The sequence below is a fragment of the Acanthopagrus latus genome, chromosome 21, assembly GCF_904848185.1.
Source record: "Acanthopagrus latus isolate v.2019 chromosome 21, fAcaLat1.1, whole genome shotgun sequence".
NCBI classification, from domain to species: domain Eukaryota; kingdom Metazoa; phylum Chordata; class Actinopteri; order Spariformes; family Sparidae; genus Acanthopagrus; species Acanthopagrus latus.
The window spans coordinates 24,265,148-24,831,370 of record NC_051059.1 but is presented as its reverse complement, the minus strand read 5'-3'; the positions used below and the strand labels follow the sequence as shown (position 1 = coordinate 24,831,370).

At 42.7% G+C, this 566,223-nt stretch overlaps 6 protein-coding genes, 7 long non-coding RNA genes and 3 other non-coding genes across 31 annotated transcripts; 6 read left to right on the top strand and 10 right to left on the bottom strand.

Moving 5' to 3' along the window:
* Nucleotides 1–35,162: 35,162 nt before the first annotated feature.
* On the bottom strand, nt 35,163–36,539 carry LOC119011442. Its single transcript, XR_005072191.1, has 3 exons — nt 36,299–36,539; nt 36,124–36,224; nt 35,163–35,674 (listed from the first exon to the last, which is right to left on the bottom strand). It is a non-coding gene; the product is annotated as an uncharacterized LOC119011442 (long non-coding RNA).
* A 46,166-nt stretch (nt 36,540–82,705) lies between these two features.
* LOC119011536 lies at nt 82,706–93,822 on the bottom strand. Its single transcript, XR_005072217.1, has 3 exons — nt 93,706–93,822; nt 92,351–92,496; nt 82,706–83,121 (listed from the first exon to the last, which is right to left on the bottom strand). It is a non-coding gene; the product is annotated as an uncharacterized LOC119011536 (long non-coding RNA).
* Nucleotides 93,823–123,069: 29,247 nt separating this feature from the next.
* On the bottom strand, nt 123,070–123,151 carry trnas-uga. Its single transcript has one exon. It is a non-coding gene; the product is annotated as a tRNA-Ser (tRNA).
* A 7,444-nt stretch (nt 123,152–130,595) lies between these two features.
* Nucleotides 130,596–130,683, bottom strand: trnay-gua. The gene is given in 2 exon segments: nt 130,596–130,631; nt 130,647–130,683. It is a non-coding gene; the product is annotated as a tRNA-Tyr (tRNA).
* Nucleotides 130,684–131,489: 806 nt separating this feature from the next.
* trnay-gua lies at nt 131,490–131,577 on the bottom strand. The gene is given in 2 exon segments: nt 131,490–131,525; nt 131,541–131,577. It is a non-coding gene; the product is annotated as a tRNA-Tyr (tRNA).
* A 28,276-nt stretch (nt 131,578–159,853) lies between these two features.
* Nucleotides 159,854–162,133, top strand: LOC119011664 (frizzled-8-like). The gene has a single exon (XM_037084981.1). The coding sequence runs from the start codon at nt 160,135–160,137 to the stop codon at nt 161,872–161,874; it is 1,740 nt and encodes a 579-aa protein (XP_036940876.1). The 5' UTR covers nt 159,854–160,134; the 3' UTR covers nt 161,875–162,133.
* Nucleotides 162,134–175,200: 13,067 nt separating this feature from the next.
* On the top strand, nt 175,201–175,723 carry LOC119011877. Its single transcript, XR_005072290.1, has 2 exons — nt 175,201–175,258; nt 175,348–175,723. It is a non-coding gene; the product is annotated as an uncharacterized LOC119011877 (long non-coding RNA).
* Nucleotides 175,724–177,969: 2,246 nt separating this feature from the next.
* On the bottom strand, nt 177,970–180,693 carry LOC119011875 (gap junction delta-4 protein-like). The gene has a single exon (XM_037085317.1). The coding sequence runs from the start codon at nt 179,653–179,655 to the stop codon at nt 178,483–178,485; it is 1,173 nt and encodes a 390-aa protein (XP_036941212.1). The 5' UTR covers nt 179,656–180,693; the 3' UTR covers nt 177,970–178,482.
* Nucleotides 180,694–180,865: 172 nt separating this feature from the next.
* Nucleotides 180,866–203,184, bottom strand: LOC119011876 (cyclin-Y-like). The gene is made up of 12 exons (XM_037085318.1): nt 203,146–203,184; nt 201,644–202,181; nt 187,169–187,243; nt 186,187–186,204; nt 185,884–185,918; nt 185,456–185,550; nt 185,319–185,354; nt 184,738–184,795; nt 184,436–184,555; nt 183,742–183,908; nt 183,366–183,528; nt 180,866–183,154 (listed from the first exon to the last, which is right to left on the bottom strand). Exons 2-12 carry the CDS (start codon nt 201,795–201,797, stop codon nt 183,038–183,040), a joined length of 1,038 nt encoding a protein of 345 aa, XP_036941213.1. The 5' UTR covers nt 201,798–202,181; nt 203,146–203,184; the 3' UTR covers nt 180,866–183,037.
* A 3,516-nt stretch (nt 203,185–206,700) lies between these two features.
* crema (cAMP responsive element modulator a) lies at nt 206,701–220,218 on the bottom strand. 4 transcript variants are annotated; one of them, XM_037084241.1, is made up of 8 exons: nt 219,936–220,155; nt 218,520–218,637; nt 218,228–218,359; nt 215,668–215,756; nt 215,409–215,551; nt 214,676–214,864; nt 209,738–209,897; nt 206,701–208,676 (listed from the first exon to the last, which is right to left on the bottom strand). In XM_037084241.1, the coding sequence occupies exons 2-8, from the start codon at nt 218,625–218,627 to the stop codon at nt 208,532–208,534; spliced, it is 966 nt and encodes a 321-aa protein (XP_036940136.1). In that variant the 5' UTR covers nt 218,628–218,637; nt 219,936–220,155; the 3' UTR covers nt 206,701–208,531. The 4 variants fall into 4 exon arrangements, with proteins under 4 accessions (XP_036940136.1, XP_036940137.1, XP_036940139.1 ...); XM_037084242.1 differs by lacking the exon at nt 219,936–220,155 and adding an exon at nt 219,644–219,765; XM_037084243.1 differs by lacking the exons at nt 206,701–208,676; nt 209,738–209,897 and adding an exon at nt 212,336–214,033 and having other exon boundaries at nt 219,936–220,218.
* On the top strand, nt 215,652–218,666 carry LOC119011270. The gene is made up of 3 exons (XR_005072151.1): nt 215,652–215,785; nt 218,193–218,365; nt 218,537–218,666. It is a non-coding gene; the product is annotated as an uncharacterized LOC119011270 (long non-coding RNA).
* Nucleotides 220,219–227,053: 6,835 nt separating the features above from the next.
* pard3ab (par-3 family cell polarity regulator alpha, b) lies at nt 227,054–462,476 on the top strand. Of its 13 annotated transcripts, none has more exons than XM_037082778.1 (26): nt 227,055–227,522; nt 263,706–263,807; nt 309,521–309,704; nt 314,520–314,707; nt 315,202–315,345; nt 336,602–336,693; nt 338,722–338,805; nt 341,444–341,569; nt 344,072–344,481; nt 348,214–348,353; nt 349,373–349,501; nt 352,391–352,426; nt 355,690–355,737; nt 362,994–363,179; nt 364,278–364,448; nt 368,788–368,935; nt 378,253–378,439; nt 379,804–379,955; nt 381,155–381,199; nt 388,851–389,081; nt 390,472–390,715; nt 399,759–399,887; nt 406,602–406,880; nt 447,086–447,209; nt 454,112–454,254; nt 458,395–462,476. In XM_037082778.1, exons 1-26 carry the CDS (start codon nt 227,403–227,405, stop codon nt 458,783–458,785), a joined length of 4,233 nt encoding a protein of 1,410 aa, XP_036938673.1. In that variant the 5' UTR covers nt 227,055–227,402; the 3' UTR covers nt 458,786–462,476. The 13 variants fall into 13 exon arrangements, with proteins under 13 accessions (XP_036938682.1, XP_036938673.1, XP_036938672.1 ...); XM_037082777.1 differs by having other exon boundaries at nt 362,991–363,179; XM_037082785.1 differs by lacking the exon at nt 338,722–338,805 and having other exon boundaries at nt 362,991–363,179.
* On the bottom strand, nt 258,844–259,716 carry LOC119010566 (putative uncharacterized protein DDB_G0281733). The gene is made up of 2 exons (XM_037082791.1): nt 259,450–259,716; nt 258,844–259,352 (listed from the first exon to the last, which is right to left on the bottom strand). The coding sequence occupies exons 1-2, from the start codon at nt 259,636–259,638 to the stop codon at nt 259,098–259,100; spliced, it is 444 nt and encodes a 147-aa protein (XP_036938686.1). The 5' UTR covers nt 259,639–259,716; the 3' UTR covers nt 258,844–259,097.
* A 4,804-nt stretch (nt 462,477–467,280) lies between the features above and the next one.
* LOC119010539 lies at nt 467,281–474,149 on the top strand. The gene is made up of 2 exons (XR_005071994.1): nt 467,281–467,511; nt 471,142–474,149. It is a non-coding gene; the product is annotated as an uncharacterized LOC119010539 (long non-coding RNA).
* Nucleotides 474,150–479,267: 5,118 nt separating this feature from the next.
* On the bottom strand, nt 479,268–479,999 carry LOC119010540. The gene is made up of 2 exons (XR_005071995.1): nt 479,937–479,999; nt 479,268–479,830 (listed from the first exon to the last, which is right to left on the bottom strand). It is a non-coding gene; the product is annotated as an uncharacterized LOC119010540 (long non-coding RNA).
* Nucleotides 480,000–552,811: 72,812 nt separating this feature from the next.
* Nucleotides 552,812–553,553, top strand: LOC119010541. The gene is made up of 2 exons (XR_005071996.1): nt 552,812–553,063; nt 553,416–553,553. It is a non-coding gene; the product is annotated as an uncharacterized LOC119010541 (long non-coding RNA).
* The last annotated feature ends 12,670 nt before the right edge of the window (nt 553,554–566,223 follow it).

Sequence of the window (566,223 nt, the reverse complement as noted above, 5' to 3'; positions counted from 1 at the left end):
CATTAAAAGTCATCGTCGAGGGATCATGAATATCTGCAGGAGAAAGGTCAGGAGTTAGCCAGAATCAGGATCACTGATCCGAGTGACCATGAATGTCTGTGCAAAATGTTAATATTATCCATCCAGTAGTTGCTGAGATGTTCCAGTCTGGACCAGATGTGATGGGCTGACTGACTGACAGACGTTGATAAATATTACTGTATACCTCCAACTGTGAATGAGATCTTAAAAAGCAAAATTACTGCTATTATATATTTGCCACAGCACAATGAAATATAGAGAAATGGTGATCCAGGCAGCATGGCAGACAGTCTGACCTGCAGCCAGAGGAAACATGGAGGCCATCAGTGAACCGACACAGCAGCAGATCAGAGATACAACACGGCCCATCACATGTGTTGAACTGCAACGTATGCTGCAGCCATCAGATTTTATGAGCAAAATACTCATTTTAATCATTTTACAAAATCAATGTGTAAAACTAGAAAGCTAAAAGTATATCAGTTATCTGAGATTTTATCTTTTAAATGCATGATAGTTTGTGTTGTGTGTCTGTACTTTGTGACCCTGAAAAGACGGCAGCAATCCTCCATTTGACTTCTCGACTAAAACTCAACTGTATCTGTACAGAGGTTTTAACAATCAAGTTCATCACAGACTATCTCACAGGGCAACTGAGGGCATACATAGCGATAAAAACCAAGGGGAAACAAACATCAAGATACGAGGCAGGACATTGTGGAGATGCACATAAATCCTAGACCAGATTTGATTACTAGGAAAAGGACAAATGCAATTCTGCTCTACTTTCTGCTCTGTTTTGAATACTGTTTGTCCCTATCTGTTCAAATCATGTCCCTGCAAGAAATAATTTGCTTATGACTGAAGGGTAAGTCCACATTTTGCATAGGTAAGTATTGGATTTATTGCATTTTCTTTGTAGGTATAAAAGGCACAACTAGATGTTGTTGCACGACCTTCTATTTTTCTGTACCTCCAAAATGATAAGCAATCAATTCTTAGTAGCAAACAAGACTGTGTTTCCTTTGTACACTGTACCCAGAGAGTGAATAGGTAATGACAGAAAGGTAGTTTTGATTATTGTTGTTCAGTAATATGGGGAACCACCAGTTATTCAAAGATTTCCTTGGTCATAAATTTCAAGGGTATTTACATTTTGGAGGCAGATCTACAGGAAACAGTAGCAGAGTGAGCACACCGAAAAACATGGTTGCACCAACGGTCACATCTGTAAATGCTCGATGCCATATTTACACAAGACTAATAGGTCCTCTGTTAATTACCCCACAGCTGTCGGGTGTCATAAAACCCAGTCGCCCTCGTCTGGTTCCCAGCTTTTATGAATCGCTGGCAGAACTTTTGGTTTCCCAATTCATGGAGTTTGGCACCACCTCTGACTTTAAAGCCGTTTCTTGCCCCAGCAGATTGGTCAGCGTTGATCCGGGTCCAAACAGCTACACCACTCTTTTGTTGCTGGGATCCGACCAGGCATCCTGGATGCATCCTATAAACTCTCCAGAGCAACATTGAGCTGTGCAGCAGTTTTTGGTGTAGTGGCCAAAAGGAAATTCACATGAAACCATCGGACCCAAAATCCGTAAAGAATCATTATCCGGTTCACGGTGCGTTTGGAGGGGTTGGGTCAAAGGCAAGGGTATGAGTTTGGCATTATGGTGGTCACGATCGTGGTCATTTGGAGCCAGATGTGACTTGGACTAGAGGGCGGAGCTGAGGAGGATATCCTGATTGGATCCCACTGAGAAACCAGAGGACACGCTGTGATAACGACTTTTTAATCACAAACGTAGCCACGCCCTAAAGCAAACCCTGCTTTATAGCCCACTTTACTCCAAATGGGACCATAATTCACTAAATGGACATTGGCCACAGCAGAGAAGGTGGACCTGAAAGCGAAGGAGAGGGTAGAAGTTTTATTCAGGGTCACAGCACACCAGGAGCAGGCGAGGCACGAAAAAACAAATCACATCTGGAATTATTTGGACTTTTTTTTTCCCCCAACACAACAGAGTATTGTCAGTATTATCAGCAGCGTTCAGCGAATCAGCATTATCTGTCTTTATCATACTGCAGCAGGCGATATGTGAGAGAGGCTGTTTTTAAAGTCACAAAGCAGATTTCATTGTAACTCAGAAAATTATGATGATATCAGTGCTTCCTGAATGGGTCTTAAGATGTAAACTGCAGGTCGGTTGTACCAAGAGTGTGACAAGAACATTGGAATGGACGTGAAAAATGGGGGATGGGGGGGTTGATCACAGAGAAGGAAAGAAAAACACTCTGTAAATAAAACCTGTCTTGACTCTTTAATTTAAGGGCGTTCTCTTGTCTGTCACGACCCTGCCTCAGGCAGCTCGGGGTCAACCCACAGTCAGGGTCATAAAAAAAAAGAAAAAAGGAGAGGTTGTCACTGGCCTGCGGGCCCGAGGACGAGGTGACTCTCTCTGCAAAACCGACCAGGTGACAGGAAAAAAGTGATTCAGTTTCTCCTTTGTTGCCGTCACCTCGAGCGGCTCTCAAAGCTGGATTGACAGCAGTTTACCTTCCTGTGCCTGACACGTCTTTCATCCCACTGCAAATTCCAAACCCGATGTTGCAACGCCACCGCGACAGGCTTGTTTCCCCAGAGTATCAGTGACAGAGTGTCCAAGGCCTCGTCTCCGCGTCCGCCCTGTAATAACTGCTTCTGACAGGCACTTTGTGCTGCTGAATAGCCTGTCTGTTTGACTAATTCTACAGCGTTTGGCGTGTAAAAGCAGCTGTCAGCGCCACGTTTCTCGAATTACATATCTGTGAGGTAATTGATAAGCGCGGCAGAGAGCTTGGTTGTGGTTTTGTGTGAGTGCGTGTTTTCAGGTGTGTTTGTGTGTGAAGAGGTCATTGTCTGAAACAATGAGTGAGTGTGGTGGTGTGGAGGGGGAGCTGGTCGCTTCGGTGGAGGGAATAAATCACTTTTTATGCGCTTTAAATAACCTTTTAAGTGAATCAGTCGACCAACTCGGGGACAGAGAAACATCAAGACAATCTGACAGCTAAAAGCTTTTTTTATGTATTGTTAAAAGTACTTTATATTCTAAACACATCTTTAATTACAAAGAAATCATTCTGCATGTTCATTGTAATGAAACACTGCAACCACAGCTCTGATTTCACTGATTGCCAAGATTGAAGACACCTGATGTAGCAATGTCTAAAATGCATCACCTGGGGAATCTTTTACGACTGGATGTAAAAATGTCTTTGTTGTTATCTGCTGCAGTAAAATATACAATCAGACAGGTATTTGTTCCAGGATCTACTGTTTTCTTTGGCTGAATACTTTGCCTTGTGTGTAATTTTTCAACGATGAAGCAGCTTCAACCTTTTTGTCTTCTCAACAAACTAGACACTAAAATTCAGTTTGATTCAGTTTGTTGTAGACGAGGGAATCTTCTGCCCTCTTTCACTGGCCAGAAAGTACAAATGATTTTTGTTTTCAAGCGTTTTAGAGGTTAAAAACCCTTCAGTTAGAATCTCGTGACAGAGTTTTGTGTCATCAGTTTTCCAGAACACTTTAGAAAAAAACAGGAATGTCAAATGAAAGTTCGGACTTTTCGGCTTCAGTGTGAGCGTGTTTTGCTTTGACGTCAGATGAAACTCTGAGTGTCACTGTTTTATATGGTGCCGTCTGATTGGCTGCTGTTTGGGCAGGTGTGTTTCATTTCATCATTAGTTCAGGCGGCTGAGCAAAGGATCCTCTGACTTGATTGGTCAGACGTTTGCATTTCACAGGTCACCTTGACTCAAAATCACAAAATAAATACAAATACGTCTAAAGAAAACGTTAAAAAGATACCTGTGTTGAAATTAAATGTAACAAAAATGTCATCAAAAAGAGACGACCTGGATTTATCTTAACGTGTTATAGACACACAACTGGTTCCCATCATGCGTATTGTCTTTATTCTACAAATTAAAGAAGCCTCTGCTCAGTTTTAACTGTCAAACAGGACTTTTTTAAAGCATTTTGACATGAAATCGTAGAATAAACAGGAGTCACTGATGATTCTTGTTCAGGTTTTGTTCAGTTCAGGTCAGGCAGTTGTTGTGCATGTCTCTGCTCCGCTAAATGGAATGTAACCTTAATTAATCTAATTCATTAAACTTGTGTTTACCTGCAGTTCCATGTCAATATGGTTGCCATGTAGACGGCCTGTAATGTATGCTGGGAAGTCTGCTGATCATGTTTAATGAGCGGAGTGAACTCGCAGCAGCACATCATTAATTTCATTTCCATTAACTCAATGACAAAGATTAGTTGATTCTAGTAAATTCACTGTGTGATGTTTTACAACATGCCAGGCGACGTGCACGGCATCACAAGCCAGATCGCGTTGTTCTTGTTTGGGATGTTGTGAGGAAGCGAGAACGCTGGACAGCACGAGCAGCTTCCTTCTGCAGCAGCCACAGAACTTAAATTAATAATCCTTTATTTGAGCCAAACCACCAGCAGAACATCCTGACTTTCTGTCACAGTTTCCAGAAAGAGACAAGCTGCAAACGTCCCGTGTTTTCAGCAGATAATTGACGAGTGAGGTGGCCGCGGTGGCTCGTTGAGATTCCAGAAGTGTGCAGAAAATGGAAAAGACACAAGAGAGAGAAAGAGAGAGAGAGACGTGGTGAATTTTCACTTTCACCCGTGAAAGTTTTTTTTTTCCTCTTCTTTGTTTCTTTTGGGATGAGATCCCTTTATGAAATTCCCCAGAGTATCTTTGTATCTCATTTTGCACAAACCGTAAATATTTCATGGTGTAAAAATATTTCATCATTTTATATGTGCAAATTAATATTTAAACAAAGCTTAAGAGACAGTATGTTTGTGTTTTTGAACTTTGTGCCGGTGTGGGTGTGCGTAACCTACATATACTGTACACATTTACACATATTATGTATGTATGTATTCTATACATATGTCTCTGTGTGTGCGTGTGTGTGTGAGAGTGTGTGACACATGAGCCTGAGGACTCTGCAGTGACAGCACTCCAGACTGTTGAGGTGTTGGACGTGACCTCTGACCCCGTCTGACAGCTGGTTCAGCTGGCTGCACATCGGTGACCCCATCAGGAAAAAAAAAACAAAACAAAAAAACCTGCGACCAAATCTTCTCGGCACAGCTGTGATCCTCAAACCTCAGGCAGGAACAGCAAACTATAACTAAACTTGTTTAAAATGTATTTATTTTGACTGATTACAAAAAAAAACCCCACATCAGATACTTTACTGAAATGTAAAAAAAACCAAAACAGGGCATCGTGTTCTTTTGATATCAGGGAAAAAGGAATATTGAACATCTTGTATTTGAGTTAGTAGCTCAAGAGTTCAAGTCTCAAGGCTGCTCGTTCTCCTTCATTCCACTGTATTGGGGTTTACGACAGAAGATACATTTCAGCGACTGTGGAGAGACGTGATGTATTGAGAAGGTTTGATTAATGTCCAGAATTGAGAAAAATGCAGCCATACAAATCATCGACAGGCAGGTTCAGGTTCATGGCATTTAAGTTCTGTATATGAGGCAAAAATCATAATCTGAAGAAGCTTTTCTTTGTTAAAAGTACAATTTAAGACTAATAACTTTTTATTGGTCAAGGTAATTCCACTGAGCACTGCTGCTTTTCAGATTAAAGCAACTTTATAGTTGATGTTTCAGTTTGTGTCGCTATGATTTCCTTTTTTATTTTTTTTTTTTTATTTTTTTTAATTTTGTCTCCCCAAACAGGAAGACACGAAAACAGGTTCAGGTGAATAATGTCTGGACATCAGGGAGCAAAACAAGAACAACACATGACACATGAGGGCAAACCTTCAAAATAAAACAGGAAATCACAGAAACATGACACATAAAGTTGCTTTAATTTGAAAAACAGCAGTGCTCAGTGGAATTATCTTTTAATGCCACACTGACTTGTAACAGGGATGGTGTTTCATGCCCACTCTGCACAACAGCCTCTTGTTGTTGTGCGATGCGACCCACGAGAAGTGTGTACTGATGCTCTCTGGCTGCTCACTGCTGATAGACACTGTTGCTGCTAGCTTGTTAGCTCATTTAGCTGTGCAGCGAGCTGACTCTGCTGACTGGGGGCTTGGAGCATTTGTGTGCTGTTTGTTTTTACACCGCTACCACAGGACCTTTGGACCTCTTCAGGCCCGGAAAGAGGAGGGAAAGCTGGCAGTGAGCGATGCTGAGATTGGCACAAGAACCACAGTGGGTCAGAGGTGAAAGGAGCCAAGAGGACGTTGATGGAGGGAGCTGAAGAGGAGAAAGAAGAGAGTGTGACCTGGCAAGAAACAAGATACAGTACGAGAGGAGATCTGTTCTGGATCTTAGAGCTGCGAGACAGACACCCAGCTGCACGTCTCACTGCCGGACCAGACGGTAAGCTGGACTGCTGTGTGTTGTGTTGTTACTGGCCGTGTTAGCAACAACGTCAGCTCGCTAGTTTTCCATCATAATAATGTAATCATAACAAATGCGTCCGTACTGCTGTCCATGTTTGCGGAGGTGTTGTGCAGGTGAATTACAATCCAAACTGTAGCGATGCCAGAGTCACAGAAATACCGATTATTGCATAATGTGTATAATATGTCTCCTGTAAACCTGCTGCTTCCTGCCACAAATAAATATTCTGCTAGCCGGCCCTCCTTTTGTTCTCTGACATTGTTCTGGCTTTACTGAAGATCATAAACATCCCCGTGTCCTTTTGCTCCCTCTCTCCATCACCCTGAAAACTTTAGCTCACTGCGCTTCAGAGGATCAGCGGCCTCTCTCTTTTTTTTTTTTATTCATGCCACACAGCAAAGCAAAAGGATTTCCCCTCAAACCGGAGAGCCGGAGGCTTCTTGGTACGGTCCTGCTTGTTTGCTGACATTTAGCTAATTGTGAATTTAAAAAAGAAATAAGGCCATGAGGTCCTTTGAGGAAAGGCCACTGGGTCAAATTCTGGCAAATATGTCACATCTGGAGGCAGCGGTCGTCTAGCTGAGCTTCAGGTCTGTTATGCAAGAGCAACACTACAGTTACACCACTGCTTTTCTCTCCCACTGCCTCTCATGGTTGTAACTATTGATTGGCTGAGCATGCAGGGAGAGCAGGAGAACAGCTGGTTTAAGTTGTGCTCTGGCATCGGGCCTACTCTCCCAGGATTGCGTACGTGGGTGTAAGTCTTGTTTGACCCAGTCAGGGCGGTGGGCCGGGCCTTGGAGCTCTCCGTCCAGCAGCCGGAGACTGAAAACAGATGGGGTGAAGAGCCAGGATTCAGTCTGCGGGGATTCATTCGATTTTATTTTATGTTTCTCATGTCAAATTGGCTGCGTGTTCCTGCTGCGGTTGTTTTCTCAGCGAGGCTTGATGTGATTCGACTCCTGTCTTTTCTTTGGCCGTGCAGGCCTCTTAACCCTTCTCCTCCTCTCTCCTCAACCTTGACTCTCTTCTTTTTTTCTTTTATAACAGCTTTCTTTTGTCTTCCTTTTGTTACTTCTTCTTACATTCCTCGTTTTTCAAATCATCCCTCCTCTCACCTTTCTTCTCCATTCTTTTCTCCTCTCCTCTTCCCCTCCCCTGCAACCCTTCGCCTTAATTCCTCCCTCCCTCCCTCCTCATCCACTCCCCCCCTCCTCCTCCCTGTTCTTCACCCACTCCATCCTCTCATAGCAGCTCATGGAATGACAGGATAACATATGAAGCCAATCATCCCTGGGAGCGGCTCTGAAATGTTTTTTTTTTTTTTTTTTTCTATTTTTCGGGCCCCACCAGGATTCTCTCTCAGTGTCTCCAACAGATTTCGCCTTGTTTCCAGAATATTTCTCAATTCTGTTCATTATAAACACATTGGTGCACGAATGTTTCAGTGCGTGCAGGGATGGATGGTACCAAGATGTGGTGCTCGGAAAGAAAGACGAGAAACTGAGTGAAGGATCTTTATTTCCCTGTTAAGAAACCATTGTTTAAAGAACGCACTAACTCTCATATTCTTTAGTCACATTATTAATTACTGAAATTCACAACAGTCCATTTTTACTTCAAGATATGTGCCAATGTGTTTCTACCGCTGTTATTCACTGGGACTGTCGGGCCGTTTGAGCCCTAACGATGATGTTAAGTCTTGAATAAAATGTCGACACTAATTGATTCTTCCAGGCAGAAGAATTATATCCGTTAAGGCTATTGTTTTCGTAGCATATATAAAAAGCACAATGTAGAGAAAATCCCAGGGGCAAATTTGTGTTTTCAAAACAGCCACAGGCGAAATGAATTGTTTCTGTGTTTTCATTGAAATTCATCAGCATCTAAACAAACTGTCAGAGCGCTCACACCGACTCAGAAATCACATGCAGGCAGCCTGAGGTCACTGCTGTGTTCATTTATGCTCGTGTGCTGCGATGGTCTGACCTAAACAACCACCGGCTTTTTACAGTACGTTTTCAAAGCAAACCGTTACATTTTCATGAACATAACCAAATGTTTTTTATGAGCCTGAACCTAACCAGAGCTTCAGCGCAGCGTAGTGACGTAGAGCCGCAGCATAAAGAATCGTCCAGTTTAAAGTTATCTGGGGTTTTGCAGAAATGTGCTTAGCCACCATTTATTCTGGCGGTCGGGTTGCTAAAATTGCACATGTTGGAGATATTTTAAAAACTGTCTCATGATCTGAGCCCCCATCACATCAATCTTTCAACACAAAGTGACCTTGCTTACCATGAAGTCCATTAACATCTCGTCAGAAGCAAAGAGATGGAGACAAGGTAGGAAAATTTAACATACTTATCATACTTATACACTTCAACCATGTGAATAGATAGATAGATAGATAGATAGATAGATAGATAGATAGATAGATAGATAGATAGATAGATAGATATCTTTCTGCTCTCCTTGTATGTGTTCATATAATCTGAGCCAGGAGAGTCTGTGCAGGCTGCAGTACCTCTTTAATGAGAGATCTGGGTTCCTGCATGTTCAGCTTCCATATGCACACACACACACACACACACACACACACACACACACACACACACACACACACACACCGCCTCTCTCCTGACATGTCTCTGGATAGCAGGTCTTAACATGGTCCCTGTTGCCCAGCGATGCAGGCGCTTCATATCGGCACTACACTGTCTTTTCAAATTCATATCTCCCTCGGGTCCCGTGGGTGGCAGCTTTGGATGCAGCCTAATCAGAATTCTCCTCCTTGTGAGTCCACGTCGTGTAAAAGTGGCTCTGTGTGTGTGTGTGTGTGTGTGTGTGTGTGTGTGTGTGTGTGTGTGTGTGTGTGTGTGTGTGTGTGTGTGCGCGCGTAAAGGATAAGTATAAGAGGATACAGCTATCTCAAAGGTCTCACATGTGGGAGCTGAGACTCTGCTCCGAGATAATTCTTGCTGTGTCGTGCAAGATTTCGTCTCGACAGAAACGGTTTGGGATCATACATTCAGGAGTGTGTGTGTGATAAGCAGGGGTGTGGTGCAGAACCTGGAGCAGAACCTGAGACTGGTGAAACACATTTGTAGTCATTTATTATAACCTGAAGCATTTCCCTCCTGAAGCTCAATTCACCAATCAGTGTCACTCTGAAACCTGAAAATATGAGTCTGAGCCGTCTTCCTCATGCACTGAAGTGCGGTCCATTAAAAGTGAGACGGTAACCCAGTCCAAGTACAGGAGACGACCCGGAGTTGAACTCTTTCAGATGTAGTAGATGACAGATGTTGACATCTGCTGCCCTGGAGTCCCAGGTACTCAGAAAGTTAAAATTAAGTGAGAGCAACCTGCAGTCTGGACTGACTGCTGCTTCTTCACCAGATGCCTGAACCAGAGACCGTGATTTATGGCAGAGAGCAGCCCATCGTGTAAAGTTCAAGTACAGACCTGAAGACTGTGGGGAAGTAAACAAGCCGGCATCAGCATCCCACTATGAATGAACTTAACAAGGCACTTTATTAAAAAAAATAGTATATAATTTAAAAAAAAAAAAAAAAAAAAAAAGTTAAAGAAAATCTCTTTTTAGTGGCTTGGTGCATATTTTAGTAAAAAAGACAACACAAATATGTCCAGAAGATCCTTCAGAGCAGATTGTCAGCTCACCAAAAAGGACCATATTACAACCTATGTTGACATTTGTTGTTAGGTGGCGACCTCTAGTGGCTGTAGTTAGTATTTTGGCAGCAAAGGAGGAAGTCAGGTGGCATAAAAAATAAAACAAGCGCGGGACTTTCACCCAGGAGACTGATGTCTGTGCCCCGTCAGAAACCAACAGTCAACGGTGAGTTATTTTTACTCATGTACATCATGTACATACTGCGACTAACCCTACAAAATGCACATATCTTAAGTACATAACAACCATTCTTTTAACCTAAACCACAATCTATTCCTAAAGCTAACCAAACAGCAGCCGTATGGTGAAAACACAGCACACCTGGTTCTGGTACAATGTGATGGTCATGTTGTTTTGGGTTGAGTTGACATTTTAAAACCTTTTTTATGCAAATGTCCCCTATTTTATTTTACACAGACATTGTTTTATTTGCAAATCATCAATACCAGCATACTGTACCTCACCTTGGAAAAAAAAAATCACAAAGTTTGTAAATTAGAAATCTAGCTCACTAATAGAATATTTATATCCAACATATGAAGATGAGACAGGAGTTATCTTATAGTCGATTATCTGAGCAGAGCCAATCATCATCAATCATCTAATCGTTCTAGTCAGTAAATCGTATTAGTGTGTCATTTGTGTCGTTGCAGTAATGATAGTGAAACTGAGGTGAACAGGTGGAAGATTAATTCCATGTTATATTGCATTAAAGATATGTAACTTCTACCTATAATCATGAACCAACACTTTGGTTATGATTAATCGTGAAAAACAAATATGAACATACAGAAAACAGACTGTAGGCCACATCATAAAATCTGAATGTTCTGGTGAATAAATGGTTTGTTGAAAGTAAGCGAAAGAGTTCACAGGAAACTCTTTATACCCAGAAAATGAATGAAACTGTGTTTTCGTCTTCGTGTTGTTCAGGTTCCTGAATGCAGAAGTGTGCAGAGGTGCTACACAGCAACACATCAATTCATCTCAAAAGACTCTATTGGAGGTAATTAATGCTCAGGTTTTAATCACAGATTAATTACTGCAGCGAGCAAGCCAAGAATTCATTCACTCCGAGATGAGATATTTACCGTTCTGAAAAAAAAAAGAAAGCCTTTTCATAGCGAACACATGCTCGCTTGAAAGAGAAGTCTTTCCTGCGTAAACCTCGATATTAAATTTTGGAAATCTTTGGAATATTTTTGTTGACTCACTCATTAGTCTTTGAAATAGTCGCTGATTCAGTTTAGATGGAAACATTTAAGTCGAGTTGTTCCAGATTCCTCATGTGATTAAGAATTACCTCCAATAGAGTCTCACGTGCATTAACATACCGGAGCGCCGACACAGGAAGACTAATGCAACACCGGAAATCACCAAAGAAAAAAGGAAAATTACATAAATACTGCAGCCTCAATGTATCTGTTCTTTTGGTTATTTGCTCAATGCATTCCTGCAACACACATATGTCACTTGGGAGGTCAGAGGTCACTGAAGCGCTGCTCCAACAGTCTGGAGTTTTATAAAGAAGATGTCCAAAGGGAAGGTAAATATTAGACGTCACAGCAGACCTGTTCTAACTTGAAGAACAATGTAACTGGTCATTTGTTGAAGCTCTTATAATGACACCTCTTGACATTTCCTTTAACTTTCCCAACAATATTGGGAGCACTCCTTGTTTATTCTAATTTGCAAAGTGACATATTGATTGCCGAGATATATGCATGGTGTTCCACCACCAGATGAAAACAAAACAAAATATAACTTTTACGCTAAATTGGTTGGCATTGTTTGTGTTTTGGCAGCACAAATTGTGTCGCAGACATTTTAAATTTAGCAAGACAAACCTAATTTATGACAGAAGCTGTCCAAACACAATGGGAAGAAGAAGAGGAGTGATGAGTTATAGCATCTGTTCAAGTGCCTCGCTGACAGTTGTGGTGATAAAAGTATGGCGAAGTTTGGTAATCAAAGAGAAACCTCACTGTACATTAAATTGGGGACTGAGATTCATGTTGCATATTCTCCAGAAAAGCACGTTTTTCTAATTCTGAAGACGATGTTTTCCGATCATAACTAAGTAGTTTTATTTGCCTCAGTGTAACCAGACCATTGATGTGACAGCTCAACTATTTATAGAATATTCAGTTCGTTACTCAGCCCAAAGATTCATTATTGGTGACAGTTGTTTGAAACATAATTGCGTCATGTTAGAAAAGGTTGGGTGGGTATCTTGAACAGAAAGCCATGATAATGATTGGTTTCTATTCAGTGATTATAATGGCCTTAATGAGAGCACGCCATTGTGCATCTCTTCCCAATAAAACTGGTAAACTAACGTGCAAACTCCTGCAAGTAAACACCAAATCTAAGTTTGTTTGTGCTGTACGATTGCATTTGTATCTACAGGTGAGTATTGATAAAGTCGTCTGCTCTCAATTGCATGTAACCATGATCTGTTGATATTTGTTTGTTTTGTTCATTAATCATCTTTGTATTTATTCTGTTTACCTCAATGATGAAATTAATGAATAGGTCCCAAAACAACATAACTGTTGCAGTTCACCAGACCTTCGCTCACAGTTTGGTTAGGTTTAGGAAAACATTGCAGCTTGGCTTAAAATAACATAATGACAATGTTACATTACATTAGGTAACTTTGCTGCGTCACTAAGTTAAAATTACTAAATTATAGCTGACTTTTGGTTTCACATTTGACATGAACAGCGGTCTCCTGGGTGAAAGCCCTGCACTTGTTTGATTCCTCCTCACAATGCGGACTGGGTCGGTCTTTATATTACTTCACCTGACTGCCTCCCTTTCTGCTGTGAGAATTACATCCGGTCAGCCATGAGAGGTCGTTCACTTAGAACAAACGTAAATATGGGTCATAATAAACTGCTGTCACAGTTGACCCAGATGGTGCATAGTCTTAATTTTGCCTGCAAGTACCTTTTTCTTCCCAGATCCCAGACAATGAAGCATCATCAGAGCACTTTTGTGAAGTAATTTGGGTACTGACCTGTTGTATTTTTCCTGAGCTCAGACGTAAAGACTCCAAATTGGGAGCCCATTTACTCGTCTCCCTCTTCTTCTCCAGAACTCGTCGGTGGCTAATCGATGGGTGAGCAGCATTAAAGGAGATGTGTAAATGAGTCCAAATGACTGGGCATTCACAGGCCTCATTTCCTCAGTGATTAGATCAGGATCTCCTCCCATACAATGATGTTTTCATTATCCTACACTCCTCTCCTCCTTTTCCCCTCTTTTTTTCCTTTTGTCCATTAGGCGAGGCAGCTAAAGCCCGGCGGCGACCGTGAAACAATAACGCCGGGAGCATCATCGCTCTGAACTGGAAGATGTAATCATCTGATCATTCGACGGTAAAGGGAAGGTCACCTGGGCACAAAATGAGCTTCTGCGAACAGTCAGCGGCTGTCGATAAATCAATATTGATTCTTGTCACATCTACACACAAAAAATTAAAAACACTGAAGACTGCTCATGGCCAGAGAATTATGAGTAACAACAGAAAAGTGTTGGAGTCTCTCCTCTTTCAGTAGAAGAGAATAAACTGGCAAACATTCAAGGAGGAGAAAATGGAAGTTTAATTTCACCAGCTGCTTCCAGAAGTCTTTATGATTGTTGGTTAAACTAATGAACTACTTGCTCACTTTGTGGCAGAATACAGCTCTGACATACCGTATGAATGTGTCGTGGTGGCATGTTAGCAAACAAATGCCTACTTTGATATTCAGCAGGTACAGAGTCGTATCTCTGTGTGTTTAAGTCCAACATTCACTCTCATACAAGCTCTCGTTTGGTCTCTATATGTGACTCGTTAGCTGCTAGATGTTTCACTGTGTTCAGTAGCTATTTGCTAACTTTGTCCACCATTTGGCGGATACGATGTTCACATGGCCCATCCTCTTTTAAACAAAACTACCATATAGGTTGACAGTAAAAGCAGCATATTACCACCCATATCTTTGTGTTTATTGTCAGGCGGTGACCTCCAGTGGCCGTAGTGAATATTACAGCAGTAAAGGAGGTACTCAGGTACCAAAGTGTAAAGAGTGATAAAGTCTACAAAGGGATGATGGTGGAGTAGATGGATGGGTGAAGCCAACACATGACTTTCACTCAGGGAATCAGTGTCCGTGTCCAAAAAGTTAACCGAGAGCAGTCAGAGCAGTTTTCATTCAAGACACAATATTTTTTTTAATCTTATTGCATTGAACTGCAGCTCCTGACAACAGCCCTCCCGGATCCATATCGATCGAGCATCCGTGGGACGAGCCAGAACAAGTCCGATCCAGTCTTCTCATCATAAAGTGTTGCAAAAGTGTCCATAGGTCAAAATTTTGTATTCACTGAAATATTAAATGGCACCTAAAGAAATCCAAGTCTGGGTTGTGCCGTATTTTCAGGTAGTGATTCTGTGAATTTCCCAGAATTCACCTCCAGTGATTCATTCACAGCAATAAGAAAAATACACATTTCAAATGAAATGGAAATGTCAGGCACATAACCAGCAGCTGTGTTTTTAGCTCATCAACACATATTTTCACACATATTTTAGTCATGCACTCTGTAAACTCGGCTTTTTTTAAATGAGAAAAACTGTCTGAAAACCGTCTTTGTAGTCTTTTGCTTCCTTCTCTCTGCATCGTTCGCCGTCTGTACATGTTCCACTCAATCTCTCCCTCTCTGTCTTTCAACCAATTTAATATCCTTTATTGGCACGAGCGTTATTATATAAGCAGTACTGCCAAACTGTCTGGCTGTGTTGTCCCCAGCCACACGGCATTAGTTCCTGTTACAGACTATATTTACCTGACTGTACCGCAGAAATATCTGACATCCTCAGATATCTGCCTTCAGTAGCCGACCTGCTCATTGTAATGGGGAGATTGTTCCTGATTGCATTGATCCGAGACTATATTTAGAAGCCAACAGTGTACGAAACATTCATCAGCGTCTGAAAGCTGCTTCAGCTCGGGAGAAAACACAGCCTGACATCTTTCTTTTTTTTTTTTTTCTCTTTTCTGCTTTTGGCATTTGTTGTCTGCCTTTTTTTTATTCGTCTCCAAGGAGCAGCAGCGATGTCTCTGCTCAGTGGCTTACGTGTTGTTTTAGGTTTGAACTCAGTGACTGTGGGAAACTGGACGAATTCCAATGAGTTCTTGTTCTGCATTGCTTGAATAAAACGGATGGAGGAGATGGGGGAGCTTTTATAGCGCATGCACCAGGGCAACTGGATTCTGTTTCATCAAATATCAAGTGTCAGATGTAAGCCAGTCAGCGCAGCTCACTGCTGATATGATGGAAGTCTTCTCACAGCTGATATGATTTTATGGTTTATTTAAAGATAAAAAACCAGCATTTGAAACTTTTAGTTTTACGTTTTTATTCACTCAGTTTCAGTTTATATTTGTCCTTTGAATGTTGGTCAGAAATCCGTCTGTCTCATGATGTTTCAGCAGGTTTTGCCATCATAATGTCGGTGACTGAAAGAAGATACTGATGTCTTACAGGTTAAAGCTGCCAAACACAATATCAATGTATCAACGGCCTGCACACACACGCAAAAAGACGCACCAACACCATAACCAGCCATACTCACACACTGTAAGAGATTTTGATCTTACACAGAGGATTAAGAAGCCGGGTCTCGTCTATGCACGTTAAGATAGCATGAATAATCTAATCTCATTCTACCCACAAGGGACTCGTTTCAATGAAGATGTCAGTTCGTTTCTGCGGAGCCGCCCGGACTTCTGTCACAGCTAAACATGTACATCTTAATTACTGATTTCATCTGGTGATGAGACTCAAAGTCTTATCTCTGTGAAGACAAAGAAAGACAATCAGCCAGTGGGGGCCAGATAAGTTTTGTCTGTTCTGATGGAAATGAGTTTGTTGTTGAGCGGAGTGACATCATCCTGAAACAGCTGGAGTCTTCTGATTTGGAATAAAGTTTAGAATCAGCTTGATTTTGCAGATTCTTTACCACAGATCCAAAGAAAATATTGTATTTTTTATTGTGAACCAGAAATTAAGGTCATTAACAGTGGAGGTTGTACATACTCGCTAGGTGAGTCCACTCGCTACAGAGGACTCTTTATACTCAAGGCCTTTTAATCGTCTTTGGGTCTAGTGATATAGCTATTAAAGTATTTATGAAGAAAATCTGAAAATAGGCTATTATTGAACAATTTTGCTAATGAATTGACTCAATTAGAATAAGAAAGTCAGGCTTGTGTAGCATAGTGTTGTCTATCACTATAGTTGTGATGCTATTCAGGCATCTCATCTTTCACAGCCCACATCTCAAGACCAAGTTTTGTTATAACACCTTTCAAAATGCAAAACCTTGAGTCAGCAGTTCACTGGAGCGTTCTGTAGTTTCTACCACTGGGGGTCTCTCTGTCATACCAAAAACCAAAAGGCATTTAGCAAGTGTTGTGTGGGGAATGCTGCAGCTGCAGAGTAGTTCAGCTCTGGAGGAGACAGTCGGGTGCAGATCCAGACCCTCCGGAGGAATAAACACCTGGAGGCTCATTGGATTTCACTCTGATCTGAAGCAGAGTTTACCTGAATGTAAACACACAGACACACACACACAACCTCTCTGTGTGTGCTGACACTCAGCAGCTCTTGATTAATGTACAGTTAAGTAATGCTGCAGCTCCCCGATGATACAAATTCCCCCGGTTTTGGCTTTTAGAGTGATGAGAATCGACTGAATGTGGCGTTACTTTAGCTGTTTGTGTCTAAACTCACAGCTTCCAGATGACATGCTCCAGCCCAACAGACTGTGCAGCTCACTGAGTGAACACACAACACCTACCAATAGAACAGAGCAGGTCCGCATCATCGCATAAAAGAGATTGCGTAAAAAAACATTTGGAGCCTTTATTTCCAGGATGAAAGGACCTCTCAGGCCTTGACTTGAACTACTTGGTTCAACATGGTGCTGCACAATGACTCAAAGCAACATTCACACAGAAACAGACTCACAGAGATGAAAGACAACATACTTTGTTTTCTCTAAAGTGTTCTTGATTGTGTTGCGCTAATAAGATTTCAAAACACTGTAAACATCAGTTTATAATGGTCCCGTACATACAAAGGTCGAGTCTTTATTGAATCCACAAAATGAAGCCAGATATTTCTGCATTTTTCGCAGATTTCTGCTTTTATGAAACAGCACCTCAACAGTCTCGACCTTCAAAAGTACGCAGGCACAGTCACACGTATTATTCGGATGCGCACACACTCGCAGGTACACGTACCGTATTCGTGCAGGCGAAGCGAGTGAATTTTTTTTTTTTTTTTTTTTTTTTTTGAAATTTCGGCTCATATGAAACAGGAGGCGGTGTGATGTCCTTGGGGAACAGAGCGGAGTTGAGTTACATGCAGTTTAAGTGTCTCCCTGCTGCATGGAGTGTTCCATAATGTTACTCCTGCCAACAATAAAGAGCACGGAGGCCTGATGCGCTGAGCTAGCACTTCTAGTTCCCCATTTTCCCTGTATTAAGGAAGAAAGTTCAAACCCAGAGATGCACTCAAACACCAGAGGGGAAGAAAAAAAAAAAAGAAAAACACTGCAGTGCGAGATGACAGATTCGGCGAATTTATATCACTAGCTGTAGCTCCTGCAACAGTGTAGGAATAAAAATAAAAAAAAATCGAAAAAGCAGAATGTGAAACTCCAACAAAACTGATCATATTTAAGTTTCTGTAACACGGCAAACACAGCATGTCTTCCGCTGACCTGAATTGATTTCTTGACTTTTCAAACACCATTGTAGGATTTAACAAGGAAGACGGATGCCGGTGCAACACGGTCTCGTTCCCAGGGCGTCAAATTCCAAAGTTTTATCACGTCCATCGGCATCTCGTAGAGAAGCACAGCAGATCCTTTTTTTCCCTGTACGGGCGCTAACTCTAATGTAAAACCCACCTGTGGCAATATGAGATGATTAAAGCGGACGGTACACCCAGCGTGGTTCGGAGACTGGGCTCGACTCGTGGGTCACATCCAGGACTCTGGGGGATTCACCTCCCCACGTCTGTGAGTATCTGCTGAAATCTAAACATGAGGTTTTCAGGCAGGAAGGTTTTCATACGGATGCTTAAAGGGAGCATTTGTACAGCAAAACAACACCTGTACTTGACCACCTGAGATGATAACAGGTTTGTCAGCGTTGTGCAGCGCTTGAGACTTGAGACAGAACTGTCCGTTTGCAGGTCCAGAAGAACCAGAACCGCCACCTCAAGACAACGCGAAGCATCAGCACTGTTAGATCTGCGGATGAATTGCTAAGTAGAAGTCCACTTACTCCATTATCTGCTGGCAATGAGTGTTGTCTGTGTACTTATGCAATCAATCGCGTTATTATATATGAAGAAGAAGGTCACTTATAAATGAGGGACCCACAAGGATTATCACCTGACTCCATGATTCCTGTCTGGTATTCAAAAAGTTTGAAAACTATAACACCAATCATTGTTTTTGTTCACTATTTCAGCCGCAGCAGGGAGACGCTTTAAAATATTGATTAAACCCACTGTACACGTCTGGCCAGCGTGAAAAGTCACACCATCAAAATTGCAGGAAAAGGGCTTTTTTTTGGGGACAATATCTCAAAAAATCATGAAGGTGTTCACAACAAAATGTAAGTTTTTAATTCACTTGAGCACTAAGAAGAGTTAATACTCCTTAAAGTTTCAGAAACATAACCAAGTCTGCATGAAATAACATATTCTGATGTACATTCACTGTGTGAAACTATTTATCAACCTCTGCTTGATGCTGTTGAATTCTATGATTCATGATTTTTTTGTACTGTTGAGTCACTGGGAAGCTCCGGCACAGTTTTCTGATGGATCGTCTTAAAATGTAAAAAATGTTTTCCAGCGAGCGTCAGCGTCCATCTGTTAACTGAGCGATTTACATCCCGTCAATCAGTGAGTCAGCCAAAACAACCTGGGCTGCAGTTTTTTTTAAAAAAGCGCCGTAGCCGCGGCAAAACTCAGAGGTATTTAGAAAAAAGGAATTTTAAAAGAGATACAAACATTTCCGTGTGCTTGAGTAGCTCTGCCGCCTGCATCACAGCAAGACAACATCGATGACTGTCAGTCCTTGAGCAAGATGAATAGAGATACCCTGCAGTAAAGTACTGAGGTGAGATGATGTTGCTATAGAAACCAATAAATGTTTCCGCCTCGCACACACACACACACACGACGCTGTAGTTAATGAACCTGACTGCACAGAATGGCTCTCCCCATTGTTAAACACTGACACTGGCTTTCTGAAGAGATTTAAATATTGTAATGGAAATTAGCACCGCGCTGCGACTCCGGACCACTTTTGGGTTTTTTTTCAAAGTCGAGAGCTCATGAGACGATCCGTAGCTGTTCCCCGCTTTAAGAAAACTAATCTTGGACTCACAGCAGAGGGCTGATTCATGGTCATGACACAATACCATGAAATTACACTTAGAAATCAATAGCAGCAGCTGATCAATAAATACATAAACTCTGATACATTTTAATGTCGACAAAACACTCCAGGACATTTATGCACGATGTGTTCGTTCACATTAGCTCGACTCTTTTGGCAGTGAAGACGTCTTAATGACTTCAGGTGACGGAACATCACCTTTATTCTTTTTAGATCAACTGAAGCAATGAAGCCTTACAACACATTTCCTTTTCAGTGTTAGTCGAAGTGACAAAAGAATGAATGAATCCTTTAACCTATTCATTAAACACTGGGGGAACCGTGAACCATCCATCAGACGATGAAAGACGGAGTTTGTACTCGTCGTCCATTGAAGCATCCTTCTTGATATGATAAGTTATGATAACTTAGTTTGAAACCACGACTCTCTCGCTAATTTGTCCACCTGTGCCGCACTAATTCAGTCGCCCACGCAGGCCTGTACAGGGCAGCTGTTAGCACTGCTGCCTCCTTTTCACTCTCCACGACCATGTGTTCGGTTTGAGGCTCGCATCCAAGTAAGTTTCTTCTTTCCTATTAAAGGAACCACAGAAGGATCGCCCTGAGTCTTCCACCTCTGGGCTCCAAGACTAAACGTAGCCTCCATTTGGCTCAACACCTGTCTTAACTATCTGGAATTTTAGCCCTGCCTCCACTTAAACTATGTGTATGAAGCACTTTAAAATGACTATGATTAATGATGATGATAACAAATATGAAATAGAGGCACGATATGAACTGGAAAAGAAAAAAAAAATAATGTTATCAGGTGGATCTTGAGCTGCTTTCAAGCACGACCGCAGATCTTGAGCCACAATCTCAAAAGGCTAAAAGCTTTTTTCTTTTGATTTCTTTTTTTTTTTTTACTTTTTACACCTCGAGGCGAGTAGCAACCAGTGAACCCTGCTGTGTTCCAAGACAGTTCCCTAAAAAACTCAGAAGAACACTGGAGCCTTTCTCAAATGTTTCTGGAAGTATTAGGACACATTCGTATTAGACAAAGAGGCATTTTGTGGCTTTGGTTTCAGATAATTTTGTAATGATTGTAGATATGTATCATCACTTCACAGCACAAGGCTTTTCACTGGTGGATCAGTCTGCAACAACAAAGCAATTTAAGACTTTAATTGAACAGACAGATTACCATACTGTGACATTTTTTTTGCAGTTACAGAAGAAAAAAAAAAACACATTGCGAGTTGACAGTTTAGGTTAAAGGTTAGTGTTTCAGCTCGCTCTTTCATAAAACAGTCAATAAATACCACTGTGTGTCAGTGTGAATGTAAAGGAATGAGCATGTTCTGACAAAGCAATCTTTTTAACAGAAACCACAAACTCCTAAAAAAAAAACTAAACAATCTTCTTAAGCATGTAGATGCAAACTCAACCTGGCATATCCTCAATATGTCTGGATGCAAAGTGCAGGATCGCCTGCCAAGCTCATTACTGCGGGCGGTCAAACCCGACTGTGTTTTTTTAAAAAAATGCTGGGTCAAGAGGATGCAAACACTGACGTCCAGGTTGTTTTGTGGATCAATGCAAAAAGAACCTTGAGGATTCATTTAATCACATTTTGTTCTGGTGACTCTAAAAAAGAAAATCCCCCCCTGAACAACGAGCTCGGCAAGCCTCTTCAGTAGTGTAGAGCGGTGCCCCCCAGAGAGCAAACACACACACACACACACACACACACACACACACACACACACACACACACACACACACACGTGGTCAGGCAGTGCAGCCAGATATTATGTAACAACCACAGATGACATGACATTTGAATGGGAACTCAGTATGTTGAAGTGAAACTGAGTGAATGAAAAACAACTTGGTGAGTTTCAGGGTCTCATGTTTGGATCCTGGCAAGTTTCTTCGAGCTCGATCCAGAAGTGTAAACGTCTGTCTGTCTCCAGCGCCGTCTCACCACCTGTCTGTGTATCTCCGTACAGTAACTCCCCCATTGTTCTGGCCTCAGTCTCACTCTTTCACTCAGCTTTTTTGTGAATGCTTGTCTCTCTTTCTCTGTGCTCATTTCCTCCAGAACCCCAGCATTAACATGATCATAACTCTTCTTAAATCAATCCTTTAAACACCTGCACCAGACTACCCTTATTTTGAAATGTATCCCCATGTTTCTCAGCCGTCGGTCCTCTTAAGTACAGCCACACGAGAGGACACACACTTTTTTTTTTTGTCTCTCTGCGTTTCTTGCCAGCTCCAGCCAACGCTGGCGCACGCAGCGCTCAAACCTTTTCGCGCTTAGTCAGCTGAAAGTACGGATGCATCGTCTGAACCGAAAAAAGCCTCGCTGCATTCCTGTGGCAGCATCTAAAGGAACATTTCAGTAAAAAAAATAAAAAATCAGCCGTGGCGTCCTAATGAGATCAAGATGGATTATGAGCTGCACTCTGCAGTGAGCTGCCAGCGCCTGACACGGCCCGTCGTACACAGGGCTGCTGTTCCCCAAGATGTAAAAGGGCAACTTTTAATCTCATTTCCCCCCTCGTGGAAAGGCATAATAAGTAATCGTGTTACCCATCAGCCCCGACTCTGTGCTCGGGTTATGTGCATTACTGACAGTGAGAAATGATCCGTCTGAAATTTAACCCCGCACTTACCTCTAAAGAGATATAGAGTGTGTGTGTGTTCGTTTTAATGTGCAGTGTGAGGAAGAAAGAGAGGGAAGAGGGAGGATATTCCAGAGACCAGAGAGAAGCGAAGTCAAAGGGCAACCGTCTGCAATTTCAAGACAAATCTCCTAAAATCTGCAGAGTAGAACAGCATTTACTCATCCAGCCAGCCCTCTAACACACACCGACTCTAACCGGAAAACCAGAACCTCCTTTATGCGCGAGGAAAACCAGTCAAAACGGGATCTATTTATACTGTCAGTTTGCTTTCCGAAGCCTTCCAGCAGCTTTTTATTTGTCCAACTGGGCGGCTTTACTAGACGTTAAAAAAAAAAGAGAGAGATACAGTTTCATGAGTGTTTTTAAACAGGAAGCTCAGATTCACATGCTCGCTTCTGTGAACTGTCACCCGGAGAAAGTCCATTTAATTGAATTTAGGGGTGCTGTGGTCAGGTAGTAGCCTGTTTGACTCACACAGAAATTGGCAGGCGAGAATAAATATGTTGTAACTTCGCATCTGATGAAACTTTCAAGTTGGATTTGTACTTTTCTTCATGTTCAGGTTCAGGAATTATCTTTAGGTCATTTATCCAAAGCAACTTAAAGTAGTTGTGGCTGCCATTCAAGGTGCTGACCAGCAGATCAGGAGCAGTTTGGGGTTCAGTATCTTGCCCAAAGACACTCTAACGTGTAGACCAGGGGAATTGAACTAGCAACCTTTCAATTGCAAGACACTGGCTCTACCCTTGAGCCATAGCCGCCTTCAGAATTTCACCTTCAGGATGTCAGACACAGATGCGTCACACCAAAATATCCAAAGGTCGGTTTCATTTGCTGCTTTTTACTAGCAACAGCTGACAAGTTAATGGATGCATCGATGACTAAATTAAGGTAATGGTGGCTGAAAAATAAATGAGCAGTTCCATATTAATTAGAGATTTTAATCAAGTGGTACCGAGGAAGAGGCTGTTCTTTATGATCTACTCTAAAATGATTCATCGTACCAAGTTTAATTGTATTATCATACTCGGATGCTGTTTTGTTTTTTTTGTTTTTTATTTGACAAAAAAGCTTCTTCCTCCCACAGACCGAATGTGAAGCTGAGTAATGACTTCAGTAAAAATCTCTCTTTCAGAGGGGAAAAAGGAAAAATAAAAACAGCTCAGGTTTGAAATAAATCCTCAGATTCCCCTGTTACCGGCTCAGCCAAGTGCATTAATGGAGTTAAAATCAAGCGCACCTCCAGTCTGTGAACACCATCAGATGACTCAGTTATAGATCATCAGTTGCAGCCGTTTTCCATCCTCCCCCTTCTTCTCTGCCTCCCTCCCTTCTTCCCCCACCACAGTCCAGTCATCCCTTCCACATCCAGGTCCCAAACTTCTCCAGCCGGGCACACTCATAAAGCACAATTAACTTCTTTAGCTCCGTCTTATAAATATTCATTAGCTCAAGCATGTTGTCATTTTGTACAAAATGATTGCAATCGAATTAGCATAATTAAACATTATCTATGGTGATGCTGGTGGACGAGCAGCCCCGGCGAGACTCCCCAGCCGTGTTTCCATGTGTGTCAGCGCGGCGGAGAAGCATGATGGATAATATAATTATGTTTGGGAGACAATGGGAGCCCCGCGGTATTGTTATTAATGTGCTCTGTTAATAACGACGCCCCCCCTACATGAATAGGCATGTCTGCCAGAGGTTTTCTCTGTGTGTGTGTGTGTGTGTGTGTGTGTGTGTGTGTGTGTGTGACGCTGAAAGAGAAAGAACGAGAGAGAGAGAGATGGAAAGTGTGTGTTGTGTTTGAGTTTCGACCAATACATCAGGAGGAGAACAATCACATTTTAATTGACTCTTTTTCTGGATGTGCCCAAATTGTTCATTTTCTGGCTTTTAGGTAAACTGAATGATCAGTTTTCTTATTTTCGACTCGATAGAATTCCTGTTGGATTAGTTCCGAAAAGTTGCACGATCAGAAAACGTAAAGTGGAGCTGCAGCAGTCGAGTATTAAACTTCAATAAAGCTGAAGAAGCACTGGATCCCACACTTCCCATGATGCAACTTGGATGCTGCTGTATTGAATAACTGAAACAAAGCACACAGGTGCTCCATTAATAAGGAATCACATGAGTGTTTTATTCAGGTCAAACATGGACTCAAAACGTCGGTGGTGATTTTTATTCTGAGACAGTTGTGTCATTTTTTGCACTTTAATTTTTTAATTTTTTTTATTTTCTGTGTTGGAGGTAAAACATCCTGGAAAAGCTGAGCTGCCAAAAGCGAGCCAGATATTTCAAGTAAGAAAATAAACAGATAAATAGAGTAGAAATGATGTTCAAAGTGCGAGTGCACAGCGGTGGTTTGGTGCGGAACAGTCTGAGTGCTAATATTGGTATGTTGAGCTCAGAGTTGACTGGTGAAGTAGTGACAACACATTCTGTCCAAGTGTATGAAAGGTTATCAAAACAAATGTGTGTGTCACATCTCATCAGTCTGTCTGTCAGTCCCGTCATGGTCTCGGCGCTGTCCTGAGACATTTTGTACTCCAACAAGAACAATACTCTCGAGGGAAATACTGAGTGTGCGTGAACGTTTTGACATTTAAATGTGCAGATATCAAGATGACATTATGACCTTTAATACCCTTTAAAACATTTCTTTCAGCGGTACTTTTGCAGGTCTTGCCACGCTCGATCTAAAATTACTCCTCCTGTTGCAACTCGGATAAAATCCTGTGATGAACTCATCCATAAACCCATGTGTTTCTGTTGCTCCACGTGCATCTGGGCGTGTCCGACGACAGCTCGTGTCAGTCGACGAGGTTCATCCCTCTGTTTTCTGCTGATCTTTCATGTGTTCTGTGGAGCACTTTGATGGAGGCCGTGTGCTGAAACATGTTGGTTAACTACTGTAAACAGCAGATTCTACCAGTAAACCCTCTGTGTTGCACAGTCATTTTTTCACATGTGGTAACTTCGGTAACTTGGGCAGCTGGTTGACTGGTGAAGCAGTGACAACACATTATGTCCACAAGGATAATATAACATATAATGTACATTTTGAGATTTAAAAGTCTTACTCCATCCATCCATCCATCCATTTTCAGCTGTCTGAGCAGGGACACCCAGACTTCCCTCTCCCCGGACACTTCCTCCAGCTCTTCTGGGAGGATCCCAAGGCGTTCCCAGGCCAGGCGAGTAACATGGTCACTCCAGCGTGTCCTGGGTCTTCCTCGGGGTCTCCTCCCGGTGGGGCATGCCAGGAACACCTCCCGAGGAAGGCGTCCAGGGGGCATCAGATACAGACGCCCGAGCCACCTCAGCGCCCTGCCACCCTGCGGAGGAAACTCATTTCGGCCGCTTGTATCCAGGATCTTATTCTTTCGGTCTCGACCAAAAATTCATGACCTTTTGGCTTTCGGCTCAGCTCTCTTTTCACTACGGCAGACCGATACAACGACCGCATTACTGCGGCCACTGCATTGATCCGCCTGTCAATCTCACGCTCCATCCTTCCCTCACTCGTGAACAAGACCCCAAGATACTTGAACTCCTCCACTTGAGACAGGAAATCTCCCCCAAAACCTGGAGGGAGCGAGCCACCTTTTTCCAGTCAAGAGCCATGGCCTCAGACTTGGAGGTGCTGATTCTCAACCCAGCTGCTTCACACTCGGCTGCAAACCATGTCGCTTAAATGCTGTAATGAGCAGGAAACTGTTGTGTTGCAGAGTTATTTTTTGTGGCATTTTGGAAACTGGAGCTCAATTCAGTTCAAAATACTGTATTTTCCCTCGGGGGCAATTAAAGGCACGTGGAGTAGTTGTACACAGACGCAAAAAAGTCAGCATGTTAAGTACGTAGACACAAAACAATTCAGATAGAATAAATAAACTAAGTAAGATAATTACAGTATGTACATGCGGTGCAAATGTGTAACTGTGAAAAATGCAGTGGAGCGGGAGGGGAAGTGGGAACTGCAGTCGCCTGGTGGAGTCGAGCAACAACACATTCTGTCCACGAGGTTGTGTGCAAAAGTTTATCAAAACAAATACGTGTTTCACATTTCAGGAGTCTGTGTTTCATTCCCGTCACGCTCTAAATGCTGTTCTTTTCCACTCTGTTAAGGAGAAAACTCTTGAGGGAAACGCAGCGTATGTGCATGTACAAGTCTGCATAAGTTGGCATCAGTCTCCAGTTCAGTTTTTTTTATTTTTTTTGTTTTGCGTGTCTTCATAGTTGTCATGCCGACACTTAGATCTAAAATTATGCCTCCTGTTGCAACCCGAGCGAATCCTCAGATGAACCCCATCTACAAATCCACGTGTTTCCCCACGTGCGGCTGGGCGTGTCCGTCTTACTAGAGCACTCCCTGTCCGACTGAAAGCCGAGTAACTAAACAGAGACACTGGGTGAGTCATACGGGCGTGTGTGTGTTTTTTTTTTTTGTTTTTTTTTGGAGTGTGTAAGTGTTCCCATCCATTCACCACAATAACACAGACCTCACAGGCCAGCGGCTCCGGGCCCAAACCCATCCGTCCTGATGACAAGCGGTGTTTATATAGTGATGGTTACTTTCAGACAGACAAGCTCGCAGTGAAGTTTGATCTATGTTCCACAATAAGCGGCGTACGCGATGGAGGAGCCGGCCGACCCGAAGGCCCCCACCCCCCCGTTAATCTCTTGATCTACCGTTGAGTCAGATTTCTCTCATCACTCTTTACTGCAAGTGAAGAAGAAATATCCACCGGTGGAATGAGAACATTTGTCAGTGAAACACTTTCGGGAGTTATCATGAATAAATCGCAGTGTGCTGAAATACGCCAGGCCGTTTGCCTTTGAGCTCAGGAGGAAGTTAAAGTACGGCGGCGGCTTTTTAAAACTTCAGCACCTGTAATCTCTGCAAATTCAGGCAGAAATGTCCAACTTTCAGAGTTGCACCTGTGAAGATGAACTCCAGCTGAGCAATTCGGACTTCTGTGTTGTGGTTCGATGGCTTTTCTCCCCGGAGACAATTTCCTCTGTGTGAATTCAAACATCTTAACAGAAGCTTACTTTTTGTCTTTGAGCAAATTTCCATCTCGCTCTCTCTTTTGGCTTTTTTGCTCCTTTAAATTTTTTTTTTTTTTTCATACCACATCTGTTTCAAAGGATTGCATCAAAGCCAGTCGTTTGAATCATCCGCAGTGGCAAAAGCTAAAAAAAAAAAAAAAAAAAAAATGTGCCAACCGCTGAAATGTATCACCGCTCACGTCGTGCTGTTACATTTAACGCATGAAACTACAAAGAACGCTTCTTCCTCCAGCGGCTCTTATTCTGAACAGACTTAATTCACAGTTGGAAAAAAGTAGAAAGCGGCTGTAGAGACCCTGAGAGGGAATACAAAGACATGCAGACACATCTTTAGTGAACCATCCTGTTATAGCCACGCAGTCGTAGTTTCTGTTACTTCAGTGGACAAGTCAACAACAAACCTCTGAATGGTTAAATCAAATATGGTCGGCTGTTTATTATTGAAAGGTGGATAAAATATGTACAGAGGACATTCAGTATCTGAAGTTATCGTGATGGATTTATTGTGCAAAGTCCCCAAAAAAGACACTGTGATGGCTGCGATCGCACCGGAGCTTACCGAAGTTAGAAGCACACAGCACACAGCGGTCAGCTTCATACGGGAATACCAAGTGTTTTCACAACAATAGCAATAATATGTCAGCAGTAACATGCAATAGTTCACTTATTACGACTGTCAGATTGTTATGAACATTGTCAAGCGGTCATGGTTTGGTTTGGTTTCAGCACCAAAACTTCTTGGCAAGTTTAAGTAATAGATCAAACTTAAAAACAGCTTTGTTCCGTCTCGTAATTAACAAAAGTAATGCAAGTTATGTAAGTTACGTGACTCACATCGCTTACTGCAAGTACAAAGTTACCTCAGTTGTGTAACATGATTTCAAAATGATTCGTGCTCACAGGCAGAATGTAAAACCTGATCTCCAGAGGGAAAGTCCAGTGTGTGACCCATCCAACCGCCCGACCACACCCCAACAGACTTCTGTCGCTCGTTATACAACTGCACTCGTTAAAGGAGCGACGCTAGAGAGGCACCTACAGCATCAGACAGGGTGGATTTAATGTTAAACAATCCGCTGGGATCATCTCACAGAGAAACAAGGCGAGACTCGATGAAATGCTGAGCAGACGTGTCACCTACGATTCACAGCAGCCGGGATCCCTGACGAGATGGGATGCTCTTCTTTAAGTCTCAAACCGGGGCGCAGAGTTTAGCCCTGATAGATGGGGAAGATCTTTTTCCATTAACCTCCTGTGCAGTTCAGTTCTGAGCAAAAGATCTGGTGACTTATTGGAAGAAAAAAAAAAAAAAAAACACATCTGAGATAAATCATAATGAAAAAACTAAAATCATCTCACTCCTCTGCCAGCAGATATTTTCCCTTGTTTGCACAAGAAAAGAAAAAAGAAAAGAAAAAGAAAAAGGAAGCTCTGATATTTTTTCTGTCTCGGCACAAGAACATTAGGTGCAGAACATATTGATCTGATATTATTACTTCTCATTATGGAGCTTATTTTACCTCGCGAGGCTGAGAGCGACAAGCGCGGCAGCTAGGACCTGAGAAATGGAAAAAGGCAGAAACATGCTGTCATTTCATGTCATGTAATTGTCACAGTTAAACGACTCTGGCAGCTGTGACACTTGGAAATCACAGGTCAGGACTTCAATACGCGGCAGTCAGAAGAAAAGAAGACGGTACCCGGCTCGCGGCCCGCGGCGCTCCCTCAGAGTTCACAGAGGGCGTAATAAAGGAAATTATACTAATAACTAGTGGGGGGATATGCATAGCGGGTTATGTAATTGTGCTCTATATCAATCAATAAAGTCTTGACCTGGGAAATGAGCCCAGCATTAAGTCTGGGAGGCTGTTCCTCGGCACCTGCTGTGAGGGCTGAAATGAAAATCAGCATGCAGTGAAAAGGAGCGAGCTGCAGCAGTGCGGAGGGTCTGTGTGTGTTTAATATGCTGACTGACAGGACTGCAGCATGTGCAATGCATGATGGGGAGGCGGGCAGCCGTATGAGATTGTCATGCCACCCCCAAACTGAGTCGCTCGCCACAGGCTGTTCAAACAGAAGCTATACAACAAATAACACACGGTAAAAAGCACCGGTTTTATCGATTAAGCAGCTCATGTGGGCACTGATTTCTTTTTAAAGGTCCCACAGTGACAACAGGTTGTTATATCACACATTAACAGCTGGAGACGTCGTTTCTACGCTGAATTAGAAAAGTCAGCAAATCAAAAACACGTCATCGAAACTAGAAACTTCGACAACTTTTTTTTTTTTTTTTCGGCACAGTAATTAAAAAGACGGTTCACATTTAATGCTTTTTCTTTTATATACCATCGATCATGTGAGCGTGTTAAAAACTCCACAAGCAGCTCAACTGGAGAAAATAAAGTAGAACTGCAACACTCTCACGCCATTAAATGTCTGTTCGGCTTCTTCATGGAGGTTTTTTTTTTCCCCCTTTTACATTTATGGCCTTTAAAATGTTTTTTATCGTCCTCTATCTATTTTTATTGTTTTACTTTATTGTTCCACCTCGACATATTGTTTTTTGCTGTTTTGTGCTCATTAGTCTCCCATTGTTTTACTGCTTATATTTATCTTGCTTTTTTTTTTTTATTAGCTTGTCAGTTAGCTCGACAGGCTTTTGAACTGAAGCTGCTGTACAAGTAGTGTTTGATTAACTGGCAGATTTTCTTTCTGTCTCTCTGGACATTCTGTTTCTAGTAACTGTGTCCATGTAGAAATGATCTGCTCATTATGTTCAGTGATTGTTCGGCGTACGCTAAGACGAGCCGAGTTCTCCTTGAGACAGAAGCTCAGACTTCATCAACAGAAAGATGAAGGAAAAAATGAATATCTGGATCCTGTTTTCACACCAGCAAGGCCTTTTTAATGAATCTACTTTGTTATGTATGTATTGTTTTTTGGGGGAGAATTTAAGGAGAAACTTAAAGCCTCGCACACCCACACGGGTGTTTTTCAGTTTGTCTGATCGAACGGGGTGAAGGTAGCCGAAGCTGTGCAGAGAATAATATGCGGTCATCAGATATAATTAAAGGAGGTAATGCCTGATCACCTCCTTGTCACAAAAGTTTTATAGTGACATAGTTTCTTGCTCCATCAGGTCCGACCCAAAGCAAGTAGATAAACTAACACAAAGAAAAAAGGTGCATGAAGTAAAAACAAAGCCATACATCAAAACATCAAACGTTGGCTACGTATGTATGTATCTTGAATATAAATGCAATATCAGATTCATCATCTCGTGAATCAAGATGCATGTTACCTACATGCACAGCAGCTGGTTCTCATCTGCAAAGTGTAAGATAGTGCAGCCTGGTCAGTGAGCCGCTGTAGAGACTCTTCTACTGTCACATCTTAAAGCTTCCCCTCCAGAGACCAGGGTTCATGTCCCGCGTGTGACTACAGGTGAGAATTGGTTTATATGCAAGTTAAGTTTAAGAAAAGACGATACTTTGGGTTAAAGTAACTCTTTAGTCACATAACTTATCAAGGTGTCGTACAGAGTCGTTAAGGACACACGTCAGTTTCAGAGCCGTTAGGGTCACTTCATGTAGGTTGCTATGGCTAAAGTATCGTAGCATAACTTGTGTTATGTAACGTGATGTTACATACGTGACTTACATGACTTACGTTATACAAGTTACATGACTAAACATACTTATTTTAACCTTTTCCTAAACCCAAACAAATAGTTTAGTTGCCGAAACATAACCAAATGTTTATAATAATCCACAAGTTATGTCAGAAAGTTTAAGCTGCTTGTCAGCAAGTTGCATGTTATGTATTATTGCTTGCTTGATCGTGGAGTCGCTCACTGATGCAAAAATGTTTCAAACAGACACATTTGAAGCTTAAGACTGATGATCGAAGCGCAGTTTGTGACGTGATGGGAGCGAGAACGTGTTGTTCAGAAAGACATGAAGAAGAAATCTTAAAAATGATGTGCCTCCATGCTGCTCCCTGATAGTCCAGCAGCTATAGTCTGTAATGTGCATATTGTTAATCTATCAACAAATAATAATGATGAGGTGATGGTTGCACCGCCCCAAAGAACAACAGGAAGAGGAGTGAGACGTCAATCAGGTTCCTAAGAAAACGTGGTGAGGTGCTGATAGCAGCTTGAAGACTTAAACACAGGTGTGTTTTGGGGCTTGTGTTGTTGGCGAAACACCAAACGTCGGATGTTGTCGCTTCGGTAACTGACAGAAAATGGCAGCAGGCGTCAAAACCCAAACGGCAGGCTTCAAAATGTCCCATCAGAAAACCTGTCAGCGACGTCAAAACTCTGCGTGCATACGTTCGAAAAATCTACAGGAGTCAGTGTGAACGGCTGTGTGCAGGGATGGAATGTGTAACCTTTAGGCTAAGGTGCAGAAACCACCAGGCCAACTGGTCTCCGACGAACACTTCAGCAAAGAAAGGTTGAAAAAGGTCAGAGCTGAGCGGCCCGGTCAAAATGATTGTCATAGGTTTGCAGGGAGAAAATCTTTCACTTCTTTATAGGTCAATGAAATGTTTCTCATAAAAAGGTCAGAAATGTACGTCTCGTCTCCCTCCTCTCCTTCAGAGACACGTGAAAAAAACGGCGCTTTTAAAAGTTTCAGCCTTGAGTTTTAGAAAACTTCCACGCCGGCCGGAGTCTTCGGGAGCAGATGGCGCGGGAGATACGAGCGATGCTTCAGCGAAACGAGCCACAACGCCACCATTACACACAAACTGTAATAATCTCTCCATCGAATAAAAGAAAAAAAAATGGGGGGGAGGGAGGAGGGGGAAAAAAAAATCTAATAAGCATATTAACGATGAGAGAGGAGTGAATTTTAATCACAGATAAGGATTTTATCAGCCTTTTGCGGGCATAAATCTGTTCCACACTTTAGCCTGTCTGGAAGATATTACCGGCTGGATCGAGCCCGCGTGAGAGCGAGTGAGGGGGGAGAATGTCAGTTCATTATGAAAACATTAACTCCAAAATCCATTTGTTTTCCACGCTAAAAGGGGTCCAGAGCAGAATACTAATCCAATCTGCTCTGAATTATGAAATCATTAATATAAATTTAATAAAATTTGTGGGTTATCCTTTTAATGTTTCTGGGTTTTTTTTTTCCTTTTTCTTTTTTTTTTTTCTTTTTATATCAGGCCACACTCCAGCCGTACAAAGAAGGCCCTGAGAGTCAATTCTGTAATTAAGACACATTAACACATAACACCTAACAGACTGGCTCAATTACCACAACGGCTATTAAATTATATTGGAGCGAGAGGCGGTGGAAACGCTGGTGTTAGTTATGGAAACTGTTATCCGCATATTTCCATCGCCGAGTGCGTTTATGAACTTATAACGAGCCGCCGGGAAGGAAAAAGGACTCACAGTCTCGTACTCGAAGCTTGTTTGAAAGGCGGCTTTGAACCTCAGCAGCATCATTTATTTGTTGCAGCTCGGCGCGATAGGGACTCAAATACAGATTTATCTCAAGCGGAGTGAGTTTATTCAGAGGAATTCACAGGAATAAATAAGGCGAATGCAGCCGCTGGTGTCGAGACGTGGCTGAGCTGGTGGACCGCCTTACAAAAGAGACGACGAGACTTAACATTCAGCGAAGGACATGCGATATAAAGAGGACTCTTCAAATCCCTTTGCATATTACATACAGCATATAAAAAATTCAGCCTTCCTCCTCTGAGTGCTCCGGCTGCATAGATACAGTTTCATTGAGCTGTGGAGGGAAGGCAGCGGTCCAGCAGAGCCATCAAGTTATATAATGAGAATGTTAATATGCACTTAAAATGAAATGTATGTGGTCGAGAGTTTCCCTGGAACATTCACACCGCTGTAATTTGGGGTTTTGAGGCATATTTGAGAAGCCTCAGACGTGCTGTCCACACAGTCAGGAGCGTGGACATGTTTAAGTCATCACTGCACATTGAAAGAGAGCCTGGACGGTGATCTTCTTCCTGTGCTGTGGCGCCACCCGCTGGATGATTGTGGTGCACACACGGTGGTTCCCGAACTATTAATTCCTGACCTTTGACCTCTAAGAACAAAGCAACTGCTGTGTCTCAGTTCAGGGTCTGGATCCTTCCTTCCAATTATGTCACAATTCGAAGGCTCCTCCAAATGCAGCCCACAGATGTTCCTTCTTTTCCCTCTTTTTGGAGGACGCACCACTACGATCCTTCGTGGCCTCACATATCCCAAGATTCTTTGCGCATCCAAAAAAGAAAGAAAGAGAGAAAATGGCGACATCGCGTTCCGTAGATCGTCACTTTTCGCACACTTCAAGTATGCTCTGAAGGACTCGCCTTCAAAGACCACAAAGGCCGCGTCCTTCAGAGGATGCAGACCCTGAACTGAGACACAGAAAATGACTTCCTGAAACTCATCCAGCTGATTGATATGTGAACCAGCTGTGACAAGACCAAATGTTTTTATTTCTTTTTCTTGCAGAAGTAATTCACAAGATGTAAAAAATAATTACGTTACACTACAATTTGCAGACTTGGCTCAAATTCTCTTAGTTGAACAAAACCTTTGAATGTATGTTTTCCCCTGCAGTGTCTGTAAGGTCACAATTAGTATCCAGAATATTGTACGAAGCATGCTTGATCTCCCAAAAGTTAAACTCTATTTACATAAAAGAGCTTTTTCTTCTCTTAAATGAAGTAAGCCAGTCACTGGGGAGACACTTTTGAAAGTTTTGGGTGAATGAACTGGGCTACGTAAAGCATCATTTGGTGAGACGTCACGTATGGTGTGGAGGTGAACAGAGGCTAGAGGCAAACAAACCACGGGACAAAATGGAGAGAGGTCTTCAGGAATTACTTTCCATGGTTGTAACTATTCTTGCATGTCAGCAAGCGTTGGCTAGGATGTCCTGAGACGATGAAGAAATGTAATGATTGTAATGCAGACAGGAAAAGTTCACTACGTCAGCAAATCTCACATCCATCAAACATTTTGGGTATTAACTCTGAATGACCAAAGGATAAAACCACCTCAAGTGAGTGTGCAAACTTCTTTGCAAATTAGAGAAGGTTTTTTTTTTTTTCTTTGAATTTTGCTGTTTCCCTAAAAGTTCTAAAGCTTTATGGAAACAGGAACAGGGAGATCAGTGGATGACACACACACAACAGATTGATAAAGACTGAACTAAAGACTGGACATAAATACAAACTGTACTAACGAGGAGATGTTGTGCAGGTGGGGTGACTGAAGAGAGCTGGACTGATTGGACAGATGCAAGACAGGTGAGGGGGGACGATCAGGCTGGTGAGGAGACGTGAGAACACAGGAGGGAAAAACAGACAAAGACACAACAACAGTCCAGAAAACACAAATGAAATGAAGCTGAAATGACAGAACCATGACAGGCAGAGCAGTTTGGGGTTGAGAGGAACCTTTCAGCCACTAACACGACCGATTACATCATCTCAATTTAAAGTAGTTTCATTTTAAACCTGCACTGTAAGCACCTTGTAATCACTTTATGTTATTTCTAAGGTCAACAGGGTTGAAGGTTTGTGACGCTAATCAAATTACCACCCACAGCCATGAGAGGGCAGCACCACACCATCATATGACATTTCATCAAAGTATAATACTTAAATATCTTCTAACTTTATAATTATATCTACTGCACAATGCAGTGAATTAAAAACACGCTGATTCAACCCTGAGCATAATATCCATCTTTGTGGAAACTAAAACTGTTACATGGAAAGTTGCCTTGTTCAGCTTTAATGTGCAGAGGGACAAAAAAAAACCCTACACATATAAACACACACTTGTTGAAGTGATCCCCAAATTAAATTTATTGCTCATTGCAGATAAATCAGCTTTACAACATCCCTGAACGGACCCACAAACCACAGCGACTGTGTTCCTGCAGCAGAGGTGCAAAGAGAGACCTATTTTCAGGTCCATGTACTTTTAAGAATCACATAAATGGAAACCCATCGACTGACTCACACGCCGCGCGCTGAGATACGGCTATTGTTTCTGGAAGGGTCTCGAAACATGAAATTACTTTGGAAGTGAGATCGGTCATCTCACCCTGCTGGCTTCAACACGATAATAAATCAGCGGGTCAGGACAGAAACCTTCTGCGTTTTTCATCAGCAGCCGCTGCTGCGTGGCTCCGGCCGCTGACGCTGTTGTAGCTGTCGGCATCGTCCATCTGTCGGGTCGAACGGATAAATCTTTCACAGATGGACAGACGCTTCAGATAGATACTTCGAACACACTGAAATACAAGAAGTACAAGAGAACAGCTTAATTTCCTGACTTAGAGCTCTGATTCTCTTTGTATATTTCCATGTAAATTGTAATTGTTTTACAGGATTTGCGCGTTTTTTGAATTACAAAATGAAATTATATCTTGATTTTCCAGAAATGACCCCTAAATAGTTTCCACTCTGAGAATAAAAATGACCCTCCTACAGCCTACAACAGACAAAATTTCACTTTTCATATTCTGGATGTGTGAATGCGTTATTAGTTTCAAAATGTCAACAAGAACATGCACTGAAGGGTCATTAATTGGTTGCCACAACACCATCAGGCAGCGTTCCATTCGCCATTCACACTTTGCAGGAGTTTGCAATATGTAAAAACAGCTTCAGTCGACACAAACTGCACACGGTGAGTCAACGGAGCCCAAAACTGGAAAAAGATCGACCTGAGATTTGTTACCTCATTGCAGCAGTAAAACCAGGCAGCATCGTAAATCACTTTGACTGAGTGGTGACAACATATTTCTCTCTCTCTCTCTCTCTCTCTCTCTGCTGCTGCTTCTGGGAAGAAAATTAGGAAAAAATTAAGGGGTAAGGGGCTGAAATTCGTTGAGGAAGTATGGAATCATCATCACCTTGTCAACGTTTCCATCCAGCAAAGGTTTCTGCTGCACAAGCACATGCCCAGACTGTGAGTGTGACGCTGACGGTGAGTGACTGTGTGTGTGTGAGGGGAACAGAAACTCAAAACAAATATTATACATACATACATACATATATATGTAAATGACTGGTAGACACAATATAGCAACAAAAGAAGAAAGAAGATAAAATGTGGAACACCTAAACAAAAGTTGGAACTTGCTAGAAAGAAAGAAACAAAGAATGATGACAGAAACAAAGAAAAAAATAAACAAAGCACGCAAGAAAAATTGAAGAATTGAATAAAAACAGAAACCAAGAAAAAAAGAAGGAAAGCAAAAAGCAAAGAAAGACAGAAAGAAGTAAAAAAGCGAGAAAGAAAGAGAGAACGTGAGAAAGGAAGAACAAAAGAAAACAAGCAAGAAAGGACAGACAGACAGAAAGAAAGAAGGATAGCAAAAAAGAAACAAAGAAGAGAGACGAAGAAAATAAAAGAGAGAGAACGAAAGACGGCAAGAAAGAAAGAAAACAAGAAGGTGAGAAGGAAAGCAAGAAGAAAGGAAGAAAGAAGAAAGAAAGACAGAGACAGACAGACAGGCAGAGTCCGCGGCCTGGTGCTGAGTCTGTCAGCTCCTGTTTGAAAGGTGGCTCTGCTCTGTTAAGCGGCTCTAATTTAGGAGCTCGGGGTCTCAGCTGGGCCGTAAGTTAACGGCTGTCTGGCCGGCTGCAGAGCGCTCGCTGCTGTCTGGACTGGGTGCCAGCCAAACGCAATACATCACACACTCCCATAGAGGAACACACATTCTCCTCCAGCCGACCTCACCACGGTAAATCTGCTGGTGTGTGTGTGTGTGTGTGTGTGTGTGTGTGTCAGAAAGGCTCCGTCTCTATTTATTCCCTTTCAGCCTCCACGCTGTGTTTGATACGTACTTTTCAGCCCGAGCATCATTCACTCGTAACTTGACTCGGCCGACGAGAGGCAGCGAGAAGATTCACGGCCACGACGACAAGTTTGCGTCTTATTTATCAGCCCAATTACCATAAATCGCACAGTTAATGTCAGAACGTCCCCCTCACAGTGACGAGGTATTGTTCAGACAGCCATATTTTCATTTTTTTTGTCCCACATAGTTTACAGAGACGTGATCTAGAATTTTCCACCTGTGGTAATAAAATCTTAGGCATGTTATTTCTGAGACGGACTTATGTGATGTCATCGTACTTGTATTCTCCTTCACCTTTAGGGTCGGGGTTCATGTTCATGTTTGTTTTGCTAATTTGTTATAATACCAGATTATTTAAAGCTTCTGTCTTTAGACCATTGATTCAGATATGAAGAAAATCCCTCATGGGGGGGGGAAACAAAATGGAAGAAACCTCAGGAAGAGTGACGGAGGAGGGATTCACTCCCAGGACAGACATAGAATATATATCTTGGTACAGAACAGACCAACAAAAACATTTAGTTTTGTAAACCAGATTCCTTGGAAGCAGAAGTTGATGCACCTGAAATGTTTTCCTTTACTACCTGTATCCTGTGTTCACTTGGTCAAAGTTTACCCTCATGTTCATCTTCATGTTAGAGGTTTGAACAATATTAGTTCTGAGTTGTGTTGTTTGTCCTTGTGGGAGATGGAGCACGTTAACTCATAATCAGAAAGGGTAAACCTATGGAAGTATAATTCATACTCATACATATGTGTGAAGCTGTGACTCTGACGCCTGACGCTCCTGCTTAAAGGTGAAGTCCAGACAGATCACGGAGTCGTTCTATGAAATGAGGTTATACTTTTGTTTTTCAGTCGATCAAAGTTTCATCAGTGACTGAAATGAAATCATCAGATAAACACTTTTCACCACAAGAACCACAAAATAAATAATGCTTTTGGGGGTAAATGATCTTATCCAAACATTTAGGGTTTCTGTGGTTTGAGTGAGTTTTAAAGGTACATTTTGTAGTTTTGGGACATAAAATTGAAGTAACTCAACAATCAAACTCTCTTCTTTTTCATGACCACACTGTTTTACTTTATTAATATGTGGCGGACCCTGCCACCTTTCCAGCTTCGAGTGATGTTCTGGGACCTTATTTTTCCTCTGAGGACAGCTTGTTTATCCAGCTATGAGTATTACTGTAATAGCTAGCACTGGAGGACGTCCAAGATGGAGACAAGTAGAATTAATCACATCTCCCCGGGTTGCTTGGTGTTTTTTTTATTTTTATTTTTAAATACAAGCTGGTCTCTGCGCTCGGGGTCACTGGATGTGTTCTGAGTTAGCAGAGACGGGCTGCAGCTGTTGGGTGCCGGAGCAGCTATCGGCAAAATGAAGCTGGGTGGAGGATCTGTGTGGGTGTCACGGGACCTGAGGAGGTGCAGCCTTCATCCAAAACTGATGAGGAGGCCAGTGTTGGTTTAAATACATTTTCATTTGGGGCCATTCAGCGAGCTCTGAAGTTCAACAGGTTCAACCAAAAGGTATTTGCGGTAGAATTGCATTAAAACAAAACATCTCGCTGGAATTTCTGGTCGGAGGTACACCAAGAAAAAAGAAAGAAAAATTGTTGTTTTTTTCCGCACAGAGATCCAACTTGGAACACAGCGGCCACAATTAGGAAGTTATAATTAAGTTGACAGTCACATCCTCTAATTGCTGACCAGAAACAACACAACTTCTTACTGGTGCCAAACACGAGGGGGAATTTGTACTTTCCTTGATTTTGTTTAGGATCTCGCTGCACATACGCCCTGCCCCACTTCACATACTGTTTACTCAGCTAACCAACCCTGACTGAAAACCCGAGCCGAGCAAAACAACTTCTGCCAGCCTGCAATCTTCAGCATCTCATGTGGTTTCAGCCGCACGGATGCTCGCCGGCTAACGGGGCATGCTAGGCTACAGGAGGCGCAAGAAATGAGTGTGTGCCTGCGAGGGCTTATAATTAGAAAATGTTCCACTCGTTTGCAATTACAAGGCCCTCCGCAGAGTGTTATTAAAGACTCATTTTGTCCGGTTGTGCCCCTGAAATGGCTCCCATGTGGTGTTTGTTTGCCTTCGCATGGCTGGCGTGGACGCTGCACTTCGCTGCTGCCAGCAAGAAATGGCTCTCGTCAAAATGTTAACCTTAAGATTAGCTTTCTTTAGCACGGACGGAGAGGGGTCACGGAGAGTGCAGGCTGTCACCGAAAATTAAATACACATGCAGAGTGTGTACACAAACTCATGGAAGCAATTTTTCTTTTCAACACTCAAACGAAGAAAAAAAAAAAAAAAACATGAAATCTTTCCATCCCCTTGTCTTTCTGGATGCAAAAAAAATAATAAATAAAAAAATGAGGGTCTGGGTTTATTGGATGTTTCCCTTCTTCTAACACACCACAGGTTTAAATCAAACTGAGATGTTTGTCCTTGTTTTCGGATGAGTTTAAAATGCGATCATATTGTTTTTAAGAGCTTCGTCCCATGACCATTTCAAAAATAATCCAGTAATTACGCTCAGAATAATTACAGAGGTTTTGAGACTGACCTTGTGCGAAGGAAGGAGGCCTGTCTGTCTCGTCAGCGGTCATCCAGGAAATGTAAAAATGGCGTCTTTCTGTCTGTACCCTGCTATCAAGAGGTTATGGTAAAGATGGCAGACAAAACAAGACAGCTTTATCTTTGACGCGTTGCACCATTCAGCCGTGACATATTGTGTGACTGTGCTGCATAAAACCACCAAATTCTTCCTTACCTGTCCATCCTTTTCGGTCAAGATATAAAGAGGAAATAAAAAGATTTATCCATCACAAAAAGGTTTGATTCTCTGCTTTTTAAATGCACCGTATTTATTTTTGCTGCCCCTTCAATCAAAACATAAAATGGACTTAACAGCGCTGGATCACGGCTGTTGATGCATTCAACCACCAGAATTTCTGATGAAGTCCGTCAGGCAGAAATGTTCACGGACGAGGTTATAAATTAATGTTTTATTAACGTCATCTTTAGCCATGTTTACCGACTTCCTTCCTCACTGTCAGATGCATCACTGATGTTCCCTCAGGAAGCAAACAGGTGACCAAATGAAATGTTATCTTGACAAAATTATTAATTTCTCTGAGTTTGAAGTACACAACTAAAGAAAATATACTGTGGTTTGATCATTAAAGTTTGGAGATACACACTGTACTTTTATATCTAATTAGTGATATTTTTGTGGGGCAACATATGATGAGCGTCAAAATCCATGCAACTGTTTTGTTCTCTGACTTCCTGCCTTTGCTTCCTGTTGGCACATTTTGTGTAACGAGTGTGAAGAGTTTCCAGCGACCAGAGTCAGGTGTCTTGACATCATGCAACAATGTGTGGGCACAGGGGTCAAGATCATGGTTAGGAGTTCATCCAGAACTCCTGTCTGGGTTCAAAAAACAGATTAAAGTCGAATATGTTGAGCTGGTCTGTGCAGTGACAGCAGCATGTTTAGCCACAGTACGTTCTGGGTTCAAACATTTTGGCAGCGCTCGAAGCCAAACACACATCTGACCTGATAGATGTGTTAATCAAGATACTCGAATCGAGATTCACACAAGGTACAATCATGTCCACTGATCGACACCACAAATTGCAACATGGCAGCTTGATAACTGCTTTCGGGCCCCGCGCTCGTAAATCTGTCACTTTTCAGTCAGCATTTTTTTTTTTTTTTTTGCGAAGCCTCAGTGTGACCCACGGAGCGGCCCGGCGCTCTGACATTTATACACCCCGTGTGCCTGTCAGCAGTCACAGCTTAATCCAGGAAGGTGATAATGGAGCCTCCAGCTCTCGGCCTGTGAAAGGAATCACCATAAAGTGCTTTCCTCAGGGGCCCCAGAAAATTCATGGGTACGGATCCTATCATTTCCGCTCCCGTTTAATGTCTTCAGCAGAGCAATCTGTCTTTCATTAACTCACGCACACTTGTTTATTGTGGAATAAATCTGGAGTTTAGACACCAGCCAGCAGACAGAATTAACCAAAGAGCGGCGCTCCCTCGCAGGGAAGGTGTAGGCAAAATTAATTTCAGTGGGCTATAAACTTTCATGATGTGACATTAGTAGCGACTCGTGGTGTGATTTTCATTTTTCTGATTTCAATTATGGATAATAACTGGTGTGGAAATTGAGCAGGATCTTCTCTACAGAACATTTTCAGTGAATGATCCACTAGAGGGAGCTGTATGACAGCACAACTGTGACCGTAAGATGTTGGAGTTTCCTCGTGTGCATCTGCATCCCTCAGTAGAAAGTTTCTTTAGCCGTGGCTGTTATTATTGGCATGGTTCTGGTTAACAGTTGATGCAGATGTCCTGCTTGCTGTTGACCGTCCTGACCCGTCTCCTTCAGGGACTAATTACACCGGATAATAGTCGTCTAACATTGCTGTCTTCCTCAGTGTTGACGGATCTCCGTCCCCGTGGCAGCGGCAGCATCTGTTTTCTCTCTCCTAGCTGGCCGTCGAGGGTCACAGTCTGCAGACGGTAGGATTGTTTTGTCCGACTGTGGACCTTCACAGGCCAGTGGGAAAGAGTGAGTCAGTACAGTGGAAGTGGAGGGAAACGTTGTGGCTCCTCTAGACTCTGAATGTTTGAGGGAACGAGTGCACAGCAAAGGTGTGTGCTTAATTAAAGCCTTTGCAGGAGTTTATTTTCAGACTGCACCGCACTATTTTTAGTGTGGATGAAGCTCTTTTCTACAGCTTTATTTAACTGACGTGCTGTCAGTTTGTTAGGATGGTTCTGCTCCACGGCAACATATTCAAACACTTCAGTTCAGTGCAACCACAGTTGGATCTGGTGGCCACTGAGCCGTTGAAGCTGAGGTTTGAGGATCTTGGTAATTTGATGGGAGATGGATGAAGAAAAACTTGCCGCTCCTTCCCCCCCATGCATTCATTTACCCAGTCGGGCTAACCCTCACTTCTGCAGCTGTTTGCTAACTTAAGGGCTGCAGGAGACCTGAACTGACAGTGAATTTATCCTCCGGACAGTTGGCACCTGAGACGTTTACAAGCTCATCAAGCTTGTTTGAAAGGCCGGTATCTGTGATTTGAGGAAAAGACAGCAGCAGCGACAGAGAAGAGGAAGCTGTCCAAGTTGTTTTGCATGAACAATGTCACCAACCCCCTCCATGACACACTGGTTTAGAGGAGGATAAATCCTTATTGATACATCCATATATTTAAAGAATTGTTTCTGAATATACTGAGTAGAGACTGAGTAAAGAATAAAAGAGGCAGTACAGCAAAACCACAAGTGAATTCCTGTGCACCGGCTCAGGCTGCATGCTGGGTAATAGAGTTTCTACTTGTCGGATGTGCAGGAGCAGTCCTGTAGTTGCATCTCATTTAGTTTCTTTCTCTTCACTCCCTCATTATGGACTGAAGGTCAGCACTACTGCCCGTTCCCGTGACAGCTGACGGATCCAAGTTGATCCTCAACACAAAAAGTGCTGCTGTGAATTTACTGTAGCTGCATGAGCAAATTGAAAAATGGATTTTTCTCCAAAATGTAGCCGTCTTAAATACCACTGGACCAGGCCATAAAAAACAACAAGATAAAATTGTCAGGAGTCTCTGTAGTCAGGATGTGAAGAGAAACCTTCAAATGTGTCCTCATCTAGGTGGCCCAGAAACAATCACCCAAAACCTCAGAGGCACATTCAGGCTACAGTACAAAATAACATATAAATGGAGCCAAATCGCCGGATATTAGTCACATTTTCACTGCTGCTACAACAGATCTGAATTTGGTGTATACCTCCTTTACAGCCTTAGCTATAAAGAATGCATACAGTTTTGTGACAGATGGGTTTGTACTCTGTGATGTGCCGAGGAAAGGAACACCGCATTGATCCTGTCATGAGAAACCCCTCTATCGGCAAAACACCACCAGGGACAGCGAATGTAAAAAAGGCGAAGGGTATTAGCATGGAAATGGATAATATTCCCTCCCTCTGAGCTCTGCTACACCGCCACGATCTCCACCTCCCCACTCCTCCTCTTGTTCTCCCCACCAGTCCGGCTCCCTACCTGGGTCTTATTTTCACTGCCAGGCACGGGCGGCGGCCTCCGCTTCCATTAACAGCTCACTGCTGTGAAAACATGGAGAGAGGAGAACTGAACTGTATGTGGGACTCGCACACTGCTGACAAAAGACATGTACAATGTGAGGAAACACACACACAAAAAAAGGTTTGACATTGAGAATGTTAATGTGTATTTTAACACCCATTTTTTCTTCCACTGTAGTTGAAATAAAGTCTTTAGGACATTTTAATTTTACAGCCCAGTCAGCAAAATAAAATGTTGGCATTGTACAATTAACAGATATGTTAAATTTGTAGATTTTATACGTATCAGAGCAATATTTTACAATCTATGTCAGCCACATTCAGATTACACAGACATGAACTGACCCGTCAGCAGGAGGACGGGGTGGTAAAGTGGTGGCTTGACAGCTAGAGCGAATCACTGAATCATTTTAATGAGACATCAGGACATTTTCAGCCAGTTTGGACTATATGCAGCTGAAAAACAAGCCATATGTGATAAGTTCTAGCTGTGTTTGTTGTGTCCAAAGTCAGGTACTGTGAGGTCAAATCATGATCTACATTAGGAAGTGATTCTTTTGGCCTAAACCTAACCACACCATCAGCACAGTGCTGCCACAACATGAGACATGAATCTAGCTGACACAAACAAACCAGGTTGTTGTGAACGTTTTTCTCTTTTTCCTCTCCAATTTACACTTCACTGCCATTTTCTCTCCCCATCCGTCTCTGCTGTCCTTATTTCTCGTCTCTCGCAACATCACTGCATCTTCTTTCCCCCTTAACCGTATCTCCAAACCTACAGCAGATAACTTTGCACACTGGCATCTTCAATTTGCTTTAAATCTCCTACTTCAGTTCCACCGTCTCACTCAACCTGCACTCTGAGTCCCTTTTTGCTGTCTTTCTCTCTCAGGTCCTCCCCTTTTATAACCTCTCCCGCTAATCTCTCTGCATGGGATCAATTAGTTGATCGAAGCCCCCGTAATGTTCAGACGGAGAAATCCCTCTATTTGTCGGTTCAGTATGAGGTATGAGAGCACACGGCAGGGTTTGCCGCAGCCTCAAGAACCGCCCAGGCGAGACGTACCAATCAGCCCGGAGCTGCAGGACTTACGGTATGAAACCCGTCGGATCAGAAGGGAGCTCTGGGTTTTGCTGGCCGGGGGTATTGGGAGCTTTAAGGTGGGATAGAGGCTCTTTTTTTAAGATGGATTTGGTTCTTGCTGGGCCCATCATGTCAGGCCTTGTGGTGGGTCTACAGGGGAAGGTGTATCTAGAATACATATGATGTAAGGTAAGTCTTCTGAGGAAAGCCCATGAAGGTGGTTTTAAGCCATTTTGAATCTTGGTGTAAACCCAGGAGGTAATTACATCAAGCTATAGAAGGATCTAAAACTGGTTATCACATACAGCATCACAGATGAGATACAATGACCAGTAGTTTTAGTTGCATCAGCTGTAGTAAACTGCAGTTACCCTTCATTAAAATGACAGCTCAACAGCTTTTTATTTGCCCGTGAGAAATATAAATTCTCCTTAAATAAGAAAAATTATGGCGTCCATGTTTTTGCTTTTAATCCTCAAGAAAAAGATGTTTCAGGATTCCCAGATTACATCCTGAAATGCTTCATTTAATCTCCTGACTGTTGTGGTACGTCATGTTTTAGCTTCAACAGGCACATAAATACATAACGGGCACATTAAGAAACGACAACAGGTGTAGAGGAACAAACACCTGTCTGTTTGCCTGGAAAGTCCGCCATCATGGCAGGTTCTCCTTCGGTAACAGCTGGAGATCAGGTGAACTGTGAAAAAACACACGATTGTTCGTTAATCACCTTGTTCCAGCGCGATCAATTATCCGTTTAGCCCTGCGGTAAGATTACTCCCCTCAGTGTCGCTAACACCTGTAATTACAGATGACTCACCTGTCCCGTACCAGACAGGTTCTGATGTGCAGGAACTGAAACGCTGCAGCTTTTCTCTGCAGTTCTTGTTTAATGAGGACATTTGTTTGTGTATTTATCCACAGAAACACAAAAAACAATAGTTTTCACATCACATTTCTTTTTAAAACATAACTTTCCTAAAGTTTGGTTGAAAACATTTCCAGTACCAACCCACAGCTGATCGGTCTGATTGCTGTTTCGATTATCTATCAATATTCCTGATCTGCCGGTAGTGTTGCTGTTACTGCATGTACTTTATGTAATTTGTTATGTATTGATTAAACTCTCAGTTCTTGACATAATAAATAAAAACTTCTCTGTTTATTCCTATGTAGACTTCACTCAAACCAAAAGTAAAGTTTCTGTCTTTCCCCTCAGTCTGACCTCTTTAAGTATTTATGAGTTTTGTTTCCAGTATTCTGGTGCAAAGTTCTGCCAACAGTAGATGTGACTGTAGATCCCAGCTGCACCTTGATAAAAAAAATTATATATATATCAGGCCCGTTGTGAAATATTGCCAAATTTGCCAACTTTCCACTCCTCAAACAGTAAACCAATCCATCCATTCTTTTATCTGCTCTCTGGGACTATTTTCTTGCTGTGGAATAAGAAGTTTGTGCGCTAATGTGTTCGGGCTGTCAGCCCAGTCCCGGGCCACCTGAGGTCAGCGCGCGAGGGTGACGGTTTGGTTTGACAGGGTGAGAAATTACATAAGTATGGAGGTGCGGTACAGTACCAGCAGGGGGCGATAATGATGGAAACAACAAGCAAAGGCACCATAAAGAGGCAGAGTGTTTGTGGTCGGAGGAGGAGAAGGCTGTGGATGGTCTGGTGGCTTATTCATGGGACTTCCACCAGGATGGTGAGTGTTAGAGGCTAGTAGTGCTAGCTAGTGAGCTAGTACTTATTTTAGGCTAAATCCATGATCTTTCCTAAACCTAACCAAGTGGTTTTGGTACCTTTATTTTGAAAATTCAGAGACAGTGACGCAGTGGACGGGCAGGTCTATTCGCGGTCACGGTTTGGTGTGATACTGCATTGGGGCTTTTGTTGCCTCTGCAGGAAGATGTGCATGCAGCTGTTTCAAAATAAAATGCATGTGTGTTTATGATGATGAAGGCTCCTACACTGCCATCCTATCAACACAGGACTGCAATTTGCTCTGCTTTATCCTTGTTCCAATGTGTCTTTAATTTTTGATTTTATTAAAATGTATATCACTTTTTGTCTTCTTTTTTAGTATGCTCTTAAATTATTTTCTTTGCTGCTATAAAGCCATTTATAGTTAATGTTATGACGGGTGACAGACACAAAAGTTACACAAACTACTTAAAACTATGTAAAACCTGCTTAAAAGAAAAAAAAACATAAATTTTAGAAGTAAAAATGTGTTTAGCAATGAATGAGCGTGTCAATAATAACTGTGCAGGAGTTCACAACACTCACAGATACAAAAGATTCTTCATCTTGACATCTGTTGCTGTTTTTGGCGCTGACATGCTGCGTGTTAAGTGTCCAGCTGACAGTCGCGCATGAGCCGGAGACACAAAGTGGGGACAGAGACAGGCCAGGCCCGGCGGAGTCGGACCCCGGCGCCACTGTGTTCACAGAGATGGATCCCCGCGTCACGCTGCATTTGTTTAAGGAGGGTTATGATTTGGCAGCCGCTCGGGACGAGAGCGAGAGGACCGCTGGCACCGGACTCCGGGCTCGCTAACCACAACTCTGCCAGCGGCGTGCCCGTGCCTTCATTCAGTTAGTTATTACCCTGGCACCGCTGACGTCGTGCCAACAGGCCAACAGGCCATGAGACATATTAGGTCTCCTGAAAAGGCTGTTTATGTAGATGGCAGGCAGTGATAAAACACGGCACTTATCTGGTTATATAACTGATTTGGCATGTAGATGCAGTGTGACAATCAAAGCTCCCAAATGAGAAGAGAGTCTGGGAGTCAGAGCTGAACATAAAGGAAGTTCTCTATATTCTGCACAGCACATTCCACTTCCACTGTTTTCAGAGCACGTTGTGGTACTTTCTGGTTTTAAACTGTGAACCTTCGACTGAACATCCTCACAGTGATCATTACAGATGTCCCACCTTCACGCTCAACACACTCATGCAAATATGTCACATGTAAAGCTCCCATCAGACAGAACTCCACCCTCTGTACCGCTACATACAGTACTTCCTGCTACTGTGGAAATCCTCCCAGCAGGCACTAACCTCTGTTCTGTTACATTATTATAACGTGTGACTAATAGTACTTCGGCACATGTGGAAGCAGCAGTGGGTAGATCCTTCAAAACGTCGCTATTTTTTCAGCTTTTACTGCTGAAACAAGTATGACCCATGACAGAAATAAATTCATCAGCATTAGAGAAGGACCAGGGGTTTTACATCACTGCCCACGACGTCTTCCAAGCAGTGGGAAATCAAAGACTGCTGTCTAGCATCTTTACAGAGACCTGTCTCAAGCTGGTGCATTCGAAGGTGGACCAGGACACTGATTTGATTTGATTTGATTTGATTTGATTTGATTTGATTTCATCCCCCAGACAATCTTCATTACAAAAGCTCACAAACCTTCGTACATTTAAAAAAAAAAAAAAATAGTTTCTGGTGACCCTAAAGAAAAGAAAAAAATACCTGTATGTGATTGATGTTATCTAAATTAATCTTACTGCTGTTTAAACTTATGTTATTCGGCCTGCCTCTGCTCATTAGTTGGGTACAAACACTGCCAATGAACCAGAAATGGATCCAGTCACAATCATTTATATTCATTCTTAACTCAAACACTCAAACCATCTTCAAATAACATTGTTTCTTTGCACTCTCATGGCCTCCCCCAGTACACAAACACATTTTATTTGGATTGCAACACAGAGTGAACATTTCGGAGCGCCATATGAACCATATTATTACAAGTTGTCACGTGACATCAGAGAAGAAGCAGAGGTCAGAATCTGTGATTAAAAACTGAACATGTTGGAACATTTGGACCCCAGAAGTTGGCACCGGGGCATGAGAAAGCGTTTATCAAAACACTCGCTTCCATCACGCTCCTCTGCTTCTGCTGTTTGTTTTAAAAGAAGAAGCGGAAAGCGTCGCTCTAAGTGTGCTGCTCCGCCGTCTGGGACTCTTGATGGTTGGCTGAGTTAACAAATGGGCGCACGGATGGCAGGAGACACTTCAGATAAACCTGGACTCGGCTGTTGTTGTTCCCGTGCCATCATAAGTTGCTTGAGGTACACAGGAAGTAGTCTGGTTCATGTCCCACTCAACCAGTACCTCGCTCAGGAATGGCAACATGGAGGAAGTGGCTCGGTGGTGTTTACATACCCAGGTGACAAATGGGTAAGAGAAAGTGCGTAGGAACGTTAGAGAGATGAAGAGTGTCCAATGAGTCATCCTCTGCCACTGACTGTGTGCCAGTTTAAAGCTCCAGGAAGCCAAAGGACGGATTCAGGAGATAATGAGACTTGGATACAGACAGTTTCATGAGAACATGCAGATCTTATAGTGTATAGTATCTTTATTAAAAAGGGCTAAACCAGTGTTTTATGCTAGTTTTAACCAATTTACTAGAAGAGACAATATGCGACTTCATAGCTAAATGTTTGGTTTTGATTTTTAGACTTTCTGGAGAATGCTGATAATACCTGAACGTGCTGTGCTATCAATTTTGTGTTAAACAATAAATGAAACTGTCTCTGTTATTGTCTGTTTGTCATGGAAATTGGTTTATAAAAATCATCCTTTTATTTTACCTCCAAATGTGTTGCAAAGTGCACAGATCACCTGCCAATCAGAGTCCCATTATCGTCCTTCGATTGTATGTCGAGGACGTTTTGCAGTTTCCTAGGCTCCGAAGAGGTTTCGTGTCTCATCCTACAATTATTTTCCTCTAATTTTGAATAATTATTTAGATTTATTCTACATTTTGCCATTTGGCAGACGCTTCAGGCCAAACCAACATCCATCAAAACCAAAACAATCCATGCTTGAGTCAATGTTGGAGAAAAGCTTGTAGATGTGCCCAAAATTAAAAAAGGCAACAAAAGAAATTGAACAATTTCAGTCTGAGGACACTTCATTCAAAGAACCAGCCATTAAATGGTTGGACAGAAAGTTCTGGGGCGTCGACACCAGCATGGCTTGAGACACAGAACCAGGGTGATTATTGTTGAAATAGTAAACACCCAGACAGCAGAACATCACCTGTTAATCAACAGAACATTTCTGGTTTCTTTGCTTACAACATATAAGCACAATATACTGTATAAAATGTAACACTTTCAATTAATGCCTATCTTAAAAAATAACTCTCGAAGCCTAAGTTCTTGTTTTTTTCCTCTAAATCAGAACCCTCTAATTCTGATCGAGGGCCTGTGGGAACCCTGAGTTACATTTTGTTGGGAAAAACTCTTTGAATAACTTTCAAGATCACCGGCAACAAAGAAAGTCTGACTCATATTCGAGTCCAAAAGCAGATTGAATACGATCACGTATCCCCACTGAAAACCACAGACTGTTGACTTTCTCCTGGAAACTCATCACATCCTGCGCAGGAACTCCGTGTGGTTGACCAGCCAATTCTCTGCCACACAGCCCAAGCTGCTATTGTGTTTTATTATTCATTCGATTAAAACTGGTGAAGCAGCCCTTTATCTGGGGTGAAATCCAACATGACAGCACAAACAGTGTCGTCCGACTGCCTCGCTGCAGCTGAACGTACAGTGCTGACAGTCATGCATTTACTCGTAATCAAATCACTCCATGTGAATCAATGAAGCGGGGATAAGGTCAAAGGGGAATTCTTCTGCCACATAGTTGGCCCACACAAGCAGCCACACACACACACACACACACACACCACATATCCTCATGTACAAAAGACATACATGCATGCACACACAGGAACACACAAACAGAGGGTACATACACTGAGCAATAAATATCCACACGCACAGCACATCCCCTGAGCAGCGGCAGCAGCTGCTCAGGGGATGTGCTCTGCGTATGTGTGTGTCCACAGAGCTCTCCGCATTTCTCCCATTTCCCAATATTAGCGCAGAGCGGGAAGTCCATCTGTTAATAATGCACTCAGCAAATGAGAGATAGCCACCGCTCGACATCCAATACGCAGGAAATGTGAACAGCTGCCGTGTGCTGAAGAGGTGCTTTCACCACGCGGACGTGTTGGGGGGCTACTCCTTCCTCTCAGCCTGTTCTCGTAATATTAGGCCGTCTGTTGCTGTGGACCGGACACACACACACTCTCTCACACACACACACTCTGAGGAACACATGCAGGAATCCAGGCGCATGCTGACATATGGAGCAGCCAAAAGCAGGCATGTATAGATTAAAAGATCAAATTCTCTCCATATCGTCACTCTGGACTCCTGCAAGGCTGCATTTCTGCAGCTAAAACTCCCAAAACTTGCAGTCTCATTACTTATGAGTGAGATCCTGACTTGCAGGAAGTCCTCCACTTGAGGGGGCTGTTCCTGCCTCGCCTGCATTAACAAATCCACTTTTATCCCCTTATGAAACTCGAGGTGCCAAGCGTCACTCTTACTGCATCGCACCTAGCTGCAAACTGCCCCAGTACACAGCTCAGGTTGCAGTCCAAAGACTCTCATCGTCATTGCAAATAACAGGGATGCCAACACACTCTGAGAGAGCCCGAGTATGTGTTGATGTCAGGTCCATGAGTAGCACAAATGGTTGAGGTGACATGAGACACCTGCGCTGTCTTACAGGATTACATGTTAACTAAGGCAGAGGGAAATAAATCTGCTGTTCATCAGACTGTGGTTGCAAAATCCACCTCGTCCTCTCAGCCGTAACACCCGTCTGATATGCTGCACATCAGTAGCTAACTGGTCTCAGTTCTGTGCCCAAAGTTGTTTAACAGTTTCCTCTTTGTAATAATTTTGAAAACATGTCAAGAACTGCAGAAACTACAACTTCTCCAGGCTCATTCGGGTTAATGGTTAATGGAATAAAAGGAATAAGTCAGTGAAAAAGTTGAAATAAAAAGGAAGAAACTTCATTTTTAGTTGTTTCCAAGTGTTTAATACGATCTCCAGGGTCGGGTGGGGGGATAAAAACACAACAAAAGCTTGTGTTGTGTCTTGAGCTGTGACTCAACAGGGATAAAGGGAGGTGAGAGCAGAAGACCCAAAGAAGATCGTGATGGAAAGACTTCCTCACTGAAGTTTCGTTAGAATAGGGAAGAACATTATTTTGTGATTTATGAGGTGAATTCACATTTTCATAACATGCAAATGATTTGCAAACAAACGTCTGCAGCCCTTTTTTTGTTTGGCAGCACTGAAACTTTGGCACATCCTTCGAGGTAACTAGCTTCATGTCTGTTTATTCTACTTGCTTGTTACTCTGCAGCAGAAACTTCAAAATAAGAGCGCTGTACTGTAAAAATGCCTTTTTTTCCCCCCACATACTCATGATCGTTGCATAATCCACCCAGAACTGACCGCTTTCCTCTTTTCAACCACTGTATCTGCATTTTCCAGCATGACACCGTGGTGTCTGCGCTCACCTAACCACCTGACGGAAATGATGACAAAACACAAAACTTTCCTAAACAGCGACAAGCACTCCATCCAGAAACAGCTGGACTGATGTGCTTTTTTCCGTCTCTCATCCATTTGTTAATGAGGGCACATCGGTTGGTGAAAATCACCAGGCTGTGTACCAACACACACCTTCACCCGAGCGAGCGGTCAGCACACTGTGGTGTCTACATGTGATGTCATACCCCCCACCACACACACACACACACACACACACACACACACACACACACACACACACACACACACATTCCACAGTTTAAGTGGTCGTACAACAGAATTTCCCCTCTTGCTGTCAGCGCACATTAAATCCGCAGCTGCCCTTTCTCTGATGAATAACCACACTTAGGCTTTTCCAGAGCGCCGTGTGTGTATTCACTCTAACTCAGGCTAAATACTCCTGAGTGTTTAGACCTTCGCATGCAAAACTCTTCACCGTCCTCTCCAGCCTCCCCGCTCCTCCTGCAGCGAGGAGATTAATGGCTGTTTGGTTTGTGGTCACACATCAGCAGGATCTGTCACCACCGCGGATGATAAACTAATCTCTTCATCCTCCTCTCTGGGTTTTCCCTCCAAATGTGTGTGTGTGTGTGTGTGGGTGTGTGTGAGTGTGTGTGTGGGTGTGTGTGTATGCATGCCGTATCTTTGCATGTTTCAGCGTCCTGTGACAGCATGTTGTGTCTTTGTATGTTCCTGCGAGCGTGTCCTGTCTCTCTACATGTGTCGGAGTCGCCTTAATCTGTTTTTTTTTTTCCACGCAGGTATCCAGCCCCCTTTACCTCCCACCAACCTGGCAACCCACGCTAGCAACCCCTGCCATGCAATAAATGAGCCGGCGGGTTTGTAATGTTTGCGGTGGAACCTCAGGAAGGAAATGATACCGGAGTTGGTCTTGTTGATAGAACACTTGTCTTCATCAGGTCTCATAAGCTCTGAATCTGTGTGTATGCCAGTGTGTGTGTGTGTGTGTGTGTGTGTGTGTGTGGAGCCATTTGTGGTTGAGTGTTTCCTGTACGCGTGAATGCCGGTCTTGTGTACACGTCTTTCCACCACGTGTTTGTGCGTATGTGTAAATATATATCTGTGTTACGAAGGTATTAGTGTTTCCTGTACGTGTGAATATGCGTGTTGTGTGTTAAGTGTTTCCCCCCCACGTGTATACACAGCTCTGTGTGTGTGTGTGTGTGTGTGTGTGTGTGTGTGTGTGTGTGTGTGTGTGTGTGTGTGTGTTAGCCTGTAATTCCCCTGCTGATCCCCTCAGCTTCCTGAATCAAACAGCCCACTGGATTCCTCACATAAATCTGCCGGGTACGTTTCAGTGAACCTAAATAAAATGGTTGCGTCTCGAGTGGAAGAAGGGATTTTCGCCGGCGGTAAGAGATGCGGAGGTCGCACACAGGAAGAGGAACACAGACAGGAAAGGGAGGGGGTGACATATAGGGATGCATTCATTCACTCCCTGACTTGAGGAATTTTCAGGGCAGGGGAATTTAGCAAAATGGAGATTTAGAGGGAGTGTAGCTCTCCTGTGAGAGTGTGTGTGTCAGTAATCAATGTAGGTTTCCTCCAGGATTCAATTCCTTTATTATGAAACTCTGGTGTTTACTGAGAGTGATGTGGAGATGTTTTAGTTTGCTGTGCTGTAAGATGAAATGATGTTTTATTTTGATTAATAAGCCGTTACACCAAAATGAAAAATGTTTAACTGCAGTAAAAGTTAAACTAGCACAAGTGAAGAATCAGGACTGAGGATGAGCTCACTGTACTGGTTGTTCCCATGAAAAGGAATTTAACAAATCAACTTGTAAAAATGATATTAAATGTTCTGCAGATCTTTCGTCTGACTAGTTTATTTGTTGTACTTTTCTCTCCAAAGATTCATGCAAACATCGTAGACGTTCACACCTCCACCAAACATTTGCTGTTTTATGTGACTTTAAAGTGACTTTTAAGTGAATAAAAAGTATTTTTGGAACAACGGGACTTTGAGGATCGTATTGTGCATTTTGTTTTCAACAGCAGGCTGGAAAAATGAACTGTCGGCGCCAAATAATGCTCTTTGGGATTCAAGGAAGGCAAATGCACATGGGGTCACAAAACTACTACTGCAGACTCCGTACAGTGTGCACATTTTTTTTATAAACCCAACAATGTTTCACAACCATATTTATAGCCATGACGATGAAGCTCACTCGACTATGACGACTCTTTAACAATGTTAATAATGTTTTTATTATTGTTACCATGATGACAAAGGTCACCTGACATGGGACAGTCCCACATGATTCCCACTTAAACTGAAAAGTTGACAGTTTGAAGTTTTTAATTGTTTCCTGTCATCAGCCATATTTCATAGGCTTAACTGCAGCTCGTCACCACCTTTTTAATCACTTTCCAAAAGTCACACCTGATGTGAGTCACCTGACACATCAAAGTGATACTTCTGAAACAATTAACATATATATTTTATTTTAATATTTAATTAGAAGTACAAACATGTTACGATGCCACAGAGGAACTCAGTAACCTCCAAATCTCCCCCCTGAGTGGATATACTTGCTCACTGCTACCTACCTACCTACATTATTAAAAAATATGTTTAGGGATATTACGTTTCCTGACCAGTGACGATGCAGTTTCTCTCGTGTGGCCATCATTTATCAAACACATTGTCAAAATGACATAACGAAAGCTGTTTTCCCACCTCCGTCATCTCGTCTCCGCTCTCAGCGCACCATCTGATACAGGCTTCAAGTGGAACAATGGCGCACGGAGCACAATGCGCCGCATTAAAACAGATATGGAGCCCCAACAGTAGCCTGCTTGTCTTCCTCTGTGTTTACATGCTGGCTTCCTGTGTCCCAGTTAATCAGCAGGATCTGGGTGTCTGCCTGGCGCAACGCTAGAAAAGAAGGAATAGACTAAACTCCTGGAGGAGCGAGAGCCCTCTGTGTTATTCATAATCACAGTCGTGCAATAACAAACTACCATCCTACATTATACAAAGGGCCAGACTAGCTGCTCTTCATCCAGCATTTTTTGTGAGAGGCGACATTACAGCATGCATGAAAAATGTCTCTATTCTCAGTGCTCGTTCACATTTCTGCAGTCCAAACAGTGACGTTTGAATGTTTGTCCTTGCACATTTCCTTCTTTTTTACTTTCAAGCATTTAAACAGGTCACATTCTCCCCGTCTCCTCACACCAGCAACCTCTGAATGCCAAATATTTCAAGATAATCTCCTGAATCTTGGTGACTCCTGCCTATCTTAATTTGCTTTTTTTTTTACCAGTTGTCCACCAGTTTGTTTTTTTTTCTCCCTCGCAGATTGAAAAATGATGGCTCCCATTGATCCCGGCTCTGGGAAGAGCTGAGATTTGTCTTGCAGATTCCACAGCTGATTATTTAGCCGAGGAGGAGGTCAGGGCGTGTGTCTGCTTGTCTGCCTTTCGCTAAACTGTGTGGCATTTTTTTTTTTTTTTGTTTGCTTTTGTCTCTTCCCTGTGTACGACGGTCTCGATAAGGATCTACCATCATTCCACACTTTGTTTATTCGAGATGAAGGCTCTCTGTGCATGTTGGGGGGGCAGTGGGTTTCTTTTCACTGTGCAGATGTGGTACCTTCCAGCACAGACGACACAATCAGAGTTAAACGATGGTTATTTTCGGTCAGTTGTAAATTAGAGATGAGGAAGACAAGAAAGACTCGCATGTCTCTTCCAAGCACAGAGCCGCTCTCTTGGAGAAGTCCGACAGTGGATCGGACGGAGTGACCGCTCTCAATATTTTACCGTGATTGACTCAAAATCAAGGTACTAATGATTTGAAAACGTGTTCATCCAGACACAGATTTCATTGTAGCCTATTGAGCAGCTGCAACATCTGTCTGTGGAGCGATAACGTCAACACGAAGCATCCAAATTGTTCAAGATGCAGTCACAAAACTTCACAGGCTCGTAAGGAGGTAAAAATTAAGTTTGTATGTGTGGTCTCATGTTATAAATAGTAGTTAGTAGTAATGACCAATGAGACGTAATGAAATTACAAGATGGTCTCTGTGTTGCATTTCTGTGTTGCTTGAGCATTTCCTGTATTGGATTCAAATGATATAGATTTACAGATTATACCTGCAGTGGTTCAGGTGGTTAAGTTAGGCAACAACATGTGAATACTGGTGAACATGATAATCCTGGATATTGCTATTTTTTTATTAAAAGATTGTCTCTCTTTTCCATCATCGTGTAATTTACAACCTCCGTTTGTGAGTTCACATGCTCCGATGATGCACGCACGCTGACGAGGCCCAATTAGGACGCGAACGGAGGAGTCTGCATCAATGATTTTTTTCCCCAAAAAATCTCCATTCTGTTCCATCCAGACATTTAAAAAAAAAATAATGTGACTGAAAACTGAGCCTCTGAATCTCATCTCAGTGGAAGGAGATTTCCTAAAAAAAAATCAGTTTTCAATGATCCACAATTCACGGAAAACGCTTTGTTTTAAAAAGATTACCCAACACAGGCTCAGTGATACTGATGTTATTTAAATAATGCAAGATTCCACATTTGGGATAATGTTAATGAGTCGATTTTTCACTCACTTCCTGACACTCTTATACACACACACACGCACACACACACTGACTAAACCAACATGTTTTTGACCTGACGGTGACATCCATTAGAGGAACTCTCAGAGTTAAAGCCTCCCTGGTTGATCCTGACATCCATTTTACTTTCAGCTCAGGTATGTGGCACTCCATATTGGGTTGTTAAAGAGGTTTTTAAGTGTGTGTGTGTGTGTGTGTGTGTGTGTGTGTCTGGTCGCTGTTTGGCGGGGATTTCTGGTCCTCAGCTACCCTCTCGTCTCGCTCCGCTGCCTCTTTGTGTTGGTTGCTGCCTGAGAGGGAGGTGGAGGTGGTGCTGAGGGGGGTCAGCTCTCAACCACTTCAACACAATCAACAGAAAGCTCTCACTGCTGCCAGTCCCAGACAAGAATCCCCCCCCCACCACCACCACCACCACCACACACCTACACCAAAAAACCCACTAAGTAATCCATTTCTAAAACGGGAGAAATTATTCTGCCTCTAAATCTGATTCCTATATTCAGGGATATGAGAACAGAAATGTGTTACATCCATTTAAAAACATCTTTCAGAACCATGTTACTACTTTGACAGTTTTGTGGATCAAGTTTTCAACTCAGTTGTGTTTGTCCGTCTCCTGAATACGACCTTTAAAAGTGCGTTTAATCTCGCTGCATTCAGCAGTTGTTGCTCTCAAACATATAGTTAAACAGATGTCAATAATTATAATGTACTATTTTGTTATTCAGAAACATACAGACGGCATCCAAGTGAATTTAAGGTGAGCAAGCCAGCCGTACACATACAAACCCCACACATGCAGTCCAGTTAAAGACTGTGAAACGATCTCTTCTTGTTGCCAAATCAGAGCAGAAATCAAATGTGAGATTCTGTTTACAGCTCGCTGACATATTTGCGTCTGTGTGTAAACAGAAGCGCCACACAGCCCGCTCAGTTCTGTTTCAAGATGTGATGATGCACACCGTGAGCGTAAAGACTCACTTTTATCAGCCTGTGTGTGTGCGTACGCATGGCGACACCGTCAGCTGAAGTTTTCTCTCTGCTTCGCCGAGTTGCCGTGTGCATGCCTTCGGCTCTGCTCGCATCCTGTTTATCTTCCAACAGAACCTGTTGCGAGCGGCTCACTAATTGCCATGGGACGGTGCCAAGCACTCCAGTGACAGATGTTTCAGCTGGATGGTGGCTAATGAAGATCAGCTGGAAAACATCCATTGGACTATCCTCTGGAGGGCTCCCATGATTCATTATGCCTGCATTTATGCCAGAGGCCACTGGATCCACATTATCAGCCAGCACAGATCCCAGTAAATTTAAAGGCTTAGCCATGCAATGAGCTGAAGGCTCCTTATTTAGATGATTAGTGTGTTATTGACACATTTTGTATTCAGTCGAAGCAATATTGTCTTTTAATTAGCCGGTCATTGTTGTTATTGGTTTTTTCCAGTTTAATACCCTTTGGCAGTTTAGCATTTAATGACATTCATCCACTGCTGGGGGAAATAAAAGTGGTTTCATTTCCAAAACTGTTTTAGAAAAACAGTGGCAAACAGGAAATCTGTACTAAAAGTTATTTTTTTCAATTAACATTTCATTATTATGTCCACCCGTATTGTGAGTTGCATTGAAACACTTAAAATGGATTACTGACCGTGACTGGAGAAACTCTCCATAATCTGCTACCAACAAAGTGTTGGCCGGTTCTGTTTGTCTGTCCGTCTGTTTGAGGCTGCCAGAGCTGTCTGACTTACTCCAAATTATCTCTATTCACACTGCATAGCTGCCCGACAACACGACTTAATACCAACAACAGTGAGGTCATGGATCACTTCACAAACACTTCTTTCTTTCTGCAGAACAAACTGAATGTACAGTCTATTAAATGTACCATATTCGACTGAAACTGGTTGGTTTACTCCTCTTTTTTGTCATTTCTACACATTGAGACCTTTTGTTTTTTGAACATACTTTCCTATTGGTGTGGGTTGGGGTGCTTATTGTGACTGCACACGTTTTACAGCTCTGGTTCTGCTGTGAAATTCCCGTTCACTCACTCCGTTTTAGAATAATCCTTACATGAAAAGATTCGAGCCTTGAATCAAGCCGACTGACGACAAGGACTGTGCACAAGACTGTGCAAATAAATGTGTAAAAGATGAACGACCTGTCAGAGAGAGAAATCCTTGTCACTCTGAGGTAAACGTACATAAAACAAACCGATTGACGTTCCACATGACGTTCGTGGTTGCGGTAAACATTTAAACAGTAAGCGGTAGCGAGCTCCACCAGTCAGGGATGCTGCTGTTACACAGTAGGATTGTGGGTATTATTGTGTGTCTTCATGACACGAATAAAACATTTCTCAGAACAAAAGGTTGAATATGTCAATATCAATATCTGAATACAGATACTTTATTTCCAGGACAGCAGTAATATCAAGGCACTGAGGTACTGGGCAGATCTTTCTCATCCAGGACAGGCTATTTTATTTTACTTGGGAATGAAGCTCATCAAATGGAGACTCCCTCTCCAGGCTTTTACAAATGAACTGGGCAAAATATTCATCCAGTCTCCTTCTGAATCACCTCACTGAGAGGAAATCGTACTAAGACACGCATTTATGACACATAGATCCATTGCCTTCTCTTACATTCCCCATTTCAAAACCCGGCTCATTAGTCCTCATTATTATCACCGGTGGTTTGCAGGTAGACGAAAAGCAGCCCATACAGACGGCACTCAAACCGGACAGCTTCAATAACTGTCAAAGCTCCACGAGTGGGGCATGTATGCTAATCACCCCAGAGAATACAGCCAATTGATTCTAATTGGTTTGCTTCCAATGGCGGCGAGGCAGCCAAGGGGTTATTCTCAAGGTTGGGCTGAATGGAGGCAGGTCTAATCCAGCACACAATGAGACATATGGGACTGTGTCTTTTGCAAATCTGCGGGCAGAATAAGGACTAAAGCTCGAGGTTCTCCTCTCTAAAGGGGCTTATGCTGAATGGCTGAGAGTGGGACTGTGAGCCTGGACGCATAATTCAAGCGCTGCCCTCCTGCTCGTGTGTGAGACATGGATGAATTAATTATGGATTGGTTAAAAAAAAAAAAAAGGAGAGTGGATAAATGGGAGGAGGCACAGACGAGCAGAGAGACTAGATGTTAAGGTTAAACATATGTTTAGCTTTAAATGGTGTTATCACAAAAAAGCTTTAACCTCTTATGCATTATGAAGCATCTACTCAGTATTGTGATGTTGATAGCTATTAAAAAAAACACAAAATGAAACTGAACAAAGGTTTAGGTCCTTTGAGTCAGGATTTAACAACTCTGCAAAGTTATCACAAAAACACAACTGTGCCAGAGTTTGATTTTAATAAATTATTTCCATTCATGGTGTCCCAGTAGCTCAGTGCGCACTGTGTATATCAAGGCTGAGTCCTTGCCACAGCAGCCCTGGTTCAATTCCAGCCTCAGGCCCTTTTTCTGCACATCATCCTCTCTCTCTCCCTCCACCCTGCAGAGAAACACTGCTGCAAATGCACCAGAGTGAGCCAGAAGACTATTCTCCATCTGTAGTCCCAGGGCGGATGTTTAAGTCATTCCTGAAATGAATAAAATATGTAATGCTTGTAAGGTAAACAGACATTGGCATTTTTTTTTTCAGCCATGTTAGCATCATAGCTCGAGGGACGGCAGTACCAGTCAGGTGATCCACCACTTTGCTCTACACTGAGAAATCTCTTCAAACTGCTCGACAGAATGAGATGACATGTTTGTGATAGACATTAATGGTCCTCAGAGGACGGATCCTAACTTTGGTGATCCCCTTGACATCTCATCGCTATTAGCGAATGTTAGCTGTCAGACTGGGAACGTCCTCCTGGGTGGGCATGCAGGAAAAATGTGGAGGGAAACAAAGTTAAATGACTATTTATGGGGGTAAAATGTTTATGTGTAATGACATGGGGGGCATTAACTTGTTTCGCTTCTGAATGGGGCATGCCAGAAGAGGCAGCAAACTATTATCATGCTTGACATCAGCGCTGTCATTATCAACATATTAGCGTACTGATGGCAACATTTAGCTTCAAGCACAGATGCTGGAAAGGCTTTTTTGATGTCCTTGCTCAAAGAATAAAAAGGCCTCTGCTTGCTTCAGTGGAGGTTTGTTACTGCAGGTGCTTGTTGGAAGATGAAAGACTCTGACTGCAAAGTAAACGGTGGAATTCATGCCGTCACCTTATAAACATACTCTGCCCTGCTATCTTTTGCTTCAGCCACATCCCTCCATCTCATCTCATGGGGCAGACCGAGACATTCCCCCGGCCAGATAGGATTAGTGGCACAGTTGGATTCTGGCCCTGGGATCCCTCTACGGGGGAGGCATCCAGGAAGCCTCATAATCCTGCGCCTTAAATATCTGAAAGTTAGGGATCTCCAAAAACCTCATCTGATCTCTGAGGTGGCGTAGTCACCCTGCGTCAGAAGCTCGTTTAGGACGGCTGTGACTGTAATCTTGTCCTTTCTGTCTCTGCCTTAATCTCATGACCACAGGTTAGAATACGAGGGACTGGGAAAGGTTTGGTCAGGTTCAGCTATTTAAACCCTGGGTGTCACAACTCCTGCTGTATGTAGTGGCCTTCTTGCAAAGTATAGAACGGCTATGTGTTTTTTTTTTGTTTTTTTTTTGAAGCAGTGTTGAGCTTTGCTTCACTCTCTCACTACCTGCCATTGCCAGAAACCCAGAAGGCTTTAGTTCCTGCCATTTTCCTCTGCCAGAGCGGCGCCGTCAGTTTTGTGCCATCATGCAGTCCAGAATTTTTGAAAGATCAACAGGAGAGATCAAATTAAATGTTGTAAACTATGAAGAAAAACATTCAAATGCAGGACATGGTATCTTAAAGTATTCATACGGCTCCGTCGGTCCGTGTCCATACAGATGTTATCCTTCCAGCTACACACCAAAATCCATAATGACCTCATTCATGCTGGGATCCAAACGAGAGAAGCCAAGCCGATCTCTCCCAGTTTGTCCATTGTCAGGGGTCTATTAGTGCTCCGGTTTCCTGGTCACATTTGAAGAGATGGTATTGGTTTTCACTGGAAGCCTGGCCTCTGCAGTGCAGGTGCCCCACAGATTCAGTTTCATGCCCTTTATGCAAAGCACTTGCCATCTGCTTGATCTGACTTTGTAGGCAGGTCTGATGGTTGTGAAAGGAATCTTCAGCTCGACTTTCAGATTTGTGTGTGTTTCACAGCAGGGAGGGAGAGAGAAAACAGTGAGCAGAAGAAAAAAATCAGGAAACTGCAAGTGTTTCGCTGCAGGAGAGAACAGACCTCCATTCTTTAAAAATCTCCTGGTCGCATCGTTCGTTCAACTCCTTTGACCCAAAAATGGGCTGTGGAAACAAAGTCACAGACAAACTATTTCAGACGTGCGTTCCTCTGAACGGTGTGCTTTCACACTCCTCCTTTTTCACCTACTTGAAAACATACCCCAGATGACAAAAAAACTCAGCACTCCGACAGTATTCCAGTCAGAAGACAGAACACGCTTTGGAGGGAAGATCACGCAAGACAGTTCTTCTAGGGCGAGGAATTTAAAGCATCCAGCGATGTGTACAGCGTCAAGCGGAGCGCCCGGGGGGGCGAGATGGTTGCCAGTCTCCCTGCTGTGTTGTCACGCTGTTCCTCCTGTCAGCAGACAAAGCTTCCACAGATACAGCTTGTATATGGAGACTGACACCTCTCGCTGTGGGACTCTGTGGGTATACACAACACGCACCTGGGTGATTGACGCCAAAACGCTTTTGCCTGGTTGCCTCCACAAACCTCATGACTGTGGCAGAAGTGTGCACTGTACAGACACCCACACTGTCTTGGGAGGCAGTCAGACTCAAAGGATGTTTCACAGGGAGTCGTCAACTTCGCCGTGTGCTGCGGAGACGACGACAACAATGATGATGATGATGATGATCGGCTTCAGACGTCCCCCCACCCCAAAACGGGCTGATCATTGCATCAACGTCAATGGTTGTTGATGTCCCTTGTGGGTGTAAACGTGATACAAATAAACACACCTGCTACGGTAAAATACAGGCATGATGAAATCTTCAATATCCCTTGTTACCAACATAGTCTGGATTGCCTTAGCTGAACATAATATATTCTTTAAATCAGACTTGACATAAAACCTTAGACACAAAAGAGACGGACATGTGGCAGTCAACTGAAGGCAAAATCTAGACTTCTATAGTGTACGGGCATTTAATCGATAAGTTTACTGAAAAAGAGCATAAATCAATACATAATCTATACCGAACCAAGCAATAACCAAGCCCTCACTCGTGAAAATGTATTTAATGATTTACTGCAGACAGTTTAAGAAGGAATTTGGTTTTCTGCCAAACACATCTCCATCCTAAACAAATCTAGCTCAGGAAATGTGGCCAGATTAAGAAATCAAGTCTGATCAAATCAAATCAACAAAAATTTCAGTTTATGACACAAATCAGTAAATCTTCTGTTCCATTCATCATGAAACCTGAAGTTTGAATCTTCAGTTTTCAATATGACAAGAAAAATGTGACAAATCAAAAGTTTGTAAATGCTGTAGATGTCTTTTTGTTTTTGTTTTCCCTCCATTCAGTACGTGTCATCTTGTGTGCAGACAGCTAATGTTAGATTCAGACTCACAGCTGATGCATGAGGCGCTGGTGGGCGCAGACAGTTTGCAGTTGTGTGCCACATTTCAGTGCATGTTGTAGAGTCGGAGAGAAGAGCGTGAAGCTGCGACTCCACCACGCCGAAGCCCAGTGCATAGCATAGCAACCATGTGTTTTTCAGTTTGCATCCTTCTGGAGGATGACACAAACTGTCGAACATATGTGTGAAAAAGGTGCGTGCATTGATGGATTTAAATGTCGCAGGCGACCGCGAAGCAAAGGGGTAGCGTGGGAAACGACAGCGCAAACACACATGGCCGTTGCATTTTCTGTCTGAGGGAAGCAACTTGTCAACTCTGGAATGTTGATGCAAAAACAAACGTCAGCATTAATTGCTTCTACTGTTGGACGAAAACAGTGAAATTATGGCCAGTGTGAGAGACGTAAATCAGGCGTGTTTGGCCCGTCTGTGCGAGTCTGTGTGTAGGTGAACAGCTCACACTTTCTGTGTGTCTGTACCTTTTCGCTGTGTGTGTGTTTCGCCAGTGTCTCCTCATCCCTCGTTGTGTTGCATCTCCTGAGGATCTCAAAGTAAACAGACTGGATCTCAGGTTCAGGTGAGGTTCCAGTGTGACTTCCAACGAAAACAGAGACAGAATTTACTCCAGTTACACTCCATCAATGACATCAGCCTCTGGTGTGGATGTGCTGGTATGTGTCGTCCTTCATGCTTTCCACTTGTGCAGAGGAAAAAATAAAATACATACGCATTCACTGTATGTCTGTAGACACGTATTTGTACATTCCGATGCACGTGTTCATGCATTTCTGCTTGTATGTGTGTGTAATTGTGGTCGTGGGAGTGGCTGTCACCGTCACCCAGCCCTGACCTGCATTTGTCAGTGTTCGAGACAACCACAGCAAAGGCGGCTCCTCCCGCCGAGCTGCTTGTCAGCTCATTAACAAGCTAGCTTCGTGGTCGTGGACAAAATCGTCTGAGCAGAAGTGAAAATTGCGGAAAAATACAGCAATTTCACGACTGCGGTGAAACTTGTCCCTGCTCTCCTCTGTTCTCTGAGGCTAAATTAAGATGGGCTACAATCGCTGCTGTTCCCAGCCTGTGAGAGATCCCAGGTGGCCCTTAAATTGACCTTACGCTGTCAGGAGCATCCACTAATTACATGTCTTTATCGTGGGTGGACCTGCAATGGACACTGTGGTTAGGCCTGCCATTTCTCATAGCCCGTGGCGAGACTTAACCGGCTGAGTTAAAAGTCTGGCATTTTAAAAACATTGCACTGCAACCCAAGAAGTGGAGTTAGCGCTGCTGGATGGTTAGACTTTCCAGTCAGTGCACCCACACCGACTTCATTTTATCATCGAAAAAATCTCAATAGAGGCACAACTGAAAACCATTAACCATTCTGTGGTAAACTGATACGTTACAGCTGCTCCATCACCAGGTTTGCAAGCCCAGTTCAACATTTGTGAAAAAAATATGTGGCTGTAGGGGAAAGGTTACAGACAACATCCCTCCTATGTCTTTAGTCTGATCTGAACCACACCAAGTCTAAATTTGACTGCTGTATCTGTAATCACATAACTAAACAAAACTCTGACCGTGTAACCAAACCGGTGAGCGCTGGATTTATAGGTCAAAAGAAGTCCAGGTTCAAAATTTGGACAAATAAGCTTCACATTTGATTTTAGACGTCCAGGTGACGTATAACAATTGTTTGAAGACATTTGAAATTCAAACTAGTCAGAAATGCACAGTAGTTTTCACTCAGCAGCAGCTTCACAACAGCTTCAATCATTCAGGTTTGTGAATTTCTACACAATATTTCTACTTAAATGGTTTCTATTTGGTCTGTTTTACTGCAGTTAATTGATGATATTTGTGACCTTGTTGCTCTGCAGATCCTGATCCCACAAATGTTTGTTTCATATTGGAAATTGAAAAGCCTTTCTTGTGTCTGACTTCCCGCCCGGCTCGATGAGGTCTGTGCAGCTTGACACGTCTTCTGTCCGCTTTGGTCAAAAATAGACTTGATGCTTATTGTCTGTAGATCAGAGCCAAGCTTTCAAAACGGGACACGGTGTGCCAGGTGGAACCAGGAGCATCGTCTAGAAGCTGCGATCAGCTGCTTTTGGTCGTGCTGGAACATGAAGCACACTTCCTTATTTACAGGGAATACGGTCAACTCAGTCGCCACAACACATATGTTACTTTATCTTTACATAACAGCTTCACATTTCTTTAGGTCCAAGGTTCAATGTCATGCTTTGACAGTACAGCCTCTCAGGTCTGGCTAGGTTTAGGCACAAAAAACACTTGGTTGGGTTTAGGAAAAGAGCATGTTTAGGCTTGAAATACCTGCAAACATATAAATATATATGGTGACTTCCCTGGATACGATTGCTGGGTGTCAGTAGAAAGAAAGTAAAGACAGATTAGAGGCTGATTGCTCCAGAACTTGGTTAACTGGCCCTTTAAGTAAACACTTTTCTACATAGTTCCTTGTTACTGGCAGTCCACTTGACTCATGTGTGATTTTGAACAGATAAGTAAGTGAAGAAGTGGCAGCACCGATGATGAGGCTGCTAAATCTGAGCCATGCTGTCATCTGTAAATAATATAATCCGTGAAATCAGAATTAAGGATTCTCCGGTCAGTAATTTTCTAAAGCAGATATTCATGCAGTGCACTTTTTATTGGCCTCTCTCCCTCACATACCTCTCATTCCCACACTGGGAGCCCATAACTTCATTCTTGGTCCCGTTCCAAGCGGACTCATCGTTGGCTTGACCGGGACCTCATGTATTCAGTTAAACCAATCAAAGCTCCATTCATTCATTCCACCGGCCCATAGTGCCCAATTCATTTCCAGCCAATAATAGGGAATCTGTTGTAGTTTTAATGGAAAGGGCCGCTTATATTTTTTTCCCCCCTCTCAAGCCACAGCAGCCGTGCTTGAAGAAAAAAAAGCTTGCAGTGTGCAAAAAAAAAACCCAAAAAAACCCTGAGGTAATGCTCCAATAAAAAATCCACAGCCTGTTTACTTTGGATGTGTAAAGAACACAGATATTGCACTCTGTAAATTAACCACGCCGCTTTCTAAATTAACAGGCTCAGACTGTTCCCCCCTCCGTACGTCTCATGGCTCCCATTGCCGCTCTGACATTTATTGGGAGAGAGAGGAAGGAGCCGATATATTGAATTTTCTTCTTTTTCCTTTTCTAACCTTGGAACAACCTCCGGGCTGTACGCCGGCTGTAGGTCCAGCTAATTACCAGTGTGATGTTGCACAAGTGCCTGTTTGTTTATTCACCAGATCTGTACATTAAGTATTTTTGTTAATCAATAACCCTGTGATGCTTTGATAAGTACATCAATGTTTGTCTGAGTTTATAAACTTGATCTTACTCACTTATGCTACTTTTCAGACATTTTGCTGATATTCTCTTCCTCTTCATAAGTCTGAATAACATTTAAAAGAAACTTACTGGAGAGGTCAGAGGTCAGTCCCACCACACCCTAAAAACAGTTGTTCCAATAAGCTTTACTCACTGGACAAAAAAAACTCATTAACACCATCCAACATCTGGCTATTGTCTTCAGTCAGTTGAGGGTACAATCGGCGTTTACTGACACATTTAAACACAACGTCCCTTTCCCAGTTGCAACGTACATTGAAGTTAAGGAGTTGTTTAAACTGGTGTCCCTTCAAGCTGTGCTCGGAACAGCGTTCAAGACAGTCTCTGTAAAATCTACAGCCTAAAACAAATATTTAATGGACTCCATGCTGCCTTCTAGGGTTTCCTGTTTTCTAGCATGTTTGTGACATTGAACATAAAACATCAGAAAAAAATCTCTAGCAATGGTGAAGGAGTCCATCTCTTAATTTTAGTGGGTTTATCCACATTTAAACAACCAAATATGCACTAATTTGGTGTAAAAACTGTATATATCCATTCGCCTCCAGACCCAGCTTCATATAAAGTTTGCCAGCTGTTGTCCTCACATTTACGTTCACAAAGTTACATTTAAAACTCATATTACCTCCATGATATTATAATTGATCCTATGCAAACAACATAAAAGTGCCACATAACATTTAATTACTCATTACAAAGTAAGACACGCTGCATGATGTCGGCCACTTTACCTTTTGTGACTCTCATTTCTAAGAAGAAGTCGGTGACATCACTGCTGATGAAGTGTCAAAGTCTGCTTCACTCAGCTGAACAGATTCCAGACAAATGGAGGTCCAGAAGAATAAGTGGGCCTAAAGTTTGGATTGTCACATTACATGTCTCTTTTCCCCCCATTCTGCCAAATATTCTAGAAATATCCCAAATGATTTTTCTTCACATTGTGCCAAACCAATGCCAGGAAACTGTTTATATATCGATGTAAACTGTGTCTTCTGAGGCGTCACAGCCTGATTCTTCCTCCAGTTTCAGCTCTGGTTTTATAACCCAGATAGGGATCAGTGCTTTGTGTTTTTTATTTTGACTCCGTCTCTGTCGCGGACGCATATTTACTACACACCGCTGGCAGAATTTAAGGTTCTAACCTGATTTGTTGCCGCGAGTTGAGTTAAAAAATATCACTTTCCACTGCGGAGAGAGTCTGAGGGGGAGGACAGAGACAGGTTTATGGGCTAAAGGCTAAGAAAAGGAGACTTCATTCGATGCCAAGGTCTACAATGTAAAAGACGGTCTCAATTTTCTGTAAACGCTGCAATCAAAATAGACAAGTACAATAAATGTACAGGGATACGTCTATACGGTGCTGCTGGTTGGGAGACATATGGACAGATATTATAGCAGCTCTATAATCGAGGGTTAGTGGACCTCACACACACAGACAGAAGGCCTCATGCGCTCTGTGCTATTCACACTGCGTCCATTCATTCGTGCATCTGGAAGATTCATGCACTGTACTTGCGGAGTAGTTAGGAGTTAAAATATGAGCGCTGTCTTCGCCCTGTTCGTGGCATCGGTCCACCACCCCTCTGTGGGATTCGTGTTTTTTTTGTTTTGGTTTTTTTTTTCCCCTCCCTCTCTGCGAGCAAAGCTAACGCTAACTGATGCTGTGTAATCAATTCCCTCACTGGGACAAATGCAATCGAGACAGATACAAAAAAAAACACACACCCCGAAGTCATGCTAACCTTGACTCTTCGACGTCATTGATCTGAAACGAGACCGCCGCGCGCCGAAGGCTTTCATGGACACAACATGTGATCAATACGAGGCAACATGCAACCGAGTTGAAAGCAAACGAGCCGAATGCAGCCAGTGCGTTCTACTTTATCTCAGTTTTTCACTTTAAAACATCCACGGGTCGACATGTCAGAGTTTCAAGAAGTTTGTTTCATGCTGCAAAATCTTGAAATGAATCAATGAGTTCAGGATTGCCAAAACACTGCAATTGCCCCCAAGCAGTCATACTTATTTCTGATCTGAAATGAATAATTATTCAGAGTGAATTCATTAGGCAAAGCAACAAACATGGCTTTCCCACGTTTTCATCCGATGTGATAAATAAACACAACAACATGAAGGCTGGAGAGACAATAAAACTAAGTGCACGTCTAAGTTGAGAAAGTTAATAATTGCAGACAACCTGGCAACAACAACAAGACACAAATGTTTTTTTGGTGTCCATTACATTCATAACATCTGCAGAACAATTCTCATAGTGTTGAGAATTGCTCTGCAGCCCCTCTAAAATACAGCAAGGTCATTGAGAAAAACCCCGGTATTCATACTTGGCTCTGAGGCGTGCACAGACCAGCCCCCTTAAACAATAACACCAGTTCCTCCAGCCCACCCTGCAATTTATTACACATTGTGAGCTGTCAACATGGAAAGTTGCCTTGTTCAGCCTTAATGTGCAGAGGAAGAGGAGAAGAGACAGGGTGGTTAAGACAAAAACACAAACATTTGTCAAGAAAAAAAAAAAGAAATCTAATGGTTCTGTCTGGATCTGAGTGGGTAAAATACAGAAATAAGCCAAATACCTGCGGACACATTCTTCTTCTCTGTTTGTCTTTATTTCACTGTTGTGTTGTACACTTATATAACTGTTAAATCATGTTTCCATGGTCCTAATGGCCACATACCCTGAATCTAAAATAGCTTCAGCGTTGCTTTAGTGACTAATTACAATCATTTATGTTGAGATGAAGATTGTCCCTGTGGGGATGACGGGACGGGATGTCTGGTTCCCTCTACTCGGGTTTAAAACCCAGTATTTTCACAAAGTGTTCATTATGTCTTTATTTACTCTCCCCATCCTGTTTAAACCCAAATGATTCTTCCCTATAAAACCAAGAAGTTTAAACTTAAACATGAAAACCACTTGACAAATCACTTCAATCAAGAACAAAACAAAACCTTCTGGGTCGCGACAAACAAGGAGGAAATCAGGAAGTGGAAGCAGCCAGGCTGATGAGAGGACGATGACGGACGGCGATTGATGGCTGGTAAACCGTCCTGATCCCAGAGGAAGGTCTAACCTCACTAATCACAATTAGTCCATCCAACACTCAATCACGCCACTCAATGGCTCCCAAATGGCAGGAAAACGCTGTGCTGCAGCCGTGCATCCAGGGGAAAATTAGGGCTGTTTTCAGGGAAAGGAATGTGCTTCGGCTAGGTTCTTTGGTTATTTATTTTGGTCCAGAGAGAGAGTGAAGGCACTTCTGTTTTTCTGGATGGTTCCGGGAAGGGTTTTCCTTTCTGACTGTGTGTTGACACGCTGAAATGTGTGCTGGAAACGAAAAGCTTCGAAGCCGCTGTCAGCGCCGCGCTCGAGGTCTTCCCAGCAGCGGCCACTGATGATTATTACAGACACTTCGGTACAAAAGAGTCAATGTTTCATGTCAGATATTTTATGATTTGAAAAATAGCAGTGGCACATTTTGAAATGGCTCTTTTTTTTTTTGTTTGAGCGCTGAAGTGGTTCAAACCTCTAAAAGTCTGACAGTCACTTGTGGTTCGGCCGTTGAAGGTTTCGAAACTACTCATTATTGGTTCATAACCATTTATTCCTCCATGTTTTGCGGTCTGAAAGAACATCAGGTCTGCACAGTTACCAACTTTTTCTTTTCCACCTCCTTAGCTGACCGAAACTGAAACGTACATCGTAGGAGTTATTAAGAATGAATAAAACATCCACTTCTTCACTTATCCCAGGAGTGACACAGCCAAACTGTGTGTGAGGTGAAAGTGGAAAAGGAAGCCAATAACTTGATGCACTTCCCTCTCACGGAAAAACTGAAGCTTGTGCCCAAAGAGCTTCATTCACTCGCACGGCCGCCGATTGCCAACAAAATGTCAAAGGTAGCGAAAATGCAGACGCTTGTATAAGGAGCTCCCCAAAACTCATTCCACTTTCCCAGGCAAAATGTTATACCTAAGAATTACCAGCAGATTTTTATATTTAGATTTCGAGGCACTACAGATGACAACCTCATCCGGAGTGATTTACAGTGAGTGCTGCCACACAGAGCCAAAAGGCAGCAGAGGGCAAAAGGAGTGAAACCTGAGCAGAGAAACATTACTTTACAGTTTCTTTTACCCTTCAAACAAAATTACTGGTTGCACAGGGTGGCCGGAATATTCTCCAATAGCATTTTCTCGAAATGATTGATGTCGCCGTGAAATCCGAACCCCATCGTGAACTTCACAATAGGTGCGGTTAATATTGCAGAAAATGGTAATCCGGACCAACGAGTGATTGTCAAAGCGGATGGAAGTTCAGTGGAATGACATTTAATATTCTACTTTCACAAATTTCCCATAGTGACAGTAGCAAGTCTAGCGTAAATCAACCCTCATAGTGTTTGCTCCCAAAGATCGGTTCATTTTGGGTTTATGTGAACACAGTAATTGCAGACAGATGCAGGACAACACAAGCAGGCTGAGGTCTCCTGGTCCTCGTCCAAGTGGACTCCGGTGTTGTGATGTGTTCGTCTGCGGTGTAGAAGCCAGGTGACCAACTACAGGATTTTTTTGACGTTCCAACTTACTTCCCCGAAACGGCCAGGGGGATTATGGGAGTAACAAATTGAATATAAAAACTGGGGTTAAAGAAAAGGGAAACAAAAAGTGGAGCCAAAATGAAATAATTGATTTACAATTCAAACAAAAAGTAAACTGCATTAAACAAAACAAAACCAAAAAAAACATCTTGGAAAGATCAGATCAGTACAAATTCTGCTACCTGACTCACTGCACTGTGAATCCCCCCCCTCAGGTTTTTAAAGCGGCGGACTTCAGGTGTGATCCAAAGCTCACTACAGGTGATTTAAGCATAAATAACTGCCAATAAAATCCAGCTGTTGATGTCCCGTCTGTTCAGGAAGAGGACTTGAAGTCAGATCACAAGCTGTTAAAACCACTGTGCTGATGTGCCACTACTTACTTATCAGTAGGCTGGAGGATGTCTCCTTTCTGACCTGACATGTGGCCAATCCGCTGTATAATACTTTCAGTAATACTTATAATCAGTAGTTTCCCCACCATGAGCTCATTGTGACACTGGAGAATATAAATACACATATCAGAAACATTCAAGTGCTGCAAAAAACAGTCAGTCAGTCAGATTTTACCCTTGTTTGTCCTGATGATGCCAAAACTGTCCAATCAGAGAGTTCCCTGTCAGTCTGGATAACTTTGTGTTCACTCCTCTTGTCTCATTAATAGAAAAAAAAAAAAAAAAACACTCAGTGTGAACAGAACTAATATTTTTGTTTCCTTGATCTGGACCAAATTAGCTGAGCGACACCGTTTGACTCAACGGCTCAACTCTGAAAGACTTTAGTCTCGACTTGGACGTCGTCAGTTCCTCCATTTCCAAATGTAATAAATAAAAATAAGGCCAGAGCAGGACACGTTTCCATGTAATCTGAACAATTGTGTATAACGGTGAACCGCCAGCGTAAGGAAAATATTTTAACAGCCATCTATTCAGGATAAAGAGAGAGCCTAACAACTTAATTTCCATGAAAATGTTATTGTAGGATTTTTCGCCGTGATTCAGCGTCCCACTCAAGTTGCCAAAGCTGCGGCGGTGCGAATATTCAAGCTGTCAAACAATTATTATGTTAGGGGTAAAGGAGTGACAGCAGTGGGGAGCTGGACCACTTTAGCCTGACTCACAACCAGGTAGGGAGAAAAAGAGGGAGAGCGAGAGTGAGAAGGAGGGAGAGGGAAGAAAAGAGAGACAGATGGGCCAGAGAAATGAAAGAATATGATTCAAACTCTCCTGTGCTCACTTCTTTACAGTAAAACAAACCTGCCAAAAATGTCTTGCTCATTGCCCCAGTGACTGCAAACCTCCTCTCACTGCCTGATGAAAAAACTCAAGTGCCGTATCAAAAACACACCACCTCTATCACAAACGGTACCCAGCGGAGCCGCGCATACGCTTCCAGCTTGCCATTATGCAATCTGCCAACAATTCACAACATAATCAGAACGCACACAGGAACAATGTGTGTACATTTTCCCCTCAGAGTCCAGCAATCCAGTTACCACCTTTACACTGCGAGAGGCAATTTCCTGTGCGGCTTCAGCTGATGAGGTTTCAGAGCAGAAGCGGGCCCAGTAATTGAATCTCCGCGCTCTTGTTAAAAGTGCAGCTGTCGATGGCAAAGCTCGGTGGAAGCCGAGTGTGAATTCTTGTGTCATGGTGCAAGCGAGGGAGAGCTCTGGCCACATATGCCAGCCATCAGCGCCGGACTGTACGGCGTGTTTTCGTAAAGAGTCTGCAGAGAAAGCCCAGCGGAGGCTTCTCACGCACATGTGTGAACAAATGCAAGCACGCTACGACATTAAATACATTGTGTGAGATGTTTCAACAGTTTTATGCACGTGTTTGTGAGTCTAACAGAGGCGGAAAATAATTCTGTACTACATGCTGTACTTCAGGCTTTTATGTTGCTACACTTCACCCGAGCATATTTAACTTTTGACTCAATATTCATCTGCAACACATTCTCACTTCTGACTCGGCCTGGTCAGCGGCGTAGCACTTTCCAAATAAAGCTTGCTGACAGCTCACATGTGACAGATGGCTTTATGGACTGTGAGTAATACTGTGGTTTTGCTAGGTTTACAAACAGAAAGTACTTGGTTAGGTTTTGAAAAAAGAACACATTCTCAGTCAAAGTTAGGATGCAAACCCCTGGTTGTCTCCATGGTCGAGGGTCCAGTGCATGTGCACTCCAACCTCCCTGACTTTGGCTTTTCTTGCTCTTTATACTATTTCACTCCAAGGTTGCTTCAAGAAGTGACACTGCAGAGTCAAACGTAGAAGCTCCCTGACCAGGCGGCTGTATTTGACGAGTTGAGGGTGAGAATGTTCTAACTAAATTTTGCCAAACATTAAAATGCTGATGACTGTACAAGTGTTTCACCAGAGTTTGTGTTTCTCTCAGGATAAATTATGTCATGTTAAACTTCACAGCAGTTGTTGAGACATTTGACTCAAACCCTCAAATCTCTGACATTTGGACACTCAAAGCTAGCAGGCTTTGTAAATCAATAAACCATAATGACTGATGAAATGATTGAAATAAATCTGCTTCTTTGCTCCTCTGGCATCACTTCAATGAGACACTAAAGACAGAGTCCTCAGCTTTCAGCTGCAAGAAGAATGAATGTTTTCGCTGTTAGAATAATTTTCTTAAGATTGAATCAAACCGTGGAGACGAGGATCTCCAGTGGCCTCTGGCTAATGCTATGCTATGTCACACCCCAGGATCCTGCCGTAGATAAAGTGCAATAAAGACACAAAAAAGCTCTCAAACTGTCTCCTCATTTTGACTTTACTGCTTCCAGACGTCCGTGCCGGAGCTGCTGGATTTATCTGCCAGGACTCTGACTTGGATTCTTCCGGTCCCTGGTTGCAAGTTGAGCTCCACAACCCAAATGGCCTAGACTGTGAAAATGACATCAGTCAATCACAGTCCCGGTGAAGCAAAGAGCTGCCAAATGTCCAACTCACAAGGTGCTGTGTAAAAGGCACATATGCAGGTCAGCACATAAATTACACCCTCTAAGAGTTGGAAATGTCCAAAAAGGAAAAAAAACCAAAACAAAACGAGGAGCTGCAGACAAGTGAGACATGAACAGTAGAGCCACGAGAGCATGTTGAAGGAGGGAAGTTTAGTGGGATTACAGTGCTGCTTCACAGTGACGTTGCCAGTATGTGTTCAGCACACGGCCTCAGTACAGTCATTGTTCAGTCGTTGTGTTGGATCTGTCTGGACTTTAGTGTGCCACGTTTTCAGAAGACCAATGGTAAATTCAGATTTGAAGCAGCAAAGTGAGAGCTGTGGAAATCACTGGAACTGAAAACCTCCATTATGAAGTGTATGTAAACTTTTGACTGCGACTGTGTATATTATTCAAAAGACTTATTATTATGGATTGTCCGTATGACTTTTCTGCACTAGTCCCACAGCTTCTCTGGCAGATACACAAAAAAATACATCAAAAATTAGAACAACTTTCCTATAAGAAATAAGTGAAAGTCATCATGAAATGGGCTCGAACCTCGTCAATCACAGCCAGCATGAGTGGGGAGGGGAAAAAATGTTTAATCTTGATTATGATCCCACAATTTTCACTACACACACAGAACTGTATAAAATTACGAAGTGGATATTTAGTAGTAAATTAGTCCTCCTAAGTGTTGATCTTATATCCATGGTGTGTGTGTTTGTCTTTCTCTCTCTCAGACAGACACAGATATCTTTTTTTTCCTTCTAGTTAAGCTTATTGTTCCACTAAAATGTTTACGGGTCAAACAGGCTCCTTCTCAGAACGGTTTTGTTTCATAATCACATAGCTAACGATGCCGTGTTGCAAGAAACCACAACTCCTCTTCTCTGTTGGTGGGATCTGCACTGATTTTATGCTGAAAATGTTTTTTAAAATCATAAATAATGCTGCATTTTAACACCAACAACCACCTGTTCCTTACTTACATTCCCGAGCAGGCAGAACTGCAACAGGCTTGTAACTACATAAATGCTGAATTAATGCTGTTGAACCATCGAGGGGGGAGCTGATGCATGGTGGGAGAATATCCTGCTCTGCACTGTTTGGACTGCTCATTGCATTTTTCACACACTTCAGTCTGTAAATACACTTGTAATTTTTACACATCCGTTCTGTTAGAAACGAACCCTGTGTAGTTTTGAGTTTCCTGCTAAAACCACCCAGGCGATCTGAGCACATACTGCAATATTTCTGTAACTTCCTACAAAACTCGATCAGAGCGTGCCGAGCCGTGGGCCCTGAAAAGCTGCGTCCCACTTCTTTTCTGCTGCAGGTAGCTGTGGACATGAGTGTCAGTTCATAATGATCTAACCACAGTCACCTGTGACCTGTCTCTGTGCCGTCAGCGCCTGGATTACAGTTTGTTTGTCAGCATCCCCACAGTTTTCCTACAGCTCAGACTGTGAGTCAGTTTTCCAACACATTGTTCCAGGGATGCAGTTTCAGTTGCGTCAGATCCAACTCAAGTTTGCACAGTGTCAAACTAAATTATGGTGCATTTGGTTTCAGAACTGCTGACTTAATTTGATATGAAAGCGACGTGAACCTTGACAATAAACTTGATCTTAAATATCTGACTACGAAACAGTTTTAAGGTCTTTTGGGACACAAATGAAGAAATGTTTCTGGAACACTGATTAGTTGCAGGGATAGAAACTTTACTGGTTTATCGTTCTAACTCATTATCTACGTGATTATATAAAATTAAAAACTGAAAACATTTAAAGCTTTTAAGACTCAAAGCATGTCTGAATTATACAAATAACTCTGCGGAGGCACCTTGAGGGACGGCGGGTTGCTCAGCGCCACACAGGGAGCATGGGAATGACTGCCAGCAGGGGGTCGGAGGTCAGAGAATGAGCTGAACAGGAAATACCCAATATGGTGAACGTCATTACCCTGTTCTGCTCAATTGCAAAATTGTTCATCATCGCTTACTCGCAGTGTTAATCATGTTTCCTCCGACTTGATGGATGAAAGCTGTCACTGTAGATTCAACGAGACGAGTCGTGACGCGAGACTTTCCCTTCAGGCCTCTTCAAAATAAAATCAACAAAAGCACAAATGTTCACCCGCGACCCTTTACGTGTATCATATAGACGGATATCAAAGTTCGATCTGGGAACCAACAAGTGATTTCTGAGCAGCGGCGTCTCCTGATAGTCTCCTGTTTTGAGACGGGGAGCCAGGAAACAATCAACACAATTCAATAATCACCCGGGCTGTTTAAACCAAACCAGGGAGGCCCGTCTCTCTGTTTATTTTCCTTGTATCGCGTTGCATTTTCTTTTTAATTTCATGGCCAAGTGGACCTCCCTGACATCCTGCGCCCCCTCCCCTCTATCCCCATGTCCCACCCGACTCCCTTCTTCACCCTCCCTGTGTCCCCGAGCCCCCGTCATCACCACCACCGCCATTTGGAAAAACACTCCAGATCTATTACAGGTCACGCTGCCCTCGCATTGATCTGGCAGATGAGACTGAACTCTCTCATGAAACCACACTGTGCGTTGTCAACACGGTAGGTACAGAAGCAAATCAAATATTTTCTACCTCGTAGTTTCAGGGCGGTCGTGAAAATATGAACAAACTCTTGACTCAAGTTACTCAAGAACAAACAAAAATTTTAAAAAGATGCTGCCAATCATCATCTCAGAGGAACTGACCACAAATAATTACAACACAACTTCAGTAAATTAACCTGCATTTACTGCGTATAACAGGTTCCAACCTGCTAGTGAGCCGGGGATCAAACCGCTGACCTGTGAGTTTGTGGACGACCTGCTAAACCTCCTGAAGCTGCAGCACCTTCACCGTGCAGCTCCCTCAGCACTGCGCCGACTCTCACCTCATTTCTTAAGCAGCAGGCAGAAGCAGTTTTCAACCCAAAACGCTCAGATCAACTCTTTGTGCACTTCTACTTGTGTATTACATAACATTCAGACAAAGAACGCCGGTTTCCTGGGTGGAAGTCCTGCGTTTGTTTTACCCGTCCATCCACCCATCCTCCTCCGTAAGCAGACCATAAAACTACGTCATTAAATATTCCGACTAGTAAACTGATATGCGGCTTATTCACACAGTGGATTATGCAGTATATTTACACAGTAGATTAACATCAATAGGGCTATACATTAGACCCAATCACTACTCTATAACATGAACCAGCGGTAGCAAGAATCATAATGCACATGTGAAGAGGAAATGCTGTGAATTTCTACAATAACAAACAAAAGCTGCACAGTCGCTCTGCGGCTTCTGGTAAAACCCCGTCCTTGTTGAACTCCAAGTCAAAACAGTTCATGACACTTGAAACCCTAATGTTATTTCCTTGTGTGATTATAAGATTTATAACAATGGTTTCTATAGAAAAATGGGTGTAATAAAAAAAAAAAAAAAAAAAAATCCAGGAGAGACATTCTGAAAGCTGAGACAATACACTTACAGAAATCCAAAACAGCTGTGAGGTGACCACAACTTGGACGGAGATACTGTGAGGCTGCATTGTAACCGAGCTGACGCACAGATACAAAACACCGACACAGATGACTCCCCCTCCCTCCTCCTCCCTGCACACAATCGCACACATTGTGTGTCACGTTGGCAAAAATAAATATGGCCCGCAGGAATGAATGCAGACGAACGGCAGCATTACTGTACAGCATGTATGACAGATCAGGCTTAAAAACACAACATGGTTGGTACACACACACACAAGGCAGCTGTCAGCAATACACTGAAATCCCTCTGTGTACAGTACATGAGTGTGTGTGTGTGTGTGTGTGTCTGTGTGTGTGTCTTCCTCCTGATGTCTCCATAAGGAAAGTGAACACGGCTGTGCCTCCCAGCAGATTCTCTGCACCACATAAAGATGTCATCAGACAGGCGCAGTAAATAATTTCGGGTGAAGCTTTCCCTTCCAGCGACGGTGACTGACGACGACTCGCACCGTAACTGTGCAGTCACACCACATGACGGCATTAGCATACTTGGCTTAAATAAAATGTACTCTCGATTTCCTCGGGCGTTGCTATAATCTCACGCAGTGTCACGAGACTGAACGATGTGCAGACTGGAGTTATATCACAGACCATCTCTTCAGTTGCTCCTTTTAGATGATAGGGTAAAGGTAAAGGCTGCAGTGTGCCACCTTGTCTGTCTAAAAGGGAGGTGTAATATTCCTTCTTTTCCAAAAAGCCACTACTGGGGTAGGTGTAAACATGTGACGTGATGTGAAGCACAAAGTTGGGCATGAACAGTGAAGCAGGTCAAATTTGTCTTCAAAATAAAAGCTTTACATTGCACCCCACTGGAGTTTAAAACTGGGTTCTTTTAATTTGAAAGCAGCGACCGTTAGCAGCTTGCCGCTACAACAACCAGCGGACAGAAGACAGCTACAGAGACCGAGGAGACGCTGCATCTCCTGGATCTCAGCAGCTGTCCAGTTGTTCATCTTGACGTCTGCGGATGAAGTGCTGGACTGACTGCTGTGATCAGCTGTTTCCTGGTTTTAAAACTCCCCGGCTGTGGGTCGCACAACAGTGCAGGTCAACGACACCTCCGCCCATCTCGTGCAAGTGCCGGCACATCGACGGTTCGGATTTACATAGACATGGAGGTGGAAAAAAGTGTACCACACAAACCCCCAGTATACCGCCTTCTGTCTAAATCCACGGACCTAGCTGCAAAAATGACGGCCAAATTGGCGGCTTGCTGCCCAGTATAAAGACGGCTAGTGACGCCCCCCTGAAACATGTTTACAGGAGGTTAATTTGCTTGATTTCTGCAGGACTTTCTGACCGAGTTTAGTTGAGTGTGTTTGTAATATATTTGGTACATTTCAGTCTGTTTTGAGCACAGAGTCTAATTCCATCGCGTCAGATAATGCTGCAGTAAAAATCTCCCACACGAAGTCAGAGAGGAAACAAAAACAAAAAGGAGATTAAAGAACTCTTTTAAAACAGAGAAATGAGCTTCTTGACTGTCACCTGAACTGTGACAGCTATCATTCACTCATCCACATCCACTCCGCAGGGTGCAGCCCACAGCAACGCAGGCACTGGATGTTTGTACGACTGAAAAACACACTCCGTTTCCATAGCAGGAGCATTACTCACTGTCGGGCGAGGCCTCAGCCAAGAGAGCCACAGAGATGAAGCTGAAGCTGCCAGGCTGGACATTGTTTGTGTATGAATGCACTGCAGGTATATGCAGGAGGATCCGACTGTGCTGCTCCGTGCTCAAGACATCATCGTCTCAGGTTTCATAGGGTCGAACCACCGAAGAGGAAGACACTTACTTTACTTTTACTTTGTTCAGACTACTGTGAGACTAAAATAGTAAATTGCGTCTTTTTTCTTTTTAGTTTGAGAAAAGTCAAAACAATGTCACCAGCAATCACTATCAGCAGGAAGAGGAAAAGAAGAGGAAACGAGGTGTGACCTTGGTAAAATGCAGCGTTGCTGTGGTGGTGCAGCTTTTTACTGGTTCTCTAGTCTCCCACAATTTCATAAAACTTACCGAATGCAATTGTAAATTCACAGGGAAGTTCCTGAGATATAATGCAATTTTGTATCAATGGTAGGTAATATAAAGACAGTATTCAGTTTGTACTATTCAAATGAGTTGCTAGAATAACATGAATGTTCGAGTCTATGAATAACAGTTCATCGTAACATTCAAAAATGTGAATAACTCACCAGTAAGATGCACTATAAATTCAATCTTAGTAGCTCCTTGAGGGAAATCCCTTTGAAATTAAACAAACTCATGTATCTACCTCATAAATTATGTCTGATTTTGTGCATTGGCATTTTGACATTTAGTAAATTAAAAAGGATTAAGAAAATTTGGTAGAATAAATTAATGTTTTTGATGGAACAAACAAAACAAACGTACAACGATTGTTTAAAAAAATAGCTCTAACTCTACTGTCAAACCCGCTGTGCCTGCAAATGCAAACATCTTTCAAACTCCAAGTTTTCAGTTTGTTATTTCCATTAAGAACTAATTGTCTCCAAATCCAAACTGAGAACTCTGACATCACCAGGGTTATTTTCTAAGGCTTCACAAACCTCCAGAAAAAAGGCCACAATGCAGATGTTTTCCTGGGCTGACTCGAACCATTCAACAGACTTTGATCATTACAATCGGTGTATTTCCCCTTTATGTTACTGTAATGATTCCGTGTTTCCTCCCCAGCTGCCCCCGAGCAGAACTCGTAGCTGTTAAACTTTCTTGTGAGTTTCTCTTTGGGCAGCATCAGACTGCAGCTGGCCGGGCAGCTCAGGTGTGAAAGGTATGCAGCTGAACTGAGCTAGCAGCAAAGTGTTGCTGAAAATAAACACACATTTCACGCCGTGAAAGAAAAAAAAACAAACCTGGATAACCAAAAGATTAAATCAAACTGATTATTAACGGTGGCGTCCCTGAGATCGCTAAAAAGGTCGTCATGGGTTTGACACTGAGATTAGTTACATAGGCCTCCATTTCACAGCACACTCACACATGGTGTGACTCCGGGGAATGTACAGTGTTGAATGAATAAAAATAGCTGCGACCGCTTTAGCCATGACAAAATGTTTTTTATAGTCTCTATTCATACTGCATCTGCTGAGGAAAATCTGTGGAATCTCTGAAACAATATACATTAACACATGTTTTATGTAAAACACTTTAAATGACCCACTCTCTTGTGTTGGAGTGTTTTCGTCCGTATACGTCTGTTTAACGTTTGTTTATTCAGGAATTATTATCTTGAAACGCTCATTTGAAGAGCACTTTACATACCGCAGCTCATGTGACTGCTCCATTTGCGAGAGGATAAGGGATTAAATAAATACCTCTGGAAATAATCTTGAATCAGGAGTATTTTACCACAGATCAGCTGATGCTGATGGCTACATCAGACATGTCATCGTCATCAGATCTATCATTTCTGATATCAGCACTGAAAATACTGGACAAATGAGAATTTAGCCATTACAAACTCAACCCTTGACAACATGGTCGAGCTTGTGCTCTCACTTCAGAGTTAATGGGACCATTTTCAGCACAAGAAAAATAAAGTGGGGATGTTGGGGCTTCCACACGAACTATCAGGAGCCATTTTACCTTTTTTTTTGTTTATTGTTTTACATTTAAGATAAGTCTGAAGCTACTTGAGGTGTTCCGTTTGGTTGTGCCGCTCCAGAAATATTTAATGGACCATGAAACCCAGATTTTGATCCACAGGGGAGAAGATAATGACTGAATTCTCATTTTCAACACGTGTCTCGGATGAATGCGGCCACATGTTGCCCGGACCATCTCTGGACGCGGTGTGACTGATCACGTTCTCGATGCGTACTGGGAGCTGGGATCACCCAGGACGCTTGTTAATGCCCGGTGTGAACTGGGCCTGAAGAAGAACTAAGTGACTGACAGGGACGGATCCACTCCCTGAATGCCAAATAATGACATTATACTTTGCTGCCTCGTGTCAAAAGTCCACATTCAATCCCGAAGTGTGTAAAGTGATGAGTCATTCATACCTCCTTCAAACAGCAGACAGAATTTCACTACTTCTGCTCTGATCATTTTTTCCCTTCGTTTGCCGTCTCCCTGGGTGTCCACGGGGTTTGTTGGTTGACTGGTCTGGAAAAGGTCAAGTCTGTTGAACTGCAGCTGCGTCCTGAGCCAACATAAGCACAGACACTTTCCTCCAGGACCCTCCTTAGCAAATTGGCCCTCCGCAGAAAGGCGTTTATGCTCTGGCTGCACGCTGCCCTCCCCCTCCCGCTTAGCATGCTTTAGCTTTAGCATGCGCAGCCAAGAGAAACTATCACTGCCACTCAGGTCTAAGGTTCAGTTGTGGAATAAGACATATGTGAACTTGAAATGGGTCGATTTCCTGTGCAAAAACACACAGTCCATTATTTGGGTTTGAAGCTGTAAGGTTGCCAGCTCGTGTGCTGGTCCAATAGAAAACAGAACAGCTATGTGGAGCACAGATGGTGCAGCATATGGGTGAGTTAAAGTATGAAATGACTCAAAAAAAAAATAAAAATCATATCCCATTTGTCCAAAACCTATTATTCAACAAACAGAACAAACGGAGTGTGAATCCACATTAAAAAAAAGAGGATATTTATAACACATCTGTGTGACTCATTTTCAGGACCACATGCTGAAATTGTGCAGGGTTTTTTTTGTTTGTTTTTTATTTTACAGTAATTTGTTGCTACGTCATCTGAAAACTATCATTTCAGTTTGGGGTTACTGTTCGAGTCGTGGACCAGAAGTCACTCCAGAAGTTCTGTTTACCGTCTTCCACAGAACAGGTAACTGACAGCTGGAGCACTTCCAAACCTTGAATGACCAGTTGGATCACGAACGGGAAAAAAAAAAACAGAAGCAGCTCTTCCGGAGAATGCAGGTATGGACACGAGGGAAATGTTGGGTGCAAGTGATTTTATATTTATTTTTCCTTTAATAAATGAGTCTCCTAGATCTGATTCTGGAAGAAGGTGGATACAGGAGACCTTTAACAAGAGAGAAGTTAACTCTGACAAGGATCACCAAGCTAAAGATTTATTTATATTTCCTGCTAGAAACAAAATGTAGCTAAAGATTGCATTTAGAAAAACAATTAATAAACATCCAGCAATTTCAAATCCGTCTTTTCCAAATGTTCGGTCTGTTTAATTAGCTCAGCAACTGCTGTGCAGTGTTACGAAATGTACTTCTTCTTCTTCTTCTTCTTCTGCTTCGTGCTTCTCCTCCTGAAGTGCTGACATATTGGAGGTTTTTCAACAGTTGGGATCTCTTTCGGTTAAAAGTAACAAGTGTTGGTTCTGGAGAAAAAAAAAGAAAAAAAAGTCTATGTTGCAACCTCTTGAAATGATGAGCCTAATTCAAACATGCTCTCTCCTTTGAATTCCACAAGCTGCAGAGTTGAAAAGCAGAAACGTATGCGAGCAGATAGTGAGAACCACAGAATGAACAAGAAAAAAATGGCAGAACGACAGCGTGAGTGCGGTGGCTGAACACGGATAGGTGGTGTTCTTATCTCGGTGCGTGAAGCTATTTGATCTCGCCTCAAAGCTCCCAAACCACTTCAAGTAAAAGACATTTCAGATTACATTAAAGAGATGTTAGTTCATGTACCCATTCTGAATGGAAATCACTGTACTGATGTTTCACAGTCGGAGGGTGATATCTAATCCAGGCCAGAATTATGCACAGGATTTTAGCTGTTGTTGTTTTGTAAGATTTTCCAATTCTGGGGAATCTTTCTTGAACGTTGTCAGTCTGCCGGTGTGGCACGAAACCCGATGAAAGCCGTGACTTCTCATCCGTATGAGCGAGTCTGAGGAATATTAAACAGAAGCGTTTGGTCGTCGAATCGGTAGCTGTTGTCGCAGAGCTATTAAACCAGCTGCTAGTCGGTATTAGCAGGACCTAAAATTAGTTGTGCACACATTCAAAGCTGCAGACTCCAACATTACTACAGAATACCGACAGTGAGGAGCTCTTTTGTTGGGAACAAGACGTCATTTTAACTCCCATGATTTACATAAAGTAATTTAACTTACATTACATATTTATTTGAACCCAAAGTACAATGTTTCCGACACCTAACCAAGTGATTTCCTTGACTTGCCTCAACTTAACCAAACTGCAGCCACACGAAGGTCCAGAGTGGCTGGTTTGTTTCAGGAGCAGCGATATGTTGTTCTGGGATGTGTTATCTTTTCAGTCATGCAGGTATGAGGATGTGTTGTAGCAACAGACTGATACACCTGAAGTGTGTGAAGGAGAGGTATCGCAGGTAACCAGCATACATCTGCGTACAACTTTTAGAAATACAGATATTTATTATTATTTGTAAAGTCACTGCCACTGTTTTTTTGTCATTTTGTACACTAAATATGTTCTGATGTATACAGGAGTTTATTCTTTCTATTGTATTTCTTGCCTTTTTTAATTATTTTGTTTATTTGTCACTATTGTTATTGTTTGTTTTTTTTAAAGTACTACTGTCCTTTTGCTGCTGTAGCAAAGATATTTCCTCCACTTGTAGTACAATAAAGGTATACTGTTCAGATAATTCAGGTTTTCCTTTAGTGGCGTCTCAGGACAAAATTACACGTTTCAGCTCACTGTCTTATTATATCAGGATCAAATTGAGATGCAAATAAATGCATTTCAATAAAAGACAAAACAAAAAAAAAGCACCCAAATAGTTCTGTACTCTGATCAGATACACACCTCTACAGCATATTCCACCTTTTATATGAACACATGTAGAAGCATTTGTGAAACCTTTCCTCTGTCCACTGTGAGACAGAAGGAAGTCTGATTTTGGTTTCATTTCAGTCTCTCTTGAGCTTCCAATAAAGGACAGACCCTGTGAGGGACAATATTCAGGACAGCTGACTGACAACAGTCTCATTCATGAGAAACAAAGATTACAAAACATGCAAACATTCACTTTCAGACTTGTTTTTTTTACATGTATTTTTACTGCATTTACACTCCAGCCTGTGTGTCTGAGTCTTTCAGCTGTGTCCTGAACTAGAAGGCCATTTTTTTGTGAGAATAATTCTGGGTAAAAAAATAATAAACCAATAATGAAAATGATAAAATAATGACTATGAATCTCTGCTTCTCTACCTCAGTCTTTCCCTCTTTGACTTCCCATCACCCTCCCTGCCTCTCTACCCCCCAGACTGGGGTGTTTTTTTTTTTTTTCATACCCAGGCAGATGGCTTCAAACAGCAGGTATCCCCCCACGGGAGCCTCACGAGGAGGTCCTGGACACTGCACGCCTGCCTGAACTGCAGGGTGGGGCGTGTGGAAAAAAAAAGAAAAGAAAAAAAAAAGAAAGGGGACCAAATAGATTCGTACATAACTCGGATTCCAGCCTTAATGCACAGAGTGGCTCAAAGCAAATGGAACGCAGCGCGAGGGGGAAGTGCTGGGGGAGCGAGGGACGGCGAGTGGGCGAAGGCAAGAGAGAGGGGCAGATACCAGGAGAGCAGATTTCTCACAGATCTCGTCGCATTTGTGTGATAAGAAAGGGAAATAACGGCTTCAGATGAGGGGAAATTGCAAAGGGACACGTATCACCTTCCTTTACATTGTGAGAGGCGGATCACAGGAAGCGCAGAGCAAAAGGGAATGAGAGGCAGTTTCTTGCGAAGGATGTGAGGAGACGTCTTGAAATGTACTCCGGATAACCTGCCTCAGAAGCGTATTTGTATGAGATCCTCTTGAACATTAACACTTTCATACTTGAGGAAAATAAAAAATAATTAAAGTTCACATCAACATTTGTTTCTACAATCAATTTTATTTACCGGCTGAGATAACTGCAGGAGTTTGTTTTTTTTTTTCCTCTCGGTGACACTGACGCAGACACAAACTGACAGTTCATAGAGTTCGGGAGTAAATTCTGACATACGTGCTACAGAGCAAACAGGCCCTGAGGCAGACGGAGCGTCGGAAAAGACCACATGCGACTGCGAGTTCACAGGCTCGATCCCCGCCATCATCATGTGTGCTCGTCATCAGGACAACACCACTGGGTTTGCATATTTTTAGCCTGTTGCCTCCTGTGTTTTTTTTTCCACACTGCTGCCAGTCTGTAACCCATCTCAAGTTTTAGTCTTTGTCGACTTCTATGTGGAAAATTATTTGAACTGAGTCCGTCATAAATATTAATGTTCAAATCGGCCTAAAATCACCTCAAGTTTGTTTGAGCCACTTGAGACGTGAGGCATTAAATTCAGAGCGTTCACTCGGCTGTTTTTTGTTGTCAAAGTTATATTACTGTTCCTTGGTAACACAACCTGATACCAAAATATGATGATAATAAGATACTGTATGCTGCCAAAAAAGATGAAAAGGTGAACTTGGTACATTTCTCATCCAAAGAAAAAGAAAAATCTTAGACCCTCAATAACTGTGACTGCAAGGAGAACTGAAACAACTATAACAGAGGGAAGAAGTCCTTGAATACCATCAGTGTATCACAGATAACACATTAACACTCACTTGGCATCAAGCAGCGCACAAAGGTAAATCCAGTGAAGTCCAATATTTCTGACCACCTTAAAGGGATATTCCAGTGTAAGTTTAATCCATGGTCTAACACACCGTGACACTGAGTAAGACCCCCCTCGAGAGATCAAGTTTGCAGACTGCTAGCTTACGTAGTTTTTAGCAACCTCAGAAAAGACCACACGATAACACACTGCTGTCTACGCCTCCAACCAAGAAACCACCATCAAAAAGCCACAAAAATGCTCAGAACAGCAGCAAACATCAGCAACAGTATAAATAGGGTCCCAGCACATAGTTCGAGGCATCAAACAGCAGCTAGCTTTGCTGGATATCTATTGTAAAGTGAACACAACTCACCACTCTCCTGCAGCAGCTAGCTCGATGTGGGGAAGCCCTGACGAGTCGATTACCGAGTGCAGTAGAGTTTCGCAGCTCAAGGATGAAAATGTGTGATAATTACTCCATGGAAATGCAATCAAAGTTCAGATGTGTCTTGTCTATCAGTTTATAACAGTTATTATTGACAGGGAAAAGACAGAATTGAGCATTTCAAACTGCACTCTGTAATCGACTGGATCAAACCGATCCAATGGCGTCCCAGAGGAGAAAGGTAATAATTAATAATAGTGCCACCATGACAGGTTAGAAAAAAGGTGCATACATCGACTTATTGTGAGGGATTTACCCAAAATACAATTGCTATCCAGTGGTATCATTCAAATTAGTGTCATCTGGGGCTGAACATCTGAAGAGTCAGCAGTCAGATTGCATTGTGGGTAAGGCAGGACCCCAGGTAGATGCATCAAGTAAAAAGCGGACTGCTAAATCAGTTCTCCTAAACTCAGCAGCAGACTTTTTAGTCTATGTAACTGTCCTGAGATGCATTCAGGAGTTGTTTGTAGACGGGATTCATTTAGCCGACACTGGCTGATTGTTCCACATCATCCATTATCTCCAGCTGTACTGCACATGAAATGTTATAGATGATTCTAACTTCTGCTCCAGATTAGACTCATCTGTGTCATGGAATCATTAAAAGCTCCATTGCAGACTTTATGAATGAAACCCCATCTGACACAGAAGAAGCGTTCTGTATTTGAAGACGTGTGCAGCGGTGATAAATTTCACTCTTCTTCTTGCCTTCGCTGTTTGAACAGTCGCTCGCTCCATAAAAAAAGTTAGGCCAGCCAGTTGCCTCATACAGATTTGTCTCCTGTAGCTCTCTCTCCTCCACCCTCGGTGCCTCGGCGCTCGTTTCACAGCCACAGCTGTGCAAAAAAAAAAAAAAAAAAAAGCAAATTTATTATCAGCCTTAGTATTTTTGACAGGCTATCCGGCAGACGCTCGGGGTCCTTGAAGTGCAGAAAGGCCTTCCCATCGCTGCGCTCCCCTGCCTCCCAGCAGGTCTGCAAAGTGAATTTACTGCCACTGTCGAAACTTCTGTCAGTTCTCAAAGGCAGAGAGAGGAGACAGAGAGGGAGCGAGAGAGCAATATGGGACTTTTTTTTTTCTTCTTCCACAGATGCCCGGACATGCAGTCTCTCCAACCCAGAGGGCCTTTGAAATCAGCTCGCTCGTTAATAGTTGTCTCATGGAGGCTCGGAGAGAGGAACGCTTGACAGACTCTGAACGGAGAACACCAAAGTTCACTTTTGTTGACTGAAATTCTCATTTTCACCTTCTTACCGCAGCATAAAAACTGTTTCCTGCTGCTTTTCCTTGCAAATGCCTGACAACCCCCCCCTCTAACCCTTTTAGTTTTTTGTTGCAAATGCAAGTCAAGTCATGAGCTGCTGATGAGAAACACAGTCTGCTGCACTGGAAATGAGATGATCCATGTTTGACTTATGGCAGACTGTTAAGAAAGAACAAGTATGTTAGTGTGTTGTTGTGTTTAATTGTGTTGGTGGTTTCTCAAGATAAAAGTTGTGGTGTTAGATAAATCCATGTAGGCCTGCAACCAAATGTCATTATTTTGTTCTTTATTTTTCAATGAATCCATTTTCAGTAGGTGACACCTTCAGATTGCAACAGTACAAACCTTGAAAATGTTAAACATATCAAAATCGTTGGGCCGCTTTCAGCTGTGTTTGTGGCCACACAACCATGATGTTTTCCTGACCCCGACCAAGTGTTTTTATCTTGCCTGAACATAAACAGAGCATAAGCACAGTAACAAGAAAGAAACAGAACATTGAATCCAAAGAAACCTAACTAATCTGTAGTGTTGCAGAAATTTACTTCACCAACATTCATTCTGATGCCTGGGTTGTCAGATTTGTATCTTTCAAAATGCACCATAATAAACATTTATACAATATTGTCTTCTGATTATATGTAGGAGCTGACTCTTTCTTTCATGAAACATCAGGACATTTTCTCTAACACCAACCAACTGACCATGAGCACTGTTGTCACATCATAAGATATAACATAAATATCCAGATTCAACATGAAGGTTTAAACATATCATATGTGGTTTGCAGAAAATGTACATCGCCAACATTTACCCGATTGTTTATCTGCGTGCGTCTCAGCCCTAATTCCCCAGAAACAGAGCGACGGGATGCCTCTATAATTAATCCACTCAGCCACAGAGCAGTGCTGCCGCTCTTGCTTTGAGGCGTCCTGGAGGGCAGGACACACTGGGGTGAAAACAACCCTGTACTTTAAAAACAACTCAGAACGTGAAGCCATTCATCCCCGAGCTCGCACTCTCCCCGGCCACATACCTTCACGTCCCGTCTCAAAGGCATCCGAACATAAAGGCGGAGACAGAGAGACGGGGCAGCGCTGACAAAGGGCCCCTGAGCAGCCTCGCCTTTCACACAGGCCAATATAAAAACCACCAGGTTCCCCCGTCCAAGCAGAAAAAATAAATACCCTCTCCACCTCCTCACCTCGGCCCTCATTTTGTTTCTACTGCTTATTATCTACATAATCATCGCAGGGCGACAGCATCTGTGCCTCCCTGCAGTAAAAGGATGAGATGAAAGGTAAACTTGCTTCTGTGTGACATATTTGGCTCTTTGGAGGAATATTATAATTATATTTGCATTCCATACTGGCAGTTATGTAATCATTATATAGGCATCATGTGTTTTTAACAACATAACTGGCTCCTGGGATCTCTTCCCTCAACATCTATCGACCTCGACTGATGTGGTTTAAAATGTTTCTGCAATATTTCCTCGTATATTTCTCCTTAAAAAGCATCCGGGGCGTTCACACGGTCAAATGTTGATTCTCAAACTGTGGTCACTGTTTCGCAACCTTCTCAACTTCACCGATTTGCTCTGCAGCTCCAGATATGTGAGTCAGTCATCAACATATAATATGAACATGATGACATGTTTTGATGAAATGCCAGTCTGGGCCACCTGAAAGTGGAGCTGCAAACTCCAGTTGCACAGCATCATGATTCTTGTGATTCCTCTGATGATTATAAATGACCTGTCACAGCAAACGAGACCATCAGCTTTAACACTGCTATTTCTCTATACGCCTGATCACATATGAAATCAAATAGAAACACTTTAGCTCATCACGATTCATCCTGCAGTGTCTACAACTCGCTTCCAAAACAAATGGACACGCTGCTAGCACACGCTAATAAAGGTCTTTTGTCCAAAGGCGCTGCTAGAATCAACAAAGCTTGAAAGTTTCTCATAGTCACTTTTTGCTGTGTTGCCCCATGGTTGTTTGTTTGTTCTCTTTTAAATCGATTAAAAATGCTGGGTTTCACAGAGTCACACAAGCTGCCACTGATCAAATCCATCTAGTCCATGATGAGCAGCAACTGCACGCAAGAGTAGCTGCCTAGTAAAGCAAATCAAATGAATGAGTTACAAGGTTTTTCTCTCGGACCTCTGTGTGAACTGACACCAGGTGCTACTCCATCCTGATCTTTTTCAACATGTCACCTGTCAAAGTTTGCTCTTCCTCTACGAATAAAAAGAAAAGTGTGACTTCACGTGAAAAACCTAAATGTCGCCGTCCCTGTTGTGTTTCCCTTTAAACACCACAAATGTAGGATAACAAGTGTGTTGGGGATGATGGAGGAGGAGGAGGAGGAGGAGGAGGAGGAGGACGAGGACGAGGAGGAGGAGGAGGACGAGGAGGAGGAGGAGGAGGAGGACGAGGACGAGGAGGAGGAGGAGGACGAGGACGAGGAGGAGGAGGAGGACGAGGAGGAGGAGGAGGAGGAGGACGAGGACGAGGACGAGGAGGAGGAGGAGGAGGACGACGAGGACGAGGACGAGGAGGACGTGGAGGAGGAGGAGGACGAGGAGGAGGAGGAGGAGGAGAAGGAGGAGGAGGACGAGGAGGAGGACGAGGAGGAGGAGGAGGAGGAGGACGAGGAGGACGAGGACGAGGACGAGGAGGAGGAGGAGGAGGACGAGGAGGAGGAGGAGGAGGGATGCTTTAAGGCGACCTTGAGAACTCTACTACCACCACAACACCCAGAGCCCATTCACCGTCACTAACACTTCACCAGGCCCATTCACAACGCCGAGGCCGGCAATAAAACTCTTGATATTAAAAGCTGGGACAAAGGAGACTTTACGGGGTTACAATTTATGGTCGTTTTTGAAGTGAGCTCTCAGACACTGTTGTTGCTGGTGAGGGCGGGAGCTTTCATCACTTGAAGTGAGAAAGAAAAAAAAAAACTTTGCAGAGACACATTTGTCATTTCAATGAGGTTTTTTTTTTTTTTTTTAAATTGTAGTTCAAGGGGAAAAACACATGTAGCATCTGGTAAATGGTTGATAAAGCATTTGTAGTTCTTTCCTCAGGATTAAGAAAGTTAACACTCAGATTTGACAGAAATTCTTGAATAAACATTTCGTTTTTTTGGCTTTCTGCTGGTGAAGTTTCTGAAACACACTTTCAGGCAATCAGAATTTAAAAAAATAAGCTTGAAATTTTTAATCACTGTGTCAGGAAAAACATGAAGTCATTGCCAGTGAGTGCTCCGAAACCAAAAGCTGTTGTTTTTTTGTTTTTTGTTTTTTTTGCTTTACCAAACACATTTTAGCCTCACATCAGCAGTTTGCCACTTGTTTGGAGGAGTGAGGGCCGACGTCTGCAGGCATGAAGACTGCACACAATTAAGTGTGATGCAGAAATATCCGGTTTGAAGTGTGGCATCCCGCTCTCGCCTCATAACATGGCCGACAGCTATTTTACCTTATTTTTTCCAGTGTCGGCTGACTCGTTGTTTTTGGCAGTGCCTCTCAACGTTAATTTCACCAACAGATGTTAAAGTTTCAGCTCCGCAGAGGAAAGAAATGTGAGCGAAATACTGATCTGTCATAATTCTGAAACAGGAGGTGAGGATGTCGTAGCCGGCGCTGAGGTCTTACTTCATATTTCATGCGTCCTACTGTGTTAATGATGCAGTTTACCTCCAGCACCATGAGGAGGTGTTTGCATTTGTTTTGAACAGGAGCTAGCGGTTGAATAGTGAAGGTGAATTACGGTCAGCTTTGTGCACAAATGGGATTCAGCTACGCACGAAGTGAAAAACAAAACATTGTCTGCAAAAATCAACATTTGTCCTGGGAACTTTTTTGGGGGCCCCCAGATTTAAGAGAAGACAAACCAGAGCCTCAATTCCAAAAGGTTATGTAATCCCTCGACTGCACATTCGATCAGGACGGAACGAGAAAGATTAAGTGCTGTTGAGTTATTAGATTTCTCTTTTGTTTACATTTTTTAAATCCTGGATTGTGTCTATAATGCAAAAAACACAGACACATAATATAGTTTAAACACATTAGTAAAAATGGAATTTACATCATCATCACAAAATATGCAAAGTTTGCACAAGTTTTCCAGTCAACCATTTTGGATTTGCTGCTCTTCATGAGCTTGGAAACAGATGATTCAACGACTGATGGAATCTTTGCTCTGTCTGTCTTGTGTTTTCTATGAAACCCTGATGACTATGGAGGAGCTGCTCGCTGTGCTGCTTCCTTCTGCTAAAGGAAAAACCAACCCAGGATGACCCACCTCTGTAACTTTGTGATCGTAGAGGCGCCGCCTTCCAACACCTGGTTGATTAGACCTCTGCTCTAATCAACCAGGTTGAAGGTACTTGGTATCCCCAAAGACCATGGAGCCTGCTGGGACTTCACAAACACTTTCTTGTAATTAATCTAAAAAGTAACATTATTTATCAGATGACATGTAACTTAAATTTTAGCAACAAAAAAGATCATTTAAGATGAAACATGAACTTTTCTGGACTCTTTGTGCCTAAACTGAACCAGAACTTAACCACAGCAACCTAAAATTGAACTGGGATAAAATATATATTAGGTTTTGTATGATATGAAACATATTTAATGGTTTATTCTGGCAGTTTGGGTGTCATTAAAGTGACTCCCAGCTCAGCCATTCATTTTAAATACATGTTTAAATTATTCTTCTAAACATTTTGGAATGTTTTTGTTGTAATTCAAAAGGTCTGGCGCTGCCGTGATCCACCACACAGGTGTTTTTCATTTCTGCTGCCTGATTAGACCTTTCCTCAGGACTCTGTGGGCACACAGACTGTGTTTGATTGACATCAGCTTACTCGCTGACTTGGTTTTGCATTTTAACAAAGCCGTCATGTTAGCTCGGAGATCCAAAAAGGAAACTGAACCCAATCTGTCACTTCATGACATCAAGAAAGTCATCCGAGCTTTTATTAATTTCCTGGTTGGATTATTGAAATGCAATTTTAAAAAGTCTTCTGCCAGACTTCTCTCAAACACTAACCAGTCTGCTCATGTTGCGCAGGGTTTGGTGCCATTACACTTTGCCAGTTTGTAAATTAGTTTTAGGATCAATCTAAATTTAGAATCTAACATGGGAGATGTCAGTCAAGAGCAGAACAGCCTCTACATGCAAACTGTGTCCTGTGAGGAAACATCAGGCAACATAAGTGAGAACACCTGTGAGAGTGGCCGAGGCTGCGTGAGGCCTCTCAATGAGCTTCTCCATGTATTTATTGATTTATTTTACAGATACTTTGACCATATTACTGACTATCATGGCTTTTTTTTGTTTTGTTTTGTTTAACCCATGTAGATGACAGAAACTACGGTGACTTTTTGATACGATCAGAATGCAAGAAAATTTGTCATTTAAGAAAAGAGTGAACTAAATTGCCCCTGTTTGTGAAACCACTTCAAAGGTCCGACAGCTTAAACAAGCCACATTCATGCACCGTAACGCCTCACATAATGGTAACTCTGTATACACCGTGCGCACAAAAGTGCCTTTAGATGGCAAAGCTGAGGGGAAAACAAACAAACAAACATGCAGTTCAGCGTTAAGGGGGAAACTAGCAAAACCGCGTAGACTACACCTTTACTTACTGCCTGTCAAAGCTGTCGGTCCCCTCCCCTTGACCCGGACCCTCCCCAGGCCTTGCTGCTGGAACAAAGCCCCCACTGTGTGTGCCTGCTCTGGGGAGTCAGCCTGGGAGAACGCTGGGCCGCCTCCACCGTGGCTACGATTGGGGCCACTTGGGCAAGCAGAGGTTTTTTTTTTTTTTCTCGGACGCGAGGGTGGGGGGGTTGGGCGTTTGTCGGGGGGGTGGAATGAATGACGGATGGGGTGTGTGTGGGAACCGTGCCCCCGGCCCGCCTGTCCACTTGTGAAAAGGGCCAGTGCGCTGCCAATTTGCAATGCAGATCTGTCCTCTTGCAGGCTCACTTTGGGAAAAGGCGCATCAATGGCTGGCATAAAGCAGTCCTCCGCTGATGGCAAATGTCATTCTCATTTTGATTCTTGACCCCCTTTTTTTTTTTTTTTTTGCAAACCTCGACCTGCTCCTCTCAGAAAAGAAACCCCTCCCCCCTTATTGTGTGCTTCAGTCACAACCCGCGCTCGGCTCCTGGATTGCCACATTAGATTCCAAGGAGTAAAAAAAAAAAAGAAAAAGAAAACAAAGTTCAGAGCTCCCATTCACATCGGGGGCAGTAATTGTCATTCACACTGAGGTGGTGTGAAATACGCCGGGATAAGAATGAGAGAAAAGGAGCATTGGAAATTCCCCCTTCTGTTCGATGAGAAGCGAGCGTTGTTAACTATCGCGGTCATTATCGTTACACTCTAATTTGTCACTAAGCCATTTAACTCCGGCAGCTAAATAAATAGATAAATAACAAAGCCGGGGCTGGCACCGCTGTAACTGGTGGCCGTGGCACTGAGGAGGGGAAAGAAAAGGCTTTTCACATAACTTGTCCACTGAAACGCAAATAAGGCCAAACTGGGAATGAGAGAAAAAAGCCTAAATGTTTCCTCCTCCATGGAATTCTAAATCCCAGCAGGTTCTCAGAGACGCAAAAAAAAAAAAAAAAAAAAACGGCTGCACATGCATATGAATACATTTTACATTTAGTGTCCACCTGCTTTTTACTCCAGAGAAAAAAATGTGTTGGAGGTTCAGTTAAGCCAGAGAAATTTCACAGACATTAATAAATCTGACAGTTAAATGACAATGTACATTTGCCCCTTGATTCTAATTATATATTCAACAACTATGATTCTCCAGTGTCTGAATTCAGTCGAAGATTTCTCATATATTATATGCAAAGTCTGACTTCCAACCTGTAGAAATGTTGGCAGATAAATTCTACCTTTTTAATTTTCACGAGTAACACTTTTTGAAATGGTGACAGCAACAAAATCAGAAGAAATCAGATCCCCTCCCCATTTATAGATCTAATTCCTTGCGCCTGACATGGTTTTAGCAGAAAAAAGGGAGAATTCCCAAATTAAAATCACTGGTTTCCAGTTGCCCTTTTTTCCACATTACTGTAAAAGAACAGCTACTCAGTCACACCTGTATAAAAGTCAAATAAAGTTGAACTCCGTATAAAATTACGAAGTCTTAATGAAAGAACAGCGACGTCATTGGAGTTGCTCAGCTTGTCTGCGGCCAAATGCAGCAGCTCGGAGCTTTTCCAGTGCAGTTTGTTCTTCAGGACTGAGGGGGAGCAAGACAGCATTTCAAACAGTAAACCATGCTGAAACAAAGGACATTGCTATCTGGACAGACAATCAAAAGACAGCCATGCAGAAGAAGGCATCAAGTTCGGGAAGCAACCTGCAAGGTCTCAGGGCAATCAAGACACACTCACAGAGGGGGCAAAGTGACCCATGTTGTTCTTTTCTTCACAGCTGCCTAAAAGGACAGAAGGTGGGTGGTAAAGACTCCCAACAATGAAAAGGCAGCTGTGATGATCGCCGAGTACTCTCTGTCTGATCAGGGAGTTGATAGAAACTCCATCCAACTTGATGTGCCACCCAAATTGCACAGTCATCATCACCCATGTTGAGCCTGATGCGTCATAAAACTATAGATACGTGAACACGATGATTTGGCAAACGTAGTGGCTTTGCTAAATAAAGATTTACCACTGTGCTTCCTCAAACGGTTGGCTCATCTCGTACCCTATGTGGATGGGCACACCTGCCTGGTTTGCATAACAGTAGGTGACCTATCCTCCTGAGCAAGTTCTCCCACACAGCTCTGGAATTTTTCACAGCTTTTGCCGCCAGAGAGAAGACGTATACATAGATGCTGGTCCGATATATTATTTGGTAGTTCCAGTGTGCCCGTGAATCCACTTGGATCCCCCTGGGAGATTCTGATAAGTTCTGACTGGTGGTTCCTGTCTAAGATCATCTGTGAACCACACTGTGCCGCATCCAGGTCGGCCTTGAACCTTCCATGATTTTACCTGAACTCCAGTTTTGTGTTTGAAGTCTCTCTGATTCTTAGAAACCAATGATGAGTGCCACAAGTACCCTCTCAGCAAGCTGTACGTTGTTCCCATGTGCAGGTCAATCCAATTGCAATGTTTTCTGGAGGGTTGCTTGTAGCAGGTAGAGTCCAAAAATTGTTTCAATGAGTCTCCATGTTCTGCCATTTTAAACTTTACTGACAACTCACTTGAATCCTCAGAAACAAAATGCGACTTTTCTGCAGCCATTTCTACCAAATGATTGATCACTACCATCAACTCAGTTTTGGTCTGAGACTGATGCAGCGTGTCCTGGTGCCAGTTTCAACTGCAGATGGTGTTAAAGAGGAAAGACATGCAACATTCGGAGACGCCGCAGAGCTTGTAGTCTTTTGTTTCTTGGTGATTCATGCTGCTGTGTCTTGTCACAGGGCCCAGAATTGCCAAAGTAATGGGAACAAACTCACACAGTGCAGGCAGACATGTTTCGAAAGAAAACTGCATGAGATCATAAAGCAGTAACCTACCACCAAAGTAGGGTCGACACATACTAATCCATTGTATTCTGTAATGGTTAAACTGTTTAATTTATATGTATATATCTGAGTTTGGCCCAAACGAACATTTGTTTGCTCAGTTATATTAAAGTCTGTGTCATTGTTTCTCCAGAGTAGTTTAATTTGAGTGCCCCAGTTAGTCCTGGAAACCAGAGTTTTCCCAAGGATCCATTACAGTGCATGGCTGGAGCCCAGTTTGTTTTCCTTTCAAAGTTTGGATGAATTCCTCGCTGAGCCCCCCAGGATGAGGTCAACGTACAACGTAATCAATGAAAAACAAGATCTCCAGAACAGTCAGTGGCCCTCGTGCACACAACGTAATCAGGAATTCGCTTATTGGTGTATTCCTCTGAGATACATGTGTGTACGTTTCAACAGGGGGGTCAGATCTCACGGTCAGGAGTGGATCAGGATTCAACTGACACAACCACATCAGCTGCTCTGTGAGTTGAACCTGAACATTATAAACCATCCGAGCTTCCCTGCCGTCCCAAAATGGGACATGACAGGATGTTAAAGTGATGGACACCTTCAATTTATGAAAGAGATTTGATCTCTGATGGGCTACATGATTGATTTGGGTAATTTATTCTCAACCTCACCTCAACTGGGTCACACTGAGTTCATATCATAGCACATTTGTAATAGAAAAAAAATGTAGCTGCTGCTTTTAAGACCGCTTTGACCATGAAATATAACCTCAGGTCAAGTAAACATACCAAAAACGTCAGTAAACTGTTATTTTTAATAGAGCAAGCATTATTTTAACTTTTAACTTAGTTTTAATGAGCTGGGGAAGGTTTGTAACCGAGCCGAAACTAAGCTTAATTTGCCTCACAGCTCCAAAAGCCAAAAAGACCTTTTTCATGATTCAGTAGCAGAAATAAAGTGTCTGTGAACCCTGCGAGAAGGCAGAAGGATCTATTTTCACCTCTTAGATGTGCCATCATTTGGAAGGTGGAAGAACACGCTCTAAATCGCATCCCGGTGAGCTGTGTCGCGGCTTGAATGTCATCACCGCCAACAACCCAGCATGGCTCTTCAAAACTCCCCTCGCTGCCTCCTGTTACAGGCGCTGCGCGGCACCATTTGGCTTCCGCATCATCATATTCTTTTCAAGTGTTTGTATTTGGCTCAGTTTGTCTAGGTTACACTTTGGGTGCTTTGAAGCACTTAGGGAATAGATGAATATGTTTTTCCCCTCATCATTTGGCATCTTTGGCAAGAGTGAAAATATGGTAAGTAAGCAGCATGTCAATAATTTAGTAGACCCCTCGCTAAGAGCTTTAGCTTAGAGCTATCATCCGGACATGTCTTATGTTTTGAACTGAACTTTTTTTCTAATTGCCCCTAAATCGCAACTTATTCATCGTCACTCTGAAGTTCTGACTTCACAGTCCTGTAGAAAAAAAAATTCACCCCCATTTTCATGTCATGTTAATACATACGTGCCATTAGTGAAACCAGATTAATGAGATATTGACCGCAGCTAATGTGTCAGTTGCGACCATGTCAAAAATGCTTAGACAGTAAATAACTCTGAACCGCAGATAATAAGCCCCCTAAGTTCCCTCTTACAGCAACACTACTGTCTGTGCTGCTTAACTCAATTACTGCAAGATATTTCTGCAATCCCCCCCCCCATCACTTCCCCCCCTGGACCATCCAGGGCTGGACATTCACTGACATGCATGTAATCTGGAACTTGTGCAAACGGATCATGTGAGTGTTTGAAAATGAAGCGTTACAAATTCAAATGGAGGCGATGGTGAGAGGTGGGGTGACGGCTGGATGATGACTTATGACTTAGTCCTTGTGAAAATGTTTTTTTTTTTTTTTTTGTTAAGGAGTTTTTAGGGGATTTTTTTTGTTCCACTGCGAGGTAATGGAGCAACAATGAAAATGCTTTTGGGGAAAAGCAGCCTGAGCTGTGCTGTCAAGCCATGTTAGGAGTGGGGGGTGGTAACATAATGGACCTCTGTGACCTCTGTAATAGGCGCATCACTCCAGAGTCAGTGGGACACCAATAAAAACATCAGTCACACACTGGAAGTCAAAGAGGAACCGCAACAGGACATATCGGTTTGTACCAGAACAAAGAGGCTGAGAAATGGTGATAAAGAGAAGGACACTGACATCATTGTAACGGACGTATCTATCTACCAAATAAACAGTAAAATGGACAACATTATTACTTACATGCCAGGACACAAGTTATTTAAAAGACCATTTCTTAAAGGCTGTTTGGAGACTGACACCATTATTTTGTGTCTGATGTTTTATCATGAGCCTGTTTTTTTTTTTATCTTTGGCCAAGCGCAGTGCTGCAGTAATGAAATCTTTCATTGAGCTGGCATGGCAGCTATGATAACCAATATATTTTCACAGTGATTGTATGCTGACAATACTGAAATATGTGTTTGCTTTGGTGCCAGACTTCATTCGGCCCCAATGGGTTTGTTTAAACTGTGATTTGATATGGCGAGTGATCTCTATGTATTATTTTAGAGTTTGTACGTGTGGACATACTGAAACCAAGTGGGCAGCTGTACAGTATCTTCTAAGATTCATGTCCGTATGCAGCCTTTGCAGCCAAAGTTGAAGCATTTGGCAGAGCAGCAAGGACTCAAAAAGATAGTTCGACATCATCTGGTTGGTTAGAATCCGCAGAGCGATCCCTCAGTTGAGCGCTCAGACAAGTCATTGTCAACTGCACCTGTGGTTTCTTACAAGAGACAAGAACATGGTGCTGTTGGGAAAAAAAGGTGGTCCTGTTTTCAAAGAGCGTGTTGGTCTCGAATCTGACCTGTAAAGACTTTTTGTATCGAGACTGCCATTGTCTTGCAAATTGTTCTCTCAAAATCCCTGTCGCACATCAGAGCGAGCAACCTATATGCTGACAATGTGAGCAGCAGTAACCTTTTCTTTTGCAGAAATTCTACCGTTTCAGTGCAAGGACTCACCTCCAAATATGCAAATGTGACACTGTTTTGCAGGGGTACCATTGCTGCACCCTGGGCTTTGTGCTGCAAAGCCCAGGGTGCCCACTAGATCAAGAATAGGTGCAGCCCTGACACATTGCTGTGGAGAGGCTAGTGGGAGTAGTTGGTCCCTGTACCAATCTAGTCCAAAGTTAGCTCCAAATTTGGCATGGTGGCTGCAGTTAGAAAAGCAGGTCACACAAAGCAAAAGGGAAAAACAGTGAAACAATATTTGGGGAGAGACAAACACTCTCAGCCAGTAGGTCCAGTAAAAAGTCTCAAACAGCCATTAATAATTCTGCTTTTTTATTTTTGTGCCAACATGTGTTTGGGGAGTCGGCCGGCTCACCCGGAGAAGAACCTTTCTGCATGCTCATGGGCCCAAAAACTGCTTGTGAGAGCCTTAACTGTGTTTTGGCATGACTCATAATACATTCGTTTTCAAGGACTTTTTCTCCCCACCAGGTATGTGTGGCCCGTGGACCGGTTAACCAAACAGACAACTGATGGTTTAATCATGAAAACATCAACACTGTCCACTAGTTTGCGACAGGATTTGAACCTGAGACAACAGCATTAAAGCCGACGGCCCCTTTCTCTACCATGACCTCCACTTCCTGCTTTAACACTAAACTCACTGTAACTCACTAATGCAGAATAGCTGCACACGAACGTAATTCTTATGAGACAAGGTTGGAGCGGGGGCTGGTTCATGGGCACAGTTCTCCATGTGAACGAGGCTGGTGTGTATGGCGTGTCCCACTGTTGGCCGTGTGTGTTCACAGGAAACGAGGAGTACCCCAGGGCTCCGTTCTCGGCCTGGCTCAGACTCCAGAAGGGGGGGGAACTCTCCAAGTCTGGAAAAACAATTCCCTGAGAGGTGCAAACAGCCAAAAGCAATACGGCCACAAGGAAACCTTGGCCACTCTCCAATGCTAACAATTAAAATGAGCAATGTGTTAAAAAAACATACAAGAGGTGGCAAAGACCCATTAATATACGCCGATGTGTTCGGCTTTCAAGGGGAGTGAGTGATATAGCTTTAAAAATACACAATATATCAGAGTTACGAAACACAATGTGGGTCACGAATCGGTAACAGGAGATACAGAAAACTCGACTCAGCAGTTTATCCGATGGAAAGCTCAGTCTGCCTTCATGCAGTATGATTTAAACATCACAGGTTTTTCTGATGAAACATCATTATCACAGGAGGAATAAGATTATCACAGCCACGCAGCACCACTCTGACACTCCTGCACTTCTTGAGAGTCTCAGAAGGAGTTGTAATATATTGATTTATGCAGAAGGCTTCAGGATTAGTGTGGTTTTGATGAGTAGTTTCTGCAAAACAAATAGACTCAGTGAACTGAAAATGGCATCAAACAATGTCCATGCATGATGCATGAGGAGTAAGAGGATGAGGCCGATGGCTTGAAGAATAAGGTAAGGAACTACTGAGGTCTACATCAAAATGAAGCATCTCCTTGGGATTATTTGCATAATTTAAGTGTACTTACTTCCAAACCGCAGCTCAATTCAAAGACACAATCTATATGTGGTTGTGAATAAAATATTTTAAGAAACATAAAACTCCAGCTCAGAGTCGATTATCTGCACTCTCTGACATCCATCACATTGTGTCGACTTCACAATCTGATTTCATTTTACCGATCGGTTGACGATGATGTATTGATTGCTCCATTTCTGCATCAGCTTCAACGGGAGCCAACAAGAAATGCATCATCCACAGCAATATTGTGTTTTTCACAGGTAATGGTGAATATATATTTTAAATGGTTCACATTTCTGTTTATCTACGTGTGCATGTAGACTGTTTATCCAAACCGTAGTGGAATGTAGAGCTAGAACTTCCTGTCTTGGTTGCTCTCCATCCACCTGCGCAGATGGATTTTAGATCAGTGCTCAACCTCACAGTCAGGCACACACACATAAACATTCAGACACACACACACACACAGGCACATGCAACATCTGTCTGGCTCCCTAGGCAAGCAGCAGCCCAACTAGACATGCCCAATGAAATATGCATGACACGCTAGCATGTGATATGTCAAAAAAAAAACAAAAAAAAACAAACCACCATCTACTTCTGCTCGTCCTCCAGTGGCTCAGCTGTTCATTCATTATACATGGCTGCTCCGTGCACCTCCACTTTGTGCATGTATCTGCCTCTACACATACCTGCTGCATCTGCCCTGCATGCACCACACACTGCTGCCCAGTGAACAGGATTGATATACAGTAATACTCTGACATGTTGTCTGATAAAAAATTCTGCATCCTTTTTCATCACACTTACCTTTAAAATTTGTTGTCCTGACATGACACCCTGACGTCGCTATCTATCACCAAATGAGGTAACACAAGACTGATTGAACCCACGGCTGACTGATGAAAGACCTTGCATTTGCAATATCGCGTACCGGATGTCATTATCAGTATTCCTGGGGAAAAAAATCACAAGCAGCGATCAGTTTGTAACACAGTTCCCATCACCCGGCAGTGTTTGGTCCACCAGAGGACAGGCAGAGCTTCCTCGACAGATCTGTTCTTTAATCAACTTATGTGAGCCACTAAATATTGATACCATGTTTACGTGAACAAATATTTTTTTGTAATGCATCTACATAGTATATATAGAAAGGTTCAGAAAACATTTTCTTTAAAATCATCGATTATGGATAATTAATTTTCAGAAAATGGTCAAACATGATTGTTTCGTTCATCTCTGTTTAAGAATTCTGACAGTTTATTCCAGCTTTTAAAACGGTTTGAGAGCTAATAGTAAACTGTCACTGGTATCAATGGTTCATCAACATCAAGAGTCTTGGTCGTTGCCAGTTTGAAAGAAAAAGCTTAAGATATATATGAGGAATACATAGTCAGCATCACCTCCCCACCCCAAGTTTTTGGGTGCCGCCCCAAGATTTTCTGAGTCCCAGTCTGGTCAACCCTACGAAAGATTTCTGGGAATTCTGGGAGCGCCACTGGCTGCAAGTAAACAGTTACTATAGCCAAACAAAGAAAATATCAGCGACAACAGACACTGAAACTCCAACAGACATCACACAAGCTTCTCAGTTTGAAAGTAAGGTCTGACGCCACAACTGCACTTACAGCTTATCGCCACAGGTGCCGCCAAAGAGAATGAAACATAGGTCTTCAAGATTTTTTACCTCTAGTCCTTCGACCACATGTAATCAAAGAGGTGTCAGACATTTCTCAAGATGTGTACAAGGAATCACATTTGTCACTTAGGCATGAAACTTATACGCAGCCACAGTAGCCACTGAAAACCTATAGAGGCTCCAATTTTCTCAATCATCATCAAGGAAATCTAAAAAAGACGTCAAAGCACCCGAACGTACCGCAACAAAGAGCAGTGAACCAATGTCATGCAAGTAGTGCAGAGCAACAAAATGAACACACACACACACACACACACACACACAGCTCTGACAGTGGAGGTCTACTGCCTCCACCTTCTCCTCCTTCACTGAGGCGCTGGGAGAGGAGCGTGGAGACGTTGTGAGATATGACAGGATTCATCCGCGGGCCTCATTTGTTTGCTGCTCATGTTAACATCAGCTGGTGCAGGGAATTATTTGACTCAGAGCCAAAGCCTCAGTGACTCGCTCACTTCAGCTCTCTCAGACACAGACGTCTCCCTCGCTCTCTTCCTCCCTCCTTTTTATAATTTGAATTTTTGGGTGTCACTTCTTTTTCGGATGTGTCAGCCCTTCACTTAGATGCCCAAAGCCAGACAGGTAACACGTTCGTCAGGATCCGAGACACTCATCCGTAAGCTACTTAGTTCTGTACTTAACATCTCCCCCTGTTTTTAATATTTCCTCATCGCCTAAAGAGCAAAATGACCATTTTGTGTCAAATATTTTGACAGAACTACGTCAGGCTGAGAAAATATTCCAGTGCCACACAGGTGTTACACTTGAGTTGCAACTCGGAGCTGCAAGTGTTGCATCATGTTGTGAATGTTAGGAGTAATACAAATGGGACAGAAGCAGGAATATTTCAGGTTTTTATGTTCCTCATCTGAAGGCGGATATCTACCTTGGACCCCTCGGAACATTAGTTTTGGGTTTGTGTGACAGCTTTTCTGTACCTGTCTGCACCTTTAATTGTCAGTAAGCTCTGAGAACTGAAGTGAAAAAATAAAAACCATGTTTGTCTCTCCAGGAAATGTCAGATGCGTATTGATAAATATGTGCAAAATTGAAAAGAACCAGATCCTTGTAGTTAAAATAAATAAATTAAAAAAACAACCTGTCTTTCAACTTTGTCATGATCCACGTGTAATGAGAATATCAAAGGGGAGCCTGGACATCACTCACGAGCCAATAACATATGGGGATAAACTGGGGTCAAAGGCTGCAGGAAGCTGAGGTCCAAACATAATCCTCTCATAAATATACACCCTCGATGATGGACGTACCTCCTGATGGTCCTGACATCTGCGGCGGGTCGTGGGAGGGTTTCTGTGGAGGTTCGCTAATGAAAGAAGAGAAAACAAAAGTGTGTGTTGTTTTATCACCATTTCTGATGTGAAGGTAGACTTTTGAACTTTTTTTATTTGTCAAGTTCTACAGTTTTACACCTTTAAATTAAAGTTTATACAGATAAAGATAAAGCCTGAAATATGTAATGTTATTATATGTCCCACACACCAGACTATTCTTGCATCATGCACAACTTCTGATTCACGACCACTTTAGCCCAATGATGCTGCTTTTGATGAATGTTGCTCCACAGAAATGAACTTTTTAACAAAAAAGAAAAATCCTTTAACACTTTGATTCCATGTGGTGAACGCCATCATATTTTGTCGCACCATCTGATTGGTTATAGTCACTTTAGGCTGGAGGATGGCGTCCTGTTCCGGTGAAGAAATTAAATTGTTCATCAAAAGCACAAGGGGACTCTGTCAAAAATGCAATAATGCATAAACTATAAACCCAGTCATTTTCTTTGATTTGTCCATTTCTGGTAACCGTTAACATGATGGATTTGTAGCTTTGGCTCAGTGAAGTTGAAACAGTCATGTCTGTTGCAGCCTCTCTTTGATTGTCGCACATAAATCATGCATGAAACATCTCGTGAGTGCTACTTTAAACTTTCAACACGCGACATGTTAATTAACACGTGGGTTAGAGGTCTAGAACGAGGCCCTCGTGAACTGCCACTGGCTGTAAGTATAGAAATCGTCACTGTGTGCCAGCTCGCTCCTCCGGCCTGTCTTCACGCTCATCCATCATGTTATCATGTGCCGACTGTGGATAAGGCAGCTTTTGGCCAAAGCTGATCCTGTCATCGCCGCAGGGTCGGGGTCCAAGATAACTGCCGTGTGGTCCAGCTGTTACCAGCACTCAGCGTACCCACAATGGTTTGCTTGTGTTTCGGAGCAGAGCGGGAGAGCCGCACTCGCAACATTTAAGCCCTTCCTCGAGACCTGAGATTGCGTCAGCACTGCACAGCTGTGCTGCTGAGAGCTGAAGGACTGAGTGTGTCGGGGGGGCCGAGGTGTGTGTTTGTGTTTCAGTGTGTTGTATTGTATTTCTCGTCTTACTGAATGAAAAGTGGTGCATTTGTGGACAAAAGTCTCTTGTACTGATGTCACAGCAAGGTTTAACTCACTCCAAGTGTTGATAAGAGCATCGCTGCTGACATGTTGTGAGATCATCGTCTCGCCTTTGATTATTTCTGCCTGATTGTCAGTTTATCCTGAGACGTTCAGATCAGATCTTGTGAACATGTATGACAGTCTCATCGTTGCTGTTTTCGGTACCGGCAGCACAACAAAGCAGTTTGTCAAATTAGCCGATGAACTGTCAGTTATTGCTGCATGCGTTGGAAAATACGGCTTCAAAGAAAAGTCAAGAGCTGGATTGAAACTCCGGCTGCTCTCAAGACACCAGGTGAGCAAAATGTCAGCAGGCACCTGACGGATCAATAACACAAACTGTGTGTGTGTGTGTGTGTGTGTGTGTGTGTGTGTGTGTGTGTGTGTGTGTGTCCAAAACGTAGCATCAAGATTGTTAACATTACTGCAACTCAACAATAATATGCTTTGGGTATCATGTCCTGTGTGGTCATGAGACGTGAGTTTAGGTCTATTAGGTTTAGATTGATTAGAATCAGGTTACACATTTGGCCTGTGTCCATGGATGCCACATGTAAACACTGGAAATAATTTGGGATTAAGCGTCTCGATTAGTTCACCAGTTCATTTTGCACAATAACCTTTGGTCTCGGTCATATCCAGAGTTTCACATGAAAACCTCTAAACAGCGACTGCTGCTGTCTCCGGCCATTTTAGGATTTGTGTTCAGCTTTGCAGTGAGAGGTGAAGATCTACGGTGAAGGCTTCGCTAAGTTTTTAAATATCACAACACTTTTCAGGGCATTATTTGAGGATTTTTTTTTTTTATTTTTTTTTCAAATGTCAAGTTATCGCTGACAATGTAACTACAAAGTAAGTACACTTTTTTCAAATGTAATCCAGGCTGATTACAGTTATGTGTTCTGTAATTTGATTATGTAATGCCGATTACACAAAGAGTACCAAACCCTGTGTGTGTGTGTGTGTGTGTGTGTGTGTGTGTGTGTGTGTGTGTGTGTGTTCTAAATTCAACCTCACACACAGTTTTACTCTCCTGTCAACATCAAGATTGGCTGTCAACCAGGGAAAATTTGATTTGCACCACCAGAAGCTGATTTGACTCGTTTCTAAATAGGAACAGCAAAGTTAAACACCTCTCTCTCTCTCTCTCTCTCTCTCTCTCTCTCTCTCTCTCTCTCTCTCTCTCTCTCTCTCTCTCTTTCCGTCTCACAGTAATTTGACGTTAACTTTCTGATTTCACACCGACCAATCTAACAACAGAAAAAAAAGGGAGTTTGCCTCCGGACACGGCGGCGAGATGAAATGGACAGATACTCTTGAGTGGATAACAAACCGACGCCATGTCTAATCAAACCTTCACTCGGTGTTAAAAAAAAAAAAAAAGAACTGTGACATTCGAACAAATGGGTTAATTACTTTTTAAAAAGCCAGGCACTTAAACACATTTGTTTCTTTGTGAGCGCGACTCGTAAAGTTCCCGCCGAGGGCTGCCGGGGCCATAAGATTCACTCTAAATGTAAATAAGTGGTGTTTTAAACGGCTGTTAGCCACGCGCTTGTTAGAGCGGCAGATAAACCGGGTGGCCCTGTTCTCCGCGGGGTCAAGTCCCTAATTAACCCAAAATGGTTTCGTCATTTTTCTCATTCGATTATGGCAAAAGAATTCAGCGCTGCGACGCAGAGAGATAGATACGAGTTCCACACGTCTCCCCTCCGTCTTCCTCTTCCTCTCCTCTCATGGCTGATGTGTGACAGATAGCGGTGAATATAGGTGGTGTGAAGATAAAACTTCTCATTAAGAGTTTAAAGTCAAACTAAACAAGCTGATGGGAGATAAGGGCTCACTTTCCTGTTCCGGAGGGATTTGGAAATCTCAGTATTTAGCAGCATTCTCTGCTTTATTTGATTGTTTAGGAGAGCAACAGGAACGATGGGATGGAGAGAGACTGAAGGTCATCAAGTGGTGAACGTAGAATCGCGAGGAAGCAGGAGGAGATAGGTGTGCGTGTGGAGGAAACGCATGATTCAAATCTACGATAGAGAGCCGCAACTGTGAGGTGCGTTTTTACTGCTTTAACCTGCTGAGGCACCATTCCTCCACCTGGGGGGGAACAATCTAAATTGCATCAGAGAAGACGGTAGCACCGTCGAAGTTGAAGTTCCGATCGACCGCCGAGATAGGAAGAAATGGGAGCGATTTGATAAGGTGGAGTAGATTATGTAATGTCCTGCTACTCCTCACAACTCAGATAAGTGTGCATGCGTTTAACCTTCATTCAGCCGAGAGAGGAAGTGCGCGTGGAAGACGTGGGAAGTCAGGGGAGGAGACTGGAGAGAGAGGATGGAGAAGGAGAGGACGTGTGTGCGGAGGGAAAGTAGGGAAACTGAAGGCTTGTTAAGACTCTAGCTGCACGAATAAATGTCAGAGCGAACGCATGGACGATATCTAACCACCGCAAGTGAGCAAGAACGCAGATCTATTAAGGGAAAGGCCAGCATTTGTACGTCTTATGTTGTAACAACAAGGGTCGGGTTAGTTTTAGGCACAAAACCACCTGGTTAGCGTGAAGTAAAGATCACTTTCTTGGCTCTTTCACCACGAGAGTGTCTGGAAATTGTCACGACATCTCGTCAAAAACACCTGGATATGTATTTAGTTTTCAGTGACCTATGAAACGTGTGTTTCCACTGGTTGTAACTTTAATTTCATGCGGATTCTGTTGTCACTCAGAGAACTGCAAAGCATTTTTTCAGCAACTTGGTGCCACCCAGGTTTGAATGTCATTGTTCACATTTGGTCACAGCACACATTTGGAGAAGAAATGCTCCACGGTTCACTTCCTAAGTGTGCTTCAGTCCCGATTCACCTATAAAGGAGGGGAGGAGGAGGAGGAGGAGGAGGAAGGCACTCGGCCGGCTGCCTGCAGGGACGTCTTACAAGGTGCTAGAAAACCTCCTGTGTTCGGCCTGCGTTCATCCCTCTGATGGGAAGTCCTGCCGAGAAGCCGCTGACCCTGAACAGAGCAGAGAGAGCTGAAAGAGAGAGGAGAGCCGTGGGGGGGAGGGAGAGGATGTTCAGATGTGAATCAGCTGTTTCCATCAGTGCTGGGACTAATATTTATCTGATCTACATTTGAAAAAAAGTTTTGGTCTTCTTCCCCACTAGAAGTATTTGCGCATGTCAACACTGCAGCTGCCGTCTTAATGTAATCACTCAGTGCCGAGGACACGTGAACATCATGCCCACAGAGAGCAGCAGTGTGTAGGAGTGCATCATGAAGGGCTGTGATGAATTAAAGCAGCAGTAGTGCTGTAATTCCCTCTCTGTGTCACTCTCACACAGTAACAGTGGTGTGTGACGAGCTGCTGGGTGGACTTCCCTCTCAGCAGGGTTCCCCCCTCTGAGCCGACACGCCGCAGAGCGCTGACAGCAACGCGCTGATGTCTGTGTCGCGGCTGCCTTCGTTTCCGCCTCATCCCGACTGCAGCAGACCTCCTACACGCTCCAGGTCTTTATCAATACGTGTTCTCCCGCGTGTGCTTTTCCATTATGCATTTGATTTATGTACCAAACTGAGACAATGGATGGCTGCACTTTTGGGATTCCTCTTCTTTTCTGTCTCTTCAGTGATGTATGTGATGCCTGATCGCTTCCATGTGGTGGAGAGACGATCCTGTGGTTATCCAGAAACTACCCGGGATCATCATTTATTCTGATGGAAGTGGAGTCTGAGGCTGTTTCAGACCCACATCAAGAAACACAGCCTCTCCACACTGTACATGCTGTACTCACAGGTAGCTCCGTGTGCACTGATGAACCTGAACAACCAGTGAAACAGCAACAACTGTGCCTCTTTTTGAAATGATCCGTCCTCTACGTTTGTTGTTTCGCATTCTGCAAAATGCTATTAAACCCACTGATCATGGCTGTGCAGCACAGCACAGGACTGACTGAGAAAAAGCTAACTAGAATTAAGTGACCTCAATTTGTTTCGCTGTGGTTTTAACCCTCTAAACCCCCCGACAGAATTATAAAACTCTGCCGCAGTTCACCGAGAACCCCTCGCTTAAATCAGCACTTCAGTCCAAACAAGCAGCTCTATCTCAAAGAACAGGAGGAGATTAACATTTTAATTTTAGAAACACATTTCCCCTCTTTAATTTTAATACGAAATGTTTGGTTGGTGTATCTCTTCAGACTGAGTGTGATTCAGCACATTAAAAAACACACCAGACTAAACAACAATTAGCAGAAAATATCTCTGAGAAAATGTTTTTCTCCCCACCAAAAAATAAAAAAAAAGAGAGAGAGACAGCAACTTCCAGGTCGATTTAACAACCGTGTCATCCACAGCGTTTTCTCCACATTCAGTCTGACAATGAAACAGATCCTTCACTCCGTAACGTTCAAAATAAAAGATGCTCAAAATAAAAGAGAAATGTCTCACAATTCAAACCCACGCAGCAGCGCTAGGAAACAAACAACAGTCAGAGTGTCTGTGGGAAATGAGAAAAATGGCCAAATTCGTATGTAGAAAAGCCGCTGCGACCCCGTCAGTCCTCTCTGCTCAGATTCTGTGGCGCTCACAATGTCTTACTTTACCCTCCAAGATGCAGAGTGGGTCAGGATCTCTATCACAACACAATATAACAGCATTTATAAGATAATCGAGAGTCAGCGGAGGCACTTTTAGATTTAAACCAGGTAAAAACTCACAGATCTAAATGGTACCATGTAGATTTCTGGGTCCAGTTTTAGATGACAACTTAAAGTGTCTACAGTACAAAGCTCAGGACTTAATTTTCTGTGCTTTGATACGTTTTAGCATTCTCAGATGACGAAGTGAAATACAGAAACAGGTTCTCCGGGTCTGTGGTGTGTGTGGTTAAATACAGCATCAAATAAAAGTGTCAAAAATGAATTTACATGTCTCAAAATGAGCTTTTTAATCTTTATTTCTCATTCATGACCAAAATAATAGACTTAGCATTTGGTCAAACCTGAAACAATGAAGAAAATCTGGGATATAATCTTTTTATAACGGACTAAATGTGTGATGTAAAATAAATGTCCGCCTGATACCTGCACAGCACAGAGACAGTCTTCCAGGATTTTATTGCAAACATACAGAAAATACATCCTATGGCGTGTCATATATACATATTTTAAGCTATATGTGTCACCTAACATGCAGTTCTCAATAATAAACCTGTACCGACAGACAAATAAGCCCTCAGGTGACCGTGCACCGCGGCTTCCAGGTGGATGTGGTTTTAACATCTGTTTAAAGGAGGATATCCACCATGAGAGATTGGGATTTCACGCTCAGCTGCACTAAATCCTTTTAAAGATGCTGCAGCTCCGGCGAGCTTCCCCGCAGAGATAACGTGGCTTCGGCAAAAAGCAGCGAGGTCGTTTTTTTTTTTTTTTTTTTCTGTTCTGACAGGACAAACGCAGAGCAGCCAGCGGCTCATTAGACAGCAGTGCCCCGAGGGCTCGGCTCCAGCGCTCAGACGAGACGAGGAAACAGAGGATAGACCCTTAACCACATGTGGACCCAGCCTCTGTGTGTGTGTGTGTGTGTGAGTGTGTGTGTGTGTGTGTGTGTGTGTGTGTGACAGAAAGCGAGAGCGATGGAGAGACAAACAAAGGGAGAGACAGTAAGAAAGAGAGGAACAGAGATGTGGACAGTTCCCGTCCCACAAACCCTCCCACAGGACAGAGCGCCACTGTTATTAATACAGAAGTGTTTGAGTGTGCATGTGTACATGTGGGTGGGATAGAGTGTGTGTGTGTGTGTCTGTCCTGTACATGGGTGGATATAAGTCTCTACAGTGTGTGTGTGTAATGTCTGAGAGTATCTGTGTGTGTGTGTGTGTGTGTGTTGCATATTTCCTACGCACTTGAAAGCCTCTTGAACCCTGCTGATTACCAGCAGGAGGACTCCTGGGCCGTGCAGGCAACTTTGAACTGTGAGCGAAAAGCAGAAGGGGAAAAAGTGACATGAGCAAATCTATCACACAGACGGTCACTCAGAGAGGCGGACGCTTTGTTCAGGGTCCTAAATGAAACAATATGCATACATATTCACATCTGAGTGACGTGAAGTAACTTCCTTACCTTTTATACACGCGTAGCTCTGAAAAGAACATTTTTATTGGTTTTGATTACATCCACATGTCATCCCTAATTTCAAAAATTACAGAATCTATGAATATAAACAGTTATATTTTGGTTTCCATACTAGACACAAGAAGTCTGGTGCGCGTCCTGAAAGGTCTATAATTCAGTGAACATACTGAACATGCATGTACGTCACAAAGTCATGCTACATATGTGTCTATTCACTAAACTGAGATTCAAACTAACAACACAAACTTTGACTCTTCATCAAAAACACGTGAAAACAGCCTGACAAACATGTCTCACAGGGATTTCTCTATTAAATACCAGAATATGTTCGGTATTGCATCCATATACCGTCCTCCTGACACGACAGTCAGCTCACATGTGATATTGCGAGGAGCGTAGAAACGTTGATATGTTACGTTTAAAATGAAAACAAAATTAAGTCAATCTCTGGTTTGCAGAAACAATGTCAACATCTTAAGACTTTTTCCAAATCCACGTCTTGGTCTGACATGAAGCTGTCGTTAGCTAGTAAACAGGCCGGTACTTTTCTGCACTCACACAGTTGATTGTGTAGTTTTCTTTCTGCAGCTGGCTCCTCATCAACACAAAAGTAATCTCCTCTCGTCTGTCTTCATTCTTTTCGTGAAACTGTAGCTAACTTCACTAATCAGCAAATGGACTAATAATCCCCAATTTGCTGTTTCCCCCCCAGCTGCATTTAGTCGAGCCCTTTTTCGATGCTAACGAGCCGGAAACAAAGACGAGAATTAGTCCGGCGGCACAATACACCGCAAAAGACACAAGCACCCCCACACACACACACACACACACACACACACACTCAGACACACTTCTCCTGTATGTGTTGTAAAGGTTATAACGAGATAATGCAGATAATTGGTTGCTTAATGAAATTGTGGTTTACAGCTGTGACAGCCTCACAGTTTTTGCATTTTTACAGGACAAACCAAGACACCAAAATAACTCCAGGGACGACGTCGAGGGGGAAAACTTCATCATTCAATTTCCTTCTCTTTTAAAAAGGACATCCAGCCTTCAGCCAAACAAATCACATGTTTATAAAAAGGAAGCGAGGAAACACAGAGTTTGTAAAAAAAAAAGAAACAAAAAATGTTTTTGCTGACACACATTTTAACTTTCTACCCCAGGGCAAGTCTAGAAGCTGTGATGAGCTGTTGAAAGGTCTCTGAATATATACGCATGTACCATGTCTCAGTTTCCTTGTACGAAGAATTACAGTACGTGAATATAAATGGATGGACGTGTTTGTGTGTTCTGCTGAATCGACACCAGCCAGACGCTCTGCCGCTCTCTGCGACGCCCTCCGGGTTCATCTTCTTCCTCTGTGGTTGTTTTTTTTTTTTTATTGGGGGGGAAAGGGACGAGAGAAGGTGACAGAAGGAAAAGCAGTTACCTGTTTCAATTATTCTTCAATCACTTCCTCTGTGGTGAACACACAGCAGAGCAGAAAACTTTGCATTCTCAAGTGTGCGGTGTCTTGTCCTGATCTGACCACATAGAGGCCTTAAAGACGGAGCAAACCCGACACCACCTGCACACAGAAAACATTTACTGAAATCAGCAAGATTATCTGCCAGCGCGACGAGGCGGTCTGACTAACAACATCCCGCTGTGCGGCAGGTAAGTCACGACACGAGATAAGAATTCTCGCCAACTTCTGTCTTTTTGTTGCGGTGGATAATTATGTTGATTGAGCGTCTTTTCTTCCTCCGTGCCACTTTTTCCAGCTCGTGCTGGCTGCACCTGCCAAGTCAGAATCCATTTACGGGTATTTTTAGCTTATCGTGACTAAAAGATGAAGAAGAAGATCATCGTCTCTGTCCCATCGCCGCTCGTCTATCCCTCCTCTTTCCAACCCGGCCTTCTTTCATGCCTCCCTTCAGATTTCCTTTCACTCGGTTCCTTTCCTCTTTATTTAAAAACTTTCCTGTCTTTTTGACCAGCGGCCCTTCTTACCTTTTGCTCTTATTTTTTTTTTTGATCTTCTGCTAATTTGCAGTTTATGTCATTAAAGCTGAATGTTTGCCGTCTGCCTCCTTCACCTCCGTCCCTGCTCTTCACTCGCCACCTTCCCTCCCTCCGTCTCTGTTTTTTCATCCTCTCTCAGTATCTGCCGTCTCTCTTCTCTCCTCTTTGTTCAAGGTCAGTGGCTTCTCGGTGGGATTTCCCATCAGACACACGCGGTGATGCTGGAAGCAGGAGGCTTGCGGTCCTGATTGGCCGGCCCTGACCTCCGGCGTTGAACTCTCAGCAGTCCACTTCTCCTTCACTCTCCTTCGTCCCCTCCTCACCTCTCGTGCCTTTCTCTTCCCCCACGTCTCACAAGGATTTTACCTTCTCATCTCCTGTTTTTCTGGCATCTTTTCTGCCATTTTTTTCCCTCTCTCTTCTTCTCTGCAATGTCCTCACTCCCCTGTGCCATCCCTTTCTATTTCCATCTGCCTTTTTTCTCTTCCCCACCTGCGTTTTTACATCCCTCCTTCTCTTCCCCTCTCCTTCACTCCTTTCCTCCTTCTTTCACCATTTTTAATATCCTCTGCTATGATGTCTTTGTGTCTTAATTTTTCCATTTAATTCAGGTCTCTGCAGCCGGGCTCGCCCTCTCACTTCATCCTTCCATCTTTTCTCCTCTTCTTTTCCACCCTCACCACTGCCAGACGAGTGGCATTGTAAGTTCACTGGATGTGCACTCACAGCCTTAAACCCAAACCGGCTAATTCATTACTTCTGTTACGGGAGACGATGTGGTTTATTCTGTGACTGCCGTGGTTTCGTACTGCGGCGAGTTTAATTTCTGACACTGGGTGGTCACAAAGTGAGTTTTGGACAGAGGCAGGAGGAAGGTTCTCCTGACAGCCATGTCTGTTTTTAGAGTAATTTAAGTTTTGTTTAAAGACGAGACATTAGTGTGTTCACAGTTATTACAGGGCACGCTGCAGTTACTGCAAGTGGGTCTCAACCTGGCAGAGATCGGCAGTAGTTAGTCGTGAGGGAAGAGAAATATTCAGGACACAATACAGTGAGGTGATATAAGCTTTTTGTGCCGCAGCTTATAGATTGTCTTTAAGTGGTAATCACTTCATCAGATGTTAGTTCATGATGTTACTGAGGGAATTACATCTGAGCCGACTGTGCCAATAGACTGAAGGGAATCAGAAAATAGTCTCAGTGATGTTGTTACTGAAGGTTTTACTACGAAAAAGTACAGTCAGCTCATAAATCAGCTGCTTTTTGAATGGAGTTTGGTTGGACAGTCTTTATCTTTGTGTCTGTGTAATTTCAAGCAAAGTGTGCTCTAAATGACTGAGAACTAAATCTTCCTATTTGTTTTTTTGTTTTTTTTTTGTTTTGTTTTTTTGCATCATTCTTTATCCCACAATTCCACATACACAGACACAAGAATTATAACTATCAGTGGACAGGTCTGGCATCAAATTATATCCAAATAGATTTTTTTTAGATAGATGAACATGTGTGGGAGATTAAATGAATGTTTAAGTTAGCAGATTACAAGCATCAGGAGTCGGAGATTATCTCTCCTGAGGGTCTACAAGAGAAAGCATGAGATGGAACTGAAACTGCATTCAGACCCGCAGGTTGAGTCATCTTCCGGCCTCAGGTGCTGGCTGACCAGGTGACCCGAGGAGGAAGACCACACAACATCACGGCTCAGCAGGGCCAGGAATGTGGCCGGTGGGCCTTTGGCTTACCCTCCACACTGTAAACACAAGTTTGTCTCTCAGTCCAAAGTAAACTACACGCTGCTTAACTTTAACTGCGGTTTTGAGTTGCCTCAAACTGTCCGGCAATATTTCAGCACTTAGTTTTAAATGTCACTCAGCAATAAAATGCACCAGATTGGAGCTTTTGTCAACACTTGGCGTTGTATGAACATTGTTTGTTTCCACAGACAGAACTGTTCAGTTATTCTGCCAAAGTCTGTGTTCACAGTTTGCATCCTGAGACCTGCACGTCTGTGGTAATCACTTCAGCAAAAGTCAGTTAATGATGTTACTGAGGGAATAACATTTGGAGCCGTTTGTGCCTAAAGCCTGAAGGGAATCAGGTAATAGTCTCAGTGATGATGTAACTAAAGGTTTTACTATGAAAAAGTGCAGCCAGTCCTTAAAGGGATATTCTGGTGTAAATTTATATCCATGGTCTAACACACCGTGACACCGAGTAAGACCCCCCTCGAGAGATCAAGTTTTCCGTTCGCTAGCTTACGTAGTTTTAGCAACTTCAGAAAAGACCGCACGATAACAACACACTGCAGTATACGCCTCCAACCAAGAAACCGCCATCAAAAAGCCACAAATAATGCTCAGAACAGCACCAAACTTCAGCAAAGGTACAAATAGGGTCCCAGCACATAGTTCAAGGCATCATGGACCATGGATTAAACTTACACCGGAATATCCCTTTAAATCACCTGCTTTTAGAATGAAGTTTGGTTTAGCAGTCTGTCCACTCAAAAATGTCCATAGTTGTTTGCCTGACTGGCAAACAGGCTGCTTGCACCTTAAAAGTAGTATTTTGTTATTAAATTAGATTTGCATTCACCACCAGTCAAATTACAGATAAGGAGACATTTAAAAATTCAAATAAACTGTGTTTTGTAAGGGCGACGATGTCACCTTCCACCAAATGTTTGCTGGGAAATAATATATGAGAAAAAACAAGATAAGAGGATAATAGGCAACACAAAGAGCCACCAAAATACACAACACAAGCCTGTCTGCACATATTGAGCCACGATTTACAAAAAAAAAAACAGTCAGGTAGGGAAAATTGCACCTCTGTTTATCTTTACAGTGTTGGCAAAAAAAGACATGTAATTATTCAGGCGAGCCACACACATAGAATTTGTCATCGCGGTCTGTAGCAATTTGGCGAACATGTTTCTGTTCAAACACACAATTATCCTGAAAACAAAATACAAGATTGCAAAAAAACATATAATCGCTCCGTGGAAGCTTTCCTTCAACAGGATCCTCTGAAAATCAACTTTCTTTCACTGAGTTTAATGTCTGTTATGACCTGGCTCTGTTAGCAAAGAATGTTTTATAAAAATCAAATTAAAGATTCAAAGAAATGGGGTGTGAAAGGCAGGAAAGTCAGTGTGTGGCGTGCATGTGTGAAGGATGTAGGTGTTTTTAAGGTGCAAGACAAAACACGAAGATAAACTGAAGCAACGTTACCAAAAGCAGGACGTGGGCTGCCCGCGGACAGTGTGACGATGATCAGACTGCAGTCGGGACTTACGTAATCTCAAACACATCAGGTGCCGTACTCGCCCCCGCAAATCAGTCACCTGCAGAGCGAGCAGAGATACAGGTTCAGCAGCTAGATCAAAACCCCGAGATGACACCAGGGGTCATCGCATCGTAAACAACAAAGTGCTGCGCGTCGAACGACTCGGCTGAAGAAAGGTGAAGGTTGCCATGAGAGATTTATAAACACAGAAAGTGTTCAAAAAACCGTACAAAGACAAATTCTTGGGGCAGATGTTCCTGTGATGTCTCAAATAATTAGAACGGAGGAGAACTTTTTTTTTTCTTTTCAGTCCAGGAGTTTGTGTTTATAGTGTTTTCGCCTGCTTTGTTTGTCCTTGATCTGTCCAGGATTTGACAGAAGTTGTGAAAGGAAACAAGCGCTGAAATGAAAGCAAACTCACCAAAAAAGCCACAGATCTCATTAGAGCAGAAAAAATACCCGTCGGAGCCCACGTACAGGTAGTTTGTGCGCGTCTTTACCCGTTAATATGATCGCAAACCTTCATATTTCACCGTCATAACCCATCAAATCTGTGGCGTCTGCATGCCGTCTGCCTCCAGTCGTGCACGGTGACTTTTCATCATGTCTGGGAATGTATGATCAAAAGGATTTGTGGGTAATTTTCAGCTTAATTATTTATCAACAGACCTGCACTTTTTTAAATTACATAGCTTTTTCAGCACACCCATGTGCCTGGTTTATGGAGAGAGCACGTTTCTGGAGCTATAGGACGTATGTGATCATTTTAAGACTTTGATTCTGAAAAGTGATGTCAGTCAGATAAGAGCCTGTTCAGATCTGGTGTGAACATCTGTCTCAGGTGATCTGATCACAGCTGGACAGCGTGTCGGTTCATGTCTGACATTAACATCCCTCTCGACCACTTGCGAATGAACCTGTATCGTTGGGAACAGGCTTTTGTTTTACACAAAGAAAGAACTTAATGAATATGCCGAATTAACAAAAAGGTCCAAATAATTAAGAATTTGCCATCAGCAGCGTTTCATAACATTTATGAGGTTTCTCCAAACTCAACAACTCACAAATGATCAGCTTTGTAAGTGAGACTGGGGACTTTCTCAACTGGCAACAACGAAGTTGCTTATATTTCTTCCTGTTTACTGTATTTGGAGAATTTGACATGTTTACGTCAACATAATTTTTTTCTCCTTTCATAAAGCAGTTTGTTCAGACGGCATGTTGGCAGCTAAGACGCACTGTGGACACAAAATAGCAGACATGCCGATACAGCAACACCACAACAATTGTGGTACAATCCTTTCTACCTGTTGTTGAGGCTTCTTGTTGTTGTTCAGCAAAGGATGCCAGTTGAGAAGGAGCCCAGGACGCATTCCTGCACACACCGGGAACACAACGTGATCACACACAGCCTCCAAATGTGGTCTGACCTCAAGAGCATCCTCAGTGGATCTCGGACCTGCACTTCCAGAGGTTTACATGTGAGAGCCAGAGCCTGCTTCTCTGAACTTCTTGCACCAGCTTACCGTCTTTCCTTATTAATTCTACCCACACTTAGCGCCATTTATTTGTTAGTCCTTTATCAGTTAGAAGGGGATCTTCCACAGGCTTCTTGAACTTACTCTCCATCCTACTCTACTATGTGACGTCTCTGCTCGAGCATCTACGCAGCATAAGACTCGGTTGAAGGACCAAGACCCGCCCCATTCTACTTCTGATTGGCTAATAATGTTATTTTGAGAGCAGGAGAGTTGTGTTCCTATCATTTCATTGGCAAACGAACTCATGAACTCAAAAGTGATATCAAGATTTATTTTTTTTATAAATATAGGACTTTTTTTTTTTTTTTTTCCCTGCACGACGCACGCCAGAAATCCTACACTTTAAGCCCTGAGATTCTATGGAAGATAAAGCATGAACAGGATTAGCATCATCTGGTGGATTTCTTCCTTGTGTAATACTTTGCTGTGTAACATTTATACTGTGTATCTAAACACTGAGAGCAAACAGAAGACTCTGTTGACTCGTGCTTGCATCCAAATATTAATCAACAAAGTCAACCTTTCAAAATACATCATGAATTATGACACTGAAATGTTCGTGGATGTTACAGTCAGTCAGTCAGTGTCTTGCTATATATTTTGGAACCGGGTCCGTGTTGCAGGTAGGCAGTTTTCACCCTGACAGCAGTGATTTGGCTCGGTTTGTCTCGCGGGGTGCCAGGGCAAGCGAGTCATATTTTTGGCAGCAGGACAGCAGCTGACAGCTGGCTGACAGTGGCACTGTGAGATGTTAACCTGCCCAGACACTTCGCTTCACCTCGGGCTCCTAACACAACCACTGAGCTGCGCCGCAGGGGCACACACACACACACACACATTTATACAGGTAAACGTCACTGAACAAACTCAAAATGACATTAGATGCAGTGTATTTCTCACATGCACTGACACTTTTGGCACTTGTGATTTTCTTTTTTCCTTAAACAATCTTTCTGCGGTCACACAAGAACCCCAAGCTTTCCTGATCGCGACAGCACATTTATTTATTTTTTGGTAATCCACAAATTGACGCTGGTGTTGTCTCTTTGGCTCCCTGAACGTCACTCAGGATAAGTGTCAGCTAACTGCCTGAAACGTGTTGTAAAACATGTCCACCACTGACAGCTCTCTATTGAGAGGGGATTGTAAGACGTCAGCTCCTCACTTTCACGTTATTTGTTTATCCAGCAAATTAATGTCAGGCAGGTAGATACAGTCAGGCAGGCAGCCAGACCGACGAGCAGGAACACAGACAGACAGACAGGCAGACAGATAGACAGGCACGTTCTCTCCTGGCAGCTCTGTTGGCTACATAACATAGCCCGGAGCAGGGATTTGTGTGTGTGTGTGTGTGTGTGTGTGCATGTGTGTGTGTGTGTGTGTGAGAGAGAGAGACACAAAGTTCTTGCTTTTGCAGATGTAAGCATTCAATTCTCTGTACAACATTAATATCTTCAGGAATTTCTTTACCTCCTTCGTACAAAATAAAAAGGCTGTTGGGGCGCTTTACCAATCAAGTTATGTCATCGATTGTTTATTCTTGTGTATGTGTGTGTTCTTGCTCAGCCACTGGCGGCGGAAGTACGAGTGCATTTTTTATTTTTCCCTGCTTATCTTCCCTCTCGATCTGCTGCTGAACGTAAACAGCGCTGATACGTGGGATCATAATCCGCCTGAAGGTTGTGGGAGAGAGTTTTACTGCTGAGGGGCGGCCGGACAGACGCATGATCACATAAACATACAGCAGATTAAAAAAAAAAAGCAGTCGGGGGCCGCGGCGCTCGAAGACTTTAGACTGAGATAGAAAGCAAACAGATTAAGGTCACTGACGAGGACTGAGATTTAAAGATAAGAGCGAAATAGAAATGCAGAATTCAGATTTCAGAAACAATAATGGCATGAAGAGCTTAACAATCTTCCTGAGTTCGATAAAAACATACATCAAACATAAAACCAAACGTGCTGGGCTGCTGGTCATCGTAGCAAACATATTTGATCAGTGTCTATTTTAGGAGCTGCAAACATTCTGTCAACTACTAATGTAAAAACACACACTCACAGGAAAAATTGGCCGTGTTGTTTGGGGTGTGATGCAATGAATCTGACCCAGAAAGGTCGGTTTGAGTGATGGATCCACGAATCTGAAGGGTTATCAGGCGCCAAAATACTGTGCAGCGTTTCAACCGTGAGACAGGATTTGACAACTCTGGAAAGTTATCAGCGATTTCTATCGTTTGTTGCAATAATTGACGGCTCAGGAGCATTTGAAATACCTAGTTAACGTTAGAAGTGCTTACGTAATGTACCGGGCATATCTGCTTGAATGTTTTTGGTTGGCCAACGGAGTGCAAACATTTCGCAAGGCGTTGTGTTGTGCCAAACACCCTAACAATACCAGAATGAGATTAGCTGCAATTACATCTTCTTTTATGCTTGACTGAGCTGAAGAAACGCCTCAAATAATCCAGACAGCTGTTTTTCTTTTCTTTGCTGAAACTGTGTCAGTCATCTCAGGTGCAGAAAGGCAGGACACTTATTCACATAATCAGAATATGGAAGCTGAATGTAAAAAGGCAGATAGAAGTGAAACTCCTGCTGCTGTAACCAAACAAGGATCAGTTTGTTCTGTCCAGCAGACAAGGTTTCTGCCTTGTACTGTCTTGTAACAGCATCAGCTGAATGTCTACAATGTAAAATGTTGACTAATCTTCAGACTAACTGAGTATCACTATGACCAGCAGCCCGAGGAACTCCTGTTGTTGTGTTAAACTTCGGTTGTTTAAAATGTGCAATCCTCCTCTTCAAAAGTTTACGACCCCAGCGGTCCAACATCCACTCAGGCTGGTTGGGCAACACTTGTTGGCTGATACAGGTTCTCTTGGCTTGAGTTGAGCCGGGGATCATTTGGGTGTTGTCACTGTGGTTAGAGGAAAGAAAAGAAAATGAGATTTGAGAAGGTCAAACACAATAACAATGACCCAGCGTGCAGCTTTGTAGAAAAACACACATGCAGCACCACAATCAGAGAGGTTTGAGAAGAGCTTCGAAAGAAGCTGCATTTATATTTACAATGTTGTGACACAGAACATGCAAATAAAGAGTTATTTATATGGCTTCTGGCTCATGTTTGAGGTTGTTTATGAGGTCGTCATTTTAAAGTGAAACTCTCGCCAAAATGCAACCTAGGCTTTTTTTTGTGAATGTATATGAGTCAAACCTTCCTGTAAAAGCATAATTACGACGAAAGAGGCACTTTTAAGATTTATGTTATTTTAATTTTCTGATCAAACTCATTTTCAATGGGAGTGCATGGGGCACTTTTACTATAGCATCGAAATCTCTATTTTAAAAACACTGAAGCTGGCCTACATACCTCCGTCCCATCTCCGGTGGTATTGCTCCGTTTCATCAGAGGCAACCAAAAAAGCAAAAATACGGTAAATCTTAAAAGTGCCTCTTTCGTCGTAATTATGCTTTTACACAAAGCTTTGACTAATATACATTAACAAAAAAAAGCCATGGTTGCTTTTTGTTGAGAGTTTCACTTCAAGGCCTCTGTTTATATTCAAATACCAGATCTGGAAGATCAATGTTGGCAGTCAGTGTGAGATGAAAGGTCAAACGGAGAGATGAGAACTCAACGGTTTAATCATCAGTCATGGTCTAAATATCAGTTTCGATTATCTGTCAGCATCTCTTGCCAGGCAGAAGGAGTGAATATCGAGAGTGAATCCTTTAATAACTGTACACAGAAAGTGATTCTCACTTCTTTGTGTTTCCTGGCCGGATTAAAGAAGCTGCGGTATCTAATATTAGCAGAAAACCGTCTATTTATGGGTGTTATCGCATCCGTTATTCTGCCGCTTGCAGGCAGATGTGTTGCTTGTGTTTTGGCATCATCAATAATGTACCGCTATCCCTCTATCGAGCTGAGCCACAAGCTGCCAATTTCCTCATTTCACACACAGCCTCCGTAACATCTACAACCACGAGAGTCACCTCCTCCGAGCCGGAGTCGAACCAATCGAAGGGGTCTGCCAGAGTTTGCAGACGGGCTCTCTCATGGAAAACGTGACGAACGCTGAGATGAGATGAAGCACCAGGCTGACTTCTGATTGCAGCAGTCGAAACAGCTGAAAACATTCAACAAAGCCAGACAGTTTAACTAGAACTGTCAGGAGGAAAACAAAGTCTTATTCCAATGCATGTTAAGATGAATTAATTCTAAAGGTGTGTGGTTATACACGGTCTGACTACCAATGTCTTGTTTGTCAGATTTTTTTTTTTCCAGGATTTTAGTCTCAAGTCAAGTCTTTAGGGAGTTAAGTAACTCCAGTCTCACAGGCTCCAGTTTACCTTATTATATCTGACTTCTCCAAGTCTGCAGGTCTGCAGCTCTGGATCTGAACCAGAACACATGAACATCAGTAAATACAGTATGTCATCCCGTCTACACGTGTACCTGGAGGCTGCAGGCCGAGCAGAGAAAGACACATGTGGAGACTTCGGATCAAATGTCTCCTCCTTCCTTTTACTCTTCCAGTCTCAGTGTGCGGAGACTCCATCTGGCCTCCGCTGACGGGTCAAGGTATCCAGAACCAAAAATAATACACTTCCACTGAGTGTTTACAGTGTGCAGCGAGGGAGCCGGTTATTAAGTTTCTGTCAGTCCAGCGGCTGACATTGAAGTATCACAGGGAGAGAATGGGAAGGATCTTTGGGGGTATTTCCGTTACTACAGAAGATTGTTTCAATGTACACTCCCAAGCTTGGTGGTCTACTCTACTCATACTTTATACTAAAGAGACAAAGACCGTCGCTGTGAGCAGGATTTGAACCTACGCAGGGAATCCCCATTGGATTTCAAGTCCAACGCCTTAACCACTCGGCCATCACAGCTACACATCAAGCGGTCACCTTCCTTCTCCACGTGTGATTATAGCCGAAATATGTCGTAGCAAAAGAGCAACTTAACAGTTAATGGCGATGCTTTTATCGGACGTTCTCATCCAGAACCACTGCTGAGCAGGGAGGAGGGTTTATGTGTGTGTGTGTGTGTGTGTGTGTGTGTGTGTGTGTGTTGGTGAAGGACACTTTGTCAAAACAGATGGCTGATAAAAAAAAAATTAAAAAAAACGAATCTCAGAACTTCCAGTTCCAGAAACAGCCTCTTATGTTTCCTTGTGCAAAACACAAAGATACGTTTCTTTGTGTAGTAATTGTAACACAATTTTTAAGGACCTAATGTGTTTATAGAATACGACGATTTAGCTCAGAATGTAGCGTGTGAGTGTGAATAATTCAGAAGAAATGCTTTGAAAAGGTTGAAACTAAACCGACCATGATGGCAGCCGTTGGTTTGTGTGCTCCTGTTTTGAAACCTCAATTTTGGCATTGCAGTGTCATCGCCTGTTTGTGGAGCCTGAAATGACCATATGTGGAGAGGAAACTGGACCTGGACCTGGACCTGGACCTGGACCTGGACCTGGACCTGGACCTGGACCTGGACCTGGAGCCGGTGCGTATTGCTACAGCTCTATCCTGATTGAGGACTGCTGTTGTATGGACTTGTCAGGACTTGAAAATCGCTATCAAGACCGTACACTAATAAATCAAGTGAGAAGTAGATTCATTTTCTCATAAGCTTACATACAATCAGACTTGGATTTTGTATTGAAACCAGTAGAGTTTCCCCCCTGCTGGGCATTAAAAATGAACTTCTGCATTTTCTTCACTTCTTCACACACAGTCAGTGGGCTGAGAGCAACTGCATACATTGACAAATTAAAGGAAAAATAACATAGAAACATACAGAGACTGCAGGTGTACAGCACTTCACATCTGACTGTCCAGTTAAAATGCTGAGCAGGCCCAGTTAACCTCTCTTGGATCAATATGGTAAGAGGAAAAAGACTTAATTGACTCTGACGAGGGTTCATTGTTGACACATGTTTGGACGGAGTAAGTAGCACTTTCCTCTTCCCAAAATCTGACCGCGCCTTCACCACAGTCATGGCAGATAAGTAAACAACAGATGATGAATCATTTTTCTAACTAACACTCATTAGTAACGCTTCAGGAAGGTACATTGAAGAGAAGTTGAATGGACTTTCTGAGACGTTACCAAGAAATATAATGTCGATTTTTCTTTTTCTTTTGATTTTTCATCGTCTAGTTCGTTGGACTTGTGTGGGTTCTCCAACCATGTCTATCTACTTTTACTGAAAGTCTTTTTTTATTTATTTTTCTGCAGATTCAGTCGCACATGTTTTTCCTTTCAGTGCCGATGAACCACGCTGGCAATGAAGGTTCATCTTGTCACTTATTAACTCATCAGTTGTCACTGAACTCAAATTACTGTGTTAAACACAATGCTGACAAGTTGTTATAAATTCCATCTGGTCCACACAAGTGTTCTGGTCGAGCTGTTATGTCAGACATGATGTCAACAGATCAGTCATGTTCCTGTCCAAGCTCCTGAGTACTTTCAGTCCAAGATGGTGTAGTTTTAGTTGATTGGCATCACCTGTGATCGCTGAACTCCCTCAGAAGCCGACTGCAGACTGGAAACTCTGTTCATTACCGCAAAAATGGCGTCCCTGACATCTGTTTTACAGCTGCACTTGTCCCTCCGCAGCCACTGTGCTCTCTCTTTAATAGTTTGTCACTGGAAAATTCATAAATTAACATCTTTGCAGCTCAGATCGAGTTTGTTCTGTTCAGCAGAAAGCGGCCCGGCTGGTTAGCCTGAATCCCTCGGAGGTGTAAAGGGGCTCTGGAAACTCGGTCCATGTCAAACCTGAGCCTTGGAATTCTGGGAAATGCATTTAGCACGACTCCCACAGTAACAGAGAGAATTTCGGAGCATTAGAGTCCATCCCTGCAGTCAGTCACCGACTCCCTTCTGTGCATGGGAGACCGTTATTTCCCCTGTAATTACATTAAGCGCAGAATCTCCCAGAATATTAGCTGGAATGGAGAGGAATGTGCAGCACTCTCGCCTCAGCCATCCCCGGCCATTGTCTATACTTCTGAACGCCGTGTTTGTTTTCGATTGTATTTTCTCTAAACCTAAAAAACACTGGAGCTTCTCGAGGAGGAAGAGGAACGGTCACAGCGGGCTGTGGGATCTCTGCTGCTGCAGATACAGATGTTTATCCGATCAGCCAAACACAGATATAAGGTTTCATGGAAGGGAGAGGGAGGAAGACACGTCGCCAGCAAGCGAGGTGAACTCATGAGCTGTGAGCTTCATCCTGAAATACAACATCCAATATAATTAAACACAAAACTGTTTTGTTTTTTTTCTTTTTTTTGTATATTGCCAGCTGAATATTCTTTATGCAACATGTCGAGAGCAGAACCGCCTGCACCTGCAGAGACTTAGTGGTCGAGAAGGTTGACTCTGAAGTCTGGAAATGAAGTATTTACCAATAAGTTAATGACCGTCAGCAGCAAGAGAGTGTTTATTATATTTAGCTTGCTTAGAAAAACTGGAATCAAGCTACAGAATATGTTGTTTGTATCTTCTTTCTATAAGGAAACACAGAGGAGTTTTTTCTGCTGCTATCGACTGAACCAGATGATTTGTTTGCGCTTCCTAAAATTGCTGTGAATCACTTATACAATAAATCTTTTGTTTATGATGTGACAACACCGAGGTTTGGTTACGTTATTTGCAACTACAAAAAAAAAAAAAAAAGAACAACTTGGTTAGGTTCATGGAAACATTGCGGTTTAGTGGCTTTGGTTAGAATTATTACTCCTTTAAAGCCGGGGGAACCTTTGTCGTCATGGTGCAATAATAAACACACGGTTCAGGTTGTGGAAAAGTTTGTGGTCACAAAATCAGTGTTGCCTGTCAGAGGGAAACGAACAACAGCCTCCTGTATTAAAGTCTGCTATCCACCCCGACATCATCCCTGTGAGTTTGTCGCTCTATTAAACCATCACTCATCTCTGCTAAAGCCGCAAGAGGGCTTTGAGAATGAAATCGAGCTTATGTCATTTTGGGACACTTGCTGAAACGACTGACGTGTCCGTGTCAGGATGCATTATCTTGATAATGACTTCTGAATTTACACCAACTTTGAGTTCTCATTTTTTATTACATCTGCCTGCATTGTGATCATATCTCAGTATTTAATTACATGTTAAGCTGGGAGACTTTTCCCACGAACACGGCGTGTCCCCACACTGAGCGAAGTGACGCTTCTACATGGACTGAAATCATTTTCTGCTCATCTGTTGCTGGCCAGTCTGAAATTCTGGTCCGATCTCGGAACCCATCTGCTTTTGTCTGATAACAGTTTAGCCTGTAGGGTTTGATGGCCAATATTTCAAGGGCTTCCCGTGTAGCCAGTGGATCTCAGGTTAATGTCGATCCGGGCCAAGACTCCCACATCACTGCGCCGGTTTTTGTTTATTTATGAGGATACTTATAACAGGTATCCTGAGGGATGAGAGAATTCATTTGCATGTGAGCACAGAAAAAATATAAAAGCCAGGCTAAACTTTGGTCAGATGATAAGCGATGGGTTCCGGGATTGAGTTTCGGCCTTTGGAATCAGCCTCTTTTTGCTATCCGCAAGAAAAGGATTGGTCGAGATCTGGTCCCTCACCTGTTTATTCCACACTTATTTCTATGTTGAACAGGTTGAGGTTGAACTTAAAACGCCAACTTTAATCTGAAGTGTTAAATGTGACGCAAAAAAAATGCTACGGTTGTTCGATTTGGTGCCAGTTTGATAGACGAGATGACGCTGATCTCAAAAAGGGGAAAATTGATTGTAACTGCACTGTGGGATGACAGAAGCAGCTGAGAATTAGTGAAGTTTAACTGAGAGGGCACTGAGATTAATGACACTGAGGTCTTTGATAAGCTGAATCATATACAAATCCTGTGGCCTGCTGTGCCGACACTTTATTCCCAGTTCCACATACTTTCTTGACACACAACGCTTATAAATCTCGCCTTGTGAAATACATTCTGATTTCATCTCGCGTCGACTGCTACACCTGTTTGTCAATCTATCATCAGTCAGGCACCTGATTCCTGCCCCACCCACATTATAAAAGTGGTTGAAGCGTGACGATCACTGAACCTGCGCCCTCAGGAAGCCGCTCTCTGAAACACTTTAGCGTTTTTCTCCTCAGTCTGGATGGGCCTGCTTTTCTTTTTTTTCTTTTTTCTTTTTTTTTTCCTTTTTTTGAGTCCAAACCAGCCAGTTCTGTTTGGAAATCTGTGCATCTCACCAATTAAACAAGGTGGAGCGTGGTGACTCCTTATTAGATCATCGGTAAGGCCTGAACAGCATTCCTGAGGATGTGCAGGATCATTGTTGGAGAGAAATGCTGCCGAAACAAAAGCCGAGAGTCAGACAGCCTTAATCCGAAAAAACAATACGTTTTTTTTTGTTTTTTTTTTAAAGTGGGGGACGATGTGAGAGCGAGGATGTGATTCAGCGGGATGCCAATACTGAGAATTAACAACTCAAAGTCTGCCGTCAGCTTCATTTCAAAGCTGACCTCAAAAATACAGGATAACAAATGACTTAGTACCGAGTCGACAGAATTATAACACTCAAACAAACTTCACCCTCTACATTTTTTTCGTAACTTCAGGTGGTGATTAAAGGAAAGTAAGCCGCGGTGCACACAACTGCGCAGCACGCAGACACAAGCGTCTGTCTGGGGCTTAATCCATATTTGCACAGAGTGCGTTTTTCACATGTCACTCCCATATAATTACGCCGCTAAGTGTTTCAGAAGGGAGACAGGGGAGGAGATCTGGGTGGTCTCTTGACTTCCTCGCTCCCCTCCAGCACATCAACCGGAGACCTGTGATTCACCGTCATTAGCATTCCACCACACCAAACTACCGGGATGTGAGCGAGGAGCAGCCACAACGTCTCCACGTCTGACCCCCTAAATTAACCGTTGGATTATAACAACGTCATCGGCTTCCTTCATGACAGATTAGATGTGTTTGCTCTCATATTATCATTTTATAACAGTATCTCCTCTACCCAAAGTGAGTTATGCCTCAGTGTGATGTGTTAAAAATCCATGCACTACTGCACAATTCCTTAAATTTTGACTTCTTCTCTCTAATAATCGAATTGCTTGAATCTCAGATGACTCGTGCAGTCGTATGTCCTGCTGGTTTGATTGCACATGGGTTCATATCCATACTGCATAAAGCCCAACCCAATAAGAATAAGTACATGTCGGATATGCTGAAACTTGAAAATTGATGTTGAAACAATGTTAGTTTGTTTGGACACAAAACACTGTTTGGTTAGGTTGAGGCACTGAAACTTCTTGGTTAGGTGAAGGAAAAATATGTCAGTAATGTACAGCGGTGGATGTTTGAGGGTGGAGGGGCGAAAAAATAGAAGGGCACCAGCGTGCAGACAGTCGTGATACTTATGGAAAAGCATCCTAGACGGAACTTTATTAGGTTTTATCTATCGTAGAAGCATCCAAGAGGGAATTTTAGCTGTGTTTGGGGGCACCGAGGGGTGATCGACACTAACACAGGCGGGAAAATGTCCCCACGTGTTTTTAAAAATGTGGAGTCGTTTCATAATTTCAAATCTTGAGCAGTGATCTCTAACATTACATGTGTAACAACTGACTTTCATGTCTTGAGGTGGAGGGGAATGTGGAGGCGTGCCTGTCACTTGTTTGCAGAAATGCCCCGCAAACATATTTGCTGCCGACTGAGATGATAAGAATAAAAAAGAAATGTATGTATGCAAGCAGAAAATAGCAATATTGTTAAATTTTGGTGACCAAATGTCAAGTTTGTAGCTTGTAGTCATGCAACTAATAGGCAGCCTGATGTTTTTATAATACCGTTAAACCTTTTATGGAGGTCAAAGTGGATTGAACTGTGCACGTATGGTTTGGATCTGTTGTAAACCAGTCAATACCAATAGATACCAAAAGACGCCAGACATTTGAATTTTGGTGGAATCAGACCCAATGAATAAGATTAATGTTACATACAGCATACTGAAGTGACAGGTTGGTGGGCTTAACCTGCCAGCGCGCCTGGTAAGATTGAATAAGAGTTCTTTAAACGCTGTCGTGCTTTAAACTTTAACTTTTCAATTCAAATTAAGCTCGGTGAGATTTTAGGATTTAAACTCGCTCAGTGTTCGGACTCTCACTTCACATCAATTTGCTATTTTACAGGCTTATATCCTGTCAGGTTTGGGATATGTTTATGCTGGACGGAGAAATGGAAGTTTCCCGACTTAGTCACCTACCAAGATGGATCATACTTCAGGTGATGAGAAAACAGTGTCAGCTTCTTCCTGCTGCGCCGACAGACATCCAACACCGAGAGAGGTTTCAGCACAAAATCCCAGCTGGGACACCGACATCCTCCTCCTCCTCCTCCTCCTCCTCCTCCTCCTCATGCTGCTGCTGCTCACCAGCAGGTGCCTCGCTGTTAAATAACAGTGTGACAAAACCTTTTCAGCCTTGTCAATCAGAATGCCCGCCAAATAAATAATAAGCACGGCAGTTCTGCATGCCAGGTCACTGTCAGGACAATTATTCCCTTATTGAGTTCGTCAAGTAAGTGAGGCCAAGTCCAGCCGCACGAAATTAAAGTTAGACTCACGCAAATCTTCCTACCTCAGCTCCTGTTTCCTGTTTTGGCACTTATCTGTCATCCGTGATCATTTCACAGTTTGGTGCTTGGAGCGAGAGCGCTTGGACTCTTTTGCTGCGTGTCCTGTGAATGATCTGGGGATTTAAGTTCTGTGTCACTCATTATTAAGTTGCTCTGGAAAAGAGCATCGGCTTTAATTCCTCACATGTGATGCAAAATGTAGCCTTGGCTACCTTGCTAGCTGTCTGCCCAGATGCTTTAGCCTGGAGCCATATTGACTCCTGCCTGAGTACCGGTCAGCATGGCCGCAGGCGCTGTTCACGCCAGCTCATGCCTGAGCCTGCACAGCAGAGACATCAGACTACAAAGTCAGGCTCACTTCTGATTGGATGAGACCAGGGCCAAAAACTCAGACGAGGCCCCCAGGGACCCACAAGGCTATGTTGTAGTACCTCGCTCATGCTCTCAATAACCCTATCTGCTGCTGTTCCTGAATACTGATTTCATATTGATTGACTCAGATCCACAGCTGCAGCCCAGGATGACTTTGACGGGGCGGAGAAGGAGGACGAAGTGCAGTAAATTTACCACTTGATTTGAATTCAGTGTTGAGACGCTCGACAGAGGAAAACTGTGTGCGAGGTGGATGGTTACCGACACGAGTGGATTAGTTTGAAGAGCCACGACCACAAAAAAATTAATTAAAAAAAAATCACCTCCTTCGAGCCGGATTTGAACCAGCGACCTAAGGATTTCAGCACTGCTCCTCTACAGTCCTCCGCTCTACCAACTGAGCTATCGAAGGGATGGAAACCTGCTCACTCTAATCCTGTGTGTAGAAAAGGAACCTGAGTACAGGCACATTACCTATGGGGTGCATGGTAGCAGCACATTCTGATGTTAAAATGCTGCAACTAAAACATTTACAGCTCTGAAATCCTCCTCGTATATTTGGTCAGATACACAGGAGCCAATATATCTGTGACAGCCTGACACTGATTAGTTTTCTCTCCCTGCCTGTGTGTTACTCAGGCTCTAGTTTCCATCGTGCTCTTACAGACAACACGTCACTGACTTCACTTCCATGCCTCGTTGTAGCAATGATGCAACGCCCTCGCTGACAGTGTGGAAACGCTCGGTCAGGTGGACGCCGGCCAATACGAGTGCTTCAGCTCGTCAGAGCTACACCCATAAAAGCTCTTCAACATCGAGCACTGACACATTCTGATACGTGAGAATAATAAGAAATAAAGTCAGAGATAAACAGGCATCATAAACACTGGAAGATATATCACATTAAACTTTATTGTCAGAGGTGACAGTTATATCGTAACAGTAAACATCATTAAACAACACTTACAGCAAAACACAGAGGTCAAAAGTCACGCACAAATGTTGTCAATTAAACATTTAGAATAAGAGTCGACTGTTGTGCGAGTTATCTGTGTGTCATAAAGTCGTGTTATCATCCTGCATCGAGTTTCAATTGTGTGTTTACTCTCGCAGTCACTGACATCATGGAAATGCTCTGTGAGGCAGATGCTCCTCTAACCACGTGTGTTTTCTCTGTTTAAAGTGCTGCATCTGTGACACATGTCCGCAAAAATGTCCTCCTTCGAGCCGGATTTGAACCAGCGACCTAAGGATGTCAGCAGTGCTCTCCTACAGTCCTCCGCTCTACCAACTGAGCTATCGAAGGGATGGAGGCCAAAGCAAACAGACGGGTTCAAACCCAGAACAGGCAGCAGACGTCAGCACAAAATGTGTCGCAGTGTTACACCTGTGAACAGACATCAGTAACTCAGCCTGTATGGCTTTAAACTACCAAACATTTGTTTTAATACAACATATAAATGCACCATATCATACTAAATCACAAAGAGCAGCAGAGGGAAGGAGCATCCCAATCATACACTGGTTTCGTCAGCAGAAGAGTGAAATTAAATTCTGCTCCGGGGACGGTCAGTCAGGGAAAAACACCGTCAGGCACATCAGGTTAAATTTGGGGGATAGATATATTCAGTACAAACACATAAACAAAGGGGAAACATAAGGGGGAACTGGAGAGTTTAACACTGTGCAGATAAAGTGCAGAACGGTCGTCTCTGGCTGCTTCGCGTCATTAAAATGCAAACGTTTGTTAAAACCCGATCTGTTGTTCTGTATTCATGTCCTTTGCCCTCTTGTTGCAGCGTGCTTGAGCGAAGCCGCCGTGTCTTGACTTGACTCGCCCTGAATGAATGAATCGCGGCCCAGCTGTTGACTAATAGTCCACATTCACCACTAAGAAAACACCATGTCACCACTCCCTGTGTCCAGAGTGTGGGTGGTGGGAGCAGGGAGGGGCGAGGCTGAGTAAATAGGATGGGGGGTTGGGGGGGCGAAGCAGGAGTTGTAGCAGCGCATTGTTTGACTGACAGTGGGACAGCGAGGGGGAGCGGGTGGTCCTGGCCCCGGGAGACAATGCCTGAAAACACGCTGCCTCTCAGCTAAGCCCCCTTTGTGTGGCAGGGTGGGAAACCCCTTACAAACAGCCATCACTGGCATGATTCATGCCTTTATCATGACTTGGGAAACTGCTCGGTGGAAACATGGCCCGGGCTGAGATGTCATATTAGTTTTAGAGATGCTAACAGGACGTTTTTATGTGATGTTGAAACGTCCGGCGCTGCTACAGAGCAAAACCAGGGTTTGTGCTGCAGATGCTGGATCATACAGAACGTAGCATTTCTGTAATCTACATGTTTGCTAGTATAAAATAATAAAGAGCTTTAAGTGAACATGAAAATCATTCTGCATGTGTAAAAAAACAAATGAAAAAAGACTTCAGAAACTCCAGATTAAAGTGACTGACATGAGATTATTATCCTTTATTTACACTCAAAGATATGTTTGCATTTGTTTACAGATTAGATTTCATCATCTTACAACAAAATATGTGACTTTTAATATGTGATATTTTTCCTACGAGTGGTTTGGGGATGTTTTTAATGAGGACTGTCAATTTATTAGTTAATAAAGTTTCAATAAGGGAAATAAGTTCAGTAGGATGCAGAATCAAGAGTTAGCTGTCAAACAACAAACAGAAAAATACACATTTTTTTTCTGCCTGTTGTGGTACAAAAACATTTAAAGGAACAGTTCATCCAAAAGTGAAAATGCAGTTATGATCTGCTCGAGTTTTGCAGTCCGCAAAGAGCTTCTAAATAAATTAGCGTGGAAGCATTCTCACCTCGAACTTAAAATTAAATCAAATAAAATGTCTCCTTACAGCCCGTCCAGTGTAACCCAACTCTCTGAAAACCACAAGATCCAAACTTAATTTACACTCTTGACTCACAGTCAAGCTCATTAACACACTTCCGATGGCTAACGCTAATAGCTTAGCAGCTAGACTGAAGATTTCAGCTTTCAAAAGGGGCGTAAATGACGTCTTTTCAAATCAGTTTGGGATCTCAGGATTTTTAAATTAGTCCCATCCACTAACACGTCCGTTCAGGAGAATCTTACAACTCCGTTTTGATGCAAAGCTCCAAAAAAGTTTTGTGAACTACGAAACTTTACCCAGCTTTCTGTCGGAGAGCACATAATGACTGAATTTTCATTTTGGTTGAACCCTTTCTGAACTATCCAATTTGACTGCCCTGTATATAAAGCTATATTAGCTGTACTGTACTTGGTCCAACATAAGTTCGTCCATATTTGAATCCTCTGAGGTTAAAATGATCCAGAGGTTATTCTGGGGAAAAAAGGGCAATAATCGTTAAGAGGAAATTAAATGTCTAACCATGTGCAGCTAACTTTGAGGGTTATTACATAAGAGCGTAGATGGGAGAACACTCTAGAAATGTTAAGTTTCTGAATAAACATTCTTTAATATCGCTACATGTTGTAAAAATGTACCTTTGGCTTTTCAAACTGTTTCCATTTTAATGATCAGTGTTGGATTGTTACAGCTGAGTTGTTAAAAAGGCTCCAATAAACAAACTACTCATCTATTTTCTTTTTCTTTTCTTTTTTTTTTTTTTTTTTGTTAACGTCACCTAAATGGACTAACAATGTGAAACTCAATCCAGGGCTTTAGGAGGAACACACCTCCTGAAGTAGAGGCTGTTTATTCAAAAGCTTAGGATTGTATTCAGTGAGGATCCGCGAGGAGGAGGAGGAGGAGGAGGAGGAGGAGGAGGAGGAGGAGGAGGAGGAGGAGGAGGAGGAGGAGGGGGAAGAACACGTCGGAGTATCTGCTTACATTCGGCCCAATTAACAATACAATGGTGCTGGGATTTGCAAAGAATCAAGTCTGCCTATTTGTCAGCAAACATCTGTTAATTATTTGTGTAAATTGGGTCCCCAGCAATAATTATCACCTACAATTAGGTCAGGTGAAGACGGGGAAGGAACTGTCGTTAATTGTGTTTTAAAACGCTGACAGCACCAATTAGCCACTAGATTCGTTTCCCCGCCGCCACCCAAAGAGTGCTCCCTCTCTCTCTCTCTCCCTCTCTCTCTCCCTCTCTCTCTCCCTCTCTCTCTCTCTCCCTTCCTCTCTCTCTCCCTCTCTCTCCCTCTCTCTCCCTCTCTCTCTCCCTCTCTCTCTCTCTCCCTTCCCCTCTCTCTTCCTCTCTCTCTCCCTCTCTCTCCCTCTCTCTCCCTCTCTCTCTCCCTTCCTCTCTCTCTTCCTCTCTCTCCCTCTCTCTCTCCCTCTCTCTCTCCCTCTCTCTCTCTTCCTCTCTCTCCCTCTCTCTCTCTTCCTCTCTCTTCCTCTCTCTTCCTCCCTCTTCCTCTCTCTTTCTCTCTCTCTCTCACTGTTGTGGAGATGAAACTCATTACGCTTCCTCCAATACACAGAGCGCCCAGTCATACTGGTTCAGCTAGTCGCCCATTCTGCTCCGGCACACAGAAAACACACAGAGCTGTAATGTAATCTGGCATGAGGTCATGAAATTTGCGGGGGGGAAACATCGTTTTTCAGCGTGGAGAAAAACGACACAGAGCACGCAGACGACCTCTGAGAGTGCAACATGAAGTCGCATTCGGGAGGTCGGCGTGTGTTCTTGAGTTGCCCAAATGTGCCGCTGAAGTGTCCTTGAGCAGGACATGTAACATTTTAGATGCTTTAGTCGTTGAATGCTGCTCTGATAAGACAGAAGGAAAGAACAAAACACACACACACACACACACACACACGCGCGCATTCATGGATCTCACCAACAACAGGTGCAGATTCAGATCCAAACCTCGAGGACTTGAAGAGCAGGTCATTTTTTATTCTTTTTTCTTTTTTACCTTTCTGCAAATGACGGGCACATTTTAATGCTTCACACACATCAAATCAACATTTCTAGATTACATATCATGTTTACGAGGTGGAGGTGAGAGGGCTGCCAAGCCAGAAAGCCAAGAAAAATTTTTTTTCCTTCCTTGTGCCTAAACCCAACCAGACCGTAAAGAAATTGAAAAAACAAACATAACAAAACAGAAAGTTGTAACACAGAGAATTACAAGATTTCTACATATTCATAATATTTATTCCGGCAACTGGTTTTCTTGTGTTTATGAGGTCATAAACAGTAGGCGGGCACTCCCTGATCCATCGCACCCTGAATGCCGGTAAAATGCCCAGAGCAACAGGATGTAAAGCAGGATGAGCCCAAAGGATTTCAAGTTGACTTTTGGAGGAATAAATAACAGAGTCTTCCTGTTTACAACTTAAAGGTTGATTACAAAGCGCCCGTGCTCAATTTACCATCACACGCCTCACACAGTCTGTTAACCTCTCCACCAGCGTCTGAGGACAGAAACCTCTTTGAGCTGATTAATGAATCACTACGTTCACCAGCTGCTCTCTGTATCTTCGCCCGTCTGCTGTTTGGGCCTGAGCAGGTAGCGCACAGCTGGTTTGCCAGAATATTTCCAGCTGTGTTTGTGATCATTTACAACAAAATTCTTCGTTTCCTAACCCTGACCAAGAAGTGTGTGTGCCTAAAAATCACAGCTTTGTCACAATGTAGAGCTGAAGATCTGATTTCTGCTCTGTGAAGTTACGCCACTTTAACTTTTTATTTTCTGTTTTGCTTAGCAGGAATGCCTTGCTGAAGGACACTGCAACAGTCACTTCACTTCCACTCCCAGACTTTCCCAACCCGTCTGCAGGTTTGAACCTGTGACTTTAACCTGTAACCTTCATCTGTATGGATGTCAGGGCTGTTGTTAAGCGCTCCGACCCCCAAGAAACAGATGATTTGTTTGTAATCGAAGCATTTAATGCCTCATACAGTACAGGATGTCACAACAGTATATTCTACTGTATGTTCATCCTGTTTCATCAAATAGAAACTCATAGTTTGTTTTCTTAACCACACTGATGAGTTGAAGCAAAGAACCTCAGGTGAATCATAACTTTGATAATAACTGTAATTTTCATCATAATTCATGAGTCAGTTTTCTCGTTGATCGTGAACGACACGCCTCTGTGATGAAACGCTGGACGACTATTAGATCTCAGTGCGGCACAGTCGATGATTTATTTCAAGAGAACTCAAAGGCGTTCAAAAGTTCACTGCGAGGTAATATTATATGTATCAAATGATGATTTATCTCAGCATGAAGCAGGTCCTGCAACGTGTTGAAGTGCTGCAGTTTAACCTGGACGTCCTTTGACCTGCGAATCATGAAATCAAGGCTCAGTTGGGCTGATGATGTTTCCAGACAGCCTAAAAAAAAAAAAAGATGCAGAGCTGCAAATTTAGTTTGCATATGCTGAATGTAAAACAGATTACTAGTTGTATGACCTTCAATTTCTCTGCGTTTGATGAACCCCTCAGTACGAGCTCCCGCCTCTGCTGCCAGGCATCGAGTGGAGGGTTTCGGCACCAACAAAGTGCCAATAATATCAGAGAGCAGACAGACGTGAATATACGATGATGCTTATTTTGATAGCATCGTTTGCGTGAACGTCTGGATCCAAAAAACGACCAACAATGCAACAGAGAACCAATTCTTCTCCGTCTATCCACACTGTCACACATGCATAATACCTACAGGCATATCAGTTATTGAGCCGCACTAAAAAGAAATTTAAAAACGCCTCAAAATAAATAAAACAATGAGCTCAATTGGATATCACTCCATTGTACAGATGCAGCTAATTCAACAAATTAACAAATGAGCCCAAACACGGCACAATGCTGTGAACCCGGTTAATTTTCATTAAATGATAACACATTCCAGCCAATTCAGGTTTTTTTTTTTTTTTTTTTTGCGTATTCATAAATTCCGGGCACGGGCGCATGAACCTCAACCTTTGTTAATATGAATATATTGTGAGGCATTTGCATAATCCACTTCATAATCCACTGCAGCACTCGGCGGTAACAAAGATAAGGAGGGGTAGCCACTGTTTCTCCTGGGAACGCTACACAGATAAACGGAGGAAAAGAGACCCACTTTCTGCTCCTATTATGAGATAAAAAAAAATAATAATAATGAAAAAAAAATGAAAAGAGAGGAAGAAGAAGCTTTGCAAAGTTTTCCTCTTCCCAATGCATTTCCCCTTTCAGAGGCAGATGGCGGTGGAATATCATTATTTGTGTGTTGGAACTGAAATTTGCCGAATTTCCTCAGAGGAAGGAGGTGCATGGGTTATTTATGTACCCGCCGCAGACGCAGCATGCTGATTTCCTATGTGCTGCTGCTGCTGCTGCTGCTGCTCGAATCAGACGCTGCAAACGTTTTTCTCGGGGAAAATGTTTGTCGCACAAAATATTTAAAAAAAAAAAAAGATGGAGAATAAAAAAACTTCCGTTGTGCAGCAGGGGAAAGAATCACAGGCAACAAATGAGCAAAAACTCCCCGGCTCGTCCTGAGCATCGCTAATGAGAACCCCCTTTTAGCTTCAATATGGGTGGAAAAAAATGTGTGTGCTTGCACCTGTGTGTGTGTGTGTGTGTGTGTGTGTGTGTGTGTGTGTCTGCGCACGTGTGTGTGTGCCGTGACTGAGGCAGTGAAAAGCTCTCTTAAGTCCTCCAATCTTTCCAAATTGGCCTCTGGGATGACGCCACCACACAACTACATCCATCCCCGCTGGGCTGCATGCATTCCTGGTGTGTGTGTGTGTGTGTGTGTGTGTGTGTGTGTGTGTGTGTGTGTGTGTGTGTGTGTCTGCGTGTGTGTGTGTGTTTGGACAATGGCAACACTTCCTTTTTGGCCTAATAGGCAGGGAGCCCCAGCCATTGTGGCCTGATTAGGGCTCCCATTCAAGCTCTCTGGGATTTCTAATTGCGAGGCCTTGTGCAGCGAACTCCCCCTCACTTCCCACCCCGCTACACTCCCCTCACGACTACTGTAAGACTTAATGAGACACAATTACTGCCCCCTAGGAGTCCTGCAGCGAGCCAATCACAAAGAGAGACAAAGACCCCCAGTGAATGGCCACTCAGCGGAAAAAGAGACAGAAAGAGGGAGCAGGGAGGGAGAGGAGAACCACAAGCCCTCATTGTCCAGAAAAAGCACAGAGAGGAGCCTTTTTTGGGAGAAATATAAATGTTTTTATTTAATGCCGGCTCATAATTAGGCCCCTGAGAGGGAAAGGGAGAGCCAAAGGAGTGGAGAGGGCGGGGAGTTCAATAGGGAAAAAGGGCCCGTAGGTACAAAAGAGGAAGAATGACATGTTAGACGTGCAGAGGAGGAGGAGAGAGGAGGAGGAGGAGGAGAGAGGAGGAGGAGGGAGGGAAAAGGAGAAAAGAAGAGGGGACAAATAGATACTGAGGTGAAAAAACACAGAGGCAGAAAGAGAGAACAAAACCAAGTGGAAAAACTTGACAGGACTTTCTTCTTTTCTTCTGGTTTATTTCAGCGCTCTAAGCCGGCTTGGCGTGGGAAATGGCCCGACGCTGAGTGATGCGTGCCAGGCGGAGTGAAAAGCCGAGGCAGCCGCTGTGTTTCGCAGGTTTGGCACTTCAAGTTTGGCTCAAGAGGTGAAATATTCCTCGATTTTGAGAAACCTTTCTGCCAAAACTGTGTGGGAAGCAATATAACGGGGACTACAAGAGTTTGGATTTAGAAAAGGGCTGCAATAAAACAAAAAAAGGAGGAGAAAGAAGCAGGTTTGCAGACAGCTCTTGACTGTATGGGAACATTTACGGTATTATTCCTGCAGAATGGTACAGATATTATGTCGGGCGGTCACGTCAGGGGGATTTTGAATCGTTTATTGTGAAAGCTGAGCTCTCTGCGCAGACGAGGAATATCTGGGACAACAGATATCACTGACCGAATGAAAGCCCACACGTCAATCAGTCCTCTTGAGAGAAATGCTGCATTCCTGGAATTCATCGTGCGGTACAAGACTCAGCCGGCAGGAGAGACGGCAGGTGTGACCCGACACAAAAACAAGAATCAAATAATGAAAATAAAAAGACGCCTGAATTGAATTTCTCAAGATGCTCTCTCGACAGAATGAACTGCTGAACATTCTCAGACAAAAAAAAACCCAACTGGACAGCGTTTTTCTTTTAGCAAAGAATTTAATCTACGAGAATCTCAGTCACACTTTTTTTTTTTTTTTTTTGCTCTCGGCTAAACAACCAGACAACAATGTCTCGACAATGTCGGGCCTGCGAAGGAGCACTCGAAGCTAAACCCAGCACAGAGCGAGAGCGAGCGAGCGAGGGAGGGAGGGAGGTTAAATGAATGTTTTGTGCCGGCTGTCGTCACTGTAAAACATTCATTATCACAAATCATCCCTTCTGATGCACGGGATCAGTTTGATAAATAAGAAAACGCGGTGAAAGAGCCAATTTAAGGTCACGTATCATCAGTTTATGATGAAAAAAACATGTTTCCCCTCAGGGTGCGACCGCAGTGTAAGAGGTCAAGAAACCTCGTATCATAGCAGTAATGATTCGACCGACCTCTGCATGTTTTTCCCTCGTCCTTCGTGTCCCTCTGCTGGGATAAACGAATGCATTTTCAGCAGAAAGTCTTGATGAGCAGCATGTGAGCCACCAGGAATTAAATAAGACTCCCGTATTGACTAAAAAGGCATCAGTAGTTGCAGTGTTGGAAGCGGAGGCGAGCATCCCTCAGGCTCACGATGGTCGTTAAGATTTCGGCGGCAAAATGAGTTCAGATCCATCAGTGATTCAGCCGGTGACTCATCCAGTTCTCCCTCCGTCTCTTCCTCTCTCGACTCCCGCACTTCTACACGCACCCTTGAGTTTTAACAAACAGAGGAAGACGGCAAAGTGTCTGAAAAAGGCTGTTTTTTCAAAATCGATACGGTGTCAAATTACGCACATTGAGCGATAATAATATTACGTGACGTTGTGTGTGCTGCCCTTTTGTTTGCATGACTCAGAGAGAGCACCCCACATGTGGAGGATGGAGGATTAACGGCTGCTCCGAAAATGCATCACCCCCAACGCCAACCCTGCATGTTGTTCACGCTTTTTTAGATTTGATTTTAAAAACCTGTTAAAGATGTGCTGCAGGTTAAACACACTGTTTGTCTTTTAGGCTGCTGCTAAAGGTTCTGGTAGCGCGCAGCACGGGATCATGGGAGTTTGATGCCTTCGTTCAATTACATCAAGCAGAAATGTTCATTTATTTTTACTCATGTGATGAGACTTCCTCCCTCACTCTCCAAGTGAACACACCACTGTCATGAAAAAAATTACAGATTTGGACATTTTTGGAAACATTTTGAAGAATGTGAGTACAAAACTAAACAAACGTGTATATAAAGAAAACAAGTCTACAGGTTTCTGACATTTTCACTTCAGAAATGTTATGTCGTCATGTGTTCTGTGTGGTCTGAATGTAGAATAAGTAACTTCGTTAGGTTTGTCAGTCGTCGATCTGTGCAAACACACAAAGTCCCAGCCAGCAGACAGTCATCACGGAGCAGTTCAACTCAGCAGTGCAGCTGTCATCAGACACTCACGTCGCCTCTGATGGCGCCTTAGAGGGGAATGATGGGCTCATTTCACTAAACACGTACTTCCTGGATTCGTCTCTCCTCACATCTCTCCCTGATGTCTGAGGGTGGATGAGGAAAAGACTCCAGCGGAGGAAATGAGACATTTAGGACAAACGAGGCGCTCTCGTAGAAACGTTTGTCGAATTAAAAACTCCATCCTGTGACATGCTCGCTATCTCGCACTCACACACACACACACACACACACACACACACACAGCCTTGGCCCCACGTTCTTTTCAGTGTGTGCAGCCTCTCAGCTCCTGACTGAACCCCCTTTGTTCGGCAGTGACCCTCTTAAGCGCAGGTTGAAGCCTGCAGCCATTCCACTTTGGATTTGGACCCTATCGCGTGTCACACGGCTAAGTCGACCAGGACCGGGCCTCTTCACTCAGACACACGGCAACAACTATCCATTCACGTTACAATGAGTGCTGCTGCAAGGGTTTTAAGCTTAAAATGACTAGATCACCAACATTATGAGCAACAACGGAGGCGTGCGAGGGTGAAGGCTGCATCATCTAAATCACAGATGCATTAGTAATCATGAAGTATTACGCTGCGCTCTCAGAAGTCAGATTTTCTCCCCGTGCAGGGATGTTGCTGTTGTTGGGTCGATATCAAAGACGATAAACTAAGCACAGCTGAAAAGTCAGATAGGATTAATGTCTTTAACTGAGCTTTATGTCTTTAAACCTTAGCTTAGCGGCTAAAATTGAGACAAGGAATAAAGTTCTCCGCCTTCACTTTTCTCTGCGATGCAAATCAACTCCGTTGTCTGCGAGGAAGTGAGTGTTGGTCTGTTGACATCATGAGATATTCAGTGGTGGTTCCATCAGCCACGTCACGGTTCACGTCAGAGGCACGGAACCGGCTCTCCACGCCGCTCCATAGAGAATACATGGTAGGTTTGTTTTTGACGAAAGCACACAGCAGCCTCACCGAGCTGCACAGAGCAGATCGATCCAGACAGCAGAACTGGAACGAGCATCTGGTCAGCTTTCAAAATTAAACACCGTGTGCAGACTGGACGCAGGCTACAGCACAACAAAGTCAGAGGTATTAACCATAAACACACTTCAAACACTCAGAAGAGGAAACCGTTGGCCTACTCGCCAATGGTGGGAGCACAAAAATCAAGGAAAGGCGACAAAATGAACAAAATCAGAGTAAGTCATCAGTATCAGGGATATGAAGCCACATGGAGGACGGAGCAAAACTGTGTCAGGGATCAGGGATTTTTGTTCTAACAGGCGTCATAAATACACGCTCAGGTGTCAAGGTGACACAAAAACGATGCATCACAATTCGAGTTAATTTTCTGTGGAAGCGAGTGAACTTTTCTCCCCTCATTAAAGATCGAGTATCAAAGACCTGTTGAGATGTTTATTTTCGCAGAGCCGCCTGCGACTGTCAGCCTGTTGCTGCTGGAACATCAGCGTCTGACACGTACAAAGTGGAATGTGCCTTTTCGTCAGGTTCAAGTGGCTCTCTGTTGGTTTCATCAGCCTAATCAGGTCCAACCGCAACGTAGATTGACAGGTCATATGTCAAACGCAGATGTTGCACAAGGCAGCGCGTTTTATTGGAGTTGTTTTCAAAACGTTCCCCTTTTTTTTTTTCCCAGGAAGAAAAAAAGTTTGCTGATGCTTTTGTCGTTGCCCTGAAGTCTGGAAATAACAGCCTCATTGTGATAAGTGCATTTAGCTCAGTGTGTGACGTAACTTTGTGCTATCACACTTCGTCATTGTGTTTGCATGCAAGTGTTCTACATATCCATGACATTAAAACATGGCTGGAGATATTGTGCTTCTGCTAAATGCACATGAGGCAGCTTCAGCCCAGTTCTGAACCATTCTGTTAAAGAAACATGTCATTTAAACTTGGAAAAATAATCGTATTTTTCTGCCGTTTCCACTCGGCGGTGGATTGTTAAAATGTTAATCCTTTATACTCGTCAGATTTCCTCTTCTTGAAGTTTCCTCCCTCTGTGCATTTTCGATGTTCTTTCCTCACGGTGAAGAGCATCGACGCAATAACAAAATGTATTTTCTATTTTCCAAGTCGAGTGTTTGTATGTAATTTATTATTCCACGGCCACTGAGCCATCGAGCAGGTAGGGCCCTGCTGCTGACACACCTGAATGGAATGCAGCCGTTATTAATGTTCTGAGTAACACTTTTAGTTTACAAGTTAAAACATCACATGGTGACCTGCTGTGCCAGACAGGTGATGTCTCGATTCCTGTCTGTTTACATTTACATCTCATTCACATCATTAAGCTATTTTTTAAGACCACCACACGTAGTTTTTGACCTTTTATTTTTTATTTTTTGCACCCCGGCCCCTCAGACAGCCTGAGTCCACCACTGAATGCTTGAATTTTATTCTGTTCAATAAATTTACGGTGCAAAAATAACAGAAGTGACATTTGTCTGCACGCATGTGTCAGAGATTATTACTCTAAATTGACGTGGCTGTTACATCACTACTGCTAAAAGAACAGTAATTCAGTCGTGTGTTTGCACATAGTGAAAATCATACTACTACTACTCTCTGTTTCTGTCTTGGATTCTTGCCCATCAAGGACAGTTAGTCCAGTGTCGCGTCGTAAAAGTTGTGAGAAAACATTGACAAAGTCTGTATGATCATCAATTACAGGCTGGTAATCATTATCCAGAACAACACTTCTGTACAGCAGGTTGTGCAGGGAGGCACTCAGGTTTTCACACGATGTCGATCATTAGATGAAATGTCCTTATATATGAGTCATATTTATCTGGCTGGTCATGTGCAGGTGAACCTCAAGCCCTGTGCAAGCCTAATGCCATTTCAAAATAAGAATGCACTTCACGCCGTTCTCCTCCTCCAGCGTTGTGAGGATACAAATGTTCTGATGTGACAGCAGTGAAAAAAAAAGGGCCTGGAGCCAGTCTGTGGATCAATCTTCACTTTGACGCAGAGTGTGTCCTTAAAACAGACAGATGCAGCAGGTGTATGGATGGAAAAGTGCTGCTGTCACATGTCACTCTCACTGTCACACGACGGCATTACGAGCTGTGAGGAGACTGCTTGTTGTGAAATAGTGTAATTACTTAAACTTGATTAAAAAATTTTTAAAAAATCGAGATCTTTTAAAAAGGACAGGTGAGTGTTTTTATTAGTGAGGGAAATAAAACTTTCTCTATATGTTAGAAGTCTTGCATACTGAATTCCTTGGCATGTTTCCTTGCTTTTGAGAAACAGCCTCAATCCTCATTTAAAGCCACGGCCTCACGGTGTGAAGCAATCAGTAGTAGGACAGATTGCACTTTGGTAATCATTATCCAGCCTTTAAAAATCTTTAAATGCCAGTTTGCAGGTCAGCCATTAGTTTCACCGAGGGTGTAAAACATTTACCGGTGCGCCCAGCGTGTTTCCTGCAGTCCAGCCAATCCAAGCCATCCGTTACACGCTGCTGTCACTTTTCCCCCTCACAGCTCAGTCAGAGATAAGACTGATATCATTTGAATCCTGTGGAATTTTTATGAATCTGCGTCTGCAGACCTTTTTTACGAGGTGTTTTTTTTATTGTCTTTATATGCTGACGACGCAAAATTGCTCACAGTTGACCTCATACAAGCCGAGTAAACGTGGACATGAAGTTCATTTTGAAAATAAAAAATAAATGTTTTCAATGAATGACAATAATTCTTGGCAGGCTGATCATATTCACACTTCTCGTGATTGACTGTCAAAGAAGAAGAAGAAGAAGAAAAAATACACTCTACATAAATGTTGGTTTATCTCAACACATGGTCTTTAGATTCAAACCACATGGCACAAGGTGTGTCAGTGAACATTGCATGAACACTCACTCGGCTGATTCGACGTGAAATTCAAACACAAACACTCTCGGCCCGTTACCGAGATGATTTATTGCAGTGCATCGGATTCAAACAGCTTCGAGCCAATAGAGCTGCAAGACGGAATCTTACGATACAAAGGTCATAAGAATAAAGCACTAATACTGGTTCAAAGGTCCGTCCGTCCCCCTCTTCACCGTACAGGCTCGGTGCGACAGCGGAGGTTGTTTCAGCACTCCTTGTTTGCTCTGTGCGAGACAGATTTGGCTGCCAGCTACACACACACGAAGATAAAATGAGAAAAGTGCCACAAGGGCCTCGAAGTGTTTTAGGTTTCAGCTCTCAAATGAGACAGATGATTCAAACTGGACTTAAATTAAATAAACTGCTCAAAACAAGTGACCCGTTAAGAGATAACTGTTGTTTTGTTTACCTGGAGCAGTTTGGATCAGTCACTGGTTCAGATCCTGCTCACAGTGAAGTAGTTTGAAATCCTCAAACAACCCTACTTCTTAACAAAGACCTCTATACACACACACGTGTGGTCTCTCAGTTGTAAAGGCAAAGTAGCGTGATATTGATATCCTGCATAAAATCTCCTCTAAGGTAAATCAACTGTGCTTTTCTACTTTAAGGGATGAAGTTGCACTGACGCTGACAGAGCCGCCATACGAGGCCCTGGCCGGCCCATCAGCAGCGACTTGGACATCAGTGTCTTGCTCGAGGGTAAGAGGACTTTGGTATCAACCCGACGATCTGCTCTGCATACTGATCCACAGCTGGCAAATGTATGAGCATACAAAGCGTCTGACTTAGACGCCAAGAATACGGTTTGTGTTCTACCTTCGAGTAGACTTTAGTTTCTGTCAACCATGAAACCAATCTTTCGCCGGCTGTTTAAAAGATGGAAAGGCCAAGAAGTTCCTCAATCCTTCACTCTTTCAGATGGCCAACAGGAAATGACTCCACTGGTTGCAAAAAGAGGTCCGATTGTATCTAAGCTTATGAGAAAATGACCCCACATCTCACTTGATATTTTACCTCAGTGAACCAGATCCGAAAGAGTTTATGGTCCCAATTGCAAGTTTCAAGTCTTCTTCAACACAACGTGATGATGATTTTGTGAACTGACAGAACAAAATTAATAATTTGAGGATGAATAAATGAACAAAGATTTTACCTCCGATAAAGTATTTGCATTAATTTCCTTGCTCTCTCTCAAACTCTCCTTCCCTCCTCCTCATCATCTCCATCCCCTCTTTCTGTATCTCTTCCACACCTTCGCTTGTTCACCTCTCCTCCTCCTCCATCCATTCCTGTCCCTCTGCCTCTCCCTCTCTTTTTTCTCTAACCCTCCCCCCCTCCTCCTTCATTTGGCTGAAGCTAAATGTCTTGTGTGAGATAACATCGCAGTAGGAAATTCCGCCTGTGTTGCCAGACTGCTCAGTTTTCTCCCCAGGGCTGGCAACAATGTGCGTCCTTCATAAGTGCCTCTGCAGCGCTCAGGATCTCCACTCATCCCCTGTGAGCCCGGTCAAAAGACCCGCCGGCGAAACCCAACGCCGCCGCTCCGAGCTCCACACCAGAGCCACAACAGCTAGCCGGCGGGATCCCTGCAAAAGACAATGAAAAAGTCCATCCTGACAACCTCACATTTACTCACAAGTTCCACACCATTAGCGTAAGTTGTTATTCTAATGCTTACAAATTTGTGTCCCAACCATTTCTTATCCAGTTGATGATAAAAATGGGCCTCCGCAAGGCTTTAATAAACAGTCGTATTGAGCAGACGTTGTGTCACTACCTTGGTCTGGAACTGCTGCGTCTAGAACGATGAGAGCGCTCCAGATCTTCAGGGCGTCCTCGAGAAGCACTCATCAAAATTTACTTAACATTTGGACTTAATGGGCACCACATATGAAGCCAAAGGGTTGAACGGTTGTTGAGAAAATCGAAGGATTAAACGGACACTTCCCCCCCCAAACAGACTTTTCTTGTTGAGCTCCTGCACTGTCATTCATCGAGCGTGTGAAGAAATCAAGAGTCAGAAATACGAAGTTGGAAAAATGTTTTTTAAACTCGTGGCTGCAACTGAGATCTGCAGCCAACCTGCAGCACAGAAGCTGCAGAGGCTCAGTCAGAGACATGACGATGATATCCTGCAAGCTTTCCATTGTGTTTTCAGAGACAGAAGGCTAAAGGCTGGAGCTCAGTGAGTAAAAAAAAAAACAGGTTCATCTCTCACTGCTATGCTAAATGGCATACCATAAGAACATATGCTGCAATGGTCAGTGTACCTTCCAGATGGCATCCAGACTGTCTGTCATCCGTGACGGGCAAGGAAAGTTCTACATCATTCAAACGAGCCGTGTCAAATAGTATTTATCCGTTTCCTGCAATGTAAACACTGATTTAAATCCCTATAGTCTTTATTTAGCCCTCGCTGAGGCGTGCCACAACACACAGCGTTACCACAGTAACTAAACGGTTACCTTCAGCTTGCCGAGATTAGTGGGTTGTTGTCCGGGCAGGACGAGATGTTTGCGCTCCGTACGGCATAAAAAGCTTTATGTATTTAGGGTTGTGTCTCTAAATTTGGAGCGTCTGCGCCATAAGCGCTCGAGGATCTTTGAAAAGGAGCGCCTCGCCGTGTTAACGTCTGTGACCTTTGGAGTCGAGTTCAGGGGCCAAACTCTTCTCCTCACACTGCGAAGAAATGCCCGCCGAGAGAGGCATCAGGAAGACTAACACAGCGAGCCTCCTCATCCATCTGCAAACAAAGTCATTGGCAGTGCACTGCAAGTGACTGACAACAAAGAAGAAATCCCTCCTGACGATGTGTTCGCTGGCCCCAATAACCAACACACACACACTCACCAGTCTAGACGGTTTTTGAAATCATCTATCTTTCTTTAAATAACAGCAAAATGCATCAGAAAGTGGATACAATCTGATTCCTTTTCCCTCCAGATTACGGTATGTCATCAATACGTGTCAATAAATCAAGACATGTTGAGACAGTTTCACTAGAATCATTTAGAAAACAGGTTCTTCTCAGTCGGACTGAGCTGGGCTGTAAACAGGGGGAATTACCGGCCTCATTTGCAAGTTAAATGCCATTAGTGAAGCAAACACACTGACATTTTTATGGGCGTCTGAACATTCGCAGCCGTGTCTCCTCGGGGCTGGTTAGCCTTTGACAACCCTATCTCGCAAATGAGGGCTGTCTCGCAGCTGCAGTCCTTGTCGACCGCCTGCTCTAAACGCACCTGTTGTCAGACTTATTTGAGGTGAGATAAGGTTAATTACGCCGCCGTGCGTGCTTTATCATCTCTGAGCGACATACATGGAGTTTGTACGGGGGGGGCTTTGCACTTCCTGGGCTTCAGTAGATGCAGTACTCTCTGAGAGATAACTGGATCGTCATAAAAACACATTCCTTGCCTTCACTTGTGATATAATCATTTACTGGTCGCTGGTAGCACCAGTTGGAATAAAGATTGCAGATGCAGCACGAGTACGATCATCATAGTTTATATATTTATACGTTGTGATGCCTGCTATATGTTGAGCTGATGCAACAAAACAACTATTACTTACACATTATTAGTCAGAATATAGCCATTTATAGTTGTTTAGTGGAAAAACACAGCCAGTATTAGGAAACTTTCTACATGTCGGAGGTAAATGTCCTTTTATCTGAACTATTTCTCTGAAGGTTGCAGAGCACACGTTCCCCTGTCGATGCATTTTAGTCATGACCTGCTCATGTATACGATAAACTGCTAGTGCTTCAATGCAAGATTTTTATATAATGCAGGAGAAGGAAGGCAGGAGCCATGTTTTGTGTGTTGTTGTTACTTATCTAACCCCTCCATCTTCCCCCATCTTCTCCCTCCTCACACCCACCTTTTCCCCTTTTACACCATCTGATCTCCTCCTCCTCCTCCTCCCCTCACTCCTCACATCGACCCATGTTCACCCCAATAATTCACTCCTCTGTGTTTGTGGAAGGCGTGGGCGCTCTCAGTTTACCTTCAGCCTGCTGATATATGTGTCTGTGTGTCTGTGTGTGTGTGTGTCTGTGTGTGTGTGTGTGGACTGCAGGATTTTGGGTTGACAATGGGCGTGGGTTGGTCAACAGGTTGGGTGGAGGCTGCTGCCAGGTTTTGGTCTGGGTCAAGGTCGACTCATCACCTCTGTGTGGAATGTGTCGCTCCCCCAGGTACCAACACATGTATGTAGACTGGCTTCAGGAAGCAGCCAACATCTGCACTCTGTCCATACGCTGAAGGCTGAATGGGAGAAATCCTTCAAAACTCAAAAACCTTCCACACTGATACAGAAGAGAGAGACTTCACAGCAACATCATGTCGGCCCAGATTGTGATTTTGGAAAACATGGCAGCATTTCAACAGCAAAACTGGCACGATGGTCGTCTGCGTCTACAGTGACATTTCACATATCTGCAGTTCTAAACAATAACAGCAGGATAAAAATGGAGATTACGTTCCGTCCTTGTCGTGTGGTGGTTGATCGCATCCTCTGCTCAAAGGAGAAGGAGCCCCCTGGAACTTGTTGTCCACCCGAAGTTGCTCCTCTTCCTCTTTGAGCTAGCTGCTGCGTTACAAATCTCCCACATAATAGGTTGTCAAAACCCCGACGTCCCGTCCTGCCGGCTCACTCTCCTTACACTGGTGTCGATTTTAGCGTTGTAACTACCTCCCTCGACCCCGTGAACGGACTCCAAACAGAAAAAAATCATGCGTACAAGCCTTTAAGTTGGCATTTAATCGTACATTTCCAGTCTGTAATAATTCTGCACACAAACAAAGTCTGAGTAAATGTGGGGGAAGCTGTTACTGAGTGGGCTAACATGGGTAAATATTAGCAGGGTGCACAGGTGTGTGTGTGTGTGTGTGTGTGTGTGTGTGTGTGTGTGTGTGTGTGTGTGTGTGTGTGTGTGTGTGTGCGTGGCTCGACTGTTTACCCCTGGTGCAGATGTGCGTATTTGTGTGTGTGGGAAGTCTTTCTGAGTGTGTGTCTCCTCCTGAGTGGGTGCATGTACGAGTGTTTATTAACCCGTCTGTACAAAATGTGTACGTTAGTCGGGGTTTTCTCTTTTTTTTTTACCAAATGAGTAAAACGAGGCCACTTACAGCCCTCCAGGAAATAAGCGGAGCCTTCAGACTCACACGCTGCGTACATGTTATTTTAAGCCCAAATTACACATCATCTGATATCCGTCCTAAATGGCTTTTCCAGCTTCACTGCTCCAAGTATTCTGAGGTAGAAGGACAGCAGTAAAAAGGGGCCAACAGGTTTACCAGCGGTATAAAGAAAAGGAGGAGAAAAAAAAAAAAAACACAAGGCCAGCTCCACTAAAGATGAGGGAAGTCTGCCAAGTCCCCAATTCCCCGAGAAGGACAGGACAAGGCCCGGGCACTACAGAGATGCTAGGCTACTTATCTCTTTTTCAAACATTTACACTCGCAGCTTTAGTACTTCAGGGAAGTTGATCTTCCCCAAATGTTCAGGACTCCATTTGATGAAGTGGTGGACGGACCAGCGGATGTTTTTTAAGTCATGTAATGTAAATGTAAGAGGTAAGAAAGAAGTGTCTTGAAGGGATAAATACGTTTATCTTCACCCACACGGCAGCATTTGTGTCAGTCACATGTGTTTTTAGCGCTTCTGGCTCTTTATTATTTGCTGCCTTCAAACAATCTGAGGAAATATGGCGGTGTTATTAGTGAGCATTGGGTTTAAGCTAGCAACATAATCATGTGTAGATGTAGATGGACCGCATGGCACATCGACAGAATCATGGCTTTGACACAAAATGTCCTCAGTGTCCTCCTGAATGTGAGCAGCTTGGAGAGTAAAATAGTATTTAAACCACAGCAGAACTCTGTTTTCAGGTAAAACTGCTGTGTGCGCTGCCTGCTTAGCATCAAACAGTCGACAGGTCTAGCTGGTGAACATTGTGGAGAGTTTATCAGCTAAAGTGTCAGATATTCCCCTCAGGAGTTGGTAGACTGAGCTAAACGACTATTTACTTTTGAAAGTAGTTCTATGAGTAAAATCAGTTCAGTAAAATTTAGTACAAGCTCCAGAAATAGTAATTAAGCAACTTGAGTCAACATTGATTAGCAAGAGAAGCCATGTGTGCAGATAGAAGCTAACTCAATTAATGGTATGTATTGAAATGTTGAACTTTGCAGACATTATTGTGCTCTGCGGTGATAAAATCATGTTGAAAATCATGCAAAGCAGTGAGAGTTGACAGGGCATTTGATTTACTTCATGTGTATTTAAATAATCCAACTGAAAAACACACAACGACTCATTTTTGTGGTGTAAAATAATCCAAAAAAGGAGTGTTAGATGGTGCTAGAACAACTTCCACATTGTTTGATTGCACACTCCTCAATCAAGAACAAGAGTTAATTTGTTCAGATCGACCTGCGGCACACATGGCACGGCCGTCAGATGGAGAAAGGTGCAGTGTGTCACCTCTGAGCGCCACGGCTCGCTCCGAAAGGCCAAACACTAATGGAACACTAATGGCTTTCAGCGTGGATACATTTCCCACCTCGTCACCGTTTCTGCCCTCGGAGCGGCCTCGATGACAAAAACTGCCTCTGAGGCGAAAGCCTGCTCGTAAAAAACACAGCCAGAGACAGCCTCGCAGTCGACCGCGCTCCGAGTCTCTCGTCACAGCTCGTAATGAACCCTCGGGTCTGTGCGGGACCAGAGCCGGCTCGAACGAGCGTGTTTACCGCCGAGAAGACGTCATCGCCGCCGAAAGAAAGAGCGTAATTATAAACATGCCACTGCTGTTTCCAGTGGCGGCACATTTAAGAACAGGCCTCCTGTCGCTCCGGGGTCTAAACGACGCCGGGAGAACAAGTGGCAGTTTAGAAGGGCTCGGGGTGTTACAGCGAGCTGGCACCACCCGTATCTCAACTACAGTATGGAGGGATTATAGAGGGTGTAGGAGACAAACAGACTGTGGCAGCTGGTTTCATCCTCTGAGGAAACACTTCAATATCATAACTTACAGCTATTTCCTTCCTTTTACAAGAAGCCATGATCCACAACACTATCACCCTTTTACTGTCTTTAACCAATTACTGTCCTCACTCCAGAAATCACGAGACAGATAATCCACAGGCCTTGTTGTGAGCAGTTAAATGCAGGAACTAATTCCTCGGTGCCAAAGTAAACCCATCAGTCGTATCACTGCACAGATGGAAAGCGTGAATCTACTCATGGACGAGAGGCACCTGCGGATGAAAACACTGATGTGTCCTCCTCTAAAGTTTGATAGGGTATATCTTTTGTTTTTTTTCTTACTGGAAGCATCTTTTGACCTCCACTATCCAGCACAGTGACCAGTGCAGGACAGATACTTCACATGAAAGACTCGGCTCGCTGAGGCAGAAAACTTAAAAAGCACAGGTGAGATTTCAGGATAACTCTATCTTTAACTTTACCATTTTAGTCACGCACATTGCAGCATGAAGGACAATTCCTGCGAATTTAAATGCTTGTCCAAGTAAATTCATAAGAAAAATGAAAAGAAAGGAAGAGAATCTCTCCAACCGAGTCAAAAAAGGAGAATTAACACAAGCGTCAGGTGAGCCGACAGTTGAGTCCTTTCTGTGCCACCCACTTTACATGAATACACCCAAAGTATCTTTACGTTAAGCACATCATCATCATCATCAGTAGTGAAGGACATTTTGACATTTTGACATAGTGAAGGGGTCATTTTTATCCTCGTTCTGGGGGGAGTACGATCTGTTCAAAGGTTTGTGATTATGATGCAAAACATCTGCTCATTCAGTGAGAGTGAAACCAGGTGTGCATGATTGGCTCCATGCAGGGAGACACCAGGCACGAGCAAGTCACAGAAACAAAAGGGTAAAACTGTGTTGATGTGAAGGATGTTTTATTAAAGGTGGTGCACTTTGTTTGTGCTTGTGTGTGTCCGTGTTGCATTCAGGTGTCAGCATTTAACTCATGATCTCACATTACTAATGTTTCCTTTGTTACTGTGTGTTGTTTGAATGGTTGCTCCTGTGTAAGTCACCCTGTGCACACCTGAGCAGATGGTAGATTCCAGTGCAGGTGAGGAAATGAAATTGCTGGTCTTGATTTTAAGAGCAGATCTGTGGCAGTTTGCCATGAAGCTGCAGAGTTTCACTCACTCACTCACTCACAAGTCATTTTTATTGAAAGTTGCAGGATTTGTTTGTCTTTGGTTTTGGTTAAATTAAAGTTGTTGTGATATCTAAACACAAAGTTCCTGCAACCGTCTCAACACAGCGAGTTGTTTTCTCAAGAATACTGCTCAGAATCACCCAAAACTTTTAATCACAAACATAAAAAAAAAAATCATTTGGAACAGTCTCTCCTCGCGGCCTGCGGGTCTGCTGTTGTATACAAACAGAGTGAAACCCTCCAAACTTACAGTAAATATGAAAACAGAATCATTACGTCAGAGCCCTGGACCGAATCCTCCTGGAGCCACGAGAGTTACACATTTGAAGGTGTGTTCCCTGATCTGTGAAGACCTGAGGGAGGAAAATAACCTCATTGGACGGTTACCAAACATGTTGTTTACTTTCATCCACAGATGATGTAACAGGAATCTATGTCTTGTCTCCTCAAGTGGCCTTTGAGATCGATCTTGCAAATGTTAATCTTGTAGCTCTTGTATTAAATCCTGCTTCTTCTTTCAAAAGACAATAAAATGTTTTTGTTTTTTTATACACTAACAGGTCACATGTTATAATGAACCACAGAGATTAACTCCGCCTTCAACAAATGTTTGTGTAACTAGATGTTTGTTCTGGGAATCTCCAGTTAATATAAGCCTATTTTATAATTTAGACCTCTTAGCTCTTATCTAGCTCTTATCTAGTGTGTGTGTGTGTGTGTGTGTGTGTGTGTGTGTGTGTGTGTGTGTGTGTGTGAGACTCAGGAGGTTGGTTAACAGACCTGGCTGTCATGATCCTGCCTAGCAGCAGACTGATTGGATGGGAGGGTTTTTTGTGTGTCACTGTTTGCTCTGGTTAATGAGCGGAAGGAAGGTGAGCCAACACAATACACACACTCTGTCAACAGAGGGACGCTGTCAGGGTGTGTGTGTGTGTGTGTGTGTGTGTGTGTGTGTGTGTGTGTGTGTGTGTGTGTGTGTGTGCTGTCGAGGGTGACTCCTTAAGCCTCACATCCTACCTCAGGCTGATTAGTAGTCGGTCGTTAAGTAAACACAACCACTAACTGTGGAGGAATCTAACCTGTGGAAGGAAGGACGGAAGGAAGGAAGGAAGAAGGGAGGAATCCTCCATCCGTCACCGACTGGGGAGCGGCAAAAAAACTGACACACAACATAACAGGGAACCTAAAATTTCCCTCCAGTCATTGCCCAGAGAATGAAGGACTCACCACTCTGTAATGAGACACAAGTTTGAAAAAAAAAATAGTGTCTCCATCGTGTCTCCTGGTCAGAAAATACGTTTTCAGCAGTTTGGAAAAACATGTCAACCAGGTTTCCGGACTAGGAAAAAAAAAACAAGCAGTGTTCAGAGAGTTATCATCAGAATGGATGGACGTATTTGATTTTTTTTTTTTTTTTCTGAAACTCCTCATATAGTTATTTATACGCTGATAATTTATCCGGCCAGCGAGAACTCGGTGACAGCAGCGTTCCCTTCTGAGATCAAGGGGCGGCGTCTTAAGGACGGCGTCCAAAGTTAAGGAAAGTAAACATCTTCAGAAGTCAGGGGGCCTCCAACATCTTATCTTGAACTCATACATCAGATCTAATTACGCTCAGGCCTCTTCGCCGCTGCACACATGAAGTTTTAAAATCAACTAAATTACCCTGGGGACTGAAGTGACACTCTATTTGAATATTTATTTAATTGCCCGCTTCAGAGAGACGTTCAGGAGGAGCCGCGAGGTTTTGATGAAACTGGGTCAGGTTTGGTTATTGGCAAATGGAAGAAATCGAGACTTGTTTTGATGTGCTCGGAGAAGGTGATTGCATCTGAAGTGATGTCATTTGTTCTGTTGTGTAATCGGCTCTCAGGAATGGATTTGTCAAGTTTAAAAATACAGCTGATAAAATCTCTCCAGGGGCCTTAATTTTCTTTTTCTGGCGTGCGTCTGGTTTTTTTTGTTTTTGTTTTTTTTGGGGTTTTTTTGTTTTTTTTTAGAAGTGGTGCAAAAATTGGCAACGAGCTGAACGAGCTTGTAATTCCAGCAGGTCGTCCGTCATCGTGAACAACACTTAAACACACTTTAAACTGCTCAGATACGGCAGCAGGTCAGAGGAGGGAACATCATTTAAATTGTTGGTCGATGGGAAATAAACAGCCTGCATCAAGAAACCAACAAAGTAGCTGTACACAGAAAATCAGTGCAGTGGTTTGGATGAGCATCATGTGCCGCTGACTTGTTCTGCCCTTAAACTCTGTGGTTTACCAGCGTCGTCTGAGTGAATTTTTCGGATTTTAAAGCAGGGTGAGTTGCGATGTAACTTCTGTGAAGAAAATCGAAACACTTCTCAGTGACGCTCTGTCAGGACTCACGTAGGGTTGCGATCAGTCGGATCCTTCAGGAACGATGTGGGCGTAAAAACAACCGCAGAGCTGATGTGGAAACACGTCGGGTCGTTGCTCGCTCGGGCCTGTGAGAGCCGACCAATCAGAGCAGACTAGGATTACTGACAGTGAGGTGCTTTATAAACATTTATTAACCAATTGTAATTCTATAAACATCAGTTGCAGTTAAATAAATTGTTTATAAAGCATCTCATTGTTTGTTAAAACTGAAATGACCATAAACTTATGATCTGTTAATGATGGTTATTGCAAAGTTTTAACAATTTAGCTGTTCTAACTTTAGGTAGGTTTTGTTGTGTGAAGTGTAATTTGAATAAAATGTTAACTTACGTACTTTCTCGCTGCTCTGATTGGCTGACGGCACCGGATATACGTATTTTGGGGTTGCGCGTCCCCGTCCCCCCCCCCGGCTGCCCTGACCTCGATCTGGGCCAACGTTAATAAACACCAAGTTAATTAATTCGGTTTTAGCACATTGTTACAGGAAGGACAGTGGAGTTTGAGAGAATCACAAGGCCAAACTTCCCATGAGGAGGTTACAAAGACAAACATTTCAGAGTTTCACAGCACGCCTCAGTAACTCTGTGAGAACCCCCCTCCATCCCTCCATCCCTCCATCCCTCCATCCCTCCCTCCCTCGTCTTTTTCTTTGGCGTCATGAACTTTGAGAGCCCTGGGAGAATCTGGGTTGGGGGGGAAAGGAACGAGAGGGGGCAAGAAGGGAGGTTAGATAGAGGAGTGGTAGGGTGGGCAGCCCGGAGAATGCAGAAATTGACTTCTAAACAGATGCAGTAATTCCATTTCCAGCCCCTTAAATTTGGTATGCAGGGGGGGCCAGCGCGTAACTCGAAACCCCGCTATCGCCGTTGCACACAGAAGGCGGGAGGCGTAGTCGACAGTTGGTGGCTGGGGCCGCCGAGTCTATCAGCCTTGTTAATCAATACGGGTTCCACTCTGATAGACAGCGATTGGTGTAACCGATGCCCGGTCTGCTATTCTGTCGGGGCCTGGTGGGAGGAGGAGGCACCTGTTTCCTTCCACTTTCACCTGCGGTTCACAGCTCGGCTGCCCAGCGCGAGGCACCTGGATCGGGGCCCAAACGGTCCCTGCAGGAACATGTGAACATCTGAGGGGTCCAAAATGTTCCAACCTGAGCTGACAAAACGATAGCTGGCATGAAAGTAATGCTGAATACTGGTGGCACAGCGCTGCACAAAGGCATGCATCAACCACAGTCACAAACGTTTAACTCATCTTTGCTGAAAAAGTGCAATAAAAGTCAAATCAAGTACAAAGATTCTGGGATAACTGTGAGCCTTTATTTCATTTGGTGCACGCAGCTCTGAGATCTTTCAACTTTCAGCCCAAACAATTCCAATTTTCTCAAAAATGGCATTACAGAGCAGCATTTCTATGCCACACTGAGTAAAAAAAAAACTCCCTGCTGTAGTCGGAGAGATCTGCCAGAACATCTTGATGGAAAAGTATACACACTGGCTTTCAGCTCGAGGTCTCGGGTAATGGTCTGGTGTGGCGGTGACTTGTTTTGGCAGTGTGGTTACGGAGGCTGCCCAGAAGTTGACAGGATGCAATATTTGACTTTTCAAAGTGCATTTCTCAGTCTAACCACTTAAAGTAATTAACTGTGTGTGTGTGTGTGCGTGTGTGTGTGTGTGTAATAATAAGCTCTAAAAGTGGTTTATAAATTAAATTATTGAGTACAAAATGCTTTCCAGATGAAAAGATTTTACCCCCTCGTGTATGAATGTGGAAGATCAGAGCACATATACCAACAGATGGAAGTGCAACTGCATCATAGGCCGAAGTTACCACATGTAATAAACTGAAATGATTCCAATAAAGACGATGAGCTCATATAAGGCTGATAATATCCATAAAAGAAGCTCATATAAAAACATTAAAACGAGTGCAATTTAAAATTCTGTGACAATAAAGTGTACAGTGACAAACTTCCCCATCACACCTTTTGTTGATTTCATTGACATGTTGTTTTGGATTGTTGGGTCAGATTTCTCAGTGACGGCTACTGTGTGCAAATGGAAGAATACAGGGAGCGTTAAGTAGAAACTTCTACTCAATTTAGGAACATTTCCGTGACTTCCAGCTCAGCCGGCACCCTCAAAATGATTCTTTTCAACACTCGCCCTTGCACAGCTGGAACCCCCAAACCGAGCTCAAAACAAGCATCCTTTAGCAAATATTGGACTCGGGAACTAATTAGTTCTGATTAAACCTGAGCATCGGAAACAAGCCGCCCGTCTGCCAAACTGTCTCAGCTCCATTTGAAGCTAATGAATCCAATAAGAAGTGTGAATGACTTTAATTAGTGGCATCGCAATCTGCCCGTGTTAGCTTATTTTCTTTAGCTCGGAAACTGTTTACAGACACACACACACACACACACACACACACACACACCGTCATGTTTGTGGGGCCCAGTGGTGCGTCGCAGTAATCGGCGGCCCAGCATGCTCTGAGTGAAACACTGGCACCAGCGTTAGGACAAGCAGCCCCCGCCTTCTCTTACACCAAGACGACCCCCCACTGTGGGCTAACAAGAACACATTAACCTCTCTTACCACACACACACACACACACACAGACACACAAACACACACACACGAAGACATATTTCCACACGTAAGCATGCCGACACATTTTCTCTCTGAGGCCTCATGCACAGGTTCTCTGTTCTCCGAATGAGAGGGAGAATGATTCAGACTCCCTGGTCGCTCTCAGAGCCATTTCCTGATAAATGATTGATAACATTGGTGTTTCATAAACTTTGCAGCTCAGTGAACCACCAACAGCTTCACTTATCACGGCTGCAGATCTGTTTGTCCTCCTGCTTTTACAACAACATGTTTTACACACAGCAGAGGGACCAGAACAAAGACTGTGAAAGTATAGATTTAAAAAAATATATTAAATACTTATCTTAGAAGTTTTTCTTTCATAATTAACTTTTCAATCTCAAGCAACCCAGAGATAAGTTGCAGTATTTTGCATTCAGAGAAACTTGATGAATCAATGTTTGTTTCAGGCAGTTTGCAGTTATTAGTGTTTTATAGACATTTCTGGTGTTGACACTTGACTTTGTTCTGTTTTTAACCTGTTGCAGCGACAGTTCTTATAATATTCTTCAGTTAACAATTAGACATTTTAGATCACAAACACAACAAGGTGCAGACTGATGTGAACTTCAGTACAAGTCTACCAGCAGTGACATGCCTGAAGTCTGAACACGAGAATTTCAATGAAAAATTAACTACAAGTAATGATAGTAATTGTACGCATAAGCACTTTTCAGACTTAAGTACAAAGTGCTTTCAGGTTCAAATATTTCCAGAATAAGTAAGAGCAGACCGAGTCAGGGTTAATAAAGAACAGTATCTTTTTATTTATTTCAAGAAGTTAAATTTCAACCAATGAATCAACTGTGAAAGTTGATAATAACCAGCTGAATACAGAAATGGTATCGTGACCAACGGCTGCAACACAATCATTTATTTCAAGAACACGAATCCATTAAATTAAACACAGATTAGTTTTAATAGTGCAACAGATTTAAAAGACTCATATATAAAATACTCAAATATTTCTTTATACATTTTGCTTTTTTTTAAAAAAAAAAAAAGCTCCTCTTAATGTAGAAACATAATTAATTCTAAGTAATGAGATTTTAATAAAAACAATAATGTCTCAATATATTTTCTGTTAGCAACACAGAAAAAAATCTAAATCTTATCAAGCTTATTTGTGTCATTTCCTGTTGAATTCCTCTCATTACACTTGATATGAAACTGAATCACCTAGAAAGTAACATTTCAGCGACATAACCAGACAACTGGACCATTTTCACTTGTTCCATCATCAGATTTATTCATTTCTTACATATTGTAAGACAGAAACAGCTGATTTTCTTATTGATTCTTATTTATTTTTTAAGTTACATATTTTCCAGTATATGAACAGAGAAAACTCAAAGTAATATGTGATGAATAAATAAAGTAGAAAGTAAAGTATGACCTCCACTCATTTTTAGTATTTATTGTTTCCCTTTATTTGTGTCAGTGATGCTGAGATGCGTTCAGGTGCATCATGTTACACATCTAGTCCACTAATATACACATCCACTAATATAAGTTGGAGGTATTCATGTTAGTTTTCCCTCCACAGTCTGCATCCTTAATTACATTCCTCCCTAATGTCTCCATTGTATGATAACTACCTCTGCTAACTTGTTTGTTAAGGGCAGTGTGTGTGTGTGTGTGTGTGTGTGTGTGTGTGTGTGTGTGTGTGTGTGTGTGTGTGTGTGTGTGTGTGTGTGTGTGTGTCGGGGGGGTAAACAGAGACAAAGTGATTATAACCCTTCCTCCAGGGTGAACATTTTAAACAAACACCTATAGAAGGAACCCCCTGATTGACTTGACTCTCCCTCCCCGCCCCGCTGGGGGAGTGTCTCCGCCCTCCTCCCGTATAAATGCAAACGTACCCAGCAGCTACAGAGCATGCAGAGAGAGGCACGGTGCTGCACCGACACAAAGGGAGCGAGAGGAGACTAGCAGTATCCCAGCCTGTGTGAAAATAACGCGCTTGCATTTTTTGGGGGGGAGAGGATATTACAGACGCTTCGCAGCATCACCAAACTGTAGCATGAGTTCAGCAGCATCTCTGGATTAATCGGACCTGCAGCCGACTTGCAGAGCGCAAGTTCGCTGGCACTTTTGTCGAGGAAGAATCGCGCACAGGAGAGGGGGAGAAAAAACGACAACGATGGAGAGGAGCATCCCGGGATGGTGCGTGCTGTTTGCGCTCGTCCTGCACGGATCGGGCTGCATGGCGGCCAAGGAGCTCCAGTGCCAGGAGATCTCCGTGCCTCTGTGCAGAGGAATCGGCTACAATTACACCTACATGCCCAACCAGTTCAACCACGACACGCAGGACGAGGCCGGCCTGGAGGTGCACCAGTTCTGGCCGCTGGTGGAGATAAAGTGCTCGCCGGACTTGCGGTTCTTCCTCTGCAGCATGTACACGCCGATCTGCCTGGAGGACTACAAGAAGCCTCTGCCGCCGTGCAGGAGCGTGTGTGAGCGGGCCAAGGCTGGCTGCGCTCCGCTCATGAGGCAGTACGGCTTCCCGTGGCCGGACAGGATGAGGTGCGACCTGCTGCCCGAGCAGGGCAACCAGGACACCCTGTGCATGGACTACAACCGGAGCCAGACCACCACCGCGTCCCCAGTGGTGGCGAAGCCGACCAACCGGCCCCTGAAGCCGTACAGGAAGAAGACCAGCTACGGTCGCGTCATCCCGGGGAAACACAATCCGGCAGCGTCCCAGTGTGAGCCGGGATGCTTCTGCCGTGCGCCCATGGTGCCGGTGACCAGCGACGGGCACCCGCTGCACAACCGCGTCAAGACGGGACAGATCCTGAACTGCGCCGTGCCGTGCCACAACCCCTACTTCACCCAGGAAGAGAGGACTTTTACCGCCTTCTGGATCGGCCTGTGGTCCGTCCTGTGTTTCATCTCCACTTTCGCGACCGTGGCGACTTTTCTAATCGACATGGAGAGGTTTAAGTACCCGGAGCGCCCCATCATCTTCCTCTCCGCCTGCTACATGTTTGTGTCCGTCGGGTACATCGTCAGGCTGATCGCCGGACACGAGGAGGTGGCCTGCAACCGGGAGAACGGCGCAGAGCACATCCACTATGAAACCACCGGCCCCGCGCTCTGCACCATCGTCTTCCTGCTCATCTACTTCTTCGGCATGGCGAGCTCGATCTGGTGGGTGATTCTGTCCCTCACTTGGTTCCTCGCCGCAGGTATGAAGTGGGGGAACGAGGCCATCGCCAGTTACGCACAGTACTTCCACTTGGCCGCCTGGCTCATCCCCAGCATGAAATCCATAGCGGTGCTGGCTCTGAGCTCTGTGGACGGAGACTCTGTGGCCGGGATCTGCTACGTGGGCAACCAGAATTTGGATAACCTGCGCGGGTTCGTGCTGGCACCGCTGGTTATCTACCTGTTCATCGGCACCATGTTTCTGCTGGCCGGGTTCGTCTCGCTCTTCAGAATCAGGAGTGTCATTAAGCAAGGTGGCACTAAAACCGATAAACTGGAGAGGCTGATGATCCGGATAGGGGTCTTCACGGTCTTGTACACCGTCCCAGCCACTGTCATAGTGGCGTGTTACTTTTACGAGCAGCACAACAGGCAGACGTGGGAAATTACGCACAACTGCACGTGCTTGACGGACCCGAACAGGCAGAGGCCGGACTACGCTGTGTTCATGCTCAAGTACTTTATGTGCCTCCTGGTGGGGATCACCTCAGGAGCCTGGATCTGGTCCGGGAAAACCTTGGACTCCTGGAGGACTTTCTGCACGCGGTGCTGCTGGGGGAGTAAAGCCTCGGCGGGCTCCATGTACAGTGACGTGAGCACCGGACTGACTTGGAGGTCCGGGACTGCCAGCTCCGTCTCCTGCCCCAAACAGATGCCACTGTCCCGGGTATGAACACAGAGGGAGGGAGGGGATCTTATGTCATCTGACACTAAAGACTTTTAAAAAGAAACCAGCGCGTGTGAGCTCTTTTGCGGACAAAGACTGACTTTTAAATGTTTTTATAGGGTTTAAAAATGAGTCAAGGTGAGTCACCAAACTGCCAATTTTTTTTTTAAAGATGAAGCCTTGCTCATGAGCACTCCAACAATGTGAACTTTATTTGGATTTGTGGTCATTTTTCTGCTTCTAAAAAAAAAAAAAAAAAAAAAAAGTTTCTTCTTATGGAAAGTGCTCCTTCCTGCCTTATCCAAATGACGTCCACTGGGGGGGTTTGAATAGGGGGGTGGGGTAGGGTGGTATAGGGGAGGGGGGGGGGGGACTAACTGTGTTGGGATTGTCCATCAGCGTGTTGTAATTAGCACATTAATGAGCGCCTAATGGCTTCTCTTTAAATAATGAGACTGTCAGCAGCAGAACAATGTACCTGGCACGAAGAATGCGGAGTCTTATCGGGGCTTAATTGAATGCGCACAGCTGACAAGATCCCCCTCGTCGATAGGTGACATGGTAAAGCTGAGGCTCCTCTTCTTCTTCTTCTTCTTCTTCTTCTTCTTCTTCTTCTTCTTCTTCTTCCTCGTCTTACTGTAAAGAACCACCGTGTCTTAAAAAACACAAGATTCACAATGAGACTGCTCTGCTGGACTGTTTTTCTTTTCTTTTCTTCTCCTCTACATGATGGATTTACACGAATCAATGCCTTAATTAACTGTCTCATACGGGTTGCATTAGCGCGTAAAAGTGTATTTATATAATTATTGGTGTACATATATTGTACATTTTGTATATGAAATTTTACGAGATTGTAAATATGTATAATTTACACTTTGATAGAAGATTTTATTTTGAGAATAAAACAACTTTTATTGAATTTTTGTTGTTTTCGTCTTTGGTCATTGTCGCCAGAACTTTGCTTGTGAGGTTGGACACTGTGCGATGATTTGAAGATGTTGTGATTCATGATTAAAAAAAAAAAAAAAAAAAACACATACACAATGTTAAACCTGATATTCTGTTTGGTGTGTTGGCGCACACAAGCAGATACAAATCTCAGCATCTCTGTGCGTAATGGCGGGTTTCTGACAGTTAAAGATGCATTTAGAGTGAACTTAAAGTTGTAATTGGAGCCTGACGGGACACATAAGCTTTCTTTAAAAATCTCGCTGGTGTTGCAGAGTCGCACGCTGTGAGACGCAGGGGGCAACATCGGCACGGCGGTGGGGGGGAACCACAGGTGGTCTTCTCAGTGTGATGCCCCTCTGCGCTTAAGTCCTGTTATTAACTCTTGACTTTTGTGCTCTGTTAAACCCCTGATCCGGGATAAATATGGCACAGTTTTACTTCATCCTCTTTTACACATTTAGGGGTCAATTAACCTCACCAATAAGTCTTTTGGAATAGATGGATCAGTGCTAGTTTAGGGAGATAACTGATCCCCTTCCAACATAAATAATCAAGTAGTTTTTGTTAAAAATCAGGGAAATTCTTCTGACCACGGCGGTTAAATTTCTGCAACAGTTTAAACATTGTAGAGAAAACATCTGCCTCGTCGTGCGTGGCATTACGTGCTTGTTGCCAACGTTCAGGTGAGGCGTTCAGGTAACTCTTAATCTGTGTAATGTAAAGTTGCCCCCAGGCCGATCATTGAGACGCCAGTGAGGAGGGTCAGACGCTGCAGCTGCAGGCCGACACCCTCTGTGTCGTGCGTAAAAGTAATTACAACCGCGCAGTGTGTGGTCCACTCTGCAACTGTCAGTATCAACTCTGAATCGTGGTTCAGGAAATGTGAGAAAGATTGCGCGTAATGGCAACAGTGGCGCGTAAGTGGAGTCTATTTCTGCCTCTGACGTGAGAAAACACTGAGCGTCCGAAAATGTTTTTAGTATTTCTGAGTCAATCACGACCTCAAATGTCACGACTGGTGCGCTCAACTCATCCGATGCGCTCCAAAAACTGTAGAGAAGACGCCAAACTCAACCAGGTTGAAGTTTGAAGGATAAAGTTGTATTTTGCTGCCACCTTGTGGTCACATGATGCGGTAGCGGCAGCCACCAGCAATGAGCTTAAAATGTGAATTCAACAGTTTGAACGCACATCAGCAAAGTTTGTTTAATGGAGCGTAAAAACGTGAGTTTTATCCAAACCAGAGTGAGATCATGTCGCCTGTGTCTGCTGCACGTTTATGTTCATAATCTTTTATATTCTTAGTTTTAAAATGACAATTCAAACTTCTGTTATTTATTATAAAATCAACAACTTGTCAGTGATCGTCACTGCAGTCTTACTTGCATGGCATTCACATCCAAGTTTTAGTCTTGGCTGTGCAGCTGCTTCAAATGGAAATATTTTAGATATCTTGTGCATTTAAAAAGTCTTAAATATTTGGGATATTCAGGGGGAAAAAGGATCAGTACTGAGAGTTAGAACAATTCTGACCTGAGTTTAAGAGAGTTACAGACTTGGTGGCAGGGAAGTTATGGATCTCATTTTAACAGCAGTCAGACGATGAAACATGTGGAAATTACTGACATTGACATGTTTGTTTTCTTCCTTGTATACCCATTTAATTGTGAGGCTTAGGTTAACAAACCACTTACTTCCTACAGAGGTCCCACTGTGACAGCTTTGACATATGTCAAATTTGTCTCCATCAATTATTCCATTCATCAAATGTGGAGACAGCAGATCCTGTTTGCTCCGTCTAACGAGGACAAATTGCTCTGCGACTGCTCGTTAACCATGTGACAAGTTAACTTCCTCCTCCACAATGTGTGTGTGTGTGTGTGTGTTTGAGTGTGTGTTTGTGTTGTGGCAGAGGGGGATGGGCATGTTCCCTCAAGCCCAAAAGCAAAAAAAAAAAAAAAAGTCAACAGAGGAAATGGGTTGAGGGGTCAGTCCTGATCCATCTCCTTCAAACATAAACAAGGCGCTGACTCGGCTCTTCAGCGGGAGAGACAACCCCAAAACTCGTCTCCATTGGTTCCAGTTAGGATGTTTATGAATCCCATCGTTGTCTAATGATCTGATTAGTTGTCTGACTCTGATTGCTTGGGAATAAATCTTGTTAAGATGTCCTGAACGGCTGACGTGGGGCCATGAAAGGTCACGCAGCAGCGGGAGTGTGTACCGAGCAGGGCGGGAAGCGTTCTGCCTGCAGGAACAGCTACTGTCACGTCAGGCCTGATTTACCACGCAGGCTTAAACAAACGTTTCTTCTGCATCTCACTGACGTGCCTCGTGATAGACAGAGGACCTCGCTGCCTCAAAGCATGCTGGGATCAACCCCTCCATGACTGTTAAAAGACAGTATAAAGTTAAGAGTGTGCTGTTGTTCTTTACTGCAGCTCAGTGAGGGATTTATTGGTTCTTTAGTGGAAACAAGCCGAGCACACGCGACTCTTACATGTTATCAGTTACCACCTTTTAGGTTGATACAGCTAACATGTTAGCATGCAGCAGACACAGGGAACATTAACATTCACGAGCCACCCAAATGTATATAAGTCCAATATGAACTCTCTTCAACCTGTTTTTGTTCTGCACTTACTGCTGAAGAGCTGCAAGTAAATAGCCAATAAATGGATGAGTCAGTTTACACAGATGAGAGCGGTGAAAGAGAACCCAAACCAGCCATAAAACTACAGCAATCTGTTAATAAGTGTGTGATTATAAGCCAAAAAATAAGACTCAAGTAGCGTGGCATCATGGGAGTTGGTGTATTCACTGATTAACATCTGTCACTGCTGATGAAAATCACTCTATGAGACTCAAGGTAAAATCTTAAGTCAATTTTTAGTCATGTTAAGTCGTGTTTGCTCATGTTTCTCTCTGTTGGAACATTCTTGGAAACATTTGGGACAATGAGAGCTCACAGCTCAACAAAAATGTGACAAAGGTGAAGTCGTTCCTCAACATTTTAATGCAGAAATCAAAATCTTATAGCTTTAAAAGCTGAAACAAACAGTTAAAATCTGAATTGTCATGAGAAGATTTGAAGCGGAGCATCACAACTTGTGACTTCTCTCTCACAAACATCACAGGATCCATACTTAATATAAAATCATGACTTTATTTATTTAATGTTACAGGCTAAACATTAGCACAACAAGGTGCACACTTTCAGATTAGTAGATAACCAGTTAGCAGGCTGATGGACAGGCTGAAAGGCCAGTTCATTTTTTTGGTATCTTCTTTTTCACTGAAGGTTTGACCTGCAGATTAAAAGTCGGAGATTAGTCGGAGATTACCAGAGTCATTTTAAAGATGATCTTTAAAAAAAAAACATTTTAAAGCTCATCTGAGATGCACGTGTGTGCAGAGTCCTGCAGGGTGAGCGGGTGCAGAGGTCAGAAGTCAAAGTTCATGTTTGTCATGTCTGGCCTTTTCTGCACGGGGGAACACAAAGCAGCTGACGAAACATTTTCTCAATCTTTAATTCTTTTAGATAACAGAAATCTTGATCAAGGATAATTATTAGTTGGAACTTAATGCCTTAGGATGCAGCTGACCAGGCTGCACGGATTCTCCAGTGAGACTTAAATACACAGTTTGTAGAAACAGCGGTATAACGTCCACAGGAGAAACATTTCTTTACAGAAAGAATTTGTGATGAACTGGATACATAGAGCTGAAAATGTAGGTGTTTTCCTTTCAGATAAGCTCAAAGGAAAAAACAAGCCTTTGAGTTATTTTACGAGCGGGATCGAGTATTTTTGGAGCTTCAGTCTAAAAAGAAAGAGTCTCTCCACCTTTTCTTTTTCCAGCATGACCATTTTTATTTTAATCTGTCTCTCCTACATCCTCCAGCTTTATATCATCATTTGATGAAGTACCACTCTGATCAAAAAGCAGAAACTGAGCTTGTCTGGGTTTTAATCTGCTCTGGGAGAGTAGCTGATTATCCAAACATTAATTTTACTGGTGTTAAAAAAAATGGCGCTCACAAGACTTTAGGCTCTCCTGAAGGCAGATTTCAGAAAAGCAGCCTCTTCAGATTCAAATGAAGTGTAATGGTGGATGTTATCTGCATGTGTATTCGAGAGCAGCGCATGTTCAGTCGGCTAACAACCTTTAATGAACTCGTCTGTAGACAAGAAGTCACAGAAGAGACATTTTCACGCAGCCTTCCCTCACACAGAACCATCACTCTCGGATCACCCGTTCTCCATTTCTTCCACCCCACCATCCCTCCATCTCCAACATCAAAGGGAGACAGAATGGATTTTGTTTTCCGAGACGTAGCCATCAGGGACGAACCCCACCCACCCCCAATTCATCTAAAACTACAACCGCAGAGGTGAAGAGGATGCCGGGTAATCAATATTTTTGATGCCTCAGACATCTTCTCTGATGTGCTGTTGTGGTCAATGTCGAGTTTTCCCTCCTACTTCTCAATCTCCTCCGTCTGTCACCCATGAGATCGAGGGTGTGTTATTGCACCCGAGGCGGATGCAGGTTGACGCGTTAAGTTCAGTTGAGGAGGAGATCGATGGGGAGCGAAGGCGCCGACTCTTAATATTCTGCTCCGTATTGATGTCTCGACACAGCTGCACTACACAGACTGCACAGATGAGGCATTTAGTCTCTGAATGAGATATCTACCAGCTCAAGACACTCTTGGAGGAAAACTCAGGCACATGACAGAACATTTAAAACTTAAAAACCTTTAAGCTTTAGAAAACAATTGATGATACATTCCAGGTGATGCTCATAAATGTGGAAATGAAAATGAAAATGTACTTCTCATATGTAAAGTCGCAGTCTGTTTGAAAACTGAATCATATTTGAGAGGTAAACAATTAAGTTTAATCTCAGTGTGGAAATGAAAAAATGTATTGTATTTTCTTTTACGATGTAAAAAGCAGCGCTGGAATAAATAAACAGGCATTTGTATGGGTTTATGTTTTGTTTCAAGACCCTGCAGGTGCATGTAAAATCTTTAGCTTGTGAAATTCTATATTCTTAAATATTAAATTAGGTACTATCTCATTAAACATGTGATTATTTGCACACATTTCCTAAACAGAAATCTTAATATTTGATAAAGCCCTGTTGTAGCTCCGACTCATTGAAGTCGAAGAGTTTTTACAGAATTACAGAACTTCTGATATCTCATTTTATCATTCAGTAAATCACAGATTACTGTCAACAGACATTAAAAATGTGAATTTTTGCCATGTTTTTAGGAATAAAATGTTCTCTAACTCAGGCTGTGAGTGATGATCTGAAGAAACCTCTGTTCTCTGTTAGAGAAATAAAACTGGACAGTCCTGTGTATTTATGTGCCAATGAAGTGGACATTTCTGGCTCAGACTATGAGAAATGAATGATTTTAATGATTTAATATTTTGTGCCTTTTCTGTGTCAAGTTTAATGTCTTTATTTATGCAAAGGCAGGCACAGTTTTATCAGTAGGGACAAGAGTTCTGCCGTCAAGCCAGTCGTGGTTCATGTTTGCTTGGTCAAATCAGCCGCACTTTTTTTTTTTTTCAGTGTGCAAATGCACTAACATTTACGGTAATAAGTAGTCCAAGATTCATATACTGTTGAACTTAGTAGCCAACTTCCTAGACTACTTACATGAATATTATGAAGTACTTTCACTTTGTGCTTTTCGGGTAATACTTTATCAAAAGTACAGAACAGAAATCAGTAACACTTGAGCTGAGGTGTCCAAATGACCTGGATTCACCTGATTACAATATGAAAGTAATGTAACTTGATTACATTCCATTAGTATTGGAATAATAACAACAAAAGACTAGAGAAATGAAATATCAATAAACAAAGTGACCTTTTTTAATACTATTAAATATTTCTCATATGTGTTGACACTATTAATATTATCTTCATTCTTGTGTTTGTCACTTTTGACAATGTAGAGTGAGAAAATACAGGAATCAGAATGCAGTTAAAAGACTCTGGACCAGGGAGAATGTCATGTTATTGATCACAGGACGCCTGCTGTACCAACTGAACCAAACTGCATTCAAGAGTCCCACAACTCTCTGGTTGGATTCAGGTAAACCAGCAAAATAAGTCCCGCCCACAGCTGTTCTGACGAATCCAGGTGGTGCGCGCCAAAAAGGGCGGTCTCCCTCGTTTTCCCTCGCAAAGTTGCTGTATTTCCCTCCAAAACTTAAGATGTCTAAATGAATGACTGTTGGATCTTCACTGTTGTCAGAGCTGCTCTTCTCTGAGGACACAAACGCGGTAAGTAAACTGTTCTGTACTAATCTGCTTTATGTGTACAGTTACATGCTCAGTACAGGTGTATTCATGTCTGTGTGTGAGGTGTACAGATCAGTTATTACTTACAAATCTCAGGTAATCAGTTCATGTTTCTAAATATATCAACCTGTTCAGCATACTAACAACCTTAATGCGTCGCTTAAACCTCTTAATTTGTACATTATTTGCGGATTAAAAGGGAGCCGGCCTCCCTCTCATGTCCCTGAGATTTGTTTGTTGCCTCAAATGTGTCTGAAATAACTCTGAACACGAAGCTGAAGACGTCTCATTTATCTGTTAACTGTTGCTGTAAATTCGGCTGGAACGTAATCCTTTAATTACATCAAATTAAATCCGCGATAGATGTTGTGTTTCGTTCAGTTCACCAAACTCCATTGTGATTTTTGCCGTTTTTTCTGTGCCGTGTTTATTACATGAATAACGCGTAGTTAATTAAATTTTAGTCGCTATCTCAGAACAAGTTGCTAGTTTCGGTAAATTCGGTAAAGTTTTTTTTAAATTTAGTTATTGTTTTGAACGGTATGAAAGCTGGTTAGCTAACATTTACTGCTCAGTCAAAGTGTGTGGTTGTGTTATGTTACGTTAGCTAGCTGACTTTAAAGTTGTTGGAGATGCACTGTACGGTTTGGTAAACACATTATCAGCGTCTCAGCTGCCTTTATTAACGGGTAAGGACACATAAACCGGGTACTGACACTATAATGAGCTTTTAAAGGTGTCTGAATCATTTCATCGTCGTGTTTTTACAGACAGGTTTGGATGTTAGCTAACGTGTGTTGGAGAGTGTTAGCATGACGCCATTAACCTGCTGTGTAATGTTAGCTTGTTAATACTAGCATCATTACAGCCGAGTACAGCACAGTTAGCTAACAGGCTCCTTGTGTTGTGTGTTATAACGTCTCAGTATGTTAGTATGTCATCATCTAGAGGGCCATTTTGAGCAGCTAAAGTAGTTTATACACACAATATGCAGCCTCTTTGTAGCTGCACAGAATGTATTCAGTGTGTTTGTCTCAGTTCTGGTTTAATGTGTTTTTTTATATCACTGCACTGACTCCCTGTGTGTAAGAAGATAGACTTTAAAATCATATTGCTTATGTATAAAGCACTAAATGTTCTCAGGACTGAATGTATTTGGTTTACTTTTGGTTTACCTTTAAGAAACACAATTTTAAAATCAGATTGTAGTGTATTTTACAGTTCCTGTGCAGTGCAGTGCTCCTAAAGTGATGCAATGCACATGGTTACAGATTGCTATATCATTCTTTATTATAAAATGATAATCCAGTAAGAAATCCCCTTTTTTGCCAGATGTTTCTGTACTCTGATTACATCATCGTCTTTTCTGTTATGATCAGAGTATATATCTTCACACACATATGCATGTAGTCACCATGTTATACTAAATCACCTCCTCCTCTCTCCAGGTGAGCAGTGGGACTTGTCTTCAGCTTCAGGTGGAACAGCTCTGACCTGTACGGTGATCAGACCTGGAGAGGAGAGACACCTGGTCCAACAAGGTCAGTGCTAAAACAGGTGCAAAAATTAAAGGCAGAAAGTGTGAGATTTGTCAGTTGCGGTTCATTAATACTCTGGGATCAGTAAATGATTCTAGAGAATAGTCGAGTCTCATTCACAGGTGGTTGAATACCGACAGTTTGGGTTGGCAGAAGCCACGACAGTGTCACTGTTGGGACACGAGTCTCTCTCCCTCTTTTTCTGTTTGTCTTTTAAAAAGGCAAACAAATTTGCAAACAATTGAGGTACAAGTAAAAGTAGTATTTTAAATGGATTTTACCAAGTGCTATATTTTTGGCAACTGGCCTTGTTTTTAGTTCAGTTAATTGATGTAATCATATTTTATTTAACATGTATATCTTCACTGTTCAGCCACAACATTAAAACAACTGACAAGTGAAGTGAGCATTGATCATCTTGTTACAATCAAATGTTCTGCTGGGAAACTTTGACTTCTGTCATTTCTGTGGATTCTCTTTGACAAACACCAGCCACCCAAACACCGTTCAGACCAACTGCACCCCCTCATGGCAAAGAACCCAAGGTGTCAAACTGGCCTCCTCATTGTCCAGATCCCAATCCAGTTGAACATCTGTTGGATGCGCCAGAACCAACTACCATCCATGTTGGGGCCCCCATGGATTGTTCTTGGCTCTGACTGCATCCAGTGGAAGCTCAGTTGGATTGAGATCTGGGGAATCTGGAGGTCAGGTTGACACCTTGAGCTCTTTCCCACGTTCCTCGGGTCGTTCCTGAGTGGGGGGGCACTGCCACCAAGGAGTGCTGCTGCCATGAGGGGGTGTACTTGTTCTGCAGCTGTGTTTGGGTGACTGGTGTTTGTCAAAGAGACATCCACATGAATGCTAGGACTCCTGGTTTCACAGCCGAACATGACATTGAAACACAATGATCCATGTTTATTCACCTGTCACTGGTTCTAATGTTGATGCTCTCAGTGTATACACATGTTAAATATTTTATGAATTAAATCAAATAAATGCATTTAGGGACTGTAACCAGACTTGTTTATATTCCCTCTCAGTAAAACAAAACCTGTTTAAAATACTTTTACTTCCTTTGAACCTTGTGGGTTTTGAGCTGGGACTTCTTTTTTTTTTTTTTTTTTCTTTACATTTTAAATAGACAGCTTCATGTTTGTAGATTTAACATTAGCCTCGGCCTAGTCGCGTGGCAGGGAACTAAAAAGGATTGTATTCAGTTTCTGACGTGCAACTGTGCGATGGCTCAGTTTTTTGATTAGAAGTTCTTGTCGTCTCATTCATGGTAGAGCTGCAGCAAACTGAGCTACAAACACCAGCAGAATGACTGGAGACATGTTGATTTCTGGTGGCCTGTGTAAGGTTTCTCTTGAGCTGTTGTTGGTTTGTCTACGTCCTTCTGAGTGTATAGACGATGTTGAGCAGAGCCTGGTGTTAACATTGTTGTTCTTATTCATGGTAGAAGTGCAGTGAATTGAGAGCTACAGCAGAACTGAGTGGAGACGTGTTGTTTTGGAGGCCTCGTGGTAAAGAGCTTTTGAGGGACAACAGTTCAGTAACAGTAATCCACCTGTTAGTGGTCTGCCAGGCTAACCTGGTGTTATAAATATAATTTACTGGTTAACTTGACCAGACTTCAGCTATCTTCAATGGCAAATGCCCGAGTGCAGTCCATCGGAGCTGTAAGCAGTGTTTTCCATGAATGGCAGTAGTCAGGCCTTTGATCAGTTGCTGGTATTGGTAATAGCGTATCTTACGAGCCCTTGTGCGATCCCGCCAACTTACAGGTCCCTCATGTTCAGACACCTATGGTTGGTAGAAGCGTGCACAAAGTGTGCGTGTTTAGCTTGGGCCTCGGCCTGGCTAGGGACATGCTCAGGGCCACGGTAGAAGCTAGCCTGACGCCACTAAAGCAGCTTGGATCTCTGCCCTCATCTGTCCATGACGATTTCCCTCGCGAGTTCAGTGTGTATGGGCGCGATGCCTTTGCTTGAAGATAATGTTGAACCTCTGTGGTAGAACTAAATTAAAACAATTGCAGGAATTCATTTTCCTTGCAACTGTTTGCGACAGCATCCTGCTTGATAACACCATGCAGAGATCATTACAAAGCTGTTACAGGGCCCTCGGCCTCACTGCCCAGCAGACCACTAATAAGGATTTGATTGTGTTGTGGTGACATTTTTGTTTGGAAGCAGTTGTTGTGGTGACATTTTTGTTTGGAAGCAGTTGTTGTGGTGATGTTCATGGTAGAAGTGAAGTGAACTGATAGTTACAAACAGCTTGAGCGGTTGTTAGTTTGTCTGCGTCCTTCTGAGTGTATTGAAGGTTTGTTTTCAGTTCAGGTACGTCTTCACTCCAGCATGCACATGTTTGTTCAGAGAGTGCTTGATGAGCTTTATGAAGCCTTGAGAGTTTTTTTGCTGGAGATACATCATGGTATAAAGGCTAACAGAGTTAACTAAATAATGTTGAGTGCAGTAAGCTATGACAAGCAGTTCACCACCGTGGAGTTCTCGTCACATATGTTCAGTAACAGCGATCCAGTTGTTAGTGTTCTGCCAGGCAAACCTGGTTTATCAGAGTTGTGTGAACCGACCAACCAGAGCAGACTGAGGCCCCACCTCAAAACCCACAGGATTCAAAGAGTGTTTTTACAGCTACTGGATAAACACAAAAAATATAATGTATATAAAAATATATTTTGAAATAACATGTAAAATGAAAACACAAGTCTTCTCACTGTTAACAACTTGACTCTCTATGAGTCCTGTTAATAGCTCACAAAGTGCATTTTTTTAACAACCTGCGAATGAGACTTAAAAATCAGCTGTCTTTCTACAGAATTGCTTTACGAGTATACCGACATCGCGCAATTAATCAATTGGTTAATAATTGTCCTCCATAATGCAGGACACTGGCTTGTCTCACTTTTCCTCTCTAAGGTCTCAACTTTCTGCTTTTAATGGTGATTAACTTAATCTATAATAATACATTGATATGTTTGATCAGCAAATATTTAATATTGATAATAGTAATTATAATAATAATAATAATAATAATGATAATAATAATAATTTAGTTAAACATTCAATTTTGTGCAAAATATGAAAAGTATTATTTAGCATGTATATCTACACTGTTCAGCTGAAATATTAAAACAACTGACAAGTGAAGTGATCATTGATCATCTTGTTACAATCAAATGTTCTGCTGGGAAACTTTGACTTCTGTCATTTCTGTGGATTCTCTTTGACAAACACCAGCCACCCAAACACCGTTCAGACCAACTGCACCCCCTCATGGCAAAGAACCCAAGGTGTCAAACTGGCCTCCTCATTCTTCAGATCCCAATCCAGTTGAGCATCTGTTGGATGCATCAGAACCAACTACCATCCATGTTGGGGCCCCCATGGATGGTTCTTGGCTCTGACTGCATCCAGTGGAAGCTCAGTTGGATTGAGATCTGGGGAATCTGGAGGTCAGGTTGACACCTTGAGCTCTTTCCCACGTTCCTCGGGTCGTTCCTGAGCGGGGGGGCACTGCCACCAAGGAGTGCTGCTGCCATGACGGGGTGTACTTGGTCTGCAGCTGTGTTTGGGTGACTGCTGTTTGTCAAAGAGACATCCACATGAATGCTAGGACTCCTGGTTTCACAACACAACATGACATTGGAACAAAATCATCCATGTTATTTATTTCACCTGTCACTGGTTCTAATGTTGATGCTCTCAGTGTGTACACATGTTAAATGCTTTTTACAGATACACTCAAAACCTCCCAAAAAAGTCTACAAATCTTCACGACACACGAAATAAGTACACACCAAAACTTCACAGAGTCACTAAAAACTACTATAACTACTTACAAAACCTCCACAATAACACACAAAACTTCCACAATAACACACAAAACCTCCACAATAACACACAAAACTTCCACAATAACACACAAAACCTCCACAATGACACAAAAACCCTCCACAATAATACACAAAACTTTCACAATAACACACAAAACCTCCACAAATACACACAAAACCTCCACAAATACACACAAAACCTCCACAATGACACAAAAACCCTCCACAATAACGCACAAAACTTTCACAATAACACACAAAACCTCCACAAATACACACAAAACCTCCACAAATACACACAAAACCTCCACAATGACACAAAACCCTCCACAATAACACACAAAACTTTCACAATAACACACAAAACCTCCACAAATACACACAAAACTTCCACAATGACACAAAAACCCTCCATAATAACTCAAAAAACTTCCACAATAACACACAAAACTTCCACAATAATACACAAAACCTCCACAATGACACAAAAAACCTCCACAAATACACGCAAAACCTCGATAATGACACACTTGATCTCTACAACCTCCACAAATTCACGAAAAACCTCCACAAATAGACACAAAAACCTGCACAAAGAGACGTGAAACTACCACTGCTCTTCTTTCTCATCTTGCAGGTGATGGACGGTTGAAAGGACGAATCACCAAGACGAACAAGACGAGCCTCCACAGGAGCCTGAAGGGAAAGTGTGAGTATCTTTCACCTGAACTTTACGAGGGGGATCAAACATGGCTGATGTATCTGCAGAGTGCTGATGGTCACTGCTGGTTTCTCCAGGACGAGAGCAGCCAGGAGCTGAAAGTTGTGGGCTGCCGCAGTCTTCTCACACAAAAACACGGCCTCATTGTCGTCTGCATAGGATGTGTTCAGTGTGTTTGTCTCAGTTCTGGTTTAATGTGTTATTTTTATCACTGCACTGACTCCCTGTATGTCAAAAGATAGACTTTAAAATCATGTAACTTGTGTATAAAGCAGTAAATGTTCTCAGGACTGAATACATTTGGTTTACTTTCAATTTACCTTTAAATGTCATGTGAAGCAGATGATGTTTGTAAGATAGCTCCTCAGTTGCCTTCTTTCAAAAATCTACGCATGTTGTGCTACATGTTATTTGTATAAAAGTGCAACATAAATAAAGTCAGATTGATATGAGGCTGACTTCTTGTATCCAGTGAGTGGTGCTATAGATATGACACAGTAGTGATACATAGACATATTCAGGGGTAAATTCCTCCGACATGTTTGAGCAATTTGGTGTAGATGGGAAATTGTATGTTGAAGTTATAAAGACTTCCTGTTTCACGGCGAAGCATGGAAATCAACTGCAGTGCCACGCCGACCAGGTGTAACAGAAACAAAAGGTTTTGATAACTTTGGTTTTGGGAGATGTTTAGGCTGCCAAACGTGCTTCTTGTTGGAGAAGAACAATTTGAGCAGAAACACAGGGTGCTCGGGTCCTACCCAGGCACTTAAATCTACAAATATTTACATTCAGAACATTTTAGTCCTCTGGTAAACGAAACGATCTAAAGACAAATCTTTTCAGCCTGGCTTTTACTTAGGGTGCATCGTCATTTAGTTTTTATATGTCACTCAGTTTTTATGTCCTGACTCTTAGCTCTCTATATATTTATTTCTTACTCCATGCTTGTACTTAATTAATTAAATATTAATATTATTATTTATCCACTAGCCATTTTTTAGCACTTTTAGTCATTCCTATGCCTTTGTATTTATTCATATGTCTGCTTTTTATCGACACAACCCTTTAACTCATTGAATTGTTGTCTGTCTGTTTTGTATTATTGTTTTTAATTTGCTTGTGGCATTAGTAAATTATTTATAGGTCTAAAATAAACTAATTTACAAAGTTTTCAATATCATTATTTAAGCACTTTGACAAAGTATTACTTGAAAAGTACACAGTGAAAGTACTTTATATTATGCATGCAAGTAGTCTAGCAAGTACTAAGTTCAGCAGTATATGAAACTTGGACGACTTATGGAAACAATGTTACGATTACCGTAAATGTTAGTGCATTTGTGCACTGAAAAAAAAAAAGCACTGATTTGACCAAGCAAATGCGAACCACAGCTGGGTTGACCGCCATTGTTCATGTGTTCCTAATATCGAGGGGAACGTAATCACTGCCATATCTAAAATAATAATAATCTTGCACCTAAGGACTTTAGTCTTCAACTTATTTAAGGTGCCATGCTGATACTCTCACACTGCAGTAGTTACCGTGACTATGGTCATATGTTCTTTGTCTACTGCAATACTCACCTTTGACCACTAGATGGCAGTAAAAGCAACACAATCCTCAGGATGTAGGATCACTGCAGGCAGAGATGACCTGGGAGCATGTGGCAACATTTCATAGAAGGATTTAAAACACAAAACTTAAATCAGGGAGTAACAACCACAATGTAAAAATATGATTTAGCATGTTATACATATATGTTGGCTGCTGTTTAAGGTTCTGTGTACTTTTGCTCTCTGATCTAATTAAGAGGCCTCCTAGCCGAGCGGTGCTTTAACACGCCGATAACACGACCACACTGTGCTAGAACAGACGTGGTGGCTGGGATTTGGCATGTGGAAGGACACATAGCTGGCAAAACTGTTTCTGTGTGTCTGGTTGACAAGTTGTGTGAAGGTCAGCAACAACAGACACACTCCGTCTCCTTAGGGACTCTGTTTTGTGTTGACTTAGGATTTGACGCATGTGTCGGGGTCATCGGGTTTGCTTGTCTGACCTCCTGACATCCAGCACCAGCGACAGTGCGATCCTTTCTCTGAGCACTCGACCGACCGTCGGCCACCCCGCTGGTGTTTCTGCACGTCTTAGCTGCTCCGAATACCACAGAGGAAGAAGAATGAGAGGGGTATGAGGCATGTGTTCGGGTCAGGGCTGCACTGGACGCAATGAGTCTCAGGGGGTTGTGCTGTTGCATTTACTGTCATTGTTTTGAACGTGCAGGAGTGTTGGTTTGAAGTCCAGTGATTACAGCTATTTATTCCTCTGCATGTGACAGATGCCTTTAAACATCTTGCACCTAAAGTTGAGGCCTGCTGGGTCAATACTTTCAAATTAGAATAAGAAAAATGCTTCAAATCCAATTGGCACTGGGTCAGTTCATCATTATTTTAGATTTGTTCTGACTTCTTGAACTCTTTGCACCTGAGACATTTTTTTTGGACATCAGAAAATACTCAGCTGCATTCAGGATTTTAAGGTCAAACGCGACTGTGATCGTAAATCACTTTCCGTATCATGTGGGTCAGATCGAGGGGACTTTGCTTGCATTCTGAGTTAACGTTGAAGGATGGTGGTGAGCAGGTTGAAGGTCTTATGTCAACTGAGCAGGGTCGGCTTAGATGGGGTCGTGGCTGGGTCGCGGAGCGGTCATGTGAGAGGTCAGAGGTCAGGTCAGTGTGTGTCTGTTGTGGCTGCCAGCACTCGTGTCATGCAGACAACAGCTGAGCGCCGTAACTACTGCTTCATCAAGGTCAGCCTGGGTTTATGTGAGAGGCTCATATAGAAACAGCTCAGCGTGTTAAACAAACATGCTGCAGACTGTAGAAAAAAAAAAGTCAAATAATAAGAATCAGTTGCATTTTAATGGATAAGATGTATCTGACTGAGTAACTATGACAAAGATAATCGTTCAGTCAACGAGCATCAAGAAAGACTACACAGAAAGAAAACAAAAAACAGATTCAGACAAGGCTTCAGTAGTTATTTGATTGATTGTAAAAGAGGATAAATAAGTGCAGATTCACCATTTAAAGACAAATCTTGTGACTTCATGCTTAATTGTAAGTAACAGCAACGTATCTGAGCCCTTTTGAAGGAAGCTGCACAGTAGTTTTTGTCCGATGACAGTAAGAAAAGGCCACACTGGCAGCTACACCCACGCCCTCCTGTCTTGAGAATCACTGCTGTCAGACTGATGGCCTGAGTTTGCCCCAGCTGCAGCGTGCTGGCCCAGCTTCTTGACCCCCATAGGTGCTGGGACCCTGGGGTTCTGTGGCGGTCCCCTGTCAGGACGAGGGGACAGTGGAGGTCTGTGGAGGATAAAGTGGCCTGGTACCGGAGTGCTCATGGGAGTGGACGACAGAGACATCTCCGTTTTAGCATCTTTGCTTTCAGGCCTTCTCTCGTTCATGGATTCTCCGGTTTTATTTTCACCGTCCATCTGTGCATGAGGTCGTTCACCATTTGGGACGACAGCAGCAGCGTCTTTCAGACCATTCTTTGAGCTTCCACTCGGGCTGTTGTCTCTGATTAACAGAACGTCGTTGTCTTCAGTCATAGTTGTCGCTGTGAACATGCTGCTTTGTTCTCCTTTACTCATCTCCTCCATAAACATCTCCCTTTTCCTCCTCCATCTCACCATCGTCTTCATGGAGCTCACCAGGTCGATCAGACTCAGCAGAATGGACAAAGACGCCACGCCCAGCATGAAGTTGAGCATTAAGGTCTTCTCCGTTGGTCTGGAGATGTAGCAGACGACCCCAGAGGCGCAGAGAGCCTCGTGACAGAGGAAGCTCTTAGGCATGGACAGACCAAAGAGAAAAAACTGTCCTGCACCAAAAACCACCTCTAGGAGGATTCGCAGAATTACAACCAGGAAGTAAGCGCAATAAAAGCGCGGTACTCGACACTCACGTGGGAGGTCGTGAAGAGGAGCTTTGTGCAGCGACAGTTCTCTCGAAGAGCTCGAGTTCTCGAGGCTGAAAGGTGAAGCGCCTCGGCTCCTGTCGTAGAAGAAGCCGCCGGAATAGCGGCACGACAAAACTTTATGAGCGACGTAGGTCGCGAACAGCACGTGGGGAAGACAGAGGAGAATGAGGTGGAAGAGCCAGAGACGGTAGACAGACACGGGAGCGAAGACGTCGAAGCACACGTTGGAGCAGCCGGGCTGGATGGTGTTGCAGACGAACCGTTCCTGCTCGTCACTGAAGAGCGAGAATCCAGCCAGCAGGAGGACCAGCAGGCGTGTGACCAGCATCAGCATCCACCAGGTTTTACCTGCACAGGGAAACAGATGATGGACTGGAGAGTGACTGGGTGACATTTAAAGGGCAACTCCACCTATTCTACACATTGAAGTGTGTTTACAGTTCTTGGGCGATAAAGACTTTAGAGCCACAACTTAGTTGCATTATGGGTAATGAAGGCACCTGGTCTTGCATTGCATTCCTTTCACACTGTTGAATAAAACTGATACAGCAGAACCAAAAGAAGAGACATCAGCCTTTTTGAATTTAACATATTCTTCTTCCTTTTTCTCAACCTGGTACCTACGTTACCCACAATGCAACTGAGCAAAATCACTGGAGGCATTTTATCAGATTATATGCAGCCTCCTCTGTAGCCACAAAATGCTTCATACTATTGTGTTCTCATGTACAGCAGAACTCCCCGAGACCTGTAAACACACTATAATGTGTAAAACTGTTGGAGTGAACCTTTAAAATGATCCCAGTGAGACAAGTGGTCTGTTGCAGCAGCTCATTGTAGATCACAGTGAAGAATAGAAATTAGCATGGAGGAAAAGAAAAACAGCAGAACATCAAACAAGACAATTAGATTTACAAGAAATTCAAATAAAATCTATAACAAATATAAACAAAAAGATTCTCATAAAACTCCCCGAGGAAGACAAGAAATATGAAGAGATAAAGAGATCAAATTCACTATAAAACCAACAGTTACTTACCAATGAATTACATAAAATACATATTTCACTTCACAGCATTTCTATTATCACTAACTACAGGGATTAGACTTACCAACAAAGGAGACATTGTGACTGATAGTGATGAAGAGTAGATCTGTCGCTCTCATCTTCCTCTGTGTTCAGCGTTTATCCTGATCCCATAAAGAAAAAAACAGCCCTAAACTCTCAAGCTTCTTCAGAATCAGTTAGCAGGTCCCGAGCTGTCGTCTCCTTCAACACGGCTTCAGAAGTGCAGCGTCGACCGTCACAGCGTGCCACTAAATACAGTCACCTCCACTGTTTTCTTACTGCTTCCCACTCTCGTCTGCCGAGGCCAGGACCTGTGCAGAGCGCTATTCTTACCAGGCTGCCATCAAAGCATTGTTGGGATGTCGAGGTGCCGGTCAAACCTTACTGGACGCTGGAGAGCTCATAATAGACGATCATAAACTCAAGTCAGAGAGAGCTCAGTGACATTGAATCAACATTAAGGTGGTAATTACATCACGAGGATCATCATAAAGACATGAAGTCAACGGCAGCTGTGGAACAAAACACAGAACTATTAGACAAGAGTGTTTTATTTCATTAAAAACACAAATCAACACATCCATAAATAATTCACAATGAAGTCTTTATACAAAGTTAATCTGCAAAATAATTATATTCTAGTGCTTTTAGTTTTTCAGACAAATGAGGAAGAAGAGAAAAAAACCATGAAAACCTGATCAGCTGTCAGAAGCAAATTAGATTTAAATTAAATGTACAATCGAAATACAAAATAATCCGTCCGTCAGCAGTTTTCAGCACTTGGCTCAGCAGTCAGGGGTCGTCTGTGTAAAATGAACATCATATAAATAAAGTGTGCTGAAATTATCACAATTTGACTTTCAAAGGCAATGAAAGTTTACATTTGTGCCGCATGAACACGCCGTCTAGTGTCGTACTTTTTATTCTTTCAGTCATCCGGACCGATCTGAATTTTGAAGGAGTTACGCTACAGCTGTTCTCCTCGGACAGATCAGCAGAACACGCAGGCTGCCGAGGTCGCAGATCACTGGAGGATCACACTTTCCAACAATAAACCACCTGCTGAAAACAACACACACGACTCTTGTAGGACTGTTGATCTCATGCGGTCATTTATTACACTCACACCAGCTTTCTGAAGGCGCGAGTGTCCCCTGAATTTATCAGCTCCTGGTGTTTTAAACATTCAGGAGAGCTGCTGAAGAACCCAACAATTCTCACTACATGCACTGATGTGTGTTTTCCTTCAGTCCAAGTTAAATCACTCAACCTCAAGTCAAACTGATCACAGCCCTGTGACGAGACGAGACTTCTGAGTTTCCAAATGTAATGTAGATATAATGTTTTGTTATCTAGCTGTATAATACTGAATAAATACATTTCTTTCTTTGAAAAAAAAAAAAAAAAGCAGAGCTGCGTGTGCTTGTTAGACCAGTATATCCATCTGTCTGCTGTGATTATCCCGTTGGTTTGAGTTTTACAGTAAAAGTATATTTTGATGCTGGATAACTTCAAACACCCTCCTGTGATGTCAAATCATCACGTCATTTCCCATAAATACCACAACTACGTGTTTTGTTTTGGAATTTGGGTGAACTGACCCTTTTTAAAAATCACCACAACTTGAAATGATGAGTTTTGTGCAACGCTGACATGTACCACTAGATGTCACCAGAGAGGGGCGCTTACTTTACTTAACACTTTAGTTATTTTGTCAGAGTCATTAAAGGATGTTTCCAAAATCTGATGAGTGTTCAACTAGAACCTCTTGCCTGTTTTTAATCTCAGACAGTCTGAGGAAATCTGGTGCTAATTACTTGATTAAGCTTGTAATTAAGCTCCCAAAATAGGAATGTATCAGTGACGTATCTCTGAGACAATTCTCTTTATTCTTTCTGGTTACATCTGTAATTGTGTCACTGCTCATAATTTGAGTTTTCAGCCCTCAGTAAATTCAAACGTGGAGCATCGCATTAGATCCAAAGATGAACCGGACTACCTGAGTATTGAGAGGTACGCTAGGAATACTGTAAACCTTTAAATATGAAGATTTTCCAAAGGGGAAAAACTTACTAACACTTGTTTATTAACCAAGACCTGTCAAAGTGAATAAATAACGGGTAGAAACTCCAGTGCTACACTACGGTTGTGTTACTGATTCCACGTCGTACCGCGGGGTTGAGGCGGCTGCAACTGTTCATGTAAGTGCGCATAGTCAACTCAAATAAATAACATGCTTCCTTGTGAGGTTGCAGAGTTCGTCTCAAAGGCAGGTTTTCATCAAATTAAGCCAAACAGATTCATCTGGACCAAACCAGAACACTGAGCAGAGCGCCGCCGACACTTCAGGACAGGCTCACGATGTCCTTGGAAGTTCTCAAGGCCGCCTCGTCCAGGATTTTTCTTTACCCGTCCAAAGCCAGATCGATCCGAACAGATGATTTAACAACCAGAAACTCATTTCTGAGTGGAGGCACTCTGAAGGCATCGTGTTCAGTTAGATACAGGAACTGTGTCGCCTCCAGTTAGAGGGTGTTGAGGTCCAGAAGGTGAGTCCAAGGGTTTCAGTCACTGCTCCACCAAGTTCCCCCGTCTCAGTATCCAAACTGAAGTGTTTTTGTTTTTTTTTTTTCAACAGAACCGTGTCGTTCTGCTTCACTGTCTGCAGTCTGATGCCAGCGTTCAGTACTCAGCAGATTAGTTGAGGTTAGGAGAGGATTGCAGGAACCCATCTGATCCCGCACAGATGGTCCACGCTGGCCGAGCGCTTCCTCGCGGCTCTCCGTGCCTCCTTGTACTTGTCGTCACATAGCCTGGAAATAGCCTGAACAGAGGACATGGAGAAGGGTTTTAAGTGTTTTTCTGTCATTGAAGTAGCTCTTTTTAACTTTGCATAGAACAAAGAATTAAACTTAGTGTGGGGTTGTAGAGACGCTCTTTGCAGAATTTCTTTGTAATGCAACATGTTTGGGATTTAAGGCCCCCGAGAGTCGTCATGTTTGTCTTGTGTGCACAGACATGGAGCTGAATCTCACCTCTAGTTTCTGGGCCTTGTCTCTGCTGAGCGGCTCCAGGGGGAAGCTGAGGTTGTTGGACTCTGACAGTGATCGCAGGTCGAAGTAATACTTGGCGTAGACGCTGGACGGCACGTTGATGTTGAACTGCAGCAGCTCCAGAAACTGCCGCTCCAACTCGTTCCTGTCGGAGACGAATGAGCTGAAGGGTCACTCACCAAATCAAGATTTTCTGCTTTCAGTTACATTCATTCCTCTTTCTGACAGTTTTAAGTCCAAGTCTCATCCTCAGTCACATTCATGAAGCTGCACACTTGTCTGGGAATACTCCTGCTGGCAACCACTCCAGTGTCTCCACCAGCGGGGCTTTCCTTAACAAAGTACAATATAAACTCACATGTCCTCCACGGTGATATCCTTCAGGATCTGGCAGTAGTCGACGTTCCAGACGGCCTGGTCGTCCCAGACCTTGGAGGCCAGCAGGATGGCACCCAGAACGATCCTCTTCCAGTTGCCCGGACAGATGTCGATCTCTGCGTAGGTCAGGAGCCTCTCCAGGTAGACCTGCACAGCGACGTGACATCTTCCATTACTAACATGACAGTTACATGTGCGAGATCTGCACCATCGTGACCTAATAAGTCCTCAAATGTCGGATGATCTAATCCGTCTAACTAATTCATTTCCACGCTCTGCTCAGTGATGTCAGGAGGTTTATATTCATTCGTTCCCCGTATGACATCCTGCATTTGTAACTGGTGACTGAGATCCGCCTACGCACACAGACGACACGGTATTTGGGATGCACCGCTCTCATTCGCCGATTTACACACATCCCTGGCTTGTCTCAACACATCAGGGTGCAGTTTCCCCCGCGGGCCTCAACACAAACTGTGTGTGTGTGTGTGTGTGTGTGTGTGTGTGAGGGGAACAGTTTAAGGCTTGTCACACTTCCACCTGACAGGTTTTCTGAAGACACTTGGCAATGCTTTTATTGTTTTGCCTCTGTTTTGTTTCCAACGAGAGAAGCTGCATTTTGATTCAAACGTTTTAGAGTAACACGAGGATGGATGAGGTCGAAACAATCTCACCAGTGTGACGATGGCGCACTCGGAGGTGAGCTGAGCGGCGCTGAACAAGGTCCTGACAAAGCGGTAGATCTGCTTCTGCTCTGGGTCGCTGTGGTTGTAGTCCAGCGGCACCTCTGATTTCTTGAAGGAGGGAAGACAAGAGATGAGGGGAGGAAGACGAAGAGAGAAATTGAATAGGAAGGGTCGAGGAAAGTGACACTGACATTACAGAAATCTATCCGACCCAATATTAACAACGTCAAACGGAGACAGATTTCACAGCCTGTGCACGATGTGAAAACGATAAACCAACAGAGTCTTACTGAGAGAGGGTGAAGCTTCTCATCGAATATATCGAGCAGCATTCCTCCATCTGTGTCCCTGCCAGGAGAGATAAACAGTTACATGGTAGATTAAAATCTTAATTAAAGAACATTTAATTTACTGCTTCTAGATGCTAAAACAGGTCACTGTAGTAAAAATGGTGTAAGGATATAAATGTAAATTAATGGATGTGAAAAATATTCTTATAGGCTGAAATGTGTGCAAATCGTATTGTTTCCTTGTAAGAAAAAATCTATCGTATGTTCTTCCTTTACTACTTTTAATGATAACGAGTTCCGATCGTGTGTTTGGCTTTTTAGAAGTCTAACTAAAAGATTCATTTTTTACCAAATTCATAAAGACACACCTGCGTAATAGGAAAGGGGAAAACCTGATATTGTTGAGAAGCTACCAAGCTATTTTTTGGGGTGATATTCAAAACAGAAAGGCAAATAAAACTATAAATATATACTGTGAAAATGCCAGAATATACATGTACTGTAGTCTGTTGTCTGTGCAAACAATCCAAATTCCAGATGACAGTTTGGGATCGATAGTAAATCCTGTTTTTTAAACCCACCTGTTTTTTATATGGTAGTAAATCGCCAGTGCTACACTGTCAAAGAGAAGAAAATAAAATGTGTTAACATGTTTAAATAACAGATCTGTAGATGATTAAATTAGATGTGACGGAGAGTTTTTCATCGTGTTTTTTACCATTTGATTGTGTATTTGAGGTTGGGCTGGCTCACTGTGTTGTCGTCCAGGAAGATTGTGGAGCAGGAGCTGTATTTCCTCCTCGACGATCCATGCTACACACACACACACACACACACACACACACACACACACAGTGACTGTTATTAGAGTGAGCATGTTTTTTATCTGACCCACATAAAGCATGCCAGGCTGCCGTGCACAGAGCGAAAGAGAATCAGGCGACCTGAGAATGTTTTGGGGTTTTTGTTTTTTTGTTTTTTTTACATTTTCAGCGTCTTTTTGTGAAACAGCATGCGAGCCCATTCAGAAACAACACAAAGACCTGCTGACTGTGACTGAAAGCTTTAATTGGGCTATTTGAATAAGAAGTAACACATTTTGTGCGCTGAATTTGCAGAGAGTGATAGAAATAACTGCACACTTACATTATTGATGAAGAGGCTTTTCCGTTTATCTCTCACTGCAGGAGAAAGGAGGACAGGTCGGTCAGTACATTTCATTTCTCCTGCACTGACAGCAGCAAAAGAAATAAAATAATAACTGCAGCTATCATCCAGGAAAAAAGCACACAAGAAGCAGAGCACAGTGAGGAGAAAACACACTTATAACGTGTTTATTTCAGCAGAGGACAGAAGCTGGTCACACTTAAATAACAGGTTAGAGAAGCAGGACGACACAGAGCTGTTACACCACCAGAGGGAGTCAACGACACACTCAGGACTACTCACCGCTCCTGTAGGGCGCCTCTGCAAAGAAAGAGGAACCAATAACAAACCTTATTCCAGCTGAAGTACAGACACTGATTCTGATAATGTGATGACGGGAGTCATACATGTAAAATCCAAAATCAAGAATATAAACTACAGTAAGCAAACACGGTCGAGTAGAGAAGCGGTTCTGAGCCTGCAGGTCAGAGAGGGAGACAAAAACATCTCTGCTACACAAACATTTTCATTTATCTGACTTTTCTCACATTTGCTTTTTCCGCAGGAAACTTATTGACTCATTCAGACTTTACAACTAACCGAACTTTAAACAGTTTGAGAAGGGGAGGATCGGTTTTAGGTCCAACTGCTCACAGCTCATAGACATATGGAGCCTCTGACTGACAGGGCGCAAGAAGTTACAATCATTTTTCTTTATATTGTCAACAAAAAAAGACAAAAACCAAAGCTAAATAAAACAACTTAAATGTTATTTCCTCAAATCTTGCACCATTTTTTCAAGATATGCAGCTCAAACTGCTTTGAATTAAGTGTCTGGAGCCATAATTGATGTGGTAAATCGCTTCACATCAGCAGCAATGAAATGAAATAGCATTTATTCATCAGCTACTTTAAACATCACAAAGGCTGCTTTGTCTTCCTGTTTGTTCCCCCCAGTCTCGTAGAAAACACGGTCTCATGCTGTGTTGTTTATGTCTCTGAGAAACACGTTAATATCTCCTCCGTCACAGTGTGACTGAACCCCCCACAGGACGCCGGAGCTATCAGTCAGATGCCTTCTGGGCAACAGCATAAATTTGCAGACATCAGCTCGCCACAAAGAAAAAAAAACGCTCTGAGTCGGGATCTCCTGTGTATTTTGGAGTTTTCTTTTCTTTTCCAGAGTCTCGTTATGAAGTGTTTCTTCCTCAGACAGACTCACTTGGTGTCGCTGATTTCAATTCTTAAACTCATAAGTCAGTCAAACCGTAACACAGCTACTCACCATCGTTCTGGGATTTGCTGAGGAATATGGTGCTGGCCCGCGGGTGGTCCGAGGGGTTGTACGCCATATTGAGCTCTGTCAACACACACAAAGCGTAAAGTATGTTCACAATGATCAGAAACACATGTCTGCAGTCCACTTTAAATGTTCCTCCAATGAAAGCACAGCGACAGAAAATGTTTTATGTGTTAGAGGACAGAAATGTGCAGTTTCTACCGGCTCATCATCCCAACAAATGGCCACGTTACTCCTGCAGGGTACTGATTGTCGCTGCGCTAGCAGCACATGTCTGGTGATTGCAGCCTTTACACTTTAAAACCCCCAAAACACTTTCACTGATTCACAACCAAACACCGGCCTCTTATATGCCAGTCATGCAGCCTTGGGTTTAATGCTAACACAAGGCTAGCAAATGTTAAGATGACGACGTTCCTTCTAAACATCAGAGCATTAGCATGATCACCGTGAGTGTGTTTTGCATTTTCACTTCACAGTTTTAATGTTTGCAGAAGAAGTCACAGCAGGTGAGGAGGAGTTTCTTTCTTTCACTTTCCTCTCCCTCCCTCCCTCTCTTTTCCCTCCTCGTGCTTTCCCGCTCATTCAAAGAGGGATGCAGGAAAATCACGCCTCAGTTTTTACTGATGATTATCGAAGGCAAACAGACAGAGCGGGCAGGAGTCGCGCTGCAGCTGTCGCGGGTGTCGACGTGAACAGCAGCACGCAGGCATCCAGTGAGTCCTGACGCTCTCTGAGTGTTTCCCTCTGCAGGACCGCATGTTTATTTATTGTTCCTCTGCACTCACAGACACATCCAGGCCATGATTCATGCTCCCATCGAACAAAAGCTAATCTGGACTTCATCAGGGCCTGAGGGCTGTGAGCCGCTGTGTGTGTGTGTGTGTGTGTGTGTGTGTGTGTGTGTGTGTGTGTGTGTGTGTGTGTGTGTGTGTGCATCTCATAAACCGGGGGAAGCACTCCAAATATGCGCCCTCATCATACATGCCAAATGCTTTGTTGCCTCGTGTCCTTGTAAATAGCAGTGAGCTGCGTTGATAAGATGGATAACAGTGGATAAATATTAACTGAAAAGGACGACGGTCTCTCCAAAGCCAGGACCAAAGTGTGATGTAGTCCGACTCTGATTACACACAAGAAAATGTTTCCACTGAGATCTTTCTGAAAAAGCAGCATGATTGTAACTGACAGGAGAGCATCCTTAGTAATTTGCCCTCATAGTCTAAACAATGAAACCCAGAAGCACGCTCCACTGAGAGAGATACTTCCAAATTTTCAAGTCGCTTTCAGTGAAATCAGCATTTAAAAATGCCCGGCATGCAGTCGGCACTGCCAGAAGATCCGACTCCTACGATATGACTGCAACAGACCCAGATTAAGATCCAGGCCGATTTGATTACGACGAAGACGCTCGGAGAGCAGCGGAGCCGATCATCTGTCTCCGTGACAGCAGCTGCCGTGCGGACCAACTGACTGAGGAGGGAGTGAGAATAAAAATGTCACTGCTGTTATCTAACAGAAGCGTCTTGACAATCCCATCCAGAGTCGCTCGCTGTCTGTTCAAACAGGCCTCTGTTTTTAAGCACCAGACCACCCTGCAGGCTCCACTCAGCTGAATACGAATGGCTCTGCCTGGCAACAGCAGGAACAACACTCGCTCGTTTTAATCACGCTATCTCCAAACCCGCTGCTCCGACTCAATTTATGGTCTTTTAAACTTCCTGTGTGGCGCGAAGCACTCGAGTCCGACAGCAGGAACACGTTTTATATCATGTAAATATGAAGCTGACGTGGCTCAGTGGACAGAGTGATGAATGAATAACGACACAGAAGGCTGTGAGAACGATGGAAGTGACGGGTGTGACTGTGTGCACATGTAATCGTTATAGCGTGTGTGCACTCATGTTGCTATCAGGACGTGATTCTGTGAGACTTTCACCTGACAAACCTGCTGGTCAGGATCTGATAAAAGAGCCGAGTAAACCGCTGGACACATCTGTGCAACCGCTGAAAACAGAAGTAAAAAGAGAAATTCTTTGTGTGCTTGCTAAACTCATTTGAACCCTGAGACTTAGTCCCCCCCCCCCCCCAGCAGATAACCCTCCAGAACCGGAACACATTGGCTGTTTTTACTGTTTTCAGAAACACATCTGATTGGTTCTGGCCCCGGCAGCCCCCACCAGGCTTGAGCTTGGATTAGACTTGTGTCGGTTGAGCACCTTATGCAACAGTAATCAGGAGTATCGCCGCGTCCGGCCCATTTCAACACTTGCACATATTAGATGTTAATGAGCAGCGTGTGTCAGATCAGCGACCCTGTGGGAATGAGAGTTTAAACATAAAGGATTTGAAATGGACCAAGAAAACACGAGGGTCTGATATTCTAAAATACATGCTGGTATCAGGAGAACTGCTCGTGGACGTCCTGCAACTGAAATTAGCACTCGAGTGGATTTGTTTTACATCACCGTGCTCACAAATCTACAACTTATCTTTGCAGAATGCAGCTTTAGGTGTTTCTGTGTCTGCACAGATTATGTTTAAGATAATATTGAGCCATCGCTTCAATGTTAAATGACGATACATGGACAAGAGGAGAGAGAGATCCCATCTATTAGAGACCTTCAACAGGTGAAACAGACAATCCTTTTACCTGATGAGGGTTAAAAGGACCAACATAAAGTTTTTTGCAAGTAAAATGATCTCTCTTCTCTTTTCCATGCATATTTTTCCCTACACATCTGTCTACATGAGCCTTCACAGCCCAGGATTATTTGTACTGCTTATGCCTGATGATCATGCCAACGGATATCTGAACACACAGTACAGCAGTATGATCTGCAGATAACTGTATATTATTATCAATAATCCAATAATTGTATATATGTTTGATATTTGGCTGGTTGTGGACTGGGACCCTTCTTTAATCCAGTCTTTCTCACGTACAGCGATCATCGTGGATTTGAGGCAACAAGTCATGACGTGTGTCATGTGGCCTGACATCACGTTAGCCTTGTTAAATTCGCTCCGTTGAGCATCGACACAATGCAGCGTTTCTTCTCGTCTTTACGTGCTGATGTATGTGTCTCGTGGACAATGACCTTCTTCAGGAAAAAGAAACACAGTCAGATGTCGCTGCACAAACACTCACTTCCCGTCAGCGTGGAGGCGTTTCCGTCAGGTGCCACTGACCCGTCAAATCTGTGACGCAGGTGTCAAATAGAGTCTCAGGCTGACAGTCAGCTGTTCACTCCAGTCCACAACGAGCCACGACAAAGAAACGTTTTCACTATTCAAAAAACAGACTTGTTGACCACATCATTTGGATTCATGCAAATCCACAATGATGCTGTATACATGAAATACGCCTTGCAAGACTGCAGTATTACTGAAGGGTCACACTGATGTCAGGCCAAATATCCAGCGTAAATCAAATTATTGGATTATCATATTAATCTGCACTTCTCTGCAGATCATGCTGCTGCTTCAGTGTTGGATATAAAAGCAAGTTAATGGGATTGTAGAGAGGAAAGTTATTGCAAGAAAACATTATGATCCATGAAACCCAAACAAAGAACAGCTGTGACGTCTTTTCTGCATCTCAGTGTACAAAGTTGTTTCTTGTTTATTCAATCTTAATTTTATTCATTGTTCATTTCAAATTCCCTCTTTATTGTGTTTCCAGAGGTTGTTTTCTGCACTTAATTATCACCATCACTGATTAAAATATATAATATATGTAAACCTCTGTGTCTTACATGAAGCACGACTTGCTCTTGTGTTCTGTAAGGTGTTGGACAAACAAACGTGTTGCCACACGTCCTCCGTGATTGACCGATAAAAGCATTTCTGTATAAATCTGATAGGACCTGACCTACTGGGCCTACCTGCTGGAAATCCCAGAGTGCACAGCAGCCGGTGTCGAGTGTTGCCATGTGATATTCATCACCGCAAGTAAACTTTAACGAAGAGTCGCGGTCAGCATCTGCACAGTGAAACGGGAGAAGCTCGGCTAACCTATCAGCTGGCAGGCCGACCTGTCTGCTATACTGCTCTTACATAATGAATTAACAACAGGCGCACCCTGCTCCTGATGAACCGATCCACAACTGACATATTGTCTTTCTCATATTGAACTTATTTGGCACTTGTTAAAAAAAAAAAAATGTCCCTCAATCATTTTCAGTTTGTCACAATAATTGTCGTAGATAAACTGAACGACGATCAACAGGATCCGGATCGTTTCCCTTCGCTCGACATCGGTTTCCTTGTTTTGCTGCACGGCTCGCAGGCAGGCAGGCAGCGAACAGGGCCGCTGATGGACGAGTGCTTGCTGGTTTGGATTCTGTGTCTGCTTCTTTACAGCAAGTTGCTGCGTCAGTGTCTCCCTAAATATGGAAGCATCAGCAACACAGCCACCGCTATCTGTTACCACTGTCTGAGGATCAGTCCTGTGCTTTTCCCCCCAATTCTTTACACTTGGTCTGATGATCAAATGGCTTTCAGGGCTTTGTTGTAAGTTCAGACTGAGATATTAGAACATACACTGTAAAGAACAAGTGCAATATTTCATTCAGACGTTCAAAGGGTCAGATACAACAGAAGACACAGGCCCAAAGACATTTCTCAAGTCATCTTTCCACTGAGTCGTCTTCTTTAAGCTCATTCAGGCCACACAGCTCCTCACACACTATGTTTGATCTGTAAAATATAATATACTGTAGATACGGTTTAATCTCACAGCTCTCAAATATATCTGCCATTTTCTGAGCTCAAACAAGCCGAGGTTTCCTGCAGACACCGACAATGGCAGAGAGGCTAACGGCTAGCTGCAGCTACTGAAGAAAATGTACCTCCGAGCATCTAAGAGCCAGATATCTTTGTCAGGAAACCAAACGAGAGCTAAAAAGAGAGTAAAAATTGGACTGAGAGGACGCTAATTTTTGCAATTTTGGGCTAAAAATTCTATAATAAAAAGCTAGTTAGCCTTAAAACTAGCCTAAACATTTGAGTAAGATCATTTATTTTTGTTTGAAAAATCTACTACTGGGTCTTTTATTTACTGTATCCGCATCTTCACCTTCTGGGATTGTTTCTGTCTCGAGTTTCAGTTTCATCCACGATGTGCTCCGACGTGAATGTGATCCCAGTGTTGTTGTTGGAGTCCGTGGTAGCATGAACCCGCGCTCGCTCCCATGAAGTCATTGAACATGTTCACTGTTCAGTCATGCTTATTAATCTTTGCCGTGTACCAGAACTAGGCCGAGGTCTGGTCGGGCGGCATCGGTTGTTGCAGCTGAACTATAAAGGATTCCGACGATTCGCTTATTGATTATTGTAATATGAACACAGTCGCGTCAGTGAGAGATTAATAACATCCCTTTTTTTTTTTCTCATGTTGCACACTTGTTCCATCTGCATTGTCATGTCAGCCATCAAACAGCAGGAGGATGTTATCCTAACCCCCCGCATACTGTTTCAACACGCACGCACACACACACACACACACACACACACACACACACACACACACACAGACCATAAGTCCTGAGTGCTAACAGAGCCAGCTTAAACAAATACAACTGACCTGCACATACATGTGAGCACGGCACCCGGCGAGAGGGAGAGTTCCCTGGGAAAGCAGATCGCTCACACACACACACACACACACGCACACACACACACACACACACACAATTATCCTACCTCCTTTGTACGACCGATCCTGTCTGTGCAAACTGCTGATTGGCTGCTAAGCGACAGGTTGAGGCACTTTACGTCAAAGACGTCCACAAACTGTGTTGCAGAGATATCTGTTGAAGTTAGCATGCTAATCAGCTAGCTCCCAGCTAGTTCATACGGCAGAGTCAGCTCATACGGCCGCTAGCTGCACAGTTATCTGAGCTAACGTTAGCTACAGGTAACAATTACTCTGGTGAGACAAGTTAAGATAATCCTTTATTGATCACCATAGGGGATGCAATACGCTGCCCCCTTACTGTCTGCAGCATGACTTCGACCATAACTTACATACTGCACCTTTAAACTTTCCTTCCTATGACTACATGCTACGTGTTCACCCAGCTTGTCACCCCGGTCGGGAAGTCGGTCCGGTCAGATGTGTCTGTAATGAGACCTGACACTGTCCTGTAAGATGTCGTCCTTCATGTAAATCAGATTGTCTTTCAAGTGTTTTTATGCCTCGACGGCTCAAAGCCGACATGCTTCTCTGATGTGATAATTAGTGAGATGAGGTGGTCTCCGTGTGGACCAGGGACTAATCTACCCTCCCATCACTAGTCAATAAATCAAACACGGCCCCTCCCCTGTGAATACCTGAAAGGACCCTGAAAGGAATAATTTCACCATCAAACAAAGAGAGAGGAAGAAATAGGAGGTCTGTGTTTTCTGCTCCCTGGCCATCGATTTGTTTTTTGTTTTTTTCCACAATATTTTCCGACTGCAACCTTTAATAGAGCTGTTTCCACTTCACCATCATGGTGAGCAGAGCCAGTCAGCTGCCCCTGGTCAAACACATGGCTGCTGCTGTAAAAATAGTACTGCGGCCTGATGTGGCTTACACAGTGGAAAGAATCAGCTGTGTTGTGCCACTTCAGCAAAACTGTGTTATATACTTTAACCCCCCCTGGACCAAACTTTAAGATTGCTATCATGGCTGAGAAACCACACGGCTGGAAAACAGATTTTCATTTGAGGGCAGTTATTTCAGGGGAAAATGTGTTTGTTTTTCAAACCTGGAGAGCAATTCTGCATTTGTTTCTGTACCAGCTATTCTGGAAAGAGCCTAACGACATACCTAGCTTGCTAAAAGCATGAAAATACAGTCAATTTCTCACTTTTTTCATCTGTGTTATCTGTTTGCTGACATGTGACACACCTCATGCTGTGATCTTGATGAAAAGGATCCTCACGCAGGACCAAACATGTTGTTTGTTGTTCTGACCAAGATAATGAGCAGCTCGGTAGTTTAAATTTCTGCAAAACCACAAATGCTTCCCGTATTCACATTTCTAAGATACATGTCATATCATGTTCACGTTACATGTACACGAGCTGACTTTCACTTCAGGAGGTTCGAGACTTCGGGTCCTTTTCCAGCCACGATCGTTGAATCAAAAACTGATGTTTTTCAAGAGCCAGCTTTACATTTCAAGCCGTGTTTGTGGCGACAAAACTTGATGTTTTCCAAACCAGGCCGTAAGCACAGCACTGTCACAACATGAAATTTAAAAAAATCAGACCTAAAGAAATGTAAAGCTGCAACATCGTTTTCAGGAGCTTTCTCTTCTCTCCTCTGACTAGTTGACTCTCTGTGTTGCATCTGTTGGGTCATTTCGTATCTGCCACAGCTTTGCTCATCACCTCTTATCATTTCAACCCTGCGTCTCCTGACCTGCCCACCTGCAGTCCTGTGCTTCCTAACCCATCACCTGATTAGTCACATGTCTACACACCTGTTCCCCATCAGAGGCTGGTGCGAGTATATATTCTCCCCAACGTCAATGTTGACCTCAGCTGCTGTCTAGTTTCTTTCTTGAGTACTGCCCTGCCTGCCTTGTCACCCAATTTGTTTGCCGATTCTGCCTAAAAGCCTATTGTTGACTCTTAACCAGAAAGACTAAATAAAGATTGTTGTAGTCTGTCGAGTCTGCTTGTGAGGCCTTAACACACTTCCTTTCCTTTCCTGGGAGTCTTGACTACAAGGCTTTTAACAGCAATCAGTAAAATTATATCACTACATTTACAAGTCACAGGCGACATACTTAGGAAAAAAGTGTTGAAAGGTAAAAAGACAGATAAGATGAAGTTATCTGAGATTTCTAAGTGACTGACCGCTGAGGACAAAGTGTATAAACACAGTGGTTGATAACTACGGGTTCCCATGGTCTGCTGCAAGATAAAGAAGAAATGTTAAAGGACTAAAGTACTGCAACACAAAGTTCACCACACCAACACCACACCACCTAAAAAGAGCATCAGCTGATGTGTGATGCCTCACGGAAACAACAGTCATCTTAAGAGCGAGACACAGCAGGCTTTGTCAAAAGAAAAGGCAGATCATATGACGTCTTTGTCTCTCTGTCTCCCTCACACCATCCATCTTCCACCTCCAGGGTGGGAAGTCAGCTGCGTTGGTGTCTCTCTCTATATATATATACAGCATCTCCTCTCTGGTGCTGCAACACTCTGCATATGTCAACTTGTCAAATCACTTGTCAAAGATCCCAGAACAGCTTTATCTCTGCGTCCACCCATAAAACATTGTGACTGACTTCCTGAGCGCCCATGAATGAGCTCCAATCCAACAGAGACTTTGTCTTTTTGTCTTCTCATATTAACACAGTGCCCCAATATTTGTCGCAGGCACATTAGTCTCAGAGTAAGAAAGCTTTTTGAGCAGAAATGTTATCACATGAAACAGGATGCTTATCTCTAAAAGATGCTCATGAAGGCTCTTAACCCCCGACAGCTCCACAGGATGATTACACATGCTGACATAATCTTAAAAAAAAAAACAAAAAACAAATTTGAAAGCCCTGCTCAGCAGAAAAAAAACCTTCATTCTCCCAAATTAAGCTCTTTTCTGAAACCCTATCCAGCAGTTGAGCCCTGGACAGGCTTCAAGGCCCCGGGTCAGTGAAATGATGGTGTTATGTAGTGGAGCGATTATCTAGTTCCTTAAAAACAGGCGGTGCTGCGACGTCATTTCGGGACACAGAGACTAAAATCCCCCCCTAAAGTGACATAATAGCCCAGACTGAGAGACACACCGCTGTCTGCTCTCAAGGCATGATGGGAAAACATTAATCAAGGTGCAGCTTTACAGACACTGAAACTGTTCTGACGCTGGTTTCATTGCACAAATAACTAATTCTAATATAACACAGCGCACATCATCGAGTGTTGCACGTGGTGCCAAAATGCACCTTTTCTGATGACACCTGCAGGTGCACCATGACTCGCTGGATCCTGTAATCCTGTTTCCTGTGTGACAGCTTGTCCAGAACAAGAAATAATATATCACCCACTAAGCAGCTTGTAAGACTGGAGATCAAAAGCGAGGGCCGTACTTCACACATTCAGAACGCTGATCCACCTCCTGTCATTTCCTCCTGGTTTTCACGTCCTCGTAGACAAACTGTGACTCTGTGTTCATATTATAGCTGCATACTGAAGTAAAACATGACAACAACTGACGATTAATTCAGTTGCATTTTCTCAACATTACTAACAAGAGCTTTCAGTTTCTTTGTCAGTTTCAGGCATCAGGCTAGAGCTGTAATCAGGCCTTAAAAGTTAGGCACAACAAGTACATTTTGATTGACAGCTTTTTTAAAAGCCTGAACCCGTTTGCAGCCCGACATTATTCAAATGTGCACACACACACACAGCTCTTTTGCCTTTTGTCAAGAATGGGTCATTTATACATTTTTTAACATCATTAATTCATGACTGATGAAGGCTAAAGGCCACTTGGAAGCTGGAACAGAAATGAAATAAGTCCTCAGGATCATCGTAACATCTCAGGCGCTGGCAGGTGTTGAAGGCTTCGATCAACATGCCTTATCAGCGATGAATTCTCTGTCGTTTGGCTGTCACGCTTTAACAGAATGTTGTATATTTTTTCACTTTACGTAACCCACTGGCTCATTGTTCTCATTATGCACATGGTCAAAACGTTCCTACACCTCAGACTTTGCTTTCTTTGCCGGTGGCAACCAAAACATAATCGCCAGAGGCCAGCCTCCGTTTCACCTCCTCAGCATCCATTTTCGCATATTTATCGCGCTAACGTAATCGCATCACCTGACCGAACCTGTCTGGTCCCGTCGGGTTCAGGTTCAAGATCTTAAGCTCTACATCAGACTAGATTCAATAGTTGTGCGATGCTTTACTGTTGATCTAATCATATTTTCTATGATTCGGCCAATAAAAAATGAATGAACAACAGTTTTCATAACAAACATGCCAAATATTTGCTGGTTTTGCAAAATGTCCATATTTGCGTATTTATTTTTAGTGATATTTTCAAAACTTAAGTATTTGCAAATCAATTGAAAAACTAGAATTACCGTCTAGTGATTGCTGTCAAGTTGCTGCTCCTGAGCTTTGGTGCCAAATAATGCTAACATTTATCATAAAAACTTCTATCACAGTGCATTTACCCCCTGTCACTTTGGATAGCAAATGTCATAACTTCTTCAGACCTTTGTGTAAGATTTTATCGTAATTATCTATGAATTCTTGAGGCTTAACCAAAACTGTGTTTTTTTTGCGAGGTCACACTTGACCTCTGACCTCAGGCCACCAAATTCTAATCACTTCATCTTTGAGTCCAACTGAACATTTGCACCAAATTTGAAGAAATTCCCTCAACCAGATATCATGTTCACAAGTGTGGGACGTACGTACGTGCGTAGCAGGCGTTATGACCTCGTGTGTTGACTCTACACTTGACACGGTGCTGGTCGACCTCTTTGCACATCTCACATTCAAACTGTACTGCATAAAAGCTGACTTATAAGTCGTGAACTTTTTTCTGTTGCGCAGTAGCTAGCGCATTCAATTAGGAACAGATGATGTCTTTGAAAGCACCGTCACACTCTTAATCGAAGCGTTAATTCTTGGCGATGGTCGGTCCCTGGTGGCTTCTCCTATCTGCTCTGACACAGGCTCACAGCTGCCTCTCCGGGCTTTTCTTCTTGGGGAGGGGGTTTTCTGATGCTGCATGATCATAATGAAGCCCGCTAATCTCCATCATACTGTCTGTGAACTCATAATAGAGCCAACACATTAGACACGCTCCGCTTTCAATCAGTGCACCCGCTGAGACAGACGGCGCCTCAGCACACGTCGTCTTTATCCCCGTCAAGAAGCGCCGGTCGACTTGTCAGTCATCTGTCTTTTGAACCTTCCCTCGCATCACTTTTCCCCCTCTGCTAGTGGAGCATCTGGCTCCACGCTCAGAGGTAATAATCCAACACGTCTATTAAAAAAAAAAATTTGTATGTCGTCAACGATATCACACCAGCCCCTCCAGGTACGATGGAGCCGCAACAACAACAACAACATAAACACTCCCTTTAACACAAAGCACTCCGGTTAATAGCATCATCACCAAAGGCATACATTATGTAAGTGGCATACACTCCTCAGGTTTACAAGGGGAAGTTACATCACTGCTCAGTAGAAAGCAGGTCTACCACCATGCTGACAGTGCTGTTAAAGGGATCCACTCAGCTGAGGCAGTGACAGGAAAACACACCAACAACCATCAGTCCTGAACGTCTTTATTTTTCTGCACTGAAGGACAACAAGACTGTGTACAACGTTCACTTTCCATTGAACTTTCTGTTTTGAGATGATTCCCTGTGACTGGGCATGAATCTGCAGTGTTTCCCACACATATATTGTACTTGGGCTGTAAGCCCGAGTATATTAACGACCGCCTAAGTATATCTGACTACCCATTTAAGCATTTTATCCTTGATTGTTTTTATCTGTCTGAGAGAACCACAACATCCCCGATCGATTAACTATCTGAATCGTTTCTGATGTGTTTTTTCTTTAAAAAAATGCAAGTAGCCGATTCCTTTCAGTAATAACTTGTGTTCAGATTGTGTGCATAGCACTATAGCAAGTGTTCGGTTAAGGAAAAGCCTGAAGCTACAATGCTACATCTCCTCAAGACCCAGGCCAAGCTGCTTTCTACCTGCTGAGAACAGTGAAGGGGTTTAGCCGCGGAGTTGGCAGCAATTTCGACCCAGTTACACTTGAGGTGCACTGACCTTTACGTTTGACCAGCTGAGTGACAAGCTGACAGGGAAGCAAACAGGACGAGGCTATGACAGCTAGCAAGTCACCCCAACCTCAACTGAGGCATTCAGAACAGGAACACTTTCACCTTTTACATGTGATCAGACGAAGAGCCGATGTTTGACCTCAGTCCAAGTCTCCAGGATGTAATGTAAGCAGTGCAAAACACAGGCAGCACCTAGTTTGACATTTGTACCAAACGTTACGTCAAAGAAACAAGCCGCCGCAGTCAGAGTGAAGACACCGGAAGTTTTTAACTACACCTGGAGATATCACCAGCTATTTCACAGCAGGTTGGACCATCTCTATTCCTAACTGTGGCGACCAAAACTGGTAATTCAAAGCCAAAGCATGATTTTTCCAAACCCTGACCAGGTGCTTTTTGTGTCTACACCTGAACAGAGCATGAGCACATTGTTGCAACAAGACAGAAATAGAAAATTCAGCCCAAACACGACAACCAAGTCAGTTTCAGGCCCACCGAACCCTTAAAAGAGTTACTGGCGACACTAAACATGCCTGGTTTGAACGGTCATTTTCAGTTTTTAATCACTGCCGTCATGCCGTCACACAACCACAGCAGAATAAATAGATCAGAAGATGTTTTTCCAGTTCTTTTCACCCAGGAAAGATAGTTATAATTATATCAGTGCAGCTTTATTTAGAAACCAGCCTCTCTCTTAAGACTGACACTGAGATCAGCCGGCCTTTAAAAAAATTAGATGCCTGTACTTCACCGCTGGTGTGATAACTCCTTAACGCCGGGAGCGACCATCCATCAGAGGCTCTGATAGATGTTGTCGAGTGTTACCAGCGGCCTACACTCTCAAGACAAGATCTAAAAAATGAAATGCGTGTACAGTATATATTGATTCTTTCACAGCCCCATTAATAATTGACCTGATGTGAAGGCCGACGTTCTGATGGTGTATTATGCTAAAAAAAAAAAAACAACTACATTTCAAACCCTGCTGGCCTGCGAGAGAGTCTGACGGGTCTCCTTCTGCAGTTTCTGAGAAAATCCATTTACACGTAATGGTCGGCTTGCTGGCTGGAAATAGGCAACCCATTTAGTAGACACTTTCCAGTGTGAATGGGTCAATTGTGATGCATATTAGCATGTGTCAGTGGAGGGGGCTGCGTTCCATAGTTGCAGTTTCTTTCATGCACAGGCTGAAAACAAAGAGCAGCACAAAAGGAGTCTGCCCTCGTGAACAGGATGTTGTCCGCGGCTCCATATCGCTCTCCGCAAGGACACATGGGAGCGAAAAAAAAACAAAACACACACACACACACACACACACACGACTCCTGCATGTGCTCCGGCTGTACTGATGGCTGACATAATGTATTTCTGCCACTCGCTCGATATGACAGAGAGAGAGAGAGAGAGAGAGACGAGCGTGAACAGAGGCAGCAGGCGCTTCTTACAGGAAATGAGCGAGTCGGGGAGGTCAGGAGTCATCATCCAACACTCAGACTTTCACTGACACGCCTCTTATTTTGAAGGCTGTTAGCAGTATTATTATACAGCCTACAGTGTCACCAGTCTATAACATGCCGGATATATTTAGTTTTTATATTTTCAGAGGGCTGAACAGCGTATTTACTGTTCAATACTGTGTTCAGGTTTAAGAGCCCGACTGATATATCGGTTAGTCGATATACTGACGTCTGTATCTATCTATCCCAGCCCGGTCACCAGGATAAACATGTAGCAGTAACCTCACATACGTCTCGTAGGCTCTGTATCTTATTGACATTTGTACAAAACGAGTCATATCACAACAACGTTACATGTTTGTTACCTCATTTTCATATTGGAAGATGGGAGGGGACGATGATGGAAAGCCGGCAAATGCATTTCCAGTCTGTCTTTCAGCATCTGTAAGTGTGAATCCACTGGATATTTTTTGATTTAGAGACTGACAACCAGCCACGTTTGTGACGGTCGGCCGTCAAAATCAGGAATTTCAAGTCAAACCACGATGTTTTTCTAACCCTAACTGGTGCTTATTGTGCCTAAACCACAGCTCACCACAGCACAAAGGAGCTGTGGCAGAGGGGAAAAAATACAGACTGAAACTTTCCAGAAACATACTTTGCCAATATTTCTTCAAGTGATTGTTTTGGTACATGTTGTCCAAAAGATACTTGATGTTTACTGGTCAGTTAAGTTTATAATCAAGTTGTAACACATTTAATAAGCACATTTGAGGTGTTAAGTGTCAGCTTGTATTGGGTTTTTTAATTGTTTTAAGGTGCTTTTATAGAAGAGCTCGGATGATTTGTCATGTTTTGGTGAGTTTCCTCTACAATGTTCTATTTCAGTCCAATATAAGTTACATTATTTGGTATTTAGGAACCATTCAGCACCATTAGCATCTCTTGTTGTAGCTTTTCCTTTTGTTAATGATGATATTAATATATACATATACTGGCAGTGGCCTCTCTGTGGCTCAGTGAAGTACAACACAACTATCATTCCTTCTTGCAACACTCCAAAACCACTTCCATCACTTTGCTTTCTTCTTATCATCACTCCTGTCACATGCCCTGCTGAAAGCCTGAACACTCATCCTGGTTTTTTTGTTTGTTTGTTTGTTTGTTTGTTTGTTTTACCGTCGACGTTCTCCCGGTCGCTGATGTGCTGCAGGTTGCATCCCGTCTCCTCCCTGCTCAGATCCGACTCCTGGTGGTACGACTCCAGCCTGGAGTGAGCATTTCTGCGGAGCTTGGGGCTGGCGGACACGCAGCAAGAGGTCGTGCTCCCCATCTTTACCCCCCCCCAACACACACACACACACACACAACTAGGTAGGAGGTGGGTGTAAACGATCCTTATTCCTCCGAGACGATGGGCCACCAACCCCACCGAGGCGAGCCGGTCACCGCGGATCACCAGAGCGCATTAGGGTGCATCCGTTACAGCAGCGCCGCTGGATGCTTGTCAGTCGTCGAGGCTGTCACAGGAGGATGAATATGTCACTTCCACCGGTAGAAGCTGATGTGTGGACCGGCCGACCTGGCATGGCAAAGCGGGACGCATTCCCGCTCCGGGCTGCGGGGCAGAGATGTGCGGCTGCGGGGCGCACGGTGCGTGAGGAGCGGTGCGTGTTGTGGCTGCTGGCTGTCAGGACGAGAGAGCCGATAGGGAGGGCTGCGAATCCAGAGAAAAGGTTCCGGTTCAAGTGGGTGGGTACAAAAAAAACTACAGAGCAGAGCCGGTGGAGGAGGTGTTAGAGCTGGTTTAACAATCAGTCTGAGGCTGATGGATCTTTATTTTTTTATTACAGGCCATTTATTCTGTCATTAGAGGCTTTGACAGCACATATTCTGTCATGTCAGATGAGTTGATTTATTCTATCCAGCATTTGAACTGAATTCCAATACAGTTTGTAGGTTTTTTTTGTCTTTTAAACCTACTTCCATGCTTAGGGTCTATTCTATATTCAGGATCAGGTTATAGAGAAGGAGTTTTAGTGAGTTATTTGGGGGATTTTGGCAAAAAGATGCGATGAAAGGGTTTTTTTTTTTTTTGTGCCTCTAGAGATGCTGAAGGGTTGAAATAATCGACAAATCCTCAAGATGTCAAAAGGCAACAACCCAAGTTTTTTTCACCTATGACTTTTTGAACATTTGTAAGTTTGACATAATTGTTTATTTGATAATTTGGCCTGTCATCCACCTCACTTAGACAGCTGTTATCATGGTGAACCAAAGCTGCAAAACACCCAAAACATGTTTAGGCAGGAGGAAGTGAGCAGAGGTGACACTCTCTCTGAGGAAGCATCCACACATTATAAACTGTGTTTGAGTTAAATGCCCACAGATTTAAATCCCCCCAGTGGAATTTCTGCCGTGAAACACACTGTGAATAATAAAACTGTTAAAATTGTGACATCTGCTGGCCAACACCGTCTGAATGCCACAAATCAGAAAACAATCAAGTTACATCATAAAGAATGAAGACTTTTAAACTGTTAGTCTTATATTTCATGAGACATGTCCTGAATATATGTTGGTGATGTGAGATTTCATGAAAAACCACCAAAATAAAAGCATTTGATTTTTTTTCATCAGCATGTACACAAAGATAAGAATCTGTAACACAGTTTGTTCACCTGCAGCATCACAGAGTGTATTCACATCATCCATGGCAACGATGCAGTATCGTGTTTGAGGTTAACACGAGTCAACACGGTGAGGACGTCACTGGGGTGTAACAATCGACCGCTGCAACACGAGTCCGTGGAAGACTTTCCTCTGTTTTTGTTTCTGTTGTTGCTCTTCATTCAGATCCTGCAGTTAAAGGGGCATTATGCAGTTTTGGAGAAGAAATTCAAACTCAGAACTGTAATATTTACGATACAAGTGAGGTAACAATACAAATTCAGGAATATTTGTATTTTCTCCATCGATGTATAAACAAGATGAAAAACTGTTTGAGGCTAGAAAGGTGGCGGGGTCCGCCACATATAGATGAAATACAGAAGGTCAGTTTGTATATTCAGTCGGTGAAGATCTTGCTCTTCTGACAAAACTACGTAGTGCTCCTTTAACCTTACTAGTGTGCTTAGTTTTAGATTGTGGACGCTTTGCGTTCATTTCTCAGGGTGCACACAACCAGCACTTCATGGATGAGCAGTGCATGCTGGGTAGCCATGAACCAAATGCAGATGCACACATGTAACCAAATACTTACTGGCTCTTTAAAGTGGTTCAGTAAACTTCAAACAAACTCAACAAACGGTGTGTTATCTTATTAAGGTTAACATGCGTCTGCTAGTTAAAATGTCCACGTCTCGTCACTGCCTACATGCGTTCTGTGACTGTTGCTCGCAGCCGCAATGTTCAATGAATAATGCAGGAAGGTGTCATGGTGCACAGTTGGGACGGCTTCTCTTCACATGTCACACTTGGTTGTGCACATGGAGGGTGACAGAAGCTGCTGCAGAAGTGTGATTCTCATGCTGCTGGTTGTTAGATTCGGCCGGTGGTCGTCTCAGGAGCGCCTCGTCTGAGGCACCACGAGGCCTTAAGAGGACTTCTATCATGGTGGTCACGTAATTAGTGGCTTGCGCATCATTTAGCGATTGTTGTGCAATGAAAGCAGTCTGTGTGAGCTGATAGCTGAAGAACTTAACTGTGTGTAACTGTTTTGTGTCCTTATCAAATGTGGGCTGTCTGCTGCAGTGCTGCGTGTCGAGCAGCAGAGGTCCTCACCGACTGCAGCAAGAGGCGCCGCTCATGTTGTCAAGGTAGTCGGCCTCCTCTCACTGCTCGTAGGCGGTTTAGTCTCTAGGTGGAAATTTCCACTCCAGCCACACTGGACCAAAGGCCATGAAGATGTTTGAGAGGCAACAAAATGAAATATTAAAGAGCCTCCCACTCTGCAACCTTTTTTTTTTTTTTTTATTCAGTTCCTCAGTTTGTTTATAGCTCGAGCTGAATGGAAAGACATCGAATGCAGTGGATTCACAGGTTTGGATAAACACTGTTGGAAGTGAGATTGTGCAGTTTTGAACAGATCTTGACTAAATCCATCAAGCTCAATCCTTACTATGTGTTTGAAGTGTTCATGTTTGCTTAAACAAAGCCCGGCTGACTGATTCTTACAGGGCTCGTACAAGTTGAAACACTGAACTGAACATTTCAATATATATATAAGTTGGAAGTAGAAGCTTATGTAACATTTGAAAGAAACCACACTGCTGAAAACGGAAGACTGAAGCTTCAGTGAGGTTCTCTGCTGATAAACAGCAGCTTCAAGGTTTCAATCCCTTTCAACAACCTATTCATGTGTGTGTGTGTGTGTGTGTGTGTGTGAGAGAGAGATAAAGACAGGAGCTGAACTGTCTCTCGGTGTGTGTTGTCATCCTGAGAAGAAAACTGTGGACGTCTGAGACAACGCGATAAGTTTTCGCTCATACAGAGAGAGTTTATTTGTATGTATGCGTACACGAAAAAAAGCAAAAATCTTTTTTTTTTTTCTTTTTTTTAATCACCATCAAATCAAAACCCCTTCAGGGTCAACACTACAACGTCAGGGGTTGCTATGGAAACTCCTCATTTCTATCTACATCCCCTTTTTTTTAAATAAAGTAATTTAATTTCTCCTGAAATCATCCTGGTTTACAAAACAGCTTTCTGGTTTTATTATTTCCACTTCTATCCATTCTGTCATAGTTTTTAACACCATTTGACTTTTTTTTCTTTATTTCTATCAAAAAAATCTGATGTTTTGTGGTGTCTGCAAACACATCCTGGGAACTTGTAACATGAAAACTCATGAATCAGTCCGTTCACATGACATTTTTTTTATCCCACTCAGCAAGTTATGTTGCAAACAAACACATGTATCACTCATCAAAGGGAAGCTAACCTCTGTTATCAGAGTACCAAAATACAACCCAAAGTTTGTATCTGTAGGTTTTTTTTTCTACCTGGATATTACATAACGTGTGACCTTCAGGGACAAGGGGAAACTCTAACAACGCTTCTGATAAACAAGCTACAGGCGTGCCACTCCTACCAACACCATCGCCTTGAGCTACAGTGGCAACACAGAAGAAAACAACGACGGCGCATACCTTTCAGGAGAAAGGATTGAATAAACCGTCAGGTGTTCACGGCTTCAGTCAGCTTCTGGGACGTCAACGTAGACACAGAGGGCATTGTGGGATATGGAAGCCTGTGGTATCGATCGCTGCAAATTGATGATCTTTGGGGGAACAAAGCAGAGGGTGTGGAAGGAACAGTTCACACAAGAATTAATATTCAGAGCAAAACGGCATCGTCCTGAACAACTGAAGCAGAAAGACGTCAAAAAACAACTGAGAAAAAGAAAAAATGGCTCCATACAAATCGTTTGAAATAATCTAATCTAATGCGTCCACTTTGTTCTGGGTGTTCACCTTCAGCTGAGCAGCTCCAGTGAAACTTTTGGCTTAAATAAGGCGAATACGTTTGAACCTCTGAGCTTCTGGAGACTTGGATGATTCTTTTGTATATTGTCAACCGACAAGTCGATGATGATGACTGAATTTAAATTTTTTGGGGGGGAAGGGTGGTGAACTGTTCCTTTAACAAAGAATACAGGGTGTTATGTAAGCGTCACATTCACTTACGTTGAGATTCAATGTGGAAATAAGGCAAAGAAGTTACAAAATACTTTATCTCCCTTACAGAAGATTCAGTGCTGATTGTGACAGACTGCTGTGGGAAACTCACCTGCAGGTATGCAGCAAATACACTCTGCTGCAGCTTTGGCATGAGTGTGTAGACACCGTGTGTACATACTGTGTACTTTATTTCTATGAAGGTATTCAGTGTTTGTTGGCCTGACATGAAAAGCCCAGAGTGAGAGTGATGAAAGGAATAAAGTGACTTTTTCAAATTCAAATGAGAGGTCACATATTGTTGTATTATACACCGTGTTCCTGTACAGACTGCTGCAGCGATGGTATGACTATGTGTTTAATGCTGAAGAGAACATTCTGTCCTTTCCAAACATTATTCTGGCCTTTATCTGAAAGAGGAAATAACTTTTTTTTTAAAAAAAGACAGAAAACAAAACATTGATCTCATCAGAACGAGTGTGTGTTTGTGTACCTGGCTGCTGAATCCTGATGAGGAGGAAGTGGTGTGAGCTGAGCAATAAACTCGCAGTCCCATAATCACATTTCAACATTTTATTAGATAAACAAAAAAAAATAGTTTGGGTTTTTTACAACTAAAACGAGGAAGTACACCAAGAGGAGAACGAGGTGGAGCCGTTCTGAGGCGGCAGTAAACTACATGCAGAGAAGTTCAGTTGAGCTGATATCAAAGAAGAAACCTGAAGTTTGTTATCGACATCACTTTGAATTTTATAGGACGAGCGTTCGTCTGTGGACATGAAACATGACGGGTCACCTGGCCGGCGCACGAGACGACGGCCGCAGGATGACTCATGGCGTCGTCACAGAGCGAAACAGTAGTTAAACACCGAGGGTGTCACTTAAAGAGCTTTGGCAGTCATAAGAGGTGGTCTGTTACACCAACACGTGCTCTCTCTAACATCTTCTCCTAATCACAAAATATATCCAGAGGAACAAAAACTCAGCAACTACATCAACAGAAGAAGCAAGCAGTTCGGTTGTTTTTTTTGTTGTTGTTGCTTTTTTTTTTTCTTCAAAAAATCACCAGAAACATTAACACAAGATGACGTTTTATCTTTCAAATCAAAAGTCATTACATTAAAAAAAAAAAAAAGAGAGAGAGAAAAAGAAAAATTGGCATCACCCTTTAAACAGAGCATTTTAATATCTAGCCATAATCAAATACAGTTTTAATACCACAGTGGATATTCATCATTTGAAAAACAAAAACTGACGTTTGCATGACAGTAAAGCACAACAGTTATTCTCTTCAGAGGACGTTGGTTTCAGAATGCAGGTTTTTCAGGACAGTAAACATTTTCCAACATGTTTGACTACGAGCTGATGGATGCGTTTTCTCTTTTCTGCTGTGTATAAACTTGAGGAGTGAAACTCTGCAGATAGAATAGAATATAAACTCTGATAATATTCACACTTTGGTTCTTTCTGTGCTTCGACTACTCGTCTTTTTTTTTTTTTTTTTTTTTTGAACACTACAATCAACTTTAAGTCGTTAAAAATAAAGGCTCTTTTTGGACGTTATCCAATGGCTTAAAATACATTTTCAAAGTTCTGTGCACACACACACTTCCAAAACGTTCATCCTGAACTTCTCGTTCACTCGTTGTTTTCTTGAAAAACCTTTTATGACCAAATCAAGAGCTTCTATACAAACTGAAAAAAAAAACCAAGTTGATGAATTCCAGGAAATCACTTCACTGACGAAACCTTTGGAGATACTTCTCCGTAATTGTGTTTTCGCACGAAGGAATGCATGAAACGACCAAAAAGAGAAAAACGGGGCGGCGTACATGACGACGGATGACATTATCAGGTAAACACGGCTGAGTTGCCTGGTTGCAGCTGGTGGTGGATCTGCGGGAGCTTTGTGTGCACCTCGTCTGACCTCAGAGAAACTTGCTGGTTAGCGAGACCCGGCTGACCTGCCCAGGTTTATTCGTCATAATCTCTGCGCTCGAGCGACACATTTTCAGGAAGCACCTGTATTTCCTCTTCCTGTTCCCCCTACTTCAAGCTGGCTCTCATTGGCTGGCGTTGCCTCCCCCCTCCCCAAACCCATCCCCGTGCACATAAAGCAACAGCAAAGCATAGTGTGTACGACACTTGAGTCTTCACATGCAAAGACCACAAGATAAGAACAAGAGCAAAACTGGCAAGCTCGAGCTGTTCGAATATCCCCGGGACGCTTCAGAGTAAACCAGGCCTGAGTGAGCAGAGAAACAAAGACGGTCAAAGCAGTTTTTGTTCCAGAGTCTTTTCTGTTTTGTGTTTTTTTTGTTTTGTTTTGTTTTGCTGTAGCAGTCTGTAAGCGGCGCCGTCTTCAGCCCGTGACCACAAACAGCCGCCGCTACTCAGCTTTGTGGCAGTAAATGTCCTTCAGTGCTTTCAGCTCTTCAATCAGGGTCTTGTTTTGGTTTTCCAACACAGCCACGCGGTTTTCCAGACATTTGACGTACTCTTTCTTTTTCCTGCGGCATTCACGAGCTGCCTCCCTGGAGAGGAAAAGAAACGAAAAGAAAGGGGGAAAGATGTTTGAGTCGCTTGATGGAAAAAAAAAAATTAATTCAGGCCCACAGACAACATGCAAGCTTTGCACAATCCAAAGGGAGCAGATGTTTTATCGGTAAACTGCTTCCACATTTAAGTCCTAGTTTCTTCCCTGACAAACAGTCCATCTGCCTGCTGCAGCGTTTGCCCATCGAGTATGAACAATCCAAGGCCACAGAAACATTTGGACACTCTGATCGCGGTGCGCTGCAGCCTTGACCTTCGCACCACTTGTGACTTGTCGCTCTGGCAACCAGAAAAGTGTGAACATCAGCCTCCAGACGGTCTGTCAGAGGATCTGGTTCCACGGAGGAATCAGATGAGTCTTTTTCATGTCAGCGCATGAAAACAAAAATCATCTGAGAAGGGTCGGTTTTAATGATAACCTGATGTTTTAAGCCCATTAAAACGGAAGAGTTTGACTCAGGGAAGGGAAGTTAAGTTTTGTAGGACACAAAACATGCTGCATACAGCTACAGGGAAGATTTCAGCTTTTAAAAATGAGGTAAATAACATCTTTTCAAATCAAGTTGGGATCTCTGGGTTTTCCAGACACTTGACTTACCCTGGAAAAGCTGTACGTATGTATTTTTTTTTTAGCATTTTAAAACAGGTACTACAGGTTTTGCGGACTAGGAAATGTCACCAGATTTTCCATCAACATGATTAGAGAACAATAGAGTAGATGTTTGGGTGAACTGTTCCTTTAACAGCAACACAACCATGTTTTCCATCCCAACATGAAATCCTGCTCTGACGGGGAGAAAGAAAGGACTCTTTGAAGCCGTTCTTACTCGAGTTTGTGATGACGTCTCACTGACTGCATTTGTGAATTATGGTGCAATGAACGTAAGCTTATTTTCTCTCCAGAAATAGTCTCATACTCTGGTAACCTCAATCACTTCCCCCCTCTGATCCCTCTAAGAATGAATGAGTAAGTTATTTTCTGAGCATTTTAAGCGGCGGCAGACGTCTTTAAAAGTGACGTGCGGGCAGCGGCTCTCACCTGTTTTTCATCAGCCGGACCTCCCTCTTGCGGGTGATCTCTTCGGCGTGCTGTGACGACGGGCTCTGCATGCTGCCCGGGGACGCCGCCATCACGATGCTCTGGGCCAGGCCCGAGTTGGGCGAACGCAGCTGGTAGGCGGGTATGTCTCCAGTGGCGGCTGTAGGGAGGAGGGGAGATGGACAAAAAGCATTAGAATGAATTTTTTCCTCTTTAAGGAAATACAGTAAACATACAAGTATTTCATCAAAGGATGTCCGACAGCAACTTCGGCCAAGAGCACTTATCCGCTCTCCTTCCTGCCTTAAAAGATGAACTTCCTCTGACCATGACTGTCCTTGTGAACGGGTTTTTGTCCTTAAATGACTCTGACTGTGGTTGATTATTTAGTGCCTTAAACAAAAATTAAGAGCTTGGGGAAAACGTGGAAATGTCCACCAAACTTACACTCATCATTATATTATTACATTTCTTCATTTTACTCAATGCCTTTATGATAATATTACACTGCAGTTCCTCTAACGGCCACTAGATGCTGGCTCAGACAAATAAAACAAACAGAAAAAAACTCCCAAACTTCTCTTCACAAATCAAAATGATGCTTTCCCCTCATGTTAAGACATTGCACCAGGTGAAAGGAGTCTTGTTTTTGTTGTCTTCATGAGCAACAATTAATGGTTTGTGCTCTTAATTAAGTTAATTCATGCACACAAATAAGTAATGTATGCTCTGGGATGAGTGTCGAGTGACTGTAACAGTAAGAATTAAAGCTACAGGTGTTTTAACTCATCTGTCCTTCAACAGTTTTCTCCCTGGAAAAATGTTGACAACACCGTCTCACGTTATGTTACATTAATTCATATACTATGACAATGAGAGAAGGGATTCTTGTTTGTGCGCCCACGTTAGATTTCTTTCCTCTCCACACTTGCCGTAGCTCTGAACGGGTTACATCACTCCACCGTGAAATCACCATTTGACCCGCTGTGTTGCTGCTGATGACCGGTACTTACTCGCATTTATCAGTAAAACGCTCCTGACCCTGGCAAACAGCCGCTCTCTGGATGTGGTTTATGTTCTGTTTTTGAGTTGAGTCATCAATTAGATGAGTCAACTGTTATCCGCTCTGCCTGCCTGTCTGTCTGTCTGCCTGTCTGCCTGTCTGCCTGCCTGTCTGTCTGTCTGTCTGCCTGCCTGCCTGTCTGCCTGTCTGCCTGTCTGCCTGCCTGCCTGTCTGTCTGCCTGCCTGTCTGCCTGCCTGTCTGTCTGCCTGCCTGTCTGCCTGTCTGTCTGCCTGCCTGCCTGTCTGTCTGCCTGCCTGCCTGTCTGTCTGCCTGCCTGCCTGCCTGTCTGCCTGTCTGTCTGCCTGCCTGTCTGTCTGCCTGTCTGCCTGTCTGTCTGCCTGTCTGCCTGCCTGCCTGCCTGCCTGTCTGTCTGCCTGTCTGTCTGCCTGCCTGCCTGCCTGTCTGCCTGTCTGCCTGCCTGTCTGCCTGTCTGCCTGTCTGTCTGCCTGCCTGTCTGCCTGTCTGCCTGTCTGTCTGCCTGCCTGCCTGTCTGTCTCTCAACATTTCAGTTTCTCTTTTTCACTTTTGTTCCTGAGAAGTTTATTCCTTCTTCTCCCTCCCCTCTTCTCTCCAAGCCACACACATAAACACACACACAGAGAAAACACGCAGTCATTTAAAGAGAGACACAGCAGGTGTACACACACACACACACACACACACACACACACACACACACACACACACACACACACACAGTGACACACAGCGTGCCTCTCTCATTGTGATAACAGAGTGACTCGGGCTGTGCTGACGTCAGTGTGTGCGTCTCACTCGCCCGTTTTGCATTCTCTCTTCCCTGCCTGGCCTCTGTTCCAGGAAACTGGAGTGACGTCAAACCGACGACTATCTTACCCCCCCCCGCCACACTGTCACCCGCCCCTTCACTTCTTACCCCCCTCCCTCCCTCCCTCACTGCCTTTCTGCCTGACAACCGCTAGTGGTTCGGAGAGCAGACTGTGTTTGTGTGGTGTGTGTGTGTGTGTGTAACAGCGGGACGGACACTGACAGGAACAGGAGTTGAGCAAACTAACCAAACGATTGTTGACCCGTTTTCTCCCTTCGTCTTTAACCGCACGCTCTGAGCTGTCACGCTGCTTCTCCTGTGTTGAAATGGGAAGGACGTCCGTCCAAATCCGTGGCATGTTCCTTCCTCTATTTCACTTGCATGCATTCGGCTTCAAGTCATTTAAAAAGTGATTCAAATGTAAATGTTTTGCCGTGAGAGAAACACCTCTTCTTCCAGTCGGTTGAATGAAATATTTCCTCTTGTAGTAAAATACAAAACATCTGAGAGAGTGGAAGCACTCAGATGACAGAGACAGATAGCTGACAACACATGCAGTACATGCATATCTCACTAACAGGCAAAGACTTGTGCATGTCACACAGATAATAAACAAAAAAACAAGTGTAAGAGAAACTCTACCTGACTCAGTCTCATCCCCAGTCACAGCCATCTCTTGTTTCCAATAATCCAGCACCACGGCGGTCCAGAACCTCAGCACAGAAACACTCTTCTACCTTTTTTTTTATTTTTTTTCTTTCTATCCTCTGCTGGCTTCACTAGAGCGTCTCCTCTTCCTCCTTCTCCCTTTTCCCTCTCAGCTCTCTCTCTGAATCAGAGTGGACACCAGTCAACTTTGCAGCCCGATTACAATTACAGGCATTGACATCACAATGACATCACTCCTGCCCGCTGAAGTCAGTAAAACACCCTGGATTAGAGTTCCTCCCACCCTCCCCTCCCCTCTCCTCGCCCTCCCCTCCCCCCCGCGGATCAGACGCTGAAATAGAGAAACACAATGTGAGCTGAGCAGGCAGGGAGGGAGGGAGAGCTGGGAGGGGGGGAGGGAGAGCTGGGAGGGGGGGTTGGTAGTGGAGGGGTTGTATTTTTAGCACTAGTGACGCAACTCGAGAGACGCTCAACAAACAAGAGGATATTGTGTCCCAAGTGGCTGCCGTGCAAACTGTTGAGCACCCTGATTGGAGATATTTGGTGTGTGTGTGTGTGTGTGTGTGTGTGTTTGTATCTTAAAAGAACTTGAGGGAAGATATAAACAGAGAATAAAGATAATTGAGGTTTTTGCGTTTGCCTCAAGTGATCACAACATGCTGGAGGATTCAGCAATGTGAGAAGCGGACGTTTATTTGCAAAGATTAGATTTGCTGTTTTAGACACTTAATGTGCCTGATGGGTCTTGCTGGGAAACTCGTCTGTCACACAGGAACTGAAGCTTTCAGTAAGAGGAATGGCTGTTTCTTTGAAACGAGCAGGCAAATAGTTAACAGTGAAGTTGGTGTGGTGGGTGAGATCTGCCACAGGTGAAATAAAAGTCAAATTTCTGTCTTCAGTTTCATTTCAACTAAAAAAAAAAACTTGACATCAAAGCATGGTTTGTGAGGTTTTGATAGCAGTTGTTGTTGTAAAAATTGAAGGTCATGGGACTGACCACACAATGTGAACAAACTGTTCACTGAGAGTGTAAAAAACATGACAAGACTTCTCCTGCAGTCACTGATACACGGCTGCAACTTGATGTTTGTTCAGGTAAAATTTTATTTTTCTCTCTTGCAGCGACACTGTGCTTATGTTCTGCTTACGTTTGGCACAAAAACCTCTTGGTTAAGTTTAGGAAAACATGCAGGTCTGGCTTAAAATCCCGCTTATGGTCTGACTACCTTTGGGGAAAAAAAAAAAAAAATCAAGTTTTGTCACCACAAAAACAGCTGGACATGGTCCAACTTCCCCCGAATAATAACCAGCTTCGCTCGCTGGCTGGAAGTCTCCCCACAGACTCGATCTGTAGTCGCCCATTTGGCAACCTTGGGAAATGTGAAAGACAGCTAAAAACCATATATTGTGAATGCGATATGCCACATTTGGTGCAGATCTCGACCTTGGGTGTGTCTGTGACACAACGTCTGTGGTTTGTAGAACGTTAACTGCTGGTTTCAGTTAACTATGCTGAGCTGTGTTTAGTTGCAGCTTGTTCGCATTCCATACCCATCCTTGTTTTAATGCATTTTGCCTGCGTACTCTCAGAGTATGGAAACTAATCTAATCATAGTGAACATGCTTTGATTTGACATGTTAATAAGCTACTGGAAAACTCCAAATATCCAGGAGCTCCACTCATACACAGCGCTGATGGAAACTCCAAACCGAGAGAGAGAACAAACCAAACAGAGAAGACGATGATGTGGACTTGGCTGCTTCTCCTTAACCAACCTGGAAAGTTAAAAACTGTAACTCAGCAGGTTTCATGTAACCAGTCATGTGTTCATGATGTAAACAGACGCTGCCGAGCACAAACTGCTTCCTCTAAAATCCATCTCCCTGTTGTCAAAGCTTTTAAAAAACTAATCTTTGCGGCCCGTCAGGTAGACCGACTTCCATCCTGCTCACACATTTTCCTCGTTCCCTCCCCTTTCATGACATCTGCCAGAGAGAAAGGGTGGGTGTATGCACCATGAGAGCAGAGCACAAGAGCAGACAAGTCCATTCACAGATGATCCCCGAATACAAACTGCATGAGAAAAGAAACAGAGGGCTCTGTTTGTTGAGGGAAGCGATCTGACTCTCAGGTAGGCCAAAGGTTGTGGGTGTAACCTTCACATTGTCTTTTACACAATGCCCCACTTTTTTTGCTCGGTCTGAATCTCTGGGGATCATCGTGTTACATTCACACAGATTGTCATTTCAGCCTAAATTTATGTAAAAATCAATGTTTTTCAAGCGGCCAGATGTCAGAAATGAGAGAGGTGCTTACGTATTATGTATCTCAGCATGCAGGCTGCACAACTTTGACAATTTCTGACACATTTCTCAACACGTACATGTTGAATTTCATTAGAATTTGGTGGCTCTTACCTTGGATGAGCACCTGCCCTCCCTGAATGTAGTACTGCTGCTGGGAGTCTCCGGGCTGAGCCGCACACTGTAGGATCGTGGCTCCGGGCTGAGGGGTGGGAGAGGTGGCCACCGTCAGGGTCTGGGCCCCCTGCAGGGCTTCAGCTCCAGGGCTGCTCAGCTGGATGGCTCTCCCCTGAGCGAAGGCGACTGTGTGGGGTCAGCAGCACAAACAAAACAGTCAAGTGTAAAAACCAACGTTTTATTCATGTGTGTCAGAGTAACAATAAGACACAGAGTCAACAGTATAAATCAAACACAGTTCTGTAGAAGCATCGCAGCATTACGTTTTATCACCAGGGCTGAAAACCATGTTCCTGAGAAGCTGATTTGCGTCAAACGCGGCATGGAATGATGCTGTTTATTGCTCCTGATTGACTCATCAAAGCTTTTCTGAACATGCTTGGATTTGTGCTTCTGGTTGTACTCCATGCTCTCCATAGCAACAGCACCGAGGCACCTGGGACTGCTGTATTTTGAGCCGTTTACTGCACTTAACTGGTGAAAAAACATATCATTTGAAAAAAGGCGAATATTCATCACCAGTGTGTGTATTGAAGTATTGGAGGGAAAAATACTTCTACCCGTGCTATTCTATACAGGAATTACACTTTTATACAGTGAGCTTTGATGGGTAAACTGAATTGAGCCTGGTTCTGGTTCTGCTCATGTCCCTGTTCAGGTGTGTACTGACTGTATTGTCCCGAGCTGGTCTGGTAGATGGAGGTCGGCACCGACGCCGAGGCTGCGCTGGACACCGGCGCCTCCTCCTCCGTCTTCTCTTCATCGATTTTGGGAACTGCCGGTGAATCCGATGAAAGCTCATTGAGTATTTTTCTGTTCGGAGAAGAGAATTCCAGGAACTGATTCCACGCATGACGTTCCACATTATCAGATTTTACACACCGATTCGCTTTTTATCACGTGTTTATTTACTGATGACGTCCTCTCACCGATAAGAGGGACGCCGGGAGAGTATCTCTCGTCTCTTCTGGGTGTCTGTCGCCGGCGCGTCATCCTCCAGCTCGGCCATGGTGGCGATCTGTAGGGAAACAAAAGTGTTAAAAAGCGGTGAGTAGTTTTAGTTTTTTTATTTTTTTATTGCCAATATCTTTGGTGTTAAATGTTATCGCTGGGGGCGGCTGCTCTCTGTACACAGTTTTTGGATGTGTCACAAAGAGGGATGACGTCAATGTACGATTTTGAGCAGCATTTTATTTCTGAGCGTTAATCTTTTCAAACCATCAGACGTCCCAACAGAGTCTTTAAACTTGTAATTACTTGAGAATGTGTGACTGAAAAGGGAAATTCCATCAATTTTACACATTTCAGTGTGTTTACACGTCTCTGTCTGATACTACTGCATGTTTAAACAAAGAAGTACAGTGTAGTATAGTGTAGTATAGTCCTTTGTGGCTCCAGAGGAAGCTGCATGAAACCTGATAAAGAGCCTCCAGTTATATTATTCTGTGTCTAAGTTGCATTGTGGGTAATGTAGGCACCAGGTTTTGAAAAGGAAGAAGAAGGTGTGGATTAAAAGTTTCCCATTTTGATCTTTTTATTCTAAACTGTTCTTAACGAGTCCGACTGTGTTACAGGACTGCCTCTCCAAACCTGCCGCTGATATTACCCACAATGCAACAAAGGCAATTTATCAGGTGCAGCTTACTCTGGAGCCATAAAAAGGCTTTATACTACATTTGTCACACATGCAGTAGGACTCCCGAAGACCTGTAAACACACTTAACTGTGTGAAAGTTTTCCTTCAACAGCCTCCTTTCTCCAACATCATTTCACTGCAGCGATAAATAATCAGCTTTACATTTACACTGCTGTTAAACGATAACAAATATAAACCTGACCTGGTTGTGTTCCATCAATCAGTAAGCTTTTATGACTCACACTGGTGCGTAATGGTTGTGCATTGCTAACGCAAAGGCTGTTAGAGGACATCGTCTGTGCCAGAGACAGTCGGATTTAATGCCAGTTAGTGTGTTCGTTCACAGTTAATGGTAGTGGAAGTCGAGTCTGTGTTTTTTAGATTTACGCCCTCGGACACGGGCTGCATTTGTCATATTTCTGTAAGCAATGTTTTAAGTCTTGAATCACAGACACAGTGTGTGAAGTATCAGAGTGTATAAGAATCAGAGTGGGTTAGTTAGTTAGTGGGTTTCTATGTCAGCATAGTTATTACTGAAGAAGCGCGACCAATACCACAAGATGTCAACCTTGTTATTGATGAAGCTCACTGATAGGACACAGTACTTTGAAATCAGTTAACAAAACCAAGCTGTGGTTTTTACAGCTGCTGTTTCACAGAGCAGTTTCGTCGCTATGATGTCTTTCCTGACCGATTTCCTTGTTTTCATAAAAAAAAAAAAATTAAAAATGACAGCGTAAGCACTGCTTTGCAAATCGACATGCATATGCGACAATATCTGCTGCTGCAAAACGTGGCCTGATAAAAATCTGTGAGGAGTGTCACTTCATTTCCCGTTCACAAGCTGTTGCGCTCGAGCGCCGAGGCGGCTGAAACATCTGTGCACCTGCACCACATCGTTCAGTGCGACAGTCACGTTATGACTCTGAGCCAGCGTCACACGGCTCCAGCCGGCGGGTCGCTGTTGTGTGATGTGTGTGCAGTTCGTGGAGCTGCCCTCCGGCCCAGACACAACAACAGCATCTCCCCAGTGTGAAGGTTAGACCGATGAGCTTAACCGTCAGCTCAACTTACTCACATCAATCCTATTAACAGATGCACTACATCGGCCCGCATGAACTCCTGAGGACCTCCTACACATGTCGCTTATATCCTCATTCACTAACACACTGACTCTGACACCACACCGTGTAATTAGGTCTACACACGTTCACAGCAGTTTTATCGTTGTAAGAGTTAACTTGGACTTCTCCTGAGTAACTTGAGACTTGATCTGACAGATGTGACTCAAAACTGTCTTGAAAGCCACGAGGAATTACCTGGACTTGTCTTCAGTGACTTGAAACTTGGCCTACAGCTTGTCTTAAATGACTTGATTCAAAGTCTTGAGTGACTTGAATTGACTTGAAAGACTTGAGATATTACCTGGACACAATCCAGGTTTTGACTTGACGATTGCCGAAACACTTCACGTGGACTTGTTCTGACAGACTAACAGACCTGACACGGAGTTTCCTTGAATGAATCGAGAAATGACTCGGACTTGTCTTCCTCGTGTCTTGAATGACTTGACGTAAAAGACTTGTTCTGACAGATCTGACTTGGATTGACTGGACTTGTCCTCTGTGACTCATGACATGACTTGAGGTTTGTGCTGACAGATCTGAAGTGGTCATGTCTCGAATGACTGGAGACTTAACCTGGACTTGTCTTCAGTGACTTGAGGCTTGCTGACAGACCAGGGACTTGACTTCACTGACCTAAGACTTGGCTTGCAACCTGCTCTGATATAATTGAGATTTGTGTTTTCGAAATCAGCTCATGTGTTGTCAGAGGCCGTTTCATGCTCTCACCTGGGCAGTCTGGACCTGTGGCGACTGTATGACAGAGGTCTGAGGGGCCTGGATCACTCCCTGGACCTGGACCGTCTGACCGTCAGGCAGCTGGACGACGGTCCCACCGGGAGACTCGTCTGCCTCCGACACCTGCAGGTGAGGATCAAGACGTTCACTGACAGTGACGACATGCTGTAGCTCCTCTGTCAGCTTCAGTCACTTATTATGAGGTGTGTGTATGTGTGTGTGTGTGTGTGTGTGTGTGTGTGTGTGTGTGTGTGTGTGTGTGTGTGTGTGTGTGTGTGCGCACCTGAGGGGGATCCACAGAAGACGGACTGGCTTCATTGTGATTCTCCTCTCCATCCGCCACCGAGTCGTTTAATGTGCTGTCCAACTGAGGCGAGACTGAGGCATCCATGATCAGTCACCTAATCACAAAGAAAAGCATCTTACTAACACTGATACTGAGGCTGACGAAGCTCTAACTTATAATTTTCTTTTCCAAAACCCACATCAGGGATCACAAATGACTGACACCTAATATAGAATAGAACAGAATATTGCTTAGTCTTAATAAGTAGATTTATACTGATCATACCCTAATAACGAACCTTTAAATATCCTGTTTACCACCTTGAGGTTTGTTTTTATGTCTCTGTCAGTGAAGAGTTTCATCGTCACCTTAAAGGTTTCATGATGTTTCCGTTTTACGAGGCAAGGAGAAACTCCTGTATAATGAAAAACTGTCACTGAATCTGTGTCGTGACCTGAAAAGTCCAAACAAATGTAGGTGTGTAAACCTCCCCATGAAAATGTGTTTTAGAGTGACGCTGTTTGTGCAGCAGCGTCAGAGTCATCGGCCGGAAGAAGCAGAATGCAGTTCAAGTATTTCAAAACTGTTTTCATCAGGTACTCTCCAGCACAACCACAAGATGCACTCCAAGCTCAAAGTCTGCCTCAAGTTTACATGATCTGCTATCTGCTACTGAAAGATTGAAACATATTGTGCAAATATGAAATCAGTTTGAATCGAAGCATAATATGACCTTTTTTTCTTGTTGTTGTTGTTGTTGTCCACTGGAAAGGTGTCAAAGTAAAAGCTCATCATGCTGAAAATGAAACCACAACTTGTCACCCACAGTTTCCACTAATTCAGCTGGTTCATTTTCAATGAGTCCCTCAAAGAAGTTCATGAAGGCAAATGTCACTTCCCCGAAACATGATGAAGCTGTACTGTGACTGCACAAAATAGGTTGTTTTCATTTGTGCACTTTTATTTTGAAGGGAATATCCTTTAATCAGTGATAAAGAAATGCAGATAAGATTAGTTTAAAACATGGGGGGGGGGGGGTGGAGTAAGAACATAACTGGAAGCATTGGTATATTTTCATATTTGTGACATTTATATATATATATTTTATTTTGAAGTGACACCTTTTTCATCCGACACTGAGCCCTCCGCACTTGACGCAGCTCAGTTAAACTTGAGCGGAGAGGAGCTGCAGCTGCCAGCGGAGCGGACGAGGGAACATGTTCTCTCCTCCATGTTGATCAGCTAAATTCATCAGCCTGGCCGCAAAGCACAAAAAGTTTTTAATGGGAAGTCGTCGGAGCGCGGACGTTGCGCTTGCAGCCTGTCCTTCGACTCCTCTCTGCCTGACTGCCGCTGAGCAACCAAAAAAAAAAAAAAAAAAAAAAAAGATGTGACAGCTTTGCAGTGACTTACCGAAGTTTTACGTAGTGTGACTCGTCACTGATTACAGCATGGGTGGCCGGCCTGTGCCTTCGCTCACGTAGTTGCACGTCAGCGCTGATGATGCTGCGCCGAAAATGTCGGCCGACGAGTCAGCCTGGCGTCGAAGAGTGTGTGGGCGGAGCGAGAGGGTTCGCTCCGACGTACTTCCGCGTTCGTCGCTGCGCGGCGTGAACGACCGGTTGTCAGAATCTTCTTCTGAGCGTTTGAAATCTAAAGCAAATACTGATTTGTTTACTTCTCAGCACATAATGTTTGAATATGTTGTCATGTAAGAACATTTAAACATTTAAAGAACATTTCTGCGCTGGCTGCTCTTGTTTACTAGGTTTTGGACCGAACCACCTTGATAGGCTGCAGAGTTCTTCTCAATTCCAAATTCTGTTTGTTTGACACCAAGAACGTATATTTCACTTTATTATGAAAGAGCAAATATGGATATTAACAGGCCATAAAGTGATATTATGTTGAATAATTTTCCTATAAGTCTTACGAAACTAAAAGCAGGACATTTACATAAATTGAATTTAAACAGTAAAACATGATTAAACTTTGCATTGATATAAATTGGTGAGAGGTTTCATTAAACAATTTAAAATCAACCTTTTTTTTTATTAATACATTTGGTTTGTTGTTCAGTGTTTTTATTATGGTCATACACATGTTCACAGATCAGAGTAATAATCCCATCTACTGGCTGAAATAAGTAACAACACTTTTTTAAAAAAAAAGCAGACATGTAACAATATTCTGTTTATTTTATATATTTTATAACATTCAAGTCAGTATTACAGTTTATTATAAGATATGAATTTCTCTCTTAAAGACTTAGGCATTAAAGGTTGCATAACTCTGACAGCACTCTATAACTACCAAAATGGTAAAGTTATTCAATTAATCAGTTACAATTAATTTCACTGTTAACAAATAATAAAAATGTTTTATAAACCATTTATTGAGCAAGTGTTTATTCTACAGTTAAGACAGATGTTCATAATCCTTTGTAAATGGTTCATAAATACAGTGTAGTCCATCGATACGTATAAATAAAGTCGGAACTGATGTTTGTAAACCATTCAAATGTTTTCTAAATGGTTATTATAGTGTCGCCAAAGTTCACAGATGATACCACACCCCATGTTTGTTGGTTGTTTGGTTTGTTTACAGGATTACACAAAAACTGGAGGACCGGTTTTGGCCCAGAATAGACCCTGTTAACTTTTGTTGTGGATCTGGATGATGAGATGGATCCAGGAAACCTTTCTCACTTTCTTTAACACTGCAAGACAGGGTGTTTCTTTCTTGTTTTCTTTCTTTCTTTTTCAACATTTAGCAAATATCTCAGGGAATCATGCATGGATCCTGATTTTTAAAAAAAAGAAAGAAATTCTGTCTGGTGTGTCTATGAGTGAGTGATGTGGATCTAAATCAAAATCTGAATCCAGCTGATTTCAAGAGGTTTTATTTGTTATTGGTTAGACTCAACTGAATTATAGGCAGTGTTGCGCACTGGTGGAGGTATGCGCTCTTATTTAACACTGATCTAACGTGTACAGTACTGTGGATGTACTGTAGAATTTGTTCCGTACACGCTGAATTCCTTTATTTAGACCTGACTCTGGCTGACCCCAGAGCTGCCATCTGTCCTCCTGCGTGCCAGGAGAGGTCGTACTGTTCGAAACACTGCCCCTGCTGACATCAGAGAGTCACTGCTCTGCGTGGCCGAGTCCCTCCCTTTAATCTCCCAGCAGTGTGAGGAGAAACCATCCAATTCACCAAAACACAGAAGTGAAATACATGTTTTTGAGAGCTGTGTTTATGGATTGTGCGGGGAGTGTAAATACACATTGGCGCCCTGCTGTCACCTACCTTCTAAAAAAAAGAGAAACCAATTTCCCCTCATTTTCATCTCATTTTGTTTATCTAGAATCATTATTTCACACTGGAAACTGTGAACATATTTCATTGTTACTGTATTCCTATTCCTACCATTCTCTTCTACTATTTGGTTGCAGTGATTCAGTTTCCTCACAGATCATTTTAGCTGTCATTCGTTGTCTAAAACTGTGCCACGTCCGTCTAAATAATTGGCCGGGATTGCATCAGTTATTTGGACCCCTCGTTCCAACTGCTCACCCTCTTGTCCTTTCTCCTCCCTCCTCCCTCCTCCCTCCTCCACCTTCATCTCCTTGGCCTGTCCTGCGGTCAGAGGATGGAGGCTCCAGATGGTCGAGTACCAGCAGCAGAAGGGGGACCCTCAGGGGGCGCAAAGGCCTGACAGCAGGGCGCCAAATATGACCTGGGCCAGACAGCTCTTTAGCACAAAATTAGCCTGGGATGAACGGGTAACACAATTACATGCTGTTAATACCATCAAAGAGGCATTTGGGCGTCCGTCATGCAGCTTAACTGGGCTAATTCCTCAAATTTCACAGTCATTTCAGACAGGCTGATTTTTTAGACATTTTAAGAGTTTGTTTTTTTTACCAACAAAAAGTCATAAAAGCCTGAATTAATACTAATGTACAGCTTTGGACACTTCTGCACAAACAGCTGTGAGGATGAAATGATGTGACTGCTGTGTTTCTTGCATTACAGTGAAAAATGTCAGCCACTCAGACCTCGTAGGAAGCTGCAGATAATGTGTCTAAGGACTTAATGAGAGGTTGTGGGCTGGGAGGCCTCAGGGCTCTTGGCTCAGATAGCCCGAGTGTTTGTTTTGCCAGAACCATCCGCACAACCAACACACATCTCAACCGAGTCTTCCTGCTGTATTAAATGTCTCCGCTGCTCTGTTTTCTGTTTTTGATTCGCTCAGCACCAGCTGTTATATTGTCAATATGATCGACTGCATCTGCAAAAATGTTCGATTAGTGTTAAAAAAAAAAACAAAAAACAAGCAGATTCTCAGTGGAATCTTATTTTGGGGGAAATAGATATAGATGATTCATAACAAACATTATCATATGCTCGCAACATGCGATTACATTGAGTGAGAAGCAGTTTGAAAGAGATTTACCATCCAGTGTGCACCAGCAGAGGTCAGTACTGATCCAGATATGACGCTCTGTCTGACACAAACGTCACATCTGACAGGTGGTTATTTAGACTTACATGTTATTAACTGCTGCCCTAAATTAGTCCACAGTGAGGGTTTGGGGATTATGAAACCAGTGCTGCAAGATTCTTATTACATAACGCACTGCATTATACTTCTGTATTTATAGAGACATCACCAGTAAACATGATAAATATTTATATATTTGTTGTCATTGTGCTACTTAAACACCTTTGTTTCCCTTATGGGATTCAGTAAAGCCTCATTTATTATTTTACTGAGATAAAGCAAGTGTTTTTATTTTGGGAGGGTTCATGGTTGTATTGAAACATGGTTGCTGATTACAACTGGCCCGTAACCTCATAGCAGCTGTATCCTGACACCTACCTGCTCCTGGTGGTGGTTTTAAAGTTACCAGACTGCTTGAAAATGCAAATGTGCCTTCTGTCCTTTGCTGGAGTAACCCTGCTCTTACCTGTCCCTGCATTTATATGACAGTGGAATTCATAACTACTGTTGTATTGAATATTTCATAGGGGGACATGAAAGTAACACATACCAAGTACGACTGGGCAGCTGGTTAACTGAGCTCATTCCTGAATGGGTCACATATGATCCAAATCACTTGTATTCAACTTTGTGTTTTGCATGCATGCATGACAAATATCACATCTGAACTGTGTCCAAAGCCCAAATATCAGACTTGTAGTCATAAATCATAAATCAACAGCCTGAGAGAGTAAAAAATGACAGATATTCAACTTTTCCACTTTTTCCAGAGCTGCAGCTGCAGCTTGCATCATATTTACACTATTGAAAAAAGCCAGTAAGTGACATTTTTGGGTCAAAACTCTCATTAAAATAATAAAACAGATGACCAAGAAAGAAATAGAACTCTTTCTCTAGCTTGCACAAGTGAATTATGTGGTATTTGGTTTAATTTCAAAAGGTAGATTTCACATTTCGGTGTCAAATATTGAACAAATCAAAACTCTGAGGACTTTGAGTTACCATAAGTCTTAAGTATGATACTTTGACACGAGGTATAGAGTAAACCTGTCATGATTCTGCATCACCACTCTCATGACACAATCACTGTACAAGGTGGTTTTGACATTTGGCCTTTCCCCTTTCAGGTCTCTGTTGCTTGCTGCACTGAAGTTCACTCTCCTGGTCAGTTCTGTGCCACAACATCTGCTAAAAATCTCTAAAAAGCAAAGTGTGCTGTAACGCTACAACACCTACAGCAGCCCCCATTCACTAAAAATAGCCTAGATATTATCTTTAATCCCACCAGTGTGGGCGTACCATCCCACTGTGTTACCCTTTTGTAAAAAACCCAACACTGAACAAGCGCTCGTACTCTCCGAAGCTGAGCCTGTTTAAATCCGTTGTGACAGCTGCTGAGGCTGTGGTTGGTGGCCTGCGAGTGTTCCAGCTGTTTTAAGAGTTAAAATAGTCTCGCAGCTGCACGTTGGCACTAACTGGTGGAGCTATCCTATTCAACCAGTGCCCATGTGAAGCAAACACACACACACACTTTCCACAGAGCTGATATTAAATGACTCTCTCCTCTGTTTTCATGTTCTCACTAAACTCTGTGTGGCACCCTTGTGTTTTTATTATGTTTAATTATGTAAATCACACCCTCACTGAAGATGTAATTGGGGGGAATCAAGTGTGAAACCTGGTGCAGAACTTCTCAGGTGGCAGGGGAAATATGTTCTGCTGGCTCAGGTGGGTGTTTCTTGAATTAGTCTGGTCTCTTCGGTGCAGCTCGGGCATGTTCAGCTGTACAAGTCCGTCCATGTGGTCTGTGTGCTGAGGGGGCAGCTGTTCCTAAAGGCTCCCCAGATGGATTTGGACTGGTTTTCATTCAGCGGTTTGGTTCTGTTTCAGACTTGTGTGGAACGATGGACTAAAATAGGAAAGGGAGCAGGTGCACAAGAAGCCCCAGGGCGTTTAACAAGTGGTGATGTATCATTAAGTGCAGCAATAAAAATATACATAACATTACTCGGTGGAAAGCACCGAAAGCCTGTGAAGGACATATGCACACCGACGGGAGTTAGATCACCGGACTTGTGAAGACTTGAATTACTTATAACGTGTTTCTCCGTTGGCACTCCTAATCTCTGACTAATCCTAATGCTAATCTTAAATCACTCAAGATCTCACATTAACCCGGTCCAAGAAATAATGTCATCACTTTTTTTTTAACGGTTTTACTAAACGTTCCAGTCTTGTGAGGACACACCTACAGGCTGCAGCAGCTGTGATCCGCACTGTTGTCATACAATTTAATCATTTGAATATAATTTTATAAATGATGTCCTCCATGTGGGGACAATTAAGCTTCCCTGTGCGCCAAACATTACCCATCCTCGCCACACTGGTGGAGGGGGTGGAGGTGAGGGGGTGGAGGGACTGCAACTGTGGCCTCCCCTGCTCCTCTGATGCCTTCAGGGACCGCACGTAAACTCCGCCTTCAAAAGTTTTAAATCCAAGATGCAACTTATTTTCCTTGCTATGGGATGGATTTTTTTTTTTGGCTTGTGTGTTTTGTTGAGAGGTTTTATGTCATATTTTCACTATATTTTCATATTCATGTAATTTAAAAAAAAAAGTGATTTGAGGGAAAAATATGCACGTTAGAACTTTACTCCCCACCTTTTTTTAACATCTCTGAAGTATCTACATAAACGTATTAACAACAATGTGAAATGGAGCAATAATGCAGAGCTACTGCAATAAAAAGCTGCACATCTGTCACGTTGCCCAGCGGATGTATTTAATAATTCATATCCTAAAGTAGCTGTTAATTCATTAAGGCTTCATTGTATCTTAAGTAGCCGAGTGATTAAAGTCTGAACTGAACACTTGCTACAGCTGTTCTGTCTTCAGTACTGAGGTGTTTCCTATAAATAGAAGCTTTGCTACACAGACTGAGATGACTAAAAGTTACATTGGAATCAGAGATAGGACCGTTAATAATTTATAGATTGCAAGTAAAAAAAAACCCAAATAAAACTGATAATAAAATTTGCTCTCTGCCCCTTAAATGCCACACTTCTGTTCAAAACCATTCCTATTTTCCATCTCAGCCTTTTAGCTTGTTAGTTATGAAGTTTTGAACATGGCAAAAATGTCAAAGTCCCATTTCATGTTCTGGTGCATTTTCACCCAAATCTGCTTAACTAGATCTCTGAGACTTATAGAGCAGCGACTGATGACCAGGTACTTTTTCAGTTTAATTTCATCACCAAACAGTCGACATTGCGTTTGAGCAGGTTGACATATATTTAGATTTCTCCTGACAACAACATACAGCTCACATTCAGAGAAAGAAAGTATGAAGCAAAAGTTTCAGTACCATACACTGAAAACTGTCCCCTCCAAGTAAAAACGCTGCATTCAAAACCTTAAAAGTATGTCAGTATTATCAGCAACACCTAGAATCAAAGGTACTCATTCTGCAGTAAGATGCCTGTCAGTGTTTTACCATATAATATGATGTTTTTGGAATAAAAACAACAATTGCTGTCGGGGACTTTAATCTACAGCAATGCATCATATTATATAACATCTTCATCATCTTCAAGTCTCATCAACTCAAAAAAACAGCCGGTTTTTAGCTTTTTGATGACGCTATCAGAAAATAAGTTTGGGAAAAACGTAAAAGTAAAAAGCACAACATGTTCAGTAACGGAATGTAACTAAGTACATTTACTCTAATACTATACTTAATTACAACTATGAGGTACTTGTTCTTTACTGGAGTATTTAAAATCTCTGCTACTTCGTACTTCCTCTCCACTACATACGATTTGATTACTTAAGTTACTTATTAGTTTACAGATTGTAAGCTGCAGCAGAGCCAAAAGAAGCATTTTAAAATTCATTTATTTCATCATAATAAATAAATGAAGCAAATGTACTTTGAAATCATCTCTGTCATTCGCGTTAAACGTCCAATCTGGATTCCAACGTTTCCGGAGACACTGAACGCAACACGTGACCGAGCATTAGCTCAGCAGAGAGCGAGAGAGAGAGAGAGAGAGAGAGGGAGCGGGGGGAGAGAGACATAGGGACACACTGAGATTGCGACCGAGAGAGAGCGAAGGAAGGAGAGAGAGAAGCTAAACAGGTGGTCTGGAAACACACAGAAAACAATGTCGTCCGGCGGGGAGAGGCGGAGAGACCTTTAGTCCTCGCTCCCGTGGAGGGGGAATACTACACTGGGACCGACCGACCGACCGGCGAGCCGAACCGAACAACACAAAAAAACCCCAAATGCTCCTGTGTTCTGTCCCCACGCGGATGATCTCGCCTCTTCCTCGGTTTTACTCCGAACCCGGCCAAGACCTCGGGATTCTAAAACCATGAAAGTCACGGTGTGTTTTGGCAGGACCCGGGTGGTGGTGCCGTGCGGGGATGGGAATATCAAAGTGCACACGCTCATCCAGCAGGCTGTCATGAGATACAAGAAGGCTATCGCGAAGGTAAGAGGAGGCTACTTTAGTTTTTCTTTTCTTTCTTGCGGTTTCTTTTCTTTTCCTGGAGGAGGAACAAAACAAAAACAAAAACCCAACGGCTGTTCCCAACGTCCCGCACGCGCACTCAACATGGCGCTAACTTGGAATAACGACTGTAAAGGAGAGGAGGGGAGAGCAGCCCCCTGTCTCCTGCCTGTCTCCTGCTCATGTTTGTCCTCCGTAAATGTAGAAACCATCCGGTACATGTGCGGGTTTTTATCCGCCGTGCCTTGCTGCTGCTGCTTTCAAAGAAAAAGGCGCACCGCCATTGTGGCTCCTGTGTTTTGGGCTAAAAAAAACGCAAAACTTCCCGTCCGGGATTCAAAAAAAAAAAAAAAAAAGGAACCCGTTGGCTCCGAACAAAGTGGCCCGTTGTTTTTGTTTTGCAAGCTTTAGACGCATTAAATGTGAGTTTTTAACACGTCGGAGGGACAAGATTTAGTTGTAAGACCTCGGGCTCATGCTCTCTGAAAGTTGCCAGCCCAGAGATTAGCCTACTAGCAAGTTAGCCAGCAGGCTGCAACAACAAAAAGAAAGCAGGGCTGCAAGTCTGAGGCGTTTAGGCTCCAGAGCAGAGCCGTGGGATTTACAGGACTCTCTGTGTACACTTTTGTTTATATTAAAAGGTGATTTCTCTATGACGAAAGGCATAAAAAGTTCCTGATTGTTCGACTTGTAATGAGCTCCATTATGAAATCGAGGAGCTGGACTGTGCAAGAAGACAGACAGATGATGCAAATTCAGGTTAATCGATGATGCTTCACATGCAAGAGGAAGACAAAGCAGGGAGTTTTGATAGTGAGTTGCATTTATAGTCTGGCTTTAAATGCAGAATAGAAGAGGAGCCCCTCAGCTTGCATGGCTGTTCAGGCACCAGGCCCTGCAGGAGACTGAGGGAAACTGCAATGCCGAGGCTCCAGCTGACTGGTGGAGGCATGGACCTGACACATAAATCTGATGAAAGTGACCCTAAGAAAACTTTGCAGCGTGGTGTCGGGGTAGCAGCAGATAACCTTTGAACCCGGCTCGGGGTGGCTTTATGTGTGAGGTTCCCTCCGGCTGCATCAGATAAGGCTTGGAGCTGTAAACATGTGCTTTTATTAGATTTTTCCCCCCCTCAATTGTAGAAATTACGTTCGTTCCACCAAAACCTAATGAATCTCCGTCATTTTTGGCATCAATACCAGCATAAATCTCGCTCCAAATTCACTCAGAAGTACAGATCTTCAGCACTGGCTTGCAGTCAGTTCAAGCTTACATGATTCATTGCCACTTTTGGGATTCACAACTTGTGACATCAGTAAGTTTGGGTCAGTAATTCAGTTAATTTGCTTTCTCGTCCAACCCTTTTTTTAAAAGGTACAAATATTTTACAGCAAGCTGCTCCACTCCTATGAATAATTAACCCGTCGACCTTCCCTGTGCTAACTTTAGAGCAGTCTCCTTTTTTTTTCGTTGCGATGATAGTGACCTAGAAGTCGTACTGTATCCTCCTCTCCTTTGTGAATAATTCAGTGTGAGCAGACAGAAGAGAGCAGGAGAATATCTCTGCGTAGTTGAGAAGCAGGTAAAGAGCTGCTCCCTCCACCTCGCTCATACATGCAAGCTGCTAACTTGCTGTTTGGCATCGTGCAAGCTCAGAGTTTCTGCTTCTTATCTAGAAAAGGAAAACGAAAGAAAGTGTCATTTGTCTGCATATATTTGGAGAGTGAGGCGTCATGTAACAGAACACATACAGTAACTACTGTAACATGGTTTCATAACCTGGAACATTTTGTAACTGTCACCTTTGTTTTTCCCTGGAAAGAGTTGAATGTGGGTGATCGTGCAGGAGTGGAAATGTCCACTGAATTGCTAACAGACTGCGGAAGGTGTTGTATGATCGTGTGTGTGTGTGTGTGTGTGTGTGTGTGTGTGTGTGTGATGTTATCCAAGATGATCCCTGTTGTAATCGTAGAAGTATGAAGAGTCGTACATCATGTCTGCCCAGTTCAATTTGAAGTGACTGTGAGTGTAACTGAACTTGTGAAATGTGCAAGAGAAATAGACTTCAGGGCTTCAGCTGACGACTGTATTCACTGTTGATTAATCTGTCGAGTATTTTCAGTTCAGTTGTTTTAAGTTGGAAAAAGACAGAAAATGGTCAGATGACTCAGTTTGTCATCATAGAGCATTAAAGACACAAGAAAATGTTCACATTTTAACAAGCTTGAATGTGAGAATTTGGACTTTTCAACAGATTCATTCATTGTCAGAATAGTTGCAATTAATTCAACAGACGAGTTATTGATTAATCAATGAATCATTGCAGCTCTAATATAATCATATGTCCTACAATAAGATGAATTGTCTATTAAAGACCCCATCCTCTGTATTTTAAGCAATTTTGTGAGATTAACTTGTGATTGATAAAAATAGGTGTACTGGGTTACCGATGGATGATGTGAACAAAATCTTATTGGCCTAGCAGATTGTTAGATCCAATATTCTTTTTTTTTTTTACTGTTTATTTTTTTTCTGATGGCTTTTAGAATAAAATGAATAATCTTAATTTGAAAAGAAACGAGCAGGCCACCTACAATGCTCCAACAAATGATATGGAGTAAAGTATTTGCTTCTAAAATGCAGTGAAGCTGAAATATAAACTGATGGAAATGGAAATACTTAAGCAATGTAAGTTTATTACTTGAGTAAATTATACTTGTTACAATATTTACCTTGTATTATTCCTAAATATTGATCATCTGTCTCCTTGATTGCTAAAAATCAAGTATCATATTAATTTTGTCTACGTCAGTACTGTCTTTTCAATTTGATGACCAGACAACAACTCTGTACTAACATTTTGATGTCAGTCATTTGTCTGGCTTTCCTTGAGGTTATTATCACAATTTAGAGAAAGGCAATTGTCTGGAAAACCCAAATGTGCTGCTGTTTAATGCAGAGGGTGTGCACGAAATGAGGCCACACGTTCCCAAGTCTCATTCTGTATTCTTCAGGCTTTGATCTAAAATACTACAAACCAAAATCCTCATGAACTCCTCACCCAGCAAAACGCTGTGCCTGGAAAATACGAAACCCTAACCATCTAATCCCCTCAGATCTGCGTTTATTGCCCTCGTCCCCACCCTGCCCGCATTTCATCTGACCAGGGCCGGGCATTTTCATGTCTCATACGCTGCGTTACAGGAAGTCCTTTGGTCACATATGTGTTGTCGAAGATGACAGCTTTTTCGGGTCATCCCGCCTTAATAAGAGGCCCAAATTTAGCTTGGTTTTCCTGCTAAAGTGTTTATGTGGACCTACTTGTAACTTCCCCTGTCATTAGAGAGGAATGCTTCCTGCTGAAGAGAAATAACAGTCCACTTCTGAGGACCTTAAACCATCTCATAACTTTGGAATTAGAAAGATCAAGACACTGGGATGAGTGTTCAGACACTGTTTGTACAACACTCAAACAGAAATCTTACTGGATTTAAGAGAAGGAGCAGTTCTGCCAGCCTCAAAATCTCCTAACGTCATGAGAAGAGTCAGTCAGATTATCCACCGCTGCTCTTTTTCCTTCCACAGATCATAGGGTAGCTTTTTCGCTAATGTTCACCCATTTGACTAAGTACGGCAAGCGTTTAAAATGACACCCTTGACTGGAAAACCGTCTCGTGGTTTAACGCTCCAAACCCTCAAGTGACATCAGCACTGGCACGTCAGTAAAACCATGAGATATGTCTCTTTTTGGCTGTTGCGAAGCCTCCAGGGGGGATATCAGGTGTCTGGATTGTTTTGTTCACACCAGCACACGGCAGATTTCCATTCACAGCTTCACACTGCTGGAGTTTCCTCTGGTGGAGTCTAGGCTATTGTATACATAGTTGACCGTTGAGGCAGACAGATTTAACATGACTTTGACTTGTCACAGACAATAGGAGCAGGTGTTTGGTGTTGCTCTGGTTAAGTAAGTGGCTTTATTAGGAAACATACAGTTGAGAATCGGCAAAATTGTGCTTAGTTAATCAAAATAATGCTGAAAAAACCCTGATATCAAGTGTGTATTTTCTTTTTCTTACAGGTTCCACAAGAAAATAACCATTAATTTAAAGGGAACCAACCTTAATGTGGACTGAGATCAGAAAATCATCAAATTTAAGCAGTTCTGCCGTTGACTGACTCTAATCTGTCATCTAGTTTTTAATCTGGCCCTGATGTCATTGCAGTGTGCTGTGGTGTGCTCAATATATTACTCAATTCACTGCACAAATGACAGTTTATTAATTAGTGCAAAGGAGCCTTTGATGGCGGACACACGGCCTGGAGATAAGCAGTCCTTCATGCTGTGAGAGTTAAGGGCTGCTGTTACGGTCATACAGATTAACATGTTCGCCACCAGAAATGTGCCAGATCTTCAAAGTAAAAGCTCCCACTTCTGAAGTTGGCCCAATTCTGTTCAAAAGAGCGACATAGCTGCATGCATGAAAGGGACATTAAAGTCAATATGGTAATGAGGACAGATCTTGGTGCCATGTGTCCACAAGAGCACAGAGGCAAAGGGTGTAGAGCCACCACGCTGACTGAAGTAGAGGCATGCTTTACGACTGTAAGGCTGTTTTTACACTGGGTTTGTTTGTCTGCCTCACCTCAAGCCCCACTGGTCTTAGCGGTGGCTAATCTTGCCAAAAAATAACGTTGCAATCCATATAATTACAATCTCGATATAGATTTTAATCTTTGTCTCAGTTTTGCAATGCCATGTAGACTATAGCCAGTCTTGAAACAGCCTTGAATCTTTCCATTTGCACCATTTTAAAATATTTTTGCATTCCAGTTCTTTTTTGGCTCCTCGTCAGCTATATTGCTAGGTATAACCTTTATTGCATCATTTACATAGCACAGATGCGCTAGTCGGCGAAGGTATCCACAGTTTGGAAGCAGAAGTAAGACAACATTAAATACCATAATGAAGTAAGTCAATAAGTCAATTGTGGACACCTCCAAGATTGATCATGATCTTTGCAGAGCGTAAATCCCAATATCCATGAAATTATACTGGTGCCAATTTTAAATTGGAAGTTGGAGAGCAATGTGCAAAAGGGTGGATCCAAAGGCAATACTTTACTTGAGTGCAACAGTTTTTACAAGCTGCAAAGCTATTAAAAAGGATTGGCCAAGATCTTGCATGTTATTCAGTGCTTATACACCACTGAACCTTTTTATCTCTGCTCTTGCTAACGAGCCAAGAATGGTTCTAATGATGTTTTCATGAGGGGATTTCCAGTGCTGGTTCCATGAGGGTTGCTCTATTGTGCTTTCTAAATAGTAGTTATATTAGTCTGTTCATGGGGAGTGCTCACACCAGGCATATCTGGACCTCTCTATTCTAACTTATATAATATTAGATTGTACCTTTTCAGCTGGCTTACAGAAGTATTGTCCAGATGTAGGTGTTGGGCAAGTTACCTTTCTAAAGTGAACCAAGGTCAGTGGTTAGTTCTTCAAACTTCAAATGTGATTGCACCGTCAGTGTAGGTGCACTCGATCTACCTTTTGTCAGGTCATAAGCCCAAATCATTTTACAGTTCATCTGTTTGATCCTCATGTCACCAGGCTGTACCAGGCTGTACCAGCCTGGGGTTCCCGCTTCCAAAATGGGCACAGTGCAGGATTAAAAGCTTCACTGATGATCCCCGGGCCGCTGACTTTGCCCTTGACCAAACTACTGTGAAAAATGTCCTAAAACATGACCTGGCACAGCATTTCATTTCCTAAAGGAGTCAGTTAAAAGACACGCTGGAATGAGCTGAAGAAATTAGCCATGTGAGGCTTCCAGTGTTGAACTGCGGAAAAAGAGCGAGGCACAATGGCTTCATTTATGCGTTAAAAAGACATGCTTAAAGACGTGTTGAACCTACCTCTAAAACATTTACAAATAACATTACCATAACTGAGAGATTGTGCAGTTACATTTACTGACATTACATAAAGGCCTTTGGACAACAGGAAAAATGATTGCAGTCAGCAGTTGCAAAGTATATCATCTTTTTTCCTGAGGACGAGACATTCTACACGTTAGTATTTTTTTGCTCCTTGCTATTTGATGATGCTAGCATTACCGCGTTTCCCACAGTGTTACTTTGCTGTGCTGTGCAGTTTAGTTGACTGTTATTTTGTTTAACTCAAACCCAGTAATGCTGCTTCACTGTGAGGAATTCACATAAGTGAGCTGTCATCCTTACTAGTGTTTGACATCACAATGCTGATGTGATAATTAAAAAAAACAAAGCCCCTTTCGTCATTTGCCCGCGGGTGTTCCCAGGAGGAGACTCAACATGGCACAGATTCATTAGCAGAGCACAGCAGCTGTTTGGGCCTGTTAATGCAGAGAGAGAGCCATGTGAAGTGGGAGCCTGTAAAATGCTGACTGCAGAGTTCTCAGATGGTGGGAAAGACTTTCCTTTTTGAAGTTCATTTACATTTTAGAAGTGGAGCTCATGCTGTTATCAGGGACTGTTTACAGTAAGACTAACAGTTGAACGTAATGACATTCTTTGAATCGTCAGTAATGGAAGAAGGCTGTGTTGAGTGCTTAAATGGTCTGCAAGACCTGAATTTCTTGAAATTGTCTTGAAAATTGACTTGATTTGAATGTGCATGCCCTCACTGACTTGGTTGGACTTGCATGGACTTTCCTGTACCTGTATATAACAACACTAAACATGTTGATAACTGACGCGTCTGTAGTGGGGAAAACCAGGTTAATCCCAGACCTTTCACACAGATGCTTTTGCAAATGATCCCTTCATTAAAAAAAAAGAGCTGTAAAGGCTGTATTTAATGTGACACATTGTGAACTGAACTCTTGACTGTTGACCATAATTAATCAGAGTCCAGATCAAGACTTAATGACACAGTGAGATTATGTGGTTTACAGAGTGCTATGAAAACAGATTACTTGAACCTTGGCATGGGTCCAGTCAGCTGAGCATTGGCACCCCAACCATGTGCACCAAAGCTGGTTGCATATGGCCCAGCAGACCCTACAGACGAACAGTAAGCCGGCCGCTGACTGACAGGAGCCTATTTTTGGTGATGGATGCTTTAGAAATTATCACCAGCACTTGAAGTTCTTTTTATGAGTGCCTTCATCACAGGGTGGTGTTTTGAGGTCAAGTCACTTCCACCCCCTTTGGTTCAGCTGTAGACTGTCTTCCATAAACAGAGGAAGCGCGTCAATGTAAACTGTTGCAGGGAAAAAGGGTCAGGAAGCTTACAGAAAAGTTTAACGATATCTGCGCTTGTTCTCATGTTTTTTTTTTGTGCATCTTTGTCGACCAGGCTTTTCAGCCGGACACCATAGTTTATTTATGAAAGAGATTGGTTCCCTGGAAATGCAGGGTTTGGATGCTGAGAAAAGCTTGTGTGTTTTCAGGAGAATATGGTGATTGTAGAGGCTGACCGAAAGCGTGAGTTTAAAATGATTCGACCTCAAAAAGATCCAAAGACTTACATGATAAATGCGAGTCTTGTTGAAGCAGGGCATATTACACCATAAATCTCACCAGTCCATGTTATTGAACTTATTAGCAATTTGAGTGATTGCTTACAGAACAGTGTCATTTCTTGTGTTGAGAACACTGCGCTGTATTCATCTTTGTGCCTTTTTTTTCTCTGTCAGCTCAGGTTGAATTTACTCAGGAGTTTTGTGGTTTGAGCCGCAGCAACATTTAAATCGTCTCAACTGATAGTTATACTAAGCCAGCCAAGCATAAATAGGTAGTCATCAACTTTCTCACATAATAAATATGGAGGTCACAAAGCCCAAACATTGTCTACTTGTGCTTGCTCAGAGGAACAAGGTTCCCTTTGGACTTTTAGGCTTCTGGTCATTTAATGTCAGCAACACGAGTGTGGAAAACCTTTCACCTTTTTAAATAGCTTTTTTTTGTGTAGAAACAGTATTTTTCCAATTGTTTCTCCAAGTGTTTCATGCCAAAGTGCTGCCAGCCTGGCCTATCAGTCCTGGGAGTGCTCAGAACTCAGATCATTCACTTAATTATTGGGCTGCAACTGACAATAATAATTACCATGCTGATGATATTTTATTCATTGTTTTGTTTATGAAATATCAGAAAAGTGAATAATGATTTATCACAATTTCCTTAGAGGCCAAGGTGAGGTCTGTAAAATTGCACGTTATGTTTGATCACCCCAAAAGCCGAAGATATTACATTTGCTATCCTTTAGACATTTTCTAATTTTGTAAGGGCTTGAAGAACATACTGTTGTCACTTTTCAAGCAAAAATATCAGTTTTGTTGCTTTTCCTTGTCATCTGTGACAGTAAATGAAGTGCAAAAAGAAGCAATTTGAAGACATCATTTTGGGCTGTTTTCAAAAGCTTGATGAGCATTTTTTTACACTTGACTTTTTATTGACAAGACAACTAATAAGTGATTTGCATATTAATTGATAAAGATTTTTTTTTGGTTGCAGCCTTAGTGTTCAGGCTGCCCAGCTATTAATTAATTAATTATTTCACCTGTAATACAATATAAGAATGCTCTTTTTATGACAGTGAACATGACAATATTTTGGTGGATTTACCATTTGTGTCTTATCACTCTGAGGTAACATGGCAACAGTTGTCATGAAGTTTGATTGGTCACGGAACAAAAGTAGTCATGTGATCCGATGGGTTGTAAACAAACTCCACTGGTTTAGAAGATCTTATTTGGAAGGGAAAATGAAGGCGGGCAGTTGAATTATTACCTGGACTGTGTAGCGATGTCACTGTGTTCCCAGATCTCATTACTTTGGTTTATTATAACATCGCAGCATCATATAATATTGTACTTGAATAAATGTACTCTTTTGTGGAGTACTTGTGCGCTTGGTTGAAAAGATCACAGGTTTTATTTCCTACTATAAACCAACCCTGTTGAGGAGTTTGAGCAAATCACTGACTGTCTCGTGTGCCCTCCCCCCAATCTTCTCGTTCACTGTGGGCTGTTTTAGAGCAGAGTATCGGCTAAATGCAAAATGAATGTGTGCTTGTTTTCAGCAGGCAGACTGGCCTTGTTCACAGGCCTGAGTGTCCCTTGTCCACCCAGCGGACTGACACTGACTGAAATGTCAAGGACTGGCTGTGTGCAGGGCGCTGAGCACAGGGAGAGGATTGTCTCTGAGGAATGTCAGGACACTGAACAAACAGCAGCATAGCTCTGATATACTGTATCCCTCAGTGCAGTCTGATACAGGCCGGAGATTTGATTGACTTCTTATTCTCACCCAACAGATTTTTCGCTTACTTTTCTGAAATAGTGGCCTAGATCTTGTATTTCTTCTATTGTTTTGTAGCCTCATTGTTTAGATGCTGCTTTATTATTTTCTTCCTCCTGCCTCTGAAATTCCTGCGAGATTCTTCATGCCAGAGTCTTAAAATCTCATTTTATTTTCCGCCCTCATACCAGAGATTGTTGTTCTCGGCCAGCTGTTAATTGCCAGCAGCTAAACGAGAAAACCTAGCGGTTTAGTGATGCAAAGAAACAAAGTGCAAAGCTCAGACCGCCGAGAATGTTCGCCATGGAAACCCAAATGCATTTCCAAGGGATGGAGGTCCTGCACCGGCATAGTCTAAATATTTGAATCGTGGTGACACTTGGAGACAAGTGCAAGGTTCAGCTTGGACACGGAAAAACACATGCTGCTCAGAGGATGAAGAGACTACATTAGCATAACCCAAATGATTTATGAGTGTAGATTAATGATGTCCCTTGAAATTGAATTCAGTACTTAGGCTGATGAGGCTTTGTCTGCTAAATATAGGACGGGCCGAGAGAGCTCTGCCTTTGACAGATAGATGATTATTGGCCTTTGGGTGGAGCAGAGGCATGAGGGCCTTGAACGTTCTTCAGATGTGTGATGTCGCTCCCTGCTGTCTGCTGGTCTGTCTGTCTCGGTTGCTCCGGGTCTATTTCTTGAGGCAAAAGACTGAGTAGGGAGGGTTGTCACCTGATGTAGCCCACCTGACCAGCACAGACTCAAACCCATTAGCTAGAAAAATCACATTTCCTGATTTCAGCTGTCAGGTGTGAAAAGATGATCTGTTGTTCTTTTGAGATCCAGCATGTATAATCGCGCTATTCAGTATTCCCAGTTCTATCGCCTTTATTTTTCCACTCCATTAGCCTGTTTGTGACATCTATGACATCGAATTTGGATAATTTTGATGTAGCTTGACGGTGGCTGTGCTGTGTAAACTAGCTTTTTACACTGACCTTGGTCATGAGAGTGAAGGAACACAAATGCATTTCCACACAGTTTAACATGTTGATGGATGCCCATCTGGTTTGAACAACACTGATTTACCTCAGTTTATGATAGGTGAAAGAAAAGGCTTTGATTCATTGCTGCCTCTGCTATTCCAAGCCTTCATTCTCTCCTGGGTGTGTTTCTGACATGGCTGGTCTGCACTTGTCAGAAAGCAGCCTGTGCAGCGATTTAATATTCACTGTTCACAAAGAGGCTGTGAAATAATCAGAAAATCAGTGATTCACAATGCCCTCTGTGTTCCTGAACCTGACTGGGAAATAATTTCAAGAGATTGGGATCTTATGCATCTACTCAAAGAGTCACAGATGGACTAAGGATGTATAATATAGTCTATTCATTGTAATTTTTAAGGAGAAATTAGAAGCATGGTAAGGATTCCTGATTACATTGCCTTTTAAAGCAGAGTGAAGCTCTAGTACAAAGGTGAATGAAATCCCAGTTTCTGTCAGCTGCAGACTCTGTTGTATGTGAGACATACATGCTGCTCAACTGGAAAAACTGCTGTCTGACTGACCAACTGATGATGCAAGACTTTACATATCTCCCTCATGTCCTGACTCGAGCTGTCAGGAACACTGCAATGTGTTTTTTCTTGCCAGATATCCATGCATGTTGCAGTGTGTACCTTCCCTGTCTCTACGTCCGTAAACTTCCCTCGTGCCCGTAGCACCACCACACGGACGTCAGATTGAGTGACAGATCGAGACTACAGCTATGTCAGATCTGTTCACCTGGCTGCTCGCATAGTGCAACCGTATGTTTGCACAGCTTAATTTCCTCCTGTCAGACATGTTAAGCCTTAGACAATGTTTGGACTGTCATCACGTCTGCAGCTGGATGCAACAAGACTACAATTGTATGATGTTGAAACTAGCCTGTGTTGAATCGAAACATGCAGACTTTATTCAAATGGGCTTCTTGTTTTATTGTATGTGCTGTTCAGTTTTTTTTTCCTCTGCTAGAGGCTGGAAAATGACTTCATTCATACATTCATACTAATAGTCCTTACACTGATAGATATGTATAAGTGATACACGCTGGCCACAACAGTCTAAAGTAAACTGCGTGTTTGTGTGGTGGAAGAACGCATTTTCATTAGCGTGTTGGCATCAGAGCTGCATTGGCTTCAGAAAGCGGAGTGCAGGAGCCAGTCGGACAGCTGAAAACATTCAGCAGTGTCAAACACTCACCCACATCTTGAACTGGTTCCCAATTAAACTAACCTGGCCAACACCAGGAGCCAAAATTGAGCTCTTCGGGCTATGCAGCTGCAAATACGGACACCGAACCAACATTTCCTCAGAGATATTTACATGTTGAAATGTAACTTTTTAAGTAATTCCTAGTATTTAGTCTCTTTCTGCTTTGTCTGCTGTGATTCAGGTAATGATATTTGACTTTTTAAAGCTTCTGTAGTTTCTGCTTTTGAGTTAAAGTCGAGCTGGTTGGTTGTTATTAAAGGACAGTTCAGCCCAGATGGGATAGATTGCGGAGTAAGTCGCAGCGGAAGAGAGCTTTCCTTTTCCTGCCCTTCATCATCAGCATGCAGGGAATGGATGGTAAGGAAGTACATAGACTGGACCAGCTGGTCTGTCATTGGAACCAGAGGAGTTTTAAATGTGTCTGACATATAAACTGGACTTTAACCCTCCAATTTGAATACACATCGCCATATCTGACCACCTGATTCAGCTGCATTGCAGAAGAGAAGTTGCTTTATTGCCAACAAATGGAAGTTATAGTACAGGAAAAGGCTGTAGACTTAAATGCCACAGGGAACTGTGGTTAATGATCACTGATGTGGTCTAATGAATGTGAGATGATTTAATTAACTGTAAAGTGCAACAAACATTCAGGAATTGTTTTGGAGACAGTCGAGCTGAGACATCGAGGAAGCGTTGCAGTCTGTATTTTCATCTAGTTGTGCTTGCTCAGACACTCGGCACCAGCGGGGGTGTATATAAAGATGAAAGAGGCTGCCAGAACTTGGTGAAACCAGAAATAGTGTCAACCAAAAACAAGGGGAAGAACAGCCGTGGCGGTGAAAAAAACATCTGAGGGAAATTGTGGATGACGGTTTAGCAGCAATTTAATTAAAACTTGGTCCTGCTCGGGGAAAACCAGACAGAGCTGTAAACACAACAATGAAAAAAAACTATAAAGTGAAAAATTGTAAACAAAAAAACAGGCAAAAGCATGATATTTTAGAAAAAAATAGCATAGGATTAGACAGTATGTGCTATTGTGGGACTTCAACAAGTGTAGCCAGTGAGCCTATTCTTGCTACAGGAGCCTAAAGCCAGCAGAGATATTTAGTGAGTGGTGCTTTTTGGCAAATGTAATGTTTTGTCTGTAAGAATCTGCTGAAGTGTCTCTCTGCAACAAGGATCCTGTATTGTTTGCTTCACAGGATATCATTGTAGACTTAAGGACATAACAAAATCTAAATAAAACCTTGCATGCAAATGGGATTCATAACACCTTTTCTTGCTCTGACTTGTGACAAGTGTGCACTAATTCTCCAGAAATACTTGCTTTTGAGCATCCTTTTATGAATGAAGTTGCAGGTATGATGCAGCCTGGAAACGGGGATGAATGCTTGGCAACACTTGTGTGTGGTTTTATTCAGTTTGAATGAGCTAAACTCGAAGAAATCGCCCTTTTGAAATAAACAGTGATGGGTTCTGAATGTGATGTGAATAAAGCTTATCACAGCGGTGACAGTTGAGGCAGAAAAGGACCTTCGCTGGATAAAAAGCTTACTGTGTGAATGAACTGTGTCAGGTTTGGCCTGGGACTGCAGCCTCTTTTGACATGATCGAACAAGATTGTGTGTGTGTGTTTGTGTGTGTGTGCGTGCTCCTAAGTTCGCCCTCTCCTACACATGAATTAGGACACCAAACCCAACACGCTTGGCATTTCAAAGAGGAGGCCATTTGTTGGAAACAAGCACCCCATTTAGACTGTCTTGATCCACGTATTGAACTGTGCCCAGAATCTCTACCCATCTCTCTGAAGCCTGAACTTGCTCACTCTTCTGTTGCGCTCACGTCACCTAAAGTAAATGCATACGGCACATGTAAGCTAAGACAGAAAGGCTCTTTCCTGCGGCAGTTCTCAGATTTGTCTTTTATCAGGAAGGAACAGATGCCTAGTCATAACTCTTCAGAACAATGTTTGACACATTTAAATGAAATTGGCAAGATATGTGAGAAACAGAGTAAAAGATAAATGACAGTAAGTGATCACATGCCCTCTGGGTTTTTGTACTTGGTTATCCACCTGAGAAGGTGAGCAGCAATAATTTGAAGACTCCACACTGATGCTGAAATAGGAAGTCATGTTGGGTATTACATACCGCAGAGGTGTGTAGGGATAAATCTGAAAGAGCAAAAGAAAGAAGGTGATGTCTCATTCATTGTTATGAGTAGATATCCTCACAAGAAATAATGTCAGTGTTGGGAGATAGTAAAAAATAGCTAAAATAACCTATAGTTGGGTTTTAGAAAGGCTCCCCTCTGCTTCTCATGTAGGATGGGGACCTCTCCGAACATGTTGAACGATTAATCTGAAAAATCTAGTTTGATGTACAAATACTGTAAGCTGGGAACGGCTGTTGTGGGCTTGAGTTGTCCAAATCATTGGTGTCTTTATTATAATGATTTACTATATGAGTTTTTCCAAGTATTTTCTGTTGCTTAGTCCTAACCAGACCATATAGATAGAGATGGTAAATCAAGAAAAACCTCTTACAGGTCTATTCAGGAACAAGCTCATGAGTTATTGTTGAAGGTACTGACAATTACCTGTTTTCATCTGTCATTCACTTTATAAAGATGACCAGAATCCTTTCCCTGCACTTCCTATACTGTCCCACTCATGAATGATAATGGATTTGGTTGTGGAAACAGCTGTGCGTTCGGATCAAAATATTACCAGTGTTAAGCTCTTTGCTTGTGCAGTCTGAAGTGGTTCTGAGAATAAACGTTACAAGCTTGTGTCACTTGATTTACATTTAAAGTGACTGCAGCTTCAAAGTCACACGCCCTACTTATTTCCCAATTACATGCCCGTGCAGTCGCCTGGCCTGCTGTGTCACCACAGGAAAGCCCCCGAGGTACTCTCACACATGACGCCTGGTCATTTCTAGAGCCTCGAACAAATGGCCAGATTCCTCACTGAAGCATTCATCAAGCGCACAGATGACGGCTAAATACTTTTTTTTATCATAGACAAGGTCACTGAACTGGAGCACGTATGTCTGAATTGTTTAAACGCTTGTCAGTCAAGGGTGCTTTAGAGCTTATGACTTAGCATTCTTGGTGTTGTCCAGTCTTTATCTAAACGAATATCAGTTATGTTTTGGTTTCTGAAAAATTAGCGTGGTCCACTGCCAAAAGGCCGTTTCCTCAGTCTTCTCCTCAGTTTTTAAATCCCAGTCACGCTCCCTGTCCGGCAAAGGCTTTGTGAAAGCTTGGCGTGGAGACAGAGATGCTGCAAATACCTCTATCTTCACCATCCAGACTTGATGGATGGAAAAAGACTCCCTCCTGCCAAAGTTTGCAACGGCTCGTGCCTGAGCCCAGCTGGTTCTCTATAAACAGCACATGAATTATTGTCTGTTTTTCCTGCTTGTTATTTGTTCTGATTCACTCCTAATTCTTACTTTTAGAGAGTATTACTTTGCTAACACAGACACACTAAGAACAAACTTTGCTTAATTCAGGAATGTAATGTCAGGATCAGTCCAAGTTGATCATTAATTGATTTCTGAGGGGATTTCTTTTGCAGACAGTGTTAAAGACAAAACAAAGAACTTGTCGCATCACATTGAAACAAAATGTATATTAAAGCACCATAAAGGTTTGCATATGCTGTGCTTTTACTTACAAGAAAAATGCATTAGATCTGGTCTTTGATTCCAGATTTAGGGACTGATAATGTTTCAGTTCCCATTTTGGATGCAAGAATTTTTTTGCCATCATGTATATCCATGTCTTTTGTTTCATTGGACCAGACAGTGTCCTGACCCTGCAGTTTATCCTCTTACATCACCAGTGTGTTGCAGGGTCTCGCAGAGGCTAAGTGAGTGCATGTCCTGTTAGTGTACATGTTTTTGCCTCTATACCACTTTGCCCGCTTCTAATGCACACAAATCTCAATAAAGTGGCATTTAGATTTCTCTATTTGCACCCAGAGTGGATCAGCGCTGGAGCGTTGAACGTTTAAGCTTTTCTCATGATCCTCAAGAGCAGAAACAGGAATAATTTTGAACCATCTTTTGTTCCATATTCAAAGCATGAACAAACAAACCCTTTGTCAGGGGGGAATCCTTAATTAATTTTGTATAGCCCTGTGTGCAGAGGTACACTTTTAAACCCAAATCCCAGATGGCTCTTGCATACTTCCAAGGTTATGACTGCGTGATTTCATCATATTGTTCAGAGAGCCAAAGGAAACTATCTCATCTCCTCTCCTGCTGTAACTAACACCCCCCTGCTTTCTCTCCAAACTCCAGAGGAGGAAACGACTGCAATCTGCATCTCTGTCTCCCAGTGCTCCAACCTCCCTTCTGCCTACATCCATCTGCACATCCCAGCTCTATTACCTCCCCCACCATCTTCACAGCCCACTTCTTTAAATAAGTCTATCTCTCTCAGCCTTGATGCACATGGGCCTGTGCTTGAGCTTTGAAGAAAACAGTTCCTCTCGCTTGTCTTGACTGAAATGCATGTAGAGAAAAGCACAATGAAGAAACAATTGAGTTGTTGATGAAGATGCGTGCAGCATGATATCCTGATGATCCTTTCTCTTGTTTCTGAAATCCAACTGCTCTGTACAAATGTTCTGCTTTCTGTTAGTTTAGTCTTTCCGTCTTAACTGTTGGCACATGTTGCTGTGTGTTTGATTGTTTGTCTTTCTTGGAGTATGCAGTCTAAACCTTCCAAAACCTTTATATTAACTTTAAAGTAATTTTCATGGACTCAGTGATGCATTGCTCATAATCATGACACCACTGACAACAACATTTATAAGCAGGTAGAAGCACAGTGTTTTTGTCATGGACTTGTGGCTGTTGAAGGACACACACCAGCTGTTGTGAGGACTGAGTCTGCGACATCTTGCTAGCAGGACAACCACTGTCCTCCCCTGCTGCCCCACACATGGCTAAACATACTCTGCACCCCCTTTTAAGTTTCTCTCTCCTTTTCAATAAACTTTTAAAGGGAGTTGTTCAGTCTAGCTGTCAGAATACCCTCTGTTTGAAGTGTCTCCATAAACATTACGCAACAATGTCTGTAAGCCATCAGTGACTGCACTGTACTGTGTTTTCTTGCTTGTCTGGGCCTGTTTGTCCCATTTTGTGTCTGTACAGGCCTCTTCAGTTCCCATGTTCACTCACGGGTCCACACGACACACCTTGACAGTTTGACTCAGACCGCTGCAGTTTAAGAGTTTTATGTTTGTGTGACCAAACATGAAGTGAATTAGGTATGTCATGAGCTGATGTGCAGGGATCTCATCTGATCTCTGAGTCTTAAATCCAGATCCCTTTTTAAAATGCTTTATCAGTTGGTCCAGGTATGGCAGCTGTTCAGCATCCAGCTCCATCAGTTTGATATCAACTGCATGCATCAGTGACTAATTTGCTGGCAGAACCGCATTGAGCTTTAAAAAAAAGTAACTTTGCATGTATTTCAGTTATGCATATTATGCCTAAGATGAATGACAACTTCTGTGAGATGTCATTGTTCAGAACTGCAATTAGGACATCATTTGCTCTTAGCTTTGTCGTTATCTTGAAAACAATGGCTCATAACAACACTTACAGCGTACAATACACAATACAGTTACAGTCATGATGTCTACCGATTTGAAAAATATCAACGGCAAGAATTTACCAGTAATAATTCAAATGTATTCAAACATGCATTTTGCAAATGAAGTTTTTGAGCAGACCTGTCTTCAAGAACAAATTCTACAGAGATAAAGTATGGCACACTATGAAAGTGATACTGAGATGTTTATTCAAATCAATTCCTTGCTTTGTTTGTTTCATTGCATTTGCCCTTGATTTAGACAAAGACTTATGCTAAGAAGGATGCATAATTCATTGATATTCCAATGTCATAAGGTCACATGTTGCAGCTTGGTAAGTTGTTTTGTGTGTAAATGATCCAACTGCAGCTCCTCTACAGCAGAACTCCTCTTTGTATCCCAGTGGAGCTGTGAGCTTTTGCTTTGGCAGGCCCCCTCTGCCTCGCTCTGCTATTGCAGTTCTGTATAATAGGGCATATCTCAGCCCACTACAAATAAGCCTCCTTATATTTGCCTTTTCCATTTGCTGAGTTGTAATCTGATACAGCTGAGGCCTTTGGCAGTTATTCCTCTGAACTGTCGAGCTGTCACATGATGCTGGCAGACAGAACACTGTTTCAGACTCTCTGCGTGAGTCCTATGTTTTACAAAATAATCCCATGCACCGCTGTCTGCCCATTGACCAACAGTCCCTACTACTTCTGCCCCCGCAAATCCTCTTGTACAACATCTCCCAATCCCTCGGATAACATTCGGCTTCATAACTAGATCAGGACCGGTACGTGCGTAAGTCGTATTTATTCAGAGACTGGTGACATTTGGGGTTTAGGTGTCATCGGATGCATTTACAGGAGAAGCCATGAGTTTGCTGTGACTCAGCTCCTCAAAGCCTTCTTTTCATCTGGAATGGGAAGAATAATGGCCGAGGTGTGTTTGGCTTTGGTTGCAACGTGTTTGGACCTGATGGAGTAGAGAATGACAACAGCCCCAGTTGCCTTGCAAAAAAAGAAATGTATAATACGTACAGAATGTTCCATATTTGTGTCAGGTCATTGTTGTCATCTGAGAGGTAGGTGTGTAAATGTTCACTTCAGAGCGCAGAAATGAGAGGGTTTTTTTCCCCCTTAAAGGTCATTCTCAAACCTAGAATTTACACTACGAACACGGGCAGTGTTGATTGGACCGGGCCATCGTTGGGGTCGAGCTTGCAGTTGTGAAAACTGCTCCTCATGCAGTTCTGACTACAAGGATTTTTTAAGAGGCATCTTAACTTTACATTGCATGCTGACTAAATCTCTCACAATTTTCCAACTACTCTGTTTAACCATAGATGTTAAAGTCACTGTTTTAATTTTTTCGGCACAGACAGCTATTACATCATGAGACTGGAATCTGGATTTGTAAAGATCAAGAGATCACAGCTTTTATGCCCCGGCAACTATCATTTACATTTTAATCTAATCTGTCCAGAGTAAGCCATCTTCCCAAGAAACTCAGTAAAAGATATCTTGCAGTGTTATAGTTTGGTTCAGTTCTTCTCCCTCTCAAAGAAATCAATGAAGGATCTCTGAAACATCTGTGATGCTGGTGGAGGTTACCTACATCCCAGTCAGTTCTGTTCTCGTGCGCTCGGGTTACTTCTCTGGAAGTGGAGTTGCAGGCTATCCATAAGCTAGTTGCGTCATGCTGTTTTTTAAATGTGTTTTTTTTCTTTTTTGAATTTGCCTCAGATGTGCACAAGTCTGCACTCGGAGATGGGGGTGGGTATATGACAGATGCCTTTTTAATTCAGTGATCAACTTGAAGCTCATTTTGATATTTCCATTTAGGCGCAAAATGGTGACACCCTTCGTGCTAAATGATGCAAATCATAGTTGTCAACCCTATTTTTTTTAATGCCAGGCTTTTAGCTGATCCAGATCCTGCTGATCCAGATCCTGCTGATCCACATCTGCTAAATTGATTTAGCAGATGCTGCCAAGTTTACATCAGCCTATGTCACACAGCATGTTGTAACTGACAGTAACTGCCAGATATTGTTTAAAAAAAACGTTATAAAACCCTTGTGAAATATGATAAACCTGTTGATGTAAGATATTGCAGTACAGTAAATCTGGCAGCATGACATTATTACGTCAACCTGCAAGGGTTCCTTTACAACATTATTAACATTTTTAGTGAGCGGTGAAGTGTAACTGATACAAGTCTCGAAGAAACCAGAAGAACTTGAAATTGGGAAAAATACCAAAGCACAAATTATTACATTTAGTTAATATTACCAACACTTGTTGGCAGTATGGAAGAATTAACTGACCTGAAATTGTATAAATGTAAATTTGCATGTTAAGACACAAAATGCTGGTGTTATGTGACAGTGATGACGCACTCAGATGATCTGTGTTTCTCTGGTGTTCTGCACTTAAACCTGATTAAGGCAGACTGTTATGTTTGTTCACATGCAAATGTGCTTTCAGTATTTTTCTCTCGAGGCTTCTTGTAATTGAAGAACTGGTTCTGCTTTCATGTGACTTCATTTTATTGCTGCGTTTAACAGGGAAATGCACTGCTTACTTTTACATGTCATCCACTCCCCGTCATCAAAGGAGAGGGATTTTTTATTGTAAGAATAATTTCTGCCAGTTAGTTTTCTCTTCCTGCTGACACTCTTCATCTGTCACCGTCAGCACTCAGTGCTATCTTCCTTCAGTCACCTCTTTCTCCTTGAATATCTAACTTTCTAACTTTTGGCCTCATCACTCTGTTGGCCTCTGTGTGTAATCAGCCACCCCCTCAGTACCACTTTAATGACACACAGGCTTTGCCTCAGGCTCAGACTTCATCCACTCATATAGTCTACTAGACGCCTCGCAGCCCACTCCCCCTCTGGAGCGCCGGCGACGACCGTTTACTCCTCACGCTCATTTTATCCTCTGATTGGCTGAGGCGAGAACTCCTAGTGACCCCTGGGAGTGATGTCAGCCGGTCTCCATGGCTGTGGTTTGTTTTTGTGTCATCCAGGGGGACAGCCTGAGACGTGTCACTGGTTGAGCGGACCAAAGCTCCACTTGGCTGAGCTTCTATCAGTGCTGGTGAGAACAAAGCCAAGTTTAAGGCTGCGTTAACGGAGATTAAGAGGTTTGAGTGTTGGTCTGGCTTCATGTGGGAGTTTCTGAACACATGGACGCAGCTGTGCTGTTACTATCTGCTGCATGGTTTGTGGCTCATGTCCAACAAACTGTAATATCAATGACATGAGTGTAACTTAGTATGTGTCTTACAGTTTTCCCTTTCCCTTTGCAATTGATGATCATTGTCATTATCGATCAATCTGAGCATCCACACTGCATATTGGCAAGTCAAAATCAAAATTTATATCACTTAATCACTTATTTCTGCTAAAGGTTTGTGGCAAGACTCACAGACGACGATGGTTTCCTTCTCCTTTTATGCCCGGAATCCAACTATTCATTCGTGCCTCAATTATAGAATTCTTTTGTCTATCCTCTGCAATGTTATTATTTGTCAGTTCTTTGCAGGGCTATTATCTTTTACTGATTCCTGCACAATGTAAACTTTTGTGCCGATTACTGAGAACTTCTTAACAAAAAGTTCAACTTTCTTGCAAAGAAACAACTGTGAAAAAGTGACTAGACTGCTTTTTTATGTCCAAATCCCCCTCTTCATTTCATTGGCCATGGACTGGACCACATGCTGATGGTATTCCAAGACATTCCTAAACCTGGAGTTAGTTTTTAGGGATGAAGTTTTGGGTGATTTGCAGCTGTTTTTGAAGACTTTATCCTTCAAGTGACTGTTTAATGCCAAATTGATCAGGAGGTAATAATACACCAGGAACAATGGTCATTTTTGTTTGGCCTAAAAACAAGAAACATTGAGCACTCAGGAGAAACATTCAAGCCTGTTTCCTTGGAATTTGATATGATCATTTTGCACAATTTTGAGTGATAAGCTCTTTTTAAAAATAACATCAGTGCATAAAACAAGTCAAGTCACCGTGGAAAGGAGAAGGAAGTGGCTTTGGTCAAACCAGTTCTTTAAAAGCACATTCATGTTTTGGCTGCAAGACTTCCACCTCTGACAGACAGGATATCCTCCTATCACATTCTGCCAGAAACCAGATGAGTAACCACAAGATCGGCTCCTGATAGCAGTCAGTCATTTGCAATAAGGAGTGCCTCAATTGACGGTGTGTCATAATGTGATATTGCCATTAAAAAGAAACTTAAATTCCTTGTGTTTGTTCGCCACTGGTTGAACTTGCAGACAGACAGGAATGATTGCATTGAAACAGCTTTGGATCAGGTAGAGAAAATTCCTGTGCACTGACATGCAAGTCTTTGGCCGACCGTCCAGAATTTCTTGTCCTTTAGTTTTAAGCTCCATGCATCTAGTACTCAGGTTTACTAGATGAATCATCTGCATGTTATCTTACAGCTGCCAACATTTTTTTTTTTAATTGGCACAATCACAAAAATGAAGTTTCAGACGGCATAAAAATGAACTTGTGAACATGACACAGAATCCTCTGAATGTGAAGGTTGTGACAGCCTTTCAGCTGCTGATCCTGACGGCTTTGCTTTGTTCAGCTCAATAGATTGTTCATCTGATCTGAGTCAGCTGCCTGTGGAGTCTCCTGCACCTGTCTGACACTGTAGTTTCTGCTATATCCACCTACTACATCTGACATTGTCTTTCCATCAGATCTGGACCATGTCTTTTGTACAAGCTGGTTTTCTTAACCTGATAGATACAGAGCTGTTGTGTTTTCGTTTTTTAAAAAAAAGAAATTTTCCTTGATGCCATCAGAGACCTCTGATGCTCCTTCTCAACAGATTGAACACAGATTGTTGTCCAAATGCTACTGAAACCTCTGAAGAAATAATACAATTGCAAGACTGGAAAGTCATAGACGCAGCTCCTGTTGTAGCAATGTTACACTGATTTCCAGTATTTATGTGTCATACAAATACTTTTCCACTGCACCTTTTCACTGAGCCAAGATTACTTATGGAAATACCTGAGTACAACGAGATTTGTGAAATGATTATCCATGACCCGACACAGCTGTCATATAAATGCAAATTGAGCGATGCTATCGGAGCTCAAGTATCAACACAGTTTCTCATCGTTCACGCCGCACAGTTTCTCGTTGCTCCACCAGAGTATCAATAACCAGCAACACTGGCAATCTGATACGCACAGTCTCTGAAGTAAGAGAGCAGGTTATTGTGTTGCAGCGTGCGTCCCCTCTCAGGTCTCTTTCATAAGCTAGACTGCAGTTACACCCATGCACGGTGCACTAAAGACCACACACAGGCAAGTTACATGCATTACATGTCACATGCACAAACACACACATCTCTTACCTGCACACACTTGATTCTTACACAAGTATAAAGCTTGTTGTGCAGATGGATCATTCTCAGTGTTGCCAGTGAGTTAGCTGCCTGCTACAGGTGAGGTCAGAGGAGTGTGTGTAGTTTGAGGACTGATGAGATGTGGAAACACCACTATGCTCTCAAGAAGAGATTCAGAGCCACGTCTTGTCACACCAGCCATGGACAGGTATGTCTGAACATTAACTTTGACTTGCGTCATCTTTAATTCCTAGTTTGTGTTTGTTGTGGTTCCACTGAACTCTTCTGTTGTGTATTCAGATCTGTCTAGAGTTTATGCAACAGTCCTGTTATGCTCTCTATGAATGTCCTTAACGGAGTGAATGGATCAGGATCGGGTCAGACCCAGGTTCTTTGTTATGGGCTGACGCTGCAATGCCTGATCTGTTTCTTGTCCTTGTTTGCTTGGAGTTTGCCTGCTGTGTGCCCAATTATGCTGGAACAACGCAGCGTTGAGTGACTTGTGGATGAACTGTGAAGTGCCACAAAACAAACAAACAGCGGTTTTTAAACTGTGACAGCTGGCAGCAGGGACGGATGCGGGCGCAGCGGCTTCAGGTAAAAACAAGCATTTTGCAGGTGAACAACCTCTTTGTTTATTGAGGGCTGCACATTAGATGCTCTTCATTTTCATTTTCATTCTTCAGTCAGTGCCCAGGAGTCAGTGCAGAGGAACCAGCCCCAGGATGTTGTACATTGCATGATATTTGATCAAATAAAGATTCTTTACTTCTTTGGCTTCTTCCTCTGCTTTTAAGTCGCCATTATAGTCCAAATAAATGAATAAACCTCACATTACCCCTTTTATTGTTGGTAGCTAGTCGGAGGAAAGCTGAAAAGATCCGTTTGTCTCTGTGACAGTGTTTCCAACAATGAAACCATTTGGAAATGCTGAGGGGAGGATAGTTGTTTCCACTTTAAATTCCAACAGAAATCTGCAGTCAGTCATCTCCTTTTGTAGTCTGAATCGCTTTGTTTTTTAAAAAAAATTTATTAAGAGGAAGAATAAAAGGTCATCAGGGACATATCAGAAACAATCCCTCTCTTTGTCGCAGACGGCTCGAGGCTTGTGTCGAGGTCTACCTTTGATTGACAGCAGTTGACAGAAAGCCGAGGTGCTGGTGTTGTGCCATAACAACAAAGTACACAAACTCGCTCTGTCGGCCACGTGACATAGGTAGACAGTCTCTTCGCAGTTGGACGATGAAGATGATTCCGCCTCCAGAAAATCCACCGAGTATCACACACGCCTAATTAATACTGCTGAAGTCTACTCATGTCGCTCCTGTCTGTTCTGTGCTGAAGGCTTTGCCAAAGCGGGTCACTTGTGGAGGATCTAGTTTCTGATGCACCTGAACCAGTCATTTCTGACTCACCCTCTGATTTTTATCTCTGTCTTCCTGTCTTTCTTGTTTCTTTTCTTCCAGGTTTTGTCTTAATTGTCATCTCTTTATCTGTGTTCCTCTCTATGCCCCCCACCTCTTGTGGTTTCCTCCACACTGGTGAAAGACATCAAGCAAGAATAAAGCTTTGTTTCCTCAGATGTGTCGGTCTAGTTCTGTCAGAGATCTTGTGACGAGAGAGGATATGTATTTTTTTTCCTCGGCTGTCGAGCTTCCTCGCTCACCTCTCAAAAGACTTTTGTTGTGAAAGGACATGTTCTCTTAGTCGAACCTGGAAATGCAAAACCCAAATTGATTTTGAACGTCTGGCAGTTGTATTGAGGTTGAGGAGCGGTCAAAACCTTATTGATGGATCAGTAGGCGACACCCGTTAAATCAGAACCACTCCGCTCTTTCCTGCTAATCATTTGTTGAAGCTCTGTCTCCGGCTTTCACTTGAGAAGTTTTTGTTCCACTGTATTAATTTATGGCCTTGTCGGGGCATTAATCGACTGAGGCACTAGTGGAGTGATGCCAGGTTTAGTTCTTTGCCCTTTTGAAAAGCCGTCTTAAGAGTTTCTGGAGCTTTCTCCACCACTCAGACTTGATTTCAGTCCTCCTCCTTGTCGTGGACGGATCAGAAACAGTAGGGCCAGGGGCGAAAGTTGGCAGGCTTGACAGCTGGTGGAACTTTAGACGCCACTCTGACGTGTGCCTTTGATTTTCCTGCTATGTCCTGCATTTTCTCTGAGACTCATTGCATTGCAAAACAGGGACTCTTAAAAGTATTTTCTGACTGATTTTGTTTTAAGGTCTGGATTTGTTTTGCATTGTGAAAGGGGAAAGGAATTTCTTTTTCACAGAGGAATAAATTAGCTTATGATTATGTTGAAAAGTGAAACATTGTCTCCTTTCATCTAATTTCAAGTCCAATTAATTCCTATTTAAGTAAACTCTTTCCTATTATTGGACAGATTTGACAGTTTTCGACAGCTGGCTTATTTTATTCAGAATTTTTCCAACAATAATGTATTTTTTACTGACACACTACTAATGTTTGAGTTAAACACCAGACAGGCTGAGGGATTATTACATATGACAGTATCATGACTACAGCCCGTAGACTGTTTGACATTTGTCCAGGCCATTTGTCATTTCTTTTAACATTTTCAGACTCTATGGAGGTTTTCAAACGCTTGGATCTCGGTCTACATGTTTTATGATGTCACTATCTCCCAAAGATGCTTGAATAAAACCCTTAAGGTTTTGTGATACATTGGATTAACAGGAGCATCAAGTGCCATGCAATTGCAGATATAATGCAGATAAGCTTGAATGTTGATTCAGAGTTTGAATGCCATTGCCATGAATGATGCTTCAAGGCTTCGATCTGTTATGCACAGCTCTACAGTTATCTGATGAACAACTCCTGATGCAGTAAACTTCTCACCTGCCGCTTCAATCAGATTAAAAAAGAGCATCACTGCAGTAACAATGACCCTGTTATGCTGTAAGCTGCAGGCAAAGAACACTTAGCACTGTGACAATGAGTCAGAGGTTGTTTTGACTGAAGTGTTTCGTCTCCTCTAATGGAATGAAAATGACATTTTGCTCTAATAAGACGGGGCCGTCATTTGTGAACATTACGTGACTAGATCATCGTTAGGCTCTTTTTACTGTTGGAACTGATGGAAGTATCAAACATAGCACAAATATTTCAGCACCAGTTCGTCTCTTAAATAAGTTGCGTAATTCCAGTCGGAATTACCAGGGCCAATGCTGATGAATCAAGAAAGACATTTAGAAGTCCCATGGCCATGATGTAACTTTGAGGCATTACTTACAGCTGCACACAGAGTCAGCAGCAGTGTCAGAAAAACCTCATCAGAAAGTTTACCAGCAGCCACAAGTTGCTCTGTGAGCTGTTTTTGTATTCGTCTCAACTGTCTTCTCTGGCACTAATTGGCACTTGGTGATGGTATAATAGGGACCTTAAAGCTTTTTGGCAGAGAAGTTGACTCCACTAGGGCTGCCACTAATGCTTAATTTCATTGTTGATTTATTGATTAGTTGTTTGCTCTGTAAAATGTCTTATTTTTGTCCACAACTCAAAGATATTAACTGTCATAGATGAGCAAATAAACCAGAAAAATATTTACGTTTAAGAAGCTTAAAGCTTTGAATCCGAGTTTTGACCTTTTTTCAGAATGATTTATTGATTGTCAGTAGTCTACATGACACTTTGGGTATATATCAATCGGTATACAGTACAAATGCAGAATAATACATGCATAATGAGTATAAAAATAGTATAGTATAGATGTTATAAAATAAAAGAGGATGTGCTCTGATTCTCTCTCAGCCTTCTCTGCTCTTATCGCTTGCTGACTTGTGTTGGTGAGAAAACATAATGCTCCCAGCCTCCCCCTCCAGTTCCATTGATTTTAGCATCAGCCAGTTAACATATAACCTGTGTGAAGGTCGCCGTTGTGATAAGCAAGAAAACAATGTGTTCAACTGTTGATCCTAAATGTCTCCTGCTCTGCTTCGCCTACTAAGCTGCTTATTGAGGGGGCTCAATGCAAATGAATTGATGAAGGTACATGTATGCGATTGTCTGCTTGTATGACACAGCTACAGGAAAATGACCTTTGTGATTTTTCTGCCTCTTTTTAAAGCCAGGAAGCGTTTCTGTCCATGCATCTTGTTTTATGGAAACACACATGTAAAAGAGATGGATGTTGCTTGAAGATTAAAGTTTGATGTCCACCAGCAGCCTCCAAGAAGTCCTGTTACTGTGACAGAATCCAGTTTTAGTATAACATGGAAGAGGAAAAGAGGGTTGTATGGAACAACAGGGGGGAAAACAGGCATAATGAAATATCCATCAGGGTGACTCAGTTTGTTTGGAGGCGGAACTGCAGTCTCTGTCTTTCTCCTTCTCCTGGGAACCAAGTTGTGGTCTTAACTTTCCATCCTGGCAGACTACATCTCTCCATCCTCTCCATCCTCTCTCTTCCTCCCAGGCACTTCTGTTTCACTGCACAGGAAGGTGGAAGCTACAGACGCGAGGCTGCTACGTGATCGTTTCATTATTCATTATGTTAATCAAGCTACGGGCTACATCCTCCTGCTTTTGTCCCTTTGCACCACGTGTGAGATCCTCATGTTCTTTTGCATTTTGCACAGGTTATTATGGTTTGATTCTCCTCATGAATTGAGTGATTTATAAGTCGAGGCGCCCTGCACTCCCGCAGCTGAATGCAAACAGTGGTTCTCTCATAATGAAGCAAAGGCTCTCTTGTTTTGTTCCGTTGGAAGCTTAATGTGCCGCATAAAGTCGGCTGATTAATCGTACCTGACTCTGTGTAATTCTGACTATTTTTAGAGGGCGGTTATGTTAAATTGTCGAGCGGTTGCCTGTTATGATCAGATACAAGGCTTTTCTGTGAATGGCGACATTGTTCTGTGTGCGGCTCGATGCCATTAAGGTGCTCGCGTTTGCCAGTGTTTCTCTCTGGTTTCCGTCTTGGTTTTCTCTCCCCCTCCCCTCCGTCATTCTGAGACGGTTATTCTGAGACAACGGCTGCAAGATAAGTGGAGTTCAACAGTTGAGTGGAAGGACACAAGGGTGCAACAAGGAGGAATTGAATGACCGCTAAAGCCTCGAGCTTCGACTTTGATGCAACGGTTACATTGATTGGAGAGGAGCCAGTAATATGTGACAGATGAAAAAATAGATGTACCTCTGGATCTATGAAGTCACTGGATTTGTCATGATGCGTTTTTTTTTTTTATGCGATCACTTTGCACTCGTTGTCATGTGTCATTAAAGTGTCTGTAAATGTTTTATTGTAGTTGGTGTAGTGTTTTAAAAAGAGCTTGGTCCAGGGCTTTTCCCTCTCAATTTTCAGTGTTTATCATAAATGTATTGTCTGTTTTCTTTTTGTTCCTCTCTCAATTATCTACTGCCAGAAGCAAGAGCTGCAGTGATTCATTTCATCCAGTCGATCAACAGACAAATGCAACTGTTTTATGAATCGATTACTAGTTTCAGTTGTTTAATCAGAAATCTCGAATATTTGCTGGTTTCAGCTTCTTCAAATGAGGGACTTACTGTGTTTCTTTTGGCTTTTGACTGTTTGCTGGGCTAAAGAAGACAACACGTTGGGCTCTGGGAATCTTCTTTTTCATTTTATGGACTCAAATGAAAACACTCGTTGGTTGAACCCTACCAGAAGTATTTTCCAAGCTAATGTTTTGAAAGTGGACCTGACTAACTGTAAACTGTAGTGGTCTTATTGTAGCCTGGAACATAACTGTGTGGGGATATAAAGTCTGCCTTAAAACCTCAACTATTGCCAGTATAAATTGGTAAAACACAGACATGGAGATGAGGACACAAGAGTAGAAGAAGCACAAAGCAAGTTCTTGGGCTCTCGGGGTGTTCAGCAGCCTCCTCTCTCCTCACTGGCTGTTTTTTGTGGCGTGGCCTCATTGAAACCTCTCGCCTCTGCCTCCCGTCCAGAATGAATATTTATAACCGAGGACCGTAGCCTTTGCCCGGCACAAATACACACAACCCAGCACAACAGGTTGGGCCAGTTGTTAATTCTCCGTAGTAAATGGCGAGCCGTGAGCCTGGCAGCAGTCCAGAAACCCTTGAATTCCACTTGGCACTTACATGAGGAGGAATGTTTGGCACTTGAATTGGGCAGAACTGTCGGTGCGACGCAGTCAGACAGAGTGATGTTAATGCAGACATAGACGGTATGTAAACGACCTCCAGCGTATTTGCTGACCTCGATGTTGCCAGTTGTGTTTACATGAGTGTCTGTTTACATAAAACTGTCACCGACAGAATAACACACATTACCATTCTAACACTTGGGCTCAGTACATAAGCATTTAAAAAAAAAAGAGACTATTTCTATTTTAATATCTTTCTGAATTCCAATACAAACACACAAGAACATTCATGTCAACAATTTTCTGTTCCCTCACATATTAAAGTTTTGATTTTGTCTGTAGTGATCGATACATTTATACATGTATGTGGTCTTGAAATAGCAACATAATCCAATGTTACAGTGGATTTTGCTTCCCAGCAACTCTGTTAGCTTAACTCGATACAAATCAATTTTAATTAACTGAATTGTGATTTTAAGTTGACAAGAAACTGACAACCTGCAAAAGTATTCTGACATTATATACAGTACATACACTCACACACGAGTACAGAGTGATTTTAGCTCCTTGTCACCACTCCACGCTGACACATCTGCCTCTGTACAGACATCTGTCTGTGGTCTTACATGCATCACCAAGCACTTGAATGGCATTTTCCAATTTCCGCCTCTCTCCTCACCGGTGTCATTTACACTTCAATGAAAGGGTCTTTTGTTTCTTACCTCAACCTTGCTTTGACCCTGCGGTGGAGGTCACGTGCAGCGTTGTGGCCCTGCCGTGGTTGTGCACACATCCGAACATCACAGGAGATTGAAAAGGGATTTGTTGAGCTCGATAAGCAGAGCAGAGAGATGTTTGTCTGCTAGATAAAGGCATGTTGTAACATTTGCAGCAGTCGGATGTTCTCTGTTTGAAAAAGTGGCAAACTGATTACTCATACGGACAAGGTTTTAATTTATCAGCTCTTTTTAAGACATTCTCTAAGGCTTGAGGAAACAAGTAGCAGTTAACCGTATTTATTCAGGGAGGGTTCGCTTCAGAAACAAGTTTTTTTTTCTTTCCAGGAACCAGCTGTGTATTTAAACAGTCTCACCTGAGCTACCCAATGACAACAGTCCTCCATTGAGGAGTACAAAGAAAGCAGTTGGGTATTTAGTTTGTTAGAATAACATCAGCTCTTATGTTGACATGAATGCAAACACACTTTCGTGAAAGCAGTCATTTTACATCGAAGTGCAGCATGTGTAATACTTTGGGACCCATTTCAGTTTTCTTACCTGCCCTGGGAACTCAGATGCAGGATGTTGTAGTGACAGTACCAGCCTCTGGATCTCCCCACAATCAAAGCAAGAAAGTCAATTTTTGGTTCTATTCCACAGGGGATTAGATGGTACAATAAAGAGATTATAAGGATGGCATAAACTGGATTTTTTTAAAAATGGTTATTAAAAAAAACACTCACACTTAAAATATTTGGCAGGTGATTGGAGTAATGATCTGACTGTCAGTCACTGGCTAACTTTAACCAACCAGATCAACAGCAGGTGAGTGCTACCACCAGTGGAGCCAGTCATTAAATCAAATTTACCAGAGTTGGTTGAGATGAAGGTATCTGTAAACGGATACACCCCCCCCACACACACAGCCTTGACATCTACTGGCAATAAGCCTACTGTATGTTGCTAATCCATTGCTCATTGGTGTTTCCTGCTGTGAGGATAAAGCATGCGTTGGCACAGATTGCAATGTGTCATTGTTAACGTCTTACGTGGAGCCTCCTCCACCATCTCATTGCCTTTAAGTGACTTCCTGTCTTAGTCGCCATCTGGCCTCAGTTTAGAATAAAAACCCCTCCCTTCTCTAAATCCTAAATCTACAATCGCTTAATTATTCTTTCAGATCTTTTGCAGTATCCATTCTAACCGCACTGTGGAGGAGGAGGAGAGAAGTCAGCGGCAGAATGTATTTTTTAGTCATGGGTGGCACTCTGGAGATTACAAAACGGTGTCACACTAAACTTCCACACTGAATTACACAAGAAATGCTTTTTGATGTGCCTTGAACCTGCATCAGTGCAGCACCGCAGGCGTGTAGCGAGCTGGATAGATATGCAGAGGATTCCCAGAGAGGATTCTCTTGCGGTGTTTGGAATATGAAACAAGCCCTAATGTGTGTCAAGTGTAGGACAGCATTCTATTAAAGTTTTATAAGAACAGCGAGAGAGGAAAAGGATCATGGAGTATTGGTGAGGAAGACTAGAAAGAATGGGATGAAACTGATTGGAAATGAATCAGAGAAGCACAAAAAAGGGTGAAAATGCCGTACGAAAGTATAGTATAAGGACCAAACTGTAACCGAGAGGAGGGAAACAACAGGGATTGTTTCAAGTGTTTATTGTCACATTTTAACATTGATACATCAGAATCACATCAATTGCAAGAGATTTTAACCAAAATAAAACCTTTGCCAAGGAACACTGTGTGACTACTGGGTTTTATACAACTTTTCCGTTGTGCAGCACCAGCCTGGATCTGACAGAAGATTGCTGCTTCAGAGCCCAAAACATGTTTTGCTTTTTTGTGCATTTATGCATAATTTAGGGCAAATAGAGTGTAAAGATTTGACTGGACTAAACATTTATGAACTGGAGTCGTTCAGATTCAGGATAAGCACATGTTTATTAGCCAAGCTGATGGATGGTCATCTAGGTCTTGGGGGATTTTTGCAAACACTTCAGCTATTAAGTTTGCAGTCATTCTGAACTTGATGGTGTTCATCATGCTGCAGCAGATTTATTTGAACCATGACTAACCATGACTCCTACAGTGAAGCCAGTTCCATAAAGATAAGGATGGCCGTGTTTATTAGACATCTTCACAGCTGGTCCTCTGCAGCCTCATCCTCTGCATTGCTTCACCGATGGTCTACATCACTCCGTCCTTCTTCAGCGTCTGAGGAAGAAGAAGACGAGCTGGTGGAAGAAGATGACGAGCTGGAGGAAGAAGAAGATGAGCTGGAGGACGATGATGACAAGATGGAGTCCTCATCTTCATACGGCTCGTTCAAATCTTCAATGGAGATCAGGAAGAAATGGTCGTCGCTGACATCCATCTCTGAAAGCAAACCGCTGATGAAACTGTTTGTCCTAGCCTGGTCCACAGTGTACCGCTGAAAAACATGTTTTTCTTTTCATTAACTCGAGGATTTGTAATTGGTTGAAGTTATACATGAATAAATCAGTTGAAATAATGATCAGCTTCCCTACCTCTATGGCTATCACTGCGTTGATGTTGTAGATGTAGATGTTTTGAAAGTTGATTAGATTGTGGTGCAGGCGGACCATCGCTGCGTAACTGAACTCCTCTACATCTGTTTCACCATCATCCAGTTTCTCCTCAGCCTCGTAGTCGCTCTCATCTGACAGGAAGTCTGAGCCAGAGTCTTCCACAGACATTTTTTTTTTTGGTCCGACCCTGCTGTACTTATGAGGGCGGCTGTGTCAGAATCAGTGTTGCCACAATAAATTCAACCTGTTTATTGTGCTGGGCAACCGTTTGGTGCTTTGATTTGAAAAGGCTTGTTGAGGTCTGTACTGCTTTGGTGTTCTGTGCAGGGTTGGATTGTGGATCAGGATTGTATTTGTTTCTCCTATTTTTGGAAGCAACTGTCGTACAAATGAGGAAACTGCAACTTAATAACTACAAAGATACGAGTCCAAATGTAATATTACTGCCCACTATCATCTGGACTTTTCCTTAATCTAAGTGTTCATTTTTTTATTCCATGTTTTGAGTACAGACACTGAATGATTGCACCCAGTCAAGTAGAGTTTTGTTTGGTACAACCAGGAAATGTAACTTTTTAAATGGTTTAATGAGGGCTGTTATAGAGCTCATTATTTTAATAACATACAGACACACTTGTAATGGTGGGCACGGACCTCTTCATGGATCCTCTTCCTTTTTATGGTGCTGTTGCAGAGCAGCGAGCGCTTCGGGGATGTTTGGCTCTCTCTAACGTAGTGCTGGGCTTTCCCCGCAGCCGACGTGTTGGCCTTGGCCTCCTTCCAGGTCTGTCGAGGCCGATGAGGGGCCGCAGCAGATGATGCGGACTTTGATCTCGCTCCAGATCTGTCCTTTAGTTTTTGATGGGATACTTCAGAAAAGCTCCTGCCAGATTAACATCATGAGAATCTCAATCAGGCCCCGAGGGAGCAGACGAGAGTGAGGACCTAAAGTTAAGAAGCTCGTTATCTATTTTTCAAATATCACATGAGGCATTAAAGGTGATTGTGTCATCATAAATGGAGGAAGCTGCATCTGAGATCTCTTGTTTGTGTGTTAGTGTCTGTATCTGGTGTGCTATAACCTTGTTTACTATGTGACCGGTCTCCTGTCTTCAGTTTGGCACTGTGACATTAGCTGTGAGCTATTTTTATCAGATGAACTTGGCCCCGCAGATTGACACACTAACACACACACACACACACACACACACACACACACACACACACACACACACACACACACACACACACACACACACACAACAATTTACACACTCTTTGATGTGGCCAGTCCCGCCCAGTCCCACAACAGTTACATATATATATATATATAATGTTTATATAGACGGCCACCACACATAATAAACCCACACAGACACACACATCAACACTGTCATAACATCACACATTCAAATCTAAACTTAGGATGGCTTGAGGTCTCCAGTCCAGGATCCTCTTGTCTTATTGTTGATTGTGTGTATGATGTGTGAGGCTCCATTCAGAGACTTCAGGCCACATGTGACACACACTGTATGTGATGTGTGTCATTATTGTGAATCCCCTTCCAATATGTGTTGTTATGATTAACTTGTGGTCAGTCTGCCCCTCTCATCTGACCTTGGTGTGATGTCTTATACGCACCACGTTAGTATTGATAGTTATGATGGGATACATAATTAATGGAAACTATACGACTCTTGAACATAAACATTTCTACACATTTAGATACATCATGCATTCACACTTTGGACCTAAGGGACGGTGACTTGGATACCTGGACCATATGTTCAAATCAGATTAAGCCCCAGGTTGCCTCCCTGTGATTGATTGATTTGGTGGTGAGAATGGCTGAGAAAGGGAGAAGATCTTAAATTGGCACTTTGATATTTATATATTTTATATAGACAATTTTATATTGAACAATTTAATTACACACTGGAGATTTTCTTCTTATCACAATGTAGGGTAGGGTAGGTCACATTCTGAGGCAGGTAACTTTAACTGATGTTTAATGGAGTTTGTTGGTGTACTTTCGTCTTTGACCAACTGATCTATGTTTTCAGGTTTTTGGGAGCTCTCTCAATTAACTTAAACAGCAGTCTGACATGTGCTTTGGTTGAAAATGGATCAACGTGGACGGTGAAAACAGTTGACATGCTGGGCTCCTTTTTTCTTAAACAGCTACTTTGGAAACAAGATAATAACTGACGACAGCAACACAAGCGCACACACATTCTCACACACACACAAACTTGCTGTAATTAGTTTGCATTGCTTTGTTGACAGATGCAGATCTAGAGGACGTTGGCTACTTCCTGCATTTCTGTGTCAGATAAGACGTTTACAGCACAGCTCTGACCCGGAGAGTTAAACAGCTGGTTTATTTTTAACATTCATCCCCTTAAAGTTAGATTTTATGTGTTGAAATCTTTGTCTCTGATGATGAAAATTTTGAAGGAATCAGTTTTGTGAAAAGCACATTGCCTACGGATGATGACACAGAGGCTTTCTGTCCATGTTTGTTTACCTGCTCTGATCTACTTATGTTACTGTTTCCCTGTACAACTAGGAAGAAAATGTATTTAAGATTACAAACCTCTGGTCTTTATTCTCAGTGGCATATAGCTCTGTGCGTTTTCTGTGTTTGTGTGTAAATTCAGATTTTCACACTGAGCTCCGTCAGCTGAAATCCACAGGGTCTCTGTGTCGGGGAGGGGGGTGACACCAAGTGACACAAGCTGTCACGGTTCATGACATCTGTCACGGCAGGATGACAGTCTGTTTGTAGCTGACATCAAACAACATGTAGGAAATACTAATGTGACCTTTCTTCTTGTGCTCTTTTTGTTGTCACATCCTTTCATCGCTGTGGCTCCTTCACTCAACCTGTAATTTTCCACTATATCTTTAAACTTCATATATCATCTGAGGGATTTGTACATTCACAAATCTTTGCCTTAATGTAGAGGACTTGTTGCACTGGGCTTTCTTGAAATCACACATGAGTTGTGACATGTTATTTAGGTTTTTCTACTTTAAAACAGCTTGTATGCCCTCCAAAAAATTCTGCCAAGATGCTAAAACTAAAAGTGGCAACATAATAAATCGGAGATGCACAGATTTTTTTTTTTTTTGCACAGATTTCGTGCTTTGTTCTACTTTCCTCTGTACCTGTTTGTCTCCCTCCACCTCTCTTTATCCTTTCATCATTCCTTCTGTGTCTCCATCTCTCCCTGAGAAGCCTTTTATCTAGTGTTATTCTTCCAGTTAAGTGTTATTATCCCTCTGTAATGTGTCTGGTGCCCTTTTGCCGTGTGTGCGTGTGTTACAGTGAACTGGAACCATACAAGTGGGTAATGAGGCTGTAACCCTCAGGCTGCTGTGTGCGGGTTGAGCCCCAAACAGTCACGTCTCGACTCATAACTTTGTCAGATGACGCCGGCACACTTGAAGTACCTTCATATTCACAAACGTGTGCTGTACTCATTCTGTCATTGGCCTTCAGTAAAGTGAACTCCCATCACTGACTGAGTTTCCTGTGATCTTTTTATTCATCTTCTCACTTTAGAATGACCGGTCATATTGCTTTGAGCTATGCTTGAAATTTTTCTTCTACTTCCCCAGTTTTTGCTTTTGTTTTGATTCCCGTCCCTCCTCACGCCTATCCCACTCTTTCCGTCTTTATCTCCCCACTTCTGCTAATCTACTGTGACCTTTGCGTGCGTTTCTTTCATGTCAAAACAGTCGTCAAGAAATTGGGCTCAATTACAGTAGCCGTGGTCGTGATTCCCCCTCGGGGGCCCCGATGATTGTGAGCGCCCTGCTCGAAGTGCCACGACGACAAAATGAATGTCACACTTAAGTAGCTGTTTGAAGCATTTAAAGGCAGACTTGTGTTGGAGTTAAGCTTTTATTTATGCATCATTTTCTTGTCGGTGCTGCTCGTCAAATCGTTCTGCAACCCTTTAATCAATTCTCATACTCATAGTTTTTCAAAAAGTTCAAACCACACACATCTACATGGTTGATTTGACTCACATCATCTTAAGTTCAGTCGTTATTGTCAAGTTTCCGTGCCTCCTTCTGCTCTTTGTGTGAAGTTGCTATTCAGTCGTACAGTATCAACAATTTCGGGTGATGAAATCTTTGATTCAACGTTCTTAAAGATTAGTCATTTAAGTTTGATTCCATTGCATCTAAAATGGCTTTACACGTCTTTCTTTTCTGTTTTCCAGGATGCCAGCTACTGGCTGCAGGTTCACCGGTTGGAGCACGGTGACGGCGGCATCCTCGACCTGGATGATGTACTCTGTGACGTGGCCGACGACAAAGACAGGGTGAGTGGGATAAGAACTGCGGAGAAAATACTATTGAAGCTAAGCAGAAGCTTTGGAGGTTATTTTCTTCTGTCCTCTTGTGAGAGGCTGCTTGTTAATGTTGAAAGTATTAGCAATTTGTGTTCAAAGTATATTTCTCCCGATTGATTGGTCTCAGCAATGACTGTTTTGTGTTTTGACAAAGCTAGATTCATATTTACTGATCAGTTTTAACATGTTGTGAGAAATCATTTATCAGTTTCATGGTGGAAAAACAAAGAAGAGTTTAATTCATGCAGCGCTTCCTGTTGCTGCAGAGGAAATGCTTCCTGACCCGTCAGATAAGAGAGTTTCTTGTGTACCGGAGCGGCCTTCATCACTTTCTCAGCTTTGATTAATAGCACCGTATAGCATGTCTTTGATCTGTGAAGGCTTTTATATGTTTACATTTGCCATGCATATCTTATCTCAGAGAGTCGGTCTAGGTCAGTGTGCTTTGCTTTAATGATAAAAAAAACACTGACTCTGGCACCAGCAGCTGCTTCTGTTCTCACTCTCAATCACTGTGGAGCTGAGTGCGTGAACAAGAGCCTCGTTTCTGCCGCCACCGTCAGTCTAAAATGGATGTCGAATCACGTATCGATACTTGTGCCCACTCCACCACTCAGTGGACCTGTCAGTGGGAAGGAGAGGTGCAGCTGAACTGATTGTGTCACAGTGGAGAGGTTCTCTGTATACACCACAGCAGCTTTCATTACACATTACTAGTCATAGTGCCCACACAATTAATCCAGCATATGTACCGACTAAATCACAACCATGGTGATATCTCTGGCATCATAATTATATGGCAGAAAGATGTTCTTTACAATGTCTTTCACAATACAGGTGAAGATGAGAAGATTTTTAACGAGAAATTATAAATAAAATCTATAGGATGAAGAAGAAAAGAATCAAACGAAAATATCTGGCTTGTGAAAGTTCTTTAGAAGTTTCTCACACTGGTCTGACTTGAGCCCCTGAACTTGGCATTGTCAAAAGCCTGACAATCATCCCGCCTCAGGGCCCGGTTCATCCGTCGCCTCTGGTGCAGTTTAAGAGAGGAACGCTCATCGTGACTGACAGCCCCGGGAGGTCACAGGATCATATTCTCTACTGTTGTTCAATATTTCAGTAGATTCCTCTGAAACTCTGAAAGGTGTCAAAGTTTATGCAGAAATCATATCAAGCGTTGAAAAATCAATAGTGTGATGAACTGCATTTGTAATTGAAGGCGACGGGTTGGATTTGTTGCAAAATTTGCCTTGTTTTTGATGTCAAGAGCTGTAACTAATAATGATTCATTTTATTGTTGATTAATTTGTTGATTCAGTCTTGATTCAGTGTTTGGCAGCCCTAAGGTTTGCAGGAAAAGAATGACAAGAGTTACTTTCATCATGCTCATTTCTTTATGTAAATCCAAAAAAGAAAACACGTTTCATGGTAAGAAACGCATCCTGTTGGGACTGGTTCTCTGCGAAACAGTAGCACTTGAATGCCTCTCCACTCCTCTCAACCACGCTGTTTATAGTAATTATACAGTACCTCTTCTATGTAGTTGATTTGACAGTGTTCTCCTGATGACAGAAAAATAGATTAAGACGATAACTCTCTGTGAGTTGATCCTGGTGAAAGTAGAAGTCAGCTTTTCCCCTTTTTTTCCCGGATGTGAGGAGCATGATGTTTGTTTTTCTCACAGGGCAATAGTTTTGGCCCTACTCACATTTATATAACTCATGCAAAACGTGAATGTAACAGAGAATTTCAAGTTCAAGTGTGTGAGAAGTATTTGACCTCTGCCTGCTGAGGTTCAGCGTCGAGCTCAAAGGAATTTTAACGCTGTCGGTGGCGAGCACTCTCTCTTCTGCAACTATGTCAGCGTCACGTTTGTAGGCCTTCAGGTGTAAGTGTGTGTCTGTGTGTGTGTGTGTGTGTAACGGTGTGTAACTTCTTGACGAGCTGTCATCATGCTACCTCTTAACATACCTCCATCTTTCCGTTCCCCTCGCTCCTTCGTACCTACAGGCGTTTTCCACAGGAGAGATGTGTACATTTCATACATGACAGCCCTTCAGCTGCGCTCACACACATCTGCACCACTCTCACTGCTTTGACAACAACATCCACCGGGGATCGGTTTATGTTTTGCTTCTCTGCACACCTTTAATGTCTGAATGTGATTAGGAAACTGAGAAATAAAAAACATTGTGATTGCATATTTGATGCTGCATGATATTTAGTGGCATTCAGTGTTTCTCAGCATCTCAGAATGACCTTTATGAATGAACACTTAAGGTTCATTTTAGGTTTTCCCTCCCCATGATGCTCCCAACACACAGTCAGGCAGTGCAGAGTTATATTTGCAGTATTTAGACTTAGTTAAGTCGGGAAATATCTAATCAAAGAACAAGAAAATACAGAAGACAGAACTGGTTAAGTTCTCTCCAGCCGTCAGAGAGCTATCCTCTGCCCGCTGAAGCCACACAGATAAAAAATCATTAACAGCGTAACGTTTGAGGCGGTGTACTGTTGGCCCTGCATCAACTTGTTGTTGTTTTTTTTGTTCAGTGATTATAATCTCATCTTCGCCTGATTCATCTTGGCACATTGTGAAGTTAATGTGGAATTGAAGATGTACTCAGAGGCAGAATGTGTGGTAATGACTCTCATCAGAGTTCAGGTTATGTTATCTGCCATGATGCCAGCAGCTATTCAGGTAATGTACAGCTTGCTGATGCTCTGCCAAGCACAGCATAAAAGGAATGCAACTTGCAGCTGGTGTGGGTCTGTCAGCAAGGGAAAATGGAATGGATTTCCCTGGTGCTCCATTTATTTAATCTAAAAATAAAGCATTGACATTTGGTTCTCAGAGTCTTTGCAGTTAGAGCCATGATTTGAGATGATCTGGACTAATGAGTGCTGTCTAAAGTGCACTTATCGTACATGTTGTCCCCTCATTATCACTTAGAGTGAAGAAGTTGCAGTCAGCACAGTAAAGTTGTCGTTTCTCTTCCTCTGCTCCTCGGCTGAATACGTACCGAAAGAGGATCGTTGGTTCAGCCTCAGTCCACTGTGATGAGGAAGCTGTGGCAGTGGAGCCGACAGATGGGCAGCAAACTGACTCCTCTTTAAATCCCACTGTATAACTCAGGCCCGAGTGTTTGCACTCCGGTCGAGCCAGGAGAGCACACAGTGGAAAGTGGGGCTCCGAGCCACAGTTCATGGCCTCTGTTGGCCCACATCCCTGGTGTGTGTGTGTGTGTGTGTGTGTTAGAATCCCAGTATAAGTTCTGTTTGTATCTGCTCAGAACACAGCTGTGTGTGGCTGTGTCTAAGTGTGTTTATGCATGTGGACAGGCTGTGAGCACAAGTGTGTAAAAAGGAATCAGTTTGTGTGTGTGTGTGTGTGTGTGTGTGTGTGTGTGTGTGTGTGTGTGTGTGTGTGTGTGTGTGTGTGTGTGTGTGTGTGTGTGTGTGATGGATGTGCATTTGGTTTCTGACCTCTGACCTCCGAAGATGTTTGGTGATGTTGAGCACAGCTGCTCTTGTGGGAAAATTAAATTAATCTAGGCTTTCCTGTCATTGTGTTCAGAAGTCTATCAATCAGATTAATGTGATTATGTTAAAACAACACTGCTTGGTATGCGTGTGTGTTTTTGTGTGTGTCAAAAAGAAGAAGAAAGGGGGAGATAAGTGGATAAAATAACACAGAGCTGCTGTACATGACAGCTGTTTGACGTCTTGCTGTCTTGTTGGTTTCCTTCTGTCTCGTCTTGTTTGTGCATGTGTGTTTTTCCCAAATGCTGCACTGCTATTGTGATATACACTCAAACTCAATTTGGGCTGTGACTGACGATGATTTTCATTATTGATAAATCTGCAGTTTATTTCCTATGGTCTATAAATTCTGAAAAAAAAATCATCATTGTAAACATTAACATTCCCAGTATCCTCCCTGTGTTACTGTCTTTGTCACAAGTGTTTGATAACCACAGCTGTGGGATCACTGCAAAAAATGGCCGATATATCTATAGTTTATAGACCACCTCCATGTTCCACGTTTTTCACTTCCTCATAGCAGTGTTGGCATTGGCCCCAGAATTGAAAAGAAAAGTATGAGTCGGGCTCTAGTGTTACAAGATCTGGTTTCTATATGTCATGGGTGGAAAAAACGCTGGATTAATGTAGATGGAGGTCTGAAACGGACAGAATCATTGACTTGGCCAGAGTAAAAACGGGAAAGATGAAGCGTGTGTGAGAGTGCGAGTGACTCCATGTGGCCCACTAAACATGACTGGTGGTCTCCTGGCAGCTGTGACTCATCTCTGCCATTCCACAGGAGCTTTTTAAAGACGAGAAGGAATGGCTGGCCCATCACACAAGGACACTTTTATTAGCTTACACTGGAATGAAACACGCAGGGTTGCATGTAGCGCTCATCCCGGGACTACGAGTTATATACTGTACACTTCCAGTGCTTTTTGTTGGGTGTGTGTGTGTTTTTTCTTCCTCTTCTTTTTCTTAGAATGTAGTTAAGTGTAAAAGTATGATCAGTATCCTCATGCCAGGAAAATTTAGCGGCTTGCCCTCGGACTTTACCGAATGTTTTTCCAGATGCCATCTTTCCATCCGCTCATCATCCTTCCTTCCACTTTTTACTTTTTTTTCCACCTCTCACGCTCAGTGAGCAGGCCGGCTCTCAGACACAAGATTATCTATGACCTTTAAAGAACTCAGTCGCTTGTAGGAATCAGCTCTCTGGCAGCCTGATCTGTATCCATTCAGTCGATGGTGGTCATGCTGAGGCCATGGAAAATACTTGCTTCTGATTGGCCGGCAGGTGTCTGGAAAATCTCTGATGCTGTAGTTGGATCTTGGTAAATCAACAGATTTAATGCATTACTTACTCATGATTTCACATTGTTATACTAATACTTAAAGCATCTGAATACGTCTTCTGACACTGTACAGTGATAAATCATTGGTTCAACTACAGTATATGTATATATGTATACTGTATATATGTTGTTTCAAAGGTTGTACATTGTAAAACAAGTATTTATTATCCCTTCGCCGACCTTCATCCTGTGTTGTCTCAGGTCCAAGGCTAGTGGGGGGTAGTGGTTAGTACTAGCAACTCATTTGCAAATATACACACATATATACACACACGCACACAAACAGACACACACGCGCACAGATTCTCGTCAGATTACACACATTCATGCACACATAGACAAAGAGGCACACACATTTCTGTCATCATCTGTCATACACTCTTTTCACTCTAACACACACACAAACACACACACACACTCGGTGCCCTGACATACCTCAGGTGTCCGGTGACGAGCTCGTCCCCACATACACTCCGGCAGCGATGTCACGACCCTGAATGATGGCACCTGGACTGTGCCATCGCCACATTCCTGTGTGTGTGTAGTCAGGGTGTGCCGCACAGCTGCGCCCGCCGCTACTCCATCACTGACAAGTTTGGCCCCGGTCAGCGTGGTGCCTGGGTGTGTGTGTGTGTGTGTGACACACATACGTTTGTGTGTACCATTGTCATCACTGATCATATCAGGTTATGGTTGTTTGCAGATAAACTTGGAACATTTTTGCACATTCATTAAGTGTAGAGCAACTGTTTCTGAATCTATTAACCAAGCTTGTGCGGAGAGGGCAGAATAATTTTTGTTCCGATCAACGTATTACTCGTATCGTATTCATTTCTTGATTGCTCTCAATCCGGACGACATCCTGTGCTGGGCTGAATATAGAAATGTCTCGCAGGGTCGGGAGACAAGCAGACAGACAGGAGGGGCCACGAGGTTAAATAAACCCAGAGGAGTTTCCTAAAACGACTCCTTCGGTCTTCCGCCTGTGATGTTGCAGAATGTCAACAGACAGACTGGCTACCAGTCACATATTTGTGAATGTGTGTGTGTGTGTGTTAGCCTGTGGGCTGGAGTGGTTGATAGTTGTGTGTCAACTGACATTTAACATCAGACCCTGCTACTGGATAACATGCAGTATTTAATGAAGGAGCTGCTTCTTTTAAGACCCTGCTAGATGTTGCTTTGATTACTGAATTGGTTAATGAGAAATTGTATTGTATATGCAGGATTTTTGCCACTTCTGGTACCGATTGATGATCTATACTAATCCCTTCTCCTCCTGACTTTCATTCCATACTGAGCATTGGATTGGGATGTCATGGACTTTGCAGAATATGAACTGCAAACGTGTCCATATTCAATCAGTAACATATGAGAGGGAAGATTCTGTAGTCAACATCCAAGCTGCAGACGTGTGCAATAAAATCCTCCTTTGCATCCACCCTTTGCATGTTTATCCTGTAAAACATGACTGTGGGCTGCAGTGTCTCCCAGCATGCACTTGGATGTGAGAAAGAGTGGCATCCCAGCGCAGCAGCACATCATCATCATCATCCTCCAGACAGCCACCTCCTCTCCCTCACTGACGGTGCCGGGCCTGTTTTTAGCTGACACAAATAAAAACACCGTTGTGTTTACACGTATTGATCTCATATCTCTGTACATGTTGTGTGTTGCTGATATTGATTTTCTGAGTGCACATGCAGACGTGCGGAGATGCTATGAAACTGAATCCCACTGAGGCCTGATGTTATAGATGCTGACTGATGCTGAATATGGAGATTTTAAACCACTGCTTTCCAGAAAAAGGAATATTTTGGTGTAAGATGATGCGGTAATGTGCCTTTGACTATTTGGTTAATTTATGATGCTCAGACCTCCCACTACATCATTGGTTAAACCGATCTAAAGGAAAATAATAGCTTGAGCTGTCATTCTCTTTGCTGCAGAAAATGTGCACTTCTGTCTGTTGTGCTATTGCGTTGGACTCTGGTGATGAGGTCATCGCATTTATATTATGAGTGGTGCAATATATGATGGCAAAGCACAGTAAAATGACACTGGAGGAGTAAAAGGAAGGTTGATTTCAGGATACAGTTTCAGTAACTTTGTCAGTCATCATGGTTGATTGACCTGCACAGCCTTTTATCTCAGGTTGTTCAGATTTAGCTTAATTTCAACACTGAAGCACAATGAACTGATGGCTATCAAATGCCAACTTATAGGCATCCTTATACCCGAAGCTTCTTGTGTTTTGGGGTTGTCATCCCCTATGTGGTGTAGATCATGAAGCACACGGTATTTGTCTTGAAAAAGAGCAGATGGAGTGGAATTCCTGGAAGTGCCACCTGAGCCTGAGTGTCACTGCTCTGACCTGGTGAAACAAAGACAAACTATAGAAGGAAACACAGCTGTTATGTCTTGGTAAAGCCATCTAGGGGCGATGGATGCTGCAGATAGTGCTAGATAGAGAGGGATGTTGGCCTGGACCACTGCCCGTGTGGAACTCCTCCAACATCAACAACATGGTTGGGATGGACGAGAGGTCAGCCGAAGCCATGCGGTGGCTGAAGCGAAAACGTCACAGCTAAATGAAGGATAAAAACCGTCACTCCTTCTTTGTGTCAGGGTGGCTGTCACTGCTTCATTCTTTTCACCCTGTTCTTCAAGCTGCCATAAACACAAAATGCATCACTTCCTGTCCATTTTCTTAACAAGGAAAACCTCCAAAACATTCCAGCGGAGTATAATGAGAACGCTTCTGAATAATACCGTCCTCATTAACAGAATCATTTTCTTTCAGTGACGCATGGAGGGACATTTTTCTTTCACCAAACCACACCCGGCCAACCCCCTCCTCCACCCCAAGGACCTTCCCCTGCGCGTGTTAGTGATGACCTCATTTATTCCAGGCGAGCCCTGCTCCTCCTCCTCCTCCTCCTCCTCCCCCCTTTAGTCTTCCCTCTCTTCAGCCTCCTAATGAGAACAAGATGACAACTTTATACCAGACTCAGCTGGGGTGACACAGAAACTTCCCTCTGATAGGCAGAGGACAGTGTAGTGTGCCGTGTCTCCACCTCAGCTGCTACTAATATTTTTGGTTTCCCAAAGCCTGAAGTGTTGAGTCAAGTATTTTGTCCAAACAAAACCTCAAGAAATTTGATTTGATTCTTAATGATCGCAAACTTGGGGAAAAAATGGGAAATTGTCACTTATTTGAAGCTGGAGTTAGAATGTTTGACTTTTTTTTCTTTTTTTTGCAGTATTTTACAACTTTATAATCTGGCATGATGATGAAAATGTGTAATTTATGCACAGTAGTGCCACCAGTTGATAAACAGCCACTGCAAGGGTAAGGTTATGTTGGCGTTGATTATTTCGATATTTAACATATCGACATGAATGACGTCAAATCCAAAACTGACTTTTTAAAGAGTTATTTAGACAGTTGTTGATGAAATCTCTCATTTGACTGGTAACTTTAGCACGGGTCCTAACAGGATGCATGCAAAGAGTTTGTTTACATGTATTTTCAGAGGGAAATAGATCAGACTATGCAAGGATACAAAAACAATCAACACAGAGACAGTGAAAGGTTTGTGTTCCCTGTAAAGCTCATGATGAGATATGATTTATTGCACATTCATATTTGTACGTACCATCGCCCCGAAGCGCTCTAACTTACATTCTTCAGTGTGTGTTTGTTGGAGAACAGAGATAGTACTCTGATGTCTCTCCACAAGCTCAGCCCTTGTACCTTAACTGGAGGGCAAACGAGGCTTCACGTGTTTTTGGCTGCAGCGGATTATTAAATCAGCATCATGAAATGCTGGATAACGCTTCTTTCATCAGGTTGATTATATCTAATTGTCATGATATGCAAGATTAATGACTTCTAATTGCCTCACCATTAACTTGGAGGGGTGTGTCCATACAAGAACTTCTTCTGTCCTTCCCTGTAAATCATTTAAGCGTCTTGTTTGGGGCCAAACCTAATTTCTTGAATAGCTGCATGGGTTTAAACACGCGAGGAAATGCCACACAACATGTTAAAGAGCTCTCTGAACCACTGAGGTGTGTTTCTGCCACTGTGACTGGTCGTGTTGGAACAGCCCACCTCTTGTGCAGCGTAAACAGCAGCAGCACTCACCCATCCTACTTATGCGAGCTTCCCCATAAGGCTCTTGGTGGCTCATGGGTAAAAAAAAAAAAAAAAGAAAAAAAAAGATGTGGCTGACCGTGTCCCTTGTTGGTGTTGGTTGCCATGACGACTGCACCTCTGCAAGGGAATATTCACACACACACACACACACACACACACACACGTACCGTGAATACGCAGACATTTGATGAATTTGAGATGAAAGTGTAACGAGATGAGGCTCTAATTTATGAGTCCTGTGATTTCCAAAGAAGCTTCTTAAGATATACTTTGTAATATGCTATTAATTATAGAGAAAATAAAGATAATGTTCTGAGAATATACATTCAATTCTGGAAGTAGCTAGATGTTTAAAGGAACAGTTCACCCAAAAAAAATTAAAATTCAGTCATTATCTACTAAGTTCTGTTGTCCAAAAACATTACCAAAGCTTCACAGCACTCTCCTTCACTATATGAGGGTAGATGGGAACTGCATAATCTAAATTCCTGATGGCACCTCGATACTAAATCGATGCGAAAAGTTGTCATTTACACCATTTTTAAGCTGAAATCTTCACCGTAGCTGCGAAAGCTTAAGGCATTAGTGTCTCCACCTTTATCCCAGAATTAGCAGGCACATAAGGACAAATGTTTCATCATGTCAGATCGGATTATTGTAGAATATGCGTCAAAGGCTGGTCTAAGGATTGCCCGAATATCAACCCGGCTGATCATTGGAGCGATATTCTGCATTTCTCTGATGATTGGTATCTGTTCCTGTCAGATTTTTTTGATAAGCTAAATAAAAAATGTGATCCATTGGCTTTGATTCAACACCCTCTCATACAGTGTCCAGGCAACAATACTATCTGATTGATAACAGATCACAGTTAATCACCTAGAAAACAAGTAAAAATGTGAAAAACTACTTTTATCTGACAAGTATAAAGAGCAGAGGAAAGAAATACTGATGTATTGTAAGCAGTAAAGCGATACCTTTTTATAAAGAGACTAAACCAAAGTGGTCTTTTTCCAAAGGCCTGGTCTTTTCAATAAAATAAACAAAATTTTTTATATTTCCCCGACAGTGTTTCTACAGATTGCTTGCTGCTTAAAAAAACACACAAAAAAACGTGTTTTAGGGATCACCAAAACTCCCCAGATGATCTATGAGCAGCGAATAGAAGTCCTGACTTGGATCCAGTGTAGCTTCTTCACCTTGACATTCAACTACTTCCTTCTGGCAGAGGGTATAAAGTGAGCTTCCAGGTCGACCGATGAGTTCCCCACCTGAGCGGTAATCCAGTGTCAGATGATGCTCACAAGTCAGTCTGACAGAACAATAACAGGAGCTTTTGTTCTGCGCGGAGAATAGAACCAGTTGCTGCAGTGTGGAACAATGACAGCATGTGCCCTCTGACTAAAGATGGCTACTACAGCAAAAATGCTATTAAGTTAGAATTAATCAATAGTGTCTCTATTTTCTCTATAATTAGATACCAAATCACACAGTCCTTCCTCTGCAAGAAATCACATATCAGTTTCTTGGAAATATTTAGTAGATTGTGTGACCTGTAATTAGAGTGTTACCCCGAGTGTTATTCAAGGTGCTTTGTGGAGTGATTACTCACACACGCCTAAGCAGTCTCAGCATTTCACCTTGAGCAATTGTCACCCACACAAACCCTGAGTCACTGCCTACTCAATTGTTTGTGTGTGCGCATATACATTGTACATCTCTACGCTCAGTGCATTGTGGTGTTGTGCGTTTGCTTCTGTGTCGTGGCGCCTCCTCGCAGTAGCTATTCTGTCACACTCTGGCCTATATGAACCCACCGTGCCCACGAGCAAACAGGTTAGCAATAAGCGGGCTGTCATCTCCTTCTGTGGTAACAGAGTGAGGTGTCCTCACTTCCCCCTCCTCTTTCTCCTCAGTCTCAGCACTGGTTAGGGCTCAGCGACCAGAGAATCCACAACACCTCTGAGCTCCACAGCACCTTACATGGACAAGGAGAACCTGAGCCATGTGATAACTTTCCTTTAGCAGCTTTAGTTTTACAAATGTGCCAATAGCAGAGGTGGATGATGGGTTCAGACTTATTTTATTTACCTTGAATCAGTTTATATCACAACCCAACTGCAAGACAAAATGTTAAGTACATTTCTGCAAGATCACACATGTGAAAACTAATGTTCAGTTTTGTATTTCTCTCTGGTCACAACGCTGCTCATGCTCTGTTTAAATTTAGGCACAGAAAGGGTTCAGAAAACATCATGGTTTGATTTAAATGATCTGTTTTGGCTGCTGCAGAAACAGTCGGAGATGATCTGACTTCCTGCGCAAAAAAGAAAGACCACAAAAGCAGCTGTAAATGTCCCCGGGTCTCGTTTAAAAACACCCTGTTTTGGCGCCACAAAATTGACTAGAGATGGTCCAACTTGCCATGAAAGGGAGCTGGCTTCAGTTGCCACAAAAACGTCTATGAGCTGTCAGTCTAATTTAAAATCCATAAATTCTGTATCGTGACAGAAATGTTTGGGGTCCATGAGTTCATATCTTTGGTTCTATGTTGGGCTGAAAGGACTAAATATACTGTGTGTTGATATCCATTTGCAAACCACAAGAGACTTCACCTTATGGAGAAAATTACACCCAGCCTCCACACGTATTAAAGGTATCGGTTGGCATCCGGTAAAAATACCTGGGACATTCACAAGAGGACGACACCTTGTTTTAGCTCAGGCTTGTTCCAGTGTCCTGAACCAATATTAGTGCAGCGATGCAGGCTCATTTACCGCAGGTGGCACCGGGAGCTTTCAGCATGGCGACTAAATACAGACGCAGCCAAAATAACGGGGGGAACTCTTGTTCTCGGGTTGTTAATCCCTACTGATTGAGCATGGCACCAACACGGAGAGTGTGTGGTCAGACATCCTATAATTTATCCGTCAACTCTCACCGATTCATCAGCAACTACTGAGAAGTTTGAGAATAGAATCAGAGCTCCTGTTTTCACTTGGCAGGTGCAGCCTTGGTTTATTACCAGCGTGTGGCAGCGTTTACATCTCCTGAAAAGCACATTTCACTGCTGTTTTGAGCCTTTTTGGGAGAAAATTGCTTGCTGATGTTCACTTTTTAAATGCAAATAGAATTTTTTTTCTCCACACTAGGCGAATGGCTTCTTTATTATGCTTCACAGAAGGTTATTTTAACTTTGTTTTTGGTCTACAAGCTGCAAGAAAATGGTGAAAAAATTGAATCAGTTTTTCCCCGAGGCCCTCAAATGTCTTGTTTTACTCCACAACCCAAATGATATTCAATTTAATGTCACAGAGGAGTAAATAAAACAGAAAATATTCACTTCAAGAGAGCTTAGTATCAGAGACTTTACTTCTTTTTGATTTAAAAGAATGGCAATTATTTTTAGAAATTGGTTTGGGTTTTATTTTTATGTTACTAGTTAACCGATTCATTGTTTCAGCTCTGCTTCACTGCCAAAGTAAGTAAAAGTGCTTTATGTCACATGAACTTCACCTGTATGTATCATCCTGGAGTGTGAGAGACACATACATGTAGAATATCAAAATGAAATGCAGAAAAGAAATATGTTGTGGGGAATGATTGTTTTTGAAACAAGTGGTAGAAAAATCTTACAGGAAATCATGAAGAGGACGAGAGAAAAAGACAAATCTTGCAACAGAAAAAAGGAAAATTGTCCTTGGAAAGCTTCTGTGTGAAGGGGAACATTCGATTCAAGAAGAACCTACAGATGCAGCTGACGGGGGGTCTGTGTATTTATTTGGCTTTAGGCTTTTTATCTTAATTGAGCTGAGAAAAGTGTCAGAAGAAGACAAAGACGGTGTGTGAGGAGTCAACAGGAGTTTTAGGATTACATGAGCTCACAACAGATGCTGTGTGTGTGTGTGTGTGCGTGTGTGTGCATGTGTGTGTCTGTGTGTGTGTTGCTGATAATGAGATTAGGGCTCCCCCTCCTCCTCTTTGTGTATCTATCCTCTTCTCTCCTATCCGTCCTCCATTCATCTCTCCCTCCCTTTTCTTCTCCTCCCCTGTTGCATCTGGCATTTTCTTGTCGAGCCTCACTTCATATTTATAAAAACTTAAAACAATGTTGTCTCCAGATGTTTTCTTTTTTTGTCAAGTTATGATGTCGTTGGCCGGTCCATGCTGTTCTTAACTCGGGACTAAACACGATAATGACTTTAGACTTTAAATTTTCCGACTCACTTCAATGCATCTGCAGTGAATCAATCCGCCCAGTTTTGAAGCTGAAGTATGATTTTATGCCTTTGGCTCTGAAACACTCCTCACATAAAAGCTTTAACCATCATGACGCTGAGGCAGAGTGAATACAAAGGACTTCTTCTGCCCTCTTGTGGCAGTATTGCGTCAGTGCATTGTGTTTTAGAAACTGACGCCTTTCTTTCTGTTGAGCAACTGTTGTCTGAAATCACAGCCTGTTAACATCGAAAGAGAAAAAGGGAAAATCTGTGTTTGCTGCTCCAGTTAGAGTGTTTGAAGTGATCATCAGCGGTCTCTGGAAACCTGCTGACTCCTTCATGCAGCCCACTTCGGGTGCAGCATTCACTTTAATCAGAGAAGCTCTTTGAGTCTCATGTGTTTGACTGTTCGATGGTTTGGCGCAGACTTCAAGGTAATAAGGTGAAACAGGCTGATCAATGTTGAGTCATCTCCCCTTCATCAGAGAGAAAGATTTAGTGCTGTTCCCTCGAGGTTGGAGTCAGTCTAAAAACAAATGTTCGCCTCTTTGGCAGACTCACTTCTAACTGCAGCTGCTGAACCACAGAGACAAACACAGACAGTGATACTGCAGTCTGTGCTCCCAGCTGCTGTTTCTGACCCAGCGGGAGGCGTCGGTTAGTTTATTTTGTTGGTCAGGGTTTGTTGCTGAGGGTTGGAGCGATGACCACTGGAGGTCATGCAGCACATGCAGGGTGCAGAGGATCAGCTGTGATTTCTGGAGACTCACTGTGGGTGATTACGCATGCAGCAGCACTGCGGATTCTGCACCACAACCGACTGATCACGATTCATCATTGCAAACTTTCATCATTGTTACGTGATTCATGAAGAAGTGCTGCCAGCACGGCGGCTGTTGATCGGCTGATGTGTCTGTTTCTTCTTGTAAGAAGATGAAGTTGACAAATGGTCGATCATCCTGGATAAAGAGATTTAAAGGACGTTGAAGCATATTAAATAAAGTTCAGTTTGGAAGAGACAAAGTCATGAGTTTCACTTCCGTTATATTCCACTGAGATTTTTATGTCTGTCTGTGTTTTTACCATTCCTGAAGTTCCTTAAAGTCATAAAGACCAAAAGTAAAACACTTTAAGTTTAAAGTAGCAGGAAATTAAGATCTTATAGTGGAGTACAAGTACCTGAAAATTGTACCTAACTACCGTACTTGAGTAAATGTACTTTGTTACTGCACTGCTGTTTATAGTTGTTGAAACTGCGATGTGATCTCTCTTCTTCACATTGAAATCATTGAGAGCTGCCATGTACAGAATCTCTAGTGCCTTGCTCACGGGCTTGTCAAAAGCAAGACTTTCGTGACTGACTTTCACCCCAGTGCGTCTCAACAGAGTGAGCTGAGTCTGGACTTTTGAATTATTGTCCCCAGATAAAAAGTTGTGTTTCCTGCGACAGGAAGACGTGTCATCTGCTCAGTTCACACGGAGCTCATCTGAGCGGTTTCCAGTCATTCTTTAATCAGCAAAAAAACAGTGACAAATTGCATGTTTTGAATAATCAAACTAAGAATAATGAGACCAACACGGTGCCAATTAAATACTTAAACATGCTCTGTCATTCTCTCTCTCTCTCTCCTCCGCCCGACATTACTCTCACACTCTCTCTCTCTCTCTCTGCCAGAGGGGTTCTCACCACAGTGACTCAGCCAGCCCAGCTGTGGTCTGTGGGAAAAGCCTTCTCAGGCAGGAAGTGGTGTGTGTCTATTTCTGTGTGTGTGTGTGTGTGTGTGTGTGTGCGGCACACATCAGCTTGTCTGTTTGCGGCGGGTTCACACACCCCCCTCTCGTTCTGCCAAAGTGGGTGTTCTGTCTGCATTGTCTCTGAACTTGACACATTGGGGACGCTGACACAGATCTGAACCAGGCCGGAACTGCCATCATAAGAGTCTGAATTTAGAGTCGGGCCAAGTGGAAAAATAATTTACTGAATTACCGACATCATGGATCTCTAACTGACCTAAATTCGCTTGTATTAGTTAAATAAAATGTCCAAATTCCTTAAACTTGGCCAACTCTACATTTCTTTCTCTTCACTTAGGACTTTTCTATTTTATATTCTCTTTTTGGGGCACAATTTTGGTGTAGTTCATTCAGAGTTAATTTCTGTGAAAAGCTCATTTAGGTTATATTTTTAAATGGGTGTAATTTCAAAATGCAGGGACCCATGAGTTCTAGTATTTCCTCAAAGGATGCTGATTGGCTTGATGTCTGTGTTTTCGGAGCTGCTTGAATTAATTCCCCCCCCAAGGCAAATCAAAGATGATGAAGAAATTAGGAACAAGACAGCATTGTCTGGGTGTTTTCTCATTTTATAATGTTGTACTAATCACATGGAGACAAATGTCAGAATTAAGGAAACTTAACAAGGAATTAAAATGCATTAAAAAGTATAGATCAATTTGACTTGTTATTCACACAGATGTGTCTAGAAGAACAGATTGTCCATTCCTGCTTAGAGCCAGTGGCTGCCATGGCAACCAGTTTCACTTTATTTGACAGTCCAGTCTTGATTTAACAAAAGCAATTTCCTATCAAGGTCTCCTTACTTGCCTTAACACATTTGAAATGAAAAGGAAAATCTCTAGATGGCACCTCTGTACAACACGTTCCCCCCTTCTAAGACAGGAAATATAGAAAAGTTTGTAAAGTTGTTTACTTCACATAATAAGCCGTACAGAGAGGCCTTGTAACTTGTAGCTTATAATTTCTACCAGCTCACAGTCTGCACACTCACCACAGGAAGTCTGCCTCAGTCATGCCTCCTGGTACCACCAGGGGTCAGTGTGGTTCCAGGTTTAACACCGCTGAGCACTTTCTCATCAGCCTGGTGGTTGTAGGTGGTGGTGGGGGGCAGAACCAACAGGAGGAAGTTTGTCTGTAAACCTCTGAGGCCTTACATCACGTTCCCCCGGGTGATTTCTGCACCCACTGGGACTGTAGTTACTGTTACACTGCAGGAGGAAGCTTTTTAGTGTTTGTTAGGGAGGGCAGGAAGGAGGTGATTTTATGTGTTTGACGCAGTAGGAAACGCACAAGGAGCATGAAACAGAATACATTATCTAGTTGTTACATTATTGATGTTATTGTACTGCAGCCATATATTGTTACTGCCAATTTTTAAGTTATTTAACATGAGGATGTTGGATTTCTGGTAAAAATTTGAAGTCATCGTCACATAGTAGTTCCAGTTTTTGCCATCCTCTCACCCTGTTGGTAAATGATGAGTTTTAATTCCTCCTGCAGGAAGTGGCAGGGATGCAGGCAGGAAGTGAGTGTTAAAGGAATGAAAGAATAAACAGGATGTTGTGCTGTGGAGTCACTTCCTTCCACCGTCTGTGTACTCTGATGGTCTTTGAAGTCATAACGAATTATTAAAAGTCGGCATACACGCGTTAATAGTTTTCTGTCATGGGGTCACAGATTGTGCTCGGGTAGAAAAACCCAGCACCTTCACATTGTATGTGATTTTTTTTTGATCAACTGAGAAAACTTTCATTGGTAAAATATCACCAACATGTCAGTTTCTGGCTCATCCAGTGACTGAAATACCTGAAAAATCAAGCAACTTTAGGATTTCAATGTTTAACAATGTAAATATAAAATCCTTTCAATCCAGTATTACCATAAAGCAATCCCTCCCACTGATTTATAACCTGCCCACACTGTTATAATACAATTTATGAAAGAGATAGCTGTATTCATTATTGATGGTGGAGGGGAATCTTTGACATTTGAATTTATATCATCCCAGGATGTATATTTCATCACATTGCCAACCCTATTTGCAGTCAGTGAAGGGATGTTATATACCTCAATACATCAAAACATTCCTCTGAAAGATAAAAGTAATGAGCTAGAAACTCTGAGCGCTGCACAGAAATGCTGGATGACAGTCGCATGTTTGAAAAAGTATTTGTACATGGTGTCCTAGTTTCAGAAGCAATGTACACATATTGATAATGACTTCCTCCGAGCACCCCCCGGCTTCCTATAGCGGAGCAGCCTGAAACGAGGCAGAAGCTGCACTCACAACAAACTCACTGACCCCCGAGATTCAGGATCCATTCTAATCAACTAAACTCCACCATGCTGTCATCTCGTATGTCGGCACCCCCATCCTCCTGTTGTTACAGCAGAGGTAACCCAAACACTGACAAGTGCTCCCATTGTTCCAGAAGTGGTCTGTTATGGTTTGAATATTGAGGGGTTTGCAGCACAGGAATCATGGCTGAGCATTTGTCGGGTATGAAGAGAGAGCGGCACTGACGGCTCTGCTCCTTGAAATTGTTTGGGAGCAACATTACGATCAGTCACCAGTATTTTATTTGGATACTTTACCCTGTACTCAGATTTAGTCTGTCAGAGGTGCTCTTTGGATCTGGATGCACAGAGACATAAAAAATCATATGAAAACTCCAAGGCACTCTCTTTTAAGCTGTTAAATTCCCTTTATTGTCGTGGCATGGTCAAAGTTGGACCTCAAGCGATGGCAAAGCTGACGAAGGTTCTATGCAGAACCACGTCAGAGTTTGTTTTTGAGGCCTAACATGACCGTGTTGTGGCAGTAAAGGCATTTTAATGGTTTAACAAAGTTTTCTTGGGATTTTTATGGCTTTATTCGATTAGTTTGAGGAATTCAAGCATGTTTATCTGCTAAAGCCTTTCTTTCATCAAACAAGAATTCCATATTTCTCCATGAATCAGTGTTTGAATGTTTACTTCTCACAAGCAAAACGCATCAGAAAAACGTTGATAATCTATTAACATTAACATAGAAGGTTAATACATGACATGATGCATCAGGGGGATACGAAAATATTATCCGAATGATAATATTTAACAATCACGTTCTAAAACAAACCGCTGAAAACCTAGATAGGCTGATGATGAAACTTGATGAAATCAGTGTGCTCTTTTTATTCAGCCTCCGTTATTCAGACAAAGCTGCAGCATCGGCACAAGGTAATTCAAATTCAGTGCAATCGAGGCCATCTCCTGGTGTCTCTTTCCCCATATTTAGCAGCAGCCCTGTCGATTCAACCACAATAGACTTTTCACACAACAGTATTCTGTCTGATAGGCAGGGTAAACAGATAGCGACACTATCTGCAGCCGCAGGTTGAGGGGGACGCCGGATTTGATGGAGTGCCCTGATATCCTGCCATTCATTCATTCTCTGAGTCTCTGGCGTGAGGGGATAAAGGCTAGTTTGTACCTCTCCACTCGCAGTGCATGTTATATCCATTATGGCTAATCAACAAGTGCCAAGTTGGCTGGTCAGTGTACTGAAGTGTACGGATGTGTGTGTGTGTGTGTGCGTGTGTGCGTGTGTGTGTGTGTGTGTGTCATCCTCCTCATCTTGAGATCTCAGGAACTGTGCATGAGTGTTAAATAAGCAGATTCTTGACTCGTGGCCAGCCGCTCCACTTTCTGCCTGTTTTTATCAGATCTAAACACAACCTCTGAATCCTGCGAGCAGCAGTTGACCTCAAGTTGCAAGACATCCTGTTATCGCCTGATATATGGAGTAACTAAAGTGGCAGAGGATGTCAAGGGTGCGCTTGTAAGTGTTTGTGAAATTAGAAGAGAGCTGAACTGCTCATCTATAATGTGTCAGTTCTGGTCTTTAAGTGGCTGGTTGGCCAAGATAATTTTTTTTAAAAGCATCGCTTTGGAATTTTGGACAAAGTTAATTATCTTTAGTTGAGTTCAGTGCATTGTTTTTCACTATGCCTCAGCTTCAGGCTGTAATTTTACAGTTTAAAATGTCCAAAGATACTTTTGTCAATTTTGCCATTGACTAACTATGCAAACTCATGTCGGATGCCTTCAATCAATCTTCCTTTGTATGGCGCCAATTCACAAGGTCTTGGGACCACACTCGGATTAACATATCTGCAGACACACAACTTTTCTACCATGAGCAAGCACTTGGTGACATTGGCGATGAAAAACTGCCCTTTAAGAGGCTGAAACCATGTGCAGAACCAAGCTCAGTGGTGGGCTGCCATCTGCAACTTGCTCCCTAGCAAGCTACTTTCCCCCACTGGCTGGTTACTTCATATCCTTTTGGAAAGTCCTGTCTCCTTATTGATTTTTATAATGTTCAAATATGAATGAAATGTAATGGTTGCCAGGAACAGTAGGAAACATACAGCAAAAGTTTAAAGTCTCTGAGATTTGTTGCAAAGGACCTAAATCATGATCCTATGAACCGAATGGCTGCCATGTCTACAGAGCTGCAGAATTTGGCGAGCCTTCGGGCTACAGTAGTGGAGGAAAGGCCCTTGTGTAATCAAATGAAAAAAACATGTTTACCATTTCCAAAATCTTATTCCAAAATGTCTGTCCAAGAAGATATTCTGTTTTTTCATAGCGTCTCTGGCAAGCAAATCTAGTCGTGTGTCAGAGGAAATTATTTGTTATATCTGCAGCGACAAACTGAATCCTTTGATCGTCCTGCAACAACTTATAAACCTATAGCAGTTTGTAAGTCTGCAGCCATGCTCCAGACCCTGAGCAATCCCCCGTCTCCCAAACAGACGTGCACATGGATCTCAGTTCGCTCGGTTGCCATAACAGAGCCGCGGATGAAGATGATGCAAACACAGATATGGGTACACACATGCACAGAAGCACTCTAACAAGTTTGGTTGTCATAACAGAGATGCAGATAAGTCTGACGCTGAGCATGATGCAAACAAACACCACAGACCTCTCTGCTGCTGCTCATTTGACTGCTTCAACCCAGCGGGGAGAAGCCAAACTCATTATCAGACACGCAGTCGTGACCCTCGTCGCTCCTCACAGCACAGGCGCATGTGGTAATCTCAGCATCTGAGGAGAGTAATGTGTATCTTTAATCACTCTGTGTCTGCTGTATTTGCATAAAACGTATGAAAGATTTATCCTTTCTGCTGTTTTTCACTTAACTTGAGTCGTTGGCATTCATGGTGTTTAATTTAACCCGCAGGAAGTAGTAGATACGTGGGATTTGTAGCATCAGGAAAATCAGGATAATGTATATTTACAAAATATCATTTTAAGCTGTCATCAGGATTTAACAGCAGCTTTTAACAGTTTTAAAAGCATATTAATGCTTCAGATACTGAACCCCAAATGGCTCCTGATGAGCAGTTGGCACCTTGCATGGCAGCCTCTGCCATCAGTGTATGAATGTGTGTGTGAATGGGTGAATTTGACAAGTGTTTGACAAGTGGCTTTGAGTGGTCTGTGGACTGGAAAAGCACTATAGTGAAATACCAGTCGATTTTGTAATAATTTCTCTCTTATTTATTATTAATTAATTTAAAGGATACTACGCCTTCCCTTTCCTTCAGTGCTTTATATGTTCTTGAGCATCTAAAGTCTGCAACAGTAGAATCTCCTTTGGCCCACAGAAAGCACTACGCCCGAAACACCTCGTCAGTAATCCCGCCTTTAATTCCATGACTTTGTGACATCACACCATGTCACAATTCGCTAAATGTATGCCAAGTGGCCAGTTTGGCACATAAGACTTGAATCAGCAAAGCTGCTTTGTTGTAGTTGATGGTGCTGGCTCAAGCGTGTGTTAGCTGACCAATCAGAGGAGACTTGGTATTTGGGAGGTTCTACCTTAAAGAGACAGGAGTATTTCAAACAGAGGGGGGGTACAGAGCTGTAGCATTTGCCAGTATGAAAAAAATGATTTTTTTCAGCATTAAAGCATGTGAACCTTTTCTAGTAGTTAAAATATGATCTTGTAAATGAGCATATGTGTCCTTGGGGTCATTTATCAAGCAAATATATTATACATTTGCTGGTTTCACTTCCCTTAATGCAAGGATCTGGTGGTTTTGCTTGTTTATGTCATTTTAAATAGGAAATGTTGCCATTTTAGACTGTAGATCAGACACGAAAAGCAATTTGAGGAAGTCGCGTCTTGTTGTTTTCTCCATCTTATAGCCCTAAGGGACCATTAAAAAGATGAAAATGATCATTAGATGCAACCCTTGTCTGAAGCTATTTGTACGCACAGTGGATTTCTTATGAGGGTCAAGACTCCTTAAGCACGTTCACCTCACCAGCACATCTTTTTTTAGCAGCCACATGTGGGTAAGGTCACAAACAGCTGGCATATATTTACACTTTCCATACTTTACCACCAGAAACATATATATCAGACATGCAACCACAGCGACGAGAGAAAACACATATTGGTGTGTACAAAGGATGAGTTCCTGGGAGGATCGTTTTACGATTTATCTCTACAGTGAAGTGATGTAAAACCTACATTTGGATGAGAATTGATGTGATTGGGAAGGCACTGTCCCCCCAATCACAAGTTTTTGCCACCTAACTGAGCCTCACTGCAGGCTGTTGCAGTATAGAGTTAGCAGCAGAAATGGCCGCAGTGTCCCCGGGGTTTGGTGTAAATGAGATTTGCTGGGGGGATGATTGGGTCTGAGGCAGGCGGGAGATGGACCTTTATGAAATAACCTCTGCAATCTCTGACAGAACAGCAGGGGAGAGAGCAGACAGATTGCAGACTCTCACATACACCAAAAGCACACTAATGCTCTGAAATAAAAAAAAAATAAAAAAGGTGTGTGGCTGCACAGTGACAGGAAGTAGACAAGGCTATATTTGGCAAGTTAGATGGAAACACGCTTGGACACGTTCATATATATATATATATATACACGCTTACATCTCTTATAATTCTTTAAGTTCAGCTTTGATTCAAACAAACAGAACAGAAAATAGAATTAGAAATTGTTGTTTCTTTGCTTGTGATGGATAAATCTCAAGAGATTCGTGGGACATGATAAGACATCCGTCAGTGAGGGTTTGTCCCCTGTTGTTCGGTGAGTTTTAGGATACTTAGTTTTGTTTTTTCTACTGATGATTTTGGTCCTAAAAGAGTTTAAAGGAGGTAGAGGCCAGGCACACATACTATTTTTTACTATAGACATGTTCTTTGCTTTGAATTTATCATGATGAAACAAATGTTAACTGTGCAGCGTAACAGCCATAGAATAATGACACACTTGGCGCTGAGATTGCCTTCCTATAAACATCGCTTTTACTAAATCCGGGCACGAAATGTTCTGGGAAAAAATGCAGGCTGACTGACAATCCAGTGAGACTGTCGGCCAGTCACCATTTTTATCTGATTTCATGCCTCCATACTCGATGTAATGAATGAATAAACTCACATTTTGTCCTGTGTTGTTTGAAAAAGGGAAGCTATCTGGTTGTCTGTTTCATTCAGCCAAAGAAGCGTCACCGCTATAAATGTCAGTGTAATCCAGGCATGCTTCAGAATTTATTTGAAAATAGTGATTATTGCTGATTTTTGTTACACAAGGTCTGTTATTTTATTCATCAAGAGGACCATTAGGAGCAGAATAACATTAACTTGGCTGCACTCACATCAAACGCCATTAAACCTACATTAGCACCAGTCCGCACAACCACACCCTTCATTCAAAACCAAGACCCCCTTTCCTGTCAAAGATCCCATTGTGTATTTGTACAGTGTTATGTCTGAGAAGGAAAGCCAACCCTGAGGTGGCACCGTTGAACCAGACACAGAAACCGCTGACCCCTGACAGAGCCACAGTCTGGGGGATTTTCCTCCTGACATTGCTATCCTCAGTGTTGTTTTTTTGCACTTGCTGTCAGAGGCAGTTAGAGAGGAGTGTGGCAGCTTTCAGCGGACCCCAAGTTTCCTCAATTGGTTTCAAAATGTGTCGGTAATTGCGGTCGCCAAAGAAAGCAACAAATGTTACCGGAGGCCCCCCCGTGTTGTTTTTCTGAGGATAGGTTTTCATGAAACTTTGATGGCCGTGGTCAAGTGTTTTCACACGCCTCTGCTGATATTAGAACATTCCTCAGGCGAGTGAAGTACGTTCACCTCATCCGCTGAAGTAGCTCGACGCTGTCACACAGCAGTTTGAAAAATAAATCATTCTGGGTTTAACTACTTTTTCCAACGATTCGTACAAGGCTCCTTCAGCGCGATTATATCTCCATCAGCGACATCATTCAGCTTTAACAGCATCCATAATAATGGTTATCTGTCAGTGTAAGTGCATTAGTGACAGCTAAGCTCAATGATGCAGCCAAAAAAGCTCTTTGTCTGCGCTGTCCTCTCAAAGCATCAGGCTTCACATCCTTTTCCCTTAGACATGGAGTACTACTGACGTGTGTTTTGACACTGATCTATCTCTCATTTTCCTTTTGACAAGCTAAACGAACACACTCCATGTCAGAGCCGCTGCTGTGGATTGTGGGTAAACTTCTGGCCCGGTCGACATCTTATCTGTCTTCATTTCGGTTTTTTTCTTCAGATCAGGATTTGACCCAAAAAAAAGTCTCGACGTCTTACCCTGTCCGCCTTTCCGTTTTTGTTACACATGTTCGTTTGTGTTTCTCCTCCCGTGTGTCTTTCTTTCCATTAACCTCCTCCCTCGCTCTCGTTCTGTCCGACCATCCTCGTCTCCCTCCATCCTTCTCTTCCTCCTCCTTCCTCCTCTACTCGTCATGGTAATTGGCTCCGAAAATGTATGCAGACTTATTTAGCTCTCTCTGAAATCTCTCTTCACTAGGCTCACGCAAGATTAATTGCCTGGAGAAGCGGAGCGGCACTTGTTGTCCGTTTGGTCGAATTAACATTAAAACAGACCATGGCATGTAGTCTGCTTTGAACCAAGGCCTCTGAGAGATCTGTCCTGTTGTTTGTCTGCGTCTCTTTCCCTCTCTGCCCTTCTATTTCCATTGTTTTCTTTCTGTCTGCCTGTCCTTCTTATAGCTCCAACTACCTCCCATGCCTTCGTCCATAGTGGGAATTTTTTGCCTTTGATGCTGTACGACTGGGACTAAGGGGGAACTGTGCCCTGACAGGCCTGATTAAGACTTATCTAGACCAAATCTGTCTGAGTTCAACCGAATAGAAAGCTTTTTATGGGGCGATGAAAATGATGCAATTATTTCATAATGGTTGTAATGGAGGGGGTTTTATGAGTCTTAACTCGGTCATGGGAACTTAGTTTTGTAGCTTTTTACATAGAGCTAAGATAAGACTCGGGGATGTGAAGCAGCAGCTTAACCCAAGCGAGGAGATTGAGGGGGATGTGAATGGGCATGTTTGCAAATGAGTGCTTGCACACATCGATATAAATACACCGCGTTCGGTCTGCAGTGCCTCATTTGGTCATTCAAACTTCGATGCACGCTGCTGCACACATGCACACACCAACAGTGATTCTGCGAGGACCATGTGTTTGAAGTCAGACTGTGAAATGTTCTGTCTCCATGCCCAGTCAGGGTGTACCTTCTGCTCTGGGGTTTGTGATGACTTGCAGAGACGTATCTGCTATGCTTGACTTGTGCGCTGAGCCTGCCGGAATACCAAGCAGATCAACAAACGCATTCCCCGGATATCCAGGCGCAGAGAAAAGGGCCATGCCAGTCGCTGAAAGTTTGCAAGTTTATGTATGAATATATTGACTATTTATCATAAAACTGTTGTGTCAAATTCATTCACCTGTAAACAACTGTTGTAGAGCCAGTTCTATTCACATCTGACTCTGAGTCGGTGTTCTGCGTGACTTCGCTCTCAAGGATCTGTCCATCAAAAGTAAAACACCTGTTCTGGTTCAAGTTGGCAACAAGATAGTAAAGTTTATATTTAATTTGATTCACTTTGTCTTTTTGCGCAACTGTTGAGAATCATCTGTAATACAGAGACTACTGTAAAATCAAAGGTTCCATTTATATGCTCCTGATCATCTGGCTCTGCTGAGATACAGAAGACATCTTCTGAGACACTTTGTTATTTATAGAACTTTCCATTATCCATTTACACAATAGTTGCACAAAATGAGGACAAATACAGTGGAAACTGCAACTGATATGGTAATAAAATGGTTCCTATAGGACAAACCTTGGAAATCCCATGTTGGATATGAAGTTTTATACATATTTATACCTACTGTTTGGATAAAAACCTAACCATAGTACATTTACTGGAAAAAGGAAAGACTTTATTTGGCTAATTAAACAAATCTAATACCTGACAAATCAGGGTACATCATCACATTGTTAAAAAAAATGTACACAAATCCAGATTCTATGGTATAAACTTAAGGAGAATGAATTGCAAGCACACTGTCTAACTTGCACTTTATTGCACTGTTTCCGACCTTCATCAGGCTCATGGTCTACTCGTACCTCTCCTACGCACCAGGCTCACAAAGAAGATGTGCAACGTATTTTTTGGTGGGGTTGGAATCATTTCATCCTACCTAATGATGATCTACTGAAACAAACACAACACATAAAAGTGACTACGCAGGATGTTTGGTCCTTTATCCTTTTGAAAACCCTTGAACATGATCTAGATACAGTTTATGAAAAGAAGCATGAAACAGCACACAGCGATGTTGAGATGAAACAATCACAGTCAACCTTGAAATTGTTTGAGGGACCTGGAAGACAAGTGGCTGCTGAGGTGTCGTCTCTAATGGTGCTGTAATGATGAATCAACGAGGACGTCTTCAGCAAATCCCTCTGTAGAAATCCAAGTGAATTCACAGAGGTGACTGCTACAATGGCTTCCTTTTGTTAATGACATTTCTTCAGGATGGGTGAGGAATAAATGTGGGAGGGGGAGACTTTTGTTCCGGCTCCCATTATTTTGTTTTCTGCAGACATTTTTCTGTCAGCCGTGCAGCGTCTTTTCAAAAAAAAGATCACAGTCAGACAAGACAGGATCACATACTCGACTCTAATCCCTTCTCCATCCCTAATGCAACAGAAACGTGTCACTGCAGAGCTTTCACAGACATCCTTTTGTTCACACAGCAAATTAGCCCGTTTGCTTGCTCTTCCCTCACGGATTCGCATCCGACAATGGCCATTGTGTAAGGTATCGTTGTCAGATTTCTGCTGATGTCTGTGCGAGAGTAAAAGTGCTTATTTCAACAACAAGGCCGGCTTAGCCAGCCCCACTCTCCTATTCCCCTGGCGCTCTGTAAAGTATCGATGTCTCTTAACATAAGCATTGCCTTGCAGTGGGTGGGATAATGTGCTTTATTTTTCCTAAATGAAAGGGAATGTATAGGATGTCTGAAGACGGTGCAGAATTAAATGAAGCATCTGTTCTTTGGGAGCACTTAAAGTATGCATTTCAAGAGGCTGACCTGTAGATGGATATTAAGTGAAGTCTATGAAAGTTTTTTATCCTGACGTAACTCAAACGAACTTCTGTGGTGCTTCATGTTTCTCCTCGAACGAAATGGAATCAAATCTGTTCTTATCACGTATTATATTGCATTCGTCTTAACAAGTGCCTGAATTCAAAGATCATAGTGCAAACAAGGCCAGTATTAAGGAGATTGGATTCCAACTGAAATCTAATGTTTTCCGTGTTTACTTGCACATAACAAGAACGTTTGATGACGCAAATGGAAGCGGGGGAAGAATATTGTGTCCCTTAGTGGTTGTTCCAGGGTAACTGGAATAACAATGCATTTGTTGTTTGGCAATGTATCGTTGTGTAATGCATAATTGGGTTTGATGCCTGGGAGGAAGATTAGTTCACACAGCGCTGAATGAAATATTGGACGATAAAAACCCGTCTCGTCCCAAACAGCCTGTGGCTCTCACTCAGTGGAGTGTTAAAAGTTTGAGGCAGTTGGAGAGAAGTTAGTGTGGTGGAGGTCTGTCAGAGTCTTGTTGGCTTAAAACATGCATTTCAATACCTGAGAGACCCTTTGAAGTGGGTGAACGGAGCGTTTCAGATGGATTATAGAGCAGCATTGTGTTACACAAAATACCACCTTTGTGTCATCACTACCATGATATTAGTATTTTAATAACACAGAAATTAGGGTTCAACAAAATGATTTTTACAACCACTTCTGCATTAGCTTTAATGATGCACCTGTTACGGCTTAGAGGTATGGATTTAAAAGTCTTTGTGAAGCAAATTACTTTTTTTTCTCCCCCAAATAAGTCATGAAACCTAAGAGGAAGCTGAGCAATAGTTTGACATTTTGGGAAATACACTTGAAATTCTTTGCAGAGAGTCAGGAGAGAAAATCTGTGCCACTTGATTTTTGTAAGGTAAATATGAAGCAATGGCCAGGTGATGGTTAGCTTAGCTTAGCTAAGAAACTACAAACAAGAGGAAACTGCAAAGCCCGGTTGTGTTGAAAGCTTTAAAATCCGCCCAACAGCACTTCTGAAATTCACTAATTAAGACGCAGTTTAAAATCTGTGTGGTTGTGGTATCTTGGATGGCAGCAAAACATTTAGGATCCAGGATCTTTCCCTCTGTTTCCCGTCTTTGAGCGAAGCTAAGCTAACCTGCTGCTGGTTATAGCCTTATTTTAACCATACAGACATGAGGAATGTGTCAATCTTTTCATATAACTTGCAAGAAAGGAACATGGATATTTTACAAAATGTCAGACTGTTCCTTTAAGAGAACAACGGACACACGGTATGACAGTTTAATACTTTAAACCCTGGATTTGTTATCCAAAACTTTTTTTTTTCCAAGAGCGTCATCAATACAATTGCAGCAATTGTCTCACATCAGGTCCTATTTATGTTTTTAGTATCCTGTGAGCAGTTATATGCCCTAGTTGATGTTAAACTGCTGAGTTAATGTTGTCATTCAGACCTACTTTTGTATTTTTGACGTCTAAACTAACCTTTTTCTGTTCTCTTTTTCTTTCCATGGTCTTCTCCCTGCTGCCGTCTTCCCTTGAACCTCGTCTCCACTCTCATCTGTGCAGGTAAGTCGTTCTCCATTCCTTCCTTCTGTCTTAAGTCACCTGTCAATCTTTGGGAACTTTCCACGCTGTGAGCCCGTTGAGCCCCACTTCACAAATGCAGACCAGATTTTTCTCTGCATTTCATTGCTCCCTCCAGGATTCATACAGCTATAAAACTTCTATTAGAATTGGAAAAGTATAATACCTGACTGGCTCAGATTTAGATATCCGAATGCCTTTCTCTGCTGACCGATACGCATGTTAGTTCGGGGTACTTTATGCAGAAGATGGGAAGAAGATGCTTGACCCCAAATATATTGTCAGCACCTGAACAATAACAAAGCCATGGCTGCAGACTTTATTAAAAAAGTAATCCATTCATGAAGGACAGTAGTAAAACAAAGAAAACAGGGAGACGGATCTGCTTTGCAAGAGTCAAAGCTTCCCTAATGGCTTTGACACCTGCCTCCGTATTCACACTCAGTACTCAGAGAGGTGAATGGATTGGGTAATGGATCTATAGATACAAGAAGGTGTGTAGACAGCCTGACTCAGACTACTTACCATACAATAATATTTCATCCTCCAGCACCCATTAACCCCGTCAGATTCACCCAGATTCCACTACTTGGAAAAACATCACAGCTTTGTTGCAGAATTTCAGACAGTGAAACTGATACGTAGACGAGCAGGCTCCATCACTCCCACCTCCAGTCAGAGTGCTGTCTGTCTGGTCTAATCCCTGCCCAGGTCGGCTCAGGAGTCTCCAGGGTGCACGGGGGGGATCTGCCGGAGCTCTCTGTCTTATTGATTTGTGTCATTCTGTCCCAGCGGCGACTTTGATGTGACAGTTTCATTTGAGCTCTGCTTATAGAGTCTTTAATTAGATTTCAGTGCCGGTGCTCCTCTCCTGGGGATGGAGGTGGTGAAAGGGAAAGAGATTTGATGATGGGTTTTGGGGAGGTGTGTGAGAGTGTGTCTGTGTGTGTGTGTGTGTGTGTGTAGGAAGAGAGTGGGGAACTTGGGGTACTTTTAAGGCAAGACCTAACTTCTGCGTTGGTGTGTATGTGGGTTAGGACAGATAAATTGCCGGAGGGTTAACTTCTGTGTGTGTTTGCGTGGTGTGGGTGTGAGAGATAGACTCAGACGGGGAAAACCTTGACGCCTTCTCTACCTCTGCCTGGATTAAAGCCTAAACTTGCAGCTCTAATACCGCCGCATCTCAAATCCACCGGCTCTTACCTCTGACTTAGCAGAACCACTTTTAATCTCAAGCGCAATATCTGTAGTAATGAGAAAGCCTCTCTCTGAAGTCACTGCAGCCCTGGATATTATCAATGCAAACCTCAGGTCAAACCAGCTGGTGCAGCGCAGAGAGCGTGAGAGAGGAGCGTTTCACCAGCAACCGTTCCCAAGTGAAACGAGCGAGGTACTAGTTAAAATGAAAAGGTGTTACACGACGATGTGTTGTTGTTGTTCTCTTACACCTGAAGAGCAAGATTTGTGGGCCAGAGCATCTCTGCAGCACTACTGTAGGAAAAAAAAACAAAAACACACAGCATCTTCTGCGATTTGGATATTGCAGCTCTTGCACTTCATCTTGAGAGCTCGATAATATTTTGATTAATTGTGCAGCCCTACTGCGGATCATTTTAATGTTTTAAAAGCTTCTGAAGAAATTGAAGAAATGCAAAATCCAGTCTTGAAACTTGTCATCACTTTCAAATCGATCTACAGATCCATAAATACAGAGATGCAGATGCAGAAATTATGCCTTGGAAGCAGATACGCAGCTGACTTTAATGAAGAAGCCACTTTTTGTGAGCCATTATGCTTTGTGGAAATATGTGCTTGACTGTCATTTATTTACTAATCAAACTAATCTAAAACTTACCTGATATTCTTAGTCCTACTAATGTTACTCCAAGTGGTACAAGACTGGACAGATTCAGCTTTTCAGCAAGTACAACTGCAAGATTTTGCTCTGTTTTTTTGTTGACGGTGACAGAAAGAGAATATACCGTCTCGGAGTTGTTCTCTTTAACCAGCTTGAAGTGCCCAGAGCCCAGCGGAGGAAACGGGAAGTACCCAGAGCGCATAATCCCTGCACCCCAAATCCTTCAGACACACACAGGAACCAATTAGAATAATGCTGCTGGTGTGGTCACCACCTTAGGGGGGACAGGTGGTCACTGAAGTCCTTCGTTGTCAAGAGTGAACCCTCAGACTAAATCCTCTGTATTGTTGTAGTGGGACTGGAAGTTAATTGACACAACAAAGAGTTTGAGCATAATTAAGATAAATTTGCAGTGTAATTTGAACAAGTTTGTATGCCCTCTCTGGCTGAACCTCATTCATTTATCACAGTTTGTGTGTGTGTGTGTGTGTGTGGTGGTGGGGGTCTCAAACTGGTGTTAATCCCGGCAGAGTTTATCCTCTCCCATTTCAGCCGTAATATTGCCTAATCCAAACACGGAGCTGGCGTAATGAAACCATATGAGATGTAATTACTATCAAATGGAGTCAGGTTTTTCTGAAAGCATCAGCAGAACTATAATTTCTCATTAAGCGGCCGTCACTCCTGAGGTGCTCCCTTGGCCCTCAATTACAGCGAGGCTTATGAGACCCTCTGCCTGGCTGGAGAAACGGCTCCGTATGTGGGTCAGTCTCCCATCTGAAAGGTTTCAAATCCTCGGCCAGACTTATGCTCATAAACTCACAGATGCCTCCTGATGACACAGACGTGCACAGTGTGAAAGTGTCCCCGAATCCTCCGTCGCACAGTGTGTTGCTGCCGATTTTACAGGCTGGAGCGAGGCGCTAACACGTCTAGTGCTCGTGGTTACGATCCCACTGGGGCTGCTCTTAGTCAAATATGGCCTTAATGTGATATATAGCAGAATACTGCCCACACAGCTAAGTGATCATAGCAACCCTTCTGTAGATATTCTTTAATGAAGTCTTCAGAGGCATAATCATTTTGGTTGGGGTTTCAAAAAATCTACCCAAAAGTACGTGAAGGCTGTTGAATAACATCCAGTGCATGTTGCATTTTGTGGCACATTTTTTGCGAATATGCAAGAAAACTTGACAAATGTGATGTCACAGTAGCTCTTCTCTACTTATACATAATACACACAGCTGAGTGCAATTAACACCTATTCACCAGGGACTGTTAAACACATTTAGGGTAAAGTATCAAGACGTGAGGCACTGTGAGAGAAAGGAAACCCAGCAGATGGTGTTAAAGTATTTGCATGTTTTTATGCCTCTGTGCCAGTGATGACTGTGGCCTGAAGCGTTATGTTTTGTGGTTGTTCAGCCATCCCATTCTTATGAACGTGATATGTCAAAGAGGCCCTGAGGGGATTTCTTCAAATTTGGACTCAAATATTAACTGATTACATTGTAGTAGTCAAAGGTCACGGTCACTGTGACCTCTTTGCATTCCATTCTTGAAACATCAGCTTGGGCTCCAGAATCAACTGATTAGCAAAGGTCAGTGTGGCCAAACAGTGGCCAAAAATAATTTCTGGCCATTTCTCAACCATTCATATAGTCATTATGACATTCATTTTATACAAATGTCAGATAGGATAACATCGTAATGTTCTGTGAAAAATATTCTGGACATCACATCAGATGTGTTGATTGTTCAGCAGTGAAGGCATCATGTCCCATGATCCCACACTGCTACAGAACTATGTCATTGTTTGGACATATGGCAGAAGTGACATACTGTGCATTTAATTCAGTTTAACATATCAGTGAAGTGGGATTCAGTCCTTCAGCACACTGAATATCTACCATCTACGCATATGCTTCTTATGTGTGGGTCTGACCTTTGACCTTAGCTATGACAAAAAAATAGATTTAAAAAAATATGATCCCTTGTTTTTTTGTTCAGAACAACAATTTTTATATCAAGAGATATTCCAATCACTGTTTTTGCGGCGGTCACTAGTAAATATGGTTGTTTAAGAGTCACGACAAAAGCATGAAGTTGACGGCAGACTGAATTTGCCCAGTGAGATGCTGCAGACAGTTGTTGAAAGCACTCAATCACGCAAAGTCATGGAAGAATTATGGACTTGCTGTGTTTTTCTAGTAAGTCTGGTCTTTTTATAGCTATAATGATAAATACAGACAGTATGTACTGTGTCATATCTCACTCAGTCTTTGCCTCTCTCTGTTTGTCTCTCACGAAACTTCCAACCTACCCCGTCTCCCATCAATCCTTTCTCTCTCTCCCTCCATCTCCCCCTCACTTCCCAACTTCTTTAATTCAGCTGATTTATTGCTAAAAAAAGACTAGTTTCCTCTGGATTGACGGCCGTTTCATTGTGCAACGGGAACAGCGCTGGTGCTCGAGCCAGCTTGAGTCTTGCCAGCTGCGTTGCTACGCACACACACTCATACAAACTCACGCTACGCTAACACTTCCCCCAGCTCTACTTGTCTAAGCCAAGGGAGTGACAGAATAATTCCCGGCAAAGGAGACTGTGTGCGGGGGGGGGAGCTGTCCAGTTCGCTGTGTTCTGAGCGTCTCGGCCAGACTCTGTGAAGAAACAGCTCAGTTTAAAGCACCGTTGGCTCGATCTTGAGAATTCAGTCCCCTCCGCCAGGTCTTTCTCATGGACGACTGGTCTGGCCTATTTTCCTCCTTTCACCTACTTCCCTTTTCTTCTTCAGCTAACCTCATCATCCCTTTTCTCCTTGTTCCTTTTTCTGAATCTATTCCTTCCTGTTTTTCATTTTCTTTATTCCCTCTCGGGCCTCTTCTATCTATATTTTTTCCCCTTTGTCCTCCCTCTCATCCACTCTACCTCCCTCTCCATTCTGTCCATCATCCTCGCTCTCCTCCCGCATTATTTTCTTTTACTCTCCCTCTCCCTTTCGCTACCCACCAGATTGACATTTCAAGCTCTTTTTAGCGCAGTCATACATCCATTAAATCCGCTGTTTGTTTCCTCTGTTGTGTCACAGAGGTTAGATGAACAACTTGTTTGTTGTTCGGAAACAGACACAGCAGAAAAACAAGACCTGTGGCCTACAGCGCACTACAGTACAGGGTCACACCGAGGATAAGCTGGTACGTAGTGTCATGGTTGGTTGGATCTTTTGCTCCTGTGTAATGATGATTTGTCAGAGATTTGTTTTTCAGGCTGGTTTAAGAAAGCCAAAAAAGGCTTTTCTAAAGCTTGGAATTTAATTTTAGACCAATTTAAGAGAAAAGCTACGAGAAAAAGAGCACGAACACTGCTGTCTGAGAGGCAGAAACCACTGTTTGGCAGCTAAACATGGAATAAATTGCTCTAAGATATTGTTTGAGATAAAGTAATATCCGGTTGTGTTTTATAAAAGCAAAAGCAATGAAAACAGAACATTCTGCGTATAATATGTCAACCTTGATCCAATCTGTAGTCAGATACACAATCACAAAGTAACATTAATTTGCCTCCAATGAAGGAGCTTATTTGTTTATAATTCCTAAAACCATAAAGCTTGAGTACTGACAGATTAAAATCTATCACAACACAAGTTCCATAATAATTTATCTCAAAACTGTTTTTGTTTAAAGGAAATGTTTGTTGTTTTTTCAAAGCCCAGCTCACCGGGTCTTAACTCGGCCGACTTATCTCTGCTCAGTATGAGTTCAGGGCGAGAGCTGCGTTTTCCTTCCAAAAGCGATTAAGGCCTCGTGTTCATACACAGGTTGTCCTACTTAATTAAACATATACATGCACACGCCAGCAGCATGCACACATACACACACATGCGGCCACATTTACAGCACCAGTGTCGCCTGCTCAGTGTTGATTAGTCCCATAGAAAACAGGTAATTGAAGCTAAATGGCTAAATATAGCCCTTAGTGTGATTAGCACTGATAGCATGTGATGTATGGTGCTCATTAGTGTGCCAGTTAACCACCTCCCCCTTCTTCCCCTTCTTCAACCCCTGTACCCCCACTCACCACACACACACACACACACACACACACACACACACACACACACACACACACACACACACACAGATGTGTTTTGGTCGCCATTGATTTAAAGGAATGCTGCTCTGTTTTTCTGCCTTATCGCCACAGCTTTAATGGTAGGAGTGATGATCAATAAAAGGTGACGAGTTCTTCTGCGCTTGCTCCATCCGAGTGCCTTCATTACACCGGTTTAATGTTAGTTAGTTTAATTAGTCTGATGTGAGCTGCAGTGATACAAATACTACTATTAAGCTTTGACAGGTGGACGCCCTATCGACAGGCTAATGCAAAGGTAAGATCCAAACACTTACTGATCACTGCCAGTCAGCGATGCCCACCTAATAGGAAAATATGACTAGCTCACATTGTTGTGCAGTAAACAATGGGAAGGAATACATGGATATTATGCAAAGCGGCTTAAAAGTGCAATATGTAAGAACAAGCTACTTGTTGAATTCATGCTGCCAACAAAAAAGGACATAATGTCACCAAAGTAACTGTTAACTGCTGCTGACTGGTCCGTGACTGTAGTTATGTTCAGCTAGTTAGCTCGGATAGTAATGCAAATAGCTGGACTAACTGGGGGAGTGTTGGTGTTGACACTGCTCGCACAGCAGCTTTAGACCAAGATTTTCAGACACACGGCTAGCTGGTTACCATGCTACTTCAGTAGACATCTCTGCAGCGTAATACGTAGACGTCTTTGTCATGGTTAATATTTTAGTATGCTACCACTGCACTGAGTGTTGTGCTTGTCTGAAACACACAACACATTCACCAGATACAGTATGTGCCATAGCAGAGAATGTCTCTGATTAAACCGCTCTGTTCCTGCTGCTGTTTCATTGCTTTCCTTTGGTTCACCTTGTTGCCCGGAGCACTGGTTTACCTGGCCGGGCGAGTTGTCAGCACTGGTGGCTGGAGTGATGGAGGCTGATCCCCAGGTAGCACAGCCCCACAGCCTGCAGCCGCAATTGGCTGTATCTCGATGTTTCATTCTGCTCTACCAAAAGGCAGCCAACCAAAGTGAACAACGCATCGATCTGAAGATATGAAATCCTTTAGTCCTCAACAGGGATGATGATGATGATGATGATGAAGTCTCTGCTGTTGGGAGATGATGTTCAGATTCTAAATTGGACAACTGATTTGGTCAAATTATGATTAACAGAATTTAATCAAAAGCACAACTCAGTGCTGTAGATGAGGAAAGATGCTGAGCAAGGCTAACATAGCAGCTATTAAGACACACCAATTAGCAGATTATTGCATCAACTGCTACTGAAATTACAGGAATTTTAAGAGCTTGTAAGAATTTGGGTTTATCAAAAGCTAGGCTTCATTTGTCTTTTGATTTCAAACTGATTTGATGGATGCTGTGTCAAAACTATCCACAGTTAGGTGAGTACATTAATTTTTGGAACAGATAGCCACAGAGGAGAACCGGTACTCATGCCAGTGATTGTACTGTGCTCTACCTATTTAAGCCGGAGGACAGTCTCCTCTTACAGAGGTTTCCGAAATGGCTTCATACTGCAATATAAGGTGCTTGGCCAAAGGAAATAGGAAGGAAATCTTTCAGTATGTGCGGCTCTCTGGTGGATTTGTTGCAATTTTTCTCGTTCTGTATTCACATCTATCAGCTTTCAGCAGCTTGAATTAAACACACTTTTCACTCAACGAAGACTGTCAGCACTCTTCAAATGTTTTTTTTTTTTTTTTTAAAGCTCCAATATCCAGAAAGCATCAGTTTAGCTGTCGCGGCTAAGTGAACGAACATATGGGGCTAACTTGAGAACAAGGCTGTTCGGATGTGACAATGAAAGGTGATGCGAACAGAAAAAAATGGAAATTTTCACCTCCGGGGAATGAAATCTCCTCAGTACAACATGGGGAACAATCTGCATACAGCACCTGTATAAGTTAAAGCTCACTAATTGGCCATTCTGATGTTGTGGTTTTACCCTGCTTCCAGACTTGTGGTATACGAAGCTAACTGCTCAATGTCTCTATCTTCAGTATGTGAACACAGACTTGGGATTGATATCAGATCTTGTCATCAAACTTTTGTCAGTAAAGAAAAATCTCCTAAAATGCTGCACTATTTATTTACTTATCAAATTCTAGATTGAGAATATAATGTAATGCATAAAAAACATAACTGCAAGCAGTTCATGTGGGCTATCATTGCTCTAACTTTCCAAACATGGCTTTAAGTGGTTCCTCTTCGGGGACATGGAGCCAAAGTTCAGAGGACTCCCACCAATCAAAGTTGAGTAAATCGCAGTTTAACAAGAACAACATCTTTCAGGGAATAAGAGTCGCAGCTCAGCACTCCTCTCATTTTGGAGAATGAATCACCTTCACTCCCTCCCGCTCTGTCTTCTGATTGCTGTTTTCATTTTGTCAGCTTGGCCTCGACTCAGATGGCCCCGTGCTTTTGCCCACATGTTTTCTATTGTCTGGATTAAAGTGAAATGGATATTGGGTCATTATGCTGATTGGACGTGTTCCACGCCGCTCAGTTACAATGTAATCCTAAATCTGTGTTTGCTTGAACATAATTGTTGTGTGTTTAGTGTCGTTCTGTGCTTCGGGGGACAAAGTGAGTGAATAAATGTGTAAGAAGTTGCTTTTAGCAATGTGCTGCTGAGTGTTTGGATGTTTCATAGTGTGTGTGGGAAGGTGAGCACACACCTGGGCGATGTCGTGTCTCGTTCTCCTTTTCTTTAATATGTCTACTTCTTCCTGTGAGAGTGTGTGTCTTTGTCTAAACTCAGTGAGGTCAAGGTCGCTGTGTTCTGCCTTCGCTCATTCCGTAACAGTCTCTGTGGGAGTTTGGGGTTGCGCCGCTCGTCTACCAGCCTCAGCTAATCTTAGCCACATCTGTCACACATCCAAACCGCCGCCCCTTTGGCTTCTGCTGCTCAGATTCACACTTTTCCATAAAGGCTCATGAAACAGTTGTTTGAAAAGTATGCGATGACGGGAATGAGCCAAATTAAGTTTGATCGTCTGAGAAAGTTTTGAACAATCTTGAACTTTCCATTATTTCATGCAGGCCTGGCGCTGGTAGAGGTTTTAGTGGCAGTGAAAGTTGGTAAACAAGTGTAGCATAAGGGCAGTTTCTCCAAATAGTGGCATTAAGTTAAACCCACATTTGTTAGCTCTATGGAGAAGAAATGCAGGAAAGTTGCCCAATGTTTCCTATCCTGATGTTTTCTTTGCCCACATATTCCAAAATAAGCTCCGGTTCTGTTTCTGTTGAACTGTCTTAAATAAAATTCTCTGTAACGTTAAACGGTCCAAAAAAGTCCTCAGTTTGTCTTTCTGGAACTTGCAGATGTGAGTGTGTGAGTGGATTAGAGTGATCTGTGGTGACTGAAGTTATTTTGTCACTTTGTTATCTCGCAGAGTTCTCGCAGAATTCAGAAATGGGACATGATAAGCCTCAATGTGCAAGTTGGTGTGATGGATGTCGAGTGAAGCACTGCAGGGAAAGTCAGCTCAGATGTCCCTTCTGATTCCATTAGACTCTAAAGTTTTTTAAAGGAATTGTTTTGGTAGAGCAGCACCACTTTGGCTACCAAATATTTTCCCTGATTTTTTTTTTTCCATGTAAATATTGTGGATGACTTCACAGTCGACATTTCAGTTTGTCTGTCGGGGTCGAGTTCAGGGCTCTGAACTGGGCTGGCGCTCCGCACTGGGAACAACATTATGTAGGAACTGGTAAATATCTTCCCCAAACTGTTGCAGCGACTTTGGAAGCACGCAAATATCTGAGCCATCCTTGTGTGTTTTAACATTAAAGTGCATTGTGTAGGTTGTAGTTGCATGTGGCAGTGAGGTAACCAATGAGTCCTTACACGCAGTAAGTACTGTAGAAACATGGCGGACTCTGTGTAAGAAGAAGACCCACTCCCCTTATAAAGGAATCGTTTTACGGTGATAAAAATACAGTAGTCCTTAGTTTCAGGTGATTAAACACTAATTGAAATTTCATTGTGATATTTGTATTCCATTTCTGCTGATAGAAGGTTCTCAATCGGACACACTGGACATTTACGGGTCCCCTCAGTTGGAAACAAGCATGCCATCAATCTTTGGATCTGTTGATTGGCTGTGCAGAAGAACCTGAAACTGACTGTGACTGAGTTGTTTGCCCCTAATTTAAATCAAAGGTTTTCTGTTTTGTTTTTTTTATATATATATAGATATTGTAATGTGCTTTGATTGATCTCCTTGAAATGAACAGACAAATCCTTCAGACATCTGTTATCATCAGTTTAGATGACGTGTCCCCACTCACTGAAAATGTAGATGGTGTTTTCTGTGGCGTTTTCTAAGGCTTTTTCCTGCTTCTGTCTACTGAAGGGTAACGCTTTTATTTCACAAGTCCGTACTCTTTTTATATATTCCATTTATATGTCCATGGGGCAGCCTTTGTGACAAGCCGCGTGGCCTGCTTGTGCTATAAAATGCTGAAGCAAACTACCATTCGCGTGAGGAAAACAAGCATACGTCATAATACAGAGCCGCCTCTCCCCTCACTCTGAATTTGTTGAGTCTATTAAAACGACTGTTGTTGATGAGGTGAGATGGAGCCGCTGATATTTTTCCTGAGTGTTTTTATTGTACAGCCTTGTCTGTACAATGTCTGCCCTCTGACTGCCATGTGTGGAAAATGTTTGCTGTAAGATTTCATGTAACGTCTCAGGTAACAAATCAAACTGGATGTGTGAAAGAAAAACACCTCTCCTCTCCCTCTGAGGCCTTGATGAAAAGCTTTCGCCGCCGTCATGTATTTGAGTGGAAACCATGTAACTCTAACTCTTGCCATGGCTCTCAAACCTTCTTTTTTTTGACTGTACGAAGTAAAAACTTCATATGCAGCCAATACTGTTCTTCACCTAATGAACCTGTCAAGAGTCACATTCCGCCGGCGTCTCGGCTCGAGGTGAAAATCTCATGATTTCCCCGAAACTGAGAAAACAAATGTCACGATCAACCAAAATTATGGGTCATTGTTCAGATGTTTAAAGTATACATTTTCACATAAAAAAAAAAAAAAACTAAATTTCATCTTTCACAGCCATCAAATGTCGCAAGTCTTGTGTGCAGAAGTATAATCGTGTTGTCATCTAAAGTTTCAAGTTACCAACAATCCTTTAAAAATAATGTTTTTTTTTATTTTTTATGGCGGGTCGAGTGATTTTCCCTCCGGTGTTAGACATTTTGAAACTTAATTCATCACATAAACAGTGCGGTGTGCTGACCTAAGAGTAACATTGGTCACTGCCTGTCTGCACTCAGTGGTTTTTCGGCCGCGGCTGACTGATGCCGAGGGTTTTGATGGCTGTCGCTTTTGGGAAGAGGCCTGCTGCAACCTCGCACTTTCTTCACAGTTCCCGAAAAGTATGTAACCGAGGAAAATGTTCTAGGCTGCAGTTTTTTGACCTGAGAGGAGACTCGGGACAACATGTTTTGGATTACACAGCTGTGTAGGCGAAAGTGAAGTGGTTACTTCCCTCCTTTTGCTGACAGCTTTGCTTTTTTGCCTTCTCATCTCCCGGCGCACGGCTCAGTTCAGCGTGAGCCAGGTCTGAGGATTTGGGTTTTTGAGAGTCAGGGTCAACTTCGTTTGCAAAGTTTGTAAAAATCACATGAGAATTTCTCTTGGTGATGGTGGTGCATAGACATTGTCCAAGTTAGCAATCAGTGGGACTGGAATCACCTTTAAAAACTAGATTAAACCCATGAGTGAATTATACTTGCTCTATTCCTTTGGCGTTTGTCGTTTGGTACCTTTGTGGTCTTCTGTCTTGTCGTTCCTCCTTTACATGATGAGCATTTTCCTCTCACATAATCAGTCCTGCTCTCTTTCATTTTATGTGTCTGCTCTTATTTGTAATATGGTTCTGATTCAATAAATCATATGGAAGAGCACAAACTCTGTGCAGCGTGGAGCCTGACACGAGGGAAAATGCGGTCCATTGATGTAATATAATTCTGTGTGGAATTGTAATGACTTGACATTATTTAATGTGATGAGGGAATAAATCAGGCGGTCGATAGATGGATGTAGCAGCTTGGAAAAAAAGATTTATGCCTTGGAGTTTGTGGCCAGAACTAAGGCTAACTGTAATTTTTGGACGGGGCTCACTTCAAGAGCTCAGAGATTTGTGATGAAATCGAACTGGGCGATCACTGATGTGGTGCAAGCAAGCAGCGACCGTGTCTTGCTACACTCAACCCCCTCTCCCCTCCGCCAACACAGACCCGTGAGGATTAATTCCCCTTTGAGAGACCTTTGGTTCCCTCTCTCCGGCCCGGCTGCCAGCACATTGTTCTGGCCAGAGTTATGATGATGATTTATGAGCTGCAAGTGACTGCTGAAAAGTGGACCGACTCACACTTTCCATTGTAATTCACTTTTCAGTTATTGGTCCCCCTGTTTTTTTTTTTGTTTTTTTTTTTGACTTGGGTTTAAGAAAAGTGTGTTGTGCAAGAAAATGAACAGAAGTTTGTGAAAGAAGAGTTTAACACGCACACAAACACACACAGCACATCCATGTGCATGTACTCAAATACACAATTTGCACAGTACACACGTCTGCTGCCTGCTGACATAACACACCTGGGTCAAAACCATTTGTGAATTGTGCTACAGTACACCATGAGGCAATTACTCAGTCAATTAACTGATCACCAGAAATCAAAAGAAAGTGATATTCAATAACGGATGGAGGCAAAAACACAAACATTCGACTTTCAGTACTTCTCAACCTCAAGGATCTGCATGGTTTTCTTTACGTTTGTGTTTTTTGAATGAATATTGACGTCATAACTTGTGATCGACATGTCATGTTTATCGTGTAGCAAATTATTAAATTATAAATAAATAATTAGGGATGTAATTGCAGCCCTAATTGAACTGTGGGAGGTTGATCTGAAAGTCAGCACAGAAGCTCAGACTGATTTGAAGTCGTCTCAACCTTCTGGCTTTTATTGACACAGGTTTCACAGACCAATCAACACCCAGTTCTCTGTTTTCCTCAGGGTGAACCAAGGCTTGCTGATTGGATGTCACCTTTATCTGAGAGAGTGTGTGTGTGTGTGTGGTGATGATGATGATGATGGGTGGCAGGGTCAGGACTGTGCTTGTCAACAAACCTCGGCAATTAACTTTGGCTCAGGGCTGTTTCATATCGCACAGACACCAATTCACTCGACGAAACATCCAACTGAACCAACACGGGAGTCCCGAGGGAGCGACCGTCAGTCGTAGCTGTGCCCTCTGATGTTTACACCGCGGCATTATTCATTTACATTGATTAGACAAAGGAAACACATGTAGTGAAACTGATGCTCAGCGTGTTTACCTGTCATTCAGGTTTTAGTTTCATGTTTCATTTTTACAGGAAGGTTAGAAGGGAGGGCCGAGCTGAGGCCACATTACAGAAGAGCCGTTATTTTAACTTCTTTCACAGATATATTCTACCGACAGGAATCAGAGTAAGTCAGAGTGTTGGCCAAGAAACATACTGATCCATCTGTTCAACACGTGATTCAGCCTTTACTCAGCAACATTTCTACAGACACAGTGTATCTGTAATAAGCTAATGTTGGCAGATATTTTGCTATTGTCGATACCGCCGTCTAGCTGTAAACACAAGATGAAGTGAAAAATGTCCAATTTAGATGGATTGTTAGAATTTATTGGCCCATAAACGGGGGAATTAAATATAATTTTAGGTAAAAGAAAGTAACCAGTAACTTCTCCTCATGTTTTTATTATATTTAACTTGAAAAATGGCTCTAAATTGTGCTTGAGGGAACGGTTATGGAAACACATTTATTGCGGGTTATTGCAGGTTCATTAGGGCGTGTTTTTTTTTTCCCCCCGACAGCACAACAACAGCTTTAAACATGTTTTCTGTGCCACCAATCAAAAGTTTATATAAAAAATATCTTTCAGCAATGAGCCGAAGACCGTCACACTCAGAACATTCGTCTGTTATCATTTTCCTCCCAGCGAACAGTTGTTTTTCATTAAAAAGCCTTTATTGTCTTGTACTCGCGTGCATTTGGATATATGTATGCAAATTATCACACACATACATAATTTGTACACATTGTGGAAAACAATGGCACTCAGATGATTTCAGCGACTGTTCTTGGTTTGAAATAATTTAATAATATGAACAGTCTGGGACTCCCTGTGGGCAAATGCGTCTCTTTTAACAATAACAGCTCAGTGTTATAGGAACATAATATTCTGATTATTGCAAATCTTTGACATTTTTGAAGAGAAAGCGTCAGTGGAAACACAAACATCTTCTCAGATTTATGCATCGTGAGAAGTAAAATTACCCGGCATCTACATGTCGAGGTGTAACTCCCTGGTTTCCCCCGAAGACTCAGTTTGGACTCGAGGCTCTGACGACCACATCGTGTCCGCAGAGCGTCTTTTATTTTGACGGAGTTGATTATCTCTGATGAATTCTACCTGTCAGTGATATCAGATCGGCCAAAGCTTTCGGAGGCCCAACTACATTTATAGTGCACACTGCAGCCGAACTGATTACCATGTAATAACAACCACATGGGCTTTTAAAAAAAAAAAAAAAGCACATGAGGTTGGGGGTTTTTCTTCTTCTGTGGTATCCTCAGGGAGCGGGGGAGGGGAGGGGAGAAAGGGAGGGAGGGGGTTTGCTGACTCAGCTGTTCTGGGCTGAACTTCGCTTTAATGAGGGAAGAGTGGATGTATCTCTGACAGTCACACACAGGAAGTTTTTATATGGACGTATACGCATAAAACACACACACTAACAGACACACACCCTGTCTTAATGCCTTTTCCCATGTGTAGCACTTAAACAAACACACACACCACTACACTCTCCTCTTTTTTTACATCCTCAGTTCTCACTCTTTACCCCCCTCTTCTACGTTCTTTCTTTCTTTCTTTCTTTCTTTCTCTTCAATAACAAATTCTCCCAACATTTATTTCACTTACACACATATGAACACACACACACACACACACACACACACATCCTCCATCACCCACCGTGCTGACCTCTGACCTTTATTACCCCCATTACTTTGTGTACACATTAGCCCCCGGCTGACGTGAGCCCTAATTTGAGGTAAATGTGTCCACATTTATGTAAAGGGCCTAATGGGAAAAATGAGTCTTGAGGTCTGTAAATGTGTGTGTGTGTGTGTGTGTGTGTGTGTGTGTGTGTGTGTGTGTGTGCGCGCCCCCTCGAGAGCCTGTTATTCTCACCAGGGAGGCTGTCCAGCATGCTATAAAACTCCCCGGCTCTCAGGCTAAATGTGGCTGAAATGAAGGTTTAATGTGCTGGAAAACTGGTAGTTGGATTTGAATGGTACAAGCGTGTGTGTGTGTGTGTGTGTGTGTGTGTCTGTGTTTGTTTTAATGGGCTGTGTGGGTGTCTCTAAATGTAATGCTTGTGGCCACATTTATATTTACTGTATACATGTTAAGTCTTTGTTCTCTCTACATGTTGGGGATGCTTTCTTGGTTATTGCTTTTTTTTTCATGAACTAAAAGTGTGATAATGTCGCCTTAATGGCCCCAAAATGTTGATCTTTTCTCTCTACTTTCAAAATGCTTTTTAGCAGAGTAATGGTCAGGGTTAGGATCGTACTTTTGGTTAAAATAAATGACTCTTATCATGTAACACATGCAACTCCACGTGATGTACGTTACATCGGATTCAGTGTCATGTAATTGACCCATCTCATGACATGAGCGGATAACCGATGGTGTTAAACTTTAGCCGGCATAAAACCACGCCAGTCTGCTGCGGCTCTGTTACTACCTCCATTAAAAGGCCTTTACAATTTGGAGGGCAAAAAAAAATCCTTTTCCATGTCAAAGGAATTCTTTACCCGAAAACAAAATTCAACTGTTGAAATGTTCCTTTAAGCCACAACTTCTACTTTTTAGCTCCAGCCACCAGTATCATAAATCAGTATCCCTATGCATTGACGTATGTAACCAAAAATACTGAAATGCGTGTGAGTCCAGACTTTGCTCTCAGGAAAAGATCGGTAGAAAATCAAATACACATGTTTTCTGGAACTCCTTCATCTTCCAGTCAAACTGGCTCCAGTTCAGAGCCGGTGCTCAGTACTCCGTACACCAGAGATAGAAATCGGTGCCTCCGAAAGCGAAATGAATCCGATCAACCTCAGCTTTGAAATTCTCATTTCTGCGATTTTCAGAGGGGGAAGAAAAAGTAATTTGAGTTTATTTTTTATTTTGTTTTCTCTCATGTGCCATTTCTGTTTGGGGGTATATTTTTCTGAAGTGGAAATAATGTTTCTGAGACTGTTTTTGATCGGCTCCTTCTTGCCGCAGGGTGCTGGGTCAAGTTTTTCTTTCAAGTTCACGGTTAGGTTTATATCTTTGGTCAGGAGCATGTAAATAAACCCAGATGAACTGTGGTGATATTTTGAAGATGTGTGAGCAGGATAACATCCCTGGTGGGGTTTTTTTTTTGTGTTTTTTGTTTTTTTTTCAGCAAGCGTGCGAAATTGTGGTTAGGAAGGTAGATCTTTGAGTAGGGACGTTATAACGGTCATGGCTCTACATCAAATATCACCACGAGGGACAGTTAGATCACATCCTTTCGAATTGGCAAATGTTGGATGGATTTTTCATTTTCCTCCTCTTCTAACCGAAGCCAGCTGAACACACATGCAAGGCCTGGTGGGAGTCACAGAGGGATGGCGTGAATCTCATCTTTAATCTAATAAAGGGACTCGGTAGAGGCTGGAATTAATCAGATCTGTGAGGGAGACGAAGTTTAATGTGGAGGCATTTTGAGTGGAGCGAGGATATGATTGGACATAATGAGAGCTTCAGTGTCGTCTAAATCCCCCCTTTACCTTTCGGCCCATATGGAAGATATAAACGGTGATGAAATCCCCCTTTTTATACTCACAGGTACAGAAAAAATAACATTTTTCTTATTTAAGATAGTTTTACCCTGTGTGATTTGCTCTTGATCACGCTTGTCTTGGACTGAGCAGCTTATGTAACACACAGTTATCATTTCCACAAACTGCTGCTTAACCTTTTGGGGTTTCATGCAAGAGTTTCTCAGAGAAAAGCAATACTTTTCTCCACAAATCCAAGCTACCCTCTGATCTGTTTCTTCTTTGTGCCTGTCTCTGTACTCGCTCAACCCTCTTTTTCGTTCCCTTTGTAAGTCTCCATTATTTGGAAGGTATTTATGCTCTATTATATTTTTCTCACATCTAACCCATAGCACTTCCCTCCTGGTTCCTGCATACATCCCTGTCTTTGTCCCTTTCTTTTTCTATAATTATAATTTTCGTAATCCAGATTATCCCAGTGTATGATATCCTTGTGTCGGTTTAAAGCTTTTTGTCCAACAAAGAAAACCTTTTCAATAAATGTAATCCGCTTTTCAGTATTTGTACGTCTTTGCCTTCTCTTTCTGAAAACGTACAGCAGTTGACCCTGCATGTTTCTCAGATGTTTCACAAATCCAACATCTTGTAACGTCCTCCTCTGGTCTGCCTTCCTCCTGCAGTTGATAGCAGTGTACGACGAACAGGAGCCCCATCATGGAGGCGACGGTACCAGCGCCAGCTCCACCGGGACCCAGAGCCCCGACCTGTTTGCTGCAGACCTCAGTGCTGGAAGTGGAGCCTCGGCCTTCCAACCCTACCAGGCCGCCAGTGAGATCGAGGTCACGCCTTCTGCCCTGCGAACCAGTAAGTCCTGACACTGGTGGAGAAGTAAATTAGAGGTTCATGTGGCTGGATTGAAGATCTGTACAGGTATTTGTTATTTGGATAAAGCAGCCATTATCTAAAGATACAATCTCGAATTAAATCAGCTCAACAGATGATTAAATAATTGAGTCAATTCCTCTTATATTCCTCTTAAATTACACATCTGTCATCATCATTAGCATCAAATGTCATCACAGCTCCAGTATACAGCAAACCCAACAAATTACCTTATCACAGCCCAGCGGTACCTTAGCCCTTTCCATAAATTCTGTTAATTGGACAGGCGGGCTTTTTTTTTTTTTTTTAAAGGCCCAGATAGCTGTTTGATCCCCGGCCAAAGTGGCTAATTGGTTCTATTCGAGCCTCCTAAATCAAATGTGACGTGGAGCTCGTCCACCTCTGCAGTTTCTGCCGGCCAATTCGCTTCTTCTACCGTAATCACCATGAGTTTGGATGGGAATCCGACTCTTGTAGGTGATTTGTCAATTTGGATCAAGCAAAAGCTTTTTGCACACAAACATGAGCGGCAGCAAACAAGCAGACCCACACAGATATACTTAGAGACGAACACATACTCCCACTGACTCACTCTTACCTTCTCTTCCGTCTTTAATGTTTCTCTCTTTATGTGTTATTGCAGTTTTTTCGATTCTCCCTGGATCAGTATCAGTAAAGTTCTGACTTGAACTAAAAATCATTCACTTTCACTCATAGTATAACTGTATATAGATTATGATTTATATGGTATTTATTTTGTTTTATTCAGAATGGGCTCATTTGCAGCTGACTTTGATTATGTTATCAGCTTCTTTTCATGCATCTTGTTCTTGATGATGTACTTTTAATTTCCCCACTAGCTGACACTCTTCATGCTTTAATCAGATTTTCTCGGCCAATTTCTTTCTCCGTCTTAACACGTGGAGCTACTGTAACAAGCTTCCTCCGACCATGTGAAGAAGACATGGTTGGAAGAAGCTTGTTACAGTAGTTCCATGTGTTAATTGCTACTGGAGACATTCAACACTTCACACAAGTAAAAATAACTTGCAAACTAAAACAGAAAAAAGCCTTTTGCATAATAACTTATTAGTAAGAAACAATAATAGATTTGTCTTGTTTTTCAATGAGGCAAGAATAGAATGAAAATGGATTAAAATCCTGTGATAAAATCAGCCAGTCATTTAAAGGGCTCGCTTCAAAACTCGACTGGCACAGTGCTTGATTAAACTTCCTGTGTCTTCTTGTTGACACACTCGGTAATGTTGTGCATTAGTGCAGGTTCTCCTTATCCTCATATTTCTGCTTTACCACCTTGCCAGAGTCATTTGACAACTTTTTATTAGTCGAGCTCTAGATCAGAAGTGGCTATGATAGCTAGAGTAGTGTGAAAATGATGGGCTGTGTCTGGGCTCTCTACTTGACAGCTCATGTGGCAAGTCAACAGAAACGCTGCATGTACCAGCTGCATTTAATACAAACTTAATTATCACACATTTAACCTGACTTGTAGTCATTCGCATCCAAATGGAAAAGTAACTGCACTATCTCTGCCAGCACTCAGATGAGATGAAATTAAAGTTAACAACAGCGTCTCCACAACCTGCTGCTATTTGATTATCAGCTAATAGAGACTCACTGTCAAACGCGCTGCCTCATATTCAGCTTGCACTTCATTTAAGTGAGACTCTGTGCACTTTTCTTTCCTCCTGTGGGCTCTGCTGTCGGCAGGAGTGAGTCCCTTGATTAAATAGGTTGTGTTTTTCCTTCCCCTCCTTAAGCCCAATTCTCAGAAGTTAACAGTTTTGTTTTGTCTCCTCCAAACACACATTAGCAGACACTCCTACTCACACACACTCCAATCAATTCAAGTAAAAGGAAACATCCAATTTTTAACTAGCATCTTTTATTAGCACTAAAAATAGGTTGGTGGATGGCTTATCCACTAATGACCTGTGAGCTGGCATTGATTGACAAAGCAGCCACCAAAATCTCCTGTCTCACATGCTCACACACACAGAGTGTGAGGGAGGTCACTCCACTCCTAATTGGATTTCTGGATGAGATGCTGAATGTGAATTTGCAGTAAGAAATGAAAATCTCAGGGCATAATCACACCTGCCAGTTATGTCCAATTTAGCCGTCTCCATAATATATTCGAAACCCTGCTTAATTGGCGACACTGAATCTCATCAGCAGAGTTTTACAGGGTTTTAAGAGAAATGTCTGTCATGGAAGAGAAGGAGTTTGATTAATACTTTTTTCTTTTTTTTTTCACAAGTGCCTAATGAGAATGGCTTTCAGTCACTGATTCATGTTGGTCGAGATGAGAGGCGCTGGACTCTGTGGGTCTTTGCCAGTTTTCCTTGTTCGGCCCACAAACTCAAAATCAAAGTGATTAAGCTTATTAGACAGAGAGATCTATTGAAACTCTCAAATTGATTGATGTTAGTTTCTTGGCTTTGTTAAACTCCAAACCTCTGCAGATACGAAATTGCTGATGAAAGGGTGATGCCACTGTTCTGAACATGAGAGCTTTTACAGATGCCAGTTTTGAAGAGTTAATTCACAAAATGCTACAATTATTGTAGGAGAAAAGTCACAAGTTCACTAATTCATAATTTAATCGTAGTTAATGTCTCGTGCAGTCCCTGATCGTCCTTTTTGAAGTGCTGCAGTTTCATTTTGTACTGTTCATTTTCTTATGTTGCTTTTAATAATTCATGTTTCTTGGCTTGTGCTCTTAGTTGTATTTCGACAGAAATTCACTGCTATCTTTCAAAATCTTCAAGTTATTAACATTTGCTCCTCTAGAGAAAGCCAAATATCAACAACAAAAAAATAATCATTTTTGTTCTACAGAGCCCACAACAGTGAAAAGTTACAAGGCATTGTTTGTTTCTTTGACTGACTTGTCTAATTAAATGAGACTGTTGCGTTCGCTGTTTGAACAAAATTCTCTGTAGCTGTATCTGTAACGACAGATGCAGGGTAAACCAATTAAAAGACAGCATCAAGTTGTACCCACTGTTTAAATACATCAGACTAAATCTAATTGCGTGACAGTATGTAGTGTTCCCACATTGGCAAAAATTATTAATTGGGTATGTTTAAAAACTGTCAGTACGTAAACTACGTTTGCTTAATTTAATGGACATTCACGCACAAAGCAACACACAACATCTTTTTATTTCATTTTCCAAATTGGATAAGGAGTTAGTGTTCTTAAGGAGCTGTTTTAATGACAGCAAATTGGCAATAGCACATGTTGGGGTGATGTGAAAAGGCCATTTCATGCCATGATACTCACAATAGGAAACCAGGAAAACTGTTGGCTGATGTCGGTCGGTCAGTGTCTTTTGTGGTGTGTCTCACACAGCTGGCACAACACGGCCCTCGTCTAAGGCTTTCTGTGCCTAAGTCTTCATGATGGTTCAAGAGTCCAAAGTTGTTGGAGTTAACTCATCACTGAAGTTCAGCTGGAGAGGTGTCCTGTGTCCTAATGCCTCCTGGGAGTTGAAGTGTAGGTGGTGTTGACACTTGTGATGCCGACCTGCGCTCTGTCCCCTCCTGAACTCCATCTCCCAGAGTGCCGCTACCTCCCACGACTCTGAGCTGTTTAGGTCCCACGCTCCGGGTGACCCAACACCAGCCAAGTACATCAGTGTACACACACAAACACAGTTCCAGATCCCCAACACATATTGTAGCTGTTGGCTCAGATATTTCCAAATACAAACACATGTTCGCTGGTTTGTGAGCTCACAAAATACAGACACACACATACGGAGATCAACTTCAGTTTGCAGAATTGCACAACCCTCCAAATAAACACATTAAGTGTTCATACACACACACACTGACCTACAAAGTCCTCAGTTTATCAGAGAGCACACATATAAACATGCAGATGGTCACGCTTAATCTTGTCATGCACTTAGTCTCACAATTCACACAAAGTCAAGTAACTGCTGACTCAGACACACACTCATCTCAGTACTTCCTGTAGGAACACACACCATCATCTAGCAGCAGCCTGACGTCCTGGAGGAGAACATGGGAACATGACACTTGGCTTTGTCATCTGAAAGAAGATGCTCCGGTTTATAAAACAATTTTAGTTTTCGGTTTACACTCAGTCTCTCTTGTGTGGTCTGCTCGGCACATTTCAGCCAATCAAAATCCGCCTGTGGGATTTTTGAGAGGTTCTGAAAGTGGGAGATTTGTAATGTCATCACATTGTGTCTTGTGTACGAGCGCTGGCTGTGGTGTGTTTGTGCGTGTTGCTCTTGTTGGAGTTGTTAGTTGGACCTTGGCCCACTTCCCACGCACTGCAACTTTTTAAACAGAGTGAAGAGTTTTAATGGAAGGCATCCACTTACACTGGTGTTTCTCAATAGGCTCTCCCTCATATTGTTGTTCCCACACACTGTCTTCTGCTCTGTGTTATGAGGCAGTAACTCTGACAGTAAAGTGGAAACTAGAGCTGCCTGATTAGACTTTTAGTGATAAATCAGATTATTCCACCATGGGGTGATAATGGAATCTCAGTGATTAATTGCCTTTATTAGTCCACAATGTTCAAGGAACAAAATTTGTTCCAGCCTATTTACATCCATCATCCCTTGTCTTTAGTCTTATCATCCACAGCAAAGCGGATGATTTTGTTCACGCTGACAATAAGGCGCTCTCCGAGAAACAAAAAATCATATGTATTATTTTTCCTCCCAGAATAAATCCCTGGCTCAGAAGTTGAAATACGTCTCTAACCCCCTCGCTTTCCTTCCTCTCTCTCAGATATGCCCCTCCACGTCCGGCGCAGCAGCGACCCTGCCCTGCTGACCATCAACGGGCCATTTACCGGCACCGATTCCAGGGCCCAAACGGAAGAGCCGCCGTCGAGGAAGAACCCAACCCGCTGGTCCACTACTGCCGGCTTCCTGAAAGCTCGCCACGCCTCTGGCACCAACAGCCTCGAGAGGAAGGTGGGTGGCACGATGTCAAAAACAGACGTGGCTGTTTGCCACCACAGTTCTTATTCAAAATTAATTGTTGTGATGGAGGAAATGGTGCTCATTCAACCACTTATAAACCAACTGCACTGAGGCCTTCTGTGGCTCTGTTTTGGGAAGGGATGCTTTTCCTCCGTCAATGATGCTGTCTTCACAACACATAATACTTCAGTAGTGACTATTGAACACCCTTATGCTTAACCATTGGCTGCACTTTAATTTTAACGACCCTTGTAGCTGCTATTTAGCAAGTTGCCACTTTTGATTGTAGTATTTTGTTCGTGTAAACATCCCCCAAATGCCTTTTTATTTCTTTCAGAGCCAAAGTGGTATGTTTGGGGTACAGAGTTGTGCCCATACGATGTTTTACTTTATGGACAATACTACAAACACATTATTGCTGGTAGAGACAGTCCTACATGACAATGGGGGCATCATTTAAAACCTTTGTTTCTGTGTCTTTGCAGGGTAAAGGTACCGACACGTACCGCAGTCTCCCGCGGGATGCAGGGACATGGGCCAATCAGAGGGAGTTTCAGAGAGAGACTGCTCGTTCATCACTGAGCGCCAATCATCCCATGGTGGACCGCTGGCTAGAGCGACAGGAACAGGTAGGACTGTGCTCAACACCTGTCTTTAAGTGTTTAGATTGTGTAGGCAGAATGGACGTCCCTTGACGATGTTGTGTTACACTAACAAAAGACCATTGTGTTTCACCATAAAATGTGCGGAACAAGCACAATCCAGAAACTGGCTTGGCAGCTGGTAATTATATGCCAACCCTAGATCAAAAACATACTTTCTCTGAGGGTTGTTGAAGCTCTGTGCAATGTGTGTGGGAACAGAAGTATAAGGGGATGAAACAAGTATACAGGAAAAGAGGAGCAACAAAAAAGAGATGTTGAAGGTACAACTGAAAACATGTTTCAGTCACATTATCACAAAACCACACACACACACTGTATCTCTCTGTCTGGACATGAAGTGAACGCCTGATACCTTCAACTGTCCAGGATTCAGAGATTTACACTCGGTTTCACCCTCCAGAGTCCGTCGGCTCTAAGCTCTGTGAAACCCTATCTGAGTGACTGAGATCCAGTCCAGAGCCAGACCCGGTTCGATCACTCCCCTGGCCCTCGGTGGAGAGGTTAAAAAAAAGGGAGGAATTTACACCATAAATCCACAATGACACATAAGTCAAGGAGGGAGAAATAACATAATGTTGATCCAGTAAATAACATAAGCCACATACGGTACATATGGTCCTATTTAACTGCATATTTACATGTAGAATGTAACCAGGGCTGCTGGCTCTGTTCCCGCTGGGGTCATGCACGCCAACGTTAAAATTTGATAACGCATCATTACCAACGTGTCATTCAGTTAATATGTGGTCTTTGTATAGGTTGTATTACAGAAAAGGTACCCTTCCATTATAGTGGATATGTTAAATAAACATGAAGCTGTAGTGTTAAAGGGCCAGTAGACTCACTGATCAATCATCTTTTTTTTTTCTTTTTCCGGTATGTTTCTCTAACATCTGTGCTGTGGTGAGACATCTGCATACCCTGTAGATTTAATGAAATCAGATCATCTGAGTGTGATATTGAGATAATCACCTGCGGTCAAGCGCTTGCAAAGCCTACCGTGTCGTAAATGTTTAAAAACAAAAGAGTTGTGACTTCTTTTTATCCCTTCTTCATCAAATTTATTGGAGAGTTGAAGTTGAAACGGCGACACACACACATGGATTGGATCATGTAGCATAAAGCTAATCAAATGAAGTAGTTCAAAGTATGGTGCAGGGATGTGCAGATCTTGGAAGCAAACACTTGAGAAATTGTTGTTTTATGTGAAGTTGAAGTGGACATATTGTAGCCTGCTGGTAATGAGTGGGCTTACATTGAAAACGATGAGTAAGTGTTTAAGTTGCACCATATGAAGCCCCTGCGTGTCGCCTGTTTAAAAGGCCAAATTTGCTTTTTGTTTTGATCGTACTCCAGACTGAAAATGTTGATTCCTCCAGGAGGGATTTAAAGAGCTCAACGCCATTAGTCACTGCTGACTGTTGGGTGCCATTGGGCGCTATGGGGTATGTGAGGTGTACAGTATATGTAGCCGGTCGTCACCAGTAACACTGAGTTTAAGTCATTAGTGAACTACAAGGAGACAGGACCACTGGCAATTACTCAAGTTTCCCAAAAATGGCCGCTCTCTTACTTAAATCGAATGTGAGAACAGAGGATAAAATAATATGTATAATAAAAACATAGTAAAATTTACTTCACTTCTTGCAGTGTGTGTGTGTCCAGCACCATTAGCGCTCCTCGGACTTAACAGCGATCATTCGGCTGAACTGGCATGTCGAATCGATGCTGGCAGTTGTTTTATTTGTGAACTATTGTGTTGCTGCCTCTTGACTACTGATTTACTGCCGAGTTAAATTTTTTTTCATGCCGTTTCCCTGATATTTTTGGCGTTACCCTTTCTTCTCCCTTCCAGCTCACGTTTCCAGTCGCAGTTATGTTATCAGACGTATTTTAATGTGCATTCAAGCGCATGTCAAACTGGTTCTGTTGGAATAGTTAGTGGTGTGAAAATGTTTTTTCAAATCGGTTTTGTTGTCTTTTTTGGAGTAAAAATACTGATTTCCAGCTTGATATTTTGTCTCATGCATGCACAGAATTTGAATACATGTTGGCTTCCAGTTGGATTTTGACTGTAGTCTTTGGGTTGCGTTTAAGTGCAAAAAAAAAATGATGCGCCACATCAGTTGGGTTTGATGTTACTAATATCTTTGAAGCAGCTTCCAAAAGTCGGATCAGACTTTTAACCTCAAAGTACATCTCTCACACACACACACACACACACACACACACACACACACACACACACACACACACACACACACACACACACACACACACACACACTGTTTACAGTATTGTCAGATTTCCTTTTCACATCACTGATTCTACCATGTAACATCTCAAACGTGTCACTGTTTTTGTTGTTATACAAGTCATTTGGTAAAGCGTGTCCTCCTCAGAGGGGTTAAGCGGACAGTGAGTTCTCTCCATCCATCAGACTGCAGAGCTGCACAGTTTTCACCTCATCTGTCTTACAACAGGTTTTAGTATGAAGGGGGTTAAGTGGTGGAGGTCACTGCAGGTTGGTGTCGTCGGTATTAATGACCCACTGGAGGCCATCTGCCCTCGAACACTGGCACACACACACATACAAACCATATACACACATATACACACACGTGTTGACCACCAACTGCTCCTCACAGTGACAAGAACATCCATATAAATCTGTGTGGCCTCAGTGTGCAAGTGTGCTTCTGTCTTATTTTAATGTTATCTGCTCTGTGTGATATTCTTACAGCATTAATTGTACAGGCGGTGTATGTGTGTTTGCATATATGTTTTCCTGTTTAATGCGGTCAAAATACGAATAATCACACGAGTATATGAAGGTAGCAGTATCTCCTCACAAGATGAAGGAAAGAGACGATTGGACCTAAATGTTTGACAATAGTAGAAAAGCTGATAATCAAAGTTTTATATCGTCTCACTCTACACTAGAACATATCCTCCTCCTTCTCATATTTAGCTCTGCTGTACTATACCTAGCTTCATGATGTGTTTTTAAACATAATCAGATTCTGATTGGTTCCCGATTGGCAGCACAGGAAATGACCCAGTCAAATAGGTCCGAATAAGTTAAATGATACTGTCCGTATACTGTAGTATGTCACTGATAAGAAGAAATCTGAGATTACACACACACGTACACACTCTCTCTCTTCATTTAAGGGTCTTACAAGCTGTTGTTGTTGGCAGGTCTTGTGTATAGATTGACTCTGCTCGCTGTCACTGTTTTATGTCATGTTTATCTAGGCCACACTTAGCTCGCTTAGTTCCAGGAAGGATGTCGCAACTCTGCTGCGATGAGAAAAGCCTTAATTGTTTTTTCAGGACATGATAGTAAAAAAGAGGAATAGATGAGCTACAGCAGACTAAAGAGAAACTGTGTTTGTTAGAAGCAAATCAACAGTATCAGTATCCTCCGTAGCTCGTAGATCCTTGTATTGCTCTTCTATATATTATTCTGCTGTTCTGATGATCAAATAGCATTACGCATCATAATACTTCACTTTGTTGGAATGGAGCTGAATACAGAACCGACCAAATGAGACAGTCTCTGTGTAGGAACCCAGAGTTAGAGCCAAGGTTATCGTGTGGGATAAAAGCTGTAAAGTTGTACATGTCCTGCAGACAGAAGCAGCCAACACAAAGGCTGCAGCACCGAGTCTGATTTACAGTAAGTTCTTTTAATAGAGTTGATTTGCATTTCATGCATCTTTAATGGCCCTGTGCTACTGTATACTTTCTAAACCTCCTCTACAGTTCATTACCGCACCGAAAAGAATTCTGCTTGGACAAAATTAGCCTGGACAGCCATTTTCCAGTAGTGTATTAAAGCTTTGTTCGGGTGTAAAATAGAATATGGTGTGAGAATGAATAATAGCACAGCAAGGAATAGAATATGCAGTGATTTAATTAGAAAAAAAAGAACAGCTTGGAATGATGAATTAAACAGTGCAATTTCCTCAAGTAAGCTTCATCTTATCTTCTTAGAATGAATAACATGGAACAGAGAAGCATGAAATGGGGAGAAGAATTAGAATAGAGCGTGAATACAATGAAGTAGGCTTATTTTACTCCTGTGGAGAATTCGAGGCTCCTCTCATAACAAAACGTTACAGAACAGGGCATTGCCTTGCACTGAAGTGAGCCAGATTGAATCGCAATGGAAATGAATGAAACTATTCTCCGTTCCCAAGTGGGTGATTGTGTGCGCCTGCAGCAGCACCGGCGGCTCTCTGACACGCAGCGAAAAATTGAACTGCGATAGTTTTGAGCTGCGTTTCACCAGCCCTCCTCCCTAAACTCCCAGCCCCCCCTCCCTTTGGCAACAGGTAGGGGGTTGCCATGGCAACAGTGAGCTGTCAGTCGAGTGTGTATTAATGAGAGCTTGGCTTGAGATGCTGGAGCTGCACCGCAATCGCTCTGTGTGTGTGTTTGCATTGTATATCCATGAGTCATGAGGGCATTTATGCACCTGTGTGTGTGTGTTTTGATCATGTGTGTTTAACTGTTCATCCGTTGATATGTTTGTGGCTCTGTGTGTGTGTGTGTGTATGTGTGTTTTGCATGTATGATTTTTGGCTGTGTGTCTTTTGTGTGTCAGCTGTGAGCATGTGTCAGAAATCCAGGCAGCCTCGGACTCGATTGCAAATCAACCAATTAAGAAGAAAAGCCGCTCAGCCGCCTGCAGTGTGTGCGTGGACAGCTGAACCACACACACACACACACACACACACACACACACACACACACACACACACACACACACACACACACACACACACACACACACACACACACACAAACACACACAGCCTGTTCTCTGTCTGGGTCAGACAACAGTCTCCAGGGACGCATGCGTCATGGACTTTTCTGGTGTTGAAACTTTTTCTATTCAGTGTTTTTTCCTTTGTGTTAGGATTTCTCTTTTTCAATAGTTCCCTGCGATGGCTTTGTATAAAATTGTGTGTGTGTGTGATCAGATTAGATACACCTGTATAGTTTAATTGTGCTGTGTTTGGCCAGTTGGAGGTGGTTTTCACAGGACAGCAGTGGGTTTGTGTCTTCATCTTCATGTCATGCCTGGAGCTCTTCCCCCGAGGTCTGACAACACTGATTCTGAAACTCGGAGCCTTGGATTAATTAAGCTTGGATTTATAAATAATTTATTTACTTGTCAAATGTTTTTTCCATCTTCATAAGCGAATGCAGAAAGTGGAACTCGAACCAAAGGCAGAATCACAAACACAGCTTAATTCTGAGAATTATATGCAGGAGCAGCCTGGTAACACTCCCAGCGTGTCAAACATAGTAGCCTGGTCAAATGTCATCATGTTTAACACTATTTGAACAGTTTTCCCAGCAAACTTTTATTTTGAAAGTCTAACCCGACGTTGTATGTTTACATTTTACATTGGAGGGCATTTATCAGACGCTTTCCAAAAGTGACGTACAGTAATTCATACACTGATGGCTGTCATGCAAGGTGCCAAACAGAGTGTCAGGAGCAGATCAAAGTGGGCTCGCATATGATTGTAAAGTTTTGACCTTGAAAGGGAGTCGTAAACAGCCTGTATCAGCTAATGCTCAATAGACAGCAGTGGATTTAGTGTTTTCAGCAGCAGTGGTCTGTTAGAAGAACTGGGTCATTGGTATGAGAAGCCCGAGCTTCCGTGACTGAGGAGACAAGAGAGCGCCACAAACAAAAAGTCGATTCTGTTTGTCAGCTGGAAATCCAAAGAAGACAAATGTCACAGCAGTGAAACCGGTGATTGATTGACGGGTTTCATTCTGCAAGAAACAACAAGGCCAGCTAACAGAAACAAAAACGGCACTTTTTGTAGCATTTTAGCTGCATAACCTTTTGAAAGATGAGACTGACCCAAAACTGTCTTTAATGTGAATAACAATTCCCACCTCAATTAGCGCTTTTTAAGTGCTTCTCATCAATCTGGGTTTGTGCCGTGAAAGTGTGTGATGTTTCGGTGCAGGTCTGACTGCTCTGCTTTTTTGTTTTTTTTCACCTCTGGTATCATTCAGTATGTAGTTCAGTGTATCACGATGTGTAGCGCTGTGTGTGTGTGTGTGTGTGTGTGTGTGTGTAAGCACAGTCTTTGCTTCTGTGTGTGTTTGTGATGCTGCTGTGTGTCCTCAGCCATTAGACTGCAGAGGGACTGTGTTATCTTTCATGGTGGGATGGAGGCTTCACACAACTCACTGGGGATGTTGTTACACAGACATACTGAAGGCAGGTCAACACACACACACACACACAAACACACACACTCTCACACCTCCATACCTGTCCAGGGATCTTTACGCTGGCGTATGCATGTGTGCACTGTGAGCGTCACACACAACCCACTCAAGCTTCACATACACACTTTAACACACCAGCGGGTTTGATTAAACACATATATGTCAACACGGGGACGAATATATAAACTTTTGCACACGGGATTTCATTAACACACACAAAATACTGCACACACATTCATCCTGCATACACTCTATTTCAGAGCATACTTAAACACGCAGTAAAACACAATTACACCACAGCCGTATGTACCGAAACAAATCTTCATGACCAGGCAAACGCGCACGCTCATGCGCACCCTTTCTTCCTTTCCTCGGTAACTAACAAGCCTCCATGCAGTGAGTGTAGCAGTGAGTCAAGTCCCTCAGGTGCACAGTGCAGCTTTAGCAGGATAAATCATGCAAACCTGAGCCGTATACTCATAAATCACCTCAGAGTCAGTGAGGGGTGTGTGTTCGTATGTGCATGCATAATGTGCACCGGGAAAAAAAAACTGCACGTTCAAGTTTTATCCAGCATGAATGTCTGAGTGTGGGAATCGTTTCGGTGGGATATGCAGGTGTGCACACACACATATCTCATACTGTGAGGGTTCGAGAAAACTGTGTGTGTGTGTGTGTGTGTGTGTGTGTGTGTGTGTGTTTGTTAAAAAGACAGGTGAATGTGAACAGTCCACCTCCTGCAGGATCAGTGTGGATTATTAACAGATGACCAGTAGGTGCTGCTGTGGAGCTTAGATCGAACCCAGTCAGGCAGGTTTGTGTGTGTGTGTGTGTGTGTGTGTGTGTGTGTGTGTGTGTGTGTGTGTGTGTGTGTGTGTGTGTGTGTGTGTGTGTGTGTGTGTGTGTGTGTGTGTGTGTGTGTGTTAAGTATGTGAGTGTGTGTTAAGTGAGTGAGTGTGTGTGTCTTTGTGCATGTGTTTTGTCCTTCTGTTTCTGCTCTCTCTGAGAGTGCAGTGTAAATGGGTTGTACAGATAAATACTGTAGGTGTGTGTTTTGTGTGTTCAGCTGTGAGAAACAGTTCAGTGTTAATCTGCGGCCACCTTGTTATTATGAGCCTTTAGTCTGTCACCTTCTCTCTTTTCTTTCCACCTTTTCCATCTGTATTATTGACTGAACCTTATTTTTCTACATCTTACTTCGTAGCCCCCACGCACACACTTTTATTTTGTTCTACTTTGACTCTCTTCTCTTTTTTTCAGTCCACCTTTTCTCACCTTTCAGCCCGCGTTTATTGGCTGCATCTGATGTCCAGTCATCTTCCCTGATTTGGTCACAGCAATTAATTGCTTTTTTTCTGTTTCATTAAACATAATAGACAAAAAAACGAACAACGAAAAAAAACCAACAAAACACTTTTCTTCAGTTATTCTACATCGAAGTGAAAATTAATTGAACAGTTCCTGCCACTGCCTGCGTACACATAGCGATTATTATTATGCTAACACTAATGCTTATGCTTACGCTCACTTGCATCCAAAAAAAAGGAAGTGTTGAGACCCGTAATTGCACAGGATTTAAAAATAAATGCAAATGGCTGTACTCATGTCGCTGCAGGTAGCAGTAAAAAGATAAACTAGATGCTCAGATGCTGAAAAGCTGCACCACAGCATGGATTTTCCCTTTTTGTTTTTTTGGATGACGTTCCATCGAGTGGCTCCATGAGGTAGACCATGTCAGTCCTACCTTCGTCTTTCATCATCACATGTAAAATCCACTCTTCTATATCATCATAATATCACAGCTGATTTAACTTATTTTCTGCCTCGAGCAAGTACAAACATTTTAAGACGCTGAGTGTTAATAGACCATTCAGACCCACACGTAATAGTTCATATAAAGATCTTTCCATTTTACTCCCATCTATTTCTCGCCATTGTACTCTCCCTCTCTCTATTGATCTCCTCGTCACCTCCTCACATCGCCTCCTTTATTTTTATTCTTCTCTGTGCTCTCCCTCCTTTTCTTCTGCACTCCTCATCGCCTTTGATCTTTTGGTTTTAATATGACAGAGAGCGGTGGGAGCTCAGATCCCTTCCAGCTGGGGAGGACAGGGTGAGAGAGCAGGAATAGAGAGATGGATGGAAGATGAAAGACAGCCTCTTTCCCCTCTTGAGGGTTTGCAGTTCCCCCCGAGGGGATCTCTACCTCAGGGTGCAACCTGCTGTCAGGACTTTGCACACACACAAGCACGCAATTTGCCGTTCATCACCTGCTACCAAAATCTAATTACACCTAAAATAGACCTGATCAGGTTTGGACAGATGGCAGCGCTTTCTCCAACTTAATCCACCTCTCGACGTAGAGGAGAGGTTAGAAACACACACAGCTTCAAATCAAAGATAAGAATCTCCAGTTTTGTAAACCCCGCTGCGCTCCACGGGTTTATCATTAGCACAGAGAGAATGAACATGAGATTGAGACGTTCAAAGGGAGAAAGGAGACGAGAGTGTTTTGTGCCGAGGAGTTTATCAGAGGGTCTATAAAACGATCAAGAAACAGACAAGAAGGATGACAACAGCAGGTGTCAGCTGTTATCAGAGGAGAATCTGAGGGATCTGACAGAAGAGGGACAGAGCTTATTATTGAGGCCCGGTGTGCTCCGACAATGAAATCCTGCAAATTGAACACTGTCAGAGAGATATTTCTGTATCTGAAGGGGTCAGAGGTTTGATTTTCTCAACACCTGAACCCCCAACATCTTGCTCAGGCCAGTGTATCAATTTGCAGATGGAATTTTTTGTAAGTCTTTCGTGCACGGTGTCCAGATATGACCAGCGTCAGGCGTACTGGACCTTTGTTGTACACTCACAGTTTGGTTAGGTTTAGGAAAACATCATAGTTTGGCTTAAAATCACTACGTTATTTCTGTAACTTTAGTTATAAATGTACCTACCTTATGCCGGTAATTTACATTTCATATCTGAACAGTGATGTCTTGGTTGAAGGTCCTCCTCCCTACACAGATTTGCTCTTTATTCTACTTCCCCTCACCTCCTCCTTTGCAGCATAGTAATTAGTACAGACAGCAAACAAACACAAGGGTTGTAATATTTGTGATTCTGCCATGTTTAAATATCATAATTATCATCGAGCCTTGAACTTGCATTGATTCTGATGCCATATTGTGAATAAACAGTAAATGTAAATGTTTTTAAGTTTGAGTTTTTTTGTCCTTTTTGCTGAAACAACAAGGTTCTCGCGTGTTGAGAGATGTTCGAGTTTCAGGATAAACGTTGACGGGTGGCAGCTTCACTCATATGATCCATATTACTCCCACTGGAGATGGGACAAAACAATAATTTGCATTTGTGAATTGGTTTAATTTTGTTTATGATCTGGAGGAAAACGAATAGTTTAAAAACACATATTAGCACATGATAATAAATGCAAAATCCCATCAACACCAGTTGGTGAGACCAGTGATTCAAACAACAGGTCAGAGGGAACCGAATTGAGTTCCTCCTGTTTTCGTTAGCACGTCCATCTCAAAGATTTATTCATATTTAATATTTGGTGTATTTCCTTCTGTTTCGAGCTCCTAAAGCCGTGGATCGAAACACTGTCTGAACACGACAAAGCCTCCGCACAGAAAACAAAATGATGAATCAAATTATCACCTGAAGCAAATGATGAGAAAAAAAAAAATGATAGCCTCATAAAGTGTTATTAGCAGTTTACATGTTGGGATCCTGAGTCATTGGTAGGTGCTGGTAGATGTGCGGCTGTGGAGGTGGAGGCGTTTCTGCTGAGGGTGCAGCGCACATTTCTGGAAAAGGCACTGCGGCAGGAAGAGAGAAAGTCGTAGAGGGAGCGAGTGTGAGTTTCTCTTCCTTGACTTGTTTATATAGACACTTCTTCTCAGCAGCAGCCATTACAGTTTGAGTCGGCCGGAATAATGGCCTCCAATCTGACAACTCTACATCAGTGTGCATGTGTGTGTGTGTTGCTTGTCACCATTATCCACAGCATCCTTCATCTCACAGGGGTAGTTTGGGTTGGTTTGGCTGTTATTTTGCTCCATAGCAGCGGCTCCATCGGGAGTCTCATCTCGGTAAAATGGTGCAACACATAACAAGCTGTGTCACCGGCCACGCTCCACCCTGCTCCACCTGTGTGCTCAGGGCATACGGTGAATGCCCCACGAGGTTTAGACCTGCAGAGACCCCCATACATCTGATGAAACAACACAGAAGGAGTCCGAAATTTTAATGTATCTTAGTCTTCGAGTTAGTCCATCAGTGTGGCGGCTACAGGAAATATCAAGTTGACGATAAAGCACCATGAAGGAGTTGAATTCATCATTTGAGTTAATAAAAGTCAGGCATTGATTGGTAAAACCTGCTCTGCGTGATGTCAATTTGCTTTTTGAACTGAAAACACACACGCAATAACATCCCACATGCTCCAGACACCACAGCTGTATACTCTCTGCAGGTGGCTGTGGTGACATATCTCTGCTTTGAAATGCATCAACACAGTAAATGTTTTATGATTCTGCCATTGTTTGGAAAAACTTAAATACCCAGAAAACAAATGTTATTCCACATCCTCACCCCGCCTCACTTACTTTTTAAGATGTTTTTGTCCAAAAAGTAACTCTTCTGCAGAAGGCTGAACATTTTCACGTCAGTTTACTCGCAATGTCGCAATTTTACAAATATTTATTGCATATTTGAGGTTAAAATGTAATTCCTGTCCTCAGAAACAACAGTTGACAAAGTGATTAAGTCTTCAAAGAGCCAGTTTTGTTGTTTTTGCTTCAAAATGTAGTTTATTGGTAAAGCTATACACAAAATGCTGCCCCATCATTACCATCATTTAGTTCACTGATTAATCACTTTTTAGTAGCTTAGCTTAACTTTATAACTTTGGGGGATTTTGTAGCGACATGTTGGACTAGCCTGACGCCAGATGGTCTTTAAGTCAGAACCATCTGGGAAATCGCTGCTAGAAACTGTTTAGAAAAGAGCAGCCACATCCAACTGAATACTTGGGAGCTGGTTGGACGAACCATCTGTCTATCATGGACTAACCGATCAGATCAACAGTAAGAGAGCGCTACCTCCAGAAGAGCCAGTTGGTGAATCAAACTCTCACCAAAGCCAGTCGAAAGACGAGCAAGGACATCTTTTCCATCGGGAGAAGCCTTCACTGTCATTTCTTGGACTTCTGACAAAGAAATAAACTCTACAGGTCTGATGTAACTGAGGCCATAGTGGCATCTCATGCTAACCTCTCGAGGAGCTGCCATTGTTTTTTATCTATACAATGCTCTTATTGGCAAGAAGGATTTAGAGGATCTTGTGAATCGAGCTGCCTTGCAAGGAAAGTGTTGGACATCAAATGAAGGAATATCTCTGGGCAGGAATGTGTTCATACCTCTCGCAGCGTTACAGACTTGGAGACTCTTCTTGGAGGCTCATAGAGGCCCGACAACTGTGCTGGATTTTCTTTTCATTTGCCACCCAACATATATTGATCCCACTCAGTGTTTTGAATGAATTCAGCATCTGTGTGTGTGTGTGTTTGTGTGTTTGTTTGATCCATTCCAGTTGGCGCATACCTCCGATCCCCACATGGTTTACATATGGTATAAGCACGTGCATGCGTTCTTTGCAAACTCTCTCCTCCCTCCATCTTTCCGACTCACTTTCACTCAACATACTGTACTCCTTTTACTGTATCCTACTCACACACACACTCACGAACACACACACACACACTCTGCCTCCACCTGTGTCATGTTTGACATTGTCAGGAGAGCCAAGTCAAGCTGATTGTGTCAGTGTGTGTTGGATTGAGGCCTACATCAACGTTCAGCCCGACTCTGGTGGATTACTGTCTAAACAATACATCCACACCACGGGAATGCCAGACAGCCTGAGAGGGCCGGGCAAGTACCTCAGCGGGGTAGAAGTAAAGAATATGCATCCACACGATGTGAATATTTGAGGTATAGTACGATGAACATTTTGTGAAATTTTTTGCTCTCTTTATGTTTTTTTTTTGTTCTGACAGCCAGGAACCAAAGTATGAAATGTCAGAGCCCACCCGAATCCCTTCAGGCTCCCAGTTGGGACTTTTCAAAGCGTCGTTTGTCATCCTTTGAACGAGCTTTGTCACAGCTTTCTGTTCCTCTGCGTAATGTGTCTTTGTCTGTCTCGCTGTCTGCCTCTCTGTCATTCTCTTTGAGTCTGTCTTTCTGTCTGTCCACCTTTCTTTTTTTTTCTCCAGTCTTTCATTTCCCCTCTCCCATCACTCACTTCATCTCCCCCCCTGCGCTCTTGGGAGGGATAGTTTCCTGAAACACATCTCACTAATCTGAGTATTTTTTACATTAGAGATATCTCTATTAAGTATCAAAAAGAATCAAGCCATTTAACATCCGGCTTCGCCTTTTTCTTAGTCTGCTGAATCAAACACACCCCCACAAGTTGAGAAACAAGTCATTCACACCTTTTGCAATTCCATTTCGAGTGACGCTGACTGAGCTCTCGGGGGACATCAGCTCCTAAAATGTGAGTTTTGAAATTGCTCAGATTCCTGATGAGACCTCTGTTGTCTATTATTGCAGAGAAAATTGCGGTGCATATTCTGCTGCGGCGATACCCCCTCCACCAACCCAATCTACATTGATTGGATTGGATCGCAGAAATTGCAGTTGAATTAAGTGGATCGCTACAGCAGCACCGCGGTAATTTAGGAAGTGCTGGAAGTCTCATTTTGTTCACGTTGTTATTGCTGCTGCCTCCGGTGCTGCTGCAGATACAGTATGTGTGGAGAAAGGCTGTGGAAAAAGCAGAGTTTCTGCACACTGGAATATAGCTTCTGCATTTAATTTGGCTGACCGTGACTCAGGGCGAGATATCTTACATGACCAGAGGTGTGTGGACACATGAACATTACTGCTGATAACAGCCTCCCTTCTTCCTCTCACCTGCAAGGATTCATCTTCATTCAGCCACGAGATCATTAGACATCGAACACTGATGCTGGTTGATAAGGCCTGACACTAGGTTGATGTTCCAGTTCATCCTCAACATGTTTGATGGGATTGAGGTCAGGGCTCTGTGCAGGCAAGTTCTTCCGCACCAAATTGGGAAGAAACATTTCTAGCTCGAGGTTTCCCCAGAAAAGTTAGTCGGCCCGGTTGACTTCTGTCTTACTGCATCAACTGCAAAACCTTGACTAGCACCTGAATCGTGAAGTGATACTCAGCTGTTCTTTTTCTTAACATGTTACCAACAATGGGGTTCTGGCCAACTGCATGTTGTCGACCTGAGGCTGGGATAATGTCGACCTGCTGGCTGTTAGAAGTCCTTCCTCATCGCCATCACCTCTCGTGTTGGGCTGTCAAAGGTCTTATTAATGTCTAAAAAGACAGTAATGTTTGTAACTGACTCTGACTGGCTACAGTTTGTGCACAATGAGATGAAAAGACTGATCTCAGACCTGCTGTTTAATAATCTATTCACGTTTCAACCAACAAATGTCTCTGGTAAGATCTCTGTTATATCTGTGTTACCAATGGAGCTGCCCCCCTGTACTTGAAAAAACAAAATCATCATGAAAGTCCCAGATGCCTCAGCCAAGCTGAAACCCTGTTCATGGACCTGCCTTTGTGCACGTAGGCATTGTTGAAGCTGTTGTTGTGATCTTTAAGGGCATTCCTCAAACAATCAACACAGAAGTTGACGGTATAACATTGTCTAAACTATAATCCGTGTGTTTCCTTTCTTCTAATTTCAACTTGGGGGAACCTGGCTTCGATCATGATAAACAGCCTCACATGAAAGAAACCCAGCTGTATGCAGACCGGATGTCTACATACTTTTGACCATACTTTTGATGTGTCTTTATACAAAGGCACAAAACTGTTGACATCATGCTAATGTCAAACAAAACAATTTGGATAAACTTTCATGAGGACAAATACAAAGCCACCACCAGCTGTCATTCCAACATGCACACATTCTCTTCTACAGTCGCATAAAAGCCGACACAAGCATTTTCTTCCAGTTGTCTCTGTTTTCTACATACAAAACCCAACACAACACACTCAAACAAACACACACCATCCTCCTCCTCCTCTGGTGTAACGGCCCAACTGGCAGCCAGGGTGATATAAACTCAGATAACGTCCCCTCGGCTCAATGAATCCTGGTGTTATTGACGACGCCGTCCGCCCGTCTGGATCCCATTATCAAAGTGTCTTCAAAGGAGACTAATTGAATTAGCGCAGGGATCTGTAATTGAAAGCTTGCTTTTAATGATGCATTGTGGTCTCGCGCTGAGCCGAGCGCTGACATTAATCAAGCGTCTCTCTGTCGTGACAGATCGGACTGCGTTGTGCACTGCAGTATCAACACTATCGAGGGTATCGAGATGATTTGATCCTGAGGAAACGGCGCGGTCTCCTGATTTAATACCATCTGTCCCCAAAACGTACAAACCACCGGATCTAAATTCCTCAACAATTTCTGTCTGGGATCCTCATCTTCAAATTATTCTCTCTTTTTCTAATTCGGTGTTCAGTCACTGCAAAAGAACAGAATCCAGTGACAGTTCAGCTGAATTAAATGTTGAATACTGCTTCCCTTTCACGGATGACTTCCTGCACCAGTGTCGGTGCAGCAGAATCTCTGACCTCAGTGACTGACCCAGTAAATAATACATAGAAGGTCATGTGCAGTGACGTTTGATTGTTACATCCGCTGACACAATGAAACATGTCTGTGTCCACTCCGGCCGGCTGCAGCGAACCTTCTGAGTGCTTTCAGCGAGCGTTTTGGTGGAAGTCTGAAGATGGGTCATCTGTGAGATGAGCACAGCTGTGTGTTCGTGTGTGCGTCGTCTCACCTCCTTAAAAAAAAAAAAAAAAAAAGCTCCAAATTTTTTTGTTGCCTCTTCCTGAGTGGGGTCACACACCCACTGACCCAGAATCTGTTTGTTTCGCTGGTCTTTTTGTCGGTCTCGTCTTTTTCTTCGTATTTGCTGGTGTCAATCACCAATCCAGTGAAATACCTTAAAAACAGTGGAAGCTTTGAACTGCACAAACATGGATTCCTCGTGGAAATTTATATAGGAGGATGTTTTTTTATTAGCTGAACACTTTCATCTCACTCTGTTTCAAACTCAGCCCCAGATGGTGTGTAGTCGTCTTCAGGTTAGAGGTCAGAGGTTAAGGCTAATTTATAGTCTCTGGTTCAGTGTTTCATCCGGTCATGGACATATGGCGCTCTGTTGGAGAGGACACAGATACCAGTTAACAGTGATGTATGTCTGTGTGTCTGTGTGTGTAAGTCTTCAGGTTCAACATGTGTTATTTTGTCTTCACGGCCTGTGAAGGAACGAATCGGTGGGTATTTTTGTGAATGGACAAGTGCTTCTTGGTGTTGTGCATGCGAGTACATTTTAAACAGACAATGTCGTACTTGCACATTTCTGCATGTTGGTGCCTTCTTTCAATTTTAATAGCGCTAGTACAGCGTGTCGGTACCAACACCTTACTTTTAAAGATTGTTTTTCTACAGAACCTTTGAAAAAATTATCTTTTGAATCCTAACTTCTCAAATTCTCAGTGTTTTCCTAACTCCTCAAAGAAAGCCAACAAAAACTGAACAATGAACTTCTTCTGTGCTGGATGCTTAAGGCACATTTCGGTTGGTCCCTAAAACAACACTGAGCGTTGATTCACAGCAAACTGGAAATAGCACAACGCGTTTGTTATCAGCCTATCAGAGCCAGATATAGAGCCAGCCAGCCTCAGGGTGAAACCACTGAAGGTGGAAAAGGTGAGGTGAAGTGTGAAGTGTGATGCTACTCAGTTCATGGTGTTGATAAGTTTTACATGACACCAGACGAAACGCTTCATGCCGTGTAGCTGTTTTGAGCTCTAACTCATCTTGATTGCTGTTGTCAGCGGTCGGCATAACAAGGTGTATCAACTTTCCTCACCGTTGCATCACTTCGGATCCCTCGGAGGTTGAAAATCTGAAGACGGCCAGCTTCATCAAACCTAATGATCAAAAACCTTTCATCCTAAAAGATTTTGGAGATCGTTCATATTTTAACAGATTTGAATTTTAAAATTTTAATGCCATTTCAAAGAAATTGTCTGATCCAGGTTAGACAAAATTGACTGTAAGTAGCTTTTTTCTCTCTCTTTCTTTCTTCATTGTTTTTCTTTCTTTCTTTTTTTTTGATACATATTTTAAATATTGATTGAAACCGTCTCATTTGGGATTTATTCAACGTCAAAGTGTTTTTACATTCCCTCTGAAGATTTATTGCCACCATCTAAAGAAAAAAGCTAAACCCTGTTCCTGCAAATAAAGCCCCCCCGGGTGTATTGTCTGCATTTGTGCATCCACATCAGTTTGTAAGTGACAGCGTGGTCAAAGTGGCAGGAAAGGGGAGCATGCAGCACTTCATTAAAGTGCAGCATTACTCCACTCGCACTCTCTCCCATACATACGCACACATATACACACTAGGCGCAGACCACTTCATTTAGTCTGAGAGATAGAAAGGACAGGCCCCAATGGATTCTCCCATTAATCTTTAATGAGCCCCCAGGCCAGAAAAACTGCCCGCCTGCCTCGCCTTCTCCACATCCAGGAAACAAACAATGACTCGGCTGGAAAACACATCGGCCGCTCGTACCTGCCTTGCCCGCCTGTCTGCCCGTCTGCCTGCCTGTCTGCCTGCTAGCCATTAACCCCCCAACTCAGCCCTGAATTATTAATGCGGCTATCCATCCCTCGGCTCGGCCCGGCCCACTCCCAGGAACGGGAATGGGCGATGTCTTGATGGTGTGGTTGAGGGAGTGTGGCGAATGTCTCCTTCTGGACTTTTGGATGGGGAAGCTCAAGTGAAAGCTGATTGGTCCATCTGTCAATCAAACTGCTCGAGTCAGCGCTAGTCGCCGCTAATGTTTGTCTGGGAAGAAGCCATTATTGTTTTCTTCACAGCTGATACCACTTAGTTTTTTATTATGTTCCTGAGGCTTCTCTTCTCTTCTCTTCTCTTCTCTTCTCTTCTCTTCTCTTCTCTTCTCTTCTCTTCTCTTCTCTTCTCTTCTCTTCTCTTCTCTTCTCTTCTCTTCTCTTCTCTTCTTGTAAAGAGCAAAAGAATGCAGAAAACAGCATAATCAACACTTAACTACAGACCATGTTGTTTAACATGTATGAATCATCATGTGGTTCCGACATTAATTACAGAACAAAACGATGGTAGTGTGTCCAGAGTAAACGCACCTAAAACCTTTATCACATCAGATAGACAGTTCAAAACAGCACTTGGTCCATTTGGTGGCTGTCCAGAAACTTTTGGTCATATTGCAGACCAGCCACCAGCAGATGGATTTGCCTGTTTGACTGTAGAAGATTTAGCCACGTGTCAGATTTTGCACAACTAGAGGGGGACTTTTTTTTCTTTTTTTTTTTGAGCCAGCATGGATGAAAATTCCTCCACAACCAGGCAACTCCATCTGCTGATGGAGATCCTGTAACATGAACAAAAGCTGCTCCACAGTTACTGCATGAGTAGAAGTCTAGATCAGGGATTTTCCAATTACAAATTCAATCACTTTGGATATTAAAACCAGGAAATGTAGATGAGCCCGACATCTTCAACAGCCTGTTTTAATTTGACCTTTTTTTTCTAGCTTTCGGTAATGAAACACTTGGGTTCTGTGGTAAAATAAGTAAGTGCTTGCAAGTCCATGCAGGGTTTAACTTGTGGACGTGAATTACCAGATGATTTGAAAAGCTACCAAGCATGTTCAGAACTACGTTGTACCAGGAAACGTTGTGAAAGATACCAGATCCATAAATCCTGCTGGGTTGTTCCTGCGCTCTCTCAACAGAAATGAGGGGGAAGCGAGATTGCTCACCGTTAGTTACTTCAGATCAGATCAAATTGACAATGTTATTCAATTATTCTTCTTTTTTTTAATGCCTTTTCGTGGGAGATGGAGGAGGAATGAAATGCACCAAAGGTCCAGAGGTTGCGTCTGGCCCGGATGTGGTCCGCAGGCTGCTGGCTGGGTCTGGATTGTTTCCCAGCATTTCCATTATGTTCATCCGTCTCAGGACAACAAGTCGTAGCGAGAAAAAAACCAGCCACTGCATTAGATCGTTGGCCTGCTGCATTTCAATTGTACCACACTTGATTGCATATTTTGACCTGCGGCAGCTGCTATAAATGATAGCAATGCTGTTGATACATTCTCCACCACACATCTTTTATTGTCTCTCTAATTTTACTTCTCCATCTCAGTCTCTGTGCGTCACCTTGCTCCTGTATTATCTTTCTCTTTTCATTCTTCCTATTCTCCTCCTGTCGCCACACTGACACACACACACACACACACACACACACACTCGCATTACACAACCACATACACACTGTCTCTGCCTGTCTGTAGAATAGAATTGTCAGCGTGCCGCCAGATTCCTCTGAGATGACGCGTATTGAAATGAAGGCTCTGCGAGATGCCCGCGTGTGCTGTGATGAATGCCGATCTCATTTACTCTTCCTCAGATAGCGACTCGTCTCCCTCTCTGATGTTTCTCAGCCCTCAGTCTGCTGATAAATACTGAGACGCGTCAGATGTGTTTCTGAGGCGCTTTGATTTCTTATTGTTTCTCTGTCTGCTGGACTCTTTCTCTTTATCTGGCCTCTGGATGTTTTATAACATGTGTGACTGTGTCTTCTTGGATGTGATCACAGGCACTCCTCCATACATTTAACTGCAGGGTCAATATAGTACTAGTTAATAAATCGAAGGCTTGCACAGTATAGTAGAATAAAGACCCATTACAGGAAAGCTCTTTTTTATAAATGCTTTTTTTTTTTCCTGTTATGGTGCTGTAAAAAAATCTTGGACCGCTGTTCTGCTTTCCACCGAGCCAAGAATTGTCTTTTAAGTACCGCACAGTCCTCCACATATGCTCGTATTTTTAAGTCTGTTTTCAGGACATGCAGCCAGAACAAATCTGTGAGCTAGCAGCCTCTTTTGATAATGCAGGAATGTTTAAAGCGCCCAGAATATGTAGTCTCGTTCACTGTAAATGTCCTGCAGGCGTGACCGTAAGACGCAGAAATAATTCTCGGTTTAAGCTTTATACATTTTGTCCGTCCCAAGTGCTGAATAAAGACAGGTGGAGTAGGAGCAAAGCTTCTTTTTTAGTAAGTTCATTGTGCAGCTTTGTGTAGTGCTGCTTATTGTGCGCATCAAGGAACATGTTGTGCTTAAAGTCTTTTGAAGATGAACTTGTTGGTGCGTGAACTCTTCTGCAGAGTCTGGATGATAACGCGTGAAAACCAAAACAACGAACATGTGATGGATGACTCGGGGAACCTCATCTAAACTCACCTTCTATCATTAGCTGCTTTCCCACCCAAAGTTCCCAGGCCTCTTTTTTTTGAATATTTTGAAAATAAATAATAGCTAAATTAATTGAGGACACCCATAGAACACACACCTGCTGCACACATCTCTGTCTGTCGAAGAAAACCGTGAGTCAACCTCGTTGGCGTTCTCTTGTTATCACTGACTTCAGCACACAGGAGCAAGTTTTACATTGAGAAACAGCAGTCAGGAGTCCTTGCACAACTGTTCCTCCTCACACATGCACACACTCACACACTGCCCTGGAGCTGAACGTCCTCCAGGCACCCAAAGTGTCATGGCAACCGTACGGCAGCCACGGTAACGGCAGGCTCATTTTCATACTGATGAGGCGGCCAGTTGTTGGGAGGCCTGCGTAGCTGCTGCTGCTGCTCGCTCGTCTCTCCTCTCCGGTGTCGCCCTGAAATTTTAATGACCTTCTTTTCTCTGCTTCTCATTTTTCTCCTCTTTTGCTCTCAAGGCTTTGTCTGTCTGCCTGCCTGTGTTTGTGTGTACATGTCATGACTCTCCAGTATTCATCTGCAGTTAATACATGAGGAGAACAGCGGCAATGTAATTTTGAAGGAATAAGAATTTTTTTAAAGGGCATGTATTTTTATACCCGTGGAAGACCTCCTCCGATCCGCTCGTCTTGGCCTCATCAGGTTAGCGGCTCGGCTCACTTTTCAGCTCCAATGAATAACCAGGAATTTATGAAGTGCTACGCCTGGACCAAACTGCATAAAATCACCCTGAAACTTGCCTGGTTCTTTTATTGAATTGGGAGGGAATATGATTATTTTACCATGTGTAATAGTGGATCAAAGATGATTTTGCATCATGGATGCCTTACGAGGCCGCTGGTTGTATTTCCTGTTACCGGCAGTCATAGGGTCACAAAAAACTTCAAGCTTATTAGCCCGGGCTCAACATGTGGTCTGACATGATGCTTGGCCATTCTGACCATGTGACAGTCTGGACAGGCAAAAAAATGTTGTGTAGTCTGATCAGAGCATCTGTTTTTTTTTGTGAACTGGAGACCCATCGGCTGATTGTCGGCCACTTTGTTTGCTGGTGAGGAAAACTGGAAAGCAGCTCATGCTACATCAAAATGCACAAAGCTTAGATTTTGACCTTAGTTAGTTGGACACTAGGGTTAGGGAACAATCAGCTCTTAGTCATAATAATATTTGGCCTCATAATTGCCTGTAACAGGTCAGTAGGACCTGGTTGTACATCGTGCATCATCTTCACAATCTCAGAATGTCTGCTTGTTGAGTTGTGGTGAGGACGGTTGAGTATGAACAAGGAAAATGGAAGTTTTGATCTATCGAGATAAGATTGTATCGCCCTCTGAAATGGAATCGTGAGGTTCCCAGAGATTCCTTCCCCGATGTGCTTCTGTGGAGTTATCTTTCCTAATGTGTTTGAGTTCAAGTTGGAACTCTCTCTACTGCTCACTGAAGCCGTCTCACTCTTCTTTCTTTTTGTTACAGGATGAAGAGGCCAGAGAAGAGGAGAACGGCAGGATCGAGCCGGTCGGTCGAGCCGACTCCTGCATGGACCACACCCCCGTGAGGTCGCTAGAGTAAGTCCTTCAGTCGCAGATCTGCCGTCACTGTTTTTCCGACTCTCTGTGTCCTCACATTCCTCCTGAAACTCAATAACCTACCGACACCAGAGTGAGTGGCGCTCACATCACTGAATATTTAATCAGTATAACTCCAAAACCTGTTTGGGAAAAGTGGCACCTCTTCTCTTAAAATGACCCTGAACTGAACATCCTGAAGTTTCAGTTTTTGCTCATCAGATAGTTTGACTGTTGGAAATGTGTCGTTTCCCCAGACAGATGGTTTTGGACTGAAACTCTTTTTTTTGTGTTTTTGGTGCCACCACATCTCCATAACTCGAGTAAGCCCATTACATCTCTGCCTCCATTATTTTTTCTAGTTTGGGCCGTTATTCCAGTAATAGAATTGGACTATCTTTCGCAGAGAGGGATGTTGCCGAGTTCCTCGATGGCGAGCTTCCTTATTACCATTAAGCACTGACGGCCGAAACTATGAAAAAATGAAAAGTTGTCTGTAACCAGCATTTCCCTTCAAAGCTGACCTGGATAAATCAGCTCTCTCTTCACTTTCTCTACATAATTACATACATAAGTACTTTAAAGGGAGACCAGCAGCTTCTATATTGTAATTCAGGTTTGTTTGTGGAAAATCTCATTTCAACCCCGCTTCTTGATTTACATAATTCTCTTTTGTGGGAAGCAAAATGATCCTCGTCTCGCCATCAGAGCTCTCCCACGCACCAAACCCATTCAGCTCCTGTTATTAACAACTGTGTTTTGTTTTGTTATTTTGCTCTGTTGCATGCTTCCAGTTTAATATGCAGGTATGGTATTGTTATTATTCCTATGATTTCCCAGAGACTCCGGCTTCTGTCCGCCTCTTAGTTGTCAACAAGGGGCCCATTTTCCCCGAGCTAATCATAGTCATTGTATCAAAGCTCACCAGTCGATTAGATTTGGCATCTTGTAAAAAATGTACCTGTGCGTAGATGTTTTACAGACTAACAGGTGAAGAATGCTGCCCCAGAGAAGCAAATTGCTCTGTGTGTTTTCTTGCTTTTTTAAAGGGTCGAAGGTTGAATAGTCATCCACATATTAATGCAATGAAATGATATACAGCCCAGCGGCTTCGTCAGAAGTGCATCTGTGTAGGAGAAGTTTAAATGTATTTCTCCTCACTTTCAGTATCAAGTCTGGTGTTGTTTGTTGGCAGATTGCAGATTTTAGTCATCATCAGTTCCAAGTTCCAGAAAATACAAAGAAACACCAAGAACTGACGCTGTGTGCTGACATTCACACCTGAAATATACAAAACTGCAAGTCACAGTGCCACAGAGGTTCAATTAAAATTCAAATACACAGTGCAGTGATGATTTGTATGAGGGGCAGGCTGCAGGCAGTGATGGAATGTAATTACTGTAAGTACATTTAGTCAAGTACTGTGTTACATGTAGGTGAAAAAACCATCAAGGACATGTTTTTAAAGTGAGCTTCACACACCAGGCGTGACTCTTTGGACACTTTGACTTGTGGTTTGTGGTTCATTTCAGCTGCAAACATCTACAAATTCATTAAATGACATCACACGTGTGTCGCTCTTTAAAGGCCTGCTTTGCACTTCAGAGACAGTAATGTGTCGTCAACACTCACACGTGAGAAATTACACAGATCCCAGTGTCCCTGTGAAGATTAAATCTAAATGATGTGTGTTAGGATTTGTGAAAGCCTCCAGTATTCCTTGTTATCCCTATATGTGTTTTGATTTATTTGGATTGCTCTGTTTTATTGTCTTTTTTTTGTTTTTTTGTCAGTCTCCTCCAACGCCTCCTTACTTTCTGTTTTTATTTATATACACCGCTCTGTTGTTGTCATCATCTTTTTTTTTCTCTCATCATCATCATCATCATCTTCTCACTTCCTGTTTTGTTTTTCCCCCACATGGTGTCACCCCTCTCCTCTCCTCTCTTTTCCACCCCCTTCCCATCCCCCCCCCAACACCCAACCCATCCCTCCCTTGTCTGTCTTCCATCCATCACCGTCTCCCAGAGACATAGTCAAACTGGTGGAGGTGTCAAACGATGGTGGGCCCCTGGGAATCCACGTGGTGCCTTTCAGTGGCAGAGACCGCAGGTAAAAATACCCAGAGAGGAGCTGTTGGGCTGTTCAAGCAGGGTAGAGGAGAAGTAGAGGAGAGGAACAGTGTCCACAGGGCCTTAAACAAAGACACTCTTATTTAATTTCTTAAAATCAGCTGCTTTTTGTGTTTGAATTGTTAAAAGACAGGGTTGCTGTAGTTGAACAATATGCAAAACACAATCCCTTCAATCATTTTCTCTCCTTAGTTCGTGCATTTACTATTCTGTACCTGTAGATTTTTCCAGAAATTGATTTTTGCTTCTTTTACTTTTTAAATTTCTATAGGTTTTTGCGCAGAAAAGCTCGAGTGGTACCCACATGGTAACTTTTAAATTAAAAAAGGGAAAAAAAAAAAAAAGCGGAAAGGAAATTGCTCACTTATCCTATTTAGTTGATCATGTGTCAGCCTTGGGTAGACTCATAGAAACTTTTTTTTGTTGAATTCAGTTTCTGGCAAAAAAAAGATGTTGTTTTTAAATGTCTTTATTCGGCTTCTTATTGGCTGGAGAGAAGAGCGCTGCATCACCTGAGACAAACACACATGCATGCCGGACATTCCTCTTGAGTGACCATGTGTAATCACTTCATCACTCATACAAAACCTGATGCACACACACACACACACACACACACACACACACACACACACACACACACACACACACACACACACACACAGTCCGCATCATGAAGCCATTTGCCAGTTTACAGTGATCAATCATGCTTGTTTAGGGTTTGCAGGTGACCGTCATATTTCTCTGCAGCGGCTGTCACTTTAGCTTTACATGATTCAAAGGATACACTGAGCAGTGCACGCAACACCACACACACACACACACACACACACACACACACACACACCCCTGCAGCAACACATTCAGAAGCACACATATGCAGCTGGAACGGAGCTGTGAAGGAATTAGAGGAATTTCACATCTGGTTTAAATATTCCCAGAGAGGCGTCTTTTGGAGGTTGTGATCAAAGTATTGCCGCCTTTTCAAGAATCCAGTTTAAAAACCTCTGTGTAGCTGAGTGTTAAACTGTTCCGTGGAGCTCCATCTTGTTATTGACTAAATGTTAAAAGTATATAAAACCTTAGTAGACCAGTTTTAAGATTGGCTTGGCATCACTTTATAGTGTCAAGCTGTTTCTCTGCCACAGTTAGTTTGCCACCGGTCAGGAGCCCCACAAACGTCCCAAACTTTCTTTTTGAGTGACTCAGCCTCGAGACTCACAAATACGATCAGTGACTACAAACTCGCTGTCGCGCTTTATTGAAAATCAAGATCATATCACTTTTCTCACTGCCCCGACTTAATCAACCTAAAAGCACATTTATAATGCACTTTTCTTTTATTGGGGAAATGTCAGGAGTAGGCGTCGTCCCAAGATTAAGATGCCCGACTTTCATCAGAGAAATAGCCCCTCCACAGCAAATCGCATTGTGTTCCCGCTCAAATTCAATCAGCGGAATTGTCTCTGAACTTTTTCAACTCCTGAACTCTTCTGCCCTCCTCTGTAATCACATTCCCATTCATATTGAATTATAAGCCCAAGGCGAGGGCGAGTATTAAACCCTAAAATCAACCCAATTTACCTAGGCGACACTCGCTCATACCACCTCAGAAAAAGCGCAGAAACACGCGGACACAGACTATATACCGAAGAAGACTCGATTAGGTTTGTGCCGTCTTTCCTGCCCACGCTTGATTTTCTTCCTCTGGCTCGAATCTTTAATCCGCAAAGCGCCCTTTCAGGTGAAGTTAGCCTCTCGCCGTGGCTGTGCGGGGAGGCATAAGCCAGTTTTCCACGCCGGATTACAGGGCGACAACGGTTGCAGCTCAGCACGGCTGAAGTGCTACAGTGCGATAGACCGGCCCCTCACCAACCCGCCTGCTATCGGTGTTTAATGGCGTTGCTTTCTGTCGCTCTCTGAAAGCACTTTATTTTTTTTATTTTTTTGCCCAGAAAAAAAGGGGCCGCAGGAGTCTTGGGAGTTAGAAAATTAACACCTGCAAAGCGTCGACCCCAGCAGAACTACAGTGGAGTTTCTGAATGTGTTGATTGCCTCTGAATAGATGCCTCCCCCACACCGCCTCTGAAGCACCCTGATGTGATGTGACTGCTTTCTCCCATCAGCCTCATTGGTACACTGATGATGCAAATGACAGGACCACACTGTACACTCTTTTCAAGCACCACATGATAAAGCAGAGGCAGCAATTAGGCATAGCTCTCTCCTTTTTTTTTCCTGACAGAAAAAGCTTTTCATTAACATGGCACAGACTGATTGTTGGACGGCCGCCTCATCATGGAAACATGAATGTTTGTATTCAAGAAAAAGATTTTTTTTTTTTCCCTCTGGTGATGTCGAGGAGAAAAGAGCAAAAAATACAAAGAGTTTGGTGGTCAGAGATTATAAAGACACTCTGAATTTGAGAGGTTAGACGCTAAGAACAATCAGGTCTAAGTATCTTTTTGGCAGAGAAACCCTGAGTTTAACAGAAGAAAGTCACGGTGATTATTATTCACCGGATCATAAAGTGTCTCTCCAGGCAACAGCAGAGCAGCCACATTGAATCCTCCATCATTGTCTCCCATCTTGTTGACATGCACATTTGAACGTTTCAGGACTCTTGGCTTGTTGGTCAAGCGTCTGGAGAGGGGAGGCAAGGCCGAGCAGCAGGCCCTCTTCCAGGAGAACGACTGCATCGTCCGTATCAATAACGGAGACCTGCGAAACATCCGCTTTGAACAGTAAGACAGCAGCTCACGGGACCCACTGCTGAGCTCTGGTGGTCCCTGGACTTTCCTGTGTGATTGGCTTTTGGACCTTCCCTCTTCTTATACCTGCAGTCCTAAACCCTTCTTTCTCGCCGTTATCCTCTCTCCTCGTGCCTTTTTAGCCTCCTCTCTGCACTCCTGCCGGTGCACGGGCTCCTCTGCCGCCCGTCACTGTGCTAAGCTAACCTCTCCCTATTAAACTCCTGTAGGTCGTACCCTCAATCGCTGAGGCAGTCCCTGCAATCCTCTCAGCCTTTATTCCCCTGTGTTTCAGTAACAGCTCCACTGGACTCCTATTGTTACACCCTTCTCTGTACTTCCATTGGAAGCAGTGGGGATAAGGCTCCTCCTGACATTCACAGCTTCTGCTTTTCAGCTCTGCTCACATTTTCCTGCTTTCGCTACTTAACCAAATTCACCTGCTAACTCCCCTCCCTTTTTTTTTTCTAGCTGCTGTATGCTGCATGCACGACTTCATGCTGCATAACATTACCTGCTGAATACTATTTCATAAATCCAGTGAAGCATATGTGTGCTTGATCTTATTTCAACCTGTCCGCATAAATGTATACTTAAAATATGTGTATGCTTTCAACTTTGGTATACAATTCATATGTGACATACATATACATGTAAGAGTGGTATCATGTGACACATGTGCCCCTTCATGTATATTCTGATGATACATTCATGCAGTAATGTAAAGGGTCTGTTCACACAAATTATATTAGAAAGAATGGAAGAAGAGGAAATGAAGCAAAACAAACAAAAAACCTCTTTCCATTCCCCCCTGTATTATCCAGCCATGCAGATCGTTATGGTTTCGTTGCCATCGCAATACACTGGAGGTTAATGGAGTTGCACTCTAGTGCGAATATCTCTTTCATGAAATCATCCGTGTACCTGCACTATGAATAAATCAAATGACATCCTGTCTTTCTTCGGTAGAAAATAATTTAAATCAGAGGTGTGGATTCAAGACACGCTTGTATTGGAGTCACTGTTTTGATGACTTGCGACTTGACAGAAAACAATTGACTTGAGACTCGACTTGTGGCTTGTGACATGAAGACTTGGATGATTTGTTTATTCTTGTTCATATTTTGTTGGTTTGGCTGTCAGTATTTCATTGTTGAGCAGTGACGGGCAGGGACTGTTTTTTGATCTAGAAGAGTTTATAAAATGAATAAAATAGTTTTTTCTTTGTTTGATAACATTTATTTCACTTCACATCAATAATCATACTCCAAATTCAATTAATTGTCATACATTTTGAAGATAGTAGTTAGATAAATTGGTCAATAATATCACAAGTAGACAGGTACTTTAATTTGTCTTCTGTCAGGTAAGACTGCAGTATCTTGGGATGAAAGACTCGACTTGACTCGACACAACCTGTGACTTGATTTGACTCGATTTAGCCAAGACAAATGGAATGGGACTTCTTTGAGACTTGGACCAGATCACTTCAGTCCTTTGCCTGCTTTAAACTTTCACCTCCATTGTATTTGAATGGAAGTAGAAGTCTGTTAAACCAAAACTATTACCATGAATATGTGAGAAATTATATAATAAAAGTAAATCAACCGGTGATGTTTTAATGTCCCGCTAACCCTGCTGTTGAGCTATGAGTCAAGTAATGGATGGGGATAAGAGCTCCATACATAGTGTTGCTACTAGGGACTCAACAGTTGTCTTTGTTATTTAACAGTATTTTTATAAGGGAGCAGATTACATCTGCTGCCTGAGTCTGACTGAAGTCATAAAGATGGTGAGACAAGGCCGTCCTCCTCGGGGACGGTCATTAGTAGCTGGGAAAACTGGGTCTGGAATTTCACAACCAGATTCTCCAGGGGACAAACATTTTGGTTGTCATTCGGGCAGTCTGGGGGAGCAGAAGAAATCCTGGGGCCCCGGCATTTTCTGAATGTCCGTGCAGCTGTCAGGGGGTCGAGGGAGGAACCATACCAAAGACCGCTTTATTGAAACAGGTGGTGCTAACAAGGCTCCAGTGTTACAGGGTGCTGACAGCAGACATAAGTTTCCATTCACACCTACTGTACATGAGCTCACAGCGAGAGGGGGGTTTAAAAGAGGATTTTGTGCAAACTATCTGACGGATAGAGGTCTCCTTCATCTGCAGCCAAATGAGGGGATTATGAGATGGAGCTGTCGGGGAGGGTTCAGTCTCTTTTTAGAGCCGCTCACGCTGGCAATAAGTATTAATTAACATGTCAGAATGTTCAGGTGGGCGAAGATGGATTTTATATATATCGGATGGGTGTGTGTTGGAGAGGGAGAGAGAGAGAGACATTGGGTAGGTGGAGTGCTTCAATAAGCAAGTATGAATATATACGATTATGGAAGAATGGCTGAGGAGGGTATTTAGCGCTGAAATTAGTTGAATAATGGACTCTTTCTCTCCATCTTTTCCAAATCTCTCCTTTAAACTACCTTCCGCTCTCTTTGTTTCAGAGCCCAGAACATGTTCCGTCAGGCCATGCGCTCTCCCGTCATCATGTTCCACGTGGTGCCGTCATCGATGAAGTCCCACTACGAGCAGCTGTCCCACGCCGAGAGGAACCCGGCGTACTCCTCGGGCCGCTTCAGCCCCGACTCCCTGAGCGGCAGCACCGTCTCCGGCATCGAACACACCCCGCAGAGGATGTCCCGGCACGGCTCCCAAACTCACCCGCACTCGCATCCTCATCCTCATCCTCATCCAGAACAGACTGAAGGCTACCCACCTATGAATCACCCGGCAGTCTCTGCTGCCAAGCCTCCAACAGGGCACACCCACTCACCTCAGAGGGCGCTTACGTCGACACCAACTGGAGGATTTACCAAAAAAGTGGGGAGGAGGCTCAACATCCAGCTAAAGAAAGGTAAAGTGAAAGAGAAAATGACTTTATTTCCCAGAGAAACAATGTTCAGGTGGAACTAGGGGTGTCAGGATTCTCTAAATTTAGTGTTTTGATAGATTTAACTCAAAGAACATTCAATTTGGTTTTTTTTCTTCATCCCTGCAGTGACGGCTATGCTTTTGTTGTAAATATCAGCAGATCTTGTGAGCGACTGTTATCATTTACACATTTTTTTCTTGAAATGATGCATAACTGGGTATTTTACTACAACAGCTTGGCTTGATCTTTGTGGCTTGTTGCAGGTTAGGCAAGTTGAGATGATATCTAGGATCAAAATCCTGACGCCTGTAGCTGAACGTGTTGACAAACTTTCATTACAGTGGAAGAGGGTTTTTTTTAAAACATGCACCTTTAGGAGGAGACAAACTGCAACAGGTAGCCGAGGAGTTACAAGGAGGAAACAACTGTAGTATTAAGAATAGTGAGACACCGACTTTTATGTTTTAGCAGAGAGGATCCCTCTCCCAGTTTTGCGACGTTCCAGAGTGCACCTTGCATTTCTGTCTGATTTCTGATAAACATGTTTTGAACTTGTATTTTGCGAGAGATGCTTTATTGTTATTATTATTGTTATTAGAAAAAACAACAAACATCTCAGTCCCTACATGATGTATTACATCATTTTGTTTTTGAAGTATCATCTTATTGTTTCCAGACGGTCTGTGAAAATCTTCCCTCACGCTTTGCATTCCTCTGGCTTTCAGAAATGAGAGGGATGCTTTGTCTGTTCCCAGCCTCTCCTCTCCAACTGAATAAACAGGCAATTTCCTCGTCCCCGGCGCATCAAAAACAAGTGTACGAACAGTTGGTTTAGGAATGGCGCAAACATGGAAGCGTGCAGAACGTGAAGGATGATGTAACAGGCTTAAAAAAAAACACATCCAGTTTACCCGTTGACTGTACAGACTCTGGGTGTGGAAACAGAATGAAAGGCAATGCTGGGAATAAAACTTTGGGGACATCTACTCTGTATGGGCTTTGAGTGACAGCTGGCACAGGTGGTGCAAACCACTGCCAACAGGATACCAGGTGTCGGTGCCAGGTCTCAGGGCCAGGGAGCGTGTTGCTAAGCAGCGGCTGGTCCCCGTGTGCTGTCAAATGCCAAGAGTCTGACGGGGCTGCACCATATGCCTGTTGAAGTTTTCACCCAAATCAGTCCCCTCTCTTATGGCTGGAAGCAGGCCAGAACGTATAAAAACACAAAAACACTCAGCTGCTTGTTGCATATTCCATACAGGCTGATGGTAATCTCCACCTCTTCCTTTGTCATAGTTTATTCTTCTCACTCTGACATCCCTGCTTAGTCATAATACCGACAAAACACTGCATTCTGTACTTGATATTCCAGCTCAGTCGAAGATGTTATCTTTCCTAATTCCACCTTTTTGTTTGCCGCTGTTGGAGCAGACACTTGCAGGGATTAACAGCGACTCCCAAGAGGCCGTTTGGGCTCATCTGTTTTGTTTTGAGTACCGACTTTAGCCCACGGCTTTGAGCCCAGATTAAACTCGCGTATTGTTTATGTGCTCGAATCAGACGCCGGTCTCCTCTCAAATCCCGGGGAGTATCAGAATCAATCAAACAACCCCATTCTGCAGAGGAAATTGCTAAGGTATGTCTTAATCAAGCTAATGGGACTTTAAAAAGATCCTCCTCTCTGTTTAAAGCCGGGGACGCTCTGAGCATTTACCGGTGGATATAATACCGCACCTCGTCTGCCTGCGGGAAGTTGATTGGCTCATCAATGGAGGGGATTAGGTAGAGGATGTGAAACAGAATAGCTAAGTGTTCCCCTGTTCTTTTGCATCAGCTCAGTCAGACACACAGCGAGGATTAAGGGCCGGGATTCTGATGCAGACAGGACACTCAATATTGTTCTGATATTAACTTAGTTTTACAGTCTGACACACACTGTCATGTGGCAGTTTCTTTACAAAGCTAAGAACACCTGAGTGACACCTGAGTTACCCCTCTACAACCACAGGCAGTGCAATATGTTCTCACCAGAGGTTGTTTTTCAGTTTCTGGCTTCAATTAAATATCAGGCAGAAGTATGAAAAGTCTTCAGGCTGAACTTACTTACTGGCTCCATGTAATTGCATAGTCCGACTTTTTCTTTTTTTTATAATTATTATTCCAAAAGAACTAAGTTGCCTCGCCTCACAATATGTCCCACTTTAATTATTCACCTACTGGAGCTCTCTGCTGACAGGAAGCAGGATTTCTCTTCATTTCCTGGATTTAAGTTGCTTAATAGTAGGAAATTGTTTGTTTGTCTGACAGGATTATTGATGATCTGAGATACAGGCCTGTGTTTCCTAATGGTTCATAATGATACACACTCCTGAGGGGTTGCAGGAGAAAACTGCCGAATGTACACCAACACACAAAAAAAAAAAAAAATCCCATCCGCCCACACAGACATGGATTAATAAACACAGACAGATTGGCAGCAGCTAAACGATATTGTATTGTTGTCGTGCCAGGTCAAAGTTAGAATCATTAGGATGTTCTCTGCAGACAGGTGAGACTGGCAACCTGGTGGAGAAGAGGCCACTGCAGGTTGTGTAGTGGGTACAGTAGGTTTTATACTAGCTATATTGTTGCTTGCCAAATAGATGCAGAAAGAATAACTCTCATGGTATCACTTACCATCCAGAAGGGAAGAGAGAAGAACATCAGTAAAAGCAAATTAAAGCTAATTTGATCCTCCTGTCTATTTTAGACTCTCTGTTCTCTGAAGGATTAGCATCATCCAGACAGAGTAACATGTCAAGTAGGGCAAATCTGCACACTTTTACTTTAGCGAAGACAAACATTTGCAGATGTGAATGCTCGAGCCAGAGTTTCATCCGAGAAATTAATAGCAGAGGTTGAAGGCAGTGATTGGACGTGTTTGTCACTATTGTCCCAGAAAACTCAAGACAGACGTTGATGTCTTATGTCGGCATCAAAGAAGTTAATTGATGACGGCTTGCTTGATGTATCGATGTCAAAGCTGTAGTTCCCCAGTTAAACTCATTTTTTTAAGTTCATAATTTTTTGGGGGGGTCATCGTCTTGACAAAATGTGAAAAGCGACCCTCAAAAAACCCCGTCTGCTGTGATTGGTCAGCTCTCACAGGCTTGGGCAGGCCACCTCCCTCCCCGCCATGCTCCTGTTTCAGCTTTGCTGGTGTTTTTTACTATACTGACTGTGTAGTTGTGATATCACAAACTTACATAAATCCTGACGTCTCATTTGAAGGCACGGTTTCTAAAAACGGGCTGTTTTGTTGAGTGTTTCGATACTTTTCCCGTATATACATAACTTGTAGACGTACTCTATAATCAGATCTCATTTTCCACACCATGAGGCCTTTAATCATTTCCTCTGATATTAATAACTGTCTTCATTTAAGCTGACGAAACCTCCGCTACTATACAGTGCTACAGGCAAGTCAGGTTTACTCCTGAACACTAAACATTTACTCCTGATCAAACACACACAACATGCACTCTGACATCTAAATGTCTTAAACACTTACCACTGTTACTGCCTGAATCTACATCACCTCCAGGAGAGACCACGCCTGCTGAATATGAAGTTATTCACAGCAGCTTGAGCTCCAGGGTTGCAGATGTAATAGAGGAGCCTGTGCCTCGAGATAAAACCAGATTCCATCATAACACGTCCTCTCCCTTCATCCCACAGGTCCCGAGGGGCTCGGCTTCAGTATCACATCGCGGGATGTTCCAATCGGCGGCTCGGCACCCATCTACGTGAAGAACATTCTGCCTCGGGGGGCTGCCATCCAAGATGGCCGCCTCAAGGCAGGAGACAGGTTGCTAGAGGTGAGAAAGACGAGTGATACTTAACAGAGAATTTCATGTGTCTACAGGAGCTGATGTCTTATTTAGCATAATTTGTGCTGGTGATAACACTCCAGTCAGAAGACCCCACAGGTGCAAAATACCTGTTTGATTTAAAGCGCAACTAATTGATTAATCAGATAACTTTATTTTATATGTAAATCGAGCAACCTGGAATTAAATCAAAGAACATGTTTTCATGCTTTATCTCGTTTCACAAGCTGGAGCAGCTTTTGAAGTTCAGTTTCCCCACATTGCTACATTTGCATAAAGGATTACACTCTGCGATGCTACATTTACGGGGCCGTTGCACCAAAGTTTGAATCCTTTGATCCGCCGGTTTATTTTTCACGAAAAGATTTCTTGAGCTAGTTATGAAACGGCACAACTAGAACTTCAACCTTGTAAAAAAATATGAGGAACTGCTGCATTTTTAAACAAAAGATAAGAAGAAGAAAGAGAAAAAAACATCAGAAATTGAAATATTTCACCTTGGGCTCAAAACTAGTAACATGTTGACTAACAGATCTCACCATGAAACTCTCTTTTCGCTTTTATTGCTAATATTAGGACATCATTTCTTGTGTTAATGTTTTTTGAAACTTTGTGTTTAGATATGCAAATGACGCACTGCCTAATTAAATGTGTTATTTTGCAAACATTTCTAGACCAGAAATATGAACACTGCATTAAACCTGGTTCAAAACTTGTTTCATTTTTTACCGAAGGAACTTTGGATTTCTCGTTTTTATCACTCCTTAAATCAGAAAATACTGTCAACAGCCATAAAAATCAAAGTAGTTTTATCAATAAAATGTTGCATAAATCAGACTGAGAAATAATATCGGTAAAACCCTCCAAATATAATATAGTTAATGATAAATCTGGAAAGTTTTGTCTGTGTAAGTGCGACTGAAGTATGAAAAAAACACATAATACCTAACCCTTTAACCCTTGCAGTATATTTAGGAACTTAACCCCATCACTTGTCTCCCGTTCAGGTGAACGGCGTGGACCTGAATGGTCGGACCCAGGAGGAGGTGGTGTCTCTGCTCCGGGCCACACCAATGGGCGGAGCTGTGGGGCTGCTGGTTCTACGGCAGGAGGACACTTTCCTCCCCCGCGAAGTGGTACGTTTGTCATTCTCCAGCTCCTCTCGGAGCCACTCCTTCAACTCTTCATCCTGTCAGCATCGAGCATTTCACATCATGACACATATGCGGTCCCCTGATGCGTGGATAAGTGTAGGTTATGGGTGTGTGTGTGTGCTCAGGCGTTCGTGCGAGAGAGTGTCTGCGTGAGCTCCTGTGCTGTCACCAGTGCAGTTAATCCCCGCAGTGAGCGCCGTGTTGTCTTCTCATTTCCCAGCTAACACAACACGCTAGCCGAGCATGCAGATTGATTGTCCCGCTCCGCTGCTGCACTCCTCTCTATTATCAAACTGCGGCTGGCCTCAGAGGAAACCTGTGGAGCTCAATCTTTTCTCTTTATCTCCTCCACCCTCTCCTTTCCTCTCACTTTCACTCCGTCTCTGTCTTTGTCTGTGTGTCGCCCTCCCCTCCTGGTCCCTTTCATTCTCATTCACCCCTTTCCTTTTCTTCCTCTCATACTGCTGGGTTACCTTCTCAGTCTCTGTATTTCCGTCTCTCTCTCTCGCTGTGTTTTGCCTGCGAGCTGACTTACTAGATTGATGGATGCGGGGATGAACAGACAGACGCAGGGCAGGTAGCAGCCAGAGAGTGAAAAACACACTTGGCTTGAATATCAATCAGGCAACACGCTCACACATTACACTATACAAACAGCAGAACAAATCTTTGTGTGCTCTACAGCTGTCACTCAGTCCAGACCGACGCCATTCACAGCTTATAACTTCAGTGATTCATGCAAACCGCAGCTCAATTAGTTGGTTCATTTACCGCGACGGTTTGCTTTTCTCAAGGTCGTGTTTTCACACGGTACCAGATGTTAGACTTAATTATCGCTGGAGAAAATCAGGTTTGATGTACTGCACACCTGAAGTTGCCTCAAAGTTGTTGGATAAAGAAGTGAGCATGTAATGACCAAGATAAAAAAAGACAGGGCAACAGAACGTTGTAGCTTAAGTGTGGTGTTTTTCAGTGAACAGGGAAGGCAGTTAGCGAGCTTTAAATCACGTTGGTGTTTACTCCACAGCAGCGCTCAATGATTCCCTGCTATCTCTATAGCTGCACTCGCTGGCTTTAACACGCACCTTATCGAGTTGTAACATGAGTTATAGCACCACACAGCCCTAAATCCCCCCTCTGTTGTCAAAATGGTCTCTCCCGGCACCCTCAGCAGTCACCGCGGGCCATTACAGGCACACGCAGCCATTTGCTATCAAGTTCTGTCAATCAAATGGCTGATTGGTGACAATTATCACAGTGAGAGATGCAGAGGAGGCTATTGGCTGGCTGTCGCCACGGGCCGAGTTTGATGAGAGGAGCTGCCACACTGGTCGATACTCATCTTTAGATTAGAGCCCGGCTTTGAGTCCGGCTGACTCTGCGTAGTTGGTAGTTAGACGGCAGGATTTATTTGATCTGTGTTTATCAGCTGTAGAGGGTGGAGAGGGTGATGTGAAAGGGCTGAGATGGGACTCGAGGGAGATGAGGCCCAGTACACAAAATGAGCAGCTTCAGTCTTAATCCAAAGCTGCGAGCTTGGCTAAGCATTTTCTCCTGGGTTTAGAGACGAGGAGGGGGGAAAGGGACTTAACACCATGTCAGTTAGCAGAAATAAAACGACAATGTGCTTTAAAGTATACATCAATAAAAAATGTAAACCTGGACGGCTGAAATGAGCTTAACCCAAACAGAGTTTCAAGAGCTAACAGCACATTTTCTAGGCACATAAGTATGAATGTAAAGTGTCAGTTACTTAAGCTTTATTTATGAAACATAATGTAGCGCGATGGGAAAATAAAGTCAGCAGCTGTTCTGTCATTTGTGCAGCTGCCATGTGCAGCAGGTACAAAACAAGTGAAAGGCTTTAACCATGATTATTTTCACTGATGATTAATCTGTCAGTTGATTTCTTTACTAATTGTAGAAAACTGTGACAGATGTCGGTTAGTGTTAGTGAGATGACATCCTCTAATGTCTTGTTTTGTCCACCACAACATGACATGTGGTTTACTTAAGTGTTGTTATTAAGGCACCGCACACTCGTGCTCTGCTGACACAGAATCAAATTTAGTTTCGCTGATACAAATATGAGACTTGGATCACCAGCCTTCCCAATTTTCAGCTTATTAGTAGAAGAATGTTGCACTTACACGCCACCAGCTTTAAAACAGTTTATCAAGTATAGATATGAATATGCAGAACATGTAGCACAAGTTTGTCTCCAGTATTGAGTGAAACAACCTATGTGTGGCCTGAGAGGCAAAACTCAGGGCGGATGTTTAAAGATCCCTGCTCACCAAATAAAAGCGTGTCTTTCGAGGACGTGTAGCTGAGATTCAGTGTATAATGATTGGAAAAGCATCCGTCTTGCAGTTTATTCATCGATGAATATTGCACAGATGAGAGTGTGCGAGGGCGAAAACAGTCTGTGAAGCGCTGCCTGTTGCTCGTAAATCTTACTGCTCAGCTAGGTCACTTTGATCTGGTGAAAGCAATCTCAATGAGCAGAGAGTTTCTGGATTATGACAGCTGGACAGGAAGAGGACACCGGTTAGAGAGACTGTAGACACACCGAGACTGTAAAATTGGATTTCGGCCCCCTCCTTGTCCTCAGTCTAAGTGACGGCTTCAAAGTTTGTGACATTTTGTCCTTGCAAACAGTTTTGTATTTTAAGTCTGAGTACATAATAACCACCCATCTTCCTGAGATCTATCATTTTCATATGCCTGCATGCCCATTTATTCATCACGCTGCTTCCAGTTATCCATAATTTACCCCTTCAGCAGCTTCATGTATGTTCAAATTTTCACTGTTCCTGTCAACAAATATTTTTTCTTGATTGCTTCTTGTGTCCCCCCTTCATCCTCTAGAACGCTGAGCCCCAGATGCAATGCCCCCGAGATGTGGTAAGACTCCACCCCGACACTAGCCTGCAATTAAACTCGCCTCCCAAAACAGCCTCTTCCTCCTCAACCTGCTCCTTTATTTAGCCCGAGCTCCCGGCGCTCTGCGTCGATGCTATTAATCTCTGCCGGGAAGAACACATGTTGTTATCACCCAGTCGGCATTAAAACAATAGCTTATTGCATGCATTCAGGGTCCACTTGTAAACTAGCTGGTTAATCAAAGTGCAAGTCACCAGTCATGCGTACAAATATTAGTCAGCAACACTAATTTTAATCTTCAACTAGAGTTGCTCCAACACATCACAATTTCATGGTTGGTGAGTGTGGAGTGTCGAGGCTGTGCTGCGGAATAATTTGCTCCATCACTCCCCTCAGAGCTGTATTTGTCAGTGAAGGTGAGAAACACACGGGGGTTTGCTTTATTTGTCGGCTCTGGATAAGGTTGTCAGTCTGGCCTTCTTGCAGCAGCCTCGCTCTGATATGTGAGCTGAATAACAAACAGTCTGTTTAGTTCGTCTTTCACTTTATTGAGGCGGAATATGCAGACGGCGCTTGGCCGCGGCTGTCTCTGAGCCAAAACGTGCCCAGAAGAACTTTGACAGCTTTCGACATATGACGCCATCTGCAATAGAGGCACTTGACGTATATAGACTAATATATCATATTCGTAAATACCCAGGCGATGGATGCAAATAAACATTCCTAATGTTGGGACTGTACCCTGCAGAGGCAGCAGATGCAGTTTTAGTGTGAGACTCTGCCTTCTGTGAAGAATCGGTTGTCAGCAGGATGCACCGTATCTCCGACTGTTACAACGTGGTCTCGATGGCCTGAACGTCACACACACACACACACACACACTAAAAGGTTCTTTACCACACCAGCTGTTAAAAGCTCATCTGTCTTTACTGCACAAATTAAAAGGCTATTCACATTTCCATAACTCTCCATTTACACAGCGAACTTGAGCTGTAATTTAACAACCACAGACTTCACGTCTTCACATCTGGCCGCACCTCCAGGTTACATCTGGCCAAGTGAACGTGATCGGTTGCGCTTTTAGTTTTTTTTTTTTTTTTTTTTTTTGTGTGTGTGGTGCATTAGAAGTGTAATTGGCCAGTTAATTTGATCGGAGCTCATACTTGCCAGCTGCGGTCGATGAGCCTCATCATCAAGGAGCGTTATGGCGGGACGTTGTGGATTATTGTGACTGCAGCTGGCGCGGCTCACACGTGTATCGTTCCATCGGCTCACAGACAAAGACACCCGGGAGCGAGCCTTCTACTGTTATTGTCTTGTCAGTGAGAGTTGCCAACTCTGCTAAATGTCAAATTATTAATTGGCTTGTTATAAGCCACCCTCTGCAGTACCATACTTCTGACATCCTAAGGTAAACTTCCAGAGAGAAATAACTTCAGGAATCAGAATTTAGTCTTTTATCTTTTCTTTTCTCTGTTTCTGGTTGGATCATTGTCTAACTTTTGTTTAGGAGCCGTGTTTGAGTTAAGCATCGTCTCTTTCTGACAGTATCCAGTGAACACAAATCTTCCTTTTTATAATTGAAGTAGATCTAGACTAAATACGTACATATTCATGTAAAAATACCGCCTAGTGCACCTTTAAGGATTTAGGGAAGTAAAAGCAACTGTTTTGAGCGTCTACCTCCCTAAAAATCAATGCAACCACAGAGACGCGAGCCAGATAGACTGAGCAAAATGCACCGCGGCCATGCTGTCTCCTCTCTCTTCCCCATTTTGTCTATTCTTTTTTTCCCTCCCTTCACAATTCCAAACCTCCAGATAAGTCTCTCCTCCTCACCCGTTCCCGGAACATCAACCGCCATAATGGATCCAGTGCCTTTCAGATGTTATCTGTTGTCAGGCGCCTCATTTTAAACATCTTGTTTGCCAACAACAGCAGCAGCAGCAGTGGCACCGCGATGGTGTTGAGCTTTAGATGCAGGGTGTGGATCTAAGAGAACAGTGGAGCTTTTAATGGACAATTATCCATTTTTGCATCAAAGATAGTTTTCCAGTAGATGACGAGAGAATTTGTTGTGGAGAGGTAGGGCGGGAACCACTGGTGATTTGCATTATTTATCTCTTGATTATGTGTTGGATCAATTGATTCTCTAACTCTTAACACTTTCAGAATATGGTAAAATATGCTAATATACAGGCTGATGTAATGCCTTCATATTATTTTATATATGTTGTATTGCTTTATTATATTGAAATAAAGCAGAGGAAAATCTTCACATTTGTGGAACTGGAACCAGTGAATATGTGTTTGATAAATAACTTCATAACTTAATATTTCCAGCTCTATGAAGAGTTTCAGAGTTAAAACCATTACAGTTAAGTGAGCTAGAATTATTTGTTGAGCAGCATCTGTTAAAAGACAAACTGAATCCTGACAGTTTACACAGTAATGGAAATGCAAAGATACCTGGGTAAAGATAAGACCACACGCGGTGTGCAGTGCACACAATAAACAGAACTGCATGAACACATTATCATACTGATAATAGACTGTATCATCTGGGCTGCATACATTAAACTAAAGTGTCAATTCAGAGGTGGCCTGCATAAAGAGAGTTGATGTAGATGTCAGAAGGAGAGAAGATGGTTTCAAGGTGATGTGCCTGTACCACATGATTGTGTTATTATAATGAATGTAATTTTAATCTCTCTGTACCATAAACAAAAGCTCAGTTAATATAATAAAAGCAAATACAATATATGATGTAGACAGCTTGTGGACCTGCAGGTTTGTCGGCACTCCAGTTGGGTTTTTTGAGGTTGGCACGGCATGACTCATCCTGAGAGAGAGAGAGCTCTGTCGAGGGTTACACGGCAGGCAAAATGCAAGAACTGAAGTGGAAAAAGCACTCACTTCTTGAAATCGGTCCAATGACCCAAAAATGATCTGCGTTTTTTACAGCAGTCCACTAGAGGCTGTCATTAGTTGTGTGACACTCAGTTTCACTCTGTTTTGTTCGGAGCTTTCGTGCATGTTGGTTGCTCGAAGTTTTGCTCATCCAAGATTTTTTTTTTTGTTTTTATATATTTAGGATCATTTGTGTTCCGTTCAACCCCACAGCCATTACATGACACTCCTGACTCTGATGTTAAATATTTGGCCAGCTCCCTCCACGTTTCTTTGCCTCAGATGTCCCTCATCACATCCCAGTCATGAGTTGTTAAGTCTCTATCGAAGGGGCTCATGTGTCTAACCTGTTGACTTTGACTGCCCCCCTTTAGCATCCAAGGCAGCCAGTGACAACCGGGAAACCCCATTGGCTGATTGAGGTAACTGCTGCATGACATCACCAGCTTTGGGTCATTATGCTGCACAGGGAGGAGGGAAAAAAAAAAAAAAAGCATGGAAGGCAAATGAGATACTTCGGGTGGCTTCACAAATAGACGGGGACTCATTTAAGCAATTCATTGCTTTGCCAATGGTCTGTAGGAACAAAACACTTTGTTGGCTTTTCTCTGTCTCTCTCCCAGCTGCTTTTACCCTCTCTCCTCTTTATTTTACATTGTGTCTCTCTTCTCTCTGTCTTTGTTATCTCTCTTTTCACTCCATTCTTCCTCTCTTCCCCTCTCTTTCTCTCGCACACACACTTAAGACACACTTAAAGACGCAAATCCTCTTCCCCGCACCTGGCTCCTACAATGGAGTGCTGATCAAAGGCATCCGTCTTTACATGCCTGCCCTGATAGTTCCATAATGGGCCCATAACATGAACATTCGGCTCCATTGTTTACGCCATTAGTCACACAGGCTTATGGAAAATTACTGCAATGCTATATTGAAAAGCCATCAGCAGCGAGCGGCGGTAATGCTGCGGCAGCGCCGTGCCAAGATGCTATCTATCACACGTGCATGTTTCCTCTCCTCTCTGCGCACTAAGCTGTTATGAAACGGCAATCTGTTAGCACGTCGTGGTGTCACGGCGAACGTTTCCTTGATGACATGATATAGCGTGCGGCGTAGCTGAACATGTGTTGGCTGTCGATGATATTTTATCAGAATGACCAATATTTAAAGTCGTAACGCGGTTCGTCTGTGACGGGTCTGTAGGTGTGATGCATTGTGTAGGACGACTTGTCACAACAATCTAATGCAGCTATCACATCATTTTCATTAACGCGGCTTAATTTGCAGTTCAGTATAACACTGTCACTGTGTGGTAATTATAAGCTTAAATTAGCTAAGTACAATATTAAAATAGCATAATATATTATAACTAATGACACAGCAGACTGGTGCAGAATGTTTATGTAAGGATAATAAAGTCTTAGCATAATGAGAAATTACTCAATGTGGCATAATAATCACATCATAGCCAGATCATTTACCAGCATGTAAGAGTCTGTTTATGCCACATTTTATTTAATCTATATGCAAAAGCATAAAGACTATGTTTAATGTCTAATCTGTATATCTTTCCACTCAGTCCACTGCTGTTTTGCTTTGCTTTTGCCTCCGTGAACAATAAACAGACTGAAGGACTTTTATTTCAGTTACTTTTACTCCATTTTTTGCTTAAGAAAAGTACAAAACGAATATAAAAGTTGATGTTGAAGCAGTGCTCATGGTTTCAATTTGTCTTGATTTTTAGTGTGTGTTGACGGGAGTTGGGGGGCACTACAGGAAAATGCTGACTTATGGAACTTAACTGAGAATCATTCTGAGAGTTACATAACGTTGTATCATTATTAGCGCTGTAGGATAGCTGCTGTGATTAATGGCTGCAGCCCTGCTGCAACAGGCTCGATGGTGTTTCTGTGTTCTGTAGCGGCCCGTCGGTGACACATACGAGTCAATCAGAGAGGGCCGTTCTGCCGCAGAACAGGCTCTCCGGCTTAATTAAAGTGATGTTTCAAGCTGCCACCTGGCCCAGACACACACACACACACACACACACACACACACACACACACACACACACACACATAACCACACACTCAGAGTATACAGTTACATGGACTATACTTTACACATTACGAACTCAAAAAACACACAAGCCATATGGCGCACTTCACGCAAAACACCTCAGATTGCGCACACACTCACCACACATTCACACATAAGTGTACTCACACGTACGCGGAGTGACGCGGAGCAGCTGCCGGCGTAATTGCTCGAGGTTGGATGAGGTTATAAATGGTTCCTGGTGGGTTGTGGAAGCACGAAAAACAGCGAACAACATGACTGTCCAACAGCGAGATGGAGAGAGAGCTGGAAACAGGGCAGGTGATTGGTGTTGGACAGAAAGTGAGAAGTCAAAATGTGTGTATGTATGTGTGTTTGTGTGTGTGTGTGTGTGTGTTTATTAATACTTCCCGTATATGCTATAGTCATCAAGTGTCAGTGGTGTGTGTTATGATATGTGTGCAGAGTGCACATGTTGTTGTTTTGTGTAGTTGTACTGACACATATCCACCAATAGACACATACAGACCTGCCCTCTCTCCTCACTTACTCTTACACACACACACACACACACACACACACACACACACCTGCCTTCCTCTCTCCCGCCATGCTGTGCCAGTCTCGGCTCCGTCGATCGCGCAGGTATTTGATATTCATGGTCTATCAGCATGGAGCTACAGACAGATGCGTCAGAAAGAGTGAGAGAAGCGAGAGGACGGGGAGAGGAAGGGAGGGGGAGAATGAGTGAGAGGGGAAAAAAATTGGAGTTGTAAATAGAGGAAAAGAGAAGGAGAACGGAGAGAAGCGAGAGGGGTTCTGGCTCAGTACGCGGAGAAACAGCCATGGACCAGAAGCATGTGTGCAGGTGTGTTCACGTACCTCTTGGTCATATGGTGTAGATGACAAGGAGAGAGAGGGATGAGGCGGGGGGTGAATGTAGTGATGGAAAGTGAGGGAGGAATAGGGAGAGAGAGCGAGTATGAATAAAAAGAGGTAGATCGTGCTACAGTAGGCAGCCAACAATGCTCTCCACGCCCGACTTCCCTCGGCCAATTACACCCTTCACTGCCTCCTTCTCACCTCCCTCCCTCTCTCTCTCTCTCTCTCTCCCCTCTCTTTCTTTGCCACCACTCCTTTTTTTTAATTTATTTTTTTATTTCTAATTCCCCTCAAGCGACTTTCTCACATGCCGTCAAATCGACAGGTTTGTTCGGCCAAACTTGAGCTCGCTCGCTCGGCAACCTGCTAATCATTTCAGGCACCGCAGTGGAGAGAAGTGTGTGCATGTGTGGAGAGAAAAAAAAAAAAAAAAAGAAATGAGGTAGAAGAAAGTGGAAGAGAGGGTTTGACTTTGAATTCTTTTAAAGCTCAAGATTGACTCACTTTGTAGAATACAAAGAAGAATGGAGGTCCTGAGGCTGCGAGACCTACATTAAATGTGCAAAGTGGGAGAGGTTCAAGGGTAGATGACAAGTGAGGGAGTTTATTCCATTTTTCCCCTCCTGATACCGACTCTGATACCTGGACTTTATCTGCCGATGGATGTCCGTAATGTTTACAGAAATTATCAGCCATTCATGGATATTAGCAAATTCTGAGTAAAAAACTAATTGAAGCTGCAAACAGTTGTAAAGGATTTTGCTACGAAGAAGCAGGGTCCCGCTTCGGATGAATAAATGATGTGGTATCTGGCAGATGGATACGCTCGCGTCCTTATATACTGTTTACTGACTCCAGCATTTTAGGCAGTATGGAGGCATTTCAGATACTGGTATCGGTGTGCATCCACTGATTTTAAGTCAAATTTACAAACTAAAAACACTTTGCATGACATTAATCTGATCAGACAAAGGAAAGACGGGAGTTTCATCTCAGTTTCCCTCCTCTCAGCACCTTCCTGCTCTCTATGCCGACCTGTTATGTTTTAAAACGGCTAATCACTCACGATTTAATCCTTTACAGCTGAAAAAGCAGAACGTATTAACGTGACCTTCGCCTAAAGATGCCACCTGTTAACTGGACTGAAAAGTCACCAAGTTGTTGCTTCACATCACTGAGCTGGTTTAGGTTTTCAAAATAAAAAAAACTGTTTGCTTCCTCCAAACGAGACAAGATGTTCTTTTCTGCAGGCTGTTTTCTTTTAAAACGTGCGTTTTTAGGTAACACCAATACCATCTTGCCGCCAAAAACAACAAGAAAGAAATCGACGGCTCCTCAAATTTAGCTGGTTGAGAATCAGGAGCACACTTGTCTGTCATACAAATGTGATGATGAAAAAAGAGGAGAAAGCCAGTGGATGGAGGGATGGTGGGAAACAAAAAGGGAAATGGGTGCTGGGAGACGGTTTTTATAAAAAGCCAAAGAAGGTAGAGAGCAGTGTGAAGAGCCAGGTGAAAGAAGGCTGCCGGCAGAGACAGAAGAAGATGGCGAGAGAGAGGAGAGTGAGAGGTGGCAGTGTCTGTCTCCTTTTGTGTTCCACATGGATTCATCCCTTTCTGTCGGCCTTTCATTCACACTCCCTCGCTCGCTCACTCTGTCATTGTCATGCCCGCGCCCTCTCTTTCTTTTCACCCTCTTTTCTATTCGGCTCCTTCGCCTTTTTCACCCTCGCTCTATTTGTCTCTGTCCCTCCTCTCGAGCCCTTCACTCCACTCCCTCCCCTCACCTTCGTTCAGCTCCTTTTACTTTGAGCTTTCTCTCCTCCCCTCCTCTGCCTGTGATTTATATATTTATTTTTACTCACTCTTTCAGTCATTTTTCTCAAAATATCCTGAATCCTCTATAGACAGGTAGGGCAGAACAGCTTGAGGAAGAAGTCTTATTTGGATTTTTCTGACCAGTATTTGGATTAATCTCTATAAATTAATCTCCACCCTGTTGTTGTTGTCTGTATAGTCTTTAACAATTTACCTTTTCTTCAGCAAAATCACACACTTACATGGAAAATAGGACTGAGCAACATATCAGTGTCATGGTTTTTGATTTTGTCACCGACGATAACCAAACCGCCGGTTGGTCACCCCTGACCCAAGTTACTGTCGCTAAATACGCGATTGTCAGCTTTTCACTTTAGCTAATGTTCATCAAGGTCTGATCGGAAAGCTAAGCTAATTTATAGCTTTGATTACTGAACTGTCCTTCTCAGAACCTTAAATGTACGAGCTGCAGTTCACGCCATCAAATGTTCGTCATGCTACTAAGATAAATGCTAACTACCTGGAAATTATGCAAGACAATGTAGAATGATCACTTTTCTTGTAAAAAAGGTTTTCAGAAATTAAAACGAGCAGTGTTTCTTTCTTCTGGAAACCATCTTCAGCTGGTTGTCTGTGCAAACACGTGGTTCAGAGGCGAGTCTGAAAACTGACCGGTTGTGTTTTTTTTTTTTTTGCAGAATGACTCTATGCAGAGAGTGATTTCTGTTCCACTATTTAAACTTGTACGTTGTTAATGATGTAATTATTGGGGAGAGGAATTTGAACAAATAAAACAAAACACACTTCAAATCAGGATTAAAATGTAACCAAGATAAATCCTTTAGCTTCATTAACGACATTATTCATCTTGTATCAGTTAGTAGATGTTTTATTTTTAACCCTGAAATGACATCACATCTGCTCTACTGATCTTTTTTTTTCTTTTTTTGTAAAAAAAAATCATTAATTTCCTGTTTTTCTATTTCTTATTCTGACCACTCGCAGTATAAGAGGATTACGCCGTTGTTAGTCACTTTTTAATTAGCCTTGAATTAAATTCCAGGCAGAATGAATTGGACTCGAGGCTCCAAAATAATTAAATTCCTGTTGTCTTTTGTGCCGCGCATTCCAGGTAGCGTTCATTTGTCTTTGTGAAGCACGTCGACATCCTTACAGTGCTCTTCAGGCTTTCTATTCCTTTATCTTCCCCCTTACTTCCTTCCCTCTGTTCCCTCCCTTTTCCTTCTCTCTCCATATATCCTCGTTTTTTTGCCCTCCTCCTCCTCTTCCTCCTCTCTCTCCCCCTTCCACCCCCTTTCCCCTTTTTGCCTCTCCCTCCATCCCTCTTTCTCCCCCCTCCTCTCCGTTCCAACCCAGAGCAATTCCATCTCTCTCCCAGCAAACAAAGGGAGCTAATGACATGCTGACACCGAGCCCAATGATTGAATTCATTAGGCGTGCACAATAATTGCCAGGCGTGAGCGTGCACGCACCCATCTATTCAGAGGACAGCTGTCAAATAACAAGCAAGAGAGAATAGCTTTTTATTGTTGAGCTGGGAGAGAGAGTGAGCGGGAGAATGAATATGGAGAAAGAGCGAGAGAAGCACCTGTTGTGGAGGGGAAGAGAGAGAGAGCACTCAGCATGTCAATTAGGCTGCTGTGTTCACGCAGGGTTACGGAGAAGTTTACTGCCTGTTTGACGCACTTGGCATCATGATACAGGTGCACGGCGTGTCGAGTTTGTTCTTTATAGGTGGTGTGTGTGCTTCTCTCTGAATCCTATTAACAACTCCTCTGAGTGAGGACATTTTTACTCGTGTAAAGACGAATATTCAAACTGATTTTTGCTCGTTGGGCTGAAACAAGTTTAGGAATCAGAGTTGAGATAAACATCCGAGCAATGGTAGAATTATGGACGCCTCTTCTTTGTGGTTTATATATTGTGGAACTTCATGTTGCAACCCTTCACATATAACACCATAACTAATTGATTAATTCTGATTGGTGGACCCGAAACAGTCCTTATGTTATACTTTCCTCTGATTGGAGGAGCTGCATACAGTCGTCCTCTGTAATTGAAATGCTTCCTGTGTCGGAGACGGCGAGTGTAGCTGCGTGAATCAAGACGTTTTGATGGAAACCAGCTTCAGGCTACACACATCAGGCTCAAACCAACACAGGCTGTATCTGTTTCATATGCAGATCAGGAGCTTCACGTATTAAGGACTTACTTTTGATCTTCACAATCTCCGTCTTCATCTACCTGCCTCGCTCGACTGACTCACCCAAACTCTGACAGGCCAGCGCTGAAAACTGAATAACACGTCACATCGTGATTCTGATAAACAGCCTCTTTCTAATTTGACACAGATTCTCTCCTAAAAGTTTTGCACCTACATTCTTTAGAAGTAATCAACCAGAACATTGTGCCTTGATTATACAAGATAAGTCCCTGTCTGCTTATACTAAGTACCTGATTTAACACTTAGGACCGGTGCTCTGTTTAACACTAATAAATCTGATGTAGCTAATGAGCTCGCGCTCTGATTTACCTCCCTGCTATCTGCCCGGCTGCAATTTATATGCGAGTGCTTTTCATTAACCTCAAGTAGCCAAATGAATGTCCTTTTAACTTTGGCCCTTTGGCAAGCCCACAGCAGCACAGTGAAAGCAAAGCAAGGCCTGAAGGCTGTTATTGCTTCGAGGCAGGAATAAATACATGAAGGCTTTTGCTGCGTATAATTAAAAATGCATCATGGTGTATAGGCATTTAAATGTGAACTGTAATCTTTGAGGCCTGTGGAGGTTGTTCTGCTGCTGGGGCTGATTGGGTTACTAACTATGTTTATGTTTAATTTTATTTTAGGAAGTCTAGAATCTAAGTATGTTGTTTTGTTCTCTTTCTCCCCTCGCCTGAAGAAGACGGAGGAGGATGACTTGGTCCTGACACCAGACGGAACCAGAGAGTTCCTGACTTTTGAGATCCCCCTCAGTGACTCGGGTTCAGCCGGGCTGGGCGTGAGCGTCAAAGGGAACCGCTCCAAGGAGAACCACGCTGACCTGGGCATCTTCGTCAAATCCATCATTAACGGGGGAGCAGCCTGCAAGGTACGATAACTTCTGTTATCCGTCTGCAGAACACACTGTAGGAAAGGTCTTTCTTCTAAGACACCTTGCTAGATGCTATAGGTGAGACGATTTAATTCACAGATCTTTGAGTTGTATTAATTAGGGAAAAGCTTGGATTTTTAGGTATCTTATTCTTAAAGAGTGGCACCCACCAAAAATGTAGGCTTTTTTTGAATGAATGCAAATATTTTCGGTTTTTAAAATATTCCACAGCACAGAAGTCATTAAAGCAGTTTCCCCTCACGCAAAATATATAATATTGCTCGCTTATAAACGGCTAATGCACAGTAAAATAATCTTGCTGTTTGGGGAGAATAAACACACATGCAAGTAAATCCACTTAGCTTGGGGTGAACATGTTAAACAAAAGCCATTACTGCTGATGAAAATCTATCTGAAATCTGACTCGACTCAGGGGCTAAAGTCCACGGACGAGATGATGTTTTCACGGTTTATTCGTGTTAAGTTCAGCCTCATTCGTCCACCTCTCGCTCTCTGACTCTTTCCTGGAGTTTATGGCGACATTCGACCAAATGAAATGCAACATTACCTTTACAGAGCTTGTGGATAAAGGAATTAAATCTAATTCTACCATCTGCAGACACAGAAAATGATAATATAAAATAGAGATGATTTGCAACAAACTGTTTTCTTTTTTTACATCACGATCATCAGTTTTAAATCCCTTCACATGCTTTTGAAGGGAAAGTGATGTAAAATGACGTTGCTGTGTCTCAGTAAGTATTTGAGAGAAGCTTAATCTGTCATGAAATCTATCAACACAAAGTGCCCCATTTTCTGCTCCTATCTGTCGCCCTGCGCTGCTGTCAATTTCAATAGTCTTTCAACTTGAACACAAGCCTGTTTAAACACAAACAAGCTTGTGTTGACAGAACATCATAATGCACTTAGACGCACACTTCTCCGTTAGAGATTAGATCATGGCTTGAAACAGGATCCGCTCTGTGAGTGAGATTGTTACTCTGATTAGATAAAGGTTACTTAAGTTGCATTTAATGTCCGGCAAACAAAAGAAATATGCACTTTGTGATTTATTTGTTTTTTGTCCACCAACAGGACGGGCGCCTTCGAGTGAACGACCAGCTGATCGCCGTCAACGGAGAGTCGCTATTGGGCAAAACCAACCAGGACGCCATGGAGACGCTGCGCAAGTCCATGTCCACGGAAGGCAACAAACGTGGGATGATCCAGCTCATTGTGGCCCGACGGGTAGCAAAAAGGAATGAGGTGAGGAAACATGTTGAGAGCCTGATTTAACTGAGCCAGGGATAAAACAGAGGATGTAAAGATGGTGATGAATACAAATACTATGAATGCAATACGTCAACAATAATTAGATGAATTCTCTTAAAAGGTGAGTGCCATTAAAACACTTGAGCTGAATAATGTTTTTATTGCAGTCTGCATGACAAGAACACTGTGTTGCAGAACTTCTAGCTCTGCCTGATGGACTTCATTGTAAAGCTGTCAAACAAAGAGGGAAACATTAGTGCTATTGTTTAAATAAAAGCCATGTTGAAATGACTGGTGTAACAATGGTGTACTGGATAAAAACTGTTGTAGACATAAAATGATCTGTTCTTTTATTTACCCGGACTGAACACATATGACCTTTTGCAGCGGCCTGCTGCACACCAAGTTTCACACGTTCACACCTCACAGCAGCGGTACTGTAGTGTTGACTGTCGCCCCTGACCAGAGGAAAAACTGCTGGGCAAACACACCTCACAGTGACACGTCAACAGTTGTTACTGAGTTAATAGGCCGATTGCTTTTATTCACTTACTGCGCAGATATTTCCTCACCAGTTGATTACAGTTCAATGAGAAACTGTAACTGTCTGCAGTGCTTGACATTTTAAGATAAATGAATTTGAAAGTCTATTTTTAATTTTTCCCATTACAGATGAGTCATGTTTAATCTGATAACTTTGATCAAATGATCAAGATTCGGCTTGATTGTAATCCTGTTGTGAATCAAAGTGGTCGCAGTTAGAGATTTATGGTTTATTCCCCCCCGATGATAACAAAAGTGAACTCATCTGACACCGCCGCCCTAAATAAAGACACTTGTCTGGACGTGGAGCACCACTTCAATACGACCTGTTCTGTGATAAATGGATGTAACACAACCCAAAGCAAACCACTGGGAAATACCCTCATGAGCAGCAATGAATCGTCCCATGAAATAAAAGTAAGTAGTTAGGTCACTGCAGTTCATCGACCCCTCCCACACTCAATCACCTCCCTTGAGGCAACGGGAGCCTTTTTTTTTCATATAAAAACATGGCTACGATCGGAGCAACACAACTTTTTTTTTCCCCCCTCCCCTCAATGTCATGTTTTTACATTCTCTGTACACCTTGGCCTGTCGCTTGCTTGAAAGCCGAGGCTGAGTCTGTGTTCACCGCTGCCGTGTGTGTCTGCGTATGGGCTTGCGCGCCGGTGTGCGTGTGTTCGCCTCTGGCACCGCCCGGCTCCCCTGCTCTCCTTTTCCAACCTGGTGTGTCAAAGTTTTGATTTCCCCCCGGTCTGTCTGGTAATTGAAAGCAGAGGCTAAGCCTGGAGGTGTGTTTTGTGTTTGTGTGTACGTGCATGTGTCTTTGTGAGTGTGCAGTTTGTGCTTTTGTGCATCGGGCTTATGCATGTATGCATTTATTTTCAAGGATCTCTCTGTGTGTTGGCGTGCAAACAGATACCCTGTGTCTATGTGTGCAAGTGTGGCCATGTCAATGCAGGGAGACTTCACAGAGACAGCATGGTGGATGAATAAAAATTGAGCGTTGGGAGTCTTGTCAATCTCTGCTTCACATGCAGAGCTGGAGGCATGGCCTGAGGCCGTCCAAGTGTCTGGCTATTTATAAGAAATGGTGTCCAAGCCACTCAGAAAGGAGGAAAACAACAATTTAATACACTCATAGTCAAAGAGGCTGCTCAGAGCTCATTTAGGAAGTCCCTGTAGAGCAGTGGTTCACAAACTTTCCTTCAGAAGCCACAAAAGAAAGTCCACTACTTCCACCCCACAATTTTTTGTCAATCAGTAATAATGATAGGGACCAATTAAAAAGGATCCAAATTGAGTTTTGGGGGAGTGGTCATTAATATTACATTGATATTACTTTAATTTTAAGGAAAGAAAGCCTGCAATATCTGTTCTGTGAAGTAATTCTATATTATTATATTATTATATTATTATATTATATATACATGTGTTCTGATGATAATTTAAGAGATATCTGTGCTAATATGTGCCATCTAAATCTGTGCCGTGTCTCATCCTCCACGGAAGTTTCACGGAAATCCGTCTGGTAGTTTTTGTTTGATCCTGCTGACAAGCCAACAAAACACCCTCCTTATTGGAGGAAAATACATGGTTCTGAAAAGGTCAGCAAGAGAGCATCAGCAGTCTCTGGCTGGTTAATTTCCCTTACATAAATCCTCCACTCAACCTAGTTTCTCTTCATAGTTTCCCCAGTCGTCCACCCCCAAACCTGCAGTGGATCTGTTCCCTCCCCCAGGAGAACCCGCTTCTCAGCTGGAGAACCACTGCGATAGACTCACTATAGATTAATACGTCATAACCAGCTGTCTGTCAAATATTAGTTTAAGTCAAATCCTTCCTGATTACTATAGGATGTAAGCCATGGCTCATTTTGACATATTGTCATTCGTATACTGACATATGGGATCAAATAATCCTGTATTTACTTTCTTCCCCCTGTTTCCATCCCCTGACAGCCAATCTCAAATCAATCTCAAATGTTTGCTGTTGCATAAATCACAAGACCAACTGCTGCTGTTCCTCCCCTCCATCCCCATAGAAACACACTGAACCCAGAGCAGCTGACTTCCTCATCACCATTGGCACCCGGTGGGATCGAGACCTTCCCGGAGCTCAATTATCAGCCTGAATATGCAATGAGCTGCGGTGTGATTTGTCGATGGGCTCTCAGTATGGCGAATCCCCTCGACTATTACTGAGGCGTTTCACCTCAGCCCCCTCAGCCGGCCAATTCATTAACTATCTCATTTAAAGTCAAGAGTGTTGCTCATGCCAGCAGTCACAGCACCATATGGCGACCTTAGAGATTAGTTTGTTTCCATGGAAGATTTGTCGTGTCCGTGTGGCGGTTCGATCGGTTCTGTTTGCTCTGATTCGAACCATTTAATTTGTCCAGTAATAAAGTAAAATAAGGAGCTATTTCACCTGTTGTTGATGATAAAATCCAATGAAATCTGATTTTCTTTACTCATTTTTCAGTTGAGATGTTGGTCTGATTAAAATCTTTCTTCAGCCCAATTAGAGCTGTTGCTCAAGGACCTTTAAAAGAACTGTACTCACATCAGTGGAGTTAGCCCATTTCTATTTCTACCCACTAGAGGGGAATATTATATTTTACACTGAACTACGGGAATATACCCAACAGTGTATGAATTTTAGCTCTACAGCAGCCGACTAAAACATCTAAATTGAGCTTTACAGATCTTCTACCACTAGGAAAACCTGTTTGGCTGTTCAGGAAGTAAAAATATCTTCCTAGTCTGGACGTTTTAAACAAGCTGCCTCATTACTCTTGACACTAGCCAGCCGTCTAATGTACCCACACATGTATTCTCCTGTAAACTGCACTTGTGTGTTTACTGCCGAATCCGTCCAGAGATGGCCATTACAGAGCCTCGACCATTTACTGAGCTGTGAAAGGATCATTGGGCAAAGACCTTCTGCAGAAATCGAACCCCTGCCTCGCTAGTTATGGTCATTGATCCGGACTAATTCAGCTCCAGTATTAACTCGAGTGTGATGGTGTTATCGCTCGTCACGTGATGCTGCGATGATGGCTATCTTTATGGCAGGAGCTGTCATCACCTTGAACTGAAACCATAGCAAATCAATACGGTCAACTATCCAATGGACAAACAATGAGGGCCAAACACACACACACACACACACACACACACACACACACACACACACACACACACACACACAAAACATCGAAAGGCCATGGATGTGTATTTATGGGTGACAGGGCCAGCAAATGGTCTATTTGTCCAGTAAACAAGAGAGTGTCATCGTTGGTCCTGAGGGAAATGTCAAGATGCTAGCAAGCTAACCACCCCCCCGCGGGGGAACACTAGCTCGCTAACAGCCTGTGGCTTAACAGCCTATTGGAAATCCATGCTCATTTATCCTGCTTATCACACTGCTAGCATTAGCATGGATAGCTGCTCCTGTGTCCATCCATTACGGTTTAGGAAATGTCGGCATGGCGAGTTCCCCGCTGCCTCATTCGCTCACTGTTGTTCAGCATTAACACAACTGTTGCTCTTCCAGCCTCGTGTTTGTGTGTAGATCAAGGATAGTGCTGCAGCTCGGACTGCTCTGTAGGTGTGACGTTAATCAATACTGTTCTACTCATGTACAAAGGACTATCAACCCAAAGGCCCGTGCCTTCTTGAACAGTGTGGTTGAAAGTGTCAAAAACGATAGAATAAAAATGAGCTTACGTTAACTGTTTAAAAACACTACAAAAAACAACTCTAATCTCACCGTCCTTGTCATTCAGGAGGCACCAGGTAGCCCGCTGGGACCTCAGACCATGAACACCCACCTGGACGACCACGAGCGCAGAATCTCCCACTCCTTGTACGGTGGCCTGGAGGGCCTTGATGACAACCTGATGCCACGCCAAGGCATGATGCCACGCACAATAGGTAAGACTGACGCTTTTTTTTTTTTTTTTAACATATTCCCTTTGGCTTGTCGGACTCTTAATTGCGGCTGATCATAGTGTAGGTTTTCCTGTTTTCCAAGGTGGATGTCAGTCTGATGTCAGGCTATCTTCAAGAGAAGTATTATTATGGTGAATATCAGTAAACATTCTAATCAGTTACACAGTAAGAAAGGTGCTATGAAGCAGACAAACAGCCACATTTAAATTCCTGTTTTGGATTCTGTGGTCTAACCTGCCAGGTTTTGTCAACACAGAATCTGTGGCTAATTGTGTCATCAGGTCTCTGTTGCTGTCAAGACTCGGTGGCTTTTAATGTCTGGGAGAATGTCAGGGAGAGAGAGACAGAGATGGAAAAATGGCCCCTGGACAATTTGTTGCTGCAGGCGCACTGCCAGTGATTGATTCTTTTTTTAGTGGGCGTTTGTTATGTGTGTTTTCTGAAAGTGTATGTGTGTGTTCATGTGTGTTAGCTTGCACGCTTGTCAGTCTCTCTGTGGATGTCATTGCTCAAACCAGCTCTGAGTTGGTTTGTAAGCGAGCGTGTGCGTTGGATTAAGTGAAATACATTAGCAAGCACATTTGTGTCCGTGTGTGCGAGCGCTGCACGCATCTCTCCTGGATTGCGTGTGTGTGGGGCTTGAATGATTGATGGACGGGTGGTGAAATCGCCGAGTGTCAAAGAAAGGCTCCTGTGGACCAAATGGTGCAACTGCTCGGCTCGCCTGTGGTAAATTCAAGAAGGTACAAAATGGCAAAACTGTCTTTGTACCTTATGTACTCTGCTGTTGTTTGTTTGTCTTCGGCAAACCACTGAATTATTATGTGATCCAAGGTCTGTTGAAATACTTGGAACACTTCAGCCGACACACATGAGTTAAATAACATAGCATACACAAAATACAAATTAACTTATCAGAGGAGGAGTTAATTCACTAACTTTCAATCAGTTTTTGTCAACTAACTCCTCCAAACTTTACCCAATTAATCAATTAATTAAAAGTGTGAACTCGATTCTCCTTCATGCAAATTAGTCGACATTGACACTGTTGTTGGTGTAAACAAAAAAAAAAAAAAGTGTGAGCCATGACTGACAGAAGAAGTGTTAATAGGTGAAGTTCCAGGAGGCTGCCACAGTGACTGCGTTCATCCATGCTTAACAAACAGCGAGGGCTGATAATGAGCGTACAGGGTCGGGAGTGAAAGCACGAGGCAGATATGCAGGAGATACAGCTGCTCGACGCTGGCAAACAAGATCATTGTCATTAAGGCGATGAGACGAGCTGATGTCTGAATAAAGAGGCCTGGTGCTTTTATAACAGCCAGAGTTGATTAAAGTGCCATATGAAGTCAGTTAAAAGATGAAATCAGTCTAAATACAGAGAAAGAAGGAAGTGGACATGGTGCTGCCGGCGCTGTATGCTCACATTCACATGTCAAATAGCAACTGTACCTGACAGTCGAGGCTTGAAAGATGGGAGAAAATTTGATTTGACAGAAAGGAGACAGGTGTGTCACAGCATGCAGGGCGTTAGATTTCCCCAAAACTGGCAATACGCATGTCAGTCGCTGTGCATTATTAGTCCTGTTCACTGTTAACATCATGCTCCGCTTGGATTAAAAAACTGAGAAAATGAGCCTTTCTCGAATGTTACCCGGGGCATTTCACTCCATCTGTAAACAAATGAAAGATTTCCCTCGCAGTGAACACTTGGGCCGTGCTACTGTGAGGAAACAAGGCATCAGATGTCTGAATTATGCAGCTCGTTCAGGACGATATTACTTAATCACAACACCCTTCAGATCAATCGCCACTAGGCGCAGGTCTCTTTCTGTCCAGCTCGGCCTGCCGTAGCTGCAGCGCTGCTCTCCTTTACGTCAGAATGTGAGGAAGTATTTGGATGCATCGCTGAGCGACTTTGAGTTCAGACACTGAGGTTGGTTTCAACTTCAGAGGCCGATCGTCATTAGCAAAGAGCGTTGTATGAAACCTTCAGCTTCACATTTTTACCCGGCACTGACGAACCTCAGGTCATGTCAGCTGCCGCTAATTAATATTAATGCAGTGGGCGACTTGATTAGGGCCAAAGTGAAGCTCGTCTGATGTCGGGGTCAAGTGCTGTCTGCCGCACAGGACTCAGATCTGGATCAGGGCCAAACAATACCTGATCTGTCCCCCATCCAATCTGTACTGGGTACCGGTAAGCATCTTTCCAGGTGCAGGGTTTTATTATATGTAATAATTATATGTTATGTATGTGTGTTTAAGCCAGTAGAGAGGACAGAATAGTTCCACTGTAATCCTCGCCTCAGAATCTGGAATAGTTCAGTGTTTGCCAGCTACGATATGCAGCTTTCTGTTTATTTTAACCGCAAGAATCGATCAAAAGAAAAGAGGAGACCGGTCTGTACTGCAGGACTGACGGGTGATAACGTTAAGGAGAACAGTCGCCGGGGCCGAAACACGCAGAAGAGTATAGATAGATGGATATGATGGATGAAATGGAAAGTTTTTATCAGTGTACGTCTCTCTGCCTCTAATCCTCCCTTCAATAGAATTAAATGTTGTTCCAAATGTGGAGCAGTTCACCATCATCAACCGTAACAAGACCAGGAAAGATTAAACCAAAGATGGCAGAGCTCACCTTGAGCGACCTTACGTCATGGCCGCCACAGCGTCCAGTGACATCCAGCCCTCATCCCCCGAGGATTAAAAAACACACCGTGTGTGCCCCCTGACTCATCAAATACCAACACCTGCTGCTTTTTTCATCCTCTGTCACGTGCGTTTTGGTGCTTTTCACTTGAAATTGGCCGGGAAGAGGAGGGAAATGAAGATTTCAGGTTGGCAAGAACGACCTGTTCCTCCTAATATTTCACGTAACCTCAACAAGACGGGACACCAGATGCAAGAAAACCTCCGAGGTTGGCCCGTGGAGGGATGTGCACCGAATAATTACTAACTATCGCAGACACATGAGACATTTCCGTGCTTATTAAACACTTAATCAACTCCAGTGGAGAGTCTTTCTTCTTCCTGACCACCTAAGGGGGAAATTTCGACCCCAATTTGACCCGTGAAGTATTTTGGATCTTCTTCCTCCATGTGGTATCTGAATCGGTTCAGATCAAGTCGCTAATAAAACTTCAGAATATTGGTCTATTTTTCCATGTGCTCTGCTTGACCTTGAGATATCAAAGCAGCACTTTTTTTCTCTGAGAACATCACTCCGCGGTTTTATTTTGACGTGAGATTGGAGAGGTAGGGGAAGGATTAAAGCTTTTATTTGAACCGTTGTTTAATTTGCCACTGTGGGCTCAGCACAGAGGATAAAGGACACCGGGCTCGGAGTTAAAGCAGGTCGACTCTGCTTCACTCTCACATCCCCCTTCAGTCAGATTTTAGAGGAGTTTTTAGATTATTTCTGAAATAAATTCCCCCCACTTGAAGTTTTAGACCCGGAGAAATGCATTAGAAGATATTTGCTCATGAAGCCGGAGCTCTCTCGTGGATTAATAAAGTAAATTAGTGTTTGCCGTACTTTCAGAAATCGGATGTCATCATGAGAGAACAGTAAAGTTTCTGCCAAATAAGTTAAAACCTCTTGATCCCCCGTGGCTCCAAATCTCCTGTAATTAATAATTGAAGTGACTTTCGAAAAATATTCTGTACTGTGATATTATATTGTAATGAATCTGTCTAAAATGGCCCTTTTTTAGCTTTGAATCAGTGCAACTTTTCAGCTTAAAAATAAGGTTTTAAAGAGTCATTTCACACAAATGAGGTAAAAGGAAGAAGAACGCTCAAAACAGTTTTCAAAATCTGTTGACAGCATGCTCTCAGGGAATAAGACATGTTACTGCTGAATTTTTAAAAATGTTATTTTTCAATACATCCCACCACAATTAAACTTTTATGAACTTTTCTTATTTGGAGGCAGAGGCAGAAATATTTATTCAAACATGCGAAATTAAAGCCAAACGCATCTGCAAGTCAATATACCACTAAATACTTAGAAAATGGATTTTTATTTTATGTGTAAATTGGGTGAAACAGCCCTTTAAAGGGGCACTATATACTTTAAGGTAAAGAGGATCAAACTCATTTTTCCATAGCTGAATAAACAAGCTGTTCTCAGAGGAAAATAATGTCGTCAGAACACTGTGTAAAGCTAGAAAATACAGTAAACAGAACAAAGCGAAACAGGAAGAAAACTGTGTCGTTTAAGGTCGGTTTGTTTATTCAGTTAATTCAGTCGTGCAAATTAAGAGAGTTTGGTTAATTAGTTTGTTTAGACCTTCAATGTGAAGTTTGACTGATGCTTGGCGGCAGTTCTTGTGTTTCAAGTCAAGTCAGTTCTTATTTTTACAGCCTTATATCACAAATTTGCCTTGAGGGGCTTTATAGTCTTTATAGGCTATAACAGCCTCCGTCCAGAGAGCGCTGATTCAGATGAGGATAAACTCCTGAGATATAAAACTTATAGACAGATATAAATTTATGGATGTAATTTATAATGACAGACCCGCTGAACAGTCTCCAACTTCTTACTTGTGTGGTCTCGAGTTGAACTGGTTGGAAGGCTAATTTAACTGTTCTCACATGTAGAGCTGTCCCGCCGCAGTAAGGAAAAATGTGGTGATTCACAAACATAAACAGTTGTGTCACGAATATTTTAAATACAGCGGAACAGTCTGGAAAAAAAAGCAGGCGTCCCGACCTCTCAGCTGCTGCGGTGCTGCTGCTGCTGCTGCTGCTGCTCGGGAGCCAACAGCAGAAGACTGTCGAGGCACTCGGCGGCTCCCAGATGTGAACATGTGTGAATACGAAGCAGAGCCTTGCGTGCTCAGCAAACCTCCCTTGAATAAATAAAGTTGTGTATGTGTGAGTGCTGGGTGGTGGAGGGAGGGGATAATTCTGTTCTGCCATTGTGAGGGTGCCACAAAGCATAAATCATGCATTAGGCTTTCTTAGAAGACAACATCATTCCCATTCAGAACATATCAGCTTGCGTTTTTGGCCCGTGCTTGCTCTTAGATCACTCGCTGGTTTTCTGCACTCTGAAGATGCCCGGGATAAGAGAGTGATTTAATTATTCCTTCAGGCCAATAGCTTTCAAGGCCCAGCACCCCTGGCAATAACCTCCTTACTAATTATGCAAATAGACCGAGACAAGACGAAATGAAAAGAGGAAAAGGGAAAAAAAAAAACTCCTTTGCATGTCTTTCACCCCCCGTGTTATTCTCACCTCTTGCCATCTTCATTTTCATCTCTAAAAAATCTTTTCAGCGCCCGTCTTCCCTCCTGGCCATCACGAGTTCCCCTTTTAGCCCTCGAGTATTCGCCAGTTTTGCACAAAAGCATCTAATGGTAACAATAGCCTCTACAGGAGAGTCTCCAATGAAATGGCACCTATTGTTCCTCTGCAGCTCGGTCCGAAATTATTACAGCCACTGGGAAAGATAATGTGTGTTTATTAGTTTGAGTCTCAGGTGATGGGTATGCGCACCGTCCACATTGGCAGTGCTATTGTTGCTGGCGGATGGCTGCCCTCGGGGCGCTGGCACTGAAACAAAGAGGCTTTTTTCCCTCCTTTTACCAGGCTAGTGAGTTGACAGATTCATTGGTTTTCGACTCAGTAGCTGCCAGTTGATTGTACTGCAGTGATTCAAACTGTGACATTGATGGGATTCTCAGTGTCGTGCATTGGACTGCTTAGGGAAATGGGATTAAGTGGTTCTATGAGTGCGCGTGTGTGTGTGTGTACGTGAACGAGTGTGTTTAAAAAAAAAAGTGTGTGTGTGTGGTCTGGTCAGAAAGAGAGAGAGAGAGGAGTGGCCACGCTGTGCCAGAGGACTCACCCGGACTCCCAAATTCACAGCGAATAACAAACACACACAGCGGGAGGGGGTGGCTGAAGAAGCACACACACACACACACACACACACACACACACACACACACACACACACACACACACACACACACACACACACACTGCTGTAACAATTCAAGTTAATGCAGCAGAGGTCCGGCGGTGTTGAGGGCATGCACTCACACACTTTTCTGTGTAGGTACATGCTCATTTAACACATTCCTAGACGTATCTATCAGGTGCACATGAGTATATCTTCACTCAGCTCCTTTTCATGAAAATAATCTATCGCCTTTTTTCTTATTTTTCTGAAACATCTGCCGTTTGTGAACCATTTAAACACACCTGTACAGACTACATTTGTACCTCACTGCTATGCAGAGCTTACAGACTGCTGGGATCTAAAATTACAAGAATATGAACGTGTAATGTGCATATTTTAAGATTAGACTCTCACATATATTTATTCAATATATTTAAAATGGCAGTGTAAGCAGTTTCACAACAAACAAAGACGGTCACTTTTTAAAAAAAACACAGTTAGGGTATATAAAGTACATAAAAGCAGCGCAAACCTTTGTTGTCACTTTTCAAAACGAATGCCTGTCAGTAAAAATGACACAGGTAGCATCCATGGCAGAATACACACCAGAGGCCTCAATTTACAATGAAGGCTTCAAAGCAGTCTGTCTGACCAGCAGTGCAATAACTCCTGAAAAACTATGTGTCCAAATTCAACACAAGTATTGATCAAAAGTCAAAAGTTGGAAGAAGCTTTTTGTGGCAAAGTTGTATTGAAAGTAACGAAGGCGACAGGTTGTAGAAAGCAGTCCACCGGGCTAGCATCACACTTTTGGACTCATTACAGATATCTTGCATACAAATGGTCAAAATCCACTCGGCAGAACCAGAGATGTCATCTTTTTTAAGACCTGGAGCCTACATTACCCACAATGCAACTTCACTGGAGGCTTATCAGATTGAATGCAGCTCTCTCTGGAGCCACCAAAGACTTGATATCACTTCTGAACATAGACAGCAGTCCTCCCCAACACCTGTAGGCACACTTTAATGTGTACAATTGGTTGAGTTCAATTAATTAAATTAATCTCTGCATATTACACACACACAACACCTGTGTCAGTGTAGCAATCATTCATTACACCTGGATCTAAGTAGATGATGGACGGAAACAAACTATGAAACTAAGAAACCAACAGAAACTTGCTTCTTCTTCACACATTTAATGTTCTTCAGTTACAACATTAATTAATCAAAAGTTTTGCCTTCTGGTGCAAACAAAGCACTCCTAATTTAAAAGTGCATTTGAAGTGTACAAGATATCAACAAGATCATTTAAAAAAAAAAAAAATAAGAGTGTTGTGTTGCATTCGTAAATGCTAATTAGCAAAAGCCACATTGCTTCAGTGCTTTTCCCCCCCAACTGGGTTAAGAAAGTACAAAGTGCATTAATGAGTTAATTTGAATAGAAGGTCACGTTCCAGCTTGTTATTATTTAAGGCAAGTAACAAAGAACAGTGACGGATGACTTTTTAAACTACCTTTACACACACACACACACACAGTGTCACACCACCCAGTCCCCTGCTTTTTCCTCCTCTATTCAGCTCATTTACATCAGGTCATTCACCCACGCTGGCTGGAAGCAGCAGCACCCAGTAGCACATTGATCCCCTCGGCGCTCGGTTATGAGAAACAAACAGCGGGCCTGGCTCAGACCTCTCGCTCTCCGCCTTTAAAGCCCAAACGCTTTCTAAAGACAAACAAACTTCTCCCTGAGCTCAGTACACAAGGCTTTTTATGAGGCATTGAAGCTGCCCTTCTTTTGATGCCGAGGAGCCCCCCCGCGCCCAATTTCAAAATACAGATTAAAGACAAAGTCATGTGCTGCATATCAATGGGAGTTTTTTAAGCCTCGCTTTTCACAGGCAGAGAAAGGGGACTGTTTTATTTTTCGCCTCAGCACAGGGAAGTTTTTATCTTTATTTGTGAGGGCACAGCTTGAATTAATCACAGTGTTTTGACATAGGAACACCATTGTGCCTGCAGCCAAACTCCATTTTGGTATAAGCTGATTAGCCAGGAGCAGTTTCACTCTGCCTTTTTTTTTTTTTTTTTTTTTCAACCTTCCAAATATGTTTTGCGGTTTTATAAAGTTACCCTGTTTTTTAATTGTGTCAACTTGTTTTTTACTGTAGTTGGCCCATTAAACAGTTGATGCAGCAGTTCGCTGTTTTCACAAACAAAGTCGTTGCTGAGTGCTGCTGTGCAGAGAGCTTTTACAACAGTTTTTTTATTTATTTTTTTTCATGTAGTTGATATTGTTTTTCTATTATCCTACTGCGAGCTGAAAGAAATGGTTGTTTCAACCATTTCAGCCCATTCTAAAAGAGCTGGAACGCAATGTAAAGCAGATAAAAAACACTAATAGACAGTATATATTGAATGTTTTAGGAGTTTTTTGCTGTATCAGACTTATTTTCCCATATGGTAATCCTTTTTAAATCAAATATTTAAGCTTTTTAATCATTTCCTGTAAAGACAGACAACATACCAGGTTGGGTAGACGTCACATGTTCTCCAAATGTGATTAAAAAACATTATTTCTAATCACATTTATGTATTCTTCACTGAGCAGCAGTGCAGACTGGCGTTGGTGTGACTCGGGCTGACATAACTGTTCAATATGTAAATGACTCATAATTTATGCATATGTGGATGCACATGGCACGTCATTTGACAGTTATTGTGGTCGTTGCGCGGAGTAATTGGCAGCTGTGGTGGGATTCATTATTGATATCCATATTTTTTTGTATACATCATAATGAGCAATGAGACGACGTACGACTTGAAAATGAAGACCTCTCAGACTCTGTTGAAACGCTGGAAGTAATCACTCTATTACTGTGGTTTTGTCTTGCGCACTGAGGGGGGGAAACATCGAGCAGAACAAGGGTTGATTGCATCCGATTCATGTGGGAACTGAAAACAGAGAGTGTGCTGATTCCGGAGAGTGAGATTAAAAGTTTGATGTTCTCACATCTGTGTATTGAGTATGGAGTTGGAAGCTGATTTGCAAGTTTTGTTCTTGTGTTTAATCTGTTTAGCAATGGAAATATACTGTAAAACCAACAGTGTTTGATTTCAGAGACGTTTACAGGAGTTCAGTGCTTCCAATGTTCATGGTAAACTAAGTTAATCTCCCCAAACTCCAGTTCTGTACCTAACATAGACAGGAGTGTTTATCTGTGTTCTCACTGAACTATAATTGTTTGTATTTCTCAAAAGCTGGAACTATTTTTGAGTCTTCATCGTATTCATATCTGTGTGGTCAGTCACAAGAGTGATGGGTGTTCAGAGTTAAAAAAAAAAACAATAAAATGATCGATGTTGTCTCCTCCAGGAAACTATCAGCTCTCGCCGACCGTCAACATGCCTCAGGATGACACTGTGATCATAGAGGACGACCGGCCGCCCCTCCTCCCGCCCCACCTCTCCGATCAGTCATCGTCCAGCTCCCACGACGACGTGGCCTTCACCGCTGACATGACACCGCCGTGGGCCAAGGAGCTGCCCAATCAGAATGACAAGTAGGTGTTTTTGGTTTTTCTCCATCTTATATACCCCTCTTACTTGGCTTGTCAAACATAATGTAAACACTCGAGGTCCTCTTGTCATTTCTGCTTGAACCTTGACACTGTTTTGGCTTTCGTGTCTTAAATTGTCTACCGTTTTCTACGCAAAGCAAATACTGTACTTGTTTCTTTTGAAATGTCACCTTCTAAAAGCTTGTCATTTCAACAAGGTCAGTGTGCCTCCCGTTATAATCAGTGGGTAGTGTGCACGTACAAGTGTGTTCTTTCCTTGATTGCCCTCTGATTGTAAGAAGCGCCCACTGGGGAAGCCGTCGTCTGTACTGACCCCTCAGCCCTGATGTGAAGGACCTGTTCAGCCTCCTCCACCTGTCACAGCATGAGCTTTTTTTCCTTTTTAAATCTTGTTTTGTCTTCACAGCGAGGTCAGCTGCAGTACAGACCAGACTGACACATTTTTCATTTTCACAACAAATGGGAGATTCTTTATGAAGTGAGAAAGCTCGATGAAAGGCATGAGATTTAAATTGAGGGCCAGAGGGGTCGGGGCTGCTATCAGCGTTTGTATATCAGTGATGAGGAAGATGATGAAGGCTCCTGCTCTCTAATGAAAGCCTCTTTATAACGAGTCCCTGAGCAAACGCGCCTGTTTCTCTTTAGGTCTGTCTGTTTATGTTTGGGTCATTTTCTCTTCAATCTCTTTTTAATTTCATCATTTGTTTCTTTCTCTTTCTTCTCTTCCTCCGATTTCTCATTTCCTCTATTATTTAGTTCCCTTCTGTTGTTTATCTCTCATCCTCCTGTGTGTTCTCCTGCTCTTATCTGCCTTTTTTCTCTCATACTTTTTTTATTTTGCGTTTTACCCTTGTTGGTGTCACTTCAGTTTTTGTCTTTTATTTTTTCACCGCCTCTCATTACTTCTCGGCCACTCTCTCCTTAACTTCCTTCTGTCTAAAGCCGCCTCTTTCTTTTATCTTTCAGCCTTATATTCTCCCACCTCTGAGGCCTACCCTTTCCTTCTATTTTATTCTCTACCTCACGCTGTCTTCCAATCTAACTTGGCTCTTTCTTGCCGCCTTTTCCCATTTCCCCATCACGTCTTCCTTTTACTTCACCTTTTCTCCTAATTCTTCCCTTGTTCACCCTTTTTTCCGTCTTTGAAACTTATAAGTTTAAAAGAAACCTTTTTTTTAACGTGTGCCTCTCATTCAACTCCAAAGTCTGTGCCACTTTTCTGGAGTGTCACTGTCATTCTTATTATAAGTTTCTGTTCTTGTCTTTCCCTTCTGATGCTGTGACACAATCCTCCCTACGCAGGATCGATAACTCAAACTTTATCTTATCTCCAACCCTCCGCTCAGCGCCACGAGTCCAGATGAAAACAACCCAGACGCCGCTTTTCAAAGGGAAGGCTTCGGACGCCAGAGCATGTCGGAGAAACGCACCAAGCAGTTTGGAGACGCCGCTCAGCTCGAGATCATCAAGACACGCAAGTCCAAGAGCATGGATCTAGGTACAGCTCTCAGAACCTTCATGTTCCAGGCTCAAATCCTCTTTGAATTTCAGGGAGATGAGACATGTCGGTGAAGAGCGGAGGCTGAGGAAGAATGTACCACCTGCTTTATCATGCTGATACAAGTTCCCTTTCCACACTGAGACACCAAAAACCATATCAAATATCTATCAAACCCATTTAAATATTATCATGAAGTATAAATAAAGAATTTCATATTTTGATGTCTGACCAGGAGAAGTGCCATATCTGGATCAGTAACCCTTTGAACTGAAAATGTTAGCTTCCCCATGTCTCCCTTCGAAACCTTATTTTCAGACCATGTAGCTGAAACTGGATTGTGGTATTCACATCATGTGGGAGTTACTGGAATTACCAGTTACAGACTTTCCAGTACTGTTTTTGGCAAGATCAAAGTCGTGATTGGGAAAGTGTCTGAAAAACAAATATGGCCACTGTGCGTCAGCCACAGTCCATCGCTGAAGGTGCTTCCCCTCACAAATGTAATAACTATGGTCTCATATTGACAGTTAACAGTACTTGGCATCATACAAGCCATCTCGAGTTGTCCTGTGATGTTTTTTGCTGGGGGACTCACACATAGTTAACCAAGAGTAGAAAAACTTCCAGTCGAACTGGTAAAACTCCTTTTTCTATCCCCCCCCAAACACACTTTAAGTCTTCAAGAAAAGAAAATCAGACTTCCTGTAACCTTGAACACTTCCCTGCACGCCCCCTCTATGATTCAAACATGTTCCGTATATTTAAATGTATTCCACCCCTTTGCCTCTTTGTATGAAAACAGACTTTGCATCCATCGTCAAAGTCAAGAACTTCACTGTGTTGATTCACCTTGAAATGGCTCCGAACAGTCGCTGATTGCTTTGGCTGCAACAGTCTCTCTGCTCGCACTCTCTATAATCATATCTAATCTTCCCGACCAGATTGCCGCTCTGTGCCGTGTTGATATCACAACAAGTCTGATTGCTATCCTCAAACCCTCTTTTCATTCCTCTCTCTCTCCTCCCCACATCTCCACCTCCTTGTCTCGCATGGCGTCCGATCCTAATTGAGATGAAGCAGTTTTTGCGATGTTTGCAGCGCTACCTGGATGTTGCATGTGGAATGTCATGAGCACTAACTGAACCCCAAAATGTTTGTATCCCTCCCTTCTTTCCTTCCCCCCCTTCCTTTAACAGTAGCCGACGAGATTAACCTCACCCCTCGTCCCGAGATCAACACAGGTAAGGAAACGGTGCACTGAAAGGTAGAATGGAAAACTTACCTTCGCCACCATCACCATCACTTTTCCTTCTCAGGGTGCATAATATCCATGTCCTGGGTATGAGAGGTATAAGTGGTGATCGACTTTTATGACATAATATGTAAAAAAAAAAAAAAAAAAAGCCCAGAGGAGATCTGATTCATTCAGAAAGTATTGCGGTTTTTATTTCACATTTAACCTACTCTTGATCGACTTAATGGGTGATATAATGAACAAGCAAAGGACGGAAGAGATGAGAATTACCTGGACTCTCGTGGCAAATTCTGTTAAAGTGTAGAAGTCCATCAGTACAACAAGAGAGTCCTGTCAAACTCACCGCCAGAAATACTGCGTTCATTCAGGATTTCCAAGCATTATCTTTTCACGTTGTCATCTTGGATGTGATGTCTAGGGACTGCCCGGAGGTGCTTTTATCAAATTTAGCACAAACGTCTCCTCTGACTCAGAGCTAACTGTTGAGATTTTAGTGGTCAGAGGTCAAGATTAGAAGGTTAAAGGCCAAACTTAAGAATTCATTTGCAAATTAGGACAGGATATCGTGCACATCTAATGGGATTAAATGATGATATAGTGAGATTTTATATCCATAAGGCTAAAGGTCAGCTTCACTCGCAACGTCATGATTGTTCTACAGAAATAATCTTCTGGCATGATTCAGTAAGCAAAGGGGAGATTGGTTGAACTCACATTTCAGAATCTGTAGTTTCTCTGCACACATCATCCATGTTTGAAGCTCCTTGTTTTTTGCTGACATTGAGCTTCAGGTGATTGCTGTTACATTATGCGACATACACATATTTCCAGTCGGTTTTACTCTGATGTCCTCTGACGCGAAGTTAAGCTGTCGTGATTAAATCGCAACATCCCTGCAGGTGCTTCAAATTAAATGCATACAAGGTAAACGGGGAGATTATTCCCTTTGGCTTGGTAATTTGAAATACCTGTGCAGGAACTGTGGAGTTTTATTGACGGTAACTAAACATTTATTAGAATAAATGGAAAAGTAGCACCAGTTAGAAAACAGGAGCGGATCAGGAAAATCTAGGCTTGTTATTCAAATATTATAAAGAACGCTCACAGAATTGAGAGGATTAGAAATAAAACTCTGTTTCATTTTTGTATATTTTTGTCAAGTTTGCCACACAGAGAGTTTATTTTAGTTTAATTAGGTTTATTAATCTTCCACCTCCACCTAACTACTCAACAAGTCACATAGTTTCCATGAAATCTTCTTACACATGGACGAATAAAGACGATTCTCTCTCTATACTTTCACTTGATCAACACCAAGTTATACCTCTCTGTCCCTCATGTCATTTCAGAGCAACCTTTGCAGTTCATGTTTTCTTCCTTCATTCTTTGCATTGTTAGATGTCAATAGAATCTGATGACACATTTTTAAACTTTGGGAAACATTTGTTTCTGCAGAGGTGAGCCACGATCAGAAGAGGCTCTCTGTGGCTCCTCAGAACGGATCGATCCGTAACTGTTACAGGACATGACACAAATTGTTCAGGAACAACAATGACAGACGTTAAATCGAACACATTGATCTATAAATATACATTCTGTGGTTAACTTGCAGATTATTTCTCTGAGTTGTTTATTCACCGCTGTGCTCTTCGCACATCTTCGCAGTGTTGCCTGTGTTCGGTGTTTTGCTCGCACTTGACAAGTCAAATTTGTCAGCGTGTAGAGTGAGGACTCGCAGTTCTCGCCACAGTTTGAGGTCGCTGCTGAACACGGTTGTGAAAGCAGGCGGGTGACTGCAGATTTGATTGTCTCCCTTTTTGCCTCAGATGCGGCTGAAGCACTAATTGTTTTGTGTGTGTGTCAGGAGTTGTACGTTTGTATGCGAGGCGAGAGAGAGCACAAAAATCACTCTGTCCTTGGTTAAGGCAGCGAGCTGACAGCGACTCATCCGTCACTGTCATGTCTTGTGTATTTTCACTGTCGCCCTCGACTGAATGGAAGGCCTGCCTCTGATACCAGCGACTTGGACAAAAGGACGGATCCCGTTGAAGGAAGGAGGAGAAAGAGAGCGATGAAAGGTTTAGAGTGCGAGGAGAAAGCTGTCTTGCAGTTTTATGGTAACTCGGAGGTATGACTCTGTACTTCACTCAGAAAATAAAGTGTGAAGACAGAAACATGAAGGGAAAAAGTGTGAAAAGAGGCTCTAGAGGTCTTGTGGAAAAGCACAAATGGATACTTGTTGAAACTTTTTAAACTGTGTGTGGGCAACCATGAGATGGAAGGAAGATTGTTTCCAACTTTCTGTCATGTTGTGATACCGCGAGGAGGCACGGATGAGATTTTGTGTTGCATAAAGTTTGGTATAAGGTGTACCTGCCAAATGGTGGCAACAGATGAGTCAGCTGTACTGTTGCATAATGTGACGGCTAGGAAAAGTTAGAAAACTTAGCATTTCTTTGCATTTTTAAAATCTATTTTGTCGTACCTCAATGACAAAATAGGCCCAGAATCCAGAATTACTGCCATGATAGTTGCACAGTATAATGGGAGCATTTTTGGATCTTCCACCTCTGTGGTTAAAGGTCCAATTTGAAGGAAAGTTGATTTTTAAGTGTCATTGACAAGTACTGGCATGTTGGATCGGCACTCAAAAATCAGGCCTAAGTTTAGGCAGCGGGAACCACTTTATAAAACTGTTTCCAGGATGAAGGTCAAACACTTTGCACAAGTCATAACGGCTTCTGCTTTCATTTGTTTGAGAGGACGACCTTAATTTGCACAACCACAAGTAAGAACACAAAGAAGAGGAATAAAAGGCCAAGGCCAGCACCGTCAATGTCAGTTAAGAATAGACTCTTCAAACCTTCATCTTCAAGTGGCAGCACTGTTTGCATTGCACAAATAGGCACTAATCTGTGAAGAGCTGCTGTGTTGCCTTGAGCACTCGTGGAGGTTTACATGGCTGTTACAGAAGACACCGATGATTGAACAGTTATATAGTAAAGTTAAACACGTAGTGAAATATATGATCTCTTTTATAAAACTTCCTTCCCTTCTGACACTTTATCTCTGATAAAACTTGTGCGTTTGAGAGATCGTCCTTTAATTTAGCACCATTGTTTTATCTGAATTGGACTCATTTGTCTTAACAATGAAACTCTGAAATGATCTCATTACACGGGCAGATACTGATTATTCCTAAGATGGATCTTTGATGTGAACATTTGAAGAACAGGAGGTAGTTTTTCCCGTTTGGGAACCTTACACCTATTTAGTTTCACTAATGCCATGGGCTAATAGATTTCACCCTGTTTATTTAAGTATCTCAGGGTTTATTTTCACTTTGTGGGCCCCCTGGTGTCACTTTACCAGCTTTTAAAAAAATAAAACCCTCTACTCTCCACTAAGTACAAATGATCCATGGCCCATTTACCAAAGCTGAAACACAACCATCCTGCTGAAACCAAAGACTGTGACATCTCTTAGAGACGGGATATAGTAGCCGTCGTCTCCTGAGCCGTCATTGGCTGAGGGGTTTATTGACACAGGCTGGTTCCACATGTTAGACGAGGACTCTTCAGGGATGGAGGACAATGAAGAACTGTTGGCAGTGTCATAATGAACTTATTAGATCCATCATAAATACCTGTGAGAACATAAAAAAATGAAAAACTTACAGTACATTAAATCATCATGTCAGCCTTTTCTGTCATCTACCACCCTGACATTTCTTTACTTTTCTGTCACTTTTAGTGAAACCATATTCTCATTTTTTGAACAACCAAACTTCATACAGACACTGAAATCAAGTAATTCCCCTCGTGCAGACTGAATCAACGTCCCTGCTGTTGCCAGTTCCAGGTGTGTCTGGTGTCAACACCAATCTGACCTCTCCTGGTTCCAGCTGCTACACGGCGGCTCTGTATTTGTTATTGGAAGCCTGTCACGGCTTTACTTGGTATGTTTATCTGCAGATGAGTACGAGTGTCACTCTGTCCAAACACACTGACGCAGATTATTCAGAGCTGACTGACTGGTTGCCAGATTTGAAATAATCCATTTAGCTGTCTTTTTTTTTTGTTTTGTTTTTTTTTTAAATATCTGTCAGACAGTGTACGTGAGCTGTGGTGCCAGACTGGATCGTTTTTAAAATTTAACACATTTTAGCTCGTACAAAGGAAAGTGAAAAGATGAGCTCACAGTTTTCTTTTTGTTGTTGTTGTTCCAAAGTCAGCAGAACGATGTCTCCAAAACCTCATCAGCAGGTTTTAAAAGTCTTTTTAAGATGTAGAAAGAAAAAAAAAAAGTTTTTTCATGTTTTTGTCTAAATGCCATTTGTCAGATCTCCAACACAGTGTACATTATCCTTTTTTTCTTTTTTTTTTTTTTGGTTTAAGACTGCCGCTGAAGTGTGACTGTAGTGAATGGCGCTGGGCAAAGCCTTTAAATAAGTGGGTGTGCAGCGTGAAAAGCCTATCAGCCCGGCTCTCAGTGAGACGTTAAGGGAACAGGACAGGCTGATGAGAATGAATGGGAGGCCGCCAACCCACTAGCTTGTTCACTCTGCATGTATTCAATTTACCATTCAATTTTTTTCTCTCTCTCTTTCTCTGTCTGTATTCTTTTTTTTCTTTTTTTTTCCGGTCAGTCTGACTGTAAACAAGGAGCTTGTATTATTTATTTTTTTCTAGCTTGTTTCCAGACTTGCATTTTTAAAAAATGATGCTACAGTCTGGCAGGGCATTTGAATAAATTTCAATATATTTGACCCTAATTGACTGTATGAAGATTTTACTTTGTTTCAAGAAAGCCAAGTCCGTTGTGCTCAGAATAAGAATTGAAATCAGAAAACAAAAACAGCCAGTACACTAAATATGCAGTCTGAGTTCACATAGAAACTCTCTTATATAAAACCCATAAATAATCAGAAGGTTTCATTATTCAGAAAGTAACTGAACGTGTCAGAACTCAGAGAGTTATTCTATGCATAGTGTGTCAGATCTTGGCTCGGCTTTCTAATAAGGGGCAGTGTGTGTAAATAGGAATTTTAGAAACTGGATCAGGTGCTTTTGAAAGCACGATCAGGCCGGCCCAAAGTGACCAAACCGTCAGAACATCAATACATCCAGCTTAGAGATAGAAAATCAGCTCAGTCACAGATGCAGAATTTGTAAAATAAAGAATGCAGGACTCCAGGGCAGACAGCTGCAAAATCAACTACTAATTCCCCTCAAACGATTAAAACTAAAATAAAGAGCCTGTCTGGAAAATGTAAGGAGGGGAGCAGGTGAATGTAGGGCGCAAAAGTCATTTTCAAGGACAGATACCTGAAAAATATGTTCAAGCTCAGCAAAAAACTATTTCTACTGTGTTGTTTTCCATGTCTGGTAAAGAAATACTACAATTTCTTGGTGGATTTTCTAACAGTCAGCTTTTAGCAAGCGATACTCGAGCATTACTGAATGGTGCAGTTATTATTAAAAAATGTTTTCCAGCTGTGGATTAAAACACAGTTGGTGCTCTTGTTTGTATTTTTTACTCTCTTTCAACCTCCCTTCAATTTCAGCCACCTTCACTCTTTTCTCTCTGTCTTAAACACTTATTTTTCTGGCTCCTGCTTCCTCACTCAACCCTCTTTTCCTTCTTAACTTTGTGCTTTTCTTCTTCTCCTGCCTCCCGTATCTCCCTCTCTTTCAGTCACTCTCCTTCCTCATGGCGCTGCATGTTAATCTGTCAGGCCTTGTGTATTTTGCAGCCTCCTGCTACAGTAGCTCTGAAGTGACACCACACAGGGGGATTAGGACTCTCCCCCATTTACGCCCATACCTTCCTCACCTTATCTCCTTACATTTATTTGCCACCGTACTCATCCACAGCCGGTTGAAAGCTGCCATGTGGGAGCAAAAAATTAATGCCCGCACCACGGTACAAATAGTCTTAGTTTAATTAAACTGTCATGTTTCTCCTATTTTGCTGATGGTTATTTTCATTCCCAGCCACATCTTGTAATGAAATTTGTAGTCAGTCAGGAGGAATGTAACACAAACACACCCGCACATACACACACGATCATCGAGTTTCCTTCTACGTGAAACAAACAGCACCCAGGTTTAAATATGATGTGTTGTTGTCACAGTTTCTTATTAGTCCTCTGAGGCTCGGCATGCTCGGGTACACCAGGTGTTTGTTCTTAGCGCATTAAGTAGAGACGCTTCACTAAAGCGATAGCTTCACCTGCGAGTTGAAGCATAGTTCCTTGAAGGGTGAGTGTGTCATTGCTGATCCATAGCTGGTGCATATAATGGTTTTATTGTTCTCCAGCTGCAGAAGTAGAATACAAGACGGACATCTGTTGTGACCGGGCTATTTTTAACGGACCTGTGTGCATAAATCACAGTATGGAAGAAACTTTGTGAGTGCTTTTCAAGTCATCTTCTTCCTTTTGCATTATATTGTATGAAGAAAAGATAAGCAGTATCAGCTATAAGATGGTTTAGCATTTACGTAACATTTCTGCACAGTGGAGCAGGTCTTTCTCTTTTGTTCGTGTCGGCTAGAAGTGGAACAGAAAGCAAGATAATGCAGTCATGGTCCGTTTCCAGGTTCTGTGTCGTTGCCGTACTGTGTGTGCTAATGGCGTTTTTTTCCGCTGGACGTTCACCTTGAGGGTCACGGTGAGGTTGGTTGGAGCTAATCCCAAAATCCACTCTAAAAACGGCCGTATGAGAAATGCTAAGATTGTTCGAGAGTGGGGACTCTGAGGTCACACTTGGACAGCTTTAAATTGTTGGTCATTTGGAGTTTGGCAGGAAGTGGCTTGTTGTGAAATACTGTAAGTGTCACGTTGCTTACTCAGAAAAAAAAACTCTCTCTCATCCTCTTAAATCATCCTGTTTAGTCATATTGCAGCATCACTCTCAAGCTTCTCCCGCACTACATCATCCTTTATCCTTGAGAATGTTATAGCAGTTTTATTTACAGCCAAAGTCAACGGGCACATATTGATTCTGGACGGATTGAGTTATTTATTGCAGCACTAAAATATGTGAAGGAGGAATGTTTTTGAGGCGATGTTAGAATAGAAATAACATTGGGATGGAAATTATTTCAGATTGTAGCTTTTTAGTCTGTCTCCTCTTGTAGTTATACTTGGGAAACTATGACGTCTATTAATTAAACAATACCAAATCTATAAAAGAAATAGATGTCATACACAATCAGATTTTCAGCCTTTTCCTGTACCAGCACAGGTGTAAAAAAAATAATAATAATAATAAATAAATAAATATATCTTATTTTGTATGCCTTGGACATTTTTCTTGTTGTCACGGTTTCCAAAGAAGTCGCAAATAGCTTTGTGCTACAATCAGTGAGATGCTTAATCATGGTGACAATTTATAGAGTTCAAAGTACAGATGTAGCCCAGGAGGCCTCCCACTTGTTAAATTACTGCCGTACATATTTTTGCACCACTCTGAAGAAGTCTTTGCTGTTTGAAGTAAACGAGGAGGACAGGGTAGCTGGTTAGCTGGGTCCGATACTACAGTGTGCAGCACTAAGTATAGTATAGTGTTGATTTGGACTTTGTCAGGGCCGTCCACATTCCTCCAGTACAAACCTCTGTATCCTCCCATCAGGTTCCTCCACAAAGGACGTGGGACCGTCACTGGGCTTAAAGAAGTCCAGCTCTCTAGAGAGCCTCCAGACGGCTGTTGCCGAGGTAACCCTCAACGGGGACCTCCCCTTCCACAGGCCGCGCCCCCGCATCATCAGGGGGCGGGGCTGCAACGAGAGCTTCAGAGCAGCCATCGACAAGTCCTACGACCGACCGGCTGCAACGGAAGAAGACGACGAGGGCATGGAGACATGTAAGATATCTTCAGTTCGTACGTCAGCCAGCGGTTAATAAAACTGTCCTGTTTTTGTTTTGTTTTTTTTTTCAAAAATCACAGGTTTGATCCCACAATGTTCATCAGCAGCTGGAAATCCTGTCTGCGTCCTTCAGCGAGGAGCTTCTGGAACAAGTCTGAAATGTGAAACTGTGCAATGATGACATCAGTGACATTGCATTAGATCAAAATCAATAACAAGGATTGATACTGAAACCGATGATGTGTCAGCCACTAAAACTTGGATGCGGCTTCCATAATCATGCATGGGAGTGACAGCATTCTGACTAACGCTCGATCTCCTGCTGCTGATGTAATCACTGCTTGTGGCAACGGCATATGGCTGTGTCAGGACGGAGCTATCTGCTGCATTACATGTCATCACAGTGTCAATATGGGGCATCTGAAATGAGGATGAGTCAGGAGATGAGCGATGCATCGATCACGTCTGGAACAAGCTGCTTTCAACAACAATACAGTCAAAGTCACTGTGTTTTATCTGCTTTTCTATCCAAAGCTCCTGTTTCTGATTTGGTTGATTCCTTTCTGTAAATGTGAGTCACACAAAATAGAAATATATAATCTGAAAGAGGAATACACGCACTAATGTATTATCTCCATGCAATGAGTAATGAATATGTATAGATGCTGTCCCCTAAAGTGACATTTCACCCTAATTCAAAATATGTACTCTCCTCGTGACTGTAGTTCTGTCGCCTTCTCTCGAATATAATGAAGCAAGATGGCACCCGGCTGATGGTGCAAAAACTCACAAAAAAAACCTGTTTGAAAAACTCAAAAGCAACGTCTGTTTCCAGAAATCATGATTTGCTTAATCAGGATAATCTGCGGATCTGGTTCTGTGCATTTCTCATGTAGTTTCATGTTTTTCCAAACATGTGTTTGTTGGTGCTTTGAGCATCGAGTTGTATTATATTGGAGAGAAGGCAGACACCAAGACTTGGCAACTGTCACCAAATCGATCCAGATGGAGAGCCCAAAGAATCTGTTTTCTATCTAAAGTTGATCTCATATTGTGTTACAGTAACACGTCATATTACCGTCAAAGTAATTAATTTATGGCCTTTAATCATTTTGTCCCAGTCAGAGTCTCTAATGATTAGTATTTCACTGCAGAACAGAGCTCCTCAATCACTAGTAATATGTAATTAAATTATATTAAGCTCCTTTTGGCACTTAGGAGACATAATTACACATTTATGAGACTTACACATTTTTCATTTATTAGGCGTTTTGAGTTATATACAGTATGTGCAAAATAACCTGTTCATAGTTTAAAAAGATGTTCCCCATTCTCCCCATGTTTCCATCTCTGTCCCTCCATCTGTTTGCCTTTCCCTCTCTGCAGTGGAGGAGGACACAGAGGAGAGTTCACGATCGGGGAGAGACTCCGTGTCCACGGTGGCCGACCAGACTCCGCTATCCGGCTCCGAAAAACCCCTGGTCAACGGCACTAATCGCACCAAAGAGGAGAAGAAGAAAGACAAAGAGAAGGCAGGGAAGGAGAAGAAGAAGCAGCAGGACGGAGGGAAGGAGAAAGACAAGGGAAAGGCCAAGAAGGGCATGCTGAAAGGCCTCGGGGACATGTTCAGGTAAGACTGAAGCAGTCTGGTCGTGATTATTAACTTTATTCTCACTCAAACAGTCTGTTAGAAAGTTTCTTAACAGAGCAAAATGCAACATTGACCACACTGGTGCGATAAAGGAGTTTTATTTCTGTTCACTTTCTGACTGGGTCTCGTAGTTTTTGCTTTATTGAATGTTCTTATCTTATTTCGCTTTCTGCACAAAGACGTTTCCTGAATGTTTTGGCACTGAACTACACAATCTACTCGAAGCTGTGTGAACACACAGTGTGAGAAGAAAGAACAGTACACAGTGTGTGTTCAGGGCTTATCTTGTGTTGACGGCACATTATGTCGCAGAGCAATTTTCATCGAACACTTTCACTGTTTTATCATCCGCACAATGTAAGCACAAAACCTTCCTAAACTATATATGTATATATAAACTGAGATAAGGCTGTTCAGTATCAGTCTGTCCAAGCAATTCTGATCAATATCTACTGCAAAAAGCTGACACATCCCTATTTAGGCAGTTCCGTGTGCCGTCTTCCTGTGTGAAGAAAACAAACTCTTGTTGACACATGGACGAATAATGTTAATCTTACTTTTTGTGAGATTGGAAGTACCTAAAACAGCCGTATGATTTGTTCTGTGAGTGAGATAAGTGAACAGGACAGGCCTGAGCTGCAGAGCCACTACAGTAAAATAGTGCGAGGACACGCTAATAAGACTCTCAGACAAGTTGACCTTTTGTTTTTTGAGTTTCCTGTTATTAATTCTTGCTCTGCAACATTTTACCTGCCGTGCAACCTCTCATAGCCAAACTGATTCATACACTACACACACAAACATCCCGGTAGTTCATAGTTAATACATTTTCTCCTTCATGTCTCTCCATCCCTCTTTTACAACTGGTGTCCAGGTCATTTGATCTGCCCTTCCTCCATCTGATTGGCCGGGAAGCCTCTGGGCCCGGCCAGTAATATGGTTGTATATCATATTAGCCAAAGTGGCGATGACAAGGAAACAAAACAGTGACTCTTGTCTGAGAGGGAGAAGGTGATGAGGTCCACAGAGATGGAGGGAGAGAAATAAAAAGGAAGGACATTAAATAGACCGATAGAGGTTTAATACACTATAAGGGAAGAGATCAATCAAGTGAGCTGGAGGAGGATTTCAACACACAAGGTTACAAGTTTAAATTTATCGTTATTTTCTTAAACAGGTGAGTCTGAAAAAGATGAAGCTTGAGTCCTTTGTGCTAGATCTGTTTTCAAAAATGGAGTGTTGATGATCTCACAGTCTGGGGAGTGAAGCTGCTCAGAAGTCTGTTGAAGTGTTAAAAGTGTATTTTTGATCTTGGGAATAGCATTTCAAATCAAAACAGTTCAAATCAAGGTGCACTTAAGGGGTTCTATACAGTTACTAGAAAGGTCACTTGATGACCACAGAGCCAACTTTATGACAAATAGCTTCAGAAGTCGACCTTCAGTTATGAATGTTTTAACCAACAAATGTCATCCTTGCTAGTGATAATTAACATGTAACCAAGAAGGTTGAAATACTGTATTTAAAAACTCAAACACTCCAGGTCGAGCAGCTACGACTGCATCATCACCATGTCTCAACTGAAGTCACTCTTTAGTAAAAACACACAATCCTGATTTATATTCCTGGTGTAATTAAAAGTGTATTTCAACAGTGGAAATATCACGCCCCTGGACAGAACTTTTACATTAGTATACACTACAAACACTGGATTGACGCAAACCTGGTTGAAAATTGGCAAAGTTCTCGATTAAGCTTTGTTATACTGTAAGAACAGTAATGGAAAAACAGAAGCGAGTCAGAGAGACCAGGAGCTAATGGACCTTCAGGGGCGGCGCGAGGTTAAAGTCAGAGGAGCTCTGTGTCGAACAGGTGGGATCGCTTCAAATGACAACAGCTAACTTGAGGAAACGCAGAGAGGCTTATGGCAGGCAGTCAGGGCCACACACACACACACACACACAATGATGTAATCACACATGGACACTTACTTCAATCTCATGAATGCAGACGGACACACACTGGAATAATTAGCAGGGAACACACACATGCACAGAGAAATGAATTGTAGATATATTATGAAATAACAAATCCACACAACATAAAGGCCGCTCAGTTCATACACAAATCCAAACCCACTATATGGCACCTGGCAAACACACACTGCAGTAATCTCCAGTCATCTCACACTCACTGATGATGATGATAACGATTGGTGTTTGTTTGTCAGAACATCAGTGCGATGGCGCTCTGATTGGCTCGATATTGGTCACATCAGATCTGCTCCATTAAAACTGTGTCTGACTGCCTGTTTGATCTGCGCCCAGTGTTTACTGGATGAGACATCTGTGTTCTCCAAAATAATGATGTGGGGATACACTCAGCTCATCTGTATGTCAAGTCCCGGTCACACGTATTCAACTTAAAGGAAGAATCCGCGAACTTCAGTGTCGACGCAGCAGCACTTCAAGCTTTAACATTTTCTCTTCTGAACACAGGAAGTTAATTAAAGAATTAATGTTTAAAGAAGAAACAGAACAATAACTTTGTCAGAAACCTCAAGTATTATCTTCTTGACAAGGTTTGAGTTAAGTGGAATATTCTTCAGGATATATATGTACTTTAAACTCCCATTTAGCTGACTTATCCAATATTTTCTTAGAAGCAGCATGGTGCCATTTCTCACTGTGAGTAAGCTGGCACTGTGGAAGTTTAGTGGGAATTAAGTAAGCAATTTTTAGGGGGAGAAATTAATAGTGGCTCAACAGCATATTAATCTGTGAAATGTGATCGCCAACAAATTGCATTTTTTTTTTCTCCCTGCAAAACTTTGTATGCATAAACAATAAATCATTAAACCTGCACTGATGTATTATTGTTAGACCTCCATACTTTTCAGGACATTTACTGAATGAGAATTTAGTTTATTTTTGTATTTGAATGTGTGAAACAGTCTTTGTTTTTCTCTTTTGCTTATTTATTTCTCATTCCAGTGGAATAGATCAGAAAAGGTAATGATTTTTATATATTGACAAGGCTGCTCTGGCGCTGAAAACTCCAGGTGCTTCAAAATCTCTGGAAAAAGGAATGTAATTTTAATTTTTCCAATGTTTTTCAACACTTGTTTGGAATTATGCACAATTCAAGCACAGTATTAACCGCTGTATTGAGGGGATCTTTGGTTTGGTGCCGCCTTAATGTTTAATCTTTAGATCCTGTCCCTGAACCAAGTCTAGTTTGATAACCTTCATAAATTGATTTTTACATTCATGAATTTCATTTGTGCGTGATCAGACAGTAAACCTGAAACCTCACCAGGGAAAAAAAAACTGTTTATTCTTTTCTTCCCCCAGTTTCCCCGAGAAGGTAAATCAGGACTTGTATATTCTTTAAACTTCTCATGTTTGCTATTCAACTAGTAGAAAAACTGAAAAACCTCAACCCCAGTGGGATATTTTACAAATCTGAACAGACCAAGAACAGAGTGAAGTGATCATATACTTAGCACTTTTGTGTTGTGTCACATTGCATTTAATAAAGGGGCACGAGAAGAAGGCAGCACATTCAGCTCGCAGCTGAATTAACAGAAAATCTGATGAACACTTCCTTGTAACACCCACCTTGTTTGATTGACAGGTGATATGTGGGAGCCACAGTTTAGCAAACACTACGTGGCGAGCACTTAGCCTCAAATGTTACTGGAAGAGAGAGAGAGTAAAAAAAGGTACCTTCATTTGCATGTTTTCGCTGGTGTTAGTGTCAACATGTCATGATGAAACAGGATGCGAATGCATGTCGTCGGGGCTCAAACCTCGGAGGGTGGATGTGTCGAGAACGACTTCAACGACTTCAACTGCTTTTTTCTTTTAAAAAAGCGCGGCCCTATTGCACCGCCGAACGTGATGTGAGCAAGTTAGATCCCCTGAGTGGCTTCACAGAACGTCAAGAGATCACCATGAGTGTCATGTGTTTGAGAGTGTGTGTGTGTGTGTGTGTGTGTGTGTGTGTGTGTGTGTGTGTGTGTGTGAATGAGTGAGTGAAGGCTTTGTGTTCAGGAGTGTCAGGGAGCTCGTACTCTGATGTGTGTTTGTATGTAGGCGGGGTGGATCAAGAGTAGGAGGGCTTGTGTGTGTGTGTGTGTGTGTGTGTGTGTGTGTGTGTGTGTGTGTGTGTGTGTGTGATCAACAGAGCTGCCACTGCCTGACCCTCTCATGTCTCGAAGGCCTCACACTCACTCCCAATCAAAGCCTCATTACCATCAACCCCTGCCAACAGTGTGGCCTGCCAACTCTGTATCCATCTATTCTCTCTCTCTCTCTCTCTCTCTCTCTGACTCTCTCTCTCTCTCTCTCTCTCTCTCTCTCTCTCTCTCTCTCTCTCTCTCTCTCTCTCTCTCTCTCTCTCTCTCTCTCTCTCTCTCTCTCTCTCTCTCTCTCTCTCTCTCTCTCTGACTCTCTCTCTCTCTCTCCTGCTCCCTCACCCTCTCTCTCTCTGATCATCACTTGGACTCAAAAGCAACACCCAGTCTGTTAGCTTGGCACCGGCGAGGACGGTCGCTGCCCAGAAATTCGAGGGCTGCGCTAATTTTGCAGTGGTTATAGTGTGTGTGTGTGTATGCGTGTGTGTGTGTGTGTGTGTGTGTGTGTTCTCATCATGAACAAGTGAACAAGCCCGAACATGGAAAAGGCTCATGCTGTGACGAGCTTCGTGATGTGTCACCGAGGAAGCACTGTGGGGCCTGTTTTTGACCGTCCTCGCCGTCTGCCGATGGGTTTTCTTAGAAACTCACACTTGTTTGTGTTTCTTTCTTTCTTTTTTTTTTTTTTTTGTTGTGGACAGTGCGACATTCATGCGTCATACTCCGCTCAGGGGAAGAGAACAGAGCGTGATGCGAGATAAAATGCTAATAGTCACTGCTGATAATGCTGTGTTCATCATGACTTGTTGCTTATATTCCCGACTGTGCTCACAAATGAAGACTTGGCTGCACTTTGAAGCAGTAATACTCACTACAGACCTCTCCTTCTCTCAGATCCAACTATTGGAGCAATAATTATGTTGTTGCTTACGTCAAAATGTATGGCACAGAATGATACGATACAGACTTCACTGTCAGAATTGGCTCATCTTCCATAGATCTAACATGGACTTGGTCATCCCCAAGTTTACTTTGGCTCAGCTGCAACTTTCTCTGGATGCCAACGCCAACGTGACGTTAGCATGTGTGTTAACACAGAGTAACATGTAATCCACATGTCAACATGCTAGTGTTTAGTGATTCAGCCTACACTGATAACTGCTAGTAACCTGCAATTCTTGAAAAGATGGTGATAACTGATAATTTAGCACTTTTGTATCTTAAAGATGATCCTGAGCCGTAGTTTATGCACAGCTGCACCAATCTTTGTAGCGAGCAAAGACTGATGATTGAAAAAAAAACAATCCATTATCAGCCAATAGCTTATATCCGTTTCCCACTATCAGGCCGATTATGTAGTGACAACCCTCCTACTAACCTGCAGGAGGATCACTAGTCACTTCGGCCACACATCAATCAGCAGTTATGGATTCCTGAAGTGTTTCAGCATTTTAACAGACATTAAGAAACACAGTAGTTCCATCTTGTAACGTTTCGTGGCAAGTCAGCAAATAAATCCAACATGATTCCCCCAACAATGATTTTGTGATATCCTGTCACATTTATCAAATAGTGGATGGACGTAGGACTACCATCTGCATATTTTTGACATTTTCACGGATGCCATCGTGCTGTGATCATATTTCAGTGACATTAATTCTTGACTTCATCCTAACTTCACCACGTTCTGATGTGCCGACTTGCCCTCATGCGTCCCACTGACATTTCAGCGGTGCTGCATCTCCAATATGTCACCCAAAAGTGTCCACAACACCGCCAGACTTGTTTTCACTTTTTTGTGCTGTTAAGGGATTAGCAGTGACACACGGGTGGTCCGCTGAATTGAATTAGCTGAATCCTTGACATTTTGAAGTTGTCTTTTCTAACCACAGAAACAAGTCAAAGCCTCTTTATCGATGGTGTGCGGCTCCACAAGACGAGGCAGGCCTAACTGTGCCTGGAATATAAGATTATTAAATGCCCCGGTGTCACGGTTTATACTCTGTCTCCTCTTCAAAGTTTTCCCATTCAGTCGTAAATCTTTTTGCGTGTGTTTGTGGCTGTGTGTGTGTGTGTGTGTGTGCGACGGGGAGACTTTGGCTGTCTTTTAAGGGGCTGTTAATGAAAGTTAGTGGTGTGGAGAGAGAAAGTGTCAACCGTCTCGCGCCGTGATAGATCACTCCTGCTCTTAACATTAACGGCGAGCCGTCAGTCTGAGCATTTCAGACGGCCGCAGTTAAATTAATCAAGTAATGGACCTTATAGTCTCCAGGCCCGCCTCCTCCTCCTCCCCCTTATGCTTGCTGCAGTTCCTCCTGTTGTTGTTGGTGGGCTTCTACTTGTCATGACATTTCAGGAACATCAGGAAATGTACCTAACTCAGACTGAACATAACATGAATAGCGCTGATGTCTGAACTTACTTACATTAAGTTGAATCAGTTCTGGTAGACGTTCAGATCTTTTCCAGCTGACAAATCAGGAGCCATGCTGAATTTTATAGGAGCTCTTGCTGCATCGTCGGGTCCTCTCAGGTCGTCACAGATGCATTTCATGCCAACACAAATTTTTAATCAAAGACCTTATATCATAGCTGCTGCACATTATTCATGGATGGCATAAGCAGTTTTAAGTTTTCTCTTTGTGAGTCTGTTGTAGGTTTTGGTGCATTGTTTTTGTCTGGGCGATGGATTTTGCCTCGATCCCTTAGATTGCCACCTCGTACATTTACTTCTTCAGACGTCATTTTAGAATCGAAAAAGGTTTATTTACATATAAGTGTTTAGTGCTTTTGTCAGTCATTGGACAAACTTCACACAGATTCACTCTGTTTGACAAACCACCAGCACCTGTCATGATGGAAGCCCAGATTCAGCAGCAGCTATGCTAATTGTCTGCCTTGCAAATTTTCTTTTTTGTGAGATCTGCACATGGCGAGCAACAAAAAAGACCAGATGCCGAACCTCTGGGTAGCATCTGCGTGCCACATGCACGGGATGCGTGTGCACACGGATGCCAAAACGACGCAGGAAGTGTTCTGCAAGCGCTCCGTTTCCCATCGTTTTATGGGCTTCTGTCCACTCGGCCACCGGGACGCAGCAGAGTCAGAGAATTTGAGAAGTTTGGATTATTTTATGACTTTAAAGAGAAAGTCTGAGCTCTCATTGAGCATCGGACAGTTTCGTTTCTTCCCTGCAAACTAGGAAGGAAAAAAGTTTCGAGGTTATGAAAGAAATCCATTTTTGTTAAGGACAGTTGTGGGTAAAGTCGTGGAGCATCACAGCCGATGTGCTAACTGTGTTGCGATTCTTATTATCCTAACTTTTTTTAATATATATATCAAGTGTGATACATCTGTCGCTCTTTGTTCGTTCTTTCTCAGAGTTACACACACAAAATATTTCTTTATTTGCTTTCTCGTCCTCGTTCTCCTCATCTCCTCACATTATTGCAGTTCTTTCAGATGCCATTTCAATTTACTTTCTACCTTTTTCTTTCTCTCACTCTCCCATTCATTTTGTGCTCTCGCCTTTATTTCCATTCAGGGTTTGTTTTGTTTTCTTTCTTTTCTTTTCTATATTTTCTTCCTCACACACCTCCACGCTCACACCGCCGGGTTCTCTCTGCAGATTCATGCGCTTGTTTTGTTCTTTTCATCCTGTGTCTCTCTCATCGATTTTACTTTATTTCTCTTGTTTTTCAATTCTCTTTCTTCTATATTGCTTTGCATGCACACATTCACACGGCTCACATCTCAGCGTGTCTTGTTTTTTCTTACTCCCATTGGGCAATTTACAGTCTCTATCTCTTAAATTCTTAAACACACTCACGCTCTTTTTATGGGAATTTCACTTCTTTGGGTTTTTGTTTGATCCTGTGACTTTGTCTTTCCATCGCACTCTTTTTTTATCTTCCTCTTTTTTCTTAATTTCACACACACACACACACACACACACACACACACACACACACACACACACACACACACACCCCTCCTGAGGTGTTCTTTGTTTTCTTCACCATATACAGTAGTTTGGTTTGCAGTCTTGCAGTCTTTGCAGTGCGCGTGTTCATTTCTTCCTCTCTTGTTCACTTCCCTCTTTCATTAAAACACACACACACACACACACACACACACACACACACACAAACACACTCACCTCTTTGGTTTCTGTCAGCGTTGTCTCTTTAGAAGTCGTAGATATTCTCCACGGACCAATTTCCCTTTGAATAATCGCTGAGGTTCATTGTGGAAGCGAGCGCGGTGCCAAAGTCATTTCTTCAACAGGCTGCGGCTTTATACTGAGTCAATCAAGCTGAAATATCTCTGCTACGGCTCCTATTTCGTTAAGCGCCACTCCCACCCTATGAATATAATTACGGTGATGGGCCTCGTCTACGCCGTCTTGGTTTGCCACTCCCCAAGTTTAAACGAACTGAATGGACTCTGAACTTGTGAGAAGTACTTTTGCAAATGGTTCATTTGAGGACTTGATCGGCTATGATACCTGTTGGCTGTTTTTTTGGTGATCACAGGCATACTAACATTTTCAGTCAGATCAGTTGGAAGAGAAATGGCTCATATTTTATGAGCGTGGCTGCCGGTTCACAATAAACGCATCTCTTAGGTTTGAATTATTAAGAGATTTCCTTGAATTTGTTCTGTGACCTTCGGCTTTTCATCTTGTAACTGGTCCATCTGGGAGAAAATTGATTTGACCATGCTACTACACCAGTCTGTGTTGGGAAGAATGATTCAATTTTGACAGCTTACACAGGAAAAAAAAACACCAAAAATGTAGTATTATTATTTAATTAAACCCCACAGCATTGCCCCGTAGATACAGAGACACAGATATTCATTGTGCCTGTTTCTGTATTCAAGGTTTGGGAAGCACCGTAAGGACGAGCGGCCGGGGGAAAAGATGGATCGTAAAGGCTCCAGCAAGTGGAGGCTGGAGGAGACGCAGGTTTCAGAGGAGGAGACGCTGAGGATGAGGATGGAGCAGGAGAGGTGAGATCTTCATGATGTAGGACCTGATAAATGCTGGTACATTTAATTTATTATTTTTTTTCTGCTCAGAGCTGCGTTGGTAAACGACTTTTTGACTCTGGACTCTCATGTGCTTTGCTACTTTGGGATCCGATATCAAAGAGGGGAAAAATTTGTCATAACTCTGCAGCTCTGCCGTGCTCCAGGAATCAAAGTGAACCAAATTAAATAATTCATTTTCTCTTCGAGGATCACTCACAATGTTTTTAACCCCCCAAAAAAGTCCATGTTTTTAATAGCCTTGTTCGTAGTTACAAAGTGCAAATTTAATTTAAAACTTCTAGGTCCCCCCCCTCCCTCCTTTGGCCCTTTAAACTTTCCTTCGGTCTGCTTATTGAAGTTAAGCAGCTGAAGTCGAACACGTGCTCACACCTCTCCCTAAAATCAGTTTAATAACGATCTGTATGTGGACAACATTTAACCACACTTGTTTGTTGAACCTGTTATTCCAAAAGCCTTCATTAATCACTCATTAGTCATTAATCTCCGTCAACAAGCTCTACTCTACTGGGAAAGCTTTCCACAAGATTTTGGAACCTGGCTGCAGGGATTTGTTCTCATTAAGCCCACGGGGGGTATTCATGAGGTCCAACAGTGATGCGGGGTGAGAAGGCCTGGCTGGCAGTCGGTGCTCTGGTTAATCCCACAAGTGTTGGATGGGCCAGTCAAGTTCTTCCACTCCGAACTTAAAACATTTCTTCAGGCCTGCTGATAGTCTCGCCTGTGCCTAGGACAGGATGATCTCCCCTCACACATCAGTTTCGGGGTCAGAGGGCTGTTTTCAGCCCTCTAATGACTGAGGGCGTGAGACAGGACTGACCCCTGTGGCCCCCGGCAGCCGCTATGTCCTGTGTACATACAGTAGATTGTAGCTGGGTTACATAAAGCTCCAACAGTTAATCAATGAGTTGTTAACTACTCAGTTAATCACCAAGTATAGCAATTAACTCATCTGTTTAAGTCATTTTTTTTAAAGAACAAATAGTCAAAATTCTTCCTAAATGTGACTACTTGTTGTTTTCTTGACAGTAACTGAATATCTTGTGGTTGTTGACGAAACAAGACATTTCAGGATGTCGTCTCGGGCTTTGGAAAATACTGACATTTTCAATATCGTCTGACATTTTATAAACCAAACAACTAATCCATTACTCAGGAAAACAATCGACAGACCAGCTGACATTGACGATAATAGTTTGCTGCAGCCTTATATCGCTCTGTCTGACTGTATATTTTGCAGCATGATGAGCCCAGTGCACATTTAGATGGAAACAAGTGGCCTTGGAAGAGTTCAGGAAGTTTTTTTTTTTTTAGAGTGACAGTCAGACTGAAGGAATTCCCTCTGACATTTTACAGATTAAACAAGAACACTGTGTTTACAACAGCACTGTGTGAATACATCAAGTATTTGTGGGTTTAAAAAAGATGTGTAGATATGAGAACCCATCATTTCAGAGTCTTTAACTGTTATCGAAACTAAATAACAGCCCAGAGACAGCGAGTGTCTTTGTCACTGCATTACTCTCTCCCTTTCCTCACCAAACGAAATGTCAGTCGGGCACCATGCCAGTTTTTTTGGGGGGCAGTAGTTTGTAAATGCCAAGGCCATTACAGCCCTGCCAGCTAATTAATTCCCATGCTCTTGGTGTAGGGGCAGGAGTCATTACTCCCTGCAGTTGCTCGTTATGAAAATTTGGTTTGTAATTCTTTCTTTACGCCTGCAGAGCAGATAGCCCAATAATATGATAATAGCCGAGTCTTTATTTTTAATTGGCATAAAGTTAACGCAAATGCCACGTCGGATGATGTGGTTGTTATGCTGGATAGAGTTAAAAGTTCAGACTGGTCCGTTGTCATGTAATCCAATCTGCGGCTCCTCTGTTATTTCTTGTTCTCAAATGTCGCCTACATTTATTATCACGGTGGCTTCAAACACGTGGAGCCACTGAAACCTATTCAGGACTATTGTGTGGCGTTTTGAAACAGGAATGTGGCTGTTGCAGATAACATGCACCATTTTCTCAGTTACTGAACACATTTACAGTGATTTTGCAGCACTCTTACATTTCTCATACACTTTGCCTTGACGTTATAGGGAATGTTGGGTGTATTATTGACATAGAAATCAATTAATTTAGATCTGTTTGCACCTTCTGCATCACAGAATTGGCTAAACATAATTGATTTTAAAGGTTTCTAAAAGCACTACACACTACTGATCTAATGATATGTGTAACAGATAGGGCTGCCTCTCATTACATACAGAAGTGGGAATAGACGCAGTGTTTCCACATATTTCTTCTGAGTTTTCTTGGAGCCTCTGCAAGAGCTGCAAAGTGTTGATTGTGTGTTGTTTTGTTTGCTTGTAATGGTTTTACCACGTAGAGTGCTCCAGGCAAAAAATTGCTGAGGGAATGAGGAGAAAAGGTATATTAGAAACAAAAAAAATCCCAGAAATTAAGGTAGTTACTGTGGTCTTACACAGAGCGGGAAGCATCTTGGGATTGTCCGCTAGTAGTTTTTAATTCAAAGCTTAATTAATTTTGTTCAGCTTTTTGTGTTTGACTCCCTCCCCAAGCACCAGAAAAGCACAAGCATCTTCCTCATTGGTATTTAACCAGGAGCTGAGATTCACCGATATTGACGGGGGAGATCCCGTTGAGGATGTGTAGACTGTGGCTGCTTCGATGTTAAACAGTGATCTGGTTAGCAGTGTTTCACCGAGCTGCTCTCCCAAGGTTCAGCCGGGAGCCTCGGCACCTCGCTGCAGAGCACCTATCGATTGGCCTCAGCCAGAGGCTATGGTTAATCCAGCTGTGATTGACTAGATGAATGGATTTCCTTGTGGTTTAAAGTCTCTGGTCCCGGTGGACTCCAACCCCAAGCCAGACAAACAAATCTAGATAGACAGTTCAGACATCACACTGATGTTAGCAGTGGGAAATGTACAGTCAATTGAGGAGCGGTTAAGCGTACACAAATGGAAATATTTGGTCATTGTCGACATGAATGTACTTTATATAATGATTTATTTGGCCTGAATCAGATGATGTCATTGATTACAAACATTCACACCAGGGCTAGATTTTTGATTTTCTTCAATCAAACAGAGTTACTGGTAAATACTGATCTATTTCAGGTTGACTAATCCTTCAAAATATCGATTTGGACCACTCAGTTGCAGACGTCAGGTCATGACTATTGATAAAAATGATTTCACACTAGTTAAGAGATTTAAAACCTGACTTAAGGTTAAAAGTTCAATCTATACAGCAGTCAGTGAGCTCTATATCATGTAGACTGTGCCATTGAACTTCCCTTGACCTAGACACTTGCTCAGTATGACTAATTCTTGCCCAGGATCAACAGCGCCAGCCCAAGAACTGTATTTCTGCACCATGTAAGTGGCAGACATGAGATTCTGTAACTGGGGCCCTGCATGCGGTTAGATTTGGCCGACTGTGAGTGATCAGAATCTGGAGGCATAGCAAGTGGCTAAAGCTCCTCGTCGCCAAAACATAAAACATTTTCCAGATAGCCAGTGTTATCAATCCAAAAGGACTTTCAGTAGGCATCTTATCCCGCTGGACCTTTCATGTACTTCCTGCCTTTCACTGTGGTCTATCAGTCGTGTCAGCATTACCGCTAAGAGGAAGGTTTATTACACTGTGGGTACAATAGCACATAATGGACCATTGTTCTGGCTTGATGTGGTAGAAAGGTCACTCGTCAAACACATTTCTTCCACCATAATGTCCCATCCTGCCATTTCTATACCCTTTTATCTGCTGCCTCTCCTTCTGTTTCTGCTCAACCCCCCGGACTCCTTTACTACCTCCTCTCTCCGTTTTTTTTTTTTTTTTCAATCATTCAGCCTTCATGCCGAGAGCATTTTCATCTGTCGTCGAGGTTAGCCCTCAGTAAGAAAACAAGGTTTTCCTTTCGTAAATATTTTGGGACTGAGAGGGTAATGATCAGGTCAAGTGTGGTTTTCCTTCCTGTCCCGTTTCAATCAGCATAATTGTGTCCGCACAATTGTACATTTTTAGCAACATTGCTTTTTTAGTGCTCGTCATGTTGACATAGATAGACGCTTACATTTCGTCTCAAGGGAATGCTCGACTGAATGCTCCATTAAATCTACTCAAGCAGCATTATTGTGTAGATACTAATTTTTCCCATAAATTACAACTGGTTTTTGTCATTTTTCGTAGCTATCACAGGTAGTCTTTAACATTTGCACTATGCAACTGTGTGTGTTTGTGTAGGCAGTGAATTACAAATGCAGATGACTGAATGTGTGAGTGATAAATGGAAGGTGTCGATAAATATTTTGGTATAAAATATTTTGGCTGCTTTTCTCTATTTACATCAGTGTAAATTAAATACCTTTGAGGTTTTGAAGATGTTACCTTGGACCATGGATGTTTCTGTGTGGGGTTTTTGATTCAATAGATTCAAATAATTCTCAGTTTCATCTTCACACTTCACCAGATCCGTATATTTAAAGCCTAGTGTGACCCCACAACTGAAGGATGCCATCTTTGCTGTTTTTCAGTACTTTAGCTCTTGAGAATTTAAAATTGTGTCCTCAACCGCAACGGGTTCAAAACTGCATCCTTCCTCACTCAGAAACTGGCCCTATTGACCCGTCCGGTGCCTCGTTTCGGGGAGAGGCTGCGTGGAGAAGGCCAGGCGCTGGATTGGTATGTCTGGCCTTATCTTATCAGCCACTGCGCTTGTGTATACAATCAGTAGCTGCTCCCACTTCTGCTGCTGCTGCTGCTTTCTCTGATGGAAAACACTGCTTTTCCTCTGGGTTTAAAGATAGATTCCCTCAAGGGCCCCACTTCCTTCTGCGCTATTAGATAATTGCTGAGTTCACAAATAGTACAGACGCGGCTTACTAGTCCATGAGCTTTCATCTGACACGGGTTAAGTTGTCGGAATAGGTGAATATTTCGTTAAAAAAAGATTACCACCGTCGAGATTCAGACGGGAACAGTTAAAGCCATCAAGTTCATTAACAGACTTTTTAGTAGTAAATTGTTTCCATCCATTTGTCCTTTTCTTTCTTCCTTCAGATCCGCATTTTGTGCCTACCCCCACCAATGGGGAGCCCTCCTTATTAGACTTATTGTTTCATTATGCACAGCATGCAAATTTTCTGGAGGAAGCGTTTTAGATTTTCGCCCGCTGAGTCTTCAGTGAAGTCGCACCCCCTACCTCGTCACCGCTGCGGCTGTCCCATTCGCTTTCCCGCTGACATTAAAAAGGGGGCCTGGAGAAAAGAGAGCAGTATGATAATTGGTAGTTGTAAAGCTCTGATAATTGGCAAGGCTGTAATTATGGGGCTGCGCGATAGGTAGTCCCCCTGCTGTAGAAAATGGTGTTGCCAGTTATTCACAAGATAATGGCCTGAAGAGAAAGTGTGCATGTGTGTTTTGAGTTGCACGTGAGACAAGAGAGGTGTCAAAGGTGTGTTAGTGTGTGTGTGTGTGTGTGTGTGTGTGTGTGTGTGTGTGTGTGTGTGTGTGTGTGTGTGTGTGTGTGTGTGTGTTAGAGAGACGGAAAGATTAAAGCATGGTAGCTGTGCATTAGCAGCACTCTGTGAAAACAAAGTGCTTCCCCTGTATGAGTTGTTTTGGGGGCGAGAGACTATTATACATTGTTTATGGTATTATTCATTGTTGGTGAGTGGGGAGGGGTGGGAGCATAAATAATAGACTCCACAGCTTCTCTCTCCTCTGTAATGCAAAGTTAAAAAGGCACAATAAACAATCACTTGCAGATGTTGCAGTGGCTGTTTTTGTAATGTGACACCTGAGATTTACACTGTGTAAACGCCGTGAGGATTTAGCAACACAAAGGTTTTAGCTCACAAAAACGGAAATGAATAAAGAGGCAGTTTGAATTTCCCACGGAGCAGTTTAAACTGTGATTCATAAGGAGTTCCACCGACGTCTATACGTCTCTTTTACAGCACTAAAGATGTACATTTGTTCCTCCTGTATCATGTAACACTTGACTTTATGTCACTATTTTATGTAGTGATTTTGAAGTGAGACATTGCCTACATGGCGACGCCCGGAGCCGAGCCGACAGACTGAGCTTTATTGCTATTGCTAAATCAGATAGGAATGTTTCGTCTTAATAAGTCAGTGAATTAAATACATGACAATAAAGCCATATTGCTGCAAAGCCACCAGACCTGGGCATTAATAGTTTGGTTACCTTCCTGCAGATTTAATTGATCCTTATCAGTAGCAAAGTCCCTCTCATATTAACAACAAACCTCAGAACCTCTTGGCTTCTGTCACTTTGGTTCTTGGTTCCAGTCATTGAGGCTAAATTCAATAAATGAAACCTCGTCTGCTCAATAAATGTTTGTACAGCTTAGAATAGCTGAGGTAATTCTCCTCACAGTCTTTCTGTGGTCAGTCGATATGAATAACAGTGTTTGCTAAAAGTATTGGCTGGACATTTTACCTTTAATTTATTCAGCAATAGAAAAAAAAGATTTCTTTGTGGTATTTGAACACAAGAATGGCCATTAAAACAATACTTAATAGCGACCCGCTGGATGAATTACATGTTTTACATGTTATAGTCTTTAAAGATATAATAACCTTGATTTTTAATATTGACTGTGTGTGTTACTTTCTGCACTATCAGGATCCAAGCCAAGACCAGGGAGCTGAGGGAGCGTCAGGCCCGGGAGCGAGACTACGCCGAAATCCTGGACATACGCACGCCGGAGAGGTCGTCCGAGGAGGAACACCCGTACGCGGGCATCAACGCCCTGAACAGCTCCGTGGACAGCGGGCACAGCCGGCCCCACAGCCCCCGAGACGATTACCCCCACATCCATCCGCACCACCAGCACCAGCACTCAGACTCCCTCTACACCCAAGTCAGCAAAGCCCGCAACGACCGGCCTCCGTCTGCAGACAGGTAGGGGGGAGGTTGCATTTATGCATGTGAAGCTTAGTGTTTGGGATCAATCACTGGAACCAGAATGTTCTTGTCTTTTTGTTCTTTTTTTTGTTACATTTTTTAAAAATTCTATCAAGCTCCCCAGTTGCCATTCAGGTCATATTTTTTTTATGTTGTTGCCTTTATGTCCTCAGTGTTTCCCTTGAAAAATGAATTAATTACGCGCCGACACTCATGAATTCCATTGAAGTCTCAATCCCCCCTCAGGTGCCATTTCCGCCGGCAGCCAGGTGACAGGCTGCCATTCATGGTTCGGCAACCTTTTTACCTCCAATTCAAAAGCGTGACCCAGTCATGGTATTTTCAGTAAAAGGTTTGTCCAGGCTCTTACTCTGCCTCACATTCCCTCTCGTACCTCTGAAGGCAGCGTTATTGCGCAGAGACAGCAGGCTGGCTATCACACCTGGAAGAGAAAATAATCACAGCACCAGAAGGCAGGCGGTAAATGTCAGCTCGCCGACTGTGAGACACAATGCGCTGTTCTCGGGGGAGATGTGGGATTACTCTGGGGAGGCAGAGAGTGAACGGAAACCTTTGGAAATCCGTCTCTCTTTCTGTCTCCCTTGACCTTTCTACCTCTCTTTCTTTCTGTCTGTGGTTCTCTTGTTGATTTCACCTTGTTGCCACCTTTTCACTTTGTTGCATTTCCCCCATTTCTCTGCCTTCCTATGAAGCATTCTGCCTGAGCTTCCAACATTTCAGACCTTCTCTGTCCACGATCGACAGCTGTCATTTAAAAATAATCACCCCGGCCAGGCAGTGTGCAAATTTGTATTCATAAACAGCAGCCAAGTGGCATTGTGAAACTTATAACCGGAGGCGAAGTCCACTGCGGAAAGAGCCAGCCGAATTAAAGCCAGAATGTTCTGAAAGCCCACATCTTCATCAGCAGCAGCAGCAGCAGCAGCTCTCAGCACTGCGGATCTGGGCAGAGCCGCTTCCCAATCCTCCTTCGATCAATGAAGGGAGAGATTCATAGCCCTAAGATGGATTTGGGCAAAACTTGAAGCCAATCGAGGGAAAGCCTGCAGCTTAGCGAAAACACAGGCAGTTCAGGCGAGTACATCCACAGCTGAATGAATAGGTTTGTCTTAGTCGTGGGTTTCACGCATCCCCAGATGGCCCCGGCAGCCTGTGTGTACTTCAGGAGTGCTGTAGCTCGTATTGATTCATAATTCATTGTGCTGCTGTTGTCACTGTGTTTTTTTTTTTTTCCTTTCTTTCTTCTTAATCCCTGATGTGGTCCTGTGTGGAAGTACGCACATGCGCAACAGAAGATAATAAAATAGCACGACAGATACGAGGTCTTATTTAATTAGGTGAGGGAATTCACTGGATGATTTAGAGTCTAATCATCATCATATTAAAGTTTATAGCTTTTTCAGCTCATAAGCATTTTGTTTCTCCCTCAGTACTCCACTACAAGATTTTGTTTTTGTTATATAAATCTTTGGGGTGAAAAAGTTTTAAGAGAGCGCTGCTCCCCTTCAAGCCCACAGCGACAACAGGAGGCTAACGGATTAGCACTGAGATGATTTTAATACACAGTTCTCATAATTAGTTTGTAGTTTAAGTTGTTAAAAAATAAACTTTTCAGCATTTAATAGTTCCCGTTTCTCAGATGTGAGGATTTGCAGATTTATTTTAGATTTATTGCAGAGTAAATCAAATGTGGACGCAGGAAACACAAAGGCATTTGTTTTTTCAAGATGTGGACTGTTGGTATAAAGCTGCAATTGTCAGACTGTGTAGGTTGTATATATTCTTTAAGCTTGTTAGCATTTCATCCTAGAGGCTCATTTGTGCTTTATTCACAAATGAAAAATAGATACGTTTGATTAAATGATACAGATATCCATACGTCCTCCACATTGGCATTGATGTTAAGCAGTAAAAGCACGAGATGCAGCTCCCTCAGATTCAGATCGGTCTCACGCGGACCTCCACTTTTCTTACACCAGCATCCAGTCTCGTCCCAGCTGTTCTGTAGTAACCGTTTGTCTCTGTGCCCGGGCGAAGTAACATCATACAGATGTTTGCAAACTTCTAAGCAACTCACATAACCTCTCCTCAGAAATCTCTGCCATTTCTGAAAACTTCCGTTCTCTTGTCCTGCTCTGCAGAGGCGTCATGGTTTCATCTTAGGTCTTCACGCCGTCCGACATGTTTTTGTTTTGAAGAAATACAAATGAGACTGATAATGAGCATTTTTTTCGGCTTCTTCGTCTCCGACACAGTCAACAATGAAGTATTCAGCAGTCGCATCCCTAAAATGCCGTGAAAACCATGACAGCACAACTTCAATTGTTCATTGTGCTTCATTCCACTCCAGGCTTTGGCTAACTGTTCCGCTGGACTTCAGAGATATAACTCTTTATTGCGTTTCGTTTTGTTACACCACCGAGAGATTATACTGAGGTAATGCTGGTCTTTTAAATTAATATCAGCAACAGGTCTTACTTTTGTTTGACTTTAGTGAGCTTGTGGGCGTTAAGGGGAATCAGATGGGTTCAAAATACTTTAGTGTCTGGAGAAATAATGTTCTGATGTGATTATGCACACGGCTGTTAAACCTCATACTGTACATCGAGTCCTCACAGCTGCACCAGACTTGAAACGCTTGCTCTGTTCAGGAGGCTTTGATTACAGCAGCGTAGGTGCCAGGGACATAATCTCCTTAAAGATATTGTGTTGCATTCCCAGATCCCCAATCGTAAGAAAAATATACCTCCTGAGAGAACCAGGAAGCATGTTTCCTGTTTCCTGTCTGCCCCCCTACTGAACAGGAAGTGAATTAGACCCTGCCATGCCAAGCACAGGAGGGGAGGGGGGGTCTCACTCGACGACGGGAGTGTTTGTTTTTGCGGGATTCAAATGGCAGCGAGGACTGATATCAGAGCTTAAACATTCTGGAGATTTGATCAATGCAATAACATGTCTATAGAAACTGAGAGTAAAGGAAAATGTTATTTTGTTCCTACACTAACTCTCACCAAGATAAGTTGAAGCATAAACAGTTTTAGATTTCAGCTGAGTCAGCTTGATGTTCAGTGTGCTGCTGTGTGCTGGATTTGCCTTTTTACCCGTTCAACCCAGGAAATGTTAAACCTGCTGAATCTGTGCCATTTATTAGCAAGCAAATTAATCCATATTGCCGTCATTTCATAATTATAACTAAACAGGAGTCCAGCTCTTTAGCCTCTTTTTAGGTCAGTGTTTTAATTTTCCGCCTCCCAAGCTTGTTTCCAGCTTCAGCAGCCAGCTGTTTTTCTCAACCAATGAGCTCTGATAAGCTGACTCTACATCTACCCACCGCCAAGCTGCACACAAAGTTAGCAACTGCCTGGAGAAGACTGGAGGATTTAGCAGAGTTGTTGGACCGAGCTAATAGTAGAGAAAATGTTATCTCCAAATACGAGCCAGCAGGAGAGTGAATATTAGAATTGTGTTCATCAGTTGGTGATAACTGGTCCGATTGTGTTGTGTTTCCCCCCAGTGGCACCAAAAAAAAATCAGTGAATGCAAAGTTAAGGCCTTTATCCTCTCAGTGTATCTTGTGCTTTGCTGATGCAATCTGTTGTTGTTGTTGTTGTTGTTTTTAGGGTGGGTTGAAGAGAAGCAAATTGATCTTTAATGCCGTGTTTGTCATTGTTTCATATCCCGCATCAAGCACAATTTGCATTTCAAAATATCACAGCTTTATATTGGTGTAGCCCTTTTGTTGGTGCTGCCACATTGTGATGTGTCACAAGATTATGAGTAAGAATGACGATGAAAGAGGTCAACACTATGCTCGAGATGTGTTGGCTTAGGAACGGTGTACTGCATAATATAAAAATGTAATCACCGTCATTTATAGGAATGATACAGGAGAATAATACACATGAAATCACTTCACAACAAGGAAAAGTGGAACCAAAACACTTCACTGTTACCTCTACTCCTGCTGCTGATGATAGAGATAATAATCATCAACATGTCATCATGATCTTCCTGAAGCATGTTATCCAAACTCACACGGGCCAAGAGGAAATCAATCCTCTAACCCTGGCACTGTCGCTTCCTCGCACCACCCATTTAACAACGGGACCGAAATTTCCCCTCCTTGTCCAAACGAGAATACCAGAATCACACGGCCCCCGTCTTCTCTCAATTCCTCCTGGGGCTGTAAAACGTACAATTGCCTCTCTTAGCACCATAATGTTTGGCAGTCCAAGAGGAAACATGGGGGGAAAAAAGAGCCAACATGCAGCTGCGTAAATATCCATTGGAATTCATTTTTAATTGCCTCTTTTTCCTTCAAACGTAGCGCTGTCAGAAATTTCAATTAAACTGTGGAGGTTCAAAAACAAAAAACAACTAAAGAGGCTGGAAGGAGCTTCAGAAGCCTTCTGGGAGCGGCCTGCCGTTTCCTTTGCTTTAAGGAGCATGACCACAGGGATGGTGGGCTCAGCCAGTCTGCTGCAGCCAGCCTGAAACAACATTTAGCTCCTTCATTTCAAGTCTGGAATGCTAACTTTTCAGGATGAGACGTGTTGCTTCGATGTCTTTGATTTAAATTCAAAGCTGCATGTTTTTTTTTACAAGGCGGTAAATTGGAAGTTGTGCATCTTTTTACTGAAGCGCTTTCTGTTTCGGTTCTGTTGCTGTGGTTTGCTGTGTAGGTGGTTCGGTGTAGTATCAGGTTGGGAACATTCCTTTTTTTCCAAGTGTTTCTGTTTTGGCTCTAAACCAAATTGCATAACCTTACTGCTGCTGGGACACTGGTGCTCTTTTTCGTTCTTTCTTCTAAACGTGCCAAGTAAAATATTGTCCGAAGCGAAGTGTTTTTTTTTTTTTTTTATCTCCCTAAATGTTTTCCCACGATTACAGCTAAAAAAATATTTCTCACTCGGGTCGGATGTTGGCATCTGGTAAGATTTGTCACCATGTCAGTTCTCCTAAATACCCTAAAAACTGTAAATTATGACGGGAAGATGATATCCTGCGATGCCTGAGCAGCTCAGTCGCCATGTGTTTCTTTGGCGTTCGCTGCAAATTAATAAGCTGAATTTACTAAAACATATTGCAGAGGCAGTCAGCATGTTATTGAATAGCTTTATTAGCCCTCAACATTTGCTGTATCACACTCCATCCCTGTTGTGTGAGAGTACGCGTGCAGAGAGCCAAGTGAATTAGCCCCCATTGTTGTTTTTCCCTCCCAACTAAAAGGCAGCAGTGAATGCTGGGAAGGCTCTGAGGGATTTGGTGTGATTTGATTCTCTCCGTTTTTTTTTGGTTTTTTTTCCTGAGGAGGCAGCGCTCTTATTGAATCGGCTCCATTACATTTCATCTCCACCAGGGGAATAAGGGGGCCTCAGAGGGAGCGAGCGCGGTCGTGTTGTATCACAAACACACCAGAAACTGCGACGCAGACAAACAAACAGACAGCCGTCGCCTCGCAGCTTTTCACAGGCTGATAAGACTGTGTGTGTGCGCATACGTGTGTTTGTCTATGTGCATGTTTTTGCACTCGACTTCATGTATTCTGTGTGCGTATGTTGTCTAATAGTGTGTATCTGTGCTGGTGTTTGTGTCGTTCATTCCTATGTTTCGTTGCAGGCGCTTCACGGTCTTGGCTGGCTTTTTTTTTTTTTTCCCCCCTAGAAATGAAGCATAGTGAGAGTGACAAGTCAAAGGTGGCGGGTGTGTTTGTGAGCTACAGATAGAGAGCAGCGGCAGGTATGCAGCTGCACACAGTGAATACAAAGCTCATTCCCTTCTAAAAGATTCTGCAAGGAATTCTTGTTGTAGCGCTGAAAGAAGGGCTGGATTAACTAGCAGAGTGGCCCCGGGGCACAACTGAGCCGTGGGCCCTTGTTGACTCCTCGTTTCCCCCCACCTTTCTATGCAGTGTATGTATCCTGTAGCTTGAATACACATGGCAGGTTTATTATAAGTTGCCTGCAGCCTCAGACGCTGACCACTGCTTGTGTAGTATGCTGCAGTGCTGCCTGTACAATCAAAAAGGAGTATGATTTCGACTGACCTTTGGGCCATAATGTTGTCATATTGTTTAAAGGCCGTGTTACCCACCTTTATAATTAACCAATAAAAAGCTGGACTCAGGTCCTTGCTACAGGAAAGTGTCTCATGATGTAGGTAAACATCTGGCAGCCATCCCAAAGCTTCGCACGTCAATTTTTTCCAGATTCATCATAAAACAAATGACTGTCTGTCAGGTGAAGCGGTTGCTTATCGTGAGAATGATTATCCAGCTCTTTGCTCTTTTTTTACCTACTCCTTAATCTCAGTGTTTCAGTTTTCTACCTTACAAATTTCATTCACATTAAATGTATTTCCGTGGTTTGAGCAAACAAGCCCTGATAAAAACTGACGCTAAAGTATCTTACTGCCACCAAAGTGCAGCAAAAGGTAGCAACTAGACAGAGAACAGTGGAGGATTTATTGTCTGGGGAGCCGAACGTCTCCTCCAGCAGGTGGTGGCAGCCAAAACTGATCTGAAAAGTGAGTTAGTATTGAACTGGGATCCATTAGTAGCCAAAACCAACTGGAAATGAATGCTAATGTTACTCTAAATCTGCTCAATCTGTAAATAGTTTGATAACACAACTTTTCTTTGGTGATAATTTGTCAGATGTGTTTCGATGTTTGTTCCACTTCCCACAAATGGCCTCAAAAAAAATCGATCAAAGCCGTTTTAAGGCCTTTATCATTTGTGTGTTTGTGGTCAATTTTACCAATTAGTTAAGTGATGACAAACTAATTGTCTGTTGGGTGATCCAGCCTCTGTGAAAGTGTCAGAGCATGGCGTGTTCAGTCCAGCTCATGAATAGTAAGACTTCATTTTGAACGCAGTCCCAGGCAGCTTGGACTTGTTGCAGTTCCTTTTTTACTTCACATTGAATTCAGACGCGCCCCTCTTTCATTCAGTGTTGCATAAACATGCAGCTTATCCCACATTCCTGTCTGCACAGGGGCCTCTGAGACTCCTGACAGGAGCCCCAGTCAGGGACCAAACACCAACGAACATCCAACTAGAAACACAAACACAAGAGTAACCAAAACTCATACATGCTCACAAATGCTTTAGTTTCATTCAGTGTCAGAGACTTTTAAAAGCCTGAGAAGCATCTGCAAGCTTAAATGTAATTTAGTTGGATTTACAGGATTGTATCATAACAGTAGGTGCGACTATTCAACATCGTATGATTGGACCAACAGAAGTCTGTCTGACTCAATATCTCCTGTAATCCATTTACCAACAGACAGCATCCATGTCTCTGTAATCCCACACATCTGACCGTCAAGTGTTTCTTAATCTGTTTATCTCATCTGTCTTCACATTAAGAGGCTCCTGCCTCGTTTAATGATTCAACACATTATTACATCGTGTTTAGTCTTGTGGAGTAGTTAATTCATTCTGTAATCTGCCGTTCTGAGGATGCTGCCGTACAAAATATCGTTGACTCCCTCGATCATCTTTGAAATTGTTTTTTTCGTTTTCAAACTTTGGGGAATTTAAACGGAGTTGAAAACTAAGATTTGTTTTCGTTTTCTGTGTGATCGAAGTCTGCCAAGTGCATAAAGAGAACTATTCAGCTGGAAAACTGTGCGGAAAAGTGGTTTGCTTGTTCTCTGCTGTCTGTTATTTTCTGCCAGACTAACCTGGAGTTGGAAGGACTCACTGCAGTGACTTTTTCCCCTCTTCACAGCCGTTAAAGACCTGAGAAAAATTGAGCTCAGTCACATCCTTCTGCGCCTCAGCTGCTCTTCTATCTGGCTCATAATGTGCGAATAGACCAGCAGACAAGATGTTGGCTTTCACTGCTGTGCCGAATATGAATTTGTGTTCTCGCCGCTCGCTGAGCAGAACAGGATGTCTTACTGCAGCTTGGGGAACATCCCTGCTCGAGGGTCATCGTGTGTGCCTGAAATTGTCACTCAGAATGCTGATGCAAAGCCTGGTGATGAGAACAGGGACAGTATTTTGATCATCTGCCACTGTTATGGCCTCCAGTTTAATACATCTACATAACACAGACGTGCCTGAACTTTTGCACCTGAGAAAACTCACCTCATCAGCAGAAGGTAGCCGAGGAGCTAATCTGCAACACAGATAACTGCCTTTGAAGCTCGCTACCGCTACATTTCAACCTGCTGTTCTCTTCTACCTCCAGGTTTTAAATATAAATCCCATGAGAGCCATTAAGTGTGGAAAAAAGAGGTGGAAAAAGGAAAATCTGAAATCCATGTCTGAATCTCTGTAGACTGATGACTCAAGTCATTTGGTCTCACGCAAGTCTTTTCTTTTTTTCTGGGCAAGTTAAGACAAGGTGCATCTACCTGTCTGTTATTGATCTGACTGGCCAGCATATCTGCCCTGTTCAAATAGTATGACATGGACTTATAATTACTGATATTCAGTGAAATAAAGGTAATACAATAAAAAGTAACTTCATAAAAGTTGATTTTTCAATCGTATCACCTTCAAGGAGTGAAATACTGACAGCCAGACTACAAACTAACTACAAAACTAGAAGATTCCAGAAGAAAAATGCACACAGAAATATAAAGATGCCAAAATACTGACACATTGCTCTCTCACAAGACAGGGCCACAGGAATAATCGATAACATATGCAAAACAGTATTCACCTTTACTGATATCATGCTTTAATTCTGCTTCAATACAAACTTGCAGTTACTGAAACTACCGGAGATGTATAAGCAGTGAGCCCGGGGTTTGTGGAAAAGTTGTTTTGGATGCTAAATATGTCTCAGTTTTTGAATTCAGGCCTCAAACTGTGGAGAGTGGAGCCGCAGCAGTAATGATGAGTTGCATGGTGAATTTTGATTCGGACAAAGTGATTCCTGCACATCATTCAGATCAACTCTGAAAGATGCACTTAAGCACTTCGTGGTGATGTCAACTGATGATTTAGTCTGGATGAGTTACTGTTTGGGGAATCAAGGACAGGTATTGTGTTTCTGTGCTACACGATGGTCACAAAAATTCATCTGTTTCTGCTCTCCAACATGTACAGTTTATCCACTTTGAGATCAAGTTTAGGTCTGTCTGCGTAAAAAGAAAAGACATCTTTATTACACATCGTTAAAGAAGCTGTATTTCACTGTGGAAACAGGTACCTCAACTTCTTTCAACTCTGCATATCATGTTTTTTTCTGTTGTCTTCCTACATCAACATTCAGAATAGCTAAAAGCTTTTATCCTCAATGTGTAAAAGAAGCCCCGACTATCTCAGAAGTAGCTCCCCATCTCTTTGTTATGCAGTTGGCTCTGGCAGAATACAGCGGGTCTGAAATGTTCGAGGTGGATTGTGTCACCGCTGCACTCTCGCCTGCTGTTTTGCCAGCCAGGGATCCATTAAAAACAATTTAAAGTGGCTGACACTGTCATTTAATCAACATGTCGTATACAAATGATTATGTATGAGTGTAGAGAATGAGATAGGTTATATTAAAGTTTGGGCCTGTCAGATGCCATCTGCTCATATATGGTAGAATCAGTTGTATTGTGTATGAGGAGAGACAGGCCCATCGTCTTCCACTCCTAATCCCTGGATGAAGGCCAAGAGCTACAGTAGAGAGAAATGTTCTGCCCCCGGGGAATCCTTTATGGATGTGGGAGAGGACGGCTCAGTGGGTTTTTAGGGGTCGTTTGGGTGTTTTCGGGTTGGAACGAGAGCATGCGGGTGAAGACTTTATTTCCACAGTGGTCTGTACCCCTTCGGAAAAACAGAATCATCATTCAGGCTTTTCAAAAATACAGATGGCACTGAACGGCGCAGCTTGTTATTTTCAACCGGTGATTTAGGTTACTGTCATCCTGTCTGCTACAGCCAGTTTGTCTGCCAAACAAACTTACTGCAAAGATTGTTTTAAATAGAGAAACTCTACTGTTGTGACTGTTTGTTTTCTGATTTTCTCTGAGGGCTTGTTAATTTAGATCGTAAAGAAAGGGCTGTTTTTGAGTAACATTGAGAACAAGGTGGGCTCGACCCGGTTAGAACACACAGAGGGTCTATAAATCAAACTATTATTCACAGTGTTCAGCGGAGGACAGACGTAGGTGGTCAGAAATAGCAATTTGACCATTTTCTTGTGTAGAAAACGGTGAATTATTAACGATGGCAACCATTTCCTTGCTAATGAAGAAAGCTAAATATGGACCAGGAAGTCTCGAAGTGCGAGAATAAAGTCTTTCAATCCCTCTTCACAAATCTTAATTATTCCTTACACATTTTTTAAAAAGTAAAAGGTGTACAAACCCATAATTAACTGCATAATAACTCTCATAAGACCATGAAGCTGTGAAGCTTTGCTATCCGTGTCTCCACTTTGCTGAGACAGATTAGTTTTCATAATGACTCGGCAAAAACTGAATGATCCTCAAGCCATTCAAAGAGTGATTCCATTACAACTGGGTGTTGTTGTCACTGAACTCACTTGTTAATAAAATAAAACATCCGGAATCTTGTTTTCCACCATCTTAATCAATTATGTTGAGTGACGTCATGTAAGAAACGTTCACAGTTTCAAACCAACCGGATTTAAGTCAGAATATCTGGGAAATCCTAATAACCCCCTGCAAGTGCATTATTGATGTCTTCATATTAATGATGGGGGATTATGTCTCATATTTATGTAATGGGGAGTTCAAGCTGGAGACTCCAAACATTTTGATAGCAGACAACCTGCTGTGATCACACTGGATACGGCCTCCCCCTCCCCAGGGTTTGATCTGAGCTGAACGAACGTGTACAGTAATCCTAGATTATACCGTTAATATTATGCCATGTGTTCGGCATTCATCGTCTTACAGTCGAGGGAAAATATCCCCAGTGTAATAATTTCCCTGAGTCATAAGTGCACATCGTCTTTTATGTGCAGCCTTTAAGCTTTTCTGTCGTCCTTTTGACTAAAGTCCTCACGGACTGATGAAGTGGATTCTTTCTTTTGTTGGTGAGAGGTTAGAAATGAAACTCTGCGCACCGTTTTCTTTTGGTGCTGGTCAAAAAAAGGGATTAAATATTAAACAGTGTTGTGTTTATAGCATGGGGGATTTTAATTGAAATGTCAGCTTAATGAGTGCACTGAGAGTTCAACACTTCCATCTGGCAAAAAAAATGCGTTTTGTCAATATACTGTAGAAAAGTCTTGCAGTCACTGGAAAAATCGAGGCCCATTTTGTCTTAAAGCCTGCAGGACAGTAACATCTGTATTTGTTTTTGTGATCAACAGCTGTCTTAAGGTTCACAAAACTTCCCTTTCATACCCGCAAAATTGATTCTACAGTGGATTTTTTTATTTTTGATTTGGCAGCAACAACCGCGGCTAAATCTATCGCAGTCATTGTAATGGATAACACAGTAAACAAAAGCACTATACTTATCGCCCACCAAACCCCAAATTGCTGAATTACTGATACTGTTGGCTTCCATAGAAGAGACATTTTCTTTTTTTTCCCCTCCTTTTTTTTTGGGACTGTAACTTTATCTGAATCCTTTCCATCTGTGAGTCATGTGGCTCACAAGGCCGCAGACACACGGGGGGAAAACCCCGGGGGGACGCTGGTATTAGTCTGAACAACAGAGAGCAAGGAGTGATTAGAGTGGAAACTGTAGCAAACACACTCGAAACCGTGGGAGATGAGGAGAGACGAGCAGATCAGCAGCCTGCAAAAGATGTTATGTATCGCTCGTATGTTTTCTAGCATCATGTGTCTCTGCGTGTAATTGTATGCGGCGTGTGTGTGTGTGTGTGTGTAGGTGTGTGTGTGTGTGTGGTGTCTGGGACAGTCTGAGGACCATCTCCACTCAGTATTGACCATGTCTGATAGCGTGATGATGTCATTCTCTCCTATTTGGAGCCAGACTGACTGTCCGTCTGAAGAGACCCTCTGTGTGGACTCGTCTTCAAATGTCACATGCAGCACACAGCTAGCGCAAAGCAACAACACAGATAAAGCACACAGTGTGGCAGTGTGTTAGTGTTTGTCATGCTGTTGAAGAGAAATTACAATAACCACAGTAATCTGTTTCATTCACTCTCTGCTCACACTCCGGTTGGTCAAACCATTTTTTTTTTTTTAAAGAAATCCTTTAACAGAGAGGGTTAAGAAATCATTTCTAGCAGCACCCCTAGGTTGTAATTACGAGTGAAAGGAGCGCTGCTCGCATAGAAAACTTTGACACCCACATGCTGCCCTGTGAAACCAAGGTCGCCATGTTGAATTTGTAAAATGGTTTAAAGCCAAAATGATTTATTTTCCTCGCCTTTCTCCAAAAAATGAAATAAAGAATAAGATTATTTTCAGACCATGTAATAGCTGAATTAGATATTCATCATTATTAGCATGCCCTTTTTATAAGGTTTTTATTATAAGGTCTTGAGAAAGTTGTTTTTCATTCACTTTCTCCACCAAGCTTCTTCTAGCCAGACCGAAGATTCAAGCTGTCAACCGTCAGACGCAAAAGAACTGGAAACAGTGCGCCCATTAACGTCTCAAACGTCTCCATTAAACCTACTTTAGCTATTTAATATTCATCAGATCAAAGATTTTGCCAACATTCCCCTAATAGCACTCTGAAAGAGCTTAAACGCGACCGGGCTAACTCTGACAGTGTGTTGCCCATTAGAGTGGCGGTAATGGTGCCGGGATCGCGTGACGTGTTCTGCTTTATCTCCCGCTGAGAACGGGATTCAGTCTGTCCCAGTGGGAGGGGGGGAGACGAGGGGGAGACGAGGGGGGGAAGCGGGTGTGTAAGTGGGGAACTCTTTGCCATTTGGGTTTAAGCACAAGCGCGGCGTGCAGGGGCTAAGAGCTCAGTCTGACCCTAAAAGGCTGTTGACCCACATTCGGTGTCATAGATGGCACTTTACATCCATCAGCTGTCCGACCGGAACCCCCCCGTGTATGTGTATGTTTGACTTGCATGCATTATGTATGTAGTGTATTGTGCAGTCGTGTCTGTCCTGACTGTGAGTGGTACATTTTTATTTTTTTGTGTGTGTGTTTTTGAGCTGTATGTTGAAGTGTGATTCTCTAAAGAAAACTGAACACTGTAGCACTCTCAACAATCCAAAACCTAAAGCCCGAGTTGGTCTGTTATTCTGGAATATTTGTCATATTTGTTGAAGATCACTAAAGTATCTTTGGCTGTCACAGGCCTTTTACAAGCCCATCCAATGATTTCACTTGGCCTATATGAACTGAATGGATGGTTTACCTGTCTGTTTACCTAAGTTCCTGCCTGCCAGTGGACTCATTGCACATGGCTGTCATCTTCTGCCAGACTCACTCACTGCTGACGCTATTAGTGAAGGTGGCTGCACAAGAATTTAAGAGAAAATTTACCCAAAAACTTCCCCATGCTAGCTTGACAATGTTGAGTGCCAGCAATAACCATGTTCCTTGTTTTTATGTTCAGTATGATAATGTTAGATGTTTTCCTGCATGTGAAGGAGAATTAAGGTAGTTTGATACAATTAGCAACGACTGGTATAGCACAAAGCACACACCCACACACTGACTGATGGCTGTTTTGTGTGTTCTTATATGATTGTTAGTAGTCTGTGCTCGTGTTTTGTTGGAGGGAGGCCTGAAGGGAGGGGTGGGATATTTTGGACTGCTTTGGCTCATTTCAAAATTGAGCCTGAGCTTTAAATCCAAAACAATTTTGATAATCAATTGATTATTTAGGTCGTCTATCGAGCTAAAACATTATCCTGATCCAGCTTCCAGATGTGAGGATTTGTTGCTTTTTTTCTTTATTACTACTTGTCTTAGTGTAAATTGAATATCAGTGGATTTCAGACTGTTTCTTGCTCTATGCCCTTCTTTTAGCAGATCCTATAGACTATTACCATGACATGCATAGCAGACCACCGCAGTAAAAACAGAACAATAAATCAGTTAATCTGAAAATATGATATGGTTGAATCAGTGGTAGAAGAATTCAGACTGCTGTGTATGTGAACCTTCATGTTTATTGCTGGCAATCAATCTAATGTCCACATTAGATTCCCCCTAGAGACAGATCCCCTCTATTATGTGCATCCATTCATCCTGAACTGTGCCATACTGAGAAAAATCTGACAGAAGAAAAAGGGGGATTATATATAATCTAATAAGCGGCTTGATTGAAGACTTTAGGACCCCCGCTCTGAATAATGGCATCACACACATCTGTGCACACTGAGCGGAGACGTCTGGTACCGATAAAAGAAGGATGGATAGACTGTGTTTGATGAAGACAGGTAGGTCAAACTGTAGAGCAGGTCACTTTTTTTCTGTGATTGTGCCTCTAAAGGTGTGTGTGTTTGTTTCCTAGCTTGACAGACAGTGTAGGTACGCACTGGATGGAAGTGTGTGTTTTATTGTGGGTCCAGACGGATCGTGGCTCTACCTGGAATGTCCCAGTTTTGGGGTTTAAATCACAGCACGATGACCCACAGACCCAGAGAGTCCTGCTGGTTTTTATTAGCACGGCATGCTCCCCGTTAAAGCTCCTTCCCCTTCCACTAAAACGCCCGTGAATGGCTCGTGTCAGTGAATGTGGTGTCGACTTTCAAGTAGCTCGGGGATGGTTTTCACATTTTCCTTTGCAGAAGTCCATCTTTTTCTTCTTTTTTTTTTACAACATGATGACCTTATTACGAATATCAAACACGAGGCGAGATGTACAGCAACGTTCCAGGAGAGTGTAAGTGGGGACGTGGGTTGTAATCGAGGTGAGGCAACAGAAAGACTTGTTTGACGATGCATATGAAACACTTGAGTCATTAGGGATGCGGTGAGCTTTTTTTTCTGTGAGTTACAGCGTGTTGCAACATCCTCTGTGAAGTGTTCACGCTCCTGTTACCCGTCTGCGCTGCCCTCCTCACTCTGCAACTGTGCATATTAAATGTATTTATGCACTTTGTGTTCCCGCTCCCCTCCCCCACCCTTCAAACATCGCCTTTTTGTGTCACATTTCTTTTCTTGCAAAACACCTGGAACAGCAGGGGGGTGAAAAGGTGAAGAGCGAAAATGCTTAAGACTTCATGTTCTTGGCACTCTGAAGCGCCCATTATCTACATCGCCGACTTCTACATGAGACTCCCGAGTCCCTTTACTTGCCGCTGCACCGCCGCGCGAGACGCATCACTTCCCAACTCCCCGATTATTAGATCAGAGTCTGCAGGAAGGAGAGGGGAAATGAGAAAACACACAAAGTCTCTCCCACACACGCACACGACGGACCACAGGGCAGCAGAGAAAACTTTTTCATCACACTGTCAGAAGCAGTGTCCTCTTTGAAAGAAAGATACTTACGATTGTCTTGCCTTTGGAAAAAAAAAAAAAAAAAAAATTGAGCCTGGCCGGGTTGTGATTAGCTGTGACTGTGCTCTGCATCTGTCTCCTGCTGCTGCTGCTGCTGCTCATTATCAGAAAACACACTCTCATCTCTTCGATCTTCTCTATATTTTTCCCAGTACGTCCACAGCTCTTACATTCTCACTTTCAATGAGACGTGCTGTTACACCACATAAAAATTACATCAGGGCCCTCGTCTTTAAATTGCCTATGACATTTATTGATGGGTTGAAGTGTATGTTCTGGGCCTGGGGCCTATTAAAGCAATTGAATCTTCAGCTTTGTGTCTTTGAAGTGTTGTGAGAGTCGCCGCGCTGTCCAGGCTCTGGTTAATCATTAGTGATAGCAAAGTGCTATATATGAAAAGTACTGCTGTTATGGCAGCGGCAGGCGCAGCGTGAGGCATCTGCCAAGCAGCTATAGATGATATCATCTCTGGTTTGTGTGATGAAGGGAGAAATGGAGATATTTTGATGCAGCGAGCCGACTGTTCTGTGTGTTTTGTGTGTGTGTGTGTGCCCTTAACTCCCCTGGGGTATTAAACATAGCACTGATGATTAGGAATCCTCTTTTGTGTGATGCACGTTTGCAGCCATTAGCGCTCCGTGTCGTGTCGCTCGCCCTCATAATGTTGTTCTGGATGTGAACTTCTACAAAGGCTTTTGGCCCGTGTTCATTTTCAGATGCTTAGATATGACGCCCCCCTGAAGGCTTTTTCCTCTCTCATGTGATCCACGGCAACAACTACCGAGCAAAACAGCAGAGCAGCAGAGCTCCGTCCTTTACTGGGAATCAGCCGCCATGTGAACTGGTGGATTGTTGTGGTTGGCCTCAGGGGATGTGAGCCTTTATGCTTTGATGATTGCCTGGCCAGAACAATTTCAAACTGTGATTCGTGCAGCCGCAGTCATCACTTCTCCAGCACATCACTTTCATCAAATATTGTACCGTGACTGTAACACAGGCTCTGCGTGGATACGTTGTTGCGTGTGTACACACATAATGTTATGATGGATGAAACGGCCTGTGATGGATGAGCTCTACTGTCAGGATGTTGTGGTCTTGGCTCTGTGATAAAGGGATCAGATCTTTTGTTGTCAATATAAGATACTTATGACTTTAACATCTGCTAAAGGCTTAAGAAACTAATGTGGTATGCACATGAACGATCTAAATCTGCAGAACGCGACTGCGTATTTTGTCTGGTTTATATAACAAGTTCTTAGTTTCTAACATTAATACTTCTGGTTCCATTAGTCCGTTGTGGGCTGTATTACAAATAACTCAGCAGGACTTCTCCATGACAGGATTGGATTTACAGCGTCTCTGTTGTGTGTGTGGTGAAGTGAGTTTATCTCCTCAATAAATCCCATTTATTAGCCAAATACTGACATTAATAATGACTGAAGATTGTTGCACTAAGTGGCAGAAATATTATTTTTCAAAGATGGTAATGCAAAATGATACGGACCATTTGGCCTTCATCAGTAATAATACTAATGGCAGTAGAAGTACCTATTCAATATGAAGGACAGGGGGAAACCCATTTAGGGTAAGTGGCAAAGACACACCTAACTCATCTATGTTTAGATTAACCGTTACACATAAGTAGCTCTTAATTGAATTTCCAGAAAATGTACCACGTCATAATATATGCAAATGCAGGAATATAAACTGAGAAGAATGCTTCCTTATCGATCATCCTTAATGTGCCAATTATTGACTCAAAGATGATCCTGGCAGCCGAGTTGTGTATCCGCTGTTTGTCTTTATAACTAATATGGAGCTTTTGTTGTTCATCATCCTGTTGGCTGTCTTCACTAAGGAGTCCAGTATGACTGCCAAAAGCTGATTTTGTAGATAAGACCTGCACCAATCTCATCTTGTCTGGGCTTCTTTGTTTTAACTAGAATGGTGGCAGTGATCATTTCAGTAACATTTCCCAAATCTGCCACTCCATCAGCCACTAGATAGGAGTATTTTCAGTTTTAGGTGCAGCTGCTTTAGTAAATGTGACTTGATGGTGGTAGTGGTGGTGTGTTTGAGTGTGTGATTCCAGGAAATGGACATCGGGCCTCCCAGGCTCCTCTTCATCCCGGCGTGCTCCCCACAGCGCTGAGGCCTCAGGTTTCCCACACGGAGGGCAGAGAGTCAAGGGAGTCTCTCTGAAGCTGTCAGCAGAGCTCAGCCAGCAGGAGCTGCCGCCTGCATCACCACGACTGGTTTTTATTTAGTGCAGGGAGGCGGACATGCCGACAGGGTGGTAGAAAAAAGAAGGGCGCGGGGAGTTTTGTGGTGGTCAAGAGAGAAGAGGAGGGGAAAGCTGAAATGAAAGAAAATGGAGAAAGGCATGGCTTTGGTTGTGGTTTTCCCAAATGTTGATCTTGGGCGCTGTAGATACATTTTTGTTTGCCTGTTTGTATTCAAAATGGTCTTGCGGTGTGTTACCCAGAGGAACAGCAAAAGGGAGAGTGTGAGGAAATGACCAAAACAAGAAAACAACATTTTGTATCTAAATTATTGCTACGTTGAAAATGGAATTAATAATTCTTGAGTTTAGTGCATTTTTGGCAATCTGCCCTCTGACTGTAAACCTTCTTTACATCCAGACAGTCACCTCATGAGGATTCATGTGCAGAGTCGCTGTGGTTCCTCACAGTAGCTGCTCACAACACACTCTCATTGTCACAGTATAACAACTAACAACACTCACTCATTCTCAGCCGTTAGCTCGACAGTGTTTTGGTGCATCTGCAGTAAATTTCCCAACACAAAGGTTGTTTTTTTAATTTAGCGGGATTGCATGCAGAGTCACGCGACTGGATGCCAACGAGATAAATCTCAAGATTTTTTCTTCTTCTTCTTCTGTTCTGAATTGAATTGGACCCCTGTTGTTCGCAGCCCCCCTTCCCTCTCTCCGCTTTAATAAGTGTAACTGCATTTGGGATTAAGAGACCCCCTGTTTCAACGACTTCAATGTAATTATCCCCAACCCCGTTCCCCACACACACACACTCGCGCACAGATCCAAAAGTTGTTTTCTTTATTTAATTAAATGCAATGATTTAACTGTGGTAGAGAAAGAAAAAACTCATTAAACTAATTAGGATTGCCACAGAAGACTCTCCGAGCTCTTTTTACACTCCGTTTTCAGAGGATTGTAGCATCGTGTGTATCTGCGTGTTTGGATCTTTTTATTTCAACACTCTGCATTTCAATGGTGATATCTACGATCTATCGCCCTTTTGTGGCGGCGTTGAAATGACTTCGCGCTGCAGTGAATGAGGCCAACAGCTGCTGGGCGGAGATTTGCCGGAGCAATAACTGTCGGAACAAAACCTAATCACTCCTTTTTGGCCCTCATTTGCTTATGCAAATTTGCCATTGTGAGAAGTGTATTAACAGTCGAGCACAGGGGACACGAGAAAGGCATGTTTTCATCATGGAGTTGGTGACACAGCTTTGAGGCGAAGCATTGAGAAAAGTGTGAGCTGTGAACTCTGGGCCTCTGCGCTCTTATTGTGTTTCTGATTCCAGAAAGAATTGAGTTTACATGTTGTTCGTTCTTGGAATTCAGACTGTGATCCTCCACTTGTTGCCTGCATACTGCTCACTGTCTATTTTAGTCTGTCATGGTTTCCGTAACATATTACATTTAGCAAAGACAGAAGACTAACTGTCTCCTAATACATCAAAAAAACATGATTCTCCATGGACTACTTTATGTGTAGCTAACGAATTATGTATGAAGTTTCACATGTTTTTACAACCTTGACAATAGATATCCTGTTGAATTCATTCAGCATTCCTTCATTCTGCTGTAAACAAGAATGTAGTTAATTTCTCCGCCCATCACGTAACGACTGCCTGATGACAGGGGAGGCTCTCCCGTCTCTTTGAAGGGTAATTGGACTCTTAAATCACCCTAAACTACACACACGGAGGAAACATTCTAGATTAAAGGGATCTCAATTAGTCGTCATTACCTGATATTTTCAAGACGTTGGACCACCACCTTCCCTCTTTCCTCCACGTATCCTATTCCGTAATCTGTCCACTTCAGGAGTTCTGACAAGAACCAGACATCTGCGAGCGGTGGCCCTCGGGTCCAGACCGGACCACCAGTGTCAAAACTGCCAGCCCGTAGTTCTGGCGGGCGGAGGGGAGGGAGGACTAGGAGGAGGATGTGAGGGTAACAGAGATGGAAGTGAGCTTGTTTCTTGTGTTTTATTTTTTTATTCCACACAGCCTCCAGAGACGGTAAGAGAGGAAGAGAGTGATTTAGTGGAGGAGAAGGAAGCAGCTATGATGTGTTGACAGCTTTCTTGCTTGGCGGTGAAGGAGGGAAACTTTTCCCGTCTCCGCAGATGAGCCGTGTCATTTTTTGTTTCTCATTATATTTTCCTCTTCTGTGTATTTTTTGAGTTGTTTTTTTTTTTCCATTATGTGAATTCATCTCTTTCTCAACTTTGCCAGATGATAATCAAGATGGAAAAGTAAAGTTACAACTCTTACTTTTCCAGCCTTTTTTTTTTTTTTGACTCCTGAATTCACAGTTCACTTCAGGTCTCTAGAATTATTCAAAACAACAGAAGAGAAGAACAAAATCATTCTCTTATTAAACTGCTCACAACCTGTTGACACGTGCAACCTGTGACAGGGTTTCATTACGTCATTTTTAAGGGTCACAAGACAAAAAACGCTGTGGCACCACTGCTGTACAAGTCAGAGTAGGTCAGTTTTCCTCTCGGCCTAATGGAATATGAGGGAGTAGAGGTGTAGGGGACCAGCCAGACCTGTGCAAGACCTATCGATCCTCGCCAATAGATTGCCAGCACATCCACTACAACCCCTCCCCCACATCCCTTAGGCCCGTTAGTACAAATAATGACTAATCAATATGCGCTGGAGTCCCTGTGAATGTCCTTTTAACACTTGATTTATGTCACGGCAACACGGCGGCGCTCTTGCTCTCTTACTCACTCCGCTTACCAGACAATCAATTTAACCAATCACAGCGCAGACCCCCCTCCTCTCCATCATCCGCAGATAAAGACGTTTTTATAATTTTTTATTTTACTTTTAATTAGACGGTCCAGATCGGCGTGTCCTCAGCGACGTGCCGCAGCTGGGTGAGATTACGCAGCAGTTGGGTGTCACATCAGAGACTTTTATCGACAGCTTATCAAGAATGCGTTATGTAGATTTGTATTGATTGCCAATTTTTTTTCTACCCGGTGTTCATCGGTCAGTGTCGGCGCGCAGCTGTCTCCAGACGTGTGCTAATGGCAGGAGATCACTGCATCAAGAAGGGATTTTTCGCTGCTTTGTCAAGTCTGTCGCTTTCATCACGGGATGTTTGATGTTTCTGCCGTCTGTGCTCTTTATCCAGAGAACATTCAAATAAGAGGGGAGGTCCAGTGTCTTATTCAAGGACACAAAGAAGGCTGCAGCTGATGACCTTCATCATCGATTAGTCTGTCCATTATTTTTTGATTACTTTGATAATTAGTCTACGAAATGTCAGAAAATATTGAAAAACACCCCACTGGATTTTCCTGCAACTCATGATGACATTTTTAAATGTGTTGTTTTGTCCGTGCAACAGTCTAAAAGCCCAAAATATTCAACTTATAGTCATTTGAAATCGACTAAAGGTTTGAACTAGTATTGTTTTCCTTTGCAAGTCAAAAAAGAGGTTAGAGGAAGAGCGTATCTGCTGGCATGTGTATTTCTGTCAATGCATACATATGCATGTGTGGGTGAGAGGGAATATGGGGTAAACGATCTGTCCCACGAGGGGCGCTCCAGTGGCAGCGAAGCCCCCTCGCAGTGCAGTGAGGCGGGGGGGGGGCTGCCCTGACCTTCCCCTCCCTGTGGATCTGATTTCCGTAGCCGTATTCAGGAAGCAGTGATGACAACCACACGCACAGAAACCATCTCTCTCTCTCCCTCAATTGCCTTTTTCATTGCCGTTTGACTCGACAGTTACGCCGTTTGAGGAAATCAAGAGTTTCCAGGGTTACATTCTGTCCTCTGTAATCAGTCTTCTGCCGCAGAAGCAGTTTGTCATTGTCAGAAATTTAAGTGTGATAGTTTCTTTTTTTCTCAGTCTAGATTGCAGGTTTGTTTGTAATGTCGCTGGTCTACAGAATGAGGTTTATACTGGTATTACATTTTCATTCTGGTCTAGACTTTTTTTTTACAGCCTGAAAAGTCAGAATATGATTGTTTCAGGAACTATTATCTGAAGTGGCAGTGATTTGGACAAATGTGCTTTTTATTCAGACTGTCCCCCTTAAAACAAATGAAATATTCCTGTCAGGGTCTTCTAAATGAAAAAAAGACTTTAAAAGCTGAAAACGAGCTGACAAATCATCTCCTGCTGTGATTTCCATATTTTGAAACAGAATGTGTTACAAAGTTCTGGCATTTCTACCTCCTGAGACACATTTTCCTCGCACGTCCAATTATAGGACTGTTACTTACAGTCCGCATGGTATCATTAAGTCACAAAGTAATCCTCAACAAAAGGAAGCTTATGCATTTTTAGCAGGTTTTTCCCCTATATTAACATTTAATGCCAAATGTATTACATCCAGATTTTGTGTGCTAATCCCTCTAAAAACAGTAGATTTGGCCGTGAACGTTCCATCACTAACACTAATCCAGACACATGAATTCTATTATCCCCGTCATGTTCCCCAGAGTTATTTTAAGGGGGCATTTGTGTCATTCCTGCTTTTAAAAAAAAAAAACACATGTTGGAATTAACTAACCCTTGTAACCTGTCAAATTTTGTGGATTTTCACGCTCCGTGGACCTTGAAAACCCAGCGATCGCACGCTCACAGAGTAAGGTATGACAAGTGGTATTTATATGTTAATAGCTAGTTTATTCTTCAGTGTGCTGCGAGCAATTCTCTTTCCTGCGAGCCGGATCTGGATCAAACAGCATATTTGCGAATAATTCCGAGTAGTTTTGTTTGTCTTTGGTTGGGAGCACCAGAAGGGTGGAGGCAAGCACTTCAAGGCAATGTAGATAAATGAGGGACACGGTTAATCACACAGGAGTGAACTAAATTGACTTGTGTATTCACAATACTTTGCAATAATTACCACTCATTGCCTTTATCCTGTGTGGCAGACTCCACCCATCAGACCCTGAAAAGACTTAAACAAACTCTGTATTTTCAAATTCTGCTTTGATCCAGTGTCGGCTAAGCGGTTCTGGATCATACACTTCATGGAAATTACAAATACCAAACAGTATTTGACTGGATTTCCCTATGAAAGTGCCTATAGTGTGTCTGTAATGGTAGTATATAGTGCAGTAAAAAGGACACTCTCTGGTTTTTCTGGGGGAGAAAAATGATAATGCAGAGAAAAGATGTGTAAGTGTAATCTTAAATCATGATATGATGTTCAGTGATGATTGTCCAGTTTAAGTACTCTGATGTCATGTTGTTAAACTAAAATATACAGTTTTATGACCACAGCTGATGTATCGGTTTTGGAAGTTTGTACGGCCAATCCAGTATCGGTCTTCCTTGAGTTTAAATGTCATAAAGAAGCTCATTAAACTACATGTGCATCAACACTTACAATTTAGATATATAGATCAACATGATTGTGTGCATATCACAGAATTGCTATGTAAAACCATTTAAAATCACACAGAACCGGCGTAAACATGTAAAACACATACTAAAACCTCAGCCATGAATATTTCAACCACGTGAGGTGGAAGTTAAGTAAATATACAGCACATAACATACACACAGTACAGGGTAAATATACAGTACAGACATGCTAGCCTGTAACATCAGCCTTTTTTTTTAATCTGATTCATTTGCACTAACAATTGAGTTTCTGTCCTGTCTTGTGGACCGGTACCTGACAAATGTCCCCGTGATACAAACTGAGGGAGGCAGCCTAACAAGAGGAGCTGATGGACAGAGGGAAACCGAGAGCACATTAAATTTCAAGTCCAATTTGTGGAACAGATATGAAAACGCAGGAGACTAAATGAAGGCTAAAGTGTTCTAATATGCACAATCAATTCAACATCCAGTGCCTCCTCAGTACAATGTCAAATATATTGTGAGTTGATTGAAGGGCTTTGTTCCACGATGAGATGGCGGCCATTAGACCCCATTACAGACCGGCTCTTTCAATATGATTAACAGCACAACAGACAGGGAAGAAGCGAGATCATGATCTTGAGACGGGCGGATCCCTCCGGGCTCCTGACTTGTGTCTCGCCCGGCCACTTGAAATACAGCTCCACCATAGTGAGGTCAGCGCGCCCAGCACAAGCGCACACACACATCGGTCTATCACTTCAAACAGCTTGGACACACAACTAATGGCAAAAGGGCCTTTTAAAGTGGCACACTTAAACCCAGCACGCAGCCCCCCCCATACCCATAATGCCTTATTTATGGCCCCCTGGCTCGCCATAAACCCAGCCTGTGTCAGCAGCTGGATGCAGGACCTCCAGGGATTAATTCACTTCGTGCCAGAACGTAGCCTGCACCCTCGCCGGAACTCTCCCTCATTTAATTCCTCGACGCCTGGGGACTTGGTGCCTCCAGAGCACCATGACACAGACCGCATATTCACAAAGTTCAGAGGAAAAAAAAAAAACGTTTTAGTGGAAATTAAAAGCTCCCTCATTGAGGACGTGGCTATCGCCTGTATCTCTGCCTCCCACCTCCCAGTACACCATCCCTTCATCTCTTCCCCATGATCCTCCGTCCACTCTGATCTCTTTGGAGGCTTTTCTGAAGGCCCCCGTCCGACCTCTTCCTCTTCCCTTTGTGCTTCCATTCAGTCTTATCTCTTCTCTCCTCCTTTACTGTCTGCCCTAATCTATAAATATTTCCCTCCTATCCCTCAGCCTTCCTTTCATCCATCCCTTGACTTGTCACTATCTCCCATAACCTCTCTCCGGCTCCAACTTAAATGAAAAATGATCAGAATTATATATTCAGAATCAGAGAGACACCATATCTCTCTGGCTCTTTCTCGCTCGCTATTTTTCATTTCAGAAAAGGTGATGTCCACCGTCTGAATGATTCAACAGCAACTTCATGGCTCAGTTCACACTTTTGAAGTGCATCATGGATGATCCAGTCAAAAAAAGAGATGGAAAGTCAGAAATCAGAAAAATATTCTTGTATAGATGCTCAACAACTCCAACAATCATCGGTTGTCATATGTTTACATATGTATAAACTGTAGAATTAAATACATAGTTGGCTATTAAATAAAAACCTGACTACCGGAATACAATTCAGGATCATTTTGTTATAACCTCCATGGTCTCCAGATTTAACCCACTGGATATCAAGAGTTTTGGGATGGATCTTCATCACCATCATCGACTTACTAAATTGTCAAATCCAGTATCTTCCAGAAGAATGAGGTCCATCCCTCTAGTGAAGTTCTTGGGTTTTGAAGAGTTTATCCTAAGTGAGCACTAGAATTTGTCTTGAAGCACCGAACATTTTACTCTTCACCGATCCTGACACACATCTTCCTGTTATCCGACCCCACCCATTTTCTTTCTTTTTCTGCCTTATCTCAACTCTTACAGTTGCCCTGAAAATAAAAAAATGCATAAAAAATGCATGATATGATAAATGTACTCTACTGGGTCTAATGTTTGAAAACATACCCTTTAGATATTTCAAGATGTCGCGTCTTCAGAATAAACGCATGTATAGTGTGTGTATAGAGCCGTTTCTTCTGTTTGTTTTCTATCTATGTCACACCTCTTATCATGTATTCCTGACGTCCCCCACAAACTCGCCTCCTTTGTTCCCCCTTCCCTTTGCCACCATCATCATCCTTCCTTCACACTTGCCCCGTGTCTCCCCCCTCCTCGTCCTTCCTTCCTTGACTGCCTTGCCTTTCAGTCCTTTATCTGCCACCCTCAACCTTCATCTCTTCCCCTCCATCCCTTTGTCACCGCAGCTTTCAAAGAGAGTTCCCATCTAGGGATCTTGACAGCGTTCTCCAGACAGCTACCAGCCCCCCAGAGGGATTTGAACCGTGGAGAACTGCGTGTCGGGTATCTGCCAAAAACTGTGTGACACCCCTTTGAGTTTTTTCATGGGTGCTCTTTGATGGGCTGCACTTGAACGTCTTTCATATGGGCGCATGTGTGTCTCTCTGTTGCATCAGATATCGCAGGGGATTGTTTGGGTCTTCAAAGAGGAATTTCTCCGGCAATTGGCAAAAATTAAAACGAATAAGAGTGTCTTCAGTAGTTTACTTTTGGTTTTTCCACCATACAGTGACAAAATGTCTTTTTGGAAAATCACTCTGAGATTAATGCCGACACAGTGGAACAATAAGGAATGAAATGCCTCATGTGGGCTTGCAGTGTACTTCCTGTTGCTCTTTTATTTACTTCTCAGTGGAAACTGGAAGCTTTGGTCTTTCTTTGTTCTGGTTTCAATTTGTGGTTTGTTGAGCATGAAACAGATTAATGACAATGTGAGCTACTTGTTACTGGTTGAACTTTCATGTACGTCAGTTGATACGATGTAAATCAGTGGGTCTCAAAGACACCTTAACTGACAAAAACTACAAGATGAACCTTAATTTGACCCACAATTTTGCTTTATAGTTAAAGTGTGTGAAACCCATGACCAAATACAGCGTAGTCATGCATCATGTCATTGTGCTACTTTTGGAATTTAATTGAAAACTAATTATTCCCCATTTTGCTAGGGCTCCCTAAAGGATCCCTGAGGGTAACTACTGATGTACATAACATCCAAAAATTAGAAAAATGGCTGTTCCAAAAATCACACCTTCAAATTGCTCATTTTGTCCAACTAACGGTCCAAAACATAAAAATATTAAGAATAACATAGAACAGAGAAAATCAGAGAAGCTTAACTTTTAATACATCATATACATGACTAACCAATGAATTGTTGAAGCAGTATAAATAAAAACAAAATGCAGTGACAGCTGTTTGCACAGCTATGCACTGAAGAAATAAAGGAGGAGAGACACAACGTCCATGTACACAAATACACACATCCTCAGTGTAGTCACCCTGTCAACCCATCCAACAGACTGCCTGTGTTCTCAGTTTGAGTCCAGGCACACACACACACACACACACACACACACCCAAGCAGACTGTCCACAGTCTCGGTGCAGTCAGTCCTCCGTCAGGGGACGGCTGCAGCCACTGCTACCTAGTTAGGAGATGTTTTGACAGGAGTCGGGGAGCTTTGTCTGGCAGGAAGCAGACAGTAACCAGGGTGGGGAGGATGGGGGATCCTCCAGTCAGCCACTCAGGGGGGGATTTACTGCATCACCTGTCCACATGAGAATTCACTGTGGCCTTTTATTGCTTCATCTTACGGGCTAGATTTACCAGGCAGTCTATTTATTTTATTTTAGCTCATCTCTTAAATCAGATGCTTTTATTGTGTCCTCTGACTTTCATCTGCAACTAATGATTCATTATGTTATTAATTAATATATAGATTATTTACTATTCAGTTCACTGCCGTATATGTCCAAGAAAAGCATCAAATATTCACATTTGAGAGGCAGAACCACTCATTGATAATGATAAATAACTAAAAATGATTGATCGATTACCAAAAAAAGTTGCAGATTTTCATTTAATGGAGCTCCAGTATCATTCCTGAAGGCAACACATAATTGTGTCTGGTTTGCAGAGAAGTGAGCTTCTATCTAGAATTCATTAGATAATTATTTCTGTGTTCTGGACAGCAGATAATGGCAGATAACTCATGTCTGTTAAATCTTGCCTTGCTACAGAATGTCACCTTTGTGTTCCGAATGGTTGAAACATGTTATTTTGTGGTCTGATGCAGAATCAGAATCCACTTAAAGTTTTGCAGCAATTACCCGCTCCAGGAAAAACTCAGACGCACAAGTTCTCCAGTTTTTGAACGAAAAGAAGATAGAAAAACAACATGACACCGCCCGGCAGCATTTAACAAAATATATCACTGCTGCCAGCTCCAGCTACCCCTCCACCCAACCCAGATGGTGACAAATTGTAAGCTATCCCACGTCTTCTGTTCACTTCGACAAAACTAATTTCCCCCTGACTCACCGAAACCCACAGAGTTTCCTCCTGTGAACAGTCCCAGTGGTCAGCACAATGGGGAGTTCAGGCTGCGTCGAGTTGAAAGCCAGGAAGAGGCGGAGGGGGGAGATTGACTCGAGGAAGGTGGAGGGGGGGCAAGAAAGAGGAAGCGCCTGTACCCTGCTGCTGCTTTGGGTGTTTCACGGTGGGCCTCCTTTGAAACGTTTGTCAGGAGGAGAAGCAGGATAGTCTTTATGGGTGTCTGCAGTGCCTGGTGGCTTTCAGCTGCAGCTGGTTCTGTGGGGGATCTGTTGGTGGAGGACAGGGAGGAGGGTATCCAGGATTTCCTTTAAGATGACTGCAGGACTCTTGAGATTTCCAGCGAACAGATGTGAAGTTTAACAACTGTAACATCTGTTTCACCAGGAGAGGTTAACTAGGAGTTAATGTTTGGAGTGAGAGAGTGACTTTACAGATTTAATGAGGAGTTGAGCTGCTGGGAACACATAAATAATCTTTGTGGTGGAGCCAAACCACAATGTGTAGAGTTGAGTAACCACAATTATCTTTTCTAGTAAAGTGAAAATGACCAAATAAAAAAAATGCAGCTTAGACATTGGAGCCATAATAGCCTACAGATGTTAAGTAAGCCGATTAACTGGTCTGGTGACCTTCAAGCTCAAATAATAAAGGTACAAGGAGAGAATCAAAATCAGCAGAGCTCAGGTACTTTGTCTTCAAAGTTTGCAGGTTAGCACACTTTGGCCCTGTGTGTCCTGGGGCTCATTGTGGATCCAATCACTGCGCTTTGACCTACACCTACAGCTCGTCCATCAGAGAAGTATGTGTGACCGTGTGTGTGTGTGTGTTAGGGGCCGTAATGATGCTAGAGGACCATTCAGAAACACTCAGGCAAACTGTTGTTATTGTTGATTACATCGTGGTTAATTGTGCTTTGGTTTCTGTGCAAAATCACAAGTAAATGAAAGTAGCGGAAATCATTAGGCTTTCATCAATGCATAATGTCTGAGGCTGCGTTCAAACATACATTTGCACAGGTAGTGTTTTGGTGTCTGATGAGCCTTCAGATGCATTTATTTGTTACTCAAACATAAACTTCCTAGATCGTATTTTGAATGTCTCACCAACGCCTCAAGCAACATGCACCCACCATTTTTCTCTTTTTTTTTAATGCTTTTAATGCAGGGCTGTTTCTGGTCTTTATGCCCAGCAACAGCAAAAGTCCATCGCATTTCTCTGACATTTATTGCAGTGCGATAAAAGCTCAAGGTCTCAACCTTCTAAGAGACGGCACTCCTGAGCCTTTAAAATGATATATCAAAAGATGAATCCAAGGTATCTGTGTGTTGTTGCCATCTTATTTTTAGAGAGGTGACTGCAGAGCTTCGAGTGCTTGCAAAACAGAAATCTGATTTGGTGCTTTTATTTTTGTGCAAAAATCAGAAAATTTGTTTTCGGTGGTCTGGAAAACATGTCCTCTCCTCCAAAAAGCTACTGTATATTGAATATTTCATGAAGTCGGTGCGTAGAGTCCCAGTTTTTAATGAATGCTTGCTGAACCAGTGCTGCACTTCAGCTCCAGTCCCAAGAGGAATTTGTTTGGAAAAAAACAAAACAAATGTTTTTCTCTGTTTTCGGCTTTTGCGCAGGAGATGATTTGGTTACCGAAAGACTTTAGAGATAAGAGCAGACATGACTCACAGTATATTCATTTGACATTTTTACAGCTTAGTCAGAACTATAACAAACAAATATTTAACAAGTTTACAGCACGAGTGCCATTAAGAAATATATAATTATGTGAATATCTCCTCTTTAGAGTCATATCAGCAGTGGTAAAAAGTAGTGATATGGATGGTCTAAGTGCCCATTAGAATGGGCTCATGTTATGATCATAGCTTTGCCAAATTCCAGCCTCTGTCTGAGCAGTCTCCCTGGCATCTAGGACACGCATTACCATGGCAATCATACATCAGATACTCACTCTTTCTCTCTCAAAATTGCCTGCTGTCACAAGATGCCTCTAGTCTCATTTTCCTCCCATGCAGCCCCGAAACAGGGAAAAGGCCCCCCTGCCTCCTGATGATAATGGATCCTAATTTGACTTAGATTATGATTTATCAGATGCTGCTGATGCTTCCATCGGCCGGCATTATACAGCTCTCCGAAAATGGGAACCATTACAAGTGAGACGTCCATTCGTCACCCCCCAGTCGCCATGACAGAGAGAAAGAGAGAGTGCCATACGAGCTTGGACCGCGATGCCTGGCCCAGAAATTAGACTGCTCCAATTCGATTTCCTTTCTCTCTCTCTCAATGTCATTTTCCCTGCCCTCCCCTTCGTTTCTCCCTGCTCTCCTTTCCCATCAGTCCAGGCCACACCAAAATGATCAGCCAATGATGGAGATATGCATCCATCAGACCCTCACCTTTTCTCTCCAAAACTGGGAATTGGAATTCTAATTTAGCCTCGCTCTACTTATTTTCTTCAGCGACAATCGACTCAGCCGCAGCCCAAATGACTGTTATCTCACTATTCCTTTCTCTGTCCCGTCCCTCATTTCCTTTCACTGCCTTTAAAGGGTGATCCATTCTGCTGTCATAGAGGAGATGAATCCTTTCTGCGGTTGCTGTGAATAATGTCACACTCACATCGTCCGCTTCCTAATGTACAGATCATTGTGGCAGCTAGCTGATATAGGCTGCATTGTGTGATTCAGTCTTTGATACATGGAAAGATAAATCCGGTTTTTGAGTCTTCCTGGTTCCAATTCTGACATCCTTTAGCTTCAGAGTCATCAAAAGTCTTTACAGTTATTGCTGCACTGTATTCTCCCAGTCCGATTGTCCCTCTCGTTGGTTTAGCTCAACCGCTTTTTTGGGTGTGGTCTAATTTGTCTTCGGTCTCTTTTTAAAAATTAGTTTTTGGAGAGCCAGATAAGCTTCACTTAAGAGCCTTCAGTTCCATTCACTGATATAGACACACCTTTGATAGTGGATGGTTACTGTCCTGCACCATTTCTGTGCCCATCAAAGGCACATTTTGACTTTATTCATCCCCTAATGTTAGACTGATTTCAAGAAAAGACACCTGTAAGGTTACCTTGCGAGGTAGCTGATGCATTGTTCTAAGCATGATCATGTATCGGCATCCTTTGTGGAACTCCTGGTAGCTAGAGATGGCATCTCCGGGTATGGTGTAGGTTTGACAACAGCAAAGGCAGTGTAGCTGCTGAGGCATCATTTATTTCAGAAGTTATCACTCTTTTCTCTTGAGGTTTCAGTTTGATTTACCAACTGGCTCCTCTGGCAGCTTCCGTTGATCTGATTGGTTTAAGCTAACCAGCGATAGACAGATGGTTCATCCAGTCACCCGCCAAGTATTTTTTTTAATGTGCCTACAATTTCCCAAACAGTTTCTGGAAGCTCCTTTCCAGATAGTGTGTGACAAACCATCTGGTGCATCAAGTTACCCATCAGACCTACATGGGCCAACAGTCGTCTAGTGTGATTCAGTGCCTACTTCAGTTGAAGACAATACCGTGTTGGTCACACCTCTGCAGCTCCTCCATTGTGCTTCAGTCATTTAGTCACTGAACAGTTCCTGACGCTAAACAGCCCACTCGGGTCTCCTGCCTCCTCAGAACAACTGCTGAACCTACAATATTTTTCGACTCTGTTCTTCCCTCGACTGTTTAAAACAAAGAGAGGATCTCAAAGTGAAATTCTCAGATGCTCTGCCAGCATGAAAGACGAGAGCCAAAGAACTTGTGTAAATGTGCTTTCTGATTCAGACTGAACTTTATTCATGAGTATGAAAAAGTCGGGCCTTGTTATCAATGTTTAGTTTAGCTGAGACCTCATAAAAATGTAAAAAAAAGAAAGTTGGACTCCTTAATGCCTCCCTAATCCACCGCTGATAAGACGGCGCACTCACCCTGCTGGTTTGAAAATCCTCTCCTCTTCGCCTCACACTTTCATCTCACACTTTTACGTCCTCAAACTCTGCCAGTAATTTGCACAACCTGTAGGAAAACACTTCTTGTGGGCACAGGCAGGTTGAAACTAGTTTTCGCTTCTCTACAGAGTTGTTAAAGCACCACTACAAGTTAATGGGCTACAAGAGCCTACTTTACGGCCATGTTGACACAGAAAGGAATAATTAGTAGGGTGCGATGCTGGCTGTGGTAAAGCCATTAACTCAGAAGACCCTTTATCCAAACCGTGTTGCCTGGTTACAGTCTCCCCAGGTGACTGAATGTGCTGAATCATGGTGATCGGCTATGAATCATAAAGACTAGTGGGCTGCGAGCTTTAGTTATGATTGGTGGGATCATAACGGCATTGTGAAGCTCAGATATATTACAGTAAGTGGCTTATCTGACAGCACAGATCTGTCCATTGACTGATTGAATGGTGCGGCGTGACAGATGCCGTCTGCCGTTAACCATCAAGTCGTGTCGGTGTGTGAAGGGGAGAGAGCGGTGGAGCGAGGTGAGATAGAGACACAGCAAGTTTGTGTGTGTGTGTGTGTTGTATGTGTGTAATGTATATCTGTGTGTGAGGTGGACAATTGCAGGCTTTGTGTTTGTGAGCAAGTTGGAGCATTTAAAACCTGAAAGAGGGAAGAGCGAAAGTCTTAAAATTACAAACACGTTTGAATGAGCCTTTGTTTTCCGCTCTTCTTCCCAAAGCTGTCCGGTTTTTACCTGTTTGTGTTTATTATGCTTCCCAACACAGAGGAGATCATCATCTGTCAGTGACGGATGAGTTTAGACACTGTTACATCAAAGCACTACAGCTGCAATTGCATGTTAGATCGGGAGCCTGTGTTAACGTGGATGAGATCTGATATCCATTTACCTATTTAGCATTTCAGTGCAGGGAAGGAGGAAGGAAATGCAATTTAGTGGGTTAGACGGGGAGACAGCTTTCAGTTTATAAAGAAAAAGTATATTGTGGATATTTCAACAAAGAGCTACAGGAGATGCAATATTTAGCCTGCGTTGTCTTTTTAGCTGTTCTACTTGATTTTTCTCTACAAATTTGACTTGATTGTAGAAAAGAGGAATAATTGTGATTACATTAAAAACAGCTTCTCATTCCTTGGCAAAAAATAAAATAGCTTGTCCTTGTTAAGGTCAGTAAAGGAATATGACAAATAACATTTACTCAAGTCCAATTTTGAGGTACTTTCCAATTATCTGCAACTTCATACTACCATGCCGCTACATTTCAGGTGCAGATATTGTACTTTCAACCCACTACATTTATTTAATAACTTGAGTCACTATTTTGCAGATGACATGCTGCCCAACATTAATGTCTTTACAGTTCCCCTGAGGCAAATCTTTCAAATATTTAACACAACTCTGGTTAAGGTCACGCCGACTGTGATTGAAAATTGAATGCACGTTGTAGTGGACTCCCAACCCTCCAACATGACCTTTGCAATGTCATTCTGAATCAACATCTATATTTTGGATATTTGAACAAACTTCCAGTGCAGTTGTTTTACTGGTAACATCATTTGTGTGTTTCCATGTTGTTTGTGTAACAGAGAGGCGTGGCAGACTGTTTAACAGTACGTCTGATCTCGTATATTTATTCTCCTGAAGACATCATTGAGATCAGATCGAACACAATCTCTCTTCATTTTAATCCTGACATGAAGTCCAATCTCAGAATACATTATAAAGAACACACTGAACGCATCTGTGTAGAAATGGTATCAGAGCTCCTGCTAAACCACATGTGAAATGCCCCCGCAGATATTACTGTGACATATTCAAATGTGGCTCCACCGCACGATCCAATGGGGATTTGAGTAATGAAACTTAAATGGCCCACATAGGACAGCGTGCTCCCCGCCTTCGTTAAAAGTAGGGCAGGATTACAGATATCAGGAACGCAGTCCAATTTATTTGCTTGTAACCAAGCAGGCCGGCATCGATACGCTGATGTGTGCAAGCATGAAATTGGCCCATGAATTAAAAGGAGGCATCTTGCTGTGTGCCACACCATTATTGCCTCCAGTGGCGCCATCGCTTGAAATCCAAGACCGGTTACCCGTCTTGCTTTAAATGTGTGTGTGTGCATGCATTAATATCAGTCAAATATTATATTACCATCTCTGACATTTCTGACCAGAAGTGCTCCTGGAAAAATAGAGATGCCCTATAAAACTGAAAACCAATTAAATTCAATCCGTTCCGTCGATGGATTCCAATGTTTACTGTCTGCTTTGCACAAGTGTTGACACCCCGTGGGATTGCTAAGGCTCAGAATGAATGCTACTGTAAGTTGCAGGAGTGGGATTTGTGTGATGGTCCGCTCGCTGCACGAAGTTAATCATGTTTAGAAGAATGGCTTACTGTTAGATTGAGGAAAACAAGTGAATTGTTTTCTTTCCAAAAACCCTGCGATGAAAATGCATAGAGTCTATTAGGCGGCGTGTCGGATGATTTGGGATTTTAAAATGATGGAGAAGGAAGCGAAAGTGTTACTGGATTGTGTCTTTCTGTAAAACTACCTCGACAGTCGTGAAAGAAGGCGGCATGTCAAGTTTTATGTCCGTTGGTGAGCGAGCAGAAACAAACGGGGTGAGTCATCACACATCGTGACTGATGTCAGTTTATAATTTGTATTCCAATCAACCTACATTTCTCTGCAGAGCTGCGGTTGTTATTAAAGCTGCCCGGTGACTCTTCCTCCTACTGCAGCATTTCACCAACTCGACTGAAGTGCCATATTTCTCTCCTGATGAACACACACATACACACACAGAAATACACACTCCGCCACTAAGCTTGGCACGGCATGTCGGCGCCATGCCAGTGCTGTGCCCTCTGAGAAGAGAGCGGTTTTGATCCGAGCCCGGATGGAAACCGCGAAACGTGCCGATTGCGTCTGATTCAGTCTGGGTTACAGGACGTGTTAGCTCGATTCATTAGCCTCTTAACTTCCCTGTCAACACGAGCTCTTACATGGATTGGGAAATTCTGCTTGGCTGTTTATCTTACTCTGCATACTAACTGATGTGTTTGTGCAGTTTGTCAACACGCCGTCCCACTTTATTCTTACTTAGTCAATTGACGCAATGAGGCAAATGCCAGGGGTTTGATAATGAGCTGCTAAGTGTGGAGATATTGTATCGATTGGCATCTAATTGCTGTTTCTGCGGATCAATTTGGCTCTACCAGTGTTTCAGGGTTAAGCCCATGTAATCCAGGGTAAAAGCAAGATCGGGTTAATAAGAGCCGAAATGGCCTTAGACACAACAGCCACAGTGGCCTCTTGGCCCCTTCTAATCTCTTCCCTGCGTCAACAGACACCAGCAGTGAAGCATCTGAGCTAATCCTTTTTTAACCTTTTATATATCTGAGGAAGATCAATTGACCGTGCTTGATCTTTGTCAGCTATTCGCCCGTAAACAACATGTATTACACAACTTATTTGAAATTACGTAGCAGCAACAAAATGAGCAGCATCTACTTTCTTTGTTTTTGTAATTATTGTATTTTTGTGTGTGTGTCTGGTCTGGCCTGGCCCACATACCGGCTTTATTAGACGTCAATTAAACGGTTGCAGTGGTGAAACAAAAAGAGTGTTGACTTATTATATGAAACATTCTGCAAGCAATAAACTTTGTCTCCTCTCTGAAGCTCGACAAATAAAATATGCCGCAAAAGCCAGCTCCCTTCCTGAGACACAACCAAAGTCTTTTAATAATCGTCCAACAAGAGGAAGTTGAAAGAGACGGAAGAGATTTTATGAAGAAAGTATTGCCATTAAATCATCTTATAAAGCACATTCAGTCTTCTTAATTCAACTTTTCTGGGAGAGAAATAAACCTGCTTCTGTGACAAACGGTTGCATACTTTAAAGTGAAAGTGATGTTATTCTAGACAGTTCAGCTTCTGCCATGAATCAACAGACCATCAATCTTCACACATACAGAATAATTGCACTTGATGTCATGAATATAGCTGCTGGAATCTGTTAGTTAGTCAATCAGTAAAATAAGCAGTCCGAGGATGCTCATGCAAAATATCCCAAGTGATAATCTTTCTTGTTTGCATCTGTACCGAGTAGCAACAGCGTCAGTGTTTGAGGAAGCAGGCTGGTCTTTGTGGCTTTCCTGCAGTGGATACGCGGGCCTCTGCCATACAGCAGCTCACAGATGGAGCATTAGCCGCTAGCACCAGTTAGCGAGGGCATCAGTCTCCCTCCTAGTTGTCTGTGAGCCTTCGATCAATAGACCTGGATTATCATCTTCGGCATCTCGGTTCATTTTTCACAGCAGAGAAAGGCTCCACCAGCTGGTCTCTCTTTGTCAGAGGATGTAGCGGACTGGTTCGCCCACATCTGATAAGATTACAGAAACTAACCACCTCAGCTGCTGTGACCGGGGGGCAACACGTATCCACGACATGCACTGTTTTCTTACGACGCGTATCGCTACATCAGTAAATGTTTATTTAACAGGCTGGCAGGCTAGTCAGTACAACAGTCACATTCGAGATGGGAATCCCATGACTACCCTTGCTTAATTAAATGTTTAATTAAGATGGCGGCTTTTAATTAAAAAGTTGATTATTATGAATTGAGGATTATTGGCAAATGAAATAGATAGGACATCACGCAGAATGCATTCCACGTATTATTAAAAGTCAGGTGTGTTTTTATTTGAACTGGCAACCGTTAATTTGCATGAGGTCAAAAAAAAAAAAAAAAAGCCCTTTTTAATTTGAAGATGAAAAAGACCAATAAGATTTAAACACCGACTTGGCAGCGTTTGTTAACGGCCCTTCACTCACACGCAAACTTGGGGTGACGTTTTCATCCGTGGCTTTGAAGTGTGAACTCACAATGCTGCTCTTGTATCGTCAAGGTCACCCCACTTGTAACCACTCATGACGAGGACCCTCGTCACAACACAGACACGAGATCTACTTGAATCTCTCCACCGTGCAGACCTCGGCACTTCTCTGCACAGTACATGCTCAGATGGTCTTTGCAGGCCAGCTGGTGGATTGTGGGGTCGAATACAGACGTTTCTTTCTTTGTTTTTTGTTTTTTTTTACTGGCCAAAACCACGCCGGCACCCTCAGCTTTGCATTCATTTCAAGGGCATCCACTAAAAGTCACCAAGTCCTCTAAATGATTGCACGGTTCTTAAATTTATGTTCAGTTGGTGGTAGGTCTGAATGCTCCTATAGGCATGGGAAGAGCAGCCTGTGTGAATGAGGCCATTCATTTATAATCCACAGGATTAGGACTCCGTCCATCAGCTGCCTCTGTCACTTACTGTGCATCGCCCTGTAAAGGCCTTCCCTCGATCTATTGGCATGCTTTGATTGGGATCCGTGGAAGCAGCATCAATGTCATGGGGGATTTTAAAGTGACAGCACACATCTGATAAATCCTATTAGTTTGGTGTTAGGTCCAATTTGGACCACTTCCTCTTCAATGCCAAATGAAGCAAGGACTTCTTTGGCTGTCTTTTATCGCTTTGATCTCGCTCTCAGCTTTGTTTTCTTTAAATCTGTGTGTTTCACTTTGTGTCTTTGGAACTTATTTCGATGATATTGAAGTCTGGTCACAATACAGACCACAGATCCTTCAGAAGTAACTTCTTTTCATGTTCATTACAGTCCTAGCTCTTGATTTCATACTTCTGGGCATCAATCCTATCAGAAAATGAATATTTTACTCGCCACATTCATTGCTTTAATCTGCGATCATGGCAACACCGCCAAATTAAAAAAAGCCAACCGGGCAAAAAGAACAATCTGTCAGAAGATCTCACGTTTTAACCCAACACATCGTCGTAGCTAAAAGACTGAATAGTTTGAATGACTGTGGCAACATATCAGCAACAGGTTTTGTAAACTGACAGTTTGATTTGGTTTAAGCTCTTAAACTTGGTTAGGTTTAGGAAGACATTGTGATTTGACCTGACTTCCTCCTTTTTGACAACATAATAGATACTACAACCACCACAGGTTGCCACCTAACAACAGACATCAGTATGTGTTGTAATAAGTTGCTTTCCCTGTCGAACTTTGTGATCGTTTTTCTGACGAGGACGGTCTGGATTAGCCAGATTTATTTGAAAGCGAAAAGGCAAAGATTGGTGAATTCTATCATATTCCCATGACCTCCTTTTGTCCATCTCCCCTGTTTCAGCATCCTACACTAGAACCTAGTGCAGCAGTCCAATCCTATAGTTAAAGTCTGCTCACAATGCAGACATAACATCTTCTCAAGGCTCCCCTTCTTCCCAGACTTAATACCGAGACAGACAGCTTTTCAGGAGGCACACCCGACCATGAAAGGCAGGGTGCATCTCAGCGTAAACAGTTTTGCTGGCAGCCCAGTCAGCAAGCAGCAGTCCTCTTATTGAGTCCCTGAGACACTCCACTCAACAAAGCCACACAGTGACCTTTCAGACCCATACAGCAGTGCCAGATATTGAGTGAGCCTGTCCAGAGGATGAAGCTCATCACAGACTAAATCTCAGCCCGCTGTTCTTCCCTGTCTCTGGGGTTTTTTTGGCAGTGCACTTGTATTAGAGTGTTGCTCTTTCTTTGATTGATTTACACTGTTTTGTCAGACTCGCGGATTGGAGATCTTTGATCCTTTTATTTGAGTTTCTCTTCCATTCGGTCTCTCGGGCAGGGTTCTAGTATATACGGGTCTATAGGTTGCCTTAATGATGATGTACTTTTATTACAGAGTTGAGTGAGTATCTCAGGAGAAGGGAACATCTTTCATCTGACGAACACAGCTCTTGTATTACCACTGAAGTACTGTGCTTCTTCATAGTGGCGACTGATTGGACTCGAGGCAAACTCAGAAATAGATTCTCATCTCTCCGGTTCTTCTCTTTCGAGTGGCACACACATCTGTTTACAGGTTACTCGCTGTCAGATATGAACCGTTCTTTTAAAGCGAGCTTTAAGGCCTCGACCCGCAGCTCGGGGGGTCACGCATGTACCGCCTGGCAGGTCAGCTGTGTTCTGAAGAGGGCAAGCGGCTGTGTTACATATCATGGAGATTAGCAGGATCACATATGACAAGTTCCTGGTCTTTAACAAGGCTGACTGGCTCTGGCTTTTCCACTGAATGAGCCTGGAGCTAACAGCTGAGGAAGCTGGTGCTGCTGCTGTGTTTCAGGTTAGAGCGTTATGATCTGACTATCTGGTTGTTTTGTGGTGAATGAAATTAATTTACGCAATCGTTGCGCTTATATGCCAACATGAAGTCGCACTTTGATCTCACGAAGATAAACTGACATTATAGTCTGTTCAAACTGTGCAGTTGCTGTCATAAACTAGCTAATAAGGATGTTTCACTTACTCTTTTTCATATGTCTTTGCTTTTTATTATCTGTATGTTGTGTCTGCGTTACGATTGCATCCCTCAACAAGTTACTTTTCATGCTGACCTTAAAGTTTTCCTTTGTAAGCAGAAAACAGGTTTTATAACACCAAACTTACAGGAGCTTCGGGACTGGAAAGAGTTGCAGGTTTGACCTTTTTGAGTTTTAGAGATAAGACGTTCCCCAGGAATTTCCTGGCTGAGTTAGAAAGTTGAAAAGTCAAGCTCGGAGTCAACGTTCCCCCGCTGGTCCTTCATTCACCGACCCTGACACCACTACACACACACACACACACACACACACACACACACACACACACACACACACACACACACACACACTGCATGAGAGGGTAAAAAATGTGTTAATTACTTTCCGCTGTAGGTGGCCATATATATTTAACGCTCACCTTTTCTTCTCCTTTATACGTATGTCCTATTTTTCTCTTAATTTATGAGCTCGGGGATTAGCAGGAACATCTCTTTTAGAGAAAGTCTCTGTCGATAGTCCTTGAAGTTTTGATTCCACCAAGGACACTGAACCTCTTTACACGGCATGATACCCAACCGAGAGTGTTTCAGAGACAGAAGTGTTTTTCCTGGCCGATTTCAGTTTACTGTGATTGTTGTGCTTCTATGCAACATAGGTCAATGGTTTCTATTTTAAAGAAACTCTAAAAAGTCTTGGGTATGCAGGTGATCGGCTTCAGGGTTCCAATATGTAATCACTGAGCGTTTTAGACGCCATAATATCCAATATAGTTGCAGTTGTTGAGCAAATAGTTGCGAATGACCAGCTACAGTGCGACTGCTCAGTGCACCATGAGAAAGTGACACTGAAGGCAACATTGTTTGATGTAAGCACCGCAGGGCTGCATCAGACAATAGCAGCGCAGGAGTGGAATGATACGAGGCCGGCAGGGATTGGGGGGAGGTGGGTTGTGTGTTTTGTGGTACTGCTCACCGGTTACCACTCGCCTTTGTTCATTGTTATGAATAAAACATCACATTAGTTTGATTCATATTGCTGTGGGCCCTGCTGTAAGCCCGCTCTTGGCTCTGCCCTCACTTATCATGTACTGCGTTTCTTCTGGGTTATCTGGGTTGCTTTTCTCAGCGTCAACATTTGATTAGTTCCTGGACAAAGCATGTTGGACTTTAAAGAACTTCACCCTGCGGGCCATTTCCGCCTGCGCTGATGAAACCAGGTCAGTTGTTCACAATGGACTTCACACACTCATCCATCTTCCCCCCCCCACCCTCTTTTGTCTCTCCTCTCTCCCCAGTAACCGGCTAACCCCTAGCAACCACGACCGGATACAGAGGCTGAGGCAGGAGTTCCAGCAGTCCCAAAACGTCCCGGACGACCCCGACGACCGCAGGAGGACCTACAGCTTCGAACAGCCCTGGGTGAGTGTCTGAAATCACAGGAGCCTGTAACTCAAGTCCCATGTCGACTGGAGAAGATGGCTAGACTGTAAGACTGCTCAACCAGACCACGACTCTGGACATGTAACCTCGAATGCTAGCCCGGGGAGAATGCTAACAACGTTAGCATCCGACAGTACCTGTGGCTCACTGGAGACCGGTGCTAACCATCACTAACCCCACTACTACCAGCCGTGAACAAGACTGATGATATCACCCTGTCCTCACCTTAGGATCCCCATTAATCTCAGTGGGCCTTCCTGGCTAGTCGTGCTAACGCTAACACCCCTCGCCGTCGAATGTTCAAACACCTGCATGCAGGAGTTTGCACACCTCCTGACGCAACCACCACTAACCCCACCCACCTGTCACAACCCACTCTACTCATCCACCGTCCCTGTTTCTGTCTGTCAATCATCCACATGGACCCACCCACCACCTCATGGACTTGTCTTCACAATGTTTCTGTGTTCAGGGTTCTCATCTGTAAACCCATGTTTTTAACTGTGCCTTTTTACAGACCAAAGGTGGGTTTGTGTTCATTTTAACTGGAATCTATTTAATTCAGAGCTTCACTGGCTAAGAAGAGGGATAATTAGTGCATTCTGAAGCAACAAGGGGTAATAATAAGCGAACAAAATCTGAATCCCTTCAAAGTTTTTTGAGGTGATGAAATCGCTTGTCACATTTTTAGTATTTATTTTAGTCCTTCCTGCTTTCTTGCACCGCGACTCAAGTGTACTTGGTTTTTACATGATTTTGAACAATGATTATATGAACAGTCGGCTGTAGCAAATTTTAAATCTAAGAATATTAGATTTTAATACTTTTTTTTTCCTCCTCATTAATAGTGTCTCTATGTAATGTGTATTTTATCATTGTCGAACACAGTAAAGGAATCAGCTTCACCACTTTTCTTTATCTAGTTTGGGGCAACACACATTTTTTTGTTGATTTCACACATTTTCTATCTCAACCTTCTCAAACATATCATGACACACAGATGTATGTTGTCACAAACTAGACATCAGGTGTGTTGTAAATCAAGTCCTGATAATATGAATCATCCTTGTTGGTCTTTTCTCTACACAAGGTCTTTTTGCACACTCAGCTGTGTTTCTGTAAATATCTGTTTGAATTCTTTTCACCGCTGGTGTCGACACTACGATCTTCCACTGTAGCTTTTGTCGAGTTTTTTGTGTGCAGAGGGAGAACTTGGTCCTATGATTTATAAATTGAAATGAAATGATAAAGTGAGAGCTCACGAACCAAATCATCTGTGCTCTGGCCTTTTTCCTTTCTAGCTGATGTCCTGAAATCCAATAAAAGTGTACAGTTTTGTTTTGCATCCAGCAGTATAAACCAGAGTCGTGGAGTTTTAATTTGGTTCGATGGACTGGTTGCACATTCCTGCCGGCATTGTGCGGCAAAAGCAGGAGCGTGTGGGAAAGAAGAGCACAGGTCACCTCTTTCTTTGTCTCTAAACAACCGAGCATGCTCTCAATTAAAGAGCTCAACAATACTGCAGTATTATGTTTGTTTACAACAGCAGCACAGTCGCTTGTTGTCACAGGTCTTATTTTCCCATGAAACTGCAGTATTAGGTAATGCACACTCGAAAAGTTGAGGATCCCTCGGCTGTTTTTTGAACAATTTAGGTTTCTTTACCGAATGAATATGTTGGAGGAAAGATCTTTTTTTTCTTTCCTGTTTGACTGGAGGCTGTTAAAAAACAACAATTAAAGGACAAATGTAAAATTCAGATTTAAACCAGCTGTCTTAAGTAAACAAGAATGCAAACTTAACCAAGATATTTTTGACCTTCCTTAATCTTTAATTGGTGTGAATTAATTTACTGTTGAATATTTAATGTTCATGATAAATCTGTCATATTTACACCAGGTTTTACCTGCTTTGGGTTCTACCAGGATCCCTCTGTTGTTCCACGGTGGTTACAGTCTGAGGAACCCTCTAATGATGGTTTTTTTTAGCCCATCCATTTTAGCCCCTTTATTTTTCAGAGTGCGGCTCACACCCAGGCTTGCCATAGTAATTGCCTGTTATTAGACTCATGCCCCGGCCATACTGGCAGGCCATATGGAAAACGGGACAATGTGTCTTTGAAATTCAATTACCTCCCCCATGCATATATTACATTCTGTTGCTTCATCTGAGTGATGTGCTGCGAAGCTCAAGGAGCCAGTGTCCTTTTTCCTAATTCACCTGCAGCTGCCCCACTTACAGTCTCCGCCAGGACAGAACCGCCACTGAGACGGCGCTCGCATTAACTGGCTGCTTTTTACGTGGCAGAGAAACGGTTGTACGATACAAACAAATGTCAAATAGATCAAATAATCTGTTACGACTGATCCACTGGACCCAGTGGGAAGTCAACATCAAAACCTGTCTTGTCATTATCGTCTATTTTTTCAGGCACAATGTGAAGATTTGATGCTTTTTTTGTTTGATATTATTTATTAATTATTGTATTACCAGTGGCAGTGCAGCAGCTGCTCTCCCTGGTCCATGATGACAAAAAAATAATGTATGCTTTCACATACATAAATACAGTTGCATCACTTACTCCCACCGCCACCCCTAATTAAAACATTATAGACGTTACAAAACCAGCTACAACTTCAACATTAAAAGACTAAATACATTTAAAAATACAGTTTATATCATCATATTTTTCCTTATTTGTCCAAAAAACTGTCCAAAACCCAACGTGAAGACACTTCACAGTCCTGCTATACCAATTAGACATGTATCACTGAAAAGCCGTATGGTGGCACCATGGCATCCAGGTTTGGACCCTCAACCTCAGCTCACCTCTTCACATCACACCTCCAATTAAATATCTGTCAAATCCATCCTACAGTTTTCACCCTCCGTCCCTGATTGGCCCAATTATCCACCTCTAACTCCGTTGAACCATTTAGCCACATGACTTTCGTCAATATTTATCTCTTGTCTGAGATGGGAGCACTCTTCCTCACTCCACCATAGTTGGGGGAGCAGGGGAGGATTGTGGGTAACACGGTCTAATTCCATCAGGATGACTGATGCCCGCTCTCCCGGCAGCACCGCACCAGCTTTATTGCACTCATTTATACCACTATGGGAAAAGAGGAGTTCATTGACTTGATGGTGGGGGTTTAGAAAGGGGCATAATATTGCCTCTTGTATTTTACTGTAACATTTTAATGCTGCCATTATCTGGATTCCTTTCGGGGTATTTTCCTCCCACCGTTCCAGCACACGAGCCAACATTCCTGCTGTAGGAATATTCGACACTCCTAAACCGCTGAGGGGATTTTTTTTTTTTTTTTTCTTTTTCCATCATGTGAAAAATATTGGGACTGTAATTTACGCGCGGGTAATTTTCAGCTCGGCTGTGGAGTACGAGTCGTGTCGGTGCTCGTCCCTCCCGCTCAGTCATCTTCCAGCACGTCTCCCGCTGTCGGCCGAGCAGCCGGGCAGTGCCAATCAAGTCCAGAGATGATTGTCGCGGCTTCGTTTGGTTTAACGGGGGAGCGTCTCTTTAGCACTCTTAATCGTTTTATGGCCTTCCCACTGACTGATTTCCACAGAGCTCCTTCCAGGCTTTCAATACGTCGCACCGTCATAAAAGTAATTAGATCGGCTTTCTGTTACGACTGATCCACACACAATTATTGAACCCACACCGCTAATGAACATTGGATGAGCGGAGGGAGTTGTGGTACAAGTGTGGGCCGGACCTCGAGGTGGTGTGTGTATATTCTTGTCGATCTTTCACTATGAAGACCAATTTTAATGTTGTCCTCACTTGTGGTTAGCTTTAAGTGAAGGTTCTGGTTACATTGTAATGGTTTAGGGGTGAATAATCTTCAATCTAAGTCCTATTTAGATTGTCAAACAGCATCAAAAAGACTTTTCTGACTTCTGATTTGGGGCAATTTGGAGCATTTGGACTTCTGAAACTGGCAACCGGTCAGTCACTCCACTTTACCCAGCAGGTAGAAAAGCAGGCAGGATCCAGGCCACACTTGTACTGCGACTTCTCCTCCAGTCTCAAAACTACTACAGTAAAAACCAAGTGCAACATCAATAGTGCATCATGAAAGGCTTTAAAAGTGGGTTTTTACCTCCTTTTTTTTTAAATGTGGGTCATTCTCAACCACCTCACCCAGTTCAGGTTCATGTCATGGTTTTTCTAAAAAATTTAAATCTGCGGTTAAATTCATGGGACGTTGCAAAACCCTTTAAAAGCTGCACTCCAAAAACTTTTATTAGTTGTGAATTTTGCTTGACGAATTTTGCTTGGCATTTTTCACCATGACATGAACTGGAAGCTGATATGGAATAATAACTTTATTTAAAAAGAACCTTTAAACAACAACATGAAAAACATACAACAAAGGTGAATAATAATAAGAATCCAGAACTTAAACTGACAAAACAGGGTTTTTTTTGCTGTATCATATCATAATGAAGGAAATACTGATTGTGTACTCTAAAGGCTGTAGAACAATGATGCCATTGGTTCCTTAAACCTCGCTATCACTACGCAACGGAGTCTCCTGATAGAGATGTAGGCAGGATGTATGAATAAACTGGGGTTGTTATCGTGCGGTGTTGGACGCTGCTTCTCCTGAGGAAAGTGGAAACGATCCAGTTGTGGCGCCAACAGCAACGCCGCTTGGAAATGCTAGACGGGAGAAGTTGTCTGATTCCACTTTAGGAAATAAACAAGGTAAAATGAATAATACATATAGATAATATAAGTGACCTAGAACATAATAGAGTTCAGGTCAGATTTTGTGAACAAGTATTAATACCCTTGCTGAGTGTGTATGCAGATTTATAGATACTTTATAGTGATAATTATAATAAAATGCTTTGCCGCCATGAAGTCATTACAAGCTGCCAGTCACAGATGTTCATATCACTCATCATTACTGTGCCTGTATGACATGTCCACGTACCTGCTGCGCCTGATGAGCAGCACAGGAGGTGTTTATCTGTGGCTGTTTGGGTGGAGGGGGGGTAACTGTCACAATGTCAACAGGTCGAGCGTCGTCTCCTTCATTAACACCCACTAACATCCATCTCATCTCATCACTGCACCCCCCGTTGTGAGACTCCAGCATGGCCCCTCCCTCCCTCCCTCACTCCCTCACTCCCCCCTTCCTCCTCCTCCTCCTCCTTCTGTCTGTCTGTGTCTCACCTTCATTTTGACCTGAGAGGAGACGAGCTCGGGGTGTGTCCGCCCCACTAACGGCTGGTAAGTGTCTGTCTGTGGTTTTGGACCTCTGGGGGGGGGTGGAGGGTGGAGGGTGGAGGCGGTTAGTGGGAGATTCTTTACGAGGTATCCTGTGTCGGCGTCTGCTGCTAGTTTTATTAGCTACTGTTTGGAAACCCTGATTGCAGTTGTGGTGATTTGTACGCTTTGAATTTGAACTGAGGGATCATGTGTTCCTTGTTTCTAAGATCATTTCTTTGCCATTTTTAGCCACTACTTGGGTAAAATTACACCCCGTTTTTGTTGTTGACACATTTCCTAAAATCTGTGGTACAAGATTCTTATAGATGTTTTATTCATACAGGACATGATTTCCTGGTTTTGATGAATGAATTCCTCTTGGTTATAATACCTGAGCCTGTCACAAGAGAAACATCTGAATGTGTCATTGCTTTTTGGCCAAGATATTGTACTTGTAGACATCAGTTTCCCCCCCAGACAATTGACCAATGTGAAGTATGTGTAAATATTTAAATCCACAGATGCCCAGAAGATTAAATTCAAGCAAAAAATACAAGATAAAAATCACCATGGCTGGAGTCGATTAGAGAAAAGTGGTATAAATGAGAAAATAGTTGTATTTATCACTTAAACACTTGTTCAGTGTTTGATGTAATGTGGCTCTTGGTTGTAAATACAGATTATTAACATCATCGTGAAGTGCAGCGGATGGTATATGATGAATGTTTATACAGGCTGATTACATGAAATAGACTGATCTGCTTAATCCACACAAAACCACTGATTTGAAGTTGAAGCGTTGGCGCCTCCAGCATTTTTTCCATTCATACATCAATCTTACATTAGCACCGCAGGCAGTTCAACATCATGAATGTTTAACTGAACACAGAAAAGTCATCAGTGTTAATTTCTCTCTGGGAGTGTAAAACTTCTACGAGCTCTGCGAGGGAACACGCAGCTCTCTGATCGGAAAATAACCGTCACAACTTAACGCTGGACGATCAGTTGTGTCTCCGCAACATGTCCCGCATCGTAGCTTCAGACCGATTTGTTCCTCTCAGAGCTGAGACGAGGCTTTAAATGTCTGTCTCAATCCCAATAAATAGAAGTAGACTTTGGTTAGTGGTGCTCCTGGCTTTGGATGAAGTCCAGTCCAGTTAAAACCAGATGATCCAGATCAGTGGGAAAATTCACCTTATGTTCTCTGATCCACTCAGAGCTGCAACAAACGGTCAATGAATTGATCTGTCCATCAAAAAGAGAATCATTGGCCAGCTATTCTGATAATCGACAAATCATTTCAGTCGTATTCTCAGCATTACTGTTTGGTTTTTGCTCTCTAAATGTAGAGATCGGCTACTTTTCTGTCAGGAAACGAGGACGTCTCTGTGGGAAATGTAAGATAACGAGACATCATCTCATTACTCCATCAAACGATTGTCCTGCGCTGATGATTAAAATAATATTGAGTCCTCTACATAATATTTGTCCACCAGTTGAACATTCCCACTGATTTTATTGGACATCATTTCAATCAAGTGGTGATTATCGTTAAATAACAACAGAGAGTTTGACTGGCGATGATCACGACAGAGGACGTCAGAGTTAACCGAGCTGCCGTCTTTGCTGTTTTCAGTCAAACACCAGCAGCAACGGTCCGGGCGGGTACAGCCAGCCGGGTCGCCACTCGGTGTCGGTGGAGGTTCAGATGCAAAGGCAGAGACAGGAGGAGAGGGACTCGTTCGCCCAGGCACAGCGACAGTACAGCTCCCTGCCGCGGTAAGACTGAAGTATCTGATGTTTATTTCTGTCTGTCTAACAATCAATATGTGCTGAGACGTGACGTGTGTGTGTGTGTGTGTGTGTGTGTGTGTGTGTGTGTGTGTGTGTGTGTGTGTGTGTGTGTGTGTGTGTGTGTGTGTGTGTGGTACATATTGAATCTTCTCATGTTCTCTGCCGTCCAGGAGGCTGCGACTGTGTTTGTGTCTGTTTTAGATCTGTAATTTAATGTAACGTTGCCCTGATGTGTCTCGAGAAGTGATGTGTGTGTGTGTGTGTGTGTGTGTGTTTGTGTGTGTTCTGCGTACATGTGTGTGAGTTCAGAGTGTGCGTGAGTTTGCGCACGTCTGTCTGATTATGTCAGATTCATTGTGAGAGCCTTGTGACAGTAATGATTGCAGATTATATATATGTAACATCAGCGTAAGGAAAGGGTCAGTTTGAGACCACAAGCTATATGTATACACACGCAGACACACACACACACACACACACACACACACAGCCTCAGAATGGATGGATCATGTTACGCTCTCACACAGATCTGACATGATTGCTTTCCTCTCCCTTAATGTAATTCCCTTTGATCTGCATGATATGACCGCCTGTTGTTCCAGGAAGTGATAGAAGTGTGTGTGTGTGTGTGTGTGTGTGTGTGTGTGTGTGTGTGTGTGTGTGTGTGTGTGTGTGTGTGTGTGTGTGTGTGTTTAGGGGTATAGCATGTACAGAAAGTGACTTATTGGGGACATTTTTCTGAATTTGCGAAGTCAATATTTGTCATTTACAGTAAAGATGAGTTGGTAAAAGCTGAAGTTTCACGTTGAGAATAAACATTTCATCTATAATGGTTGGATTCAAGTCAACAGATGCACAGAACTGCCCTTTATTGAACCATTTAATGTTCATAAAATAAAAAGAAATTCGACAATTCGACCAGAATTCCTGTATTTCAATCAAAATCTGATTACTTTATTAAGTTAGCATAAAATCAAATCCCAGAAAACAAAGTCTTCTGTGTGAGCTTTCAAAAGACGCCTGTCTTCTACATTTTTATCTGATTTAGGGGCCGAGATTCTCTCAAAAATACCATTTTGTTGTGATCTGCAAAACAAGATAAATCACCAATTACATTGACAGGAAGAGTCACTGTGACCGCTCGCTGTGTCTGTTGGTGTCATCAAACATGGCTGCCATTCACAACAACACTCGTCTGGAATGCAGCAGCGATGCGACCCTGGACATGTCTTATAGGAGGGACCATTGTTAGACGCTCAAAAGCAGCTGTCCTGACATGAATTTTTGAATTTACTATAAATAAATAACAGCTAATGGTAAATACAAGATGGAAGCATATGATGCATACTGTACTACTCACTGGTGGCGTCACTGTGCTGAAGCTGCAGGAGGAATAATGTCAGATCAGGTGTTTTACTTCCACCTCAAAATCATTTTCCTTAAAGGGCTCTGTAGTCTGCACATCAAAACATATTCAGTATTTGTTGGCCTTTAAGTTTCAGAATGTCATGATTGTGCATCCAGAACAAACCACAAGCGTTGGGAGCATTTTTAAATAAAAAATAAATAAAATAGAGGCGCGCTGGACTTCCACGGGCTCAGACGGAGACTCAGTGTGCCGTCAATATGTATTTACCTTCCGGCCACGCTGCTGTAGGCGTCCATTGTTTCCATTAATTTCCATATTATCTGAGAATGTCTTTGCAGACATTTGAGAGTTAATTGGATTCCATCACAGCGAACATCAGGTTCACCGTGATAATTGGCATTTACATTATAACAAGGTTTAAATCGGTCTGCATTAAACTTTACTGTCATGAAGCAAAAGAATTACCATGAAAGACAGTAATCATATTCCACTCTAATATTTATATGTAAAACTGTAATGCCTGCATTCAGAATTGTCAGATGTAAAGTATACTTGTGTTAAGACTGTAATTCTTCAGACGGTCCAGGAGGGAATGTTTTCAGTGTTAAGATCATGTTTCTCTAAGCAGTCTGTAATTACTCCCCGAATCTCTCAAAACATCCTGCGAGGTCAAACTGAAGCAAACTCGTCCTGGTGCACATCATCAGCCTGCACTTACCATACATATACAACATTAAATACATTATCTTCTATTACTTCACCATCGCCCCCCCTAATCCACTGTTATCGACATAAATCCCTTCCTTGATAAATATTGCAGGCAGCTTTGTTGAAAGATTAATGAACTAGCGTCTCGCTCCGGCGGTCAGATGCAACATCCTGTGGCCACGTCGCTGCACTTTTTCCACTAATTCCATTAGGAAGCTGTTCTGTTTGGATAAGCCCTGCTGTCGTGTCTTGAGAACACTAACTATTGTTTGACTAAGAGCATACCATCGTGTGAAGTCAGAGGCTGAGACGGGAGTAAATTTGGCGTTTTAGGAGATCACGGCCTTGATGGGATTCATATGGGCCCGTGTTTGTTTATGGCGGGCAGGATTCTTCATGAGAGCATGACCGGATTGAGAATTGGAGACGTGATTAATGGCAGTAGCATTCCTTTAAAAACCAGCTTTCATTTCAGATAAAGGTCAGTTCCCTTCTGGGCGAGACCCTTTCCTCAACAAGGAGCTGTGAGTGAAAATAAACCGCTGCCATTTGAAACGGTGACGGTTGATGAAGGGCCCTCATATTCGTCACCAGCGAGCGCCATTGATCTCGGAGCCAAAGTAATGCCATTGTGGGGAGTCCAGAGGCCGGCGACGACAGCTGCAGCAGGCGTTCGGTCTCACAAGAGTGTGTCACGGCCACATGCCTAAATGCTCTGCAGCACATCACATCACATGGTCCCCCCCCCTTTTTCCTCTCAATCACACTCCGTCACCTTTTCCCCCCTTTCTTTTTTTTTTTTTATCATCTGTCATGCTTCACTGTGTGCCTGCACAGAATACAGATGAGTGTACATCTTTCTGTATTTACCACACATGTACATGCTCCCTCTTGGCAGGGCATCAGACAGTGCGAGCGATCTGGTTTGCATTTCTCAGCGGGGAGGCAGGACCGGCTTTGGCCTCTTTGTCAACATACGAAATGAAATCAGATGCCTGGGACGCCTGTCTCTGAAAATTGGAATCACTCAACCGTGTGCGAGAATAAACCTGGGCTATATTCCCCCCTATCTCACCGATCGAGGAGCGTATCCATTCCCAATTGCATTCAATCTCTCTTGAATAAAAACAAAGGTCTTTTCTCTTCTCATTAAGGATTTTTTTTCTTCTCCCCTTCCTGCTCAAATCCAAACACAGGAATAATACGATTTCTTCACAGCTGGCTGATAAACCTGCTAATTATGCATGGCTCCAAGTCAAAAGCCCATTGATGTATTTGTGTGTCTTCCTCTTCCTCTTCTTCTTCTCTCCCTGCTCTGGTTTTGCCTTGCCCTCGAGATAAACGGGTGGAGCTGTAGGGCTTGGGACATTCATGCATATCGTATGGGCTCACACACACACAAAGGGAAGAGCTGCCACAAAGAGGCTAGCCAAGCAGAAATGAGAGCTGATGTCACACATCTGGATTGAGGCGACGCAACATCCCCAGAAGCACGACGCCGTGCCTTTAAGACACTTGTGTCAGGTGTCAGATATCAGCCTGGGCAAATCCATTGTGGACAAGATGGTCGCCTCATTGTGTTACCGTCTGTCAGATCCAATGGTTGTTTCTGTCCGTCTCAAAACAGGCCTAATGGGCTGGAAGAGGGTTTTGACATGGTTAGGTATCCCTGTATGTTGTTATGGTGGGCTGCTACTTGCCCGGAGGCCGTATCTGAGGCTGTAATGGAGTCTCATTTTCATTGAATGTGAAGCCTTGGCTACCACCAAGCTGACAATATAATATTTCTACAGCCAGCGTCCAAACACTTGCCAGGGGTTGCTGCTGATATATTTCCCAGCAGACCAGGCGACCGTGTGTGGCTTAGAGACACACCGAGCCAACCTCAGAGAACCAGCTGGAAACAAGTAAAGCCGTCACTTTAACATACAGCGTATATATAGATGTATAGAATATATATACCTCTGTTGGGGTTAGGGTTAAAACTCATGGATGTGTCAGAAGTCTAAACTCACATTTTGCTCTCCTGTCTCTTCTCTCCACACCAGGCAACCCAGGAAGAACCCCAGCTCCATCTCCCAGGACTCGTGGGACAAGGCGTACCCACCTGGCGAGGGCTTCCAGACGGCGAAGGACAACCCCAGGTACTCCAGCTACCAGGGCTCCAGGAATGGTTACCCAGGCGGTGGCGGGGTCAACGCTAGAGTCCTCCTGGAGGCCCAGGAGCTCCTGAGGCAGGAGCAGAGGCGCCGAGAGCAGGAAGCCAAAGGGAAGTTGATGCAGGAGAGCACCAGCAGCTACGAGGGGTACTCCACAGCGCACCTGAAGGACCCAGCATCCCCCAAGGGTCCGTACCGCCACGATGTGCCACCTTCGCCTTCGCAGTTAGCGAGGCTCAATAGATTGGGGTCAGAGAAAGGAAGACTTTTTTATTCTTGAGGAGTATCGTTGGACTGATTGATGAAGAACTGAACAGAGAACTTGCGGATCAGGAGCTAAAGGGGATTACCTTCGAGAAACGGCAAAAGTGGACGATGCAAATCACGACAAAGGGACAACCTAGAGGTCTTATAGCTTAGCGATGATCTTAGAGGTGAACAGTTGTGAAGTATACTCGGTATGTGGGTGTTTGTGTTCAATCCCTCGCTGTGCTGATGACCTATACCAGTAGTCAGTCCCTCCTACAGACATGTGACGCTCAGTGCCTTCTCCGCATTCACAAACACGATGCTTGTTCACAGGCGTCCAGGACTCTGATTCATCGCGATCTGGCACCGTCACGTACTGACAATCAAATGGGCAGACAGGCGAGTGAGTGGGCGTTCTTATGAGCCCATGGGGAGGCGTAAGATTCTGTGTGGGTTTTCTGCGTGTGGGCATGTGACGAGGTACACGTTTCACGACCGCGTTTGTCCGTCTTGGCTTTTTACAAAGTGTCCCAGGGACGACTCTTGTCACAGGTCACACGCCATTCTCCCTTCACGCCAGTAACATCCGACCCCTGCCGATGCTGCCGGCGTTCTGTTTTCTCTACTTCAAGTGTTTTCTCTCACCGATCGAGCTCTCTCACTTGAGCACTCCCCGGGGAGCAGAGAAAACAAGGCAAAGTGTATGAAAGAAGCAGGGCACAGTGTGTGTGTTATTAATAAAAAAACAAAAAAAAGCCCCCTTCATAAATGATTCATATCGTGTGTTATCTCCATGGAGGAGACCCAGGCAGAGAGGGTAGACAGCTCTGATCCTCTGCCTGGCCCCCCTACACCGCTCTGGGCTTGTTTCCCTGGCCCGCCTGCCTGTCTGTCTGGAGCTCTGGCTTCCATCCTCCTCTCGCTCTCGTCGTCTCTCTGTTCATTACTTTCCTTTCTTCTACCTCAACACCCCCACCTTTACGCTCCTCTACACTCTGCTCATCTCCCACCTTCCTCTCATCTCACCCCTCCCCTTCCCCCCTCTTACTCTTCCTCCTGCTACCCACTACCACCCTCCTCCTCCTCCTCCTCCTCCTCCTCATCGTCTCCCGAGTCAGGCGCTGCACTGAATTTTTCATCACAAGCCACCTGCTGCCTGCCAGAGCCAAAGAACGCTGCCACCAGAGGCACCGACAGAGGGCCCGGCTTCTGACATAAAAGGAGGAATAAAAGCAAATAAAAGAGCCAGAATAAAGATGGGTAGAGAGACAATAAGCCTCCCAGTGTGAGATTAACCGGAGCTTTTCTCCCATTTCTTTTTTAACAAAAAGCGAAATTGTCCTCAAGAGGTAATTGCTTTCAATGGGCTGTAATTGCTTTCTGTATTTTTTTACCTTTTTAAGCTGTCACTCCTCTCCAGGATTTTCTTAGAACTGCTTTCTTCCAAAGAAATGGTTTATATAAAAATATGACCAGTAAAGGCCCGGTCACACTTGGAAGTGGTGCATTGATAAAATTGAGGATTCACTCTCACACAGCCAGCCACAACAATGCTGGTGCTGGCCTGCAGTCAGTTAGCAAACATGTTCTTTTGGTTGCTTACAGGTCAACAACTCTGCAAGGTTTAGCCAGATTGCTTTTGGTCAACAGCAAAAGTTCCTAAAGACGAGTTTGATTGTTCTTTTTAAATATCTATGTGACTTGTCCTTGGAAACATTTGTTCCTGATGAGGCTTCTATTAAATCTACTTATCACTGCCGTGAAGGACCTCCGTTGTATTGGAATGGAGACAAATCTTGACAAATAAACACAAAAACTAGCTGCATAACTCATTCACAGAATCAGAATCAATTTTGGAAATGCGTGTTTCTGCAAACTACAGATACGCTGAACTTTAACTTTTCCTTGTGCTGCAACTAACTGTTCACTTTTCAGTTTGGTTTTGTGACGCTGCTGTGCTCGAGGTCTGATTAGCACAAAAACAATTAAGTCAGGTTTGGGGAAAAGATCCCATTCAGGCTCAAAATACCTGGTTTTGTTGCCACAAACAAGTCTGGAAATTGTCGAGCGGTGTCGCACTTACAAATGTTGAGACGCTTTTAAAATATGAAACATATTACAGAAATGTGGATATGATTTGTATGACACAGACAAACGTGAATGTATTCGTGGTTTGCAGAAACTTTAGTTACCAACATGTTATTCAGGCGACACCACTGGAGGTGAAAACACTTTTTTTTTTTTTTGTCATTTTGATGAACTGGCCCTTTAAGCAGGTGACGTTCTGATTGTAACTCGCAGCACCAGTGGCTTGTTCCATCATGACTCGAGAGTATCTCCATCCCAATCAAACTCTACAGCTGCTGATTAGCACATTTCTTTCACCCGCAGAGGTGGAAGTAATCAGTGAAACCAGCTGCTGGAGTTGTAGGTCTGAGTGAAGACCTTGGGCGTTGATGACACGCGCTTAAATCACCGCCGCGGCCCACCAGCCCACGACTGTAATTACTGCAGTAGGTGGCAACCGATCCTCTTAGTCTGCACCCACCCTTCTTTGACATCACTAATGTTTGTGACATGATTGTTTCTGCCTGCAAACGAACAAATGAGATCGAGCCGAGGTCGAATTTTTTTAAACAGAAAGGGAAAATAACAGAATAAAAAATGAAAATAAAAAGTAGCCGTCATCATCATCACGCTGTGGGAAACCAGCAGCCGGTACGTAATTGCCCTTCACTCCTACACATTCTCCATATGCAGAGAGAAGCTGCATGACATACATTATCTCCTGCTGGTTAATGAAGACCCTCGCTGGGAGAGACGCAGGCTTTAGGTGAGGGTAATAAATGATCAACGGAAGAGGAAGAATATGAAGGAGAAAAAGAAAAAGGACTCTGCAGTGGCATTATTCCAGAGTGTAAACCTGAGGAAAGTTCACAATCCTGCTCCTGTTGTTAAGCTAAACTGAAATGTTCTGCATAATGTATGTACCTGTGTGTAACAACACAAACACACTGTGGTCTCCTGCAGGTGTGTTGTGAAATCCACTCTACAGTGGGAAGGATGAAAACTGTTACCAAAAATAAAGATAGACGCTCTCCACTCTGAATGGTTTTTAGTACAAAAAGGTGTTTGGTTGTAGCGGCCAGCGCTTCCTGCTGTGAACACGAGTGCGGCTAGCACATTTCAGAAGGATGTAAATAACCTGAGCTCTGCACGTCATGGACTAGTTAACGGGGTCTGAGATCAATAAGTGCCTGAGATAATATCCCCCATATTTTACACAGAGAGGGACACGATGTGATTTGTTTGTCGGTGACACTACAGCACACACGAGGACTGCAGTGTGTTTTTAAACGGTTTTAATATCATCGTATTAAAATGTGTCATCTTTGGGGTACTCCTTCCTGAAACATTTAGGTTTTTTTTGTTTGTTTGTTTTTTTTTTAATTTACGAGAGCCAACACTTAACAAGCGGTTATCAGTGTATTCGTATCCCGTTTGACATTGCCTTCAGCCACGCTGTACCATGATGTGTTTTTAAAGTATCGAAAAGAAAAATGGAAGCTGATGGAGGATGATGTGCAATTGTTTTTGTTGTTTTGTTTTGTTTTTTTTCCAGAAAACTTTTACATGATATATTAAGAAATGTATGCAGCCACTTTTCCTGTACATATCAAATTTAGAATAAAACGGACGGCTGTTCCATCCTGTTTACAACCTCGCCTGCCTCTCCTACCTTTCTCTTCCCTCAGCTTCCCCCCTCGGCGTTGAACCGGGAGTCTTCAATTAAGCAGGAGGGACTCATTCTGCTGTCAGATGTCAGATCTGTCAGGTCCGATTGTTGATGTCTTCCTCTGAGCCTGACGGAGACGTTGACGTATACAAAAGAGATAACATACATCATTAATTCCTCTGGGGAGACGGTGCAGCAGCTGACGTACAAACATAACTAAAACCAACATTTGGCTTCTCTGCAACAACTGTTTCTCCCCGTGTAACCGATCTGTTGAACACACTGAGGTAATCTCCCTCAACGCTTCTGTGTTTCCTGTTATTAAGTCCAACCTCGTTCCCATTGTCCCTCACGGGGGACCTGTTGAGCAGCTCCCTGCTACTGTTTTTGTTCTGAAGGTCAAAGGTGACGTCCTAAAAATAAAAAAATAAAAAAAATACAACTAATGCTACTTAAGCCGACCGGCCGCATGTGTCAGGAGGAGCAGAGACATGACAACAGAGGAAGACGAGGGTGGAAGCCGAGAAATCCAATCGCCTCATCCTGTGCTTTTATCCTTCACGGCAGTCTGTTCTTAATATTGACTCCTGTGTGTGTGTGTGTGTGTGTGTGTGTGTGTGTGTGTGTGTGTGTGTGTGTGTGTGTGGATGAGATTCAGTTGTGCATGCAGAAAAAAATTCTGTCACTGTGGTCAGATTTTTGAATGATAGACGGTCAATAACCTTCAGAGCATTTCCTTTAAGGTGCTCTGAGGAAATCCACATTGACTCACACACACACACACACCACAGGCGTTTGCATTAGCAAGGACATTTGGCACTCACAAGCGAGGATTTACAGGAACACAGGATGCCGCCTCAGCTGTCTCGGTCGTCTCCACGCTGGCGTTCATATGCAGCTGAAATATGGAACGTCCACAGCGCTTATCGGGTTTACTGCAGTTCAGGTGAGGCCCGTCAAAAATATGCGAACGCGTGGAACGAACGGCTGCATTGAGCCCCAACAGAATGTAGCGAGTGTATTCAAACAACACCGAGGATATCACTGTTCACAAAACAGGCGTAGTCACTAAAAATATGTAGTTAAGTTTAGGCACAAAACACAAACGGCGGTCTCGTAAATGAAAGTCCGTCTCCAGTAAACCACCTCCTCCTGCAGACTGTGTTGCTCTTAAAACTGACTTCCTCCTTTGCTGCCGTAATAAAATTACGTTGACTTTTTTTCTCCATGTGTTGGTTTTGGATCAGACACCTGCAGGGCCCAGCCTGAGATGGTGACCACTGTAAACACAACACCTGCTCAGCACCGTTTGCTCGACTGTTATTCTTGTTACACTGACGGATCATTTCAGTGGAACTCATTTGAATTTAAACTCGGCGTCTTCTGCTACAACAGTGATGCTCTGTTTTGAGGTTATACAAGGCGAAAAAGATTTATTACATCGTTCCCGTTGCGTGTTCTTAATGACCGGATTTTGTTTTCTTGCAGGGCGCGATGATCCATGAATGAATCGGTACGAACAACGTGTTCGGGCCATTGTCCAGATCCTGCACGCGGAACTTCCTCCGACTACGGGAGTTGTTTTTCTTGGCTCCCTCTGAGTTGTCTTACCGTCTGTGATTAAGTGTTCCACTGGAGTACTTTAGGTTGTATTACCTGACTGAAAGACTCGCGGATAATCTCTCTGTTGGAAAGAAAACTACGATCTCCCTCCAACTGCAGGTGATACCCGCCGCCGTAACCTTCGTCTGGTTGAGCTCTCTGCCAAGAGCTGCACAATGAGATCCAGCAAACATCCGTGAAAAGATGAGAGTGGCATCTCTCCAGTGAAAGAATTAACCTCGATTAAGTCACATCTTCGATGGCGGTAAACATCAGTCAGGTCGGTGTGTTTTTTTTTTTGGCATAGAAGCTTCCAGCGTGGCGTCATCCTCGTGACACTTGGCCAGGTTCTTATAATGCCTGTGAAACATGATAAGCAGTCGGCAGGAGCGTGGGGGGGCTGCTGCGCATTTACAAATCATCAACACAAATAAATATAAGCTTGAATATATCTTTTAATGAGATTAGAAGTGTAGAGTCCAAAGAGTGACGATGTTAGATTGAGTCAGTTAATACATTTATGAATTAAAACGCATGAATACGGAGCTAAATTTGCATTTAAATGATGCTTTAATAATTAAAAGTTGTGGGTTAATAATTTTAATCTGTCCTTCTGACTTAAAGTTGAAAATGTAATTAATTTGCAAAAGTAGTTTTAAATTCTTCTAAAATTGACTTATTTCATTTATTGTTGTTTTTCGCATCAAATCTGATCCCACAGTTAATTTAATTCTCTGCTTTTAATAGTTTCTATCTCTTAATTTAAAGACATTTCACCTACATCTAATTAATTCCAACCCAAAGAGCCGCCGCAGCAGCAGGCGCTCTGATTGGCCAGCTGCTGTGTTGTTTGCAGAGAATTTAATGGGTTTTTTTTGCCGTTTATATATTGTTTTTAATACACAATTTAAATGCAAATGTAATGAATCAATTAACATTTGCGTTTTAATCATTTGATTTTAATTACACCCTGAAAAAGTCTATAATTACTTTTGCGTGCTCCAGATTCTACGTGCATTTGTTTGGTTCTAATTGTTCAGAAGTTTTTTTTTTTTGTGTTTGTCTCACAACAACTTGCACGACAACACGGCGGCCGGCAGCATCCGGCTGTGGAGGCCGGTAAACTTTACCTTCTGTATAATTCTCTCCTTCAGCGGCGCTGCAACATTTTAATGCGCTTCACATCGGCCCGGGAGCGATGTCACGGATCATTTCAACTGCAGCCCTTTCTGTCAACAGAGAGCCACAACAAGAGGCTGCTAAACCTTTTATTCTACAGCCAGCGCCGCCCGGCCTCGTACCGTGTCGCCATTAACGCGGCCTATTATTTAGTTTAATGTCACGCTCACCTCGCGCAGGGAGGCGGTCGAGCCGTTGAGCTTTCCGCAAGGTCGAATAAGCTCCTGTTCAGAAGGTGACACCTGTTTTCTGCTCACTTAGTGTTTCTCTTTTTGTTTTTTTTCTTCTCCTTTCTCTTCGACGCTCATGTCGACAGCGGAGAGTTCAGGGATGACACCATCCCTCTGGAATTTTGGGGAGGAAGCTGGAGAAGTTGCAAAAAAAAAAGAAAAAAAAGCGGGGGAAGACACGGGACCGTAAATCAAGATGGTGGACAAAGGAAACGAAGTGAGGAAGTTCTCCGGATTTAACGTCTTTCCACTTGTCAGACATCTGGAAAGAGCTTTTTACTAGAGTTTCATAAAGGTCGTGACCACACAGACATCTCATTCACACAAGCTTTGTTGACATATATCATATCGTGAAGCTTTATTTGTCTGCTGTGAATGTGCCGAAGAAAAGCAGCTGTTTGCAGCGACTTCTCTATAATAATATTATCTGTGCAGAAGTGTGAGGAATGTGTTACTGTATGGGGATGAGCTCCTGCTGTCACCACACGCTGTATCTGTGTGTCTCCCAGACAAATTGCTGAACATTTATCATCACATTCCGTTAGTTATTTACCTTTTGCTTCCGAGCATCATCCTCCTCAGATTCCTGCCGCTGTTGAATTATATTTAAAGAAAAAGAAAAAGCAGTGAGTCTAGGAGTTATTTCCTTTTTTTCATTCAGGATGTTTTAGCTTCTTTCTCTTTTTTCCATCATGAAACTAAGAACGCTCCTGGTGAACATGATGCAACAAAGACGTGCATCTAATGAGAAAAAGGGGGAAGCCAAGCTGTTTCATTTCCTGATTTCAAAGCTTTATCTGTCTGCGCTTCTTTATAACTTTTATCTCCTTCTCAACTCTTCAGACTGGAAGCCTCTGGTCTGCTCCGACTCGGGGAACTTTAGGTTAATGGCAGCAGAACGCTGAGGTCCCAACAGAAACATTACAGCGCTAATAAACTCCCTGACACTGATCTCCATCAAGCTCGTAGCCTCACCAGCACAGAACCGGTAAAAAAACACTTCCAGGAGCCCCAAATCCTGCAAACACTGACTCCGACAGGATTCTGTCCAACTTTCCTCTGTCAAATGCTCCATGAAATGACTCTAACACGCCCTGCTCTCCTCCGCTTAGCCCCACTTAGCCATGAAACCCCCCTTCCTGGATTTCATGCCTCCCCGTATCCGGACACTGAGCTGTGTGATGCTGGCAGGTTCCCCAGTCGGCCGAGTGGCTGAGCGGTTCGTCTCTGTGGTATCCTGGAGGAGCTTGTATGTGAGGCGGAGAGCTGCTCTGCTTCAGCCGTGAGGCTTTAAAGGTGTGAGACAACACTCGACGGACACAAAGCCACGAAGAAGACGACATTATTTCCTCAGCAAGACGCTTTTGAGAGTTGTTATCCAGACGCGCATCATTTCATTTTTTTCTCCATTTCTGCAGCGAGCCAGCAAACTCTGGCTGTTTGTGATGGCAAATGTATAGGAAAGTCTTTTTTTTTACGAGCTGAAGATCGTATCAGAAGCTTGTATCAATATGTTTTATGTCAATTATTGATGAAGAGTAGCAGAGCCTCCATAAAAATGTTGCAGATCATTACTTAGAAAAAACACAGCACATGTGGAAAGCGTGCAAAACACAAGCAGAAACCAGGATGTTTAATGGTTCTCAAATGTATCAGACTCCTCTTAGGTAATGACGTTGAATGACTCTTTGCAATAACAGCACCAGAGTATGAATCACTGGTCTTTATTCTGTGTATTTGGAGGATGAGCCCTCGGAGGTGAGCTGGTCGTCATGCACCTGTTGTTCCAATCATCCAATTAAAGACACACGAGGTCAAACGTGTGCTTGGTGCTGCTGTGTCGAACTTCTGCAATATGTAAAAATGATTCCCTCTAACAGGAGCCACAACTCGGACATTTCTCTGCCTACAGTTTGCCTGTGTGAACAACGAGCTGACTGACAGGAAGCTGAACTCACCACAGCTGCTGTTTCTCTGCAGGGGAGGAAACATTTCGCAGACATTTGTGAGGTGAGTGATTCATATTTAAAACTCACTGTCATGTTTTTTTTGACCCAAGTCGTGCGCTGCGCTGGTTAAACTTGAGATTTGTGTTATTTTTGCATCGTGCATCCAGGGGTGTTTATCGTGTTAATGCTTTGTGGAAATGGATGACACTGCAACTTTGCAATTACACCACCTGAATGATGATTGCCCGGATCTGACTCAATCTCTTTAATCACTTTGAACAGCGAATGAATAGTTTCTTTGTCTCGGCGGCAACAGTGCAGAGAAACTGTTGAGATGTTTAATCTTCACATTACCTCGAGGCGGAAGACTCACTCAGCCAATCCAGCTGTTTATATGTAAATGTGGGTTCTAGTTGCTTTACTTACTTGACCTTTGATGGGAAATTGTCTTCGCACACTCGCATATTTCTGGAGTGCAGGAGGGTCTGCTGATATCAGAGGTGTGAAATAGGAATCACTTTGCTGAATGGGAGTGTTTGGTTTGGCTCAGAGATTCGAGGCCTCGCTGAACTTAATCTTAAGATTATTTCCGATGATGCGTCTGCAGTCAATTCATGACGAGTTCCAGACAACTCTGACCTCGAATATCAGCATCCGTTACCTCGTGAGCCATTTTCCCTCTATTTCGTTTGTATAACGAGGAGTTTGGACTGATGATGGTTTCATTTTGTGTGCACTTGACAAAGAGAGACAACATTTAGTCACAGTGTAGCTTTTGGTGCTGTGCTCCTGTAACACTTGGAGGTTGGATGTTGGAAACTTAAAATCTTAAATCGTAGCCACCTTCCTTTGCAATTTCTACCTTATCTAATGCATCCACAAGGTTTGAATGTTAATGTTGTGAGAAAGTGGATTTTTGAGTTTCGTTCCCAACTAGTCAAATACTGAAGCTTTGGGATCACAGGTCGGGTCGGTCTCTACTCCAAAGAATCAGTATTAGAAAGACTCTTTGTATTTCTTATAAAGTGGACCTCTTCTAAAGAAAGGAATAGCTCCGGACCAGATCAAACCTACTGGAGGATGACATCATGATGATGTCAGAATGTCAGACTGAATCCAAGCAACACGTCTTACTCAGTGGACTAAATACTGGTTTGATCCATCGTTCATGGAGCTCCTGCAAAGTTCGCCACAGACTTAAATGCACATTTGTCACAAACTTTAATATCGAGACAGAATCAGCAGGAGAGTCACTTCAGTCTGGTCTCGGAGTTGCTTTGATTGTTGCTCTCTCTGACCGCTTGTTCGTGTGTTTCAGTCACTGTTTCCATCTCTGCTAAACCTAGTTTGTTAAAGTTTCCTTCATTTACACACCGATCACCTCTCGCTGATTCTGGCGCTTCACTCTTGCGGTGTGCGGATGATTGACAGCTCCGTCTTCTGCCGCTCGTACGACCTCTTGGTTCGCTGAGCCGTCGCCTCCTGCAGGTTACACTGAGTCTGACCTCTCCTGCTGTTTCCTGTCCTAATTTTCACCATTCTAGTAAAAAAAAAAAGAGGCAGAAAAATATAGCAAATAAAGGAAATGACCTCTGGGAGGTCCGGGCCGCGGGTTTTTTTTTTTTTCTTTTTTTTTTTTTATGAGACAGACACAAGTATACGGTGCGCGGTGAAACCAGATGTTGTGTGTGTGTGTGTGCGTGTGTGTGTGTGTGTGATCACAGGGCAGAGGAGATGGGTGAACGAAGGGGAAAGTACCACCACCTGTGGAGGGAGGCGCCGCTGTGGGTGACCATCTGGTGGAGGTGCAGAAAGTAATGATCATATGCATATAGGGTGTGTTAGTGTGTGTGTGTGTGTGTGTGTGTGTGTGTGTAAGATTTAATGCTTTAATTTTGAATGCTACCTCTAGTTAAAGTGTTTTTCTGTATTTTCTGCAGCTGAAGTCGCCGTATTTGAAACGCCTGGTCGTATCTGTTTATACGAGCGCCCTGCAAGATGAGATATGATTGTGAGGGTCTTGAAGGTTTGTCACATTTCATCGGAAAGACTTCAGTGTTCACAGCGAGGCAGCGAGCACACGGAAACGAGGGATAGGAGTAAAAAAAATCGGGAATGGGATTGAACCCACGCGTCTGACATCCTGTTAATACGTGAAACTCCACTTTGTTTCCTCTTTTCATCACTTTGTGTTCGATATCAGCTTTACTTCCTGTTTGCAAACCGATCTACATGCGTCTCTGCGACCTGAACAGACCCAACTTTCAGTACGCATCCTGTGTGTGTTGACAGTGTGTGGGAGAGTCTTTTTGATCAGAGCGAGCGCATGCAAATATGTCTCAAAGAAACGACTGAATGTATTCAAAAACATCTCGGTGTGTGTGCGTGTGTGTGTGTGTGTCCTGTGAGATAGTCGAACCACTGAAGAGCCTCTCTGTGAGTTTGCACAGATGCCATTATTTCCTCTCGTCCTCCCACCTGGTGATTTGAGGTGCTGATAAAAAAAGGACTGCGTGATGATTCATCTCCTTTTTTTTTTTTTCTTTCCCCTCCAACCTGATTCTCTTCATCGCGGTCTTTTATTTCTGAGTGAGGAGCAGGACCAGATGGGGAACGTCTTTATCCCTTTTTTTTTTTTTTTAAGTGTAATGTCAGAAGCCGCAGTGCGACACTCACTGTCAGCCTCCTCTTTGCTGGTTGACGCTCCTCTTTAGAGCCACTTCGCTCGCCACAATAGACTTGTGGATCAACCCCCGAGCGGAGTGTGATTAATTCTGAGCCCCTAAACAAGGTGTCATCCTCCCTCTTTGTCCCATCGGTCATCTGATCCAAGTGGACGTTAATCACCCCTCACGTGGCCCCCGTGACCCCACAGATGGTCCATTTTTCTGGTTTCAGGTGCCGCACCGAAAATCCAATCAGAACCCGAGCAACCGGTTCTGCTCCCCTTTTGTGTGGCTGACAATGAGACGTGTAGATGTTGCGGAGGGCGGACAGCGAGTGAGTTCTGTGATGGTGCCAGTAGGGATGAAGATTAATGACACCGCCAGGCCTGTGTCTCCTGTTTAATAATGCTTATTCATCACTGTCGCCGCACGCCGACGGCCCCGCGTGCAGCAAACACACACACACACACACACAACAAACTGAGCTAAACACTCACATAACTACACACACACACACACAGAGCTCATAATCAGTGCGAGAGATTATTTTGTTCCACTTCATATTTGCCACCAACAGTTTATGCGCGTGTTTGTGTCGCAGCGACCCGACACGCGGAGACTCCCCCCGTCTGCGAGCGCTCATGAAAAGTGTTCCTCCTCGTCGCAGTGATCTGAGGTTTATGAAGATTTGCATACAATTGCACAAAACGAGCTTATCACAGGGAGTTGTGCGGCACGTGTAAACATCTTTTATGTGATTTGAAAGCGCGGTGCGCAGCCATACGCCTCGCAGGAGAGATGAAAGGAGGCCAGAAATGAAGAGAGAGAAGAGAATGAGGAGAAAATAAGGGACCTCTGGCCTTCCACTGCTGTGCGAATGAAAGCCATTTTGTCTTCAGTGTTTCTGCTCGCCTCCTTTTCCCTCTCGCTGACTGTGTTTGTGTGTGTGTGTGTGTGTGTGTGTGTGTGTGTGTGTGTGTGTGTGTTGCCCTCTCTCTCTCTCGGCTTCCACTTTTCTTACACAGGCATTTCTCTTCCTAATGGAAAATAAAGACGGGAGAGTGGCCGAGATGGAGGCTCCAAATGAAAAACATGGAGTCAGTGACCTGAGGCCAGGGCCTGTCCATCCAGGCCCCAACGCCCGCCTGCATCAGCCCGGCTCTTCTTCTCCTTCTTCTTCTTCTTCTTCTTCTCTGCTGCCACTGATGTCCACATATAGATGTCAAAGAAGATGTTGGACAGAAAGGTTGGAGGGTTTCGGGGGCTTTTTTCCAGCTGGGGAAGAAGTTTTTGTATTCTACATGCAAGACGATTGCAACACTTCAGCGTCTGACAGGAGCTCTGCAGACACATCTCGCCTCTGTATCGCTTCAATTCTCCGATGGGACCTCGGGCTCTTGTCATGTTATCTCTTGAAAAAAAAAAAAAAAAAGTTGCTTTTATCAGTTCACCAAAAAGTTTTTTGCCACTTTTTTTTTTGAAGATTGGAGCTGAATAAAATTACCGCCGTGCCTGTGAGATTTCAATCAATAAACGTGCACGTCGCTGTAGAAATGTTGTGCTGCAGAGTCGACAGCGAGATCGATTTCTGAGCATCCACAGCAAATCTGCAAACGCAATCTTCAGTTGAGAGATGATACCCGTGTGTGTGTGTGTGTGTGTGTGTGTGTGTGTGTGTGGCCTTATTTAAGATATCTTCTTCAGTCATTTGCAAAACTTGCAAAAAAAAAAAAAAGCCTTCGCTGCAACTCTCCACTACATGTTTTTCTGATAAGACTCCCCTGATTAAGCAGCGGTATGTGCAGAAATCTTCATCTGACTGGTTTGCGTTCAGTTTATTTTCTCTGCTGCCGTCTCTCCTGGACGTCTTTTGTCCATCCAGCCACCGGTGTTTAAACACACAGTCTTTCACGCCGCACCGCCATTGTCCAGATTCGGCCACCAGTCACGGCGCGTAACGGCTGAGCGGGTTAGCGCTGTGCTTAGCCCACGCATCGAGCTTATCTCGCGCTGCAGGGACTGAAACAAACAACAAAAGGCTAAATAAGGGATTTGGCGCTAGCACGGCTGAGGCTAATGATTCTCCCACTAGCCATACACGCTTTCTCCATGTAGCTTTTTTTTTTAGTCACATACTGTAGGCTACGCTTCAAGCACAGTAGCGTTGTCCTTATGTGGCTCCACAGATGTATAGACCCAGACAATGAAGTCCCTGTTTGTAGCTTAAAAACAGAAACTGTCAGGCTTCAGATTTCTCCTCCCACGAGGGGTTTGAAGTGGTCAAGCTTTCAAATGAGAGAGCAAGACAGTAAACATATAGTCCTGTCAGAAAACATGTTTTGGTGGGTTGGTTTGTCAGCAGGATTACAAAAGAACTACAGAACAGACGTGTGTAGGACGGGTCTCAGCCCAGAATAGACCCAATTCAAGTGGCTGTACGCATTATTTGCTTTTAAAAAAGTGTTATGTAGCTCGATATTCCAACAGTAACAGCACCTGTTTGATCATCATGTCCATCCTCCCCCTGCTCATGTAGTAATATCTATCCAATCAGGACGGAGAGGTCCATAAAGAGGCGGTCCTGTGGTGACGTAGAGAGGACGGAGAGGATTTCTTTGTGCAGAGCGGACAGGAATTTGGCTCCCAGCAGCTTTAAAGATGCTCCCTGCTGGTGGTGGATGGCCTCCTTCATCTCTCTCTGACAGTTTTCTGACTCCTGGTCATTTACTTTGAACGCTTCCCCGTCGATGCTGTGATGGATTCTGGTCCGGTGGTTCAGACAGCAGATCCTCTCTGTTCAGGATGTTCCTCTCCGCCGTCACACGTGAAGTCACGCATCGCTTCCTCTCCATGTGCGTCCTGTCTTTCGTGCCTACCAGCAGAGATCTCGGGGTTTCTTGTGGTCTTTGCTGGCTGTGTTTTGGTTTTAAAACTCTGGCTAGATGTTCTCACAGCCCAGCCATGTATGAACGTCCTGTTGGAGTGGTTCTTGTTCGTTCCAAGTCGACATTCTCATAATCCGGTGCTGCTGGCCTGTGCAGCCATCTCCCTCTGTCTCTCCTCCTACTCACCAGCGAGATGCTCGGCTCTGTGTGAGAGCGTCCTCACCACTGATCAGCCGAGCCAAGTCCAAACTCTAATGAGGGCCGTGAGATGTGGTTGAAAGAAATGGTTCTGGGTTATCTTTATTGTCCAACGAGGGGATTTTATTTATGTAGCGAGGGGGTTTCAAAAGGACCACATGAGTGACAACATCAATAATAATTTATGTAACTGATGCAGAGAAGGAAAGTTCACAGGAAGTGCAAATATACCAGAATGCAGATATGCACGTACGCAGAGTGCTAATTGCCATGAATGAAGCGTTTCAGTAGCACGTGGAGTTTTTCTTCAAACAGCATCAACATCTGCAGCATCTGCCTGTGACCGAGGTTGAACCAGCTCCTTCCTGAGATCGTACCAGAAAATGTGGATCCTAACGTGACCACGAGGTCAAAAAATGGTTCGATTTGTTGAAAAAATGTTTGCTAGCATGCACATTTCTTTTGGAAGCCAAATGACAGAGAGCCAGCTGGATGGATGGCAATGAAATAATTAATTTATATGTTATTTTTAATGTGATATATGCGATCGGACTGAAGCACAGGCATTAACAATAACTATATAAAAACAGCAGTCTTTTCGCTGATGGTCTCGTTTGCTGTTACAAAGGTATCAGAGGAATCACAAGACTGTTTCATAAAACACTTAAATCTTCCTCATCGTCACTATAAATTAGGATTATGATGTTATTCTGTCATCCTGTTGTCTTTCAAGAATTTCCTTTGGGCTTAATAAAGTTCTGCCTTGTCTTGTCAAAATGTTCTTCCAAAGATCATGATGTTAACGATGTGCTCGTGCGTTGGCTGTTTAAACGTCGAGACTCAGTTTCATTCAATATCCGAAGCAGCGATGGTAAAGAAAATCTGCGTGGTGAGCTATTTGAGCCTCCCTCCAATCTGTGTTCGATTTCACGGACGTGTTCGAGGGAGGAGACGCATAACGAGCGTGAATATTATTATTATCCTCTCTCACATGTACGACACACGTTACGGGCCTTAATGGACATTTTACCCAATCAGCACATGAAACAAATAAACCTCTGATCACCCTCATCTCAGAGAATTACACTCAAATTACCATCTGAGGTTAACGTGCAGCCGCTTTTTGCAGGGGGGGGGGGTTGGTAATAGATTCTTCATTTAACCCCGGTGCTAACGCAGGACCGTAACAAATGGGTGTTCTGCTTCTCCCCACGACCCGCTGTCGGTGCCGTCAGCAGAAACAATTAGGCTTCCTTTGGTCAGACATGATAGTAAAACAGCTAATTACATCGTCGTCGTCTTCTTCTGCTGCCAGCATTCAGCTCGGCCAACTGCAGGACAACAATATTAACCGTCCACTTCACAGAAGCTCTGTTGAGGTAATCATGTAGTGTGTGTGGTGGGAATTGTGCAGATTGGGTCCACGGGTCAGCTGTAAACCTTCATATCTGCCTTCTTAACTCAAATATTGCATTTTTTTTTCCAAATATAAAATGCAGTTTCCTCCTTTTTTTTTTTTTTTTTTTTTTTGTGAATTCCATTTCCCATCTCCAGCTTCGCTCTCATGCTGAATTTATGAGATGCTCTCAAATGCCAAGAAGGGAATTCCTCACAGTGGATTGTGGGAAACAGACTTCAAATGTGTCTTTAAATACAGACTGTGCTGTGGTAGTCTCTTTAAACTTTTCTTTTCTCTCATGTCTAGCCTAATAAATAAAACTGCCAGGCACCCAGCGTCTTGCAAAAGTCTTGTGCGTTTTTTTTTTTTTCCTTTCATGCGAATCGAATACTTTTGGACCTGATTTATTTTTTTTCTCAGCTTTGCTCAGACCGCAGTTCTGAATAAACAGAACAAACTGTACAAATGACCAAATGTTGCTGAAGGTTTGAGACAAATTAAGGGAACCACTAGTTGAATATAATGGGTTTTTTTTTTTTTTTTTTAAGGATTAAGTGGAGATTGAGGAAACCTCTTTAAAAAAGCAGCATGGCGGAAGACAGGGTGATTATTTTGGGATAGTTACAGGATTCATTTGCCAAAATGCCTCGTTGCCTCATCACAAATATCCAGTGGTTTCGCTGAACTCCATCAGGAAACACCATGTCACGCCTCACTGTGACGCCCTCGGCTCAGGCGAGCTGGAGATGTACCGAGAAAACAAAGTCTGACAGGTAAACTGCCTCTAATGAACATCCGTAACAACCTACACACCATGTTTCTCTGATCTACTGCAGCTGTCATATAGTGAGACAAAGAGATAAAGCACTTAAGTCAAGTTTGACTTCCAAAAAAGTATTTCATCACTCTTCAAAAGTTTTATTGGGTTTTAAAATGTTAGTGTAAACCTCAAAGAACAAGGTTAACCTGGATTCACTAGATTGCCTGTGTTATAGAATTAAACATCTACTAAACAAAACAAGCACAAGTTGTATTAGACTATAAATGCTCTTTCAGTGCTGTTGAGACAACAGTGAGACCAGCTGTTTCTACACAAACTTTACATTTTCCACCTCTTTATTCTGGTTTTCAGCGTCTAGACATTTTTGATCTGCAAATCCCCAAATCAATGCTTCACTCGGAGCTCCCACTTCCTGTCTTTGTCTCTGTGGAGAAGAGGCTCTGTTAAATGCCTCCCATTGATTGTTACTGTAATAAGGATTGCTCTGTGGCGGTTAAGACAGCCCGGGCAGGCCTGATTTAATCTGACGGGCTTGTTTCAGCTCAAAAAGCGCACAGATTGTGACTCCGTGTTTTCCTCTGACCTTTGTTGAAGCTCTTTAATGACACGGCGCTCACACCCTGCCGCGTACGGATCTCCCTCAACGAGCGAATGCATCGCGGTGCTTTGACATTTAACCTTTGCTTACATCTGCTCTGGCCCCATCGGCTGCCAAATCTGCTGATATCATTGATTTTTGTGTCACACGCTAGCTCGGTGTGCTAACTCCCGGCCACTTTTATCCTCTCAAAAAGATCTCATTTAGCTCTTTCTCCCGAGGTTCTCCTGGACTTCCTGTTCTTCCTCTTTTCGTGCTGAATCTGCTGCTGTGATTATCTGGAAAGGTGAAGCGGATGCAGTTGTGTTTGCTGTGTCAGCTGATGTAGCAAGCTGCAGAAAACAAATGCTAAAAACGCGATAGACTTGTTTCTTAAACTCTTATTTATAGCACAACTTTTTTTATTTTTTATTTATTAGAATTTGACACATTACTTCCAACAGCTCTTGCTGAAGAAAGAGAAGCAAGAAAAGGTCGATGATAATTCAAACGGAAAACACAAAACTTCTTCCTTTACTTTCTTGTGGCCCCCCCCAAAAAAAACTCATTTCAGAAATTGATTTTCATTTATTTTACTGAGAGAAAAAGAAACAAAACTCCTCCGATAGAACCAGAAATGCTCTTTTAGCCTCCGAGCCTTCTGTGTGGGCGGGACCAGCGTGTTGATCGCACAAGGCAAGGACAGGCAGCGTTTGTTCACAGCGGTGCAGGATGACCACTATTTAGCATCTACAGCGACTAATGAAGACATTCGCTGGTGTTTTTTTTTTTTTAAGCTGCTCGTCGAGCTTCAGCTGACGAAGCCCGGAGGATGTTTGTTTGGCTGCTTGTTCAGCAATGTGACCGATGCTAGCACATAATGAGAAAACATCAGCTGGAAGATATAATGTGGGCTGCAGTTCAAGGATTTGGGCTTTTTTCTTTTTTTTTTTCTTTTTTTTTATTGCTTTGTCTTAGACGTCTGTGTGGCTTTAATCTACATCTGTATGGAGAGAGGATTTAAAAGAGGAGCAGACCACCGGATGGAAACTGTGAATCTAAATGTTGGTTTTTCAGCACGGTCTCATGTTTCTGACATCGTGGACAGAGCTGTGATGTTACACTGTGTTATTCAAACATGTTATCTGTATCAACAACATGCTGCTGTGCAGACTAGAGCGTACATACCCGACCTGAAGCTGGTCGGGTTCTGTCATGTCAAACAACGTGTTATTTCAAGTTATTTTAGTGAGAATATAATGTAAAATAGATATTTGATTTGTCATTTTAAGTGATAATAAGTGCTGGAAGTAATCTCTGTCCTGGGGCTACAGTATATGCCCTGCTAAGAGCTGGTTTTGTTATTTACGTGAGTTTTTGAACGCAGCACAGAAGCTATTTGTTACTTTCCAGGCGTCAAATATTTAGCTGGGACTCTTGGTGACAGGGGAACACAGACTCGGTGCTTCGGCTTACGTTAACTGCACCCAGCCTGCAACGTTTGGGTCAGACTCGGTTACCACTCTGTCAGACTCGGACAGAAAAATGAATAAATGACTTGTGAACACCTCATTTCTTTTGAGCGATGATGTTTGGAGCGACGCATCTCTCTGAATGTGCTCCCTGGTGAACCTTGATAAACTCAAAGCTGAAAGCAAATAAATTAAAATGTGCATTACTGTGCAGAAGTGTTGTCTTTGTTGTACCGCCGGCGGTGAAACGTCACGTCTTCTGTAGAAATTCATGTTCACTTTTTAGCTCTTTTTTTGTTTTGTTATCGCGTCGTGGAGCGAGGCTGTTTGACATGCATTAGATGGTTCTGTCCTTTTACACTCTATCAAAATAAAAGCCCGGGCCCATCTATCCACAAATGCTGCTGTTATGGATATAATCTAGATAGATCTGTCTGCCTCACTCGCTATGAATTGGAGCAATTTTCTGATCCTGTCGTGCCGAAAAGCTCGCAGCACAGCCTACACAAGTGTTTTTCTTTCTGTTGGGAAAGAAAGTTGACTTCAGTTTCTTGGCGGAAAGTTACAGAAGACATATTTCATGGTCTGTAAGACACATAGACTGGAGTGTATGCTTGTTTCATGCATACAGATTTGTACTAAATGACATCACAACCCTGAACTCAAAGCAAACGACTTACGATTCACAGATTTAAGAAACAAATATCAATTTATGATTTAGGTGATTTACACGAGAAACTTAAACAAGCCTCATGCTGACAAAACTGCAGGGAAGCAAGAAGAAACAATGAAACGATATCATTTTTTGTTAGTTATTAGTCGCCAAAATAAAAGCTGAAATCTGGGAGTATGAAAATCATTTCAAGATGTCCAACGAGCTTTCAAACGCCAGCTGTCAGACAGTCAGATCGGCTGCAAACCAACCAAAAGTTTATCCAATACGTGAACAATAACATCACAGAAACACTTGATAAAACACCTCATCAGTCAAGCTCGTCATTATTTTACAATCGTCTTCGATTTCTTTGTCTGATTCTGTTTAATACCGAGCCGAACAACAATCGCAGCATTCCCAGATCTCCGCTGGCCTCTTCGCTCCCTCGGGCAATGTGTGAATTTACCAAGAAGGTAAAACATCTGGACGTGTCTGCAAGTTCAGATCCCGCAGTGTGAAATTAGTTTTGACAGGGAAAAGAAGAAACGACCTCAAACCAGGGAGAGAGCAAGATACAGCGAGAGGGAAACAGAATAACCAGGATACGTTTGCATCCAACAAGCTTTTCACTTATTCTGGAAACAAAACCGGCACAGACGCGTCGTCGTCGAGCAGCTACCTGCGCTCACTGCGAATCTATTGATTTACCTCCAACACTCTCTGCTCACTCGCCTCCCTGATCTTTTTCTTTTAGTCTTCCTCTGTTTATCGCAGCGAATCAGCGCATAAACGACTCGAATAGTCGACTTGCAGACAAACAGTTTTGGTAGGGAAGAACTTCTGTTGATGAGGAGCTTGTTATAAGAAAGACAGTAGCCCGATGTGACCAGTACAGCAACCAGACAGCTTTTAAAATAAAAATGAGCTAAAATACCATTAAATCAGCGTTTTATCTGGAGAGTTATAGCAGTTGTCTAAAGGTCAGCTCCTTTGTTTGTTGGATATCTCTTTTTGTGGCTCTTTATAACAACTGCATGCAGAACACTGTGTTGTGAGGACCAGTAATGGTGCCGGAGAGGCCCAGTTCTATTCACATACGATGTTTTAACCGACAGAAGATGGTGCAAGTGAAATAATTCCAACGCTCAAAGGCCATAAAACACAATCATAGATCGAATCTCATCTATATTTCATCATTTAATCGCTGTTACAATTAACACTAATTCATAACCTCGATGTAAACAGTAACAGAAGACGTTCCATTATCGCAGCTCTGGCCCCCTTTGAGGAAAACAGATGGCCCCGGTGGATCCATCACCTCCGCGTTCTCCATCTTCCTGCCTCGTGTGTCGAGCCGTCTCTTATTTCTATTAAATGCTTCGATGGGAGTTATAAGCCACTCAATCATTTCCTGCCCCTTTTGATCGAAGTGAAAAAAAAAAAAGGAAGCCCTTATTGTGCTGCGAGTCTGGACCCCTGGGGGTCAGCTGCTGGCTCACACAGATATTACATCATGTTTGTCCAGGAGGGGGTCCGGCCACATGTGCCAGCGTCCTGCAGGATGACTTTGATCTTCACCACCTACCGCCCGCCTTCCTCTCCTGAGGTCAGATACGAGTGAAGCTTCCCCAGGGTCAGATACAAGTGAAGGCCATAACTCCTCGCACATTAAAGCCGCTAAACCTTCTTCACCGGGAGCTGGAGAGGCTATTGGCTGCCCTCCGACCTTTGACCTGTCCCATGAGGGCTGAGGAGAAAAAATAAAAACCTCCCCGCCGTTGACTGAGGGACGAGCAGCGGCATCACTTTGAAGCAAAACGGGGTGATAGGAAAGTATCAAGTCGGCGTGAGACCTGTTTCTGTTTTTATCCCTCTGCTTCCGTCTCTCTGTGACCACTTCTCGCCGTCAAGGTGATGTTGCCGGGCAACAGCCAAAGGGAAATAGGATTCGGCATGGCAAGGTCAAGACTGAATGCCTCACACGTCTCTCTCTGTCACACACACACACACACGACTCTGGCAGCGGACCTTGTGCAAGATGCTGCAAATCCCCTGAAATCCTCCTTGACTTTTTATTTTCCATCTGATTTTGAGCCTCCAGACTCTTCTCCCGGCCTTTATCCCTCTCAGACATTGCGTTTTCTGCAGCCACTTGTAATAAAAACCTGCGGGCGGGGGAGGGGGGGGGGGAATCTGGTGGGGGAAATGGGATGGGAGGAGGCCGTCTTAATGTGCCAGGAGACAGTCTTTGCTTTCCCCCTCTGCGGAGGCGTGGAGGGATTACGGCGCTGACCCTGAGTGGACAGGGGTCACAGAAACAATCACTCTGTCGTTCGGTCATTACCCAGTCGGGCTGCGATCGGGGTGATGGTAAAAAGCTCAGGTGCAGAGATGATTAGTTTATGGGGGTCAGAGACGGAGTCTGGGGAGTACAAGTCCTATATCTGTGTCAGGATTTATGGGTTTTTAGGTCTGATTCTTTCATTAGCACAGACCGGCGTTCTGACACCGCGGTGGGAAATCACGTGAACCTGTGACGCCTCGTTACAGTTCCTCGAGTGAGGTGGTTGCTTTTCAGATTGTTTCATTTTAATAATGTTGACAGGTCGTTCCTCAACACATTGCAGCTTATGAAAAAAAAACAGTTAGGCATGCAAGTGAACATCGAAACAGAAATTATGATTTAGTCGAAGGAAAAAAGCTTCAAATTTAGAAAAAAAGAACATTAAGATTTGATATTCATCAGGTTGCGACATGTAAAAGTCACGTCATTAGGATTCAAAATGTTCCATCAACACTGTGATTGTTTAACTAACTAGACTTTTACTGATAACCTGCCAATGAAGAACAGTTTTGGGGCGACTAAACACATTTCTCTCTTTACTTTTGATTACGGATGCCCTGATCTGATCCTGTAAAGAACACCTCAGCCTGCCAGTGTCGCAGCGCTGCTCACCTCAGTCAGCAGTGAAATGTTCGCTACACTCTCAAACTGAACATTTTAAATTGATGTCAAAAACGATTTTATTGCACCGGTGATTGACTCCGTCCTGACACCTGGGTTGGCAAAATTCTCTGCGTCCTGACAGTAATGAATCCATTATTCGTCCTCCGTCTCTCCAAACGCAGAGTGCAAAACTTTAATTTAGCTGCTCCTCGTTTTCCAGCTGCAGCTCACTGTGTTTGGCAGTTGTCGAGTTTTGTCTCTCTGCAATTAGCCAAAGATTGTTATTGAGACAAAAGCAACAGAATCACGGGTGGATCCAGGGTTCTTGTATCTTTTCGGCCATTCGGTTTTCTTTTCAGAACCAGATATGCTCCTTCTGGCTCCATGTGCAACCCTACACTCAGCGCCATCCATCCATCATCTCCTCTTTGAATATGAAGAAAACAAATCCTTTCTTTCATTTCTGTTTTCTTTGGATTTAAATATTTGTGAGGCAAAATAGACACTTTAAACACTTTAAACAACTCATTCTTTTTATTTGAGCATGATAAAGACCTTTCGGTTTTAAGCACTCAGTTCTTTTTTCGTACCCATTTCTGAAAAGAAAACTGGATGAATGAGGGATTTACTGACCCAGGACTTATTTTAATATGATGTCAGTATAATTCAAGCTGACCAACTTGATAGTTTCAGAAAGGCTGCAAGCTGTTACATACTGTATTTAACTGATATTAAGGTTAATAAAAATAGTGGCAGATCCGTGATATCAGATGTTTCCTGCTGCCTTCTCTAACTGAATCTTTCTTACAGTTTCATATTTGAATCTTTTGTTGTTCTGGTCTTGTTTGTTTTCTTTGCTGTAAAGATGAAGTGCTCCATGTAGCTCCAGTAGTGGATGTGTAGGAGTCACCGTTGGCATTAACTCCACTTCCACATCAGGTTTTTCAGCTGAATCATCAACATCTCTGCTCTCGGTCTCCTCGCTGAGCTGAAGCTCTCTCCGTGTCTCACTTCATTCAGAATACAGACGAGCTGGAGTTATTGAAAATGACACACGCTATCAATTTTCTGTTCTATTGCATTGCACCACCAAAAAACATCTACTTCATATATCTTAGCTCTTGGCGAGAGAGGTGCTGGTTCAGGATGTGCAGTGACAGATTCAGAGTCTGTGCTCACAACTGCACTTTTTTTTAAGTAGATCTGAAACAGGCAACCAAATCTCATTCTTTTAAAAAATCAGTGTCTTGGTTTCAGTCATCAGCTCTCATGTTTTGGTGCAAAACGACACCTGTTATCATCTGATGTCACGGCTGAAAGTGATCCAGAGTAATGCGGCTTTAGAAAATGCAATTCCAGACAGGCGTGAGGTTGTAGCGCCGGCTTGGAGCAGCGATTTCTTTGCTCATATCCAAAATAATTTTTCCATTTCATTCTTTAATCTTCCAGGGTATGTTGAGCAGACCCGGGAAGGGGGGGAGGGTTCAATTTTGCGCAAAGATCAAAAAAAGCGTATAGCTGCTGATGAGGAACAAGCCTGTGACATTTCAGCACTCACAAGCCAACTCTTTCAACTTGATGCTGTTTCTTTTTTCCGGTGCAGGTATTTAATTTGTCTGGCAGTTATGCAGAGAGAGGAGCGGTGCAGGGGGGAGCAGGGGGAGGCCTCATGGGCACCAGGCATGAGGGTAAACAAGCTTCAAAGCCCCAGCAGAAGCCTCAGACTTGACCCGGGGTGAAGCACGACTCATTAGTTACATGCCAAGCGGCATCTGGAGTAATCACACCAAACACCGTGGACTATATCACTCTGAACTCCACGCAGAGCGAGCGAGGCGAGCGGCGTGCTAACAGGGCTGAACATTTAGGGAAAATGTGCTTTTTAAATGGACATGAACGCCTCCGAAGGACGTCTATATTCTGTATTTTAATCTGAGAAAGTTCAGTGAACGTCTCATGTTCAAACCCTCCTGGCTTCATCGTCTCTGAGGAGCCTCTCCAGTTTTTTTTTTTTTTTTTTCTCTCTCTTTGCTAGATTTCACTTTATTGAACAAATGGATTTTCCTTGCAGATACATGCAACTAGAGCCTCCTGCAAGATGACAACACAGCATTTCTCTAAATTCATTTTTCATATCCTGAAATTAGATTTTTATCCGGAGCTACGATACATTTCAGTTTTTATTGAGAACGTTTGCTTCCCAGGACCATTCTGTACTCCGCACAGACGAGATAACGCTGGTTGTACAGTGTACCTGAGGCACTTGCACAGAAATCCATCACTGCGTCCTCTTATCGTCGGTGGAGATCATTGATTTATTACAGGCAGAGAATACTGTCCTTGTCAAAGCACAGCAACCCGTCCTGCTATCACTTTGATCATGTAATGACAAAAAAACGGTGATGAAAACCTCAAAAGGTGTTGTCGCATGTCCGCCCACTGCCAGAGACCTCACGTCTCGGAACTGCACTCCCTCCGACGGCTTCTCTGCTCGTCCGATGATGGATAACCAAGCGGCAGATGTTTCAGGAAGTGGCCCATTGATAACAGTCCCAGCGGAGCCCCCTGATTGGAGTTCAGCATCCCCTCCCCCTGCTCCACCAGCCTCATCCATCACTGGCTGGAATTGGAAGCTGCCCTTGAGTGTCAGTGACCAAAGTGTTGATGGAATAGGTGCTGATGAGATGCACCGATTCGAGCGCTGCGTGGTATCCCGACGGGGCACGATGTAGATTTTGGGGTGTTCAGCTGTTCAGATGTCCTGCAGACGTTGTGACACGATGTACCAACATGTGTGTGAATCTGGGCTCAAACACTGGAGACATCATGTTTCTATTTCTTATTTTTTTTTCCCAAGATATGATGCATGACACTTGGCGCCCGTTTGCACCGGTTGTGCCGCGGGCAAAGGGCAAGTCAAGCTGGTAAGTCAGCTGAATGTTCGAGCTCGGACGTTGGAAATGGGACGGTGGACGATCCTGATGTGGTGCAACATGTTTCAGCACCATCAGCGTCTGGAGTGGCATGTAAAACAATACAGTCTGGTGTTTTTAAAGACTTTTCCAGCATCGGCAGGGAGGCATTGTGCAGAACTGTTGTGGTTAAGTGGGAGTTCACCCAGGAAGACAAAACTTGTTTATCTATACTCTATATAATAACCCTCACCTGTGGTATTGTCATGACTTTTGAGAAATGACCAGAAAACAAAAGATCACAGATAAAAGTGGCCATTCTGATGGATGATGGCTAGAAAACTACAATTTCTACGCATCTAAAGGAGTCAGTTCAGGTGCTCTGATCACGATGCCTCACTTTGGATTTCTGACCCCAAGATAGACCCAACATGTCCGAGAGATTTTATTCAATCTGCCCTATGAATTTATTTGAGGCCATGGTCAGATTCTGGATAGTCTCGGGGCAAATCATGTAATCCACCAGCCACCACCAATACAAGAAGACCAGAGGAGAAAGGTAGCTAGGATCTTAACTGGGATTGGTTCGGGTGGATGGATTGGGGCAGTGTGAAACCAACGGTGGTTGATTTTCTGATGGTGATCATTTTAAGCCAAGCATTACCTGCTCTAAACATAACCAACTAGTGTTTTTTTAGTGCCTTTTTTATTTTGAAAGTGTAACTGAGCATTACATGTTTGTTTGCTAACTTGAGCACACAATGAAAATGTGCTGCTCTGTGATGTGGTTGGGCTGATACAGGGTTGCTGTACGGATGGAGAGGTGGATGTTTTGACAACAATCATGTATCATGACGTTCTGTAAATAAGCTGGAAAGTCAACCTGGCTGTGGTGGAACAAGGACAAAGATGAAATATTAGATGTGTGAGTCCAGATTACAGCAGACTCTTGTTTTGAGACCTTGTGTTTTACAACAGAGAAAACCATCCTCAACATCGGGGAAGCATCTGGACAAAAAGAATGAGCAAAGCTTCATGCACTTACTGGGGATGTTAAGATGCTGATCTTCATTTTGGCCTTAATGTTTATTTTGGCCGATAAATTGTTCCCCAAAGTACTTTTCTGTTTACCAAAGTGCTGCTGTAGTTAGATCAAGAGGCCTTCTTGTGCAAGCTTGGGGCAAAATAAAACCTAACCCTGATCGTAATGCCGTGGTGGTTGCGGTCTCCTTTTTATTGCTCCTGCCTTCAAGAGACAGAATTACCATTTTATGAGGCAGAGTGGTGGCCAAAGTTTGGGCTTGTGACCGTCTTTACAGTCGAGCGATGCCGACTCATGGCCGCTTGCTGCAGGCGACTCATGAGCTGTAAGCAGCTGAACCAGAGAGTGATGTTTCCCTTCAGGACTATATTTTTAATTTCTCCAGTTTTTAAAAATCAATCGGTCACATTTATCTTGTGAACCCTTTGGGGGGCATCCTGACCATCCACTTCACTCAAGATTTAATATGAGTAACGTGCAGCAAATCCTGTGGAAAGCCCCAAATGTTCAGTTTTTGCCACAGAGGTGCCGATTCAACCTTGAGGGAGTTTTGGAAGCCTTAGAAAGAGCTCTGTCTAGTTACACAGAGCGGAACGTGACCTTTTATTGCTTTTTGTGTACAAAAAAACACCAAACGCTCCGAAGTGCTTATCACCGAAAAAAAAAAAAAAAGTCATGAAAATAAGAAAGACGTTTAAAGAGACTCCAGGATGTTTCTGTGTAAAAGAGTCTTGCCAGGTAGATAATGTTACCTCTCTAAGCAGACAAAGAGATCTGCCCTCCGTGTGCTGCTGTTGTTCGTATTCTCGGCCGCAGTGTTGCTCTCTCGAGCCTGTCGGCGGGGTTGCGAAAAGCATTCAGCTCTGAAGGATTTGAGAAACAGTGCAATCGTCCTGAATTTAAATGGGTTCGGGGCCCAGCGTACAGATGGCTGCGTGCACAGCCAGATACGCCGCTCAATAGTTCAGAACCCGCTTCTCTTCCCCCTCTTTAATCGCACCCTCTCTTTTTCTCATTGCTGTCTTTTGCTGCCTCTTTATCACTCAGCTTCTTTACACACCTCGTAGGCGCAAACACACATCCGGGAGCGCTCGCACTGTTTTACTCCTTTTCATTCCCTCGCTGTCTCTCTCACCCCTCGACCAGCATCACCTCTCTTTCTCTGCTAACACCCCCCGCTTCCTATTTCCCAGCGCTGAGGAGCGAGATAAAGAAATCGTTTTTCTTTCACCGCCAATCAGGTCAGCACAATTACACAAACCAGCAAACACGCTTCTCTTCTTTGTGACTCTCTAACGTGGCCCTCTCTCCTCTCCTCCCCCTCCTCCTTCTCCAAGTTTCCCGAACACCGAGAAACGCGATAAAGAAATCACCTTTACGAGCCAGGTGCGATGGCACAAACGTAGGCAGCGTGCGCCTCCAGCTCTACCTCTATCCACCATTTTCTAAGCCTGTCCGCCTCCCTTCAGCCTTTTTGTTTGTTCTTCTTGCTCGAACGCTCACATGGCCCGCGTACAAGACCCCAAGCAATTATTTTCTTTGATTCACACTGCGGCAACAAACTGTGAAGATAAAGCGGCACAGACCTTCATGTTTCACCTAACGGAGTCTGACGCGGAGAGAGAGCGCCGTCGCAGCGCCGCAACAGCGTGATGGATTAACACCAAAGTGCCAGATTAAAACAAATGGGGACCGGTGAAGGCTTCCAGACATCTCAGATCTCATCTGATGTAACGGGCCACCCGGACGAACCAGATGCTGGGAATATGAAATGTGCTCGGACGGGGGACATTTCCACTTCTCACTACGTGCAGAGTTGCACATTCTTCCAGGCAGGAATCATGCACGCCAGGTTGTGTTTCTTTGTGTTAGCTTGATGTCTTTAAACTGGCAATCAAATCGGTACTCAAGAAAAGGACCCAGCCTCACTCCTGCAGTATTCAAATAAACACACACTTAAATGAACGCTCAAATGTGGTCAGGGAAAACAAAGTGGACCACAGAAGTTTCACAAGGGTAGAATTTGTTGCGGTCCTGTTTTAGTGGGTAGTTTGGTCTCGAACAAATCCACAGGGAAGGACTTTCATCCACATCGTCTTGGTCTATACATCACTTATTTGTTGAGTTGTCTTGATTGCAGATCAAAATATCCCTGCCTGCATGTTAGCGCAGAGGCAAGCTCAGCAAACACCAGAGTTTGAATTTAAGTACAAAAACAAACTGGTTGAAGCACAATGAAAGTTTACTGGTGACATCTGATATCCAGAAATAGAACCGAGCTTAAACATTGTGAAAATCGTTAAATCTCGATCAGAGGAGGAGGAGAAATTCCTCAGCATAGTAACGATGGAACAACTAGATTCAGTTGTTAAATCATGGTGCGCTTCTGCATTTCTACGTATGTTCATATAATGTTTCTTTTGAAAAACAGAGGGTTCATGTTAACCATCCTAAAGCTGCAGCCATAAATATCTCCTGCTTCTGTTTACAAATGTGCACCGGTATCCTTTGATTTCCTGCTTTTGATCGTTGATTCTTCTTCTCTCTGTTAAGTTAACATCCATGCAAACCAATAATTTCATGCTTTACTCGGTCTTTTCCTGCAGCGGCGGCCACAGTGGCATTTGTTTGCTTCTTGCCTGGCGTGACGGGCTAGACATTTAATCCAAACAAGTTAATTAGCGGGGAGATAGCATCGGCACAAACGAGCATAATGAAATAAACACTGTCCCTAAAAGAAGAGATTAGCAATTAAGCTATTGGTGCGCAGAGTCATTTATGTTCCATTGTGCTGTCTTTTTTAATGTGGCACAGAAATGAATACAGCCACCGCCTTTATATCTGTCAGTGTGTGTGTGTGTGTGTGTGTGTGTCTGCGTGTGTGTGAGAGATATAAATGTGTGCTGTTGGGTAATAATAACCCGCTCTCGCCTATTTGTTTACCAGCCTTTTGTTTACTGAAGGACAGTATGGCTATTTTCTATTTAACAGCCACAACACTGACACGCAGTGTACAAACCGCCCCGCACTTCCTGCATGTGTGATGATGTGTGTGTATTAAACATGCAGAGTAATGGATGATCTTATTGAGTTTATTGTCGCGCTCAGTCCACTGTTGTGAAACGTGACTGATTTTAAATAAATGGCTGAGAGGCGGTACGTGCTCGTGTTTATTTGACTGATTGGAGGCAGAGGGGAGTGTGTGTGTGTGTGTGTGTGTGTGTGTGAGTGAAACTCCTGCCCATGCACACTGTATACACAAACCCCTGTCACACATTCCTGGTATTCTTTTGCGAAACCGAGACAAAGTTCAAGTGTTCTGCATCCTCCATGTGTCTTGCATCTGCGTGTGTGTGTGTACAGTATTACATCCATCTCTTGGCTGTGTGTGTGTGTGTGTGTGTGTGTGTGTGTGATCCATCTGGTCTGGTCTGGTTTTTTTCCTATAGAGCGGTTGATGAATGGAGAGCGGGAGGGCTCCACAGCGACCGCGACACATGGCAACTCCCCCTCGACTTTATCAGCCACAACACCGTTCGTCCGGAGCATCTATCTACGTGTCCGGCGGCGGCTGGGGAAGTCATTAACCTGCCGGCACTCTGGGCTCCTGAACGCCACTGACCAGCGAGAGAGAGAGAGAGAGAGAGAGATTATGTGTGCGCTTTGTCTACAATTTGTGCATTTCCTACCTTATCTCTTGCAGAAATACATCATAGTATTGTGCTATGAATCTTATTTGCCGATATATAATCTAGATGAAATACAAATGCGGCCTGGTTGTTGTTCAAGTTGGTACCAAAGACTGAAAATAAGGGACGACGCTGCCGTAAAGTCAGTCACCAAAACAAAATGTGTGTATGAATGCGGTGTCCAGCATTGTTTTACATCTTCCCTGCCTTTGCTGGTTGCACTGCAGTGTATCTTGGTGAGTTACCGCCACCCGTTGATCAGCGGAACAGTATGAACTCATGGCTGGATCATGTCAACAGCGTGCGAGTGTGTGCATGGTTGTCCACTTGTGCTACTGAGGGGTCCAAAACCCAGCTGCACTCAACAGTGCCATTTGGCTCAAACACGCCTATTAATGCAAATGAGTTGTGCATCAGCCTAATTCTTATAAAACGGGGTTGGCATCTTTTTAAGTGCTCAGAATTTATTTTTTTTTTGCATTCCCGCTGTGTGCAGGTGTGTCGGTGTGATATCCACGAGCATGTGCTGTCTCTGTGCGCTTATCTAATCTGTCAGTAGCTTATTTTGGAGTATTTGTGCTTGTGTGTGAGCCCATGTCTGAATTTGAGCATCCTGTGTGCATGTTTAGTGGCTTATCTGAGGTCTGTGTGGCTTATTTTACGTTATCATATGCAAGTTAGTACGTGGATGTGAATATGTTAGTGTCTCTGGGTCGCCTGTGTTGTTTTGTTCTGTTCAAAAAGGGCCAATTCAAGTAAATCTTCGTTCACATTTCGAGAAACACCAGCGTAAATGTGCAGCTAAACAGCTAATTTAACCCGCGATCCACAAAACAATCTCTCTGTTTGCATCCCCGCAGATTTTAAATCGCTACATGTGTATTTCATCACGGATATACGGCTTCAACATGTGCACGTAACTGAGTCAGTATGTCTTCGTCTACCAGCTCAAGATGTATACGCACATGTATTCAGGTGTGTGTGAACATGAGAGACAGTTGGCCCGGCAGAAGTCATCTCTCATGTCCTCTTCCCAAACAAAAGCCTATTGTGGTGCGCTGGCAGACTGACAGATTCAATATAGCCCCTGCAATAGAAAGCAGATTAAGTCACTGCATCATTGCTTACGGCTCCTTTTAGACGCCATTAATTGCCTTCATCAGTGGCAGCCATTCTTTAGCTTGAAGTGGAGAGGTTTAAGAAAAATGAGCGCTTTAGCGAGAACGGGTATCGCCGTTTCAGAAGCGAGGGCTGAGCTCATTTTCTGTCGGTCTACAAAGAACTTGTATTGTTTTTATGGTTTGTTTTGTGCCTCCGCTGTAAAAATAATGAAGTGATAAAGTGTTATATTATAAAATTGGGGCCCAGGCAGATGAAATAAAATAAGTCTAGGTGAGGCAAAAGTTAAACTTTCAAAACACTGCACTCTGAGATGACACTGTGATGTTTTTACGATGACGCATTGTAAATGTTGAACTCGCTCGCTGTCTTTTGCTTCAGGGCAAACTGTCTAAATAAAACCATCCATGTTTATGCAAAAAAAAAAAAATCCCCCTGTGGTTGAAACACATCCCTTCCCCAGATAAAGAGCAGCTCACAGACGAGATCAGATGCCCTCACAGTGACTGACTCAGTGCTGTGACAGTTTTTGGCTGTCGGTCCCTTTTGTGATTTCATCGCTCTGGGATTCTGTGTCAGTCTTGGCGAGGGTTGGTCTGCAGAACACAAGGTCGCAGAGGGACTATCATCCTGCCTGGCTTTTGAGTCATAGCATGCCAAAGTTCATCCTGTGACATGAACTTTGAGTGTTTTTATAAGAGGAGTTAAGCAAGCTCTGATTTCTGAAATTCACATATAAATATCCGGTATCTCTGTCTGTCTCTCTGCAGATCTCAGACACGTTTTTAACACACAGTCCATCGGTTTAATGTGAAGAATGCACGAAAGGTTTTATTTTCTTTTGGTTGTTTTATGACCAAACAGTAAAAATGTTCCTTAAGTCACCTGACTTTACAGTCTTTCAGCCATCACTGAATAATCTGATGTGGATGATGATGCTTTTATATGTTTGGGGGTGATTTTTTTTTAATTAAACTGCTCACTTATGCTTGAGACGTCAAGTTGTTTAACTGTCAATCTTCGAGCTACAACAACACTAAGTCAACCGGCTACACTTAATGGGACAAATGACCCAGTTAGTGTGTAACCAGCGCACTGAAGCGGTGCACTTGTGCTTGATCATGCTGTCATCTGAGCTTTTATCTGGTCAAGTACACACAGTAAGTCACCTGCTGGCCTGTAGACTGACTTCACATCTCTGTCTTGCTTTCTAGTGTCGTCAGAAACATTGACTTTTTGACACGTATTGATTTTGAATTCTCATTCTTATCGTGTTACCTCATTTAAAAATGGCAGACGAACAGCACAGCACAAAAATCGACATGAGTTCTGCTCAGAAACACTTTGAACATTTGAAGCAAATGAAGAAGGCAAACTGTGCCTGTTGTGCCATCACATCAAAGTGTCGAAAAAGCACCAGAGGGAAAGGATTTTTTCGAGAGGTTGGTGACAGCTGCCATTAAACATCACTGAGGCTTTAGACAAGATGACCCAGCAAACTGCTGCTGATGAGTGCTGTCCCTTATTTGTGATTCTCAAAGTAAGCTGATCCTCCTCAGAGCCACCAGGCATGAAGAAGAATCTCAGTTTATTCATAAGAAAATACTTTGACTATGGTCAGAAGTTAACAAACTTAGATGCTATTGTGCTTAACACACAGTATTTAGACAGCTAAAGGTGGGAAACACTTAGTTAGGATCCATTTTAACATGTAGAAGTTGGCTGTCACTGTCATACAACATGCAGCGGCTCTGTGTAGTTGCTGCACACTTTCTTACTCACTTTCTTCCTCTGCTGCCTGAGTCAGTCGACACACACACACACACACACACACACTCAGCACACATCCACTGTGTACACCCGGCTCACACTCAGACATTTTTCGCCCATTTCCGGGGAGCATCAAGCTGAAGAGTGGGATGATTGCGCTAGATGAATATATTTTCTGCAAACTTTTTCTCCGAACGGTAAATTGGAAGACTTGGGCATCAGGCTGAGCTGCACTTTTATGATTAATGGCACTACTTTGTGAGGCACTCCATGGAGCAAATAACCGCAGCAAGCGAAGACGAGGGCTCTAAATGCTGTGGACTGCACTGCAGGAGCTCAAGAACTGCAACAACTCTGAGGGCATTTAATGCTGCAGTTTGGTTCGTTTGTTCCGGATGAAGGAGGAGAAAAAAAAAATAGTCAACTGTTGCACGTTAGTTCTGGTCCTGTTCACATTCACAATGAATTTTAAAAAACGGGCTAACAGGAGAAAAACAAGCTGACTGAGTGGGTTTTTTAGGGAGAGTATATTCATCATGGCAGAGGGGTATTCATGAAACACCCTGAAGCCATGGCTTGTGAGCTGAAAGGGAACTCAAGAATTTAAAACAAAAAAAAATCCCTTTTTTCCCTCTACTGGCACCAGTAAGCTCATTTTTATTCCATTCCTCCATCAACTTTTAATTTGCTTGGCTCGGGTTTGTTTTGTTCCCAGGCCTCGACCAAATTCATTTTACAGAAGGCTACACGAGCCTCTAGGTTCATTCAAATTTAAGAGACGCCAGTTAATCATTGCTCTCTGATTTTTAATGTGAAAACACGCCCGTCTTATCGGGCCAGATCCTCGGAGTTTGGAGGGGAAGCAACAATGAAGCTCTGCAGGAAAAAAAGTTTGTTGAACTTCTTGAATGTTTCACAAAACAGTCTGCAAAATTAACAAGACCAGTTTCCTGAGCTCTTTCCTCTGCCTCCTTTTACGCCCTGTTTCGTCTGCATGGTTCGTCTCAGCCCTCTATTTTTAGAAGCAAAACAACCTCAACCATATCTATGTGGTTCTATATAAATATAATGTTTTGTTCTTTCCTTTAGTTTGAAATGATTTGTGATTGTTTCATCAGATGCTGTCTGTACGTACCTTTTTATAAAGAAGAGCTCCTGTGTGTTTTGGTTTTCTGTGCTCAAAAGTTGTAGATGGTACCTGGTCCTGTTTTTGGTGGTATTTGGTTTGGTTCCAAACAAGCAGAGTTTATATTAAAAAAACAAAAAACAGTACAGCGAGAATACTACAGACCGCTGATTTATCAGAGAATCAGCACAGGAACTGTCTTTTGCGCAACACATCCTGCACACCGATTGTAAATGACAACAGCTATTTTTCAGGAGTCCTGTTTCATGCCCAAGTGTGTAACATACCCAATGATCCACATGAGCTGCATGGCTGGCCGTGCGTATAAAAGTAAATGTGTGTATGACAGTGCAACATCAGCAGTGGGCGATGAAGGGCTGGGGCTAACGAAGAACGTAAGTGACAGAAAACCAAAGTGAGGAAGCGACTCATCCAGCCGGTGGGTGAGCCGCCCTGGTGGCTGGATCAATGAAGTCGCTTATTTGTTACTGCTAACTCACCCCAGAATGACAATCAGTCGTTTTCAGATACTCCTGTTGAGTGTGCCGAGCCTTAGAGGGGCTCGTTGGCAGGTTTGTTAGCTCGCTTTAGCTTCATATTCACCATTCAGACATGAGAGCGGACGTTATAACGCAAGTCTGATCAAAAATTATTCATCAACACCTGAAGTACAGCCGCGTATGTGTCTCTTGTACAGCTTCATTGTTCATTCAGTTGTTTTCAAAGCTTCAGTCTTTGTCTTGCTTCGCTTGTGTTTCTTTGGCTGTATTATACATTCATGGCTTATTCTAAGTTGTCCTCTTCTAGCTCTGTTTTTGTTCCATTACTTCCCCTGATTTGTTTTTCACCTCCTTCCTTACATGCAGTATATCGTGCAGGCAGTACACAGTCATTACTAAGATTGATTTGATAGTGATCTGGCTCACTCTCCTTTGCTGCTGGTGCAAAAAGCTCCACTTGGCAATAACAGCGAGGACCTTGGAAGTCGTGCTGCTGACATTCTTCTGTCGATAGTCCCCGGCCAAGTTACCTCAGTGAAACTCAGTCCAGGTTGTCTCCTTTGCAGAAAATCATCGTCTCTCTGCCTCCAGAGAAAACAAAGTCAAGGATATGGAGGGATTTGTCCTGTCATCTCCCTTACTCCTCAAACCTGCCTGTTGAATTACAAAGAAGCCATTTTTGACTTGTGGACAAAAGCCCAAAGCGAGCGAGGGGTGTTGGGTTAAAGTGAAAACCAGCAGGCGGCTCTTCCCTCATTCTTTTTTCAACCATATTAACCAGAATGAGAGCAGAGAAACCGCTGAAGGAGCCGGCCGGATGTTTTTTTGCACCTGCAGCGCAAGAACACGCCGACCGTTGAAAATGAGCATTTACAAAAAAGCCATTTGAGTTTCAGACTCACACTCTGGCTACTTGATGAGACATTGAACGCCCCCCCGGTGACAGGAGAACATCATTTTATGTTGCTCCGCTCATTTCAGCCTCGGCGCTGCAGAAAACAGTCTGACAGTCAGGGGTCTGATGGAATCTGTAGTGTGTGTGTGTGTGTGTGTGTGTGTGTGTGACTATGTGGATGAATTTTTTTGTATTTTTGATTTTCAAGATTAAAGCAACCCTTTTATTTTGACATAAAGAGGAAATTATTTTTCCTCTTTACAAATTCCTCCAAGCTGGTCGTGAATAATAAACATTCAATATTCTTCATCCTTTCAAATTTACCAAATAAACATGTAAGCCATCCCAGAATTTTCCTAAGAAATCCTAAAACCATGCAGATAATCAATAACAAAAGCCTAAATATATCACAAATTACAAATATTTTTATATAAATTAAAGGACACCAATTATGCTTTTTGTTCTGTGTTTCATATTTGTCCTTGTGCATGTAAAAGATCTTGATAGTTAAAAAGGTCAAAGTCCACACCAACAGAAGCTCTTTTCTCCCACAGAAAACAATGCTCCTGAAACGCCTCACCAGTAGTCCCGCCTTTAATTCTGCGACTTTGTGACATCACACTCTGTCACTATGTCACACAGTTGGATAATTTCTGCCTTGCAGCTACTTTTGCACACAAGAGTTGATTGAGCACAGCTGCTCTGTGGTTGTTGGTAACGCTCGCTCAGGCGTGTGTGAGCTGACCAATCAGAGCAGAGTGGGAGGGCCTTAAAGAGACAGGAGCTACACCAAAATCTTAACCTTATTTTGACGATGGGTTTGATAAATAATCTGTTTATTTCTCACCTTTTTAAATTGACAAACTAAAGGTCATCCATTTAGATTACAAAAACCTTGATGTAGATTAAGACGTTTGGTTTTGATTGATTAGTAAAGGCGATTCTGAAGGAACTGCTTTATGATAGCGACTGTATTCCTGTATATTCACACCAACATCTCAGCACGAGTGTGCACTCACTCAGTAAAAGAATTGACTGCCACTAAAAGATGACACTAAAACACTGTGAAGTAGCTCCATCTCCGCCGTGGCACGCCGTCCTCTATAATATAAAAAGCCCGGCGATTTCATCCACCTTGATTAAATTTACTTGCAGATCACATATGCGAGCGAACGTGTGTTACCTTGGCAACTGTTGATCACACTTCAACCCCCTTATTATTCACACAGAGAGGCTGGCACGTGTTAAAGGCGCGTTACCTCTGATATTCTGAGGCTCCTGAGAGAGTTTCTATAATATCGCAGAGTTTATTGTTTATTCCAGACAAAAAAGAAACGCGGGCAGCTTTTGTTGAGTTAGCAGTACGGGCTGACGGTTGTTTTGTATTCGGAGCGTTTGTATAATAATTTCCCTGCAGAACTGGCTTCATACTCAATGTGGCGTTTTGTCATATGGACACGAGATATGTAATGACATCCTAATTTGGGAAATTATCACCACTGAACATGAAGAATCAGGGAGGAAAGTCGAGCCTCTGATGAGAACATAAAGCTTGTCACATGTAATCTACATTTCACTTAATTTATGGCTGTTTTCATCTGTTCCAAGCTCGTGTCGAACACAAAACGGAGGGTCTATTTCGAACGCTCCAGTTTCATGATCAACAATGTTTATTTGCACAACTATTACATTAATTGCTCCGAACAACACTGTTTTTTGCCAGAGCGCTCAAAGCAATCAGGCACTTGGCACACAGGCTTTTATTTGATTTCTGAAATTGCAGTCTTGGAGTTAAAAAAAAAAAGAAAGAAAAAGAAAACATTCGCTGTAGTTTATTTCTTCACTCTCATCTGCCTCAGATTGTTGGCTGGCTGATGTTTATCCTCTGCACCTGTGTTAAAGGTGCAATGTGTGAAAGATGAGAGGATGGTTTTGGTTTAAAACATTACAAGAGTGAAACAACATTATCAGCAGAATATGAGGAAACAACAATGTCTATTGACATTAGCATGCTAAATAGCTAGCCCTGGCCGGTCCTGTCTTATAATACCACAAGAGGTGATAGTCTCAGGTGGAGAGTAAAGTCTCCTGTAGTTTCATCTTGTCGATGTGTGCCAGAGGGGTGTTTGATACCTCGTCTTATTTAAACAGTCTTTATATTTTACATTCCTATATATATTTTCCTCACCAAACAGAGAAATACAACTGTACTGAATTCAAGTTTCTCTCTTTTATCAAATTAAAGACGAGTTTAATGCGCTTGTGTACACATGTAAAACTCAACACGAACAAACCTAAATGAAAACCTACCAAAATATTTCTGGTTTGTCTCTCCACACCTCCTCAGATGTTTCCTCACATATTTCAGCTCTGCATGCTGTTGTCGCCCCCCGATCAAAGATTGAGGTCCAGCAGGCTCCAATGAGCGAATAGGGACAATAGCTGCATGGCTAACTGAGCTAATTAGCTAATAGCAACAGCAAAGACAATAGTGAGAGGCAGTTGGCAGGTCACCTGTTGATGCCTCAAAGTTATTTTTTTGCTGTGCCTCATGCAAATGTTTTAGCACTTAAGCGTCTTGGTTTGAGCTTATTTCTACTTATTTCAAGTGAACATTCAGCTGTATGAACCACAGCAATTAAACCTCTGCTGTGCCAAGGTCAGACTTGGTTCCAAAACTGGGGTCAATACGAACCTGACAGAAATTATTTGGAATCACTGGACTACATGATTTTGACAGACTGCACACTGAAACATGGCCGACACAAGGATGAGCGCTTCAGCCAGCACACTTGAGACACAGTGACATTTTAAGTACTTGTTTCAGGACACAACACGTTACCCTGCACCATAATTCCTGAGATCTGTTGGATCAGGCCTTTTCCAAGCTGAGATTGTTTGGTTTGATCCGGGCTTTAAAGCCTTCTGGGGATTGTTGGATCCCCATTTGGGCACCGGCGCCGTGAGCCTACGCTGCCTCTCCTGTACAATGTGTTTCTGCTCTGTGAGATGAGATGAGAGGAGCTCGGGATCAAAAAGTCTGTTAATTGACGCTCTTCTTCCTGATCTCAGCATATGGCGGGCGGATGCACTGCTTAATGTTGATTCCCAGGCGAGAGATGCCTGGTGAATCACACACACACACACACACACACACACACACTCACACAGCCTAATGAACATGTCCAATGATAGATTACAGAGAGGAAAGTCTCCAGAGACGGATCAAGAGAGTCTCTCTTAAATAGAGCACAAGAAAAGAAACAAGCATGTGAACACACTTGTTAGATCCTCTTTTGTTCCTGCGCGCGCACACACACACACACACACACACACACACACACACACACACACACACACACACACACACACGCCAGATACCATCAAGCTATCTCATCTAGGACGAGCGCGCCATGCTTTGTTCTGCCTGCTATTTGTTCCCAAAGAGAGCCGAGGTAAATTCGAAGACTAAAGCGATGTGTGTTCACGCATTAGCATAAAAGACGGAAGCGGCACCGGGGATAAAGCAGACAGAAGGCAGATACAGTCTTTCTGGTGTTTTAAGTAAAGGTATCTGATGGTTCAGCGAGGGGAGACAAACACTGCCGAATCAAAGCATGTGTGTGCAATTTAAACAACAGGTGTGTGTGTGTGTGTGTGTGTGTGTGTGTGTGTGTGTGTGTGTGTGTGTGTGTGCAGGAGCGGAAGATGTTTACCGTGCAGCACAGCAGGAGATCTTTGTCGATGAAGTTCGGTCTGCTGTGATTTCTGCTCCTCCTTCTTTTCTTTTCTTTCTTTCTTTTTTTTTTTTTTGATCAGAAACATGTGAAGCTGCTGAAGCTTTCATCTCTCTGCAGCGTGGCTGGTTCCTCCGACAGCACACATGGGATCGGAAGCGAGGACTCCTCTGCTTCTGTAAACAGGCTTTGCTATTGTTTAGTGAGAAAGGTGCTGCCATCCAAAGTAGCAGAGCAACGCTGACTCAGAGAGACAATCTGTTTGTTTTAACTCCCCACACAACACCAAAGACTTTTTCTCGCTAGATTCCTTATGGCGAGACGGCGAGCCAAAACTTTTGGTACGAATGCGATTCCCCTCCTGTACCACCTCCTCCTCCTCCTCCTCCTCCGTCACGTGGGGGTGGCTGCGTGACAGTTTCCTGAGGTGATTTCAACCAATAAAAGGAACACCTGGGGAGAGTAGCAGACAGCTAACAGGTGGTGATTAGAGGATGTGGTCAGTCGGCCGTGGTGGAACTTTTCAGTCGGGGCCAAGTGGACATGTGGTCAGGGAGAGTGGCCGCAAAGCAATTATTCACACGTTGCATAACCTGAAACTGTAGTTGATAGGACTGGTGAGCCCACAGAGAGTATAATATTGAGAATGAATCCATTGTGGGGTGTTTTTAGAAATATTAAAGGCCCAATTAGTAAGAAGGTTGAATTTGGAGTCTCATTCCCAAGTTGTCAAATACCGACCCTGTTTGATGGCAGCTGACCCGACCACCTACGCATTTATTTCATAAACGCTTGTAAACCTTGGTAGACCGTCCTTGTAAAGAAGGCAACATCGTTAGCATCACTTGTTTCAGCTGACCCTAACCCGACATGTTTGGATTTTAGACACCTTACACTGTCACGGTCAGATTGGAAACTAAATTCAGCCCCGGCATCTTTCGTCTGGTCTTGAACTCCATTCCAGCATTTGTTCTTGAGAATTTCATGAGGGAATATCAGGTAATTTCATCCAGTTTGCAGTGGAGGGGATCTTGAAGGTACTACCATATCTGGCTCGGCACGACATGAGCTAGATTTAGCTAGAGCTCATAGCACTGGTCCTCAGCGTCGGTTATCTCTACAGCAAGGAGGGTTTTGCTTGACACAACAACAGTTTGTGTCATAGGCATTTGCAGTTTGAACTCTGCTCTTTCTGTCTTGATTTTATTTATTTTATTACCCTCTTGACCTCGAAGGGGTTTGGGAGGGAGTCGATGTCTGTCAGTGCAACTTCCTGCAGCTGCCGTACAGGAAGCCAGTCGACAATTTTGTAACCTCCAGTCAGATGGGCCGCTCCGACATCAAGTGGGCCATGATAGTCCACTCCAGTTTCTTCCTTAGATTGCTGGTGAAATGTTTCCCGTACAAGGATTTTTCGTATGTCTCTTAAGTAGGTCTTGCAAGTATTCAAACCCTTTTCCTTTATCATCTGCTCATTTTCAGCTGTCCTTGGGTGGTTCATCTTGATTTTTCTTTTGAGGAGCTGAAAATCAAAATGCCGAAAAAACATACCTTAATAAAAAACCTTTTAGATTACTGTTAATTTCTCATATCTCATCTTGACTATCACAACAAAGCAAAATTGATTTCTGTCTCTGGCTTTAATTCAAGCAGGGTTGGATTTCTTTGTTGTTTCCGGCCAAATTATAGGATTATATCACAAAGTGGATGAACGCTGAGAGCTAAAACGCTTTTGAACTTCTGAACGTTGCACATTTTGTTAGATTAGACTTTAGACTTTTATTCATCCCACATCGGGGAAATTCACTTGTCACAGTAGCAGGCAGACAGACATAGAGTTAATACAAGACTTAAAATACTAAAAAAGAATTGACAGCTGCTCTAAAATCAATTGTAGCTGGTGACGCTTTGATAAAAACGAACCACAGATCTGGATGCGTTAAGCCCCACCCGTCTTTCTCTGGAACGTGAATGAAAGCAAACACACCTTTAAAAAAATTTTTTTTTTTTTAAGATCAAAGTGTTGCACTCAACACGTCTTCTTACATGCTGCTGTGCGGTCAATAGTTTGTGATATATCGACTCGTATCCAGCAGGTTGGACTGCATGTACATTAACCTCTGTGGGTTGCTCCAGAGTTCTTTCCCATGATTCCCTGCTGTTCGATCAATAGGCCCCGCAGACGCATGACATTTGATGTTTTTACAGTGTGTGTGTGTGTGTGTGTTTGTGTGCACGCCACTTCAATTTAGATCAGCGCCCGTTCCACTGTTCTTTTAAATGCGTTGCTTCGTATTTGGAGTAGACGTTTACCGTCCCGCGGCTCGGCACGGCTCGGCAGTTTATGCAAATACGCCGTAACTTAAAAAGCAGCGAGTAGAATGAGCAGCTGTTGTTTCAAGGTCAGAGAGCGGCGAAGCATAATTTACACAGCAATAGAAAATCCCTTCCTTTATTTATTTATTTATTCTTTAACAAGCCCACTCTGCAGTCGGCTGCTCACATGATGTAATGATTTGTTATGATGTGAACTCCATTGTCTGATATAAAGGAGTCAGCCGTCGTCTGACAGCCGAACACAAGCTTTAGATGTAGTCTGAGGCTGGAAATGTTTGTTTTTATTAGAAATATTCCTCAACACAAAGTGCGGCGCTCTGTTACTATTTTGACACAAATCTCGCTTCCCCCCCCTCCTTCAAAACCGCCAATGAAATGAGCCAAACTGGGTGACGGGGAGGTAATGGATGGCTCCGGGCTGCGTGGAGCCTCTTCCTCATCGTGACTAATCCTAATGACTAATCCGGTTGTAAACGATAGACTCGTCAGTCTGTTCTTTACAATGTGTCTCACACGGCCTATTTCTGTACAGTAACATTCAGGCCACGGCTGCTTATGAGAGATATCGGAGTTTATTTATTTTTTTTAACTGTTTAGAATAGAAACAACTTCTACTTCAGAATGACGTTACAGAGATTCGTGTTGCCGCAGATGTTATGTATCCCGCCGGGTGCTGCGAGGCTATTTGGCTGTTAATGCAGTAACGATACCGACGCGCATTTGTTGTTAAAAGGTTTGACAAATCGACTGTTGCTGTGAAGACAAGTATCACTGTACATATTCTTAAGCATAATGCTAACCTGAGCTGAGTGCTTATAAAAATGACAAACAGTACAACACACTAATGGAGGCTTTGATCTGTGTTCACGCGGCGCGGATCTAAATGCAGTTTCATTCCTCATCCTATCTCTGCGCCCTTCGCTTTCAACCCCTCCGCTCCGGTCCATCTTCATATTTAAGTTCAAAGTTTTTTTATCGAGTTTAATTTACGACTATGCCACTTTGATTTGACAAATCCATTTAGAGAGGAAAAAAAAAAAAACATAAAGGCTGCTTGGAGTACGTTCAAAAGACACAGTGCAAGGTTTTTATTCCCAGTCCAGGAAGTGTGACATCTTTATATCTTTATATTTCGTATCAGACAGATGTTTCATGGCGGAGGAGTGGGCGTACAAAGCTTTGAGGGCTTTGACATCAGAGACATCGCACATGTCAAAGATATAATGTGTAACATTTATGCCTTAAAATGTCTTAAAATGCCTAGACCTTTAGATATGGATATATTTTCTTCGACTGATGTTCTTACCTTCTCTAAAAATGTTTCCAACAATGTTCACACCCAGATTTGGAAACCATAATATCATTTAAGGTGACGGCCCTTTTTATTTTTGGTCGCCTGTTGCTTTAACATCCAGGAGAGAGTCAGAGAGCGAAGAGGGAAGTCGGAGAATGTGACTTAAGGTAACACGAATAAAGTTTTAAGACATTCCTGAGCCACATCGATAGATTGTGGCGGTCGTTTAACAAAGAAGAAGACAACAACTCCCACGATGCCACGCTGCTTCCCTTCCTACAACCTACTATTGTTTTGTTTTGACAGCATCAGCAACGACATACAGTTAATTTAACAAGCGCAACAGCTCGGCACTTTGGGAATATACACATTTGCTTTGTTGACAAGAGTTTGAGTTTGTAGTGATTTGTTAGCATACAGACGAGCTGCGTTGTATCTAATGTCTCCACTGGTTTCAAGAAGTCGTCTGATTGCATGTAAGCTTATGAGAAGATGACCCTGCTTCTCGGTTAATTTAACAGTTCACTAATGAGTTTACAGTCACAATCGCTAGTTTTAAGTCGTCATCGGTGCAGCGTGATGTTCAGTTTGTGAATTATGGTCCCATTCGGAGTGAAATAGACGATGGAGGAGGGTTTTAGTTCAGGGCACACCTTGTTAGTGACAAGGTGATGATGCACCAGCAGCAATGTGTTTGATCGCCACCTCCAACCGCTCGACTAAATACGGTCACTTCTGGATTAAAAATCGGCCATAATGACAGATTTGTGGCTTCAAAACGTTGGAGTACGTCATGGTAGGTTAACACTAAGCTTATCCTGGCTGGTGAGTCAGACCAGGCTTCACCTCAGCGTGACGTTAACAGGGAACCAGCTATTGCTGATACGAATTAGGCGTATATGAACATAACGTTTGGGAGAGTTGTAGTACGGCGATAAACGGCACTCCTCTGCATAACACTAATCTATGGCAAAAGACCATCGAGCTCACTGAAGCGTTCTCCTCTCCCACTAAAACTAGATTACAGCCTCTCAGGCCTTTTTTTTTTTTTTTTTTTTAGGCTTTTATGACAGATGTTTATTCCCCGGCCGATTCAATAGAGTAATGAATTTAATAACTTGGCCCCCCTCCCTGGCCGACTGCTGGCTCAAACCCCCTTTGAAACCCCACGTTAATGAAGGTTTATGTGACGCGCTAAATGCCATAAGCTCGGTCTGGTCTCATTATGGAGGCTTTCACAGCCAGTTAGCAGCTCCTCAGTCAAGCTTAGATATCAGGCGAGAGACAACTGCTCGTCAGACGTACGGAAAATATGGATTTTGTAATGTTTGTTCCTGCTCTGATAGTAAAAAAAGGAAGAAAAAAAAAAAGACAGGTTTATTAAAGTGCAGTTTATTTCTGGAGTTTTAAAGGTCAACTAAACTTTTTTTTTTTTTTTTTTTTAATCCTAGCGTGAGAGACAGAAATATGAATCCATGTGTGTGCAGAAAATACCACATAATCCAACGGGGGGAAAGATGCTGCGTCATATTGTAATCACAGCGTCTTCTGGATGTATCTCCTGCAATCAAAGTATATTCCAGGTCTATTTTAGATCACATTCATATCGCTTCCGATTGTGTACTTTCTTTCATATCACTGCTGCTTTTATAGTGAAAAAGCAATTTCATGGCAGGTTGGTAAGGCTCCATTGTGTCTGAAGATGAATGCCGTGTTTGTACGTGGCTTTGGCGGGTAAGGCAGGCGCTGTCTGTAGAAATGCACTGCCGCTCGTCCTGAGTGTATGAGAGGAGCAGAGACGATTAGTGCTGTGGAGGCTTGACGTCCACTCATGGCCCATTTCAGTCCTTCTCAGTAGATTGCATTTCTGCAATTTCAGCTTGTTCCTCTCCACTGAAGTGGCATGCAACAACAAACTGTTCATCTTTCTGGAGGAAAATAACAGAATTTCACCCCAAACTGTTTTTTTGTTTTGTTTGTTTTTTTTTTTGTACGGGAAGCTTTGAACAAGAAGGGAACAACGAGGATTTTGGATGAGTTGCACACTAAAATATTTTACTTTGCGCTCTTACATGAATGTCAAAGAGCTGCAAGAGGGACTTTATGTTGGGAACGAGGTTATGAATGTGAGAACGTTCACTCTTGTGTTGACATGTTGCTGTGAGACGACAAAAAACTGACGTTTGTTGTCTTTCCTGTTTATCGAGACAGATTACGGTAAATGTTACACAACCCCGGCACACGGAGGGCAAGTATTCAAAATGTTTGCAAATTATGGAGCGTGTAACTGTGACAACTCAGGTTACAACGGATACCTTTTTTAATAAGACTCTCGCTGTGTGTTTTGACTAAATGCAAAGTGAGCGGCTGCAGTCAAAAGACTATGTAGCAGAGCCTTTGAAGTCCTTTCCAGGCTACCGTGAGTTATCTTGTATAAACCACACACACAGTACTGGGATTTTAAGTCTCTTTTATTAACTTAACCCCATCAATCATAAACGTGCAGATCCAGGAACTGAAAGCAGCTTGTGATTCTCGTACTGCTCTCTTTTCTCCCGTCCTGCTCTCCTCCTGCCTCCTCCACCCGAGGTCCAGCACCCTACTGCATTTAAAGTGAGTGATTAGTAACTGGGTGGCAGCTCTGTCAGTCACTCACCTGGCTCTGCTCTCCGACTCTCTCTCTCCCCTGAAGCCTTCGTTAATTTGGCTGTGAATCTCGTGACTCAAACTCAGTTTCATTTAAGGCAACAAAACCACTTGTTAAGATTTAGGAAAACATCATCATCCGTCCATCTGTCCTCCCTATGCAAATTATGTCCACTTCTTAAACAAAAATCAAAATATTTAATTCTATTGGAAATCCACATATCAGGTTGGATTCTGGGAATAGTTACACCAAACCAGTGATTCATATACATTCACAAAAAAAGCCCAGGTTGCATTTTGGCGAGAGTTTTGCTTTAAGTGCATTTTAAGTTTGACTCTCTAAAGGCTAATGTGAATATAAAATTAAGGCTGATAATCATCAATGAATATGTACATTACAAATGTTTTGAAGGGACTGTTTCTTTCAGCTGAAACTATGCTGGCAGTATCATCTGGATTATCTGTGGAGTAACAGAGATATTGTTTCTGGAAAGATGTGCTGCTGTCAAAGTTTTTATCAGAATTTCTCTATAATTTTTCTCTCCGGTCTGTTGTTTCTGGGTGTAAACTGAAATATTAAACACATCTTAAATCCTGGACGCATAGAACCAAAACTGTTTCCATGGCTAGATACTAGATAAAGGAGAAAATACTTTTCTTTCTTTTGCAATCTGGCTGATCCTTAGCAAAATATACATTATTTGTCCATAATTGGAAGTAATAAAAAGTCTTAAAATGGCCCCGTTTGGCCTTTTTTGAAGCACTGGAGTGGTGGACCAAGCCGCCCCACCCTGTCGACCCCCTTTTTCTGTGCACTAACTGAAGGGAGGTACAGGCACACGCTATTACCTCTGGAATGGCAGCGGAATTGAATTAGCCCAGGGTGGCTTAAGCATGTGGGCTTGTGTGAACCTGTTAGCGGGGTGCGAGTGCATCATCTTTCACAATCAGCCGGCTGTGTGATGTACCCGGGAAAATGAGGCTGCTGTGGCTCTGCAGATGGAGCGGCGCCTCGCTGGTGAAAATGTATTCGCTGGAGTTTTTTTTTTTTTTTATTATTATGTGGTGAGAGACAGAGACTGGAGGACAGGGAGGGAAAGATAATCCAGATAGAGAAGTGCGGGGCTGGAAAGTGAAGTGTAATTAATTATTGAAGCAGGTGATTAACAATGTTTCTTTACATCAACATGTTTTATGTTGTTAAATTGTTGTAGAATTCAGATATTTTTTTTATTTTGGATGCACATCTTGCGTGTACGTTTTTCTATTATTGTGTTATTACTCTAGTCGATGATTTGAAGGCTCCTTCCACCACGGTATGAATTAGTCTCGACTGACTCAACGGTGAAAAATGTGTCGCTGTCACCTGCAGTGTTTCCCTCTGCTTCCTGTCTGTGTGATTTCAGACGACCACGCGCCTCTTTGAAAGCACTCAAAGGAAGGAAGCGTAGTATTCATTGGCCCGATGAGACTGTGTGGTTGTTTTCTCTGGTTTTACCTTCATTTTTTTTTTTTGTTTTTGTATAGACTATTGTGTCTGACGTCGTTGAACCGCAGCCTTGAAAAGCCATTCAGCCGACATACATCTCTTTGTGTTTTCTTTACTATAATTACCGGCCAGAGTTTCAAGGCAGCCTTTTGAGGAGGAAACCTTCATGCTGCTCGGTGACAATGTTATCGCGTGGCAATCCAGGAAATGTGACCCTCCAGTTTGGCCAGTAAACACTTCTGTGACTGCGCTATCTCTGTGCTCCCATACCAACGTGTCTACACGAGGCTTTGGTCGTACACTGTAGTGCTGCAGATAAAGCTCACGGCTTGCTTTAATCAGTGAGGGGTGTGAAGTGGTCGTGCTGTGCCTCAGACTTCAGACCAGTGTTTAGATTTTAACCCCGAAAGAAAATTCAGCATTAAAAGAAAACAATTTTGTTTCAAGGGCAAAAGATTTTATTCCAGGATTCGATTTGTTGTTTAGCATCATCAGAAACATTTATAATTACAACCATATTCTCACATCATTATAATTTGTATCTCAAAATCTCTAATGGCCAGAAAACATGTTGACAAGTTACTGCAAACCATTTTGAAACCTAGTGTTGAAGTTCCATTTTATCTTGTGGCAACGTTGTGCATATGCTGCGATTCGGTTTGAGCATAAAAAAACATTTGGTTAGGGTTTGAAAAACATTGTGTTTTGGCTAAAAAAAGGACTTGTATTGGTCGTTACAAACACACCTGGATATGAACTGAGGTCTCCATCAAAACAACATCTGGTTTTGTTGCTTCAATCACGGCTGGATACGTCTCGATTACCATCAAAAATGTCAGTGTTTTATCGCAACAAACATGGCTGGTAATGATCCCAAAGACTCATTAACAATGGTGGTTACACACTTACAAATGCTAAAACACGGTTTCTGTGATCGACTGGAACTTAACCATTATAATCATGATATAATATTACCAGTATGGTACGTAGTAAGAAATATACAAATGTGAATGTGATTGGGCTGAACTTGGCTGAAACTGAATGGTTGAATCTGCTCATCTGGTATTTTATCAACCTAAAAAAAGCAAATGTTGTACAAAGTAAGTTGGAGTCAGTCCACTGCTACTTTCATAACCCAAAACATTAGTCATTCTGTTTTTGGTACACTGGATCTACTGTTTCAAGAATATTAGATTGTTATTACTGTAATTTAGCTCAGCTTTAGAAAACATTCTCACCTAATGATTTCTTGGTTGAGCAGCCATCAGCTGCGTTGTAATAAAAGATTTTGATCACAGTTTCAGCGCTCTACAGCCTGTGTTTATTGAACTTCATCTCCAGGCTTCCAGCAAAGTCAATGAGGACCTCCTCAGCCTGCATGAGTTCCTCATCGACTTGCCACCGGGCCCCGGTGTAAATAAAGCCGAGCAGTGTTTCAGAATGTGGGAAAACTCCACGCATCGTTGCTCCATCAAACCAACAGGAGCTGCTCTGGAGAGCAATCAGTGCTGACTAAACACGTCATATTGATGGATCTATCAGCCACTGGCTGAGCTCCCAGAAGCCCCTGGCTTTGTGGTTGGGCCATATTGTCAGCTCAGTTTGAGATCCAGCACCAGGAACCCTAATCCTTCTCTTGTGCTGAACCACCTACTGACAACTTTAATTACTACCTCACGACTCCCAACAAATAGAGGTTTCTGAGGCTCTCACATACCAGAACCGCTCAGGTCAACAGAAGCACGTTTTACTGTCGAGTTGGAAACACTTTCATGGAGTTCAGGTCAATAGTAACCTTCCCACAGGTTTATAGAAACTTGGCTCCTGTTCACACATCAACTATTAAGAGCTATAGTACCATTAGAGCAAAACTAAACCTTAGCATTGGTAACCTCTACCAGTAACCCTGAGCTACTGCCAGTGGCAACTCCCAATTTCTCAAATGTGAAAATGTTGGCCTGACAAAAAGAACTTGCCTTGGACTGAAGAGTTTGTGAGGTGAATGTTTCATATTTAATTACATTTTAAATACTTAAAGGTTTTCTGGGGTCCATCTGCTGCAGGGAGCCAATCAGTAACCATGTTTATCCCAGTGTTAGCAACAATAAACCATCTGTTCTGAACCAGAATACTCACCATTTTACCTGTTGTTGTTTTAAAAGAAATGGAACCTGTTTCATGATGAACACCACTTCCTCTGAAAATGGTGTGAGTCATGGTTTTTTTTTTTTTTGGATGCAGAACTTCAATGCGCTGCGGGTTTCTGGCTACTTGACCCGAGAAACAAGTCATCAAAAACTCACAACTAGCTCGTGTTTGACTGAATTTTCCCTGCTGTGCCAGACCCTTCACATAAATCAGGATGCCAGAGAGGAAAGGAGGAAGACGAGAGGGAGCTGGCCAGGGCTTTAGACCCAAATAATAATGACATGACTAACTTTTTTCAGTCCTGCAGAAAGCTGCTCCGAGCAAACTAAATCTTTACCAGCCACGAGGCAGCTAGCATCAGCAAAGGAGTCACCACCACATCAGTGTTATGAATCTTATTTGTATTCATTTCTGCTGATTGAATAAAGGTTTTGGTTGTTTCCTTTTGCACAACTGAAGGCTCAAAAGATGCAGTGTGAACCAGGTTAACCGTTTGACAAGTTTTACCCATAAATCTCACAGGTTTAATAGGTGCAATATGTAAGATAGCTTTCTCCAGGTACTTTTTTAGACCTTGTAGTCAGCAGAGGCATGAAGCCTTGACACAAACAAATTAAAAAGAGTTAAGAACAAATCAGTGAATCTGGATATTCCTAGTCTGGGATTAAACACTTTCTCTGATGTATTTATTCCTGTTTGATACGTGTAAATGGAGCACATGTCCTCGATTAAGGAGAAAAGTAGTTGTTCTTCTTTGCAGCTCCACTTATACCGATGACAGGTGGACCTTTATTTAAGAAATCGGACTTTTGTTCCGCTTCAACAGAAATTATGACATTATACTCCTTTAATTTAGGTACACTGTCAAAAAAAAACAAGAACAACACGTGAACCTTAGTTCCACTTCCGTAACTTAAAAAGCTGCTGCTGTCAGACTGCCGTCCCAGAGCTGCTGTCAATTCAAAGTTGTAGCCACACATAAATTCTCTGCCCTCGTTTGACGCTACATGTTGAAATAAACATTTTTCCCTTCACCTACAAGAGTCAAGTATCTTTGTCCAACAGACCTGACTCCCCCTCCCCAGACCCTGATAAGGGGATGACTGCAGGTCTTTGATCTCCAAGCCCAGACTGCTTCCTGTCCGAAGAAGGCAAACACAGGAAGTGTTGGATTTGAGAGGTTTTTTTCTTTTTACACATTGGTAACAATAAGGCCAGAGTAAATCAGTGCCTGGTGACAGCAGCTCCTGAAAGGCCCATGGGAAACTTCCACTAAAAGGGAAACAATGCGGTGCACGTTAATAGTCACTGAGAAAAAAATAATACAATCGCTTACTCGATGAAATGATGAGGTGAAAAACTGCTAAACACCTGAGCGCTCTGCCGTAGAGGAGTGTTGATTGGCGACTCGACAGTGCCAATAAAATCCATCTGAAACTGAACCAACGAACGCAACAAAATCAAGTCCAACATCCTCGTCTGGAGTGTTTTCCAACTTTCTGCAGCATCTGTTCTTCCTCCAGACGTCACCAGCGCCTGTCGTTGACCTCTCTCACTGCACACGGCGGTGACATTTCTCTTAACGATGATTATTACAGCGTTTGATGGAATCAATCAGCATTGAATGGTTATGAAACGTTTTTAAATCCCTTGTTTAATACAGCAGCTGTTCCTCCAAACCCACTCATTAACAGCCCGACTGATGTCACGGTGAAATCTGTGAGCACACCTGCTGAATGTGATGTTTACAGTATATTGATTCAACATCTGCTTCCTTCCCCCGGCGATGGCTTTGGATTCAAAATCGAAAAACTAGAGAGCTGAACATGGCTCCTCTTCTTTCTTTCTTTTTTTCTTCTTAAGCTTTTTTTCCCCCCCACATCTAATACTGCAGGAATATTAGATTCTTTGTTTTTCCCCTTTGGGCAGTCAAATGATGAATCATTCATATTTTAGTTATTTTAAGTGATGCAACATGACTTTATTTTTTAGAGAAACAAAATAAATGGGAACATCAAAGCAGTAGTCAAGTTTAATAGAACAGGCAGTACAATGTCCTACAAAATGTGTTTATCCAGCTCGATGAATTAAAACCCTACTAAAAATTATTTTGTATTGTAATGTAGTACAAGGAACCAAATTAATCATGGAGGCTGTGAAAAATTGCAACCGAGTCACCAGATTTAAGTTTGTTCTTTTGAAATTACATACTGCTCGAAACTTAATTCTGATGTGTTGAAACTTCACGTGTCTTTACCTTCAAATTCCAGATTATAAATCGTAAATATCGAACACGTTTGATGTCTTTGGGGTTGATGACTGATCAGCTGAGGAGGCTTCAGACTGGCATGTTTTAAACAGGCACTGCACTTTTAGTATTTAACTTTAACTTATTTTTGTTTTGTAGAAACGTACAATGCTAACATTTTATAATGGAGACCGGACTGGAGGATGAAAAACAGTAGAAAGAAATTAAAAATATATCTAATCTCATATTCAGGGGATGTTGTGATGTACTTATCATATTATTCATACTATTCATTTTTAATACTTTTTGGTATTTTTACTGTTATGTGTCCCAAGAGCCAATCAAACCCTTAACCCTGCCGGTGTGGGTGTCAGGCTGCATCCATTTAGCTGCATGAGACCGAAGTGATAACCTCCACCGTCCACTGTTCACTGTTCAGTGTTCAGTGTCAACAGATTATGAAAACAGTGCATGAGCAGTTCATGCATGGGTCACGTGTATGAAACGACTGCCGCTGCACAACGCATGGGTTGTGGAAGGAAGAAGAGCGTAGACTTTGTTTGGTTAATGATCCATTTCACATGTCGGATTACAGCTTGCGAACATACCGGTTTTCTTTTCACAGCAATCTTGCCTAGCATGACGAACGCTGTACTGTAGGGTTGACAAAGAATGTGCAGAGTCACCATGAAGAATTTCTGGTTAAGGGTCTCACATTCTCAGGGTCACTTACGATTTGAATCGCACAGGAAGTGAAGTAACCTCGAAAAGAGATAATGAGGACTTCAGTTTGTACAGGAAACATCGTAAAGATGAGACTGACCTCAAAGCTTTTTAAGACACTGGGGTGCATTCAAGACAAACCTTACCCGATTACTGACAACCCGTCAGCAACCTGTTCTGCCTTCCTTGTGACTCAGATGTCCGGAGCAGCAAAGAGAGGTCTTGTTTGTGAAAGCCCCACCATGACACACAACGCTGCCCTGCTCCCACGGCTGCGTGAGCGGAGGCTGACAGGCGACTAATGAGTCTCGACGAGAGTTCCTTGCAAACAGCCTCATGAATTAGTCACCACCTTCCCCTGACCTGTACACTGATACAATCTGAGCCAGCCTCTGCAGCCTCCCGAGGACCGGAGGGGTTATGTAAGTTAAGAGATAGCAGACTAATGCAAAGACCGAGCTAACGGCTTCGCAGTCCAGAGCCGCAGAATCATGATTGATGGAGGCAATCTGTTGTTAACGTGCTGCTCTGTAAATATATTTGATGGACTGGAGTTAAGTAACACACTGCAGATCTTGTGTTTGCTGGATTTTTACCCAGAATGGAGTTTCTTGCATTTCATGAGCAATTAAAGATTTGCCACAAGAGGCGAGCTGTGACGCCACATTAACTGTGCTTTAACCTTTCGACCCTTAGAACTGCCTGTGTGAGCCACAAGTTATTTTCCACTCAAACACATCACCATGAGAACATGACTTATGGAACCCCGTCACCAGAAATGAATGCTGGCCTTTTACACAGAAACGTAGAAACACGTTTTATGTTGCAACTTTCAGTTTCACGTTGTGACAGCGCTGTGCTTATGGTCCGGTTGGGTTAAGGCCCAAAACCACCTGATTAGGGTTAGGTGAAGAAAAATGTTGTCACAAACATGGCTGTAAATTGTCCCGACATCACGTTGAAAATATTGGGTTTTCTTGTCGCTAACAAGCTGTGAGACATCCTGACATTTCACTTAAAATATCAAGTGGTTTGACACTTACAGATGTTAAAAGGTTATCTCAAACAGCAGTTCTCTCACTCGGCAGCCGGTAGCTGTCACACCAGCTTCAGCTCCCTCCACCTCTTGACATGAAAGTCAACTCAAATATATGAAATGTAAACATGATATGACATGTATTGTGGATATGTCAATAGTAGGTATGACATGTAGAAATTCAATAGCGTCCGTGGTTTGCAGAAATGTGAAAAGCCAACATTATTTTGTGCCGACAAGCTGGTTTATATGCAGGATCCAGATACATTTTAAAGGTTTTGGACTTATTGTGCAGGTGACCCTCGACTAATTGCAGAGATCAACTATTTTGGGGGAACCACAGAAGAAAAATATTGCAATAATATTGCTTTGGCAGGACAGTGAACAGGATAGTGAGTATGAATGTCATTATTAACCCCTCAAAAAAAAAAACATAAATTGTGTTTAACAGCAGAGAAAGCCCCTTAAATGTTGTTTAATCAATCTGCTGATTGATCTCAGACAGAACTAACACTTTCTCATGCAGGTGTACCATCACCTGTCCACAACTTTCAAAGATCAAAGTTCAAACAGTTTCACCCACAAACATCAAATCGTTATTTACTGACACTTCTGCATTCAGAGAGTCGACGTGCTGCAGGTGACAGAACCTTCACTTCTCTCCGGGCTGAAGCCACGAGGTCACGTTTCATCGCCGAACAGGCCGTATAGGCCGTACAGATGATGTATTTCAGATCTCCAGCGAGGTGCATTTGATTTGGAAGGCTGGGGAGGGATGTGAAGATAACTTTTTCGTCAAGATAACATGTTCCTCATCACTGTGTGACAACCAGGGCAGGATGGCAGCACAACATGTCATACAGATGACTCAGGTCCCACAGGATATGCTCGAAGATGCTGAGGGAATAATCTTTTGAGAAACTATGATGGACATTTTCCACCAATTTCTGACAATTTATAGACCAAATGATTAATTGAGGAGATGATCGGGAGATTCATCAGTAATGAAAAATAATCTTTTGACGGCAGCTCTGAACAAAATGGCCCCGTCCCATTTATACTGAACCAGAGTCTTGCTGATTTTAAATCTTTACAAAGTCGTGCGATTTGCCTTTAATTTCATGCCATCAATCAACAAGTACAGCACATCATTTGTTTCCCGGCATCTTATTTTCATGAGCAGACTGACTTCATCTCCCTGCTTTTTATAAATATGAGAGGTCTTCCACGTCTTTAAACTCAATTACTAAAACAATATGCCGTGCTAATGGAAAAGTACTCACTAATTCATTACCAGCTTGTGTTTTATGATGCCTGCAATAATGACTGCACATTATAATGTTACCAAAGGCTCTTAATGAACAGAATCTAATGTAAAGGGGTCCACGGAGCACAACATGAAGTGTAATTACTATGTCCAATGATGAAAAACGATGCTCGTGAACACAAAATGGCAAAACTGGGTCACATTTTTTAGCCACACCAACGCAAGAAACATCATTTCAGGTCGATGAAGTTATTTCCCCCGGTGCCTTCTAAAATAATAATCTCATCATAAATATGAATGCCACTGTTGTGTAACACGGCTGATTAGTTTACCACCAGAGTGATCAAACCAACCTGCAGTACATCCCTGAACCGAAGGATTCAATATTTGTTGTTTCATACGCCCAGTTTGTATGTAAGGAGCTAGCATGTAGCATTAGCACAGTCTCACAAACAGAAACCAAAGAAAACTGAACAACAGCTTGAAAAAATATCGCTTTTTTTATTACCGTCAACTGAAATGATCATGTCTAATGTGAAAATGTGAGTAGTACTTTTAGCCTTTTTTGGCTCATTGATTAGTGTTTTTTTCCTGCCAATTTCACTCTCTCTTGTCTCAGCTTCGTTTAGACAAGAGAGAGTTGTTTTTAATAGATCCAACAAACAGAAGATATAAGTTGAAAAGTAAATGTTGGACTTGGTCACATTTGTACCGAAGCCATGTCACGATTTCATGTCAAAGTGTGACGCCTGCAAAGCGGGTTAAAAATGGTGACACATTTATCACAGATTGTGAAATACCCAACTGAGCATTCGTGCAATCACTCGCATTCTCGCATCCAGAGAGGGTCATATGGGACGTAGGACCGCTGAGGCTCGGGAGAGCATCGCGGCCCGCTGTGCCTGAGAAGTCACATAAGAGTCACAATCTGTGCCACTTCTGCTTAGCAAGGCGTCGGCAGGCTGGGACAGATGGGCGAGAGAGCGGTGTCATCTGGTCACGTCGTGGCATGAAGGGCGTCGGGGCAACCTTTGTGTAATTAGATAGATGGTCTCCGTGGGTAGAGCTGGTGAGCTGAAACCTGTAGCTGTGGGCCAATGACGCCGGGCTCCGCGTTAAAAGCACCAGACTGAGAGTCATAAAATCATGTTCATGCTCATCTTTCACCTGTTCCAATGAAGTATACATGAACAAATATGTAGGACACACAACTACTTTGGAATACTTTCAATACAGATCGCACAATATTGACAATTCCTGCTTTTATTAGCAATTTACAATCAAACCTTTCTGCCCACTTGAATGGATATAATTGATAATTTGATTACATGTACAGAATTAAACAAAGACTGACTGTTACGTCCTCAGGCGTTAATTAACATATGAAAGAACTAATAGAGGCAATAAAATGTGTGCAATCACAATCACCAGACGCACTCACAAAATCAATTATTGATTAAAACACATCCATAAAATGAGATAATATAGATCTAATCAGATGATCTATAGTCAATAAACAGGGTGTTATGGAGCCGATGAGCCGGAGCATCTGCTCACATTTTGTCCTTACAGAGTTAAAAGGCGTTACTAATGTTTTGAAGAATATAGATTTTCATACCGTCTGTGCAGTTTGATTATCCACCAGAGTTTAGTTGTTGCTTTCAAATTCACTTTCGCTGAAGCCAAACGGGAACGTTAACTCTCTGACTCTTCTGCTGATGATGTTCTAAAATGTTCCAAAAAACTGAAGGAAAACAAAAAAAAACAATGAAAGTGTCACAAGGAATATGACATATAAGCTCTCACCAGCGAGTGTGTGTCTCCTCAGGATACAGATTTTCTGAATTTGCTGTAGAACTGGCTGTGTACCCTGTTAACGTACTGGCAGCTCCACCTGATCTTAGGCCAACCTTTTGCTGCAAATGCTGTTGAGATGCTGGTGAACGTGCATCAGTTGTGATTAAATATGGGATGGTGTGAAGATTTCATGTCACGATCATCCTTGCAAAGATAATTGCAATATACGAGAATCATCAAAATCTGCTTTAAACTCTTCAAATGTCACTAAAATGTACTTCAGTCACTTGACTTTACATTTTGTCTGTAAGAACTTTGTGCTAATGGAGATGTGGGAGGACAAACTGGAGGTTTCCAACAACATTTCCACAGATCTAGTTTAATGTTTTTTTCGGGGTTGATACCATGTGCAAGCCGTGCAGACGGTCATGGTGACGGGCGTAGGATTCTGAGATGACTGAAAAGATGCAGGATCATCACGTGGCGATTCAGAATAATCCAGAAATCTATATCAGACTTTTTGAAGTTGTAAATGTATTGCTGGCTTTAAGGGTGCTGTTGGTAAGAAAATTAGATTTTTGAGTCTCATTCCTCACTCGCCAAATAATGACGCTCTGGGACTGAAGGACGAGTCGGCAGCTGGTTGGGAATGACGCTCAGAAATCAGCTTTTCTTACAAACAGCACCTTTAATTGACTGCACCTGCTGCTGAGCGCCGACACAAGTCCTCTTTCACAGTTTGCTGACATCATTTTAATTAAATATATATATATATATAATACATATACTGTATGTGATAGATCACAATATAAAGGTCAGAATGAAATAACGTGACTGTCATCCTCCACCTCAATTAGCTCACGATCTTCAGATTATTTCAGTTTCAGTCACGTCTCTCTCTGTATCTTCCAGTTTCAATATGCAGCGTTAATATACGGCACAGTGTGATCTCCGGCCTTCAGGCAAATTATAGTTACTGTAGAATATTTGAGATATTTCAGATTTTATTTATTAAAGGCAGATTTATAATTTTGATTTCAATCCTGCTGAGAGACATTAACAGTACAGTGGACCTGATAATTTATAAAGAGATGGAAAAAAGTTAATTGACCAAGTTATCATTTACTCTATAGTCAATAACCGCGGTTTTGTAATGTGTAATTCTTTGCCTTAAAGACTCACAGACCTCTCTGATGAGTTGAATTATCCACCAGAGACAAATTCTAGCAGTCGCTTCTGCTTGGCTGGTTTTAATATTTTACCCTGGATTGCATCCATATTAATTTCAGACTTGACAACCTACATTTTTCATCTTCAATTACGAGCTGTGGCCAAACATGAACTTTCGGGTTTACCCAGGCTTTTTAAAAAAAATTTAAAAAATATCTGCCTTTCTTCTGTCTGAGGGTGAAGGAAACCCCCAGTAGATGTGATTAAACCAGCTGGAGTGGATGACTGGGGGAACTGGGGGGGTTGAAGACAGCGAGACAGACAGTCAGAGAGGAAGACGGCTGGATGAGGGGTTACGGCACTGCATTATGCATCGTGGATCATCAGCCCGGGTGGCTTGTTTTATGGGTTGGTGTCAGGGGTGCCACTCCTGCTTCACACTCCGTGGCGATGGGCCTGTTGCCATGGCAGCAGCAAAGCAACTCATTAGCAAATATTACCGCTGGCCCGTAGAGAAAGAGAGAGAGAGAGAGAGAGAGAGAGAGAGAGAGAGCACGGCGCCGACTCTGACAGACAGCGAGCATCAAATAATAGGTTAACTATTGACAGGAGGGGGGAAGGAAACTCTGCAGGAATGAAGCGACGTGTCGGGCACGTGCATGTGAAGTGGGTTCATGCTGGAAAGATGCTCAATGAGATACACCCACTTTACATTTATAAGGCCACTTGTGCTGCTTTCATTTGAGAATATATTACAATAGAAAAATTCTGATTTTCATTTTGGAAGAAAATTGCCTCAAAATTATTATTCACTCTGTGTGTGTGTGTGTGTGTGTGTGAGAGAGAGAGAGAGAGAGAGTAAAGCTGACACTATACTCTAATTTTCTATAATTCTCATGAAGAGGCCAAAAACCAACAATGTTTTAAGGCTGCAGTGTGTTTGAAATGGACGGATTCGGATGACGCGTCTTCCTGTTAACAGCATTTTATAGCTGTTCCTCTTGGAGATGAGGCGCTTTCCCTGGCATCAATCAACCTGCACTTACGAAACGCATCCACGCCACATATACCTCAAGAGAAACATCACGTGTTGTGTTGAAAGCTGGTTGTTAGATTATGTTAGCAGACTCCATTTTTACACCAAAGGGTTTGATTTCTCAACTGGCTCTGCTGGTGGTGCTGCTTTCCTACTGGAGATCAGATTGGTTGAACTTCATGCATGATAGACAACGATAGATGGATGTTTTTTCCAGTCCCCTGCCAAGTATTTCTAGAAAGTGCATGCCCAGTTTGTGGCAGCTCGTGTCCAGATAACCCAAACAAAACATCTGATGCATCAAGTTATCTGTGCGCTGTAGATTTTAGTCACAAAATGATGCATTTGTTTGTATTTTTCTATGTAATCTGTATTGTACTTTTGTAGTTTGTGTGTTTGTAGAGACTCACAACAACCTTCGACTGTTTGTGACCCAAGTATATTTTTCCAGGTAGAAAATATTTTGCTTTTTCGGCGGATTTCAAATGTCCAGGGGCCACTGAAGTCAAAAAACACAAACCGAAAAACCTTCAAAACTTTAATTTAAAGGAGGCAAAGACACCGAAATTGCAGCTTTCCTCTTCCAATAGACATGATTGACAGCACTCCACTCCTCTGCAGCGATGCAGCGTGGGAAGCGGCAGCGAATCTTCAATAACAGGTGATCACGGCTGAGCAAACATCAAACCAAAAAACACCCGAGCGTCAGGACATCCAGAACAGCCATCTCGTCACTCCCACAATCACACTTCAGTACGTGCGGCTCGTGAGGAGCTTCACCCCTGAGTGTGTGATCCGTCTAATGGAAAATGGTGTATAATCGAGGAGAGAGCTGGTGAGCTAATGAAAAGGGTAGCGAGGTGACATTTTCAGAGTGACGTCTGAAGTAGGATGACATTTACAGAGAAGAAGCCCAAAAGACAGTCTGTTAGAAAAAAAAAGGGCCTCTGTATATTATACGGGAGTCGCACAGGATAACGTGAGAATGTGAAGCTCATTTCAACATGACTCAGACTCGCTGGCAGAGCTGTCATTTATGTCTTCAGGTAGTGTCATTTGACTGGACAGCAGTGAATCTTTTCAACTTGTCATAGACTGAATTTGAGAGGGAAGAATGACATTTAAGTCACAAGAGAGAAGGTTCAGTTCAGCTGATGAATTTAGGTATTTCTATATTGTTTAATCATTTTAATGGTGGCATCATTTGGTCCTTAACTCAGGTGTTATGTTCACCTCTGGTACTTACTATCTGCATGTCAACTACTGCATCACAAAAAAAAAGGCCACAATATTTACTATCATCAAAACGTTTTGGAATATACCTTTAATGTTGTTGCACTGCTTCTGCTTCTTCTTCTATTGCAGGCAAAACATTATGCCATGGTACCAGCACCGCTACGTGTAGCATCTACAAAGATGGAAAGTAAGAATAGAAAACTGCAAGAATTAAAAGATTAATGATGTTTTGTAACTGCAGAGTCTGTGGCATGACATCCAGAATTGGTAGTGATGCTCGATTATTCATCTAGTCCAGTCCACATCCAGACAGCTGTAAAACTAACTCAACTTTTTTATTTAGTTTGAAGAACATTTTAACAGAAACACATGAAGGTATAGTTGTCAAACAGAGAATGAGCAAAGACTCCAGATGTTCACTTGCACTGGGTAGCTGATCCAAATCAAATGATGGTTCGTTGAGTGATTTTTAGAGAATTCATCAGCACATATACTTCAGAAAATTTCAGAAACAGGATGTGATGTGTCCTCATTAATGCTCATCTCCTCTGTCAGTATCCTCCTCTGCTTCATAACATTCCCTTTCTTTTATCAATAGAGCAAATATTAATAGTTTGTGCGTAGAATATATTCATATGTGTATGTCTTTATGACGAGGTTACCATGGAATCACTGAAAACATGACCTTATAAGTGAAAGGTATTGAAACACTCATACAACCAAACCTTTCAGATGTAAAGGTCATACACTTTTATCGTCTCCCTTGAGAGTGTCCTTTACTCCGAAACCTTTATCCAGCACAACGTTTTCCTGTCAGAAGTTTGACATTTCTTCTACATCAAAACGGAGTATATTCGCACTGATCTAACTTTTTTAAAGTCATAACCAAGTTATAAGGTCACGCCGAGAGCAGCACAATGTGTAAAAAAAAAAAAAAAAAAAACTTTGTGAAACAGAGGCACTAAAAGTCAGACGAGCTCCTCGGCTCTCATGAAATGTGACCAAATTCCGTGAAATCTTCGCTGAGGAGCGCGAGGCGTTTTTCTCACAGAGGACGTGTCCACTGGGAGGGAGTCTGGTCATCTGAGAGACGCAGATCAAGGAAGGGAACATTTCTCTGCCACTGAGGGGACTTAATCAGGACGGTTTCTTGAGACTGTGATCCGACTCTAGAGAATGGAGGATAGCGGGGTTTGGAAACTTTGATGTCCGTGCCAGTGGACTAGCTGTGTGTTTTCCCTGGCGTTGCATGAACTAATAAGCATGAAATGGCACCGGCCTGACAGTAGGATGTGCGACAGATGTTTTCTTAATTCTTTATTTGCCTCAGTTGGGTGAGAGGGCGAGCAGAGCAAAGAACACGGGCTGGTAAAAAAAAAAGAGTCGAGTAGAGTTTCTTTACGGGATCGAGGGTCATTATTATCGTGAGCTGGCAAACTGAATTTTCTACAGTGGGACACATTCCTGAAATTCATGGCAATTACTAAGCAAGTTTTCTCAGTAAGACTATACTTTAAGTCCTCCCAGTTCTGGCTGGGATGGGGAGGCAGGGTGAAGAGTCCATATGGAGGTTTTTCAGAGGCAAACTTCAAACTGATGGGCTCTGAAAACTCTCTCGTTTCAGTGTGTTACGGTCCTCTTCAGGTAACTAACAAGCTAGCTAGCTAACGTTATATTGTTATCGTGGTTGCTGCACTGCTCCTGTAGTATCAGTGAACCCAAACCCTGGCCAGGTATTACCACAGGCTGCCTTTAAAGCACAGCCACTGTAAAGAAGCAGTGCTGATTTTCTATGTGATGGCTTGATTGACCGTAACGTCCATGCTTTTCTGTCTCTATCAGAGAAAAAGCACAATAACCACAGTTGAGGATGGCATATTGTAAATGTACGCTCACGTCTGTCAACATGAACAACTACTGATGATGTGTGAGGATCTGGGGGGGAAATTTCAACCCTGACCCCTTGTTACACTGATCCGAGGGGGAAAGGGGGCGCTTGAAAGCAAGGAGGGGGATGAAAACAGGAAAGTGGGTTCAGCCTCAGTGTCTCAGCTGCCTTCAAAGACCTGAAGAAGCTCCTGGGAAAAGTAAAGACTACGTGCGCTGTGAATCTGGCTGAGATCGATGCATTAACACTCTCTCAACATCACGGCGAGAATGTGTCCTCCGTGAGCAATCGTGGTTTCAGCAATCACATTTTTCATCACTCTCTGCTGCTGCTCGGTTGCATTTAAACCTTGTTGATGACAGTTATCTCATCCACTCTTAATGCACTGTAACTAAGTATATTTACTCAAGAAAGGGGGCTTGTACTTTTAATTATAGCTTTAGTTACTAGTTACTTTACAAATTAAACACCCTTCCTGTCCAGTATTATCCATATAGCTCCACTTTTAATATTGATAATTCATGTAGGCTTCATTTTAATGATGATTCTTACAATGTTTTTACCTGAGTGTGTTTTTAAATGCGGGACTTGTAGTGGAGTATATTACACTGTGGTATGAGAGCATGGTCATGTTCCCCAACCTTGTTAGCACTGGGGACAGTCAAGGCAGAAAGTGCTTGCAAGCTGCTGTTTAGGAGACAGTGTTTATTATCTGTGTGTGTGTGTGTGTGTGTGTGTGTGTGCACTTCCAACGAGGTGAGTCTACAGGGTCTCAATTAGAGGCGAAAGGATGCTCCCCTCCGTTGCGGCGCTCCCCTCTTTGTTATTCAGTCTGAGGAAACAGGTGGATTTTAACATAAAATATTCCACAGTTAATTAAAGATATCACAGTTGTGTAGTGTGTCTAATTATTCTCTCCCCATCAGTCGCTGCACAGCTGAGGGTTTTTCTTCACAAGAAAAAAAAAGAAAAAAAAAACATAAGCAGAGAAGAGACCCTCTTCCGAACATTTAAAAAGCTCTTCCCTTGTCTCTTCTCGTACAGTCGGTGTATTGTCTCATGTCTTCCCATCAATAATTTGACAATGGGCTCATGTTATTGCTTCTGGAGGAACTGACAACATGACATTTGCTTTAAACAATGACACTTAATGGTTTGTACGTCTCTTGGTGCCGTTTGACGGATGAGACGCACGCCGCCGTCTCTGGGCTCCGCGGCGGCAGCGGCGGTGCCTCTGCTTCTTATTGTCTCATACGTCATCTGAAGGACTCGCCGTCTCTCTCCGACGCCTCTGTGAACTCTCCCTGTGTTTGAATCTATTGATATAAAGACCGTGTTTGGTGTCGAACGCTCTGATGCAGTTTGAATCCGGGATGAGACGTGAGAGCGAGCGCCGTCTTCAGTCCTTGATTATGCCTACGTCTGGTTTTGTCTGTCTTCACTCTGACACGTACAAGCAGCCATGACATCTGACATGAACGCTCAGCCACGTGTTCACGCCGCCTTCATGCACACATGGCTGATGCTCTTTCGCTCCATCCCTCTCTTTGTCATGCTTTATCGACGCAGCTTTTTCATCTTCTCTTCTGTCTTTTTGTTCACCTCCTTTGTCTCCCTCCTCTCATACTTTCTCTCGCCGTCTTCCTCTCGCTCTCTCTCTCTCTCTCTCTCTGCCGACAGTAAAACCATTTCAAGGTCCTTCGGTCTTAAAACACCAGAAGCTGTCATGTCAGATGCAGCGAGGTAGTGAGGAGGAGAGGAGTGGATCTTGTTTACTGCCGAACAAAAGGACAAAGGCATCTACAGTGGACACTTTTATGTGCACACACAGTCTGATAAGTGGACTTGCACATGGACATATGTGCTGTTGACATACGATACATCCGTATGTCACCGTAAACATGCTCGTAAACATGTCCGCACACACAGATGCCTGTTCAGCAAACATACGCTTGAACAAGAAAATATGTCTGTGTCATACTGAACAAAAGCAAAAACGTGTCTACAATGGCTAAAGGGTCAGTTCACACAACTTCAGGAGGACTTTTCTTTTTATCTGACGCTGAAATATTAGCATTAAACCATTTAGAAACTCTGTCCGGGTTTTTGGATATTCCCTGTACCGTCTTTAACTCTGCACTCTGAACGGCACTAACTGGAACTGCTTTCTAGCAAAGGAATTTCAAAAATGTCAAACTATTGGGTTGGGTTAACCTAAGTTAACGCATAGAGACGGTTTCTGGAAAGAGACGTCGCTGTTGACTTCATTCATCTACAGATTCACGCTGTATTTATAGAGAAAACATCTCCCGTTGCTAAGCTCGGGCAGATCATCGGTTAAATTTCCTGTGGTCACCGGGTGTTTACGATCTTTCGAATATCACACACCCTAACCCAGGGGACTCAGCTGGGGTTAATCAGACCGAGCTTCTGCCGTAGCAGCTGTTCCCAATGAACACCAAGAGGTTTTTCTCTGTGTTTCTTTTCCGGATGGCTCCTCTCCTCCTCCTCCTCTTCCTCCTTATCGTCTCCTACATGATGCCATGTGCGCCATAGGCCGCTTGAGCTCTCCAGCTTTAAAATAGCTACAGAAAAAATAAGAGAATTGTGGATGAGATGCAGCTGACTTCACAGAAATGAACCCTAAATGGACATATTTCTTTGTCTGATGTGAAAAACATTCAGTGACAGATATGTCGCCTGGTATATATTGGACACTAAACACAATTTAAAACTATTTCAAGCTGAAATAACGGCAGTTTCCAGATTGTTAAACACAACATTTCAGGGAAGTTAGGAATTTTAGCTCGGCCTGTGTGGAGAACAAGGTTATGAAGTGCCAAGTGTCACTTTTTTTTTTTTTTTGGAGCACCAGTACTTCTGCACTAAGTACATTTTGTGCCTCGAAAAAAAAAACCACGGCACCGAGTGTCATCAAAGTGCTTTGCGTCCCGAGTGTTGCAAATTAATATGATAATGAGATGGTAATTATATTATAATCATCACCAGTTCAGTTTCTTCAATTTGTTGCAAGAAATTCATTACATGGCACGGAAAGTGATACTTGGCGCCCCAAGGTGCACAGTGTGCACGTTAATGCATTCCCTGCCATGAAATATACATTTTTTTGTGTTCGGGGGGGAAATTTCGTGCATGAAATGCAGCGTGAGACATTTGGTGCTCCATATTAAACTAATGTGGCTCCATGGCAGCGAGAAAATCGTCACCTTATAGATGAAGAGATGAAGAGCAGATTTTATTCACTTACACAATCCTTCAGTTCAGCGTTTATCATCGTCTCTGAGTCTTTGTGTGTTGTGCCTTCGTGGGGTTTTCCCCCCTGATGATGAGGTCACTGTTCTTATTTCACGGCATTTGTTTCTTCTGTCCCTTTTTTTTTCTCTGAAACCAGTTATTCATCAGATTGTTTGTCGATTGGACTCGGGTCTTTCCAGAGCCACAGGCGTCCTCACATTAAGACTGAGAATAACTGAACCGTCCACGCATCATTGTGATCATAAGTTTGTCCCATTTAATAAGTTTATTCTTTGTCGCGGTGTCACATGATCGGGCTTCGTGCCTCGGACCTCGTCACATAAATGAACCTTTTCTTACATTTATAACCAGAACATATTCGTCTGTCCGTCCAGCTCCTCCTGTATCACAAACATGTCCTTCCTGTTGTTGAAATCATGTGTTTTGCTCCTTACTCAGTACTGTACAAAGGCCTTTTCTGTAAGAAGACACTGTATGGCCCAGTTTCTTTAACGTGGTCTGTATATCATATTTATTTTTAAACAGATTATCAATGATACACAGAGTGACCTCTTTCAGCAAGTCTCATGTGTTTCCCTGAAACTATAGAAGCTAATGTAAAAATAAAACACGTATCCCATTACTATTGATTGAAGCGATGCTATGTATTGAGGAGATTAGGAGCAAAATGTTTCTAATGTAAAGAGGAAAAATGGTCTGTTGATACATGATTTCTAACTTGTTGTCCCATAAACAATAGCTACAGTGTGGAGCCATATGCTGAGTGTAATTTAAATCAAAGACAAAGATCCCTGTGTGAACATTACGTTCAGGAGCATTACCATTAACTGTAGAGAGCAGCAGGTTTAATGCCACTCCAGAGGAGCGCAGACTTTGTTTGTCGTGAGAGACTGAGAGGGAACTTCATTTCTGTTTTGCTGTCTTGTCTATGAGCACACATGGGGCTGCACGTTTTAATAAAATATCCTTGATTTGCGCTGATTTCTTTTGGCTGAATGATTATGAAAAACTTAAGTTATGCTTCAGGAGGGGAATCTTTTCTGTTCCTAAAATCTTTCTGAGTTTATGCTGCATGGTCATGTCCCCCAACTGGCTTTCGACAACCAAGAATGCTTAAGTTGTGTTTGTCAAGAACTAAACCAGGTCCTGGATCAGGTCTCTGCAGTTGTGTGCATCGCCATCGACAGGTGGGGAACCCAAGGTCCGTTGTCCCGGGCTCTTGGTCATGATGAGATCCAAAAGGACCTGTTAAACCTTAAAATAATCTGCAGGAAAGGTCTTGTCATCGTGTCCTGGGCATGAGCAGAACCATCAGCGGCTCAGGTTGTGGGTCTCATTGACACTACTGCAGTTCGTAGGTGTGTTGGTCTTAAGCAAGATAATCAAATTACAACATCTTTTCCTTCAATGTCTCACGTGATCTTGTTGCTTCCTGCGCACAACTCATGGAGAGGATGCAGCTTCTTCATACAAGCTTCACTCATTCAGCTGTAAACTCCTGTCACACATTACAACATTTAAAAGTCATAAAAAGACTTTTAGAGAAAAACACTCACCGGTGTGGCACCTTCAAACAAGTGCGCTTGCAGCACTTTACAATTAGAGAAATAAGGCAGTAATTCAGAGTATGTTCTTCACATCCTCCGCTGTTTATCTCAACAGTTGATGTACGCTGTGTAGCAGACAAATTCTGGCTCGGAGGTGGATTTCTAGACACATTGTGCTACAGAAGCAACACTGTCAGTGAGGATTACAGTATTTTACGGTGAGAGTTCCCCCCTGGGATGTCATTACTTTAAACCCTCCTGCAATACATCAATTTCTAATTAACATTTGCATACTAGATCGTCGGGGGGGGGGGATGCCCGTGAGGAGGGGAGGGGGAGGTTGCTGAGAACTCACACACATACATTTATGCTAATTAATTGAAATAAAATGAGCCTGGGGCTTAAGATGGGGCGGAGCAACGGAATGCTTCAACACCCGGTGGGAGGAGCAGGCGTGATGCTCGAGCGCTGTCAGCAACGCCCGGTGCATCCAAAAAAACACACCATCACTCTGGAGGCCTGAACCAGCCGGAGGATGGAGTGTGTAGGAAATGTTTCTGTGTTGGAGGATGTTTGTTTGTTTGTTTGTGTGAGCTTATACTGTATATTTCTGTCATGTCCCATGTAGCCCAAACACATGTGGGGCCACATCTGGGCCATTTCTTGCAGTCACAGTTCAGTTACGGCAGCAGTAACGAAGTTCATATGGACCCGATATGGTCAGCGTGCAACCAGGTGGTTTCAGGTTGAGCTGTGCTAACACTGCAGCTGTATGCAGGACAGATGAGCCCACATAAGGTACCGTGTACGTTACAGAAGATACAGTATATCAGTTCTCTCTCTCAGTTCATCAAACATTAAGCCGAGGACACTTTGACTCTGTGTTTCCATGTTCGAAATCAAAGTCTCATTGTGTCAATACTGAATTTAGATAATTAACATATTTTCCACCTCAAAAAAAATTGTTATAATCATCAAACATTTGTTTGTTTCACGTTGGCGTACAGCGAGGATAATTGACAGCACCTGCTGTTTGAACGTGGGTTGAGAAACATCTGTCTGCAGTTTTCTCACAGTGTGGCTGGACTGAGACGATCAAGCTTAGGTGGGAGTTAACTGCCGGTTTCAGAGTTGATTTGGTGAGATAAAGGAAATATAAGAGGGTTTGAAAATACCCTAACTCAGAAGTTACTGCTGAGTGCAGGGACACCCACAGAATAAAGAAGGGGTCACTGAAAATCTTGGGGTGGCCATCGAGAAAAGGGAAATGGATGGTTAAAGTTGGTTGGCCGGCTGGATACACATTCATAGATCATGTTATGCATATGCAACTCACTGTGGTGGGTGGACACTGAGAAGTCGGGCCAGACTAGTGGCCAAAAAATTATATTTGGGGGTCGCATGGCTGAGTGAGTTCTGTTCTGTTACTTACAACTCTTTACAGCTGTGTAAAACCTAAATAAACCAAAACATGATAATTTTGCTAATCCTGTTTGACTCACACTCAATGGAAAATGAAGACAATAAATATAATGTTTCATCTCAGCAACTTATAATTCTGCTCAGTTTATCGATTAAATATCTCGTTTCTCTGAACAAGTGCCGATCTGAGAAATGTTGTTTCCTTCCCTCTGTGATTCTGTCAGAAACATTAAGTTAGTCGTAATGCAAACATTTGTATCTGAGATACTCTATGCACCACACAAGTGCGAGTGAGACGCACTGTTGTGCCCCCTCGGACCAATCACCATAAATTAAAAAGATGCTGGAGCCGAGCATTTATGCATCATTCCGCAAATGTTCATTAAAATCTAATCAACAGCATTCAGCCGATAAATAGACAGTCGGAGGCGGATCCCTAATCCCTCCCCTCCGTTTCATCTTGGGAACAATTGGCCACCAGAGCAGCGAGATAATTTAACTGATACCATCTCGGAAATAAAACAAATTTAAAAAACATGGAGGATTGGATGTATAGCGTCCATATCGTGCTGTAAACGTTATGCACAAGGCGATGCACACTGTATGTGTGAGAGACGACGCCTCGGGGCAGAGGAGACAAGTGAGGTGTCGCGACTTTGCTCCGAGCTGAAGGTCTGCTGCAACAGACGTGCGGTATCTTCCTGCGGTGTTGTTGCCGCCTCATCTGAGTGTAAATTGGGGTTTGGAGCAAAGCAGATGATAAATTTCTACTTTGTATGCAGATGTGGTAATGCGAGCGATTTCCAAGTCACGAGTTGCACTCAAGGCCAAATCATTTTTTGATGATGGTAGTAACAAAAACAGCCAAACTCCTCCTCGGTGATAACAGCAGTGCAGCTACACAGTCTGTGATTTCAAGCGGTCGACAGGAAACAACGGACAGTGTGAGAAACAACAATATTAGTCTTGTTTGGTCCAAACTATTTAGGTAGATTTTGCTTCTGTTTTTTTAGTTCCTTTGGTTTTGCTTGACCTTGAACACGAGACAAGCAAAGTCACACAGGCTCAAGTCGGGCAGCAGACAGATTTTTGGTCAACAGCCATCTTTGTCAGGTTTGAGAATTTGGCAGTGAAGAGGGACTCGAAGCCCACCTCCGTTATAAAACTCTCCCGTAGACTTCACTCTCTAGATAAGAAAACATTCGCGAGTATCAATATCTGCCTGCCAGTATCTATAAATATGCGTGTCTTTGAGTTGTCAAGGCTGCAGTACTTAATGTTGTATTAACAGTGGATCAAATGATTAATGTAATGTAACCGGGCTCAGTGGTGGTGAGGTTACTGATCATTCTCCCCCTGCAGTGTTTCTGGTTTTGACTCAGTTTGAACAGATCTCATCAGTCTTGATTCCCAACGTGTGAAGTTTCATCACAATCACACTTTCAAACACAAATTAAATACTGTCATGTGATTGGTTGTCCTCACATGTGAACTAAAATGTGAACCTGACATTTTCAGAGGCAAATGAATGAACATTTTGCATGAGAAGGACACAAATTCATGTGTGATTGGTGTTCACGAGTTCACGAGTAGTTCAGACGATCCACATGTGGAAACTGAATGAAATTGCAGGAAAATCTCACAAACATTTTTCTTCTTATTTATTTATTTACTTCTTATGATTTTAGTTTAAATGATATAGAAAGTGTAGAAAAGAAAGTAACATTGATTGGCCTTTTCACCAGCGAATGAAAATTTCCACATTCGCAATTTACATTTTCACATGTGAATCCCTTCATTCATCTTCTTTTTTCCATGCGTATTAGAAATTCCACGTGGAAACTCGTGCATCCAGGGGTTTTTTTTTTTTTCAATAACGAGCTGGGGAGAGTGGAGCATTTAGCAGCTCAACACCCCAATAATTCCCACTGGGTGATTGCGAAGACCAAAAACAGAACTAAGAGAAGAGTGAATATTGGATTTACATCCATCAGTTGGGCCAAAAGAAAGACTCTAAATGAATGTGAATGTCGCTCCCTATCTACCGGCTGTGCGAATAAACGATTTCACAGACTCTCGATGTCCAGAAAAGCAATGAATGCTGCTTGAAACCTGAGTAGAATCTACTTTCTATTAAATACACTTAAACACATACATTTGAATTTCATTGCTGCCTTCAGACCAAAAACAAAACACAAAATACAGATTTTAAATGCTATAACTCCAAGTATTTCTCACAGTGAATGTGTCTGAATACCTGTGATCACATATGATATGCTAATAAGTCCTGGCATCAACATCCACGTGATTAAAACCAGAACTCCTGAAGAGTCCTGGTGCATTATTAACACCAGAGTGACTCTGGAGGAGCCCTGAGTGTCACTGACCTGACGCGGCTGCATGCCATCAATCATTATAACAAGGCATCCATATCGTAGGGTCGCAATATTAACATCATTATTTGGCCGTGATTGTCAGCTCACCACATTTGAGGTCACATTAAACAAGCACGATGGATTCACGACGGCCCGACTGCCATTTTGGTGCGCAGATATATCAGTTTCCTCCTTCTGCCCCACTGCACTGACACATGTGGTTCAAGGACAACAGGACCTCTCCGTAATAATGTTCCCTAAAAATGATTCACCCCGTTGTAGTGTGATGAATCTACTCTCCCTTTGGGATGAAATTACATGTTGTGTGTCAAGCGGCGGCAGAGTAATACACTCTGATTATCAAGCAATGCTCCGAATCTTCGACTATCTCCAAGGAATGCTAATCACTCCTCTATTGGATTTTTCGGTGACGCCTGCCATTAATCCTCGCCACAGCCCCGCGTGATGAAACCGCCGCACTCTTTTGAACGTAATTAACTCCCATGATCGCTTTTGAACCTCGCTGCATTGAGTGCTCTGATCGAGAGAAATTACACCAGGCTATTGCGAGTATTTAATGGACCCACGAGTGTCAATTAATGTAGAGAAGCTTTTCATTGCGCTTTCTTTTCATGTCCACCAGCCCAGGTTTTTATTAAAAAGCACTTATCCCGAGCCCGTGCTTTTTGAAATGAACAGCCTTCCAAGGCATTACAATAACCCTGCGTGCTGTTGTGATTAGCCTGAGGGGTGCTCGACCTCCATGACTGTGACTTTAGACCCAACTCCGCCTCTGGTTTGACTCCACCGCTGCAGGCGAGGATCGGGTTGATGAGAAGGAGTTGTACTCTTGTTTCAAATTAGAGCCACCTCTGATTATCTGGCCTTGACAGCAAAGATGTAATGGAAAGAAAAACTTGGTTACAAATCGATGTTTTAGAAAAAAGTATGTCTGACTTTACACTGACAAGTTTGTACTTCATCTGTAATATGTTGGTTAGTTATCTGTACTTTAATCTTTATAAATCATCCGCAGAGCTTTATCCTGCTTTAGATCTTCTTCAGGAAATGATGTTTTTATGGTTATTTATATCTCTTTCTACATGGCTCCTATTCTCTTTTCTAATTAGGCCCACTCCTTGAGCTGATCTTTATAATAACCTCATGAATTTATAACGTATTGCCTTTTTATGTGTTCCTGAATTATCAGGACGTTCTTTCTTTCTGCAATAATGAAGTTAAAAGGTCCAAAGACCCGTGTGGTGATCTGCTGGGAGGCTTCTGATACCTGCAGCCTGTATGTCAGTGTGTGTCTGTGTGTGTGTTATCTCTAAGGAATAAAAACTGTAACTAAAAACACAATCACAAACAGCAGCAGCACCGGTTCTAATAGATTATCTTGTGTTTTCTCACCAGCTTGGCTTCGGGCACATGCAGAAAATAGACCGGGTGCTGAAAGGATCGCTGCAGATCGGTTCACATGGGCGCTGAGAGGAGGAGGGCAGAACTTTGTGCCGTTGCAGCGCTTTTGCCTCCCGTGTGTCTCTGGCAAGATTTGGAGATGGCAAAAAAGAGTAACACCAGTTTGTACGATAATGTGTCGCGTTCAGTACTGGCCCACATAAAGCACCGGTAAGCAGTTAACTTTTCAGCAAACCACAGATAATTCCAAGGTTGACATGTGTAGCAAACACGGCATAACACGCTAACATTAAATCCTTTTTAGCCGACTTTCACATCAGGAGGTCGAGGCGACAGAGGTGTTCAAACAAGGCTGCCAAACAGCTGTTCAAGTCACACATGTGGATCGTATTGTTCGAAGGGACACCTGGGGATACTTCAATCTGTTTTTGTTTCGTGAAAAGCAGGTGTTTTTGTTTTTCAAGGAGACCTGTGAACATCTCCATCACCATCACCTCCTTGTTTTGTAGCATAAAGAAACTGAGGTTTTTAAGGAACTAAGGAACTAACCCTAACTTTTTGTGAATTTTGTGGCTTAACCTAACCAGAACATAAACACAGTGTCATGACGGGATAGAAATAGAAAATAAAACCATAGTAATGAAAAGTTGCAACATGAAAAATGACATACTTAGCTAACATTTATGATATTATGCCTCTACTGTAGCTTGTCTTTGCTAACAACATGTCAATGGTCCACCACCAAGCTTTATCTGAGCTATTACTGTTTCAGTGAGGATTGTCAGGTGCAGTTGTAAAGCTCCCTAAAGGCTCATCGGAGGAACTTTTAATGTTGAGATTAGTTTTTCACATAGCAAAGTAGGATACCTTCAAAAAGAACCTCTACAAGCTTTTAAGCATCTTCTGCTGTCGTCTTCCTGTGGTTAAGGTTTGACTTTAGGTATCAACACCTCCCTGGTTGAGTAGGATGTTGCTTTCATTGTTGGAAGAATCCTATTATGGGGTTAAGGTTTCTGTTGGCACAAATCGGAAGTCACATCACTTTGTTCACTCATATGTTTACCTCGACTTCCTCCCTGCATTTCCAGGGCTACAAGAATGTCCCATGACTTCCTGTTGTGGTTCTGCATGCACACAATTGGCAATGTTTTTTCTGGAGGATCTCGTTCTGGGAAATGAGTCATGTTTAAAGAGTAAAAGGGATAAATATGACTCAGCATCAGGTTTGTCATGAACCTCGGAATGATTGTCAGCTGCAGTTTAGCCTATAGTGCCGTTAAGTGTTATCTGTTTACATTTATAGCTCCGGTGATAAGCGCTGACATCCCAGCATCTGGCTGAATTATTCCCACAGGGGAGCGTGAGATTATGTGTCCTCCCTCCGTGAGCACTGCAGCGCACATCTCTCTCATTCAGAGTCTCAAGGGGGAATCAAGGCGCTGGAAACACAGCGTGGAAACAGATTGTGTTAAATGACAGGTTGGTGGATGTTGATTTGGTCTGAAATATATATATATATATATATATATTTATTTTTGGTTTATATAAGAAAATCATTCCTCTGTGTTATTACTGAAGGCTCATGCTGTCATATCCTGTCTTGCCCTGAATAGAGCTCCCTTCTTCGTCGTCTTCATGTTTTCTTTACCTGATTTGGGCCTTTTATTGGAATCGATTTGGTTTGTCGCAGGTCTGTATTGTGACATCCACTCACTTCAGGGACATTACCCAGGATAACCACACTGTTTGTCACCATCCAGTTCAGAGCAATTAGGGGTGAAACTGTTAATTAAGGGTCTTGCTCAAAAAGCAGCTCAAAGGCACCTGTCAGTTGAGGAGAGAGTGTCAAAGCTTCACTTTTCTAGCCCACATTTCTGTTGCCAGGCACCTGCAGCCCCGTTGCTGCAAATCCTTTTATTGTTACCTCAAGGCTAATATAACTCCTCTGAGTGTAGCCACAGTTTTTTTTATAAGCTGCACAGACAAAAGACTCCAAAACAAGAAAAAACAGATACCAGCTGTGGTGGAGGCTGGTGTCCTCCATCATATCTGGCACTGGCACTTTAAGGGATCTGCTTGATAGGAAGTTTGCAACTAGAGATACAGGATATTGGGTTTTTACTGATATGCAATGTTCATATTTTCCAATTCATTTTGGCCGGTTGTCGATGCCAATTTACCTTATAAGACAGCTGGATTCACAGGTAATGAAGTGACCCTACAAATCCATCTCACAGGTTTCAAGAGGTGTGTTTGTGGTTGAACACACTGATTGAATCAATCAAGTGAGTCCTACAAGGAACTACTGGCAGCCACAAGCGTGGTTTAGATAGGCTGCTAACGACATCAAAACTGTGGAGTTTATTCCAAAGAAAGAAGGCAGTGACATGGCTGGTTACTTGTTGTTGAACATGCTGTGAAATCATATTCACTGTTTGTCAAGAGCTGAGCTAGTTTATCCCTGTTGCTAATTGCTAAGTCGTGTCTAAGCTTCGTCTTGTGTACTGGAGTAGTGAACAACATCTCCCATCGCATAAGAACCTCATTAAATCAATAGTTTAACTCTTAGGTGTTGCCAAGGAAAATATCTATTAATGCTTTTCATGTACAAGCAGGATCATACTGCACAAGGTGTCCATAATCAGGAGTGAATGGACTCCGTGGAGGTAACTGTCCTCCCCGGCCTCCACATTATCCATTATACCTGGTAATGGACACCTCGTTGGGCTTTATCCCTTATAGGCATCATAAGCGATCTTTTAATACTCATCAAATGCTCTCTCTTTTCAGTTTTTTCTTTACAAATTTTATTCAAGGGGAAGATAAACTCAATTACATAACTGACATTAAGGTAATCTGGTGATGCTGCACATCAGATTGTGGACAACTGGTCCACAGCTATAAAATGTATAAATTGGATGGAGCTCAGCAGGTGGAGCAGGTTCGTCCACTGAAAAAAAGGATTGGTGGTTTGGTCCCTAGATCCTCCTGTCCACATGTCCTTGGTGAAGACACTGAAAATTGCTCCTGATGGTCAGGTATCCTGCTGCCATCGGTGTGGGTGTCTTTGCTAATGGATGAATTGGAGGCTTGTGCAGTGCAGTGCTATAACATGCTAAAATATTGTGCCAAACTTAACAAAGGAAATCTGTTTTTGAATTTGTGGTACAACTAAGAAGTCTCACACTGTGAGTCAATCACTGAGTAATTCAGAGTAATTTGCATTTTTTTCTTTTGGAGTTTGTGATAAGGCCAGATGCGTTCGAGGTTTTCTGACGTGGTGAGGGGGTGTCAGAGCAGGACTGGCAACCATTTAAAAAGATAATTGTTAAACATTCACCAAATCAGTCTTCCAGAGTTTGCCCAGCCTCTAATCAAGGAGCGTGGTGGGCATCTTGAGTAATTGATGCATAGCTAATGACTCTGTGATTAATAGCCTGGCACTCGACTCGCATAAATGTGGCTGATCCAAAGATGAGAAAAGGGGAGTGGGTTGGAGACAAAGACCCCGCAATGTTGTGTGACGTGTTCAAGGCCACGGAACATTGTCGAGCCACCGCTCGTAAAAAAGCCATCTAATTAGAGAAGAAAAGCTCAGTGCTGGGTGTGTTAATATGTGATGGGTGTTAATTAGGTTTGTCCAGGCATATGGAGATTTGCTCTCTGGATTAGCATGACTGTGAATGACGACAAAGGAGGGAGGGATGGTTAGTTTAGCCTGCTGGCTCTCATTGGCTGTGTGGCTCCTCCAGTATGATGGCAGTGTGTCTGATCTCTGAATAAGATTCAGTGAAAGGTCTTTTGGGTTTTGTAAAGGTCACAGTTTTGTTCCTCTTGACAGTGGGGTGGCTGTATCTGGCCAGTTTCACCCTCCACTCAACAATCGCCAGCCAAGAGAAGAAAAGACACTAATTACTGACATCCTGTTCGCACTAATAACCTTCTCATTCAAACGAGGGTCAACGCTTCCCTCATCTGTATGCAAGCGACACAAAAGCAGCTATTAAACACCAAGAAAATTTCCTCGGCCAGGGCACGAGAGCTGATAGATGAAATCTGCAGCCGCATCTAAGGATCCCCCTGATGTGAGCAGCAGCGGTACGGTACGGTGATGCCATTATCTCATGCTGTGTGCCTAGCTAAGACAGATGGTCCTGGGGGACCAGCGAAAGCCTTGCCATCGGCCTCCCTCCTCTCCCCGAAGAGGCTATTGGTGGATCCGGCACTGTACTGGGCTAATATTAGCCACAGATAAGAACACCTGCAGAGCGAGGACATTTGGCATCAACCAGAGATGTAAGGAAACCTTCAGTCCAGCTATATATAGCCGGGAGAAATGAAAGGAGGAAGGAAGGCCTGCATGCTGTGATGTTCTCTGTCACTCGCTGTTCTGCCTTGAAAAATGTTTCTCTGGTAACACACAGAATCAGCTCAGATTGAGACTGGACCCAGTTTTCTATAGGTTTGTATTGCACCTGCACAATTTGCATGTTTCATTTCCACATATTTATTATATTTGGTAACCATTTCCCCGGTAACAGCCCTGAGCTTTGATGTCATAGTGGCCAAACCATGTAAGTTAAACACTGCATGATGCACACTGGCCCGAACAAAACAAAATTTTGACTTAAAACATTGGTACTTTATTTTAGAGTCACAGAATTTGATCCATTCAGTTCAACATTTGCAAAGTCTAGATAAGCCAAACGATGTAAGATTAAGGGCAAAACAAGAATTTAGCAGGCTCTGCTGGTGGAAGTCTACAGGCCGTACAATGCAGGAGTGTTGTATAAAATCCAGGTAATTTCATACCTGGGACGTCCATCTTTTTTGGGTTCATGGGCCACGGACCAGCTTTCATACGAGTGGCTGTGGGCCTGCAACCAACACTGTATCCAGTTCTTATTATGGGCCCATGAAGGTGACACAGTTTATTGACATACTTTATCTGTTCAGTGATCAGGTTGCTCATTTCAGGATATTGATTGGAGGGTTTTAAAAGTCAAATCCATTTTTACATCAATAAAATAAACCTTGCGTATTAATATGAATTGCGCACTTAATCATTCTGCGATGATGGTGTGATTTGAGAAAATGTCCTTCACCCAGACCACCAGGATGTTCATCCTCATGTTGGCGAGTATCCGACCCCAAGCTGTTTGTACCTTGTTTCAGATGCTTTCCACTGCAAGAGGCATTCACATGCTATTCATCAAACAGGTACAGCAGACTGGAAGCACAGTGTGCCTGTCATCTGAAGCACACCTAGCCCGTAATCAGCAGAGTGCTCCTTTCTCCTTCATACATATTCATTTAGGGCAGGATTTTGCAAAAGATGGAAGGGAGATTTGAAATTGGGGTCTGCTAATGTTTGGGTCATATATTTTATGGAGAAATAAAAAAGAAAAGTCTGAGAGAACTCAGTTGAGTTGTGTTTTGTAGGAATCTAAATCTGAATTTGTATTTGACGATGTGTAGCATTTAACTTGGCTAATGTTAGTTTTTAGAAATTAAAAATAAACCATATGCAAAATAAGAACTATGACTTGCACAGTGCTGTCAGTTGCACAAGTCATCTTGGCTCAGCTGCAAGTGTCTCTTGTTTTTTTTTTTACTTATATTTTCACACACTAAATCTCATTAAAAGCATGAAAATATAAACAATCAAGAAAGATGATTCTTGGTTTTGGTGTGGTGTGAGTAAGGATGGAGATTCAGGGACTCACTAGTTTCTTGTGATACAACATTTCAACTTTGTTGTTGCCTTCATAGTTTGAAGCATTTGTTGCCCTTCAAAGTTGGTACACAGTGGATTTGCATATTGGATTAAGACGGCGGAGCCCTCTCCCTGTGGAGGTCAGCACCAAGAGGCGAGCAAACTCCCCAGAAGGGATCTCTTATTTATAACATTATTGCTATTTTGACTTGTTTTTCTTAAAATTACCACTAAAACTCTTCTTTGAAGTGACTAACTCGTGTGAAAGGACACAATCAGTAGAATATGCAATGATCCCAACGTAGTCTTCCATTAAAATTGTGTGAAGCTGTTTATCTAAAGCTGTTTGCCTGATAATTGCACAGTAGAGGAAATCTCATAAGTACTTGCCTGTACATGTTTCCTATTCAGAGATTCTTGTAGTTCAGTGGCTGAAGCACAAAAATGACATGCTGGGTTGAGGACTTGTTACTGTAAAGCTAAATATGCTCTCAGTGTGCTTTTGGCTCAGACGATCACCAAACTGCATATCATTATGGCTGATGCATATTTCAGAGGTTCCAGCACAGCAGTTCAGTATATTTTTGTTTCATTAATATTGCATTGATTTGGTTTGGATATCGACTTGAAAGAGACGTACGGATGTAAGGCTTTGACCGTCAACTAATTCCAATCAACTGACTTAAAAATATTAGATATGTGAAACTTCACCTGAGTGTCAATATATAAAATATTAAATGTTCATATGACATTTCACACAATGTTTGAAATTTGAATTGCTTTAAGCTACTTTGAAAAATGATTAAAAACCCTTTGGGAAAGAAATAAATAATTTGCCATCTCAAGTAGAAATGCTTCATATATCACTCAGAAGAAAAAACCCACGAGAGAGGAAACATTTTCACTTGTCAGCTGTAATCAGCCGTTCGTGATGATATCAAATGCTTCACCCACACGCAATTATGATACTTGATATTTCCTTCATCTTTTTTTCTCCTGCAGCCTGTGTAGTGCCTGTCAATCCTTGATTTCTCCTCGAGCGTTTGATTTATGTGTGGGTGTGTGCGTGCTCACACACCATCAACACACCTGAGGGTGTGCATATGTGTGTTGAGAGCCTGTTTACTCTGATGTCAACATGATTTAGGAAGTGTGTGAGTGAGTAATGGGCAAGGATTAGGACTTGGGTTGAGGATGAATTTAATATTGAATTTATGTTTTTGGTGAGAGATAAGGTGAGACATGTAATGTAGAACAAGGGGCGAAGATGACTATTGAGAGCTGCTTGAACTAAAGCCAATAAGTTGGTCATACACTGCATGCGTTTATTGAAATTCTTTGGTAATAAGGTATTTTTCAAAAGAGCTTTTTAGTCACTGATGCCTGAGGTGAACATGAGCAGGAAGGCTAACTGTATTCGCTTTTAAAAATAAATCCGAGCAGCAGAGATTTTGTTAAAAACCTGAGAAACTGAAAACCTTTGTTTTGAGTATCAAATGTTCAACAAGATCCTCTGTGAACGTTGTCACCATGGAATTACAGTTGGAGAACTTCACAGAAATAGCTTAATATCACCAAAAAATGGCTTAATACAGCTTCTTTTTCACACAGCCTTGATTAGATGTTTTTCACACTGATGGTTTATGGTATTTGGCATATGACAAAAATATCTGGAAGGACACTATTACATATCAAATTAAATACACAATACACAGATAACATTGACCTTGAATTAGAGTTGTAAGGATGTGGCTTTTCCCTCCGTCTACATGTGAAATAATATCTGTGTGAGAAAACTCAAGCTAAAACCATAGTGTGTCTCCTCATTGTGCTTGTTGCATCGAGTCTGATCATCTCCCTGCTTGGCTACATGTAGCTCAGGCCTGTATGTAGTCTGCTGGCCTAATCTTAACCACACACTCCCACACACATACACACAAATGCACACACACACCGGCTGCTCACCGGCTGCTATCATCTGCTGGCACGAACACACACCAGCTCGTGCCCTCCGGGGGGTTGGAGGGTTGTGGGTGGGAGGGCAGGTTTTCTGGCAGGCCCTCTGCTCTTCACCCTGTAGACTGGGCTGTCTGTCTCAAAGCACCCTCCTGTCAACTCAAGGACTCTTCTATCAAGTGTCTGTCACTATCACTCTCTGTCTGTCTCTGCAGATAGCTAACAGATGTCCAAGTCGGAGCCGGTGAGTGACATACCATCACGGTGAGGGTGGGCGGGATTATGCAGCGTGTAACAGGATTACAAGTGAAATGCTAGCTGTTGTGTGCTGCTGTTTGGTGTAAGAACCACAGTAGCCTACTCGGATTACCAGCAGTGCTGAGAGACTGTCACTGCTTTTAAGTCAAATCTGCATTGACAACCTTCGAGGAATGACACAGATACAGGCAAGCGGACTGTGATTTTCTATACTTTTTCCAATTTTGGAAAATCGTGAAAACTCAGGAGTAAAGCAGCTGTCCTGATGAGTCTGGAGCTCAATCAATACTGTGAGCCTTTTTTTGGGCCCATGTCGAATCTTTATTTCCTCTAGAGATTTATATTTTGGTCAGTCCTGGTTGGATGCTGCATTTGTCTTGGCTGATAGCATGTATTTTTCTTGATAAAGGGGAGAACTTGTATTCAACGTTCTTCATGCGATTAAATGTACTACAAGGAACTTATAATTTCAACTACACGACTTGCTATTTCTACATAGTTAGAGCTACCTAAACACCTGTCATCAAGTCAGATACCACCCAGGAGTCATAATATTACAGTGGAATCTGGGAGACTTTGTTATTACTGAGCAATCAAATATGTTAGCAGTCCACTTACTTGACTGGCACTAAAACAAAGTTTCACCGTCTCACGATCATCAAAATACATTTCATAACTTCATTGCTATTTACCCTGCTACCTGCTGTAACCCAATCTCCTGTCTTAACACAAAAATGTGTAGTTTCTGTTAAAGTTTTACTTCTACATCATTATGCTGTAATTGGCTTTGAACACTTGAGACACGGGGAACAGTGATGCCCATTTAAAAAAGCTGTTTCCCTCCCTCTCCATTATCTCTCCAAAATGAAGTGGTACTACAGTAATTTGATCAAAAACAAAAACAGAAAATTATGATTCTGGTCCTCAGTAAATTGTGCAATTACATGTTGAACCATCTTGATGCATCTACACCAACGAAATGTTACACTTAATATGATTTGCACATTTATTTGAGACCTGAACAAAGGGAATTCAGGGAGTGCGGAGGGGGGAATTAGTCACTCTCTTCCCTGGTTTCATCTTTTTTCTCTCTCAAAGCGAGGACTTCAAAAAGACATGAATGATATTATCACACATTATCTCAGATTACAGAAAAAAACATGATGGATTTGGAGATGACCCAACTGAAAAGATATGTCACTTTGTAGATGTAATAGCTGTTGTTTTCACTGGAGCAGGGGAGAGTGAAGCTGCTGTTAATACGTGCATGTAACAAGAAAACAAAACATTTGGATCACACCCAAAGGAAGTGATGAAGGTGTTTTTGTATAGGAAAGTGAAAATGCATGTGCCACTCTCGTGAAATTAACAACAAGCGCTACATGTGACAGCTGGACTACTCTTTACACAAACAGTTTATTCTAAGAATTACTACGAGATATAAACGACCACATTAGTTCACATTGTCCTCATTGAACATTTATGTAGCGAATAGTTTCCTGCGTTATTAATCATTATGGTGTGGAACAAAACTCTCTAGATAATGGCAAAGATGTACAAACTAACACTGTTATGTCACCGCTATCTCTCGTGCAGATGCTTTTTCTCTTCCTGGTTTTGACACTCACGCATTTTTATTATTATGCTGATAATCCTCATGAAACCTATAATTATGTGTTGAATGGATCTTCACCCCACCAGGGAAATCAATTAAATCTCAAAGGCTTTTTGTTTAATTTATGAGATGGGATTTTAATTCCACTGGCTAATGAAAACTAATGAAAACTTCCATTCAGATTTCAGTCATAGATCAGCATATCAATAAGGCATTTTAATACATTAACCAGCTTAATTTGGAGCACGTGTCTCTGTGTTTATACATCAGGGATCTTTATCAAATATCAGCATCAGGCTTGTCTTGTTTGCATCATCATTTACATTTTGGGCCCCTCAGCTTCAAACTCAGAGCCTGTATCTTGCTATGAATATGTGAAAGAGGCTGTTGATGGACACATTTGCGGCTGCAGAGTTTGAACTTTCAGGTCACGGGGCGGCCCTCTAACCACAAAAAACCTTCAATTGAGTGCTTTTCAAAGCAGCCGATGATCTTCAACAACAAGTGTAATTTATGGGTTGGCGTAGCCAAGTCACGGTGTATTAATTCTGAGACTTGATGCAGGGCATGGCCAATGACTGGGGCAGGTTGAATGAAATGTTGAATGGACTCCCCTTCGCCCGTCGCAGGTGGAAGTGAATTCTAATAGAACGACGGTGCTCCTCGGCTTACTAATAAACCACTCGGAGTGCAGGATGGAGACCGAATATTCCTGCCTGCTACTTGGAGCAGTGAATGAAGGACCAGGATCAAGGCCAAAGTCTGGATCCAGACTCAGAGGTTCTGACCTTGAGGTTGCGAAGTCTCCATGTCTACTCACTGAGAATAGTAATGAAATCTAGGCCTGTGTGTGTAGGTCTCAACAGTATAAGGTCTCCTACTTCTAATGCTGCAACTTACCTACTAATGCAAGTGTAACTTGTTTAAGCTTAATTGGTCTCATCTACTTAAAAGCCCTGTAAGTACACCACTTAGAAGAAGCAAGACAGGCGAATAATGTTCCAGGTACATTTGCAGTCTAGTCAGGAATATCCAATGCTGATTATTCACACATGCAGTATCAGTGTTGACTTTATTAGACTGCAAAAAATAGAGAGGTTAGAAGAAATGGAAGGGGAAGAGAGACAAAGGGGAACAAATACCAGCAACTAAATTCAAACCAGGAGACAGTGTTTACATGGTCAGTGTCTTAAATACTCAGACCATCTCAATGGGCAGAGAAACTCATTTTCTAGACAGTATCAGCTTGAAAATGTGATGGAGAAAAGTTCATTATCAGCGTGGTTGTTGCAGGTTTTCTTTATGCTAAAGAAGGATCTGAGATAATGAGGTCCTACAGATACTTCAGGCATCAAAACTGGAATCAAAAACAACAATTTTTACAGGTGTTTGCAATGAGAACTGACCACCTTTCGAACCATATGCCGAACAGTTGTTGGGGTTTCAACCCCATCTTTGGAGAGAAGGAAAAGCACAGTCCTTCCCATCAGTCTTTCTCTCTTTCAAAACCGTGTTTTTCACAGTGTTTATATTTAAGCAGCATCTACACTAACCTCTTTAGGAATCACCATTGTTTTTTTTCTTCTTCAAAAACTGATGATTGGTTAAAGGTCTAATTGTTTGGTCACAAGCGTGTACCTTGAAGCCTGGCAAGATGGATTTGCGATCCACAAGGTAAGATTATTGTAATGTCACATTCTTGTGTTTCAGTAGCTCAGTCAATGTGGATAATCAATCGGCATCTATTAATTTCTGCTACTTGAAAAAAAAAAAGTATCCTACAAGCATTGCCCACTTGATGCAGCAGCTGGCCAGATGTGTGGAGGTCGAGAAAGTAAACAGAGTTTGAACTGCATCCCGTCTCAAGCTCTCATTTACAGGTTTGCTAACAACTGAACAACATCACTGTGAAAGCCTTTGGAAGAAAGACTGTAACTGTGTGCTTGCAGCCCCTCCGAGTGAAAGATTGTTGCATCTTGTCCCAGAGGGTGAGCTTCTTAACTCACCGCTACTGTCTTGTGAAATGAGAACATGTACTCAAACCTAGTTTGTTTTAAGCATGATGACACCTTTGTGCACTTTGTTTTTTTTTTAATGTTCCCTTTAGCAACACCACAGTGCAAGCAAAAAGTCCTGACTCATAATCTTAAATTTTAATTTGCAGGATGTTACCATTAAAACCTATTTTCGGTCGATAAGTAAATTGAAGTAAAAGCAGCTCACAAAGTATCTGACTAAATGTAGCTTGTCACTTTCCACTGCAGGAGTTCAGACTATGTAAATAAACTTGGCTGTCTGGGCTAATATGGAGGAAAAAAAACAACAGTTACAGCTGAAAGTTAGCGTCCAGATTCAGCTCCGTCTCTCTCATCTCTTCTCACATCAGGGCTCAGCTGTCAGTCGGCTGTCAGACAGCATTGTTCTTTGCAGCAGAGGGCTTTGTGCGACATGATAAAATGGTTTACAAGACAACAGTGTGGCAGACACAAAGTCTAGGTCTGCAGCATTTATTCCAATTAAGCTGTCTCGAATTCTACCAATAATTAAAAGATGAGCTTTTTAAAGCCCACCTGAAGCTCAAACTATCAGACGGTTTCAATGTTTGGAAACTGTTTTGCTTCACGTCGAAAGTTTGCAAGTAGAAATGTTGAACGCATTTCTTTTTCGCGCTACGTTCCCACATCCCAGAAGTGTGAAACAGCATGTAGATGAGTTTGCACAACACAATCCATGTGTTCATGAAGCAGGATTGCACAAAACTTGGCCTGTAATGTAGCATAAAGTAAATGCCTGTTGCTTGTGTGAAGCTCCTGCCTCGACAAAAATCCTAAACAAATGCACCGTTGCTGTCAATACCCAGATGTCCTGCACACGTTCAACACACAATCCACACGTGTTTGAATGCATCTTCAATTTGTACTACTTGTATTGCAAACATACTTCATCATATTATACTTCACAGTCATATCTCATAAGAAACGTGTGTATTTTCTATAATACCTGTGACATTTGCTTGGCATTTGAGTCCATATCCATGTCGTTGTCATGCGGGGTGTACATGAATCATATTAGCCATTTATATGGAATTTAAATCTCAGGATTCCCTTTTTAAAAAAAAACACCCTCGAGTTGAATTTCCATTGACATTTATGTCTGGTGATTGCTATTTCAGATAGTCGTGACACCTAGCATGTTATTTAGATGTCATTTGGATAGCGGCACGCGTTTCAACTTCCACAAAGACTACTGTGGAAATTTACCCCCCTCGCCTTTTTTTCTAGGCCCTCGGTGAAGCCGCCTGGCAGACTGACACGTCCATTACATGTAATGTTGTGACAGTGGGGAGTCGTTGCGAACGAGGGGCCGGCAGCACGTGTGAGAGTCGATCGTGTTTGCGTGCATTCTGATGCAGATCAGATTAGATCAGTGTGAGTGTTTGTGTGCGAGCTCTTCGCATGTTTCCGCAGATGTTCGTGTGATCTTACATGTCTTTTTTCTGTTTTTATGCGGTGTGTCATAACACATCACTGGAAGCATGTTTGAGCAGATTCTGTGCTCACACATCCATCACTTGTCTCACAAAAATCTGAAAGACAGACAGCAAACCGCCTCTTGTGTTTACTAAATAGTAATCTTGTTCAGTCAGTCATTTAAGTCAATGGCCAATACTGTCTCCTAGATTTATATGAATTGCCGAGGGTGGATGGTCTGTTTTTATCTTTCTGCTAAAGGACGGAGAAAAGATCTTTGGCTCGTTTTGTTTTTAAGCCAGTCACAGACAAAGCAGTCTCTTCAGTAGTCTTGCAGGAGGCCTCAGATGGAGAAATAATAGGGTTTTCCCATTTTCTAGATCAAATTTCAAATCTTTAATCATTCGTTGGCTTAATCCCGACAGGCATCCATGTCAGGGTTACAGTACAATCCCTGCAGCGAATGCCAGATTAAATATTCACCAAGTAGTTTTCTGCAAAAACCACACAAAAGTTGCAACTGCACATCACAGCGCTTTTTTATTGCCTGATTAGGTTTAGAAAAACACCACAGTTTGGCTTAAAATACCTGTTTTTGTCATGAATGGAGATGGTCCGACTTGACGGTTTTGTTTGCCACAGAAACGGCTGGAGATATCTCCGGGTCTCTGACCTGTCAGTAACGTCACCACCATCTCCTCCACCTCCTGACATGAAAGTTGGCTAATAAGCAAACGTGATACACTGAATTTGGTACGCTTTGGACGTCAGTGTCTGACTTATACCAACAGTCTCCATCCAGTCAAACCACGCTGATAAATGACTAAAACATATGTTATATTGATCCAATATAAAAATGATTGTATTGGTATGGTATTCTTATTATTGAAGGAATGACAGCCACTGCATCTTCATGGTTTCAACATTTGTGTGAACTCAGATCTTTAATCCTTTGTGTTAACGCCACAGAAGAACGTTTTAAAACCTTTCTTCTGAACCTGTGCGTTCTTGTCTCAGAGTGAATTGGATCTGCTGCAAAATTCTGAATCAGTTAGGCTCAGGTCTTTAACCAAAGTAAATTGGTTGTTACAGAAATACACTGCTTGTAGACTTTCACATTTTGCAAGGACAAGCAGTGTTTACCGAGGACAGTCCTGTTACAAACATCCGTTTTTCTCCAGAGCGACCATCAGTTTCACAGATTTTCCTGAATCCAACCAATGATGGACGAGCACCCAGAGGATCAACCCAATAAATTAGCGGAACGGCAGCCTAATCATGTTAGCGATACCCACAGACATCTGGTAAACACTTCAGCTGGAACCATGCAAATGAACTCTGGCATAATGGACGGCCAATTATGGATTTGACTGATGGGGCGAGCAGAGGGGGGTTGGTGCGTTTGTTTGTAAAAACAACACACTATCTGTAGCACTTGTGTTTTGGAGGGATTGTGTGTCTTTGTTTGCACGCAGACATACGTACTGTGTATCCTGAGCTTGTGTAGGCATGGAATGTGTTTGTGCATTCGTATCTGTGCACATACATGTCACATTTATATTCATGTATGTATTTCTGGCTTAATTTGCGTATATTTTTGTTACCGTCCTCCATGAGTTTGTGTGTGTTTATGCAAATACCACATACATATGTATTTATTTAGTGTGTTTATACAGACATTTAGAGAGGACTTTGTGTGTGTGTGTGTGTGTGTGTGTGTGTGTGTGTGTGTGTGTGTGTGCACATGTGCGCTCCCCTGCGGACTTCCTGTTCTGTGTGCGACAGCGTGACAAATTTACATTACAGAGCTCACCTGTTGACGTGCAGGGGGGGCAAAAAAGATAACTATCGATATTGCCATGGTAACTGTCACCCTGCTGTTCCCGGCGACCCACAGTGCCGTGTGTGTGTGTGTGTGTGTGTGTGTGTGTGTGTGTGTGTGTGTGTGTGTGTGTGTGTGAGGGGAGAGGGGGGACTGCTGTTTTCTTGTGGGGGGTTGGATGTTCTTTTCCAGAGGTATTGCAGGCGACACAACGGGTAGGTGACAGGGATTACAGCCTCAGCCAGTGGTAAATAATACGGCCATGCTGCTAGCCTCTGTGCAGAGAAGCCTCTGTATTTCTGAGTGGTTGCCTAGGCAACTAGGAGCAGAGAGTGGCCCTAATTTTGTGTTGGACTCCCTGAGACAGATGAGCTGTTGAGCGTGTTGAGGGGAGCTGTTCATGTGTGTTTGTGTTGTTCAGAAAAAGAGAAATCTATAGTGAGAGGAAGACACTTCTCTGCAGCCTGAGGTGCTTAATGTAAACACATATATGAAATATGTACGATGTTTTATCTCAAATTAACTCGTTTGTGTGTGTGTGTGTGTGTGTGTGTGTGTGTGTGTGTGTGTGTGTGTGCAGTCAGGTCAGAGGTCAGCGGGCCGGCTGCTGATAATCAGCTACTCTTCATCCTCCAGTCTGCTGCTTCTGCTTCTTTTCTTATTGACTGAAGCTTCTTTCACAGCTTAATTAATTTGAAGCTTTGATACCAAAATGCTTCTGGATTTCGAACAAAATCCTGTTTACATAGAAATTAATTAACCCCTCTAACATACAAAATTCACAGAAAACTGAAACTCTAAACGGGCCCAGAGTGAAAATACAAATTCTCAAAAGTCCTCATTGAAGTCCTGGTATCAGCTAAATGCCAAAAATATGGTGGATTAAAGCTGAAAATACACGGAGGCCTTCAACAAACACCTGCCACGTCGTGAAGCATCATGTCACCCAGATGTGTCATACAGACAGAAAAAGCCACGTATGGTAGCTGGGATGTGCCAAACCAGATACAACTGCTTCTTTTCTGGTTCATCCAGTTATAAACCCACACGATGTTTGGCACGATGTGTGTTTTAACATGGAAAACAACCTGCACGTCATTCACCAACAGTGTTTTTTTTATTTTTTATTTTTTATCCATTTTAAAGGATCAAAACAGATTACAGTGTGACGAGGAACAACGATACAGCTGATTCACAGAAATAGAGATTGAAGGTAGTTATTTTGACCTGAAGTATGAACTTTTCCTAACCTAACCTGTTAGAGTTGGCATCTAAACCTTATTCCAAAACTCATAACATGTTATACAATGTGAACTGTTTGTCAGAAAAATTTATTTTGAAAGTCTTACTGTATATTACATATTATTGCAGATATGACAGTGAAGCCCTTCCTGTGCAAAACTTGCGCCACATACCCAGGAAGTAAGAAAATAAATCAAGAAATATCTTTTGTCATACAGGCCAGGTGACTAATTCTCATTGAAACGAGTAGCTGCCATCTTTTCCCTGTCTGATATCTAGTTCTACAATATATCCACAGCACAAGTGCGTCCACAACAACAGATCTGAGGTGACATTTAAAACACGATGAATCATCTTTACCACTACCTTGACTAGATCTAACTCCTAAAGTTGTGTGCACACAGGCAAGAAACATGTGATTTTATTTGCTCTCTCTCTCTTGCGCTGGCATGATTTGTGCCACACCAGCAAATTTAGCAAAGCCAAATCCAGCGAAGAGATAAACAGGCAGCCAGGGGGAAAAAAAAAACAGGCTAGGTTCACCCAGGATTGGAAGTCTGGTGTGAGAATGTATTGAGTGAATCGAGCCTCTCTGGATTATTTACTGTCTGCTCGTCTTCGTCTTCCTCAAAAAAAAAAAAAAAAAAAAAAAGAATAACCTTCATCTAAGTTTTGCCTAAAGAAGTAAAAAAGACCGTCTGAAAGATGCCGGGCTAATTTAATTTTCAGAGGAGTCAATATGTTGCCTAGGAGACAGTAATGCACTGCCCAGCTTCTCATCTCGCACACTCAATAATTCATCTGCTTTATTCTCATTAACAAACGACCTTGGAAACTCTGAGTGCTGGAAGTGACTCCGTGTCCCGGCTCATCGTTTGACTTCCCAGACTAGTTTATTTCCATCACAGACGACAAGACGACTGCACTTCGTCCTATGTTGCTGGTCGACTCCATATATATACACCCGGGTCAACGGGCCCCGGTCCTCCTCCTGGTGACAGCGTGACGACTATGACGGCAAACAAGCAGCTCTGTAACATTAATAACATCTTTTTCACTTTCTTCCCCGTCTTCCCCCTCGTTCCTCGGCGGCTCAATATCTTTTCCGTCCCCTTCTCAGAGCATCTTTTCTCTCTTGTCATGTGGAGGGGACAATAAATCAATACTGTATCATTGAAGGAGACATCTGTGGGAAAGTGAGGAAATAGGAGACCTCGGGGTCGAGAGAGCGAGAGAGAGAGGAGAGAGAGAGGCCGGTGTGTTGGATCGGCAAATGAAGTCCATCCCTCTCTCGTCCTCCCACCAGGTTACTGTGTGTGTCTGTCTCTCTGTCGCAGGGAGCCATAAACTGCCTCAATAAGAGATGAGATAAAATTTTTACTGCCGTGTGTGTGTGTGCATGTGTTTGTCACCGTGTGTGTGTGTTGTGAGCCAAAGCTGTCAAACTGAGAGATGAGTTAAAAATGTTTACAGGTGGATGCATGTGTGTGTGTGTGTGTGTGTTTGGGGGATAGAGAAATAAAAAATGGGATGCCTAAATAAAAGAATCAGACTCTTAACACAACAACATGCACACACGACTCCGTGTCCGTCCGTCCGTCCGTCCGACGTCTCGGCTCTCTGATTTTGTCTCGTTGATGGAAGGTGCGCTTCATTCATAATGTATCATGGCGGAGAGAGAGTGCAAATAAAACATTACCAGACCCCATCAAATCCCAGACAGTAAACCGTCTGGCATCGGTCCCACTAGCACCGCCCCGAGGCAGCCCTGACACACACACACACACACACACACACACACATGCACACGTGAACACACTCACATGGGAGTAAACCAAAGTACTTGTATTCAAATATTGATCTGCAGGCTTCTGTGTCCAATTCAGCCACACTTCCAAAATATTCGCTCGCAAATGTGCTTCAAAGAGAGACAGTGGCCGACGGTGACGGTCTGCAGCGAGGCAAACAGTCAAATGAGTGTTGGTTTGTTTTTTTTTTTTTGGTTCACACTTGTGTTGATATCTGCATATCTGACATATTGTGTCTCTGCTGGCAGAGAATTTTGTAGCAGTGAAACTTTCCCACAATAACATAACAACGTCTGTTTCCTGAAATTTGGCCTGAAAAAAGTCTATTTTGTTCGAGAAAGTTTTATCAGCTGTTCCACTCAAAACAGCCATAAAAAGGTTCAGCAGGTCCGTCGAGTTTTAGATTTGTCCACCAGCTGAAGTGGTTCTGATAAGACACAGTGTCTGAACAGTTTCTCCTTCTTAAAAAATCTCCCAAACCCAAAACAAAAGAGGAGAATTGAAAGGAAACGGACTGACCTGTGTGTTTGGCTGCATCTCTCACTAACTAGCCTACAACGTAGGGTGCTAACCCAGCGTTACTTGCAAAGGTTAAAGGCCTGTCATTAGCTAATCACATAGTTAAATAAGTGAGGTTACAGGTTATGTTTGTTATATATTGATTAGTGATAGTCATGGTGCAAGTACATCGCAGGATTCTTGATCTTTACTTTGGTTTGCAGCCCCAAACTCGACAGTTATTCATCTTCTTTTATCCATGTAGAAGTTAAACATAGTGAAAACACAGATGAAACTAGAAGTCTAGACAACAGCCTGACTCAGTACTCAGCCCTCATCTTTAGACACAGCCATCAATTTGATCTCAGCTAAACACCTGTACAGTCTGTCTTGTACGGCTGCTGTTCCTCAAGGTGAAGAAACTACCAGCCAGTTCTGAAACACATTTCATTTCTCGTTCATACAGCCCGGTAGTTTAGCTTTCAAACCATCCACAGGCTGCATGAGAAGAAGTTTAACAGCATTTTTAATGATGATCTCATTCAAAACACTTCAAAATTCAGCTTATTAACCTGATTATGGCAGCAACAGTCATCATACCAGGCGACAGTTTCCATAGTCGACAGCTAGAGATGAAAACCCTGCTTCGATGCTGCATATTTTGGGAAGTAAGTCAGGTAGATTTCCACCTTTGCTCCCTTTTTTAGATCTTTTTGTGGGGACTTTTTGCCTTGACATGATCGTTGGTGACAGGAAACTGGGTAAAGAGCGAGAGAGGACATGCAGCGAAAGGCCACAGGCTGGAAACTGAACCACAGCCTCAGTATACACAGGCTCTACCTGCTGAACTATCTGAGCGCCTCAATCTGCCAGATTTATTTTTAAAAACTGCAAATCTTTTGAGATTTGAAAGGTTTAACAGGTATAGAAACTCTAACTAAAAGGAGGGCGGGGCTTAGTGATTGCTCGATGTGTTGTTGGGTCACGTTGGTTCAAAAATTTTGTCCGTTAATGTTGAAAAATGTCGCGTTTAAACGTAAACAGGATCTTGCGGCATTGCCCACAATCAACGCTGTGGTCTCTCTCACACACACACACTCACACACACACACACACACACACACACACACACACTTTACCTAGATTCTTCATTAAACCAATGCTGCCAGGCAACCAGCGACTAATGAACAACGACAGCAATTAAACAAATACAGAGTCAGACAATCAAACGCAGAAGCAACAACAATTAATAACTGCGTTCGCAAAGAGTCATAAAAGACATCTGGTAATAAAGCTTTGAGATCTCCGAGGGGAATTACTGGAATTAAGCTTTAGAGCTGCTTACAGTTCGCTCCATTTAAAAGATGCATGAATCCCGTCCTGCCAAGACCAGTTCATGAATGAGAAGTATCTGCTCGGTAATTACTGGATCGTGGAACCGTAACTGCAGGATTTTTTTATTTTTTTTTTTAAATGAGTGAGACGTTGAGGCAGTTTGTAATCTTGGCACGAGAAAAATAAAATGTGACATGTTCGTACATCCGTTTCTTTGTGAATGAGGAACACATGAATTTACACGGACACAGCAGAATTATTTCAGGACGTTGGCACTTGACGAGAGGCTCGCTGCTTTTTTTCCGGCGCTGGCGTTGAAAAGAACTGGCATTGAATGTAAATCACGAAGAAACTGTAGATTCATCTGATCTGAGCTGCGCTGGTGACCTTACAAACCGTAGTAACACATGCTCAGACTGGTTTTTTTTTCACATTTGAGCAGCGGTAATATGTTCAGAAAGTGTTGCACATGTCTTTTTATTTACGTGTACGCCCACACACAAGCTGACCTGTTTAGGGTGTGTGACGTATGGATTTATGTGCTTTTCGTGCGGGCGCACTTCCTCTAAACTCCCCGACTGAGAGGGATGAATGGCTGGTCTCGCTCTGTGTGTGTGTGTTAGTTGTGATTACAATTTGCACTAACTATTGATTGGCCTGTAAACAATCGTCTGGTCCGACCAAATAATCAATGTGATGGAGCGACAGTGTCTCCGCTGACAGACAAGCTGCTTTCTCAATGAGCCTGTTTAGGCCTCAAAACCAGAAGTTTACACGTCGTTTGTCTGCTTGTTTTCTCCCGTCATTGACGTGAGTGTTGACGGAGGCCGTGTGGAGGTTAGATCCTACAACTAGGCGGGAAAAAAACGTCCACATTAGATGATATTGTGATGATTTGTGCCGTCTTCTTTCCTTTTCACCAGATTTCTTGATTTCCATTAGATTTAATTGAGACCAATCTCTGGACTCATCATCTATAGTGTGAGATTATTTTGCCTCTGGGACCAATCTTTTAGAGCTCTCGGTGGATATCCAGATAACGGATATCCAGGCCAAGACTCGCTCCTCTGTGCGCCTGTCATGGTTTCACAGTCCGATCGTTAACTTCAGACGTGAGAATGGACGCGAGGAGACATTTCAGCTGATCTGTGTGTGAATGAAGAAGAAGCTAAATCATCGTCAGACTGGAGCTGATGGCTTCTGAGGTTGCATTTCTTTAGCTTTCCACATGGACTGTTTACCTGCAAGACAACCAAAGCCTGCTCACATGTGATTGGTCAGTTCTACTGGACTACAACCTGACTACAGATGGAAACTCTTCCTGTTCCAGAAACTTGTTCCTTTGCATTCATAAACTGAAACTGTTTGAACAGACTGAATGACGAAACAGCATCAGACAACACCGACTGCAATCAAACTACATCTGTTTACATCCAGGTGAGTGAACTCTAGTGGCAGCAGGTAAATACAGCTCTCGTCCGTCTTCAGTAAAGAAGAAAGTCGACTAGAAAATCTACAGAAACTTCAGATGTTGGACCTCAACACAGCAGACTGCTGTTTTTTTCCTTTTTTCCTCCTGACAGTCGACGTTGGTCTCATTTAATTGCGCCCACAACGGCTCCCTAATGTTACCACATGGTTATTATTGTCGTCATGATGAAGGTCTCCTAATTTCCCCCACACGGAACCGAAGTTGATTTAGGAGCACAAAACGTACCCAAACCCAAGCCAGCAGTGCGATATCAAAACATTTGGGATTTGGAGGGTACACAAAGTATGTTGTCATTTAAAATTGAAGCACTTCTTGGCAACAGTGGCAGAATTCTTTATTTCTATTAGGGGTTTGTGATTATATTGATAGATGTTGCGAGTGCGATGTCGTCCCAGATTAGCTGGATTGATCATTTCTTCTTCTTCTTCATTTTCACTGGAAGAAAATCAAAACCACAATGATGTGACATTTGTTGAACATCTGGAAAACAAGATTTGTTGGTCCGGGCATCTCTGCAGCACTGCAGAGCTTCATTAAAATGCTGTTTTGTAAAAGAAAACTAAAACATGTATCTTTCTTAAACACTGTGCCGCCCGAGGTCAGTTCCTCTTAGTCAGACGAAGAAAATGCTGCGACTTGTTTAAAAGGTTTGTCATCGCCTCAGTTATTTTTTGTTCCGTATAAATAATCCAGCAGTCCAGAATGAAACCGTTATATTATGTTGTCATTCCTTATCTCTCGGGAACCTGAGATGTACAAAACACAGTACTCTTCTTCACTGTTTTTCTGTTAGATTTAAGTCCTTTTTTACCGACGTTTGAATGCGCTGCGATAGTTTTCCTGGACTTTATCTGCACTTTCTAAGAAACTCTCCGGCCGCCCCTCAGATTCTTCTCAGGCCGAGGCGTCCAGTGATTGATGGCGCTCTCCGTCCACCACCACCTCCTCCACCTCTTGTTTCCCAGATCTCCACATGTGGCACCGCTCCACGCTGCAAAACATGTCAACAGGCCGTTAACCGCCGACTCCTGCAATCCTGTTTTAAATTAGAAAATGTAGACGTCGGGGGGAAGAATTGCGCAAGATTTCAAAACGTTCGAGATTATCCAGGAGTGTCGTCTGACAGTTTACGTGTTTATAATTCAACTCATCGCGTTTCTTGTTTTTTTTCCCCATCCAGAACGTACTTTAATCAAGTGGAAAGCTGTTCGAATGGCCTTGCGGAGTGATCTGCTGTGTTGAAAAGTAAATCCAGCAAATGGAGAAATCTGCATTTTCTCACATCGGGGAGATTTTTTCATTTTTTTTTTTTTTCCTTAAAGACAAATATAAATGATAGCAGATTAAACGACTTGTTGAGATGGATTTTTTTTTTCTCTCTCTCGCTCTCCTGCACTGTGCCGGCAAGCTGAATCCAAAAGCCTGTCTCGGGGAGGAGAACAAATCGGCTCCTTCATGGCCCAGTGAACCATCGACTCGGTAACCAGCAGAGTCCTTCAGATAGAAAAGATGCATGGTGCTTTAAACCATTGCAGGCCTCTCTGCTCTCCACCCCTCCTCCTCCTCCTCCTCCTCCTCCTCCTCCTCCTCCTCCTCTTTCCTTTCCATTCCTCGTGCTCGGGCTTGAAACCGCTGCTCCATGACACCGGGCATCACACGTAGAATAAAAATGAGGTGAGGCGGCTGGAAAATTGAACATGTTGTCAGGCCGCAATGGCTGTTCTCAGTGATTTAGGAACTGCAGGCCGCACTCGATTAGGGTCATTCATTTTGGGTAATGTAAATACAGTGATAGCAGGGTCGGCCATGTGAAGAAGGGGGAATGTTTGTCGAGGTTATTGGTAATGGAAGTGTTACAACGTTGGTATTTTTTTCATGAAATGGTGCTCAATGGGTTTTCTTTTTTTTTTTAACTGTGTATAAATTGGGAGGAGGATTATTATAGTGCAGCAGTTTTTTGAATTATAGCTGTAAATACAAGGAGGAAATGCAGGTCACATCTGCCGCTTCTGTTTTATGATTTCAGCCAAGTTGTGCAGTCGTCCCCGGAGTCCGGACACTTCTATCATGCAAAGCATCAGTGGGGACTAAATCTGTTACCGCTGCGTGTCGGTGCCTCGCGAATTTAAACCATAAAGTCAATTATTAAAGCAGTTGCATCTTAGTTTGGCCTCCACTTGGTGTATTTCCTCACAACACAATTCACTGAATGTCTTATTGCAGCGTACGTTTCTGCAAACCACAGATACGTTGATGTGTTTGACGCGTTTCTTTATGTTGAATTTCCGATTTCATGACGTGACAGCGCTTTTCTTACACTCTGGCTATGTTTAGGCACAAAACCCACTTGGTTAGAGTCAGGAAAAGATCGTGTTTTTGGCTTAAAATATACGGTTCTGTTACCACAAACAGCTGGAAACTTTCCTGTCATTTAGTTTTGTTGCCACGGACGCGGCTGAAAAATGTCCAGACATCTTGTTGAAAATATCCAGTTGTTTTGACCAGACGCATGACGTATGTGGGTTTGCTGAAACAAAGCGTGCCAACATTTTGTTCTTTTACATGCAGGTTGTCACTTTGATCAAGTCGTGTGAACCTGGATGTTTCTTCTCACTCGTCCTCCTCCTCTGTTCTGTTGGGGTTTTTCTTTCTCTCCAGCTTTGCCACAAATGAAAACAAATATCAGCAGATTATCTTAATACGATGGCTGGAATGTGAGCGGCTTACGCGCAATCTTTTATCTCTGCTCTGTGTTGTCGTCGTCGCCGCAGGAGAAAACAAATGAGCGTTCAAAAGCCCTTTCCCCGAGGATACAAGATATCGCTCACAGAAGGCTGCGTGTTCACATGCAGCCTGAACAGACGTGAAATACATCTTATTATTTTCCAAAACGCTGGAAAATGTGAGTTTTAACACAAAATATTATGTTGTAGAACCTTTCTGTGAGGACAGGATGATCACACTGTCTGAAAAAGTTTATCTTCAAACCTCTCAAGATTAGTTTCTCACTTTGAGATGAACACACATCCAGCTGCAGACCAGCGTGAGCTGCAGTCAGAGTCGATCGATGTCCCGAACCTGAAAGTCAATGTAAAAGTTATTTTCAAGATAAATACAAGTAAGAACAAGATGAATACAAAACGTACCTTGCAGCAAACTTCTCAAATACTCTTTATGAAATACGATAAATGTCAAAAAGGTCAAATCTTCTGCTGTCAGCCTAAAACAGTCGCACACTTCTAATCTGTTGATACCTACTGACAACATGTATTATGATGTGATAACGTAGAATTCACAACATTTCATATTGTTCTTGTCAAAATCCTGATTTTAAGTCCAGTTTCTCATTTTATTTATTTATCATTCGTTATTTTTGTCAAATGATTCCTTGATTTTATCTTTCTTTTGTCCGATAAACTAAAATAAATCTCTATATTGAGTCACAGTTTATATTTATATCACACAAATATTGCTTGTGATAATTGAAGAGTAAAGTGTTGTAGGCTACACACTGCAAACATACTGAACAAACTAACAACAAACCAAACTGAGTCATCCTCCTGTCGCTGGTGTGTTTTAACCTGTTTTTACAGAATACTTCACATAATGAAAAGAAAATACCACATACCCTGTGTGTGTGTGTGTGTGTGTGTGTGTGTGTGTGTGTGTGTGTGTGTGTGTATTTACTGTGTCGAAGTTTTTCTTGCAGAGAAATGTCAAACATTAAAAGGCAGCGAATAACCCCGACATGGCAGGAGTAAACGTTCTGCTGGAATGTCTAATAAAACAACAGCCGGTGGCCGCGACCACTTATTAACTGCTCGGGTCGTTAGAAGTCAACCGAGGCGACCTCGCCGCTCCGAGCCGACCTTTGACACCCGATAGCCGCTACGCTGTAATTGTCGTGTCGGCTTCTCGGGGCCAGTCGGGGCACGTTTGAAGAGAAGAGTGATAGTGTCTTATCTGTCTGACACACACACACACACAGACCTTTCTCTCACACTTTCTGTCCAAACATAATACACAAGCTCGACCACACACACACACACACACACACACACACACACACACACACACACACACACACACACACACACACACACACACACGCCTCATTCTTTGCACATCTTGTTTGCAGCCACACTGTGCACAAACTCCCACACATTTCAACAAATCTCTTATCTTAGTGTCTCTCCAATGTAATGACGCACACACTCAACCACTCACACACACACACACACACACACACACACACACACACACACACACACACACGCACACACACACACACACACACACACACACACAAACCCCTCCCCTCTGACCGCTGCGCCGGGTCACTGATCACACTCCCTCTGACCTTTAGGCCACGATACTTTCACTTTCCCTTTGCTTCCATTTGTTACATTAGATCAATTCTAATTTATTGGATTTCCTCTTTAATTCCCCTTTTTTCATATATATGTATATCTAAAATTCCTGCTCGGCAGAGTTTCTGCCGTTAGATTAAGAAATCGGGAATTTAGGGTGCTAAAGTTTAATCTCAGTTATGTTTCATTTATGTCCGATTAAGATTGAATTCACTATAAAACTATTCTGAAAACCTGCTTTAGTTTGATTTTTTACTGCACCCATGGCAATAAATATTTAAATTGGAAGCTTGGAAAGTGAATTTCACTGAGCTGCTGACACGTCAGTGAGAGAATCAGAAGAAAAAGGACGTACAAACAACATGACACAACGAATATTCTTTGTTTTTGAAATGTATGATTAAAAAAAAGCATGAATCAAACTTTGAAAACGTTCTTTTTTGTAATATTTATTCGAGTGAATCAGTTAAATCTTCAGTTAATCTGCTTCATCTGTGACTGTGTGGGTGTGTTTTGATCAGTTTTGACTCACAGTTCTGGAAAAAAAGTTTGCAAACAATCCCACACGTGTCATCACATTTTGACTCAAAAGATTGCTCAACTCTGATCGTGGTAGTGCATACATCATCATCCTCACTTACTTTACCGGCGAGAGAAGCACAGACACGAGCGAAAAATTATCAATGTATCACAAAATCTTCTCGTACAGTACGCTGTATAACAGACGGGAAGGCGTGCATGTGTAGTCTAGATTTAATCCCGTACAACACCACAAACTGTGCCATCCTCCCTCTCACAGCCTGACGGAGAACGCAGGACGATGCCTCTCTCCTGACAGGCAGCTCCTCGTATCACTTGACGGAGTATCGCCGTTCCTCGAAGTGTCAGATTTTGGCACTTGCACTTAAGCCTTCCCCTCGTATAGCCCGCGCCGTGCCAAGCGAGGGCTTAGGCTAAATCGATGATGACTGTGCCAAGAGAGAAAATGAAAGGGTGGGGGGGGGGAATTTCAAACAGCTGTCCCCTAAAAAAGAAAAAAAAAATGGAGGCAAACATCGTCCTGTTTCTGGATTCTGTAAGAGGATCAATTTCTCAGCCAAGTGCGACTTAAGGGACAAGTTTACATCCCAGGATTGAAAACGGTCCCAAAACAAGATGTGATATAAAGAAAAGGGTCACAGTTTATAGTCAGCTAGTCATTATAAAGCACTTATTAACACTTTATATGATGATATTATTACTAACTACTTCTGCTTAATAACCTCCTAATTACTTCTTATCGATAGTAAGTAAGGAAGTGTTAATTTGTTTTTATGGGGACATATTAGAGCGATACACTTGTAAGAGTTGGTGTTTTGTGCAGTTTGTCACACACTGCGCCACTGTTGTGAATACAAATTTTAATCTTTTAGCAAATGTAATTCTGTACATTTTTTCTTATGTCAGTTGAGCTGATTAGCTAACGGCAGCTACAGTTAGCAACAATCAGAACTAATCTCTCCATCAGGCCGAGGCAGTGCAGCCAAAAGACATCAGAGGGAAAACTAGAAAATATTTCCATCGTAGAATTATGATCCAGATTTAATGACGTGTGTGAAAACGATGAAGTGTTTTCCACTTCCAAATACAAGGAGTGGGACTGACGGAGACACCCTTCAATACCATCAAACTTCAGTGTTATTAAAAGAGAATCGCTGTTCTTGTGGCGCTACTTACCATAAACGCCTCGATCTTGAAGAACGTTCATGCAAAATAAGCCAAAAACATTTAAACACAGGCAGTGATGAGCAGTTTCATGTTTAAAACCCACATATGGACGGAGGTACAGTTTAACACCTGGCACATCCATCTTCACATAAAACCAGCAGCGATAGAGCTTCAATTAAATGTGTATTTCATGTATATTGTGTATATAGTCACCGTCACCAATGCCCATTAATTTTTCACATATTTTAAAACCTCGCTGAACCATTCATCTCAGTTCAAACAGGTGACATGATCACAAAACATCTTGGATGGTGAAGAATCCTTTTGAAAAGCTAAATGAATGTCAGGTGTGAGGTGAAATCAGCAGGCCATTAAAATGTGTAAGAAGTGAGGTCATTATTTTTTGAGAGAGAAACGCTGCGGATGAAAAGGTGAAGGTGGAAGAACACGCTTAAATACATGTTTGCCTCCTTTTCATGAAAGTTTCCATTTGCTTTGAAGCTGGTTTGCTGAAACTCTTGCTCAGTGAGTTTGGTTTGACTTCTGATCCGATCTGATAAATACTGACTCACTGTGGTGTCGCTGCCGTTGTTGGATGGAAACCTTGTGCCTCTAGCACTGAGGATTTACTGAGTAATGGGGCTCAAATCCCACTGACAGGCAGAAAAGGTATGACTTTCAGCTGCCTGGGACTCGGATATGACTCAGCATCTAATATCACGGCTCTTTAGATAAGGAACATGTTGATGACAATCGGATTTCTTAGAAAACATCCTTGAAATCCTCTGATTTGTTCTGCGGTGTGAGACGTTGATGATTCGTCCTGTACTTCCCCAAGTTTGGAAACAATGAGGAAGTTCGACTTTCTCAGTTTGTACAACGTTCACTCGCTGACATCATGAACAATGTCCTTTATTTCCTCCTGTTTCGTTATCCTCATTATATGTAACACTTACTAACATGTTGGGTAAGACTCAGAGGCCTTGTAGTGATAATTATCTTACTGTTTTTTTTGTTTGTTTGTTTGTTTTTAAAGCTTCTGTTGGTATGATAGTTAATTTTTGAGTTTCACTGCCAGCTTGTCAAATACTGACCCCTTCATAAGGAAACTGACCCAACCTACAATCTCAAAGCTTCAGTATTCCTATCTTACCAACAGGGACGACTTCTCTATAATGGAAATATGTAGATTTATTATCATTATTTTATACTCTTATCAAGTTACATTTTTCAGTTTTTGAAGTATTGAAATATTATGATTAATGTCATTTTTACTCAACAGTAATTTGATAGGAGAAATGTTTCTTTGGCCAGTGTAATTATTTTCTGAGGGATCCCACAGGGTTCGATCCTCGGTCCCCTGCTGTTTTATTTATTTTTCTTTTTCTTTACATGAATGATCTTTCCTACACTTCCTCCCAAGAATTATTATCTTGCCAAGTGATGCTCCTTCAGTATATGATATATATACTCTGATATATCCTCACATTTATCATTAAAATGTAGTTCCCAGGCACTAACAACACATGCGGTATGTGAAGCATTTCTGGTCTATTGTGTAAAGGAAAATAACCATTTAAGCAACAATTGTCACCCTGCAGCTGAAAACCTTCAGGTTTAAAAACACACACTTGTTTTAAATTTGTGTGCACCTCTGGATGAGTCATCAGTGATCTATGTGAGAGAGCGGTCTTGCTAGAAAAGCTTGTAACTGTAAAACAGAGAGTATTGTATTTGGCAACATGTGAATTTTCCAGGAATACTGATGATCGAGCTTATTGTTGTTTTCCAGCAATCTAAAAAGCTATTCGGCTAGCCCATGATGGGAGTAGCTGAGATGAGCTAGCACTCTTTTATTTACGACTACAGCTGGACGATGGTTACATCGTCCTTTTCTCAAAATCGCCTCCTTGGTAATGACAGTAATTACCACAATCCGAGTCCTCAAATAAGGCGTTTTTTGGCCGGCGTCGTCCATTTCACTCCCCAATCCAGAGCCTCATCATTAGGTCCTCTGGGAGGTGTAACTGGCAGGGTGACTGCAGAGCCCGGCTCTATGAGTGTGTGTTTAAGTGTGTGTGTTGGAGCACAAAAGCTTGGTCTGAGTCCCAGAGTGTGAACCAGAGAAGGCAGCCTGGAACGGTGCCCGACGGTGAGATCTTATCGTCTGTGCCATGACCTCGCGTTGTGTTGAAATATCTTTTCAGAGTGTGTGTGTGTTTGTCTGTGCGTATCTGTGCATACGTCTACATATGTGTGTGTGTGTGTGTGTGTGTGTGTGGAGTAATGGAGGATTTGACAAATGTGGTTCTGAGACTGTTTCAGTTTTTTGTGCATTATTTTATAGAGTGGAGCACTGCTGAGGCGTGTGTGCATCCGTGATATGCATCTATGCACATTAATGCATGTGTTCTGTGATCTTCTGTTCATACATGCACAAACTCCCACACGTGTCACTGCATGCATGCACCTCTTTGTGTACATGTTTGTGTTTTGTTTACCATGTGTAAGTCTGCCCTCTCAGGCTTGTGTTTTCAAAGATATAGGAGATCATGTAGAAATGTATTCATCTTGAAGGAAATGTTGTGCCACAGATGCTCATTATTCAAAATACATGCATACATATAAATATATAGAGCGCATTTTAAAATAGGAAAATGATATACATGTAGAAAAAAAGAGGCGTAAATACCAGATGACGGTGTGATGCATGAATGAAATCTCCAGGATGAATCGTTGCTGAGGGTGTTTCTGCACCACGTGTGTGTTAAACATTTATTTTTGATATGGTGATGCATCAGTGTTTCTTTATGCTCCATTTTTAAAATGTTATGTTGTGGCAACGCTGTGCTTATTGCCTTAGGTTAGGATCCGGCACAGAAACCTCCCCGATTTACGGCGCTCTGTCGCCACAAACACGGCTGGAAACTGTCCCACGGTCGTCTCAAAAACAAACCCAGTCTTTTGGCTGCAGAGAGTCAAAACATGTAAAACAATGGATAACAATCGGGTCACAATCTAATGGTGACAACTAGTCGCCATGGTAACAGCATTATGCCTCACAAATAGGTGGCTCTATCTGTTGCAACGTGCACCTGCCGAACAAAAGGTCACAAACATTGCTTAATGCTTGTTTGAGTTCCATCATGTATGTGTTCACGTGTAAGTGCATGATAATAGGATCCGTGCGAAGGCTCTGCAGCTCTGTGTGTAGCAGAAGGCCGGTGTTAGCCAGCATGTAGCTGCTGCTGGTCTCTGGTCCAACCGCAGCAGGCTAATGGATCACTGTCAGTGTCTCCTGTAATTACTGAGGTATGACTGTGTCATTACAGAAAACACCGGCCCACCTCCATCATTCCACAGCCGTTATTTGCATGTGTGTGCATGTGTGGGCGCTTCTTCTGCTGGAGCATTGTACGTGCACATTAAACTGTGAGTGTTTAAATGCATCCGCGCATGTTTGTGCCAGGCCGTGCAATGTAAAGGCAGTTAATACATTTAACCTTTCTGGAGCTGCACACGGCTGTGACAGTGTGCCGGGTGTAAAGAGACCCACCTGTGTCTTAACAAGCATCTGTTCCACCAGCTTCTCAAACTCGACCGGTTTTGCTGTGCATGCTGTAAATCTGTCGCACAGGAAGTGTTAATGACCGCTACTTTGAAAGCGTAGCTGTTATAGCTGAACAAACTGAGGCTCATCATCTCGATAGATAGACTGACTGGAAGGTGCAGATTCTTAGGCAAATTAATTTCTAATACTTCTTGTTTGTGATGTTAGATTTGATGGATCAGTCGCTTCAGACCACAGTCTGTTCACCCTGCTGCTGACTGACAAAAGATACAGAAGTATCTGCTGCTGCATAACCAGAATACAGACGTCAGACTTGATTATTGATTATCCACATTGTTTTTGTCTGTATGTAGCTGATGGTGTTACAACAAAAACTTAATTACGTGCTCTTGTGTTGCATAATGACAGTTGAATTAATCTTAAATCTTGACTCTCGAATTTGGTCACAAAAGACCAACAGAAATAAATCTGTAGCAGCTGCTTCTTTAAGTGAATTACCACAATTTTCAGTAATGATATCCTGAATGTTGCGTAACATAGGAACAGAATAGTCATTAAACTATACATTTGTGTTACAGCCATTGGTGTAATTATTTCAATTATCTGAGAAATTGATTTTTCTCCATCATGACACCAAAGACCCTCAACCAGGAACCTTGTGTGAAACACTTTTATGCACCATAGTCGTTAAATTCGCTCAAAGACCGACCCAGAATGGGAAAGTGGACGAATTTAAGCAGATTAATGATTTATTTGCTCTCTACAAACTGTAATCTTTAGCTTTTACTCAGCAAACGCTAATTAGATTTTTAGATTTTAACCTAATTGATGCGATTTTTCTTCCTGAAACGCTCGTTTGTCATCACAGTTGACTTCTTCTCCTCGCACACAGGCTTTTTTTTTTTTTTTCAACCTCAGAGTGTTTCTAACACATTTCTTCACCTTTTGTTCCCATGATTCAGCCGAACCTTTTTAGAAGCGCTCCAACTGAGTGTCACCAAATATTGTCTACGAGAAAACGAACAGGACATCGAGAACCTTTGAAAATATAAAGTCCTCCCTGATTCTTCTGACGCGACGAAGAATCAGAATAAAGGAAAACAAATGCTGTTAAAAACAGTGGACAGTATGTAGAGCATGAAAACAATATCCCTTCGTTAACCTTCATTCCTCGTTGCCACACAAACATATGGCTGCAGTTAAAAAGCCCACTCAACACGTTACCACGCTCCGTATCTCACCTCCCATCCTCTCACACTCGCTCACTCGCTGAAGTTTCGCCTCTACACAAACACACTCCCTATAATTAATGAACATGAACCGGCATTAACGTGATTTATTGAGCTGTTATTGGCCCTTTTTTTTTTTATTAAATCCTGATTAATGTGCTCGGAACACTTGGAAAGCACTTTGCATGAAAATGGAAAAAAAAAGAAAAAGATATCAAGAATTTCAGCCGTCAGCTAATCGGAGAGAGAGAGAAGTGTTGTCATCAGAGGATCTATTATCATCACACACACACACACACACACACACACACACACACACACACACACACACACACACACACATTCTGTTCTCACTTTTAGGATTTGCGTCACTAACATGTACTTTGCCACTGATTCTATTTCAGTCATGCTTGGCAGTGTTACGAGTGTGTTGTGCTGCCAAAGAGCTTTTTATTGTCTCCACTCCGACACACACACACACACACACACACACACACACACACACACACGACTGCGGTAAACATTTCTCAAGAACCAGAACTCTAGAATCTCAATGGGAGTCGGGCCGGGGGGGGTGGACATTAGTTTGTAATCTTTGGATGGTAACACAGACGATGTTTCTGAGAAGTGACCGACACAGCTGCCGATGTCTCACTCTGTTGTTTTAATGCCACTCGATCACTCGCTGTGCTCGCGCTCGTCCTCCGTCATCCTCTCTGTTTACACTCATGTTCTCCCACTCGTCTTTTTTTTTTTTTTTTTTTTAAATCAGATCCTTTCCCTCTACGTGATTATGTTCAAGAAGATGAATGTGGTTAAACGCTATAACCGCACAAATCCGATTAGGAGCGTCTCCAGTGTGACACAAAGTGTACGGCCAAAAGTCTTTTATTCAGAGAGGAAACCTGAAATTTGGGCTTAAACTTCTCACAAAGGAGTCAGACGGTACTTTCATATTTTGTTGGACTTTTCTGTTGGTCCGTGTTGATTTCTGTCTGAAATTCCAGTGGTCTTAACTTTTATAGACCAGCTGCCGGCCTGTCAGTTAGCAACTGCTCCCGTCACGGCTGTTTTCATTGATTCTTCTTTCGGACACTTTGCTTTTCGATTAGGTTTTGTGAGCTGGTTGTCGTACCTGCGTCACTGTATTCCTCAGAAAGTTGAAAGTTGTCCTTGTTGGATTTAGATTGTTTACTGGACTTCTCCACTGCTTAGTGTCACTTTTAAGCTAGTTTATACTCAAATACATGAAAAAAAACTCCTTAGTCAGGGGTGTTGAAGGGTCAGTCTAGATAATGACTTCATGTTTTTTGTTTTCTACTCTATATCTAATAGTAATAACTGTAAGAAACAACTGACAACGGTTTGAGGATGTTTTTCACCACAGCAGGCATCAACTGAAAAGGGACAGAACTTCCCCAGACTCCCTTACAAAATCACTCGATTCTGGACTTGATGAGTTAGCAGACGCTTATTAAACTTTGTGAAACACAGTCAGTGACAAAGTCTTAATTATTTGGACCTTCTTGTGAATTCGGCACATCATCGTGTCCGTTTGTCCCAGTGATGTACGAGTGAGATCTCCTTTCATACGTAAACAGTAATGCCTCATTTTAAGGGAGTGGACCTGAACCATCAGCATTACTGGTTCCCGTGTCCTTCATACATCAGTGGTTTCTCATGTGGTTGCCATGTCAACATGGGGTCCAGTAAGGAAGGACCAGCTGTGTCGCATCATGTGTTTCTTTAGATGTTTTTTTAGGCAGCTGCACAGTGTTTCATGATAAAAACGAGGCATTTCATATCACGAGAAGACTGTTAAAAAACAGAGAACAGATCAAACGAAGCCAGCAGTGTTCAACATTTGTTTTCACGTCATAGTAACACAAAGATACTTTCCAGGACATGTTTAAGCTGTTCTCAGAGCTCAAACAGATGTTGATGCACATTGGATGGTCTCACCTTATGAGAGCTGTGAGACGGAACTTATATATTTTTTGTCCCCCAACTTTCTTACCTTGACAAACAGACTTTGCTTCACCTTGCATCCAAAGGAATCAGCTCGATACAGGGCTTCGGTATCAAATGTACTCTGGCGTGCTCGATGTTTGCTTCTAATGGTGCTTTCCAAAACGTTGTTATCAATCAGAACCTGCAGTGTGAAGCTAGAAACAGATGTGTCACGCTTGTATGACTGGCCTCAACTTTCAACGGGGATGAAAACGACCAGCCACGTCTGCCGTTTTGTTGCTTATTGTAATAAAATGACATTAACCGAGAGAACAATCAGAGTGTCACATGTGAAGAACTCGTTAAGCTTTCACTACACTCACCTGAAGAAAAAAAAAAACCCAATCACGACACCAAACCACCCGAGTGACTTCACTCCAACGATAACTGTAATTACACTACTTAGGCTGGTTTTGTGTGTCGGAGCTTTTCATGAGTTAATAGAACAGTGTCTGTTTTTCAGCTTTGGGGTGATGAATATTTCAGGTAATTTGATGGGTTTTTAATGGTTTGTCTTGGGAAATGATAGAATTTTCCCAGCCCATTAAGGAGCACTTAAACCCCTCAGATAATCTCAAAAAAATTCAAAATCAACCAAACTTGGGGATGCAAAGTTTCTCATTGGACGGCGATGCCAAGATATTTTATACATACAGTGTCATAATTTGAAATGCTGTTTTACCACTATTGTTATTTTGCTGTTTAAATCTCCTCCTGAGACGTCGGCCTTAATCTGAACAACTGCTGAAGTGATTAAACTGCAGACGGGCAGCAGACCCTCAGCGAGGACACAAACACCGGCGTTCAGGGAAACTCAGCGGCTCCTGTTTGCTGACAGCAGAGCACAACAACAGTTTCCTGAGAGCTTGCAGCTATAATGACTTATACTGCATTATTACAGCGCGGTGAGCCATTAGCGGCGCTTATGTAAGTGTCTGATAAACACACTTTTTTTTTATAACTATATTTAGCCGGGAAAGGTGCGCTGAGCAAGCAAGAGGTAATTAATTACACAAAGTTACACCTGGAAGATGCGGTCTTCTGATTTGAGAGGCTCCAGGTGGGAAGTACTGAGCTCAGGAGTCCAGATTTCAACCGGTTAAATGTATTTTTCTTATTTAATGCTTCAGTATAAGTCAGCACAAGTGTTCAACATGTGCCAGTTTATTTTCTCTTGGGCGGTCAGGTCAAGTCCTTAGTTAATAATTGATATTCAGTGAAGGGAAAGCTTATTTATTTCTTAATTTCTTCTCAATCAAAAAATGTTATCTCCTTATCACTTCTGAACACTGAAAATCTGCCAGACTAACAGCTAACTGCTGCTAACTGTAGCTGCTTTTAGCTTAGCTTAGCTCAGTTAGCCATGCAGCTAGCAGCCCAGACAGAGATCTCGGGGCACGAGGATGACAAGGATGCTCAAAATACCAAAGCTGTTATTTCTCCACATGCTGAAGATGATTTTTTTAGATGAAGTTTTGAAGGTTTTTGACCAAAGTTCTGACGTACTGCACCTTTAACTGAAAACGCAGCACATGCGCAGACATTTTGGGGCAACATGTCCTCCCGTCCAGGTTGAGGATGAACTACAGACCCCGAAACTGTGCAGCCGAGTCAACAATCACACACACAGAGAGAGAAAATCCATCACGGAGGATCTAATAACTGTTTCTGTGCACCGACACGCGTCCGGAGAAGAAACACGATGTTTTCTTGTGTTGCTTTTTGCTCTTTCATCACTCTCACTATTGTTTCCTTCTCACATTAAATCACTGGCAGGTTTGCAACAAGTTCAGGTATGTTCTCTGGGGAGGAGGGCGGGGTTGCTGAAAGGCATTCTGGGAAACGTGGGCACTACCTGTACTGCACTTAACATTAAGTGTCTGATTGAAGAGCTCTTTGCATGCTGCTTATTCTGAACGTTTCTCCAGACGAGCTGGGACAGGAGGG

Coding starts and splice junctions, on each gene's coding strand:
- pard3ab (XM_037082777.1), top strand. CDS start 227,403: ATGAAAGTCACGGTGTGTTTTGGCAGGACCCGGGTGGTGGTGCCGTGC. Junction 349,502..352,390: donor CTTTCCTCCCCCGCGAAGTG/GTACGTTTGTCA, acceptor TTCATCCTCTAG/AACGCTGAGCCCCAGATGCA. Junction 378,440..379,803: donor CTGCCCAATCAGAATGACAA/GTAGGTGTTTTT, acceptor CCCTCCGCTCAG/CGCCACGAGTCCAGATGAAA.
- crema (XM_037084241.1), bottom strand. CDS start 218,627: ATGGATGCCTCAGTCTCGCCTCAGTTGGACAGCACATTAAACGACTCG. Junction 214,865..215,408: donor GACCAGCTCGGGACAATACA/GTCAGTACACAC, acceptor GACCCCACACAG/TCGCCTTCGCTCAGGGGAGA. Junction 209,898..214,675: donor AGGGCAGGTGCTCATCCAAG/GTAAGAGCCACC, acceptor TCCTCCCTACAG/CCGCCACTGGAGACATACCC.
- LOC119011876 (XM_037085318.1), bottom strand. CDS start 201,797: ATGGGGAGCACGACCTCTTGCTGCGTGTCCGCCAGCCCCAAGCTCCGC. Junction 184,556..184,737: donor AGAAGCTTCACCCTCTCTCA/GTAAGACTCTGT, acceptor CCCTCCTTCAAG/AAATCAGAGGTGCCGCTGGA. Junction 183,909..184,435: donor AGTGCGCCATCGTCACACTG/GTGAGATTGTTT, acceptor GTCGCTGTGCAG/GTCTACCTGGAGAGGCTCCT.
- LOC119011875 (XM_037085317.1), bottom strand. CDS start 179,655: ATGTCACCCAGTCACTCTCCAGTCCATCATCTGTTTCCCTGTGCAGGT.
- LOC119011664 (XM_037084981.1), top strand. CDS start 160,135: ATGGAGAGGAGCATCCCGGGATGGTGCGTGCTGTTTGCGCTCGTCCTG.
- LOC119010566 (XM_037082791.1), bottom strand. CDS start 259,638: ATGTCTGTGGAAGACTCTGGCTCAGACTTCCTGTCAGATGAGAGCGAC. Junction 259,353..259,449: donor ACGCAGTGATAGCCATAGAG/GTAGGGAAGCTG, acceptor CATGTTTTTCAG/CGGTACACTGTGGACCAGGC.